Source organism: Haliotis rufescens, unplaced genomic scaffold (genome assembly GCF_023055435.1).
Source record: "Haliotis rufescens isolate VD_foot unplaced genomic scaffold, xgHalRufe1.0.p SCAF_6, whole genome shotgun sequence".
Lineage (NCBI taxonomy): Eukaryota > Metazoa > Mollusca > Gastropoda > Lepetellida > Haliotidae > Haliotis > Haliotis rufescens.
Window position 1 is genome coordinate 54,825,044 of NW_025964334.1, and position 567,770 is coordinate 55,392,813.

The 567,770-nt window shown below is 39.3% G+C and overlaps 9 protein-coding genes and 1 long non-coding RNA gene across 15 annotated transcripts; 5 read left to right on the top strand and 5 right to left on the bottom strand.

The window, feature by feature from the left end:
• Nucleotides 1-3,179: 3,179 nt before the first annotated feature.
• LOC124138192 lies at nucleotides 3,180-7,976 on the bottom strand. Its single transcript, XM_046504731.2, has 2 exons — nucleotides 5,841-7,976; nucleotides 3,180-4,275 (listed from the first exon to the last, which is right to left on the bottom strand). Exons 1-2 carry the CDS (start codon nucleotides 7,563-7,565, stop codon nucleotides 4,054-4,056), a joined length of 1,947 nt encoding a protein of 648 aa, XP_046360687.1. The 5' UTR covers nucleotides 7,566-7,976; the 3' UTR covers nucleotides 3,180-4,053.
• A 7,808-nt stretch (nucleotides 7,977-15,784) lies between these two features.
• LOC124138193 (60S ribosomal protein L12-like) lies at nucleotides 15,785-20,758 on the top strand. The gene is made up of 6 exons (XM_046504733.2): nucleotides 15,785-15,956; nucleotides 17,839-17,912; nucleotides 18,690-18,870; nucleotides 19,394-19,501; nucleotides 19,875-19,966; nucleotides 20,710-20,758. Exons 1-6 carry the CDS (start codon nucleotides 15,920-15,922, stop codon nucleotides 20,713-20,715), a joined length of 498 nt encoding a protein of 165 aa, XP_046360689.1. The 5' UTR covers nucleotides 15,785-15,919; the 3' UTR covers nucleotides 20,716-20,758.
• Nucleotides 20,759-22,062: 1,304 nt separating this feature from the next.
• On the bottom strand, nucleotides 22,063-47,076 carry LOC124138194 (DNA topoisomerase 3-beta-1-like). 2 transcript variants are annotated; one of them, XM_046504735.2, is made up of 17 exons: nucleotides 46,983-47,076; nucleotides 39,993-40,070; nucleotides 39,351-39,464; nucleotides 38,246-38,413; nucleotides 37,596-37,730; nucleotides 36,836-36,948; nucleotides 36,244-36,335; nucleotides 35,487-35,595; nucleotides 34,195-34,278; nucleotides 33,512-33,632; nucleotides 31,981-32,163; nucleotides 29,001-29,210; nucleotides 26,795-27,012; nucleotides 25,502-25,682; nucleotides 23,966-24,165; nucleotides 23,009-23,111; nucleotides 22,063-22,318 (listed from the first exon to the last, which is right to left on the bottom strand). In XM_046504735.2, exons 2-17 carry the CDS (start codon nucleotides 40,014-40,016, stop codon nucleotides 22,088-22,090), a joined length of 2,286 nt encoding a protein of 761 aa, XP_046360691.1. In that variant the 5' UTR covers nucleotides 40,017-40,070; nucleotides 46,983-47,076; the 3' UTR covers nucleotides 22,063-22,087. The 2 variants fall into 2 exon arrangements, with proteins under 2 accessions (XP_046360691.1, XP_046360690.1); XM_046504734.2 differs by lacking the exon at nucleotides 46,983-47,076 and adding an exon at nucleotides 40,980-41,316.
• LOC124138195 (DNA helicase MCM9-like) lies at nucleotides 41,524-66,701 on the top strand. The gene is made up of 19 exons (XM_048385840.1): nucleotides 41,524-41,741; nucleotides 43,552-43,648; nucleotides 44,727-44,868; nucleotides 46,990-47,101; nucleotides 48,500-48,588; nucleotides 49,094-49,187; nucleotides 50,628-50,781; nucleotides 52,551-52,680; nucleotides 53,561-53,707; nucleotides 54,798-54,861; nucleotides 55,903-56,012; nucleotides 56,758-56,904; nucleotides 57,994-58,074; nucleotides 58,662-58,797; nucleotides 59,542-59,641; nucleotides 59,876-59,976; nucleotides 62,963-63,045; nucleotides 63,258-63,336; nucleotides 64,298-66,701. The coding sequence occupies exons 1-19, from the start codon at nucleotides 41,696-41,698 to the stop codon at nucleotides 66,466-66,468; spliced, it is 4,083 nt and encodes a 1,360-aa protein (XP_048241797.1). The 5' UTR covers nucleotides 41,524-41,695; the 3' UTR covers nucleotides 66,469-66,701.
• Nucleotides 66,702-77,058: 10,357 nt separating this feature from the next.
• LOC124138196 (zeta-crystallin-like) lies at nucleotides 77,059-78,461 on the top strand. The gene has a single exon (XM_046504737.2). It carries the CDS (start codon nucleotides 77,328-77,330, stop codon nucleotides 78,291-78,293), a length of 966 nt encoding a protein of 321 aa, XP_046360693.2. The 5' UTR covers nucleotides 77,059-77,327; the 3' UTR covers nucleotides 78,294-78,461.
• Nucleotides 78,462-92,457: 13,996 nt separating this feature from the next.
• Nucleotides 92,458-112,054, top strand: LOC124138198 (L-gulonolactone oxidase-like). The gene is made up of 12 exons (XM_048386266.1): nucleotides 92,458-92,712; nucleotides 95,181-95,282; nucleotides 98,409-98,534; nucleotides 100,219-100,316; nucleotides 102,232-102,322; nucleotides 104,074-104,259; nucleotides 105,047-105,154; nucleotides 105,761-105,837; nucleotides 106,971-107,120; nucleotides 108,167-108,328; nucleotides 108,835-108,925; nucleotides 110,016-112,054. The coding sequence occupies exons 1-12, from the start codon at nucleotides 92,695-92,697 to the stop codon at nucleotides 110,169-110,171; spliced, it is 1,365 nt and encodes a 454-aa protein (XP_048242223.1). The 5' UTR covers nucleotides 92,458-92,694; the 3' UTR covers nucleotides 110,172-112,054.
• Nucleotides 112,055-119,014: 6,960 nt separating this feature from the next.
• Nucleotides 119,015-127,807, bottom strand: LOC125374872 (dentin sialophosphoprotein-like). The gene is made up of 5 exons (XM_048386556.1): nucleotides 127,516-127,807; nucleotides 124,917-125,111; nucleotides 124,297-124,427; nucleotides 121,037-121,417; nucleotides 119,015-120,733 (listed from the first exon to the last, which is right to left on the bottom strand). The coding sequence occupies exons 1-5, from the start codon at nucleotides 127,805-127,807 to the stop codon at nucleotides 119,015-119,017; spliced, it is 2,718 nt and encodes a 905-aa protein (XP_048242513.1).
• A 22,271-nt stretch (nucleotides 127,808-150,078) lies between these two features.
• Nucleotides 150,079-426,026, bottom strand: LOC124146858 (cubilin-like). Its single transcript, XM_048385784.1, has 40 exons — nucleotides 426,019-426,026; nucleotides 419,866-419,868; nucleotides 417,696-417,753; nucleotides 417,085-417,183; nucleotides 416,455-416,688; nucleotides 414,954-415,046; nucleotides 412,555-412,791; nucleotides 410,558-410,656; nucleotides 409,209-409,442; nucleotides 407,546-407,638; nucleotides 325,704-325,940; nucleotides 325,118-325,216; nucleotides 324,388-324,621; nucleotides 322,859-322,948; nucleotides 320,807-321,043; nucleotides 320,066-320,164; nucleotides 318,940-319,173; nucleotides 261,225-261,317; nucleotides 258,794-259,030; nucleotides 258,208-258,306; nucleotides 257,478-257,711; nucleotides 255,948-256,037; nucleotides 254,057-254,293; nucleotides 253,315-253,413; nucleotides 176,048-176,281; nucleotides 174,318-174,410; nucleotides 171,271-171,507; nucleotides 170,951-171,049; nucleotides 168,522-168,755; nucleotides 164,946-165,038; nucleotides 161,064-161,300; nucleotides 160,357-160,455; nucleotides 158,985-159,221; nucleotides 158,233-158,331; nucleotides 157,366-157,599; nucleotides 156,377-156,469; nucleotides 155,782-156,021; nucleotides 152,214-153,374; nucleotides 151,942-152,005; nucleotides 150,079-150,897 (listed from the first exon to the last, which is right to left on the bottom strand). The coding sequence occupies exons 7-38, from the start codon at nucleotides 412,775-412,777 to the stop codon at nucleotides 153,274-153,276; spliced, it is 5,298 nt and encodes a 1,765-aa protein (XP_048241741.1). The 5' UTR covers nucleotides 412,778-412,791; nucleotides 414,954-415,046; nucleotides 416,455-416,688; nucleotides 417,085-417,183; nucleotides 417,696-417,753; nucleotides 419,866-419,868; nucleotides 426,019-426,026; the 3' UTR covers nucleotides 150,079-150,897; nucleotides 151,942-152,005; nucleotides 152,214-153,273.
• A 32,425-nt stretch (nucleotides 426,027-458,451) lies between these two features.
• On the bottom strand, nucleotides 458,452-548,218 carry LOC124125288 (cubilin-like). Of its 5 annotated transcripts, none has more exons than XM_048385805.1 (21): nucleotides 548,135-548,208; nucleotides 507,327-507,414; nucleotides 504,612-504,651; nucleotides 503,997-504,066; nucleotides 498,973-499,209; nucleotides 497,880-497,972; nucleotides 496,955-497,173; nucleotides 490,954-491,046; nucleotides 487,212-487,448; nucleotides 478,874-478,972; nucleotides 472,439-472,672; nucleotides 470,387-470,479; nucleotides 468,677-468,868; nucleotides 467,533-467,730; nucleotides 467,003-467,200; nucleotides 466,396-466,593; nucleotides 464,171-466,147; nucleotides 462,357-462,459; nucleotides 460,503-460,678; nucleotides 459,514-459,756; nucleotides 458,452-458,859 (listed from the first exon to the last, which is right to left on the bottom strand). In XM_048385805.1, exons 3-17 carry the CDS (start codon nucleotides 504,642-504,644, stop codon nucleotides 465,939-465,941), a joined length of 2,403 nt encoding a protein of 800 aa, XP_048241762.1. In that variant the 5' UTR covers nucleotides 504,645-504,651; nucleotides 507,327-507,414; nucleotides 548,135-548,208; the 3' UTR covers nucleotides 458,452-458,859; nucleotides 459,514-459,756; nucleotides 460,503-460,678; nucleotides 462,357-462,459; nucleotides 464,171-465,938. The 5 variants fall into 5 exon arrangements, with proteins under 5 accessions (XP_048241762.1, XP_048241760.1, XP_048241759.1 ...); XM_048385803.1 differs by having other exon boundaries at nucleotides 459,607-459,821; XM_048385802.1 differs by having other exon boundaries at nucleotides 459,514-459,821.
• On the top strand, nucleotides 487,413-488,837 carry LOC124146860. The gene is made up of 2 exons (XR_007218714.1): nucleotides 487,413-487,504; nucleotides 487,772-488,837. It is a non-coding gene; the product is annotated as an uncharacterized LOC124146860 (long non-coding RNA).
• Nucleotides 548,219-567,770: the final 19,552 nt, after the last annotated feature.

Sequence of the window (567,770 nt, forward strand, 5' to 3'; positions counted from 1 at the left end):
GTAAAAACTAGTAGGTAACAGAAATTTGAATATGCCGATAGAATTACCGATACCAAATGATTTTAAAATGCATGGGTAAAATACCCACAACAGCAAAAGCTTATCTGGAGCTCTGGAGGTGGTTCCACAAGGGAACAAGAATCCAAGGAACATGCATCGAAGAAACTGGACACAAACACACATTAACAGTCTGATTTAATTCAATTTATTAAAAGTTGTCATAACAATCACATGATACATTATGCATCAATTATTCCACTCATGAACAATAGAAAAATAAATCTGTCTGGACAGTGGAATGACCGCAATATTAGCATGTATTTATTAATTACATCAACAACTAAAAGCATGTGTTCACAGCCAGAGTTTATCAGCTACCCTACAAGGATAAATAATCCGATCAACACCAGTTTGCCTGAAATCAAACACCCGACCAGTTCAGTACCCAAAATGCCAGAATTCAAATCAGAGCAGAAACAAATGTCACCACAGACGTGACAATCCAACTACTGAAATCCACAACCAGGAGGCCGAATAACTATAACAATCAGCAAGGATCCCAGGAATAATGTTTATCATAGAATTTGTTGATCTGGCAAAGCATATTGCTTGAATTTCAGCACACAAATGCTTTGAGACAAAACCATTACGAGGTCATAGGAATTCACTGGCCATTCTGAACATGCAACTGTGACGTCATTCTATTGTTTGAGCTCTCCATTATTTTTAATCGACAGTTAATTGTGTTCTCTGTCGCAAGTGCTCAGTTGCGAGCGGATCTTTACAGTTTATGTTTAATGGCTCCTTAGAATGTTTTGGCAAAGTTCAAGAGTAAGATGTGTTTTAAGTAGTGGAATATCCTTGTAACTCTCAATTCCTTAAAAAAATGGGCATCGGCTCCGTTATTTTTAAGGAATGGAGAGTTACTCGGACATTCCCTTCTACGTAAAACGAATGCAACTATAAGTCATCATGCAAAATTATAGAGAAATTTTTATCAACCATAATATGGTTTAAGTTTAAGGAATCTGAATCTGAATCTGTTGCCAGATTGATGGTTCTACTTCTGGTATCACCAGATTCTCACGTCTCCATCACACATCTCTATTCATAAGTATTCTAAAAAAATTTCATGAAAGATATAACTACCCTTGAAGCATGGATCTCTGTCAAGACATAGGATAAAGTGAAAACAGTACATAAACCCAAACCATCAAGCCAATGTTGGATGAAGATGAAAGAATATTCTCAAGGCCAAATCCTTCCCGAAGCTCAAAGTAGAGGCTTTGACTAACAACATTTTAGTTCTGTCATTTACTGCCACAAATATTGTTTCTTAAGCCATCAGTAATCCAAACTTGTCAATGTTGTTGTCCAGTCATATCATCCATACAAATTGCAATTGTACATAGCAATTATAAAAACTGTCTTTCGTGTCATTAACTAGAAATAATTGATGCTAAATTAGAACATACAGGAAGGATGGACCAGTGTCGCAACTGCAGAGTTTCCTCCCTTTATAAACCAGGATCAGCAAACTGGGATAACAAATCCAAGATAGCCTATGTACCTAGATGTGCTGGCTCCTCACTCTATGCTTGGGGGGTTCCACTAAACTGATTAATGTCGGACCTGAATTATCCAAGACCCTGATTTATCTGAAATACTGTTTAAAGCGGCATAGCTCTCCACTGTATATTCCGACAAACACTAATATCATTGCAGCAATTTCTTTTCCTGAGTACAAGCAACACTTTTTTAATAACATGGTGTTTAATGATCCTCGGTTATTCAGTGTATCAAATTCCATTCCATACTGTAGATCCATTTGCAACCTACTTTATTTGGAGGACAGTGAGGCAGCCTGGTGGCTACAGCGATGTCCGTTGCGCCGAAGGCATGGGTTTGATTCTCCATATTGGTACAATGTGCGATGCCCATTTCTGGTGTCCCCCGCCATGATATTGTTGGAATATTGCTAAAAGCGACATAAAATCCAACTCACTTTATTTCAAAGGTATGACTAGCACCTATCAAAGTCCAAACAGAAATGATCCCATACAAGACAGTGATTTTATTGGATCACGCATGGCTATTTTTAGCACTGTGTCATTCAAACCGGGACTCAAAACAAAGCCATAGTAGAATCAAGGGCACTTTAAAAACAGAATGGTGAAATAAAACACTGGAAAACTGAGGATATTTTCATCTTATGTGAGGTAGGGACAATAATTGTCATAACTTATAAATTAAAGATTCAAGATTAAAATACTAAATACTAAAAACATAAAGGATTTCCTTATGTCTAACAACAAGTGAACAAGAGTAGACATGAACATGAATTAAGTCAAAATATTGATAACATATTCAGATATACACTGCATAATAACAAACAGTCTGAAATTCAATGAAGTTAATATTAGGCAAACTGGCTCAGGCGAACACATTAATATTAAACTGGCTTCAGCTGATCATGGTTGTATCCGTCTAAAATGTTCTAGAGTAATATATAACCGACAAATGTTGACACAATATAGCATAATGCTAAAGTTTATGTCAATTATTGTGAACTATTAGCATAGATAAATTAACATATGCCTTTTCTAACTACTTATCTGTACTTTCATTTCACATACCTCAAACCCTTTTATCCAAGAAAACAAAATTTGTCCATTTGTGAAGAGGCATGTTAAAAGTATGTCTTGAAGTCATGCTTAGCCAATCAAGGTGTAACTGTTAACCGACAGGTATTTTAACCTTTGAATCTTGGCACTTTGGTCTTGAAAAACAGAATAACAAATAAAATACGGGGCCTGACTTTACCACCGTAGTGAGACAAAACTGTCTGGTAAAAGTATCCATAACAATCACGAACTTATCATCAGCTCGTGATTTAAAACTCATCAACTGTCAAAGGTTCTCGTCCGACCACATCAGCTAGCACGTGAAACAGACATTTTGCACTAATCACACTATTTCACATACGGTATTCGACTGATAAGCGCCCCGCTCTAATAAGCGGCAACATTTGTTAAGATATTGGCTAGTGAACAATACCAATTAGCACCCCTTCCGATTGATCAATGTACACAAGACTTTTTTATTCGCGTATAATACGCACTTGTATAGGCATTTAATTCTGGAAAATATATCTGTCGTACATAAACATTTCAGGCTGTCAGCATAAACCACGAAATTTATCTTTCAACGCTGTTTTTTTCCACCAAAATAACATTCTAATAGAGCCCCCTATTTCTAATTTTGAGAGCGCCCTGGGCGCTTATTACGTCGAATACGGTAATAAACAAGACTGGAAGAATGTCCTGATTGTAATCACATATTTGACTTTTAATCTAATTAATAAATGGTCTGAACAGTGTTTTTAATGTACTTGTCAGGTTAAAATAACCAATTCTTTGTGATGCCACAGATATGATTGTAGGTTGAGGTGATAACGCACAAAGTATTCAACTCTTAAGAGTATACTGTTGTAGAGCTGTCAGAAGTCACTGTTAATATCTCAGGATCAATGCACATTTCATGTATAAATTGGAATATATCACAACATATTGACCGATTTCAATTAAAAAATCATAGCAAAATTGAATACATTATTAAATGTAATTTCCAAGAGCTCTGCACGACTTGGGTAAGAACAATTATCATCACTGATAATTATCAATATTATACTTAACATTAACCATGTTAAAAAATGTTCTGGCATGGTTATTCAATAGTTTCAGTAAATAGAATCTTGATACATTTTTTTACGACAGCCCTCTGGTCTTAAATATCCTATTAATGCGATGACAATTATCAACACTGGTGACTTATCAGAACGACCAATGGCCACAACCCATCAACGCTGTTGACTGTAGCATGAAATGAGACATATAAATCATTAACACACACCTGGAGGAAAATTGCATGGCCCCATTTCAAATAGTTAACACAACAGCACCACAAGGAGTGAATTGCATATCATTGAGCTGCCATGAATATCACAGAGGAAGGTTGACAAGAGTTCAAAATCACAACGTGACCGACACCAGTTTAGTGTTTTTCAGTCTTGAATCGCTCTTCATAAACACACTGCCTATGTTTTGAGTCCAACACTGGGACTACCACAGTCTCAACATCCTGTGTTCTACGCTTGAAGCGGTCTCTGTCCCGTACATAATTTTCCCAATGTCCTTTGCGAGCTGCCTGGTATGCATACGACCAGTGTATCATTGGGTGAACCACTTTCAAGTCCTTGTCGTCAGGGAAATGAACCTGCAAGATACAGATAATGATATATCAGCATCACCTATTGTGATCATGACAACTTAACAAAATTAAGATTCCCCATTGTTCCCAAGTACAGTAGCGAGTTGGGTTTAGCGTCGCTTTCAACATTATTACAGTTATATCACGGCGTGTCAGCTTAATGAGGGAGGAAAGCCCGAAGTGATGCAGGTTTACCACTTCGGTGAAACCCACGAGCATGGGTATGGTGCTGACAAACATAGAATCATAATTGGGGCGACCATGTACAGTAGAAAGCAGAACTAACACAGCCCTGAACAGTAGCTCAGTTATATCTCAGCATGTCAATTTGATATGTTTGTTTGTATGTTGTTTAACGTTGCCCTCAGCAATATTCTGGCTATATGATGGCAGTTTGTAAATAATCAAGTCTGGACCAGAGAATCCAGTGATTGACATCATGAGCATCGATCCCCTTAGTCACCTCTTACGACAAGCATAGTCGCCTTTTAGGGCAAGCATGGGTTGCTGAAGACCTATTCTACCCCACATCTTCACAGGTCATGTCAAACCCAAAATCACAGGCATGGTGGAGATATACTGCAGAAATTAAAAACATAATCAGGTTGACCCCTGATCATAGGTTACCTGCATGTCTAACTCTACACTCAACATGACCCCTTAAACATCTGGGCGACCAGAATAAAACATACATTAATTTGAAAGAATTGATACACAACATAAAACCTGAAAATCTTAACCATGTTAATAATGAATTGTGAGGATGCAAAATATAACATATTATGGTCTTTTTTCTTTGCTCATCATAGTGTTTTTGATAGATTCCCGGCCCTATCATGTTTCAGTATCACATACAAATACTTTTCTCACTTCACAAAGCCTGAGGTATCAGCATTCAGGGATTTATCTAGTATCTAAGACACGTATTTCAAAACATGCAGTAGCAATTGGCACTAGTCCTATAGTCCTTGCTGGGTAAGAACTAAACTCAAAAGCTTCACTAAGTGAGCCCCGGTAAAGATAAAAGACTTAGTAATGTTAAAACAATGGGGAAATTTGTACCAGCCTGAAGGAATTTGTACTAGCCTCAGGCTAGCGGGCTAGTGTTAATTTCTAACTCTGCCTTGCCGAAACTGTAAGGTATCATAAAAGGACTAGAAGAATTTTGCCATTTTTAAGGGTTTAGCTATATGTTATCGTCATATAAACTAAAAATGAGTTTCTAGCACTGTGCAATATATTGGCAGACAATTGAAGAACACATTATTTTGTCAAAAGTTAGGATCCTTTTAGAAGTTTTTTTACCAGCAGTTGAATAAATTCAGCAATCATGAATGTGATGTGATTTTTCTTCATCACGATCATTGGTGCTGGTATCAGCATCATCAGTGATATACTTGTCAAATTTCAAATATTTGATTAGTAATAATTACACCTAAATATTCATAAACCCAATATGAGATCTTAGATATAACTTAGGTGTAATTATGTTAAAAACCTTTATACCTCATTTAATAATGCTACAATGTACCAAATAAAACGGATATCTAATGACCCAAACACTTGCATACCTTTTTCTTAGATTTTTTTAGATTTTCTGGAGATCCCTCTTTGAGGGAAATATGAATGTTCCATGAAGCATTGATATCCTCGAGAGTCTTGTCTCCATCACCGCAACTTTGAAGAGGTGAAATGTGGACCTGAAAATTGATGGGTGAAGGTTCTGTTTTCTTGCTCTTGGGGAGAAAATTTAAAAGATCACATTGTGAAAATGTGCCCTGAAAAGGACCAAAATCAATTTCATCCTCATCCTCTTCATCCCAGTCTCCATTATCACTGTCATTATCATTAAAACAAAATGTATACTCAGAGCTGGAGCCATTTGGCACTTTGGGTGATGCTGGACTAGGCATAAGGCCAAGGACGAAGGACACGGATGCACATCGTTTGGATTGCATATCCTTGCTAGCATCTCTCAGTTTATGGGGGAGATCATCTTCACAATCATCCACACAGGTTTCACTGCAAGATTGGGTATCAGGTCCATTGCAAGAACTAGCAGATCTAGCTTTTAAAATCTTCCTCCTACGCTGTTTTCTGGATGAAGGGCGACCTTTTTTTCGATTCTTTCGAATGAAAAGAACATGAATATTTGAGTCTTTTGCAGCACTATCACGGCCTTTCTCATTGTTGGAATTCATATCATCTACCTTGGAAGGCAAGGATTCCTCATTCTTGTTAATTTCTGGTCTAACCAGAGGCTGTCTTAATTCTTGTGCACCTACTTCTAAACCACTCACTTTTCCTCTTTTGACACTGTTATCAGACACAGAATTCTCCCTCGAGTCTGTCTTTTCACCAGTGTTTTTGTTGTCTTCATCATGGTCATCTAATATAGATGATACACAATCTTCAGGTTTTACCTGAATCTTGCATTGGTCAATAATATCCATGTTTCTGCTATCTACTTGTTTTGATTTTGGAACACTTTGTTGTGTGTGTTTCTTCATGGCATCATTGGAATGTTTTGATATATCCTCAGACTGAGTTTTTCCATGCTTCATTTCAATCGATGAGCTTGGCGATACCACATCTTCTGAAAGACTAGTCGTACTGTCAATCTTTGAATGTTCCCGTTTTTGATGTTTGGGGGAATGGCCTCTGTGACATCTTTCCTGCTTTCGCTGCCTCTGGTTCCAAAAACGATCTTCAATTTGGTCAACTTGGGATGAAAACCCATTGACAAACTGACACACGTTGAACACGCCCATATTGCCTTGACCATGGAATGGATAGTATCCAGCATTGAAGGAGTTGCTAAACTGATGACATGGAAACACAGCAAAGGCCGCAGTATTTACACCCCTGAGTCCTTGTCCATTGTAGTTCCATCCAGAAATACCACATTGTGGTTTCTGGAATTTCTGATGAGGTGTTTTTGGATTCATTTTGTCGGCAGCCCTCTCAGATAAAAGATCCCCGGTGAAACATTCAAACATGTTCTGCGTACACTCAAAATTAGTATTTGTCTTCGAATTTGCGAAGTTGTTGGCGCCTGTCAGACTATTGTTGACATTGAAAAACCTTTTGTTGGTGACCCAGTTCTTCATCTTGAAACTGCTATCGCTTCTCGGTGTAGACGCTAACTGCGCTTTATCTCTCTGGGAAGTATGGTCGACTGATGAAACCTCGCCGGTACTGTCCAACCTTAACAAAGGTTTCGCGTTTGACCATGAGACGTGCCCTGGCGCACAAGCGGAACTGTTTCCCCGCCATTGTCGACCATATGTCTGCATAGCAGTAGGATTTCTACGACTTATTCAGTTCTTAGCCTGCCATTCTGGTGCGAGAGTAATCAAATAAAAAGCGACGGGATACACAAACATATTGTCATTAACAGACACACTAGAATATCCATGAGAACCCATCATATCCTGGTTACACATATTGTCCGTCCAAACACGAAATCGATGATTGAGATTTGGTGGCTTCGACTGGTAACCGTGTGTTTTCTCTTCTTCTGTCGTGGATTCAACTTTGTTAAATGATTTGACTTCTTCCTCTGTATATTTTCTTCTCAGATCCATTATTTTCTCAGAGCTGTATACATTAAATTCTTGACTTTTCGTTAGAGTTATTGAATGAACACATGATTTCAGCTGCTTACTCATATACCGATAGGTTGATCACCGCAATCGTGATGCGCGGAAGTAACATAGTTCGTTATATATGTCGTGGCTATGTATTCAGATGATATTTTGTGAAGGTATGATACATGAAAATATCTCAATAACGCCTTTTGAAGAAAATTTGTCAGTTACGTTGCATATAAGACATCGTCATCTGAAAGTTACCTAAACAGCGTAGGGATATTTGCTACTTCCGCAACCACCTGCAAGGTCAAGGTTGTCGGCAAAATTGCATCAGATTTTCGTCGCAATGTCGGTAATCATTGAGGACGATACTTACAAGTTCGTTAAATGGAAATAGTTAAGAAAACATTCAAACAACATCCTACAATTAAAATAAAAGGTTTATTACAACTCACAAAATTATTTCAGTGTGGTAAAACAGATTTAGAAAATACGTCTATATTTAGATCTGTCAAAGGTCATTAGGGAAATTTCTCGTTAAGACCAGTTGATTCACGATAAATGATAACATATATGGGCAGTTATATAATTCTAAATTTAACTTTTAAAATTTAATTTTTATTTTGAGTGTTTTTTTTTACAGTGATGTTTATGAATTCCTAAGTTTGTATTCGTTAAACCAAAACGTGGGAAATAAGTGAGGCTAGTCGATCGAGAGAAAAAAATCTATTTTTAACTTTTAACAAGCAAGCGACGTGGTTCGTGACATCTCGGCCGTTGCCTTCTACGCAGTAGTGTGACGAAATCTACGTAATTTATTAGTCAGGTATTGACAGACACAAAATACATATACAAACATGAAAATCTAGAATGAGTGTTTTTACATTCTTATTAAAACACAAACACATATGTGGCCAACCATGAGCTAAGGGACCTAATGGGTGACAATTACATTTTGATTTCTTAATATATTTTAAAACTACGGTATCTTAGGACCATAAAAAAAACAATCCATGAGTTTTATTTCATACGTATTACTGAGACACATGTCATCAAACATTTGGACTCATTTTCAGACTCATGATATATTGTTTATGTAATGATTGCAGTTTTTAAATATAGTATCTGCTTAATTGAAAGTAGACATGTAAGCTGTAATATTTTTAAATTGTTTTATTACATTACGAACTAACGAAAAAGAAACAGGATATTTGTACAGTTCTGACAGGGCAATTTTTACGTAAGTAAGTTGATCAGTCTCACGTTCGGCTATTTCCGTCAATCCCGGAAACAAATCTGGTTATGCCATCGCCCCCTGTTGGCAGATTGACGAAAACCACAATAGTCGAATGACGTCAACAATCTTCTTTTATGACGTCATTTCTAGTGTGACGTCATTCCGATAAGAATCAAATGACATCAACGATGAATGCAGGATGACGTACGTAATCATGTGAAGTGATATTTGCCATAGTGCACATACGATTTTAATTAACTCGGTTATTTCCAACGCTGTAGGTTATAATTAAGAATTCTACCATGAATTTGGAATTTACTCGATTCTGATTGGTCAATCAGAGGCTATTAAATCACAATAAACCCCCTCTGATTGAAACAGCTGGTTTGACGACCGCATCACCATGGAAGCTAATATTCTTAGACGAGAGGGTTTTTCAGCGTACAATAAAACGCTTCAGGGAGAATAAACTAAAAGGGGCACGCCGATAAACATGTACAATAAACAGTTTCGTATGTGAGATGTCATCATTATTTACAGCCTCTTGATAATGAAATTTACAAGCTTTAAATATATTTACACGTATTAAAAAAATGCTGACTCCTTGAATACAATCCGATCTCGGCAATGTCGGACAAGTCCATTTTATGAAGGGGTGGGGTGCAAGTTTTGTTTCCAATATTTTCATGTCGTTAGTCTGGTCTAGACTCCATTGTTAGAGAGAGAGGGGAATCCGAAGTTCTGAATAATGAGTGAGTGAGTTGGGTTTAACGTCGCTTTTAACAGTATTCCAGTCATATCACGGCGTGTCAGGTTAATGTTGGAGGAAAGCCCGAAGAGTTGCAGGTATCACACATTTACCGCTTCGATGAAACCCACGAGCTAGGTATGGTGCTGACAAACCTAGAAACATAATCGTGGCGAACCAGGATTCGAACCCACTATCATAGGTTTCTGGCCTGCCCAAGGGACGCAACTCTGCACAGCGAATCGCGGCGCCTTAGACGACTGGGCCACCCGTGCCCCCCCTGTAGTCAGTTAACTCCCTTGCCTTGGGAAGATGCAATAAACCGGAAATAAAAACGTGTGGCCGCATTCCCCTACAGTATGCACGTGTTACCCCGTCTTAATCGACATCCGGGTATTTCGTGCACTATTCGGTCATAAAGACAAAAGAGGCATCAAATAATATACCAATTTCGATGTATTTAGTGATGTAATGTTATATTTATCTGAAAAAAACACAAAAAATCAAGAGAAAAATAACACTTAATGCCGGAACTACTTTCAAGTTTCCTTTGGAACACTCTGGTTTCAATATATATAGGGCAGTTTTTTTCACACTCCCGCGCAGTGATGACTTAGCATTTCACTTAGGCTGGTCGCATGGAACTCTGGGTAGGAGAGTGAGTTTGCTTTTCTTGTTAACTTAATCAAGTGACCTGACAAATTTCATAGTTATTATTATTCGCACAGCCACGTGTGTGAAAATGTTAACCGTTTCTGGTTAAGAGAAGAGTTAACATGTTTTATTCACAGGAAAATAAAAAATATCACACGCACACACACGAATTCCCTAACACCAGTCATTTAACCTGCAATTTCCGCTTATTTAGACTTGCATAGCATATTGATAGAATTACAATAATTCCATGGATTTATCATTAAGTACAGCCGTGGACAAGGCCAGGTAGACAGGAGGCTAGTCTTGAACAGACACGTATATGACCCCCATGGTTAGGCGCAGAGCGTTGTGGGTGGCGGACGTGCTCCGAGGTGCGTAGCCAGGCCAAGATAACAAGCATACATGCAGGATCGCATTAGGCAGGAGGGTGACCTGTAATGCTCTCTTTATCAAGTAAACAACAAAAGCACTGCGTGCGTAGAGTAAAAGCAGCACCGCTATTGATTTCATAATGCATACGTGTAACGGTACATGTATATACAGCGAACGATTTTACCGCTAGGGTACCCCACCGCCCATCATCTTATTACGAAAGCCCGTTAGGATCATATTGGTATTTTGTTTTTTCTCTTTTAAAAGTCGTAATTACGAATTTTCAAAACTCGTAATTACGAGAATTAAGTCGTAATTATGACTTTATAACGCATAATTACGAGAGAAAAAGTCGTAATTACCACTTTTGCAATGATGATGAAAATCACCGTGATATAATGACAAAGCAATTAGTAGAATCTTATTATAAACTATTTTTTCTCGTAATTACGACTTTTTCTCTCATAATTACGACTTTATTCTGGTTTTATTACGAGTTGTGAAAAGTCGTAATTACGACTATATTCTCGTAATTTCGAGTTTTGGAAAGTCGTAACTACGAATGTTTTCTCGTAATTACGACTTTTAAAAGAGAAAAAAAATTATACCAATACAGTCCTTATGGGCTTTCGTACATTAGGACCATATTGGTATTTTTTCTCCTTTAAAAGTTGTAATTACGAGAAAAATGTCGAAAAAAATTGCTTATAAAAGGCAGTATAAAAGGATGATTCTTCCACTTCCAGTTGTAACGTGTTGAGTCACTGCACCCGAAACAGTTCTATTTTCGTTTGCCCATCGTATGGGTTTAAAATTGCCATACCTATCTCTGTTTACTACAAACTATGGATGTATATATATGATACTTTATTAATTCATGGTGTTGAAATTCTTCTGTTATCACTCATTATTGTATTGATGTATTAAATAATTTAACGAAAAATACATTTCCCTGGTTATGTATTCGGAGCTCCCATTCACACAAATAGATACTAATTGTAGTAGGTACGTTACAAAGTAATGTGGAAATTATAAAATGTATGTTAATAGTGATATCTTTCCAGAGGAACAAGTTCGTGGTTTGATTTGTCATGAATAGTTAAATTATACACAAAGAAATATAAAAATTAATCTTTCTATACATCTAGTGATAGTGTAAATTGTAGTGTAATTGGAATCAAGTTTTGGTTTAAAGTTTAAAGGTTTAAGTTTTCTATAATATAAATACTATAGTATATAAAAACATCTTTGAAAATGTGACCCAAAATGACGAAACTATAACTACAGCATGAAACATACAATCTGAACTCTCTGTGATATTCAGCAAACCCCCTTTGTATTGATATAAACTTGTAAGTATGTCAGTGATTAAAAATGTGCTTGGCGCTTCAGCCGTTTCACCATTACTTTAAGGGAGAGAGAGGGGTTGCGTCAAAGTTGACCTATGAATATGGTTACGTATTCTAAAGGGGCAATTATCTTTTAAGCCCCGTTCATGCGCTCCCTCCATAAAATCCCAAAAGTCACCAACTGTATCTTCCGCAATTGTAGGCACAATGATGATGAAAATCACTGATATAATGACAAAGCAATAAATAGAATCTTATTATAAACTATTTTTCTCGTAATTACGACTTTATTCTCGTTATTACGAGTTTTGAAAAGTCGTAATTACGAATATTCTCGTAATTTCGAGTTTTAAAAGAGAAAAAAAAAAATACCAACATGGTCCTAGTGGGTTTTCGTATGTTACGGCACCGCAATCGCATGTGCAGAGCTTTTTTCGACAGCAGACTTACTAGCTCATATCAGCGGGAAATAAGCTCCGATTTCGAAACGCTGGTTAGTTCTGACGTTGGTTCGGTTGGTTCAATTTGCCAATTTGTAAACTGAATAAAATTAAGAGAGTTGCTGAAATTTGATGAGGGAATTGTCTTGCAGAAGAGACCATAAAATATTTTATGGTCTCTGCCTGCAGTGATGACGATCTTTGTGAAAGTTCTATCTCAGAAACTAAAAGATGGGTTCACTTAGACATACATTTTCCCGTATCTACACATAGGTCAAGTCATTAAGCGTTTTCTAAATTAGTGGTAAGACTGTTACAAACCGTTTGGCCCGTGAAGATCCGGGGTAGAAGAGGTCTTCAGCAACCCATGCTTGCCGTAAAAGGCGACTAACGGGATCGGGTGGTCAGGCTCGCTGACTTGGTTGATGCACGTCATCGATCCTAATTGTGTGGATCGATGCTCATGATATGAACCACTTGATCTGTTATTTACAGACTGTCGTCATATAGCTGGAATATTGCTGAGTGCGGCGTTTAACAACAAACCAACCAACCAACCAACAAACAAACCGTTTTAGTATACCTGTGTCTGACAGGTATGTTGAAGCACTGTGAAATTCGGCATTTTCCCGGGGCGGTGAGTTAGCCTAGTTGTTAAAGTGTTCACTTTGTAATACCGAAGGCCGTGGTTCGATTTCCCACATGTGTACAATGTGTGAAGCCCATTTCTGGTGTAACATCTAACTCACCTACTAGGTATTTTCTCAAAGCACTGAGAGTAAGTCAGATGTATAGTAAAAGCAGCATCTGCCCGAGGCTATAAAAGTCCAGTTTCCACCCTTGCCGAACTATAGCTTGCAATTATGGAGTTATATTTTTGCTGGACTAACAGACAGACAGTTTATTTAGTAATTTAGGCATCAAGGCCCCTAGTACAATGCAGATTGGATATTAACATTTGTTACGTGATGTACATGATTAGATTTGAAATCTAGTTACACATTCCTCATTTTAAAGACATGTTTTAGAAATACAGAAACAGCATGGATCATATCAGGATTTTCAGAGTTTAGCAGATTTATCATTAACTGGCGGTCTTTAAAATACCTTGCAACATGGGGAGAAATATATACCTTAAATGGGAATACGTTTCACATATAAGTAAGACACGGTATTCATCCTCTACTTCTCTTGATGAACAGTTTGTACAAACAGAGCTCGCAATATCACCGTTTTTGGACCTGCGACATACATTTACATTAAAATTGTGTAATGAAATTCTAAGTTTACAATAAGCTCTTTTTAAATTTTTATCATTTAAACAAGTTAAATATCTTTCAGTTTGTAACAATGATTTTACTTTGCTGTAATTGCTGAGATAAAGTGATTCTGAAATACTTTGGTGCCACTGTTGACAAAATATATCCTTTAGTCTTTGCTTAAATGAATATTAAAATAACTGTGGATCTCCCACATCTTGGGAAGTCCATACATATGAAAAGCCACGAACAAATAATAGATTACTCACATCTGAAACCCAATTATTTTTACTGTTATCATCAAGTACCTTTAACATCATGTAACACTGATATGGGTATCTATCAGGCATCATTCTAAGTAACTTAATCCAATTCGCTATGCTGAGTTGCCTTCTTTTGGGTACACCAGAAAAAGACTATGATCGTGGGTTCGAATCCCGGTGCGCCCCGATAATGTTTCTAGGTTTGTCAGCACTATACCCGTGCTCGTGGGTTTCAATGGAGTGGTGAACGTCTGAGACCTGAATCCATTCAGGCTTTACTCCCACATTAAGTTGAGTGAGTGAGTGAGTGAGTGAGTGGGTGGGTGGGTGAGTGAGTGAGTGAGTGAGTGAGTGAGTGAGTGAGTGAGTGAGTGAGTGAGTGAGTGAGTCAGTGAGTCAGTCAGTGAGTGAGTCAGTGAGTGAGTGAGTCAGTCAGTCAGTCTTGAATATTGGTTAACGCCGCATCAGCAATCTTGCAACTTTTCAGGGCGAGACCACCCCCACCCTCGGTCTGATGCATGGAAGAAGGGTTTTAAGGAATGTCTGTTCTGTCACTCCAACAATATTTTAAATAAAATCACGTGGATGTTAGTTATCTTCGGCACAGTCCTCTCCCAAGGGCCAACAGTAGTCCCACAGACCCTCGAAATTTTATGAATCCAACTCAAGTCTAGAAAAAAATTGTCAAGTCTAGAATGCCCAAGCTGAAATTAAGCATTTTATATTTTAGTTTGTAGATACATATTTTTTTTTAAATAACACAACTTTATTTCTGGGCCTAAATGTTAGCCTAGGCCAGTAGTATAGTAATCCAATCATTTTGAAGTGAAGGAGTGCATTTCAGTTCACTAGCCATGTACAAGTATGACTGACATTCGCACCTGTTAAAGGACCATCAAAGTATTGGCGAGTGGTCAATTAGTTAAAAGCCATTGGAGTTTCTGTACAGTATAAATACAGACTACTGGAGGATTTAACGATGAATGCAATGACTCACCCGTGAAGATTCCGGGTTAGAATAGATCTTCAGCAACCCATGCTTGCCGTAAAAGGCGACTATGATTGTCGTAAGAGGTGACTGACGGGATCGGATGTTCAGGCTCGCTGACTTGGTTGATGCATTTCATCGTATCCCAATTGCGTGGATCAATGCTTATGATGTCAAACACTGGATTGTCTGGTCCAGATTCGATTATTTACAGACTGCAGTCATATAGCTGGAATATTGCTGAGTGCGGCGTTAAACAACAAACATACAAAGCACGTGACTCCATTTGTAACGAACATTTATCTGGCTTTAACTACTTGTCCGTCTCTTGTCGTCTAGGTTAGAACATCGATTTATATTGGCCGCCAACTGTTCACAGACTTTCGTAACGACCCTCTGGTGGTCGTCACATTGAATGTAATTACTTTTAAGGGCAGGGCCTATGTAATATACTTTTGGTTCCTTAAGCGGATTCTTTTTACTTCGTTACATGTATTTTTTTGTTCAATAATATAATCGGTATAATTTGAAAACGGTGTATTTATATGATGGTCACGCTACCGACAAACTATTTCACCATTCGTATGCAATCTGACTTATCTCCCCGGAAACACGTGTGCGCCCTCTTTCCCCTCCGCTTTTACAGTCGGTGGTGGTGCAACTTGCTTGGTCGTGTCCTATCGGGCTCATCCAACACCATTGCTGACATCTAGATCGAAAACAAGTTCACTTTAATCAACTACAATGCCTCCCAAATTCGATCCAACCGCTATTCACGAAGGTAGATCCATATATTCCGTTATTTTCAGCTTTCCCCCGACTTAGCCCTGGCTGTCAACACCATGGCAGAAGAGACGTTGTAAGTAAGGTTGGCGTGATATGAATCATGTCATGTGCCATGAAATTAATTTCTGATATAAAACATTTTTCAGGACAAGTTTAAGATAATTTAAAAGATTTAAAAAAAGGGAAGGAAGATAAAAAAAATTTCAAATTGTCAGTAATAATTAGTATTAACAATGTCGGTGTTAACCCTTTGTTTCTGTATTTTGTGAAATTGTGCTTGGCCACTTCTGTGGGAATTATCAGGTGACCACAATGGTAGGTGATTAGACATTGGATGATTCTAGTATTATACTTGCTGTTTAATGTTTGAAATAGTGTGTTCAAGTGATTAGCCAATGTAATAAAACGGGCTGAAAAGGCAATAGTCGCGCAAAACACACGTGTTGCCTGTTTCCATAAGAGGGTCAGTATATTTTCAAAAGTTCTTGTTTCTCTTAATGATTTATCTAAATGATATGCAACAAAATCACACTACTGGGATTGACTGTCATCAATGCATGCATGATGTATTTTTGCTGTTAATGTGTTTTTAAAAAATGTTTTTGGGCTGTAGTCTGATAGTGATAGGCATTTAGAAGTTGAAAGGACATAATGCTTGACAGACATTTTCTACAGTTAATATGTGAATGAAATGTTTTTTGGATAAATCCTTTTATGCTCTGTTAGACTCATCTTAAACTCTTTGATTGTGTATAATGCTGTTAGTGCAATGTATAGGCTAGGGGAAGATTTGCATCTGAGGCAAGCTGTATTTAGAAAATGAATATGGTTTTTTTCACCAGGTGCTACATTAACTATCAAGTCTTAGGCAGTGGGTCATTGTTGACATCACTGTCACCTAACTTGATGACATTATCTACTCAATTCTTTGCTGGATATATATTCGAGGGAATAAAATGCTTGAGGCGACTCCATGGATAAGGTGGTTGAGTGACTTGGTTTAAGGCTGCTAAGTGTTGCTTGGTTAATAGTCTTTTAAGTGTATTGGTGTGTTAATATTGATTGGTTAATTGATTTGTATTTTATGATGGAAGGCTTCAATCCATACCAAATAAGTGGTAGACCTGGGCCTAATTATCCTAATTAGCATGACTGATTAGTAATCTGGGCCCCGTTCCACAAAGCGATCTTAGGGCTAAGTTGATTGTAACTCACTAAGTACGCGATCTTAAATTTTGGTTACGATCGGCCGCCCGTTCCACAAAGCAATCTTAACTAAGAGAGTTGTAAGTTAAGATCAAAATGCTAAGTTGCTCCGGACCAACTTAGGATCGCTAAAATCGATCTTAAATATTGTACCATAACAACAAAGATGGCGTATGTTGACTTATTATTATATCAGATAACATTCTGACAGTCCACAGCTCACTTACTTGTTAGCGATGTCCTCCCATATGCTGCCTTTCAGCTTATTGGTGACGGTAGAGCTGAATGAGGAATTCAGTGTCGTGTGGTGAACAGCCACCTCATCAACAAGGACAGCGATCTCGCTTGCTGAAAAATTGCTGCGACGAACGTGTTTGACGCCGACAGAGGTCTGCGATTCGGCCATATTTCGACAATGCGTCGTCTGCTAAACATGACCAAGGGAGGCCACTCTTAGGGAAACTTTCGTATCTTCATGGCTGAAGATTCCGATCTTTGTTAAGATCGGCTACTTAAGAACTTGTAAAGTTACAATCGCCCTAAGATAGCTTTGTGGAACGGGCGTAAACTTTAGCTAAGACGATTTTATAATCGACGTAAGTCTCTAAGATTGATTGTAGTTACGATCGCTTTGTGGAACGGGACCCTGGTTAATATATTTTCTATTTCAGTATGTGTGAGGGCTGTCGGTGGAGAAGTTCCAGCCACTTCTTCCCTTGCCCCCAAGATTGGTCCCCTCGGTTTGGTAGGTCTGGCCATTCACCAATTGTAAATTAAAAACCAGTCGATTTAAGATCTCCAGGTGAAGGCCACAGATTCAGGGCAGTAAATCCAGTTTGATTTCAAATATCACTGATTTTTGAGACACGATATTATCTTTGCATGATTGTGTAAGCAAAAATTCATGGTACCTCAGTTCTAACTCCCAATTTGTGAAAGATCCTGGCTTGAATCTTATGTTGAAATAGTGTACATTGATGTATTCACTGATCTGTGGACCTGGTATCCCTGACATCTAACGTAGAACGATAACATGGTGTGGGTGATTGGTTGAAGAAACTCCTCAATATCAGAAGTTGCTCTTTTTGTAAGGAAGACCATATAATTACCAAACCTCCTAAATGTAACTGAAAGTGAACACTTATATTCTTTAGTTTTTACCAGCACAGGGGTAGACACCATTGGTTATAGGCAACAAGTCCACACCTGGTTTCTGACAGGAGAAACGGATGGCCTAGGTGCTGCAATTTGTTGTGCAGGGTTGTCCCTTTGGCATGCAAGAATCCTATGATCGTGGGTTCGAATCCTGGTTCACCCTGATTATGTTTCTAAGTTTGTCAGCATCATACCCATGCTTATGTTTCACCAAAGTGGTACACATTTGAGACCTGCATCACTCCAGGCTTTCCTCCCACATTAAGCTGACACACTGATGTAACTTGAATACCGTTAAAAGCAGCTTTAAAATCAACTCAATCACTCAATTGAAGAGGTATTGTATATTTGCCTTCTCCAAATTCAGTCTCCCAAGAAGATTGGTGATGACATTGCCAAGAACACCACCGAGTGGAAGGGACTGAAGATCACTGTGAAGCTGATCATCCAGAACCGACAGGCCAAGGTCGAGGTTGTAGCTAGTGCTGCATCCCTCATCATCAAGGCCCTCAAGGAGCCCCCAAGGGACAGGAAGAAGGTCAAACACGGTCAGTAGCCATTACATCAGGGTTCATGTTGACTTGACCCCCGTAAAGATCTGGGTTAGAATTCTTTTCAGCAATCTGCTGCTTACAAGAGTTGACTCGGGGGGGATTGGGTTGTCAGGCCACTGATTTGGTTGATGCATGTCATCGTATCCGAGTGATGACAACTACTCGATTGTCTAGTCCAGACTCGATTATTTACAGATTTTTGTCATTTAGCTGGAATAGTGCTGGAGTGTGGCATTAAACAGAACAATCACATGGACTTAAAATGCGCGTCTGTTTAAAAAGTCGCAGTGTGATGGTACTGTAAGGGCTAATAAGAAATTGTGTGAAATGATATTTGCTGTAGTCTTAATTTCTGGATGTGCTCATTTAAAAAATGTGAGAAGAGACATTAGACAATGAATGTCCTGATGGACTAAATTGTTGGTCGTTTAAGTTTGCATAAAATCTGCATTAGACACTTTTTCCTTCTAAATATATTTAGAATTTAAACAAACCGTTGACATATGAACTCTTTCAGTGAAGCATTCTGGCAACATCACAATGGATGATGTCTTCAAGATAGCCAGACAAATGAGGGCAAGGAGTATGGCAAAGTCTTTCTCCGGAACTGTCAAAGAAATTCTGGGTATGTAGAAACTTTTTTTGAACTGATCCTGTGATGTAATGAGGTGGTTGTTGCACTGGCTAACCTGGCATTGTTACTAATACTGTCAACCACTAGTTTCACAGGCCCAGACACATTTGCATGGAAATTACTGACTGGTGTTAGACAACATTAATTCAGTCAGAATTGATATGGTCTTTGTTTCATATGACACTAATTATAATGAAGGTTTGACACATGTCAGTTTTAATGATATCGGCCAAGTTTTTGCATGGCAAAATATGACTTAAACGTTAAGTATTTGGAGAGACAACCCGCTTCAGAGTAAAAGTTGACCTAAGAATTACAGGAAATTGAATAGCCTGTTACCAATGTTTTTTCTTTTTGTGTTCAGGAACCTGTCAGTCAGTTGGGTGCACAGTTGAGAGAAGTCATCCACACACAGTCATTGAGAAGATTGACAGTGGAGAAATGGAAACCCCAGAGGTAACTGATAGTCACAAATTACAGTGCTACAAAATCCCCTTAAACAAACTGGGCAAAGTTAAAAGACCAGCACAGATAATTTATTCGGGTGTGTGTGTGTGTAAAAATAATGTAACAGTTTGTCCATCTGTCTGTCCGCTTCTCAAAGGGGACAAATTTTCTCAAACTATTCAAATTAGAGAAATGACATTTTACGTACTGATATTACTGGTCGTGATCTTGAGTGGGTTCGAAAATTGGTGTCTTAATTAGTCATGGACCTTCATCCATATTAATTTACTTAGTGGATAGTGTGTGCAATGGGGACAAGTTTTCTCAGAACTACTGAAGTAACATCAAGGAACTTATGCAAGTTTACCTTTGAGATAATTAAGACTGGGAAAAATAATTTATGCCGTCACTTCAAACAAATTGCTTCCTTTGCTATTTTCAGATTTTGAGCACACAGTTAAGACCCTTGATACATGTTATTTTACAAGTAATAACAGGCTAACTTTAGTAGTTTCTGACACTAAGAGATACCTATTAAGACCAGAGTTATTTTCTCCAGATAAGGGCCTTGTGTGCATTAATTTCACATAATTTTTACTGATGACTTCAAGCAACCCTATCTCTTCTGAAGGCTTTTGAGGACTCCATTATCCAAATTTCTGATGTGCCCCATAGTCGGGGATAGTGATAACGCTGTTTTCTTGTCACATCAGGAATACTTCTTGTGATGCATTGTTTTCTTTCTGTTGCAGGAATAAACTGGCAGCATGGATGTTTTGAAATAAACTTTTATGCATCCACGACATGTCTTGTTTTCAATTTGAAGTCCACACGCCTGTGAGAGTTTGCAGGATATTCCCAGGTTTACAAATGAGCCTTTGTCAGCCTGCATCAGTTGATCATGAGACAGATGAACACATTGTCAGCAGTGCAGCCATGATGAAGATGGAATATTACTGGCTGCTGAAACTTGAAACATTGTGGAAGGTCAAGCTTGTGGCCGACATACCAATGATATGGCATTGATCCCATGACCAACAGACACTGGTATGATGGGGCCCACCTGACCAAATCGCAAACATACCATGTCACTTCTCAAACATCTATGACAGACAATACTTCATGACAATATTTTTATTTTATTCAATTATGTCAAAAAGACTAGCATGCTTGCACTATTCCCATGTAAACAAACGAGCACTTTCTGTGATGTCTTCTGATCAGTAGTAGCTGTGGGCAAAGTTGACTGACTGCATCACATGTGGTCATTGGTAATATACTTCTAACAGTAAATGCACAACCTGCAGAGAACGGTCCAGCAGACTGCTTGAATAGAGAGCTACATAGTACCATCAAACTATTTTTGGTCTCTTTAAATGAACATCTTTTCAAGAATGTATACCAGAGTAAGTACTGGCTCGTTTATTCAGTGTATCTGCTCTGACAAGATTACTTCTGTATTAGTTTTCCTCGACACATCACGCTTCCTTCAATCCTATTTGTAACCGGTTGTGTGATCTGCACTCCTCTCATGACTTTCCGTTTGATGTGATGTGGATATGGTGTAATGAGATGCCCCTTTACTCCCTTGTAGCAGGGATCGATTTGGCTTTACAAAACGTGCCAATGCAACTTGTCAAACAAAGATTATTGGGTACTTGAAGATTGTGTATGTTTTCAGGTCAACATGCACCTGCTGCAAGTTAAATCAAGTTCCTTAAATGAAACCGTGTGTAGGTAGTCGGTGGTTGTATAAAAAATGTTTCATGATCTTAATATATACTACTCAAAAGAAGTTAAGGATCACCCGATTCTTTCATATTGGTAATGTTAATCTGTCATGGCATGAGAGATTAACTATTGTAATATGGAAGAATCAGGTGATCCTTAACTTCTTTTGAGTAGTATATATAGTAGTATATATAGTAGTATAGATACCAAATCTACACATCTGAAATTGCCACGAGTCTTGCATACATTAGTGTAATGTACATACACTGTGCACCTAAAAGTGACCAAACAAAGCACTGTACAAGATGTATATCTAGATGTGTGTATACATGTAGAATGTACAATCATTCATAACAAAAGTCTTAACCCCTGTAAGATGTAAAAGGTCTCCATTTAATCCTATACAAAATAAGCAGCAAGTTGAGCCATCTTGTCCTTTGGTTTTCCTCGTCCCCGACCCCTGCCACGGCCACGCCCACCTCTTCCTCTCCCTCCACGTCCTCTGCCACCATGTCCGCGGCGGTTTGACATGTTGATGGCGTAGTGTTTCTCCATGAGTGACTTGAAGACGGCATCACAGAAGGCACACCCCGTATGCTCTTCATCGCCGTTAGGGAACGGAGACTTGCTCTGAAAACCAGAGATACCAAATCACTAAATTCACTAGATCAGTCTTTCCCGGACCTGTGAAGATCCGGGGTAGAATAGGCCTTCAGCAACCCATGCTTGCCGTAAAAGGCACCTATGCTTGTTGTAAGAGGCAACTAACGGGAACGGGTGGTTTGGCTTGCTGACTTAGGTGATATACGTCATCGTATCCCAACTGCAAGGATCGATGCTTATGATGTCAGTCACTGCATTGACAACAAATAAACAAACAAAAAATCGCTGGATTGTCTGGTCCCAACTCGATTATTTACAGACTGCCGTCACAAAGCTGGAATATTGCTGAGTGCGGCGTTAAACAACAAATTTACAGACTGCCGTCACAAAGCTGGAATATTGCTGAGTGCGGCGTTAAACAACAAATAAACAATCACTGGATTGTCTGGTCCTGACTCGATTATTAACAGACCGTCACCATATAGCAGGAATATTGCTGAGTGTGGCAAACAAACCAACAAACCTAATGAAATGTTGGCGGGGAATATGTGCAGGAGCATCTAGTGACTTAATGATCGTATGTCTGCTAGGAATAAGTGCAGGGGCCATAACTGATGTACCGATGAGGTCAAGTCACATATAATGGCATCTTCTACAATGAAACATTTCAACCTGAGACTGACACTGACACCAAGACAACATTGTATGATATCCTACCTTGTACTGCACAACAACAGTATTAGCACCACAGTCGTCACAGGTGTCTTCACCGATGGTAATCTTGGAAGCATTGTCAAAGAAGTTGATTACCACGCTACACCTGAAACAAAAGGGGGCAGTTGGTCAGGTAGGCGACATGCTAGCCTGGCCAAGATATACTACTCAAAAGAAGTTAGAGAACAACTGATTCTTTCATATCACTATGTCTAATCTGTCATGGCATGCAAGCCTTGCCAAGTTGCTCACCTGACAACTAAGCAATCCATAGCAATCTACACATAAACACGTGTTGAAAATGCTAGCAACAATTCAGCAAGAAATAGACATAGAAGCTACAACCTCATGGAAATTGGGTAATAAAACATTAACCCAAACATAGACAATAGGATGTGGTTTCAAACCACTTTGTAATATATTTTCAGTGTGACAAGCAAATGCTTCAGGTACAATGCTACCCAAATGTTCCATGTTTTTGTTTGATGTGTTTGTCATGTCTTGAACCGATATCTTGGCAGCGCAAATCGGTGATTGATAGCCTAGGATGGGATGACACACAATCATCACTGGCCCTGGCCAACTGATCCCCATGTTTGTCTGCTCTCAATAGAAACATGAGTTACTGCAGACCATTTGGGTCTCCCCACAATTTAAGTGAAGTGAAGATTAACACTGATTCAAGCATATGTAACACATATAGCCATGAGCCTGCACACGTGCATGTTTTGGTGAGCAGGTGCGGCTGCTTGTACTAGTCTGGACAAATACCTGTTTCATAGTGCTAGCCTACTGAGATACCATTCTTCAGTTTAACATGAATACCAAACTCCGACAGTATACTGAATCCGAGTTGACCTGTCCTTGAATCCTTTCAATGCCGAGCACCAGACCGGGAAAAACGATCCCACGGGCAACCAAGGTGAACATTTTTCTAAACTTTCTCTGATTGCTACTCACTTGTTACAGGCCATCCTCCACTTGGGTCCTGACGTCTGGTCCAGGACGAGGATGCCGTACTCGCACTCCACGCACTCCGAGATGCCGGTCTGCGAGAGGGAGTGTTGGCAGGACGGGTGTGTACACTCGTTACAACCCATCCCCTTCCTCATGTTCTTGAAGGGAGGGTGGTTGTAGCAGTATGGACACAATGGATAACTCTACAAAACAAACATGCGTGTCATAGTCACAGTTTCTGTCAGCATCATCAAAATCAGATCTTAGTGCTCCTGCCGCTACACCAGGATCTCTCTCAACGTCAGCAACCCATGCTTGACATAAGAGGTGACTATGCTTGTCATAAGAAGTGATTAACGGGATCAGGGCCCACTTGCACAAAGCGATCTTAGCGCTAAGATGATCGTACCACACTTTAACATAGGCTTACAATAGTCTTAGCGCTAAGATCGCTTTGTGCAAGTGGGCCCTGGTGGTTAAGCTCGCTGACTTGGTTGATGCATGTCATCGTATCTCAATTGTGTGGATGATGCTCATGATGTCAATCACACATGAATATTTATAGACTGATGGAATATTGCTGTGTTATGTGTTAAACAAACAAACAAACAAACACAAAGATCTGAGGACATCCCAATACAGGTCATGTCACATTTTGAACTTTGATCAATGAAATGTCAAAGAGGACGTCTACATTAGCCAATCAGAAATAAGCTTTCTCGATGTTTACAGCACAAGTTCCAAAATGGCAACTTCCATTCCAGACTATGCTGAAATATTGCTAAAAGCGGTGTAAAACCATACTCATTTGATTCAAAATCTGAAAACTGAACAAAAGAAGTCTTGAGTGCCTAATAGATGGCCAAGATTGTATGGCAGTATTTTCCACAAGTTACGGAAAGTCGTAAGCACATAACTGTCTTCTGGAATGCCTTGTGTTAACATTTTCAAGGTTGCATGGTTCGATAACACATTGGGACTTTCACTTTTGTGATATCATAAGCGACGCTCTGATTGGTCGGATGAAAGGGCAGTCTAATGTAACCTATAATGGGATGTTCTCAGATCTTGTTTGTTGTTTAACGCGGCACTGAGCAATATTCAAGTAAGTAAGTAATCGAGTCTACGTATTCTACATATTCGGGATATGATGACATGCATCAACCAAGTCAGCAGGCCTGACCACCTGATCCCGTTAGTCACCTCTTATGACAAGCATAGTTGCCTCTTACAGCAAGCATGGGTTGCTGAAGACCTTCTATTCTCTACCTGCATCTTCAGGGGTTTCCTCAGATCTATTTAAAGCGGTAGCGAGCACTAAGATTAGATTTTAATGAGATTGAGTTTCTGTTTGTATCATTCCACGATAGCCTGCAAATTATCAGTCAAACAAGTGATTGATATTATGAGCATCTTCCAACAGTTGAGTATGATGAAACACATTCAACCATTTCACCCAGCATGACCACCAGATCCATTCAGTCACCTCCTTCAACAAGTAGGTACAAAGATTAAAGGATTCACAACACAAGGACCAACCTTGCCCTTGGAGCCAGTTGTCCACAACACCAGCTCGTAGTCGTCTAGCGGACACCGGAGTTCCTTGTAGAGCTTAATGTTGCCGTTCTGCGGCAGGGAGTACGTCTCGTCACACATGGAGCAGTGCAGCCGGGAAGGTTTTGCTTGAACATACTTCATGTAGCGTCGACACTTGCCACACCTGAAAATTATTTCCGTGCTTAAACAAAAAATCTTTGGATATTTCAAAAAATGGCAAAACCCAAGAAAACAGATCTTGTGGGAGTTAGTTGGTAAGTGAGTTGTGTTTGAACAGTGCCTTGCACAGGTGAGGTGAGGTGAAATTGGGTTTAACGTCGCGTCTAAGATTATTGCGCTTATATAGCGACGTGCATGCACTTGTATGTGTGTGTGTGGCTGCTTGAACTAGTCCGGACTGATGCCGATTTATAGTGCTAGCCCACTGAGATACCATACCGCAGTTTAACATGGATACCCCACTCAGACACAGTATACTGACTCCGAGCCGACTACTCCTTTTTTTAAGCCCTTTAATGCCGAGCGCCAGACAGGGTAACAACAAGTACCATCTTTTAACGTCTTTCGGTATGACGAGGCCTGGGATCGAACCCCGGACCTTCCGCTCTCCGGGAGGACGCTCTACCACTGGACCATGGAGGCAGTCCGCCTTGCGCAGTATTTTTAATATATCACGGAATGTGAGCTTGATGTTGGAGGAAAGCCCAAAGTGAGAAAGGTCTTGAATGCTCACCACTTTGGGTTGAACCCTTAGGCATCTATATGATGCTAATAAACCTAGAAACAATCTGGATGAACAGGGACCTGAAACCATGATCATAGGTTTCTGGCACGCATAAGGGAGGCAACTCTGCACAGCAACATGGGGCTTCTTAGACAACTTGGCTACCTGTAGCTGAGGTGAAATGGGGTTTAACGTCGCGTTCAAGATTATTGTACTTATATAGCGACGTGTATGCACGTGTGTGTGGCTACATGTACTAGTCTGGACTGATGCCAATCTTATTGTGCTAGCCCACTGCCGTAGTTAAACATGAATACCCCACTCAGACACAGTATACTGACTGAGCCGACAAGTCCATCTTTTAGCCCCTTAATGCTGTGCACCTGGCAACAACAAGTACCATCTTTTAACGTCTTGGCCGGGGATTGAACCCCGGACCTTCCTCTCTCCGGGGGGATGCTCTACCACTACAATATGGAGACAGTGGGCTACCGGTAACCTCTGTGTTAGTATGTGTCTCCACAACAAAGATATTTCCATTCTGAACATACCTTGACAGAGGTCGACCACTGTCGGCCAGGGATGAGAAAGTGACTTCGAACAGTTCATCCATACCGTTGATATTCTCAACAAAGTATCGGAACTTCCTGTGGAATATGTCCAAACCATGCTGCTTGACTGCGTAGAAGTCTGCCTTGCCGTGGGAGATGAGGTTCAGCTGTTGCTCCACGGCTGACCTCATTGTGGGCAACACAAGGTCAGCATCAATCTGGAATCACAGGAATCTCTTACCCCTCTTTCTTAACTGTCATCCTGACTACATGATGTAATATTCCTGTATAATGCCATTAAGGCTACATAATGTCATCCTTTGGTACATGATGCCATCCTGGCTACCTAATGTCACCCTGTTATAATGTCGTCATCACTGTCACCCTGCCATACTGTCATCTCTTTAATGTCACCCTGTCATAAAGTCATCATCTCTGTCACCCTTTCATAATGTCATCTCTATAATGTCACCCTGTCATAATGTCATCTCTATAATGTCACCTGTCATCTCTATAATGTCACCCTGTCATAAAGTCATCATCTCTGTCACCCTGTCATAATGTCATCTCTATAATGTCACCCTGTCATAATGTTGTCATCACTGTCACCATCATCCCAATAATGTCACCCTGTCATAATGTTGTCATCACTGTCACCATCATCCCAATAATGTCACCCTGTCATAATGTTGTCATCACTGTCACCCTGTCATGTAATCTCTATAATGTCACCCTGTCATAATGTTGTCATCACTGTCACCATCATCCCAATAATGTCACCCCATCATAATGTTGTCATCACTGTCACCATCATCCCAATAATGTCACCCTGTCATAATGTTGTCATCACTGTCACCATCATCCCAATAATGTCACCCCGTCATAATGTTGTCATCACTGTCACCATCATCCCAATAATGTCACCCTGTCATAATGTTGTCATCACTATCACCATCATCCCAATAATGTCACCCTGTCATAATGTTGTCGTCACTGTCACCATCATCCCAATAATGTCACCCTGTAATAATGTTGTCATCACTGTCACCATCATCCCAATAATGTCACCCTGTCATAATGTTGTCATCACTGTCACCATCATCCCAATAATGTCACCCTGTCATAATGTTGTCGTCACTGTCACCATCATCCCAATAATGTCACCCTGTCATAATGTTGTCATCACTGTCACCATCATCCAAATAATGTCACCCTGTCATAATGTTGTCATCACTGTCACCATCATCCCAATAATGTCACCCTGTCATAATATCATCATCACCATGTCACCCTGTCATCATCACTAATTCACCCCGTCATCTTCACCATAATGTCACTCTGTCATAATATCATTCTCACCATAATGGCATCCTTGCAGTAATATCTAGCTATTTATATTGTCATCCTTACAAGTAACTTTAATCAAACTGGTCCATATTTAAGGACACAGACAGGTAGTTCAACCATTTACCTCTTGCAAGATCCTTCTAGTTTACCCAAATCCCATGTCTTAGAGTGTCTTCAACTGAGCAAAGCAAATCTCCATACGACCAGCAGGAGGTGTGTGCGTCCCAAGTGATACTGTACTTCCCCCATTCCTGCAGGCAGCTGGCAATAACGGTCAAGGAGGCGCCATCTCTGCCCCACAGTATACCACCTATAACTACTTATGTGAACTAGAACTACTCAGTCGAAAATAATAGTGTCCACTAAATGTTAACAGATTAACAGAAGATTTAGATATAGCCTTGCTCCAAGGCTGTACTGAAAGAAAAGTCCATGGATGTGTAGTAATTCTATAGGCAAGTCTAGATATGTTGACAGTCTAAGCACTTCATTCTCTTATAGAGACAACTAGTTCTTATTATTTACAAAAGTTGCCTTAGAGACTTGTGCAAGTCTAGATTAACTACGGTATGACAAACTACCAAAATGTGCTAGAAAAAACTCTTGAAAAAATAATTTAGATGTGGTCGCTCGCACACACAAGAAAGAAGTGAGGTTTTCCGCCTTGCTCATGTGCAAGGGCCTTTTGGGATTAGGATACTATATATGATATTTAACAGTGAAGAGGACTACGGTTGAAACTCTGACAATCTTATGGTGTGATGGCAGCCAGAATACAGGATTTATGTCAGGGATGTAGTGGAGGTAGGGTATTTGCATGAATTGTCCTGTGTCTTAGATTACTCCGACAGTGACCTACCTTTTGGTACCCATGCACCAGTACAATACCAAGTGGGGTGGGCTTTAGCTTTCGGCCGGCGATGATGTTGACATAGTTCCTCTCACAGATGTTGTTGATGTGGACGGGGATGCTGGCGTCGGTGCCGATACCATGTTTCTCCATCAGAGTGATCAGCTCACTCTCTGTGAGGTAGTCAGGGGGCGAAGTCTGTCGCTCGTTAAGCTTCACCTGAAGTCACAGGGACATGCTAATACAAATATTCCTTTGACAGAAACACTGTGTGTGGTCTGTTGTAAGATTGCTCTGCTCTGATTGATGAGGTGAAATGGTGCTTAACGTCGTTTAAGATTATTGCACTTGCATAGCGACGTCAATCCATGTGTGTATGCTTGCACTAGACTGGACTAATGTCGATTTAATAGTTCTAGCCCAGAGATACCATGCCGCAGTTTAACATGAATACCCCATTCACACACAGTATACTAACTCCGAGCCGACCAGTCCTTGTTTTAGCACCCTTATGCCGAGCGCCAGGCAGGGTACAACAAGTACCATCTTTTAACGTCTTTCGGTATGACGCAGCCGGGATCGAACCCGGACCTTCAGCTCCCCGGGCAGACGCTCTACCACTAGACCACGGAGGCGGTCGTTTTAGGAAGGGAGAGCAAGGAGGAGCCTGGAAGTGAATACCAGCCACTCACCCAAAGATTAACTGGTAAGATAACACACAGGACGTTAGACCCGTGATGACCCGGGGTAGAATAGGTCTTCAGCAACCCATGCTTGCCGTAACAGGCGACTAACGGGATCGGGTGGTCAGGCTCGCTGACTTGGTTGATGCAAGTCATCGATCCCAATTGCGTGGATTGAAGTTCATGATGTCAATCACTGGATTGTCTGGTCCAGACTCGATTATTTACAGACTGCCGTCATATAGCTGGAATATTGCTGAGTGCAGCTTAAACAACAAACCAACCAACTACAGGACGTTACTTGCCCTTGTTTGTGGATACTGAAGAAATGCTCAAATTAATACCAAAGAAAGCCAACCAGATTGGTGATGATACAGTTATGGTGGCCTACATGCTTCTCCTAATGATTTCACACAAAGTATTGTTGCTCACGTCCAAATCCAAATGTAAACCAACTTATTGTTGTCTTAGCAACTATTTTCATTTCTTCAATACACAGAAGATGCATACAGCCACATCAAAAGAGATCCAATACAACGGAAAGATGAAAGATATACTAAAACACCCGAAAAACACATAATCAACTTTAAACCATAATCTGAAAAGTTTTTGTGCTCAAGTCCATCTCCAAACACATCGAATAAGATTTGAACCCATGACGACATTGTTGTGTTTGATTATCCCATGCTGAAATATCCAGAATTCTACCATGAATTTGGAATTTACTCGATTCTGATTGGTCAATCAGAGGCTATTAAATCACAATAAACCCCCTCTGATTGAAACAGCTGGTTTGACAGCCGCTTCACCGCGGAAGCTAATATTCGTAGAATGGTACTATTTTCAGTCATTGTCGGTAGGCGTATTTAAATAATAATATCTGCAATTACAGGTTACAAAATGCACAGATGCGGTTAATACAATATACAAAGGATGTGTGGCAATACATTTTGTGCAGAAAAACACGACAGAAATCAACAAAGGGAATGTATTTACGTTTTGGAGACAACAGAGAGCATGGAATTTTGGCGCTTTTCTATATACGACTGTGACGTCATATCTTTTGCGTCACAATGAGCGGCATGACGTCATAATGGTGACGTGCGATGTAGAGCGAAAGCCTTGCAAAGCTTGCTTTGTTTTCCTTACGGATGCCCACCTCATGTTTGCTTACCAAGTTGCCGTGCTTATATGCTTCCAATGCCTGTCATATGTTCGATTGAAGTATTACGGTATAAACAAACTGCTTGAGGATATACAGCACCATATTATTTTTTCGGTGATTCCGTAATTCAGATCGATAACGCACTCAAAACACTCAACCAATGACGCTTCACTCAGTATATTTGCTAACACCAAAGAGTTCGCATTTTATTTAGTCATGGTAGAATGGAGATAAACATACTGTGTTTTCAATGTAGAGCTAGGTTACCTGTAGATTTAACCCCGCTAAATTTAACATTTGAAACCTCACGCTGCGCCTTCGGTTTCAAATTCAATTTAGCGGGGTTAAATCTACAGGTAACCTAGCTCTACATTGAAAACACAGTATGTTTATCTCCTAATTAATTACATCTGTTTCTGTGGCCATTTTGTCAAATATTACAAATAACGTAATGTAAAACGTGAAATTAATGCGTCTCCAAAAGAATGCGACCGCTGGCCCCTAGCCAAAAATCCGACTCAATATGAATGCGACACCCCCTCCTCTCAAGCATCAGTGGATTTATATCTAAACAAAATGTCCTCTTTCAGGTTTACAGGAGAATCCTCACCTTAATCCAACCTTACATTAATCCAAACACACACCAAATAGCACTGCTTATTAGCGCTGAGTAGAGTACTTCAGCTAAAACAATACATGCGCGCTGGCTCGTGTCGGCCTTTGATGCAGTCGCAAAGAACAAAGACACCGTGTTGGGTGGCGTCTGTCTGGATAAGCAGGTGTGATCAGTGATGACATGAGTGAGTAGAATGCTTGTCTTGACCCCAGCAGTGACAATTCACAGGATGTTATTATTGTTTGAATGACATTATTTATATACTTGTTACAAGTGCTGCTCAATAAACATTGATGTGGAATACATAGTTGTTTGTTTTCAGCGTATGTCTAAGTTGGTATTTCTGCTATCCAAAATGTCTTATTTTTGATATAAATGCGATTTTTAATAATGCGAGCAAAGACCACTCACATTTTTTCTATTTAATTCACGCTTGCGTTAATTTCACGTTTTACAGTATTACAAATAACCGATTGTGTGTTTTCAAAGTGTTTCTGTATAAGTTGTGAAATCTGAACAACTTACATCCTTGAAGCTGAGCATCTGATCCCGGTGAAAGCGTGGCATTTCCTCATCACTGGTAATGGCCTGCCACGACATGACGTCCGTGTACCCGGGGTCGAGCAATGTTTTACCAGAGCAGGAAAATAACTCGGCACCAATCTCAAATGATACGGTTGTTTGTAAGTACGTGCAGTCTGGAGCCAACTGGAACAGAAGGTGGAACCGGATGGAGACATGTCATCATTTCCGGACACTTTTACTTGTCTAGACACATACCTATCACTAACTGAAATAGAGAAATTGCAACACTCTACTGTTTCAAAAGTATATTATCAGTAACAAATGGACAGTTTACGGACCTACTCTCTGCAATGCATATTTTAAGCTCATGCATTAATTTTAAGCACATACATTATGAATATACTGGCTCCAACGATCAAATCTAAAAAAATAAATGTGCAGTACAAATATACGGGCTAGTTAAAATGTAGCACAGATATAGAAGTTACAAAATTTCTGTGAATCATATTTGAGTTACATATTTCAATTTCTTTATTGATTTATTAAACTTTAAAATCCTATTATGCAGTACTTTGTTATTTTGATGCTATTTTTAAGTCAGATAATGCACAAGCAAATAGACATTCATTACAATGAAGAACATTATTTGTAACTAATGTCCAAGTACTTGTATGTTATCCTTAATCCTTGTGTTTAACGCGGCACTCAGCAATATTCCAGCCATATGAAGGTGGTCTGTAAATATTCGAGTCTCGACCAGACAATCCAGTTACTGACATCATGAGCATTGATCCATGCAATTAGGATACGATGATATGCATCTGACCACCCGATCCCGTCAGTTGCCTCTTACGACAAGCATAGTCGCCTTTTACGGCAAGCATGGGTGCTGAAGACCTATTCTACCCCGGATTATTAGTAGACTTTCATTGATATTCTGCAGGCACCGGTCAATGGTTCAGTGTGCACTCTAATTTCATTCTCAGCTCCCTGGGGAGGATACAACTTGGTTAACAACCACATTGCCATCTCAACCTACCAGGTACCCATTCACTGCTGGGCGGACAGAGTTCTATGTTATGAACATGATCTTAAGCTGCATCAGCTATGATCAGAAAGTTTGTTTGTTTGCCGAACTCAGCAATATTCCAGCTATATTGCGGCAGACTATAAAATCAAGTAAGCACGAGACAATCCACTGACTGACATCATGAGCATCAATATTGGGATACAATGATATGCATTATCCACTCTGTAGGCGGTCTCCATCTCACAGATAAACATGTATTACAATGGCAGCAGATGAGTGAGTGAGTGAGTGTTGTTTTACGCCGCTTTTAGCAATATTCCAGCAATATCACCGTGGGGGACACCAGAAATGGGCTTCACACATTGTATCCATGTCGGGAATTGTACCCCGGTCTTCGGCGTGACAAGCGAACACTTTAACCACTGGGCTACCCGACCCTCCGGCTGCAGATGAGGAAGGGAGCAGTACTACAGGTGAGCTACACGTCATGTGTCAACTCACAGTTCCAATAAAATGTCTGGTGATGTAGTCGTACAATCTCCAGGCGTCATGCTCCAGCTCTGCGCTCGTGGCTGACCTCATCGGAGTAATGGGGGGATGGTCACCTGCATCAGATCCTTTCCTGTCAACCCCCAGGGTAAATGAATAGAGTCTGTTATATCAACACAACAGCTAAACAATGACGATCTGTAAGGCAAGAGATTTAGACTTGGTGCTGTAATTTGTCTCGGGTACCTGCTAACTATAACAAGTGAAAAGAAGATACCCATACATCTTCCCAAGGCAAGGGAGTTAACTGACAATAAAGGTCCAGTTTTCATCCTTGCTGAACGAGGCAGGAATATCTGGGTTCGATCTTAGCGCCACCAGTAACTATTACGAATGACTAATTAGGTCCTTTCTTTGTCTCTCCTATTGATCAATCAGATTCAAGCTCTATTATCACTTGCATTTACTTCAAACAAAATGGTCGCGCCCGGTCAAGACAGTCTGATCGATAATCAAAATTGATATTGTAATTAAACGAATCTTACTTTGCATAGTGCATGAAATCACATGAGTACCTTTATTAAAAACATTGGCAGCACACATGCAATGCAAATCGTGCACAGCAGTTTACAAACCTGATATTGATTTCACAGTTTTATCGATAGTGTAACAATGCAGGATGCAGCCAAACTTACTTGGGTCTCTGAATGCCCTTGTTGAGGAGGTCGCGGACGAAGTTGCCCCAGTCAGGGTGAGATTGCTGCTGCCTCAGGGTGCCCCTGGAACACAAGGAGCAGTGAAGTAACTGTACCAGCCCATCACTTGCATGTCAAGGATTGTGAAGAAGGTTGCTCTGGGATGAATAACTCGGGTACTCGGGCCGGGTGGGTACTGAGTAGGATCCGGGTACCCAGATGACTACCCGGACTGGTACTGGTCACGTGATATATTGTTAAATTATCTAGATCTCTATGGTTACACTACAAGTCGCTTATATTGGCATTTCTTTCTGACTTTGGTATGTTTGAATAAAGATAAAGCTTCAGTCTGCTTCAGTGTATACGTGACCAGATTGTTTAATAGCGTATCAGTGGGTGGAGACCTACGAGTACCTGGGTAGAGTTAGGTAATAGAGGGAGGGTACCCTGCTGTAAATTTGGACTCGTCCCAGCCCAAGAAGAAGGCCCTGCCTGCTAGGACAGGACTTCTGGGCTTGTTCATGTATTCCATGCAATTATTCTGATTGAGAGCAAACTGAAGAACTGTCACAAGCACAATGTTGTAGAACCACTGAGGTCTTTGTAAGTAAGGATAAGATTTATGGATGAACAACTTCTTTATTACATTTAGCCTGTCAACTCACCAGCAGCTGGCACCATCCTCCAGAAAGCTCCTAATTGTAATAAAGAAGTTGTTCATCCATAAATCTTATCCTTACTTAGTACTCCAACTTCTAAATGCCTCTCAAAGAAGTGAAAAGGTCTTTGTCATCGCTGAATAGACAGTAGCAAAGTGGACCTAATGATCTGGTTCAAGGTGCCCTTCATTAAGAAAAAGATTACTAGGATATGTTTTAATTGGTCTTAACCAAGTCTTTTTGCAAAACTTACAAAATCTAGATATTTCGTATATTTGTATACATTTCCTGCATTACTCCATAATACATATACTGCTGTTCTTGACAGATGAGAGCTGTGTGAGGCCTTGCTGAAGAAGAAGTTGTTCCAACTAGTTGTATGGCTAACCCCATCACACAGCTCCCACAATACCAAGTCTCTTTGCAAAAATATGCTGTCAGAAGGTGGAAAAAACAACAGTCCTTATTTCTGTTCTTGAAAAAAGTTTTCTAATATGATGCCATGGGTGCCATATTTGTTTGCCTTGTAGTCATTGTATTGCATACACATTCATAAAGGTCAGCACATTTGCATTTTGTATCTGTCCTCACTTCAAACAACTATCGCATGTACATTTGATAAACTCCTACTTGAGGTCAAAGTTTTCTGGATAGTGCGTTGTCTCGGTCCTGGGGTAGCTGATGTAGCCCTGGGTGTAGAGACGCTCCGCTATCTGCATCACATGGTGGGGGCCCATACCTGCAGGCAGCAACAAGTAGAGAGTGAGTGAGTTACCATAGTTGGGTTTTACGCCGCTTTCAATATTAAGGCAGGTGACATCAAATATGGGGCAGCAACAAGTATCATAGTGCCAGAAATAAATACATCCTGAGGTTACCATGGTAATGCATTCCATTAACATGCTGATGGAATGACCGAAGGGAACAATTATTGTTTGGCAGTGTAGTGGTCACCATAGATATTAGCACCATACTCGGTGGCACATTTTTACGATAGTCATAACAATCCATTATTATATTGCTATTGGTGTATATTTTTGGCCATGAGTTTAAATTGTATCCATCATTATCAATGCACAAACGACCGTTTTGTCAAAAATATGCTGGTTCTGAATCTGTTATCTCCAGGTCAAATTCATGCTATATCAAAACCTGATAAAATCATTAAACCTGACTGAATTAGATGCACCAAAATTCATAGAGACACTATCTGTCAATTTTCAGGAATATTCCTGGATGTTTCATGTATGTCGATGTTCACTAATACACCCTATTGTTGCCAAAAGACAGCCCTGGACCTCGTCCAAGACAATATCTGTTTCAGATGGAAAGAAACTGTCAGCATACATGTCAAAGGTAAAACCCACGGTGAGTCATGAAATCTTACCGAGTCCGGAACTTCCCACTCGTAGCATCTCGACTGTATTGAGGGCCATGGGGCGAGCCTTGCTCTTCTCCTTGGTGACAACACCCAGCACCCTGTGGACACAAAGGGGAGATAACTCAGACATACACAGGGGAGATAACTCACACGCAAAGGGGAGATAACTCACCCACAGGAAAGACAACTCACACACGTAGGGGAGATAACTCAGACATACACAGGGGAGATAGCTCACACACAGGGGAGACAACTCCGGACCAATACAGAGGAGATAACTCACACATGTAGGGGAGATAACTCAGACACAAGATAGATAACTGACACACACAGGAGATAACACACGTAGGGAAGATATCTCAGAAAAGGAGAGAACTCAGACCTGCAGGGGAGATAACTCACACATGTCGGGGATAACTCAGACATAAGAAAGATAACTCAGACACAGGAGAGATAACTCAATATAAATAAAGAAAAAGAAACAATGTCTTTCATTGCAGATCAGTGGAAATTATTGTCACCATAATTTTAGACAACAATGTAGTCACCATGATTAATTTATATGACTTTTGGTTTTATTTTGGTTTGAAAATTGTACCTTGCTCCATCACTGGACTTGATCATGTTGACAAACATCTGTGCGACTTCCTTGTCAAATATCCTCACCCTGTCCCACTCCAGCTTCAACTCCTTCCCATCAGGATGTGTGATCTACAGAAACAGTCAACGTATACACGCTATCAACCAAGTCACCAAGCCCGACCACCCCACCCATTTAGTCACCTCTTACGACAAGCACAGGTTGCTGGGGCCCACATGCTTACCCTGAATCCAAAGAAAATCTAAAAAAATCCTCAACATTGAGCAAGATTAACACCATCAGATATGTCATTGTGTGGCAGTTACATGTGGGGGTCAGGTCATGTAGAGGTCTGCTAATTACCATAATGGCAGGTATGGTGCTGACAAACCAAGGAAAATAATCATGGCAAATCTGGGAATTGAACCAGAAAATCATGAGACATGCAACTCTGCAGAGCAACTTATGGCATCTTAGATGACTGGACCACCTTCCACAACAATTGGGCTGAATAACTGGAGTGTCAGTTCCTTCTACAGGTGGCATCAAACAAAGGGAGACTATTCATCAGGGTTTCCAAATGCTATATCATCATCTTCTGATTGTTACCATGGTTACAGGATTGAAAAATGATCATACCTATTGTATTGAATCATCAACATTTTCAATGACCTCCCTTGATAAATGGTATTTGTTGAGCATAGTTTAGGTCAATACTTTTTTAGAGTATGTTCCAAACATTACGCTAGTAAACATGAGTAGGCTGTGTATGTTCTACCTGTACATCAATCACCCAGTAGGCCTCAGGCTTGAAGGACAGGATTTTGTCATGTCTCTCCACACAGAAGCCCAGTGTCGGGGTCTGACATGGACCGTAAGATATCAGAGTGCTGTCCAGGTCTCCGTACTTGCCCTGGCAATATAACAATAACATATATTCATATGGTTTTCCTTGGTTGACAATATTCCAGCATGGTACTTGTTCACTATCATCTTGTGTTGGAAATCATTAACAATTTAATCAGTCATTGGTTATATCTTGTATGTACCGACCAATTAACCATCAAGCATATTCTAGTCACAAATATTTTGGGTACTTTTTATATATTCATCTGTTTCTTGTAAATCATGATTTCAAATTAGAAAATCCTTTTGATATGGTCCCTGATAATAATTGAGTCTAAATCAGTCAATCCAGTGATTGACATCATGAGCATCAATCCATGCAATTGGGATATGATGACATGCATCAACCAAGTCAGCGAGCCTGACCACCCGATCCTGTTAGTTGCCTCTTACGACAAGCATAGTCAACTTTTACGGGAAGCATGGGTTGCTGAAGACCTATTCTACCCCGGATCTTCACGGGTCAGGGAGTGAAGTAGGGTGACAGATCAGACTAAAGCTACACCAGTGATCTTGTCTTACCTGGAAGAACTTGGTCTGGAACCTGGTGAAAGCACACCCTATCCTCAGATCCAACTCTTGGCGGGCATCCACAGACAGAGCCTCGTTCTTGTTTGGTTCTCCCAGGTTCTGCATGGCTCTCTTGATATCAGTATCTGTGATTGCACTGAATTTGGCTCGGTAGATTTGCTGAAAAGGACACCAGAACTTTGATTAGTTTTGAGATCCTTGCATACAAATATGTATAAATTTCAAAAACCACAATCGTACGTAATTACCCAATGTGTCCTTATACACATATTTCTTTACAGATTAGTTACTGATCTGAAAGGGGGCAGTCGGGTAGCCTAGTGGTTAAAGCGTCACGCCGAAAACCCGGGTTCGATTCCTGACATGGGTACAATGTGTGAAGCCCATTTCTGGTGTCCCCCGCCATGATATTGCTGGAACATTGCTAAAAGTGGCGTAAAACAATACTCACTCACTGATCTGCCTGGTCAACAACTGAAGTTCCCCGAGTGGTCAACTCACCTGCCCAGGTGAAATCCAGGTCCTATCTCCTGTGTGCATGGTCAACAACTGAAGTTCCCCTGTGATCAACTCACCTGCTCATAGGGAATCTAAGCCTCACTGTCAGTGTGCCTGGTCAACAACTGAAGTTCCCCTGTGATCAACTCACCTGTCCATGTGGAATCCAGGCCCTATCTCCTGTGTGCCTGGTCAACAACTGAAGTTCCCCTGTGATCAACTCACCTGCCCAGGTGGTATCCAGGCCCTATCTCCTGTGTGCATGGTCAACAACTGAAGTTCCCCTGTGATCAACTCACCTGCCCATGTGGAATCCAGGCCCTATCTCCTGTGTGTCTGGTCAACAACTGAAGTTACCTGAGTGGTCAACTCACCTGCCCAGGTGGTATCCAGGCCGTATCTCCTGTGTGCATGGTCAACAACTGAAGCTCCCCCTGTGATCAACTCACCTGCCCAGGTGGAATCCAGGCCCTATCTCCTGTGTGCCTGGTCAACAACTGAAGTTACCTGAGTGGTCAACTCACCTGCCCAGGTGGTATCCAGGCCGTATCTCCTGTGTGCATGGTCAACAACTGAAGTTCCCCTGTGATCAACTCACCTGCCCATGTGCTCTGTTCATCATGGGCTCCACACAGTCAATAACCTCAAAGCAGATGTTCTCGCCTTCCTTGTCACAATCCAGCCAAAGAACAAGATAGTCAGCACCCTGACCCTGAAACAACAATCACACGGAATTATCTATAAAACTCACTAAAATCAGATCTAAGTGCTCACTACCACTACATACAGATCTGACCCATGAATATCCAGGGTAGAATAGGTCTTCAGCAAACCATGCTTGCCGTAAAAGGCGACTATGCTTGTCGTAAGAGGCGACTAACAGGATCGGGTGGTCAGGCTTGCTGACTTGGTTGATGCATGTCATCGTATCCCAATTGCATGTATCGATGCTCATGATGTCAATCACTGGATTGTCTGGTCCAGATTTGATTACTTACTGACTGCTGTCATATAGCTTGAATATTGCTGAGTGTGGCCAGTGGCCACCAGTGTCTCGGAACTACCAAACAATTACTATTGTAGACTACATGGATATTATGGTACGTGTCAGTAGAAACTTCAAAAGTCTTTGGACATTTGCAATAAGTGTGAACCTAAATGTAATAATCATGATCATTAGTTAGTGAATAAGTTGGGTTTTATGCCGTTTTTTAAGCAATCTTGATATTAGAGAACATACCTCCTTTCTCAGGAAGGCAGGCATGTGTAGGTTTGGTGTGGCCTCCTTCTTCTGAATGGGTGCTTGAAAAAGCTCAACCTGAAAACAATGAAACAGGTGCAAACAGGTGTTAAACCAGCAATAGAAATTAACAGTTTTAGTCCGCTAGTCCTTATAATGATAACATGTAGCAAAACCTTAAAAAAGGGGCAAATTTCTACTTGTCCTTAGGATACCTTAACTATTTGGCAGTTTGGCAAGGACTATCGGACTAATGCCAATTTCTAATGCTCAATGTACAGTTCTTATACTATTCTGGGTTATATTATTTTGTCTACAGTCCTCCTGATGAGGGGATCCAAAGGCTTAGGATAGAGTTAGGGGGAAACTTACCCTAACACTGGCGACATTTGGATGTGTTCACCGCATCCCTTATAAACTGCATTCTTGTGCATAATAATGAAAATTAATGAACCGAAAAAATAATACATGTATGTTAGTTCCCCTTCATAACCATTTTAGCCACTTGAATTACGAGAAAAACGAAATATAACACATATAAAAAATAAAAGTGCTTTCGTAAACTAGCGCTTGCTATAAAATGTGCCGCCATAGACTATATTTAGCAAACAAATATTTAAAACTCTCAACACCTCAACTGAGTATTGAAGATTCTTTGGGCAAGTTGTGTTCACGTTAGGGTAGGCTACCTACTATTCTATCCAAAGCCATTGGATCCTGAAGGAAAAAAGTTGTGAACACAGCGTTATAGTTTGACAACAAAAGCACCATAAAGCAAGCCGCAAGAATGCCTCCAGTAAACTGTAGTTTTGCCCTTGGAAGCATAAGGCCATAATGTCACAATCAGTCTATGCAACGTTGTGTAAGTTTTCATAGGGAGCTTTTTCCCTTCAAAGAAACTGATGTATGGGTAGCATACCGGCATTGACCAACAGGTCCATGTGCATTAATCTGTTAAGATTATTAATGTCTGTGTATATGCCTTACCGGATCAACCTTGTCCCAGTTATTGTACTTTCCCATAAAGTCACAGCTCATTACATGACCACAAACGGATGTCATCTTAAAGTAAACAGTTTCTCCGTTGAACTTGCCCCTGTATTCATGGACCGAGCAAGCCCCATTCATGCCTTTTCTACTGTTCAAGGTTCCATTTGAGAGTATCTTAGCTAGAGATTGGGCCAAAGATGGCTTCTCTGCTACCATAAGAACAGTTCGCATTTTTGCAACTTAAACCACGCAACGACACAATAAAATAGCTGTGCAAACACAAACTAAACTGGGTTACACCCAAACTTTTCAGATTTTGACGCCATGTTCTAAATCTCGTATATGTAATAGTACTTCCCAACTGACTACTGTTATATAGACTGAAAATTCGACATTATTGCAAATATATTATCTGAAAATTATCTGCTTCATTATTTGGAAGACCATAAATAACCAAATTTAATATATTTGTATTGTGTAGCCTCGATTACAAATGTATAGCAAGCGCTGCTGAATATGACCTTTGCATAATTTCTTGAGTTAAAAGACGTTGTATTCAAATAGTATGCAACATTTGTAATCTCGCGAGTTGTATAAATATCAAGATGGCGCCAAGTTCGGATTATGAACGTGTTGACATTTTGTTGTGGATGGAAATAGTGCCCAAATGTAAATAATTCGGTCATGACAGTGGTGCTCATCTAACCTTCACCATGTCTCAGTTAGAACTTAACGCCGATGAGACGTTGAAATTGAAGGGTTTGTATGTTTTCTCTACTGTTGAAGAGGAGGTTACGATTTTCTCCTCTGCTTTCACCAGCCTGTGCAAAGAAAGAATTGAGTATGTGGTTTACGAGGCGCAGATAGATCTACCCGCAATCTCGCTAATTAGTGCTGATTGACCCAGACTGCATAGCCTTTACTTACGTACCCACTGGGCCTTGCAAGGATGTGTATGTTGGAACATACACACACTGCCCTTGGCCCTTGCCATGGATCTCGTTTATTAAGGGCAAGTATCGGTAAAAATAATGTTCTCAATTTTCTTGGTAATATATTTTTTTCTAGATACATTAATGGTATATGGTCTCTGATTTAGTCAATTTCCCATCAAGAAATAGTCATAATATTTGTAAAACGTATTTAAATGTCTAAGTGAAAGTGCTTCCAAAACAAACCTATTTGGAAGTGGGGCCTAAGCTACTGCCACAGCGGTGACAACTGTTTTCATTGGTGAAGATGTTTGCCATTTTTATCTATCTAGTAATTCAGAACCGTTATGCATATACTGTTTCTGCTATTTCTGTTAATCCCTTCAAAAATAGCAACATTGCATACATTGTTGAATGTGTGAAACAACCTTTGATCATGTCATTGGGAATGATTAAAATAGCAGTAAACAATCGTTAAGTAGCGTTTTATTACTAACATACTGTTTAGGCAGAGACCATATAATATTATATGGTCTCTGGTTTAGGTAATAAAACATGAGCTGCCCTCAGCCCTATTCTACACTGTAGGGATTAATCCCCTGAGTAAACAACTGAAGACATATTCAGTGTTGTTACTAAGGTTACACAAGTTGTGGACACAGGTAATCAAATTGATGAGCAGACAGAAAAAAGATATCATGTATTCCAAAATCTGAGGCCTAAGCAGGAAGCCTGGGTGTCATCAGAATAGTTGAAATTGTGCATCACGTCAAACACTGGGGACCCGTTTTAACCCATTAAGGGGAATCCCCTCAGTGGAGAATTTTTGTTGTTTGAGGTACAATTTTCATGTAATTTTTTATCATCTTTTTACTCTATTTCCGTTTTTCAAATCAAATTTTGGTCAAACATGTGCTATTAAGTATGCCCTAAAGTATTAAAATCTGCGAAGTTGCTATGTTGGCTTTGCTTGCCTTTTGAGGTTAACTTTTGAGGCAATATTTAAGAGATGACAATTTGAGCCATAAATATGTGAACATCAGTGGCATGAATATATTTGTAAGGACTTTTCCATTTGCAGAGCTCCAGATAAGCTGCGTATCTGCGTGAAATACGCATCAGAAATGCAGAAATATGCAGTAAAATATAATCCAAGCGTATCAAATACACAACGAACATTACAGATACGCTACAAAAATAAAATTTGTGCGTATCATCAAAATATTGTGAAGTAACCCTGCGTATTTGATTAGCAAATCAGCAACTTATTTTGAAATTATAAACGGGCATTCCGTCAACCTTGCCAAACTCCACGATGACAGTCACATCATGATTATTTGCCATCACACTTTCGTGTGGAAGTATCGTGGTATTTTTGAGTACAATAAAGCTCTCGAACCCACATGACACCAGTTTGCAGGGACTGGTTGAATAGTGTTTTTAAATATTTAACTTAAATACCCACATGGGTAAAAACTAGTGGGTAACAGAAATTTGAATACGCAGATAGAATTACTGATACCCAATGATTTTAAAATGCATGGGTAAAATACCCACAACACCAAAAGCTTATCTGGAGCTCTGATTTGTTTTGCATCAAAAGTTTGAATGCTTTCAGTTTCTGTTGATGTTTGCAGATATCCTACGGTCATATTCATTGGCGTTCCATCAAAGTGAACTACAAGAAATTCTGTTTGAAGATGAAGATGAAGACCATTTCTCAATATCAGTGGAGTGAGTGAAAATACAAATACATGGGAGTTGTGCACTTTACTGGGTGCACTTTTTAAAATTTCAATTAGCACTGTGTAGAGGATCTAACTCATGTGGCCAGCTTGAAGCCAAGACAGGCTAATGAGTTACCATATTCGATGTAATAAGCGCCCCGCTCTAATAAGCACCACAGCAACATTTGCTAATATATTGGCTAGTGAACAGTCCCAATTAGCACCCTTTCTGATTGATCAATGTACACAAGACTTATTTATTCACGTATAATACGCACTCATGTGTTATATGCACCCTTAATTATGGGCAATTAAATTCTGGAAAAATATATCTGTCGTACATAAACACTTCAGGCTGTCAGCATAAACCACAAAATTTATCTTTCAACTCTGTTTTTTTCGCCAAAATAATATTCTAATAAGAGCCCCCTATTTCTAATTTTGAGAGCGCCCTGGGCGCTTATTACGTCAAATACGGTAATCTAATTAGCCAACACCCCACAACAGGACCACGGGTGTCATCACAAACAATTAGTGTTTGTTTAACAAGTGCTCATTTACCAAGTCATCAGCACCCGATTGTTTACCTTAAAGTGCAAATGCAGTTGCCATTTTTTTTTTAAAAAGTCGAAACTTGATAAAAATTGTACAGTTTCCTCGAATTACATTGGATTCATTCGTTAAAAGAGATAGCTAACCCATACCCTACCTGACAACTAACCCTAAGGATCGTAAAGGGGTGTTTGATTGACAAGTGGTGCCCAACCTTGAGGATTGTGAAGGGATGCTTGATCGGAAAGGGGATCTATGGGCTAGGGATAAATTTGGGGATAAACACACAAGGATCGAAGAGGCACGCAAGAATACAAATACATTTTCTCGCCAGTAGAACTTTTAGATGGCATTCGCACATCATTGGAAAATTATGACCTGTGTAATACTTTTAGAAAACTACAAACTAACAATGAATATATTCTGAGGATACTCCTAGCAAGTTTTCAGATAGAAGTGCATATTCTGGTTAAATGAGATTTAAGATTTGTGCCAGGTTTATGTTTATTTTGACAATGAATCTTTTGCTTCAGTGCTCTCTCACTCTTTGAGAGTAACACCACGGTCTGTGAGGTGCTTCTGGCATCCCCATTGAAACTGTTGTCCCTGTTTGATGAGACTCTGGTGATCGTACAGGAGGCTATAAAGTCTGAGCATGAAGCTCAACACAGAATGGTAATTAATCTGCCTGTGTATTTTCTTATAACAGAATAGATACAGTGTTTGCGTTTACGGCGTCCCATATACAAAAATACGCACTGAAAAAAAATAGGACGCAAAAAACACAACATACACGCGTCCCCTTAAGCATTTTTTCATTCAGTCATGGTGCAGGACTAATGTTTTACAAGCAGATATTTTCCTTGATAAATGTTGGCTTCATCTATCACATAAGAGTCTCTGGGACCTCAGTGTAACAGCAGTTAAAGCTTCTGGTTGACTGGTGTTGAAAGAGGCAAGTGGCTAATCTATGAAGATTCAAAGATGTTTTGTGTACACACATAAAAACTGACACTTGAAGATTTTAACCACACACTTATTTATGCTCAGAATGGCCTAAAGTTCACCATTTCAGGTCCACATTTAACAAAATTTCTTGGGGGGGCATGCCCCCGACACCCCCTAGATGGCTTCCGCTCACAGCGACCGCGTCCCAGGGGACCCCATTATTTGGGAGAACAACGCAAACACTGATATATATACCATTTTGTGTGTATAATGCATATGATGTATATTTTGCCCCCATAAAACACATGTGAATAGCAGGATGCACATTAGGCCAGACTTTTCTATTTTTCGTTTCATGGTCCCGCCGCCCCTACTGAAAAGCAGCTGAAAAAGAAATAAATGAAACATAACTATACTTATTTTTATAATGTCTCCTGTTTGTAATATAGACTCTCATATCAAAATTTAAATTTTATATATCAATTCCATGTCTACATCACTATCGGTGATTCAAGAAGCCAATCTCATTAAAATCAGACCTTAGTTCTCGCTACTGCTAAACAAAGATCTGAGGACATCCCATTACGGGTCACGTCAGACCGACCTTGCGCGAACTTTGACCAACCAACAGAATGACCAATCAGAAGGCAGCTTTCTCGTGCTTTACGGCACTAATTTCAAATTGGCGACTACGCTTCGAAACATATTTTGACAAATTTAGATTACAAATCTGAAACCTAAACAAAAGATCATTCTGGAATGGTCTAGATTGTATGGATTCAGTTGTTAATCCTATAACTATCGTTCGGAATACCCCATGTAAAAGTTTTCGAGGTTGTATGATTAGAAATCACATTCCGACTGTCACTTTCATGATCTGGTAAGCGACGCTCTGATTGGTCGGATGAAAGGTCGTTCTGACGTGACCCCTAATGGGATGTCTTCAGATCTTTGTCTAGCGATAGCGAGAACTTAGATCTGATTTAAATGAGATTGTTCAAGAAGCCAGCAGCAGAATGACTTTCATGTTGATAAATAAATGATTGACATAGCTATTTATTTTTATTTCGACGACCTTGATAAATAAATGATTGACATAGCTATTTATTTTTATTTCGACGACCTTGATAAATAAATGATTGACATAGCTATTTATTTTTATTTCGACGACCTTGATAAATAAATGATTGACATAGCTATTTATTTTTATTTCGACGACCTTGATAAATAAATGATTGACATAGCTATTTATTTTTGACGACCTTGTGTGGAAAAGCTGGAATAAATCTGCGAAATCTAAAATCTAAAAAGTGTGGCCTGATACATCCAGACAAGGAGTTTTGATTATTAGTGCTGATTTCTAAGCATGATTTTTTCTTGTAGCTAATTGGAACCACACGTTTTGACTTATGACTACTGATCCTATTTATTTCCTTAATAAAGTCGGGGTGGTCGGGTAGCCTAGTGGTTAAAGTGTTCGCTCATCACGCCCAAGACCCGGGTTCGAAATCCAGACATGGGTACATGTGTGAAACCCATTTCTGGTGTCCCCCGCCGTGATATTGCTGGAATATTGCTAAAAGCGGCGTAAAACCTTACACACTCACTTAATAAAGCCAGAACTGTTGAACGTGAAACTATTCATAAATGTTATGTGAACCTGAGATGAAAACAGGACATTCATGCGAGAGTGGTCGTTAGACTCTTTTTCTGTCACCTCTGTGTATAATAGTGTTCGTTTTACACTATTTCTAGACAGTAAAACAGGACATTAATGCGAGATTGGTGGTTAGACTCTTTTACTGTCAGCTCTGTGTATAATAGTGTTTTATACACTCTACCTTCTAGACAGTAAAACAGAACATTCATGCGAGAGTGATGGGCCTCCCCGTGTGTCCCGAGTTGACCCGCACCACACTCCCCAGGACGTCGGACGTCGGCAGCTTTCTCTCTGTAACAGGTAAAGCAAGGTGTTCTGATGACAATGATGTCCTACCCTCATTTGGAAAATAATGTAACCACAAAATAAAAAAATAAAAATTTGCCCACACTCAACTGATCTAGCAAGCAGGCTTGACTCTATAATATCATGATCATGTAATTTCTTGTTAATGCAAACTTAAATAGGTTAATACCACATGGATTTTATATCCATTTTATATCCTTAAAAAATAACAAATCCCACAAACTTCCCATTTGTCTCCTCTTCTTAAAAAATTGCAGTCTTGTGATCAGTTGTCAAAATATATTTGTCTGTTATTACATCGTTAACAGTAATTTTTAATTGAAAAGAGATTTCACAAAACTTAGGCATTTGACTCGTGGCTAAGATCACAGATAGCAAGATGGTTGGTGGGGTAGCCCAGTGGTTAATGTGTTCACTCGTCATGCCAAAGACCTGGTTTCAATTCCCCACATGGGTGTTATGTGTGAAGCCCATGTCTGGTGTCCCCTGCCATGATATTGTTGGAATATTGCAAAACAATACTCACTCACTCACAGACAGCAAGAAAGCAGATGTTTGGAAAAAATGAAATATCTGGTTTAACATTTGAAATAATTGTTCTTTTCTGTTCTATATGCCCAAAATAAATAAAAAAGCACATATCATATTTAAACTTTCACTACATTTGTTTAACTCTTTCTTTTTTAAGTCTAATTGTTATAATTTAGTTTTGAGGATGTTCCTGCTCCAGTGTGATTATCCCTAACACTCCAGACAAAATTACCCTTTTTTTTTTTACCACTCTGTTGATATGCATCTCCCCGAGGCAAGAGAGTTAACTGACTTTAAAAGTCCAGTTTCCACCCTTGCCGAACTAGGGTGGAATGCCTGGGCTTGATCGTAGCGCCACCAGTGGCTATTACGAGTTATGTCCCTTCTATGCCTCTCCTGTGGACCAATCAGATTCCACCTCTCGTATCACTTGCATTTGCTTCAAACAACATGGCGGCGCCCAGTCGAGATGATCTGATCGATAACCAAGATCTATATTGTGATAAAACTGGTCTTACATCGTGAAGTGCATCAAATCACGTGAGCACCTTGATTAAAAACATGAAAAGTTTTGGAAAATAACTGTTGACAACGAGTTGGCGGTGCACATGCTTTGCAAATATTGCAATCGACCGAAAACTGCATGACAGTTTACGAACCGGATTTCGATTTTGGTGCGTCATTGTGATTGGACTATGCAAAGACTCATTAGTCCAGCCAAAACTCCATAATACCAGCCTAGTTCGGCAAGGGTGGAAACTGGACTTTTATGGTCAGTTAACTCCCTTGCCTCGGGAAGATGGTGGATATGAGATTGTTTCAGTTCAGCCTGATATATCTCTATGTGTAAATTGTTTGCAGGGACTGTGATCAGGGCAACAGTTGTTCGAATCCTAGAATATGAGAAAGAATTTATTTGTACCAAATGCAGGACAGTCTTCAACGTCAAGGTTAGTTTTCGGACGATTACTGTTTGGAACGTCTGTATGTATTTAAGGCGACATTTGTATGTACCGTATTCGACGTTATAAGCGCCCACGGCTATATTTGCTAATATATTAGCTAGTGAACAATCCCAATTAGCCCCCCTTCCGATTGATCAAAGTACACAAGACTTATTTATTCATGTGTAATACACACTTTTGCCATCTGGGTTTCCCCTTGTCTATTTTCTGTGCAAGAAAATAACATTTTGCATTGCTTCTAGGTTAGTTATATATTTGTAGCGATTTAGTCATGAAATATTCACACACAAAAAGAGAGAAAATTGTGACTGAACTTTGTGTGAATGAAGTGTAGATGTAACTATATGATGATGTCTTTTATTTGTTGGGACTGACAAAAATTAAGGGACTGGTTTCAAAAGCCAGCGGGAACGCTGCAAACATTACAGAAACTGGGTTTTTATCAGAAGCAGGTCACAATGGTTATAAACGATGTTCTCTGTGTTCCTAGGCTGACTTTGAGCAGTTCTATTCTATGGTCAAGCCATCAAAATGCACCAACGAGGCCTGTAACTCCATCAACTTCTCCACGCTGAGCGAGCAAGGTATTTAATGTCTCTTTGTAACAGTCCTTGGGATTTTTTTATGTCCTGCTTCTAGCTTACAAGTAGTGAAGTCTACAATAATATCCAAACTTTTTAACACCTACACATATAAGTGTCAAGTTTAGTTTTTCGTTGACCAAAGAGTGAGTAAATGAATATTGTTTTTTGCTGCAGTGAATGTTATTCCATTTTGAGTATGATTAAACTGTAACGAAACTGACATGCATCAACCAAGTCAGCGAGTCTGACCGACCGATCAAGCATAATCGCCTTTTATGGCAAGCATGGATTGCCGAAGACCTAATCTATCCCGGACCATCACAGGTCTAAACTGTAACTAGCTGTAACTAAACAAATCTGGGCCAGGCAAACCAGTGGTCAAAAGCATGAACATCAAGCCTGACAGTGAGTTGCATCCATTGCTGGAATATTGCTAAAAGCGGCGTAAAAACATACTCACTCACTCACTTAAATCGGTAGTGTGTGAGATCATGATATGCTATAAATAGAACAGGAACTAATAGAGTTACCTCCCATAATGGTAGAAGTAGCACAGCGCCACCTGTAAACATGGAAGAACACAAGGACAAAGTCGCTGAGGACACGCCGACTGACTGTTACATTTAATAACAATCCCTTCAAAAACCTGTTTTTTCTTGTGATAAATATGAAGAAAGAAGTTTTAGAACTATGTTTCAATTATTTATCATTTCTTACTATTTGATGTGGGGTATCGTGATACCAGTAGTATTGTTAGTCTGTATCGTGATACGAATCGTATCGCAAGATACCAGGTGATACTCAGCTCTTATGAACATTGTCTTGTCAAGAATTTGGTACAGTGAATATTTTGTCTGTATCCATCTTATACATGTGTGCGTACCTATTTCATTAAAATCAGATCTTAGTTCTCGCTACCGCTGAACAAAGATCTGACATCCCATTGCGGGTCACGTCAGAACGACCTTTCATCTGACCTATCAGAGCATCGCTTATCAGATCATGAAAGTGACAGTTGGAATGTGGTTTTTGATCGTGTAACCTCGAAAAAAAACCACACAGGGTATTGAACGACAGTTGTAGGCTTTATGTCTGTATTCATACAATCTATTATCCATTTCAGAATCTTCTTTTGTTCACTTTTAATTTTTTAATCGAGTATTTGTCGAAATATGTTCGAAGCATAGTTGCCAGTTTGAAACTTGTGCCGTAAAGCTTGATTAAGCTGCCTTCTGATTGGCTGTTGTTGATTTCTTGGCTTCTTGTTGGTCATTCCATTGGTTGGTCAAAGTTCGTGCAAGGTCGGTCTGACGTGACCCGTAATGGGATGTCCTCAGATCTTTGTTTAGCGGTAACAGATACTAAGATCTGATTTTAATGAGATTGGTGTCCGTACTGGATGCACATTTCTGCATTCTGTAAACTCCTGATGGTGTTCAGGTGCCCCTCCTGTCAAGTGCCGGAACTACCAGGAGATCAAGATTCAGGAGCAGGCCCAGCGCCTGGCGGTGGGGACCATCCCTCGGTCCATGTGGGTGGTGCTGGAGGACGACCTGGTGGACGGCTGCAAGGCTGGAGACGACATCACAGTCTGGTAGGCCACGACACAGTTTAAGTGTTGGATGACGAAACATGGTCAGTCACTTCCGAACTATTAGCTGCGAATTAATTCTTTGACTCGGTGAGGTTGAACTTGTATATACATGCATGGATTTATCTAGACCACCACTGAGGTCGATATTTGTCCCCAAGTCTGAGTGAGTGAGTGAGTGAGTATGGTTTTACGCCGCTTTTAGCAATATTCCAGCAATATCATGGCGGGGGACACCAGAAATTGTCTTCACACATTGTACCCATGTGGGGAATCACACCCGGGGTTTCGGCATGACGAGAGAAAGCTTTAGCCATAAGGCTACCCCAATGCACCCCCAAATCTGAAGAATTTGTCAGTAAAAATTCCCAAGTTGGAATAAAGTATTGCCAAGTTTTGTTATTTTGGTAATAACTAATGTTACTGCTTCTGCAGAGGTGACTTGCATTGCATTGATAACAGAATCAATAAACACAAAAAGGATTAAATGTTCAGTTTTGCCATTTTTGCATTGAAGGAACTTTTAAGATACCCCTCAAGTTAAGAAAATAAGGACTTTTAAGAAAGTCCCAATTTTGAACAAATTTATGTTTTGTTTCTATTTTTCACTTAGTTTGGAATCCTGGATAAATCCCTGCCTTAATACTATGGACCTTGACCTTGGCTTTTGTAACTGCCTTACTTTGACACAGATTTAAGACAGTAGTAACGCTATGGCTTTGTGGAGCAGGACCCAGCAAGCCTGGCACTATGACTGCCGTAAGTCTGTGTTAAAGTATGGGAGTTACTCCAATCTTAGCGCCATGATCATTTTGTGGAAAGGAACCCATCGAGCTTGGCACTATGACTTCCGCAAGTCTATGTTAAAGTATGGGAGTTACTCCAATCTTAGCGCCATGATCATTTTGTGGAACGGAACCCATCGAGCTTGGCACTATGACTGCCGTAAGTCTATGTTAAAGTATGGGAGTTACTCCAATCTTAGCGCCATGATCATTTTGTGGAACGGAACCCATCGAGCTTGGCACTATGACTGCCGTAAGTCTATGTTAAAGTATGGGAGTTACTCCAATCTTAGCGCCATGATCATTTTGTGGAACGGAACCCATCGAGCTTGGCACTATGACTGCCGTAAGTCTATGTTAAAGTAAGGGAGTTACTCCAATCTTAGCGCCATGATCATTTTGTGGAACGGAACCCATCGAGCTTGGCACTATGACTGCCGTAAGTCTATGTTAAAGTATGGGAGTTACTCCAATCTTAGCACCATGATCATTTTGTGGAACAGAACCCATCGAGCTTGGCACTATGACTGCCGTAAGTCTATGTTGAAGTATGGGAGTTACTCCAATCTTAGCGCCATGATCATTTTGTGGAACGGAACCCATCGAGCTTGGCACTATGACTGCCGTAAGTCTGTGTTAAAGTATGGGAGTTACTCCAATCTTAGCACCATGATCATTTTGTGGAACAGAACCCATCGAGCTTGGCACTATGACTGCCGTAAGTCTATGTTGAAGTATGGGAGTTACTCCAATCTTAGCGCCATGATCATTTTGTGGAACGGAACCCATCGAGCTTGGCACTATGACTGCCGTAAGCCTATGTTAAAGTAAGGGAGTAACTCCAATCTTAGTGCTAGAATCACTTTGTGTCCCAGAGAAATACACTGGTCAGTTTGATGTGTGTCAACTCATCATAATTCGGCTCCAGCAATCTGAAGCAATAGTGTGTGTTGATGAGGTGTCCCTACTGGTTTTATCTCTTCCTAGTGGGACGGTGATGCGGCGATGGAGGAACCTGACGGCGGACAGCAAGTGTGATATCGAGATCGTCCTGCAGGCCAATCACGTCCTTGTCACTAATGAACAGAGGAACTCTGTTCTCATAACACAGGAGATGGTTTGTTGGAAATAGTTACACTTGTGAGAAAACCTAGTTGGTCTCATGATTCTACAGAAGTGATAGCAGTTTATGTCCGTAATTTTGATTTTTGTTCATTTACAATAATTACAAATTCAAACACCTTGATTACAATTTTTTTTCTGGATTTGGATTTGGAACAAAATTTCAGTGGTAGTTTTTCTCTAGTAATATTTTTTTTTTTTCTCATAGTGACAGACCTTTGAAGACTCGGGTTAGAATATTATGTCTTCAGCAACCCATGCTTGTCGTAAGAGGCGACTAACAGGATCGGGTGGTCAGGCTCACTGACTTTGTAGATGCATGTCATCGTATCGTATTGGTCTCGTGATTCTACAGAAATTACAGCAGTTTATGTCCGTAATTTTGATTTAGAATAATTACAAATTCAGACTCCTAGATAACAGTTTTTATGTTTGTTTTTTTCGCTGGATTTGGATTTTGAACAAGATTTCAGTAGTAGTTATTTTTTAGAAATGATTTAGAATGAAGACCTGGGAAGTCTCGCTGACTTGGTTGATGCATGTCATCAATACCAATTGTGTGGATCGATGCTCATAATGTTAATCACTGGATTGTCTGGTCCAGACTGAATTATTTACAGACTGCCCTCATATAGCTGGAATATTGCTGAGTGCAGCGTTAAACAACAAACAAACAAATAAACATGATAGTGAGGAGCCTTGAAATATTTGCTGTTGAACATTTTGACTTTCCAACAGTCCGTAATTTCGATTTTTGTACATTTACAATAATTACAAATTCAAACAGTCAACATTTGTAACTACTGAGCCATTACAGCACTGAAGTCCTGTGGTTTCATGGAAGAGAGTGTTAGTTTGTTATTGTAAACTTTCAGAAGTCGGAGATTGTGGCATTTTGGGACGAGCACAAGATGGAGCCATTCACTGCCAGAAACAAAATTCTGGCCAGTTTCTGTCCTCAGGTGTATGGGCTCTATGTTGTCAAGCTGGCTGTTGCCATGGTGATGGCAGGTGGAGTACAGGTAAGGATATGTTTTTAATAGATCTGTAAGTTTTCCATTTGACAATATTATTTTTTCAGAGGATGTACAGTTCAATGCAATAAATAACAGCACTATTAAATCATCATATTTAATCCTGAGAATGAATTACATCGCTGTTTAAGTGTCAGAACGCGTTGAGTTAAGAAACAGTCAAGTTGACATACTTGAAATGCCAGTTTTAGGAATCTGTGCAAAGTAGGATTTTCATTTGCACAGGGACCGCCTCCGTGGTCTAGTGGTAGAGCGTCCGCCCGGAAGGTCTGGGGTTTGATCCCCGACCGCGTCATACCAAAAGACGTTAAAAGATGGTACTTGTTGTTACCCTGTCTGGCGCTCGGCATCAAGGGGCTAAAACAAGGACTGGTCGGCTCGGAGTCAGTATACTTAGTCTGTGTGGGGTATTCATGTTAAACTGCGGCATGGTATCTCAGTGAGCTAGCACTATAAATCAGCATCAGTCTCGACTAGTACAAGCAGCCACACAAACACACACACGTACATGCACGTGGCTATATAAGTGCAATAATCTTGGATGCGACGTTAAACCTCATTTCACCTCACACCTCATTTGCACAAATACATTTTTGGGGGTTTTATGGATGTGTGTGATGGGTGTGACTAAAAACTGATGTTTCGTATCCAACATTGAACTTCTCCCTAGAGATTGAGATTGCTTGTGAGTATGCTGCAGTGAACTCATGACCAGCAGATCCTGGTACTAAGGGGAAACAACTCAACACAATGAGTCTGTGGAAATGTCTCATGAAGACAACCTGAAAGCAATGTGATTCCCCTTTTAATAACTGCTGCAATATCTTAGTATGGCTAATTCAATATGATGTTATCCAATGGCACAAAGGTCAATATGATGCTATCCTATGCCACACAGGTCAATATGATGTTATCCCTTGGTATACAGGTCAATATGATGTTATCTCATGGCACACAGGTCAATATGATGTTATCCCTTGGCACACAGGTCAATATGATGTTATCCCGTGAATTAGAACACTCTAGTTAGTGGTCATTTTAGTTATCAATCAATATGTTTTGTGTGTTCTTCCACCAGAGAGTTGATGACAGTGGATCGAAGGTGAGAGGAGAAATACACCTGTTGCTTGTTGGGGATCCCGGTGAGTGTATGGCTGAAAACATGGAGATAACAAAATAACGGCAACCATGGTTCTGAACAGTTTCAATCATATGATATCAAATGATTATTTTAAAAGAGGTATCAAATAATGAAATAGCATCATTCGTTCCTAAACATGCATACAAAGCTTTCTGGGTCTCTGTGGATGAACTCTGTATTTCTTTTGCAATTTTTAAAAATATAGGACGCATGATTTAGGTGATATTATGTTTCTGATTGCACTTAGTTTCAAACGTCTCCAGGTAGGTAGGCTTTGTTTAACAAACAACCCAGCAACTAGGCTGTAAGGTACATATTGGTGCACATGTCATATTAACTGTTTGTATTGTCATGGGCAGTAAGAACTAATGAAAAAATGTTAGGGTCAGTTGGGTCAATGAGAACCACAGCAATTATTGTTTGCTAGGCCTTAGGAATGCATTTTGTTGGCACTGATAATGTTGCTTGAGATGTTCTATTCTCAGATCTGGGGGCGGTGGGGTAGCCTAGTGGTTAAAGTAGACAAGTTCTATGGATGAACAACTTCTTTATTACAATTAGTGCGACGTTTCGGTGTAGATCCTAACACCTTTATCAAGCAAGTGATATGGATGATCAACTTGCTTGATAAAGGTGTTAGGATCTACACCGAAACGTCGCACTAATTGTAATACAGAAGTTGTTCATCCATAGAACTCGTCTTACTTCATCACACCAACTTCTAAATGCCACTGAAAGAAGTTGTAGTGGTTAAAGTGTTCGCTTGTCACGGGTTTGATTCCCCACATGGGTACAATGTGTGAAGCCCATTTCTGGTGTACCTCACTGATATTGCTGGAATCTTGCTAAGAGAGGCGTAAAACCATACTCACTCACCATTCTCAGTTCTTGATGTCAGAGTTAGGTGTAGTTTAAATTGGATCATGACAAACGCATCCCACTGACTTGTACACGTCACTTGTGACAGATCAGTTGAATCAATATCCAATACCGTGTCACAATTAAAACATGTTCCCTAGTTACCTTGTGTTTCTGTATCCAGGGACAGGGAAGTCTCAGTTTCTCAAGTACGCCACCAAGATCACCCCGAGATCGGTTCTCACCACTGGTATTGGCAGCACCAGTGCCGGACTCACAGTCACTGCCGTCAAGGTGAGGACCAACCGTGTCTGCATTGACACCACCCATGTCTGTGTACCTCCAAAGAATAGGATTGTATTGTGTGGCTGTAATTTGTAAGCAAATATCACAATGCATTCCATCAACAGTCTCATCAAATTTATTGAACCATTCAGCGTGACATCTCTGAGGCTTTTTCCCGACAGATGCCGAGCCAGTGTCTTCACGCGTAGACGTAGTTGTGGCGGTTTCGCCAGCCGATATGCTTGATTCATCATGATTACTTGTGCAATGGCTGCTTCATTTCCCCCGAAACAACTTCCTCAGATCCCCCAGATTACTAGGCCTATTCATTGCAGAGAGCGTCGATTAGCTTGGCCACTGAAAACATCCCATGTATGGATTGCAACACTGTAAAGACATGTAAACATTGTTGGTCCCAAGGCTGAATAACAACCCAGTCACTAGCGGGATACGATCTCAGCACCTGGGGATTGCTAGTCTGGTGCTTTTGACCGCTTGCCCACTCTGCCCCCCAAGTGGTATCTGTGAGCTGAGCCAGCTAGTCACATGACATTTATGGGCAGGACTCGTGGGAATGGCAGTTGGGGCGGGGACCTTGGCCCCCCAAGTAGTATCTGTGAGCTGAGCCAGCTAGTCATATGACGTTGTTTGTTGGCAGGACTCAGGGGAGTGGAGGCAGGGGCGGGGACCTTGGTCCCCCCAAGTAGTATCTGTGAGCTGAGCCAGCTAGTCACATGACGTTGTTTTTTGGCAGGACTCGGGGGAGTGGCAGCTGGAGGCGGGGGCCCTGGTTCTGGCTGACGGGGGCTTGTGTTGTATTGACGAGTTCAACAGTATCCGGGAACACGACAAGGCCAGTATCCACGAGGCGATGGAACAACAGACCATCAGTGTGGCCAAGGTGGGTGGATGTGTGCGATGTGTGCAGGACACCATCACAGTAAACATGATGGCTGTAGTTTGTTTCTCGGTCTCCCTTGAGTTCATAACCTAAATGTTTTTCTTTTTTGGTCATATCTCATGTGGATGGAAATTTACAGCAACTATTGCTATGTTTATCCCCCACCACGAAGGGGGATATAGGAATGGGTGTTGTCCGTCCGTTCGTTTCCAGAGCAGAACTAAAAAACCGTGAGAGATATCTTTACCAAATGTAACACATAGATAGGCCTAGTGGTGGACTGGTGCATTTGATAGTTTGGGATTTTTTAACAAAATATACCATGGCAACGACTTTGACTTAGACTTAAGATGGCGTTAGTGCTCGTTTTGGGAGCAGATTTTGAAAACCGTAAATATTTCTTGCCTTGCACACAACCGGACATGTGATATTGGGAACTGAGTATTTCATGCTTGTTTAGTTAGAACATGTGTCACAGGATTGCAGTTGTGATAAAGGTGATAATGTTATTTAAAAAGCAGTATCTCAGTTCTTTAGAACATTCAGGTTACCCAGAAAGCCAGGTATATGCATCTTACCGAGGCAAAAGAGTTAACTGACATTCGAAGTCCAGTTTCTACATTTACCAAACTCGGCTGGAATTCCTGGGCTCGATCGTAGCGCCACCAGTGGCTATTAAGAGTTATGTCCCTTTTATGCCTCTCTTATGAACCAATCAGATTCCACCTCTCGTATCACTTGCATTTGCTTCAAACAAAATGGCCCAGTCAAGACGATCTGATCGATTATCGATTTCTAAAATTGTGATAAAACGGGTCTTACATCGCAAAGTGCATCAAATCACGTGAGCACCTAGATTTCATTGCACGATTTTGATTGGACTATGCATAGACTCCTTAGTCCAGCCAAAATGTAACTCCATAATACCAGCCTAGTTCGGCAAGGGTGGAATCTCAACTTTTATAGTCAGTTAACTCTCTTGTCTCGGGAAGATGGGTATATGCGATGTTACAGTCAAGACGAGTAAACCGAGTATTACAATAATTGTTGCCTAACCATGTTTGATAAAAGTGTGTGTTTGTGTTTCAGGCCGGGATGGTGTGTAAGCTGGCCACAAGAACTACGATCCTGGCAGCTACCAACCCTAAAGGCCACTATGACCCAGACCAGGTTTGTCACTGTCTCCCACTTCCATGCCCTTCTGCCAACTGAATGCCTCTGTTATTGGTTGTTGATACTTTAGACTTTCAAAATCCCAAATCGTGTTGTACAATGGACCAAAGCCATTTGTTGGTTTCACCCAAATGGCAAACATCTCTAGCCCTGATCAGAGTTTGATATTTGGCCTAAAGCAAATTTCAGTAAACATTCCCAAATTGGAATAAAAACGATCATAGCTCATGATATTAATAAGTAATGTTATGGCTTTGTAGATAGCTTTGTGACGTTCACTGGTAACAGGACCAGCATAGTTTTATGTAAACACGTTGAATACCTGTGAGTGTCAGAAAACAAGAGTTTAAAAAATCCCAATTTTGAACAAAATATTTATTCCAAATTTGCTTGCCAAGGGCACTAGTTTTGAGTCCTAGATTTTTTTATTACTCAATCTGTGTGTCATTTATCATTTATATTGTGTGGATATACCAGTGATGTAAGTGTAAGTGTGTGTGTGTGTGTGTGTGTGTGTGTGTGTGTGTGTGTGTGTGTGTGTGTGTGTGTGAGACATTAATTTGATGAATGTGATGTGGTTCCAGTCTATCTGTGTGAACGTGGCGCTGGCAAGTCCGCTGTTGAGCCGTTTTGACCTGGTACTGGTGCTCCTTGACTCGCAGAATGAGGACTGGGACAGAGTTGTCTCCTCTTACATCCTGGAGGACAAGGACCCTATGGGTATGACCTACGTGCCTGGATGTCAGTGAAAACATCTCAGCTGGACATACTGTTTGTTCATTTGTTTTTGTTTTTTTCTTTTTGAAATAATTCTTTTTTAAGTAATCAAATGTAGCAAAAAATGCCAATTTTGAAAGACTCCCTCCCCATTTTGACCTACATTATCAAATTTAGTTAAAAAAAGAAAAAAAGACTCAATATTTATTCTCTATTTGTAAAATGTTGGGTAGAATGTAATTATAAAAAGAGAAAGTCCTTGCTGGTTGACATTGTTTCAATGCTTGTTTTATTATGAATGACATCAGATGTGTATTTATCAGTGATCACTGCCTGTTGTTTGTTTGTTGTTTAACGCCACACTTAGCAATATTCCAACTATATGACGGCGGTCTGTAAATAATAGAGTCTGGGCCAGACAGTCCAGTGATTGACATCATGAGCATCGATCCATGCAATTGGGATATGATGACATGCATGAACCAAGTCAACGAGCCTGACCACCCGATCCCGTTAGTCGCCTCTTACGACAAGCATAGTCGCCTCTTACGACAAGCATAGTCGCCTCTTAGGACAAGCATGGGTTGCTGAAGATCTACTCTACCCCGGATCTTCACGGGTGACCACTGCCTGTTGTCCAGGCAGTGTACATGTTTCCCCAAACACAAGCTTCTTCCATTATTCTAACCCCATGACAAGAGATGAGGGCTGCAGTCTTGGACTCGGATTCCATCATTATTGTTTCAGGTGACCTTGACATTAAGTCGCTGTGGAGTATGGAGAAAATGCAGGCGTACTTTGCTCTCATCAAGACCATCACGCCACAGCTGACTGACGGAGCAGTAAGGTGAGAACTAAATACTGTGTCTAGAGTTAGGTACAAGTTTTATGTGTCTGATCATAAACAAAGTTTCCAAAGGGAAAATATATGTTGTTTCAAAAATATATCTATAAGATGCAGGCAAAAGTACAATGATGTTATTGCATTTTGGTTTACTTAATTACTCTGTAGTAGTATTTGTCGTATGGCTAGGTGCCACCTGTATAATGTAAAAGACTTTGTTGTCTCCCCCGAAACCAGGGTGCTGGGGTCTTATTACCGAGCCCAGCGAAGTGCTGATGACCGGAACGCTGCCAGAACAACCATGAGGTTGTTACAGAGCATGATCCGTCTAGCTCAAGGTGAGACAGGGTCCGTCTAACTCAAGGTGAGACAGGGTCCGTGCAGCTCAAGGTGAGACATGGTCCGTCTAGCTCAAGGTGAGACAGGGTCCGTCTAGCTCAAGGTGAGACAGGGTTTGTGTAGCTCAAGGTGAGACAGGGTCCGTCTAGCTCAAGGTGAGACAGGGTCCGTCTAGCTCAAGGTGAGACAGGGTCCGTGTAGTTCAATGTGAGACAGGGTCCGTCTAGCTCAAGGTGAGACAGGGTCCGTCTAGCTCAAGGTGAGACAGGGTCCGTCTAGCTCAAGGTGAGACAGGGTCCGTCTAGCTCAAGGTTAGACAGGGTCCGTCTAGCTCAAGGTGAGACAGGGTCAGTGTAGCTCAAGGTGAGACAGGGTCTGTGTAGCTCAATGTGAGACAGGGTCCGTCTTGCTCAAGGTGAGACAGGGTCCATCTTGGTCAAGGTAAGACAGGGTCCGTCTTGCTCAAGGTGAGACAGGGTCCATCTAGTTCATTGTGAGACAGGGTCTGTCTTGCTCAAGGTGAGACAGGGTCCGTCTAGTTCATTGTGAGACAGGGTCCATCTAGTTCAATGTGAGACAGGGTCCGTCTTGCTCAAGGTGAGACAGGGTCTGTGTAGCTCAATGTGAGACAGGGTCCGTCTTGGTCAAGGTGAGACAGGGTCCGTCTTGGTCAAGGTGAGATAGGGTCCGTCTTGCTCAAGGTGAGACAGGGTCCGTGTAGTTCAATGTGAGACAGGGTCCGTGTAGCTCAAGGTGAGACAGGGTCCGTCTAGTTCAATGTGAGACAGGGGCCATGTAGCTCAAGGTGAGAGAGGGTCCATCTAGTTCAATGTGAGACAGGGTCCGTCCAGCTCAAGGTGAGACAGGGTCCATGTAGCTCAAGGTTAGACAGGGTCCATCTAGTTCAATGTGAGACAGGGTCCATCTAGTTCAATGTGAGACAGGGTCAGTCTGGCTCAACATGAGACAGGGTCCATCTAGTTCAATGTGAGACAGGGTCCATCTAGTTCAATGTGAGACAGGGTCCATCTAGATCAATGTGAGGCAGTGTCTGTGCAGCTCAATGTGAGACAGGGTCCGTGTAGCTCAATGTGAGACAGGGTCCGTGCAGCTCAAGGTGAGACAGGGTCCGTGCAGCTCAAGGTGAGACAGGGTTTGTGTAGCTCAAGGTGAGACAGGGTCCGTCTAGCTCAAGGTGAGACAGGGTTTGTGTAGCTCAAGGTGAGACAGGGTCCGTGTAGCTCAATGTGAGACAGGGTCCGTGTAGTTCAATGTGAGACAGGGTCCATCTAGATCAATGTGAGACAGGGTCCGTGCAGCTCAAGGTGAGATAGGGTCCGTCTAGTTCAATGTGAGACAGGGTCCATCTAGATCAATGTGAGACAGGGTCCGTGCAGCTCAAGGTGAGATAGGGTCCGTGTAGCTCAAGGTGAGACAGGGTCCATCTAGTTCAAGGTGAGACAGGGTCCGTGTAGCTCAAGGTGAGACAGGGTCCATCTAGTTCAAGGTGAGACAGGGTCCGTCTAGTTCAAGGTTAGACAGGATCCATGTAGCTCAAGGTGAGTCATGATTTGCCTGGTTCAAGGTCAGTCTTGTATCATCCCAGTGACACAAGGGACACATAACGTATAAAGGAGGAAACAGTTGTGTTTTTACCTAACTATGGGTCATAGACAAAATATTGGCATAAGAGATCGCACAAAACGAGCAGTGTTTGATTCTGTCCTTGTGTGCAGTCTGAGTCGCATTGTCACGTGATGACATGCAAGCAAGGACGTCATGTCAATGTCATGAGTCGTGGGTGTGGTTCTAAATATCAGTTATTTGTATGGATGACTTCTTTATTTGCTATGTTTTGGTGCAGATGTTAGCACCTGTTAAGTTGTCATCAATAAAAACTACCTTATGAAACCTTTGTTAGGCCAATGAAAGACTTGGTGATTGTTCTTATTTACCTTTACGACCTTAGTCCTGGGACATCCTGTACCCATTAGGTCAGTTTATTTTTAGAGTAAGGCTGGTAATATTTATACAAAGTCTAACATCTACATTATTCATTGAACATGCCTGAGTAAGGTCTGTCATACATGGTCATAAGTGGGAAATATTTATCAGACTTTAGGATTTGCCAATGATCTGAATCCTACTGTTGATCTTTAACTATCCCCAGCCCTGATAATTGTGTAAAGTTGTATTTTTGGCCATATTTGCTTGTGGTCTACATGTTGTATGATTACGGATTTATCTCCCTTAGCTTTCCTATTCCAATATTACTTCTGCTTTCTTTTGACGCTCAAGGTTCGTGGGTGTCTTTGGATTCCTTACAATCTGGGATGTATTTGTATTTATGTTCTATGAGATTGTCATGTAATAAGGTGATGTGCGTCAGTTACTTGCTGGTAGCGGTGCGCGGGGGGATGGTGTGTTCCAGATGGCTGAGTCCATTGTGTCTGGGGGCGGTCGGGTAGCCAAGTGGTTAAAGCGTTCGCTCATCATGCAGAAGACCCGGGTTCTATTCCCATACATTGTGTGAAGCCCATTTCTGGTGTAGGGGGCACGGGTGGCCGAGTCATCTAAGGCGCCGCGACTTGCTGTGCAGAGTTGCGTCCCTTGGGCACGCTAGAAACCTATGATTGTGGGTTCGAGCCCCGGCTCGCCCCGATTATGTTTCTAGGTTTGTCAGCACCATACCCATGCTCGTGGGTTTCACCGAAGTGGTAAACGTCTGAGACCTGCATCACTTCGGGCTTTCCTCCCACATGAAGCTGACACGCCGTGATATAACTGGAATACTGTTAAAAGCAGCGTTAAACCAAACTCACTCACTCACCATTTCTGGTGTCCCCCGCCGTGATATTGCTAAAAGCGGCGTAAAACCATACTCACTCATTCCATTGTGTCTGTCTGTAGCATATTGTCCGATGGTCCGTTGATGTAAAATTAAAAGTACAGACCATTGTATCCTGTGTTCCCGGGATGTTGCAGCTCATGCCCGCCTGATGTTCCGGGATGAGGTGTTGGTCCAGGATGCTGTGGTTGCCGTCACCGTGATGGAGTCGTCCATGCAGGTGTGTTGGTGGAGGCTGGCAGGCCAGGGTATCAGTTTGATGGATATTGACTTGTAGATTTGGAGATTCTAGATTTATTTCTAATTATTATTTTAGATGCCTTTTTGTACATCTTTGGATAAAGTTCCAAAGAAGAATTATTATCTTTTTAATCAGCTTGCCTCACTTGTAAGATGCTCCTAAATATTGTGTTTTTCTCCCTTTTTTCCCAGGGGGCAGCATTGCTGGGTGGGGTCAACGCCCTACACACGGCCTTCCCGGAGGATGCAGAAGAGGAATACAGGCTTCAAGGTAAAGTTGATCCAACACATTCGTATTGATGTTGGAGTGGTCGGGTATTCTTGTGGTTGAAGCATTTGCTCATCACGCCGAAGACCCGGGTTTGATTCCCGACATGGGTAGAAAGTGTGATATTGCTGGAATGGGTTTCTTGCAAGCCTAAGGGACCTCTAGTCTAAGAAGTTGAGATGTTCTAAAGGTTCAGGTGTTCATTTGCTTTCACTGAAAACCTTCAGCGAAAAGTGATGAGATCTTTTCAAATGTTTTAACCCCCAAATCATTGACTGGCAATAGTAGTGGCATTGTCATCATTGCTGTAAGTGGGCCTTGATGGGATATGTGTCCACTCACTCACCCATCCACCTACCCACTCACTCACTCTGCCATCCGTCCCTCCACTCACTCACTCCACTCACTCACTCACTCAGCCACCCCTCCACTCACTCACTCCACTCACTCAGCCACCCCTCCACCCACTCACTCACTCTGCCATCCGTCCCTCCACTCACTCAGCCACCCCTCCACTCACTCACTCACTCGGCCATCCGTCCCTCCACTCACTCACTCCACTCAGCCACCCCTCCACTCACTCACTCCACTCACTCACTCACTCAGCCACCCCTCCACCCACTCACTCACTCCACTCACTCACTCTGCCATCCGTCCCTCCACTCACTCAGCCACCCCTCCACTCACTCACTCGGCCACCCCTCCACTCACCCACTCACTCACTCACTCAGCCACCCCTCCACTCACCCACTCACTCAGCCACCCCTCCACTCACTCACTCAGCCACCCCTCCACTTACTCCTCCACTCACTCACTCACTTAGCCACCCCTCCACTCACTCACTCACTCCACTCACTCACTCATTCAGCCACCCCTCCACTCACTCACTCACTCACCCATCCACCTACCCACTCACTCTCTCTGCCATCCATCCCTCAACTCACTTACTCACTCACTGTTCCAGCTGAAATGATCCTGGAGCACCTCGGCCTGCAGGATCTCCTGGAGGAAGAGCGGACTCAGCTGGCTGTGTATCATCAGGCCAAGCAACAGAAACACGGGGGTCAGCCCCCAGCTGGGGCACCTGGCACTGACCCTGGCAGCATGGGGGAGGAGCCCATCATGCGAAATAGTAGTGGGGGTCAAGTCGGAGGGCAGCAAGGGGAGATACTTCAGGTATCAGATGTAGGGGATGCATCTGGCATCCAAGAGGTGGCAACACACAGCAATACAAAGGCTCATGACAAACGTGAACAGAGGGTTCCAAATCATTCCACTAAACCTGGCATGAACAAGGAGGAGCTCCCAAGAACAGAATCTAATACAATTGATCAGCCTCCTAGTGTCGAGTCTGTTCAGCCAGGACGAGGACAAGACATGGGTTTACAGGAGAGTATTAGTTCAACGGACCAGATTAACTTGCCGGCATCAGAGGACAGAAGTAGGAGTATTATCAGGGATCATACAGTTAGGACAACTGGCAGCTCATACCCTGAAGAGTCATCAGCTGCCCGATCTGTTCTACCTGAAACACTGGTTCTGGATAAACACATCTCTCACAGTGATGATGTAGATTCATCAGCTGTTGTGCTACCTGAAACATCAGCTGTTGTGCTACCTGAAACATCAGCTGTTGTGCTACCTGAAACAACTGTGGATAAGCCCAGCTGTTTAGCAACTGGGCCTGATGATCCCAGTGAGGGGAATTTGGGGAGGATCTGTGAGAACAGTTTGAACCAGTCAAATTTGTTCAATTCGTCCTCCTTATCGGATCTGTTGAATTCTAGCTGTGAAGATTCTGAGGATTTCTTTTTAAAGCCGTCCAAGAAAGTTGTCAGAATGACTGATCTTGGCAGGAAAGAGAATAACAAATCGGCAGAAACGGATCCTCAACAGCATTCTATGGTGAGCCAAATGATCAAAAATAGATTGGACAAATTTAATAGGAAGCCAAACATCCCCAGGATGGCCTCCACTCCAGACAAGGCGGATATGTTAGAGAACATTGAAAAGGATCATGGCAAACTTGTGTATATCAAAGATCAAAGGAAACCAACTGGCAAGAAATCAATGGCTGCCAAGGTTAGACAGAGAATGAATCAAGGTCATTCCAGTGCAGCAGATGTCCATGTGGACGATGATGACTTTGAACAGACATCCTATACCAACCAGAATTTAGATACAGAGAAAACGTCTTCTAACAGTGTCTCAACCACTGCACATGAAAATCTTATTAAAGAGTCTTTGGACTTGGAGCCTTCAAAGAAATTAACCAAGTCAAGGTCAGCTAAAAAAATGAAACGTCTGGATGGTACCAAGTCATCAGATTCAAGTGGTAGGATTAGAATTGGTGAAAAGTCTTCAGAGAGTTCTTCGGGTAGAGAATCAAAATCCTCCAGTTCTTCAATGGATACAGATTTAAGCTTCATTGAAGACATTTTGGATGACACTCTTCCAAACTTTGCAAAGAAGAAAAAACGGGCATGTTTTGATTTAGCTGACTCAAGTGAAGTGATTTCTACAAGAACTATGACCAATATGTCCGAGAAGCCAAGATGTAAGAATTCTTCAGGAAAAGTTGCACAATCAACGCTAAGTAAGCTCACCAAATTCTCATTCCATAAAACCGATTCTGTGAGTGATGCTTTGAATTCAAGTTCCGGGTCTGATGTTGTCTCTGAAAGTATTCTTTCAGGACATTTATGGACATCAGGCGAACAGGACAAAGAAAACAAACAAAAATGCACTGAAAGTGAAACAGGTAAAATTAACAAAGATCAGACGAAGTCAAACGATCATTCCAAATCAAATAAAGAGGCTTCTTTCAGAACGCCGGCTTCTCTGTCCTTGTCTCAGCTCAGTAGCTCTCAGACTTCAATACCAGATAAATCAGGGGAAGGAACTACAGACAGCTCCAATGTGCGGCTTCCATCCATTGGATGTTCTCCATCAGAGTCTGTGGGCAAGGGAGGTAACTCTGCAGCATCACAGCCGCACAAGAGTAGCCCGGCATGGTTGCTGAAGCTTAAGGCCAAACCGTCGCCTGTGTTTTCCGTGGCAGGAAAAGATGATGAACTGGATGATCTGGATTTAGAGCTGGACTTTACTCATCCTTCTAAACGGTTTAAGAAATGAGTTTTTCTTGCTGAGCATGCAGAAGTTATTGTATATATGGGTGCAGTGTCTTAGGACAAGGTATATTGTTTAATAATATATTGTTATCAGACTGCATGAAATATAAGGTATATTGAAAGATAGGTATTTGTATGGAGTGATAACTTTTTAAAAATTTATGAGTGCAAGATCCTGTGAAAAAGAAAATAAGTTTAATTTTAAAATTCATTTTTTAAATCCAAAAATGAAAATTAATTTTAAAATTCATTTTTTAAATCCAAAAATAAAAATTAATTTAATTTGGATTTCTTTCTATTAATTTGGATTAATAAACTTGCATTAACTTTATTTAATATTTTCAAATTAGTGGAACGTTTTAAAAATGAAAATTTATTTACTATGGTATTCATTTTATTCATTTGGATTAATAAAGGGGCATTACCTTTAGGTAATATTTTCAAATAAGTAGATCTGCGAACAGGGATATATAATTAGCATGGCCACCAGATACATTATGCAGGCTATTGATATCATAATCTCTGTGATACATCCATCTTAATAAAGTAATAGTAAGCATCACTAATATGCTTGTTGTTTATCTTTGAATAATTGATGTACTCCTTTTCGTGGGATGGATGGAGTATTGATGGCTGTAGAATGAATCAGCATTCTCCGTTCCTCGGCCTTGTGGGTGTTATTGCCTGAATGTTCCAAGGTCCAGTGCTTGACATTAATATTTCAATTGGTTTTACACAACTTTGTGTTCGGCTGTACATTCTTTTGTAGCCGGTAGGAAAAAATGATAGTGAAACAAGTTATCGCCAGTTCAAACTTATATTTTACCAGACAGACTGGACTGGAGATTGAGATTGAGATTGCGATTAAAGTTTTGGCCACGGGAGGGCGGGCAGCGATCCTAGAAAGTCTGCCCTGAGAGAAGAAGGTCGGTGCTTGATCTCGACCTCGTCATACGTAAATATATTGTGAAAAGTGGTACTTGTTACCCTGCCTGGCTCGCCATTGAGCAGATAGAAAAAGAACAAGTCAGCTCGGAGTGTGAATACTGGTATCCATGTTAAACTGCGGCATGCTATCTCACTATAATACTAGCATTAGTCCGGACTAGTAAAGCGCGCGCATGCACGTACACACATGCATGCAGGTCGCAATAAGCACAATAATCTTTAACGCGACGTTAATCATATATCATCGTCAATTATCATCCCAAACTGGCTCCTACAGGATATACTGCTTGGATTAGATCAATTAAATTGCATCACAATGCTTTGCAGACCATCGTGACGAGGGTGAGATTCTCTATTTCTCCTACATCCAACTGTTACGCTACTTTACAACAACACAAATGACTGTGGGACAAGCTGTGGGTTGCACGGCCAAGATTTAATAACACAACTGCGTAAACATGCATATATTAGATGTTCGTAACTCCCATACTGATGATAGTAAAAAGGGCGTTCTGGACCGGAAGTCCGGGGAGTTGGGGGATTTTCATTATTTATAGTAACAGGGGAATGCCCTTGTGCTAAAAAAAGATGTGTGACGTGTCGATCGTGTATCAGCATAATCTTGAACTGTTTTGGGTTGAGTCAATATATCAAATGTATTTGTGTAAGGGAAAACAATAATAAGCATGGAAATGATCATGAATTTAACGAAAGGTATAGTTAAACGAGGCTAACCATATAACTCTAAACAAGGGAACCTCGCTATGTGTATAAAACAAGTTAGTCTCAACATGTCACGCCTGCAGCCAATGAAAGCGCGCTTGAATGGACTGGTTTATCGCGTAGGGCTTTGAGTCCCAATTATGTTTTCAGTGAAGCAATGTATTTGTGAAACAGCCTCTATCATATACAGCGAGTGTGAAACGAGGTCACGTCGCCAGATGGTATACAATGAAGGCAGTCAGCTTCAGCAGTCAATGAACCCAGGCCCGTCTCTGTAGTTATGATAGGCTGTGTAGTTGATAAATATTTAAGCTCTTTTTACCTCCCTTAGACAAACTAGTCAAAAACATGAACAATGATTGCAGGGATGAGTCTGGAATTCTCGACATGGTGAAGACCAAATCTAAATTCAAACATCTAAAACAGGAAACATCTGAAAATGGACAATTTGAACTTCTACTGAGAAAAGGGGTATACCCGTATGACTTCATGTCTGATGAAAGTAAATTCAACTTGGCTTAACTTCCGAAGAAGGAAGATTTTTTAGTGCATTGCTAGATAGTCATATGTCCGATGCTGACTATGATCATGTCAACAAGGTATGGTCAACTTTTCACGTGGAAAAACATGGGAGAGTATCATGACTTGTATATGAAAACTGATGTTTTGCTTTTGGCTGATGTATTTTAGAATTTTAGGGCCACTTCCATGGAATTCTATTACCTAGACCCTGCTCATTATTACACTTTACCCGAAATGGGATGGGATGCTTAAAATGGGAAATATCGAGTTGGAATTGTTAACAGACTACGACATGCATCTCATGATAGAAAAGGGTCTCAGAGGAGGGATTTCAATGATTTCCAAGAAATATGCTGAAGCCAATAATCCTGAGTTTAAAACATTAGAACATAAATCAGAAGAACCCACAAAGTAACAAGGTATTGGGATGCCAATAACCTCTATGGGTGGGCAATGTCACAACCACTGCCCGAGCGGGATATTATGAATGTAGATGAAAATGCAGATGGGGGATACATATTTGAGGTAGATCTGGAGTATCCCCGAAACCTCCATGACACTCATAGTGATTATCCCCTTGTCCCTGAACCCATGGCAGTCAGTCATGAAATGCTCTCCCCTCACTCTCAAAACTTGAAAAAGGAATTGAAAATCAAAGAGAAACCTTGCAAAAAGCTAGTCCCCAATTTATTTGATAAAGAAAAGTATGTCATTCTCTATAGAAATTTACAAGTTTTATATATCTCAAGGATTAAAGCTCGTCAAAATTCACAGAGCCGTTCAATTCACTCAATGTCCCTGGTTGAAACCGTTCATTGAGTTTAATACACAGAAAAGTAAAGAAGCTAAGAATGAAACGGATAAAGCATTTTTAAACTGCTCAACAATTCTTGTTTTGGCCGTAGCATGATGAATGTGCGCAACATGTCAATGTTGAACTCGGCCAAGCGTCTCAAGAAACTGTGCTTAACCTACTTTTGAGGCTTTCAAAATTTTCAACTCTGATTTGACTGCTGTGCATTTGAAAAAGGCTACATTAAAATTGAATCAACCACTGTATGCAGGCTTTTCTATTTTGGATCTCTCAAAAATACACATGTATGATTTTCATTATAACTTTATCATACCAAAGTAAAGGAACAAGGCCCAACTCTGTTTCACTGACACATTGAGACAGAGAATGTTTTTTCTGACATGGGAGAACATATGGAGTTGTTTGATACTTCAAACTATCATAAAACCCACCCTCTCTACTCAGAGTCTAACAAAAAAGTCCTAGGCAAGTTTATAGATGAAGCTGAAGGTTCCCCCATGGTTTCATTTGCGGCCTTCGACCTAAATCATATTCTTATGATGTTGAAGCCCAAGAGAAAGATGAAAAACTGATGAAATAATAGATTATGTCATCAATGAGGAACAAAGAGGCAAGGGAATTTCTAAAACTGTGATTAAGAGACAATTAAGACATGAACTGTACAAACATTGTCTCATGAAGCATACTCAATTTAGACACCAGATGACCTAAATTCAAAGTGAAATAATAGTTTATGTCATCAATGAGGAACAAAGAGGCAAGGGAATTTCGAAAACTGTGATTAAGAGACAATTAAGACATGAACTGTACAAACATTGTCTCATGAAGCATACTCAATTTAGACACCAGATGACCTAAATTCAAAGTGAAATAATAGTTTATGTCATCAATGAGGAACAAAGAGGCAAGGGAATTTCGAAAACTGTGATTAAGAGACAATTAAGACATGAACTGTACAAACATTGTCTCATGAAGCATACTCAATTTAGACACCAGATGACCTAAATTCAAAGTGAAATAATAGTTTATGTCATCAATGAGGAACAAAGAGGCAAGGGAATTTCGAAAACTGTGATTAAGAGACAATTAAGACATGAACTGTACAAACATTGTCTCATGAAGCATACTCAATTTAGACACCAGATGACCTAAATTCAAAGTGAAATAATAGTTTATGTCATCAATGAGGAACAAAGAGGCAAGGGAATTTCGAAAACTGTGATTAAGAGACAATTAAGACATGAACTGTACAAACATTGTCTCATGAAGCATACTCAATTTAGACACCAGATGACCTAAATTCAAAGTCGTAACCATCAGCTTTATACTGTTCAAATCAATAAAATTAGCCTTTCCCCCTTTGATGACAAAAGGTATGTCTTGGAAGATGGGTTAAACACATTAGCTCATGGACACTATAGAATCAAGTCTTAGAAACCATTTCATTCCTTGTGTGTATGATGTATTAAGATAAATTGACACAGCCATGTTATGATGTAAAAGCTTCTGTTTGAATATGATGCTACATGACTCATGAAAATACCCAAATATATCATCTCAATGATTTATGTTTGTTCATAAAGTATTATACTTCTATATATGTCTTATTGCATTGAAAATGGTATATAAAATGCATTGTGTTGGAATATATTGTGCTGTAATCAATGGATATAAAATGTACTGCTATTAAAATTTGATTGTTGAATAAATGTTTGAACTGTATCTGGTGCGTTTGTGTGTTTTATCAATATTTAGAGTACACAGTTGATAACAGTGTGATGTGATGATTCGACTCATATGCTAATAGAATATGATATGATTCGGTGACTTAACATTTCAACTAATAGGTAAATTCAAATAAAATACTAAAATATTGTATCATTCAAATCATAACTCAACTAGTATTTTTTTTTCATATACATGACTTTATTACATATGTACAATACATATAACAATATGATATGCAGAGTCACATAATTACAGAACAGTGTTTTAATGTACAAGAATTTAATTATTATTAAATATCCTCATCATCATTATCATTATCTTGGTCATCATCAGATTGGTTGACCAGTTCTAAATCTTCGGCCAGTGACATGTCCACATGAGAGAGGATATCTTTGACCACTGGTTTCATCCACAGAGTGATTTTATGATCCATTTCATTGCGATCCATGTCAGGGTCTAACTGTTTCATTTTCTCTAGAACAGGTTTGAAGAGAGGTCCGTTTCCAAAGTAGCCTATATATCTGATGGCTTTCACGAGTCTTTCAAGGAAAGTAGTTTTCCAACACTTGGTCAATTTCTTTTCAATCCATCTCTCTCTCTTCCCTTCATCTTCATACTCTTCTTTCTTCTTCCAGATTTCTTCCCTGCACGTTTTTAGTGTTTGTTCCCACATGTATTCTAGGTCTTTCACATCCCTCTCTTTATCAGCTTCATTCGGTTTATGGTTAAAGCGATCGCTCGTCACGCCGAAGACCCGGGTTCGATTCCCGACATGGGTACAATGTGTGAAGCCCATTTCTGGTGTCCCCCGCCGTGATATTGCTGGAATATTGCTAAAAGCGGCGTAAAACCATACTCACTCACTCACTCTGGGCACCAGGTTCTCACATGACGTTGAAGGTCATGATTGTTTTCAAACATAATACCACACTCGTCACAGGAAGGCATGGTCTCGTCTTCTGACTCCACAGTGTTCTCAGCTAGTTCGGAGATGTTCTCCGTTTGAGTTTCTGGTGTGAAATGGTGCGGAGGTTCAGACTGCTTCCCTTTTATAGCTGTGCTATGTGGTGTTCTCTGACTTATAGGTTCAGTCTCTGGTATGAACTGTTGGCTTGTGTTAGACGTCCTCTCGACTACAGGCTTGTTCTCATTCCAGCTCAATGTTGGTATAGGCTTCTCTTGATCTAACCTGGCTAATATATTTGACTGTAACCTGTTTGCTTCCAGCGTGATAGGACGTAAGTCAATGGTTAGATTTCCATATGGCTTTTGGACAGCTGATTCATATGCTGACATGAACCTATCAGAATTATTAGGATAGATGCGTCTGGCAAACAAGTGAACTAGATATCGATCCACAGGAGAGTTAAATAAAGTCACGTAATGAGAATTTAGAGCAATGTCACGTGATTCCTTCCCTCTAGGAAACAAATTTTGTAATAACAAGAAGATAATAACATTCTTGTGATGAGAGGTTCGTGTGAACAGCTGTGAGATACGTTTGTCATCTTTAGCCTCGGCCATTAGGTCATCCAAAACAATCATATTGTGGTTTCAAGCATCCAAGAAGTCATCGTCGGTAATATTGTATGGAATTCCCTTCACAAACTTGACATGAGGTAACTGTTTACTGATTAGTTGATAGAGGGGTTGCCATTGAGTATAACACCAGATGATACTGGTAGGCTTAGGTTGATTTAACCCTTGCAATAATGTATTATATACAAATACACTCTTGCCACTCCCACTTGGACCAACGATCACTGCATTAGACGGGATTGTAAACGTGAAGGCTTCATTTGAACTTTGCTGCTGCTGCGGCGGCGGTGTCACAGGTGACAAACCATGAATGTCTTTTATGACAAAGTAAGACATCTCTTCTTGAAAATGTCTTGTCACATTCTGAACATGATGTTGACTCCATGACAGTCCATATCCAACTGACACTGTTATTATACAAAGTTTTGTTTTATATAACACGTTAATCTGCTGCAGAGAATATGTACCCGGTCATTGTAGTTCTTCTGTTTGTTTTGTACAAGATGGGACAGTTATCCATATTGGGGGTAGCTTAATCTCCAGCTCATAGACGGAACGATGGTTTTGCTCCAAATGAGTGACGTATGGCATTGTCTGTTCCTTACATAGCTTTCAGGTCAGCCTCTGGGATCCAGCTGTTAAACTTTTTGGGTAGCCCATCCATTTGACTAATACCTCCTTTCTGCCCGTTGTCTTCCTCTTTTTCAATACTTTCTCTACCCGCCAAATAGCATCTTCAGGTTTATTACCCACGTGGTGAAGATACAGGTGGTAAGATACTAAATCCGTACGTCACACATGTGTCGTACAAGGTTGACCTTGTTTTTTTCGTTTGATTGGATAACCGTGACCTCTGTCACACCGGGACTACTTTTTTCATTCATAAAGAATCGCGAGACATCATTCATTTTGCAACCACAAGGCAGAATGGACGAAATTAATGAGAACGAGTGATATTTACAAACACTTTATTAAACCAAACAAAATAGTCACACGCATCAAATTCGGTTTGCATTATATATTAGTTATGGATAGAGCTTCTACAGACATTATATAATCGAGCTATATCCATTTACAATGTACGACTACCGATCAATAGAGCGAGGGCCCCCATGAGCGTGACGCACCCGACCACTTTCGCAACTTTCAATTTGATTTAACGTAAAGGGATAAGCGTGGTGAAATGAAGTATGTTCAAACTATCTGGACAGATTTTTAGACTTACTTGGGATGATCCGGTTGTGCCATCAGTGTCACCTTCGAAGCATATTTTGTGGCGCTGTTTCGGGGGGTGTTGTTCATGAATGAACGTACACGACTGCACTACCAAATCACCAAAAGTGAACAGTTCTGATACAAATCATTCGAAAACTCCGTGTAAGTGTGCCTGACTTCTGATTTTGTGGCCCCAAACATCCTAAATGTGAACAATAGCATTCCCTATCTCTAGCGTAAAACGCTGTGAGTAGGCCTAGATCACGGTTGTCTTTTCTTATTCCGGTGGTGACCTTGCCCTTCGATCGTTCGAAACTGTCACTGACATGCAAGCAGACTTGAGTTTGTTGATTTTCACGTCTTCAGTATAGGGTGGTACAGTTAACATGAATGTCTTTGGCGAACACTCTGATTTCCCTCTTCCAAAATGGTACGAATATGATAAAAATTCAGCTGATAGATCAAGGAAACCGAACCATTTTGATTGCACAGACGGGACACCGGTGCGAGTGACCGACTGTTAGTCCCATATTCAAAGCGCGGCGCTAATGTGACTTTTCAAATTTTCATATAGATCTAGGTGTCCTTCGTACTAACAACATCGCGCTTGAATTACCTTAGTTGAAGAATTTCTTCCATAAGGATCTTGAGCGTCGGTGCTGTTTTGTTTGCAAACACAACTGCAGGGGCATGGTGTTTATGCGTATGCATAGACAAGTCAACAATGCCCATATTTGGGCATATTTCAATATTCATGCGCAACCAGATTTTGCAATCGGTTTCAGTTTGGTCTGTCAACGAACGAAAGTTGTTATGTATTTACACTTAAATATATTTTTAATGTGGGTAATAAATAAAATACCACACTCATTCTCGTTAGATACCATTTTTACGAAACTCGTGAACTTATGTCTCGCATTCAGAGGATAAGCGAAGTTGATACAACTGGTACATACTCCCGGCTATCTAAATTGTAAACGAATGATATCTTTCTGGCACAAATTAACATATCAAACTGGTGTGTATAAACTTTCACAGCTGTTATATCAATATCTGTCAATTAACGGGAACAAGACTATTGCATCAACAAATCCCTGGGTTAGATGTGTTATGGATATATTAGACAGTATTGGATTATCTTATGTATTTAACAATCCGTCAATCTGCACAACAAAGTGGCTAGTGTCAGAAGTAGAGCAAATACTCAAAGATCACTTTTTTCAGAAATGGAGAAGTGACGTTAATTCTAGTTCCAAAGGCTTATACTATAAACATTTAAAGGACACTACGGTTCTCGATAAATATCTTCTATTGCGAAAACGAATAGCAATTCCAATACTACGATTTCGAACCTGTAATCATAATTTACCTAATGAGACTGGCCGATGGAAAAATATTCCAAAGGAAAATAGAACTTGTAAATTATGTAATTCCCCATCTATTGCTGATGAATTTCACTACTTATTCAGATGTAATTATTTTAAAAGAGAGAGGCGAACATTTCTCTCACCATATTATACTGAATGGCCAAATATTATAAAATTTGTAAAACTCTTATCAACAACTTACACACAGGATCTAAAAGAATTATCGAGATTTATTGTAAAAATGTCCATTAGTATTAAAAATGCTAGGTAATCACATGTTGTTATTAATTGCCATCTTGTCTGCTTTTTGTACATATGCATAATTATTTATTGTAATATGCTCTTGTACCACCTTTTGTGGTTTCTGAGAATAAACTGATTCTGAGTCAGATTCTATAAATAATGAAAATCCCCCACCTCCCCCGGCTCCCCCGACTCCCGGTCCAGAACGCCCTTTTTACTATCATCACCATACCTTAACATAGATTATAGCTAAAATGGATAGAATTATCATAAAAACGCCCGCATGTTATCAGAAATGAGCGGGCCACTGTAACTTGATAATGCCCTCATATTACTTGACGACGGGCCATTATCACGCCCGTTGTTAGGTGACGTCATAGGATAGGGATAGGTGACGTAACGTTCAATAGTTACGTCATCTGGTTTGTTCTATGACGTTTCCATATTTGTAAAAGTGGGTCAGTGACATTCGTGTTGAATGCAGTAAATGTTTCAAAATCGACATTGTTGTTTCATTTTATTTGATAACAAATTCCATCCATTTTAGCTATAATAACGGTAACGCTATTTTTCAGGGCATTATCATTTGCAGAAGCCCCCGGTCTTTTCAACTGCCCTCCTTCGTCGGGCAGTTAATGGAAGACCTCGGGCTTCTGCAAATGATAATGCCCTGAAAAATAGCGTTACCCCTATACTAACGAGTTGTTTTGCACTACGGTACTCTGGCTCGGTAGCCTACACGAACACAGTAAACACATTTCACAAGTGTGATGATATACGGCTGCATCACTTCATAGTGTATTATAATGTCCGCTAGCCAATAAACCCACATTAAGCACGTTAGTATACTTATCATAATATACACAAAAACTGCACAAGCACCCCTTGTATAAAAAACCCGGCTCTTCAGCCCAGAGCAACATCACATTATCGTATGGCGGCACAAACAGCAGCTTAGAAAAAGGTTAGAACATTGAAAATGCAATACTTTGCGCATAAAGAATATTAGGGCTGGGACGGGTAACTCGGGTACTCGGGTCGGGTGGGTCCTGAGTAGGATCCGGGTACCCACAGGACTACCCGTTCCCGTGGTTAGTCACGTGATACATTGTTTGACGACAAAAGATTATCTTGACCTCTACGGTTACACTATAAGTGACTAATGTTTGCATTTCTTTTTGACAATGCACACATTCCTTCTGACTTTATATGTATGAATAAAGATAGAGAACTTCAGTCAATTACAGTTTATGCATGACGTGTATCTAAATACATTTTGCCAGGGCTACGGTCAAACTATTCCCAGTCCGACATTTGGACCTATCTCTTGAGACCTACAGCGGGTACCGGGTAGGGTCGGGTAAAAGGGGGGTTAGGTACCCGGGTAGTACATTTGGACTCGTCCCAGCCCCTGCGAAAATGAAAAATTCAAATCTTCACACACACGCTAAATACCCCTGTTAAACGCCACCTACCGGGGCGGACAACTCACATCAACGCTGCACACCGCTAGGAGAAAGAATTTCCCTTCTAATTCATCCTTCAAACGAAGAAATAATATTTCTCCTCACCACCTCAACGGCACAGCAGCGGTAAAACAACGCAGAATCATTTACAAAGATGCGGCCAATGCAGCGCATTAGAATCCTGAACAGTCAAACCTTATAGACAACGAAGCATAAATAGGAAATACGGTAAAACCAGTCGCGCGTGCACCAGCGTCACTCGGCACATCTCGTGCATGTCTCGAAAGAAGCAGGAGCTATGAAAGCGGTACAGTTCCACAAATATGGAGACCCAGAAGTGTTGCAGTTGTCGACGAAAGTTGCCAAGCCCACTCCTGGCGAAAACCAGGTTCTAATACGTGTCATGGCGGCGGGGGTTAACCCACTAGACACTTACGTCAGGGCTGGGGACTTTGAGGAAGTCGCCTTCCCGCACACCACCGGATTTGATACTGCAGGGGTGGTGGAGTCAGTTGGCCCGGGGGTCGAGACATTTGCCCCAGGGGACAGAGTGTACACGCTGAAGACGGTGACGGGAGGATGCGCAGAATTTACAGTGGCTGATCAAAATTATGTGGGTCATCTTGACAAAGCCTTATCATTTGAAGAAGGCGCGTGTATCGGAATACCGTATTACACTGCATATAAGGCGCTTATACTACTTGCGCGAGCAAGACCGGGCGATAACGTTCTTATCCACGGAGCAAGTGGGGGAGTTGGAGTAGCGGCGACTCAGCTCGCCAAGGCACGGGGGATGAACGTTAACGGCACAGCAGGTACCGACGAGGGGATAAGCTTTGCTAAAGACAATGGCTGTATGAACGTTTTTAATCACAGGCTCAGAGGACACGTCAATCAACTTGTAGATGAAACTGACGGCGGTGGATATGACGTCATTATAGAAATGGCGGCACACGTGAACATGAGCAATGACATGGAACTTATGCGACGCAATGGAAGAACCATAATTGTTGGCTCAGCCGGGGAAGTGAATGTCAGTCCTTCAAACACCATGGAGAAGGAAAGTTGGTTCAGGGGGGTCAGCGTCCTCTCGTCATCCCCTGAGGAACTGGTTGAGATCAGGAACGCCATTGAAGCAGGTCAAAGGTCAGGTTGGGTGAGACCCAGGATCGACTCGAGCTTCCCAATGCAGAAAGCCAGTGAGGCCCATAAGCTGCTTACTTCGCGGAAAGGCGCGAAGGGAAAGATAATCATTACTGTATAAAATAATGTACAATATTGAGGTCAGGTTCGCATGTAACGGATCATTTTCATGATTTATCATATCGTGAGTGTTTTTAGAATCACGACTCAGATTTCCTCTCATTTAAGTGTACTTGTATGTAACTGGATCCATCTTTATTCTTAAAGATTAAAATTGAAAAGAAATATACGACAACTCTTTCCACCTTTTTTTTGCCAACGTAACTGCAGTGTGACATGTTTTAAGTAAATAGCAAAGGCTGTAATTTTACCTTGCTGCTTAGACTAAACTATTTACGTCTTAGGAAGATCAATATTTGGTAAAAAAAAGTTCTCAACAATATATATGATTTACATTTGAATAGACTGCTACTCCTCACTTTCACCACTATCACAATTTGTACACGCAATCAGACTCCTGTGAAACTCTTAGGAGGTTTATTTTTTAATTTGGGGCACGGGTGGCACAGTCGTCTGAGGCGCCGCGATTCGCTGTGCAGAGTTGCGTCCCTTGGGCACGCCAGAAACCTATGATTGTGGGTTCGAACCCCGGTTCGCTCCGATTTTGTTTCTGGGTTTGTCAGCACCATACCCGTGCTCGTGGGTTTCACCAAAGTGGTAAACGTCTGAGACCTGCATCACTTCGGGCTTTCCTCCCACATTTAGCTGACACGCCGTGATATGACTGGAATAATGTTAAAAGCGTCGTTAAACCCAACTCACTCACTCACTATTTTTTAATTTAATTTTGTAACGGCGTTCTAAACTTACAGAGTACCCTTTTAAAATATGTATCTGTATTCACGGTATGGAATAGCTGAACGGCAGATTTATGCCCTCCATTCTGAACAGATAACATAAAAAATGGCAATTTGTATGACATACATGCAGGTTAAATGAACACAATTAGGCCCACAGGTATGTAATGTTGACTATGTCTTACACACGACTTAGAATATATACTTTACTGTATACTGTAACGATATCTATCAATTTTGTGTAATTTAAAGGTCAAGTTGCCAGTAACATTGAGCCAAATACACACTGAAATTTGACATCATCTTTACAACAGAAAATGAGGATGATATTGCTCATGGTACTTTAGGGCGGTCGGGTAGCCTAGTGGTTAAAGCGTTCGCTCGTCACGCCGAAAACCCGGGTTCGATTCCCGACATGGGTACAATGTGTGAAGCCCATTTCTGGTGTTCCCCGCCGTGATATTGCTGGAATATTGCTAAAAGCGGCGTAAAGCCATACTCACTCACTCACTCATGGTACTTTACTGTATACTGTCACGATATCTATCAATTTTGTGTAGTTTAAAGTAACATTGAGCCAAATACACGCATTGCGCATGGAATATGCAAATCCTCTGTGTACGTCGGAAGGGATCATCTTGATATTGACACTTCGGTGATTTTCATTATCCACAGCACCGCAGTAATTGTGATCAGATTGAGACTGCGTCGTCTGCAACGTGATGAACGTCTACGGGATATTGACCAGCTACAACTGGCTGTACTCCGCGAGACGTAGCCAATATGTTCAGTTTGTCCCAGGCTGTGATTTGCAATGTTAAATGTTAAGGGCGCCCGAGGTCAACTACGAAAATCCAGGAGCGGTTAATTAGAGTGAGTGAATATGGTTTTACGCCGCTTTTAGCAATATTCCAGCAATATCACGGCGGGGGACACCAGAAATGGGCTTCACACATTGTACCCATGTCAGGAATCGAACCCGGATCTTCGGCCTGACGAGCGAACGCTTTAACCACTAGGCTACCCGACCGCCCCCGGTTAATAAGAAACCAGGCTACAAGAAATCGAGCCGAAACAGCCAATCAAATCGCTGTTCACTTGCGCTAGGCCACCGGAGTTCAAGTTACTTTGTTTGTTGTTTAACGCCGCACACAGCAGTGTTCAAGCTATCTGACGGCGGTCTGTAAATAATCGAGTCTGGACCAGACAATCCAGTGATTGACATCATGAGCATCGATCCACCCAATTGGGATCGATGGCATGCATCAACCAAGTCAGCGAGCCTGACCACCCGATCCCGTTAGTCGCCTCTTACGACAAGCATAGTCGCCTTTTAGGGCAAGCATGGGTTGCCGAAGACCTATTCCACCCCGGATCTTCACGGGCCTCAAGTTACTGATCAGACAATTAGAAAACGTCTGATCTCATGATCTCAGCTAATCTCATGATCGGCGACCAGATGTTGTACCACCGTCAACACATCAACACATTCTAGCCAGACGCCGATGGTGTTCAGAGCGTAGACACTGGGGGAATCGTCGATGGTAAAGTACAATGTTTTCAGATGAGTCCAGACCGCCTCCGTGGTCTAGTGGTAGAGCGTCCACCCGGAGAGCGGAAGGTCCGGGGTTCGATCCCCGGCCACGTCATACTAAAAGACGTTTAAAGATGGTACTTGTTGTTACCCTGTCTGGCGCTCGGCATTAAGGGGTTAAAGCAAGGACTGGTCGGCTCGGAGTCAGTATACTGTGTCTGAGTGGGGTATTCATGTTAGACTGCGGCATGGTATCTCAGTGTGCTAGCACTATAAGTCGGCATCAGTCCGGTCTAGTACAAGCAGCCACACACACGCACACGTGCATGCACGTCGCTATATAAGTGCAATAATCTTGGACGCGACGTTAAACCCAATTTCACCTCACCTCACCTCAATCCAGATACACTCTGTAGTTTCTGTATAGGCGTGGACATATCTATAAGGCCAAGACGAACGTCATGCGGACGGCATGAAGGCAGCGTGACAGGTTTAGGGTGGGGCATAAAGATATGGAGCGGGACCACGTGACTGCCAGAACGCCACTGCATATTGTCCATGGAGGGGTCACTGAACAGTCCTACCGAGATAACATACATGCGCCAATCATGGCAATCTCATTAAAATCAGACCTTAGTTCTCGCTACCGCTAAACAAAGATCTGAGGGCATCCCATAAGGGGTCACGTCAGAACGACCTTTCACCCGACCAATCAGAGCGTCGCTTACCAGATCATGAAAGTAACATAACACGGGCTATTCCGAACGATAGTTACGGGCTTAACGACTGAATCCATACAATCTAGACCATCTATTAGCCATTCCAGAATGTTTTTTTGTTCAGGTTTCAAAATTGTTTATCGAGAATTTGTCAAAATATGTTTCGAAGCGTAGTCGCAATCACGAGAAAGCTGCCTTCTGATTGGCTAATGTGGACTTCTTGTCAGTCATTTCATTGGTCAACGCAATTGGGATACGATGACATGCATCAACCAAGTCAGCGAGCCTGACCACCCGATCCCGTTAGTCTATTGTCATCCTACTGCAATTGGTCTTTGAACCATTTATTCATATTTTCAAAGTTACTGATACTTCGTTGGAGCTCAGAAATAGAAGACAAGGAGAAACACATATCTATCACAAACTCCTATCTTTCAATCAGTTTGGTTTTGTATACTTTGACCTTGACATTGGGATTGATCCTCACGGTTACATCGCCAATGCTGCCTACTTGTTAATTTTGAAAAATCATTTGTTTTTCAACTGTACATATAATTTGTTTAGAGCTGCGTTTTGCATATGGAGAAGATGTAATTCCGAACTTGGTACAGTTGCTTTCCAGTATCAGGATCAAGAGAAAGGCTACCAATCTTGAGTGGTTCACTACTGTGGGTCTCTTTACAGTGGTTTACTACCTATTGAAAGGTATTCATGCTAAAATTACAGTGTTAGCATTTGATATCTGGCTTTAATGGTTCCATATTACTATAAAATGACAAGAAATCGTATTTTGTAAATTATTCGTGAACATGTAATGCAACCCCCGTTCCATGTATTTTTCGTTCATGTAAATGAGGTAATTCGTTTAATGCGTTTTTAAGGGTATACCTTTTTCAGTCCGAATAGCTACTTCCTGAGACCGAATTTTGTTTCTTACTTAAACGTTTCTTTCTGTTTTGAATGAAGATTGTTTATATTTAGAAAATAGGTTACTATTAGCAATATCATCCTCATTTTCTGTTGTAAAGATGATGATGTCAAATTTCAGTGTGTATTTGGCTCAATGTTATTGGCAACTTGACCTTTAAATTACACAAAATTGATAGATATCGTTACAGTTTACAGTAAAGTACCATGAGCAATATCATCCTCATTTTCTGTTGTGAAGACGATGAAGCCAAATTTTCGTGTGTGTTAGAACGTTAGGTTTTTGTTCCGAAATCGTTCTACCTACGGCCGTCCTTTTTCAAATAAATAAAAGCGACAAAACCCTTTCCATATTCATAAGACATCTCTGTCAAAAACAGATACGATTGTACGATTTCGACTATATCATGAGCATGTGTCTATGAATCACTATCAAATAGTTATGATACCCGTGGTCTTTCTTCTGACGAGATGTAACATTTATATTTCGTTATCCCCTACTTTTGGGGAGTATGTACACAGGGGATCCCCACAGCTCATCCAGACCCTAAAGATATCCGTACTCGAGAGGATACATGATAACCACACATTTAATGCCCATGGCGTAATCCGTTCAACGAATCACAGTGTTGCTGACTTTCGGTGTCCCTCCTTTCAACGTTTAGGATATCGTTTAAATGAGTGAGTGAGTTGGGTTTAACGCCGCTTTTAACATTATTACAGTTATATCACGGCGTGTCAGCTAAATGTGGGAGGAAAGCCCGAAGTGATGCAGGTCTCAGTCGTTTACCACTTCGGTGAAAACCACGAGCACGGGTATGGTGCTGACAAACCTAGAAACATAATCGGGGCGAACAGGGATTCGAACCCACAATCATAGGTTTCTGGCGTGCCCAAGGGACGCAACTCTGCACAGCGAATCGCGGCGCCTTAGACGACTGAGCCACCCGTGCCATCTCAGGATAATCAAGATAAAAGAATTAGTTAGATCAATGCAGTGAACATCTTCTACATGAAAAATACTTGTCAAAAATGTAATTTGACTTTCATATTTTTTCAAAACAACAGCATTGCTGAATTTCACGCATTAAACAACATAGTGAATTATTGATATTACCAGACGTTTGTGTACAGAATTTGGTGTGGTGGTACATTATTCACATATACATCTAGTGTGCACATTTTAGTTGGTATATTCTGTCATTTTTTGCTAAAACTTTGAAACATTCTCTTAACGTGCGCACGTTAACAAATTCCTTCTTTTTGGGTGCAATCCGTTTAAAATGGAGGGTAGAGCTGCCGTTCTGCGGTTTCATACCATGGTATTGGAAGTTTGGTGTGGCTATTGAATTTGCCAAGACTAAGAATACATATAAATTAATCTTTACTTAAAATTGTATTAAAAAATAATCTCAAAACATCCTGTCTTGGAAGCAAAAAGGCATATATAGATATTAGTAGTAGTAGTCGCCCCGTGAAGATCCGAGGTAGAATAGGTTTTCAGCAACCCATGCTTGCCGTAAAAGGCGACTATGCTTGTCGTTGGTCAGGCTAGCTGACTTTGTTGATGCAAGTCATCTTATCCCAATTGCGTGGGTAGATGCTCATGATATCAATCACTGGATTGTCTGGTCCAGACTCGATTACTTAAAGACCACCGTCATATAGCTGGAATATTGCTGAGAGAGGCGTTAAACAACAAACAAACAAGTAGTAGTCTAATCAGAAGTTTACGGGAACGCTGTGACAAGGGTGGATGGGCAATGCATTAACAACGGCAACATGTACGCAACACGGTTGTCTTATCCTTCTTCAGTTGAGGGGGGCACGGGTGGCCCAGTCGTCTAAGGCGCCGCGATTCGCTGTGCAGAGTTGCGTCCCTTGGACACGCCAGAAACCTATGATTGTGGGTTCGAATCCCGGTTCACCCCGATTATGTTTCTAGGTTTGTCAGCACCATACCCGTGCTCGTGGGTTTCACCGAAGTGGTAAACGTCTGAGACCTGCATCACTTCGGGCTTTCCTCCCACATTAAGCTGACACGCCGTGATATAACTGTAATAATGTTAAAAGCGGCGTTAAACCCAACTGACTCACTCACTCTTCCGGCTTACATAGAGTTCCCATAGGGGGCACGGGTGGCCCGGTCGTCCAAGGCACCGCGATTCGCCGTGCAGAATTGCGTCCCTTGGACACGCCAGAAACCTATGATTGTGGGTTCGAATCCCGGTTCGCCCTGATTATGTTTCTAGGTTTGTTGATATATATCAACATATATAAACATATTTATTTCCATATGAGAAATAGTATACATTGTTTAATTGGCATTAAATATAAGTATTGTTCTGTAAGTGTTTAAGTACTGGACTATCTTCCATAACTACAGTTACATTATTATTTACATTCAGCACAACAACATCGCAGTATCATATAGCAAAGCCAACATCTCAGACAAAATCACTGAATCGGCAAGAAGATAGAATAAAACTGTGCACCGATTTAAATCTTTCAAGATTTGTTACTGTCGTTAAATTTGAATTACCATTTAGAATTGAATTTAAATCCTAGCCTTTTACGAAATAATACATGTTTTGCCTTACTGTACTGTTTAAGGGACACGTAAGAAGGAAATGAAGTGCATCTTCCGTATGATAGCCACAGCAACATCTCGGGCTGCGGGATATAAATCTGGCAAATTTGTCGGCGTTAAGATCACTGCAGCCAAGCCTGAGACGGGAGTGTATAACCTGACAGAATCTTGATCCATAATTTGTATTCTAGGTTTGTTAGCAATATACCCGTGCTTGTGGGTTTCATCGAAGTGGTAAACGTCTGAGACCTGCATCACTTCGGGCTTTCCTCACAGATTAAGCTGACACGCCGTGATATAACTGTAATACTGTTAAAAGCGGCGTTAAACCCAACTCACTCACTCACACTTTTTGTTGTTGACTCAGCATTATTGACAAATGCTACAGGTCATGTGTCAGTAATTGTCTACGAAATGCTCGTAAATACAAAGACTTGATAAACCGATCAAGCCCATATTGTTGATTCAATCTATATGTAAACAAGGGATACAAAGGCAACTATGGTTTCATATCTGAAGTAAACAATGCAAATAGAATTCCTATCTTATCTACTCTTTCATCACTTTCTTTCCAGCACGTTGACCAATGACTTCGCTATATATATATCTATATAGAGATAGCCAGCAGGTACACTGACCCAGACCAGGAGTGTTCTAGTAATGTGACAACGTAACCTATTTTGTATTGAATGTTTGACATATATACTCACCGTCAAAAGAAACGCGAACCATAGAAACATATAGAGAAGTATGTACGTTAAGAAGAGGTGTTTCCAGTGTGTGCCACTTATGAACAAAACTAACAAGCAGTCATGTGATGCGTTCATGAGCGTCGGTTCACACAACATACCAATGTGTTCGTTTGTGAAATGAAAGGTTGCTTTTATAATGGAATCGAATGCTGCTTATATAATGAAATGAAAGGTTGCTTATATAATGAAATTAAATGCTGCTTATATAATGGAATTGAATGCTGCTCATATAATGAGTGAGTGAGTATGGTTTTACGCCGCTTTTATAGCAATATTCCAGCAATACAACGGCGGGGGACACCAGAAATGGGCTTCACACATTGTTCCCTTGTCGGGAATCGAACCTGGGTCTTCGGCGTGACGAGCGAACGCTTTAACCACTAGGCTACCCGACCGCCCTACTTATATAATGAAATTAAAGGTTGCTTATAATAATGAAATTAAAGGTTGCTTATATAATGAAATTAAAGGTTGCTTATATAATGGAATCAAATGCTGCTTATATAATGAAATTAAATTCTGCTTATATAATGAAATTAAAGGTTGCTTATATAATGAAATTAAAGGTTGCTTATATAATGAAAATAAATGCTGCTTATATAATGGAACTGAATGCTGCTTATATAATGAAATTAAAGATTGCTTTTATGATGAACATAAATGCTGCTTATATAATGAAATTAAATGCTGTTTTATAATGAAACTGAATGCTGCTAATATAATGGAATGCCATGCTGCTTATATGATGAAATTAAATGCTGCTTATATAAAGAAATTAAATGCTGCTTATATAATGAAATTAAATGCTGCTTATATAATGAAATTAAAGGTTGCTTATATAATGAAATTAAATGCTGCTTATATAATGGAATTGAATGCTGCTTATATAATGAGTGAGTGAGTGAGTATGGTTTTACGCCGCTTTTAGCAATATTCCAGCAATATCACGGCGGGGGACACCAGAATTGGGCTTCACACATTGTACCCATGTCGGGAATCGAACCCGGGTCTTCGGCGTGACGAGCTAACGCTTTAACCACTAGGCTACCCGACCGCCCTACTTACATAATAAAATTAAAGGCTGCTTATAATAATGGAATCAAATGCTGCTTATATAATGAAATTAAAGGTTCCTTATATAATGAAGTAAAGGTTGCTTTTATGATGAAATTAAATGCTGCTTATATAATGAAATTAAATGCTGTTTTATAATGTAACTGAATGCTGCTTATATAATGGAATGACATGCTGCTTATATGATGAAAATAAATGCTGCTTATATAAAGAAATGAAATGCTGCTTATATAATGAAATTAATGCTGATAATATAATGAAATGAAATGCTGCTTATATAATGAAATTAGATGCTTCTCATATAATGAAATGAAATGCTGCTTATATGATGAAATGAAATGCTGCTTATATGATGAAATTAAATGCTGATTATATGATGGAAGTGAACAGTGTTTTTCTTTTAATAAAATAAATTATTTCCCAAGACTGCTATGTTGCAATTAATATACAATGGATGATACATGTACGGATGTTTACAAATAAAAAAAATCATCTTGAAATGGACAGTAGACATTAGATAGGGCTATGTGGCAATAAACACTCATTATAATATTTGGATTTCTCATAAAATGCTATCTGCAAGTGGTTTCCACTTCTGTAAGTACTTAAGATATCTGTCTCTAGCAATTGCAAAAGATATTTCGACTTTGCATACAGACGATAGATCCCACATTAAGCGTTCACCAGATGGTTTTACACTTTTAATACTTGTTATATGAATATGTTTTTTTTTGCTGACAGTAATATGTAAATATGTAATTTCATCTTTTCTTGAAAGCAAAACATAATGGAAACTGCAGTTCAATTGTTGTTCCAGTTCTCTCCAGAATTCAAAACTGAACGGTTGAATGTTACTTAAAACCTAAATCAACAATTGTCTTGTTGTGCTTGGAATGGTTGAGTTTGGTTAATTCAAAATAAACATGGAATATACTTTCACTTGAACTTTTACAAAACGAGCAAATATCATCATCAAAAAGTTTCATTTTATCCATTTGTTTTTTTGTATAAATAATCTTATGAATTAATTATTACTGAAATTCTAATAATTTACTGGCTCTTGTAAATTTTCTATATTGATTAAATATTGCTTTCCAAACCAAAGGGTCTGTTAGTTTTTGCCATTTATAGCATATATGGGTACATTACCAACTTTGAATAAGATATCATATATTGTCCACCTCCTTTACTTTGATTTGATGTTCATAATAGTGCCAGACATACTTAGAACACCTAAATTATGGAGGCCCAAACTGTGGGCGTTTTTCAACCTTGTCCTCCGTAATCAACAATTTGTTATAATCTAAAAACGTATCCTTAAATCATAGTAGGTGTAAGTGAACGTTGCTTCAGTAATGAAAGTGAAGGAGTTAATGTTGCTTCAATGATGAAAGTGAACGAGTTAATGTTGGTTCAATAATGAAAGTGAAGGAGTAAATGTTGTTTTTAGAATGATAGTGAAGGAGTTAATGTTGCTTCAATTATGAACGTGAAGGAGTTAATGTTGCTTCAGTTATGAACGTGAAGGAGTTAATGTTGCTTCAATTATGAACGTGAACGAGTTAATGTTGCTTCAATTATGAACGTGAACGAGTTAATGTTGCTTCAATTATGAAAGTGAACGAGTTAATGTTGCTTCAATTATGAACGTGAACGAGTTAATGTTGCTTCAATTATAAAAGTGAACGAGTTAATGTTGCTTCAAAAATGAAAGTGAACGAGTTAATGTTGGTTCAATAATGAAAGTGAAGGAGTTAATGTTGCTTCAATTATGAACGTGAACGAGTTAATTTTGCTTCAATTATAAAAGTGAACGAGTTAATGTTGCTTCAAGAATGAAAGTGAACGAGTTAATGTTGCTTCAAGAATGAAAGTGAACGAGTTAATGTTGCTACAATTATGAACGTGAGCGAGTTAATGTTGCTTCAATTATGAAAGTGAACGAGTTAATGTTGCTTCAATTATGAACGTGAACGAGTTAATGTTGCTTCAATTATAAAAGTGACGAGTTAATATCGCTTCAAGAATGAAAGTGAATGAGTTAATGTTGGTTCAATAATGAAAGTGAAGGTTCGATCCCCGACCGCGTCATACCAAAAGACGTTAAAAGATGGTACTTGTTGTTACCCTGTCTGGCGCTCGGCATAAAGGGGCTAAAACAAGGACTGGTCGGCTCGGAGTCAGTATACTGTGTATGAGTGGGGTATTCATGTTAAACTGCGGCATGGTATCTCAGTGAGCTAGCACTATAAATCGGCAGTCACATGCAGCCACATGCACTCACGTCGCTATAATCTTGGACGCGACGTTAAACCCCATTTCACATCACCTCACCTGAAAGTGCCTGCTTACACTTTGGAAAGAATGTAGGCGTGGATATAAGTTACACTAGTGCTCCCACGACCAACTGACCAGTCTCAGACGGGGAGTGGCGTGGTGCCTATTTCTGACAGGTGCGGTTTGTGGTAGATATTTTTGGTTTATGTCCAAATACTGCGCCCAACTTTACGCCGGAGAACAGTCCCAGATACGTGCTTACCTTACAGGCGATAAAGAAGTAGTTATCTATGTAATTATTAAGGAGAAGAATATATGGATGTAAACGTCTTGATTATAAGAACGCAACGTTTCGGAGTATATGCTTACTCCTTCACCAGGTGAATGAATGTCATGAGACAGAGAGCATGTATATGCACATGTGAGGGCAACAAAATTAATAAGATACTAAAAGATGGAAAATAACAAAGGGTGGAAACTAACAGGGGAAGCTAACAGATGATTGGCGCTGATAGGTGATTAGCAATATACAATGGAAGCCAACACTTTACTGTAATTAGTGCTGATATAATGGAAGCCAGTATCATAGATAAGTAATAGGTAATGGACACTGGGTAAACGGGAGGCCGGGGGTAATTAGCACTGATAGATGAAGAATGGAGATAGCAAAGGGGAAATTGATTAGCACCGACAAAGTTTAGTACCTCTCCCGACTTCTAGCCCCCTAAGGCAAAGATGCAAAATCCTTCATCAGCGACTCCTCCTCTTTCGTCAACCAGCTGAATGACGCTAACCTCACAGGCACCATGAACAGCTATGACGTCATCGAACTCTTCACCTACAAGAAGCGATCGACATCCTCCGCAACAAACTACATAATAGAATCAACAACCTGGACACCAAACTCACAATAGACAACATCATCAACCTTGTCTCCAGCTGCATTGACACATCATACTTCACCTTCAACGACATGATCTATAAACAAATCCATGGACTACCTATGGGCTCCACTCTATCGTCACTGAAATCTTCATGACATCCTTCGAAGAATCAGCCCTCTCCACAGCACCATTCCTACCCATCTGCTGGTACCGAAAAGTAGACGACACATTCACCACCAGAACGACCCCACAGAGATCCTTAATCATCTCAACGCCCAGCACCAGAGAATCTAGATCACCATGGAGACCGAAACCAATAAACACCTTCCTTTCCTAGACGTGTCCCTCCGAACTACAGATGATGGACTAAGAACATCAGCCCATGGACCGCACCCCACCCACCCCTACCCACCCACACCCACTCCCCACCAACACACACACAGACCAGTGCATCCACTACAACTCCTGCCACCAATCCCCAGATAAAACAAGCCATCATCGCCACCCTCACCCGACGTGCCAAATCCATTTGCCACGTTGAAAAACCTTCACCTACCACAACAGCTATCCTGCTCTCTGCCTCATGGCATTCATTCACCTGATGAAGGAGTAAGCATATACTCCGAAACGTTGTGTTCCTCATAATAAAGAAGTTGTTATATTCTCTTCCTTATGTGTATCACTTCTAAATGTCTTTCAAAGACCTATTTAATTATTTGTGTGTAGGTGTGAAATGTAAGAAATTAAATACATACAACTGTCAATCTAGTTGGCATTTCTTCATTTTGGTATTTCTGAAAGACTGGATGTTTAAGAAAAGACATAAGCATGAATGAAAGTATTGTCAATTCGGGTTTCCGGGAGCGCCAAGTTTGATAGTTAGGAGGAGATCTCCTCGTGGCGCTCCGGGAACCAGTAAGGGCTCTGACACGGATTTGGCGCTCCTGGTACCAGGCAAATAAAACTAGGACACATGTTTGTTTGTTGTTTAACGCCGCACTATTCCAGCTATATGACAGTGGTCTGTACATAATAAAGTCTGGACCTGACAATCCAGTGACTGACAGAATGAGCATCGATCCACGCAATTGGGATCGATGACATGCATCAACCAAGTCAGCGAGCCTGACCACTCGATCCCGTTAGTCGCCTCTGACGACAAGCAGTCGCCTTTTACGGCAAGAATGGGTTGCTGAAGACCTAGAACAAATTAGTACCGTTTATCAATTTCATTACCGTTGTTAATGTTTAATTAGTGCATGTAAAGTTAATATGTTAAAATATTCATATTGATATCAACGTTCAGTCCTGGTGAAGTTGTTCCGACTGAAATGAAAACAATATCACCATATCATAAACATATTTTCCGACCATGCAGTCGGATCAGATACAGAACATCAAGGACAATGTGTACCAACATTTATGAGTGACTGAGATTTTATGCCGTTTTTAGCAATATTCAAGCAATATCACGGCGGGGGACACCAGAAATGGGCTTCACACATTGTACCCATGTCGGGAATCGAACCCAGGTCTCCGGCGTGACGGCTTTAACCACTAGGCTACCCGACCGCCCCTCAAACATTTATGAAATATTCTTTCCAGGTTTTATCATGATTACTTAGAAACAACTTGGATAGTTTTCTTTATGTTTCTAATCTTGAGCTATTATAAAGTAAATTCATTTGAAATATGTATGTACATCTTATGATGGTACCGCTTCTTTGGAAGCTATTTACAGACCGCCGTCATATAGCTGGAATATTGCTGAGTGCGGCGTTAAACAACAAACCAACCAAACCAATCCTGTCACCAATACCCAGCAAATTTTACATGCGTATCCTCCATCTGGGGAATGACAGTATCACTGTGACGTCATGAGCTGTGCGAGTCACTGTGTAAGTCGCTTGACAGTGTCCATAAGACTGCGTCGGTACAATATGTGTGTGTATGTATGTGTGTGTGTGTGTGTGTGTTGTGTGTGTTTGTTTATAACGCACACACATTTACACATACACAAACACACAATCGTTTAGTCTACCTTGTGTAATGCATGCAGAGACCACCAAGCATTATCATATCATGTTTCGGTAAATCGCCATGTATGACGACATCCGATGAGCTCCGCCGTTCTTTTTGTCTGTTTGTAAGGCTGAAGAAATTAATTAACATGCGCCCTTTGTCGAAATCTTTATAGATCACAGTTAACCAATCAGTGTTCAAAAATGCGTAAAACCAGTCTCTGGTCACGTTCAGTTGCGTTGCGTATCATCCGGGTACTCACGGGGAAAAAACAATAACAAATGCGACAACCAGTCCGGGGAATTGCGTTAGATCAGTGCCCCTTTAAGTCAACTTTGTGATTTATTACAAATTAATTTACCTGCTGAGACAAGATCTACCTTTTCCGTTTCTTTATGTGAAAGCTTTCAGGATTTTACGTAGAATAGACATTATTATTTATTCATGATTATTACCTATGTATTTAATTCTAAGTGCACTTATTTACATGTTTATGGGATGTACGCATGATCTGATTAATTGTTTGATACATGAATCTAAATAGCTTTTGTCAGGGCTGCGGTCAAACAATTACCAATCAGCCATTTTGTTCCCTACTCTTCAGACTTGCAGTGGGTACCCGGGTAACAAATTTGGACTCGTCCTAGCCCTATTACGAACACCGAACTGTTGGTGCCACTACCTCATCACGTGTCTAGACGGAGTCATGCGACGACAAGTTGTGAAAATTTGCTGTGTCACCGCTATTCTACCAATCACAAGCCGTGTCGGTAAATCGTGCGAGTCCGGTATCTGGCTCCCCGTTATACCGCGATCAGCCGGTCGATGAGACACAGACAACACCAGCCAACAGCCACATTATATTTGACCAGCAAACTATCCGAACATGGCGGGCGATGTCAGGGTACGTGTTTTGCGTTGGGTTAATTGAATGACTGTCAGTCGGTTTTAATGAAGTATTTTGTAGTAGTATGTTGATATTACGGCCAAGCAGAGATATTAGCTTCATCGCATGGTTTTTTGTGGCTGTGCTGTTGAAACATCGCCGCGCTTGTTCACAACATTGGTGTTGATTTCGTAACGGGGAGCATCTCAAAATCATTTACACATTTATATTCATTAGCTTCTTTTCAATGAAATTTTTATATTCGTTGTGATTGTGTTTCTATGAATTTTAATAATTTTCAACCATAACAATTACATGGAGATTTTTATCATCGCCTTTTGTCCAGTGCATTATGTCTCAAAATATATTTGATCATAAATTTATATATATCTTCCTTTCTTACGGCTTACTCGATTGTGATCGGCCAGCCAGAGGTTTCAGATCACGAAAAGGAAGCTAATGTCTACATGAAAATCTTTCTCAATTATTGTCAGTAATCATTTAGATATTATTAATAATATTTAGGTTATGAGATGGTAACCTTAATAATCTTCATAATGAAAGTTTAGCCGATTTGTAAGTTGCAGCAAATAAATCACAGCAGCTGCTGGATAAACAAGTCAAACAATATCATTAAGTAATTCAAATATCACCTGTTGCAAATATTGTTTTATATATCTATAAACCAGAAAACATTTTTTGATCGTCCGAAATTCTTCGAGGAATTTGGGACCTTCTGATTGGTCAATAGCTATTTCTCATTTGCGAAATCTAATTTTTATGGCTATGCACTTTCTCAATCATTGTCAGTAATGAAGATCTGGATTAGAATAGGTCTTCAGCAACCGATGCTTACCCTAAAAGGTGACTATATGCTTGTCGTAAGAGGCGACTAACGGGATCGGGTAGTCAGGCTTGCTGACTTTGTTGATGTATGTCATCATATCCCAATTGTTTAGATCGATGCTCGTGATGTCAATCACTGGATTGTCTGGTCCAGACTTGATTATTTACAGACTGCCGTCATATAGCTGACATATTTCTGAGTGCGGCAATGAACAACAAACAGTACAAACAAACTTCATTCAAGTGGCACTCCATGGGTACAATACGTGAAGCCCATTTCTGGTGTCCCCGGCGTAATACTGCTGGAATATTTCTAAAAGTGGCATAAAAAATACTCACTCATGTGGGACTCTGGTTATTTCTTGGTTTACCACTTTTCCTGATGACTGTTGTGATCTGAATGACCATTGCTTTACACATACAAGTCGGCCTTTTCTTTCCAATCTATAACCTGGTATAAAAAAAATGTATCAAAACTTGTACGTTATGTATTTACTGGCAAAATCAACTTTTTAAAAATCACAACCTAACAATTATCCCTATTTAAGATCTGCGTAGTTTGTGCTTTCGTAAAATTATTGCCCCCCTAAGAAGGTATGTAGGACCCCCTCATTCAAAGTATATTTATATCTACCTAAATTTTAACTGCAGAAGATTTGTTCACTTAATCCCTGGCTAAAATTTCAACCATCGCCAGTAACTGTGGGGAACAATACTGGTAGCAGAGGTACCGTAAGTCCCCTTGGTCCCTAGTATGGAGTCCTTATGTTTGTTGCTGGTGATCTATAGCCCCATTTTTATGTCGTGTCATTGCCCAATAATAAGATATTTTTAATGTCATACAACTAGTTTTAGCCAGTCTGTGATGTATTGCTAGTTTTTATACTGTCCTTCGATGACACTTTTTAAAAAAATATTGTGTAATATGTTCAAGTCACATTATGGCAGAAATATTGCTGACATGACTTCAAATAACACTCACTCACTCACTCACTCACTCACTCACTCACTCGTGCTGTTGTTGACAATACCAGGTACCGAAGCTTTGCATGTGGGACAGTTGATTATGTGGCTGCTTGCTGCCAGAATAGGTCTTCAGCAACCCATGCTTGCCGTAAAAGGTGACTATGCTTGTTGTTAGAGGCGACAAACAGGATCGGGTGGTCAGGCTCGCTGACCTGGTTGATGCATGTCATCGTATCCCAATTGCGTGGAACGATGCTTATGATATCAATCACTGGATTATCTGGTCCAGACTTGATTATTTACAGACCGCCATCATATAGCTGGAATAATTCTGAGTGCGGCGTTAAACAACAATCAATCAATCAAATGCTTACTGCCAGCATCTTTTACCAACATGAGCTCTACTGCACATTGTCACACTTTACTGCAGTCCTCCATTCAATTAAAATGGATCCTTGTGTTACACACAGAATGCCTACTGTCCCCATAATGGTGTTCCACGGAATTGTCTTGTATTTCTTAAACAGTACCTGACCCTTGCTTGTATTGAGGGCATGTGACCTGAACTACCGGTATTCTGGTCTTCACGTACAGGCACTATCAGCCACCTGGAGCTGTCTGGCCGAGATAAATGTAAAGTAACCATGGTAACCGGTATTTGTTATTTTTCACAGTCACTGGGTAAGCCGGGTTACAAGTTTACGAACTGGGCAACAACCTACTCATGCCGCCCGGAACTGTACTTTGAGCCAGAAACAACGGAGGAAGTCAGACAGGTGTGTATTGTTGTTGTTTGTTTGTTTGTTGTTTAACGCCACCCTCAGCAATATTCCAGCCACACATATGAGTGAGTGAGTATGGTTTTACGCCGATTTTAGGAATATTCCAGCAATAGAAGGCAGGTGACGCCAGAAATGGGCTTCACACATTGTACCCATGTAAGAAATTGAACCCGGGTCTTCATCGTGACGAGCGAACGCTTTAACCACAAGGCTACCCGAATGCCCCACACATATGATGGTGGTATATAAATAAGCGTTTTTGGATCAGACTATCCAGTGATGAGCATCGATCATGGGATTGCAATATGATGACATGCATCAACCAATTCAGCGAGCATGACCATCAAATCCTGTTGGTCACCTCTTACGACAAGAATTTGTTGCTGAAATCCTATTCTAACCCAGATATCTAAGACCAGCATAGGTTGCTGGGGACCTATTCTAACCCGGATACCTAAGACCAGCACAGGTTGCTGGGGACCTATTCTAACCCGGATACCCACGACCAGCATAGGTTGCTGGGGACCTATTCTAACCCGGATACCTAAGACCAGCACAGGTTGCTGGGGACCTATTCTAACCCGGATACCTAAGACCAGCACAGGTTGCTGGGGACCTATTCTAACCCGGATACCTACAACCAGCACAGGTTGCTGGGGACCTATTCTAACCTGGATACCCACGACCAGCTTAGGTTGCTGGGGACCTATTCTAACCCGGATACCCACGACCAGCATAGGTTGCTGGGGACCTATTCTAACCCAGATACCCACGACCAGCATAGGTTGCTGGGGACCTATTCTAACCCAGATACCCACGACCAGCATAAGTTGCTGGGGACCTATTCTAATCCAGATACCCACGGCCAGCATAGGTTGCTGGGGACCTATTCTAACCCAGATACCCACGACCAGCATAGGTTGCTGGGGACCTATTCTAACCCAGATACCCACAACCAGCATAGGCTGCTGGGGACCTATTCTAACCCAGATACCCACAACCAGCATAAGTTGCTGGGGACCTATTCTAACCCAGATACCCACAACCAGCATAAGTTGCTGGGGACCTATTCTAACCCAGATACCCACAACCAGCATAGGTTGCTGGGGACCTATTCTAACCTGGATACCTAAGACCAGGATAGGTTGCTGAGGACCTATTGTAACCTGGATTCCCCATGGGAATGTAACTGGTTTCTATCCTCAATTGTTTAAATCCCAGTAGTGTGGTGTTAACGTCAGTATGATAGTTTCAACTTATGATAAGGACAACAACAATTATGTTTGTGTGTATGGATGTACCTGTCTAAAATTATGCAAACTTTGCTTTGTCTGGTTGATTATGTTTGGATTATCTCATGAAATTAACCCTGACATCTTTTGATTGTATGGGAAATAGAGAATCTCACCTGTGTGTCTTTTGATATCAAATATATCAACACGAGTTGATAAAAGTTGAAAAATTCTGAGGCTTGACGAGATGTTTTTCCGCTTTTATCAACAAGCTCGAGTGTTGATATATTTGATATCAAAAGACACGAGGGTGAGATTTTATTTATCATCCAACATCATTCTTCCAACCTTTTCAATTTGTAGACAGTAATAAGCAGTGTCTTCAATGTAAAAAGTACTGCTAACAGCTTCAGTAGCAGAGCCATTAGTGATGGCATTTGATTGTGACGTCATGGTAACCAGTAATGTCACTGTGGTCTGCAAAGCATTGTGATGTAATTTCATTGCAGCGATATCTACAGTGTAGATATCGCTTGATCTCATCCAAGGTTATCTCCTGTGGGAGCCAGTTTTGGATGATAAATGAGTGTGTTGCACTGGTCAATAGCTGATATATTTGCACAATACATTTTATTTCAAGATAGTTTTTGACCCCTTGAAATCAATTCAATGCAGACTGAGGTGAAGAAGTATACTGGTTGTCACAGTTTATTTCTCTTTCAAATTGCTGTGTTTCATTCTTGGAAAGTGGACATAAACAGTTTAATCATTATGTGCAGTGCAGAAGACGAGAATTGTGAGGCAGCATTGGAACTGTGAAATTTCAAACTATCACCATGGTCAAATGTAACAAATGTTATATTTGGGATTAAACTTTCTTAGCAAAGTACAGATTCTAGTACTTTATTGGTTTGTGTCCTGTCCAGGGTTTGAAATCACACTCTTTGAGTGACTCTTAGAGTGAGCACATGAACTAACCCACCCAGCTTCTGTGGCATCTACAAACATGAAAGTCCTCGGTGGCTGAGTGGGTTAGATTGCCAACCCAGACAGGACTCAACTCCCAAAAGTACTAGAATCTGTACTTTACTATGAAAGTGTGATCCCATATGTTACATTTGTTATATTTGACCACTTTGCACATTGTGTATTCATATTATCATGATAAATACCATAATTACAAATTTTTTGTAAGAATCTTTCAAGAAGAAAATTCTAGGTCAACTTCATTTCAGCTAACCAGCAGGCCCGCTTGTACAAAGTGATCTTAGCGCTAAGACAGTTGTAACTCCCATACTTTAACATTAACTCACAACAGTCTTAGTTGGGTGTCGTTCCACAAAGTGACCTTAGCGCTAAGACAGTTGTAACTCCCATACTTTAACATAAACTCACAACAGTCTTAGTTGGGTGTTGTTCCACAAAGTGACCTTAGCGCTAAGACAGTTGTAACTCCCATACTTTAACATTAACTCACAACAGTCTTAGTTGGGTGTAGTTCCACAAAGTGACCTTGGGGCTAAGACAGTTGTAACTCCCATACTTTAACATTACCTCACAACAGTCTTAGTTGGGTGTAGTTCCACAAAGTGACCTTAGCGCTAAGACAGTTGTAACTCCCATACTTTAACATTACCTCACAACAGTCTTAGTTGGGTGTAGTTCCACAAAGTGACCTTAGCGCTAAGACAGTTGTAACTCCCATACTTTAACATTACCTCACAATAGTCTTAGTTTGGTGTTGTTCCACTAAACTGACCTTAGCGCTAAGACAGTTGTAATTCCAACTAGCGTTAAGATCGCTTTGGGCATCAGGGCTCAGTACAATTTAAATCTTTGTTACAAGTATGATTAGTTTTGAGTGATTTTCTTCTAAACTTATTTACAGATACTGGCATTTGCACAGGAGAAAGGTAAAAAGGTGAAGGTCATTGGATATGGTCATTCGCCATCAGACCTTGCGTGTACCACTGATTACATGATCAGCCTCAGTCGCTACAACAAGGTAGTCAAGGTGAGTGTTCAGGGCCATCTTCCCCAGGCAAGGGAGTTAACTGACTTTAAAAGTCCAGTTTCCACCCTTGCCGAACTAGGCTGAAATTCCTGGGCTCGATCGTAGCGCCACCAGTGGCTGTTACAAATTAAGTCCCTTCTATGTCTCTCCTATGATTCCATAGATTCCAATCAGATTCCACCTCTCGTAGCACTTGCATTTGCTTCAAACAAAATGGTGGCGCCCAGTCAAGACGATCTGATCGATAATCAAGATCTATATATTGTGAGAAAACGGGTCTTACATCGCGAAGTGCATCAAATCACGTGAGCACCTTGATTAAACACTTGAAAAGATTTTGAAAATATCTGTTGTCAAAGAGTTGGCAGTGCACATGCTGTGCAAATCCTGCAATCGACCGAAATCTGCACGACAGTTTACAAACTGGATTTCGATTTCGGTGCGCGATTTTGATTGGACTATGCATAGACTTGTTAGTCCAGCCAAAATCTAACTCCATAATACCAGCCTAGTTCGGCAAGGTTGGAAACTGAACTGTTATAGTCAGTTAACTCTCTTGCCTTGTGAGGATGGTTCAGGGCAGGCCTTGGTAGCCCAGTGGTGAGAGTGTTTTCTTGCCTCATGGACGGGTCTGGTTTGAATCCCTTCATAAATACGGTAGTTCACTCTGGGTGTTTCTAACCACGATGTGATTTGAGTACTCTTCACTCTTTGCAAAAAAAGGAAATGTTTTTGTCTATAGTCACCTAGAGAAAATATCTATACTATATTAACAACGACGTCCCCTTCTGTATGATTTATTGCGCTTAGTTATGTTGCAAAATGATAAGATATCAATTTTTGAAAGTTGTACATCACGATAAGACATATTAATGTCATTAATGTCAGAAACGAGGTGGAGGTTTTGATTGAAAAAAATTGCAACAAGTCTTAGTAAGGCATGTGCGTGGTTGCATGTGTGCGTTTATAGTGCTAGCACACTCAGACACAGTATACTGACTCCAAGCCAACCTGTCCTCGTTTTATCCCCGTAATGCTGAGCACCAGAAAGTAACAACAAGTGCCACATTTAAACAAATTTTGGTACCAGGCGGCCGATCGAACCCTGACCTACAACTCTCCAGGCAGACACTCTGTCCACTAGGCCATAGAAGCAGTTTTCAAATTTGAACAAGCAGACCAAGAAACAGTTATTTCATAGCCTTGAATTAAATGTGCAAGGACCGCCAATTTGGCGATTCTTGTTTTCCTTCACTTTGACAGGTAGAGGTACCGGTATTGGAAAATAGTACATTTCCTCGTATAAGCATCATTTGTGAAGATCCGGGTTGGAATAGGTCTTCAGCAACCCATGCTTGCCGTAAAAGGTGACTATGCTTGTCGTACGAGGCTACTAACGTGAACAGATGGTCAGGGATGATGCATGTCATCATATCCCAGTTGCGTGGATCGATGTTCATGATATCAGTCACTGGATTGTCTGGTCCATACTCGATTATTTACAGACCGCTGCATATAGCTGGAATATTGCTGAGTGATGCGTTAGACAACAAACAAATCATTCGTGATACATGGAATAGAGGACTTGCTTTAACCTCATTGTTTCGAACAACTTTTACGTGAGTAATTATTGATGATGGAATTGTTTCATCATGTGTACCTGTATTGTTTGGTTGATCTCCAGGTTGACACAGCCTCTCTCCAGGTGATGGTGCAGGGGGGATGCCTGGTGCGGGATCTCAACAACAATATACTGCCTTCACATGGCATGGCCTTCAGTGTGTAAGTCAGATGTGGCCTTCAGTGTGTGAGTCAGACGTGGCCTTCAGTGTGTGAGTCAGACGTGGCCTTCAGTGTGTGAGTCAGACATGGCCTTCAGTGTGTGAGTCAGACATGGCCTTCAGTGTGTGAGTCAGATGTGGCCTTCAGTGTGTGAGTCAGATGTGGCCTTCAGTGTGTGAGTCAGACGTGGCCTTCAGTGTGTAAGTCAGACGTGGCCTTCAGTGTGTGAGTCCGACGTGGCCTTCAGTGTGTAAGTCAGACATGGCCTTCAGTGTGTGAGTCAGACGTGGCCTTCAGTGTGTGAGTCAGACATGGCCTTCAGTGTGTGAGTCAGACGTGGCCTTCAGTGTGAGTCAGACATGGCCTTCAGTGTGTGAGTCAGACGTGGCCTTCAGTGTGTGAGTCAGATGTGGCCTTCAGTGTGTGAGTCAGACATGGCCTTCAGTGTGTGAGTCAGACATGGCCTTCAGTGTATAAGTCAGATGTGGCCTTCAGTGTGTGAGTCAGACGTGGCCTTCAGTGTGTGAGTCAGACATGGCCTTCAGTGTGTGAGTCAGACGTGGCCTTCAGTGTGTGAGTCAGACGTGGCCTTCAGTGTGTGAGTCAGATTGGCCTTCAGTGTGTGAGTCAGATGTGGCCTTCAGTGTGTGAGTCAGACGTGGCCTTCAGTGTGTGAGTCAGTTGTGGCCTTCAGTGTGTGAGTCAGACATGGCCTTCAGTGTGTGAGTCAGATGTGGCCTTCAGTGTGTGAGTCAGACGTGGCCTTCAGTGTGTGAGTCAGATGTGGCCTTCAGTGTGTGAGTCAGACATGGCCTTCAGTGTGTGAGTCAGACATGGCCTTCAGTGTGTGAGTCAGACATGGCCTTCAGTGTGTGAGTCAGACGTGGCCTTCAGTGTGTGAGTCAGACGTGGCCTTCAGTGTGTGAGTCAGATGTGGCCTTCAGTGTGTGAGTCAGACGTGGCCTTCAGTGTGTGAGTCAGACGTGGCCTTCAGTGTGTGAGTCAGACATGGCCTTCAGTGTGTGAGTCAGACGTGGCCTTCAGTGTGTAAGTCAGACTGGCCTTCAGTGTGTAAGTCAGACGTGGCCTTCAGTGTGTGAGTCAGACATGGCCTTCAGTGTGTGAGTCAGACATGGCCTTCAGTGTGTGAGTCAGACGTGGCCTTCAGTGTGTGAGTCAGACGTGGCCTTCAGTGTGTGAGTCAGATGTGGCCTTCAGTGTGTGAGTCAGATGTGGCCTTCAGTGTGTGAGTCAGACGTGGCCTTCAGTGTGTAAGTCAGACGTGGCCTTCAGTGTGTGTCAGATGTGGCCTTCAGTGTGTGAGTCAGACGTGGCCTTCAGTGTGTGAGTCAGACATGGCCTTCAGTGTGTGAGTCAGACATGGCCTTAGTGTGTCAGTCAGACATGGCCTTCAGTAAGTTGGACGTGGCCTTCAGTAAGTCAGACATGGCCTTCAGTAAGTCAGATGCAGCCTTCTGAAAGTCAGACATAGCCTTCAGTAAGTCAGACATGGCCTTCAGTAAGTCAGATGCAGCCTTCTGAAAGTCAGACATAGCCTTCAGTAAGTCAGACGTGGCCTTCTGTATGTGAGTCAGACGTGGCCTTCAGCGTGTGAGTTGTGTCAGAAATTGGCCGGGACATGTCTTTTTGAGGAGCTGTGTGTACTAAATGTTCCTCTATGTTGATTAAGATCACTGTAACATGAACTTCGCAGTCTTGATTATACAATGATATTATTGATCCTAATGAAAACCAGTACAGATGATATTATTCAGTTTTACAACACAAAAATCCATGGCATGTCGGAAAAAATCTCAAAACAAAACTCCCAGCCTCCTTTTGAGTGTCTGTCATATGTTGAAGATAAAGTGAAAGCACTTCTTCTGTTCATAACCCAATAACGTTTGATTGTCAGATTGGGGACAGTGTCGGAGTTGACGGTTGCTGGTGTGATATCAACTGGAACCCATGGCACTGGCGCCAACTACGGCACCATTTCTTCATATGTGAGTAAAATTACCAATAAGTTGTCTGTCTTGTGTGAATGAGTGAGTGAGTTAGGTTTAACGCCCCCTTTAACAGTATTCCAGTTATATCACGGCGTGTCAGCTTAATGTGGGAGGAAAGCCCGTAGTGATGCAGGTCTCGGACGTTTACCACTTCCGTGAAACCCACAAGCATTGGTATGGAGCTGACAGACCTAGAAACATAATTAGGGCGAACCGGGATTCCAACCCACAATCATAGGTTTCTGGCGTGCTCAATGGACGCAACTCTGCACAGTGAATTGCGGCGCCTTAGACGACTGGGCCCCCCTCTTGTGTCAGAGTTGGACCTGTTTGGATCAAACCGTCACTCTCTGGCTAGGCTGCCTCTGTGGTTGAGTGGATAGAGTGTCTGCCCAGTGAGTGGAAGGTTGATGGTTTGATCCCCATACCAAAAGACGTTACAAAATGGTACTTGTTGCTACCCTGCCTAGTGCTTGGCATTAAGGGTACCTTGGCCACACTTTTTTAATTTTATGTTTCACAGATTTAGGCCAGTTTTTCCACACAAGGTCGGTTGCAATAAAAATAAAAATTATTGTCAATCAGTTATTTCTTTATATGAAAGTCTGCCATGGAGTTAAAATTGCAGGTGGCCCCTTGAATCACTGACAGTGATGTAGACACAATATTTATATTTAACATTTTGTATTGTATAAGAGGGTCTACATTACTGGTGGGACAAATAATAAAAGTAAATGTTTTTATTTCTTAAACTGGCTGCTAGACAGTAGGGGCTTCGGGCTAGGGCTGCGACGAGTCCATATTTACTGCCCGGGTACCCACCCCCCTATTACCCGACCCTACCCGGGTACCCACTGTAGGTCTCAGGAGATGTCTCAAAATGTCCGATTTGGAACATTTTTAGCATAGCCCTGGCAAAATGTATTTAGATACATGTATTAAACTTTCTGGTCATTCATACACTGAAGCTGAATTAAGTTATATCTTTATTCAACCATATTAAAAATCAGAAGGAATGGGTCCATAGTCAGAGATAAATGCAAACATTAGTGACTTGTAGTGTAACCATAGAGTTCTAGATAATTTTTGTCACGAAACAATATATCACGTGACTAACCCGGGTCCTACTCAGTACCCACCCGACCCGGGTACCTGAGCTACCCGTCCCAGCCCTACTTCGGGCCTATGGAATTAAAAATAGAAACTGTGTGGTCTTGTCAATGAGTTCCTTGCGAACTGTATGTCAATACAAATAAAGCCAAAGTGAAATAAATAAAGTCCTCAAGCTTTGCTACCTATGTCAATGTCAATGAGTGTTGATGTTTCATTGCTGCTAATTGTTTTTAAAGATAGTGACGTTTCTGGTAAATTTGAGGATAAGATAGAATAACCTCTAATGGTCTTATTGACTTCTGGAACTTCTGTTTAGGAGGTTCAACTTTCTAGTGAGTCAAAAGCACATGTCTGGTTTATAGCCATGTTTAATCAACTAAAGGGGAATAACTCCCAATGATCTACAGTACAGTGCTGGTACAACAACTAGCTATAATAACTGTGTACATAGCACTCTGGTGGAACACGCTATAATGTAAACAAATTAGATATATTGACTTACGGCTACATAACCTACTTTAAGATTAAACATTTTATAACCAACCCATGTATGACCAGGAAAGTGGAAGCCAGTATTGGGTCATGAAACATAACTGATGCAACAGTGCAGTCATGGTTTTTAATTTGGTGTTCAGGTTGTTGCCATGGAGATCATGACTGCATCAGGGGAGATTATTGAAGTTTCTGCAGAGAAGAATGAAGAGTTATTCCTGGCAACGACGCTGTCTTTGGGGAGTCTTGGCATCATCCTCACCGTGACGTTCCAGTGTGAACCAGCTTACAACCTCCAACAGAAACACTATCCCGCAAAACTAGACCAGGTAACAGGGAGTGGAGCAGTTTGCAACATAGTCGCCTGCCTACTAGCCTATGGCTAGCAAAATTATAGTTGGGCTAAAGATTTTGAAATGTCCTTAACTTGACTGTCTAATGACATATTTACTGTATTTTTTTATGCATGCCTCTTGATAAAAAATGTTCTCTCATTTCTGAAGATGAATATGACCATTTAAAATCAAAACTTAAATTTATATCCATGATCAAGGTTGCGAAATCAGAGTTACCCCCCTTCATAGTATTTGACTCATGATTTGCAGTTTGGGTTTTCTTAAGGGATAGCTTCACAGAATCAAATTTCAAGAAAATTAAACTGTTGAATATTTAAGTTAGTGAAATTTGAAACTTGACAGTGACTTTTAAGGCTAGCTAGCCCACCAAGCCAACAATATTTTTAGACTATTTCACACACTGGAGTGGAGGGGGAGAGAGTGGTCAGTTCTCACAAGTTTATACATTTAAAATTGTAAGGGTCAAGAGGTTTTAAGAATTGAATTTGAGCTAATATATTTCATAATTTAACAAAGCAACGCAAATAACTGAAATCTATTATTAATCATTTTCTACCAAAATAATTTTTTTGGTATTTATTTGCAAAACTAAATTATCTAAATTATTAAAAGATGAATATTTTATACCAACGAATAAATATTGTCTATTGAACAATTGCTTTACAAACACGTAACTGCTGAGATTAACAGCATCGTTTTGTGCCATTGATTAGAGCATTTTATTCAAATGTTGACCTCACTGAGCTGTGATTTATTCCAGGTGCTGGAGAATCTCAATACATACGTCACATCCTCCGACCACTTCCGATTCTTCTGGTTTCCTCACACTGACGACGTCGTCTGTTACCATGCAAGCCGAACTAAAGAGGTCAGACTTGTTCTTTGATGCCATGGTGGCATGTCCAGTAAAGTTATGTTCAATGACACATGTGTGTAAAAAGTGAGTTAAAATTAACGTTGAATCGGCCATACAGTGACCATCTGTAAAACAGGCGATGAGTGTGCTTCTTTATTGTTTTGTTTTCATGAAAACTGGCTAAAAAATGTAAGTTAATCCTGTTTATGTCACCTTGTGTTCAAAGTGTTAATAATAAATATTAAAGTGAGGATAGGTTCTGTCATAATATAAGATGATACTGACCGTGTCTAACCGCGGGCTCAGGACACATCTCTAGTTGGTCTGTGAAGATCCGGGGTAGAATAGGTCTTCAGCAACCCATGCCTGCCGTAAAAAGCGACTGCTTGTCATCATAGGCGACTAACGGGATCGGGTTCGTCAGGCTCGCTGACTTGGTTGAAGCATGTCATCAATCCCAATTGCGTGGATCAATGCTCATGATGTCAATCACCGGATTGCCTGGTCCTGACTCGACTATTAACAGATTGTTGTCATAGAGCTGGAATATTGCTGAGTGCGGCGTTAAACAACAAACAAACAAACATACAACTAGTCTGATTTATTTGAATATTTCAGGAGCCATGTGTGAAGGGGAGCTGGTTCAGGGACATGCTGGTCGGCTACTACATTCTACAGATCCTGTACTGGCTCAGGTAGTTTCACAGATCCTGTACTGGCTGAGGTAGTGTCACAGATCCTGTACTAGCTCAGGTAGTGTCACAGATCCTGTACTGGCTCAGGTAGTGTCACAGATCCTGTACTGGCTCAGGTAGTGTCCCAGATCCTGTACTGGCTCAGGTAGTGTCACCGATCCTGTACTGGCTTAGGTAGTGTCACCGATCCTGTACTGGCTCAGGTAGTGTCCCAGATCCTGTACTGGCTCAGGTAGTGTCACCGATCCTGTACTGGCTCAGGTAGTGTCAGACATCCTGTACTGGCTCAGGTAGTGTCACAGATCCTGTACTGGCTTAGGTAGTGTCCCAGATCCTGTACTGGCTGAGGTAGTGTCACAGATCCTGTACAGGCTCACGTAGTGTCACAGATCCTGTACTGGCTCAGGTAGTGTCACAGATCCTGTACTGGCTCACGTAGTGTCACAGATCCTGTACTGGCTCAGGTAGTGTCACAGATCCTGTACTGGCTTAGGTAGTGTCCCAGATCCTGTACTGGCTCAGGTAGTGTCCCAGATCCTGTACTGGCTCAGGTAGTGTCACCGATCCTGTACTGGCTCAGGTAGTGTCACAGATCCTGTACTGGCTCAGGTAGTGTCACAGATCCTGTACTGGCTGAGATAGTGTCACAGATCCTGTACTGGCTCAGGTAGTGTCACAGATCCTGTACTGGCCCACGTAGTGTCACAGATAATGTACTGGCCCACGTAGTGTCAGACATCCTGTACTGGGACTATGTACAAGGTAGTCAGCACAGTACCCAGTCACGTGGATTTCACCATTCTGAAAAACCACCTGCATCACTATATAACTGAAAACCTGTTCAAAGTGGCATCCACCCCAACCCCCTGTCAGGGGATCCGATGGTCACGGTTTGAGTAGGACAAGCACTGACTGACCATGCTGACTGTGTGTTAATATTTCCTGGTGGCATGAATCGATGCTCACATTATCGACCACTGATCTGCCTGGTCCAAGACCACTTTCAGCAAGGGCAACTCACGTCACTTTACCATGCCAAGCTTGCTTTGGTCAACAAACCCCTGCAAGATCGTAGCGGTCGTATCACTGTCAATGGATTCAAACCTGAGACACTCACTCACTCTCCTTCACAGCACGTTCCTGCCCCTCCTGGTGCCCTCCATCAACCGCTTCTTCTTCCACACTCTGTACTCATCCTGCGCTGAGAAGGTCGACAGGTCCGACAAGATCTTCAACTTCAACTGCCTCTTCAAGCAGTATGTCATGGAATGGGCCATACCGAGGTAAAGCTGCACTCATTTCTTCTTTAGGTTTTATACCAATAGGGATTCAAAGCAGGACAGGACCCTGCATGTTGTGAGTGCCGATATAGACTGGTGATATAATATGTGGTTGTGTCATCATTCTATGAAATAGCTGTGCTATGCTGTGCTGTGCTGTGCTATGCTGTTCTGTGCTATGCCATGATATGCTGTGCTGTGCCATGCCGTGCTGTGCTTTGCCGTTCTACGCTGTTCTGTGCTATGCTGTGATAGTTCTGTCCCTTAGGTGCTAGGATCTGTAAGAGTTCTGTCCCTTAGATGCTAGGATCTGTAAGAGTTCTGTCCCTTAGGTGCTAGGATCTGTAAGAGTTCTGTCCCTTAGGTGCTAGGATCTGTAATAGTTCTGTCCCTTAGGTGCTAGGATCTGTAAGAGTTCTGTCCCTTAGGTGCTAGGATCTGTAAGAGTTCTGTCCCTTAGGTGCTAGGGTCTGTAAGAGTTCTGTCCCTTAGGTACTAGGGTCTGTAAGAGTTCTGTCCCTTAGGTGCTAGGGTCTGTAAGAGTTCTGTCCCTTAGGTGCTAGGATCTCAAGCACCTTCGTTACACCCCTGGTGATATTGCTGCAGTGTGAATGTGGCCCGTACAAGAATCATTACAGATTGGTTCTAGATTGCAAACTTACAAAAAAACTCCCAACTTCTCTCTTACATTCCCTTAAATTCAAATTGACAAAGGAAATAATTTTAATAGCTGGGGGAAGAGTATTCGGTGTCACAACAGTCATCATTTGTTTGAAAATATAATGGTCAGGCACAGTGGAGATCTGTGACTAGTGGCAGCGATAGTATGGAGAGCTCCGGGAACTGACTCTACTAATTGTGGAATTAAATCTAAGGTTCTCCCTGAATATGATCCAGGGTTTGTGAGGTCACAAGCGTCTTGTAGAGTGATAATGACTTGCATCCTGCTCCACTTGTGTCATTCTCGAAATATGTTGTGATGTTGTGAGTGAAATAGCATCATTCACTCTGATCTAAGACTGCAGGAACTATGATTCTGATGTTGCCAGAGACAAGACGGCGGTCGTGTTGTTTGAGCTTCGGAACTGGATACAGCAGAGCAGGTTCCCGGCGCACTTCCCCGTGGAGGTCCGCTTCGTGAAGGGTGATAACATCTACCTCAGTCCTGTTCACGGCTGGGACGCCTGCTACATCAACATCATCATGTACAGGTAATTAAACACCTTGATATATAGGTAATAAACACCTTGATATATAGGTAGAGAACACCTTGATATACAGGTAGAGGAACACCTTGATATACAGGTAGAGTAAACCTTGGTATACAGGTAGAGGAACACCTTCATTTACAGGTAGAGGAACACCTTGATATACAGGTAGAGAAACACCTTCATATACAGGTAGAGGAACACCTTGATATACAGGTAGTGATCTCTCTGATATACAGTAGAGAAACATTTTGATGTACATGAAGAGAAACTCCTTGATATTCAGGTAGAGAAACACCTTGATATTCGGTTAGAAAAACACCTGTGTATACAGCTTAACACAAACACCATGATGTACTGGAAGAGAAAAATCTTCAACAAATTTCTATTGGTTCAGTTTTCCAAGCTCAGGTTAACCACCCTGGTGGTATAATGAATGAGAAGACCTCAATGTCATTTATTGATTTATCAATCTGATCTGTAATAAGCCAGTGTCCTCTTGGTTGTAGACCTTTCAACAAGTTTGTCCAGAATGACAAATATTGGACAGCTTTCCAGAAGATAGTCTCGGATGTTGGAGGCCGACCACACTGGGCTAAGGTATGAATTTGTTGTCCTCAAACACATAAAACTAAATATAAACTGAAATAGAATTAACATGCAATGTCACTTACAAGTTTCAGGAAATAATAATTATTTTTCTGTTCCCAGACTTTCTATGTTTGTGATTGATTTTGTCACAAGTACAATGTATGAATGATATTAGTTGTATGGACACAGCTCTCCACACAAAGGGATGGTGGAGTAGCCTATTTAAAGCGTTCACTGATCATACCAAAGAGCTGGGTTTGATGCCCACATCGGTACTGTGTGTGAAGCCCATTTCTGGTGGTCCCCGCTGAGATAATGCTAGAAAAAGCGGAGTAAAACAACACTCACTCACTTACACACTGTAGAAAAATGCCCATGTTTATGCTATTACCATAAAAACTGAACATATTTTCATCAGATTTGTTTTCTGCATTGCTGAATTGTTATTGCACAGGTTAAATATTCTATTTATATCCTTGCCGTTTATGGCTTTGTACGAGGAAACCTTTTTTCACTGTCATGTGTAAATAGGCAGACATATGTGATCGGCAACATAATCCAATTAAGCTTAACAGAATAATACTTCAAGGACATTAAAAGTTGACACATATTTATCTAATACCATACAACGCGAATGTTGTTGTGTTACAATCGATTTCTATAATGAGGCATCACAATACCCTATGATGTAATTTGTGAAATTTTGTTTCAAGATACACCGGCCAAACAATGCAATGTGATGTCAGCCTAGCAACAGGGTTGCTGGGGTCATTGGTTGTACATGTCATTGAATAAGCCCAGGGATGTTGGGAGTCAATCTTTCTCAGTTAACTAGTTTCTTGCAAAACATAAGCATGCATTTTGGTGTTAAGTTCTGTGTAATACAAGCTTATTTGGTCAAACAGTGGTATCTCTAAGGGGCGAGCAATAGTTCTTTCTAAGACACCAGTATTGCTGACTTCACATTGATATGGAACATCCAGTTACCTAAGTTTCAAAGTTGAAAGTTTTTCTTTCTCACTTTATGAAAAGGTTAATGTGAGCTACAGTGCCGTGGCACTCTTTGTGACATTTCTGAACCTGTTTTGTGATGTTGCAGGACCACAAGCTGGGACGAGAAGATTTCCAGAAGCTCTACCCAAAGTTTGAAGCTTTCTGTAAAATCAGGGAAAGCTTGGATCCTAATGGAATGTTCTTGAACTCTAATCTGGAACGTGTGTTTGGACAAAGCCCCTCTTTCACAAAAATTGTTTGATATAATGTATAACTGTATACTGATGACATATGCCTGTACATCTATTTATTCACTACAATATAGCCTGGTCAACTGTCTACATCCATTTTATCACTACAATATAGCCTGGTCAACTGTTTTCATCCATTTTATCACTACAATAAAGCCTGGTCAGCTGTCTACATCCATTTCATTCCTGCAATAATGCCTGGTCAACTGTCTACATCCATTTCATTCCTACAATAATGCCTGGTCAACTGTCTACATCCATTTCATTCCTACAATAAAGCCTGGTCAACTGTCTACATCCATTTCATTCCTACAATAATGCCTGGTCAACTGTCTACATCCATTTTATCACTACAATAAAGCCTGGTCAACTGTTTACATCCATTGTATCACTACAATATAGCCTGGTCAACTGTCTACATCCATTTTATCACTACAATAAAGCCTGGTCAACTGTCTACATCCATTTTATCACTACAATAAAGCCTGGTCAACTGTCTACATCCATTTTATCACTACAATAAAGCCTGGTCAACTGTTTACATCCATTTTATCACTACAATAAAGCCTGGTCAACTGTCTACATCCACTTTATCACTACAATAAAGCCTGGTCAACTGTTTACATCCATTGTATCACTACAATAAAGCCTGGTCAACTGTCTACATCAATTTTATCACTACAATAAAGCCTGGTCAACTGTTTACATCCATTGTATCACTACAATATAGCCTGGTCAACTGTCTACATCAATTTTATCAATACAATAAAGCCTGGTCAGCTGTCTTCATCCAATTCATTCCTACAATAAAGCCTGGTCAACTGTTTACATCCATTTTATCACTACAATAAAGCCTGGTCAACTGTTTACATCCATTGTATCACTACAATATAGCCTGGTCAACTGTCTACATCCATTTTATCACTACAATAAAGCCTGGTCAACTGTCTACATCCATTTTATCACTACAATATAGCCTGGTCAACTGTCTACATCAATTTTATCAATACAATAAAGCCTGGTCAGCTGTCTTCATCCAATTCATTCCTACAATAAAGCCTGGTCAACTGTTTACATCCATTTTATCACTACAATAAAGCCTGGTCAACTGTTGACATCCATTGTATCACTACAATATAGCCTGGTCAACTGTCTACATCCATTTTATCACTACAATAAAGCCTGGTCAACTGTCTACATCCATTTTATTCCTACAATAAAGCCTGGTCAACTGTTTACATCCATTTTATCACTACAATAAAGCCTGGTCAACTGTCTACATCCACTTTATCACTACAATAAAGCCTGGTCAACTGTTTACATCCATTTTATCACTACAATAAAGCCTGGTCAACTGTCTACATCAATTTTATCACTACAATAAAGCCTGGTCAACTGTTTACATCCATTTTATCACTACAATAAAGCCTGGTCAACTGTCTACATCAATTTTATCAATACAATAAAGCCTGGTCAGCTGTCTTCATCTAATTCATTCCTACAATAAAGCCTGGTCAACTGTTTACATCCATTTCATTCCTACAATAAAGCCTGGTCAACTGTCTACATCAATTTTATCAATACAATAAAGCCTGGTCAGCTGTCTTCATCTAATTCATTCCTACAATAAAGCCTGGTCAACTGTTTACATCCATTTTATCACTACAATATAGCCTGGTCAACTGTCTACATCAATTTTATCAATACAATAAAGCCTGGTCAGCTGTCTTCATCCAATTCATTCCTACAATAAAGCCTGGTCAACTGTTTACATCCATTTTATCACTACAATAAAGCCTGGTCAACTGTTTACATCCATTGTATCACTACAATATAGCCTGGTCAACTGTCTACATCCATTTTATCACTACAATAAAGCCTGGTCAACTGTCTACATCCATTTTATTCCTACAATAAAGCCTGGTCAACTGTTTACATCCATTTTATCACTACAATAAAGCCTGGTCAACTGTTTACATTCATTTTATCACTACAATAAAGCCTGGTCAACTGTTTACATCCATTTTATCACTACAATAAAGCCTGGTCAACTGTTTACATCCATTGTATCACTACAATATAGCCTGGTCAACTGTCTACATCAATTTTATCACTACAATAAAGCCTGGTCAACTGTCTACATCCATTTTATCATGCTGCGCTTGGTTACAAATTCAATTTAGCGCGGTTAAATCTACAGGTAACGTAGCTCTACATTGAAAAGACAGAACGTTTAGCTCCTAATTATGCAGGGAACAGGTTCCTTTATTCGTTCCTACAATACTTTATAGAAATGACGAACAAAGTCATTGTGATCAAGCAATTGATCACACCCAGTACATAGTTAAGATGTGTGGCAAGGCATGACGACCTGATGATGGTTGCTGAAGTGTGCATCTCTGGGGATATCCTCACTTTGCCACCACCTATTGTTCCCAGTATGAAAATCAGTCAGGCATGCTAATTGGTTAAACAATAGAAGGCACCAGGGGTCATCTCAAAATTTTGATATATGATATGCACAAAAATTTCATTATTTTATTCTATATAGCACTTCATATCATAGCATTAAATAACCTTACATTTAGCATTTTGATACATTCATACACATATTTACTGTGTATTTCATTATTTCATTATTTTATTCTATATAGCACTCCATATCATAGCATTAAATAACATTACATTAGCATTTTGATACATTCATACACATATTTACAGTCCAGTGAGATGTGACACTGAATCGGCATACTCAATGGGTGTTTTGATTTAAACAGTATTTTATTTCCATTAATGTTCAGATTGTACATTAAATAGCATTACAAAATGGAAAAAGGATTAGCAAACAGGCCAAAAAGGCCTATATTAATGCTTCTCCTAATATTGTACATTATACATGTAGATTGTAATGAAGTCAATAGAGCAGACATTAATGAGTAACACAACATGAAATAAAATGGAAAGCAAGATACCAAATGCATTTTATATTCTTAAGTTGACACAAAACTTACGTAAAGCGGTTTGTTTCAATGATGTAATTGTAAACTGATTTTATAATGTATTCATTGTCTGAGGAAGATGAATCTTCATTGCCGTGGAGTATAGTATGTATGCTGAGCTGGTTAACAAAAAAGTATTTATCAATTCTAAACTTGACATAGCGTGGACAAGATAGAAAAAAGTGGAAAGCATCTTCTCTATTTAGGCCACATGGACAGATGGGATTATCAATCAGAAATCTGTCAAATAAATGTGATTTTAAATCACTACAACCTAGCCTAAGTCTAGATAAAATCACCTGACATTGCCGCTGGCCATAACTAGCAAACGATGTAAAATTTATGGATGTTTTGATGCCAGCTAGAAGAAAGTCTTTTTCTCTTTTTTCTCCCTATACAAGGCTTCTGCCACCACGACTGTTGGGAATGAACTGAATATCCACCTGTGAATTTGCCATTTTGCAGTGAATGAACTTACTTACTTACTTTGGAGATTTAACGTGCGCTTTCCGAGAGTTGTTTAGGGTGTTGTATATGACGCAGCCGTAGTCTAGTTTTGATCTAATTAGTGATATGTAGAGCGAGAGGAGGGTATCTTTGGAACTTACTTACTTACTTACTTACTTTGGAGATTTAACGTGCGCTTTCCGACTGATGCGTATTTCGCACACGGGCCCGGCCAACCCATTTAATGTGTTTCCGAAAGGGGCGAAAGTGGTGTGGGCAACCCAAGAGGGGGCTTTATGGGTTGCTTATATAGAATTTGGGAATTTTGAGATTTGGAATAGATGCCGATGGGGTTGGGGAAGAGAACTAAGGGAGCTGGGTATGGTGGATGATTGTTTGTTTATGTGATTTTGATTTGGTAGGTTATTGTGTTTTTAGATGCGTTTTATTAGTTCCTTTTTGATTAAGATTACGCCTAAGGCCTTGAAGTTTTCTAGTTTATTTTGTGGGTTTAGTATTGATTCTATAGTGAGAGCCTTGTTTAGATTGAGGGTGGTTTGTAATGCGGTTCGATGTGTTAGGTAGTGTGTGCAGTGGATGAGTGCGTGTTCTGGGGTTTCTAGTTGTTTGCAGTGTGGGCAGTTACCTGTAGTGTGTTTTTTATTTTTTTTAGGTGGTTATTTAGGTTGGTGTGTCCTGTTTGGAGTGTAGTGATTACTCTGTCGATTGTTTTTTGATGGATGGAGAATTTTTGGTTTGGTTAGTGGTTTGCTGAGTACTTTTTTGATTTGGCTATTTGAGTTTAGATATAGGTTATGCCATTTTTTGGTGATTTTTTGCTTGTTTACGCTTTTAATTTCTGATTTTGAGATGGGTAAGTTTAAGCTTATTTCTGGGATTTTGAGGGATAGTTTGGCTGCCTTTTCGGCGTTTTCATTACCGTATATTCCTACGTGGGCGGGTATCCACAAGAAGGTTATTTGTTTGCCTGCCTTAGTTAGGTCGTTGGAGCTTTTAAGTATTTGATTTATTAATTTAGGTCGTTTTTTGGTGTTTTTGTTTTGGAGGGCTTGCAGTCCACTTAGGGTGTCGGTAAGTATTAGGATTTTTTTGGTGGTTTTTGGATTCTTGATTATAGAGGGCTGAGGCCATGCCCATTAGTTCTGCCGTGAATATTGATTAGTTGTTTGGGAGTCGGAAGGATCGTGTGGTTTTAGTTGGTTGTGTGGTATGGACTCCGAAACCTGTGTGTTTGGAGGTCGGATCTGAAGATCCGTCTGTGTAAATGTGACACCAATTTGGCCAATTTTCGTGTATGTATGCTAGTGTGGTGGTTTTAGCTATGTTTGGGTCGGTTTGATTATTTATTTGGCTAGCTAGTGTTGTGTCTATTTTTGGTATTTTAAGTTTAGGGGTGTTGGAATGAACTGAAAATTAACCTTCTTATATAGCATGATCTACAACCTGAACGTTGATCGTTAATCAGTAATTAATCAACAAATAAGAAAAGTCGCTCACCAATATTGCCAGTGAACACTTTTGACATTAATTGAGCGGGTGAACTCAGTTCAGTATTTGGTGACTTAATATGGCCCCAATGCTTGTATAAACATTGCTACTGTTAATCCCTGATGGCCTGGTGGCAAAGTGAGGATAAACCCATCTCTGCGCCGTAAATTAGGGAGCCCTATACGTTTAGTCCTATCCTCGTGGAGCGGGTAACTACAAAACACACAAAATCAACATCTGAATCAATCAATCTTTACTTCAATACTTAAATGCCACAGACCTATGGTACATTACAAATTGTCCAGTAGTGAGTGTCTTACATTATTAACAAACCTTTATCCAACAGATTTTCTAAAATTCATAGTGTGACATATATACATCGATAGGTGTGGCAAATGTTTAACATTTTCTGTTGACATGAGTACACAAATAGTTAATAAAATATTGCTAAACCCTTTAATATACTTACGTTGTAACTCCGAATATGAGGGCAAACTAAAACGAATTGGTATTCGTCTTCTACTTTGTTTAAGTTGCAACACTGACAAACTCTGTGTCAGTGAAAAATTCATGGGAGCTACAACAGAATCTTGCAAGTTGTCCTCTGAATTTAATAAGGCTTACATTTAATACATACTTTTCGGTTACAAAACAGTTCTTAAACCAAAAAAAACCACACACGTTAATTTGCAACACAATGAATGAGACGCATGCCAATTCTGAATGTACATGTCCTTCAAGGTTTGCGAGAAACAATGAAATAAATTTGGTGATATGCCATTTTGCTGATTTAACCATATTTCCATAACCACAAGAGTTTAGAACTTTTCTAACGTTAGTTACCCAATTACAACAACCCTGCGTAAAGTAGCATCATATTAGGACATTTCTTCGGGTACCTTCCATCATATCCAGATGATTTTCCATTCTTAAATGGTTAATACTCTCCGGGATTCAGATGTTATTGTCCTATCGATTACATCTCTTCATATTACATAAGCATCATTGTCTGCTTCTCCTGGATGCAATTAATCAAATTCAAAACATTCTTCTTCTTCTCCTGGTGTAGAAAAAAAGTTCTTTAAAAAGCTAATACCAATCCTTAATATTAAATTTATTTTGTTTGTGCCGTTTTTTCCCCAAGTCCTTTGTTGCCCAAAAGGTTTCGAATCTTTTAAAAAATGTCAGCATAATTCGTAATATTCTGACTCTTACGTCTACATATTTCATTATATTGATAACGAACACTGTGATAGTTTCCTAGTGAGGCCAAATGTTTCTTTCTCCTAAATGTATTTAAACATCTGCCTCTTTCTCTCTTTAAAACCTCACAGTCGATATTATACCATGGCTCTTTGTAGGTAGTATTGTCAGACCTTTTCTTCATATTCTCAGCAGCTGTACATCACGATTCACTAATGTATTGCACACTATCATTTATACCAGAAAATGCTGCATCTACTGCTTTTAAAAAACATTCTACTTCATCAACTGATGATGATTGTCCTATGAAGTTAGAACGCCTCCGTGGTCTAGTGGTAGAGCGTCCGCCCGGAGAGCGGAAGGTCCGGGGTTCGATCCCCGGCCGCGTCATACCAAAAGACGTTAAAAGATGGTACTTGTTGTTACCCTGTCTGGCGCTCGGCATTAAAGGGCTAAAACAAGGACTGGTCGGCTCGGAGTCAGTATACTGTGTCTGAGTGGGGTATTCATGTTAAACTGCGGCATGGTATCTCAGTGAGCTAGCACTATAAATCGGCATCAGTCCGGACTAGTACAAGCAGCCACACACACACATACACGTGCATGCACGTCGCTATATAAGTGCAATAATCTTGGACGCGACGTTAAACTCAATTTCACCTCACCTCTCTTTAAAACCTCACAGTCGATATTATACCGTGGCTCTTTGTAGTTAGTATTGTCAGACCTTTTCTTCATATTCTCAGCAGCTATACATCACGATTCACTAATGTATTGCACACTATCATTTATACCAGAAAATGCTGCATCTACTGCTTTTAAAAAACATTCAACTTCATCAACTGATGATGATTGTCCTATGAAGTTAGACCGCCTCCGTGGTCTAGTGGTAGAGCGTCCGCCCGGAGAGCGGAAGGTCCGGGGTTCGATCCCCGGCCGCGTCATACCAAAAGACGTTAACAGATGGTACTTGTTGTTACCCTGTCTGTCGCTCGGCAAGGGCTGGTCAGCTCGGAGTCAGTATACTGTGTCTGAGTGGGGTATCCATGTTAAACTGCGGCATGATATCTCAGTGTGCTAGCACTATAAATCGGCATCAGTCCGGACTAGTACAAGCAGCCACACACACACATACACGTGCATGCACGTCGCTATATAAGCGCAATAATCTTGGACGCGACGTTAAACCCAATTTCACCTCACCTCACCTATGAAGTTATCATATCTCATCTTGTTTTCATACAAATTGAATGAAGCATTCGTATATGTGTTGCACGTCTCATATGTTGCACATGCTGTGCTGAGATACATCGAGACAGGGAGATGCGGAGATTCGGAGCTTGACTTAATGTCAAAATATTCCAAATGTCAAACAGGTCAGATGAACAGATTGCATAGTCTACCACGCTCGCTTTCTGGGTGCCAATATAAGTGTAATCTCCAAACTTAGAATCTGTACCGGGGCGGTCGGGTAGCCTAGTGGTTAAAGCGTTCGCACGTCACGCCGAAGCCCCGGGTTCGAGTCCCGACATGGGTACAATGTGTGAAGCCCATTTCTGGTGTCCCCCGCCGTGATATTGCTGGAATATTGCTAAAAGCGGCGTAAAACCATACTCACTAACTCACTCGAATCTGTACCCCACTTCCATTCTTGATATAAATGCTAAAATACTGCTCATTTCCAACAAGCGTTTACCAAACCTGTTTACCAATCTGTCCACAGAGAAGCGGTTTCATGTAAAGTTATCTAGCAAAAAAACAAACCCAAAACATTATTAGAATTATCATGACGCTCTAGAACCTCTACCTGTTCTTAACCTAAAATCCCCTCCCAACAAAATATATACATCCTCACATTTACTCAGATAGTCTTGCAATAATAACATCCCATTTTTACACTGACGTGGTGGATCATTATAACAAGTCGAACATTCAGGGTGATTTTAAACAAAAGAGTATCAAATATCTTTTTGTGATCCAGACACCTCTTTATCGAACGGTAAGAAAATCCAGCTTTCACACATTTCTGTCCATTTTATATAAATAGAAAGTTTTTTTTGTCTAATCAAAACTATCACACCACCTGACAGTCTTCCGAACTGTGAGGTGAGGTGAGGTGAAATTGGGTTTAACGTCGCGTCCAAGATTATTGCACTTATATAGCGACGTGCATGCACGTGTGTGTGTGTATGGCTGTTCGTACTAGTCCGGACTGATGCCGATTTATAGTGCTAGCTCACTGAGATACCATGCCGCAGTTTAACAAGAATACCCCACTCAGACACAATATACTGACTCCGAGCCGACCAGTCCTTGTTTTAGCCCCTTAATGCCGAGCGCCAGACAGGGTAACAACAAGTACAATCTTTTAACGTCTTTTTGTATGACGCGGCCCGGGGTCGAACCCTGGACCTTCCGCTCTCCGGGCGGACGCTCTACCACTAGACCACGGAGGCGGTCTCTTCCGAACTGTGATATTCATTCACCATATTTCAAGAATACATCAAATTCAGTGAAAACAGTATTTCAATCTGTTTTGGGTAACCATGTTTCAGTTAAACCAGTGATATCAAATGCGGTAACAAAATTCGAAAACTAAAATCATCTAGTTAGGAGACACATTCCTGAAACTAAACCTAATGTTGTCAGTATGGTTTCCAACACTTGTGTGAGGTAAAGTTTCTTTAGGAACAGTGTCAGTAGTATTTCTTACACTTTGGAGGGGGCGAAATGTTATCTGTATTTTCAACTGAGTGAAGTTTCCTATAATCATAGACATTTCCCTTTTTATTGGCTGTTATTTCTTTAGCCTGGAAGCTTGGGGCACATTTGACTACACGAAGGGGTGCCTGCTGATGCCGCTCGAGTCGATGACTGTCTACAGTGTCTCTACCCTGCTGGTCCCACTCAAATCGATGACTGTCTACAGTGTCTCTACCCGACTGGTCCCGCTCAAATCGATGACTGTCTACAGTGTCTCTACCCTGCTGGTCCCACTGTCGATAACTGTCTACAGTGTCTGTACCCTGCTGGCCCCGCTTACGTCGATGACTGTCTACAGTGTCCGTACCCTGCTGGTCCCACTCACGTCGATGACTGTCTACAGTGTCCGTACCCTGCTGGTCCCACTCACGTCGATGACTGTCTACAGTGTCTGTACCCTGCTGGTCCCGCTTACGTCGATGACTGTCTACAGTGTCTCTACCCTGCTGATCCCGCTGACGTCGATGACTGTCTACAGTGTCTCTACCCTGCTGATCCCGCTGACGTCGATGACTGTCTACAGTGTCTCTACCCTGCTGGTCCCACTGTCGATAACTGTCTATAGTGTCTCTACCTGACTGGTCCCGCTCAAATCGATGACTGTCTACAGTGTCTCTACCCTGCTGGTCCCGCTTACGTCGATGACTGTCTACAGTGTCTCTACCCTGCTGGTCCCGCTGAAGTCGATGACTGTCTATAGTGTCTCTACCTGACTGGTCCCACTGACGTCGATGACTGTCTACAGTGTCTCTACCCTGCTGATCCCGCTGACGTCGATGACTGTCTATAGTGTCTCTACCTGACTGGTCCCACTGACGCCGATGACTGTCTACAGTGTCTGTACCCTGCTGGACCCTCTCATGTTGATGACTGTCTACAGTGTCTGTACCCTGCTGGTCCCGCTCACGTCGATGACTGTCTATAGTGTCTCTACCTGACTGGTCCCACTGACGTCGATGACTGTCTACAGTGTCTCTACCCTGCTGGACCCGCTGACGCCGATGACTGTCTACAGTGTCTCTACCCTGCTGGACCCTCTCATGTTGATGACTGTCTACAGTGTCTCTACCTTGCTGGTCCCGCGCACGTTGATGACTGTCTACAGTGTCTCTACCCTGCTGGTCCCGCTGACGTCGATGACTGTCTACAGTGTCTCTACCTGACTGGTCCCACTCACGTCGATGACTGTCTACAGTGTCTCTACCCTGCTGGTCCCGCTTACGTCGATGACTGTCTACAGTGTCTCTACCCTGCTGATCCCGCTGACGTCGATGACTGTCTACAGTGTCTCTACCCTGCTGATCCCGCTGACGTCGATGACTGTCTACAGTGTCTCTGCCCTGCTGGTCCCACTGTCGATAACTGTCTATAGTGTCTCTACCTGACTGGTCCCGCTCAAATCGATGACTGTCTACAGTGTCTCTACCTGACTGGTCCCGCTCACGTCGATGACTGTCTACAGTGTCTGTCCCCTGCTGGACCCTCTCATGTTGATGACTGTCTACAGTGTCTCTACCCTGCTGGACCCGCTGACGCCGATGACTGTCTACAGTGTCTGTACCCTGCTGGTCCCGCTCATGTTGATGACTGTCTACAGTGTCTGTACCCTGCTGGTCCCGCTCATGTTGATGACTGTCTACAGTGTCTGTACCCTGCTGGTCCCGCTCATGTTGATGACTGTCTACAGTGTCTCTACCCTGCTGATCCCGCTCACGTCGATGACTGTCTACAGTGTCTCTACCTTGCTGATCTCGCTGACGTCGATGACTGTCTACAGTGTCTGTACCATGCTGATCCCGCTGACGTCGATGACTGTCTACAGTGTCTGTACCCTGCTGATCCCGCTGACGTCGATGACTGTCTACAGTGTCTCTACCCTGCTGATCCCGCTGACGTCGATGACTGTCTACAGTGTCCGTACCCTGCTGATCCCGCTAACGTCGATGACTGTCTACAGTGTCTCTACCTTGCTGGTCCCGCTGACGTCGATGACTGTCTACAGTGTCTCTACCTTGCTGATCCCGCTGACGTCGATGACTGTCTACAGTGTCTGTACCCTGCTGATCCCGCTGACGTCGATGACTGTCTACAGTGTCTCTACCCTGCTGATCCCGCTGACGTCGATGACTGTCTACAGTGTCTGTACCCTGCTGGTCCCGCTCACGTCGATGACCGTCTACAGTGTCCGTACCCTGCTGGACCCGCTGACGTTGATGACCGTCTACAGTGTGTCTACCCTGCTGGTCCCGCTCACGCCGATGACTGTCTACAGTGTCTCTACCCTGCTGGCCCCGCTCACGTCGATGACTGTCTGTTTTCTTACTTAGAATTTCGTACTGAAAAATTTGTTCATTGTATAACTAGAAAACTACTTCATGGATTCTTTTCAAATTTAGGGAACAGTTTCCAAACTGATAGAAAGATTGAATTTGATATGTGTATTTCCTGAAACAATATGATGTTTTTGATGTCGTGAACTTAGATGTATTTTTTAAATTTAATATTTCTGCGACCTATAACTGGAACACTACTGCATGGATTTCTTTCTATTTGGATCAAACGTCAACTTCCCATCTTACCCCTATCTTGTCCTTCAAGATAGTTGGCGGTCATAACATCTACTGTTAGAATTAGAATTATACTTCCCTATCGGTGTACTCTGTTTCCAATAGGGGGCACGGGTGGCCCAGTCGTCTAAGGCGCCGCGATTCGCTGTGCAGAGTTGCGTCCCTTGGGCACCGCAGAAACCTATGATTGTGGGTTCGAATCCCGGTTTGCCCCGATTAGGTTTCTAGGTTTGTCAGCTCCATACCCGTGCTCGTGGGTTTCACCGAAGTGGTAAACGTCTGAGACCTGCATCACTTCGGGCTTTCCTCCCACATTAAGCTGACAGGCCGTGATATAACTGTAATACTGTTAAAAGCGGCGTTAAACCCAGATATTATTTAAGATATTTCTGAGTATCCCGTTCTTTCTTGAAGAGTATAATGACGCACATTAATGATTGACAAAATGCATGTTGTGGATATGCGTAAACAACTTCATATCAATGTAATGGACATGTGTAAAAAAGAATATATCACTGTAATTGACTTGTGTAAACAAATATGTATTACTGTTATGTACATGTTTCAAGAAATATATATTACTAAAGTGAAAACGTGTCAACAAATTTATATCACTGTAATGGACATGTGTAAACAAATTAATATCCCTGTAATGGACATGTGTAAACAAATATATATTTCTGTAATGGACATGTGTAAACAAATATAAAGCACTGTAGTCTGAAGTGTCTTAAGTGTAAAAAGTCCTGCTTCAGTAGCAGAGCCATAAGCGATGTCATTTGAAGTCTTGGTAACCAATGACGTCACAATAGTCTGCAAAGCATTTTGATGCACTTTTATTGTAGTGATACGTACAATGTAGATATGACTTGATTTCACCCAAGCGTATCTCCTGTGGGAGCCAGTTTTGGACGATAAACAAATTTATATCACTGTAAAGGACACCGTCACATAACCGTCATCTTGGAAACAAAATTACCACACCAATTACCACAACTGTTAACTGCCAGGCAAAAAGAAAGAATACTCTTGAAAATTGGATTGCTAAAACAATTATTGAACGTCCCTTTACTGAAAACATTCGCCGAAACGTTGCGAACTTAAGCACCAAAACACAACACGTTGGTTTGAAAGATGCATGGGCAGCAGGGAAACATCTCTAAACACCTTTATGTCGGGTACACTCCTGAAAGGTTCATGTACAGTAATGTCATAAAATGCAATGGATCGTTACAAAACATCCCAGGTAATGAAAAAGCATAACAGATGCGCCACGTTTAACTGCGCAACAGAGAGAGGGTCATATGAATGAGGCAAATTGGTGCCAACCACACCAAGATTGCAAGACACTTCAATGTGTCACTGGCAACAGTGGCCAGACTGGCAGTACACAGGACAGGACAAGATCAGGCAGATCACGTGTGACGACGCCACTTTGCATGTTCGCAACAAGTTCATAACAGCGACGAAAATGACAGCAACAGCATCAGTGGACACACTGTGCTACAACGTCTCTGTCGCAGATACTCAAACCTACCGCCCCTTCCATGGAATGGCACTGACCCATGAACATGAATATCCCCATCATTGCTATCAGGATAAAAGCTCGATGCATAATGTTTGGAAAATAATTAATTGTTAGGAAAATAGTACTATTTAATGTAAGCACTGTTGAGGAAGTTACTATATTTAGATGCTAGTGTGGCATGGAAGCTTCTGATACGGCGGTGTGTTGAGCCTTCCAGAAGCTAGTTATACTATATATATTTCATCTCACTTTTCGTCTGACATTACATCAAGACCATCTTTTGTGAGAAGATAACATTTCACCCTGGATTCCTAGCCTAGGCCTATCTGTGAAGCTTGACTACTGCAAGGTGAATATTATCCTTGTCATCATTGCTTCATCTAGGTAATTATCATTGCTTCATCTAGGTAATTATCATTGCTTCATCTAGGTAATTATCATTGCTTCATCTAGGTAATAATATTTAGTACTGACCACTGCTATGATACTGTACTTGAATATTGTACTACCACGCTATTGTGTTCTGCCATTGTAATTGATTTGTTTTTTGTTTGTTGTTTCACACTAAATTATTTTACGTACAGATTTTGGGGTTCATGTATTGTTTCAATTTTGACGTCGACACGGAACAATACTTTCTTTTGCCCAGCAGTTTACATGTACATAACTTTAAGTAATCCAATATCACACATAATATTCCAAGAATATTCAACTAAAACGAAAGTAGTTCTCATAAGATGACATCATTGTACCTCTTAGCATAAGGTTGGTATCTCACAGTCTCACATTAGATTTTCAAAATCTCAAAATGGTCTCCCACTGATCGTATTGGTATGTCAATTTTTACAGAGTGAGTGAGTGAGTGAGTGAGTGAGTGAGTGAGTGTGGTTTTACGCCGCTTTTAGCAATATTCCAGCAATATCACGGCGGGGGACACCTGAAATGGGCTTCACACATTGTACCCATGTCGGGAATCGAACCCGGGTCTTCGGCGTGACGAGCGAACGCTTTAACCATTAGGCTACCCTACCGCCCCCAATTTTTACAGAGGTATCTCACAGACGCTTGCACGCATACTGTCACAATCCCTGTCGGAAAATCCAAATTTTGACAGTGCTACGCAGTTCTCATCGCCAGTGGCGTTGTCAGGTTGACTAGGCGCCCACTTCCAGGTATAGGTGGAACCGTCCTTCCAGGTAAATACGTTGTTGACACGCTGCATTCCAACAAACACAACGTTTGAGACATCAGCTGCCAAGGTAAAACTCAAATAACACATGGGTCACTCATGTCACCTACCAAACACGTAAACAAGACTGCTTCTCACATAAGAAAGTCTTTGATAAAGAGGAACTTGATTCTGTAATGAGGATTATCTCTAACGGTTTAGAGGCACTGTGGGAAAGCGCTTGTCTAGAATGCTACACAATGTTAATGCTAATCGTAAGAGGCGACTAATGGGTTTGGATGGCCAGACATCTGAATTATTGTGGCAAGCACAACAAGCACACACACACACACACAACAAGCACACACACACACGCACGCACGCACGCACGCATGCAGGCACGCACACCTATACGCAAAAACAACCATAAAAACCCAAACAAATACAAAGATCCTTCACATATACAAGATATTTACCGTCCTTAACAACACTCGTACTCCTTCCAAGCCATTAATGTGGTTTTTATTTTACTACAGCCTGACACTATGTACCAGAGGACCCAATTTACTGACCTTGACCGCGGAATGAGGTCATGAACTTCTGTTTGTCCCGACTGTTGAGGACGACAAGGCGACCACCATCAGCCTGACATAGATCATCTTGATGAGTCCAGTTGTTGGCGCTTGATATGTACTTGTAACACAGCCGTGGAGACAACACGGACGTGTAGCCCTCAGATACAGGACAGAGGTCTGGATCAGGAATCGCTGTAAGTGAATAGCATCACTTTTGTACCATGTGAATGTTTTGTAATAAAACATGTTGGATCTTTGTTGGTGATACACTGGCCATTGACACACAATTCTGTACACTGTCTTGAATGGTTTATTTTAAACTTCAGCATAGATTGATTCATACATTCTTGATTCCTACATTCGTGATTCAGTCTTGAAATATTGTGACCGATGTTTTGTATTATGTATTATGTATTTCCTTCAAATTCTTTTACTGGCCCTTTAATTGTAAGGCTTATTGTTGACAGGTACAAGAAAATTTATGGGCCCTTTTCACCCTATACAAGTTCATTTCATATTCTGTTACCATCCACGTGCTTGGCCTTGCATTGACTAAACCCGGATGATTAACCAGGACAGCACTCATAAAAGAACTAAAGTGACTTACCCTCACAAGTGGTAGCCTACAATTTTGGCTAACAGTTTCTAGAGGGTGTTTAAGTATTTCAGTTACATGACTGTGATGAAATGATGAAATGACGTTCAGTCGAGCGTTTGAAGGTTTGACGCTTCATATAAAGTTCATATGAAGTCCAATAAAAAATATTTATTCTGAGATAATTAATGCATATTTTCTTGAAGAAATCTCGTCGAATTTAAGGTCGTGATTTACAATTTGCACGTCCAAGGTAATGAACGACGCACACTTTGGATGTTTGTTGAGAACATAATACGGACACATGGGTTTTGACTGTGAAGAGTGAGTGAGTGAGTATGGTTTTACGCCGCTTTTAGCAATATTCCAGCAATATCACGGCGGGGGACACCAGAAATGGGCTTCACACATTGTACCCATGTCGGGATTCGAACCCGGGTGACTGTGAAGAGCACACAATGACTGTCTACCTAGTGCTCATATAAAACAGCTTCGTTTAACCGGAAATAAAAGGTTAACAGGTTTTACAATCGTTTACGCGCCATGGGTATGCTACAGACAAGATTGGCACAAAAACCGAGTTGCCAGACATTTTTTATCTTCATCGAAATACAGTATCATCTCTCGGGAGCGCACTACTCATGACTTGCCGCCGCCGGTCGTCCACGTTTGACTTCATGTGAACATGGTGACCACGGAATCTGCGGAATCTACATGTCCGTTTATGAATTTGTAAATGACTTAATAGCTAGCACTTTTATTATGGTACCGTGTTAATATGGGTAGAAGTTTCGTGGAAAATATATTGAACACATTATTGACATATGATCCGTCAATGTAAGTACAATCCATCTAGTGTCTAAGGCACACTCTGGTAATAAAAGCAACGTATATTTGGGTTGCGTCCAGTTTGTTGACATGGAAACACACACACATAATTTAATTTTTTTTTACCAAAACATATACTTGTAGCATTTGAGTTTCATCCATATGCAAAAATACTTAATAAAAAATTAAACATTTTCCAAGCTATGATCCGGAATCGCAACGTGACGGGCGGACGGACAACCCCCATTCCTGTGTACCCCTTCCATATCAAGATCAACAATTTGAAGGAAAAGTGGATGTCAACATGACCGATTTTTGATAGCCCAAAGTCCCGAAAGAGAATGAAAATATTAAGTACTTTTTGTGCTTAGATTATTTAACACTATAGATCTTTTTAATCCGCATCCCTGCTGTTCATATGGCTTCACTACTCGCGTGCTTCATTACCTATGTGTTATCTGTTATCATTACTGCTTCATCCAATTATATGCATGCTACTAACACATTTATAACGTCGAGATTAGGGATCAAGGAAGCGAAAGTTTGACGATTTTCGGCAAATATAAGAATTCATAACATCCACTTACCTATTTCTTTGTTATTTCTATTGTTTACGTAATCGGTAAAAAATATTAAAAATAAAATTATAAATAATATCTGTTATCATTCATTTCCCTATAACAGCGGCTGACCGCTCAGTAAAATGAAGAAATACGTCCGTTTTCGAAGCTTCGTATGAGTATTACGTACGTCGAAGACTGCCATGTGAGACCCCCTTAGAAAGCCTATATGGTCATCTTTACGATAGTAACCTCGCCTAAAGTCTTTTCGTAGTTGTGACATGCGATTTTATTGGATACAAATTGGTTTCTTATGACGCTTTCTTTCTGAATTTGCTTCAAGGTTTGTTATTTGTCAAATTTGAGCTAGGCCACCAAAGCTAGGCCACCTCGCTGGGTATCATGGGGACTTGAAAGAGTTAAAGTATTTCCCTAAATTTCATCAATACAAATTTACCTTCATGTATGTTCATTTTCAAAAAAAGTCTTGTGATTACTTGGTAATCCTCAAAAATAATATGCACAAGCTGGCAGCAATGGTTGAATCAAAACCACAACTGCATCCCAAGTATAAAAGTTCAATGAGTAAAATTTCGAATTCGTATGATCTCACCTCCTGCCTTGATGAAGTGTCTAGCTCCAGGGAGAGATTTCCCGTAGGATGTGAGAGTAGATCTGTACATGCTGCAATTGCCATCAAAGTAGGTGAAAGCAGTACAGAGACCCTCCTTTGCACAAAGAGCAGCACATACCCTTTTATCTGGAGACGCCTGTGTGCTTGAGGGAAGTTCCCTTGCTTTTTGACTGTCCAACGTCACCTGTCTGTCAAAACGATTCTTGGAACAGCCGCTAGTTGCATACAGAAATGGGATGAAGACAGTGAACAGGCACAACACAGCGTTCATCTTGCTTCAGTCTGTGGCAGCTCTGTACTATGTATTCGTGAAATGTTAATGCAAAGATCCCTGACATCATGGGCTTGTTGTGGCTTGTTGCCAGGATATTGTCAGTCTGTTAAACATCGCTTGTTTGTTTGTTGGTTTGCTGTTTAACACTGCTCTCAGCAATATTCCATCCAATGACGGCGGTCTGTAATTAATCGATTCTTGACCAAACAATCCAGTGATTGACATCATGAGCATCGATCTACGCATTTGTGATACGATTACATTCATCAAGCCAGAGAGCCCTAAAACCTAGTGCTTGTTTTTCCTTCTGTGAAGTTTGTCAGGATCCATGATGGAAGCAGGGCAAACAGTCCGTTTGGCTCCAAATGAGAACGATGAATTGCAAAATAACTCAAACTAGGGAATAGTCTACTAGGGAATGAAAACCCTGTATCGAACAAAATCTACTGTTATTTTGTTTTTGTCCAATTACTGGAAAAGGTTGTTTAAGAAACTATCATGTTGAAATCTTGCACGAAGGGGGGCACAACGGTTTGAGCAACAGAAACAGGCACTGCACGTGCTACATAGTGCACATCGTGGTTGGACCCGTGAAGATCCGGGTTAGAATAGGTTTTCAGTAACCCATGCTTGTCGTAAAAGGCGACTATCGTTGTCATGGTCAGACTCGCTGACTTGGTTGATGCATGTCATCGATCCCAATTGCGTGGATCGATGCTCATGATATTAATCACGGGATTGTCTGGTCCAGATTAGATTATTTACAGACCGCCGTCATATAGCTGGAATATTGCTGATTGCGGCGTTAAACAACCAACCAACCTTCGTCCTGGTTGACTGACAAGATACTGACAAGATTTTTAAGGTGTATGATTTCGTTCAATAAATACTTTAAACGGGCTTCTGAAGCTCCTTGCATGTCTCCTGACAAGCTGAAAAATGCTGTCCGTTGACGGGCAATCAGCAGGTGGGGAACACATCAAAGCCATGTTGATAAATAAGACCGTTTTCGGACATGCAAATATCTAAACTGCATTCAGAAAATAAGTTTATGTCACTAAGACTCTTGAAGAAATACCTTGAAACTGAACATGACACTCGCCCTCCTTCGTGCAAGATGTCAACTTGTATACATAATAACATGATAGTGGGTTAAATAACGTTTTCCAGTGGTGGGAGTAAAAGAACCAAATAGCAGATATTGTTGGGTACAGGGTATTTATTGTCGGTACCGCACTGACATTTAATAGACTATTTCCGATTTTGAGTTATTTGGCAATTCATCGTTTTCAGTTGGAGCCAAATGGACTGTGCCAAGGTGGTTCGACAGACGTTAACAATTCATGTTGATTATACTGACGGTTCTGTAGTGCTAGACGGTACAGAAGTGGATGTTAACCAAACAAGGTCTTATTTAAAGACCGTTCAGAGTAGTTTCTTTACGGTTGTGCTTTCTGAGAAACCACTGCATCCTATGTACATGCACTATGTTGAACAGTATTAGCAACATAACTGACTCCCTTGCTTAGATGCATGTGCCAGAGTCACCAGACCTCTCTTTGCTGCATTGTATATATGCTGCATATTTGTAAATAATAACAATACGAATAAGAATATGTTGATTTTGTTGATGGTTCTGTACTGCTGGACGGTACAGTAATGGGTGTCAACCAAGCAAAGTGCCATATCAAATCGGCCTAGACCCAGTTTTTCAAGGAGAGGCTATCTGAACGACCACTGCATCGAGTTTATTGCAGTGTGTTGAGAACATCAGCAACCCTGCAGAGTCCATCGCTTGGATGACGTCGACTGGCCTGAAAAGTGAAACAGGGGGCTTTCTGTTTGCTGCTCAGGACCAGTCACTTCCCGTTCGAAACCGTCAATGTGTGATTTTGCATCAAAGTGTAAATATGAAATGTAAATTATGCAATGAATCTAATTAGACTGTCCAACACACTGGATGCCCACCTTTGGCACAAACCAAAACAAAATATACAATACCAAAATTCTACCAGAAATACAGCTCCCCCCCTCCCCCGACAATCTTTGTAATGCAGAAGGCTGCAGTGTTGGGGAGTCGTCACATTCACCGAAAATGTCTGGCTGTGTTCGACTAGACAGCGCTTCCTGGGAGAAGTCCCATTCGCTGTCTGGGCTGCGTGCAGAGGGGGCAAGGGCCCTGAGCTGATAATGGACCTAACCAGCCTGACTGCCAGGATCACCCAAACCGTCTTTATTGCATCTATTTTTTTTAATACGTCTAAATAATACATCCGACGATTACAACAGTAGGCAGTCAGCCACTTTGCCCCCAAAAGATTGGTAAGACAGTAACCACAATACATGGCAAATGGGATGGCTTCATCTTTTCACTTGTCACATTTAATTTTGTGTCCAGTAATATTGCCGTAGCCTATTGTGCTTACATTTCACAACTTTTGCCCTTTGCAAAATTTGCCCCATTTGTGACAAACATGATGCTAATTATCTATTTTGACGTGTAACATATGTTTTTGTACTTTTTTACCTTTGTGATTGCTTGCGAAAGCTTGGCATCAACACCCTTTGATAGTGATTCATAAACACATGCACAAACAGTCGGAATCGTATATTTAACAGAGATGTCCTATGAATGTAGATACAAAAACGTTCTGTTGCTTATATTTAAGTATTTTGCTTTGGCAGCCGGGTCCTTCGGTACATCAAATCTACCATGTTTCTATAACTCGACTCTTTCAAAGAATCAGTCTTCTTTAGGGGGATGGTTGGTTGAAAATGTTAAGAATCGTGAGGGGGATATATTTTATTTAAATTGGCTTGACTCAAGTATTTATTCCCGTTCACAATGCGACACGTATCCCTAAACAACATGAATAGTACCAAATGCCACACATCAACAAACCCTTCATATATAATGCATCAAAGAATGACCAAAGTCCCCTCAGGCATTCTCCACTAATCGATAGAAATGAGAAACAAAATATTATTGATCCACACGCAGTACAAAGCTAAAATACAACACAGAGCATGACGAGCCGATCATGGTCGAGAAAAAGGTGCAGAAAATTATCAGAGCTGGAAATTGCGGTGCCCTAAATCGTTAATTCGTGTAGCCTTCGAGTGGGAACAACTAAATACTGTAAAACAGGAAATTAATGCGACATGAAAATAATGCGAGGTCTTGATTTTAGACATAAATGCGCATTTTAAAAAATGCGAGTGCCCATACCCTTTCCTAATAATGTATGCGCTGGATTTATGTCCTGTGTTATTTTAATATTTTTATTAATGTAACCTACGTAAAGAAAAGCCTTACCTGAAAACGCTTCGTTTGTTTCAAATGACGTTTTGAGCAGGAACTGTGAGTAGTCAGAGATAAATAAAATAACTGTGCACATTAAATCCCCTGTCCATGTTTTTTCAGTGTGAGATTCCTTCCTTATTTTAATATTATTAAAGCTGATTGCCCGTATGTTTGATGGCCAAGCGTGAGAATGGTTTCCTTGCAGCTATCATTGTGTTAGTGTTGTTTTAGATGACAGTCTGCTTGTACTAGTATATACGTTCGGCCCTTTGATGAAAAGAAGTAGAAAACAGATCAGTGTATCAAATCTTCGATCAGGTGACAATCCTCACACTCCTGTTGACCTGCGGATTAGTGTCATGAAACCCATTCATGCGCGTTGGCTCGTGTCTGCTCTTGACAAGCTTGTAAAGGACACTGATGGGATAAAAATCAACACCCGATTGATATGGATTAAATGTAATTAATTACTGTTTTACGTTTACATTACCCTAATAAATTATTCGCGGTTAAAATTGACGATACCACACTATGAACACGTTTGTTGTCAACGCTTGTTTCCAGCTCAAGTCATATCCGTCGGCGAATATAAACTTTTCACATTTTCATCTACTCCAAAATGGCGTGACGGATTCAGATGAAAATGGATCTGGATATTATGACCAGAAGGGGGTTCATGTTTGTTGAAGGCATCACTATTGGAAATGAATTATGGCGGCCAGGTCATCATACTTGGAGTTTTAAGACACTTAGAAATCTTCTTCTTTAAATATTTGGCTCCAGAGACTTGAAAACTTGGTGGATGATGTGGTCACTTTATGTCGCTTAAAGTAATAGGTTTGGTCAAGGAGTCTTAAAGAAAAAGGTCTGTCAGTGACCATACAGGAGACCCGTGAAGATTCCTGGGTAGAATAGGTCTTCAGCGACCCATGCTTGCCATAAAGGGCGACTATGCTTGTCGTAAAAGGCGACTAACGGGATCGGGTGGTCAGGCTCGCTGACTTGGTTGATGCATGTCATCGTATCCCAATTGCGTGGATCGATGCTCATGATATTAATCACGGGATTGTCTGGTCCAGACTAGATTATTTACAGACCGCCGTCATATAGCTGGAATATTGCTGAGTGCGGCGTTAAACAACAAACCAACCAACCATACAGGAACATTCAAAACAATCGTGAGTCTTTAGACATGTACTCACAGAAACAACAGAGCACCCACGTTCCGTTTATCACGATATTTTGACTTTGGATGTTTTTGTACATTTTTGCATTCACTGAATTCTCTCAAAATGCATTTCCTCGACCAAACACCATCCCCCAAGAAACCACTGAACCAAAGAACCTGAAACTTCTAATGCTTGTTCCCGCCAATGATGATAACTAAATGTATTCAAGAGGTTCGAATCTAAGTTTCAAAATGCCACAGAGAGTCACTGTGAAAACGCCTTTTATGGCAGTTACTGAGTCATGTTTGTTCAAAATGCAATGACACTGGGTACACGTGTACTTTGTAATTGAGCTCAACACTTATGTTCCGTTTTTTGTTGTTTCGATATGTAAACTTTGTACTATTGTTTACATTTGCACTTTGGAATCATACTCCTAAATTCTCCCACAGACAGATAGACAAATTATTTATCATAGGCTCACCCCGATGTACACCGAGATTACAGCATTAACATCGCACCTTTGGACCATTCCTTGAGGAATTATGAGAGAATTGTGTACAATATATTATGCAACCCATATACAAACACTGATATAACATCAGTGATAAAACATGTTTCTACGTCGTTTAGAATATAAAAGCAGATTTTCGCTGCATATTCTTGGAGATAGCTGCTCTCACATTGTATAACAGACATTTTGCAAAATTTGAAAACATAAGTAGTCATAACAGAACAATTCAATAAAACATGGACTTACTTTTCTATCACATTGTTATAAGTGGCATATACGTTGATGGACAGACAGGATCTCATATCAACCCGTTTCGATTTGAATGGGAGTAACACTACACCCGTTTAGCAAGGGCGCTTCCAAACCTTCCCAGCATTAAAGATTGTACGTAGTTTAGCCAGCCATAGTTTATCTTAATAAACGAAATATTCTAAGTTTACCGTTGCTGCTCAATAACTTTCCTAACCAAGAAACCCGTCGATCAGCCCATAACTTTGATTCATCAATCGCAACTGATTTCGACAGACACACAAGAATATTAAACTTTTCACATAGATGATGATTTAAACAAAACTGCCGCTTCACGATTGGTGCTTTTCTACCAACGAAACTATAAACTTATCTAATCTATTGTCGTCCAGACTGATAACTCGCCTCCACATTTTCCCAGCCCATATGGCCATTTATAGCATCATGAGGTGTATATTTACCAACACAAAGGACAAATGTGCAGGCTTGATTCTGAATTTTCAAAATGACAGTGTGTTCCTTGGTATCCACAATATCGGCTCATCCACCACAGGAGCGGGGATCGCTAATGTCTGCTGTGAATTTCTTTATATATGAATAATTATGTCCTCAGACAACATTTCATGGATATATCCTGTACTTTAACATATATTAAACAAATTTACATGAAACAAAAATAGTTTTATTATTCCTTAACACTTCAACAGGAAAATCATTGTTGGATCGTGAAGCTTCCCCATTGGTATGGACTTGACCCGCTCACTACCCACTCCAACTCGCCATATAGTTTTCTATATATCAGCAATATCCCTCTGTTCCTTATCTACAAAACCACCCATCTTGAGACACGTTGTCCTCGTGTTAACGACACTGTTTGGTCTTGCTGTGGTGTTCATTGTACGTAGACCGTTGTTGACGTCCATCTTGGCTGCGTGAGCCTGGTCGATCCTCATCTCTGGTGTTGTAAGGGGCTTTGTGGCAGCACACTATGGCCTGCAATGGTCAGGTTGTGTTTGTTATTGTTCTCTGGTTCTGCATATGTCGACGTTGTTCTGGTCTTTAGACTTGCTTTCTTTTAGGTATTGTCTTCTTATCGCAACGGGAATCCCCTACAACACCAGGTTTATAATCATTCTATGAATATTTCCTCTCAGTGTGTGAGAAAGTTAAATTAAAAAGCAACTTTCGGTTTTGTCCTGTGTTGATCGCCATTAGATATTTATGCCGTCTTGTGTTGTTTATGCCCGCGGAAATGTCCGACTTGACACACTCAATTTCAGGACAAACAATTCTCGCTTCAAGGTAATCATCGTGAGGGCTATGATTTTTAGCGGTGTCGTGGGATCGTCTGTTAGACAATTCAGTATCTTGGAATTCTACACATTGACGATTTCTGTTTATATTTTCTCCGTTTATTGTTTACAGTTTGAACTAATTTGAAAATTGAGGTTGCACAATGTGAACGCAATAATGATAACCTTTATTACCTGTTTTATATATAACCAGTTTACACATTTTTTAATGGACGCACCTTCTATGATCAATAACCACTTCAACGAGTATGACTTGTGATTTGACTTCGTTTTCCCTTGGAGACTATAACTGTTGTGCATTTAGATCCAAAACAACCAAGCCAAAGTATCAGAACAATGGTTGTCATCCGCCACCTATAACTCAACAAATGGACACTTTTAGCGAGTCCCAAGAGAACACTCTTTTAGTGAACATAAGTGACAGTCGGAAAGTTCCTTGCAATTAAAGACTATAAATAATGAACAGAACAGAACAGATATTTTATTCATGAAAAAGACTTGAGCTTCAGCTCCTCGTCTAACAGATACAACAAAAATATATATTGACAATGGAGGTAGGACACGATTTCATATTTACTGTTAGCAGGATTTAATATATTTAGAAATGTAAAACAGTTGTGTTTTACAACTTGTTTGTAGCAGGCTAACTAGTTTTATTTCAGATGGCCTTTCCCAATAGTATTTATGTATATATTTAACTCTGATATCTTAATATTTGGGACATCCTAATAGAAAATGATACTCATCTTCAAGCACGTTAACACTTCAATAATGGATCGTAGCTGATGTAGCTTGTTGTAGAAAGGCAGCTTTAAGCGATCTCAAACGTCCTATCGGTTGTTATTGGAACCGTATACACCGAAAGTTTGATTTCAATATTTTTTGTCATTTTTTATTTAAACATATGTGCGACCTATAACTTGAAAATTACTACTTCTTGGATCCTTTTCAAATTTAGGGAAATGTTTCCTTACTAAAAGAAGAGGTTTAGTAGAAAGTTTGATTTTGAAAATTTAAGTTATTTCCTTCTTTCTTGAAGAGTATATATGACGCACGTTAATGATTGTTACAGAAGTGGCTATATGTAAACAAGTGGCACGTTAATGATTGTTACAGAAGTGGCTATATGTAAACAAGTGGCACGTTAATGATTGTTACAGAATTGGCTATATTTAAACAAGTGGCACGTTAATGATTGTTACAGAAGTGGCTATATGTAAACAAGTGGCACGTTAATGATTGTTACAGAAGTGGCTATATGTAAACAAGTGGCACGTTAATGATTGTTACAGAAGTGGCTATATGTAAACAAATTTATATAAATGTAATTGACATGTGTAAAAAATATATGTCACTGTAATGGACATGTGTGAACAAATTTATATAACTGCAGTGGATGTCTGTAAACAAATTTATATAAATGTAATGGACATGTGTAAACAAATTCATACAACTGCAGAATTTAAGAATTGAACGTCAGTTTGGATGGGTTCATTGAAGTGTGAACGATTTAAACTGTGTGAACCTCCGAGTAAGTTCATACTTTGTTGTTAAATATCGTAACAATGTTTGCTCAAATTTGAAGTCCTCTGGTTTCGCCGAAGAACATTGCAACAATGTTATTTCGTCGGTATTTGCCGGCTCTCGGTCACATGCGTTTCCCCACTCATACTCAGTTACGCAAAGAAAAATAGTTCTTTGAATATATACAACATAATCTAGAAATATGTCAACATAATTTCATTCTCTGAACAAATTTACAAACAACATTTGGGATGAATCAAATATTAAAAACAGGTTAAAGGAAATTGAACAAAAATATAAACATGACCTCGATGCACCGAGGCGAGGTCAACCTTCAAGCGCGGATTTATATATGACGTCACATAAGTTTGCAAAGACGTGCATTTCGAGTCGAACGGGAGCATGAGGATGAAATTTATACTTACTGCTGTTGAAAATGACATTTATGGAGCAGTTATGGAAAACACCCCGACGCTTGAACCCCCCTCGTGGCACTAGCAAATTGGGAATATCGCCGATTTATGAATGTGTGGCTTGTGTTTGGATAATCGCAAACCAATTCGGACGATGCGGAATGGACTGCTGGGGATTGAACCCAGTGCTCTGAAACCTATGTGTTTTGTGTTAATTTTCAACATCAGGGTGTGTTATATTTGGAGTTTGGGATTTGTCGTGTGTGCTGTAATACTTTGCTTAGCTGGTGTTTCTTATCACCTGAGATGGACCTACTGTATGACCTGATGCCAGCTTCATTACTGTGTCCGGTCACTCATCATGTGCCGCCGCTTCTCGGCCTAGAATGCACGGAAAAGGTCGGCAAACTCAGAAACCGGAATAGTCTACGGATTTTTTCTCGTCGCTGATGACCAATCGATAAAACAGATAGGCAAGTTTTTTGTTGTTGTTTTTTTTAATTCAAATTTCATTCCTTACCTTTTAATGTTTATTGGTTTCTCAACATCTTAGATTTGTTTCCCGATACGATAGTAAATCGGGTTTTAGTTTGGGATTGATCAGGAGCAGTCGCGTTTGCTCTGTGTTAGCGGCCACATCTGAGCAGGGTACGAAAATGTTTTCATTGGTACTAGATTCCTCTCATGTCCGAAAACAAGGCATCAAAGTCAATATCGCTCAATAAATCATTTTCATTCACCTCAGTAATTTTACAGAATAATTCTCTTCACTCGCGTTAATAGCTCTTAAAGATCGTCATTCCATATCCAAATCTACGCTAGGATATTCCATTTGGTTTCATGTAGCAGCTAGACGACACCAATCACCAGAAGCATTTATTTATTTATAAGTCAGATGAAATGTTACAAGACCAGGCAAAAATACTAAATTTATTATATTGCTGATAAATGCAGGTATTAAAAAGAAAATAGAAAAACGAGTTGATCGTAAACACCGATCGAGAATTTGGGGAAACACCGGAAGGTAGTTCTGGCAAAAGTTCACATGATCAATTTCACAAAAAATTGTTCACATCGTGTGAACATTTTTTTTCCGTTCACAGGTGTGTGAACTCCAAATATCAAATCACGTGACTATCCCCTCAGCCAATCAGCATGAAAGAAACAGTGTAAACTTTAAAGTATGAAATTATGTGAATGTAATGGACATGTGTAAAAATATATATCACTGTAATTGACACGTGTAAAAAGAATTATATAACTGTAATTGACATGTGTAAACAAATATATATCACTGTAATGGACATGTGTAAGTGTAGACAAATATATATGATTGTAATGGTCATGTGTACAAATTTATATCTCTGTAATTGACATGTTTTAACAAATATATATCACTGTAATGGACATTTGTAAAAAAAATATATATCACTCTAATTGACATGTGTTAACAAATATATATTTATATATATCAATCACTGTAATGGACATTTATTTATTACACACCTGTGAGAAACCAATTTGAGATATCCGGTATCAAACACATGTGTGAGATCGAATTCCAGGCCAGTGATTGGCTACTCCATGGTGATGACATGAGGTCAGATTATGACGGACTTCTTTCCTGATCGTAAGTCATTGATAAGTTGCTCGTGCGTCAGTCGAATGTCAACCTACGTCTGTGTTAAACGATATGGTTTTAGAGTGTGAACCCCGCTGGATGCCACACCGACATATAGATATATCCCCGTGTTGTGGGTTAATTCGCTTATCACAAGAACCGTAAAACATCTCATTCACTTATCATAGACAGGTGTAACTAAAAATCAAGCCGTCATCTGAGTATTTATAATGTCTGTTGACTCCTCTTCAACTCCCTCTTCGACTAAAATTCAAAATACATCACGCACACTAAAAGTTTTGAATTCTGTGTAAAATTTTCTCTTCCGTGATATCATCCACTGTCATTTTAGGCAAAGCAAAATCTAAATATAGGATATTTAGTCGAAGGACTGAATTTCGAAAATAGCATGTTAGTGATCACGGGAATCTTTTTTCACCATAACACAAACGACAATTCTGAAACGTCGCCGACGAACCTTGAATCGTTTGGAATGTTTTTGAAAATACGCAAACACGAAAGCCGAAGCACACTTTCCGCCAAATTGGACAGTGTTTACAAAATCACGTTTCAGCAATGACGGTTATGAGACGCCTATTAGATCACGTATATTTCAAATTCAGCTGTGACTGTAATAGGGATCAACACATATCTTCCGTTTATCGCGATACTTGAACTTTGGACTTTTTTTATATTTGCACTTTCGGATTATGTAACATGAAAATCAGAAAGTAGTGTATTGTCTATGGAAACAGATTTAAGACAATGTAAGGACTTGAAGATACCAACCTTTGCAAAAATAGTCAGTACTTTTCTGGTTAGAGTTATATAGAGATTGACCTGTACTTTTTCTACCCCCTTGATATTTACATTTGTTCAGACGATTTTGTTGGCTTTTAAAATTGTCCTGCGTCTGTCATGCTTATTCATGTACATCAATACCTGGATATGAATATTATTCTGAAATGCTAACGGAATACTAATATTGCCAGTTCTTTTATTTTTTTATCACCTTTTTGGAAGTTTAAAATGAATTCGGTATATGTGACCTGACAGTCGTTTACTACAATATCGCAGAAGAAAAGAGATTTCAGAAGAACTACAAGTGAGTGAGTTGGGTTTAACGCCGCTTTTAACAACAGAAGAACTACCAATGTCCAGGGATAATATTGTATTATTTATTTCCTTTATATTAGCATTACTGTTAACTACTACTACAACAACAATAACTACTACTACTACTACTACTACTACTACTAAACAATAAAAATAATAAGTGTATTGTTACATTGAGATAAAAAAACTCAAGATACATAGTATCTGCTCAAAGCGTTTTATGATACTTTTTACAGTCGAACACATTGTGTCGAACTTTAATGTGTCGAACATACGGTTATCTCGAAGTAAAAGCTTGGTCCCGGGTATTCCGTCTTTAATCATCATGGTTGTGTCTTACATCGACTAACTCGAAGTAATTACGTCGGTCCCTTCAACTTCGACACAACGATAGTGACTGTCCATTATATAGACATGCAATGGTAGAAGCACATAAGGATGGGAAGCTGTCTGTGATGATGTTTTGGGAACACGAAAGTCTTTAAGTGGGGTTTGAAGGAAGTTAGTGTTCGTAAAAGCTGGATGCCATTTGGCAGGGAGTTCCACAGAACGGGTGCAGTGTAACTGAATAAGGACAGCCGAATGATTTTAGGTGACGTTTTGGAGTTCTCGGGAGAACGAGGCAAGCTGATTTCAACTATCTTGAGGGTTTATGTATGGATAGTGTATCATAGACCTACTTTAGACTTGTTCGATAAAAAATAAAAAAAGACTATGGTAGGTGAGTGAATTGGACCTTCTCGCGCCTGATTCTGACCGCGTACTGAGAACAGTGCATACACATAAGTGGTCAATATCAATACAGCGGGAGGCTGTCACAGAAAATGGGGTAAATGTTCGTTATTATCATATAGGAGAGCCCCATAGATGATGATGTAAATGCATAGCTCACATAGAAGAGTGATTTCCATTCTAGTCACCGAGTCAGCTGTCTGTAGTGTGAATTCCTTTGCATAATATTATGTTTGTGACGGGTACTACAAATAGGGCTGGATACCTTTTCGCGAACACCTGGTGTCATGACTCACTGATAGTCGTTTATATACAAATGCTTAAAATATGTCGGAATCGTACAATGGACTGTTTGTAGCAGTGATTTCTATTTGTCAATGAAATGGTTTATTCTTTCCCCCCTCCTGCAACGTCCAACCCCAGTTGGTTTGGAAGCATCGCCCGAAAGACGCTCTTTGAAATATTAAAAAAGAGCATGCCTCAAACGTTGTGATATGTAAATCCCAAAGACTGGTGCTGCCGGCATATTGCTCGATGTGAAGGGAAAGTTGACTGTGGCAAAGTCATCAGTCACGTCATACACTTTGGGGGAGAGTTGTTTGTCACTCTTTAACAATGTTTCTAGATATTTATATCCAAGGAGAAAAGACAAAATCTAGGATATAGTTTTGTGTTATTTATATAATAATTTGCAATCTAAAAAAATTGCAAATCGCAACAATGTTCAACATTAACTGAAGAGAGCGCTCAACAACTGCTATAAAAGCAATGTCATTACCATATATTACTGTACTCAGAATGTTACCGTCATAGCAGGTTATTTATTTCTTGTGCTAAATAAAGATGCAGCCTTGTCTAACTCTTCCAGATACTAAAACGATATCAGTCAACCTTTGACAGATACACATCACTTATTGTTTGATTCTACTGCTTGACAGAAGAGACCATAAGCTACAAGAGTTTACACCAAAGACAGTTACAATTTACTCGGTCAAATGCCTTCATAGCATAACACATGTTGGCTGTTCCATTAACTTCCTGCTATTAATAATTAAATACATTGCCAAAAAATGCTTTGCTGAGTTGTGCTTCTTTAGAGCGAACGCCATTCTTTCTGTCAGCGAGAATATTATTATAGTCAAGCAAACATGTAAAACAGAGTTTCAATTACACCAATATGTTGGTTGGTTGGTTTGTTGTTTTACGCCGCACTCGGCAATATTCCAGCTATATGTAGTCGGTCTGTAAATAATCGAGTCTGGACAAGACAATCCAATGATTGATATCTTGAGCATTGATCCACACAATTGAGATCGATGCCATGCATCAACTAAGTTAGCGAGCCTGACCACTCGATCCCGTTAGTCACCTCTTACGACAAGCATAGTCGCCTTTTACAGCAGGAATAGGTTGCTAAAGACCTCTTCTATCCCGGATCATCAATATGTAAAAATGAAAGCTCTGAAAAACGATTGTGTAAATTCATTGTTTAACTTTTTTTTATATTTTAAAATTAATATGTAAAAAAAATTGAACAATAAAGTTTTACACGAGAATCGTTTTTCAGAGCTTTCATCTGGAATACATTCTATACCAGATGCGGTACTGAGTTTAGCCCAGATGATAACATTCAGTACTTACCACGGGTCATCGAAGTGTTGAAATACTGGCGTCATAAGTGAGTAAGTACATGTATGCCTGTCGTAAGAGGCGACTGAATGGATCGGGTGGCTAGGTTCCGACAATTTGATATTCTAGGGAGGGAGAAGGGGTGCTGGGATTTAAAAAAAAAAAAAATTCCACGAAATTCGTGAACAACATGATTGTGCTTCAAACCGTGGAAAAAAGAAGAAATGGCCTGCCACACACAAAAAGCAACATTGTTGCAATGTGTTTTCTTAAAAGAATTCAAGCTCATGGTTTTTAATGAAACAAAATATTTTGTTTTGTAGTTGTAGCTGAAAAGGTATCTGATCTCGTTACAAAATCAGTACTCAGCAATATTCCAGCTATATGAGGGCAGTCTGTACATAATCGAGTCTGGACCAGACAATCCAATGATTGACATAATGAGCATCCATCTACGAAATTGGGATACGTTGAGCCTGACCACCTCTTACGACAAGCATGTGTTGCCCAAATCTAATCCTAAATTTCACGAGTCGAAATATCATGTTAGCGCGTGATAACGAAAGAGCTGGCTTCTATTATATTTTGCATAGTACACTCAATTAATCCCCCCCTTTATGATTTGGTTGGTTTGTTGTTTAACGCCGCACTCAGCAATATTCCATCTATATGACGGCGGTCTGTAAATAATCGAGCCTGACCACCCGATCCCGTTAGTCGCCTCTTACGACAAGCATTGTCACCTTTTAAGGCAAGCATGGGTTGCTGAAGACCTATTCTACCCCGGAATCTTCACGGGCCCCTCCTTTATGAGAATGTTAGGGATACTTTTGAATATTTCCGGATGGGAAATGGGGGTGCTGGTGAAATTGGTCCTTGGACTGTATTATATTACCTACCATTTAGTGTGACAGTTATTCATACTCCCTATCCCTATCCCAAGTGGATGTGACATTTTTTCAAGCCCCCTCCCTCAAAATAAATTACCATTCTCTAAATAATTAATAATTTGTTAAGTTAAACAAAATAGGACTGCCACTTTTTCCAAGCCTCATGGTTGTCACTCTGCAGTTTGATGATGTCAGCTCTACAACTGAGTGAGTGAGTGAGTTGGGTTTATCGCCGCTTTTGACAGTATTCCAGTTATATAGTGGCGTGTCAGCTAAATGTGGGAGGAAAGCCTGAAGTGATGCAGGGCTCAGACGTTTACCACTTCGGTGAAACCCACGAGCACGGGTATGATGCTGACAAACCTTGAAATATAATCGGGGCGAGCCGGGATACGAACCAACAGTCATAGGTTTCTGGCGTGCCCAAGGGACGCAACTCTGAACAGCGAATCGCGGAAACTGAGGGCTATGTTTAGGTGCTGTCAGCTCTACAGTTTAGGGCGGTATTTAGATGCTGTCAGCTCTACAGCTGAGTGCTGTATTTAGTTGCTGTCATCTCTACAGCTGAGTGCTGTATTTTGTTGCTGTCAGCTCTACAGCTGAGGGCTGTATTTAGTTGCTGTCATCTCTACAGCTGAGTGCTGTATTTAGTTGCTGTCAGCTCTACAGCTGAGGGCTGTATTTAGTTGCTGTCAGCTCTACAGCTGAGTGCTGTATTTAGTTGCTGTCATCTCTACAGCTGAGTGCTGTATTTAGTTGCTGTCATCTCTACAGCTGAGTGCTGTATTTAGTTGCTGTCATCTCTACAGCTGAGTGCTGTATTTAGTTGCTGTCAGCTCTACAGCTGAGGGCTGTATTTAGTTGCTGTCATCTCTACAGCTGAGTGCTGTATTTTGTTGCTATCAGCTCTACAGCTGAGTGCTGTATTTAGTTGCTGTCAGCTCTACAGCTGAGGGCTGTATTTAGTTGCTGTCATCTCTACAGCTGAGTGCTGTATTTAGTTGCTGTCAGCTCTACAGCTGAGTGCTGTATTTTGTTGCTATCAGCTCTACAGCTGAGTGCTGTATTTAGTTGCTGTCAGTTCTACAGCTGAGTGCTGTATTTAGTTGCTGTCAGCTCTACAGCTGAGTGCTGTATTTAGTTGCTGTCATCTCTACAGCTGAGTTCTGTATTTTGTTGCTGTCAGCTCTACAGCTGAGTGCTGTATTTAGTTGCTGTCAGCTCTACAGCTGAGTGCTGTATTTAGTTGCTGTCATCTCTACAGCTGAGTGCTGTATTTTGTTGCTGTCAGCTCTACAGCTGAGTGCTGTATTTAGTTGCTGTCATCTCTACAGCTGAGGGCTGTATTTAGTTGCTGTCATCTCTACAGCTGAGGGCTGTATTTAGTTGCTGTCATCTCTACAGCTGAGTGCTGTATTTAGTTGCTGTCATCTCTACAGCTGAGTGCTGTATTTAGTTGCTGTCAGCTCTACAGCTGAGTGCTGTATTTTGTTGCTGTCAGCTCTACAGCTGAGTGCTGTATTTAGTTGCTGTCAGCTCTACAGCTGAGTGCTGTATTTAGTTGCTGTCAGCTCTACAGCTGAGTGCTGTATTTTGTTGCTGTCAGCTCTACAGCTGAGTGCTGTATTTAGTTGCTGTCAGCTCTACAGCTGAGGGCTGTATTTAGTTGCTGTCATCTCTACAGCTGAGTGCTGTATTTAGTTGCTGTCAGCTCTACAGCTGAGGGCTGGATTTAGTTGCTGTCACATCTACAACTAAAGGGCTGTATTTAGTTGCTGTCACATCTACAACTAAAGGGCTGTATTTAGTTGCTGTCAGCTCTACAGCTGAGTGCTGTATTTAGTTGCTGTCACATCTACAACTAAAGGGCTGTATTTAGTTGCTGTCAGCTCTACAACTGAGGGCTGTATTTAGGTGCTGTCACCTCTACAAATGAGTGCTGTATTTAGTTGCTGTCAGCTCTACAGCTGAGTGCTGTATTTAGTTGCTGTCACATCTACAACTAAAGGGCTGTATTTAGTTGCTGTCAGCTCTACAGCTGAGTGCTGTATTTAGTTGCTGTCAGCTCTACAGCTGAGTGCTGTATTTTGTTGCTGTCAGCTCTACAGCTGAGTGCTGTATTTAGTTGCTGTCACATCTACAACTAAAGGGCTGTATTTAGTTGCTGTCAGCTCTACAGCTGAGGGCTGTATTTAGTTGCTATCAGCTCTACAGCTGAGGGCTGTATTTAGTTGCTGTCAGCTCTACAGCTGAGTGCTGTATTTAGTTGCTGTCAGCTCTACAGCTGAGGGCTGTATTTAGTTGCTGTCAGCTCTACAGCTGAGTGCTGTATTTAGTTGCTGTCATCTCTACAGCTGAGTGCTGTATTTAGTTGCTGTCAGCTCTACAGCTGAGGGCTGTATTTAGTTGCTGTCAGCTCTACAGCTGAGTGCTGTATTTTGTTGCTGTCAGCTCTACAGCTGAGTGCTGTATTTAGTTGCTGTCAGCTCTACAGCTGAGTGCTGTATTTAGTTGCTGTCATCTCTACAACTGAGGGCTGTATTTAGTTGCTGTCATCTCTACAGCTGAGTGCTGTATTTTGTTGCTGTCAGCTCTACAGCTGAGTGCTGTATTTAGTTGCTGTCAGCTCTACAGCTGAGTGCTGTATTTAGTTGCTGTCATCTCTACAGCTGAGTGCTGTATTTAGTTGCTGTCATCTCTACAGCTGAGTGCTGTATTTTGTTGCTGTCAGCTCTACAGCTGAGTGCTGTATTTAGTTGCTGTCATCTCTACAAATGAGTGCTGTATTTAGTTGCTGTCATCTCTACAGCTGAGTGCTGTATTTTGTTGCTGTCAGCTCTACAGCTGAGTGCTGTATTTAGTTGCTGTCAGCTCTACAGCTGAGTGCTGTATTTAGTTGCTGTCATCTCTACAGCTGAGTGCTGTATTTTGTTGCTGTCAGCTCTACAGCTGAGTGCTGTATTTAGTTGCTGTCATCTCTACAACTGAGGGCTGTATTTAGTTGCTGTCAGCTCTACAGCTGAGTGCTGTATTTAGTTGCTGTCAGCTCTACAGCTGAGTGCTGTATTTTGTTGCTGTCAGCTCTACAGCTGAGTGCTGTATTTAGTTGCTGTCATCTCTACAACTGAGGGCTGTATTTAGTTGCTGTCATCTCTACAGCTGAGTGCTGTATTTAGTTGCTGTCATCTCTACAGCTGAGTGCTGTATTTTGTTGCTGTCAGCTCTACAGCTGAGTGCTGTATTTTGTTGCTGTCAGCTCTACAGCTGAGTGCTGTATTTAGTTGCTGTCAGCTCTACAGCTGAGTGCTGTATTTTGTTGTTGTCGCTTTACAAGAGCCACAATCCATGCCGTCAGGTACGTTGACACGCCATCAACCTGACACAAAATCATTCTAAATATATTGATGTCTCATGACGAAAGATTCCCGGAAGCTCTACCCAAAGTTTGAAGGTTTATGCAAAATCAGGGAAAGTTTGGATCCTAATGGAATGGTCTTAAACTCTAATCTGGAACGTGTGTTTGGGCAAAGCCCCTCTTTCACAAAAATTGTTTGATTTTATGGATAACTGTATACTGATGACATATGTCCATGCTCACTTTTGCCCCTACAATAAAGCCAGATCAACTTAACTAAAATAAAAACCAGCTTAACTGACCGCGTCCATTTCACCCCTACAATAAAGTCAGATCAACTTAACTAAAATAAAAACCAGCTTAACTGACCGCGTCCATTTTAACCGTACAATAAAGTCAGATCAACTTAACTAAAATAAAAACCAGCTTAACTGACCGCATCCATATTACCCCTACAATAAAGTCAGATCAACTTAACTAAAATAAAAACCAGCTTAACTGACCGCGTCCATTTCACCCCTACAATAAATCCTTGTTATCTGATTCCATTTAAACCGTACACTAAAGTCTGGTCAACAGACTACATCCATTTTATCTCAACAATAAAGTCTGGTTAACTTATTATGTTAATTATATCCCTATAATAAAGCCTGACCACTTCCGGTTATTCTTACCATAAAACCTGTTAACGGCCTATGTCAATTTTATCCCCACAATAAAGGCAGATGGACTTACTGTCCATGTTATCAATTCAAAGAATGTTCCTGATCTTATATAACTATTTTCAGATCAATTAAATGCTATTGGAGACAAAAGCACTCCGACATCCTCTGCAAACCCTCATATACGTAAACCATGGTTTGATAGTGACTGTAAACAGGCTAGGAAAAAAGGAAGAAGGTTGAGAAAGGACACCGCAGCAGAAACTGACAACATTCATTATCAGCTCCCGAAACATTTGCACGATTCATGTTTGGAAACTCTAATTATATATTTGTTGACAAATGGACAACCGGAAATCTCCCCCCCTTCGTGGCACAATGCTATAATCATTCCTATACCAAAGCCTGTCCAGTAGTATGAACTAGCTGTGTTGGTAAAACCATGGAGCGTGTGGTCAACAATCGATTAGTCTGGTAGTCTGGAACAGATGACATGCATCTATCACCCGACTCTACAGACACGAACATGACTCGATCTATTGTCTGTAGTTCCAGGACAGATGACATACTTCCATCACCTGGCTCTACAGGTAAAGACATGACTGCAGCTATTATCTGTAGCTCCAGGACAGATGTGAGGCAGTAATCACCTGGCTCAACAGACACAAGCACGACTTGAACTATAGTTCAAGGACAAGTGTCATAATGTCCTCACCTGACACAGCATGTGCGATCATAACGAATTATATTTGTGATGATGTGTCATAAGGTTCTCACCTGAACTATACTATTGCATTAGCTATTATCTTTTCTTAAGACCTCATACAGAACACCCAAACATACCAGGTAGTATACGAAGCTCCAGATAAGAACCATGAATGGTTACATGTAGGGTCACACTGGAAACGATCTTATTTCAATTCTGCTCTTCTACATTTTGGATGTTCCCGTATTTGTTTAGGTGAACACTTGACTTGCCATTACATATGTTTGTGATTGGTCCCACCGATGGTGCAGGATACGCTCATCAAATCTGGTATTATCACAATCTGATAGTCATTCATAAACATATGCTTATGATATATTCGCAATCGTATATTGGACTCTGCTTTTGGTGGGGGCACAGGTGGTCCAGTTGTCTAAGGCGTTGTAAGTCGCTGTGCAGAGTTGCGTCCCTTGGGCTTGCCAGAAATCTATGATTGTGGGTTCGAATCCCGGCTCGCTCCGTTTATGTTTCTACTTTTGTCGGCACCATATCCGTTGTCGTGGGCTTTACTATAATAGAAAACGTCTAAGAGATACATCACTTTGGGCTTTACCCCACATCAAGCTGACACGTCGTGATAAACTAGTAACTGTTCAGTGGGGCGTTAAACACATCTAACTCACTCTGACTTTAGTAGAGATTTCAAATGATTATGGAAACGTTTTTTGTGTCTTTTCATATTTTGTATACTAAACATGACAACACTTTCTTTGCAATTGACAAACTGTTTTGTTGACGTTTATAATAATCGTAATGATCGATATGGACTTTATGGGAGACTTCAATCAGATACACAGCAATCCTCTTGTTAAGACAAACCAGGGTAGCTTAGTGTCATATTGTGCATGAGCCAGACGAGATACTGGTACCACCTCGGGTGGCAAAATCTCAGTATGATTTTTTAAATACATATATCAAGAGATTTGAAAGCAATCCGGGACACACAGCTCAAAAGGGGACCTCTGAGTCGAATCCACGGGACCAGATTAAGTCGTCAGGATAGTTCAAAGGTTTGCCTTTGTCATCAGGTATCATATCATATGGATACTCTTCAATTTGAGTATATATTTGGTCAGGGTTGCACGAAGCAAGAGTCTGTGGCAGTTGCAGCAGAAGTGGAGGGAGCTTGTGGCGTCTTTCCAGGCTTTATACCAAGAGCGACTGACATCACCTTCAGCAGCTATTCAAAAACATTACCTGCTACCTTTTGAAAAACGATCGATGAGAGTTATCTCCCTTGAAAAACAGACGACACTGCTTGTATTCCTTTTTATGAATGTTTAGTAATGTGACTTGGCAAATGTTTTTTTGATCATTTAATCTTTCTTGCATGTTAAGGAGAGTTAAATATTAACAATTGTTTTCCTTCATAAAAAAATATTCACATAATGGTCACTGGCTCACATCCCAGTTCTTGTTCTCATGAGGAGGCCATTGAAAGGGAGCAGTCATTGTCTCAAAATAAAAAAAACTAACCCATTAAGTGTGTCTTATCTTTTGCAGAATAAAGGTCCAGATGCTTCCCTTCTTATTCAAACTCAACATATACTGAACCACAAAAGAAACGTCACCACTAGTAACATTCCATGAAAAGTTGTCATTTAAATATCTGTGGAATTGTGTGGGGTGGAATTGGTCTTGCACAGAGGGTCAGCCCTGTGGTCTTCCAGAACATCGGTCCAGGGAGAGGTAATGGTGTCACAGTAGCTCGGTACATCGATCAAGTCTTGAGACCACACGTCATACCTCATTTGGCACGTCGCCGAAAACACGAGTTTCATCATGATAACACCCGTGCTCACATTGCGAGATCCACAAGAGACTTCTTCCGGCAGAATGGCATCAGAACCATGCAGTGACCTACCCTCGGTCCCGATTCAAATCCCATAGAGCACCTCAGGGACGAGATTCAAAGGCGGCTGAAAGACGTCCGACCAAGGCCGACAACTGCAGCTGAACTGCGTCAGGTGTTCCTCAGAGTGTGGGCTCAAGTGCCTATGGACTTCATCAACTGCCTCATCCATTCCATGTATCGACGTTGCACGTGGCGGACACACGAGATACTGACTGGTGATGCCATTTTCTCAGAGACAAGTGTTGTGTTTCACATTTGACACATCAGTTTTGCCAAGTTTCTTTTTTTCAATACGTCTCAAAGTATGTTTACAGTGTTTCTAAAATATCTCTGCATGGTGACGTTTCTTTTGCGTTTCACTTTATCTGTGAAAGAGTTATATTTTGTAAAAAAATCAGGTTAAAACCAAGTTCATATATGGTACTAGATGGCATTCATCTTGGATTAGTGGTAACCAAATTGCATTCAAATTTAACTTAAGCAACATTTGAATACATAAAGGACATGATTATTAGCAACAGGAGTATTTTTTTAATGAAAAATCATAATGACACATTTCAAGAAGTCCAACTTCACACAATTTTGCATGCTTTTAGCGCAAAACGACATTTGTCTAAAAATGCATCAAAAACCATTCTGTACCACACCACAAAAGACAATAAATTTCACTTTTTTAGTCTTTTAACAAACTTGTGTACTTCTTGGTTTCAATTATAGTCCATTTTGGTTATGAAAGTTCCATTGGTTTTTGTATTTTCTGACAGGTGGTAAGATTTTAGGCATGGGTCAAATTTCGTGACCTTTTGACCTCTGGTGACCTACATTATTACTGTATTTTCCTTGTATTAGTACCAAGATGTAGCTCATCCGGCTACCAACATTTTGAGTGGTCATACGTCACCATATGAATATGGCTTGTAAAGTTATTCCACTTTTAGTTTCCCTCACCCCGAAATCTGGTCCCGTGGAGTCTACTCAGAGGTCCCCCTTTATTGCTTTCAAAGTTTTTTTCATCTATGGATAAATGACTTTAAAAAAAATCATACTGAGATTTTGCCACCCCAGGTGGTAACGCTTTATAATTTTTTTGGGATCTGGCTCATGGACTAATATAAATGCACATTCGAAAGAAAAAGGAAGTCAAACTACTAACAGAAAATACCACATTGTTTTATCAGTATTCTATCTATTTAAACAAAAAATGAAAATATGTTACTTTGTTCATTCTGCTTATTTACAAAAAAGTAGGATAATACACAAATAACACGATATGAATCAAAGATCACTACACAGAAACAGGTCATATACGAAAACTATAGCTTGCTTTCGTTTGTTTGTTGTTTAACACCGCAATGTTCCAGCCATATGATGCGGTATGTAAATAATCGAGTCTAAACCAGACAATCCAGTGATTGACATCATGGGCATAAATCCGCGCTATTGGAATACGATAACATGTATCAGCCAAGTCGCGAGCCTGACCACCCGTTCCCGTTTGTTGCCTCTTTCGATAAGCATAGTCGCCTTTTACTGCAAGAATGGATTGCTGAAGACCTATACTACCCTGGATCTTCACGGGCCCTATAGCTTGCAGATGAATCCCACCAGATACATATACTAACCAAGCTGAATAATTATCAGGGTCCACGGGTGGCCCATTCGTCTGAGGCACCTGGATTCGCGAATCGTGAGTTCTAATCCAAGTTTCCTTGCGATTATGTTTCTTGGTTTGTCAGCACCTGTACTGGTTGGTTTCACCAAAATAGCTAATACCTAGGACCTGCTGCACTTTGGGATATCCTCCCACATCAAGCTGACACGCCGTGATGTAACTGGAATACTGTTCAAAGCGGATTTGAGCCCATCTCACACTCAATAATTCAACAAAAGGAGTGTATTCCACGTTATACTATTCCAAGGACTGTGTTTTCTTGGTTTCATCCCTGTCAATGGCACGCCATGTTGCCCCAGGTTCCTGTAAAATAGAAATGGAAGAACATCCTTACTACAATGATGTCTCACCAGTTACATGACGTAATGCCTTACCTATGAGGTCCTGTGTGTTTCCACCTTATACTGCCAAAAGCAGTGTTGTACACTTGGTTTCGGGAACAGGTGATACAGGTGACACAGGTGAGACAGGTGAGACAGGTGCACGGGTGATGCAGGCGACACAGGTGACAAAGGCGACACAGGTGGCACAGGTGACACTGTACAAGTATTGTCAACTACTTAGGAGATAGAGAATTCGTCATATGTTTTGGAAAAAACAACCCATACCGTTATTACCATAAAATATTTTGTCACGAAATGAGTATATTCCAGCTAAATGACGGCGCTATGTAAACAATCGAGTATGAACCAGACAATCCAGTGATTGAAATCATGAGAAACGGTCTACTCATTTGGGATACGATGACATGCATCAACCAATTCAGCGTGCTTGACCACCCGACTTCCGTTAGTCACCTCTTACGACAAGCATAGTCGCCTCTTACGGAAAGCATAGATTGCTGAAGACCTATTCTAACCCGGATCTTCACGGTAACTATCTTCAGGGTTTAGGGCTATTGTTAAAAATAAAAGCATATATCATCTGAAGTCCCATGAGTAGAAAATATGTGAAATGATGAACTACCTCATTGTTAACAGTAATGTAAAATTTGGGAGTATGACTTTTAGGCAAGTGGTAGGCATCCCCAAAGAACACCATTCGTGCTCCCCTTCTTGCTGATCTGTTTCTTTATGCATATGAATTGGAATATCTTCACGGATAGGCTTTTCCAAAACTTTTGATACACAATCGAGCATAGACTTTCTTTGACGATTTTCAAGAGCGTCATACAGGTCTAGCTCAAACGTTGTTTTATCAAGGTTACAATTTACAAGGCCTCAGTAAAGTTTCAAACTGTTTAATGGTGGACATAAGGAGGACATTTTCAAATTTGATGCATTCGCTCAACTTTTTAAAATATATATCTATGACTGACGACACTGTCCACACATTATACATACTTACACATTTATCTCCAACTGTATTTTCCCTACTTGACTTTTCAGTTGAACACCTCTCAGAAGCTTCTCTAAAATAAAACCTAATATTTCAACAGAATGGATAAAACTTTCAATAGTCAAGTAATCAATTCGACAGCTTTCCGCAAATGCATGTTATTGAAATATGATGGAATGTGTTTTTTTTATAGCAATAGTTAACATCTTTGAAAGTGATCAGTTTGTGTTTTTAGGAATGAAACTGAATGATACGAATACTTTTTTATAAATAGTCAATACCAAATTTTCCAGTATCTGGCCTTGTCTGACATCTTGCATCCACATCAAGAGGAACCTAAGCTAGACAACAAACAATGTGCACAGATGTAGAGTAGTATCAGCATTGTGTATTTTATGTTTAGTAACCCTTTGCAAATCATAATAATACAGGTAAATATCATTTTGGAGAAACAACAGTCTCTCTAGGTCTCGCTTTATCTATTGTTATTGGAATACAGTCGCGGTAATATGAATTTAAGAAGTGAGACTCTCTACTACATCATATATCTGAAAGCTGCAGTACGTACTAGGGTGTACAATTGTCATTAAAATGATATAAAATTGTTTTACGTCTTCATTATTACATGGTTATGTGATTAGAAACAAAAATAATTTCTTGATCTATAGAATAATAACAACATACTTACGTGTTTGATTTGTAAGAACATGGAAAAGAAGGCAATAAGTCACAAAACTAAATTAATTATTCGGCTGTTGACATACATCAGTCAAGAAAACATCTGTTTCCGAGCAAAATATAAACAAAACGTCAATAAGCATCAAAGCACAACTCTGATGTGAATAGGAACGAAGATGCGTAAAGTTACAAAGAGATCGTTAATCACAAAGATCTGACATCTGCATAGGAAATGGTGTTAAGGGTGGAAAAGCATTAGCACAGAAATATGGACATATTGAAATATAGATGTACATATACCTTCTGTGGTGACTGCCGTCTCAACATCTTTGCTATGGACACCCGGTTTATATCAACACCTACCTTGGGCTGGTTGTGCTCTGTATCCTGTCTTACTAATCCACAACATTCATTCATTCATTCATTCATTCATTCATTCATTCATTCCTCAACAATTAATTACTTAATTCATTTATTCATCATAATGAATTGCATATTATGACTTAGAATATCTAGAAAATAATGTTTAAAAACATACAAAAACATTCTCAAATGTCAATGAAGAAGTAATCACATCTTTTCAATCTTTTTCTTGAATAAAAAATAAAACTTTATTGAGCTGAACCTAATATTTACTGATCATTTTGACTACTGGAATAGGATTTAAGTGTTACCTTTTATTACGTCTTCTTTCTCATAGTGAACGAGAAAACTTGCGTCATAATTGGGAGTGAACTCTAAAGTGAAATTATTCTCTGACAAATCTGAAAGAGGAAAGGAGTCATGTCGATATGTCGCCGTCATGATCGGTAGCAAGACAAGTTTTAAGATTAGAAAAATATTATTTTGTGAATGCCGAAAAGAGAAAACAGAATTTGATGAAACCCATTCTGCATGAGGTAGCTGTCATCCAAATTCATCTGCCCCACTGAAAAGGTTTTTAGTTCAAGGTCTCATTGAAACTTTCAAATGATGGTAGACGCGTGGAGTAGGACTTTTCAAACTTTGACAAATCAGTGACAAACATTATATCCGATGCAGTTCCTTAATTTGACCATATGTTCCTGTGTATTTTTCAGGTGAACAATTGACTTGTCTCTGCATGTGTCTCCGATGGGTGTCAAAGGTGGTGCAGGATACGCTAACCTCTCCGCGAACAGCTGGTATGATCACTATTTGATAGTGATTCATAAACACATACCTATGATACAGTCGGGATCGCACGAAGTACTCTGTTACACAAGCTGGTATGGTGGAGTGATATTGCTGCCACTGCCGAGTGTGGTTTATTTCAGAACTGAACGTCAGTTTGGATGGGTTCATTGAATTGTGAACGATTTAAAAGTACTGGTTAAACTGTGTGAACCTCCGAGCTTCCAAACTGACGTTCAATTTTTATAATTTCATACTTTGTACTTTACAGTCCTCTGGTTTCGCCGAAGAACATTGCAGCAATGTTATTTTGTCGGTATTTGCCGGCTCTCGGTCACAAACGTTTCCCCACTCATACTCAGTTACGCAAAACAAATAGTTCTCTGAATATATACAACATAATCTAGAAATATGTCAACCTATATTTGGGATAAATCAAATCTTAAAAATAGGTTACAGGAAAGTGAACAAAAATATAAACATAACCTCGATGCACCAAGGCGAGGTCAACCTTCAAGCGCGGATTTATATATGACGTCACATAAGTTTGTAAAGAGGTACATTTTCGAAAGGGAGCATGAGGATGAAATTTATACTTACTGCTATTGACATTTATGGAGCAGTTATGGAAAACATCCCGACGCGTGAACCCTATCATGGCACTAGCAAATTGGGAATATCGCCGATTTATGAATGTGTTGCTTGTGTTTGGATAATCGCAAACAAGTTCGATTAATATGGAATGGACTGGTGGAGATTGAACGGAATGCTCTCGAACTTGTGTGTTTTGTGTTAATTTTCAACGTGAGGGTGTGTTATATTTGGAGTTTTGGATTTGTCGTGTGTGCTGTAATACTTTGCTTAGCTGGTGTTTCTTGCTACCTGACATGGACCTACGGTATGACCTGATGCCAGCTTCAATTCTGTGTCTCGTCATTCCTCATGTGCTGCCGCTTCTCGGCCTAGAATGCACGGAGAAGGTCGGCCAACTCAGAAACCGGAATAGTAATTCCGTCTACGGATATTTTCTCGTCTCCGATGACCAATCGGTAAAACAGGTAGGCAAGTCTTTGTTTTTAAAATTTAAGTTTCTTTCCTCACCTTTTTATGTTTTATGGTTTCTCAAAATCTTAGATTTTTTCCCCGATAAGATAGTGAATCGGGTTTAAGTTTGGGATTGATCAGGAGCAGTCGCTTTCATCTGTGTCAGCAGCCACATCTGAGCAGGGTACGACATTGTTTTCATTGGTGCTAGATTCCTGTTATTACCGAAAAAAACGCATCAAAGTCAATATCGCTCAATAAATCAATTTCGTTCACCCCAGTCAGTTTTCAGAATTTATATTCTTCACTTGCGTTATTAGTATTGAAAGATAGCCATTCCATATCCAAATCATCGTGAGGACAATCCATTTTGTTTCATCAAACAGCTGGACGACATTAAACACCAGAACCAAGCATGTATTTGTTTTTAAGTCGGATAAAATGTTACAAGACAAGGCAAAAATACTAAGTTATTATATTCCTGATAAATGCAGAGATGAAAAATAAAAATAAAAAAAACGAGTTGATTGTAAATACCTATCGAGAATTGGGGAAACCCCGGAAAGTAGTTCGGCAAAAGTTCACATGATCAATTTCACAAAACAAATTTCACATCGTGTGAACTTTTCTGTCCGTTCACAAATGTATGAACTCCAAATATCAGATCACGTGACTACCCATTCAGCCAATCAGCAAGAAAGAAACAGTGTAAACTTTAAAGTATGAAATTATATCTCAATACACAAACGACACGTGCACAACATGCACACACAGGCTGATGTGGACGAGTGATATTGCTGCTACTGCTGTGTGGGGCTTACATTTACATCACAATACACAAACGCCACGTGTACTACATGCAAACACAGGCTGATGTGGTCGAGTGATATTGCTGCCACTGCCGTGTGTGGTTTATATCCCAGTACACAAACGACACGTGTACTACATGCACAAACAGGGGATTATAGAACTTACATGCCCTGCTATATCGTCCAGCATCATACAGATCCTCTGTGCCATTTAGAGTCAGTTTTGCAAAGTAACATCCCCCATAGGAAGACCTGAGCGTGATGTCTAAGATGAGTCTCTGTCGGGGAAAATGACCAATGATGATATAGGTATAGGTAACGGGATTTGATGAACCTGCTCCAGGAAATAATGGACCGGTCAACCGGCCGCTATTTGTGGTGTACGTCAGTAGATTGTTGTCCACATCTGAAACAACAGAGTGAACGCTAGATTAAAGTACTTTACATGTTGAAAGGATAGCATTGAGGTAATGAACCATGGTTATTAAACATAGGAAGTATTTCGTATAAAGGCAAGACTTACTTTGGATTTTTTTTCACTTTACTTCCAGCCTTATGTCCCTCAGCTAAGCTTGATATTGTCAGTCAAAGGTCAGTTCAAAAAACGTCAAAAAGTTGTTCGTGGTTGATATTTTGTATCATCTCGACTTTGGTCACTTCAATCCAAGCTTTGTCATGTCCCCTAAGCGAGCTTAATTTTGAAGTTCAATTTTCAGTTCTTACAAGAAGTATGTTTATAAAACAAAGCACATAAACTCTACCTTCAACAATGTAGTTGACAACAAAGCCACCACAAGAGCCTACGGATCGATCTCCACCATGGGTCACGATATCTACACTGCCAAAAAATGCATCTGAAACAAGACAAGTTTGGTTTAAATTTGTTTTGCGCCTCAAATTTGATAAAGTTCGGTTAGGCATATCAATGGTATCATTACCAAAGTGAGTCCCATGAAATATCAACTACAGAAGATTAGCCTCCAAACAATCTTTTTCTAAAAAAAATAATTACGATGAAAACGTAACCAATAATCAGTGTACATAATTTATTGAGAACATATGGAACATGAGCTTCTCTGATAATTCATTGTAAACTTAAACTGAATTGCAGTTAACTTGTTGTGGCTACATTATTGATTATCTTTAACTAAAATGATTAACATGTTTTTTAAACACTAAGGGTTTTGATATAAATAGTGTATTATTTTGTAATTTCCATTTATCAGACACATTGAATTTGAGAATAATTGAATCTATCCATGATTAGTTTGACCTTATTGAAGTATTAGCCTCGGAATATACATATACAAGAACGTACGATACAATATGCATATATTCGATTGTGCCACATAGTGTGTTTTACTTTCAGCTGTCCTACATAATAGAGACACCATGTTAAGGAAGGTGAGCGTATACCAACGGATAAATCTCAAATACGTTAGGCGAATCAATCGCTGAACATGTTCCCTTAACAAATTATGTTCCAACATTTGCCAAGAGTTCACCATTGTTTGATAAAGCTTCTACTGGAGATGTCTTAATTATATAATACTCAGTTTGCCTGTTGATCAATCTAGTTTTCGTTTTTGAAAGTCAAAGATTGTTTAAACCACTGACATCTCAAAGAACAACTAGACACACTTTCAGTTGAGTTGATTCGTTTCAACTGTCACCCTGAAGTTGTAGAAAGAAAGCAACACAGTTTAATTTGTCAGAAAATTATACAGACAGCATCAGTGTTTCAACTTACAGATTGTTTGAAAGGGCTTTGAAGTGCATATTTTTGGACCTCCATCTATGGTAAACCATCCGAGATCACAGTTAGGGCTGGTCGCGTAGTTGAGAGAGACGAAGTCCAGGATAAGTGTTTGCAACTTCCCACTGCCTATGATGGTGTTGGTGCAGTTGTTGTAGGTGCAGTTGCAGGAGAAACATGGCGTCGATATATGTCCAGATGTCTTTAAGTGGATGGAAGAGCAGTTGTCTGCAAACATAATGGGGTTAAATCTATGCCAATCGTCTTTCTTTCTCTATGTCAACAATCCCCAACTCAATTGTTTGATAGGCATTACTTAGAAGTTGACGGATGACAAAGTAGACACAATTTATGGATAACAACTTCTTTAATACTGTAAAGGCGACGTTTCGGTATAGATCCGTATACCTTTGTCAAGCAAGACTGAATGAGGAACAATTATCCACTCAATCTCGACAACAAAGTCACGTCCTCTATACTCCATCCCACACAAGATCTGCGACCCCTAAAGCCGAATCAGCACCCTTTCGCATCACCCTCCTATTCATAGGAAGAGCCTCCCACATCATCAGGCGGCGCCTCCTCAAACAGCAAGCCAATATTAACACCTACTACACCAGGTCCACCTCCCTTAGTACCCTACTCAGACCCAACGGCAGAAAATCAACCAAACCTCAAGAGCCTAAAGGTGTAGTTTAGTGCAACTGTGGACAATCCTACGTAGGTAAAATATCCCGCCCCATCAATACCAGAATCAAAGAGCACAAAACCTCAAACATTGAATCAGACAGTAAATTAGCCATCTCGGACCACATCAGCAACTGCCCCAATACTGCCTATTAATGTAATGAAATTGTGTACCGTGTGCGTCCACGCCAACAGAGTAATGCATCTTAAACACTCTACTAGGCCTTCTGAACTGAGTTCTAAACTTGATGATGAATCTATCCCGGAAGACATCTGAAACAAAAGCGTTGCTATGATGATCGTTTTGGAGTTGTGTGATAAATAGAATATTATATTGGTAAAGAGTCGAGGCTCTTACATGAAGTTGGATAGACGTTTGCTTGAAGCAAAAAAGAACTAGAAATGAAATCATCCACTCGCCTTTGTACAATTAACGAATTGTCTTCGATGTCTTTTCGCACGTGTCATTCGAGGACTAAACGTAATCACACAGACGTAACTCACATACAGAAAGCAAAGACTCCGCTCACCCACACTGAATGATCAGACAGACGGATCACACACACCTTTCACATAAACAGATGATACAGATGTATCATATAGACTGATCACATTGACGTATCACACATATGGATCACATTGACGTACTACGAAGACGGATCACATGGACGTACCACACAGATGCATCATATAGACGAATCGTACTGCCGGACCACATGGTCGTTCTCCACACAGGTATCATATGCATCTGTCACATGAACGATTCACACAGTGTATCACACAAACGGTCAGACAAATCACACGGACGTACAACGCTGACGGACCACACATACGGATTACGCATTTAAAACACACAGACATGTCATACATGTCGTTACATGTACACTCCCTTTCTTTTTGTCGTTTCAGACAGATTCAATACTTACATGTCTTACGGAACGTTGTGTGGTAGCACAGTTTAAGACCATCATCTATAACGAGCCAGTCGTTGGAACAGTCGGAAGTAGCTTCCAGGTCCAGCTTGATTAGGTCTATGGCAATGCTCTGGTTCTGCTCATTACCCATGATGACATATGTGCAGTAAAGGTAGCTGATAGTGGTGCCAGGGTAGCCAGGACTGGTAATCTCACCCTCACTGGCGGTAAACGTCATCGAACAGTTTTCTGACAATGAGAGAAAACAGGACTTTAACAACTAGTGGTCTGAGAAAAAACGAATTATTACATAACGTATTACCAAAATGCATTATCATCTTAACCTCACAGCAACATATGATTTGTTTTCATTGAGTTATAGTTGTGACATACATGTATAAAAGTCAGAGCAGTTATATTTGTGTAAAAGATGCATTTCATTTTCACTCTGATTATGTAGACAATGGAATGGGAATAAGTAAGTACCAGACTGAAGGGGATAACCAGGGCCATGTAGTCGATGTATTTTAAAAACAGAAATATCATTGCAGTGTCCTCTCTCATTTGATAAAATAAATATTCATAAATAAGGACTGTGATTTTGAACCTTTGAAATATTTGTCTTTAATCGCTCCTCCAGTTCAAATGAATAACTTGTGACCAAATATGTATCTTATATTTCTGTTATATGACAAAGCTTAACTCTCGTTTCAGGTTTCCATAACTGTATTCCTTCCGACCAAACACTACTGCTAGTCGGACTCATTACCATCAATGCTGAACCCTACAATGCTCTAAGTTCCTACGCAGATATCTGACACATGAATTTAGTTAAAAATAAAAATAATCTATCCGTACACTCACAAATCGATAATGTACCAGTGAGATTGCTCTTCTTTATCGGAACCAGGGCCATGCAGTCGATGTATTTTAAAAACAGAAATATCATTGCAGTGTCCTCTCTAAGTTCAATGCCACTCTTTCAGATGTAGATGATTCAAATTTTGCTTTGCTCGAAAGATTGATCCCTACATAGGAAGCCGAGGCGTTTTCTTTCTTTGCATACCACCAGAATCCACAAGCGGTAGATTCATCATTCGGAACAGACGAACCATTCTCTAATATTTTTTGGCCATTGTTATTTAATTGCAGCTCATGTTTGCGTCAGTAACAGAATTAGTTAAATACAAGTCAAAGATTGTTCATATACATATATGACAGGTTTACATAATCTAGGTACATATAAGCTGCAAGTCATGATATATGGTTGCATGTATTATACAAGTATGTACATGAAATACTCATAATTGTTATGAAGAACAGAAAAGACGATACATGATTATTACGAATCAGTAATGCCTACTAAGGGAATGAGATAGTGTACCGTGTGCTTCCCCTCCAACAGAGTAATGCAGCTTAAACCCTCTACCAAAGTCCGAGTAATCACTTCTAAATTTGATGATGAATCTATTCTGGAAGACATCTGAAACAAAAACGGTGCTGCGATGATCGTTGTTGGAGTTGTAAGATCAACGCCATTGTTAGAATACATAACATTGGTGAAGATTTGAGGCTCGTATCTCAAGTTGGATGAAGACAAAAAAGAACAAGACTTAAAGCTGTTTTAGTACAGTACAGTTTTAGTACAGTTAACAAATCGCCGTCTTTTCACACGTCATTCGACGAGTAAAAGAAATCGCAGACGTAACTCACATACAGATAACAAAGACGTATCACAAGGACAAATAAAAAAGAAGGATAACAGAGACCTATCACACAGTAATATCATACAGATGGATAAAACATACGTATCACAGAGACGGATCACACAGACATATCGAACAGACGCACTACACAGACGTATTAGGCAGACGGATCACACACACATGCCACACAAACGGATAACATAGCGATATCGCACTCACACGTGTCACGTTGACGGGGCGAACATACGGATTACACAGTTTAGTTAAATAGACGGGTCACACATGTGGATCACACAGACGTTCAGACAGACGGATCATACAAACGGATCATGTGTTACATGTAACTCTCTTTTTGTTTGCCATTTCAGATAGATTCAATGCTCACATGTCTTGTGGAACTGTGTATTCTGGCACACTTTAGGACCATCGTTTATAATGAGCCATGAAATGAAACAGTCTGGAAAAGGGAAAAGATCCAGATCAACCACGTCTATGGTGATGCTCTGGTTCTGCCCATCACCCACGATGACATATGTGCAGATGAGGTCGTTGAAGGGGATGCCAGGGTAGCCAGGACTGGTTATCTCCCCCTCACTGGCGGTCAACGTTATCGAGCAGGTATCTGACAATGAGAGAAAACAGGACCATAACCACTTTTGGTCTAAGCCTTTTCGGACGGTGATCAGATTAGGAATTACCAAAATGCACTATCATCTTAACTTCACAACAACACATGAGTTGTGTTAAAAGTGAATGAGTTTGGTTTTACGCCGCTTTTAGCAATATTCCAGCAACATCACGGCGGGGAAGACCAGAAATGGGCTTCACACATTGTACCCATGTCGGGATTCAAACAAGGGTTTTCGGCGTGACGTCGTGCTAAGAACACAACGATTGTTTGCGTTGATTTCTAATTATGACATATACAACATGGGCTATTGGTATTTATGCGAGACATTCATTTTCCATGATGTGATAACATTATTCTCATACTCAATCTGTTAACCACATATACAATGGAATGGGGATTAGTCAGTACCAGATAACTAGGGCCATTAAGCACAGAGTAGATCTATTTTTAAAACATTGGCATCATTGCATGGTCCTCTTTCATTTGATAGAATACATAATGAATATTATGTCATAAATATGTTGAATAAAATCCTTCTGATTGTTATGAAAAGCAGAAAAGACGACAAATGAACTGGGGTGGACCATTTGATATTTAGGGGTGGGGGTGAGTGCAGTAAAAGAACACATAATAAAAGACCATTTGTTGAAACACCATCTGAGCAAAAGCCCAGTGTGAAGTTCAATTTATATTTTTATAACAGTGATAACATTGCATGGTCCTTTCTCATTTGATAGAATTCATAAGCATAAACATGGACTATGATTCTACAAAGGCAAGAGGGGTGAGATCTTCTTTCACATTTTCAACCAAACCAATGGAAATACTGTTAACATTGCCTCACTGTAAACGGGACAACTTGACATGTTTGTCCCCTCAACTTCTGGAGGAATGCATTTTTCAAGATTGTTGATGATAGACATAAAATGTATGACTGACGAACAAACGAAACGTTACCAAATTAAAATTTGGACATCTTGGGTCAAAACTCCGAACAGTGTTATTTAGAATCAATCGCCCAAACATAACAACCACAGCTTGCATTGATCTGGGTACATGAGTACCCAGATCAGTGGAACTTGAGTTTAAAGTGATAGCTTTGCTGCACTTGCAGCATGCCAACCTACAAAGAAATGAGTATATAGATAAAAACCCTTTCCATATTCATGTCTGCCAGGAGCAGAGGCGATTGTACGATTCTGATTATCTCATGTATTTATGAATCACTATCAAATAGTGATGATTGCAGGTGTTCGCGAAAAGTTGTGCGTCTCCTTCCCCACCAGGAGCACCCTTCACAAACACATGCAAAGGTAAATCAATTCTTCAACCGAAAAACAACAACACGGGAACATATGGAACAAGTCATAATAGGGCGCTGCCATTGATGCTTCAAATTTGGAAATGTCCTCCACATATCTGCCATAACGTTTTGAAAACTTTACTGAGGTTTAGAATGTTGTAAACTGGATTAAACAGTTTCTGACAAAGAGTCGTATGATGTTGATTTGAAATCTTGGTAGAAAGAGTATGTACGATTATACCTTATATGTTTTGAAATGTAGACACCAGGCTGCAGCAGTATTGCTCGACATAAAGGGAATTTGACTTATGGAAAGTTGAAGTCATCCTTCTTGTCATACAACAATAGAGAGTGTTTTGTCAATCTGAATCTTCATGAACAAATCTAAATATGAAACAGATGAGGCGGTCTCACTGGTCTCCCTTATTTCAGGTTCGGTTAGTATATCGGTGGATTGGAATTGGCTATTTGATTGTCATTAAACGATATCAAATCATCGATATACCTGAAACTTAAGTTTAACTTATTGGCCAATTTGTGCCAGTGGGGATGCCTGCCTCTTGCCTAAATGTCTTACCCCAAAATATTACACAAATGTTATCAATGAGCATGTCCAGCGTTTAACATATTATTTTCTCAGTAACATTCAAACCTTTGGACAGTGACAAATAACATGCTAAGATGATACAACAGCGAGAACAAGCTGTTAGTATGACACATCAAGCAGCAACGCATGATCACGTTGCAAGGAGTTTGGGCTGTAGCAGAATGACACCACCAAGAGCATGGCTTGTTACAGGCAGACACCTGTCACCATCAGCCAGGAAAGAGGAATGCGTCATTACAATAGCAGAGCTTACAGACCACTTCGAGATGAAAGGCTGGCACCCGAACACAGACATCGATGGGTTCTAACAGTGTAAGGCTGGTAGTACAGAAACTGGCAAAAAGTGATGTTCACAGGAGATTTCTTCTTTCAGAGCAAATGAAAGAATTTTTTTTTTTACGTGGACGATGAGAATGAACGTCCCGTTGTCGTTTTTAAGACGTCTAACAGCTTAGAGTGGTTATGGTTTGGGGCAGCATCATTTGCCAAGTCAATGTAGCATCTGTTGCCAAGATGAGACAGATCTGTTGATTTTGGAAGGACACATCACTGGCCAGCGTTACATTAACCAGTCTCTCTACCCTGTTGTACCTACTGTACTAGAAAAGAATCCCCGAACCCTGTTTCAACAAGATAAGGCAAGGCCCCCGAAAACATCTTCCTTTGGCCAGCACAAACACGAGACTGGCCACCTTTTGAAACTTGTGGGATCACCTTTACGTTCAAATCAGAGCACAAACAGGACGCCCGTTTCACAAGTATCAGTGAGCACAGGCCCTTTGAGAAGAATTCCATTTCTGCTGATTAGACGTCTTAATCTTCTGTGAGTTTCGGTGTGCATTGGTTATCTTAGTGGGCACACACGGCACTGACTGACACGTGGGGCATTCTGAAGGATTAAAGGGAGTTTCATGTGCTGATTTCAGTCATGATGGTTCATCGATTACCGAACAACTGCCTCCATCCTCCACACTGTTGATACAATACTATCACTTTTGGTCTCATTCACGGCATAACTTGTAATGACACTGTTATCAGATGTATTTTGACAATACAGGTATCTTCCTTGATATTGGTCCTGTTTTACGTTTAGAAACAAACAATGATGACTGGTGAAATTTCTTTTGCACGTCAGTATAATTATGTATATGTTTATGTTTCCAAGTATGAATGAATTATACTTAATGGGAATTCTACATCACAGTCAACAACTGATTCAGCCATCTCACAGCAGGACATGTGGAGTCAATAACCCTGCCCAAGGATACAAAACAGTGACTTGCATGATATGGCCTCTTGAAGTAGAAGATTTGAAATGATTATTAAAAGATTAATTTTACAGGCATACTGTTTCAATACTCATGTCTCTATGTCAAATAGTAGGACTTTGCTCACGAAATACGCTGTATTATCTCTGTATACGTTGCCCACTTATCAGCAGTGTTGTTTTAACCAATCCCATACATGAAACGGTCCATCCCGTATTACAAATCAGTAGTGATACGTTAAAGGGCAAGAGTTACTTTTGTATTTACTGGTCATGTTGTTTCCCAATCAACTAACACTACTTTATCATTTAGTGGCAGTCCATATGCACACAAACATGTTCAGGAGTTGTTCACTTCACTCCAAGCCTTATCATCTCCCTTAACTAAGCTTGATATTGCTATTCAATGTTCAGTTCTTTCTGGAAGTATGTATTTGAAAACAAGAACACAAAATGTACCTTGAACAACGTAGTTGACAACAAAGCCAGCACAAGAGTTTCCAGGTCCATCTCCTCCATGGGTCACAATATCGACACTGCCAAAAAATGCATCTAAAAACAAGACAAAGTTTTGTTAATTTTAATTGCACCTGGAATTTGATAGAGTTGGGCACAAAGGTAATATACTTATATTACGTTTTCGTGGGACGGCGGACCTCCTTTGAAGTGTTTTGAAAGCTACTTAAAAAAATTAAACATGTAAACTGTAAAATACAGTTATACATTTCTTATAAAATCTGTGCTCGTCGGAGTCCCTGAAGGCTACGGTTATGGGCCATTGGTGGTATTTTTTAGCATTCATTAATGATAGTTATCATATAATGGGTAAGTTTGACGAAGTGATAAAGGCAACGGAGGAAAACAATCATTTATATGACATTGAAGATGAACATATAAATGGCCAGGAAGGTACTACTTTCAGCCTTTGCAAACAACATGGTGCTGCTCTGGTGTATCAGCGAGAGAGTCAGAATTATTAATAACTTCTCGAATACCTTATCATTTTCAAGTAATAGTCTAAGATATCGAAAATCAGTGTTTAATAGGGGCTTTGCTGAGACATTTTACAAGTTATGGCTACTTTAAAGATATTAATTTATCAAGGACACACGCACAGAAGCAGGATCAGTTTTCATACATGTGCATGTTGACCATCGCAGCTTGAGGGTCTTTCCCCTACATAAAAAAGGTTGGAGTTGAAAAATAAAATAAAATTCTTGTTCTTGAAAGAATACAGTAACTCCAATGTTAGACCTGTTTATGAATAAAATTATGATGGAATCAGTTGATGTGTTTAAAACTCTTAGATTAACTTTGCCGAGTGATGGTCAGTGGCAAACGAATATAATATACTGAACAACAAAAGTTCCTGTGACATCAAATAAAAATTTAAGGCAAAGTTATGTTTTTTTTACCAAATCTGAAACAATTTCGGTTTGCTACAGATAAAAGACTCCTGTAAGTGTTCAAATGGTTTATTTTGCCATACTGACTACAGAAAAGGCGCGATTTCATAAAAAAACATGAACATGCCAAAATGTCAATTTACAAATCAATAGCGTGTGTGTCCACCTCTGGTTGCGATGCAAGCAACACATCTTCGTCTCTTGGAATGGACAAGGCGTCGCACAAAGTCCTGTGGGATATCTGTCCATATCTGCTGGAGCATGTTTCGAAGATCCTGGAGTGTCTGGAACACGTGGTTGACGTCGAAGGCGCCGATCCATCTCATCCCACATTTGCTCGATTGGTGAGAAATCAGGGGAGCGAACCGGCCAGGGGATGACACTCACGTTGTTTTGTTGAAGAGATTCCTGAACAAGTCGAGAAATATGAGGCCGGGCGTTGTCATGTTGAAAGGTAATGCCTGGGCCATGACGACGCAAAAACGGTAGAACAACAGGGCCGATGAACTCGTCGCGGTAGCGCTGTCCATTGAGATTTCCCTCTACCACTATCAAACAGGTCCTGTCTTGCTGTAGTACCACCCAATACCCTAACGCTGCCGCCCCCGAACCGTTCTTCTTCCATGACACAATGATTGACGTAACGTTCACCTCGACTTCGGTACACTCGAATCCGTCCATCGCTGTGGCTGAGGTGAAATCGAGACTCCTCAGTGAATAGAACTTGACCCCACTGCATGGCCGTCCAGCGTATACGCTGTCTGCCCCACTTTGGACGTGCTTGACGGTGGTTTCTTGTCAAAATGGGATCCCTGCACATCTGAGGCGGCGACGTACGGTTTGTGAAGATAGTCGTCGAAGGGCAGGGATGCTTCTTGCAGTCCCTGTTGCTGGCTGGAATCCTGGAGTCTTGCAACATCACGTTGACTCGATCCTGCTTCAAGCATACCAATGGCTCGCAGACGCTCATTTTCGGACAGGCTTAGCATTTCGTAATGTTGAATAATTGTGTAATTGTGTTGTTTTTCTGAGTGGTTGTTCCCGTGAACGCACATGTTTTTATACCCATTCCTGGGTAGTGACATGCACGGGGCTTGCATAAAAGTCAACTTTTCGAATGCATGCTTTTCTGTAGCAGTTGCGTTTTTGTGACTTGATTCCATACAAGGACTACAATATTGAAAACCAAACTTTACTTGTTTGAAAAATACACTAACATATTGGTGTCACAGGAACTTTTGTTGTTGAGTATATTTAATGACACAGGCTATTCATTTCTACGTGCTCGTCACCAAAAAGACAATGTGTGTTTATTTCACAAAAATGCTCTTAAAAACAACGCCTACATATCTAACAGGTGTAACTAAAACAAATGTATATGCCATTTCACCCGTGACACAAGATCTTCCAAAACACTTATAAGATCGACTGTCTCCAAACATTGTATGGCTCTTTCATTTCAGCATTGTTACATGTACATATTTAATGACATTGGCGATACGTCTCTAACTGCATATACTTTTTGTCTGTTTTTAACTTTTGATAATAAGAACGGAATAAGTACGCAGTGGAACAAGAACATATGGAACAAAATTTGACCAGATTATTCATTGTAAACTAAGTTGCATTGACCTTAATGGTCACAAATGTGATCGTTTTATTCAACTTGGCTTCATTATGTATTCCAGTGTTCAACTTTTACTTACATTAAATGAAGCCCATGATTTGATATCAATACAGTAATGATCTGTCATTAATATTTTTGAACTTGAAAGATAATTGAATCTGTCCATGATTATTTTAACATCACAAAATAAACATAAAACGTCAATGCAATTGCAAGATAGTAACCAGTCGATTGTGAGACTGAACTCATTCGGCATTAAAGGTAAAATGGCAGAAATTTTGGGAATGGATCACTGGAAATCAATGATGACACCAGGTGTTAGCGGAAAGGGTTAGCATGTCCTGCCCTTATAGTAGCAGCTGCAACTCACACAATTTGCATGAAAAGCATGTGTCATGTGACGGCAGCATGTAAACAAAGCAGTGCCTCGTTGTACAAAATCGATTTTTGTATTGTACTTACAACATCCTCTATTGAGAATACAATATATTATATTTTTCGATATGGAAGAATATGGGAGTAATAATCCCTTTATCATGTAATGTTATACGGAATGTAACGAACATACTGCTTTTCACTAGAGTAACTTTAGAAACCGCGCGGTAACGTAAAGCCTGAGTCAACAGACCCATTTAAGATATAGTCTATTAATATTGGCTATTAATATAAGTAACCATCATGGAACCATCACTGAAGTAATATTATACAAAAGTTTATGAGCCTACACCACATCAATTTAAAGAGCTTACTGAATTTGTTCACCATCATTTGATAAATACTTGCGTCGGAGAATTCTTAAAATAGACATTTGTCTATTGCCCAATCCAGTTTTCATTATTGAAAATAAAATATTGTTTAAACCACTAGCATCGCAAAAACATTTTAGTCACAGTTTCAGTTGAGTTGATTCGTTTCAACAGTCAACCCTGAAGTTATGGAAAGAGGTCAACATAGATTAATTTTTCAGAAAATTATACAGACAGCATTAGTGTTTCAGCTTACAGATATTTTGAAAGGGGGTTGAAGTGCATATTTTAGGACCTCCATCTATGGTAAACCATCCGAGATCACAGTTAGGGCTGGTCGTGTAGTTGAGAGAGACGAAGTCAAGGGTAAGTGATTGCAACTTCCCACTGCCTATGATGGTGTTGGTGTAGTTGTTGTAGGTGCAGTTGCAGGAGTAACATGGCGTCGATATCTGTCCAGATGTCTGTAAGAGGATGGCAGTACAGCTGTCTGCAACATGGGAGTTTGATATATGTCAGTCGTCTTTCATTCTCAAATTCCACAATCCACAATCCCACGTAATTACAGACAATGTGAAAGACGAACGTACGATTGCAATGGAGAAGATGACAATGTTTGAAGTAATAATAATAAGTTTTCATAATCGTCATACATGTTAGACAACCGCCAGGGCCGACTACAGCTGATTATGATAGTGATTTAATCTAATAGCAGTCGTAGTGTCAACCTCTAACATATTTGCATGTATTTAATTGTTCTTCCAGTTCGAAAGAGGAACTTGTCACCAAATATGTATCTTATGTTTCCATGATATCCACTTTCGGCAGAGATTTCTGATGAATATGGAAAGGATTTGTCGCTTTTATTTGTTCTTCAACATTCAGCATTAACTCTTTCAAAACCAGTCACCCAAAAGCATTTACTGCTGTGACACAGAGTTCCTAGAGACTCTTGTGTGAAAGATGAAGCTAACACTTATCAAAGAAAATATCTGCTTGTAAAGCATCTTTGCTACAACATGATACACACCATTTGAAACGTCTAATCCTATTGTTTATAAATATGAAAGTTAGGGTTGTCACATTATTTGAATAATGTATTTGCAACTTAATTAACTTCGTTGTAAATAAACAAATGTAAGCTAACACATTCTTAAGTCTAAGATTAAGGACCAACGAAGCGACGATTTGACGATTTTCGCAAATATAAGATTTAAAAAAAACCACTTACCTATTTCTTTTCATTATTTACGTCATTGGAAAAATATTTTAAATATAATTATAAATATCATCTGTCATCACCCATTTCCCGATAACAGCAGCTGTCCGCTCAGTAACATGAAGTAATACCTCCGTATTAGAAGATTCGTATAAATAACACGTTCGTCGAGGACTGACATATGACACATCGCTAGAAATCTTGTTTTTTTCATCTGAACGGGCGTAACATCGCCTGGAGGCTTTTCGTAACTGTCACATGCGATTGTTTTGGATAACAATTGGTTTCTAATGACACTTTCTTGCCGAAATCTGCTACAAGGTTCGTGATTGGTCAAATTTGGGCCCGTGACCTAAGGCAGCCAATAAAATTACAGCTATGGTACCGTCCTCGTGTAGGATGAATTTCAGACTTTGATGGATCGTTATATTCCGAACGTTTTAAGCAGGAAATCGCGATCTAAATTAAAAAATTAAAAACTTCGTAGATGTATCGTGCTAGGTAACAAGCTGTGAGAAATATTTTTAATGCATAAATCATTTGACTTACAGTACACGCGATCGCACGAAATAATAACTTAGATGTAAGTTTGACATCTTTTAGATGTATTAGATGATTTATTACTTTGAATAATATATTTAAAGATTTGTTTAAAACGTCTTTACTTTGCTCTTTGACATGTTCGATGTGGACCTGTTGTCGAAGTGTGTGTCTGAAAATTTTATTTTTAAACAACATTGTGGGAAATAGTGAATAGTTTTAAAATTTATCGATACAAAATTAAAAATTGAAATTGAATACGTATTTCAGACATTGTGAAATGTGGTAGACTTGAAAATGAATGATATGACAGGTAGGTTTATTAAATTATATACTATTTTGACGTGATACAGCTTGGCCGGTCTACCGGCCACGGTGTCTGGGGACTCGAGGCTTCTTGACCGGTGCTCCGGCCTACGGTGTTGAAAGAGTTAAGGTCAATGTCATTTGTTCGGATATAATAGAATCAAATTTGACTTTTGTATTTAGGTTGGTACCATCACAGGAAGCCTAGGCGTTTGCTTTCTCCGGAAACTACGTTTCCACAAATTGTAGACCCATCATTCTGGACAGACAACCTTCTTTAATATTTTTTTGGCCGTAATGAATAAATCTTGTTTGCTTTAGTAATCATTCTGGACAGACAAACCTTCTTTAATATTTTTTTGGCCGTAATGAATAAATCTTGTTTGCTTTAGTAACCATCCAATAGATCTAGTGAGTTACAAAAAGCAAAATCGTAGATTGTACATATACACATTTAGCAGGTTGACATAATCTGGTTACATATAAACTGCCAGTTATTTTTTATGGTTTGATGTATTAAAAGTATGTAAATGAAATACCTGTAATTGTTAGAGAACGGGAAAGGCGATAAATGATTATTACTAATCAATAATGCATATTAACGTTATGACATAATGTACCGTGTGCGTCCACGCCAACAGAGTAATGCATCTTAAACCCATAACTAGGCCTTCTGTAATCAGTTCTAAACGTGATGATGAATCTATCCCGGAAGACATCTGAAACAAAAAAACCCGTTGTTATGGAGTTTCATGATCAATAGAATATTACATTGGTAAAGAGGCTCTTACTTCAAGTTGGATAGACATTTCTTTAAAGCAAACAGTAAAGAAAGCTGACTCTCGCCTTTGTAAAATAAACAAGTCATCTTCGATATATTTACCAACACACACAAGGATCGCACAGACATATCACACAAACGGATCGATTGAATGCTTACATGTCTTATGGAACGTTGTGTGCTGGCACAGTTTACGACCATCGTCTATTACAAGCCAGTCAAAGAAACAGTCGGAAGTGTCTAGCAGGTCCAGCTTGATGAGGTCTATGGCGATGGTCTGGTTCTGCCCATTACCCATGATGACATACGTGCAGTAAAAGTAGTTGGTGCGGGTGCCAGGGTAGCCAGGACTGGTAATCTCCCCCTCATTGGCGGTAAACGTCATCGAACAGTTTTCTGACAATGAGAGAAAACAGGACAATAACCGCTTATGGTCTGAGCAATAAAAATTAAGAGAAAAAACTCGATATTACGAATTTTTTTTTTTAAATAAAGAGAATTGTTTATTTGAAAACTATATACTACGAAAGTGGCACCATTAGACTTTCGTAGTTTTTACCACAGTGAACCAATCTTAAAGCAATCGTACTGCCAACATATTTGTATGTGTTTGACTTTTCTTCCAATTTTAAAGACTTGTTTTGTTTGTTGTTTAACGCCGCACTCGGCAATATTCCAGCTATATGACGGCGGTCTGTAAATAATCGATTCTGGATCAGACAATCCAATTATTGATATCATGCGCATTGATTCACGCAATTAGGATACGATGGCATGCATCAAACAAGTCAGCAAGCTTGACCACCCGATCCCGTTAGTCGCCTCATACGACAAGCATATTCGCCTTTTACTCAAAGCCTATTCTCCACGGATGATTACGAGTCTCCAATTCAAAAGAAGAACTTGTATCCTCATATGCATCTTTTATTTCTATTATATCTCATTTTCTTTTCAACATCGTAACTGTTTTCACTTCTAAACAGTACCAATAATGAACCCCAAAACGCTATAATTGATATTTATACACGAATTTCTCAACAAACTACACCTGCACTGACTGTTTGATTGGCATTCTAGAAGTTTGTGAGTAAGTAAGAAAACATACAACTTTATGGATAATGACTTCAGGTTTATAGCATACATTCATTAATATATTCGACGTTTCAATGTAGATTTTTACACCGTTATCCAGCTGAAGTGACAACAACCAATGAGAGGTGTATATGTATGATATGGTGTGATAAGAAGCAGATTAATATTGACAACAGGTAATCGATAACAAATAGTATATAGATAATTGGATGAAGCCAAATGTGCAGTAAAAATGACAAATAGCACACAGGTCATAAAGCAAGGCTTCAGAAGGTGTTACCCATAAAGCTTTACGTTTTCTCATCTACGCTCGCGAATCGTCGATAATGTACATATACAGGTGAATTTGTTCTTCTTCACCGGAAGAGTTCAGGTCACTCTTTCAGATAAAGTATGGTTCGAATCTTAGTGTTTATGTTTGTATCTTCACTGAAAGCTGAGGCATTTGCTTTCTTCGCATCCATTCAGATATCTGATATTGTTTTGGCCACAATGTTTTCATGGAGTCATTTTTTCTTCATTTTTGTTCTGAGATTGTTTTTTTGTCCAAAATAAAATAAAGATGAGATGTTCTTGCGTCACATTTCAAACTAAACCTATGGAAAGACGGTTATATTTTTCTCACGGTTCCTAAAATATAACAACTTAACAGATGTAGGTGATTTTAAACCAAAATAATGAAAATATCAGTATGATGAAGAAGTGTTAAACAATAAAAGACCATTTGTAGCAACATCCCAGTGTGCAGTTTTCTACAAATTGACAAGAAACTGGTCAACTTGACATTTTTGTACTCACAACTCCTGGAGGAATGTGCATGTACTTTTCAATTACTAAGATCATGGATGATGGACATAAATAGCATAAACTAAACTTTGGACATGTTGGGTCAAACTCCTAATAGTGTAACGAAATGGTTGAAACCAAACCCAAACAAAACAATTTACCGAGTAATGTACGTGCTACAGTATCCAGACATACGTAAGATGCCTAGATTGCAAGCCGTTGTTGTGATACATCAAGGAGCAACACGTGTCAACGTTGCAAGGGGTTGAGCTGTAGCCGAATGACAATCGCCATGTGCATGCCATGTTACAGGCAGACAGGGCGGAAGTCAGACAGGCCTAGCGATGGCAGACCTCTTGTCACCAAGACAGTGTCCAGCAGACTGCGTCAGTATACTATCAGAGCTTACAGACCACCATAGTTATAACACTGACACTGGAACACCGAAATCGATAGGTTCAAATACTGCAGTGCTGGAAGAGCCGGTAAACTGACAAAGAGACATGTTCACGGGAGATAGACGATTCCATCAAGTATGACGTTCTGAATGATTATAGGGAGTTTCATGTGCTTATTTCAATCGTGATGGTTGACTGATTGCTGAGCATTTGTCGCCAACCTCCAAAATAAACACCATACTTTCATTTTTGTTCTGATTCACGTTTTCGCATATATGTTTATGTTATACTTGTTTCCATGTAAGGATGAATAATATTTAATGGGCATTCCACATCACAGTCAACAACTGATTCAGCCATGTCACAGCAGGACATGTGGAGTCAATAACCCTGCCCAAGGATACAAAACAGTGACCTGCATGATATGACCTCTTGAAATAGAAGATTTGTATTGATTATTAAAAAATATAAACGTCTCAAGGCATACAGTCTCACATGCTCATGTCTCTATGTATGCTATGCTCACGAAGTACTATGTATTGATGAGAATTCCGTTATTACAAATAAGATTTTATTGAGTCTGAACATTATTTGACAAGCAAATGGAGGCGGAAGGAGGTTTTGTATTTCACACTCAAGAGCTGTGTTGGTTTAATCAACGTCACATATGAAATAGTCCACCCCTTATTGCGTATCAATATTGACTATTATGACATTAAGAGCTAGAGTTACTCTGGTATTTAGTGTTCAGGTTGTTTACTTTTCAACTGACACTACTTTATCATTAGTGGTAGTCCATATGCACATAAAAATGTCCAGAAGTTGTTCACTTCATTCCTTGCCTTATCATCTCCCTTGTCTAACCTTGATATTGTTATTCAATGTTCAGTTCTATCAGAAGAATGAATGTGAAACACAAACAAACATTACCTTCAACAATGTAGTTGACAACAAAGCCTGCACAGGAGTCCAATGATCGATCTCCACCATGGGTCACGATATCTACACTGCCAAAAAGTGCATCTGAAACAAGACAAATTTTGGTTAATTTTAATTGCACCTGGAATTAGATAAAGTTGGCCTCTCTTTTGAAATGGTGTATCTAAAAAATTATAACAGTATACTGTAAAATACAGTTATACGTCTCTTATAAAATCTGTGCTCGCGGGAGTGCGTGAAGCCTAAGGCTTTTGACCATTTGTGGTATTTTTAGTATTCATTAATGATAGTTATCATTTAATGGGTTAGATTGGAGACTGAGGAAAACAGAATCCTTTTAGTTGATGATGAACATATACATGAAAAAGGTCAGGGGTACTACTTTCAGTGTTTGCAAACATGATGCCGCACTTTTGTATTAGCGATCGAGTCAGAATTTACCATAATTATTTGAATAACTGTTATACAGGACGTAGTTAAGGCATATTCCAAGTTATGGCTACTTTGAAGAAATCAATTTAGCAAGGACATACCGTAGCAGGATTAGTTTCCATACATGTGCATGTGTATCTTTGCGGCTTTAGGGTCTTTCCCCTACTTTAAAACAGTTGGATTTGGCCGAAGAATGTACATTTATTATATTTTTGGGATAGAGAAAAGTAATTTCAATGTTAGACTTTTTATAAATAACATCTATACAGTTATCAATTAAAACTCTGTTAATGTCTATAAAACTCTTAGATTAAATTTGCCGAGTGATGGTCAGTGGCAAACAAATATAATATTTCATGATATGGGCTATTCATTTCTTTGTGCTCATCACCAAAGAGATTAAGTGTGTACATTTCACAAAATGTTCTTAAACAAAACGCCTTCCATGATTATTTTATCATTACAAATAAATTAAAAACCAGAGAGTAACCATTGTCAGACAGATTCAAAGGAGCGTAAAAGGTAAAATGGCAATAAAAGTTATGTGAATGAATCAGGTATTTGCAAAAAGACTAAGCATGTCCTGCCCTACTAGTAGCACCTGCCACTCACACAATTTGCATAAAAAAACATGTGTTCGACTGCACAGCAGTACTCAAGTCATGCGACGGCAGGATGTTAACTTTTTGTATTGTATTTACAACTGTATATCGTAAATATCCTTTACTGACAATAATCTTATTATTTTATTCCACATATTTTATATTTTTCGATATGGAACCCCATATGGAGTTATACTCTCTTTATTATGTAATGTTGTTCGGAAAATAAACGAAATTAAGCCATATTGCTTTTCATTAATAGTAAGTTTAGAAATCGGGTAGGAATGTAAAACCTGAGTGAACTACCCCATTTTCTAAAGAATACTAAATGATCTGCAGCCATGTCTGTTCACATATGCACTCATACATTGTGAAATTGTCTGTGAAATTGAAAGTTTGTGATCCAGTAAACATCACATCAATTTACAGAGCTTACTAAAGATGTTCACCGTCATCTGATAAATGCTTGCGTCGGAGATTTCTTAAATGGTCATTTTGCCAATTGATCAATCCAGTTTTCGTTTTTTAAAATAAAATATTATTTAAACCACCAACATTTCTAATAACAATAAGTCACAGTTTCAGTTGAGGTGATTCGTTGCAACAGACACCCTGAAGTTATGGAAAGAAAGCAACTTAGATTAATTTGTCAGAAAATCTACAGACAGCATCCGTGTTTCAGCTTACAGATTGTTTGAAAGGGCTTTGAAGCGCATATTTTAGGTCCGCCATCTATGGTAAACCATCCGAGATCACAGTTAGCGCTGGTCGTGTAGTTGAGAGCGACGAAGTCCAGGGTTAGTGTTTGCAACTTCCCACTGCCTATGATGGTGTTGGTGCAGTGGTTGTAGGTGCAGTTGCAGGAGTAACATGGCGTCGATATCTGTCCGGATGTCTTAAAGTGGATGGAAGTGCAGTTGTCTGCAAACATAATGGGGTTAAATCTATGCTAATCGTCTCAATATGGGGATCGGGGATCAACAATCCCCAACTCAATTAGAAGTTGACGGATGACAAAGTAGACACAGTTTATGGATAACAACTTCTATAATACTGTAAAGGCGACGTTTCGGTATAGATCCTTATACCGTTGTCAAGCAGGACTGAATGAGGAACAATTATCCACTCAATCTCGACGACAAAGTCAAATCCCACACCCAGATCAGCGACCCCTAAAGCCGAATCAGCACCCTTACACATCGCCCTCCCATTCACAGGAAGAGCCTCCCACATCATCAGGCGGCGCCTCCTCAAACAGCAAGCCAATATTAACACCTTCTAAACCAGGTCCACCTCCCTCAGTACCCTACTGAGAGCCAACGGCAGAAAATTTACTAAACCTCAAGAGCCTAAAGGTGTAGTTTAGTGCAACTGTGGACAATCCTACGTAGGTAAAACATCCCTCCCCATCAAACCAGAATCAAAGAGCACAAAACCTTAACCATCTAATCAGACAGCAGATCAGCCATCTAGCAACTACCCCAATACTGCCCCAATATTAAGGTAATGACATTGTGTACCGTGTGCGTCCACGCCAATGGAGTAATGCATCTTAAACCCATAACTAGGCCTTCTGTAATCAGTTCTAAACTTGATGATGAATCTATCCCGGAAGACATCTGAAACAAAAAAGTTGCTATGATGATCGTTGATGGTGATAAATAGAATAATATATTGGTAAAGAGTCGAGGCTCTTACTTGAAGTTGGATAGACGTTTGCTTGAAGCCAAAGAACTAGAAGTGAAATCTTCCCCTCGTCTTTGTACAATAAACAAGTTGTCTTCGATGTCTTTTCGCACGTGTCATTCGAGGACTAAATGTAATCACACAGACGTAACTCACATACAGAATACACTGTACACTGAATGATCAGACAGACGGATCACACATACGTATGACATAAACAGATGATACAGATGTATCATATAGACGGATCACATTGACGTATCACACATATGGATCACATTGACGCACGACGAAGACGGATCACATGGACGTACCACACAGATGGATCATATAGACGTATCGTACTGCCGGACCACATGGTCGTACTCCACACAGGTATCATATGCACCTGTCACATGAACGATTCACACAGTGTATCACACAAACGGTCAGACAAATCACACGGACGTACAACGCTGACGGACCACACATACGGATTACGCATTTAAAACACACAGACATGTCACACATGTCGTTACATGTACACTCTCTTTCTTGTTTGTCGTTTCAGGCGGATTCAGTTCTTACATGTTTTACGGAACGTTGTGTGGTAGCACAGTTTAAGACCATCATCTATAACGAGCCAGTCGTTGGAACAGTCGGAAGTAGCTTCCAGGTCCAGCTTGATTAGGTCTATGGCGATGCTCTGGTTCTGCCCATTACCCATGATGGCATATGTGCAGTAAAGGTAGCTGATAGTGGTGCCAGGGTAGCCAGGACTGGTAATCTCACCCTCACTGGCAGTAAACGTCATCGAACAGTTTTCTGACAACGAGAGAAAACAGGACTATAACAACTAGTGGTCCTATAAATAACAAATTATTACATAACGTATTACCAAAATGCATTATCATCTTAACCTCACAGCAACATGAGTTGTTTGCATTGAGTTATAGTTGTGACATACATGTATGAAAGACAGAGCAGTTATATTTGTGTAAGAGATGCATTTCATTCTCACTCTGATAATATAGACAATGGGGATGGGGATTAGTAAGTACCAGATTGAAGGGGATAACCAGGGCCATGTAGTTGATGTATTTTAAAAACGAATATCATTATAGTGTCCTCTCTCATTTGATATAATAAATATTCATAAATAAGGACTGTGATTTTAAAATGGAAGATAATTATGTCGCAAACTTTCCATCGACTTTTACCTGTATAACTGAGAAATGACCAGATTGATTGACTTTTACATATGTTTAGCTTTCATGTTTATTAATCGTCATATGTGTCAGAAATATTTAGGGCTTACACAATTGTTTATTACAAAATCCTAACGGTGCCACTTTGGTAGCATAATTGTACTTTTCCTACATTGAAATTTGTCGTTATTTTAATGATTTTCTCAAAATTTCCTGTTGTTTTAATTATTTTCTCGTAATTTCGATTATTTTGTCGTTATTTCAAATAATGATGCAACCAACACATCTTCGTCTCATGGAGTGGACCAGGCGTCGCACAAAGAGTCCTGTGGGATATCTGTCCATATCTGCTGGAGCATGTTTCGAAGTTCTATGGAACACGTGGTTGACGTCGAAGGCGCCGATCCATCTCATCCCACATGTGCTCGATTGGTGAAGGATCAGGGGAGCGAGCCGGCCAGGGGATGACATTCACGTTGTTTTGTTGCAATATGAGCCCGGGCGTTGTCATGTTGAAAGGTAATGCCTGGGCCATGACGACGCAAAAACGGTAGAACAACAGGGCCGATGATCTCGTCGCGGTAGCGCTGTCCATCTACCAGTATCAAACGGGTCCTCTGTCTTGCTGTAATCCCACCCCTTACCATAACGCTGCCGCCCCCGAACCAATCTTCTTCCATGACACAATGATTGACGTAATGTTCACCTCGACGTCGAAACACTCGAATCCGTCCATCGCTGTGGCTGAGGTGAAAACTCGTCAGTGAATAGAACTTGTCCCCACTTCATGACCGTCGAGCGTAGACGCTGTCTGCACCGCTGTAGACGTGCTTGACGGTGGTTTCCTGGCAAAATGTGACGTCTGGCGGGTCTTTTGGCGACAATCCCTGCACATCTGAGGCGGCGACGTACGTTTTGTGAAGATATTCGTCGAAGACCAGGGATGCTTCACTGGCTGGAATCGATTTCGTAGGTGTGTTGTTCGAATCCAGTTGTCTTGGCAATTATTGGTTACGCGTGGCCTGCCACTCCGAGGATAGTCTCTGACTGCATTCGTCTGTTACCAACGTTGCCGTAAACAACAAATGGTGTTTCTGTGGACGTTAAATTGTCTTGCAACATCACGTTGACTCGATCCTGCTTCAAGCATACCAATGGCTCGCAGGCGCTCATTTTCGGACCGGCATGGCATTTCGTAATGTTGAATAATTGTGTAATTTTGTTGTTTGTCTGAGTGGTTGTTGTCAGCACGATCCTAAACAATGCATATGGAATCCCGTTAACGCACATGTTTTAATACCCATTCTTGGGTAGTGAAATGCATGGGGCTTGCATAAAAGTAAACTTTTGCATGGAATGCATGCTTTTCTGTAGCAGTTGCGTTTCTCTAACTTGATTCTATACACTTACTACAATACTGAAACCTAACTTTACTTGTTTGAAAAATACACTAAAATATTGGTGTCACAGGAACTTTTGTTGTTAAGTATATTATATCAGAAAGAGATATTCTCGTTTCCTGTTCAACATCTTAACTGTTTTCACCTCCAAACAGTACCAATTCTGAACCCTGCACCGCTATAATTGATATTTATACTCGATTTTTTAAAACAAACTTCACCTACACTAACTGTTTCATCGGCATTCTAGAAGTTGGTGAGTAAGTAAGACAAGATATAACTTTATGGATAACGATACATACAGCGAAGTTTCGATTTAGATTCTCACACCGTTATCCAGCTAAAGTGTCAGCAACCAAGTGATGAGAGGGATATATGCATGATATGTTGTGGTAACAACAGGTAATAGAAAACAAGTAACATAGCCAACTGTACATTAAGGAATAACAAATAGTACACAGGTAGTGAAGCACACGGGTAATGAAGCCAGGCTTCAGAAGATGTTATCCATGAAGTTGTACATTTTTGTGAGTTTGTTCTTCTTCATGTTTCTTTTTCTTAATTTTTATGATCTGAGATGATTTGTTTTTCATAATAAAATATAGCTGAGCTGATATTGTTTTGGCCACAATGTTTTAAAGGAGTAATAATTTCTTCATTTTTATGATCTGAGATTGTTTTTCATAATTTGTTAAAGCTGAGATGTTGTTACGTCACATTTCAAACTAAACCTATGGAACTACTTCATAACTTAATAGAAGTAGGTGATTTTCAATCAAAATAATGAAAATGTCACAATAATAAAGCAGCTTTATACAATAAAAGACCATTTGTAGCAAAAGCCCTATGTGCAGTTTTCTTTAAATTGACAGAAAAAAGTTAACTTGACAAGTTTGTAGTCAAAACTGCTGAAGGAATTTGAATGTACTTTTCAATTACAAAGATAATGGATGATGGACACAAAAAGCATGACTGACTTAAACAATACAACATAAACATTTCTTTTGCTCGTCAGTTTACGTTTTTGCAGATATATATTGTTGTGTATATGCATTTTTCCAAGTAAAAGACTATGCTTAATGGGCACTTCACATCAACTGTTTAGTCATATCACAGCAGGACAAGTGGAGTTAATAACTTGATCCAAGGATACAACACAGTGACTTACATGATATGGCCTCTTAAAATGGAAGATTTTAACTGATTATTAAAACATAAATGTTACAGGCATATGCTCATGTCTCTATGTCAAAGATTATGGCTTTGCTCGCGAAATACTCGATATTTCTTGTTAAGGCTTTCATTCGTTTTTCAAGCAGATGGAGGCTGAAGTTTTTATTTACACACAATAACGAGGTGTGATAGTGAAAAAATCACCGCCCCACCCCAATCCTCTAGAAATCACATTAATAAGGACTAGTAAGGCCAATAGAACACCCTATCATTAACCCTCTTCTAATGACATAGTAATCAGTTCGAAAAATATTGTGCATAACAGCAAGGGTTACTTTGGCATTTAGTATTCAATTTGTGTGTCAGTCAACTGACACTATTTTATCAATTAGTTAGAGTCCATACGCATTACAACTTCCAGACATTATTCATTTCATTCCAGGCCTTATCATTTCCCTTCAGTGAGCTTGATATTGTCTTTCAATGTTCAGTTCTCAATTGAAGTATGTATATAAAACCAATTACACAAACTCTACCTTGAACAACGTAGTTAACAACAAAGCCACCACAAGAGTCCGCTGATTGACCTCCACCATGGGTCACAATGTCTACACTGCCATATAATGCATCTGAAACAAGACAAGTTTGAGTTAATTTTAACTGCACCTCAAAGTTGGGTAGAGAGGTCTTATATAGAGATTATTATACGAACATGTGTCATACTGGTTTGAATTTAAGACAACATAATGTGATATTCAGCAATACATCTGTACTTGCCGAGTCCCTCAAGATTAAGTTTTTAGGCCTTGTTCAGTATTTGTAATTGATAGTTATCATATTATGGATAAGTTTGACGACGTGATATATGCAACGGAGGGAAACAGAATCCTTTTGGTTTACATGACAATAAAGATGAACATATAAAAGCTTCTTAAACACAACGCCTAAATATATAACAACTTTAGTGACAACAAATGTATCTACCATTTCACCTGTGATACATACACCACTGTCCACTCTCTCTCCAAACATTATATAGTTCTTTCTTCTCGGTATTATTTGAAACATATACGTGTTTAATGACATTAACTACACATTTCTAACTGAAAATAATCTTTGCTTTTTTATTTCAATATTTATGATAAGAACGTAACCAGTGTACATAACTATTGTATTCATAATATAGGATTTATTTTATATATAGAAGCAAAAGGAAGAAATAGTCTCCTAAACATGTATTCTGAAATTCAAATTTTAAGACATTAGAGTAACTTTAGTAACCGTACATGAATGTAAAACCAGAGTGAACCGCCCAATTTATGATACAGTACTAAATGATTTGCAGTCATGTCTATGCACGTAAACAATCATATTGTTTGAACCAGTAGCATTTCAAATAACAATTGGTTACCTCTGAAGAAAGAAAGCACATTATATTTATTTGTGAGAAAATCATAGAGACAGCATCAATGTTTAAGCTTACACGTTGCTTTAAATGGGGCTGAAGGGCATATCCTTGGTCCGCCATCAATGGTTAACCACCCGAGATCACAGTTTGCGCTGGTCGGGAAGTTGAGAGAGACGAAGTCCAGGATTAGTATTTGCAACCTCTCACTGCCTATGATGATGTTGGTGCAGTTGCAGGAGTAACATGGAGTCGATATCTGTCCAGATGTCGTTAAGTGGGTTGAAGAGCAGTTGTCTGTAACATTGGGGTTAAATGTATGCCAATAGTCTTTCATCACTAACTCAAAAATCCCCAATCCCTCTAACCTACAGATAATGTCAGTTATTCACTGTATTGACGTCTAAGAATAACGACCTATAACAATGGAGATGATAGTAATAAACCTGTAGAGTCCTTCGCTTGGATGAAGTCAGCTGGCCTGAAAAGTGGAACAGAAGGCTTTCTGTTGCTCAGGACCTGTCACTTCCTACTCGAAACCGTCAATGTGTGATCATCACATTCATCAAAATGTAAGCATGAAATGTAGATTATGTAATGAATTTAATGAGACTGTCCAACACATTGTCAGTGGATGTCCAGCTTTGGCACAAACACAGTATCTAAAGCGACATAATGGAGTGGCTCGATCATTTTACCGCTTTCACCTAGCTTGTGGTTTTGACACAGAGGTCCATGGTACGACCCGGAATATGTAGAGGGCGTCATGGCCAAATAATCATTACAGACTTCTTTGGAATAGGCCCATTTACAGGCTCAGACGTATCCAGGACAACAAAGCTGATCTTGTTCTTTTTGATAAATCCAATGAAATCTTTTTTTTAATCATTTTCTGTCCCTTTTGACACTAATGTGATTGACAAGATTCAGGAAAAACATGGCAAATATGCGCTTTCGAAATGCATCCCAAGTACCAAGTTGTCTGACTCTCCATTGTTGTGGTGTCCCCGGTGTCTTGGGTTTGGTACCTCCCAATCTGTTGACTGACATTAGGAGAGTACCCGGGTTTGCTATCAGGAATACAGCCCTTCTGACAATCTGGGTAATGCCAAAGGCTTCAGTGTTTTGGGAGTCTTCACATTCTCCGAAAAGTTCTGGTTGGGTTTGACAAGGCAGCGCTTCCTGGGAGAATTTCCATTCGCTGTCTGGGCTGTGTGTAGAGGGGGAAAGGGCCCTGAGCTGATGATGAGCCTAACCAGTCTCACTGTGCCAGGATCACCCTAACCCTCTTTGCTGCATGTGTTATAATAATAATAATAATAATAATAATAATAATAATAATAATAGTAGTAATAATAATGATAATCATATAAAATATACGAGTGAGTTTCTTCTTCCCGGGTGTGTTAAGGTCAATATCACTCTTTCAAATATAGTAGAATCAAATTTGACTTTAGTGTTTAGGCAGGTACCTTCACAGAAAACCGTTTCTTTTTTCTCACACCCTGTAAGATTCAACAAATTGTAGACCCATTGTTAGGACAGACAAAACCTCTTTAATAACAGGGGATTTGTTTGGCCATAATTCTCGAATTGCAGATTTAATTTTCTTCATTAAACCTTTCTTTCTTATCTTACATGCAGGTCAAAAGAGTTGAGTAAAATACAATAGAGAAAACACCATATATAGTAAATATATTAAATATGCGCATTTGACAGGTTGACATAATCTACGTATGATATAAGCTGCATTTATTGTCATATTGTCCCAAAGCAAATATGTATATGAAATAATTTTGTTTGTGATGGAGAACAGAAAAGACGATAAATGATTACTATAAATCAATAATGTATTTTACGGCAAAGACAAAGTATACCGTGTGCGTGGCTGTCAAGAGAATACAGCATCTTAAACCCTCTTGCTGTGTTATGCTCATTACTTCTAAAGTTGATGACGAATCTATCCCGAAACACATCTGAAACAAAAGCGTTGTTGCGATGATCGCTTTTTAGCATAAATTGCATTGGTAAAGAGTATAAGTTGGATGAACACAAGAAACACTGAGAAGGGAAAGCTGCCCGACCCTTTTGATGGAGAAACAAATCGCCTTATTTTCTTTTCACACGTGGCATTCGAGAACTAAAATTAAACACACAGACGTAACTCACGTACAGATAACAGAGACGTATAAAACAGACATATCAGATCAGATCGAACAGGATCACTTACAAGGATACCTACGGACGAAACACATATCCTTATTACACTCACACGGGTCACACAGATGTGTGAAGCAATTTGGTCAAATAGACGGGTCACACGTAGCGATATCCCTTACACGGGTCACGCCGACATATCACACAGACGGACCATAAACGCGGACACATCACAAAGACGGATAACACAGACGGGTCACAGAAACGAATCATGCGGTTCAAGCACACTCTGTCTTTGTGTGTTGTTTCAGATAGATTCAATGCTTACATGTCTTATGGAAAGTTGAGTCGCTGCACAGTTTCGGACCATTGTTAAAAATGAGCCAGTCGGATTTGCAATGGTAAATTGATTTTAGGTCCAGGTCAACTAGGCTTATCGTGATGATCTGGGTCCGCCCATCACCAACGACAACAAACGTGCAGTAAAGGTTGTTGATGTAGTGGCGAGGGTAGCCAGGACTGGTAATCTCACCCACACTGGCGGTAAACGTTGTGGAACAGTCACCTGTCAATGAGAGAAAACAGAACTATAACCACTTGTGGTCTAAACCATTTCTGATCACATGACGATCGACAAAAAGGCATCGGCATCTCAAACTCACAACAATACTGTGGAGAATACACATCTGTTGTTTGCGTTAATATATAGGTATTTTGATAACCTGTTGAACTGTAATTCTGACTGCAGCTATGATTACAGTGACCAAATATGGGAAGACACAGATGCAGATGACAGTGACTATTTATGTGAACTAAATGACCCTTTTACACAAGAGGAAATTAATGCGAGTTTGAAATTGCTCAAAACAAGCAAATCTCCTGGCCCAGATGGCATAGTTAACGAATTCTTTAAAGCAACTAAGAACTATATCTCACCATTATTAGCAAAAGTATTCAATAAACTTTATGACAGTGGTATATTTCCTAGTAGCTGGGGCAAGAGTATTATTTGTCCCCTACACAAATCAGGCAGCTTCTCAGACCCAAATAATTACAGAGGCATTTCCTTGATAAATTCACTGTGTAAAGTTCTTACAACAGTAGTTAACAACAGACTTTAACATTGGTGTGATAACAACAATATTATTTCTGAATTTCAAGCTGGCTTCAGAAAAAAATGATTGACTATTGACCAGATATTTACCCTACAAGCTGTGGTCAACAAATATTTATCAAAGAGAAATGGAAGGTTTTATTGTCTTTTTATAGACTTTTCAAAAGCTTTTGACAGTGTGAACCACAAAATGTTATTTAACAGATTCCTTCAACTGGGAGTTAAAGGTAAATTTCTCAAGTTTATCATTCAGATGTATTCAACACTATGTGCATGTGTGAGAACTGATTGTGGACTATCGCCAAACTTCAAGAGTACCATGGGTACTCGTCAGGGGTGTATCTTAAGCCCTCAGATCTTCAACATATTTATTAATCTGTTAGTTTCAATGTTGGTGGAAGAAGGTGGTAGAGGTGTGTTTATATCTACTCATCTCCCTGATGTATTTGCTCTGTTATTTGCTGATGATGTGTTAACCGTCTCTGATACTGCTTTACAGCTTCAAAAGAAAATAAAGACCCTGGAGAAATTCTGTAATGTTACTGGCATGAAAGTCAATCTGAATAAGACTAAAATAATAGTATTTCGAAATTAAGGTCCTCTTCGCAGTTATGAAAAGTGTTTTTTGAATGGTCAACAGATAGAAGTTGTCAACATGTACAGATATTTAGGAATTATTTTCTCACCAAAGTTATCTTGGACCAAGGCCCAAGCATGTCTAGCAGCCCCAGGCAAGGAAAGCACTTCTATCAATATATAATTATTTAAATCAATTTGGATACATTAATCACCATGATCTTTTTAATATTATTTATGGTATGATTTCACCAATCCTATGTTATGGATCAGAGATCCGGGGAACCAGCTACTGTAACATTATTGAGAGTGTCCATAACAGATTCTGCAAATTCCTTTTGAAAGTAAATAAGTTCACCAACAACAACATGGTTCTAGGAGACTGTGGTAGGATCCCCCTACAGTATAACTAAATAACTCAAGAGCAGTCAAGTACTGGTGCAGACTAATTCAGATGGAACAACACAGGCTACCCATCCAAGCTTATTATATATTAAAATCTCTTGATGATAATGGAAAAAAATTACATGGGAATCACATATTAGAATAATTTTATTTCAGTTTGGATTTGGTTTTGTTTGGCTAAGCCAAGACATTGGTAATATTCAACATTTCATGACAGATTTTAAACGAAGATTTTACGACTGCCTTACTCAATATTGGCACTTTTCCCTGACCTCATCAACGAAATGCAATTACTACTCACAGTTCAAGTCATTACTAAATGTGGAATCATATATTACTTGTGATATGTCTTCTTACCAACGTAGACTTATAGCCAATTTCAGGCTTGCTGTTGAACTTGGGCGTCACAACAACATCCCACATAATGAACGTGTCTGCACTTTCTGTTTTTCAAAGGGACATAACCATGTAGAATTCCATGTTCTTATGATTTGTGACCAGTATTCTAGAGCAAGAAGAAACTATTTTCCCAAGCGTCTCGTTACCCCTCCCTCTATTGAAAATGTTATAAGACTTATGTCAGCTGAAAACGAACAAATTATAAAAGGCTTAGGTAAATTTCTCTCCCAAGTCATAAACATCGAAAGGAAACACAGTGTGGAACGGTATATCATAATTAAATCTACTCAGCATGCAAATGTATATACAGTATATTTCCATTGTATTATGGGCCGGTGGTGAAGTACCGAATAAATTAGTCTGTCTGTCTGTTAATATATAATTGCGAGATTTAAAACATCGAGTAATAATTCTTTTTGTACTTCTTTCAGATATTCATGTTCTGCTATATAATACCTCTATTCTCATTTTCTCTCTTTAAACATATCGATGATGGTAAAATAAGTGCCAGATTAATGGGGATAACCTGGACCATTCAGCAGGGAGTACATGTGGATATGTTATTAAAACAGTGACATCGTTGCAGGATATTCTCTCAATCATAAATATGCATAAATACGTTCTACAAAGGAAGATGTTGCAAACTTTAAAGTTTATTAATAACAACTCTGTTTTATTGCATTTAGAAATCTTTCGATGTAGATTCGTTCACATTAACTATAACCAAGTAATGAGAAGTATACATACATGATATGTTGTGATAACCAGCAGATTAACAGTAACAACAACAGATAGTGGATAACAAATAGATTAATAATTGAATTAAGCCAGATGTACAGTAACAATAATAAAAGTTACACAGGTAATGAAACCAGATACACAGCAATGAATTAATGTTAAACAGGGTGATTGGAAACAGTTGAACAAGCTATGAGGATGTAATACCCTTGATCTGTGTTGATCAAAGGTTTGTGATCAACAATTTTTTATAGCTATTTCTATAGCTTCCGAGAGATTTCTGTTTGTGAAGTCGAGATGTTTGGTCGAGATACTTTTGACTTGATGGCTGGGGAACTTTATTTTGCTGGTGGCCTAAGAGGCCTGATTTCCTGTCTGCTTTGGCTGCTGAAGTTTGGTGTTCTTAGATATCTTGCGGGTATCTACTGGGTGGGGGCTTTCATTAAAGTATGAGTCACCACAGCCAATGCAGAAATCTACAGACTACACCTACACTCACGAATAATTAGGAATGTAAAGTAATTTGGTCTTGTCTCTCGGAAGCGTTAAAGATAGTATCACTTTTTCAGATAAACTGGAATCAAATTTGACTTCAGTGTTTAGATTAGTACCTTCGCAGCAAGCCGAGGCGTTTGCTTTTTTCCCAGGCTACCAGATTCCACAAATTGTAGACCAATCTTTTGGAAAAGACAAAACTTCTCTAATACTTTTTTGGCAGTAATCCTTTAAAAGGAGCTCTTGTTTGCTTCAGCAGCCTTGTTATTATTATCTTAGATTAAGTAAAATACAGTAGGAAAACATCTTAGATTGTATATATACACATTTAACAAGTTGCTACAGGCAGACAACGCGGAAGAGAGACTGGCCTCGAGATGACAGACCTCCTGTCACCATCATTCAAGAAAACATTACATACGCATCCTCTATCTGAAATGCCATATTATCGCGGTGATTCCACCAAGTGTGACATTCTGGAGGAGTAAAGGGGGTTTCAGGTGTGTATTTCAGTCGTGATGGTTGATGATTACTGATCAACTGTCCCCATCCACTAAAATGTGGACACAATGCCTTCTATTTTTGTTCTCATTCACGGTGATACTTGTAGTTCACGTCTTTTGACAATACAAATATCTTCCTGGACATAAGTCCTGTTCTGTTTTAAAGAAAAAAAATAATGTTGGTTGGTAGAATTGCTTTTGCTCGTCAATTTATGTTTTTGCAATAAACTTTTTTTATTATGTTTATGCTGTATGTTTTCCAAGTGAGGATAAACAATGTTTTATGGGTATTTCACATCATGGTCAACAACTGTTTTAGCCATATCACAGCAGGACAAGTTGAGTTAATACCTGGATTCAAGGGATACAACACAGTGTCTTGCATGGTATGACATCTTGAAATGGCCTATTTGCAATGATTATTGACAGATACGCGATACAGGCATACTGTTTCTTATGCTCATGTTTTTTTTTTACAAAGATTATGTCTTTGCTAATGGAATACACTGTTTTGATGACACAATATATTTTTCAGGCAGTTGGAAGCTGAGATTTTAATTTACACAAAATAAAAAGGTGTGATTCTTTTCACCCCCATCCTAGAAATAAAATGATCAGCCCTTTTATACCATCGATAATGAAAAAGTGTACCGTGTGCGTCCATACCAATAGCATACCATATTTAAACCCTCTTCTTCTACCTATAATTAGTTCTAAAAATGTCAATCATATTTGCTATTGACTGTTTGTGTTATTTCTCAGCTGACTTTACTTTATCACGTTCAGTTCTTACCAGAAGTACGTATTTGAATCGAAGTATACTAACTCTACCTTGAACAACGTAGTTGACAACAAAGCCAGCACAAGAGCCCACAGATCGATCTCCACCATAGGTCACAATATCTACACTGCCAAAAAAGTCATCTGAAACAAGACAAGTTTGAGTTAATTTTAATTGCACCTCAAATTTAATAGAGTTGGGCGCGGAGCTCTTATACATAAACTATGTCTTAGTGGGAAAGGCTCTCTTTTGAAATGGATTGAAAGCCATTTAAAAAAATGAAACATAGTACAGTTACATGCAGCTATACATCCTTTGATCTATACATCACTTAGTATAAGTGACATGTCAAATTATGTCACATAAAATGCAATTATGATGAGGAAGAAATCTGGCAATACAATGCCTCAGTACTGTCAACTTTTGCCTTGACTCTAAAACCTGAATTCCTCCTTTGTACTTGATTCCAAATAAAGATCCATTAAATCCATTAAATCCATTAAATCCGAGAAATACCGCTGTATTTAACGTTTGAAACCTTATGCTGCGCTGTACAAAATTCAATTTAGTGCGGTTAAATCTAGGTAACCTAGCTCTAAATTGAAAACACAGTATGTTTATCTCCTAATTATTTGAAAAAATTGATACTTGTATTTGATATGTCTTAAAAAATATGTCTCAAAAGTCATTTCATGTCATCAGATGTAGAAAGAAAGCACATTAGATTTATTTGTGAAAAACACACACAGACAGCATGAGTGTTTGAGCTTACAGGTTGTTTTAAAGGGGGTTGAAGTACACTTTCTTGGTCCGCCATCTATGGTAAACCATCCGAGATCACAATTAGCGCTGGTCGTGAAGTTAAGAGAGACGAAGTCCAGGATTAGTATTTGCAACTTCCCATTGCCTATGATGGTGTTCGTGCAAGTGTTGTTGGGGCAGCTGCAGGAAAAACATGGCGTCGATATCTGTCCAGATGTCCTTAAGTGGGTGGAAGTGCAGTTGTCTGTAACATGGCAGTAAACTGTATGCCAATCGTCTTTCATTCTCTATCTCAACAATCTCCAATCCAACGAAATTACAAACAACCTCACTTATTCACTGTATTGACGTCAAATACGAGTGAGTGAGTGAGTATGGTTTTACGCCGCCTATAGCAATATTCCAGCAATATTGCGGCGGGGGACACCAGAAATTCAAATACGAACAATCGACAATGGAGAAGATGTAGTTAAAGTAATATTAATAATAAACATTTTTCCATTATGTTTCCATCCTCGTCAAATATGATAGACAATCGTTGGAGCCGTACACAATTGCTTATCACAGTAAACCAATTAAATAGTAGAAGCATTGACAACCTTAAACATATTTGCAAATATTTGACTGCTCCTTCTAGTTCGAAATATGAGCTCGTGACTTAATATGTATCTGATATTTCCATTATATCATAATTCTTAATCCTTGTTTAACGTTTCAACAGCTTAGCTGTTTTCACTTCCGACCAAACAGTACCGGTAGTTGGACTCATAACTATCAACACTGAACCCTGTACTCAGATATAAGTGGAGTCGAATTTGTTTTTACAACCTGCACCAACATACACGAATCATCGAGAATGTCGAAGTGAGTTTGTTCTTCTTTACAGGAAGCGTTAAGTTCAATATCACTCTTTTAGGTACCGAAGAGTCAAATTTCACTTTAGAGTTTGAATCGGTACCTTCACAGCAATGGGAGGCGTTTGCTTTCTTCGCACCTTCCAAGATTCTAGAAATTGCAGACCCGTCATTCGGAACAGACAAAACTGCTTGCTCTAATGCAGAGAATTGTTTTGACCATAATTCTTAGATTGCAGCTCATATTTGCTTCGATAACCTTCGATTATCCTACTCTCAAGTCCAACATATTCAGTAGTTACACATAGCAAATATACACATTTGACAGGTTGACACAATCTAGATACACACAAGCTGCTATTTGTTCTTTTTGGTTGAATGTATCATGAACGTATGGAAATGAAATACTTGTTATTGTTATGGAGAACAGGAAAGAAGATAAATAATTATTACGAATCCATAATTAACGCAATGAAATAGTGTACCGTTTGCGTCAATAGAATATCGTATCTTAAACCCTCTTTCAGCACTTCTGCGATCACTACTAAAGTTGATGACGAATCTATCCCGAAAGGCATCTGAAACACAAACGTTGTTATGATCATCTTTGGTAGATGTGTGATCAATAGAATATGTAAACGCCTTTTCAAACATAAATTACGTTGGTAAAGAGTCGAATCTCTCACTTAAAGTTGGATAAACATGTGTATTTGGCGCAAAAAAACCGAGAAGTAAACGCTGTCCCTTACTTATGTAATTGAAATGAATCGCCTTTAATTTTCTTCCTTTGTGTCATTCCAGGAGTAAAATAAGTCACACAGACGTAACTCACACCCTGCTAATAAAGACATATCACACAGACATATGACAAAGACGGACCAAATAAACGAACCATACTGACGATCCAAACTAATGTATCCCACAGGCGGATCACAATCACGGATCACATGGATGTATCATATAGACATATCGCACAGATGAACCACACAGACAGGTCACATGCAACTTTCACACAGACTGATCACACAGAGGTCACATACAAGGTCACATGCACGAATCACACGGACGGATCATATGCACGTATCATTTACGCATCATACAGAATGATCACATGGACGTATCATAGAAATGATTCACACATGTATCATACAGACATGTCACACAGACGGACTACATGCACGGATCACGCAGACATTCTTCAGGTGGGGTGGTGAGATGAAATGGAGTTTATTTGACTTATATTGTGACGTGCATGTGCGTGTGTGTGTGGCTGCTTGTTCTAGCCCGGACTTATGCCGATTTTATAGTGCTAGCCCACTGAGATACCATGCCCCAGTTAATATGAATACCCCACTGACACAATATACTGACACCGAGCCGACCAGTCCTTGTTTTAGTCAATAGTTCCGAGCGCCAGGCAGAGAAACAACAAGTACCATATTTTAACGTCTTTTGGTTTGACGCCCCCGGGGATTGAATCCCCGACCTTCCACTCTTCGAGCAGACGCTCTACTATTAGACCATCAGGCATTAGAGGGTGATTAATTATTATCAGACTGATCACATAATATACAAACGATTCACACAGAATTGACACTGATTGACCACCTTCACGTATCTTTCAGACGGTTCACACATATGTATCATGCAGACATATCACACAGACAGATCACACTGACCGATCACACACATGATTCACACAGATGCATCATACATACATGGATTGGGCAGAGGTATAACTCAAACGGATCATGTGTTTCATGTACACTCTGTCTTTGTATGTCGTTTCAGATACAGTCAATGCTTACATATCTTGTGGAACGGTTTAGGGAAGCACAGTCTGGGACCACCGTCTATAATGAGCCAATCAATGCGGCAGCTGGTATGGGTTTCCAGGGCCAGCTCAACCAGGTCTATGGTGATTAAGCGGTTCTGCAAATCGCCCACGATGACATACGTGCAGTTGAGGTTGCCGATGTAGTTGCCAGGGTAGCCAGGACTTGTAATCTCACCCTCACCGGCGGTAAACGTCATCGAACAGTTATCTGACAATGAGAGAAACCAGGACATATAACCATTTGTGGTCTAAGCCTTTTTCTGACGGTGATCACATAACGAATCACCAATATGATTGTCATCTTAACCTCACAGCTACACTTGAGTTGTACTAAATACACAAAGACTGTTGCGTTGATTTTATACATGTGAAATATATAACATGGATCATTTGTATTTTTGTTACGCATTCATTTTCTACGACATAACATTTTTAACATTCTCATTTTACTGAAGTTGTCTGGTATGTGTTATGCAATAATTTACACCTGAACAGTTATGCTCATATCATGAGGTCAGGACGCTTTCGGTCGTGTTACGTGTTGGCTGCACACATAGCTACACAATACACTGAGGTAAGAACGCCTTGCGGTCAGCCATAAGATACATTTTAGTTACTAGTACTTGTCTGACTGGAAAGACCAGCTTAATCACAAGTTATTTTATCCTCAGGCGCGTCATTACAGCCGTGGAAAAACTATCAGCAAAACAATGTGATCTAGTATGTACGGAAGCGTAGTAGGGCCACTGTGAAATTTCTTTTTGTCTAGGTATATCCTACGTAGGACTTACTATCTCCTACGTAGGACTTAGTATGGCCTAGAATCACTATCTCCAACGTAGGACTTACTATCTCCTACGTAGGACTGACTATCTCCTACGTAGGACTTACTATCTCGTACGGAAGAGATACTAAGTCCTACGTAGGAGTTAGTATGGCCTAGAATTACTATCTCCTACGTAGGACTTAGTATAGACTAGAATAACTATCTTCTACGTAGGTCTGAGTATCTCCTACGTAGGACATAGGAAGTCCTACGTAGGAGATAGGAAGTCCTACGTAGGGGATAATAAGTCGTACGAAGGAGATAATAAGTCCTACGTGGGAGATATTAAGTCCTACGTAGGAGATACTAAGTCGTACGTAGGAGATAGTGATTCTAGGCCATACTAAGTCCTACGGAAGAGATAGTAAGTCCTACGTAGGACTTAGTATCTCCTACGTAGGATTTAGTTTCTCCTACGTAGGACTTAGTGTATCCTACGTATTATATCCTTCGTAGGATATACTAAGTCCTACGTAGGAGATAATAAGTCCTACGTAGGAGATACTTAGACCAAACAAAAATTCACTGTGGCCCTACTACGCTTCCGTAAGTATGTAACCAGGCCTTATTGAATGAGATAAACCTACAGTGATCATAGCATCGAACTTTCGAAGATAGACTTAGTTATTCTCTTCTCTTTTGGTCCATTTGTTTAGCACATTCTTCAAAAGCATCCATTATGATTTTAAAGTTGTGATCCCAAGCGGTATGAGGCTACCAGTTCAGCGAATACAATCCCATACACTTTTATTTTACCATCATTAGTGGGTACTTCAGTTATTCTGGCTGCTTTAGCTGGATTGTAGAGTGACAACAACACTTACTATGATATGTGGCTTCAAGGCAACCATATCACCCATATTCAACTTTTCTGATAAATTAGTGTCTTCAAGTAGTGTTACACATTCTCAAACTCATTTGTCTGCTTCAAATGTTGCTGCGTCACGAAGAACATCAGACCCAGCAGCAGCAGTCAGTTCGCAGCAGAAACAGTGAAAAGTTTGTGTGACGTGACCCGAAACGGGATGTCCTCAGACATATGTTTAGCATTAGCTAGAACAAAGATCTGTTTTTTATGAGATTGTTAGCACGGCCGACCAGGCCTGCTAGCTGATTATGTATTACTACCAGCCAGGCACAGAATACACGTTTCAGTAGTTGTGGGGAGACCTGTGTTGTATGAATAATACCGAGATTCCATGTGTGTCAAGAGTATGGCTTTTAGGAGCGTGTCAGCAACCTCGACGTGAATTATATAATTTTAACATTGTAAGATATTTTCATTTTCAATTTTTGGGGCGCGGGTTATTGTGCTGGGTCCCTTAGACATGGCTAAATCCGGGGATCCAAAGTTACAACCCCGGATTCGCCCTCGTTATTGAATTTTGATTTTCAGCACAAAACCCATCATCGTGGGTTTGGTTAAACTGGTAAACGTCTACGACCTGCATCACGCCTGGCTTTCCTCTGAGTGATATATATAATATTAAGAAATGCGTTAAACCTGGCTGCCACCTTGCGATCTGGACAGAAAACATGTTCAGTTGTCTTAGTCCAGGTGTTCATCTAGCCCCGGTTCAGTGAGAGCACGTGTCATCTGTATCAGTTTAGTTTCCATTCATATTAGTCATGAGACATGTTTTATGCCAATTGGAATCAGTTATATGAAATAATCGAGACTAGTGATTATGTGGCATTGAAGACGTACATTTACAGAACGTAAAACAGGTAAATAGAGCCAAAAAGTCCTTTCCATATTCATTAGAAATCTCGACTGAAAGCATGATTCGACCATATCATAAGCATGTGCTATGAGTCACTATTAAATAGAAATTATATCAGGTGATAGCAAAAAGTGTATCCTGCACCACTGGTGGCACACATCACATACACTTGTTGTTCACCTGATCATGGGACCTCATTGTGTCACTGTTTTGCCTAATGTGTCATCCACATATCTACATGGTTGTGTATGACGTCTTTGATAGGCATTTAGAAGTTGGGGTACTAAGTAAGGATAAGAATTTATGGTACCTGTATATATACTTATCAACCACACTCTGTATATTACTTGCTTGATAGCGATGATAGAATCTACATCGAAACGTCGCTCTTAATTTAAAAAAATGTTGTTCATCCATAAATTCTTATCCTTACTTGGTTGTGTATGGTTGCGGAAAGTGTTTTGTTGCGTTTGTGTATCACTGCGTCAAAGTACAAGACAAACGACGTGTTGGGTATGGTACAAAAACTGCAAGAATAACAACTACATGTAAAATAATAAAACAACCAACAAAATCAACGACATAGACCATTCAAACGTTCTTTGATTACTACATATGTTCAGTCATCATTCTTCACAGATGCAACAGTCAACATTTAGATGCACCTACCTGCTGAAGCTGCTTGACCTGTGCCATACAGGTAAGTCAGCAAGAAACAAATCCACAGTCCTGTAGTTTTCTGAAACAAAAAAGAATATGTTCATTGATTACACGTGAAAATTTGAGTTCTTGGATAAAAATAAACATTAACTCCGTTTTGACAGGCGGTGACGGTACAACTGTACTACAATGCTCCCCTGTTTCCAGAATCACAAACCTTCATCAGTGGCCAGTTGGTTTTCTATTTCTGTGGGTTTTCAAAGCTTTCTTAGCATTTGTAGTGTTTTTAGATGTTTATGTATTTATGTGTCGTCCCTTTAAACGTTATTTTAAATAGCATATATTTTACTAAACAATGCACAATATATAACAAATGATATATCACCTTATACATTCACAGTAAACAAGACCTTATCTATTTTACTTTCAATGATTTAAAAAATTCTCTAAATGATTTAACGATTTTTCATAATCTTTAGCATCTTCTTTGTGTCAAATAAGTATTCAAATAATATAAATATGATTCTCAACCAGCGTTCAGAAGGTGCAGTTAGGCAATACCGACAAAAAATAGGATCTTAGATCACTTTACATTTTAGCTTTAGTAGTTTTGTGATTGCTGGATAATAATTGGTTTACGTTTTCCAAAGTCACCGTCACATTTGTAAGTATTTACTCACCAATGAACACCGATCACCTGGTATGAAACCCATCACTGACCTGTAACATACAAATTCCTATATAACCAAAGGAAATCAATTTAACTTTTATGTATAGAAACGTATTTATTTATACATTGAAATATTTCAGAAAATAACCTATATACTGAGCCTTGTAGTTGGTAACAAAGAGGATGATATGCTAAATGTGGTGACGGTTCAACAAAATACATATGCATGAAGCAATATGCTTCTCACCCGATGTACCCAAGAGCAATATTAGATTCATTTTCAAAGATAAGAAAAATAGAATCAAGTGGAAAGCAGCGGCGTAGTGCTCCAAAGGCAATTCATATTTAATGCAATTTCTAGGATGACATAAATAAGGTCCACTCGCATCGTCTCATTTTGGTTATATAAAACACAAAAGCACAGAATAAAATATATCCTTTGAAATCAACATTGATACATGTGAAAGTCTTCTCTTAGAGGCTGACATCAACTTCAGAAACGACATTTCAACAATTTACAGATTGTTGGGTGTCGAGTTTACTGTTTCTATTGTAAAAAAAACAACCCAAGGAAATGATAATCGACTTCCGAAAAAAACGTTCAAATTAGAACCCTAGCCTGTCTCAAAGAAGAAATTGAAACTATTCATGAATACAAATATCTAGGCAACATTATTCACTCTAAACTTTCGTGGAAAAGCCAATACAGATATTATTTAAAAAAGGGCCAGCAAAGACTAAATTTTTGGGGGTTGCTTAAAACATTTTGATATTGATCGGACTATTATGCCCTTGTACTTTAAAAAAATCTTTATACAATGTATTTTAACTTTTGTGTCCATTGCTTGTTTGCTTGTTTGGAGGGGTCTGTCAAATTCAAACAAAAATACGATAAACAAAATTGTAAATATAGATAGCAAAATAACTGGCTTTTCTCCACATAACATCTGCATGTATTATGAGCAGCAAATTGTGAAAAAGGCACACAAGGAGTAAATGACAGATAGCGTATTATATTTTCAAAATATCAGCTTTTTCCTTCTGGTTGTCGACTGCGCATGACGAAAAAGAGAAAAAACAGAACCTGTCAGTCATTCATACCAGTTAGTATTCATTTACTTAACAATCAAACCATGTGATATTTTGTCAAGATATACCACATTTACCAAACTCGTGTGGTTTCAAATTATGCCTCACGAGCTTAATTATTTTGTCATTTTTTTATCAGCATTATATATTGTTTTGACGCGGCGTTTCTTACTTATATCGTGAACCTGTTACTTGTTTCTCTTGGCTTAAATGATGCAACGAAAATTTCTTTATGCACAATATTTATGTTTCTAGGTTTGTCAGCACCATACCCGTGCTCGTGGGTTTCACCGAAGTGGTAAACGTCTGAGACCTGCATCACTTCGGGCTTTCCTCCCACCTAAGCTGACACGCCGTGATATAACTGGAATACTGTTAAAAGTGGCGTTAATCCCAACTCACTCACTCACTCATGCACTCACTCATGCACAATATAGTATTATCTCATCTTATCTTATCTTTTTCTCTTATCTTAACCAGAATCGATAGTTTACAGGCCTCCGTTCAGCCACTTCTTTACATGTTCATGGCTGTTGTCACCGGGTCGGTCACGGGCTTGGCCTGTGATTGGGGTCTAATTGTTCCCTGGTTTTGCATGATCTCATCAATCATGTTTATTCCCTGGTCAGAACTTCAACTGGCCAGTCAGCATATTTCCTCTGCACATGTTCTCAGCACATTCTCTTAACTGCATCACAGAGGGTTCATTAATGTTCCTTGATTATTATTTTATTAACCTGGAAATTTAGGTTAGGTGACCATGTATTTGAAGCATTGTTGTTGTATACAGTATTTTAGCCAGCATTGTATTATGATACGTACATTAATTCAACTAACTTGTGTATTTGATTGACATATAAGTCAAGTGTTGTCATTTTGTTATATGCATATAAACTGATTAGAATTGATATATGTATATGTATCATGTATATATGTATAGTATTTTGTAGAAATTATAATGCTTGTACTCCATACATGTAAGTGTAATTTAATTTCTGTAAGCCTCTCTGCAACAAATCTGTTTTAGTGAGAGGTTAGGCGCTCTACCACCAAACAAATCATGAGTTACTTCCCTTTGACTGTAAACCCAGTGAATCTGGGTGCATAACCGAGCGTATTAAATAACCAATCGCCATGCTGTCCCACGGTCACGTGATAACGTTAACTTGTGCGGGTCCATACCTCGCTCTTTTCACAGCAACCACACAGCAGTAAACACTCTCATTACAGCAAGTTTGTGGGCGCGGGGAAATTGTATGTGCAAGAAGATGTCGGGACGGGGAAAGGGTCCAAAAAGGAAGTTACGGCCTACTACACTGTCAGGTGGTTCGAGACAAGGTAAAGCGGCGAGGCAGTCAACAACCCAGCGAGCATCCGCCACAGTCAGCGAGGTTACAAGCCAGCCAGACAACATGGCGCCAAACATCGCAGAGCAAGGCGGCAATGTCGCAACAGGTGAACTCACTTTACATCATAATTTCGTAAACCCCGTTCCATCGTCTGATGTTATTATTGACTTGCCCGTAAATACAGTTCACAATACAACATTTTCCAGCCCCACTCGCATAGGCTAGCAAACACATGATTTGAATGATAGGCCTAATTATGATCACATCATATTACACCAGACGACATGGCACCAATCTCATCTGAACATGTGGGTTAGCTCGTTCCCCAGGGGGTAAGTGACAAAATAAGAAATGGCGAGTTTATTGAACTGACCACAACTCAAATGGTCAACTTGAAATGGCTCGGCAAACTAAGGAAATTCAGTCTATCGAGGAACATGGACATCAGGTTTCATTAGGGCTGCAACGATACACCTAGGTCACGATACGATACGTATCTCGATACTTACATCACGATTCCATACGTATCTCTATACGCTACGATACACATAGTGAGAAGAGAAGACTAGAGATAAATGAATAAAACTTAATTTTTTAAAATGAAAAATTAAATGAAAGTCATAAAATATATACTGTAATGAGTATTTTATCTTTATGAATCATGTGCCATTTGCATGTAATGGCTAGCAAACACAAAAGTAACAGTCCTACATATTTGTGAGTTCTGCTTAGATGGTGGGAATAAATACTAAATGTACCAGTGTCCAGTAACTAATGATTTGCCATTTTCATGTATAAAGGCAAAAAACAACAATTAAAATTAGTTATCTATAGCAACTGCCATGTTATACACCATTTGGAAGGTCTAATCCTTGTGTTTATAAATATGAAAGTTATGTTTATCACATTATTTAAATAATGCATTGACAACTTAATTAAGTTCGTTGTAAATTAAAAAACATGTGGGCTAACACATTCATTACGTCCAAATTAAGGACCAAGGAAGCGAAAATTTGACGGTTTGGGGCAAATATAAGATTTCAAAAGATCTGCTTGTCATTTATTTTTTTATTTTGATTGTTTACGTTATTGGAAACTTTTTTTAAAAAGAATTATGAATGTCTTCACTCATTTCCAGATAACAGCGGCTGTTTGCTCAGTTACATGAAGAAATACCTCTGTTTTCGAAGCTTCGTATGAATAACGGGTTCGTCGAAGACTGACATATGACACATCGCTAGAAAGCTTGTTTTTTCATCTACACGCTCGTAACATTGCCTGGAGTCCTTTCTTAGCTATAACATAAGATTTCATTGGATAACAAATGGTTTTTAATGACGCTTTCTTGCCGAAATCTGCTACAAGGTTCATGATTGGTCAAATTTGAGCACGTGAGGCAGGCAATGAGATTACAAATCCTCGTGTACGATGAATTTCAAATTTTTACGAAATATTTTGGTTAAATCATGGTATTCTGAACGTTTTAAGCAGGAAATCGCGATCTATATTAAAAGTATTGAGCTTCGTGGATGTATCATGTTAGGTTACAAGCTATGACAAAGAATTTTCATGCATATATTTTGGCATTGAACATCGTGTCCGAGCCGAGAATTCGAGGCGCCGAAAGCCGAGATGTCATTTGACTATCATTACACGCGATCGCATGAAAAGATTGAAATAATAACTTAGCTGTAAGTTTGACCACTTTTAGATATATTTTTGTTGATTTTATTTATCACTTTGTATAATATATTTAAAGATTTGCTTGAAACGTCTTTGTTTTGCTTGAAGTGTGTTTCAGAGAATGATATTTTCAATGACATTGCGGGAAATAGTGAATAACTTTTGAATCTATAGATAAAAAAAGATTAATTGAAATAGAATACGTATTTCAGATATCGTGAGATGTGATACATTTAATAAATGAATGGTATGACAGGTAGGTTCTTAAAACTATATACTATTTTGACGTGACTAAGGCTTGGCCGGTGTTGAAAGAGTTAAAACATATTTAAAACGTATCTGTGATAAAAGTTTATTTACACAAAAAAAGACGTACGTATACACGTCTTTGAAAAAACGTATCGTGAAAAATCGAGATACAGCAAACCCACAAATCGCACACTGTATCGTATGGATTGAATCGCGATGCATCGGTGTCCCGGGATATCGTTTCAGCCCTAGCTTTCATTGTATATTCATCTGTTTATCTTGAGCAGTTCCCAGAAAAACACCAAGACATACTCAAGTACAAGCACACGATCAGACTAGCTGCTAGTAGGGGTCAAGGATGGGCACAACATAACAGGCAGTTCCGACTTCGCATGGCTAGATCCACTATGTCTTGGGCAGGTATCCATACAGAACTCTGGTTATTGTACATGAATCAACCTGCAAATCGTTCATTTTCGTTCCAGTCAAAGAAAGGGTTGTTCTCACAAGCTGCTAATGCCCCTAAAGTGGGCTATTGCTGGGATTTTAACGAGATAGGCAAATTTTGTCGCAGGCAAAACTGCAGATTCCCACATGTCTGCTACGATTTTGGCAGTGGCCACCACTACACTAAATGCAAAGGAAAGTATGCCCCTTCAGATCCAAAAAAGCCCTTTCTCAAATCTCAAGGCCCTAGGTCATAGTCCAGTCAAGCTCGATAACCTAAGATGTCTACTCGAGACCTATCCACACAAGGAAGATGCATTTATTTTAAGTGATGGTTTTTCTAATGGTTTTAGTTTACTTTACCAAGGGCCCAGGGAGGCTAGCACACATTGTCAAATTTTGAAATCAGCCAGAGATCCGGGTATTGAGCACATAGTCCTTCAAAAGCTCAACAAAGAAATATCACTCGTCAGGATGTGGGGCCCCTTTGAAGTACCGCCAATTTCAAATCTCAAAGTTTCTCGAATAGGGATTGTTCCAAAAAAGGAAATCCGGCAATATGGAGTAATTCATCACTTGTCACTCCCTGAGGGTTCATCAGTTAATGATTTTATCAGTCCTCAGTTATGTTCAGTAAACTATTCAACAGTTGATGATGCCATTAGGATTATACAGCATTTAGGCCCTAAAGCATATTTGGCAAAAGCAGACATAAAGAATGCATTCCGGTTATGCATGGTATCACCACAAGATTGTTGGGAATTACATTCAAAAATCAGTTCTACATTGACAAGGCTCTGCTTATGGGATGCAGTATAAGTTGCTCCATATTTGAAAAGTTTGCCACATTTCTCCAGTGGGTCGTTGAGACAAGGATTCAGTGTCAGGGGGAAGTGATGCATTATCTCGACGACTTCCTATTTGGTGGCAGCAGTCTGGACAAGTTAGACTGTCAGGAAGCACTTTCGAAATTTTTGTCAGTTTGTGAAGAGCTAGGAGTTCCGATTGCTGGAGACAAAACAGTTCCCCCAACACAAGTTCTAAACTTCCTTGGATTAAGGCTGTATACTGTCAAAATTCAGATTAGCATCCCCGAGGAAAAGCTATTGGAAGAAATGGGGAACAGTTAGAGTTCATTAAAGCTAAAAGCAAAGTAACAAAAAAGCAAGCAGAAAGTCTGCTAGGTTCTCTTAATTTCATCTGCAGAGCTATCCCAATTGGTAGAGCATTCTTGCGTAGGACCATAGATGCCACATGTGGACTGAAGCGACCCCACCACAAGATCCGGGTCACGCAATCGATGAAGGAAGATCTCCATATTTGGCTAGAATTTCTCAAACATCACAATGGTACATCACTGTTTTTGGATCACTTCTGGACCAGAAGTCTTTTTGCTACAGCTGTACACGGACAGCACAGGTGGTGAGTCGGGAGGTTTCGGAGCATTCTTTCATGGAAGCTGGACGTGAGGATCCTGGCCTAATCACTGGCACGAAAGGGGTTTGACAAAGAACATTACACTGCTCGAGTTTTCCCCAATTTTTGTAGCAGTTAATATTTGGAAAGAAGAACTCAGTGGTAAGAAATTAATTATCAATTGTGATAACCAGGCTGTTGTTTCTATACTGAATAGGCAAACTACTAAATGCAAGGACACCATGCAGTATTTTCGAAAGTTTGTTCTCCACTGTCTCCAAATCAACCTGTTAATTACCGGAGAGTACATCCCAGGTTCTGAGAATAGCGTGGCTGATGCACTTTGTCGTTCTCAGCTTCAGCGTTTCCGCTGCCTTGCACCAAATGCTGCTGTCAACCCAACTCAAGTTCCAGACAATCTTTGGATCATCTAAAATCTGAAGCTTTTACAATGATTGAAGCATCACTTTCATCGAACAAGCGGCAGACCTATGGAGCAGCAGTAAGATCATTTATGCAATTTTGGAGTGAACTTAACATTCCTTCAAATATGGCCAGCAACTGTGGATCACATATTATGCTACATAGCAGACATGTCTAGAAAAACTTATTCTAGTTCAACAGTTGCACTTCATTGGTCAGCACTTGCAAGACATCATAAAGTAAATTGTTGGCATGACCCTACTGACCAATTCCTGGTGAGAAAGTGCATGCAGGGATATAGAAAGGAAAACTGTACACAAGATACCCGTCAACCAATAACCCTTGATATACTGAGAAAACTTCCAGGTGCCCTCAACTATGTGTGTAAATCAGATTATGAGTCATGCTTTTTTACAGCTTTGTTCAATCTTGCCTTTTGTGGTTTTCTTCGGATAGGAGAAATTGCACTTGGTTCTTAAAGGGACTGCGATAGACCACTTGAGTTCCAGGATGTAGTAGCCATTGTTCAGGGAGCCTTACATGTAAGAGTTCGTTTTTCAAAAACCGATCAACTTGTTAGTGGTACGAAACTGATTATCCCCCCCCCCCCAAACAGACCCAATCATCTGCCCAGTTCGAGCAATCAACAGATACCTAACATATCGTCCATCACAACACAACCGTCACGGTTTTTCATCCATCTGAATGGTACCCCAGTGACAAAGTACCAGTTTTCAGCTGTCCTTCAGAAAGCGTTGAAATGTCTCAACATTATGCTCAACACTTTAAATCATATTCCTTTAGAATAGGAGCAGCTACCCATGCATCAAGAGTTGGCATATCAGACAATGTGATATGCATGTAAGGCAGGTGGAAGTCTGGGGCATACTCGACATACATGAGGCTTAACATGTAAATGATATTAATTTACCCTTAATGTTATTCAGAAATTTGGATGGTTGGATCGAGTCTCATATACTGGGTAACAGGAGAGCAGTTACCAGGCCAGTGGGTTTAAATCTTGGACTGAAAAAGCAACATGGCATGACAGTTAGGTGGTACGGGAGACGGGGAATGAAGTGGGGATCTTTAGTTCCTTTCATTACGCAGCAGTTAGACAGGTATCCTCCACCCGCGTGGCTTCTTATTCACTTGGGATCAAACAATCTTGTCGACACTGCAACTCAACATTTACTTGACACGGTCAACCAGGATCTGCAAAAGCTGCAAGCCATGATGCCGGATACTGTGTTGATATGGTCTGACATTCTACAGCGGGTTCCATGGAGAAGAAGCGAAAGCGATACAACAGATTTGGCAGAAATGGGGTTCTCAGCAAAGGAGGCCGTGCAATTGGACACTCAGAAATTACTGTATCTGTTCAAGGTTGTTCAGGGAGGACGGTGTTCACCTCTCAGACATTGGAAATGACATTTTTCTAAATTCATTGCAGGGAGGCCTGGAAAATTTCATTGCTAGGTCTGATGTGCTTGTATTCCAAAACTAGATATATGCCATGACACTGTTGCATTATCTTAGGTTCAGTGGGTGGGATGAACTTGCTATAAAGCAAGTCCAGTGGCGGAGGTCATGTCAGGCGTACCAAATATGTGACATAATGGTTTGTCACCACAGGACTATTTGAACCTCACGTTGTGTGTAACCACGGATGGTAAAGTATTTACCAAAAAGTTTGTAGCTAACCTGAATCTCATGTTGTGTGTATCCACAGAGGGTACACAGGGTGTGTAATTGTTCATCGCTGCCGCATCACGATGAGCATATCAACCTCGGATGCAAAAGCAAGTTAACTTTGTGTGTGTGATAAGTGTACAACCTGTACCCTTGTATAGTACCCTGTATTTTTCTAAAAAGGCCCATCCTTGTAACGTCGGTGTTCAGTATCAAAACCTGTCGTGACTTCCGCCATGTAATAAAGCTGTGCCCATATTTTCCCATTCAATTGTCGCTTTGTTATCCTTGGCATTCACACCTGACTGTGATTATAGTATATGTATATATAGTTTATTTATTTGTGAAGGTCTATTCACTGTACGTCTGTAAGAGAGGGTGAAGTCTCCATCCCTGAGACGAAGTATTGTATTTATGTTTCATTAATTGTGCATGATTAACTTTATAACAAGTGTAATCAAGAGGGATTTGTTGACAGAAAGAATGAACTATCAATCTAAATGTATTATTAGTATCATTGTTATTCTGTACCTTTTGACTGTCCTTACCAATGATGTTTATTATTAGATTAGGTATGTTTTAGGGCAGATCCGGACCACCTTGTAGTACACTCTCCACGCTCATTCGAATAAATGCCTTTTAACCCTACACATACTCCCTTATCATTGAGAAGACCACGAGTATCTCTGTAACCAAGAGGTTAGTTTGTAGCATTGTTATAACAACTTGTTAACAACCTCAAACATAGAGTAGTAGTAGGCTCCTGGCTCAGTTTTTAGAACTGTACAGGATGTTCAATGGTTCTTTGCCCGTTTTTTGTAATGATTTAATACTATACAATGTTCTTGAATTGAAATGATTCGTAAATGAGCTCAGAGAAACCAGAGAACAAAACATGTTTTTTTCCAAAATCTTTTTCTGAGACAATCCAGACGCGTATTTTGATATGGCTGCATTAGCTTGTCAAGTTAAACTTTATTGACCTTGTAGTTTCTGGCAGGACGGTATATGTATCCTCGAGACTTGTTATTCTCTGGCGTTTGCGTTTATATTACAGGTGGTCAGGTGAGCGACGAATGCACAATTACAAGGGAATGAAATGTGTTCAGGTCACGTGTGACCGAAAACATCTTCTCGTGCACTATAAAGTATTTGTGACTCACCGGGTGAAGAGGTGTTCCACCAATCCAGGGGAGTTGATCCCAGCTGATGACAAGTCAGTATTCGACGATTGTCTGCAAGGGCAAAAGTACGAGTACTTGAGCAACACATTGATGTTTATTGACATACCTGATAACTACTTTAATGATTACACTTAATATGATCACTGCGTTTGGTTTATCGTGTTCTTTTTAAATATATTTCAGCATATCACGGCATGGAGGGAGGGAAGACAGAAGTGATGCAAACGTTTACCATTTTCGTGAAACCCACGAGCACTGTATGTGCTGACAAATCTAGAAATGACACCCACACCAAAGCTGTTTCAGATGTCAGTATTCGATGTAATCATTAAGAGACATGGTCCCCACAATGATATCTGCCAAACTTTACTGATCATAGTCATTGTCAATAACGTTGTAGATAACTTTCTTTAATACTCCCTTTCTACATTTACAGCTGCGTCACTTTAGGCTTTCCTCCCGCAATAACCTGACGCGTCGTGATATGACGGGAATGCTGTTCAAGCAGCGTTAAAATCAACTACCTCACTCTACGTGTACACAAACAGATCCATGACACACATGGGGCCTTGATATAACGGATGACGTTAAAAGCTTCAATGACAACGGGTCGGCAGAATATGGAGAAAAATCAACCTTAACGAATATGTCCTGATAAATATTAATCAAAGTCAATATAAAGTAAACCTTATGTTTATGTCGCCATGCCTTATGTCACGTATTGTTTCAAAAGGGAAAACTACAAAAGATACATACCTATTTGTTTTGCAGCTATATCCTGACCATTAGTATTGTCATAAAGTAGTGTTGAACAATGATTGTAACTGTGTTACATTGTTTCTGTGGAAAATTCGGTAGAAATGCATTGTATTGTATTTATATTGTCAGGAATATATACTAGCCACATAAAGAAACTGTGCACGGAGAAAATATAGATATAAGGGCACACCGTCCACATATGAAATATAGGTTTGAACACAGCAATTATTGGAGACATTCAAACGCTCATGCACTTGCCATGCGATATGACGTCATTGATGGGGGCCTATGGACGTGCAATGTGTTACTGCACGTGCATCTTGTGCAGCTGTACACAGCATGTGCAACTCAAAATTCGCTGTCACTTTGGAAAGCATGATCTGTGGTCATTCAAAAATTCAAAACTTCTCAGGCGCAGACAAGCATATCACAAGCAAATCATGCCAAGATTGACAACTGCACAGCGTCATGAAGCAATTGGAATGATCCGAGCGGGAATTGAGGCAACAACAGGTGGCAACACATTTCCAATGCCATTGTAACACGATATCGGCATTGGTGAGGCGTTATCAGAACACAAATGACGTTGCCGACCACCAACGTTCAGGACGTGCCCGAGTAACGACGCCAAGACAGGACAGATTGATTCGAGTTACACATCTCCGACACAGGTTCCAAACGGCAGTACCGACGTCCCAGACAAATCCTAGACTGCGCCGTATCCATCCCAACACTGTCAGGAATCGTTTACGTCAGTACGGGATTCGACCACGACGCCCTGCCATACGTCCCATCCTGACACGTCATCGCGTCAACCGTCTAAGATGGGGTCGAAATCATGTTCACCAACCTCGAATATGGTGGAGAAATGTTGTCTTTACAGATGAATCGAGGTTCAACATTTCCCACAGTGACGGGCGCCAACGTGTCTACCGGCGTTTGGGAGAACGTTATGCACGCAACTGTATTGTGGAGAAGAATCGTTTTGGAGGTGGCTCTGTGATGATTTGGGGTGGGATAACATCACGGCACCGAACCCCTTTGGTGGTTGTTCAGGGCAACCTAACCGGTGTTGGCTACAGAGATAAGATTCTGAGGCCTGCGGTCATTCCTTTCCTGCAACGTCATGGCCTGGGATTGACATTTCAACAGGACAACGCTCGTCCTCACATGGCTAGGGTCGCAATGGATTTCCTTCACCATAACAATGTCATGTTACTGCCATGCGCTGCAAATTCTCCAGATCTCTCCCCAATAGAGCATGTGTGGGATGAAATGGAGCGCCGTCTGCGTCGTCTTCCACATCCTCCAGATAACGTCCGTGACTTGGCACAGGATTTGAGGAGGATATGGCAGGCCATTCCCCAGGCCTTCCATGCCCATTTGGTGGACTCCATGCGTCGCCGATGCACTGCTGTGATTCACGCATAGGGTGGTCATACCCGTTATTGACTTTGTGACTTTGTCGTTTGACCCCCTACTCCATTTTGATCTTCTGACGTCATCGTAACAGATGTTGTTCAGGTCCCGTTGACATTTTCTTATGGTCCGATCATTCAGCCTCTACAGCGTCTGCATCATTTTGTTCTTGCTGTGTTGTATTTCAATCCAGAATATATTTTCTCCGTGCACAGTTTCTTTTTGTGGCTAGTATAGTACTATATCATGTAAACAGAGGTGAGGAAGTTATTATATTTAATGCTCGAATTATTTGTTAACACCGTGAACTGAGGTGGAGGGTTAAAGAATGCTCTGGGAGGTGTTTGGTCTATATAGTGGAGCAGGCGCGTCCCTGTCTCATCTCTCACATTGTATCGGGCATTACATCAAGACCAGATTTTGTGTGAATATCATTCTTTACCTTGGATTCCTAGGATAGGCCTATTAGTACGGTCAATAAAGTGTCAAATCCTACCTAATCAACCACAAATTGACACAGAAATAATGTCTCCTGTTTCATGTACAGAAGGCGTCCCTCACAAAATAGTAAAAATCGCGGAAAATCTAAGTTGAGGAATCTTTTTTAGTTTGGGTATGATCTTTAGGGGGTAAATCAATGTAAACTAAAAAAAAGTCCGAAAATTTAACGTTTAATCTGTTGTATAACCATATAGTGCTAGATATCAAATGAAAGCTGGTATCACAAGGAGTCATTTTGTATCTATTTTGTATAAAAGTAAAATAATTGGCCTTTGAAACAAACAAAAAATAAGAAGTGGGGGGAAAACACATATATCCATATTTGTTTCCTGGGAGAACTAAAGGATTCGGAGAAAAGATTAGAAGTACAGGCTTGACAAGAAAGGACAGTTGGAGTGAGAAAGTATTCTCGAAATTAGAGTTTGCACAAGACCTCCATGTTGTTGATGCTACATATCATCAAACATGCAGTGTTAACTTTAGGACAAAAAAAACCAACCCAATGAATGTGATACACACAGCAGACTACCTGGAACAAGTTGATGATGAACAGGTCTCAGTTCAAGATCTAATAATGAAGATGCAAGAGTTTCAAGGTGATACTGAAGCCTATGGATTTACCTACATAAAACAACAACTACTAGTACAATTTGGTGAGAGAGTTTGCGTAACGGAAATAAATAGGAAACCAAATGTTATCACACTCAGAACAACAGCATCAATGATCTTACAAGAACATTTTCAAAAGCCATGACGTGCAGATTCTGAAAAGGGAAATTGAGACCTTTACTAACAGCATCTAAACTTATAAAAAAATGACATGAAATAAATGAATGTCCAAACCAACACATATCCCACATTAGACGACATTTCCGACATTTTGGGCAAGAAGAATAATCTTCCCTCATCATTGAAACTTCTACTACAAACCTCTTTCTACTTGAAACTGGCCTCTATTGGATAGACTACTGCCCAAGCTGTAAGACCACGCCTTCTCAGAGGCCCCTGCAATCGGCTTAGCAGTTGCAATGCAGTTTCATCATCATGTTGCCTTTAAATATCTGATTGACCCCCTTTCAAGTCTTTGATTTTGCAATTCTTACTCCGATGTAAAAAAAGTTTGAATACTCTTCTGCAGTGAACCAGGGTATAGACCTGCCAAACATAACTTCCTGCAGATTTGTACAATTTGTTGCTGACAATCATAATGTCAGGACACTAGACCACAATAACACATACCATGGGAAGGGCATCATAGCAACTATAAAACCAGGAACCAAACACCGACAACCTATTTACAAAGCTGAATTTGGAAAGATTCCGATTTATAACAACCTTTTAAAATGAGATCAGAGCAGAAATACGCCCAGCTTCCAGAATTTGCTGAGTACGATCCAACATCATCGATTGATTTGTTATGGAAGACTGTCCGGCTTCTTCAGCCTTCACTACCAGCCGGATCGGGGAAGATGCAGACAACTCACAAGGGATTATATCCTGGACAGGCATTCCTTCGTGTAGTATTAGCTAATATCAAATGATGTTATTCGGTCGAACGTCTTACTCCAACTGTTCATCTTATTTCCAAAAACGATGTTAAATAGTTAATATGTTCATGGGCTTCTTCACTGAATGTAAAGTGTGGAGAACTACTTAAATTAAGGATTAGTAACACATTTTAAAATAATTATGATAGTATTGTCATTATTATTCTTTCAGATTATTACAATCAAAAGTTATCATGTTTTCATATTAAATATGGAAAAAGGTATGAAGATTATTGTGATTATGATTGGCATTGTTTACATAATTACGGATATTGTAATTTGTTTGTTTGTTGTTTAATGCCACACTCCGCAACCTTAGTTTATTACAACATACCCAAATTTAAGTTCAATTGTATCATTAAATTTGAATTATTTTGCAACTGTTACAAGGACTTGACAAGGTAAAAATAGAATGTATAGTCCCTATGCTTACAATGAGCATTACAAAATTTATCTACCAGAAATAGTGCAGACCAAAGGATAATCATATATCATAACTCTATTGTACTTCGAAGACAACGATAATTGTGTATGCTGTTGGTTGAACATGGATACATTATGACAAAGCAATGATAAATTGACATATATTTGATGAAATAAGATAGCTACGAGATAAATCGCAAAGAAAAAAGAAGAACGAAGCGATGTTTTTTCACGACATTGTTCTATCATGACGTCATTTCTGAGGCTTCGAACATGCGCTTGCAACTTGATGACGTCATTAATTTGACAACTTTTTTTGAGAGGGAAGTGAGTTGTTCCCATTAGATGAATCTGGGCAACGGACTGCCAAAACAATCACATCGGAAAGTGAGAGCATTATGACAATCGGTATTGGGAGAAAAGGGACAGATAACCGACGTGAAAATTGTGGGAATATGTGGGAAAGACCAAATTCAAACCCCCTTTTCATCAAATGGAATTGTCTAACATTGCCACGGTCGGATAGTATTCACAAAGCCCCACCCAGGCCCCAAATCCTTGAGATCCGAACAAACGACCCCCTGCGCACGATGCTTGCCGAAATCCAAAATTCTGATAAATCAATACATTATTCATTGACCAAAAGTAATCTACCCTAGTTCTGGAGTAAATAGAGAACCTCACCCTCATGAGATTATATTTTTATCACCCAACATCATTCTTTCAACTTTTACAGTTTGTAGACAGTTATAAGAGGTATTTTAGGTGTAAAAAGTACTGCTTACAGCTTCAGTAGCAGAGCCATTTGTGATGTCATTTGACTGTGATGGTAACTAATGACGTCACACACCTCTGTATACTTGGTTCTTATTCGGCAAACGTTTCTGATTGGTTAAAATGTGTATCCCAATATCAGCACACAGTGAGGGGAGGGAAATTCAAGACCGTCAATGATAATCTTCTTTAAAATGTTTAATAATGCTGCAGATTTCTTTTTCAACACCAACATCTGGCAAGGAGGCTTACCTTTGACGGTTTTGAATTTCCCTACCTTCACTGTGTGCTAATATTTAGATCCACTGTTATTTATTTTAGCCAATCAGAAACGTTTGGCGAGTTCAAGCCCGTGTGGCGCCGTATTTTCCGGCCACATTTTTCTTGTTTACCTCGGCGGCGAAGCTTAGGGTTGAGATTTCATGGTTGTCTTTAAATAAATACGAGGTAAGATGAGCACAGATGGACAACATTGTGTTGCCTATGGTTTGTAAAGCAAGTTCCCATAGGTTGAAATATAAGTCATATTTCATGCGATATCGAGCTGTGATTTGACCCGAGTGCGAAATCTTGAATAAGAACCAAGATGGCGGGTGTCACTCCTTGTCTATACTATGCAGAGGGGTGTGATTTTTTTATATACGAATATATTATGCTATACACGCTATCATCGAGTTCCTGTGATTCAGACATATTGGTATATTGGTTTCCCACATACATGACGAACCAAGAAATCATGACTTGAATTTGGACATGGCTTTCTGGTGTTATGTATCCACTAGTCTATAACCCATAATCTCCTGTAGAAAAAAAAGCCAAAAGTACGAATAAAGATCACAAAATTAATCTGGTGTTTACATATTGACATTAATTTGAACAGTATTATTACGTCTATTCATCACTATGAATGTGTTTTGCGCAAATGGAATACTCATAGACACTCTGAATTTATAAACAAAATTAATTGTCTTTTAATATATATCTGTAACAAGTCTGTCTGAAGAAATCTGGACTTGCATTGGATCTCTTTGGATAGTGAGACTAATTGTGTTGAAAATTCAGCCTGAACCTGTTGATCATCTAGGCTTGTTTCATTTAGGGGAATAGCATTACAGTAAGGACTGCGCGGGAAAACAGGGAAAAAAATATGGTTCAGGTACTGAGACTGTATCGTCGTCGTGATCTTGACAGTTATGTAATTTGAGCCATCTGAGACAGCGACTTGACACCTGTTTGCACCAATCAGATACCAGTCACTACTGTCACTACTTCTCTCTACCAACGAATTTCATTGTTCATTATTCAAAATGGACCCGTGAAGATCTAGGTTAGAATAGGCCTTCAGCAACCCATGCTTGTAAGAGACTAACAGGAACGGGTTGCCAGGCTCACTGACTTGGTTGAGGCATGTCATCGTATCCCAATTGCTCTTGGTGTGAATAACTGGATTGTCTTGTTCAAGCTCGATTATTTATGTCATATTGCTAACATAATGCTGCATGCAGCGTTTAACAACAAACTATCAAACAAAAACTATTTTTGAACACATTTCAACTATGAGAAATTACACTTCTAGTTTTCTATATGTTTAGTTTTATTTATATTTAATTTAATCACTTGTGTTGATTTCTTGTCTCTTACACAATGCACATGTTCAAACCGTTAAACTTTGAACATAGTCCAAGGCCAAATGCAGGAAAAATGCTTATATTTTAACAAAAACAGTAAAAGTGTTATACAGTAATTTGTTTGATCTCTCCAACCCTTCAGAAATTCCATATCAGTGTGGAATTAGCCACAGAATGTATTAGGTTACTACTATAAACAAACAAGGTTTTCCCCATTTCCCCAACGACCACAGCCACTTTAACCGCATCCCAAATACCCGGACTGTGCACAATCTCCGACCAGACCGAGCGAAACCGTTTAAGGACAGCAGGACTACGAGCAAGACGTCCTGTTCGGCGCGTCATATTGAGTCGACAACATCATCAACAACGACTGCAATGATGTCGTCAACACAAAACAGCCTCAACTGCGATTGAGAGATGAATGGTTCAGCGACGAATCAAGATTTCTCAGGGACAGGTTTGGTAGGGGTAGCGTTATGATGTGGGCGGATATCTCTCATCATGGCAGGACAGGTTTAGTCCATATCCAGGGCAATCTTACAGCTCAACGATACATCAACGAAATTCTCCTACCACACGTCCTCCCAATTGCAGCCAACAGCATCGTGTATTCCAGCAGGATAACGCTCAACCACATACAACACGGATCATAAGAGCCTGTCTACACAACAACAACATTTGTGTTCCCCCCTGGCCCTCCATGTTTGAACCCATTTGAACCCAATAGAGCACCTGTGTGATGAATTGGATAGACGGCTACGCCGACGTCAACCACAACCCCAGACGTTGCAGCGGTTGGCTTTTGCGTTGCAGGCCGAGTGGGCTAACATTCCCCAAGATGTGATTCGCATACTCGTTTCTTCCATGGGCAAGAGATGTCAAGCCGCTATCTATTCCAACGGGGGTCATATGCGTTATTGATGGTAGCTGACCTTCACCTTGGACTTTACCTATGTACCGATAATTGAGATGACTACAATCACCAAGTGTTCTCTCCACAACATTTTGGCTCAAAAACCTTGTACGGTTCCTCGTATAAATGTAGTTTCCTACCTCAAACTAATATGGCTTTGCGTTTCTTTTTTTGAAGAGTATATATAGTTTGTTGAAACTATGTGCATCACATTCGAGATTTCTTACAACGCCCCGATGGTGTTTTCATGTAATACAATCGGCAATATAAAGGCAAGAGAGGTTAATGGTATTGTCAGCGACATACCGACGCAACAGGGAGCAAACCATGCATGTATGCATGTCAGTTTATGAGCAGTGTCACCTATTCACTACGACTGTTGTTATTGTTGTTATTGTGTTCGGACCTTATCTCAAGAAGTGCATCAAATCACTTTAGCACTTAAAACCACGAAAAGATTTGCAAAATATCTGTCGACGCCAAGTTGACGGTAAACATGCTTTACAAATCCTTCAGTCATGAATTTACAGAATCTGAGCTGCAGTTTCTAGAGAATGAATGAATCAGTGTTGTTCAGGAGGTTGATTCTATACCCCAGATTTCACTATTATATAGGATCGTTGGCTCGAATAATGTTTTGAATATTTTGCAAGTAAAAGCTGTATGTATATATTGGTTAAGAATGGAGACTGAAGGTTTTGGTAGGCCTTAGGGCCTTCTTCGGGAGAGGTTTAGCACTATATTAAGCTTAACATTTGCTTCAAATGTAATTCCTAAGTAATTATATCTATCCGTAACTAGTGTTTTTCTATCACCAAAATTTGTTTTGTCACCATTGATCTTAAGGTTATGTTTTGCCCAAAATAGATTTAGACCATCAGATAACACTTGTAGTTATTATGGAATCGGCAAAGTACAGAGACATCGGGAAACAACAAATGACAAATGTTTAAACCATTAAGTGTCATGTTATAAATTTCAGATTTGATATAATGTGAAAGATCATTGAGGAATATATTGAATAATGTGGGAGACAAAATGCATCCTTGTCTTACCACGATGTTGGAGTTAAAGGATTGAGAAATGCCCTTGTCAGTTTTTACCTTTTAAGAGATAAAGTGATGATATTATTTTTAATACATTTCATCAGATTTTATTTGATAATAGCTTTGTTAGGATCAGTGAATTGAATTGAAGGCCTATTGAAAGTCTACAAAGCAACTGTAAATTCTTTTCTTTTTACTATTTGTAGAATATATTAATGTTTAAAGAACAAATACATTTTCTGATGTTCGTTATCCACTTCCAAATCTGACTGACAGTGGTCTTGTTATAGAGTTTATTCCATGTGTTCCATTATTCTTTCATTTATGAAGTTGCAAAGTAGTTTACCCAAGCAGCTGCTTAGCACAAAACGCCTGTAGTATTATCTTATCACCCTTCTCATGTAAGATTTCATTGGAATAGAGCTAGCTGGAGCTGGCTAGACTTGCTTTTGTATACATGTCTAGAATTTTTTCGATTTTTTTTTTCCAAAAACAAATATATTTGACAGTCATTGTGCATGACTCAACTCTGTGGGAAGTGACTGCTATTTAAGACATTAACTAGTTTAACCAACTGGGCTATCAATGTACAATATATTGATTTCAAAAGTTATTTATTTATGTTATCTTCGCAAGGATTTGAATTGTTTTTGAGAAGTGCTAATTACATAATTTCATTAGTTGTAATTTGTTTTTTAGTCTGTCACAAAAAGACCTCTATTATTAATTGATATATTGTTTTTTTATTTGAATTCATGATATTTTCCTCCATATTACGTTTTGCCACTTAACATTCAACATCATCCCATTAGTCTTTTTGGTACATTTGATTTATTTTTTCAAGGATTTGTTGATAATTTGTAGACGGTTTGTAAAATACCACCAGAGAAGGCACCAACGAGTGCTTCACAGTTAGAACTGTCTTGTGGGCTGGAGGTTAGCAAAAAATTGTTTATGACAGCTCGACTATTTAAACTGGAAGTAGCATGTTCAACACAACTGTGACTGTTGCAACGCCAACGTCTTCTACCCGTGTATTTTGTAAAGGTTACATTTTGTGTCCTTATGAAACAATATGTCAATTATATGAAAACATATATTCAAAACACTTGATGCAGAATGGGACATATGAATATTATGACTGTACTCTTAATAGACATTTTAACTGTTCATATGTGTCATTCACATTGTGAATATATCCTATAACTACCATTCTTTCTTCTCCTCACTTCGTTTAAGAAGGGCAAACCCAACTCATTGAGCATTTTATTCTGTGCTGACCATCAGCATAAATGTAAACTATGTCAGTCACTGGTGCTCTGCATGGTCGAGCTATTCAGTGTGGGTGATATAGAAGTAATAAGCACAATAAGCAATAAGTAATAATTCGCTCATCACAGTGTGCATCATATCCGTTTAAATCACTATCTGATGTCATTCTTTTATTGCAGAAATTTTAATGAATTCAAAATGTTTTCACTGCATTAGACATTAATTTGCCATTATTTGAAATGCAATATTTCTTAACTTCAAAATTATAAATACAGTAATCTACGGTTATAACGAACTCAAAGGGACAACTAACTTTAGTTTGTTATAACCGTAGTTCGTTATAAGCATATATACAGTATAACAATAGCAAATAGTCGGGACAAAAAAATCAGTTCGTTATATCCGTCAGTTCGTTATAAGCGTGTTCGTTATAAACGTACTTTTCTGTAGTAAAAAATATAGATTAGAAGGCATGTAACTGGTAGTGTTTAAGAAGGGAATATTAGTTGATTACTCCCAATTATCAGATGTGCGTTTCAGTAGCATTATTGTATACCTCAAGGTAGATGTTTACATTGTATCTCTCATTAATTGTGGATAATTCAACAAGCAACATTAAAAGAAATATTCTAACATGACTAAATAATACAGAGTATACAATAACTCACAATTGTTCAAATAGAGGTTTCAAATCCAATAACAAATATCTTATTTTAACAGACTTGTGTGAGGGGGTAATGCTTTAATATCCCCATTGTGCCCTTTTAGTGTGTCCTCGTTCTATTCAACAAACAACCCAAACCGGAGACTCAACGCTATATCCGACAACACTGACGCAGGCTGTCAATAGCGGGATTCTCACTTCATGCGATACTGACGCCTTTGTATGTCTCCCAGACAATAAAGAAATTTATAAGGAATCCAACTCAAGTTAAAAACGGTTTGGCAAGACTAGATTGTCTCATTTCTAGCCCTGAAAGTAAGCATTATTCTGGGCTCCTTTACATTTTATTTTGTAGATACATATTTTTAAGTACGAAAATTTTATTAGTTTACTGACTTCGGTACTGCCACTGATGAAGCTGTTTATAGCTCGAATAAGAATTTTGAAGTGTCGTCCATTGATGTCGATGCGTCGATGACAAGTTTGGATATCATGCACAAAAATATAAATTATAATCAAGTTGACTAGTATGTACATTACTACAATGAACATGTACATGATCATGCACTTCGTAATATCGAAAACTAATATTTTTGCGTGTGATGGATTTAACTAGATCAGTGGTAACATGTGTTATGAATGATCCAATCATCGGTCTATAACTACCTACAAAATACAAATAATAAAATTAAAAAGAAGCAACATGCTTCATGCTAGTGCTTGGGCAATCTAGACCTTCCTAAACATTCTAGACTTGAGTTGGACTCCTTGTTTTAATTTATTCTCTTGGGTCTGGGAGACAGTCCACGTCACATCTCATACTACACAATAACAAGTCCAGTTTGTCCCTCCGCCGGAGCTCCCGTCCGTTTTATCATCTGGGATTTGGCTATATCAAACATCAAACATGGCCAACTATGCTCAAAAGTAAACAAGAACCTAATCAGTGAGTGGTCCTTTATCATCCTTAATTGACTGCTTGTAAAACTCTGATATCTCACCTCCAAGCTGGTTTATATATATACTCTGAAAAAAAGAAACGCAAAGCCAGATTTGTTTGAGGAAGGAAACTACATTCATACGAGCAACCGTGCAAGGTATTGAGCCAAAATGCTGTGGAGAGAACACTTTGTGGTTGAAGTCATCTCAGTTATCGGTACATACGTCCAAGGTGAAGGTCAGCTACCATCAATAACGCATATGTCCCCCGTTGGAATAGATAGCGGCCTGACATCTCCTGCCCATGGAAGAGACGAGTATGCGAATCACATCTTGGGGAATGTTATCCCACTCGGCCTGCAACGCAAAAGCCAACCGCTTCTGCAGCTTCTGATTTCATAACTCTTCAAGAAGGATTTTCAATAATGGGATTGATGATGACTGCATACCGATGTCGGAGTCTAAACGTTCTGATTAACAATAATGCTCTGAGTCAATACATTTTGCCAAGTGAACGGCAAATATTACCTGTAGAAACATATTATTGATATACCTCCATGTTTTTGACGGACAAAGTGCTTTCATCCTCGGTAATAGTAAGGACTGGAATCATTGGGTTTCCGTTTTGTTCAGGTGCACGATTGACTTTTCCTTGCAGTTGTTTATGACAGGTGCCAACGGTGTGGGAGGATACGCTCACCTTTTCGCGAACACCCGTTATTAAGGCCTGAACCACATCGGGTTTTTATCCATCAATCTGATACAACGTGATATAACTGAAATACTGTTCAAAGTAGTGTTTAACTCTCCCACGGTATTGTGCGTTACTGCAACTGTCAAAATCAGCGTATTTTATTAATGCAAACCGCATTTGTTAAACACGTATAATAACAAATTAGATACACGCATCTAAAACAACAAAAATATATGAAGGATTTATGAAAGCAACTACACGGCTTCCTGAGTAGATTCCAATTGTTGTTCATTTACACTAGACCACTGATCATACCAAACACTAGGATTGCTAAAAGCAACAATCAAGTTAATTTTTTAACAGACTTTCTTAATTCCCAATAGCATAAGAGGAAAATAGGCGTTAACTCAATATGTAAACACAGGTTGTACTGGTAAATGTATCACCATGTATCGACAGGATTTTGATGGTTTCATGAGCAATTGCATCGCGGAATAAAATATTTCCCCCAAAAGAGAGGTCACATGAGCATATGTATGTTCAACTTGCTTTTCAGGAACATCTGTTTCAGTTTGTTTACAAGAAATGTATTCCAATAATATCCCCATTAGATGAGAAAGGTCTGTTAAGAAATTCCCCAGTGAGTCAGTCACAACGACAGAGGGTCGTAATACATTTACATCAAGTACAAGACGTAAAAATGGCCGAAACGATAAATTACGAAGTAGTTAAAGAACCTGTGGCCATTTCAAGTGTTACTCATGACTGATCAATTAGCCGATCATTGAAAGGGGATTGTGACGATGTGTCAATTAGATACTAAGGTACTTTCATAGATTGTTGTTGACTGTCACAGCGATAGTTTGGATGTGCTTATCTTCGTTTTGTTATCTAGGAAGGGTTGTACCGAGGATATCCTTGAACGGGCATGCAATCAAAATCTCCCAATGTATGCCAAAATGCTAAGTTCAAAATTAAAGGGTATGGAAGATGGGAAACGACGCTTCTGTATGTAACTCGTGCAAGGGAATTCCCAAGGATTTCTCAAAGGAATATCCAAGAAGTCCGTCAGTGTTTACGTCAGTTCAAGAATAGTCTCGTCAAGATGTGTCGTTCATACACACGCTTATGAACTTCAGTTTCGCGGTCATGGGACCCACATCTCGTCCAAAGGAAAATCCGTATATCGTGGGTACTTCACATTCAATATTTACGGTTAAAACACAACCCATTGTCCGATAGAGATGACGGTGCATATCGGAGGGATATGGTATCTCAATACATTTGGTAATATGGTTTGGTCTGACGTCTTGGCGTCTGAATTCCATTAACAGGTTTGATATATTAAAATTGACTTATCAGCAAATTTGCTGCACTGCGCGCGACAGATACCAGAGCAAGGCATGCAAGAAGTATGAAACCTGACGTGGTGTCAGGGGACCAGCGCCCTCTGAGTGGCTGTTAACAGTTGCCAAAGGCGGAGCAAAAAGCTTAGTTTCTCCGTCCATTTTATGCTTGAAAAACTCGATGCTTTTCGGGACACTTTCTCGACGCTCACCAATGAATCAATTGTAATGAATATTTAGCTGTTTTTCCGTCCAATGTTCATATACGAAAAAACCCGACGTTTTTGTGTTTTCAGTGAGATCTAAACTTGAAAGGAAGGTCAAACATAGTTTTATGACACCTGAATGAATGTAAAGCTGAATAAAACAGTATTAATTAAACATGATACCTGAAAAATGTTCCTTCAGATTTCATATCACACATGTTGGTCACAAGAGCATACTAAAGGATAAATATGATCAGTAAAACCCATTAAATACCAGTTGCGTCAATGACATACAGTAAACAATCAGCTCAGTATTATTATTACTGAGTTATTATGAAGTGAATGTAAGAGCACTGCTCAATATGATATGCCAGGAAACTGTGTACTTAACCTGAGGCAGGATATATATAGCATAGAATAAACACTGGTTGTCGTAGCTGACTTACTTCTCGGTCGGTATAATGGAATTCAACACACATGATAATATCAAACAATCTTTCTACGCTGTCTATTGAATTTTCATATGCACAGACAAGTCTATCAGTTGTTTGCGTCAACATTTTCCTCGGTCTGATACTATTCATTTGGTAATGACAGTATCACGAAACCTACAGAACTAACATAAACTAGCATTTTCCTCAAGTTAGATATAAATATATAAAACCTGATTCAGTGCCACAATGGTTTGGGTTGTTTGTTATTTATGGTTGTGTCTGTGACCTGATAAAAGCATGCTCAAGTTTTGCATGCACATTTCCATAATTAAAAACACAGTAATGCAGTTGATTATCACTGGCAATAGAACTGGGTTGACTCCGATGCCCAAAGATGCACTACTGAAACGTAAATGCCGTTATTGTTACTGGAATACTACCGAAGATGAATGCCATTTTTTTTACAGCCAACCTGTTCTACTCAGATATCCGGCATCATCTGTGGTATCAAGCAAATATAGTTCACCCTACATTCTACATTCTACAACTTGACCTCATGTGATCAGCTAATATACTTGATGCAGTGTGACAAGCTATGAAAAACTTAGGCCGTAACATTTGCATCCATGTTTCAACGTAGACAAAGTATCGTATTATAATCAACTGGTCATAACTTTAGAATTAATGCGAACTACGTTGTGATGTTCCTGCAATTAACAAGCTTTTATTTAAGGTTAGTCCGAATTATTCGTTCTGCGCTATGACATATGTTCTGCTCTGTGATCGGGTAAGTGGCCTTGTGCAAAATGTTCAAACGCTGTACCTGCAACTATGTATTTATTGTTCCAGGTATTAATTCCGCCAACCAGTGTAAAAAAACATTGAAAATTAACTACTATCACTTATGATTTGAAGATTCTATTCTATTATTGGTAATGATTTGTTATTTTAAACACAACAACGAGTATATATCGACAAGGAAACACCCATTACCTGATCGCACATATGCAGACATGGGATATACACAAGTACTGAGCTGTTACGGCCACTCCCTCCCGCAGGTCAGCGTGACAAGCAATGCACTACCATGTCATGTTGACATGGCAGGCAGTCATATGATTCACGTTACACAATACAGTGTCGACCTGCAGCCGAGAGGGATGTGAGAGGCAAATGAAATGGTTTTCCTTATCTTCCTGCTGATATACGCTTATTCTCGTGAATTGTTAGATACATCTATATCGGACAGGCTGAAATTTGTATCACGACAGTTAGAAGTCTTTGATAAGTTTCAAACTCTTTTTCGTTTCTCAATTCCTTTTTTACATACAACCAAGCTCAGCCACACTCACACATCAATAGCCTGAACACCCGATCAATGACACCACCCAGTAAAACAAGCATATGTTGCTGGGGATCATTTTTAAACGGGATCATCTGCCTCCGTAGTCTTGTGGATAGACCGTCTGCAGAGGGAGTGAGTAAGTGGGTGAAAACGTTTGTGTGCTGGTTTAAGCAACCTTAAAGCTTACAGCAATATCACGTCTAGGGACACCAAGAATGGGCTTTTGCATATTGTACATGTGTGGGGAATCAAACCCGGGCATTCGGCGTGACGAGCGAATGCTTCGTCCACCAGGCTGACCCACAACCTCATCGAGAGCACGATTTGACTACTATTATACGGTTGTAAATCAATACCAATCTTGGACCATGCCCTCTCTATATTTGCTCAGAAGTTTGTTTGGTCAACAACTAAAATGCCTCCATAAGTTGTAGATTTATTCTGCCACATGCCTATTTGTACAGTCTAACTTTGAAAACTGCCACGAGCTTGTGACGTCACCAGCATGTCAAAGTCCTTACTACGTCAAGTCTCTTCACTTCTCACTCTATCTAGTCTTCCGCCGACATGTTGGCTACTCTATGTACACACACACAAGCACGCACGCACGCACGCACGCACGCACGCACGCACACACACACTTCCTCCTATTTCTCCAACCATCCGTGCCAAGCCTGATCCCACAATGGCACGTGTGTTTGTGTGTGTGTGTGTGTGTGTGTGTGTGTGTGTGTGTGTGTGTTTGTGAGGGCATTGCAGTTGATGGTAACGACAGATTAGAGAGATCATTTTACAATTGGAAACCCTTATTCCACAAAGTAGACAGATCAAAGGCAGTTATTTCTAGTCTCTGATTTACTCTCGAGGAACTATATAATAAAACATTCACACCTATTGCACAAACTGTCGATCCTAATTGCGAAGCACAGACACTTACCACAAATATTAGTATACAAGAAATGGTTAAGGTATGATAGAAACAAGTGGTTTCTTTCACGTAACTGAAGACATCTAGACTTGCTAAACTATTATACACTTGCATATATATTTTCTTTGCACCGTTTGTTTGTTTTGTCTGTACGACAGACAATGTGACTACGAACATCATGCTATATTAGCATCTCTTCAGCGGAATTCTCAAATTTCCACCGTTATCATTGTGTTAGTGGGAAATGCGCATGAGAGTTCACAGCAGCGTCATATCAGGTAGGCTGTAAATAAAAGCGACTAAACCCTTTCCAAAAGCTTAATCCACTATGCGATTCTGACCACATCATAAGCATGTATAAAACAGTGACGATACTAAATCTAGTAACAGATCCGCAAAATTGCGCATGCACAGAACAGAAAATGTCGACAAGGCATTAAACAATCCGCATGCGTTGAACGATTGAAGTCAGCAACAGGGATGAACTTGATAGCATTGCTCTCGAGCATTAAATTCGATGTCAATTAACGACGTTATAAGTACGGAAAACTGATGGTTAGAAAGCGTCCAAAAAGAGAAGTTGTTTCGTCCAACGATCATATACGGAAAATAAGACTCACGGACTCTCGTGTAAGCAGTATATCGTTCGGGAGAATTAAATACGGATACATTTTTAACTATAAAACGTCATCGCCAGGATTCGATTGTCTGCCGACAAAGATTCCATTAAGCGTAAAAGGCAAAATAGTGATAACAATTACACCAGTGGATAACTGAAAAACAGGCCATAACACCAGTGATAAAGTAGACACAATTTGTGGACAACAACTTCTTTAATACTGTAAATGCGACGTTTCGGTATAGATCATTATACTGTTGTCAAGCAAGGCTGACTGAGGAACACTGTAGAGAATATATACAGTAGGTATCATATTAAAAACCTATTTGCAGATATCGAGTTAACATTAACGACTAAGAGAATAACTTACGAGCTACGAGAAGCTATGTGTCATGGGTAAAACCACGTTTACAGTCTCTGGCCTTGGGACTCATAACTTGACAGTTGATAGTTTGTCTTGCAAAACTAGCTCGGATTTGATTAATATTCAAACATGGACTTTGTGTCCCCAAATGGCACCACCCTGCTGTAGACAAAATGTTATGCGTGACAGAAGAGATATCATAAAAGAATACGCCTTGTTCTTTGCTATTAACTATAGCCAAGGACTAAAACAATGCTGAATATGTAATACTATATTTACCTTACAGAAACTTGTAAGTCGAATGAAAATGCTTCGGTGCCAGCAAGTAAGGCAACAGCAATACCTCGTTGCACGCTCGTCACAACCTGTTTAGCTTCAAGTCTGACAAGGAAGTAAAAACTCTCGCTCTCAGGTTGCAGCCCGACAATATGTCTGGTGCTCAATTTAACGCTCTGTTTGTCGCATGCATGAAAATAGCCTATATTGTGTGGCTGTGTTTCATCTATTTGAGGTTGACGTTGTGAAAACTGAACATGCTTATCTACATACAATGTATGTTTGAAATTTCAAACTATTCAAGTAAAAATCGTCTCTAATTGGATAAGTAAATATTTTAAACCATTAAACTGACGATAGGTCACTAAAATCTTGGAAAACATATTCGGAGATGCACATTTGTCAATTTATCAATGGCAGCTATTTAGGTCACCGTGCATATTTGGATCTTAGTTATGGAGCTTTGAACAATATTCGTGAATTAACGCCCTTCCAGTTGTATCACCCTTCCAGTTGTATCATCCTTCCAGTTGTATCAACCTTCCAGTTGTATCACCCATCAATTGTATCACCCTTCCAGTTGTATAACCCATCAGTTGTATCACCCATCAGTTGTATCACCCTTTCTGTTGTATCACACTTCCAGCTGTATCACCCTTCCAGTTGTATCACCCATCAAGTTATATCACCCATCAGTTGTATCACCCTTTCAGTTGTATCACCCTTCCAGTTATATCACTCTTCTAGTTGTATCACCCTTCCAGTTGTATCACCCTTCCAGTTGAATCATCCTTCCAGTTGTATCACCCTTCCAGTTTTATCGCCATTTCTGTTGTTTCACACTTCCAGCTGTATCACCCTTCCAGTTGTATCACCCTTCCAGTTGTATCACACTTCCAGTTGTATCACACTTCCAGTTGTATCACCCATCCAGTTGTATCGCCCTTCCATTTGTATCACCCTTCCAGTTGTATCACACTTCCAGTTGTATCACCCTACCAGTTGTATCACCCTTGCAGTTGTATCACACTTCCAGTTGTATCACCCATCCAGTTGTATCGCCCTTCCAGTTGTATCACCCTTCCAGTTGTATCACCCTTCCAGTTGTATCACCAATCCAGTTGTAATACCCTTCCAGTTGTATCGCCCTTCCAGTTGTATCACCCATCCAGTTGTATCACCCTTCCAGTTGTATCACCCATCCAGTTGTATCACTCTTCCAGTTGTATCACCCATCCAGTTGTATCACCCTTCTAGTTGTATCACTCTTCCAGTTGTATCACCCTTCCAGTTGTATCACCCTTCCAGTTGTGTCAGGTGTTTTATTCGGAATCCCCGAATCGATTATTAGTCGATTCGTCATGCTCTAAATGACCGATAATGCTTATTATTTTTCCTTTCTCTTCTTAATCTTCTTGAGAATGCAAAACTAAAACAATCGTATGAAAGTGTGTTTGTTTCCTGATTCCCATGGTGAAAATGACCTTTGTTCATGTAATTTCGCCCACGAAACTGTCGATTTAAGAATTTATTTAAATGTGCGGGAAACCTTTTGACCATTAATTAGTTAAAAGTATAACATTATCGTTTATGATCAGTGAAACAATTGATCTAAATGTATTAAATCATATCCTTGAATGCTGTGTTTTATTTCCTACCTGATTACATACTTTTTCATGTTTACAGTTACATTAAAAATATAGAATTTCAGAAAACGGAAATAAACTTTATATGCCTTGTTAATTTTTTTTCATTGTGATTAATCATGAATCGCCGAGTATTTATTTTTTTGGGGAAATCTCAGGTAATCTGTAATGAACCTGCCATTCCTACATCACATGCTTTTACTTCTCAGGCTCTTCACGACTCATGTCAAGTGGGTCGCTGAAAAAAAGTTTAAGGTGGCGTTCACATGATTTACGGCTTTTCTTGCAGGACAAGAGCGTATGAATTTTGACGTTAATAAGTTTATATGAGACAGTATGTGGACACTATCTGTACTTACTGACAGTGACAGTCCGCAACATTCCATATGAATCAATGCATTTCCTTCAGTATTTATCATTTTCCTCAAGTTAGATATAAATATAAACCTGATTCAGTGCCACAATAGTTTGGGTTGTTTGTTATTTATGGTTGTGTCTGTGACCTGATAAAGCATGCTCAAGTTTTGCATGCACTATTTCCATCATTAAAAACACAGTTATGCGGTTGATTACCACTGGAGATAGAACTGTGTTTATTCCGATGCCCACCGATCCTCTACTGAAAAGTAAATGCCGTTATTGTTACTTGAATACTACCGAAGATGAATGTCATTCCTTGATAGCTAACCTGTTCTACTCAGATATTCGGCATCATCTGTACCCTAATTTTACAACTTGACCTCATGTGATCAGCTAATATACTTGATGCAGTGTGACAAGCTATGAAAAACTTAGGCCGTAACATTGGCATCCATGTTTCAACGTAGACAAAATATTGTATTATAATCAACTGGTGATAACTTCAGAATTAATGTGAACTGCGGTCTGATGTTCCTGCAATTAACAAGGTTTTATTTATAGTTAGTCCGAATTATTCGTTCTGCGCTATGACATATTTCTGCTCTGTGATCGGGTAAGTGGCCTTGTGCAAAATGTCCAAACGCTGTACCTGCAACTATGTATTTAATGTTCCAGGTATTAATTCCCCCAACCCGTGTAAAAAAACATTGAAAATTAACTACTATCAGTTATAATTTGAAGATTTCTATTATTGGTAATGATTTGTTATTTTAAACACAACAACGAGTATATATCGACAAGGGAACACCCATTACCTGATCGCACATATGCAGACATGGGATATACACAAGTACTGAGCTGTTAGGGCCACTCCCTCCCGCAGGTCAGCGTGACAAGCAATGCACTACCATGTCATGTTGACATGGCAGGCAGTCATATGATTCACGTTGCACAATACAGTGTCGACCTGCAGCCGAGAGGGATGTGAGAGGCAAATGAAATGGTTTTCCTTATCTTCCTGCTGATATACGCTTATTCTCGTGAATTGTTAGACACATCTATATCGGACAGGATGAAATTTGTATCACGACAGTTAGAAGTCTTTGATGCGTTTCAAACTCTTTTTCGTTTATCGATTCCTCTTTTACATACAACCAAGCTCAGCCACACTCACGCATCAATAACCTGAACACTCGATCAATGACATCACCCAGTAAAACAAGCATATGTTGCTGGGGATCATTTTTAAACGGGATCATCTGCTTCCGTGGTTTTGTGGATAGACCGTCTGCAGAGGGAGTGAGTAAGTGGGTGAAAACGTTTTTATGCTGGTATAAGCAACCTTACATCAATATTACGTCTCGGGACACCAAGAATGGGGTTTTGCATATTGTACATGTGTGGGGAATCAAACCCGGGCATTCGGCGTGACGAGCGAATGCTTAGTCCACCAGGCTGACCCACAACCTCATCAAGAGCACGATTTGACTACTATTATACGGTTGTAAATCAATACCAATCTTGGACCATGCCCTCTCTATATTTGCTCAGAAGTTTGTTTTGTCAACAACTAAAATGCCTCCATAAGTTGTAGATTTATTCTGCCACATGCCTATTTGTACAGTCTAACTTTGCAAACTGCCACGAGCTTGTGACGTCACCAGCATGTCACAGTCCTTACTACGTCAAGTCTCTTCACTTCTCACTCTATCTATTCTTCCGCCGACATGTTGGCTACGCTATGTACACACACACACAAGCACGCACGCACGCACGCACGCACGCACGCACGCACGCACGCACGCACGCACGCACACACACACTTCCTCCTATTTCTCCAACCATCCGTGCCAAGCCTGATCCCACAATGGCACGTGTGTTTGTGTGTGTGTGTGTGTGTGTGTGTGTGTGTGTGTGTGTGTGTGTGTGTGTGTGTGTGTGTGTGTGTGTGTGTGTGTTTGTGAGGGCATTGCAGTTGATGGTAACGACAGATTAGAGAGATCATTTTACAATTGGAAACCCTTATTCCACAAAGTAGACAGATCAAAGGCAGTTATTTCTAGTCTCTGATTTACTCTCGAGGAACTATATAATAAAACATTCACACCTATTGCACAAACTGTCGATCCTAATTGCGAAGCACAGACACTTACCACAAATATTAGTATACAAGAAATCGTTTAAGTATGATAGAAACAAGTGGTTTCTTTCACGTAACTGAAGACATCTAGACTTGCTAAACTATTATAGACTTGCATATAGATTTTCTTTTCACCGTTTGTTTGTTTTGTCTGTACGACAGACAATGTGACTACGAACGTAATGATATATTAGCATTTCTTTAGTGGAATACTCAAATTTCCACCGTTATCATTGTGTTAGGGGGAAATGCGCATGACAGTTCACAGGAGCATCATATCGGGTAGGCTGTAAATAAAAGCAACAAAACCCTTTCCAAAAGCTTAATCCACTATGCGATTCTGACCACATCATAAGCATGTGTTTATGAATTACTATTAAACAGTGACGATACTAAATCTAGTAACCGATCCGCAAAATTGCGCATGCACAGAACAGAAAATTTCGACAAGGCATTAAACAATCCGCATGCGTTGAACGATTGAAGTCAGCAACAGGGATGATCTACATAGCATTGCTCTCGAGCATTAAATTCCGATGTCAATTAACGACGTTATAAGTACGGAAACAGATGGTTAGAAAGCGTCCAAAAAGAGAAGTTGTTTCGTCCAACGATCATATACGGAAAAAAAGACTCTCGGACTCACGTGTTAGCAGTTTATCGTTCAGAAGATTTAAATAAGGATACATTTTTAACTATAAAACGTCATCGCCAGGACTCGATTGTCTGCCGAAAAAGATTCCAATTAAGCGTAAAAGGCAAAATAGTGATAACAATTACACAAGTTGATAACTGAAAAACAGGCCATAACACCAGTGATAAAGTAGACACAATTTATGGAAAACAACTTCTTTAATACTGTATAGATCCTTATACTGTTGTCAAGAAAGGCTGACTGAGGAACATTGTACAGAATAAATACAGTAGGTATTATATTCAAAACCTGTTTGCAGATATCGAGTTAACATTAACGACTAAGAGAATAACTTACGAGCTACGAGAAGCTATGTGTCACGGGTAAAACCACGTTTACAGTCTCTGGCCTTGGGACTCATAACTTGACAGTTGGTAGTTTGTCTTGCAAAACTAGCTCGGATTTGATGAATATTCAAACATGGACTTTTTGTCCCCAAATGTCACCACCCTGCTGTAGACAAAATGTTATGCCTGACAGAAGAGACATCATAAAAGAATACGCCTTGTTCTTTGCTATTAATTATAGCCAAGGACTAAGACTGAATATGTAATACTATATTTACCTTACAGAAACTTGTAAGTCGAATGAAAATGCTCCTGGTGCCACCAAGTAAGGCAACAGCAACACCTCGTTGTACGCTCGTCACAACCTGTTTAGCTTCAAGTCTGACAAGGAAGTAAAAACTCTCGCTCTCAGGTTGCAGCCAGACAATATGTCAGGTGCTCAATTTAACGCTCTGTTTGTCGCATGCATGAACAAAGCCTATATTGTGTGGTTGTGAGTCATAATAATAATAATAATAATAATAATAATAAATAATAATAATTGATTCGTAAAGCGCCTAATATCCATCGACAGTTGCTCACTGGCGCTGTGACAAAGTTAAAAAGTAATAGCTATGTACATATGTCAACAATCAGGAGATCTATTGAAAAGCTGAAGTGAAGAAGTGGGTTTTGTGGAGAGACTTAAACGTTTCCTTAGAACCAGAGTCATCTATTTGAGGGTGACGTTGTGAAAACTGAACATGCTTATCTACATACAATGTATGTTTGAAATTTCAAACTATTCAAGTAAAAATCTTCTCTAACTGGTTAAGTAAATATTTTAAACCAATAACCTGATGATGGGTTAAAATCATAACATTATCGTTTATGATTAGTGAAACAATTTATCTAAATGTATTAAATCATATCCTTGAATGCTGTGTTTTATTTCCTACCTGCTTACATTCATTTTCATGTAAACAGTTACATTAAAAAATATAATTTCAGAAACCGGAAATAAAATTTATATGCCTTGTTAATTTTTTTTCATTGTGATTAATCATGAATCGCCGAGTATTTACTTTTGGGAGAAACATCTCAGGTAATCTGTAATGAACCTGCCGTTCCTACATCACGTGCATTTACATCTCAGGTTCTTCACGACTCATGTCAAGTGGGTCGCTGAAAAAAGTTTAAGGTGGCGTTTACATGATTTACGGCTTTTCTTGCTGGACGAGGGCGTATGAATTTTGACGTTAATAGTTTCATATGAGACAGTATGTGGACACTATCTGTACTTACTGACAGTCACAGTCAGCAACATTCCACGAAACAATGAATTTCCTTCAGTATTTAGTCGACACATTGTTGTTATCACTCTTGGATTTCTTACACACTGAGTGCCTATGGTTCTAGCATCTCTTGATCTGTCGACTGCACCGGTCATGAGTGTGACCTTGTCTTACCCGAACAGTAGAATCCGTCATAAGTGTGAAAATATCCTACCCTAATTTAGAATCTGGCACTGGGGTGAGCATGCCCTGCCCTACCAGTAGCACCCGTCATGAGTGTGAGCATGTCCTGCCCTACCAGTAGCACCCGTCATGAGTGTGAAAATATCCTACCCTAATTTAGAATCTGGCACTGGGGTGAGCATGCCCTGCCCTACCAGTAGCACCCGTCATGAGTGTGAGCATGTCCTGCCCTACCAGTAGCACCCGTCATGAGTGTGAGCATGTCATGACCTACCAGTAGCACCAGCCATGACTGTGAGCATGTCCGGACCTAACAGTACCACCCGTCATGAGTGTGAGCATGTCCTGCACTTCCGTAACACCCGTCATGACTGTGAGCATGTCATGACCTACCAGTAGCACCCGTCATGAGTGTGAGCATGTCATGACCTACCAGTACCGCCCGTCATGAGTGTGAGCATGTCCTGCCCTACCAGTACCACCCGTCATGAGTGTGAGCATGTCCTGCCCTACCAGTAGCATCCGTCATGAGTGTGAGCATGTCCTGCCCTACCAGTAGAATCCGTCATAAGTGTGAAAATATCCTACCCTAATTTAGAATCTGGCACTGGGGTGAGCATGCCCTGCCCTACCAGTAGCACCCGTCATGAGTGTGAGCATGTCCTGCCCTACCAGTAGCACCCGTCATGAGTGTGAGCATGTCATGACCTACCAGTAGCACCAGCCATGACTGTGAGCATGTCCGGACCTAACAGTACCACCCGTCATGAGTGTGAGCATGTCCTGCACTTCCGTAACACCCGTCATGACTGTGAGCATGTCATGACCTACCAGTAGCACCCGTCATGAGTGTGAGCATGTCATGACCTACCAGTACCGCCCGTCATGAGTGTGAGCATGTCCTGCCCTACCAGTACCACCCGTCATGAGTGTGAGCATGTCCTGCCCTACCAGTAGCACCCGTCATGAGTGTGAGCATGTCCTGCCCTACCAGTAGCATCCGTCACGAGTGTCAGCATGTCCTGCTCTACCAGTTGCACCCGTCATGAGTGTGAGCATGTCCTGCCCTACCAGTACCGCCCGTCATGAGTGTCAGCATGTCCTGCCCTACCAGTAGCATCCGTCATGAGTGTGAGCATGTCCTGCCCTACCAGTACCGCCCGTCATGAGTGTGAGCATGTCCTGCCCTACCAGTAGCATCCGTCATGAGTGTGAGCATGTCCTGCCCTACCAGTAGCATCCGTCACGAGTGTCAGCATGTCCTGCTCTACCAGTTGCACCCGTCATGAGTGTGAGCATGTCCTGCCCTACCAGTACCGCCCGTCATGAGTGTGAGCATGTCCTCCCCTTTCGGTAACACCCGTCATGTGTGTGTATTCCCTGCCCTGTTGGTACCTACCGTCATGTTCACACTTGCAAATGATCAAACTGTCGTCCAGGAAATATTTCTCTAAATATGAGGACAAGTGTACCAGACTCAAGCTATACTGACTATTCGTAATAAGGAGAGGACGAAAATACCAATGAAGCTACTCTGAAATGAACACACATGTATTTTCTTTTTATTAAAGTCACCTTTATTATATGAGTATGACATATAGTGTCACGCTGTGCAGGTATCTGATATTTCGACATGATCAGAGCAGCTATCAATGGCGGGATACGGAGAAAACTGCCCCCGTCCAAAACGGCCACAGAAAAATTCGACAAAACGGCTACCGGTCCAAGTAAAACGGTCACAAGGGTCAGAGAAAACGGCCATTTCAGTTAATTGATTTTCTGGATTATAATGTTTTTAAAGAAAGTCATACACGCCAAATGTTTGCTGTATACGTCGAACTATCAAAGAAGATACACTTTGGAATCGTATTGAAGTTTAAAGAAACGCATATAAATTGTTTGCTCAGAGATATGGTCTCTGGTTTGTTCTATAACAATTCAATTATCTCGATTCGCCATTCTAAAGTGTATCTATAAATGTCATACAGTTAACTACGGTTATAACGAACACGCTTATAACGAACTGTCGGATATAACGAACTTACTTTTTTGTCCCTAAAATTTGCTGTAGTTATGCTGTATATATGCCTATAACGAACTACGGTTATAACGAACTAAAATTAGTGGTCCCTTTGGGTTCGTTATAACCTTAGTTTACTGTACTAAGTTCTTGTCAACAAATTCCAGACCGAAGTGCATAAACTTCGAACCATTTCTTGTGGTGGTTGCGACAGTTTCACACACAGAGTTATCATATTCTAGTATCCATTTACACATTGCATCACTTAAATACATATCTGTATATAACTTATTGACGCGAATAATAACATGTATGTAACAGACTGCCTACATCAACAACCGCGGTGTAAACAAATTTGTGACCAACTTCATGTCACTGGCCTTCTTTCCACACTGAACCACATCCGACCCGTCTTCTCTAAGATCACCACCAGAGTCAAAGATCAGGGTGAAGTTCGAGCCCTGGCCAACTACGTAGAGAAGCAGTGGATCTACAACAATACATTTGGCGACCGGTCAATCTCTTGCTTCATCCAGTCAGTCCGCACCAACAAGCATGTCGAAGGTACACTTCATAAATGATACATTTGTGCATACATCAGTTAGAATTGAAATATGAAAAATTGAAATATGAAGTTATTTTAATACACACTTTGTCACATTTTAATCGAATTTAATTTACTTTTTAGGCAGGCATAGGCGAATCAATTCCAAGTGTGAAGAACAGTCCAAGACCTTGTACAAGCTGATAGCCGTCCTACACCGCGAAGCGAAGCTGTTACTTATCAACGCTGTCCTGCTACTAGCAAAGACCGCTATATTGCTGATTAATGCCGATGTGACGTTAATTTAAACTCACTCAATAGCAAAGAAACTCAGAGCTCAAATACGAAGAAAGCAAGCCAAAAGCAAACCGAGCTATTTGCTGCCTGCATGGTCACTCTCTTAAGATGACCGCATCACTACTGGTGAACTTCTCACAAAATGCGGCAGTGTTCTCGGACCCGTGATAGACGCATAAACAAATAAACTGATCTGAGCAGCAATAATAACATGACGACAGCCTTCTTCTATCTGAGAACATATCTGACATTTGTATGCGGAAATATTATGATGTTATGATTCATATGATATGACAATGTTACAGATGTGAAGGTGAAGTGCACAAACTGATATTGTTCCCACATACATGTTTACATTATTTTTATTTGACCGCTTTCTTAAGACGTGATGGCTGTTTTCTCTTAGGCAGTTGGCTGTTTTCTCTTGACCTGTGGCCATTTTCTCTGTAACCCCACGTTACACATTAGCTAGTGGCAGTAATCAAATGGGGCCAAGTGGACTACCACTTGCCATACAAATGATCAACAAACAAAAAAGTCTGCGTGAGAAAGTATTTTTGTCAGACATCTGTACTAGTACAATCAGCCACGCAAGCACTCACGCACGCACAAATACACTGGCAAGCACGCACACACGCGCGCGCACACACGTGCTTGCCCGTTGCAATGTTTGAGTATAATATTCTTGGACTTGAGGTTAAACCCCGTTTCACCTCTTCAGCTCTTCTATTATAATGCTATGTTTCCTCATTCAAGAGGGAGATTTTGTAGCCTGGGCCTACTTTATTTAGACCCGGTGTAGGATATACAGCAGAAAAAAACACCTTGATATGCAGGTAGGGACACACCTTGACAAACAGATAGAGGAAGACCCTGATACACATGAGGGAAACACTTTAATATACAGTAGAGAAACAGCTTAAGCTTGATATACATTTAGGGAAACAACTTGACAAAGAGTAGAGAAACACCTTGAGATACAGCAGCGAGCCACCTTGATACACTGGTGAAGAAACATATTGATACAAAAGTAGATAATCGGAGTAGATAAACGCCTTGATGTACAGTAGAAAGTAACTAGATATACAGTAGAGAATCACCTTGGTATAAAGGTAGAGAACACCTTGACATACAAGTAGATAAACACTTTGATATACAGGTTGAGAAACACCTTGATATACAGGTAGAAAAACACTTTGATATACAGGTTGAGGAACACCTTGATGTACAGAAGAGAAACATCTGGATATTCGAGTGTCAACACATGTGTTTACAGGTTGACACAAAACATTGATATACTGGAAGTGAAATGTCTTCAATGAATTTCTATTACATTGGGTTTCCAAGTTCAGGAAATCCATTTTGGTGGTATAACAAATGAGAAGACCTCTATTTCATCGATCAATCTATCAATCTGATCTGTAATGAGCCAGTGTAGTCTCGGTTGTTGACCCTTCAACAAGTTGGTCCAGAATGACATATATTACACAGCTTCCCAATGATAGTATCGGATTGTTGTATGCCGACCGCGCTGTCCTCAAACACATAAAATCAAATTTAAACTGAAATAGAATTAACATGCAATATCATTCACAAGTTTCCAGAAATAATTATGATTTCTTTGTTCCCTGATTTTCTATGTTCCTGACTGATGTTGGCACAAGTACAGTGTGTGATTGATATAAGGTGCATGGAAACAACTGTCCACACAAAAGGGACGATGGGGTAGCCTATTGGTTAAAGCATTCACGCACCACACCAAAGAACCCGGGTTCGATTCCCCACATGGGTACAATGTGTGAAGCCCATTTCTAATGGTCCCTGTTGTGATAACGCCGGGATATTGGTAAAAGCGGCGTAAAAACATACCCACTCACTCAGTAACGCTGAAAAATGCTTTATGCTATTACCATAACGAGTGACCATCTCCCAACTGCACCTGAAACAGTATTCGATTAATACTGCATACATGTATCGTGAACATGAAACTTGCATTTTCCAGCACTGATGTTAAATTCCTGCTGTCAAACGATCATTTGGAGAAAGTTGTTGCATTTCATATTTACCTAAAATTCCTAGAAATGTGGAAAACTAAAGGAGCTCCAATGTATTACCAATTCATTAAACGAGTTAACAGTTTTGGTATATAACTGGTATTGGACGGGAGCGAGTTTAGAATTATATTTATATCCTTGCCGTTTTTGTTAAAAAAACCTTTTTCATTGTCAGGTGTAAATCGACAGACAAATATACTATCTACAGCATAATCCAATTGAGTTTAACAGAATAATACTTCAAAGACATTAAAAGTACTACCTTTAGAATTCAGGGGTCCATTCGACAAAGCTGTTGTGGCACTAAGGTGACCGTAACTCCCATACTTTAACATAGACTCACAACTGTTGTTGCACTACGATCGCAATGTAGAACGGGGCCCTGTACCACACAGTTTACAAACACATCACACTACCGAATGTTGTAATTTGTGAAATTATGTTATGAAATTAAATCCTCACAATAAAGCCCGGTTAACTGACTATGCCAATTTTATCACGACAATACAGCCTGGTTAACTAACTATGCCCATTTTATCGCTACATTAAAGCCTGGTTAACTTACTACACCTATTTTATCACTACAATAAAAGCTGGTTAACTGACTGCGCGTATTTTATCACGAGTGTGAGTTTGTGAGTGAGTTATTATTTAACGTCACATGGGCAGCATATCAGCCATATCGTGTCGAGAAATGGGCGATCTTTTTCAATTTATCTTCCCTTCACTAACCCGCTAGGTGCGCTGACCCGGACGGTCCAACCTTAAACTGACGGCGCATGTGGTATGCGCGATACGAGCACTACATGTTACTATGACGCCTATAGACAGTTAACTAGTATAACCTTCACTTCTGTCGGCAATTGCAACAGTCACGCTTGTGTGTGGACAGCATATCTTTTCGCCTAAACAATGATTTATCTATTGCCATGTCCGGAAATAAATGTTCCTTGATTTAATAATACATCGGGGGTGACCACGACTGATTGTATTGTGTAGTTATCCAAGATAGGTGTTCGAAGCGATGCAGTGAGATTAGCTGATCGTTCATCCCAGGTCGCTTTGTTAACGTTTTGCAATGGGTACTGAAAGGGTTGGCCTTGATGTATGAATATGAAAATTAAGTAGATTTTGTATACGTTCCTATATCTATGTTGTAGCATCGCCGAGCAGGCTACATCATATGCATACATTTCAGTATGTATAACGGTGAGGCGATACGGTACGCAAAATGTGAAGGTCTCATGCGACGTTGCCCGTAGTGAATATTGACAGCAACACATGTACGAGCGTAAGTATTTGTCAGATATATAACAGAGAGCAATGAGAAATGTTCTCAAGATATTGTAAGAGTAACAAGCACTGTAAAATTACGTCATCAACTAGATTTCATGATACAATGTTCAAAATAAAAGAAATGGAAATCACTGAAATCTGTTTTGATATTTAAGGGTTAATTGGTGTATGTTGTATACAAGGATTTTATGTATATGAATGGTAGCTGTTTGTTGCCAAATACTACCATAATTATATTTCAATATGATCAATGAAATATATATATATTATTTTGGCCTTTTTTTAATTTTACAAAGTAGAAAAAAAAATTCAGACTCAGAGGACCCTATATATTAGTTAAAATACATATTCAAGAGTATTTGTACCAACTACAATTTTTATAAAATAAAACAATATATTCATACTAATTGCCAATCTCTATAATGTTGATTGTATTAACAATGCAGTGCATCAAGTTTGCATTGACAATAATCATATGATTGTGACACAGATAAAGCTGATTCTTAACTTCATTAAGCCTTGCCTGTTCCTTGTTCTAAAGCTTTTTATGTTTCCTTGTTCTAAACTGGTGTTTCAAATTCCAACATAAACAAATCATTAATGTTTTTTCTTTTTTCTCTTCACACCAAAAGATATCTGCATTGCACAATGACACTTATTATTTTATTTAATATCATGGCACACTTGTGCATGTGTACTAGTATTTGATTACACATGCATGACTTTTTAGCTGTCATCTGTTTCTGAACTGAATATCATGCTAATAAAGATAAGTAACATTAAAAAGGGACTCTGGTATTCTTTCAGGTTTGGAGAATCAATCAATTCATTGTGAAAACATTTTTAATTTCTTACATAAGTTACTTTGATCTTGACAAGATCAAAATAGATCCAAATTAAATTGAGGAGGATTAAATTATGCAGTCTTATTCATTTCAGCCAGTCTGTCTAAAATCCGGTCCTATTTTTCAGGCAATAATAAATGAATGAAAATTTAAGAAAAAATATGCCTTACCTGAGTGAATCAGTCAATATGCATATTGACTGAAATTTTCAGTCAAAATACATATTTGGCCTGATTATAGACACTGACTGTAACACATGTAAGTATAATCTGTTATATGCAAAAAACAAATAACATAAATAAATCCATTTATCTACATGGAATGACTGTGGGGTTCAATTTGCATTTATTTAACCATCAGAAGATTTGATGATAAACTTTCATATTCATATTTTCATATAAGTATACTTTATACTACAGGTGTCTTGAAGTACTGTTGAATGAAAATCAGGATACTTAGATACAGCAGGATAGTGTGTGGGTTTGTATGGGAAATAATTTGTCAACATTAAGATAAATATAATGTTACTAAAACAAGAAGATAAAACTATGATTAAGATCTATTTATGCATCATACACATTTTTTGGGGTAGTCAGTATGATTTGTTGTTTGTTGGGACACATCCCTGTAATTAACTACTATTTTAAGAGCATGAGTATCAGAATTCTGTAAGAAATAATAGATCAATGAATTAACACCTGTGATGACTCAGAGCACTTAATGGTGGGACACATGTTATAAGGGGCAGAATAATATGGGTAAATCTCTTATTTCAAAGAATGATGACTGGTATGTATATTGCAAATGAGTAACTGGATGCTTAATAGATGCATGGTAGATGTTCATTTGGCCTATTTCTAAAACAATAATGTAAATTTAAATATTCAGATGCAACTTTAATTTTGATATAAAAAGATACATTTAAAATCAGTTGTTTTATTATGTGAACGTTATCTCTTCTTAAAATATTTGTAAAGGCACGGATGTATACTTACTATATAGATCATTGGTAAAGGCCTGCCAAAGATGTCTGTGTGCTGCAAATGTTGGCGTATCACTAATTTTATTACATTGAAGTCCATGGTAGTATTTGTTGAGATTTGAATGCTTGAATTGTTGTGGGAAATAACACAAAGGCTGATAAATAAAATGAGTTTGCATTATTTCATCGATGCAATATGTTAGCCAAGACTGACTTATGCCTCGCTGTTTTCTGACGTAGAAAATACCGTGGCAATATACCCTTTTTCATGACGTTTTTCCCGCTATATTCCAAAGTGACAATTCGTCTTGTAGTTGAAGACTCAACAAATGTTGATATTATAAACTAATAATCACTACAAAATATGTGCTAGTTAAAAATATTCAGTTGTAAACGACCGTTTTTGAACGCAGGTGCAACAGGATAACTCTTTAGCTTGGCTCCGTCTCTACATGTCAGTAGTTGTCGCAGCGCGCATTGATCCGGGAACCAGACCGGAAGCGACAGTTTGGACCCTCGCTTATATCATTTCAAAAGGAGAGTTATTGCCCTTTGGAACAAAAAGATCGTCCATTATACATTTATGATACATTTATGATACATATATTTAGACTAAATACAAAGCTGTCGACGATGGACAGTAGAATAACTAGACTATCACAGACTTGATTTAAAACTAGTTGAGACTATTAAAAAAACAGTAAGCATTAATGAACAACACAATATAAAAATGGGCTAGAAATCGTCAGCCACTGAAGGGAGATCACCATACTGGGGACCATGGGGACTTACAGTACCTTTGCTTCCTGCATCACGACAATACAGCCTGGTTAACTGAGTATGTCAATTTTATTCCTGCAATAAGGCCTGGCAAACTGTGTCCATTGTAGCTCGACAATAAATGGGCGGTTGGGTAGCCTAGTCGTTAAGGTGTTCGTTCGTCACGCAGAAGACCCGGGTTCGATTCCCGACAGCAGGTACAATGTGTGAAATGGGTGTTCCCCGCCATGATATTGTTTGACTATTGCTAAAACGGCGTAAAACCAAAGTCTCTCAATCACTCGAAATGAACCTTGATAAACTGACTACGTCCATTGTAGCTGTACAATGCATATAAGATACAAAACCCTTTTCCATAGTGATATGTAATCTCTGCTGAAGGCAGATTTCATTGTACGATGTTATTACCATTTTATAAGCATGTGTGTATGAATCACTATGAAGTAAAGATTATGCCAAGTGTTTGCAAAATGGAAAGCGTATACCACCCTACCGGTTTAAGTGGTCACAAACCCATGCAAAGGCAAGTCAAATTTGGAAATGTCCTTAACAGGCCTACCATAAGACTATTGAAAGTGTACTTGATAAAAAAACAAACTTCTGAGCATGAGGTGTATGACAATCTTTGAAATCTTCGAAGAAAGTGCATGCTTGATTGTACCTCCAAAGTGAAATGTTGGCATCAATGCTGGAGCTGCTGGAATAATGCTCGGCTCGATTCACTCTTTATGAACAGATGAGGCGGTCTCCTTGTTTCTTTCAATTCTTTGCTTAGATGGGTAAATCATTGAAAGGCAATTGACTGTTTGGCAATTATTGAATAATATCAGTTCATCAATGTTCCTGAAGCTAACGATATTTCTTTTGGCGAATTTTCCTTGTTTTGATTTTGCCAATCTGAGCAGAAATGTCGATTCATATGCACGAAGAAACGGATCAGCAACAAGTAGAGCACAATTGGTGCCAATGGAGATGCCTACTGTTTGCCTATATGTCTTATCCCCAAATTTTGCAAGTTGCTTACTCAGTATACGATGGATGACATTTGCTTTCTACTTTGATTAATTGTCCTTAACCTCTTTTGTAACAAAAGTCCCATGGATCTAGGAATGAAGTTTCCCCTCAAGTTTGTCATGTTGTAGTAGTGGTGTACAAATTTGAAAAATCAAATGTTTTGACATGATCGAACTTGATTCTTTTCTGAAATTGCAAAACTTCAAGCAAATAATTTGACGTGTATGAGGATCAACACAATATACATTTCTTAGTTGAATTAGGAATTGCATAAAGGATTATGGTTAAGCATTAAGACAAGGATTACGTGTTGTATTTACTGTACCCAGCAATGGATCTCTCTTTGTACAGACATTTTATGGAGCTTTGGAATTCAGTACAAAAGGGGAATGAACATGTTTTCAGGTTATAAAGACAGGTCAGCAGGTGATAGGTCTGATGCAGTTAACGTACTGGCCTAAATACACGTATGTGATCATGTTCTTTGATGAAACAATTAACGTAGTAATACTGACATAAAATAGAGTCAGTGAGGTAGCCTATAGCTAGTGATTACAGCATTGCTTGTCACACCGAAGATCCGGGTTATAGATAGTTGTGTTTCTTCAGACCTTGTAGGTGGGAACTACAAACGTTTCATGCAGGGCAGCCAGACTTTGGATGACATCTGGCTTTGTCAGTGTTTGCATTCTACCAATGACAACACCAGGCTCTGACTTAACCGACAACAGAAACGTCAGCTGGTTCCTGAAGGAGAGGCAGCAAATATTCAAAATAAATGGTATCATTTGGCTTATGTCCTTTTTGTGGGCATGGTTGCGTCAACGTCTTTGGTATGCCGGAAACAGACTGACTACATTGACGTTAAGAGTTCGTTAATTAGAAAGATTTCCAACGTCTTTTATTTTTTCATTTCATGCATATGACATTGCTGGACATGACACTCAAATCCAACAGTTGTCTCTGGACGTCATATGAGGTCGACTAAATTAAGGTAGTTAGATGGATGGTATGTTTTCTCTAACGTCCCAACTTTCATGCAAATGATGGTGTGATTTTCAGAATTGAAATGTTGGTAGAAACAATTGGATACATTTCTGTTGATGCTCTATTCTTGCTAACCTACTCGCCTCGTTCATTTCTGTTGTGCTTCTTCAGCATGTATCAATCCACAAAGGGTTACATTCAATGACATTGATGATGCTTTAGTGTGACATGACAGGTCTTCAAAAGATTTCATACAGTAGGTTTCGTCTGTGTAGAAACATTTTATATCAGAATAAGTTATCCCAATAGGATCAGTTTTTTTGTGCCACATGAAGAAATACATGAAGAAAGCTTCGACTGCTTTCATTGGCTATGGCATTTCATATTATACAGTAAAACGATCAGTGGACTGGTTGGCAGTGTATAGTATGTCAGTTTTCCTTTTGTTAGGATGCTATTTTAGCTACTCATGATTGAAATCTGCCTGAAAATATATTATTAAACATTATATTTGCTACTTTGCGAGTAACTTCCAGCCGTTCATTACATCTTGTGTTGATAAAGTGCGCTCATACCATCACAAAAAGTCTCATGCTTAAAGTTGAACATGGGACACACAGACGTTTAATGCCATATTGTATGAAATTCAATTGGAACAATGTTTAATCCTGAGACGCTTCCTCATTTCTATTTCATTAAGTTTAGTGAAACGATAGCTCTCTCAGGGGGCATAATCCCGTCTGGCCTTGTTTTGGAATCACGGCAGTTGAAGCGCCATACAATCCTCGCATATTTCACGCAAAAAGATGTAGGGGGATCATGAAATATTAATCTTTTGAGAGGTCAGGAGAAAGATCAGATTAAAAAAATGACTGACATAGGAACCAAAACCTAACGCCTCAACACGCACGAAATCATGCTATTCCCCCTTTGCATATGGGTGGGGGTCATTCTGGATGATCGGCGACCATGTGTTGCATCAGCGTTAACAAATAGACATATTCTAGCGAGAGGCAAATGGTGAGCTCGAGTGAATGGTCCTGTGATTCACTCATGACTTTGACTTTCTGGAAAGGCGTGGACGTGTCTGGAGGGGTCCTAACGAACGTCGTACGAATGTCCTGGCCTCACGACAGCACCCATCACTCCGGCACTCACATAAATTACTTTAGAAAGAATGTATGAGTTGCCTGACAGTGCACATCAGTACTCCTGCCATGCGACCAGGGTGTGTAAACAAACCAGACAATCAAGCGATGGACCAGAAATCCAGTCACATTACAGCGCATTTACTGATTTTGATCTCTCGCTAGCTGTGTACTATTCCCTCTTATGATACAGAACTGGGAAACTATTGGCCAGGTTATCTAGAAACCTATCAATAACATTAGTTGTAATGTAATGTGAATGTTTGTCCTATTTCTATCTCACCTAGATATTGGCCCACAGGGCTTATGTACCTACAATTCACTATGCCCTCATCCCTAAACACTCAACAATTTTAACACTTTTATTGAACATATAAGTAGAGTGTTAATTGCAAAAAGGCATAATGGTCCTCACGTGAACCTGTTTTAACAAATACTTATAGTATTGGGACTCTTTGGAAATGTCTTGCTTGCATCTTTCAGAGGATGACGATCAAATAGAATTTAATCCCCCAGACCAAAATTGAATTTTGTAGTTAGAACACTTTTCTATGATTCTTTTGTACTGAGAAATAAGAACGCATGAATACACTATACTGGAAGGTTCCTTAATCTGATAATCATACTTTGCACGTGTACAAATTATTAAATTAAAGTTTACTTCATTAATGTGAGTTGGAATTTTCATAATTGGATACACTTAAGATGACTTCATGTGTAGTTCCAGGACAGGTGTCATACACCCATCACCTGGCTCAACAGACACAAACATGACTTGAACTATTGTCTGCAGTTCCAGGACAGATGTCATACAGCCATCACCTCACTCTACACCTACATACATGGCTGCAGCTATTACCTGTAGTTCCAGGACAGATGTGAGGCAATAATCCCCTGGCTCAACAGACACAAGCATGACTTGAACTATAGTTCAAGGACAGGTGTCATGATGTCCTCACCTCAAACAACATGTACAATCATTACGAATTATATATGTAGTTCCAGGACATGTGTCATAAGGTGTTAACCTGAACTACAAAATGGCATTAGCTATTATCTTTCCCTAAAACCTCAAACAGAACACCTAAACATGCCATGTAGTCTACGTAGTTCCAGATAAGAACCATGAATGGTTACATATAGGGTCATACTGGAAACGATCTAATATAAACTCTTCTCTTGTACATTTGGGATGTTCCCGTATTTGTTCGAGTGGACAATTGACTTGCCATTACATGTGTTTAGGACGGGATCCACCGAGTGTGCAGGAAACGCTCAATATTTTATGCGAACACCTGGTATTATCACAATTTGATAGTTATTAATAAACATATGCTTATGATAAATTCTGAATCTGAATTCTGATAAATTATATACTGGGGCACGGGTGGTCCAGTCGTATAAGACGTTGTAATTCGTTGTGCAGAGCTGCGTCCCTTGGGCATGCCAGAAATCTATTATTGTGGGTTCGAATCCCGGTTCGCCGCGTTTATGTTTTTTGGTTTGTCAGCATCATATCCGTTGTCGTGGGTTTTATCAAAATGGTAAATGTCTAAGACGTACACCACTTTAGGCTTTCCTCACACATCAAGCTGACACGCCGTGACACAACTAGAATACTGTTCAATGCGGCGTTAAACTCTACTAACTGACTCACTCTGTCTTTAGTAGAGATTTCTTATGATTATGGAAATTTTCATATTCATTCTTTTCGTATTTTGCATACTTAAAGACAACATTATCTTTGACAAACTGTTTTGTTGACGTTTATAATAACCATGATGTTCGATATGGACTATACGGGAGAATCAATCAGATACACAGCAATCCTCTTGTTAAGACAAACCAGGGTAGCTTTGTGTCATATGAATGCATGATCGGATATAAAAGAAAGTCAAACTACTAACAGAAAATTCCACAGTATTTTATCAGTAGTCTATGTATTGACAAAAAGCATCAACATATGTTACTTTGTACATTCTGCTTATTTACAAAAAGTAGATTAATTCAACACGATATGAATCAGGAATCACTTCATAGACACACATCGTATACGGAAACTACATCCTGCTTTTGTTTGTTGTTTAACACCGCACTCAGCAATATTCCAGCTGTATAACGTAGGTATGTAAATAATTGAATAATGCACATTATGGACATCGATCCACGCAATTGGAATATGATGACATGAATCAACCACGCCTGTCCGTCCGAGCTCGTTAGTCGCCTCTTACAACAAGCATAGTCGCCTTTTAGGGCAAGAATGGATTGCTGAAGACCTGTTCTATTTCGGATCTTTACGGGTCCTATTGCCTGCAGATGAATACCACCATATACATACATTAACCAAGCTCAATAAGTCCCAGTCGGGAGTCCCATTCGTCTGAGACACCTGGATTCAAATTGCATGGATTTGCGGATCGTGAGTTCGAATCCCAGTTTCCTTCCGATTATGATTCTTTGTTTGTCAGCACCTCTACTGGTGGGTTTCACCAAGAAAGCAAATACCTAGGACCTGCACATCAAGCTGACACGCCGTGATGTAACTGGAATACTTTTCAAAGCGGCTTTGAGCCCATCTCACACTCAATAATTCAACAAAAGGAGTGTATTCCACGCGATCTATTCCAAGGTCCGTGTATTCTTGATTTCCTCTCTGCCAAGGTCACGCCAAGTTGCCCAAGGTTCCTTCAAAATTGAAATGGAAGAACATCCTTAACACAAAAATGTCTCACCAGTAACATGACGTAATACCCTACCTATGAGGTCATGTGTGTTTCCATCTTGTTCTGCCAAAAGCAGTGTTGTACACTTGATTTGGGGGACAGGTGACGCAGATGTCACTAATAACACTTTACAAGTATTTTCAACGACTTAGGAGATAAAGAATTCGTCATACCTACTTGAAAAACAACCCATACCTTTTACCGTACGTTTCTTGTCATGTATGTGTTTTTCACGACATGAGTGAGTTTACCCTTAAGCCCCCTTTAACCGTATTCCAGTCATATCATGGTAATGTGGGATAGAAGCCCGAAATGATGCAAGTCTTAAATCTATTAATAACAACCACTTTGGTAACACCCTTTTGTACGGGTATGCTGTCGACAAACCACAAATTATGATCATGGTGAATGTGAGTATGGTTTTACGCCGCTTTGAGCAATATTCCAGCAATATCACGGCGTGGGACACCAGAAATTGGCTTCACACATTGTACCCATGACGAGCGAACGCTTTAACAACTTGACTACCCGACTAACCCTATTTTCCGCATAATATATGAACACTGCCTTATGTCATGTTAGGAAAACAAACCATGGACACATTGACTGTAGTATGTACTCTGTATTGTTTTAGCTATACATTTCAAATAAGATATTTTCGGGTAAATGATGTTCCACCATCGCACACGGAAACATTAACCTTGGACCATGGGGAATTTGTCACTAAACGTAGCGTGTTTGTTTGTTTGTTGTTTAATCCCGCACTAAGCAATATTCCAGATATATGACGGCGGTTTATAAATATTCGAGTCCGAACCCGACTATCCAGTCGACGCAATTTGGATACGATGACATGCATCAGCCAAGTCAGAGAGTCTGACCACTCTACTCCGTTAGTCGCCTTTTACCACAAGACGTTGGCATCCCCATAAACACTAATTGTGCTTCCCTTCTTGCTGATCTATTTCTTTATGCATAAGAATCGGAAGCTCTGTAAGATTGGCTAAATCAAAACTTTTGATGCACAATCGACTATAGTCTATCTTTGAAGATTTTAAAGAGTGTCATATGAATCTTGCTCAAACGCTTTTTCATCAATGTTACAATATTCAAGGCCTCAGTAAATTTATAAAATAGTCTTATGGTAGATATATGGAGAACATTTCCAAATTTGACGCATTAGTGACAACAATGATGCAATTCTTTTTGTTCAGGCGAACAGGAATTGCCTTTGCATGTGTCTGTTATGAGTGCCACGGAAGATGCAGGATACACATGTGTGCTCGGCTTTTCGGAATATGTTTCCTAGTGTTGATACTGTCCACATATTGTATATACTGTTGTTTCCCTATTGTGCTTTTCAGTTGAACACCTCTAAGAAGTTTCACTGAAATAAAACATGTTTTCTTAACAGAATGGGTAAAACTTTCAATTCTCTAGTAATTCGACAGGTTTCCGCAAAGGCAGGTCATCAATGGACATTAGGAATATGTTGATAGCAAAAGTTCACATCTTTCAAAGTGATCAGTTTGTGTTTTAAAGGATTGAAACTGTATGATGCCAATAGGTTTGGCTGATAAGTCAGTACCAGGAGTGAATCCACATCTTCCAGTATCTGGCCTTGTCTGACATCTTGCATCCGCATCAGGAGGAACCTGAGATAGATAACAAACAATGTGCACAGTGTAGCCCTTCGCAAATCATAATCATACAGGTAAATATCATTTTGCAGGAACAACAGTCTCTCTCCATGTGTATCTATATGTATTGGAATACAGTCGCGGTAATATGATTTCAACAAGTGGGACTCTGTACTACATCAGATAACTGAAAACTAAAGTTCTAGGTTTACAATTGTCATTAAAATGATATAAACTTGTTTTATGTTTTTTTTTTACATGGTTTGTGTGATTTGCAACAAAATAATTTCTTAAAATTTGATTTAGTTGGTTGATCCATAGAATAGAAACAACGTACTTACGTGTTTGTTTTGTAATAACATGGAGAAGAAGGCTTTGGTCACAAACCCCACCTGGATTATTCTGCCGTTGACATACCGATACAAAACATCATTCAATAAAACATCTGTTCCGAGCAGAATATAGAGAAATGTCAATAAGCCACAGAGCACTGCTTTGATGTGGAGAGGAATCACAATGCGTAATGACACAAAGATGATATAAATCACAGAGATCTGACATCTGCATTGGAATCAGTGTTAAGGATGGATAAGCATTTGGTATAAAGATTGAAATATACAGGCGTTTATGTACCTTGTCTGGCCGTCTCATCGTTGGTGCTAAAAGGTCTTTGTTTAAATTAACACTTACCTTGGGCCGTTTGTCCTCGGTAACTTGTGTTAGCAATCCCCGCCATACATATTCATTCAATACCTCATTCCATAATCAATCCAACCATCCATCCTTCCAATCCACCCATCCCTCCCTCCCTCCATCCATCCATCATCCATCCATCCATCCATCCATCCATCCATCCAATCTTCCCTCGCTACCTCCCTCCATCTACATATACATTCACTCATAATAATATAAAAAATACTATCAAACATCTGTATTGTAATGATTAAAACATTATGAAAAACATTGTCACATTTTAATGAAGAAGTTACAGCATTTTCTCAACTATTATATATAAATTAAAACTTTAGGAGACTGAACGTAATATGCTATTGATCATATGTTAATTACAAGAATATGATTTAGGTATTACAAGAGTGGTTTACCTTTTGTTATATCTTCTTTCTCATAGTGAATGAGAAAACTTGAGTCATAATAATAAAGGAATTCTATGGTGAAATTATTCTGTGAGAAATCTGAAAGAGGAAAGGAGTCATGTCGAAATGTCGCCGTCATGATCCATATCATGACTAGTTTTAAACTGCTACAAATATAATGTTGTGAATGCACAAAACGAAAATGAGAAAACACTTGGAATAAACCCATTCTGTCCTAGTCAGCTGTCATCCAAAATCTATCTGCCCTACATGAAAAGTTTGTTGTTCAAGGCCTCAGTACACATGTCAAGAGTTATATGGTAGACATGTTGCGAACATTTCTTTTCAGGTGGACGGTTGATGCGTGTGCTTGTGGTGGATCCTACCGGCGGGGCAGGACACGCCCACCTTTTCACTACCACCTTGTATTATCACTATTTGATAAAACGGGGGGCGGAGCAGATATGTTTTGCATTGAGACAAGATATTTTCAGCTGCAGCTGCATAGCTAGATAAAATAAAGCTGAGCCTCAATATAAAAAACAAAAACATCTTGCAACAATGGATGTTTAAAGGAAGGCAATTTCTTTGTTTTTCAAAGAACTGAAGCATAATTATGTTCGTCAAGTATTTTCTGGGACGATATTATTTTCCCCGTAAAAATCGCAGCCCCCGTTCCGTAACCGAATGTCAAGTGGTCGGTCTCTCACGATAAACATGGGTCTTCATGGGGTACCGATGGAAGCGCGACAAGATTCGAGACAGGAACTTACTTGTTTCTTACTTATTTGTTTTGATACCATTTTGGAAACCGAATTCCTGACGGATAACACTAACAAGTTACTACTTTGCCGACAAAATGAAACCAAGGTATGAAGCCGTTAACAACACAAGGTAGCGTACGATTACAATTACAATATGTCATTCTTTAAGATCAGATAATACTAGTTGGGCTTATGCCTGGTACGCAAACGACACGTGCACACACAGGCTGATGATGTGGAGTGATATTGCTGCCACTGTCGTGTGTTGTTTATATCACAATACACAAACGACACGTGTACCATATGCACAAACAGGGCCTGATATAACTTACATGTCCTGCTATATCGTCCAGTATCACACAGATCCTCTGTGCCATTTAGGGTCAGTTTTGCATAGCTACATCCACTAGAGTAAGAGCTGAGCGTGATGTCTAAGATGAGGCTCTGTTTGGGGACATGGCCAACGATGATATAGGTAGAAGTAACCTGATTTGATGAACCTGCTCCAGGAAATAATGGACCGATCAACTGGCCACTATTCGTGGTGTACGTCAGTTTATTGTTGTCCACATCTGAAACAACAGAGTAAATGCTAGATTAATGTACTTTACATGTTGAAAGGATAGCTTGGACGTAATGAACAAGGGTTATCCATTATAGGAAATATTGCATATAAAGGCAAAACTTACTTTGGTATTTAGTTCACGTCTATTTTCACTTCAGTCCTAACCTTATATCCCTCAGCTATTCAATGGTCAGTTCTTTATCATTCAGTTGGAATCCATATGCACAGACAAACGACACAAAGCTGTTCATGGTTGATGTTTTTTATCATCTAGTCTGTGTTAACTTCAAGCCCTAACCTTATCGTTTCCTAAGCTTGATATTCAATGTTTAGTCCCCACAAGAAGTATGTATTGAAACCATGTACAAAAATTCTACCTTCAACAACGTAGTCGACAACAAAGTCACCACAAGAGTCCACAGATCGACCTCCACCATGAGTCACAATATCTGCACTGCCAAAAAATGCATCTGAAAAAAGACACGTTTTATTTTAGTCTTATTTGCACCTCAATTTTGATAAAGTTCGGCACAAAAGTAATTAACTACGTCATAGTGGGATATGGGGCCGGGCGTTCCTTTGAAAAAATGAAGAATACAATGTAGAAATATAAATCTAACTTGAAATCAGTGCTTGCGGGAGTCCCTCAAACCTCTGTTTTTGGACTATATTTAGTATTCATCTGATGAAACAGATCCATGTGACATCATAGATGACCCAGAATAGTTAAGTATCTTTATGTCTTTATATAAAGAATTCATAATAGTTTTTAAACTGGGCAAAAACTGGGAAACAGAATCTATTATCTATGTGCAAGAAAGAGAACAGCAACATCAATGTCAGACATGGTTGTAATGATATCAAGATGAAATCAGCTAATGTCCTTAAAAAACATGAATTTACTTTGCAGAGTATTGTTATAGAGGAAACTGCATATCAATGGTATTATTACTAAAACGAGCCCTATGGTCAACTTTTTACGAACTTCGGAATATCGCGGAATAGTCTCCAAACAATATTTGTCTTTTTCTAAAATAAAGAAATTGTGATAATAACGTAACCAGTAACCAGTGAACATAACTTATTGAGAACATAAGAAACATGAATTTAAAAGATTATTCATTGTAAAATAAATTGCAGTGACCTCAATGGTCACAGAGAATGAATGCTTTATTTAACTTCTAGTTGTGGCTTGATTATTTATTTCATATTTTAGTTACATAAGTTCAACATGTTATTTCCACAAGGAGCGTTTTGATATCAGTACTGTATTATTCGGTACTTTCAATTGATCAGACACATTGATTTTGAGATAAAATTGAGTCTGTCAATGGTTTGCCCTTACAGAACATTTTAGCGTCAGAATATACATATAAGAAAGTACTTTACAATAATCCATACATGCGATCTTGCCACATGGTGTGCTTTAGTTTCAACTAGTCTACATAATAGAAAAATAGTGATCGAAAACCACCGAATAAATCCGATGTCTCAAATAAGTTGGTCGAAACATTCGGTGAATATGCAGGTAGCTGAGGCCATGTAAATCACCATCGTCCCTTGTAAGGTGGCCTAGCTTTGGTTGCTGGTGCTTGTATTTTAAAAGCTCAAAATGTAATATTGATGTGTATGTTGATTAGAATATTTAAGTATTTGTAATGGTTCGTTCTTAGGCCCGAAATTTGTAAAATAAATGTTTTTCTGTCCTTTGTGGCATTTATCAACATAACTGTTCTTGTCACTAAAATGGCCAAGACACTGCTTATGTGGCGTTGCATTTTAACTTACGCACTCACTTGTCGAGAAAATTAGCCGAGGGTGTTTTTGTATCGTAAATTTGATAAATTAGGAATACAAAGTTTATTCTTGTGTTCCTAACATATGATATTTTTCGATACGGAAGCATGTCGCGGTAATGGTCTGTCTATGATATGATGTCACTTTAAAAATAATGGAAGTTCAAGACATATTGCTATTCATTAAAGTAACTGTTAAAAACGCGTGGGAATGTAAAGCCTGGGTGAACCGCCCCATGTATGATGTAGCACCAAATAACTTGCAGCCATGTTTGTTTTATTTGAGCACCCGTACATCGGGAAACTACTATCCCTTTGGGAACATAATGAAATGATTTGTCAGTAACAACACACCACAACAATACACAGAGCTTACTAAACGTGTTCACCATTATTTGATAAATACTTGCATACGGGATTACTCACAATAGACCGTTTGCCTATTGAACAATTCACTTTCCGTTTTGAAAGTAAAATATTGTTTAAAACACTAGCATCTCAAAAAACAATTCATCACGCTTTCAGATATATTGATTCCTTTCAACTGTCATCCCTGAAGTTGTAGAAAGAAAGCAAAATAGATTAATTAGTCAAGAAAATCATACAAACAGCATCACTGTTTCTGCTTACAAGTTGTTTTGAAGGGGGTTGAAGTGCATAGTTTTCGTCCGCCATCAATGGTAAACCATCCGAGATCACAGTTAGTGCTGGTTGTGAAGATTATAGAGACGAAGTTCAGGGTTAGTGTTTGCAACTTCCCGCTGCCTATGACGGTATTGGTGCAGTTGTTGTAGGTGCAGTTGCAGGAGTAACATGGCGTCGATATCTGTCCCGGTGTCGTTAAGTGGGTGGAGGTGCAGGTGTCTGCAACATGGGAGTTAAATGTATGCCAATCGTCTTTCATTTTCCATTTCAATAATCCCCCATCCCTAGAAGTCATCCGCTATATTGACGCCAAAGACGAATTCTCGATTACAATGGAGAAAATTACCACAGTTGAAGTGAGACTAATACATATGATATTGTTTCATTTTCGTATGTTTTCAAAATCATCACACATGTTAGACAATCGTTAGATCCCAGTAGAATGATCACCATAGTGAACCAATCTAAATGTAGTAGTATTAACAACCTTTGACATGTTTAAAAAGTCTTCCAGATCAAAAGGCCTTATTCGTCTCAAGTTTTTTCATAGCAGTCGTATGACAACCTTTTAAATATGTGTCTCAAAAACTTAACTTTTATCACCTCCGACCGCTAGTTGGAATCAAGACCAGCAATACTGGTGCCAACAATGTTATAAAGTTCATGCACAGATATATCTGACATATATTCAAATATTTGTATAAACCTACGCGTACACTCACGAATTATCGAGAATGTATCAGTGAGTTTGTTGTTCTTTATCGGAAGCATTAAGTTCAATATCACTCTTTCAGATATACAAGTATTGACATAAGTGTTCAGGTTAGCACCTTTACAGCAAGCGGAGGCGTTTGCTTTCTTTGCATAATACCAAATTCAACGAACGGTAGAACAATCTTTCGGAGCAGACAAAACTTCTCTGATATTGTTTTGGCAATTGATATTTAATTGCATCTCTTGTTTGCTTCAGTAACTGTCCAACAGATTGACAACAATACATAGATTGTACATATACACATGTGACAGCTTGACGTAATCTAGTTACATATAAACTCCCAGTCATGATATATGGTTGAATATATCATAAACATATGTAAATGAAATACTCATAATTGTTATGGAGAACAGAAGAGACGATACGTGATTATTACGAATCAATAATGCGTATTAAGGTAATAAGAAAGTGTACCGTGTGCGTCCACGCCAACAGAGTAATGCATCTTAAACCCATAACTAGCGCTTCTGTAATCACTTCTAAACTTGATGATGAATTTATCCTGGAATGCATCTGAAATAAAAACGGTGCTACAATGATCGTTGCTGGAATTGAATAATCAACGCTATTGCCATCATACGTTAAATTGGTAATTATTTGAGGCTCTTATTCCAAGTTGGATAGACGGACGCTTGAGGCAAAAAGAACAAGAGTGAAAGCGGTCCACCGTTTTTGTACTTCTTTTCACTCGTGTCATTCGAGGATAAAAAGTAATCATAGACGTAACTCACATACAGATAACAAAGACGTATCGCAAATACCTATAGTATAACAGAGAAGAATCACACAGCCATATCGCACAGACGGACACAAAGCCGGATCACACAGGAATATCATACACATGTATAAGACAGACGGTTCACATACAGGGATCATTCAGATATGTAATTCACACGGATCACAGAGACGTTTCACACAGGCATATCCTGCCTGATGTATCATACACATGGACGACGCTGACGTACAACACAGACGGATCACATAGCGATATCGCACTCACACAGGTCACACATACGGATCTTACAGTTTGGTCAACTAGATAGGTCACACAGGTGGATTACACATACATACCATAAAACGGATCAGACAAACGGATCATACACTTCTTTTATGCACTGTCTCTTTGTATGTCGTTTCAGATGGATTCAATGCTTACATGTCTTATGGAACGTTGTTTCGTAGCACAGATTAGGGCCATCGTCTATGATGAGCCAGTCGTAGGAACAGTCGGAAACAACTTTCAGGTCAAGCTGAAGCAGGTCTATGGTGATACTCTGGTTCTGCCCATCACCCACGACGACATACGTGCAGGTGAGGTAGTGGTAGGCGGTACCAGGGTAGCCAGGGCTGGTTATCTCCCCCTCACTGGCGGTCAACGTTGTCGAGCAGTTATCTGAGAATGAGAGAAACAGCACGATAACCACTTGTGGTCTTAGCATTTCATGAGGGTAATCACATTTCGAATGACCAAAATCATCAACTTACCTGGCAGCAAAACAATAGTTGTGCTAAATACGCAAGGATTGGTTGCGCTGGTTTATAAAACTTAAATACAAAACAAGGAGTATGTGAAATTTGCATTCATTTCCTACGATATGATACCATTATATATATCTCTATCTGATAATATATTGAATCAAATGATTAGTCAGCACATGACTGAAGGGGATAAACGAAGCCATTTTGCAAAAAGAACTTACATAAACTGTACAGATGTAGGTGATTTTGAAACACAACAATAGAAATAGCAGCAACGAAAACTATTTGTATATAATAAAAGACCATTTGTTACAACACCACGTGAAGCAAAAGCCCAGTGTGCTGTTTTCTTCAAACTGTCAGAAAACTGGTCAACTTGACATGTTTGTACTCACAACTGCTTCAGGAATGCGCTATTTCATTACTAAGAATGTGGATGATTGACACAGCATAAGTGACGAACCATAGAAACGTTACAAAACTAAAATTTGGACAATCCGAATAGTGTTAAAAACAGTTGAGCATTAATCGCTCAATAAACCCCGAAACAACTGGCTGACTAATGCATTTGCTACAGTACCAAGATCTGGAGATTTTGGAAGGACACATCACGGGCCACTGACCAATCTCTCTACCCTGTTGTACTACCGTTTTTGCAAAAGAATCCCCAGGCCTTGTTTCAGCAAGATAACACAAGATCCCATACAAGGTCTAGGCCAGACTTATCACCTGTAGAGCACTTGTGGGGTCACAATAACCGTCAATTAATTCACGACCAGGACACTCTATACAAAGGATGAGTTGACACAACTAACGTCTAACATCTTCTAACATCTTCTGCCCATCGTCAAGTTGGGGCGTGCATTGATGCCCGTATCGGGTATACGCGATATTGACTGACAAGTGTGACATTCTGAAGAGTTAAAGGGAGTTTCATGTGCTGTTTTCAGTCATGACGTTAGTCAGTCAACCGTGCACACAATGCCTTCCTTTTCCCTCTCTTCCATGAGTAAAACTTGTAATGATTTTAACTTCTGTTCTATTTTTAGAAACAAACAAATGTTGATTGGTGTAGTTTCTTTTGTTGGTCAGTTTTCGCCATCACAATAAACTAATTTTATTTATGTATCTGTTTATGCTGTATGAAGTACGCTTAATGGGCATTTCACATCACACTAAATAACTGTTTCGTTCACATCACAGGACAAGCGGGGTCAATAACCTTGCCTAAGGCTACAAAACTGTGACTTGCATGATATGACCTCATTAAAAGTGAGATTTTAAATGATTATTAATAGAAAAGAGTTACAGGCATACTTTCTCTCATGCACATATCTCTATGCCAAATAGTATGGCTTTGCTCACGAATTACTCTGTGTTGATGAAAATAGCCACACTGCGGTCGATAGTTTGTATTGAGGCTGAACATAGCATGATGGTGGGTGTGGTTATTATTTACATAAACTTTTGAGCTGTGTTGTCTTTTAAAGAAAACAGACTTCTAGTCTTATCTAGTCCCTTAGTTCTTACCAGAAGCATGTATTTCAAACCAAGTACACAAACTCTACCTTCAACAACGTAGTTAGCAACAAATCCAACAGAGTTGACAGATCGACCTCCACCTTTGGTCACTATATCTACACTGCCAAAAAATGCATCTGAAACAAGACAAGTTTTGGTTATTTTTCTTGAACATCAAATTTGATAGCGCTGGGCACAATAGTCTTAGTCAAAAATTACGTCTTAGTGGGATAGAAGATCTTGTTTTTATATGGTTTGAACGTTATTAAAAAAAATATACCAATGCACCGTAATAATATACTGCCACATATATAACATAAAATCTGTGCTCGCTCGCGGGACCGTATTTATGTTATGCACAGAAGATAGTTATCATATAATGGGTAAGTTTGATGACGAGGTAAAGTCAACTGATGAAAACAGTATCCTTTTGGTTTATATGACAATAAAGTTGCACATAAAAGGTGAGGAAGATACGACTTTCAGTTTTTCAAAACAAAATGATGCTGCCACTGTCTATCAGCGATCGAGTCAGAATTAACCATCGGGGATCTGGAAAAATTACTCGAATAACTGTTGTCATTATCAAATAATTGTCTAAGATACTGACATTGAGTGTTTGATAGGGACGCAGCTGGGGCATTTTTACAAGTTTTTTACCTTTGAAGATCTAAATTTAAAGATATAAATCTAGCGCCGTAGCAGGATCAGTTTCCATATATATGCGTTTAGACCTCTGGTGATTGGGGTCATTCACCCACTTTAAAAAAGGCGGATTTGGCCGAAATCTGTCCTAAAAGTTAGTTTGTTTCATTTTAGCTGTTGGCGTCTTAATGGGTTCCATGGCATTACGACAGCCCAGACAAACATACTTGACGTCGCACAGACTACAACAGCTTCCCTTTGGTAGAAGGCAATAACACAAGTGGGTGGAATGATGGATTGCCGCAAAAGAAAATAACACGTGTAGGCAATTGCCGCTTTGCATATATATATATAATTGTCAACACGTGTTATCATTATCCGAGGGTGTTGTAAATATTGTATTATTTTATTCCCAATATATTATATTTTCTAGATGAACAAAAAATCTCTCTATCGTATAATGTTATTCTGAGAATTAAACTTCAAGACATATTGCTTTTTATAATAGTAAGTTTAGGAGCCGCGAAGGAATGTAAAACCTGGGTAAACCGCTTCATGTATGACATACATCAAGTGCTAACTGATTTGCAGCCATGTCGGTTTTCATTAGTACTCACACAACGGGAAATCATCACTTTGGTAACATTGTAGAATAGTTTGTGAGCCACATTGCTGCACAGAGCTTACTAAGTGTTCACCATATTTGTTAAATACTTGTATTGGATATGTCTTAAAATAGGCAGTTTGCCTTTTGACCAATGCACTTTTCGTTTTTGAAAATATAATATTGTTTAAACCACTGTCATCTAAAAAAACAATAAGTCACACTTTCAGATATATTGATTCCTTACAACAGTCACCTCTCAAGCTGAAGAAAGAAATGTATGTATTTTTAAGAAAATCATACAGACGGCATCATTGTTTCCGCTTACATGTCCTTTTAAAGGGTGTTGAGGTGCATATTTTTGGTCCGCCATTAATTGTAAACCACCCGAGATCACAGTTTGCTCTGGTCGTGAAGTTGAGAGAGACGAAGTCCAGGGTCAGTATTTGCAACTTCCCGCTGCCTATGACGGTGTTGGTGAAAGCGTTGTTGGTGCAGTTGCAGGAGTAACATGGCGTCGATATCTGTCCAGATGTTGTAAAGTGGGTGGAAGTGCAGTTGTCTGCAACATGGGGTTTAAATGTATGCCAATCGTCTTTCATTCTCGGTCTCAACAATCCCCAATCCCACGAAATTGAATACAACGTTAGTTATTCGCACGACTGACGTCAAAGAAGAACGACTGATTACAATGAAGAAGGTGACCATAGTTCAAGTAATTAAGACACATGATATAGTTAAGCTTCCATAATGATTACATACATGATAGACAATCGTTAAGGTCGATGACAAATGTTTAGCATAATAAACCAATTTGAAAGCATTTTGACTACCTTTAAGATATTTGCATATGTTTGATTGCTCTTCATGTTCAAAAGAGGAAAGTATGACCTAAAATTCATATGCATATTTAGTAGGTTCTAGTTATATATGATATGACAGTTATCATTTATGGTTCAATGTATCATAAAAGTATTTTTGATGAAACACTTGTAATTGTTATGGAGAACAGGACACACGAATCAATAAATGCCTATTAACGTAATGACATTGTGTACCGTGTGCGTCCATGCCAATGGAGTAATGGATTTTAAACCCTCTACTAGTGCTTCTGTAATCAGTTCTAAACTTGATGATGAATCTATCCTGGAAGACATCTGAAACGAAAACGTTGCTATAATGGTCGTGATGGAGATGGAGATATGATCAACATGTTAGCATAAAGTACAATGGTAAAGAGTCGAGTCTCCTACTTCAAGTTGTATAGACGTTTGCTTGAGGCAAAACGAACTAAAGGTGAAAGTTGTCCCTCGCTTTTGAACAATAAACACATCGCCTTCGATTTCTATTCACACGTGTCATTTGAGGACTAAACGTTATCACACAGAGATATCGCAGTGACAGATCACACAGACGAATCTCATGGACGTACTACACAGACGGATCATATGCACGTATCACACTTACGATTCACACACACGGATCACCTAGCGATATCCCGATATCATATGGGTCTTGCAGTCGGTTCACACAGACGGATCACACAGACTGATCACACAGCCATGTCACAGTCACACGGGTCGCACACATGGATTTCATGTAGCTCTCACTTTGTATTTCGTTTCAGATGGAGTCAGTGCTTACATATCTTATGGAATGCTGCAGTTGAACATAGTCGTGGACCATCGTCTATAACAAGCCAGTCCAAGTTACAGTCGGAAGCAACTTCCAGGTCCAGCTGAACCAGATCAATGGTGATGTTCTGGTGCTGCCCATCGCCCCTGACGACATACGTGCAGTTGAGGTAACTGTAGGGGATGCCAGGGTAGCCAGGACTGGTTATCTCACCCTCACTGGCGGTCAAAGTCGTCGAGCAGGTATCTGACAATGCGAGAAAACAGCCAATAACCACGTGCGGTCAAAGCATTCCCTGATCATATAACGATCTACCAGATTGCATTATTATCTTAACCTCACAGTAACATATAAGTTATACTGAGACCACGATGATTGTTTGTGTTGATTTATAATTGTGACATGTATAACATGGACTATTCATATGTTTGTAAGATATTCATTCTCTACGATATGATACCATCATTCTCATTCTCACTCTGTTGAACACATAGACAACGAAAAGGGGAGTAGTCAGTACCAACTTGAAGGGGATTACCAGGGCCATTTAGCTCAAAACAATGACATCATTTCATGGTCCTCTCTCATTTGATAGAATACATATACATAAATAAGGACTAAAAGAAAAAATCCATGTCACAAACTTTCAGTCGACTTTTGGTCTTTTAGCTTTACTTCATAACTGACAAATGGCCAGATTGAATTACTTTTATTTATGTTTGGCTTTCATTATGTTTTCTTAATCGTCATACACATAAAGCATATTTAGGGTCGTGCGGAATCGCTCATCATTATGAACCAATCCAATAGCGATCGTATTGCCAACCTTTAACAAATTTATACGTATTTGATTGTTCTTCCAGTTCAGAAGGGGAGCTTGTAAACTTTTTTTTTTTTTCACGAAACCACAAAGCTTGATTCTCATTTCAGGTTTCAACAACTTATCTGTTTTAATTTTACCGGTAGTTTGACTTATAATACTCCATACTGAACCCTGCAATGCTATAAGGATATTCATACTCAGATATATTTGTCACGAGTCTTTACCGGAAGTGATAAGGTCAACGTCACTCTTCGAGATATAGTTGAATCAACTTTGACTTTCTCTAATATTGTTCCAGTCATAATTGCACTCCGATTTTCTTCAATAACCTTTCCATTCTTATCCTACACTCAAGTCGAACAGAAATAGTAAAATAGAATAGGCAAACATCATGGACAGTAAATATAAACGTTTAGCTGGTTGACATAATCTAAGTACATGTACATATATAGTGTACATTGATTGAATGTATCATACAAATGTGGAACGAATTACTTGTACTTGTAATCCTTATTGAAAACATTATATGCTATGATAAATGATTAGGGATTTAGGGGTTGGGAGTGTCTATGTATGTGTGTGTGTGTTGAGGGGTGGCTTTTTTTAATGCGATGTTTTTTCTTCTTCACATAAAGACATCTGAGGTTGTTTACGTCACATTTCAAACTAAACCTGTGAAAAGACTGTTATAATTTTCTCACTGTTTACTAAAATATCATGTACAGGTGTAGTGATTTTAAAACAGAACAATGAAAATAGCAGCAAAATATAACATTTATGATAATAACACAATATAAAAGACAATTTTAGCCTAGTGTGCAGTCTTCTTCCAATTCTCAGAAAACTGGTCAACGTGACATATTTGTACTCACAATTGCTGGAGTAATGCAATTTTCGATTACTAAAATTGTGGATGATGGACATGAAAAGCATAACTGACGAACAAAAAAACCCGTTACCAAACTGCAATGTGAACACACTCAGAATAGTGCCCAAACATTACCAGAGTATGCACGTGCAACAGTACCCAAGCTGCTGCACTTGCAGCATGCCAACCACCAAAGATATGGATATGTTAGGAACGACATAAATTTCCTTAACACCCACATGGTTGGACAGTAACAATAAACAGGCTATGATTAACGCTACAGCAGAGAGAGCAAGCCGTTGGTACGATACAAGAAGGAGCAACGCATGACCAGGCTGCAAGGAGTTTTGGCTGTAGCTGAATGACAGTCACCAGGTGGACGGCCTGTGAGAGGCAGGAGTAGAGGTAGCGGACCTCCTGTCACCATCACCAAAGAAAACGTTACACACGTATCCTCAATATCAGGAATCGTATTATCGTCGTTTTATAAACAAACCAAAAAACGCCCCCTATACCCTAGAAATCAAATAGTGCACCCTTTATTACGTTTGCGCCCATGCGCCCTCTTCTAATGACGCTGTGATCAGTTTTAAAAATATTGTTCTATTCAAAATGATGCTATTTTATCATTTAGGGGGAATCCATATGTACAAAGAGCATGAACAATACCTTAACTAAGCTTGATATTGTTGTTTAATGTTCCGTTCTTACCAAAAGTATGTATTCGAAAGCAAGTACACCAACTCTACCTTCAACAACGTAGTTGACAACAAATCCAGCACAAGAGTCCACGGATCGATTTCCACCACGAGTCACAATATCTACACTGCCAAAAAATGCATCTGAAACAAGACAAGTCTGGGTTAGTATTTCACCTCAACTTTGATAAAGTTGGGCACAAAGGCCTTACCTATGACTTCCGTCTTAGTGGGACAGGGGACTCTCTTTTTAAAAGGGCTTTAAAGCTATTTACAAATGTAAAACAATGTACTGTAATATACAGGTATACATCTTATAGAAAAAGCTGTGCTTCGTTTGTGTACCACAGATGGTAATTGTAGTATTCATAAATGATAGGTATCATATACTTGATGAGTTTCACGATGAGATTAAGACAATGGATAAAAAAGGTGTCCGTTTGGTTTTTATACCAATAACGATGAACATATAAAAGGTCAGGAAGGTAATACTTTCAGTGTTTGCCAAAAAACATTGGGCCGCCCTTGTTTATCAGCGATCGAGTTAGAATTAACCATCGAAGATCTGGATGGACAAATTACTCGAATGATTGTTATCATTATCAAACAATAGTCTGAGATACAAAAAATCAGAGTTTAATGGAGACGTAGCTGTAGTATTTTACACGTTTTGGCGACTTTAAAGATATAAAGTAAGCGAGGACACCAGCGCCGTAAAATGATCACTTCCCATAGTCCCAGTTCTTTTTCCCTACTTTAAAACAGTTGTATGTGGTCGAAATATGTCTGAAATGTTACTTTGTTTCATTTTGTCACTGTGTGGACATCTTACTGCATTTCGTAACGTTATGACAAGACCGACAAACAAACTTGCCAACTCACAGACTACAGTAGCTTCCCTTCGTTCGAAATATATAATTTTTAATGACACTGGCTACACATTTCTAACTGCACATAATCTTTGTCTTTTTAATACAATAATAACGATAAAAATGTAAGCAGTAACAATTGTAGAAACTTTTTTTAGAACATATGGAACACGATTTTACCAGATTATTACTTTTATACTTTTACTAAATTGCATTAACCTGAATTGTCGTTTTAATCGTTTTTTTCGACTGATAGTTGTGGCTATATTATTTATTCCAGTGTTCAACTTACATACGATCAAATACGACTTCTACACTAAGGTATTATTCGATAAATGCTATTTATCAGATACACTGAATTTGAGAATAATTGAATTTTTACCATTACAATTTATATAACGTCAATGCCAGAGATTAACCAGTACTCGTCTCGATTGTCAGACACATTCTATTGAGTGTAAAAGGCAAAACAGCGTTGGAAATTCTGTGAATGGATCACTGTCGATCAATGATCAATGATCAATGATCATTGCATGAGCAATTACACATCGGAAAACCACCACTAAGGTAATATTATACAATAGTTTATGAGCCAGTAAACGGCACATCAATGAACAGAGCTTTCTAAAAGCATTGATCATTATTAATAAATATTTGTTTTGCAGATTTAACTATTGACGAATACAGTTTTCGTTTTCGAAAATATACTATTGTTTAAACCAGTAGCATCTCAAATAACAATTAGTCACACTTTCAGAAGTATTGATTCGCTTCAGAAGTCACCTCTGAAGTTGTAGAAAGAAAGCAACGTAGAAAATCATACAGATTCTACTAACAGGATTTTTTGAAAGGGATTGAAGGGCATATCCTTGGCCCACCATCTATTGCTAACCACCCGAGATCGCAGTTAGCACTGGTCGTGAAGTTGAGAGAGACGAAGTCCAGGGTCAGTATTTGCAACTTTCCGTTGCCTATGATGGTGTTGGTGCAGTTGTTGTAGGTACAGTTGCAGGAGTAACATGGCGTCGATATCTGTCCAAATGTCTTTAAGTTGATGGAAGTGCAGTTGTCTGCAACATGGGGTTAAATGTATGTCAATCATCTCTTACGACGTAAATCGTTATAACGCAGTAAATTGTAATAGACTGTGGTAAAATATAACACTGCGGTAAATTGTAATAAACATTGTGGCAAATTGTAATAAACACTGCGGTAAATTGTAATGAAATATTATTCATTTGCAAATATACAAAGAAACATCATGGTACATGAAGTTTAAAAATAAAAACACGATTTTGTTTCAATTTTTGTCTTTCCTGTTGAAAGGCATGAGTGGCAAATTGTAACAAACTGCGGCAAATTGTAATACAAAGTGCGGTAAATTGTTATAACATATCTTAATCCTTCCGATTTTAAACAGAATTCGAGTTACAGTGTTTGTTCGACCTCAACATAATCGATTCCAACCCCCAGCATGTTTCAGGAAATAAAAAAAGGATTCAACAACTTTACTGTTTTCAATTCCGACTAAACAGTACATCAAAACAGAAGTCAACAACGCTTTAAGACTGTTCATACTCAGATATATCTGATGCATGAGTTGAGTCGAATTTAGTTTTTACAACCCACACTCACGAATCATCAAGAATGTACTAGTGAGTTTGTTCTTCGTTACTGGAAGCGTTAAGTTCAGTGCCACTCTTTCAGTTATAGTAGACTCAAATTGAACTTTAGTCTTTAGATTAGTACCTACAAAGCAAGCCGATTTGTTTTCTTCGCACAAATTTTACAATTTGTAGACCCGTCATCGGGAACAGAAAAAAACGCCTCAAATACCAGGGCATGGGTTTGGCCAATATATTTTCAATGAAACTTCAGTAACCCTTTAAGTCAAACAGGTTTAGTAAAAAATACAATAGGCAAACATTATAGATGGTAAATACACACATTTGACTGATTGTGATAGATAACAGGAAAGACGATAAAGGATTATTACGAATCAATAATGTCCTTTAAGGCAAAAAGACAGTATACCGTGTGCGTCACTGTCAAAAGAATATCGAATCTTAAACCCCCTTCTGGTGTTGCTGACATCAGTTCCAAATTTGATGACGAATCTATCCTGAAAGGCATCTGAAACAAAAACGTTGTTACAATAATCGTTAAAAATTGATGGAGTTGATCAGTATGTGTGAACGCCTTTGTAAACATAAGTTATATTGGTAAAGAGTCGAAAGTCTTACACTAAGGATCATATAGATGTATCGCACAGAAGGATCACTTGGACATATCAAAGAGACGCATGTATCACACAGACAGAACACATGCACAGATAGCTTCCACGAATCCCACAAGGATCACATGTACGCAACACACAGATTCATCACATATACAGGTATCACTCAGACGTATCACGCATACATATGAAATGCACGTATCAAAGAGACGTATCACACACACAGTTGATATACACACAGGCGCATCACACATACAAATCACATGCACGCATCAAACAGACGTACCACGCATACAGATGATATGCACGTATCACTCAGATGCACGTATCAGTCAGACGTACATGTACCACACATACAGATGACATACACGTATCACAGAGCCGTATCACACACACAGATGATATACACGCATCCATCACACAGACGTATCACACATACAGATGACATACACATATGACTCACACGGATCACCTGCACGTATCACACAGACGTATCACACGTATAGATAACATGCACGTATCCCACAAACGTATCATACATATAGATTACATGCACGTATCACACAGACGTATCACACATACAGGTAAAACGCACGTACTACTCAGATAAATCACATGCACGCATCAAACATACGTATCACGAATACAGATGATATACACGTATCACACGTATAGATAACTACACGTATCCCACAAACGTATCATACATACAGATATCATGCACATATCACACAGGCGTATCACGCATACAGATGACGTGCACGCATCACACAGGCGTATCACGCATACAGATGCCGTGCACGCATCACCCAGGCGTATCAAGCATACAGATGACATGTACGCATCACACAGGCGTATCACGCATACAGATGACATGGACGCATCACACAGGCGTATCACGCATACAGATGATATACACGCATCACACAGACGTATCACACACACACTTGATATACACGCATCACACAGGCGTATGACACATACAGATGATATGCACGCATCAAACATACGTATCACACATACAGATGACATGCACGCATCAAGATAGGTATCACACATAATATGGTATGCACGTATCACTCAAACGGATAACATGAACGCATCATACAGACACGTCACACACAGAGAGCACACAGACATAACGACATAGCCCTCATACCGGTTACGGGAACGGGTGATATAATTTGACCAAATACACGTGTAACAAAGACGGATCACACACACATATCACGCGATTCATATTTCTCTCTCTTTGTATGTTGTATCAGATAGATTCGATGCTCACATGTCTTATGGAACGGTGTGGGGTTGCACAGTATAGGACCATCGTCTATAACGAGCCAGTCGTAGCTGCAGTCGGTAGTGGATTCCAGGTCCAGCTCAACCAGGTCTATGATGATGTTCTCGGTCTGCCCATCCCCCACGATGACATACGTGCAGTTGAGGTTGTTCATGTAGTTGCCAGGGTAGCCAGGACTGGTAATCTCACCCTCACTGGCGGTCAACATCGTTAAGCAGTTATCTGACAGTGAGAGAAAACAGGACTTTGAACCACTTGTGGTCTGAGCCTTTTCTGACGGTGATCACATAACGAATTACCATAATGCATTATCGTCTTCAGCTGACAGGAACACATGATTTGTGCTAACTACAACACGATTGTTCGCGTAATTGTGAAACATGAATATTGGATTATTTGTATTTATGTAAGACATTCCTTTTCTACGATATGATGTTGTAAGCACCTGTGGTCTGAGCCTTTTTTGATGGTAATCGGATAACGATCTACCCAAATGCTTGATCATCTTAAACTCACAGTAATACAGGAGCTATGACAATTAAAAAGCCCGATTGTTTGCGTTGAATTCAAATTTCAAATTTATAACCCTGAGTTACAAATATATTTGTATTTATTTAAGATGTACAATGCCTACGATAGGATACGCTTATTCTCATTCTCACTCTTCAAAACTATAGACAATGGAATGGGAAAAATAGTTAGTACCAGACTGAAGGGGATAACCAGGGCCATTTAGCACAGAGTAGATATATTTGTAAAACAGTTTGCAGGGAAGATAATTATGTCGCAGACTTTTACCTATATAATATTAGTAACTAAAGGCCTGATTGACTTTTATGTATGTTTAGTTTTAAGTGTTGGATGGGCATTCTAGACGTCTGTGGGTAAATAAGAAAACTGTAAGGTCCAGAAGTTGTACATTGTATATTGTTTAGTTTTCTATATGATTTCATAATCGCCATACGTATTAGAAACATCTTTGGGGCCGTACACTATTGTTTATCACAGTGAAAGAATATAATAGCAATCGTATTGCCAACCCTTAACAAATGTTGTGCATTTGATTGTTCTAACAGTTTAAAAGAGAAAGTTGTAACAACATATGCATCTTTTATATTAAAAAGCTTATTTCTCGTTTCAGGTTTCGCCAAATCACTCAAAAGCATCAATACTGAAACATACAACGCAATAATGCTTATCCATCCTGAGATATATCTGTCACACGAATTGAGTAGAATTATGTTTTTTACAAAATACACGTATACTCACGAATCGTCGATAATGTTCAAATGAGTTTGTTCATCCTTACCTGAAGCACTAAGATAAACGTCACACCTTCAGCGTTACAACATTCAAGGCCTCATTAAAGCTTTGAAAAGGTTGTATGGTAGACATGTTGAGGACATTTCCAAATTTAACAATCGACACATGTTCAAGGACTCTGTCGCTTTTATTCGCACCCTATCAAATTCCACAAATTGTAGACCAATCATTCGGGACTGGCAAAACTTCTCTAATATTGTGTTGGTCCTAATTCATTAATTGCAGCTCTTATTCTTTTTAGTAACCGTCCAATTCTTACATGTATCTTACTCTCACTTAGGAAAATACAATGGGAAAACATCATAGATGGTAAACACAAGTATACACAGTTGATAGAATCTAGGTACGTGTAAGCTGCCGTTTGTCCTTTTTTGGCCGAATGTATAATAGAAGTGTACAACGAAAAACTTGTAATCGTTATGGAAAACAGAAAACACGATAAATGAGTATGATTTCTATTAAGGCATTGAAATAACTGAACGAGTTTTACGTGTTTTTGGGTCTTTAATGTTGACATCATATGTACTTGTAGTACAAAATAACCGGGACACAACATAACATTGATTGATCGAGGATCTAGTTTTGCGTGGTGAGATCATTACCAATCCGTGACCCCTTCATTCAAATAGAATCAACCGTGACCTAGATCAGGCGCTGCCCAAAGTTCAATTCAATTGCGAAGGTACATGTTGTTGCTGATGTCCACACTACTGTTACCAATTTAAAATAAGCCAGACATTCCAGCCTGGATACCTTGGGAAACATTAAACATGGATGTTGAAATACCTGACGGGACAGTGACAGCAACAGTGCTACTGGTACATTTGGCTGTATTTGAATTAACATTCTGCAGGATAGCGCAACATCGTGAGTTCAGTTTTCGATCACCAAACAGTGGACGTTGATAGTTTTTGAGAGGGATTGATTACATTGTCGCATTCTTTGTTACATTCTTTGTATATGTTCTGCAATTATTAACGGCTCTTATTCTAAATTTCCGTCCTTGTCGTCATGTCGGTAATTGAAAATCAATCCATAGTCCTCGTAGATCAGACAACATGCTAAATTTTCAAGCCTTTTGTGACGGTGATCACATTACGAATTACCAAAACTCATTGTCATCTTAACCTAACGGCAACACATAAGTTGTGCTGAATAAACAACGAGTGTTTGCGTTGATATCAAATTACACGATTGATACAATAGAGTTTTTATTTATGTAAGACAATTCTCATTCTCACACTCATAATATAGACAATGGAACTGGGATAAGTCAGTACCAGATTGAAGGTGATAACCAGGGCCATTTAGCACAGAGTAGACAGTGACATCATTGCATGATCCTTATCAATTTGATGTAATACAAATGCATAAATAAGGACTATGGTTCTACAAAGGAAGATATTTATATCGCAAACTTTCAGTCGACTTTTGGACTTTTACCTGTACTTGATAACTGACAAATGACCAGATGGATTGTCGTATGTAATCGAAAATATTTAGGGCTATGCACAACTGTTTTTCACAGTGAAGCAAACTAATAGCAGTCGTATAGACACCCTTTAACATATATGTACTTCATTGTTCTTCAAGTTCAAAGGAGGAGCTTGTTACCCAATAAGCATCTTTTATTTATATCATAACACAAAGTTGACATTTCGTTTTAGGTTTTGACAACCTTACTGTTTTCACTTCCTACCAAACAGTATAAAAGTTACCATCAATACAGTATCCTACAACGGTATAAGTTCATACGCAGATATATCTGTCACATGAATTGAGTCGATGTTTTAATTGCAAACTACACCTACACTCATGAATCATCGAAAATGTACGAGTGAGCTTTTTTTACAGGAAGCGCTTAGGTGAGTGACACCAATGCTGGGTCATCTGACCTTTGATAGAATAAATATTCATAAATAAGATTCTACAAAAGAAGATAATAATGTCGCAAACTTTCAGGCGACTTTTGTATTTTTACCTGTTCTGGTAGTTGGACACATAATCATCAATAATGGAGCAAAGAAAGGCATAAGTTCATACGCAGATATATCTGACATATAAATTGGGTTGATATTTGTATAACAAAACACACCTACAGTCACGAATCATCGAGAACGTAAAGTTGAGTTTGTTCTTCTTCAACAGAACCGTTAAGGTCAATATCACTCTTTCAGATATATTAGAAATCAAATTTGACTTTAGAGTTCAGCTTGGTACCTTCACAGCAAGCCGAGCCGTTCATTGTACCCTACCAGATTCCACAAATTGTATACCCCTCGTTCGGAAACGACAAACCTTCTTTAATATTGTGTTGGCAAAGATTCTTTTAATGCAGCTTTTGTTTGCTTTAGACATTTCATTCTTATCTTAAATTCAAGCCCAACAATAGGTAAACTTCATAGCAAATACACTCATTTATCAGGTTGACATAATGTAGGTACAATTAAGCTGCTATTTGTCCTTGTTTGATTGGATGGATCATAAAAGCCTCTGTAATTGTTAAGTAAAACAGAAAAGGCGACAAATGAATAGGGGCTGATCATTTTATGTTTAACCTTTAGCCTGCTGAATTATTTTCACACTTCTTATCCTGCCTGCTGGATTAATTTTAGCATAAGGCGCTCTAAAGAGGTGATTTCAAACATTCGGTGCCTCATTAAACAAGGGCCAATTGAAGAAATATTTTGCACATTTATTCCTGATATAAAACTAAACTACACAGTACTATGTTAAAATATCCCGATGTTTTCAATCATACCAAGGTTAAGACCAAAGCGAACACACAATCTTAAAATTTTCTTGAACTTACCCCGTTAATGAAGGTGGTTTGCGTTTCATGCTAGGAACCTTTTAACATCGTAACATTTGTGCAAGTTAATTTCAATAATCATATCTCCGATATCTTAATTTTAATTGAGTAAAAAATCGGGGTTTTTTTTGGCAAACAACAGCGCGATGGTAAATTATGAACCATTTCAGTAAATTTATTATCTAAACGTTAAACAGAAAAATAACTTAATTTTCGAGGTCATCATGTGGGTTGCAGAAATACGAACACTCGGGTTAATTTTGCAGGAATCAATTAATGTCATAGATATTCACTAATCCTAAGTTCAAGCATTTTGGTTGAATATTTCCGATATACAAAAATAGACAACCCGCGTCATGATGCTGGCAGACGTCCAAAAATAAAACATGGCGCGCTTCGCCCGACCTCTGAATAACTTTTTGCTATTTCAATATCAACAAAGTTTACATTGCCTTTATAAATATGCCTTTGCGATCTTCTCAATCGAAGGATGTTTTATTTGTCATTTTCGAATTAATATGACGTGAGATATACGAAAATAAAGATCGTGAATTCTGAGAGCAATATTACAGTAAGTGCAAAGGTCACCGGATGTGATGTCACAGACAGGGGTTATCCACTGATTAATTTTAGTACCAAAACAATTACAGTAAATTTTGAAATATTTCGCCTTTCACATACAGTAAAAACATAAGTCAATACATAGTATCAGTAATCACCACTAATATGAAATAAAAATGTGACTTTGACGATATAATTGGAGTATTATTTCATCGGTTTGACCTTGCATGCTCCCGTGACCCGGAAACGATAGACGATAAATCAACATGCCACATGCAAGTTTCTCGGTATCTTTTCTTTGAACTTTTGTTGATATTTAAGAATCACCATTCAATGTTATGGTGAATATAAATGGGCATGATTCATATTTCTGCGATCTACACGTAATGCGTCTATGGCACAGGCCCCTGAGACAGGAAAGTGATACAATTAAAACACTGGACCCATATATATAAATAGACAAGGTACGTTACGCGCAATCTTGGCCGAAGTTGAAATCGGCTTAAATGGAAATATATGCATGCCATGTTCACAATACCTCCCCACCTCACTCCAAATACGACCTGCTCGCACAAACCTTCATTTTTGGCAATTTATTACCTATATCGAGTGATTTTATGGAAATACTGGCTCAGTCGCGGCTGTTAGTCACGTAAGTAGACAAATAATCTCCGCGCTCAATGGCGTCGAGTGCTGTGATTGGTCCTTGCTCCCACCATAACAAACGCACATGGGGATATTTACCAAACAGAGCGCTCGAGGCCATTGAGTGCGGAGATTTTTTTATAATATAATAAATATTTGATAACTGTCGCATATAACATGTGTTCATTGATGCATATTTATACAAGTGGCTGGTGTAGTAAATGTGAAAAAAGATCAATTTACAGAATAAGGGCAGAGTACTGTTTGCTAAAGTGCCAAGGGAACTTACTATAAATTACTTTAATCTGTCCCATCCTTTGAAAAATACCTCCTCCTTCCAAGAACAATATATTTCCCGCTTCTAATTTTCAGAACATGTAACCATAATTTACCTGTAGAGACGAGCTGCTGGTTTGGTATACTCAGAAGAGAATGAACCTGTAACCTTTGTGACTCAACAGTTATTGCTGACGAGTCCAACTATCTATTTGGATGTCAAGCCTTCGATACAATCCGTAGTAAATACATACCCAAACATTTTTATTTATGGCCTAATCTTTATAAACTCAAACAATTACCGTGTACAACGAAAGTAGCAGAAATGAGGAATTTGTCAAAGTTTATTTCCAGTGTCTACAAATGCTTTAGAAAGAATACTTAAATGTACTCTTCCCGACTGAATGACCACTTTTATTGAACATATATTTGTTTGTAAAACACACTCTTGTACCACCGTTGGTGGTTTCATGAGGATAAAGAATTGAATTAAGAACTAAGAACTTATCCAATTAGTGCCACTCAACCCAAACAGTATTTGTCTGACCTGCTGTCACTCATCTCACAACATGCAACTTCAGTAGATTGTTGCATAATAATGGAGGGAGTTAGTCCTGGTATCATAAACATTCAGCCACGTGTATAGTGTAAAGTAACACGTTAGCAAGTGACACGGATTCGAATAGTCTGTGACATGTCGCTTCATCCTTCTAGCGCCACTTTGAGACTGCAACAGGATATTGTGATGTGGAGAAACTAAGCTAAACAAAGCGTTCTTTAGCAATCACTTGTAATCCACGCGTCAAAGGTGGGGATGATGCTGATTGTTTTCGTCAGTATTGTAGAACACAGATAGGGAACAGAGCGAAAAAAATCCTTTCCATATTTATAAGAAAACTCTGCTTAAAGCAGTGTCCATTATATGATTCCGACCACTAGTGTATCATAAGCACGTGTTTTTGAATCACTATTAAATAGTGATGATATCAGGTTGTAGCGAAAGAGTTTATCCTGCACCACTGTTGGCACACGTCACATCCACTTGTCAAGGCAAGTCAACTGTTCACCTGATCATTTGGCATCATTGTGTCACTGACTTGACAAATGTGTCCTCCACATATCTACATGGTTTTGTATAGCAGTGGAAAGTGTTTGTCGCGTTTGTGTATCTCAAATCACTGAGTCAAAGTACAAGACAAACGACGCGTTGAGTATAGTACAACAACTGCAAGAATAACAACTACATGTAAAATGATAAAAAAAACGACCAACAAAATCAAAGACAAAGACAATTCAAACGTTCTTTGATTAATAATCTGTTCAGTCATCATTCTTCACAGATGCAACAGTCAACATTTAGATGCACCTACCTGCTGAAGCTGATTGACCTGTGCCATACAGGTAAGTCATCAAGAAACAAATCCACAGTCCTTTAGTTTTCTTGAACAATAATGAATATGTTCATTGATTACATTGAAAATTTGAGTTCTTGGATAAAAACAAACATCAACTCCGTTTTGACAGGCGGTGACGGTACAAATGGACTACCATGCTCCTCTGTTTCCAGATTCACAAACCTTCAATTAGTATTTGTAGTGTTTAAGATGTTTATGTATTTATGTGTCGTCCCTTTTAACGTTATTTTAAATTGCATATATTTTACTAAATAATGCATAATATATAACAAATGATATCACCTTATACCTTATGCAGTAAACAATACCTTTTACTTTCAATGATTTAAAAAAAGATCTCAATGATTTAACGGCTTTTCATAATCTTTAGCATCTTCCTTGTGTCAAATAAGTATTCAAATAATATGAATATGAATCTCAACCAGGGTACAGAAGGTGCAGTTAGACAATACCGACAAAAAAGAAGATCTTAGATCACTTTACATTTTAGCTTTAGTAGTTTTGTAATTGCTGGATTATTATTGGTTTACGTTTTACACAGCTACTGTCACATTTGTAAGTATTTACTCACCAATGAACACCGATCACCTGGTATGAAACCCATCACTGACCTGTAACATACAAAGTCCTATATGAACAAAGGAAATATATTTAACTTTTATGTATGGAAACGTATTTATTAAATGCAAACTAGGTATGTATACACGATACACTTCTATTAACTATTAGCAATCTTAAGACATTAAAATATTTCAGAAAATAACGTATATACTGAGCCTTGTAGTTGGTAACAAAGAGGATGTTATGTTAAATGTGTTGACGGTTCAACAAAATACATATGCATGAAGCAACGTGCTTCTCACCTGATGTATCCAAGAGCAATATTAGATTCATTTTCAAAGATAAGAAAATAAGAATCTAGTGGAATGGAGCGGCGTAGTGCTCAAAAGGCAATTTATATTTAATGCAATTTCTAGGATGACATAAATAAAGGTCCACTCGCATCATCTCATTTTGGTTATATAAAACACAAAAGCACAGAATAAAATATATCCTTTGAAATCAACATTAATACCTGTGAAAGTCTCCACTTAGAGTCTGCAACAACTTCAGAAACGACATCAACTTCAGTCAAGTCAAGCCTAGGGGTTAAAGCGTTCGCTCGTCACGCCGAAGACCCGGGTTCGATTCCCGACATGAGTACAATGTGTGAAGCCCATTTCTGGTGTTCCCCGCCGTGATATTGCTGTAATATTGCTAAAAGCGGCGTTAAACCATACTCACTCACTCACTCACTATATGTTCATGGCTGTTGTCACCGGGTCGGTCACGGGCTTGGCCTGTGATTGGGGTCTAATTGTTCCCTGGTCTTGCATGATCTCTTCAAATATGTGAATACCGTGGTCAGAACTTCAACTGGCCAGTCGGCATATTTCCCCTGCACATGTTCTCAGCACATTCTCTTAACTGCATCACAGAGGGTAGGTTCATTTAATTATTACTTTATTTATCTGGAAATTTAGGTTAGGTAACCATGTATTCTTAGCATGGTTGTTGTATACAGTATTTTAGCCAGCATTGTATAATGATACTTTAATTCAACTTACTTGTATATTTGATTGACATATAAGTCAAGTGTTGTCATTTTGTTATATTCATATAAACTGATTAGAATTGATATATGTATATTTATCATATAATGGGTAGGTTTCTCGGCAGGATAAAGCCAACGGATAAAAATGATATCCGTTGGGGTCATATGCGGATAGAGATGCAAATATCAAAGGTCAAGTAGGACTACTTTCACTGTTTATAAACAAGCATGGCGTCGCCCTCGTCTTTCGGCGATCGAGTCAGAATTAACCATCGTGAATCTGGATAAACTACAGGGATTATTGCTATCATTATCAAACGAACAGTCTAATATACTGAAAATCAGTGTCTAACTGTGACGTAGCTAAGGCATTTTATAAGTTTTGGTAAATTTCGAGATATAAATTTCGAAACAATTTTGCGAGGGCACGAGGCCTAGCCAAGCGGGATCAGTAGCCATATCTGTGCTTGTAGACCTCTGTGGCTTGAAACCTTCTCCACAAATCAAAATGGTTGGATTTGGCCGAAATATGTTTGAACTGTTACCTTGTTTCGTTTTGTCGCTGTGTGTACATCTGACTACACTTCTTAACGTTATGAAAGGACAGACCGACTGTCAACAACGTCTGACCGTGGCCGTGACGTCTCATAGACTAGAGTTAGAGTAGCTTCCCTTTGACAAAGGGCAGTTACTCTAGCGGACAGACCGATTGATTGCCGCGAAAGGCAATTAAAAACAACTGTTGTTTTGCCTATAAGTTGCTTCGCCACTGTATAAGAAACAGATTTCAGTTGGAACTATATTGGCTACTGTCCGACTGACTAATCACTTACCCTGTGACGTAATAAATATTAATGCGCGCATTCCAGGAAAACTCGCAATGTTTCGGTAATGTTTGTGAGAGAGGGAAAGCGATTTTAAAGCACAGAATTAAAGAATGACATTATATGATAAAGAGGTTATCACGCTTGTGTGTTTGGGGATGGTAAATATCCTGTATTAGGAATAAACACTATGTATTTAGCTCGCCAAGGCTCGCTAAATACAATGTTTATTCCTAATGCAGGATATTTACCATTCCCAAACACACTCGCGTGATAACCTCTATGTATCATGTATATACATGTATGTATAGTATTTTGGATAAATTATAATGCTTATATTCCATACTTGTTAGTGTAACTGTGGTTATGGTATATGTCTATATAGTATATCTATTTGTGCAGGTCTATTCACTGTACGTCTGTAAGAGACTGTCTGAGGGTCGAGTTTCCGTCCCTGAGACGAGGTATGGTATTTATGTTTCATTAATTGTGCATGATTAACTCTATAACAAGTGTAATCAAGAGGGATTTGCTGACAGAAAGAATGAACTAGAAATCAAAATGTATTATTAGTTTTATTCTGTACCTTTTTACTGTCCTTACCAATGATATTTTTATTAGATTAGGTATGTTTTAGGGCAGACCCGGACGACTTTGTAGTACACTCTCCACGCTCATTCGAATAAATACCTTTTAACCCTACACATACTCCCTGATCATTTAGAAGACCACGAGTACCTCTGTAACCAAGAGGTTAGTATGTAGCATTGTTATAACAACTTGTTAATAGCCTTAAACACATACTAATAGTAGGCTCCTGGCTAAGATTTAGCAAAGTAATTAGTACATCCGACTTGGCACACATATGATAACTGTATTGAGAACTATACAGGATGATCAATGGTTCTTTCTCCTTTTGTTTGTAATGATCTAAAATTATACAATGTTATATTTATTGAATTGAAATAATTATAAATGAGCGCAGAGAAACCAGATAACATGTTTTTCCCAATATCTTTTTCTGAGACAATCCAGACGCGTATTTCAATATGGCTGCATTGGCTTGTCAAGTTCAACTTTATTGACCTTGTAGTTTCTGGCAGGATGGTTTATGAGCAATCTAATCTGTTTCCGCGCATACTCGAGACTTGTTATTTTCTGGCGTTTGCGTTTATATTACAGGTGGTCAGGTGAGTGATGAATGCACAATTACAAGGGAATGAAATGTGATCAGGTCACGTGTGACCGAAAACATCTTCTCGCGCACTGTCAAGTATTTGTGACTCACCGGGTGAACAGGTGTTCCACCAATCCAGGGGAGTTGATCCCAGCTGATGACAAGTCAGTATTCGATGATTGTCTGCAAGGGCAAAAGTACGAGTACTTGAGCAACACATTGATGTTTATTGACATACCTGATAACAACTTTGATGATTACACTTGATATGATCACTGCGTTTGGTTTATCGTCTACTTTTTAAATATATTTCAGCATATCACGGCATGGAGGGAAGGGAGCCAGAAGTGACGCAAACGTTTACCATTTTCGTGACACACACGAGCACTGTATGTGCTGACAAATCTAGAAATGAAACCCACACCAAAGCTGTTTCAGATGTCAGTATTCGATGTAATCATTAAGAGACATGGTCCCCACAATGATATCTGCCAAAATATACTGATCAAAGTCATTGTCAATAACGATGTAGATAACTTTCTTTAATACTCCCTTTCTACATTTACAGCTGCGTCACTTTAGGCTTTCCTCCCGCAATAACCTGACGCGTCGTGATATGACGGGAATGCTGTTCAAGCAGCGTTAAAATCAACCACCTCACTCTACGTGTACACAAACAGCCCCATGACACACATGGGGCCTTGATATAACGGATGACGTTAAAAGCATCAATGACAACAGGTCGGCAGAATATGGAGAAAAATCAACCTTCACGAATATGTCCTGATAAATATTAATCAAAGTCAATATAAAGTAAAGCTAATGTTTATGTCGCCATGCCTTATGTCACGTATTGTTTCAAAAGGAAAACTACAAAAGATACATCCCTATTTGTTTTGCAGCTATCCCTGACCATTAGTATTGTCATAAAGTAGTGTTGAACAATGATTGCAACTGTGTTACATTGTTTCTGTTGAGATTCGGTAGAAATGCATTGTATTGTATTTATATTGTCGGGAATATACATGTGTTGTTCTATATAATGTAAACAGAGGTGAGGAAGTTATAATATTTAATGCTCGAATTATTTGTTAACACCGTGGACTGAGGTGGAGGGTTAGAGAATGCTCTGGAAGGTGTTTGGTCTATATAGGTGGAGCGGGCGCGTCCCTGTCTCATCTCTCACATTGTATCGGGCATTACATCAAGACAAGATTTTGTGTGAAGATCATTCTTTACCTTGGAGTCCTAGGATAGGCCTTTTAGTACGGTCAATATAGTGTCAAATCCTACCTAATCAACCACATATTGACACAGAAATGATGTCTCCTGTTTCATGTACAGAAGGCGTCCCTCACAAAATAGTAAAAATCGCGGAAAATCTAAGTTGAGGAATCTTTTTTAGTTTGGGTATGATCTTTAGGGGGTAAATCAATGTAAACTAAAAAAAAGTCCGAAAATTTAACGTTTAATCTTTTGTATAACCATATAATGCTAGATATCAAATGAAAGCTGGTATCACAAGGAGTCATTTTGTATCTATTTTGTATAAAAGTAAAATAATTGGCCTTTGAAACAAACAAAAAATAAGAACTGAGGGGAAAACACATTTTTGTTTCCTTGGAGAACTTTAGGACAAACACAGATATCCCCAATGAATTTTCCCATGAAGATGATACACACAGCAGACTACCTGGAACAAGTTGATGATGAACAGGTCTCAGTTCAAGATCTAATAATGAAGATGCAAGAGTTTCAAGGTGATACTGAAACCTATGGATTTACCTACATAAAACAACAACTACTAGTACAATTTGGTGACAGAGTTTTCGTAACGGAAATAAATGGGAAACCAAATGTTATCACACTCAGAACAACAGCATCAATGATATTACAAGAACATTTTCAAAAACCATGACGTGCAGATTCTGAAAAGGGAAATTGAGACCGTTACTAACAGCATCTAAACTTATAAAAAAATGACATGAAATAAATGAATGTCCAAACCAACACATATCCCACACTAGACGACATTTCTGACATTTTGGGCAATGAAGAATATCTTCCCTCATCATTGAAACTTCTACTACAAACCTCTTTCTACTTGAAACTGGCCTCTATTGGATAGACTACTGCCCCAGCTGTAAGACCACGCCTTCCCAGAGGCCCCTGCAATTGGCTTAGCAATTGCAATGCAGTTTCATCATCACGTTGCCTTTAAATATCTGATTGACTCCCTTTCAAGTCTTTGATTTTGCAATTCTTACTCCGATGTAAAAAAAAGTTTGAATACTCTTCTGCTGTGAACCAGGGTATAGACCTGCAAAACATAACTTCCTGCAGATTTGTACAATTTGTTGCTGACAATCATAATGTCAGGACACTGGACCACCATAACACATACCATGGGAAGGGCATCATATCAACTATAAAACCAGGAACCAAACACCGACAACCTATTTACAAAACAGAAGTTGATTCAGCTGAAATTGGAAAGATTCCGATTTATAACAACCTTTTAAAATGAGATCAGAGCAGAAATACGCCCAGCTTCCAGAATTTGCGGAGTACGATCCAACATCATTGATTGATTTGTTATGGAAGACTGTCTGGCTTCTTCAGCCTTCACTACCAGTCTGATCGGGGAAGATGCAGACAACCTCACAAGGGATCATATCCTGGACAGGCATTCCTTCTTGTAGTATTAGCTAATAGCAAATGATGTTATTCGGTCGAACGTCTTACTCCAACTGTTCTTCTAATTTCCATCAACGATGTTAAATAATTTATATGTTCATGGGCTTCTTCACTGAATGTAAAGTGTGGAGGACTACTTAAATTAAGGATTAGTAACACATTTTAAAATAATTATGATAGTATTGTCATTATTATTCCTTCAGATTATTACAATCAAAAGTTATCATGTTTTCATATTAAATATGGAAAGAGGTATGAAGATTATTGTGTTTATTTTTTACATTGGCATTGTTTACATAATTACGGATATTGTAATTTGTTTGTTTGTTGTTTAATGCCACACTCCGCAACCTTAGGTTATTACAACATACCCAAATTTAAGTTCAGTTGTATTATTAAATTTGAATTATTTTCCAACTGAAAATGCAAGGTGAAAATAAAATGTACAGTCCCTATGCTTACAATGAGCATAAACAAGATTTATCTAATAGAAATAGTGCAGACCAAAGGATAATCATATATTATGACTCTATTGTACGTCGAAGACAACGATATTTGTGTATGCTGTTGGTTGGACATGGATACGTTATGACAAAGCAATGATAAATTGACATATATTTGATGAAATAAGATAGCTACGAGATAAATCGCAAAGAAAAAAGAAGAACGAAGCGATGTTTTTTCACGACATTGTTCTATCATGACGTCACTTGATGACGTCGTTAATTTGACAACTTTATTTTTGAGAGGGAAGTGAGTTGTTCCCAATAGATGAATCTGGGCAACGGACTGCCAAAACAATCACATTGGAAAGTGAGAGCAATATGACAATAGGTATTGGGAGAAAAGGGACAGATAATCGACATGAAAATTGTGGGAATATGTGGGAAAGATCAAATTCAAACCCCCTTTTCATCAAATGGAATTGTCTAACATTGCCGCGGTCGGATAGTATTCGCAAAGCCCCACCCAGGCCCCGAATCCTTTAAATCCGACCAAACGACCCCCTACGGACGATGCTTGCCGAAATCCAAAATTCTAATAAATCAATACATTATCCACTGACCAAAAGTAATCTACACTAGTTCTGGAGTAACCTCACCCTCAAGAGATTTTATTTATCAACCAACATCATTCTTCCAACTTTTTCAGTTTGTAGACAGTAATAAGTAGTATTTTAGGTTGAAAAAGTACGGCTTACAGCTTCAGTAGCAGAGCCATTAGTGATGTCATTTGACTGTGATGGTAACTAATGACGTCACAAATGTCTGCAAAGCATTTTGATGCACTTTCATTGCAGCGATATCTACAATGTTGATTAATACCACGTTTAGTCATATTAGCCAACAGGCACTGGATGATAGCGTGTATGACACAATAATTTTTTAATTTACGTTTACACGATATACGGCTTTTCCATTGGAAGAGAGGTCGGTCACGTGACCGCGAAATTGGCGTTCATTTAAGGATAGACTGTGTATTTTTTCGGTTCATTGAGGCATGAAAAGAAAAACCGATCTACACATCGGTCTTTCTATTCATACCTCAATGAACCGAAAAAAATACATAGTCAATGCTTATAATTAAATTTGACAACGAAAACATATAATAGTTTAATTAAAAACAGTTGTTTATATAAAAGTAGACAAAAATGACGAGATTGATAAACATTCCCTGTGTAGGAATATATACTGTGGCGTGACATGAATCTGGTGATTGTTTAATTTATGCACATAACTTGAAAATCCCACACAGTCAGTAGCCAATACTAGCCATTCAACGGAGAGTAGGATTAAAACAAAGTTCATTGGTGGGGTGAGGTGAAATTGGGTTTAACGTCGCGTCCAAGATTATTGCACTTATATAGCGACGGGCATTGACGTGTGTGTGTGTTTGGCTGCCTGTACACTATCGTCATATAGTTTCGGATGAAGTGATAGTACTGAACGTAACAGATTCATGTACATGCATCGGTAGTTAGCTGTTCGAGGGTAAGGTGAAGTGACGTGAAATTGTGTTGGTGTGGCTGCTTGTACCAGTCCGGACTGATGCCGATTTATAGTGCTAGCACACTGAGATACCATGCCGCAGTTTAACATGAATACCCCACTCAGACACAGTACACTGACTCCGAGCCGACTAGTCCTTGTTTAGCCCCTTAATGCTGAGCGCCAGACAGGGTAACAACAAGTACCATCTTTTAACGTCATTGGTATGACGCGGCCGGGGATCGAACCCGGGCGGACGCTCTACCACTTGACCACGGAGGTGGTCCAAAGTTCATAGGCCCTGTCAATCAAGAAAAGAGGCGAGAAGAACTGCAACAGACTGTAACGAGCCGGAACAAACATGTCCGGGAGAAGACGGCTGTTTCAAATGACACAGTCAGTAACGGCCGGATTCGAACATTAGTTCCCTGAGAACGGGAAGACCCAGTTGGGAAAATGCTGGTTAGAAATGAAACCCGAAGAAATGAAAGTTGTGCCACCGAGGCGAACGGGACAAAAACAGGCGAGCGAGTCTGCACATTTGCTGTTTCATTCCTTCTCGGCCTTTGGTCTCAAAGTGTTGTTTGGACAAGGAATATGCATGAATTTCGCATGTGCATGGCGATACACGTGAGCAGAAAGGGGATTTCCTCGCATGTAATATTAAGATTCCCCGACATTCTGTAGCAATAAAAGTAGTCCGCTTCGGTGGGCGTGGCTTAATTTTTTACATTCATTGGGAAATAAATGCAATAACACATGACCAATTCAGCTAATCAGAATGCAGGAATTTCAATGAACACAAGGAAAATTTAATTATAAGTGTATGAACGACACAATTTGACGTTCATACGTTTTTCTCGAGACCGTGTCCTTGAAATGACGTAAACACTGACCGTCTACTTCCATATTCCCAGGGAAACCCCTTGGAATTCCCAAGCATGAGACATACATGAATGTTCTGTCTGAACCTTTAAACTTGGTCTCAGCGATTCAGTATACATTGAGAAACGCCAGAGAGCTTCACTGCATGATTGTTCACGAATTTCCTCGCTACGGCCCATCCTAATGATCAAATGAAGAAATGCACATCCAAACTATCGTCGTATCGACTCGATCCGTGTCTAGGCTGACAGTGACAGTCTCCAGCAATTAATGAATTTACCTTTGTGTCTGTTTGACGCATCTTTAATCACCTTTCAATGATCGGCCAGTTGATCAATGATGACTAACACATGGATAACTGCCAGAGGTTCATTAACAACTTCGAAAATCTCTTGCGTCACGTTTATATCGTGTCGGCCATTTTGACGTCTTGTACTTGATATGAATGTATTACGACGCGCTGTCATTGTGAATGACTTACTTAGGTAGTTCTTTACAGACCTTTCTCACATAATGGTAATATTAATTGAACACATGCGCAAGATGTTTCTGAAGAGTGTGTTGTACATTCATACACTCATGTCACCTCTCTTTTTGAGGAACTATTTTATTCCGGGGTATAGCTGGTTGTTGTATGGCTGTCAGTGGAAACATGAAGTCACGCGTACTAAATAAAATTGTGTTTAGATCTCTTGGCCTACATTCTTTGAGGTAAGAAATTGTTATAAAAGAAACTCACACAGAGTGAAGGTCAATTCTTTAATATATTCGTATAGAAAAAAATCACACCCGTCTGTATACTTGGTTCTTATTCAGCAAACGTTTTTGATTTGTTAAAATGTGTATCATAATATCAGCACCCAGTGAGGGGAGGGAAATTCAAGACCGTCAATGGTAACCTGCTTCAAAATGTTTAATAATGCTGTAAACATTTGGCAAGGAGGCTTACCTTTGACGGTTTTGAATTTCCCTTCCTTCACTGTGTGCTAATATTTCGATCCACTATTATTCATTTTAGCCAATCAGAAACGTTTGGCGAGTTCAAGCACGTGTGGCGCCGTAATTTCCGGCCATCTTTTTCTTGTTTACCTCGGCGGCAAAGCTTAGGGTTGAGATTACATGGTTGTCTTAAAATAAATACGAGGTAAGATGAGCACAGATGAACACGATTGTGCCTATGGTTTGTTCAGCAAGTCCCAATAGGTTGAAATAAGTGACAGTCATATTTCATGCGATATCGAGCTGTGATTTGAACCGAGTGCGAAATCTTGAATAAGAACCAAGATGGCGGATGTCACTCCTTGTCTATATGTATGCAGAGGGGTGTGATTTTTTTAATACGAATATATTATGCTATACACGCTATCATCGAGTTCCTGTGATTCAGCCATATTGGGATATTGGTTTCCCACATACAAGACGAAGCAAGAAATCATGACTTGAATTTGGACCTGGCTTTCTGGTGTTATGTAACCACTAGTATAACCCATAATCTCCTGTAGAAAAAAGAGCCAAAAGTACGAATAAAGATCACAACATTAATCTGGTGTTTAGATATGGACATTTATTTGAATAGTATTATTACGTTTATTCATCACTATGAATGTGTTTTGCGCAAAAAAGAATACTCATAGACACTCTGAATTTATAAAAAAAATAAAAATTGTCTTTTGACATATATCTGTAACAAGTCTGTCTGAAGAAATCTGAAGAAATCTGGACTTGCATGCGATCTCTTTGGACAGTGAGACTAAAGCTTAGTCTCTGAGTTTATATTATTTTTATAAAAGGAGCCCCAGTGGGGTGGAAATTTCAGCCTGAACCTGTTGAACATCTAGGCTTGTTTCATTTGGGGCAATAGCATTACAGTAAGGACTGCGCGGAAGTGAAAATAATATGGTTCAGGAACTGAGACTGTATCGTCGTCGTGATCTTTAGAGTTATGTAATTTGAGCCATCTGGGACTGCGACTTGACACCTGTTTGCACCCATCAGATACCAGTCACTACTGTCACTACTTCTCTCTACCAACGAATTTCATTGTTCATTATTCAAAATGGACCCGTGAAGATCTAGGTTAGAATAGGCCTTCAGCAACCCATGCTTGTAAGAGACTAACAGGAACGGGTTGCCAGGCTCACTGACTTGGTTGAGGCATGTCATCGTATCCCAATTGCTCTTGGTGTCAATAACTGGATTGTCTTGTGCAAGCTTGATTATTTCTGTCATATTGCTAACATAATGCTGCATGCGGCGTTTAACAACAAACAATCAAACAAAAACTAGTATTGAACACATTTCAACTATGAGAAATTACACTTCTAATTTTCTATATGTTTAGTTTATTTATATTTAATTTAATCACTTGTGTTGATTTCTTGTCTCTTACACAATGCACATGTTCAAACCATTAAACTTTGAACATAGTCCTAGGCCTAATGCAGGAAAAATGCTTTTATTTTCACAAAAACAGTAAAAGTGTTATCCTGTAATTTGTCTGATCTCTCCAACCCTTCAGAAATTCCTCTCAGTGTGGAATTAGCCACAGAATGTATCAGGTTACTACTATAAACAAAGTAGGTTTTCCCCATTTTCCCAAAGACCACAGCCACTTCAACCGCATCCCAAATACCCGGACTGTGCACAATCTCCGACCAGACCGAGCGAAACCGTTTAAGGACAGCAGGACTACGAGCAAGACGTCCTGTTCGAGGCGACAACATCATCAACAACGACTGCAATGATGTCGTCAACACACAACAGCCTCAACTGCGATTGAGAGATGAATGGTTCAGCGACGAATCAAGATTTCTCAGGGACAGGTTTGGTAGGGGTAGCGTTAAGATGTGGGCGGATATCTCTCACCATGGCAGGACAGGTTTAGTCCATATCCAGGGCAATCTTACAGCTCAACGATACATCAACGAAATTCTCCTATCAAACGTCCTCCCAATTGTAGCCAACAGCATCGTGTATTCCAGCAGGACAACGCTCAACCACATACAACACGGATCATAAGAGCCTGTCTACACAACAAAAACATTTGTGTTCTAACCTGGCCCTCCATGTTTGAACCCATTTGAACCCAATAGAGCACCCGTGGGATGAATTGGATAGACGGCTACGCCGACGTCAACCACAACCCCAGACGTTGCAGCGGTTGGCTTTTGCGTTGCAGGCCGAGTGGGCTAACATTCCCCAAGATGTGATTCGCATACTCGTATCTTCCATGGACAGGAGATGTCAAGCCGCTATCTATTCCAACGGGGGACATATGCGTTATTGATGGTAGCTGACCTTCACCTTGGACTTTTTCTATGTACCGATAATTGAAATGACTACAATCACCAAGTGTTCTCTCCACAACATTTTGGCTCAATACCTTGTACGGTTCCTCGTATAAATGTTGTTTCCTACCTTACACAAATCTGGCTTTGCGTTTCTCTTTTGAAGAGTATATATAGTTTGTTGAAACTATGTGCATCACATTCGAGATTTCTTCCCACGCCCCGATGGTGTTTTCATGTAATACAATCGGCAATATATAGGCAAGAGAGGTTAATTGTATTGTCAGCGACAGACCGACGCAACAAGGAGCAAACCATGCATGTCACTTTATGAGCAGTGTCACCTATTCACTACGACTGTTGTTATTGTTGTTATTGTGTTCGGGCCTTATCTCACGAAATGCATCAAATAACTTTAGCATTTAAACCACGAAAAGATTTGCAAAATATCTGTCGACGCTAAGTTTGCTTTACAAATCCTTCACTCACGAATTTACAGAATCTGAGCTGCAGTTTCTCGAGAATGAATGAATCAGTGTTGTTCAGGAGGATTGATTCTATACCCCAGATTTCACTACTATATAGGATTACTGGCTCGAATAATGTTTTGAATATTTTGCAAGCAAAAGCTGTATGAATATATTGGTTAAGAATTGAGACTTAAGCTTTTGGTAGGCCTTATGGCCTTTTTCAGGAGAGGTTTAGCACTATATTAAGCTTAACATTTGCTTCAAATGTAATACCTAAGTAATTATATCTATCCATAACTAGTGTTTTTCTATCACCAACATTTGTTTTGTCACCCTTGATCTTAGGGTTATGTTTTGCCCAAAATACATTTAGACCATCAAATAACACTTGTAGTTTTTTATGGAATCGGCAAAGTAGAGAGACATCGGGAAACAACAAATGACAAATGTTTTAACCATTAAGTGTCATGTTATAACTTTCAGATTTGATATAAAGTGAAAGATCATTGAGGAATATATTGAATAATGTGGGAGACAAAATGCATCCTTGTCTTACCACGATGTTGGAGTAAAAGGATTGAGAAATGACCTTGTCAGTTTTTACCTTTTAAGAGATAAAGTGATGATATTATTTTTAATACATTTCATCTGATTTTATTTGATAATAGCTTTGTTAGGAGCAGTGAATTGAATTGAAGGCCTATTGAAACTCTACAAAGCAACTGTATATTCTTTTCTTTTTACTATTTGTAGACTATAATAATGTTTAAAGAACAATTACATTTTCAGATGTCCGGTATCCACTTCTAAATCTGACTAACAGTGTTCTTGTTATTGAGTTTATTCCATGTGTTCCATTATTCTTTCATTTATGAAGTTGCAAAGTAGTTTACCCAAGCAGCTGCTTAGTGCAAAACACCTGTAGTTGTTTGGGTCAGACTTATCACCCTTCTCATATAAGATTTCATTGGAATAGAGCTAACTGGAGCTGGCTACACTTGCTTTTGTATACATGTCTAGATTGTTTGTTGTTGTATATTTCACAGTCATGGTGCATGACTAAACTCTGTGGGAAGTGACTACTATTTAAGACATTAAACAGTTTAACCAGCTGGGCTATCAATGTACAATATATTGATTTCAAAAGTTAATTATTTATGTTATCTTCGCCTGGACTTGAATTGTTTTACAAAAGTGCTAATTTCATTAGTTGTTCTTTGTTTTTTAGGTCTATCACATATATGCATATCTATTTGTTTTAGTGTTGTAAATATTCCTGAAGTGGTTGTTAGCTTCTCGGGATCAGGATAAATAATCTTTAATATTATTTAATAGTATTACAGAATTGGTTCCTGTTGTGATAAGGTTTCCAGTTGCTCCAGCTGATATTTTTAATATACATATTGTTTTTTTCTGAGTAACTTTTGTATTTTTGTTGTTGCAAAAAGACCTCTATTATTAATTGATATATTGTTTTCGAATTTGAATTCATGATATCTTTCCTCCATATTACGTTTTGCCTCTTAACATTCAACATCATGTCATTGTTCTTTTTGTACATTTGATTTATTTTCCATTATATGTCAATTATATGGAAACATATATTCAAAAAATACTTAATGCAGAAAGGGACATATGAATATTATGATTCTTATTAGACATTTTAACTTTTCATATGTGTCATTCACATTGTGAATATATCCTATAACTACCACTCTTTCTTCTCCTCACTTCGTTTAAGAAGGGCAAACCCAACTCATTGAGCATTTTATTCTGTGCTGACCATCAGCATAAATGTAAACCATGTGGTCTAATGAAGGCTGAAAGTCACTGGTGCTCTGGATGGTCGAGCTATGCAGTGTGGGTGATATAGAAGTAATAAGCACAATAAGCAATAAGTAATAATTCGCTTATCACAGTGTGGATCATATCCGTTTAAATCACTATCTGATGTCATGCTTTTATTGCAGAAATTGTAATGAATTCAAAATGTTTTCACTGCATTAGACATTAATTTCCAATTATTTGAAATGCAATATTTCTTAACTTCAAAATTATAAATACAGTAAACTACGGTTATAACGAACTCAAAGGGACCACTAACTTTAGTTCGTTATAACCGTAGTTCGTTATAAGCATATATACAGTATAACAATAGCAAATAGTCGGGACAAAAAAATCAGTTCGTTATATCCGTCAGTTCGTTATAAGCGTGTTCGTTATAAACGTACTTTACTGTAGTAAAAAATATAGACTAGAAGGCATGTAACTGGTAGTGTTTAAGAAGGGAATATTAGTTGATTACTCCCAATTATCAGATGTGCGTTTCAGTAGCATTATTGTATACCTCAAGGTAGATGTTTACATTGTATCTCTCATTATTTATGGATAATTCAACAAGCAACATTACAAGAAATATTCAACATGACTTAATAATACAGAGTATACAATAACTCGCAATTGTTCAAATCAAATCCAATAACAAATATCTTATTTTAACAAATTTGTGTGAGGGGGTAATGCTTTAATATCCCCATTGTGCCCTTTTAGTGTGCCCTCGTTCTATTCAACAAACAACCCAAACCGGAGACTCCACGCTATATCCGATAAAACTGACTCAGGCTGTCCCTAGCGGGATTCTCACTTCATGCGATACTGACGCCCTTGTATGTCTCCCAGAAAGTTATAAGGAATTCAACTTAAGTTAAAAACGGATTGGCAAGTCTAGATTGTCTCACTTCTAGCCCTGAAAGTAAGCATTATTCTGGGCTCCTTTACATTTTATTTTGTACATACATATTTTTAACTACGAAAATTTTATTAGTTTACTGACTTCGGTACTGCCACTAATGAAGCTGTTTATAGCTCGAATAAGAATTTTGAAGTGTCGTCCATTGATGTCGATGCGTCGATGACAAGTTTGGATATCATGCACAATAATATAAATTATAATCAAGTTGACTAGTATGTACATTACTACAATGACATGTACATGATCATGCACTTCGTAATATCAAAAACTAATATTTTTGCGTGTGATGGATTTAACCAGATCAGTGGTAACATGGAATATGAATGACGCAATCATTGGTTTATCCCTATCTACAAAATACAAATAATAAAATTAAAAAGAAGCAACAATTCTGTATTTCATGCTAGTGTTGGGGCAATCTAGACCTTCCCAATCATTCTAGACTTGAGTTGGACTCCTTTTTAAATCTATTCTCTTGGGTCTGGGAGATAGTCCACGTCACATCTCATACCACACAATAAAGTCCAGTTTGTCCCCCCGCCGGAGCTCTCGTCCGTTATATCATCTGGGGTTTGGCTATATCATCAAACATGGCCAACTATGCTCCACAGTAAACAAGAACCTAATCAGTGAGTGGTCCTTTATCATGCCTATTTGACTGCTTGTAAAACTCTGATATCTCACCTAAAAGCTGGTTAATATATGTATATACTCTGAAAACAAGAAACGCAAAGCCAGATTTGTGTGAGGTAGGAAAATATGAAGTGCTTTACATCCTCGGTAATAGTGAGGACTAGAATCATTGTGTTTCCGTGTTTTGTTCAGATGAGTGATTGACTTGTCCTTGCAGGTGTTTGTGACAGGTACCAGCGGTTTGGGAGGATACGCTCACCTTTTCGCGAACAAGCGTTATTAAGGCCTGAACCACATCGGGTTTTTATCCATCAATCTGATACGACGTGATATAACTGAAATACTGTTGAATGTAGTGTTTAACTCTCCCACGGTATTGTGAGTTAATGCAACTGTCACAATTATGTGTAGTGATGTTATGTAATATGTACAAGAAAGCATATTCAATTATCCAGTTGATTTGATTAGCATATACTTGCGTCAGCGTATTTTATCAATGCAAACCGCATTTGTTAAACACATTTAATAACAGCTTAGATACACGCATCTAAAACAACAAAAATATATGAAGGATTTATTAAAGAAACTCCTGAGTAGATTCCAATTGTTGTTCAGTAACACTAGACCACTGATCATACCAAACACTAGGATTGCCAAACACAACAATCAAGTTAGTTATTTAATAGACTTTCTTAATTCCAGACAACATAAGAGGAAAATAGGAGTTAAGTCAATATGTAAACACAGGTTGTACTGGTAAAAGTATCACCATGTACTGACATAAGCTCAAATAAATGGACTCATCTTGTAATTATAAGAGTTTCAAGATACCAATCTGCAATCGTGCTTATTAAGTTTCTGAACTTTGATTGCATTTAAACATTTATCTTGCTTGCTTCGTTCATATCTACTTTGTATTTATTACAAAAACAAAAGCATGCCTTTGCAGCTCAGTAAGATTCGGTCTAATTTCACTTTTCAAGTCAAGAATAAAATATTTTATAATTACATTGTGTAGAGGATAAGTTAGACACAGTTGTTGATATCAAGATATTAAAATTGCAACTTATCTAAAACAACAAATAGATAAAAGGGATTATAAAAGAAACTACACGGCCTCCTGAGTGGATTCCAATTGTTGCTCATTTACACTAGACCACTGATCATACCAAACACTAGGATTGCCAAACGCGACAAGCAAGTTAATTATTCAATAGACTTTCTTAATTCCAGATAACATAAGAGGAAAATAGGCGTTAAGTCAATACGTAAACACAGGTTGTACTGGTAAATCTACCACAATGTATCGACAGGATTTTGATGTTTTATTTTAGCAATTGCATCGCGGAATAAAATATTTCCCCCAAAAGAGAGGTCACATGAGCATATGTATGTTCAACTTGCTTTTCAGGAACATCTGTTTTAGTTTGTTTACAAGAAATGTATGCCAATAATGTCTCCAGTAGATAAAAAGAAAGGTCTGTTAAGAACTACCCCAGTAAGTCAGTCACAATGACAGAGCGCCGAAATACATTTACATCAAGTACAATACGTCCAAATGGCCGACATGATAAATTTCCGAAGTAGTTAATGAACTTGTGGCCATTTCAAGTGTTACTCATGACTGATCAATTGGCCGATCATTGAAAGGTGATTGTAACGATGTGTCAATTAGATACTAAGGTACATTCATAGATTGCTGTAGACTGTCACAGCGATAGTTTGGATGTGCTTATCTTCGATTTGTTCTCTCGGATGGGTTGTACCGAGGATATCCTTGAACGGGCATGCAATCAAACTCTACTAATGTATGCCAAAACGTTCAAAATTAAAGGGTGTAAATGGTGGGAAACGACGCTTCTATGTGTAATTCGTGCAAGGGAACTCCCAGGGATTTCTCCAAGGTATATCCAAGTAAACCGTCAGTGTTTACATCATTTCAAGAATAGTCTCGTCAAGATGTACACACTTATGAACATCAGTTTCGCGGTCATGTGACCGACCTCTCGTTCAAAGAAAAAGCCGTATATCGTGTATACTTCACATTAAAAACATATTTACAGTTTTAACCAAATAAAACATCACCCATTGTCCGATAGAGATGAGGGATATGGTATCTCAATAAACTTGGTAACATGGTTTAGTTTGACGTCTAATTGGTGCGTGTCTGAATTCCATCAACAGGTTTCATATCCTGAAACTGACTTATCAGCAAATTTGCTTCACTACGCACGACAGATACTAGAGCAAGGCATGCCCGATATAAGAAACCTAATGCTCCCTAAAGGACATCACGTGCGTCAGGGGACCAGCGCCATCCATTTTACGCTTGAAAAACTCGACGCTTTTCCGGACACTTTCTCGACGCCCACCAATGAATCAATTTTAATGATTTTCCGTCCAATGTTCATATACAAAATAACAAGGACGTTTTTGTGTTTTCAGTATGATCTAAACTTGAAACGAAGGTCAAACATAGATTTATGACACCTGAATGAATGTAAAGCTGAATAAAACAGTATTAATTAAACATGATACCTGAAACATGTTCCTTCAAATTTCATATCACATATGTTGGTCGCAAAAGCATTCTAAAGGATAGATATGATCAGTAAAACCCATTAAATACCTGTTGCGTCAATGACATACAGTAAACAGTCAGCTCAGTATTATTATTACTGAGTTATTATGAAGAGATTGTAAGTGCACTGCTCAATTTGATATACCAGGAAACTGTGTACTTAACCTGAGGCAGGCTATATATAGCATAGAATAAACACAGGTTGTCACGGCTGACTTACTTCTCGGTTGGTATAATGGAATTCAACACACATGATAATATCAAACTTTCTACCCTGTCTATTGAATTTTCATATGCACAGACAAGTGTATCAGTTGTTTGCATCAACATTTTCCTCGGTCTGATACCATTAAAATGGTAATGACAGTATCACGAAACGTACAAAACTAACATAAACTAGCATTTTCCTCAAGTTAGTTATGAATATAAACCTGATTCATTGCCACAATAGTTTGGGTTGTTTGTTATTTATGGTTGTGTCTGTGACCTGATAAAAGTGGATGCTCAAGTTTTGCATGCACATTTCCATAATTGAAAACACAGCAAATGGCAAATAGTATTATCAAACGTACAAAACTAACATAATGGTGTGTATTTTTCTCAGATTAGATATGAGATATGCCGCAATAGTTTATTTGGTTTGATATTTATGAAGGTTTTTACACAAAAGTTTGTGACTTTGTGAAGCATGCCCAAGTGCGTATGTGCACTATGTCCATCATTAAAAACCTGTAATGTAGTTCATTACAACTGGAGATAGAATTTGATCGATTCCGATACCCAGCGACACCACTACTGAAACGTAAATGCCGTCATTGTTACTTGAAGACTACCGAAGATGAATGCCATTTTTTGACAGCGTACCTGTTCAACTCCGATATTCGGCTTCATCTGTGCAATCAAGCAAATATAGTCAACCCTAGATTCTACAACCTGACCTCATGTGATCAGCTAATATACTTGATGCAGTGTGACAAGCTATGAAAAACTTAGGCCGTAACATTGGCATCCATGTTTCAACGTAGACAAAGTATTGCATTGTAATCAACTGGTGATAACTTCAGAATTAATGCGAACTGCGCTGTGATGTTCCTGCAATTAACAAGGTTTTATTCATAGTTAGTCCGAATTATTCGTTCTGCGCTATGACATGTGTTCTGCTCTGTGATCGGGTAAGTGGCCTTGTGCAAAATGTCCAAACGCTGTACCTGCAACTATGTATTTAATGTTCCAGGTATTAATTCCCCCAACCCGTGTAAAAAAACCCATTGAAAATTAAATACTATCAGTTATGATTTGAAGATTTCTATTATTGGTAATGATTTGTTCTTTTAAACACAACAATGAGTATATATCGACAAGAAAACACCCATTACCTGATCGCACATATGCAGACATGGGATATACACAAGTACTGAGCTGTTAGGGCATCTTCCTCCCGCAGGTCAGCGTGACAAGCAATGCACTTCCATGTCATGTTGACACGGCAGGCAAGTCATATGATTCACGTTACACAATACAGTGTCAACCTGCAGCCGAGAGGGATGTGAGAGGCAAATGAAATGGTTTTCCTTACCTTCCTGCTGCTTATTCTCGTGAATTGTTAGATACATCTATATCGGACAGGATGAAATTTGTATCACGACAGTTAGAAGTCTTTGATACGTTTCAAACCCTTTTTCGTTTATCGATTCCTTTTTTACATACAACCAAGCTCAGCCACACTCACACATCAATCACCTGAACACCCGATCAAAGAAATCACCCAGTAAAACAAGCATATGTTGCTGGGGATCATTTTTAAACGGGATCAACTGCCTCCGTGGTCTTGTTGATAGACCGTCTGCAGAGGGAGTGAGTAAGTGGGTGAAAACGTTTGTGTGGTGGTTTAAGCAACCTTAAAGCTTACAGCAATATCACGTCTAGGGACACCAAGAATGGGGTTTTGCATATTGTACATGTGTGGGGAATCAAACTCGGGCATTCGGCGTGACGAGCGAATGCTTCGTCCACCAGGCTGACCCACAGCCACATCGAGAGCACGATTTGACTACTATTATACAGTGGTAAATCAATACCAATCTAGGACCATGCCCTCTCTATATTTGCTCAGAAGTTTGTTTTGTTTTGTTTTGTCAACAACCATAAGTTGTAGATTTTAAAGGAGCTACACATTTCATTCAGACTCAGTTTGAAATGTTATTTGATATCATCTGCCAAAAGGTTATCTAAAAATTCCATTAACTACATTTAGCCAAGAACAGCTGAATGCGGTTATTGACATGCCAACACCAATTCTCCAATTTTTATTATTTATTCTGCCACATGCCTTTTTGTACAGTCTAACTTCGCAAACTGCCACGAGCTTGTGACGTCACCAGCATGTCACAGTCCTTACTACGTAAAGTCTCTTCACTTCTCACTCTATCTATTCTTCCGCCGACATGTTGGCTACGCTATGTACACACACACACAAGCTCGCACGCACGCACGCACGCACGCACGCACGCACGCACGCACGCACACACACACTTCCTTCTATTTCTCCAACCATCCGTGCCAAGCCTGATCCCACTATGGCACGTGTGTTTGTGTGTGTGTGTGTGTGTGTGTGTGTGTGTGTGTTTGTGTGTGTGTGTGTGTGTGTGTGTGTGTGTGTGTGTGTGTGTGTGTGTGTGTGTGTGTGTGTGTGAGGGCATTGCAGTTGATGGTAACGACAGATTAGAGAGATCTTTTTACAATTGGAAACCCTTATTCCACAAAGTAGACAGATCAAAGGCATTTATTTCTAGTCTCTGATTTACTCTCGAGGAACTATATAATAAAACATTCACACCTATTGCACAAACTGTCGATCCTAATTGCGAAGCACAGACACTTACCACAAATTAGTATACAAGAAATCGTTTAAGTATGATAGAAACAAGTGGTTTCTTTCACGTAACTGAAGACATCTAGACTTGCTAAACTATTATAGACTTGCATATAGATTTTCTTTGCACCGTTTGTTTGTTTTGTCTGTACGACAGACAATGTGACTACGAACATCATACTATATTAGCATCTCTTTAGCGGAATTCTCAAATTTCCACCGTTATCATTGTGTTAGTGGGAAATGCGCATGACAGTTCACAGCAGCGTCATATTAGGTAGGCTGTAAATAAAAGCGACAAAACCTTTTCCAAAAGCTTAATCCACTATGCGTTCTGACCACATCATAAGCATGTGTTTATGAAATACTATAAAACAGTGACGATACTAAATCTAGTAACAGATCCGCAAAATTGTGCATGCACAGAACAGAAAATGTCGACAAGGCATTAAACAATCCGCATGCGTTGAACGATTGAAGTCAGCAACAGGGATGAACTTGATAGCATTGCTCTCTCGCATTAAATTCGATGTCAATTAACGACGTTATAAGTACGGAAAATAGATGGTTAGAAAGCGTCCAAAAAGAGATGTTGTTTCGTCCAACGATCATATAAGGAAAATAAGACTCACGGACTCTCGTGTAAGCAGTATATCGTTCGGGAGAATTAAATACGGATACATTTTTAACTATAAAACGTCAACGCCAGGATTCGATTGTCTGCCGACAAAGATTCCATTAAGCGTAAAAGGCAAAATAGTGATAACAATTACACCAGTGGATAACTGAAAAACAGGCCATAACACCAGTGATAAAGTAGACACAATTTATGGAAAACAACTTCTTTAATACTGTAAATGCGACGTTTCGGTATAGATCATTATACTGTTGTCAAGCAAGGCTGACTGAGGAACACTGTAGAGAATAAATACAGTAGGTATTATATTCAAAACCTGTTTGCAGATATCGAGTTAACATTAACGACTAAGAGAATAACTTACGAGCTACGAGAAGCTGTGTCATGGGTAAAACCACGTTTACAGTCTCTGGCCTTGGGACTCATAACTTGACAGTTGATAGTTTGTCTTGCAAAACTAGCTCGGATTTGATTAATATTCAAACATGGACTTTGTGTCCCCAAATGGCACCACCCTGCTGTAGACAAAATGTTATGCGTGACAGAAGAGACATCATATAAGAATACGCCTTGTTTTTTGCTATTAATTATAGCCAAGGACTAAAACAATGCTGAATATGTGATACTATATTTACCTTACAGAAACTTGTAAGTCGAAAGAAAATGCTTCGGTGCCACCAAGTAAGGCAACAGCAACACCTCGTTGTACGCTCGTTACAACCTGTTTAGCTTCAAGTCTGACAAGGAAGTAAAAACTCTCGCTCTCAGGTTGCAGCCCGACAATATGTCTGGTGCTCAATTTAACGCTCTGTTTATCGCATGCATGAAAATAGCCTATATTGTGTGGCTGTGTTTCATCTATTTGAGGGTGACGTTGTGAAAACTGAACATGCTTATCTACATACAATGTATGTTTGAAATTTCAAACTATTCAAGTAAAAATCGTCTCTAATTGGATAAGTAAATATTTTAAACCAATAAACTGACGATAGGTCACTAAAATCTTGGAAAACATATTCGGAGATGCACATTTGTCAATTTATCAATGGCAGCTATTTAGGTCAACGTGCATATTTGGATCTTAGTTATGGAGCTTTGAGCAATATTCGTGAATTAACGCCCTTCCAGTTGTATCACCCTTCCAGTTGTATCATCCTTCCAGTTGTATCAACCTTCCAGTTGTATCACCCATCAATTGTATCACCCTTCCAGTTGTATCACCCATCAGTTGTATCACCCTTTCTGTTGTATCACACTTCCAGCTGTATCACCCTTCCAGTTGTATCACCCATCAAGTTATATCACCCATCAGTTGTATCACCCTTTCAGTTGTATCACCCTTCCAGTTATATCACTCTTCTAGTTGTATCACCCTTCCAGTTGTATCATCCTTCAAGTTGAATCATCCTTCCAGTTGTATCGCCCTTTCTGTTGTTTCACACTTCCAGTTGTATCACCCTTCCAGTTATATCACTCTTCTAGTTGTATCACCCTTCCAGTTGTATCATCCTTCCAGTTGAATCATCCTTCCAGTTGTATCGCCCTTTCTGTTGTTTCACACTTCCAGCTGTATCACCCTTCCAATTGTATCACCCTTCCAGTTGTATCACACTTCCAGTTGTATCACACTTCCAGTTGTATCACCCATCCAGTTGTATCGCCCTTCCAGTTGTATCACCCTTCCAGTTGTATCACACTTCCAGTTGTATCACCCTACCAGTTGTATCACCCTTCCAGTTGTATCACACTTCCAGTTGTATCACCCATCCAGTTGTATCGCCCTTCCAGTTGTATCATCCTTCCAGTTGTATCACCCTTCCAGTTGTATCACCTATCCAGTTGTAATACCCTTCCAGTTGTATCGCCCTTCCAGTTGTATCACCCATCCAGTTGTATCACCCTTCCAGTTGTATCACCCATCCAGTTGTATCACTCTTCCAGTTGTATCACCCATCCAGTTGTATCACCCTTCTAGTTGTATCACTCTTCCAGTTGTATCACCCTTCCAGTTGTATCACCCTTCCAGTTGTGTCAGGTGTTTTATTCGGAATCCCCGAATTGATTATTAGTCGATTCGTCATGCTCTAAATGACCAATAATGCTTATTATTTTTCCTTTCTCTTCTAAATCTTCTTGAAAATGCAAAACTAAAACAATCGTATGAAAGTGTGTTTGTTTCCTGATTCCCATGGTGAAAATGACCTTTGTTCATGTAATTTCGCCCACGAAACTGTCAATTTAAGAATTTATTTAAATGTGCGGGAAACCTTTTGACCATTAATTAGTTAAAAGTATAACATTATCGTTTATGATCAGTGAAACAATTGATCTAAATGTATAAAATCATATCCTTGAATGCTGTGTTTTATTTCCTACCTGCTTACATTCATTTTCATGTTTACAGTTACATTAAAAATATAGAATTTCAGAAACCGGAAATAAAATTTATATGCCTTGTTAATTTTTTTTCATTGTGATTAATCATGAATCGCCGAGTATTTACTTTTGGGAGAAATATCTCAGGTAATCTGTAATGAACCTGCCGTTCCTACATCACGTGCTTTTACATCTCAGGTTCTTCACGACTCATGTCAAGTGGGTCGCTGAAAAAAGTTTAAGGTGGCGTTTACAAGATTTACGGCTTTTCTTGCTGGACGAGGGCGTATGAATTTTGACGTTAATAGTTTCATATGAGACAGTATGTGGACACTATCTGTACTTACTGACAGTCACAGTCAGCAACATTCCACGAAACAATGAATTTCCTTCAGTATTTAGTCGACACATTGTTGTTATCACTCTTGGATTTCTTACACACTAAGTGCCTATGGTTCTAGCATCTCTTGATCTGTCGACTGCACCGGTCATGAGTGTGACCTTGTCTTACCCGAACAGTAGAATCCGTCATAAGTGTGAAAATATCCTACCCTAATTTAGAATCTGGCACTGGGGTGAGCATGCCCTGCCCTACCAGTAGCACCCGTCATGAGTGTGAGCATGTCCTGCCCTACCAGTAGCACCCGTCATGAGTGTGAAAATATCCTACCCTAATTTAGAATCTGGCACTGGGGTGAGCATGCCCTGCCCTACCAGTAGCACCCGTCATGAGTGTGAGCATGTCCTGCCCTACCAGTAGCACCCGTCATGAGTGTGAGCATGTCATGACCTACCAGTAGCACCAGCCATGACTGTGAGCATGTCCGGACCTAACAGTACCACCCGTCATGAGTGTGAGCATGTCCTGCACTTCCGTAACACCCGTCATGACTGTGAGCATGTCATGACCTACCAGTAGCACCCGTCATGAGTGTGAGCATGTCATGACCTACCAGTACCGCCCGTCATGAGTGTGAGCATGTCCTGCCCTACCAGTACCACCCGTCATGAGTGTGAGCATGTCCTGCCCTACCAGTAGCATCCGTCATGAGTGTGAGCATGTCCTGCCCTACCAGTAGAATCCGTCATAAGTGTGAAAATATCCTACCCTAATTTAGAATCTGGCACTGGGGTGAGCATGCCCTGCCCTACCAGTAGCACCCGTCATGAGTGTGAGCATGTCCTGCCCTACCAGTAGCACCCGTCATGAGTGTGAGCATGTCATGACCTACCAGTAGCACCAGCCATGACTGTGAGCATGTCCGGACCTAACAGTACCACCCGTCATGAGTGTGAGCATGTCCTGCACTTCCGTAACACCCGTCATGACTGTGAGCATGTCATGACCTACCAGTAGCACCCGTCATGAGTGTGAGCATGTCATGACCTACCAGTACCGCCCGTCATGAGTGTGAGCATGTCCTGCCCTACCAGTACCACCCGTCATGAGTGTGAGCATGTCCTGCCCTACCAGTAGCATCCGTCATGAGTGTGAGCATGTCCTGCCCTACCAGTAGCATCCGTCACGAGTGTCAGCATGTCCTGCTCTACCAGTTGCACCCGTCATGAGTGTGAGCATGTCCTGCCCTACCAGTACCGCCCGTCATGAGTGTGAGCATGTCCTGCCCTACCAGTTGCATCCGTCATGAGTGTGAGCATGTCCTGCCCTACCAGTACCGCCCGTCATGAGTGTGAGCATGTCCTGCCCTACCAGTAGCATCCGTCATGAGTGTGAGCATGTCCTGCCCTACCAGTAGCATCCGTCACGAGTGTCAGCATGTCCTGCTCTACCAGTTGCACCCGTCATGAGTGTGAGCATGTCCTGCCCTACCAGTACCGCCCGTCATGAGTGTGAGCATGTCCTCCCCTTTCGGTAACACCCGTCATGTGTGTGTATTCCCTGCCCTGTTGGTACCTACCGTCATGTTCACACTTGCAAATGATCAAACTGTCGTCCAGGAAATATTTCTCTAAATATGAGGACAAGTGTACCAGACTCAAGCTATACTGACTATTCGTAATAAGGAGAGGACGAAAATACCAATGAAGCTACTCTGAAATGAACACACATGTATTTTCTTTTTATTAAAGTCACCTTTATTATATGAGTATGACATATAGTGTCACGCTGTGCAGGTATCTGATATTTCGACATGATCAGAGCAGCTATCTATGGCGGGATACGGAGAAAACTGCCCCCGTCCAAAACGGCCACAGAAAAATTCGACAAAACGGCTACCGGTCCAAGTAAAACGGTCACAAGGGTCAGAGAAAACGGCCATTTCAGTTAATTGATTTTCTGGATTATAATGTTTTTAAAGAAAGTCATACACGCCAAATGTTTGCTGTATACGTCGAACTATCAAAGAAGATACACTTTGGAATCGTATTGAAGTTTAAAGAAACGCATATAAATTGTTTGCTCAGAGATATGGTCTCTGGTTTGTTCTATAACAATTCAATTATCTCGATTCGCCATTCTAAAGTGTATCTATAAATGTCATACAGTTAACTACGGTTATAACGAACACGCTTATAACGAACTGTCGGATATAACGAACTTACTTTTTTGTCCCTAAAATTTGCTGTAGTTATGCTGTATATATGCCTATAACGAACTACGGTTATAACGAACTAAAATTAGTGGTCCCTTTGGGTTCGTTATAACCTTAGTTTACTGTACTAAGTTCTTGTCAACAAATTCCAGACCGAAGTGCATAAACTTCGAACCATTTCTTGTGGTGGTTGCGACAGTTTCACACACAGAGTTATCATATTCTAGTATCCATTTACACATTGCATCACTTAAATACATATCTGTATATAACTTATTGACGCGAATAATAACATGTATGTAACAGACTGCCTACATCAACAACCGCGGTGTAAACAAATTTGTGACCAACTTCATGTCACTGGCCTTCTTTCCACACTGAACCACATCCGACCCGTCTTCTCTAAGATCACCACCAGAGTCAAAGATCAGGGTGAAGTTCGAGCCCTGGCCAACTACGTAGAGAAGCAGTGGATCTACAACAATACATTTGGCGACCGGTCAATCTCTTGCTTCATCCAGTCAGTCCGCACCAACAAGCATGTCGAAGGTACACTTCATAAATGATACATTTGTGCATACATCAGTTAGAATTGAAATATGAAAAATTGAAATATGAAGTTATTTTAATACACACTTTGTCACATTTTAATCGAATTTAATTTACTTTTTAGGCAGGCATAGGCGAATCAATTCCAAGTGTGAAGAACAGTCCAAGACCTTGTACAAGCTGATAGCCGTCCTACACCGCGAAGCGAAGCTGTTACTTATCAACGCTGTCCTGCTACTAGCAAAGACCGCTATATTGCTGATTAATGCCGATGTGACGTTAATTTAAACTCACTCAATAGCAAAGAAACTCAGAGCTCAAATACGAAGAAAGCAAGCCAAAAGCAAACCGAGCTATTTGCTGCCTGCATGGTCACTCTCTTAAGATGACCGCATCACTACTGGTGAACTTCTCACAAAATGCGGCAGTGTTCTCGGACCCGTGATAGACGCATAAACAAATAAACTGATCTGAGCAGCAATAATAACATGACGACAGTCTTCTTCTATCTGAGAACATATCTGACATTTGTATTCGGAAATATTATGATGTTATGATTCATATGATATGACAATGTTACAGATGTGAAGGTGAAGTGCACAAACTGATATTGTTCCCACATACATGTTTACATTATTTTTATTTGACCGCTTTCTTAAGACGTGATGGCTGTTTTCTCTTAGGCAGTTGGCTGTTTTCTCTTGACCTGTGGCCATTTTCTCTGTAACCCCACGTTACACATTAGCTAGTGGCAGTAATCAAATGGGGCCAAGTGGACTACCACTTGCCATACAAATGATCAACAAACAAAAAAGTCTGCGTGAGAAAGTATTTTTGTCAGACATCTGTACTAGTACAATCAGCCACGCAAGCACTCACGCACGCACAAATACACTGGCAAGCACGCACACACGCGCGCGCACACACGTGCTTGCCCGTTGCAATGTTTGAGTATAATATTCTTGGACTTGAGGTTAAACCCCGTTTCACCTCTTCAGCTCTTCTATTATAATGCTATGTTTCCTCATTCAAGAGGGAGATTTTGTAGCCTGGGCCTACTTTATTTAGACCCGGTGTAGGATATACAGCAGAAAAAAACACCTTGATATGCAGGTAGGGACACACCTTGACAAACAGATAGAGGAAGACCCTGATACACATGAGGGAAACACTTTAATATACAGTAGAGAAACAGCTTAAGCTTGATATACATTTAGGGAAACAACTTGACAAAGAGTAGAGAAACACCTTGAGATACAGCAGCGAGCCACCTTGATACACTGGTGAAGAAACATATTGATACAAAAGTAGATAATCGGAGTAGATAAACGCCTTGATGTACAGTAGAAAGTAACTAGATATACAGTAGAGAATCACCTTGGTATAAAGGTAGAGAACACCTTGACATACAAGTAGATAAACACTTTGATATACAGGTTGAGAAACACCTTGATATACAGGTAGAAAAACACTTTGATATACAGGTTGAGGAACACCTTGATGTACAGAAGAGAAACATCTGGATATTCGAGTGTCAACACATGTGTTTACAGGTTGACACAAAACATTGATATACTGGAAGTGAAATGTCTTCAATGAATTTCTATTACATTGGGTTTCCAAGTTCAGGAAATCCATTTTGGTGGTATAACAAATGAGAAGACCTCTATTTCATCGATCAATCTATCAATCTGATCTGTAATGAGCCAGTGTAGTCTCGGTTGTTGACCCTTCAACAAGTTGGTCCAGAATGACATATATTACACAGCTTCCCAATGATAGTATCGGATTGTTGTATGCCGACCGCGCTGTCCTCAAACACATAAAATCAAATTTAAACTGAAATAGAATTAACATGCAATATCATTCACAAGTTTCCAGAAATAATTATGATTTTTTTGTTCCCTGATTTTCTATGTTCCTGACTGATGTTGGCACAAGTACAGTGTGTGATTGATATAAGGTGCATGGAAACAACTGTCCACACAAAAGGGACGATGGGGTAGCCTATTGGTTAAAGCATTCACGCACCACACCAAAGAACCCGGGTTCGATTCCCCACATGGGTACAATGTGTGAAGCCCATTTCTAATGGTCCCTGTTGTGATAACGCCGGGATATTGGTAAAAGCGGCGTAAAAACATACCCACTCACTCAGTAACGCTGAAAAATGCTTTATGCTATTACCATAACGAGTGACCATCTCCCAACTGCACCTGAAACAGTATTCGATTAATACTGCATACATGTATCGTGAACATGAAACTTGCATTTTCCAGCACTGATGTTAAATTCCTGCTGTCAAACGATCATTTGGAGAAAGTTGTTGCATTTCATATTTACCTAAAATTCCTAGAAATGTGGAAAACTAAAGGAGCTCCAATGTATTACCAATTCATTAAACGAGTTAACAGTTTTGGTATATAACTGGTATTGGACGGGAGCGAGTTTAGAATTATATTTATATCCTTGCCGTTTTTGTTAAAAAAACCTTTTTCATTGTCAGGTGTAAATCGACAGACAAATATACTATCTACAGCATAATCCAATTGAGTTTAACAGAATAATACTTCAAAGACATTAAAAGTACTACCTTTAGAATTCAGGGGTCCATTCGACAAAGCTGTTGTGGCACTAAGGTGACCGTAACTCCCATACTTTAACATATGACTCACAACTGTTGTTGCACTACGATCGCAATGTAGAACGGGGCCCTGTACCACACAGTTTACAAACACATCACACTACCGAATGTTGTAATTTGTGAAATTATGTTATGAAATTAAATCCTCACAATAAAGCCCGGTTAACTGACTATGCCAATTTTATCACGACAATACAGCCTGGTTAACTAACTATGCCCATTTTATCGCTACATTAAAGCCTGGTTAACTTACTACACCTATTTTATCACTACAATAAAAGCTGGTTAACTGACTGCGCGTATTTTATCACGAGTGTGAGTTTGTGAGTGAGTTATTATTTAACGTCACATGGGCAGCATTTCAGCCATATCGTGTCGAGAAATGGGCGATCTTTTTCAATTTATCTTCCCTTCACTAACCCGCTAGGTGCGCTGACCCGGACGGTCCAACCTTAAACTGACGGCGCATGTGGTATGCGCGATACGAGCACTACATGTTACTATGACGCCTATAGACAGTTAACTAGTATAACCTTCACTTCTGTCGGCAATTGCAACAGTCACGCTTGTGTGTGGACAGCATATCTTTTCGCCTAAACAATGATTTATCTATTGCCATGTCCGGAAATAAATGTTCCTTGATTTAATAATACATCGGGGGTGACCACGACTGATTGTATTGTGTAGTTATCCAAGATAGGTGTTCGAAGCGATGCAGTGAGATTAGCTGATCGTTCATCCCAGGTCGCTTTGTTAACGTTTTGCAATGGGTACTGAAAGGGTTGGCCTTGATGTATGAATATGAAAATTAAGTAGATTTTGTATACGTTCCTATATCTATGTTGTAGCATCGCCGAGCAGGCTACATCATATGCATACATTTCAGTATGTATAACGGTGAGGCGATACGGTACGCAAAATGTGAAGGTCTCATGCGACGTTGCCCGTAGTGAATATTGACAGCAACACATGTACGAGCGTAAGTATTTGTCAGATATATAACAGAGAGCAATGAGAAATGTTCTCAAGATATTGTAAGAGTAACAAGCACTGTAAAATTACGTCATCAACTAGATTTCATGATACAATGTTCAAAATAAAAGAAATGGAAATCACTGAAATCTGTTTTGATATTTAAGGGTTAATTGGTGTATGTTGTATACAAGGATTTTATGTATATGAATGGTAGCTGTTTGTTGCCAAATACTACCATAATTATATTTCAATATGATCAATGAAATATATATATATTATTTTGGCCTTTTTTTAATTTTACAAAGTAGAAAAAAAAATTCAGACTCAGAGGACCCTATATATTAGTTAAAATACATATTCAAGAGTATTTGTACCAACTACAATTTTTATAAAATAAAACAATATATTCATACTAATTGCCAATCTCTATAATGTTGATTGTATTAACAATGCAGTGCATCAAGTTTGCATTGACAATAATCATATGATTGTGACACAGATAAAGCTGATTCTTAACTTCATTAAGCCTTGCCTGTTCCTTGTTCTAAAGCTTTTTATGTTTCCTTGTTCTAAACTGGTGTTTCAAATTCCAACATAAACAAATCATTAATGTTTTTTCTTTTTTCTCTTCACACCAAAAGATATCTGCATTGCACAATGACACTTATTATTTTATTTAATATCATGGCACACTTGTGCATGTGTACTGGTATTTGATTACACATGCATGACTTTTTAGCTGTCATCTGTTTCTGAACTGAATATCATGCTAATAAAGATAAGTAACATTAAAAAGGGACTCTGGTATTCTTTCAGGTTTGGAGAATCAATCAATTCATTGTGAAAACATTTTTAATTTCTTACATAAGTTACTTTGATCTTGACAAGATCAAAATAGATCCAAATTAAATTGAGGAGGATTAAATTATGCAGTCTTATTCATTTCAGCCAATCTGTCTAAAATCCGGTCCTATTTTTCAGGCAATAATAAATGAATGAAAATTTAAGAAAAAATATGCCTTACCTGAGTGAATCAGTCAATATGCATATTGACTGAAATTTTCAGTCAAAATACATATTTGGCCTGATTATAGACACTGACTGTAACACATGTAAGTATAATCTGTTATATGCAAAAACAAATAACATAAATAAATCCATTTATCTACATGGAATGACTGTGGGGTTCAATTTGCATTTATTTAACCATCAGAAGATTTGATGATAAACTTTCATATTCATATTTTCATATAAGTATACTTTATACTACAGGTGTCTTGAAGTACTGTTGAATGAAAATCAGGAAACTTAGATACAGCAGGATAGTGTGTGGGTTTGTATGGGAAATAATTTGTCAACATTAAAATAAATATAATGTTACTAAAACAAGAAGATAAAACTATGATTTAGATCTATTTATGCATCATACACATTTTTTGGGGTAGTCAGTATGATTTGTTGTTTGTTGGGACACATCCCTGTAATTAACTACTATTTTAAGAGCATGAGTATCAGAATTCTGTAAGAAATAATAGATCAATGAATTAACACCTGTGATGACTCAGAGCACTTAATGGTGGGACACATGTTATAAGGGGCAGAATAATATGGGTAAATCTCTTATTTCAAAGAATGATGACTGGTATGTATATTGCAAATGAGTAACTGGATGCTTAATAGATGCATGGTAGATGTTCATTTGGCCTATTTCTAAAACAATAATGTAAATTTAAATATTCAGATGCAACTTTAATTTTGATATAAAAAGATACATTTAAAATCAGTTGTTTTATTATGTGAACGTTATCTCTTCTTAAAATATTTGTAAAGGCACGGATGTATACTTACTATATAGATCATTGGTAAAGGCCTGCCAAAGACGTCTGTGTGCTGCAAATGTTGGCGTATCACTAAATTTATTACATTGAAGTCCATGGTAGTATTTGTTGAGATTTGAATGCTTGAATTGTTGTGGGAAATAACACAAAGGCTGATAAATAAAATGAGTTTGCATTATTTCATCGATGCAATATGTTAGCCAAGACTGACTTCTGCCTCGCTGTTTTCTGACGTAGAAAATACCGTGGCAATATACCCTTTTTCATGACGTTTTTCCCGCTATATTCCAAAGTGACAATTCGTCTTGTAGTTGAAGACTCAACAAATGTTGATATTATAAACTAATAATCACTACAAAATATGTGCTAGTTACAAATATTCAGTTGTAAACGACCATTTTTGAACGCAGGTGCAACAGGATAACTCTTTAGCTTGGCTCCGTCTCTACATGTCAGTAGTTGTCGCAGCGCGCATTGATCCGGGAACCAGACCGGAAGCGACAGTTTGGACCCTCGCTTATATCATTTCAAAAGGAGAGTTATTTCCCTTTGGAACAAAAAGATCGCCCATTATACATTTATGATACATTTATGATACATATATTTAGACTAAATACAAAGCTGTCGACGATGGACAGTAGAATAACTAGACTATCACAGACTTGATTTAAAACTAGTTGAGACTATTAAAAAAACAGTAAGCATTAATGAACAACACAATATAAAAATGGGCTAGAAATCGTCAGCCACTGAAGGGAGATCACCATACTGGGGACCATGGGGACTTACAGTACCTTTGCTTCCTGCATCACGACAATACAGTCTGGTTAACTGACTATGCCCATTTTATGACTACAAAATAACCTGGTTAACTGATTATGTCAATTTTATTCCTGCAATAAGGCCTGGCAAACTGTGTCCATTGTAGCTCGACAATAAATGGGCGGTTGGGTAGCCTAGTCGTTAAGGTGTTCGGTCGTCACGCAGAAGACCCGGGTTCGATTCCCGACAGCAGGTACAATGTGTGAAATGGGTGTTCCCCGCCATGATATTGTTTGACTATTGCTAAAACGGTGTAAAACCAAAGTCTCTCAATCACTCGAAATGAACCTTGATAAACTGACTACGTCCATTGTAGCTGTACAATGCATATAAGATACAAAATCCTTTTCCATAGTGATATGTAATCTCTGCTAAAGGCAGATTTCATTGTACGATGTTATTACCATTTTATAAGCATGTGTGTATGAATCACTATGAAGTAAAGATTATGCCAAGTGTTTGCAAAATGGAAAGCGTATACCACCCTACCGGTTTAAGTGGTCACAAACACATGCAAAGGCAAGTCAAATTTGGAAATGTCCTTAACTGGCCTACCATAAGACTATTGAAAGCGTACTTGATAAAAAAACAACAACTTCTGAGCATGAGGTGTATGACAATCTTTGAAATCTTCGAAGAAAGTGCATGCTTGATTGTACCTCAAAAGTGAAATGTTGGCATCAATGCTTGAGCTGCTGGAATAATGCACGACTCAACTCACTCTTTATGAACAGAGCTAAATATAAAACCGATGAGGCGGTGTCCTGGTTTCTTCTAATTCTTTGCTCAGATGCATAAATCATTGAAAGGCAATAGACCGTTTGGCAATTATTGAATAATATCGGATCATCAATGTTCCTGAAGCTAACGCATTCTACCAATGACAACACCAGGCTCTGACCAATAACCAATAACAGAAACGTCAGCTGGTTCCTGAAGGAGAGGCAGCAAATATTCAAAATAAATGGTATCATTTGGTTTTGTCCTTTGTTGTGGGCATGGTTGCGTCAACGTCTTTGGTATGCCGGAAACAGACTACTACATTGACGTTAAGAGGTCGTTGATTAGAAAGACTTTCAACGTCTATTTGTTTTCATTTCATGCATATGGCATTGCTGGACATGACACTCAAATCCAACAGTTTTCTCTGGACGTCATATGAGGTCGACTAAATTAAGGTAGTTAGATGGATGGTATGCTATCTCTAACGTCCCAACTTTCATGCAAAGGATTCTGAAATGTTGGTAGAAACAACTGGATACATTTCTGTTGATGCTCTATTCTTGCTAACCTACTCGCCTCGTTAATTTCTGTTGTGCTTCTCCAGCATGTATCAATCCACAAAGGGTTACATTCAATGACATAGATGGTATTTTTAGTGTGACATGACAGGTTTTCAAAATATTTCATACAGTAGGTTTCGTCTGTGTAGTAACATTTTAAATCAGGATAAGTTATCCCAATAGGATCAGTTTTTTGTGCAACATGAAGAAATACATGAAGATAGCTTCGACTGCTTTCATTGGCTATGGTATTTCCTATTATGCAGTAAAACGATCAGTGGACTGGTTGGCAGTGAAGTTATTATACAGTATAGTATGTCAGTTTTCCTTTTGTTGGGATGCTATCTTAGCTACTCATGATTGAAATCTGCCCGAAAATAAATGATTAAACATTATATTTGCTACTCTGCAAGTAACTTCCAGCCGTCATTAACATCTTGTGTTGATAAAGTGCGCTCATACCACCACTCATACCAGTCTCATGCTTAAAGTTGAACATGCGACACACAGACGTTTAATGCCTCAAACAAGATGGAAGTACAGTTACCTTCACTGAGGAATCATAGAATAAAGATTCTGTACGTTTGACCTTTTCTTTCAGCTTTAGCATTACTATATACCATCAGAAGTATTTTTGTAGATATCGCTGCCATATTGTATGAAATTCAATTGGAACAATGTTTAATCCTTAGACGCTTCCTCATTTCTTTTTCAGGTGAACATTAAGTTCAGTGAAACGATAGCTCTCTCAGGGGACATAATCCCGTCTGGCCTTGTTCTGGAATAACGGCATTTGAAGCGCCATACAATCCTCGCATATTTCTCTCAAAAAGATGTAGGGGTATCTTGAAATATTAATCTTATGATAGGTCAGAAAAAATATCAGATAAAAAAATGACTGACATAGGAACCAAAACCTAATGCCCCAACACGCACGAAATCATGCTATTCCCCCTTTGCACCTGGGTGGGGGTCATTCTTGATGATCGGCGAACATGTGCAGACACATTCTAGCGAGAGGCCAATGGTGAGTTCGAGGGAATGGTCCTGTGATTCACTCATGACTTTCTGGAAAGGCGTGGACGTGTCTGGAGGGGTCCTAATGAACGTCGTGCGAATGTCCTGGCCTCACCCATCACTCCGCCAATCACACAAATTACTTAAGAAAGAATGCGTTGCCTGACGCTGCAACATCAATACTCCTGCCAGGCGATCAGGGTATGTAAACAAACCAGACAATCAAGCGATGGATCAGAAATCCAGTCACATTACTGCGCATTTACTGATTTTGATCTCTCGCTAGCTGTATACTATTCCCTCTTATGACATAGAACTGGGAAACATTTGGCCAGGTTATCTAGAAACCTATCACTAACATCAGTTGTAATGTAATGTGAATGTTTGTCCTATTTCTATCTCACCTAGATATTGGCCCATTGGGCTTATGCACCTACAATTCATTATGCCCTCATCTCTAATCACTCAACAACTTTAACACTTTTATTGAACATATAAGAAGAGTGTTAATTGAAAAAAGGCATAATGGTCCTCACGTGAACACGTTTTAATAAATACTTATAGTATTGGGACTTTTTGGAAATGTCTTGCTTGCATCTTTCAGAGGATGACGATCAAATAGAATTTAATCCCCAAGACCAAAATTGAATTTTATAGTTAGAAAACTTATTTATGATTTTTTTGTACTGAGAATTAATAACACATGCATACACTATATTGGAAGGTTCCTTAATCTGTTAATCAGACTTTGCACATATACAAATTATTATATTCAAGTATGCTTCATGTATGTGAGTTAGAATTTTCATAAGTGGATACACTATAGATGACTTCATGTGTAGTTCCAGGACAGGTGTCATACTTCCACCACCTGGTTCCACAGACAAAAACATGACTTGATCTATTGTCTGCAGTTCCAGGGCAGATGACATACATACATCAACTGGTTCTACACGTACAGACATGACTGCAGCTATTGTCTGTAGTTCCAGGACAGATGTGAGGCAGTCATCAACTGGTTCTACACGTACAGACATGACTGCAGCTATTGTCTGTAGTTCCAGGACAGATGTGGGGCAGTCATCAACTGGCTCTACACGTACAGACATGACTGCAGCTATTGTCTGTAGTTCCAGGACAGATGTGAGGCAGTCATCAACTGGTTCTACACGTACAGACAGGACTGCAGCTATTGTCTGTAGTTCCAGGACAGATGTGAGGCAGTAATCACCTGGCTCAACAGACACAAGCATGACTTGAACTATAGTTCAAGGACAGGTGTAATAATGTCCTCACCTCAAACAACATGTACAATCATTACGAATATTATATATGTAGTTCCAGGACATGTGTCATAAGATTTTCACGTGAACTACAAAATGGCATTAGCTATCATCTTTCCCTAAAACCTCATACAGAACACCTGAACATACCATGTAGTCTACGTAGCTCCAGATAAGAACCATGAATGGTTACATATAGGGTCATACTGGAAACGATCGTAAATAAACTATTCTCTTGTACATTTGGGATGGTCCCTCCGATTGTGCAGGAAACGCTCAATATTTTATGCGAACACCTGGTATTATCACAATTTGATAGTTATTCATAAACATATGCTTATGATAAATTCTGAATGGTATAATGGACTCTACGTTTAATAGGGGCACAGGTGGTCCAGTCGTATAGGGCGTTGTAATTCGTTGTGCAGAGCTGCGTCCCTTGGGCATGCCAGAAATTTATCAATGTGGGTTCGAATCCCGGTTCGCCGCGCTTATGTTTCGAGGTTTGTCAGCATCATATCCGTTGTCGTGGGTTTTACCATATGGTAAATGTCTAAGACATACACCACTTTAGGCTTTCCTCACACATCAAGCTGACACGCCGTGACACAACTAGAATACTGTTCAGTGCGGCGTTAAACTCTACTAACTCATTCACTCTGCCTTTAGTAGAGATTTCTTATGATTATAGAAATGTTTTTTATGTCTTTCCATATTTTGACAAACTGCTTTGTTGACGTTTATAGTAACCGTGATGCTCGATATGGACTATACGGGAGAAATCAATAAGGTACACAGCAACCGTCTTGTTAAGACAAAGGAGGGTAGCTTTGTGTCATATGAATGCACGATCGGATAAAAAAGAAAGTCAAACTACTAAAAGAAAATACCACAGTGTTTTATCAGTAGTCTATGTATTGACAAAAAGCATCAAAATTTGTTACTTTGTACATTCTGCTTATTTACAAAAAGTAGATTAATTCAACACGATAAGAATCGGGAATCTCTTCATAGAGACAGGTCGTATACGGAAACCATATCTTGCTTTTGTTTGTTTGTTATTTAACACAGCACTCAGCAATATTCCAGCTGTATGACAGAGTTATGTAAATAATCGAGTGATGGACATTATGGACATCAATCTACGCAATTGGAATACGATGGCAACATCGACCAAGCCAGCGAGTCTGACCGTCCGAGCTCGTTCGTCGCCTCCTACGACAAGCATAGTCGCCTTTTAGGGCAAGAATGGATTGCTGAAGACCTGTTTCCTACCGATTATGATTCTTTGTTTGTCAGCACCTGTACTGGTTGGTTTCACCAAAATAGCTGACACCTAGCACCTGCGGCACTTGGGATATCCTCCCACATCAAGCTGACACGCCGTGATGTAATTGGAATACTGTTCAAAGCGGCTTTGAGCCCATCTCACACTCAATAATTCAACAAAAGGCGTGTATTCCACGTGATCTATTCCAAGGTCTGTGTATTCTTGGTTTCCTCTCTGCCAAGGTCACGCCAAGTTGCCCAAGGTTCCTTCGAAATAGAAATGGAAGAACATCCTTAACACAAAAATGTCTCACCAGTAACATGATGTAACACCCTACCTATGAGGTCATGTGTGTTTCCATCTTGTACTGCCAAAAGCAGTGTTGTACACTTGGTTTGGGGGACAGGTGACGCAGATGTCACTAATAACACTTTACAAGTATTTTCAACGACTTAGGAGATAAAGAATTCGTCATTCCTACTTGAAAAACAACCCATACCTTTTACCGTACGTTTCTTGTCATAAATGTGTTTTTCACGACATGAGTGAGTGAGTTTACCTTTAAGCTCCCTTTAACCGTATTCCAGTCTTAAAACTATTAATAACAACCACTTTGGTGAAACCCTATTGTACGGGTATGCTGTCGACAAACCAAAAATTGTGATCATTGTGAATGTGAGTATGGTTTTACGCCGCTTTGAGCAATATTCCAGCAATATCACGGCGTGGGACACCAGAAATTGGCTTCACACATTGTACCCATGACGAGCGAACGCTTTAACCACTTGACTACCCGACTAACCCTATTATCCGCATAATATATGAACACTGCCTTATGTCATGTTAGGAAAACAAACCATGGACACATTGACTGTAGTATGTACTCTCATTGTTTTAGCTATGCATTTCAAGTAAGATATTTTCGGGTAAATGATGTTCCACTATCGCACACGAGAACATTAACCTTGGACCATGGGGAATTTGTCACTAAACGTAGCTTGTTTGTTTGTTTGTTGTTTAAGCAATAAGCAATATTCCAGGTATATGACGGCGGTTTATAAATATTCGAGTCCGAACCAGACTATCCAGTCGACGCAATTTGGATACGATGACATGCATCAGCCAAGTCAGAGAGTCTGACCACTCTATTCCGTTAGTCGCCTTTTACCACAAGACGTTGGCATCCCCATAAACACTAATTGTGCTTCCCTTCTTGCTGATCTATTTCTTTATGAATAAGAATCGGAAGCTCTGTAAGATTGGCTAAATCAAAACTTTTAATGCACAATCGACTATACCCTATCTTTGAAGATTTTAAAGAGTGTCATACGAATCTTGCTCAAACGCTTTTTGATCAATGTTACAATATTCAAGGCCTCAGTATATTTATAAAATAGTCTTATGGTAGATATATGGGTAACATTTCCAAATTTGACGCATTAGTGACAAACTGATGCAATTCTTTTTATTCAGGAGAACAGGACTTGCCTTTGCATGTGTCTGTTATGAGTGCCACCGAAGATGCAGGATACACATGTGTGCTCACCTTTTCGGAATATGTTTCCTACTGTTGATACTTTCCACATATTGTCTATAATGTTGTTTCCCTATTGTGCTTTTCAGTTGAACACCTCTAAGAAGTTTCACTGAAATAAAACATGTTTTCTTAACAGAATGGGTAAAACTTTCAATTCTCTAGTAATTCGACAGATTTCCGCAAAGGCAGGTCATCAATGGACATTTGGAATATGTTGATAGCAAAAGTTCACATCTTTCAAAGTGATCAGTTTGTGTTCTAAAGGATTGAAACTGTATGACGCCAAAAGGTTTGGCTAATTAGTCAGTACCAGGCGTGAATCCACATCTTCCAGTATCTGGCCTTGTCTGGCATCTTGCATCCGTATTAGGAGGAACCTAAGCTAGATAACAAACAATGTGCACTGATGTAGAGTAGTATCAGCATGGTGGAGTTTATGTTTAGAAGCCCTTCGCAAATCATAACCATACAGGTAAATATCATTTTGGAGGTACAGCAGTCTCTCTCCATGTGTATCTATATGTATTGGAATACAGTCGCGGTAATATGATTTTAACAAGTGGAACTCTGTACTACATCAGATAACTGAAAACTAAAGTACTAGGTTTACAATTGTCATTAAAAAGATATAAACTTGTTTTATGTTGTTTTTTTACATGGTTTGTGTGATTTGCAACAAAATAATTTCTTAAAATTTGATTTAGTTGGTTGATCCATAGAATAGAAACAACGTACTTACGTGTTTGTTTTGTAATAACATGGAAAAGAAGGCTTTGGTCACAAACCCCACCTGGATTATTCTGCCGTTGACATACCGATACAAAACATCATTCAATAAAACATCTGTTCCGAGCAGAATATAGAGAAATGTCAATAAGCCACAGAGCACTGCTTTGATGTGGAGAGGAATCACAATGCGTAATGACACAAAGATGATATAAATCACAAAGATCTGACATCTACATTGGAATCAGTGTTAAAGATGGATAAGCATTTGGTATAAAGATTGAAATATACAGGCGTATATGTACCTTGTCTGGCCGTCTCATCGTTAGGTGCTAAAATGTCTTTGTTTAAATTAACACTTACCTTGGGCCGTTTGTCCTCGGTAACTTGTGTTAGCAATCCCCGCCAATCATACATATTCATTCAAAACATCATTCCATAATCAATCCAACCATTCATCCTTCGAATGCACCCATCCCTCCCTCCCTCCATCCATCCATCATCCATCCATCCATCCATCCATCCAATCTTCCCTCGCTACCTCCCTCCATCCACTCATAATAATATATAAAATACTATCAAACATCTGTATTGTAATGATTAAAACATTATGAAAAACATTGTCACATTTTAATCAAGAAGTTACAGCATTTTCTCAACTATTTTATAGAAATTAAAACTTCAGGTCGCTGAACGTAATATGCTATTAATCATATTCATTACAAGAATATGATTTAAGTATTACAAGTGTGGTTTACCTTTTGTTATATCTTCTTTCTCATAGTGAATGAGAAAACTTGAGTTATATAAATAAAGGAATTTCATGGTGAAATCATTCTGTGAGAAATCTGAAAGAGGAAAGGAGTCGAAATGTCGCCGTCACGATCGATATCATGACAAGTTTTAAACTGCTACAAATATAATGTTGTGAATGCACAAAACGTAAATGAGAAAACAATTGGAATAAACCCATTCTGTCCTAGTCAGCTGTCATCCAAAGTCTATCTGCCCTTCTGAAAAGTTTGTTGTTCAAGGCCTCAGTACACATGTCAAGAGTTATATGGAAGATATGTTAAGAACATTTTTTTTCAGGTGGACGGTTGACTTGTCTATGCGTGTGTTTGTGGTGGATCCTACCGGTGGGACAGGACACGCCCACCTTTTTGCTAACACCTTGTATTATCACTATTTGAGAAAACGGGGGGCGGAGCAGATATGTTTTGCATTGAGACAAGATATTTTCAGCTGCAGCTGCATAGCTAGATAAAATAAAACTGAGCCTCAATATACTAAAACAAAAACGTCTTGCAACAATGGATGTTTAAAGGAAGGCAATTTCTTTGTTTTTCAACAAACTGAAGCATAAGCATTTTCTGGTATGATATTATTTTCCCCGTAAAAATCGCAGCCCCCGTTTCTTAACCATGTCAAGTGGTCGGTCTCTCACGATAAGCATGGGTCTTCATGGGGTACGGATGGAAGAGCGACACAATTCGAGACAAGACCTAACTTGTTTCTTACTTATTTGTAAAGTAAAGTTTAGATACCATTTTGGAAACCGATTTCCGGCCGGATAACACTAGCAGGGTACTACTTTGCCGACAAAATGAAACCTAGGTATGAAGCCGTTAACACCACAAGGTTGCGTACGATAACAATTACTATATGTCATTCTATAAGATCAGATAATGCAAGTTGGGCTTATTACCGGTACACAAACAACACGTGCACACACAGGCTCATGAGGTGGACTGATATTGTTGCCACTGCCGTGTATTTTTCATATCACAATACACAAACGACACGTGTATCACATGCACAAACACGGGCTGATAGAACTTACATGTCCTGCTGTATCGTCCAGCATCACACAGATACTCTGTGCCATTTAGGGTCAGTTTAGCAGTGTAACATCCACTAGAGTGAGGGCTGAGTGTGATGTCTAAGATGAGGCTCTGTTTGGGAACATGGCCAACGATGATATAGGTGGTGGTAACAAAACTGGATGAACCTGCTCCAGGAAATAATGGACCGACCAACTTGCCGCTATTTGTGGTGTAGGTTAGTAGATTGCTGTCCACATCTGAAACAACAGAGTAAATGCTAGATTAATGTACTTTACATGTTGATGGGGCATCTTGGACATTTTGAACAAGGTTTATTCATTATAGGAAATATTGCGTATAAAGGTAAAACTTACTTTGGTATTAAGTTCACGTCTATTGCCGCTTCAGTCCTAACATTATATCCCTCATCTATTCAATGGTCAGTTCTTTATCATTCAGATGGATTCCATATGCACAGACAAACATCACAAAGTTGTTCGTGGTTGAAGTTTTGTATCATCTAGTCTTTGTTCACTTCACTCCTAACCTTATCGTGTCCCTTAACTAAGCTTGATATTTAATGTTCAGTATGTATTTGAAACCATGTACACAAACTCTACCTTCAACTACGTAGTCGACAACAAAGCCACCACAATTGCCTACAAATCGACCTCCACCATGGGTCACAATATCTGCACTGCCAAAAAACGCATCTGAAACGAGACAAGTTTGGTTTTAGTCTTATTTGCACCTCAAATTTGATAACGTTCGGCACAAAAGTAATTAATTAAGTGGGATATGGGGTTGTTTTCTTTTAAAAAGAAGAAAAAATGTAGAAATATACGGCTATAAATCTAACTTGAAATTAGTGCTTGCAGAAATCCCACAAAACTGTGTTTGGACAATCTGATGAAACAGCTCCATCTGACATTACAGATGACCCAGAATAGTTAAGTATGTCTTTATATATAGAATTGATAATACTTTTCAAACTGGTCAAAAACTGGGAAACCGAATCTTTTTGCAAGAAAGAGAACAGTAACTTCAATGCCAGACATTTTTGTAATGATATCAGGATGTCCTTACAAAACATTAATTTACTTTGTAAAGTATTATAGCGGAAAATGCATGTCAATGGTATTATTACCAAAACGAGCCCTATGGTCAACTGTTTACGAACTTCGAAATATCGCCTACAGCAGAATAGCCTTCAAACAATCTTTGTCTTTTTCTAAAATAGAGTAATTATGATAAAAACGTAACCAGTAACCCGTGAACATAAGTTATTGACAACAAAATGGAACATGAATTTAAAAGCTTATTCGTTGTAAAATAAATTGCAGTGACTTCAATGGTCACACAGGATGAATGTTTCATTTAACTTCTAGTTGTGGCTTCATTATTGATTTCAGTTTTTAGTTACATAAATTCAACATGTTATTTCCACAAGGAGCGTTTTGATATCAGTACTGTATTATTCGGTACTTTGAATTGATCAGACACATTGACTTTGAGAATAATTGAGTCTGTTCATGATTAGTTTACATTTACAGAATATTTTAGCGTCAGAATATGCATATAAGAAAGTACTTATATGCGTAACTTCTTTGATAGGCATTTAGAAGTTGGAGTACTAAGTAAGGATATGAAATTTATGGATGAACAACTTCTTTATTACAATTAAGAGCGACGTTTCGGTGTAGATTCAATTGCTTGATAACGGTGTTAGAACCTACACCGAAACGTCGCTCTTAATTGTAATAAAGAAGTTGTCCATCCATAAATTTCTTATCCTTACTTACTTATATGCGTATTTGCGATCGTGCCACGTGGTGTGCTTTACTTTCAACTGTTCCACATAATAGAGACACCATCTGAAGAATAGTGATTGAAAGCCAACGAATAAATCTGATGTCTCAAATAGGTTGGGACCGCCTCCGTGATCTAGTGATAGAGCGTCCGCTCGGAGAGCGGAAGGTCCGGGGATCGATCCCCGGCCGCGTCATACCAAAATACGTTAAAAGAGGGTACTTGTTGTTACCCTGTATGACGCTTGGCATTAAGGGGCTAAAACAAGGACTGGTCGGCTCGGGAGTCAGTATACTGTGTCTGAGTGGGGTATTCATGTTAAAATGCGGCATGGTATCTCAGTGAACAAGCACAATAAATCGGCATCAGTAAAAGCAGCCACACAAACACATACACGTACATGCACGTCGCTATATAAGTGCAATAATCTTGGACGCGACGTTAAACCCAATTTTACCTCACCTCACCTCACCTCACCTCACCTCACCTCACCTCACCTCACAGGTTGGTCGAAACATTCGCTGAATATGCAGGTAGCTGAGGATATGTAAATCACGGTCTTCCCTTGTAAGGTGGCCTAGCTTTGGTTGCTGGTGCTTGTATTTTAAAAGCTCAAAATGTAATATTGATGTGTATGTTGATTAGAATATTTAAGTATTTGTAATGGTTCGTTCTTAGGTCCGAAATTTGTTAAATAAATGTTTTGCTGTCCTTTGTGGCATTTATCAACATAACTGTTCTTGTCACTAAAATGGCCAAGACACTGCGGATGTGGCGTTGCATTTTAACTCACGCACTCACTTGTCGAGAAAATTAGCCGAGGGTGTTTTTGTATCGTAAATTTGATAAATTAGGAATGCAAAGTTTATTCTTACATATGATATTTTTCGATACGGAAGCATGTCGCGGTAATGGTCTCTTTATGATATGATGTCACTCTAAAAATAATGGAAGTTCAAGACATATTGCTATTCATTAAAGTAACTGTTAAAAACGCGTGGGAATGTAAAGCCTGGGTGAACCGCCCAATGTATGATGTAGCACCAAATAACTTGCAGCCATGTTTGTTTTATTTGAGCACCCGTACATCGGGAAACTACTACCCCTTTGGGAACATAATGAAATGATTTGTCAGTAACAACACACCACAACAATAAACAGAGCTTACTAAACGTGTTCACCATTATTTGATAAATACTTGCATACGGGATTACTCACAATAGACCGTTTGCCTATTGAACAATTCACTTTCCGTTTTGAAAGTAAAATATTGTTTAAAACACTAGCATCTCAAAAAACAATTTATCACGCTTTCAGATATATTGATTTCTTTCAACCGTCATCCCTGAAGTTGTAGAAAGAAAGCAAAATAGATTAATTAGTCAAGAAAATCATACAAACAGCATCACTGTTTCTGCTTACAAGTTGTTTTGAAGGGGGTTGAAGTGCATAGTTTTGGTCCGCTATCAATGGTAAACCATCCGAGATCACAGTTAGTGCTGGTTGTGAAGATTAGAGAGACGAAGTCCAGGGTTAGTGTTTGCAACTTCCCGCTGCCTATGACGGTGTTGGTGCAGTTGTTGTAGGTGCAGTTGCAGGAGTAACATGGCGTCGATATCTGTCCCGATGTCGTTAAGTGGGTGGAAGTGCAGGTGTCTGCAACATGGGAGTTAAATGTATGCCAATCGTCTTTCATTTTCCATTTCAATAATCCCCCATCCCTAGAAGTCATCCGCTATATTGACGCCAAAGACGAATTCTCGATTACAATGGAGAAAATTACCACAGTTGAAGTGAGACTAATACATATGATTTTGTTTCATTTTCGTATGTTCTCAAAATCATCACACATGTTAGACAATCGTTAGATCCGAGTAGAATGATCACCATTCTCAAGTTTTTTCATAGCAGTCGTATTGACAACCTTTTAAATATGTGTCTCAAAAACTTAACTTTTATCACCTCCGACCGCTAGTTGGAATCAAGACCAGCAATACTGGTGCCAACAATGTTATAAAGTTCATGCACAGATATATCTGACATATATTCAAATATTTGTATAAACCTACGCGTACACTCACGAATTATCGAGAATGTATCAGTGAGTTTGTTGTTCTTTATCGGAAGCATTAAGTTCAATATCACTCTTTCAGATATACAAGTATTGACATAAGTGTTCAGGTTAGCACCTTTACAGCAAGCGGAGGAGTTTGCTTTCTTTGCATAATACCAAATTCAACAAACGGTAGAACAATCTTTTGGAGCAGACAAAACTTCTCTGATATTGTTTTGGCAATTAATATTTAATTGCATCTCTTGTTTGCTTCAGTAACCGTCCAACAGATTGACAACAATACATAGATTGTACATATACTCATATGACAGCTTGACGTAATCTAGTTACATATAAACTCCCAGTCATGATATATGGTTGAATATATCATACACATATGTAAATGAAATACTCATAATTGTTATGGAGAACAGAAGAGACGATACGTGATTATTACGAATCAATAATGCGTATTAAGGTAAAAAGATAGTGTACCGTGTGCGTCCACGCCAACAGAGTAATGCATTTTAAACCCATAAGTAGCGCTTCTGTAATCACTTCTAAACTTGATGATGAATTTATCCTGGAATGCATCTGAAATAAAAACGGTGCTACAATGATCGTTGCTGGAATTGAATAATCAACGCCATTGCTATCATACGTTAAATTGGTAATTATTTGAGGTTCTTATTCCAAGTTGGATAGACGGAAGCTTGAGGCAAAAAGAACAAGAGTGAAAGCTGTCCACCGTTTTTGTACTTCTTTTCACTCGTGTCATTCGAGGATAAAAAGTAATCATAGACGTAACTCACATACAGATAACAAAGACGTATCGCAAATACCTATAATATAACAGAGAAGAATCACACAGCCATATCGCACAGACGGACACAAAGCCGGATCACACAGGAATATCATACACATGTATCAGACAGACGGTTCACTTACAGGGATCATTCAGATATGTAATTAACACGGATCACAGAGACGTTTCACAGATGCATATCCAACAGATGTATCATACACATGGACGACGCTGACGTACCACACAGACGGATCACATAGCGATATCGCACTCACACAGGTCACACAAACGGATCATACAGTTTGGTCAACTAGATAGGTCACACAGGTGGATTACACATACATACCATAAAACGGATCAGACAAACGGATCATACACTTCTTTTATGCACTGTCTCTTTGTATGTCGTTTCAGATGGATTCAATGCTTACATGTCTTATGGAACGTTGTTTCGTAGCACAGATTAGGGCCATCGTCTATGATGAGCCAGTCGTAGGAACAGTCGGAAACAACTTGCAGGTCAAGCTGAAGCAGGTCTATGGTGATACTCTGGTTCTGCCCATCACCCACGACGACATACGTGCAGGTGAGGTAGTGGTAGGCGGTACCAGGGTAGCCAGGGCTGGTTATCTCCCCCTCACTGGCGGTCAACGTTGTCGAGCAGTTATCTGAGAATGAGAGAAACAGCACGATAACCACTTGTGGTCTTAGCATTTCATGAGGGTAATCACATTTCGAATGACCAAAATCATCAACTTACCTGGCAGCAAAACAATAGTTGTGCTAAATACGCAAGGATTGGTTGCGCTGGTTTATAAAACTTAAATACAAAACAAGGAGTATATGAAATTTGCATTCATTTCCTACGATATGATACCATTATATATATCTCTATCTGATAATATATTGAATCAAATGATTAGTAAGCACATGACTGAAGGGGATAAACGAAGCCATTTTGCAAAAAGAACTTATATATTGAAACCAGTGACATCATTGCAGGGCCGTCTCTCGTTTGATAGAATAATCATGCATATGATTCTACAAAAGAAAGAGAGCTGAGATTGTTTTACGTCAAATTTTCAATTGAACCTGTGGAAAGACTGTTAACATTTTCTCACTGTTCACTAAAACATAATAACTGTACAGATGTAGGTGATTTTGAAACACAACAATAGAAATAGCAGCAACGAAAACTATTTGTATATAAGAAAAGACCATTTGTTACAACACCACGTGAAGCAAAAGCCCAGTGTGCTGTTTTCTTCAAACTGTCAGAAAACTGGTCAACTTGACATGTTTGTACTCACAACTGCTTCAGGAATGCGCTATTTCATTACTAAGAATGTGGATGATTGACACAGCATAAGTGACGAACCATAGAAACGTTACAAAACTAAAATTTGGACAATCCGAATAGTGTTAAAAACAGTTGAGCATTAATCGCTCAATAAACCCCGAAACAACTGGCTGACCAATGCATTTGCTACAGTACCAAGATCTGGAGATTTTGGAAGGACACATCACGGGCCACTGACCAATCTCTCTACCCTGTTGTACTACCGTTTTTGCAAAAGAATCCCCAGGCCTTGTTTCAGCAAGATAACACAAGACCCCATACAAGGTCTAGGCCAGACTTATCATCTGTAGAGCACTTGTGGGGTCACAATAACCGTCAATTAATTCACGACCAGGACACTCTATACAAAGGATGAGTTGACACAACTAACGTCTAACATCTTCTAACATCTTCTGCCCATCGTCAAGTTGGGGCGTGCATTGATGCCCGTATCGGGTATACGCGATATTGACTGACAAGTGTGACATTCTGAAGAGTTAAAGGGAGTTTCATGTGCTGTTTTCAGTCATGACGTTAGTCAGTCAACCGTGCACACAATGCCTTCCTTTTCCCTCTCTTCCATGAGTAAAACTTGTAATGATTTTAACTTCTGTTCTATTTTTAGAAACAAACAAATGTTGATTGGTGTAGTTTCTTTTGTTGGTCAGTTTTCGCCATCACAATAAACTAATTTTATTTATGTATCTGTTTATGCTGTATGAAGTACGCTTAATGGGCATTTCACATCACACTAAATAACTGTTTCGTTCACATCACAGGACAAGCGGGGTCAATAACCTTGCCTAAGGCTACAAAACCGTGACTTGCATGATATGACCTCATTAAAAGTGAGATTTTAAATGATTATTAATAGAAAAGAGTTACAGGCATTCTTTCTCTCATGCACATATCTCTATGCCAAATAGTATGGCTTTGCTCACGAATTACTCTGTGTTGATGAAAATGGCCACACTGCGGTCGATAGTTTGTATTGAGGCTGAACATAGCATGATGGTGGGTGTGGTTATTATTTACATAAACTTTTGAGCTGTGTTGTCTTTTAAAGAAAACAGACTTCTAGTCTTATCTAGTCCCTTAGTTCTTACCAGAAGCATGTATTTCAAACCAAGTACACAAACTCTACCTTCAACAACGTAGTTAGCAACAAATCCAACAGAGTTGACAGATCGACCTCCACCTTTGGTCACTATATCTACACTGCCAAAAAATGCATCTGAAACAAGACAAGTTTTGGTTATTTTTCTTGAACATCAAATTTGATAGCGCTGGGCACAATAGTCTTAGGCAAAAATTACGTCTTAGTGGGATAGAAGATCTTGTTTTTATATGGTTTGAACGTTATTAAAAAAAATATACCAATGCACCGTAATAATATACTGCCACATATATAACATAAAATCTGTGCTCGCTCGCGGGACCGTATTTATGTTATGCACAGAAGATAGTTATCATATAATGGGTAAGTTTGATGACGAGGTAAAGTCAACTGATGAAAACAGTATCCTTTTGGTTGATATGACAATAAAGTTGCACATAAAAGGTGAGGAAGATACGACTTTCAGTTTTTCAAAACAAAATGATGCTGCCACTGTCTATCAGCGATCGAGTCAGAATTAACCATCGGGGATCTGGAAAAATTACTCGAATAACTGTTGTCATTATCAAATAATTGTCTATGATACTGACATTGAGTGTTTGATAGGGACGCAGCTGGGGCATTTTTACAAGTTTTTTACCTTTGAAGATCTAAATTTAAAGATATAAATCTAGCGCCGTAGCAGGATCAGTTTCCATATATATGCGTTTAGACCTCTGGTGATTGGGGTCATTCACCCACTTTAAAAAAGGCGGATTTGGCCGAAATCTGTCCTAAAAGTTAGTTTGTTTCATTTTAGCTGTTGGCGTCTTAATGGGTTCCATGGCATTACGACAGCCCAGACAAACATACTTGACGTCGCACAAACTACAGCAGCTTCCCTTTGGTAGAAGGCAATAACACAAGTGGGTGGAATGATGGATTGCCGCAAAAGAAAATAACACGTGTAGGCAATTGCCGCTTTGCATATATATATATAATTGTCAACACGTGTTATCATTATCCGAGGGTGTTGTAAATATTGTATTATTTTATTCCCAATATATTATATTTTCTAGATGAACAAAAAATCTCTCTATCGTATAATGTTATTCTGAGAATTAAACTTCAAGACATATTGCTTTTTATAATAGTAAGTTTAGGAGCCGCGAAGGAATGTAAAACCTGGGTAAACTGCTTCATGTATGACATACATCAAGTGCTAACTGATTTGCAGCCATGTCGGTTTTCATTAGTACTCACACAACGGGAAATCATCACTTTGGTAACATTGTAGAATAGTTTGTGAGCCACATTGCTGCACAGAGCTTACTAAGTGTTCACCATATTTGTTAAATACTTGTATTGGATATGTCTTAAAATAGGCAGTTTGCCTTTTGACCAATGCACTTTTCGTTTTTGAAAATATAATATTGTTTAAACCACTGTCATCTAAAAAACAATAAGTCACACTTTCAGATATATTGATTCCTTACAACAGTCACCTCTCAAGCTGAAGAAAGAAATATATGTATTTTTAAGAAAATCATACAGACGGCATCATTGTTTCCGCTTACATGTCCTTTTAAAGGGTGTTGAGGTGCATATTTTTGGTCCGCCATTAATGGTAAACCACCCGAGATCACAGTTTGCTCTGGTCGTGAAGTTGAGAGAGACGAAGTCCAGGGTCAGTATTTGCAACTTCCCGCTGCCTATGACGGTGTTGGTGAAAGCGTTGTTGGTGCAGTTGCAGGAGTAACATGGCGTCGATATCTGTCCAGATGTCGTAAAGTGGGTGGAAGTGCAGTTGTCTGCAACATGGGGTTTAAATGTATGCCAATCGTCTTTCATTCTCGGTCTCATCAATCCCCAATCCCACGAAATTGAATACAACGTTAGTTATTCGCACGACTGACGTCAAAGAAGAACGACTGATTACAATGAAGAAGGTGACCATAGTTCAAGTAATTAAGACACATGATATAGTTAAGCTTCCATAATGATTACATACATGATAGACAATCGTTAAGGTCGATGACAAATGTTTAGCATAATAAACCAATTTGAAAGCATTTTGACTACCTTTAAGATATTTGCATATGTTTGATTGCTCTTCATGTTCAAAAGAGGAAAGTATGACCTAAAATTCATATGCATATTTAGTAGGTTCTAGTTATATATGATATGACAGTTATCATTTATGGTTCAATGTATCATAAAAGTATTTTTGATGAAACACTTGTAATTGTTATGGAGAACAGGACACACGAATCAATAAATGCCTATTAACGTAATGACATTGTGTACCGTGTGCGTCCATGCCAATGGAGTAATGGATTTTAAACCCTCTACTAGTGCTTCTGTAATCAGTTCTAAACTTGATGATGAATCTATCCTGGAAGACATCTGAAACGAAAACGTTACTATAATGGTCGTGATGGAGATGGAGATATGATCAACATGTTAGCATAAAGTACAATGGTAAAGAGTCGAGTCTCCTACTTCAAGTTGTATAGACGTTTGCTTGAGGCAAAACGAACTAAAGGTGAAAGTTGTCCCTCGCTTTTGAACAATAAACACATCGCCTTCGATTTCTATTCACACGTGTCATTTGAGGACTAAACGTTATCACACAGACATATCGCAGTGACAGATCACACAGACGAATCTCATGGACGTACTACACAGACGGATCATATGCACGTATCACACTTACGATTCACACACACGGATCACCTAGCGATATCCCGATATCATATGGGTCTTGCAGTCGGTTCACACAGACGGATCACACAGACTGATCACACAGCCATGTCACAGTCACACGGGTCGCACACATGGATTTCATGTAGCTCTCACTTTGTATTTCGTTTCAGATGGAGTCAGTGCTTACATATCTTATGGAATGCTGCAGTTGAACATAGTCGTGGACCATCGTCTATAACAAGCCAGTCCAAGTTACAGTCGGAAGCAACTTCCAGGTCCAGCTGAACCAGATCAATGGTGATGTTCTGGTGCTGCCCATCGCCCCTGACGACATACGTGCAGTTGAGGTAACTGTAGGGGATGCCAGGGTAGCCAGGACTGGTTATCTCACCCTCACTGGCGGTCAAAGTCGTCGAGCAGGTATCTGACAATGCGAGAAAACAGCCAATAACCACGTGCGGTCAAAGCATTCCCTGATCATATAACGATCTACCAGAATGCATTATTATCTTAACCTCACAGTAACATATAAGTTATACTGAGACCACGATGATTGTTTGTGTTGATTTATAATTGTGACATGTATAACATGGACTATTCATATGTTTGTAAGATATTCATTCTCTACGATATGATACCATCATTCTCATTCTCACTCTGTTGAACACATAGACAACGAAAAGGGGAGTAGTCAGTACCAACTTGAAGGGGATTACCAGGGCCATTTAGCTCAAAACAATGACATCATTTCATGGTCCTCTCTCATTTGATAGAATACATATACATAAATAAGGACTAAAAGAAAAAATCCATGTCACAAACTTTCAGTCGACTTTTGGACTTTTAGCTTTACTTCATAACTGACAAATGGCCAGATTGAATTACTTTTATTTATGTTTGGCTTTCATTATGTTTTCTTAATCGTCATACACATAAAGCATATTTAGGGTCGTGCGGAATCGCTCATCATTATGAACCAATCCAATAGCGATCGTATTGCCAACCTTTAACAAATTTATACGTATTTGATTGTTCTTCCAGTTCAGAAGGGGAGCTTGTAAACTTTTTTTTTTTTTCACGAAACCACAAAGCTTGATTCTCATTTCAGGTTTCAACAACTTATCTGTTTTAATTTTACCGGTAGTTTGACTTATAATACTCCATACTGAACCCTGCAATGCTATAAGGATATTCATACTCAGATATATTTGTCACGAGTCTTTACCGGAAGTGATAAGGTCAACGTCACTCTTCGAGATATAGTTGAATCAACTTTGACTTTCTCTAATATTGTTCCAGTCATAATTGCACTCCGATTTTCTTCAATAACCTTTCCATTCTTATCCTACACTCAAGTTGAACAGAAATAGTAAAATAGAATAGGCAAACATCATGGACAGTAAATATAAACGTTTAGCTGGTTGACATAATCTAGGTACATGTACATATATAGTGTACATTGATTGAATGTATCATACAAATGTGGAACGAATTACTTGTACTTGTAATCCTTATTGAAAACATTATATGCTATGATAAATGATTAGGGATTTAGGGTTTGGGAGTGTCTATGTATGTGTGTGTGTGTTGAGGGGTGGCTTTTTTTAATGCGATGTTTTTTCTTCTTCACATAAAGACATCTGAGGTTGTTTACGTCACATTTCAAACTAAACCTGTGAAAAGACTGTTATAATTTTCTCACTGTTTACTAAAATATCATGTACAGATGTAGTGATTTTAAAACAGAACAATGAAAATAGCAGCAAAATATAACATTTATGATAATAACACAATATAAAAGACAATTTTAGCCTAGTGTGCAGTTTTCTTCCAATTCTCAGAAAACTGGTCAATGTGACATATTTGTACTCGCAATGCTGGAGTAATGCAATTTTCAATTACTAAAATTGTGGATGATGGACATGAAAAGCATAACTGACGAACAAAAAAACCCGTTACCAAACTGCAATGTGAACACACTCAGAATAGTGCCCAAACATTACCAGAGTATGCACGTGCAACAGTACCCAAGTTGCTGCACTTGCAGCATGCCAACCACCAAAGATATGGATATGTTAGGAACGATATAAATTTCCTTAACACCCACATGGTTGGACAGTAACAATAAACAGGCTATGATTAACACTACAGCAGAGAGAGCAAGCCGTTGGTACGATACAAGAAGGAGCAACGCATGACCAGGCTGCAAGGAGTTTTGGCTGTAGCTGAATGACAGTCACCAGGTGGACGGCCTGTGAGAGGCAGGAGTAGAGGTAGCGGACCTCCTGTCACCATCACCAAAGAAAACGTTACACACGTATCCTCAATATCAGGAATCGTATTATCGTCGTTTTATAAACAAACCAAAAAACGCCCCCTATACCCTAGAAATCAAATAGTGCACCCTTTATTACGTTTGCGTCCATGAGCCCTCTTCTAATGACGCTGTGATCAGTTTTAAAAATATTGTTCTATTCAACATGATGCTATTTTATCATTTAGGGGGAATCCATATGTACAAAGAGCATGAACAATACCTTAACTAAGCTTGATATTGTTGTTTAATGTTCCGTTCTTACCAAAAGTATGTATTCGAAAGCAAGTACACAAACTCTACCTTCAACAACGTAGTTGACAACAAATCCAGCACAAGAGTCTACGGATCGATTTCCACCACGAGTCACAATATCTACACTGCCAAAAAATGCATCTGAAACAAGACAAGTCTGGGTTAGTATAAATATCACCTCAACTTTGATAAAGTTGGGCATAAAGGCCTTACCTATGACTTCCGTCTTAGTGGGACAGGGGACTCTCTTTTTAAAAGGGCTTTAAAGCTATTTACAAATGTAAAACAATGTACTGTAATATACAGGTATACATCTTATAGAAAAAGCTGTGCTTCGTTTGTGTACCACAGATGGTAATTGTAGTATTCATAAATGATAGGTATCATATACTTGATGAGTTTCACAATGAGATAAAGACAATGGATAAAAAAGGTGTCCGTTTGGTTTTTATACCAATAACGATGAACATATAAAAGGTCAGGAAGGTAATACTTTCAGTGTTTGCCAAAAAACATTGGGCCGCCCTTGTTTATCAGCGATCGAGTTAGAATTAACCATCGAAGATCTGGATGGACAAATTACTCGAATGATTGTAATCATTATCAAACAATAGTCTGAGATACAAAAAATCAGAGTTTAATGGAGACGTAGCTGTAGTATTTTACACGTTTTGGCGACTTTAAAGATATAAAGTAAGCGAGGACACCAGCGCCGTAAAATGATCACTTCCCATAGTCCCAGTTCTTTTTCCCTACTTTAAAACAGTTGTATGTGGTCGAAATATGTCTGAAATGTTACTTTGTTTCATTTTGTCACTGTGTGGACATCTTACTGCATTTCGTAACGTTATGACAAGACCGACAAACAAACTTGCCAACTCACAGACTACAGTAGCTTCCCTTAATTTCGAAATATATAATTTTTAATGACACTGGCTACACATTTCTAACTGCACATAATCTTTGTCTTTTTAATACAATAATTACGATAAAAATGTAAGCAGTAACAATTGTAGAAACTTTTTTTAGAACATATGGAACACGATTTTACCAGATTATTCAGTGTATACTTTTACTAAATTGCATTAACCTGAATTGTCGTTTTAATCGTTTTTTTCGACTGATAGTTGTGGCTTTATTATTTATTCCAGTGTTCAACGTACATACGATCACATACGATTTCTACACTAAGGTATTATTCGATAGTTGCTATTTATCAGATACACTGAATTTGAGAATAAGTGAATTTTTACCATTACAATTTATATAACGTCAATGCCAGAGATTAACCAGTACTCGTCTCGATTGTCAGACACATTCTATTGAGTGTAAAAGGCAAAACAGCGTTGGAAATTATGTGAATGGATCACTGTCGATCAATGATCAATGATCAATGATCATTGCATGAGCAATTACACATCGGAAAACCACCACTAAGGTAATATTATACAATAGTTTATGAGCCAGTAAACGGCACATCAATGAACAGAGCTTTCTAAAAGCATTGATCATTATTTAATAAATATTTGTTTTGCAGACTTAACTATTGACGAATCCAGTTTTCGTTTTCGAAAATATACTATTGTTTAAACCAGTAGCATCTCAAATAACAATTAGTCACACTTTCAGAAGTATTGATTCGCTTCAGAAGTCACCTCTGAAGTTGTAGAAAGAAAGCAACGTAGAAAATCATACAGATTCTACTAACAGGATTTTGTGAAAGGGATTGAAGGGCATATCCTTGGCCCACCATCTATTGCTAACCATCCGAGATCGCAGTTAGCACTGGTCGTGAAGTTGAGAGAGACAAAGTCCAGGGTCAGTATTTGCAACTTTCCGTTGCCTATGATGGTGTTGGTGCAGTTGTTGTAGGTACAGTTGCAGGAGTAACATGGCGTCGATATCTGTCCAAATGTCTTTAAGTTGATGGAAGTGCAGTTGTCTGCAACATGGGGTTAAATGTATGTCAATCATCTCTTACGACGTAAATCGTTATAACGCAGTAAATTGTAATAAACTGTGGTAAAATATAACACTGCGGTAAATTGTAATAAACACTGTGGCAAATTGTAATAAACGTTGCGGTAAATTGTAATGAAATATTATTCATTTGCAAATATACAAAGAAACATCATGGTACATGAAGTTTAAAAATAAAAACACGATTTTGTTTCAATTTTTGTCTTTCCTGTTGAGAGGCATGAGCGGCAAATTGTAACAAACTGCGGCAAATTGTAATACAAAGTGCGGTAAATTGTTATAACATATCTTAATCCTTCCGATTTTAAACAGAATTCGAGTTACAGTGTTTGTTCGACCTCAACATAATCGATTCCAACCCCCAGCATGTTTCAGGAAATAAAAAAAGGATTCAACAACTTTACTGTTTTCAATTCCGACTAAACAGTATATCAAAACTGAACTCAACAACGCTTTAAGACTGTTCATACTCAGATATATCTGATGCATGAGTTGAGTCGAATTTAGTTTTTACAACCCACACTCACGAATCATCAAGAATGTACTAGTGAGTTTGTTCTTCGTTACTGGAAGCGTTAAGTTCAGTGCCACTCTTTCAGTTATAGTAGACTCAAATTGAACTTTAGTCTTTAGATAAGTACCTACAAAGCAAGCCGATTTGTTTTCTTCGCACAAATTTTACAATTTGTAGACCCGTCATCGGGAACAGAAAAAACGCCTCAAATACCAGGGCATGGGTTTGGCCAATATATTTTCAATGAAACTTCAGTAACCCTTTAAGTCAAACAGGTTTAGTAAAAAATACAATAGGCAAACATTATAGATGGTAAATACACACATTTGACTGATTGTGATAGATAACAGGAAAGACGATAAAGGATTATTACGAATCAATAATGTCCTTTAAGGCAAAAAGACAGTATACCGTGTGCGTCACTGTCAAAAGAATATCGAATCTTAAACCCCCTTCTGGTGTTGCTGACATCAGTTCCAAATTTGATGACGAATCTATCCTGAAAGGCATCTGAAACAAAAACGTTGTTACAATAATCGTTAAAAATTGATGGAGTTGATCAGTATGTGTGAACGCCTTTGTAAACATAAGTTGCATTGGTAAAGAGTCGAAAGTCTTACACTAAGGATCATATAGATGTATCACACAGAAGGATCACTTGGACATATCAAAGAGACGCATGTATCACACAGACAGATCACATGCACATATAGCTTCCACGAATCCCACAAGGATCACATGTACGCAACACACAGATTCATCACATATACAGGTATCACTCAGACGTATCACGCATACATATGAAATGCACGTATCAAAGAGACGTATCACACACACAGTTGATATACACGCAGGCGCATCACACATACAAATCACGTGCACGCATCAAACAGACGTACCACGCATACAGATGACATGCACGTATCACTCAGATGCACGTATCAGTCAGACGTACATGTACCACACATACAGATGACATGCACGTATCACAGAGCCGTATCACACACGCAGATGATATACACGCATCCATCACACAGACGTATCACATATACAGATGACATACACATATGACTCACACGGATCACCTGCACGTATCACACAGACGTATCACACGTATAGATAACATGCACGTATCCCACAAACGTATCATACATATAGATTACATGCACGTATCACACAGACGTATCACACATACAGGTAAAACGTACGTACTACTCAGATAAATCACATGCACGCATCAAACATACGTATCACGAATACAGATGATATACACGTATCACACGTATAGATAACTACACGTATCCCACAAACGTATCATACATACAGATATCATGCACATATCACACAGGCGTATCACGCATACAGATGACGTGCACGCATCACAGGCGTATCACGCATACAGATGCCGTGCACGCATCACCCAGGCGTATCAAGCATACAGATGACATGTACGCATCACACAGGCGTATCATGCATACAGATGACATGGACGCATCACACAGGCGTATCACGCATACAGATGATATACACGCATCACACAGACGTATCACACACACACTTGATATACACGCATCACACAGGCGTATGACACATACAGATGATATGCACGCATCAAACATACGTATCACACATAATATGGTATGCACGTATCACTCAAACGGATAACATGAACGCATCACACAGACACGTCACACACAGAGAGCACACAGACATAACGACATAGCCCTCATACCGGTTACGGGAACGGGTGATATAATTTGACCAAATACACGTGTAACAAAGACGGATCACACACACATATCACGCGATTCATATTTCTCTCACTTTGTATGTTGTATCAGATAGATTCAATGCTCACATGTCTTATGGAACGGTGTGGGGTTGCACAGTATAGGACCATCGTCTATAACGAGCCAGTCATAGCTGCAGTCGGTAGTGGATTCCAGGTCCAGCTCAACCAGGTCTATGATGATGTTCTCGGTCTGCCCATCTCCCACGATGACATACGTGCAGTTGAGGTTGTTCATGTAGTTGCCAGGGTAGCCAGGACTGGTAATCTCACCCTCACTGGCGGTCAACATCGTTAAGCAGTTATCTGACAATGAGAGAAAACAGGACTGTGAACCACTTGTGGTCTGAGCCTTTTCTGACGGTGATCACATAACGAATTACCATAATGCATTGTCGTCTTAAGCTCACAGGAACACATGATTTGTGATAACTACAACACGGTTGTTCGCGTAATTGTGAAACATGAATATTGGATTATTTGTATTTATGCAAGACATTCCTTTTCTACGATATGATGTTGTAAGCACCTGTGGTCTGAGCCTTTTTTGATGGTAATCGGATAACGATCTACCCAAATGCTTGATCATCTTAAACTCACAGTAATACAGGAGCTATGACAATTAAAAAGCCCGATTGTTTGCGTTGAATTCAAATTTCAAATTTATAACCCTGAGTTACAAATATATTTGTATTTATTTAAGATGTACAATGCCTACGATAGGATACGCTTATTCTCATTCTCACTCTTCAAAACTATAGACAATGGAATGGGAAAAATAGTTAGTACCAGACTGAAGGGGATAACCAGGGCCATTTAGCACAGAGTAGATATATTTGTAAAACAGTTTGCAGGGAAGATAATTATGTCGCAGACTTTTACCTATATAATATTAGTAACTAAAGGCCTGATTGACTTTTATGTATGTTTAGTTTTAAGTGTTGGATGGGCATTCTAGACGTCTGTGGGTAAATAAGAAAACTGTAAGGTCCAGAAGTTGTACATTGTATAATGTTTAGTTTTCTATATGATTTCATAATCGCCATACGTATTAGAAACATCTTTGGGGCCGTACACTATTGTTTATCACAGTGAAAGAATATAATAGCAATCGTATTGCCAACCCTTAACAAATGTTGTGCATTTGATTGTTCTAACAGTTTAAAAGAGAAAGTTGTAACAACATATGCATCTTTTATATTAAAAAGCTTATTTCTCGTTTCAGGTTTCGCCAAACCACTCAAAAGCAGCAATACTGAAACATACAACGCAATAATGCTTATCCATCCTGAGATATATCTGTCACACGAATTGAGTAGAATTATGTTTTTTACAAAATACACGTATACTCACGAATCGTCGATAATGTTCAAATGAGTTTGTTCATCCTTACCTGAAGCACTAAGATAAACGTCACACCTTCAGCGTTACAACATTCAAGGCCTCATTAAAGCTTTGAAAAGGTTGTATGGTAGACATGTGGAGGACATTTCCAAATTTAACAATCGACACATGTTCAAGGACTCTGTCGCTTTTATTCGCACCCTATCAAATTCCACAAATTGTAGACCAATCATTCGGGACTGGCAAAACTTCTCTAATATTGTGTTGGTCCTAATTCATTAATTGCAGCTCTTATTCTTTTTAGTAACCGTCCAATTCTTACATGTATCTTACTCTCACTTAGGAAAATACAATGGGAAAACATCATAGATGGTAAACACAAGTATACACAGTTGATAGAATCTAGGTACGTATAAGCTGCCGTTTGTCCTTTTTTGGCCGAATGTATAATAGAAGTGTACAACGAAAAACTTGTAATCGTTATGGAAAACAGAAAACACGATAAATGAGTATGATTTCTATTAAGGCATTGAAATAACTGAACGAGTTTTACATGTTTTTGGGTCTTTAATGTTGACATCATATGTACTTGTAGTACAAAATAACCGGGACACAACATAACATTGATTGATCGAGGATCTAGTTTTGCGTGGTGAGATCATTACCAATCCGTGACCCCTTCATTCAAATAGAATCAACCGTGACCTAGATCAGGCGCTGCCCAAAGTTCAATTCAATTGCGAAGGTACATGTTGTTGCTGATGTCCACACTACTGTTACCAATTTAAAATAAGCCAGACATTCCAGCCTGGATACCTTGGGAAACATTAAACGTGGATGTTGAAATACCTGACGGGACAGTGACAGCAACAGTGCTACTGGTATATTTGGCTGTATTTGAATTAACATTCTGCAGGATAGCGCAACATCGTGAGTTCAGTTTTCGATCACCAAACAGTGGACGTTGATAGTTTTTGAGAGGGATTGATTACATTGTCGCATTCTTTGTTACATTCTTTGTATATGTTCTGCAATTATTAACGGCTCTTATTCTAAATTTCCGTCCATGTCGTCATGTCGGTAATTGAAAATCAATCCATAGTCCTCGTAGATCAGACAACATGCTAAATTTTCAAGCCTTTTGTGACGGTGATCACATTACGAATTACCAAAACTCATTGTCATCTTAACCTAACGGCAACACATAAGTTGTGCTGAATAAACAACGAGTGTTTGCGTTGATATCAAATTACACGATTGATACAATAGAGTTTTTATTTATGTAAGACAATTCTCATTCTCACACTCATAATATAGACAATGGAACTGGGATAAGTCAGTACCAGATTGAAGGTGATAACCAGGGCCATTTAGCACAGAGTAGACAGTGACATCATTGCATGATCCTTATCCATTTGATGTAATACAAATGCATAAATAAGGACTATGGTTCTACAAAGGAAGATATTTATATCGCAAACTTTCAGTCGACTTTTGGACTTTTACCTGTACTTGATAACTGACAAATGACCAGATGGATTGTCGTATGTAATCGAAAATATTTAGGGCTATGCACAACTGTTTTTCACAGTGAAGCAAACTAATAGCAGTCGTATAGACACCCTTTAACATATATGTACTTCATTGTTCTTCAAGTTCAGAGGAGGAGCTTGTTACCCAATAAGCATCTTTTATTTATATCATAACACAAAGTTGACATTTCGTTTTAGGTTTTGACAACCTTACTGTTTTCACTTCCTACCAAACAGTATAAAAGTTACCATCAATACAGTATCCTACAACGGTATAAGTTCATACGCAGATATATCTGTCACATGAATTGAGTCGATGTTTTAATTGCAAACTACACCTACACTCATGAATCATCGAAAATGTACGAGTGAGCTTTTTTTACAGGAAGCGCTTAGGTGAGTGACACCAATGCTGGGTCATCTGACCTTTGATAGAATAAATATTCATAAATAAGATTCTACAAAAGAAGATAATAATGTCGCAAACTTTCAGTCGACTTTTGTATTTTTACCTGTTCTGGTAGTTGGACACATAATCATCAATAATGGAGCAAAGAAAGGCATAAGTTCATACGCAGATATATCTGACATATAAATTGGGTTGATATTTGTATAACAAAACACACCTACAGTCACGAATCATCGAGAACGTAAAGTTGAGTTTGTTCTTCTTCAACAGAACCGTTAAGGTCAATATCACTCTTTCAGATATATTAGAAATCAAATTTGACTTTAGAGTTCAGCTTGGTACCTTCACAGCAAGCCGAGCCGTTCATTGTACCCTACCAGATTCCACAAATTGTATACCCCTCGTTCGGAAACGACAAACCTTCTTTAATATTGTGTTGGCAAAGATTCTTTTAATGCAGCTTTTGTTTGCTTTAGACAACATTTCATTCTTATCTTAAATTCAAGCCCAACAATAGGTAAACTTCATAGCAAATACACTCATTTATCAGGTTGACATAATGTAGGTACAATTAAGCTGCTATTTGTCCTTGTTTGATTGGATGGATCATAAAAGCCTCTGTAATTGTTAAGTAAAACAGAAAAGGCGACAAATGAATAGGGGCTGATCATTTTATGTTTAACCTTTAGCCTGCTGAATTATTTTCACACTTCTTATCCTGCCTGCTGGATTAATTTTAGCATAAGGCGCTCTAAAGAGGTGATTTCAAACATTCGGTGCCTCATTAAACAAGGGCCAATTGAAGAAATATTTTGCACATTTATTCCTGATATAAAACTAAACTACACAGTACTATGTTAAAATATCCCGATGTTTTCAATCATACCAAGGTTAAGACCAAAGCGAACACACAATCTTAAAATTTTCTTGAACTTACCCCGTTAATGAAGGTGGTTTGCGTTTCATGCTAGGAACCTTTTAATATCGTAACATTTGTGCAAGTTGATTTCAATAATCATATCTCCGATATCTTAATTTTAATTGAGTAAAAAATCGGGTTTTTTTTTTGGCAAACAACAGCGCGATGGTAAATTATGAACCATTTCAGTAAATTTATTATCTAAACGTTAAACAGAAAAATAACTTAATTTTCGAGGTCATCATGTGGGTTGCAGAAATACGAACACTCGGGTTAATTTTGCAGGAATCAATTAATGTCATAGATATTCACTAATCCTAAGTTCAAGCATTTTGGTTGAATATTTCCGATATACAAAAATAGACAACCCGCGTCATGATGCTGGCAGACGTCCAAAAATAAAACATGGCGCGCTTCGCCCGACCTCTGAATAACTTTTTGCTATTTCAATATCAACAAAGTTTACATTGCCTTTATAAATATGCCTTTGCGATCTTCTCAATCGAAGGATGTTTTATTTGTCATTTTCGAATTAATATGACGTGAGATATACGAAAATAAAGATCGTGAATTCTGAGAGCAATATTACAGTAAGTGCAAAGGTCACCGGATGTGATGTCACAGACAGGGGTTATCCACTGATAAATTTTAGTACCAAAACAATTACAGTAAATTTTGAAATATTTCGCCTTTCACATACAGTAAAAACATAAGTCAATACATAGTATCAGTAATCACCACTAATATGAAATAAAAATGTGACTTTGACGATATAATTGGAGTATTATTTCATCGGTTTGACCTTGCATGCTCCCGTGACCCGGAAACGATAGACGATAAATCAACATGCCACATGCAAGTTTCTCGGTATCTTTTCTTTGAACTTTTGTTGATATTTAAGAATCACCATTCAATGTTATGGTGAATATAAATGGGCATGATTCATATTTCTGCGATCTACACGTAATGCGTCTATGGCACAGGCCCCTGAGACAGGAAAGTGATACAATTAAAACACTGGACCCATATATATAAATAGACAAGGTACGTTACGCGCAATCTTGGCCGAAGTTGAAATCGGCTTAAATGGAAATATATGCATGCCATGTTCACAATACCTCCCCACCTCACTCCAAATACGACCTGCTCGCACAAACCTTCATTTTTGGCAATTTATTACCTATATCGAGTGATTTTATGGAAATACTGGCTCAGTCGCGGCTGTTAGTCACGTAAGTAGACAAATAATCTCCGCGCTCAATGGCGTCGAGTGCTGTGATTGGTCCTTGCTCCCACCATAACAAACGCACATGGGGATATTTACCAAACAGAGCGCTCGAGGCCATTGAGTGCGGAGATTTTTTTATAATATAATAAATATTTGATAACTGTCGCATATAACATGTGTTCATTGATGCATATTTATACAAGTGGCTGGTGTAGTAAATGTGAAAAAAGATCAATTTACAAAATAAGGGCAGAGTACTGTTTGCTAAAGTGCCAAGGGAACTTACTATAAATTACTTTAATCTGTCCCATCCTTTGAAAAATACCTCCTCCTTCCAAGAACAATATATTTCCCGCTTCTAATTTTCAGAACATGTAACCATAATTTACCTGTAGAGACGAGCTGCTGGTTTGGTATAATCAGAAGAGAATGAACCTGTAACCTTTGTGACTCAACAGTTATTGCTGACGAGTCCAACTATCTATTTGGATGTCAAGCCTTCGATACAATCCGTAGTAAATACATACCCAAACATTTTTATTTATGGCCTAATCTTTATAAACTCAAACAATTACCGTGTACAACGAAAGTAGCAGAAATGAGGAATTTGTCAAAGTTTATTTCCAGTGTCTACAAATGCTTTAGAAAGAATACTTAAATGTACTCTTCCCGACTGAATGACCACTTTTATTGAACATATATTTGTTTGTAAAACACACTCTTGTACCACCGTTGGTGGTTTCATGAGGATAAAGAATTGAATTAAGAACTAAGAACTTATCCAATTAGTGCCACTCAACCCAAACAGTATTTGTCTGACCTGCTGTCACTCATCTCACAACATGCAACTTCAGTAGATTGTTGCATAATAATGGAGGGAGTTAGTCCTGGTATCATAAACATTCAGCCACGTGTATAGTGTATAGTAACACGTTAGCAAGTGACACGGATTCGAATAGTCTGTGACATGTCGCTTCATCCTTCTAGCGCCACTTTGAGACTGCAACAGGATATTGTGATGTGGAGAAACTAAGCTAAACAAAGCGTTCTTTTGCAATCACTTGTAATCCACGCGTCAAAGGTGGGGATGATGCTGATTGTTTTCGTCAGTATTGTAGAACACAGATAGGGAACAGAGCGAAAAAAATCCTTTCCATATTTATAAGAAAACTCTGCTTAAAGCAGTGTCCATTATATGATTCCGACCACTAGTGTATCATAAGCACGTGTTTTTGAATCACTATTAAATAGTGATGATATCAGGTTGTAGCGAAAGAGTTTATCCTGCACCACTGTTGGCACACGTCACATCCACTTGTCAAGGCAAGTCAACTGTTCACCTGATCATTTGGCATCATTGTGTCACTGACTTGATAAATGTGTCCTCCACATATCTACATGGTTTTGTATAGCTGTGGAAAGTGTTTGTCGCGTTTGTGTATCTCAAATCACTGAGTCAAAGTACAAGACAAACGACGCATTGTGTATATAGTACAACAACTGCAAGAATAACAACTACATGCAAAATGATAAAAAAACGACCAACAAAATCAAAGACAAAGACAATTCAAACGTTCTTTGATTAATAATCTGTTCAGTCATCATTCTTCACAGATGCAACAGTCAACATTTAGATGCACCTACCTGCTGAAGCTGATTGACCTGTGCCATACAGGTAAGTCATCAAGAAACAAATCCACAGTCCTTTAGTTTTCTTGAACAATAATGAATATGTTCATTGATTACATTGAAAATTTGAGTTCTTGGATAAAAACAAACATCAACTCCGTTTTGACAGGCGGTGACGGTACAAATGGACTACCATGCTCCTCTGTTTCCAGATTCACAAACCTTCAATTAGTATTTGTAGTGTTTAAGATGTTTATGTATTTATGTGTCGTCCCTTTTAACGTTATTTTAAATTGCATATATTTTACTAAATAATGCATAATATATAACAAATGATATCACCTTATACCTTATGCAGTAAACAATACCTTTTACTTTCAATGATTTAAAAAAAGATCTCAATGATTTAACGGCTTTTCATAATCTTTAGCATCTTCCTTGTGTCAAATAAGTATTCAAATAATATGAATATGAATCTCAACCAGGGTACAGAAGGTGCAGTTAGACAATACCGACAAAAAAGAAGATCTTAGATCACTTTACATTTTAGCTTTAGTAGTTTTGTAATTGCTGGATTATTATTGGTTTACGTTTTACACAGCTACTGTCACATTTGTAAGTATTTACTCACCAATGAACACCGATCACCTGGTATGAAACCCATCACTGACCTGTAACATACAAAGTCCTATATGAACAAAGGAAATATATTTAACTTTTATGTATGGAAACGTATTTATTAAATGCAAACTAGGTATGTATACACGATACACTTCTATTAACTATTAGCAATCTTAAAACATTAAAATATTTCAGAAAATAACGTATATACTGAGCCTTGTAGTTGGTAACAAAGAGGATGTTATGTTAAATGTGTTGACGGTTCAACAAAATACATATGCATGAAGCAACGTGCTTCTCACCTGATGTATCCAAGAGCAATATAAGATTCATTTTCAAAGATAAGAAAATAAGAATCTAGTGGAATGGAGCGGCGTAGTGCTCAAAAGGCAATTTATATTTAATGCAATTTCTAGGATGACATAAATAAAGGTCCACTCGCATCATCTCATTTTGGTTATATAAAACACAAAAGCACAGAATAAAATATATCCTTTGAAATCAACATTAATACCTGTGAAAGTCTCCACTTAGAGTCTGCAACAACTTCAGAAACGACATCAACTTCAGTCAAGTCAAGCCTAGGGGTTAAAGCGTTCGCTCGTCACGCCGAAGACCCGGGTTCGATTCCCGACATGAGTACAATGTGTGAAGCCCATTTCTGGTGTTCCCCGCCGTGATATTGCTGTAATATTGCTAAAAGCGGCGTTAAACCATACTCACTCACTCACTCACTATATGTTCATGGCTGTTGTCACCGGGTCGGTCACGGGCTTGGCCTGTGATTGGGGTCTAATTGTTCCCTGGTCTTGCATGATCTCTTCAAATATGTGAATACCGTGGTCAGAACTTCAACTGGCCAGTCGGCATATTTCCCCTGCACATGTTCTCAGCACATTCTCTTAACTGCATCACAGAGGGTAGGTTCATTTAATTATTACTTTATTTATCTGGAAATTTAGGTTAGGTAACCATGTATTCTTAGCATGGTTGTTGTATACAGTATTTTAGCCAGCATTGTATAATGATACTTTAATTCAACTTACTTGTATATTTGATTGACATATAAGTCAAGTGTTGTCATTTTGTTATATTCATATAAACTGATTAGAATTGATATATGTATATTTATCATATAATGGGTAGGTTTCTCGGCAGGATAAAGCCAACGGATAAAAATGATATCCGTTGGGGTCATATGCGGATAGAGATGCAAATATCAAAGGTCAAGTAGGACTACTTTCACTGTTTATAAACAAGCATGGCGTCGCCCTCGTCTTTCGGCGATCGAGTCAGAATTAACCATCGTGAATCTGGATAAACTACAGGGATTATTGCTATCATTATCAAACGAACAGTCTAATATACTGAAAATCAGTGTCTAACTGTGACGTAGCTAAGGCATTTTATAAGTTTTGGTAAATTTCGAGATATAAATTTCGAAACAATTTTGCGAGGGCACGAGGCCTAGCCAAGCGGGATCAGTAGCCATATCTGTGCTTGTAGACCTCTGTGGCTTGAAACCTTCTCCACAAATCAAAATGGTTGGATTTGGCCGAAATATGTTTGAACTGTTACCTTGTTTCGTTTTGTCGCTGTGTGTACATCTGACTACACTTCTTAACGTTATGAAAGGACAGACCGACTGTCAACAACGTCTGACCGTGGCCGTGACGTCTCATAGACTAGAGTTAGAGTAGCTTCCCTTTGACAAAGGGCAGTTACTCTAGCGGACAGACCGATTGATTGCCGCGAAAGGCAATTAAAAACAACTGTTGTTTTGCCTATAAGTTGCTTCGCCACTGTATAAGAAACAGATTTCAGTTGGAACTATATTGGCTACTGTCCGACTGACTAATCACTTACCCTGTGACGTAATATATTAATGCGCGCATTCCAGGAAAACTCGCAATGTTTCGGTAATGTTTGTGAGAGAGGGAAAGCGATTTTAAAGCACAGAATTAAAGAATGACATTATATGATAAAGAGGTTATCACGCTTGTGTGTTTGGGGATGGTAAATATCCTGTATTGGGAATAAACACTATGTATTTAGCTCGCCAAGGCTCGCTAAATACAATGTTTATTCCTAATGCAGGATATTTACCATCCCCAAACACACTCGCGTGATAACCTCTATGTATCATGTATATACATGTATGTATAGTATTTTGGATAAATTATAATGCTTATATTCCATACTTGTTAGTGTAACTGTGGTTATGGTATATGTCTATATAGTATATCTATTTGTGCAGGTCTATTCACTGTACGTCTGTAAGAGACTGTCTGAGGGTCGAGTTTCCGTCCCTGGGACGAGGTATGGTATTTATGTTTCATTAATTGTGCATGATTAACTCTATAACAAGTGTAATCAAGAGGGATTTGCTGGCAGAAAGAATGAACTATAAATCAAAATGTATTATTAGTTTTATTCTGTACCTTTTTACTGTCCTAACCAATGATATTTTTATTAGATTAGGTATGTTTTAGGGCAGACCCGGACGACTTTGTAGTACACTCTCCACGCTCATTCTAATAAATACCTTTTAACCCTACACATACTCCCTGATCATTTAGAAGACCACGAGTACCTCTGTAACCAAGAGGTTAGTATGTAGCATTTTTATAACAACTTGTTAATAGCCTTAAACATATACTAATAGTAGGCTCCTGGCTAAGATTTAGCAAAGTAATTAGTACATCCGACTTGGCACGCATATGATAACTGTATTGAGAACTATACAGGATGATCAATGGTTCTTTCTCCTCTTGTTTGTAATGATCTAAAATTATACAATGTTATTGAATTGAAATAATTATAAATGAGCGCAGAGAAACCAGATAACATGTTTTTCCAAATATCTTTTTCTGAGACAATCCAGACGCGTATTTCAATATGGCTGCATTAGCTTGTCAAGTTCAACTTTATTGACCTTGTAGTTTCTGGCAGGATGGTTTATGAGCAATCTAATCTGTTTCCGCGCATACTCGAGACTTGTTATTCTCTGGCGTTTGCGTTTATATTAGAGGTGGTCAGGTGAGCGATGAATGCACAATTACAAGGGAATGAAATGTGATCAGGTCACGTGTGACCGAAAACATCTTCTCGCGCACTGTCAAGAATTTGTGACTCACCGGGTGAACAGGTGTTCCACCAATCCAGGGGAGTTGATCCCAGCTGATGACAAGTCAGTATTCGATGATTGTCTGCAAGGGCAAAAGTACGAGTACTTGAGCAACACATTGATGTTTATTGACATACCTGATAACAACTTTGATGATTACACTTGATATGATCACTGCGTTTGGTTTATCGTCTACTTTTTAAATATATTTCAGCATATCACGGCATGGAGGGAAGGGAGCCAGAAGTGACGCAAACGTTTACCATTTTCGTGACAACCACGAGCCCTGTATGCGCTGACAAATCTAGAAATGAAACCCACACCAAAGCTGTTTCAGATGTCAGTATTCGATGTAATCATTAAGAGACATGGTCCCAACAATGATATCTGCCAAAATATACTGATCATAGTCATTGTCAATAACGTTGTAGATAACTTTCTTTAATACTCCCTTTCTACATTTACAGCTGCGTCACTTTAGGCTTTCCTCCCGCAATAACCTGACGCCTCGTGATATGACGGGAATGCTGTTCAAGCAGCGTTAAAATCAACTACCTCACTCTACGTGTACACAAACAGCTCCATGACACACATGGGGCCTTGATATAACGAAGACGTTAAAAGCTTCAATGACAACGGGTCGGCAGAATATGGAGAAAAATCAACCTTAACGAATATGTCCTGATAAATATTAAACAAAGTCAATATAAAGTAAACCTAATGTTTATGTCGCAATGCCTTATGTCACGTATTGTTTCAAAAGGAAAACTACAAAAGATACATACCTATTTGTTTTGCAGCTATATCCTGACCATTAGTATTGTCATAAAGCAGTGTTGAACAATGATTGCAACTGTGTTACATTGTTTCTGTGGAGATTCGGTAGAAATGCATTGTATTGTATTTATATTGTCAGGAATATATACTAACCACATAAAGAAACTGTGCACGGAGAAAATATAGATATAAGGGCACACCCTCCACATATGAAATATAGGTTTGAACACAGCAATTATTGGAGACATTCAAACGCTCATGCACGTGCCATGCGATATGACGTCATTGATGGGGGCCTATGGACGTGCAATGTGTTACTGCACGTGCATCCTGTGCAGCTGTACACAGCATGTGCAACTCAAAATTCGCTGTCACTTTGGAAAGCATGATCTGTGGTCATTCAAAAATTCAAAACTTCGCAGACAAGCATATCACAAGCAAATCATGCCAAGATTGACAGCTGCACAGCGTCATGAAGCCATTGGAATGATCCGAGCGGGAATTGAGGCAACAACAGGTGGCAACACATTTCCAATGCCATCGTAACACGATATCGGCATTGGTGAGGCGTTATCAGAACACAAATGACGTTGCCGACCACCCACGTTCAGGACGTCCCCGAGGAACGACGCCAAGACAGGACAGATGGATTCGAGTTACACATCTCCGACACAGGTTCCAAACGGCAGTAACAACGTCCCAGACAATTCCTAGACTGCGCCGTATCCATCCCAACACTGTCAGGAATCGTTTACGTCAGTACGGGATTCGACCACGACGCCCTGCCATATATACGTCCCATCCTGACACACCGTCATCGCGTCAACCGTCTAAGATGGTGTCGAAATCATGTTCACCAACCTCGAATATGGTGGAGAAATGTTGTCTTTACAGATGAATCGATGTTCAACATTTCCCACAGTGACGGGCGCCAACGTGTCTACCGGCGTTTGGGAGAACGTTATGCACGCAACTGTATTGTGGAGAAGAATCGTTTTGGTGGCTCTGTGATGATTTGGGGTGGGATAACAGCACGGCACCGAACCCCTTTGGTGGTTGTTCAGGGCAATCTCACAGGTGTTGGCTACAGAGATCAGATGCTGAGGCCTGTTGTCATTCCTTTCCTGCAACGTCATGGCACGGGATTGACATTTCAACAGGACAACGCTCGTCCTCACATGGCTAGGGTCGCAATGGATTTCCTTCACCATAACAATGTCATGTTACTGCCATGCGATGCAAATTCTCCAGATCTCTCCCCAATAGAGCATGTGTGGGATGAAATGGAGCGCCGTCTGCGTCGTCTTCCACATCCTCCAGATAACGTCCGTGACTTGGCACAGGATTTGAGGAGGATATGGCAGGCCATTCCCCAGGCCTTCCATGCCCATTTGGTGGACTCAATGCGTCGCCGATGCACTGCTGTGATTCACGCACAGGGTGGTCATACCCGTTATTGACTTTGTGACTTTGTCGTTTGACCCCCTACTCCATTTTGATCTGCTGACGTCATCGTAACAGATGTTGTTCAGGTCCCGTTGACATTTTCTTATGGTCCGATCATTCAGCTGCTACAGCGTCTGCATCATTTTGTTCTTGCTGTGTTGTATTTCAATCCAGAATATATTTTCTCCGTGCCCAGTTTCTTTATGTGGCTAGTACAGTACTATATCATGTAAACAGAGGTGAGGAAGTTATTATATTTAATGCTCGAATTATTTGTTAACACCGTGGACTGAGGTTGAGGGTTAGAGAATGCTCTGGAAGGTGTTGAGGCTATAAGTGGAGCGGGCGCATCCCTGTCTCATGTCTCACATTTTATCTGGCAATGCATCAAGACCAGCTTTTGTGTGAAGATCATTCTTTACCTTGGAGTCCTAGGATAGGCCTATTAGTACGGTCAATATAGTGTCAAATCAACCACAAATTGCAACAGACATGATGTCTCCTGTTTCATGTACAGAAGGCATCTCTCACAAAATAGTAAAAATCTCGGAAAATCTAAGTTGAGGAATTGTTATAGTTTGGTAATGATCTTTAGGGAGTAAATCAATATAAACTAAAAAAAGTCCGAAAATTTAACGTTTAATCTTTTGCATAACCATATCATGCTAGATATTAAATAAAAGCTGGTATCACAAGGAGTCAATTTGTATCTATTCTGTATAAAAGTAAAATAATCGGCCTTTGAAACAAAACAAAAAAAGAAGTGAGGGGAAAACACATTTTTGTTTCCTGGGAGAACTAGAGAATTTGGAGAAAATATTAGAAGTACAGGCTTGACAAGAAAGGACAGTTGGAGTGAGAAAGTATTCTCGAAATTAGAGTTTGCACAAGACCTCCATGTTGTTGATGCTACATATCATCAAACATGCAGTGTTAACTTTAGGACAAACAAAGATGTACCCAATGAATTTTCCCATGAAGATGATACACACAGCAGACTACCTGGAACAAGTTGATGATGAACAGGTCTCAGTACAAGATCTAATAATAATGATGCAAGAGTTTCAAGGTGATACTGAAGCCTATGGATTTACCTACATAAAACAACAACTACTAGTACAATTTGGTGAGTTTGCGTAACGGAAATAAATAGGAAACCAAATGTTATCACACTCAGAACAACAGCATCAATGATCTTACAAGAACATTTTCAAAAGCCATGACGTGCAGATTCTGAAAAGGGAAATTGAGACCGTTACTAACAGCATCTAAACTTCTGCATCTGCCCAAGGTGTAAGACCACGCCTTCCCAGAGGCCCCTGCAGTCGGCTTAGCAATTGCAATGCAGTTTCATCATCACATTGCCTTTAAATATCTGATTGACTCCCTTTCAAGTCTTTGATTTTGCAATTCTTACTAAGATGTACAAAAAGTTTGAATACTCTTCTGCTGTGAACCAGGGTATAGACCTGCCAAACATAACTTCCTGCAGATTTGTACAATAATGTCAGGACACTGGACCACCATAACAGATACCATGGGAAGGGCATCATAGCAACTATAAAACCAGGAACCAAACACCGACAACCTATTTACAAAACAGAAGTTGATTCAGATGAAATTGGAAAGATTCCAATTCATAACAACCTTTTAAAATGAGATCAGAGCAGAAATACGCTGTGAGGTTGTTCCCGGTACTGGACAGCTTCGCCCGAACACAACGGTTCCCAACAGTAGTGTGTGGCTGCACGTGGAATCATGGACTATGACGCGTGATCCGATTTCGATTATAACCAGTCTCGTGATTGTCGTTGTCAAGTAAACGTCTTGTGTTCGTACCTCTGTGTTGTACGTCATGTGGGCCAGAAGACCTTACAATGGTGGCAGCGGTGTTGAAGCGTGAACTCGTGAAAGAACTTTGAAGAAAGTGCTACTTTAAGAAGAAATTCAAGGAATGTGCTCTTCATCGAACTGTAACGTGAGTTTATTCCATTTTGCCATTTTGACCTTGTGGTTGAACTTTTCCGTCCACTTTGTGATTGACTTTGAACATTTGAGCAAGAATACTATTCCATTCATCATGGCTGAAGGTGGTACAAGTCAAGAACATTCTGGTGATATCAAGCACTTCCGAATTCCTTTGTTTGATCCAAAACAGTCAACTTTTGCGAACTTTATTGAAAATGTGTATGAAGTGAAAGCTTGGGGCCTTAATTGGAACTCTGAGAAGAAGTTACTTGGTTCAGCTTTAGTACTTCCTGCAGGGTTTTGCTCACGGGTATTTAACGATATCCCTGACGATAACAAAGCTGATTATGCAACTCTGAAAAATGCTTTCATTAAAGAACTTGATAAGGCCCAAGAGCGACAGTGTTATAAAAAGGAACGAGATTTAGGTTCATCAAATAGTCACAGCAGATATATTTTTTCAAAATCAGCGGCAGCTGATGGTCGTGATTCAGAGTCAAGTGATAAGTCAAGGAACAGAAACGTTCGGTGTTATAACTGTCGAAAATATGGACATATTGCGACTAATTGTCCAGATAAATCACCGGTACACTGTGTTTCTTCAGATACCAACAGCAACTTTTCCCCAAATCCTCAAAATTCACCAACCACCAAAATCCGTCTTGGTAGCGAGTATTTGACTGCAATCATAGATAGTGGAGCGAGCGTCTCATGCATAAGTGTGTCTTTGCTTAAGAGAGCTTTTCCAAATGGTGTTTGTCTAGAAGAGACAAAATCTAAATTGACTGATCTGTCTGGTTCTTTGTGCGTTATCGGTGTGTTCGATACAACTATACAGGTTAGTGGTGATATCTATGATTGTAGATTCCATGTGTTGGATGTTCCTGATGACCATTTGTTGCTAGGGTGGGACTTTATGAGTAGATTTGAGGAGATAGTGTTGAAGCCAAAGGAAAAGTCAGCTGACTTTAGAAATCTGGTTACTGATTGCAGTGTACACAAAGTTGATATTGCTGAAAGTACAACTATTCCACCTAGAAGTCAAGCAGTCTTGAGAGTAGCTATTAGTCAGTCAAATGTGGCCGAACATGTTATGATAGAAAAACATTCTGAGTTTGAATCTAGAACAGGATTGTTAGTTGGTAGGTGTGTTTCTAAAACGGATGATGCTCATGTTGTAGTTATGAATCCCGATGTTGTCAGCAAGCGAGTCTATAGGTGTCAGACAGTAGGTCAGGCATCTAACATTGTCGGTAATCAGCCTGTGAATGATTCTGTGTCCCCGGATTCTTGTTCCACAAATTGGAAAATAGGTCCTATTGACAATGAACATAAGTTAAAATTATGCAGTTTGTTGAAGCAATATGGGAAAAACATATTTTGTGGGTTAAGTTTTGTGAAAGACTTTACTTATAAGCTGAATCTTGAGGATGATGCGGATCTCAGTCAAGTTTGACATGGTCGATGACAACTCGGTCCTCATATTGAAGACATCATCGACAAACAGACACAATCTATGATTGAGCAGGACATAGTTGAACCAAGCAACTCTACTGTGTTATCACCAATAGTTTTGGTACGCAATCTGATTTATCTCTCAGATTTTGTCTAGATCTACGTGCTATTAATAAGCAGATAAAAGATGAAATTTTCCCATTGATGTCTCCAACGGAAGCACTTATGAGACTTAAGAATTCCAAATATTTCAGCACTCTTGATATGAATGCAGCTTACAATCAGATAAATCTTGTTGAACAATCTCGTCCTCTCACTGCATTTCGGATAAGCTCAGGTGTCTACCAATTCAAACTAATGTGTTTCGGGTTAAAGACTGCGCCATTAGCCTTTCAGCGTATGATGCATGTAGTACTTGGTGGCTTAACTCGTGATCATGTATTGGTGTATTTGGACGATGTGTTGGTCCATTCCCCTAAGCTGATGAGCATTTGAATACTTTGCGACAGGTATTTGAAAAATTTGCATCCACTGGTGTTACTTTGAAGGCAGACAAATGTTTCTTCTTCATGGAAAGTGTCCAATATCTTGGTTATGAGATTTCTGCTTCAGGTGTTAGTCCGGGTAAGAAAGGTTTAGAAGCAATCATGCAGTTTCCGGTTCCGACTTCGTGGGAAGAGGTTCGTTCGTTGGTAGGTCTTGCAACGTACTTTCAAATGTTTATTCCAAATTTTTCAGATCTTATTATGCCTCTCAGTCGTATTGTTGAAAAGCGTGTCTACTGTTGGCAGTCGCCACATCTGGAATCTTTTGGAAAGGCTCAAGTTGATCTTGACGTCTAACCCTGTTTTGAAACATCCTGATTTCAGTGCAGAGGCGTCACAATTCGTTATACAAACTGATGGAAGTAAGACAGGTTTAGCGGGAGTACTTTTGCAAGATGGCCATCCCATCAGTTATGCTTCAAAGAAACTTTCCAAAACTGAACGAAATTATTCCACTTTCCACCGAGAAGCACTGGCGATAATTTGGGCTGTTAGAAAATTTTGACCCTATGTGTTCGGGAAGATTTGTCGGTTGAGAACGGATCATTAGCCACTGACATACATTTTGACATCAAAATCTGAGAAATTCGCCAGATGGAGTTTAGAACTTTCTGAATACTCATTTGACATTGATCATATTCCAGGGAATGAAAACATTCTAAGTGATGTTTTGAGTCGTATGCCTGTTGAAGATGGAAGTGAATTGCCTGTATTTGCTGTGACTAGAGGTCAAGATAAACGACGTGCTATTATTCGGAAAGCTCATGAATTGGGTCACTTTGTTGTAAAAAGAACATGGCAATTAGCACAGAAAGTTAATTCTTCAATTACTCAACGCGAGGTAGCTGAAATAGTGGAGAAATGTACTGTGTGTATAGAGGGTCCACATGCTATACCTAGATCTCCTTTAGGTGTTACGGTTACTGCTTCGCGTCCTTGGGAGGTTCTTCATTGCGATTTTGTTGGCACACTTCCACGTTCTTCTTGTGGTTATATGTATGTGTTTACATGTTTAGATGATCTGAGTAGGATGTTTTTCGCCTTTCCAGTTCGTACGGCGACATCATCTAGTGCTGCAACAGTGTTGGAACGTCTGTTTTCCATATTTGGTCCGCCCAGTGTTTTACATATGGATAATGGTACTGTCTTTACATCAAAAGAGTTCAGTATGTTTACCTCCAATTGGGGAATTAGATGTAGTTATACTCCAGTTGGTAGACCACAAGCTAATCCAGTCAAAAGAGCTCACAGAACATTAAAAACTTCGTTAGTGAAAACAGCAGAGTGTGAGAAAACATGGGACAGAGTTTTGCCAGAAATTGTGTTAGCACATAATTCGTTGATAAATCGCACCACTGGTTTTGCTCCGTATTTTGTTATGTTTGGTCGTAACAGTTTGATTCACCAGTTAGTGTCAGAGGATTTTTCTTCTGTGGGGGAGGAAATGGATGGCTGTGTAGAGTTATGGGATAAGTGTGTCGAATCTCATACATCAGCTAAATTACATCGTCAAGAACAGACATCTGAAAGAGTTTCAAGGATGTTTAATGTTGGTGATCGTGTTGCTGTGAAAATATTAGGAGGACATAAGTTTAAGAAACAGCATTTCAAGTCTGGATTTGTGATATCCAAGTGTTATGGTGAATTCCTGCAAGTCAAGTCATCAGATCGTTCATCGAGAGAAACAGTCGTCGTAAGTGTTGATCAAGTCGTGCCAGTCCTTTCTTGAGAGGGGAGGGATGTGAGGTTGTTCGCGGTACTGGACTGCTTCGCCCGAACACAACGGTCCCCAACAGTAGTGTGTGGCTGCACGTGGAATCATGGACTATGACGCGTGTTCCGATTTCGATTGTAACCAGTCTCGTGATTGTCGTTGTCAAGTAAACGTCTTGTGTTCGTACCTCAGTGTTGTACGTCATGTGGGCCAGAAGACCTTACAACGCCCAGCTTCCAGAATTTGCTGAGTACGATCCAACTCATCGATTGGTTTGTTATGGAAGACTGTCTGGCTTTTTCAGCCTCCACTACCAGCCTGATCGGGGAAGATGCAGACAACTCGCAAGGGATTATAACCTGGACAGGCATTCCTTCGTGTAGTATTAGCTAATAGCAAATGATGTGATTCGGTCGAACGTCTGACTCCAACTGTTCATCTTATTTCCATCAACGATGTTAAATAGTTTATATGTTCATGGGCTTCTACACTGAATGTAAAGTGTGGAGGACTACTTAAATTAAGGATTAGTAACACATTTAAAAATAATTATGATAGTATTGTCATTATTATTCCTTCATATTGTTACAATCAAAAGTTATCATGTTTTCATATTAAATATGAAGATTATTGTGATTATGATTGGCATTGTTACGGATATTGTAATTTGTTTGTCTGTTGTTTAATGCCACACTCCGCAACCTTAGGTTATTACAACATACCCAAATGTAAGTTCAGTTGTATTATTAAATTTGAATTATTTTGCAGCTGTTACAAGGACTTGACAAGGTGAAAATAAAATGTATAGTCCCTATGCTTACAATGAGCATATACAAGATTTATCTACCAGAAATAGTGCAGACCAAAGGATAATCATATATCATGACTCATTCGTCGAAGACAACGATATTTGTGCATGCTGTTGGTTGGACATGGATACGTTATGACAAAGCAATTGACATATATTTGATGAAATAAGATAGCTACGAGATAAATCGCAAAGAAAAAAGAAGAACGAAGCAATGTTTTTTCACGACATTGTTCTATCATGACGTCATTTCTGAGACTTCGAACATGCGCTTGCAACTTGATGACGTCATTAATTTGACAACTTTATTTTTGAGAGGGAAGTGAGTTGTTCCCAATAGATGAATTTGGGCAACGGACTGCCAAAACAATCACATCGGAAATTTAGAGCAATATGACAATCGGTATTGGGAGAAAAGGGACAGATAATCGGCGTGAAAATTGTGGGAATATGTGGGAAAGACCAAATTCAAACCCCCTTTTCATCAAGTGGAATTGTCTAAAATTGCCGCGGTCGGATAGTATTCACAAAGCCCCACCAAGGCCCCGAATCCTTTAAATCCGACCAAACGACCCCCGGCGCACGATGCTTGCCGAAATCCAAAATTCTGATAAATCAATACATTATCCACTGACCAAAAGTAATCTACACTAGTTCTGGAGTAAATAGAGAACCTCACCCTCATGATATTTTATTTATCACCCAACATCATTCTTCCAACTTTTTCAGTCTGTAGACAGTAATAAGAAGTATTTTATGCGTAAAAAGTACTGCTTACAGCTTCAGTAGTGATGTCATTTGACTGTGATGGTAACTAATGACGTCAAACCCCTCTGTATACTTGGTTCTTATTCAGCAAACGTTTCTGATTGGTTAAAATGTGTATCACAATATCAGCACACAGTGAGGGGAGGGAAATTCAAGACCGTCAATGATAATCTTCTTCAAAATGTTTAATAATGCTGTAGATTTCCTTTTCAACACCAACATTTGGCAAGGAGGCTTACCTTTGACGGTTTTGAATTTCCCTTCCTTCACTCTGTGCTAATATTTAGATCCACTATCATTTATTTTAGCCAATCAGAAACGTTTGGCGAGTTCAAGCCCGTGTGGCGCCGTAATTTCCGGCCACCTTTTTCTTGTTTACCTCGGCGGCGATGCTTTGGGTTGAGATTTCATGGTTGTCTTAAAATAAATACGAGGTAAGATGAGCACAGATGAACTCGATTGTGTTGCGTATGGTTTGTTCAGCAAGTCCCCATAGGTTGAAATAAGTGACAGTCATATTTCATGCGATATCGAGCTGTGATTTGAACCGAGTGCGAAATCTTGAATAAGAACCAAGATGGCCGGTGTCACTCCTTGTCTATATGTATGCAGAGGGGTGTGATTTTTTTTCTATACGAATATATTATGCTATACACGCTATCATCCAGTCCCTGTGATTCAGCCATATTGGGATATTGGTTTCCCACATACAAGACGAAGCAAGAAATCATGACTTGAATTTGGACCTGGCTTACCTGTAACCACTAGTTTATAACCCATAATCTCCTGTAGAAAAAAGAACCAAAAGTACGAATAAAGATCACAAAATTAATCTGGTGTTTACATATGGACATTTATGTGAATAGTATTATTACGTTTATTCATCACTATGAATGTGTTTTGCGCAAAAAAGAATACTCATAGACACTCTGAATTTATAAAAAATAATAATTACCTTTTGATATATATCTGTAACAAGTCTGTCTGAAGAAATCTGGACTTGCATGCGATCTCTTTTGATAGTGAGGCTAAAATATTCTCTGAGTTATTTTTTAGATATAATTTCAGCCTGAACCTGTTGAACATCTAGGCTTGTTTCATTTGGGGCAATAGCATTACAGTAAGGACTGCACGGAAGGGAAAATAATATGGTTCAGGAACTGAGACTGTATCGTCGTCGTGATCTTAGTTATGTAATTTGAACCATCTGAGACAGCGACTTGACACCTGTTTGCACCCATCAGATACCAGTCACTACTGTCACTACTTCTCTCCAACAACGAATTACATTGTTCATTATTCAAAATGGACCCGTGAAGATCTAGGTTAGAATAGGCCTTCATCAACCCATGTTTGTAAGAGTCTAACAGGAACGGGTTGTCAGGCTCACTGACTTGGTTGAGGCATGTCATCGTATCCCAATTGCTCTTGGTGTCAATAACTTGATTGTCTTTTCCAGGCTCGATTATTTTTGTCATATTGCTAACATAATGCTGCAACAATCAAACAAAAACTATTATTGAACACATTTCAACTATGAGAAATTACACTTCTAATTTTCTAAATGTTTAGTTTTATTTATATTTGATTTAATCACTTGTGTTGATTTCTTGTCTCTTACACAATGCACATGTTCAAACCGTTAAACTTTGAACATAGTCCAAGGCCAAATGCAGGAAAAATGTTTATATTTTCACAAAAGCCATAATTTGATTGATCTCTCCAACCCTTCAGAAATTCCTCTCCATGTGGAATTAGCCACAGAATGTATCAGGTTACTATAAACAAACAAGGTTTTCCCCATTTCCCCAACGACCACAGCCACATCAACCGCATCCCAAATACCCGGACTGTGCACAATCTCCGACCAGACCGAGCGAAACCGTTTAAGGGCAGCAGGACTACGAGCAAGACGTCCTGTTCGACGCGTCATATTGAGTCGACAACATCATCAACAACGACTGCAATGATGTCGTCAACACACAACAGCCTCAACTGCGATTGAGAGATGAATGGTTCAGCGACGAATCAAGATTTCTCAGGGACAGGTTTGGTAGGGGTAGCGTTATGATGTGGGCGGGTATCTCTCATCATGGCAGGACAGGTTTAGTCCATAACCAGGGCAATCTCACAGCTCAAAGATACATCAACGAAATTCCCCTACCACACGTCCTCCCAATTGCAGCCAACAGCATTATGTATTCCAGCAGGACGACGCTCAACCACATAGGACACTGACCATAAGAGCCTGTCTACACAACAACAACATTTGTGTTCTCCCCTGGCCCTCCATGTTTGAACCCATTTGGACCCAATAGAGCACCTGTGGGATGAATTGGATAGACGGCTACGCCGACGTCAACCACAACCCCAGACGTTGCAGCGGTTGGCTTTTGCGTTGCAGGCCGAGTGGGCTAACATTCCCCAAGATGTGATTCGCATACTCGTCTCTTCCATGGGCAGGAGATTTCAAGCCGCTATCTATTCCACAGGGGGTCATATGCGTTATTGATGGTAGCTGACCTTCACCTTGGACTTTTCCTATGTACCGATAATTGAGATGACTACAATCACCAAGTGTTCTCTCCACAGCATTTTGGCTCAATACTCTGTACGGTTGCTCGTATAAATGTAGTTTCCTAACTCAAACAAATCTGGCTTTGCGTTTCTTTTTTTGAAGAGTATATATAGTTTGTTGAAACTTTGTGCATCACATTCGAGATTTCTTCCCACGCCCCGATGGTGTTTTCATGTAATACAATCGGCAATATAAAGGCAAGAGAGGTTAATTGTATTGTCAGCGATATACCGACGCAACAGGGAGCAAACCATGCATGTCAGTTCATGAGCATTGTCACCTATTCACTACGACTGCTGTTATTGTTGTTATTGTGTTCGGGCCTTATCTCACGAAGTGCATCAAATCACTTTAGCACTTCAAACCACGAAAAGATTTGCAAAATATCTGTCTACGCCAAGTTGACGGTAAACATGCTTTACAAATCCTTCAGTCATGAATTTACAGAATCTGAGCTGCAGTTTCTAGAGAATGAATGAATCAGTGTTGTTCAGGAGGATTAATTCTATACCCCAGATTTAAATATTATATAGGATTGTTGGTTCGAATAATGTTTTGAATATTTTGCAAGTAAAAGCTGTATGTATATATTGGTTAAGAATGGAGACTGAAGTTTTTGGTAGGCCTTAGGGCCTTTTTCAGGAGAGGTTTAGCACTATATTAAGCTTAACATTTGCTTCAAATGTAATTCCTAAGTAATTATATCTATCCGTAACTAGTGTTTTTCTATCACCAACATTTGTTTTGTCACCATTGATCTTAAGGTTATGTTTTGCCAAAAATACATTTAGACCATCAAATAACACTTGTAGTTATTATGGAATCAGGCCCTTGACTTGTTGAAAGTTGTTTCAAATTCCAAGTGGGGAGGGGATCAGAAAACCCTACTCCAACTCTACAGAGCCCTTATCCGCTCCAAACTGGATTATGGCTCCATCATCTATGGTGGAGCCTGTAAAAGTAATTTAAAATTATTAGATGCAATACATCATCAAGCCCTGCGGCTTTGCCTTGGTGCATTCAGAACTTCACCCATTAATAGTCTTTACGTAGAGGCTGATGAGCCATCTCTAAAACAAAGTCGTATAAAACTATCATTACAATACGTCACAAAACTATTTTCCAATCAATCTAATCCAGCATATGACTGCGTTTTTCATCCTCTGTATGAGGATCTGTATCAAAAGAAACAATCCCTCACTCCACTCCTTGGAATAAGAATAAAACCTGAAATATCTCAACAGCACTCAACAAATCTGTGACACCACTTCTGATCCCTTACACTGATTTTAAACCCGTGATTAGATCTTACATCCGAGATCTAATGCAAAAGAAGTCGGACACCCAAGTAGGTATTAATAAATTACATGAAATAAAACCAAATATCGGTTACTCCTACTTGGGTTGTCAGTCCAGATTTGAAGAGGTCATTATGCGACGATGTCGTATTGGCCATTCCAGATATACACATGAGTATTTGTTACAAGGTGGAGATCCTCCGTTTTGTATCCCCTGTGATGAAAGAATCACAGTCAAGCATGTCCTGCTTGACTGTATTGATTTTGCAATCACAAGGGATAATTCGTTGATAAATCGCACCACTGGTTTTGCTCCGTATTTTGTTATGTTTGGTCGTAACAGTTTGATTCACCAGTTAGTGTCAGAGGATTTTTCTTCTGTGGGGGAGGAAATGGATGGCTGTGTAGAGTTATGGGATAAGTGTGTCGAATCTCATACATCAGCTAAATTACATCGTCAAGAACAGACATCTGAAAGAGTTTCAAGGATGTTTAATGTTGGTGATCGTGTTGCTGTGAAAATATTAGGAGGACATAAGTTTAAGAAACAGCATTTCAAGTCTGGATTTGTGATATCCAAGTGTTATGGTGAATTCCTGCAAGTCAAGTCATCAGATCGTTCATCGAGAGAAACAGTCGTCGTAAGTGTTGATCAAGTCGTGCCAGTCCTTTCTTGAGAGGGGAGGGATGTGAGGTTGTTCGCGGTACTGGACTGCTTCGCCCGAACACAACGGTCCCCAACAGTAGTGTGTGGCTGCACGTGGAATCATGGACTATGACGCGTGTTCCGATTTCGATTGTAACCAGTCTCGTGATTGTCGTTGTCAAGTAAACGTCTTGTGTTCGTACCTCAGTGTTGTACGTCATGTGGGCCAGAAGACCTTACAACGCCCAGCTTCCAGAATTTGCTGAGTACGATCCAACTCATCGATTGGTTTGTTATGGAAGACTGTCTGGCTTTTTCAGCCTCCACTACCAGCCTGATCGGGGAAGATGCAGACAACTCGCAAGGGATTATAACCTGGACAGGCATTCCTTCGTGTAGTATTAGCTAATAGCAAATGATGTGATTCGGTCGAACGTCTGACTCCAACTGTTCATCTTATTTCCATCAACGATGTTAAATAGTTTATATGTTCATGGGCTTCTACACTGAATGTAAAGTGTGGAGGACTACTTAAATTAAGGATTAGTAACACATTTAAAAATAATTATGATAGTATTGTCATTATTATTCCTTCATATTGTTACAATCAAAAGTTATCATGTTTTCATATTAAATATGAAGATTATTGTGATTATGATTGGCATTGTTACGGATATTGTAATTTGTTTGTCTGTTGTTTAATGCCACACTCCGCAACCTTAGGTTATTACAACATACCCAAATGTAAGTTCAGTTGTATTATTAAATTTGAATTATTTTGCAGCTGTTACAAGGACTTGACAAGGTGAAAATAAAATGTATAGTCCCTATGCTTACAATGAGCATATACAAGATTTATCTACCAGAAATAGTGCAGACCAAAGGATAATCATATATCATGACTCATTCGTCGAAGACAACGATATTTGTGCATGCTGTTGGTTGGACATGGATACGTTATGACAAAGCAATTGACATATATTTGATGAAATAAGATAGCTACGAGATAAATCGCAAAGAAAAAAGAAGAACGAAGCAATGTTTTTTCACGACATTGTTCTATCATGACGTCATTTCTGAGACTTCGAACATGCGCTTGCAACTTGATGACGTCATTAATTTGACAACTTTATTTTTGAGAGGGAAGTGAGTTGTTCCCAATAGATGAATTTGGGCAACGGACTGCCAAAACAATCACATCGGAAATTTAGAGCAATATGACAATCGGTATTGGGAGAAAAGGGACAGATAATCGGCGTGAAAATTGTGGGAATATGTGGGAAAGACCAAATTCAAACCCCCTTTTCATCAAGTGGAATTGTCTAAAATTGCCGCGGTCGGATAGTATTCACAAAGCCCCACCAAGGCCCCGAATCCTTTAAATCCGACCAAACGACCCCCGGCGCACGATGCTTGCCGAAATCCAAAATTCTGATAAATCAATACATTATCCACTGACCAAAAGTAATCTACACTAGTTCTGGAGTAAATAGAGAACCTCACCCTCATGATATTTTATTTATCACCCAACATCATTCTTCCAACTTTTTCAGTCTGTAGACAGTAATAAGAAGTATTTTATGCGTAAAAAGTACTGCTTACAGCTTCAGTAGTGATGTCATTTGACTGTGATGGTAACTAATGACGTCAAACCCCTCTGTATACTTGGTTCTTATTCAGCAAACGTTTCTGATTGGTTAAAATGTGTATCACAATATCAGCACACAGTGAGGGGAGGGAAATTCAAGACCGTCAATGATAATCTTCTTCAAAATGTTTAATAATGCTGTAGATTTCCTTTTCAACACCAACATTTGGCAAGGAGGCTTACCTTTGACGGTTTTGAATTTCCCTTCCTTCACTCTGTGCTAATATTTAGATCCACTATCATTTATTTTAGCCAATCAGAAACGTTTGGCGAGTTCAAGCCCGTGTGGCGCCGTAATTTCCGGCCACCTTTTTCTTGTTTACCTCGGCGGCGATGCTTTGGGTTGAGATTTCATGGTTGTCTTAAAATAAATACGAGGTAAGATGAGCACAGATGAACTCGATTGTGTTGCGTATGGTTTGTTCAGCAAGTCCCCATAGGTTGAAATAAGTGACAGTCATATTTCATGCGATATCGAGCTGTGATTTGAACCGAGTGCGAAATCTTGAATAAGAACCAAGATGGCCGGTGTCACTCCTTGTCTATATGTATGCAGAGGGGTGTGATTTTTTTTCTATACGAATATATTATGCTATACACGCTATCATCCAGTCCCTGTGATTCAGCCATATTGGGATATTGGTTTCCCACATACAAGACGAAGCAAGAAATCATGACTTGAATTTGGACCTGGCTTACCTGTAACCACTAGTTTATAACCCATAATCTCCTGTAGAAAAAAGAACCAAAAGTACGAATAAAGATCACAAAATTAATCTGGTGTTTACATATGGACATTTATGTGAATAGTATTATTACGTTTATTCATCACTATGAATGTGTTTTGCGCAAAAAAGAATACTCATAGACACTCTGAATTTATAAAAAATAATAATTACCTTTTGATATATATCTGTAACAAGTCTGTCTGAAGAAATCTGGACTTGCATGCGATCTCTTTTGATAGTGAGGCTAAAATATTCTCTGAGTTATTTTTTAGATATAATTTCAGCCTGAACCTGTTGAACATCTAGGCTTGTTTCATTTGGGGCAATAGCATTACAGTAAGGACTGCACGGAAGGGAAAATAATATGGTTCAGGAACTGAGACTGTATCGTCGTCGTGATCTTAGTTATGTAATTTGAACCATCTGAGACAGCGACTTGACACCTGTTTGCACCCATCAGATACCAGTCACTACTGTCACTACTTCTCTCCAACAACGAATTACATTGTTCATTATTCAAAATGGACCCGTGAAGATCTAGGTTAGAATAGGCCTTCATCAACCCATGTTTGTAAGAGTCTAACAGGAACGGGTTGTCAGGCTCACTGACTTGGTTGAGGCATGTCATCGTATCCCAATTGCTCTTGGTGTCAATAACTTGATTGTCTTTTCCAGGCTCGATTATTTTTGTCATATTGCTAACATAATGCTGCAACAATCAAACAAAAACTATTATTGAACACATTTCAACTATGAGAAATTACACTTCTAATTTTCTAAATGTTTAGTTTTATTTATATTTGATTTAATCACTTGTGTTGATTTCTTGTCTCTTACACAATGCACATGTTCAAACCGTTAAACTTTGAACATAGTCCAAGGCCAAATGCAGGAAAAATGTTTATATTTTCACAAAAGCCATAATTTGATTGATCTCTCCAACCCTTCAGAAATTCCTCTCCATGTGGAATTAGCCACAGAATGTATCAGGTTACTATAAACAAACAAGGTTTTCCCCATTTCCCCAACGACCACAGCCACATCAACCGCATCCCAAATACCCGGACTGTGCACAATCTCCGACCAGACCGAGCGAAACCGTTTAAGGGCAGCAGGACTACGAGCAAGACGTCCTGTTCGACGCGTCATATTGAGTCGACAACATCATCAACAACGACTGCAATGATGTCGTCAACACACAACAGCCTCAACTGCGATTGAGAGATGAATGGTTCAGCGACGAATCAAGATTTCTCAGGGACAGGTTTGGTAGGGGTAGCGTTATGATGTGGGCGGGTATCTCTCATCATGGCAGGACAGGTTTAGTCCATAACCAGGGCAATCTCACAGCTCAAAGATACATCAACGAAATTCCCCTACCACACGTCCTCCCAATTGCAGCCAACAGCATTATGTATTCCAGCAGGACGACGCTCAACCACATAGGACACTGACCATAAGAGCCTGTCTACACAACAACAACATTTGTGTTCTCCCCTGGCCCTCCATGTTTGAACCCATTTGGACCCAATAGAGCACCTGTGGGATGAATTGGATAGACGGCTACGCCGACGTCAACCACAACCCCAGACGTTGCAGCGGTTGGCTTTTGCGTTGCAGGCCGAGTGGGCTAACATTCCCCAAGATGTGATTCGCATACTCGTCTCTTCCATGGGCAGGAGATTTCAAGCCGCTATCTATTCCACAGGGGGTCATATGCGTTATTGATGGTAGCTGACCTTCACCTTGGACTTTTCCTATGTACCGATAATTGAGATGACTACAATCACCAAGTGTTCTCTCCACAGCATTTTGGCTCAATACTCTGTACGGTTGCTCGTATAAATGTAGTTTCCTAACTCAAACAAATCTGGCTTTGCGTTTCTTTTTTTGAAGAGTATATATAGTTTGTTGAAACTTTGTGCATCACATTCGAGATTTCTTCCCACGCCCCGATGGTGTTTTCATGTAATACAATCGGCAATATAAAGGCAAGAGAGGTTAATTGTATTGTCAGCGATATACCGACGCAACAGGGAGCAAACCATGCATGTCAGTTCATGAGCATTGTCACCTATTCACTACGACTGCTGTTATTGTTGTTATTGTGTTCGGGCCTTATCTCACGAAGTGCATCAAATCACTTTAGCACTTCAAACCACGAAAAGATTTGCAAAATATCTGTCTACGCCAAGTTGACGGTAAACATGCTTTACAAATCCTTCAGTCATGAATTTACAGAATCTGAGCTGCAGTTTCTAGAGAATGAATGAATCAGTGTTGTTCAGGAGGATTAATTCTATACCCCAGATTTAAATATTATATAGGATTGTTGGTTCGAATAATGTTTTGAATATTTTGCAAGTAAAAGCTGTATGTATATATTGGTTAAGAATGGAGACTGAAGTTTTTGGTAGGCCTTAGGGCCTTTTTCAGGAGAGGTTTAGCACTATATTAAGCTTAACATTTGCTTCAAATGTAATTCCTAAGTAATTATATCTATCCGTAACTAGTGTTTTTCTATCACCAACATTTGTTTTGTCACCATTGATCTTAAGGTTATGTTTTGCCAAAAATACATTTAGACCATCAAATAACACTTGTAGTTATTATGGAATCAGGCCCTTGACTTGTTGAAAGTTGTTTCAAATTCCAAGTGGGGAGGGGATCAGAAAACCCTACTCCAACTCTACAGAGCCCTTATCCGCTCCAAACTGGATTATGGCTCCATCATCTATGGTGGAGCCTGTAAAAGTAATTTAAAATTATTAGATGCAATACATCATCAAGCCCTGCGGCTTTGCCTTGGTGCATTCAGAACTTCACCCATTAATAGTCTTTACGTAGAGGCTGATGAGCCATCTCTAAAACAAAGTCGTATAAAACTATCATTACAATACGTCACAAAACTATTTTCCAATCAATCTAATCCAGCATATGACTGCGTTTTTCATCCTCTGTATGAGGATCTGTATCAAAAGAAACAATCCCTCACTCCACTCCTTGGAATAAGAATAAAACCTGAAATATCTCAACAGCACTCAACAAATCTGTGACACCACTTCTGATCCCTTACACTGATTTTAAACCCGTGATTAGATCTTACATCCGAGATCTAATGCAAAAGAAGTCGGACACCCAAGTAGGTATTAATAAATTACATGAAATAAAACCAAATATCGGTTACTCCTACTTGGGTTGTCAGTCCAGATTTGAAGAGGTCATTATGCGACGATGTCGTATTGGCCATTCCAGATATACACATGAGTATTTGTTACAAGGTGGAGATCCTCCGTTTTGTATCCCCTGTGATGAAAGAATCACAGTCAAGCATGTCCTGCTTGACTGTATTGATTTTGCAATCACAAGGGATACTTATTTCAATGTTTCATCTATAAATGATGATTATGGAATCGGCAAAGTACAGAGACATCGGGAAACAACAAATGACAAATGTTTAAACCATTAAGTGTCATGTTATTACTTTCAGATTTGATATAAAGTGAAAGATCATTGAGTAATATATTGAATAATGTGGGAGACAAAATGCATCCTTGTCTTACCACGATGTTGGAGTTAAAGGATTGAGAAATGCCCTTGTCAGTTTTTACCTTTTAAGAGATAAAGTGATGATATTATTTTTAATACATTTCATCAGATTTTATTTGATAATAGCTTTGTTAGGAGCAGTGAATTGAATTGAAGGCCTATTGAAAGTCTACAAAGCAACTGTAAATTATTTTCTTTTTACTATTTGTAGAATATATTAATGTTTAAAGAACAAATACATTTTCTGATGTTCGTTATCCACTTCCAAATCTGCCTGACAGTGGTCTTGTTATAGAGTTTATTCCATTTGTTCCATTATTCTTTCATTTATGAAGTTGCAAAGTAGTTTACCCAAGCAGCTGCTTAGCACAAAACGCCTGTAGTTGTTTGGGTCAGTCTTATCACCCTTCTCATGTAAGATTTCATTGGAATAGAGCTAGCTGGAGCTGGCTAGACTTGCTTTTGTATACATGTGTAGAATGTTTTCGATTTTTTTTCTCCAAAAAACAAATATATTTGACAGTCATGGTGCATGACTAAACTCTGTGGGAAGTGACTGCTATTTAAGACATTAACTAGTTTAACCAACTGGGCTATCAATGTACAATATATTGATTTCAAAAGTTATTTATTTATGTTATCTTCGCAAGGATTTGAATTGTTTTTGAGAAGTGCTAATTACATAATTTCATTAGTTGTAATTTGTTTTTTAGTCTGTCACAAAAAGACCTCTATTATTAATTGATATATTGTTTTTTTATTTGAAATCATGATATTTTCCTCCATATTACGTTTTGCCACTTAACATTCAACATCATCCCATTAGTCTTTTTGGTACATTTGATTTATTTTTTCAAGGATTTGTTGATAATTTGTAGACGGTTTGTAAAATACCAGAGAAGGCACCAACGAGTGCTTCACAGTTAGAACTGTCCTGTGGGCTGGAGGTTAGCAAAAAATTGTTTATGACAGCTCGACTATTTAAACTGGAAGTAGCATGTTCAACACAACTGTGACTGTTGCAATGCCAACGTCTTCTACCCGTGTATTTTGTAAAGGTTACATTTTGTGGCCTTATGAAAAAATATGTCAGTTATATGAAAAACATATATTCAAAACACTTGATGCAGAATGGGACATATGAATATTATGACTGTACTCTTAATAGACATTTTAACTTTTCATATGTGTCATTCACATTGTGAATATATCCTATAACTACCATTCTTTCTTCTCCTCACTTGGTTTAAGAAGGGCTAACCAAACTCATTGAGCATTTTATTCTGTGCTGACCATCAGCATGAATGTAAACCATGTCAGTCACTGGTGCTCTGCATGGTCGAGCTATTCAGTGTGGGTGATATAGAAGTAATAAGCACAATAAGCAATAAGTAATATTTCGCTTATCACAGTGTGGATCATATCTGTTTAAATCACTATCTGATGTCATGCTTTTATTGCAGAAATTTTAATGAATTCAAAATGTTTTCACTGCATTAGACATTAATTTGCCATTATTTGAAATGCAATATTTCTTAACTTCAAAATTATAAATAGTAAAAAGTATAGATTAGAATGCATGTAACTGGTAGTGTTTAAGAAGGGAATATTAGTTGATTACTCCCAAATATCAGATGTGCGTTTCAGTAGCATTATTGTATACCTCCAGGTAGATGTTTACATTGTATCTCTCATTATTTGTGGATAATTCAACAAGCAACATTAAAAGAAATATTCTGACATGACTAAATAATACAGAGTATACAATAACTCGCAATTGTTCAAATAGAGGTTTCAAATCCAATAACAAATATCTTATTTTAACAGACTTGTGTGAGGTGGTAATGCTTTAATATCCCCATTGTGCCCTTTTAGTGTGTCCTTGTTCTGTTCAACAAACAACCCAAACCGGAGACTCCACGCTGTATCCGATAACATTGACTCAGGCTGTCAATAGCGGGATTCTCACTTCATGCGATACTGACGCCTTTGTATGTCTCCCAGACAATAAAGAAATTTATAAGGAATCCAACTCAAGTTAAAAACGGTTTGGCAAGTCTAGATTGTCTCATTTCTAGCCATGAAAGTAAGCATTATTCTGGGCTCCTTTACTTTTTATTTTGTAGATACATATTTTTAAGTACGAAAATTTTATTAGTTTACTGACTGGTACTGCCACTGATGAAGCTGTTTATAGCTCGAATAAGAATTTTGAAGTGTCGTCCATTGATGTCGATGCGTCGATGACAAGTTTGGATATCATGCACAATAATATAAATTATAATCAAGTTGACTAGTATGTACATTACTACAATGAACATGTACATGATCATGCACTTCGTAATATCAAAAATTAATATTTTTCCGTGTGATGGATTTAACTAGATCAGTGGTAACATGTGATATGAATGATCCAATCATCGGTCTATAACTATCTACAAAATACAAATAATAAAATTAAAAAGAAGCAACATGCTTCATGCTAGTGCTTTGGCAATCTAGACCTTCCTAAACATTCTAGACTTGAGTTGAACTCCTTTTTTTAATTTATTCTCTTGGGTCTGGGAGACAGTCCACGTCACATCTCATACCACACAATAACAAGTCCAGTCTGTCCCCCCGCCGGAGCTCCCGTCCGTTTTATCATCTGGGATTTGGCTATATCAAACATCAAACATGGCCAACTATGCTCAAAAGTAAACAAGAACCTAATCAGTGAGTGGTCCTTTATCATCCTTATTTGACTGCTTGTAAACCTCTGATACCTCACCTCCAAGCTGGTTTATATATATACTCTGAAAAAAAGAAACGCAAAGCCAGATTTGTTTGAGGAAGGAAAACTACATTCATACGAGCAACCGTACAAGGTATTGAGCCAAAATGCTGTGGAGAGAACACTTTGTGGTTGAAGTCATCTCAGTTATCGGTACATAAGTCCAAGGTGAAGGTCAGCTACCATCAATAACGCATATGTCCCCCGTTGGAATAGATAGCGGCCTGACAACTCCTGCCCATGGAAGAGACGAGTATGCGAATCACATCTTGGGGAATGTTAGCCCACTCGGCCTGCAACGCAAAAGCCAACCGCTTCTGCAGCTTCTGATTTCATAACTCTTCAAGAAGGATTATCAATAATGGGATTGATGATGACTGCATACCGATGTCAGAGTCTAAACGTTTTGATTAACAATAATGCTCTGAGTCAATCCAGTTTCCCAAGTGAACGGCAAATATTACCTGTAGAAACATATTATTGATATACCTCCATGTTTTTGACGGACAAAGTGCTTTCATCCTCGGTAATAGTAAGGACTGGAATCATTGTGTTTCCGTTTTGTTCAGGTGCACGATTGACTTTTCCTTGCAGCTGTTTATGACAGGTGCCAGCGGTGTGGGAGGATACGCTCACCTTTTCGCGAACAAGCGTTATTAAGGCCTGAACCACATCGGATTTTTATCCATCAATCTGATACAACGTGATATAACTGAAATACTGTTCAAAGTAGTGTTTAACTCTCCCACGGTATTGTGCGTTACTGCAACTGTCAAAATCAGCGTATTTTATCAATGCAAACCGCATTTGTTAAACACGTATAATAACAAATTAGATACACGCATCTAAAACAACAAAAATATATGAAGGATTTATGAAAGCAACTACACGGCTTCCTGAGTAGATTCCACTTGTTGTTCATTTACACTAGACCACTGATCATACCAAACACTAGGATTGCTAAAAGTAACGAACAAGTTAATTTTTTAACAGACTTTCTTAATTCCCAATAGCATAAGAGGAAAATAGGCGTCAACTCAATATGTAAACACAGGTTGTACTGGTAAATGTATCACCATGTAACGACAGGATTTTGATGGTTTCATGAGCAATTGCATCGTGGAATAAAATATTTCCCCCAAAAGAGAGGTCACATGAGCATATGTATGTTCAACTTGCTTTTCAGGAACATCTGTTTTAGTTTGTTTACAAGAAATGTATTCCAATAATATCCCCATTAGATGAGAAAGGTCTGTTAAGAAATTCCCCAGTGAGTCAGTCACAACGACAGAGGGTCGTAATACATTTACATCAAGTACAAGACGTAAAAATGGCCGAAACGATAAATTACGAAGTAGTTAAAGAACCTGTGGCCATTTCAAGTGTTATTCATGACTGATCATGTGGTCGATCATTGAAAGGTGATTGTAACGATGTGTCAATTAGATACTAAGGTACTTTCATAGATTGTTGTTGACTGTCACAGCGATAGTTTGGATGTGCTTATCTTCGATTTGTTATCTAGGAAGGGTTGTACCGAGGATATCCTTGAACGGGCATGCAATCAAAATCTACTAATGTATGCCAAAACGCTAAGTTCAAAATTAAAGGGTATGGAAGATGGGAAACGACGCTTCTGTATGTAACTCGTGCAAGGGAATTCCCAGGGATTTCTCAAAGGAATATCCAAGAAGTCCGTCAGTGTTTACGTCATTTCAAGAATAGTCTCGTCAAGATGTGTCGTTCATACACACGCTTATGAACTTCAGTTTCGCGGTCATGGTACCCACATCTCGTCCAAAGGAAAATCCGTATATCGTGGGTACTTCACATTCAATATTTACTGTTAAAACACAACCCATTGTCCGATAGAGAGGACGGCGCATATCGGAGGGATATGGTATCTCAATACATTTGGTAATATGGTTTGGTCTGACGTCTTGTCTGAATTCCATTAACAGGTTTCATATATTAAAATTTACTTATCAGCAAATCTGCTGCACTGCGCGTGACAGATACCAGAGCAAGGCATGCAAGAAGTACGAAACCTAATTCTCCCTAAAGGAAACCTTGGACACCACGTTGTGTCAGGGGACCAGCGCCCTCTGAATGGCTGTTAACAGTTGCCAAAGGCGGAGCAAAAAGCTTAGTTTCCCCGTCCATTTTATGCTTGAAAAACTCGATGCTTTTCCTGACACTTTCTCGACGCTCACCAATGAATCAATTTTAATGAATATTTAGCTGTTTTTCCGTCCAATGTTCATATACGAAAAAACCCGACGTTTTTGTGTTTTCAGTGAGATCTAAACTTGAAAGGAAGGTCAAACATAGTTTTATGACACCTGAATGAATGTAAAGCTGAATAAAACAGTATTAATTAAACATGATGCCTGAAAAATGTTCCTTCAAATTTCATATCACACATGTTGGTCACAAGAGCATACTAAAGGATAAATATGATCAGTAAACCCCATTAAATACCAGTTGCATCAATGATTTACAGTAAACAATCAGCTCAGTATTATTATTACTGAGTTATTATGAAGTGAATGTAAGTGCACTGCTCAATTTGATATGCCAGGAAACTGTGTACTTAACCTGAGGCAGGATATATATAGCATAGAATAAACACTGGTTGTCGTAGCTGACTTACTTCTCGGTCGGTATAATGGAATTCAACACACATGATAATATCAAACAATCTTTCTACCCTGTCTATTGAATTTTCATATGCACAGACAAGTCTATCAGTTGTTTGCGTCAACATTTTCCTCGGTCTGATACCATTCATTTGGTAATGACAGTATCACGAAACCTACAGAACTAACATAAACTAGCATTTTCCTCAAGTTAGATATAAATATATAAAACCTGATTCAGTGCCACAATGGTTTGGGTTGTTTGTTATTTATGGTTGTGTCTGTGACCTGATAAAAGCATGCTCAAGTTTTGCATGCACATTTCCATAATTAAAAACACAGTAATGCAGTTGATTATCACTGGCAATAGAACTGGGTTGACTCCGATGCCCAAAGATGCACTACTGAAATGTAAATGCCGTTATTGTTACTGGAATACTACCAAAGATGAATGCCATTTTTTTTACAGCCAACCTGTTCTACTCAGATATCCGGCATCATCTGTGGAATCAAGCAAATATAGTTCACCCTACATTCTACATTCTACAACTTGACCTCATGTGATCAGCTAATATACTTGATGCATTGTGACAAGCTATGAAAAACTTAGGCCGTAACATTTGCATCCATGTTTCAACGTAGACAAAGTATCGTGTTATAATCAACTGGTCATAACTTTAGAATTAATGCGAACTACGTTGTGATGTTCCTGCAATTAACAAGTTTTTATTTATAGTTAGTCCGAATTATTCGTTCTGCGCTATGACATATGTTCTGCTCTGTGATCGGGTAAGTGGCCTTGTGCAAAATGTTCAAACGCTGTACCTGCAACTATGTATTTATTGTTCCAGGTATTAATTCCCCCAACCAGTGTAAAAAACATTGAAAATGAACTACTATCACTTATAATTTGAAGATTCTATTCTATTATTGGTAATGATTTGTTATTTTAAACACAACAACGAGTATATATCGACAAGGAAACACCCATTACCTGATCGCACATATGCAGACATGGGATATACACAAGTACTGAGCTGTTAGGGTCACGCCCTCCCGCAGGTGAGCGTGACAAGCAATGCACTACCATGTCATGTTGACATGGCAGGCAGTCATATGATTCACGTTGCACAATACAGTGTCGACCTGCACCCGAGAGGGATGTGAGAGGCAAATGAAATGGTTTTCCTTATCTTCCTGCTGATATACGCTTATTCTCGTGAATTGTTAGACACATCTATATCGGACAGGATGAAATTTGTATCACGACAGTTAGAAGTCTTTGATGCGTTTCAAACTCTTTTTCGTTTATCGATTCCTCTTTTACATACAACCAAGTTCAGCCACACTCACGCATCAATAACCTGAACACCCGATCAATGACATCACCCAGTAAAACAAGCATATGTTGCTGGGGATCATTTTTAAACGGGATCATCTGCCTCTGTAGTCTTGTGGATAGACCGTCTGCAGAGGGAGTGAGTAAGTGGGTGAAAACGTTTGTGTGCTGGTTTAAGCAACCTTAAAGCTTACAGCAATATCACGTCTAGGGACACCAAGAATGGGCTTTTGCATATTGTACATGTGGGGGGAATCAAACCCGGGCATTCGGCGTGAAGAGCGAATGCTTCGTCCACCAGGCTGACCCACAACCTCATCGAGAGCACGATTTGACTACTATTATACAGTGGTAAATCAATACCAATCTTGGACCATGCCCTCTCTATATTTGCTCAGAAGTTTGTTTGGTCAACAACTAAAATGCCTCCATAAGTTGTAGATTTATTCTGCCACATGCCTATTTGTACAGTCTAACTTTGCAAACTGCCACGAGCTTGTGACGTCACCAGCATATCACAGTCCTTACTACGTCAAGTCTCTTCACTTCTCACTCTATCTAGTCTTCCGCCGACATGTTGGCTACTCTATGTACACACACACACAAGCACGCACGCACGCACGCACGCACGCACACACACACTTCCTCCTATTTCTCCAACCATCCGTGCCAAGCCTGATCCCACAATGGCACGTGTGTTTGTGTGTGTGTGTGTGTGTGTGTGTGTGTGTGTGTGTGTGTGTGTGTGTGTGTGTGTGTGTGTTTGTGAGGGCATTGCAGTTGATGGTAACGACAGATTAGAGAGATCATTTTACAATTGGAAACCCTTATTCCCCAAAGTAGACAGATCAAAGGCAGTTATTTCTAGTCTCTGATTTACTCTCGAGGAACTATATAATAAAACATTCACACCTATTGCACAAACTGTCGATCCTAATTGCGAAGCACAGACACTTACCACAAATATTAGTATACAAGAAATCGTTTAAGTATGATAGAAACAAGTGGTTTCTTTCACGTAACTGAAGACATCTAGACTTGCTAAACTATTATAGACTTGCATATAGATTTTCTTTGCACCATTTGTTTGTTTTGTCTGTACGACAGACAATGTGACTACGAACATCATGCTATATTAGCATCTCTTCAGTTATCATTGTGTTAGTGGGAAATGCGCATGAGAGTTCACAGCAGCGTCATATCAGGTAGGCTGTAAATAAAAGCGACTAAACCCTTTCCAAAAGCTTAATCCACTATGCGATTCTGACCACATCATAAGCATGTATAAAACAGTGACGATACTAAATCTAGTAACAGATCCGCAAAATTGCGCATGCACAGAACAGAAAATGTCGACAAGGCATTAAACAATCCGCATGCGTTGAACGATTGAAGTCAGCAACAGGGATGAACTTGATAGCATTGCTCTCTCGCATTAAATTCGATGTCAATTAACGACGTTATAAGTACGGAAAATAGATGGTTAGAAAGCGTCCAAAAAGAGATGTTGTTTCGTCCAACGATCATATACGGAAAATAAGACTCAGGGACTCTCGTGTTAGCAGTATATCGTTCTGGAGAATTAAATACGGATACATTTTTAACTATAAAACGTCAACGCCAGGACTCGATTGTCTGCCGAAAAAGATTCCATTTAAGCGTAAAAGGCAAAATAGTGATAACAGTTACACAAGTGGATAACTGAAAAACAGGCCATAACACCAGTGACATAGTAGACACAATTTATGGACATCAACTTCTTTAATACTGTATAGATCCTTATACTGTTGTCAAGCGAGGCTGACCTAGGAACATTGTACAGAATAAATACAGTAGGTATTATATTCAAGACCTGTTTGCAGATATCGAGTTAACATTAACGGCTAAGAGAATAACTTACGAGCTACGAGAAGCTATGTGTCACGGGTAAAACCACGTTTACAGTCTCTGGCCTTGAGACTCATAACTTGACAGTTGATAGTTTGTCTTGCAAAACTAGCTCGAATTTTTATAACTATTCAAACATGGACTTTGTGTCCCCAAATGTCACCACCCTGCTGTAGACAAAATATTATGCGTGACAGAAGAGACATGATATAAGAATACGCCTTGTTCTTTGCTATTAATTATAGCCAAGGACTAAAACAATGCTGAATATGTAATACTATATTTACCTTCCAGAAACTTGTAAGTCGATTGAAAATGCTCCTGGTGCCACCAAGTAAGACAAGAGCAACACCCCGCTGTATCCTCGTCACAACCTGTTAAGCTTCAATTCTGACAAGGAAGTAAACCACTCGCTCTCAGGTTGCAGCACGACAATATATCAGGTGCTCAATTTAATGCTCTGTTTGTCGCATGCATGTAAATAGCCTATATTGTGTGGCTGTGTTTCATCTATTCGAGGTTGACGTTGTGAAAACTGAGCATGCTTATCTACATACAATGTATGTTTGAAATTTCAAACTATTCATGTAAAAATCTTCTCTGACTGGATAAGTAAATATTTGAAACCAGTAACCTGATAATGGGGTCACTAAAATCTTGGAAAACATATTGGAGATACACATTTGTCAATTTATCAATGGCAGCTATTTAGGTCACCGTGCAAATTTGGTTCTTAGTGATTGAGCTTTGAACAGTATTCGTGACAAGTTAACGCCCTTCCAGTTGTATAACTCTTCCAGTTGTATAACCCTTCCAGTTTTATCACCCATCCAGTTGTATCACCTTTCCAGTTGTATCACCCTTCCAGTTGTATCACCATTCCAGTTGTACCACCCTACCAGTGGTATCACTCTTCTAGTTGTATCACCCTTCCAGTTGTATCACCCTTCCAGTTGTATCACCCTTCCAGTTGTATCACCCATCCAGTTGTATCACCCTTCCAGTTGTATCACTCTTCTAGTTGTATCACCCTTCCAGTTGTATCACTCTTCAAGTTGTATCACCCATCCAGCTGTATCACTCTTCCAGTTGTATCACCCATCCAGTTGTATCACCCATCCAGTTGTATCACTCTTCCAGTTGTATCACCCATCCAGTTGTATCACTCTTCCAGTTGTATCACCCTTCCAGTAGTATCATCCTACCAGTTGTATCACACTTCCAGTTGTATTACCCTACCAGTTGTATCACCCTTCCAGTTGTATCCCTCTTCCAGTTGTATCACCCATCCAGTTGTATCATCCATCCAGTTGTATCACTTTTCCAGTTGTATCACCCATCCAGTTGTATCATCCATCCAGTTGTATCACTTTTCCAGTTGTATCACTTTTCCAGTTGTATCACCCTACCAGTTGTATCACCCTTCTAGTTGTATCACCCTACCAGTTGTATCACCCTTCCTGTTGCATCACCCATCCAGTTGTATCACTCTTCCAGTTGTATCACCCATCCAGTTGTATCACTTTTCCATTTGTATCACCCTACCAGTTGTATCACCCTTCCAGTTGTATCACCCATCCAGTTGTATCACTTTTCCAGTTGTATCACCCTACCAGTTGTATCACCCTTCCAGTTGTATCACTCTTCCAGTTGTAACATCCTTCCAGTTGTATCACCCTTCCAGTTGTATCACTATTCGAGTTGTATCCCTCTTCCAGTTGTATCACCCTTCCTGTTGCATCACCCGTCCAGTTGTATCACCCTTCCAGTTGTATCACCCATCCAGTTGTAACACCCTACCAGTTGTATCACCCATCCAGTTGTATCACTCTTCCAGTTGTATCACCCATCCAGTTGTATCACCAATCCAGTTGTATCACTCTTCCAGTTGTATCACCCTTCCAGTTGTATCACCCATCCAGTTGTATCACTCTTCCAGTTGTATCACTCTTCCAGTTGTATCACCCTTCCCAGTTGTATCACTCTTCCAGTTGTATCACCCTTCCAGTTGTATCACCCATCCAGTTGTATCACTTTTCCAGTTGTATCACCCTTCCCAGTTGTATCATTCTTCCAGTTGTATCACCTTCCAGTTGTATCACCCATCCAGTTGTATCACTCTTCCAGTTGTATCACCCATCCAGTTGTATCACTCTTCCAGTTGTATCACCCTTCCAGTTGTATCACTCTTCCAGTTGTATCACCCTTCCAGTTGTATCACCCATCCAGTTGTATCACTCTTCCAGTTGTATCACCCTTCCCAGTTGTATCACTCTTCCAGTGTATCACCTTCCAGTTGTATCACCCATCCAGTTGTATCACTCTTCCAGTTGTATCACCCTTCCCAGTTGTATCACTCTTCCAGTTGTATCACCTTCCAGTTGTATCACCCATCCAGTTGTATCACTCTTCCAGTTGTATCACCCATCCAGTTGTATCACTCTTCCAGTTGTATCACCCTTCCCAGTTGTATCACTCTTCCAGTTGTATCACCCTTCCAGTTGTATCACCCTTCCAGTTGTATCACTCTTCCAGTTGTATCACCCATCCAGTTGTATCACTCTTCCAGTTGTATCACCCTTCCAGTTGTATCACCCTTCCAGTTGTATCACCCTTCCAGTTGTATCGCCCTTCCAGTTGTATCACCCTTCCAGTTGTATCGCCCTTCCAGTTGTATCACCCTTCCAGTTGTATCACCCTTCCAGTTGTATCACCCTTCCAGTTGTATCCTCCTTTTAGTTGTATCACCCTTCCAGTTGTATCACTCTTCCGGTTGTATCCTCCTTTCAGTTGTATCACCCTTCCGGTTGTATCACCCATCCAGTTGTATCACCCATCCAGTTGTACCCCCTACCAGTTGTATCACTCTTCCAGTTGTATCACCCATCCAGTTGTATCACCCATCCAGTTGTATCAGCCTTCCAGTTGTATCACACTAAATGACCAATAATGCTGTCGATTTAAGAATTTGTTTAAATGTGTGGGAAACCTTTTGACTATTAATTAGTTTAAAGTATAACATTATCGTTTATGATTAGTGAAACAATTTATCTAAATGTAATAAATCATACCCTTGAATGCTGTGTTTTATTTCCTACCTGTTTACATACATTTTCATGTACATGTAAACAGTTACATTAAAAAATAGAATTTCAGAACCGGAAATAAACTTATATATATATGCCTTGTTAATTTGTTTTCATTGTGATAAATCATGAATCACCGAGTTTTTACTTTTGGGAGAAATATCACAGGTAATCTGTAATGAACCTGCCATTCCTACATCACATGCTTTCACTTCTCAGGCTCTTAACGACTCATGTCAAGTGGGTCGCTGAAAAGGTGGCGTTTACATGATTTACGGTTTTGTTTGCTTGACGAAGCGTATGAATTGTAACGTTAATAGTTTTATATGAGACAGTATGTGGACACTATCTGCACTTACTGACAGTGATAGTCAGCAACATTCTATGAATCAATGAATTTCCTTCAGTATTTATTCGACACATTGTTGTGATCACTCTTGGATTTCTTACACACTGAGTGCCTATGGTTCTAGCATCTCTTGATCTGTCGACTGCACCAGTCATGAGTGTGACCTTGTCTTACCCGAACAGAAGAATCCGTCATAAGAGTGCAAATATCCTACCCTAATTTAGAATCTGGCACTGGGGTGAGCATGCCTTGCCCTACCAGTAGCACCCGTCATGAGTGTGAGCATGTCCTGACCTACCAGTACCGCCCGTCATGAGTGTGAGCATGTCCTGACCTACCAGTACCGCCCGTCATGAGTGTGAGCATGTCAAGCCCTACCAGTAGCACCCGTCATGAGTGTGAGCATGTCCTGACCTACCAGTAGAACCCGTCATGAGTGTGAGCATGTCCTGACCTACCGGCGCACACGTCATGAGTGTGAGCATGTCCTGACTCTCCAGTACCACCCGTCATGAGTGTGAGCATGTCCTGACCTACCAGTACCACCCGTCATGAGTGTGAGCATGTCCTGACCTACCAGTAGCACCCGTCATGAGTGTGAGCATGTCCTGACTCTCCAGTAGCACCCGTCACGAGTGTGAGCATATCTTGCCCTACCAGTAGCACCCGTCACGAGTGTGAGCATGTCCTGCCCTACCAGTAGCACCCGTCATGAGTGTGAGCATGTCCTAACCTACCAGCAGCATCCGTCATGAGTTAGAGCATGTCCTGACCTACCAGTACCTCCCGTCATGAGTGTGAGCATGTCCTGACCTACCAGTACCTCCCGTCATGAGTGTGAGCATGTCCTGCCCTACCAGTAGCACCCGTCATGAGTGTGAGCATGTCCTGCCCTACCAGTAGCACCCGTCATGAGTGTGAGCATGTCCTGACCTACCAGTTCCTCCCGTCATGAGTGTGAGCATGTCCTGACCTACCAGTAGCACCCGTCATGAGTGTGAGCATGTCCTGACTCTCTGGTAGCACCCGTCATGAGTGTGAGCATGTCCTGCCCAACCAGTACCACCCGTCATGAGTGTGAGCATGTTCTGACCTACCAGTACCTCCCGTCATGAGTGTGAGCATGTCCTGCCCTACCAGTAGCACCCGTCATGAGTGTGAGCATGTCCTGACCTACCAGTAGCACCCGTCATGAATGTGAGCATGTCCTGACCTACCAGTAGCACCCAACATGAGTGTGAACATGTCCTGACCTACCAGTAGCACCCGTCATGAGTGTGAGCATGTCCTGACCTACCAGTAGCATACGTCATGAGTGTGAGCATGTCCTGACCTACCAGAAGCACCCGTCATGAGTGTGAGCATGTCCTGACCTACCAGTAGCACCAGTCATGAGTGTGAGCATGTCCTGCCCTACCAGTAGCACCAGTCATGAGTGTGAGCATGTCCTGCCCTACCAGTAGCACCAGTCATGAGTGTGAGCATGTCCTGACCTACCAGTAGCACCAGTCATGACTGTGAGCATGTCCTGCCCTACCAGTAGCACCAGTCATGAGTGTGAGCATGTCCTGACCTACCAGTAGCACCCGTCATGACTGTGAGCATGTCCTGACCTACCAGTAGCACCCGTCATGAGTGTGAGCATGTCCTGACCTACGAGTAGCACCCGTCATGAGTGTGAGCATGTCCTGACCTACCAGTAGCACCCGTCATGAGTGTGAGCATATTCTGCCCTACCAGTACCTCCCGTCATGAGTGTGAGCATATTCTGCCCTACCAGTACCTCCCGTCATGAGTGTGAGGATGTCCTGCCCTACCAGTAGCACCCGTCATGAGTGTGAGCTTGTCAAGCCCTACCAGTAGCACCCGTCATGAGTGTGAGCATGTCCTGACCTACCAGTAGCACTCGTCATGAGTGTAAGCATATTCTGCCCTACCAGTAACACCCGTCATGAGTGTGAGCATGTCCTGCCCTACCAGTAGCATACGTCATGAGTGTGAGCATGTCATGCCCTACCAGCACCACCCGTCATGAGTGTGAGCATGTCCAGCCCTACCAGTAGCACCAGTCATGAGTGTGAGCATGTCCTGACCTACCAGTAGCACCCGTCATGAGTGTGAGCATGTCCAGGCCTACCAGTAGGACCCGTCATGAGTTAAAGCATATCCTGCCCTACCAGTAGCATACGTCATGAGTGTGAGCATGTCATGCCCTACCAGCACCACCCGTCATGAGTGTGAGCATGTCCAGCCCTACCAGTAGCACCAGTCATGAGTGTGAGCATGTCCTGACCTACCAGTAGCACCCGTCATGAGTGTGAGCATGTCCTGACCTACCAGTAGCACCCGTCATGAGTGTGAGCATGTCCAGCCCTACCAGTAGGACCCGTCATGAGTTAAAGCATATCCTGCCCTACCAGTAGCATACGTCATGAGTGTGAGCATGTCATGCCCTACCAGCACCACCCGTCATGAGTGTGAGCATGTCCAGCCCTACCAGTAGCACCAGTCATGAGTGTGAGCATGTCCTGCCCTACCAGTAGCACCAGTCATGAGTGTGAGCATGTCCTGACCTACCAGTACCGCCCGTCATGAGTGTGAGCATGTCCTGACCTACCAGTAGCACCAGTCATGACTGTGAGCATGTCCTGCCCTACCAGTAGCACCAGTCATGAGTGTGAGCATGTCCTGACCTACCAGTAGCACCCGTCATGACTGTGAGCATGTCCTGACCTACCAGTAGCACCCGTCATGAGTGTGAGCATGTCCTGACCTACGAGTAGCACCCGTCATGAGTGTGAGCATGTCCTGACCTACCAGTAGCACCCGTCATGACTGTGAGCATGTCCTGACCTACCAGTAGCACCCGTCATGAGTGTGAGCATGTCCTGACCTACGAGTAGCACCCGTCATGAGTGTGAGCATGTCCTGACCTACCAGTAGCACCCGTCATGAGTGTGAGCATATTCTGCCCTACCAGTACCTCCCGTCATGAGTGTGAGCATATTCTGCCCTACCAGTACCTCCCGTCATGAGTGTGAGGATGTCCTGCCCTACCAGTAGCACCCGTCATGAGTGTGAGGATGTCCTGCCCTACCAGTAGCACCCGTCATGAGTGTGAGCTTGTCAAGCCCTACCAGTAGCACCCGTCATGAGTGTGAGCATGTCCTGACCTACCAGTAGCACTCGTCATGAGTGTAAGCATATTCTGCCCTACCAGTAACACCCGTCATGAGTGTGAGCATGTCCTGCCCTACCAGTAGCATACGTCATGAGTGTGAGCATGTCATGCCCTACCAGCACCACCCGTCATGAGTGTGAGCATGTCCAGCCCTACCAGTAGCACCAGTCATGAGTGTGAGCATGTCCTGACCTACCAGTAGCACCCGTCATGAGTGTGAGCATGTCCAGCCCTACCAGTAGGACCCGTCATGAGTTAAAGCATATCCTGCCCTACCAGTAGCATACGTCATGAGTGTGAGCATGTCATGCCCTACCAGCACCACCCGTCATGAGTGTGAGCATGTCCAGCCCTACCAGTAGCACCAGTCATGAGTGTGAGCATGTCCTGACCTACCAGTAGCACCCGTCATGAGTGTGAGCATGTCCTGACCTACCAGTAGCACCCGTCATGAGTGTGAGCATGTCCAGCCCTACCAGTAGGACCCGTCATGAGTTAAAGCATATCCTGCCCTACCAGTAGCATACGTCATGAGTGTGAGCATGTCATGCCCTACCAGCACCACCCGTCATGAGTGTGAGCATGTCCAGCCCTACCAGTAGCACCAGTCATGAGTGTGAGCATGTCCTGCCCTACCAGTAGCACCAGTCATGAGTGTGAGCATGTCCTGACCTACCAGTACCGCCCGTCATGAGTGTGAGCATGTCCTGACCTACCAGTAGCACCAGTCATGACTGTGAGCATGTCCTGCCCTACCAGTAGCACCAGTCATGAGTGTGAGCATGTCCTGACCTACCAGTAGCACCCGTCATGACTGTGAGCATGTCCTGACCTACCAGTAGCACCCGTCATGAGTGTGAGCATGTCCTGACCTACGAGTAGCACCCGTCATGAGTGTGAGCATGTCCTGACCTACCAGTAGCACCCGTCATGACTGTGAGCATGTCCTGACCTACCAGTAGCACCCGTCATGAGTGTGAGCATGTCCTGACCTACGAGTAGCACCCGTCATGAGTGTGAGCATGTCCTGACCTACCAGTAGCACCCGTCATGAGTGTGAGCATATTCTGCCCTACCAGTACCTCCCGTCATGAGTGTGAGCATATTCTGCCCTACCAGTACCTCCCGTCATGAGTGTGAGGATGTCCTGCCCTACCAGTAGCACCCGTCATGAGTGTGAGCTTGTCAAGCCCTACCAGTAGCACCCGTCATGAGTGTGAGCATGTCCTGACCTACCAGTAGCACTCGTCATGAGTGTAAGCATATTCTGCCCTACCAGTAACACCCGTCATGAGTGTGAGCATGTCCTGCCCTACCAGTAGCATACGTCATGAGTGTGAGCATGTCATGCCCTACCAGCACCACCCGTCATGAGTGTGAGCATGTCCAGCCCTACCAGTAGCACCAGTCATGAGTGTGAGCATGTCCTGACCTACCAGTAGCACCCGTCATGAGTGTGAGCATGTCCTGACCTACCAGTAACACCCGTCATGAGTGTGAGCATGTCCAGCCCTACCAGTAGGACCCGTCATGAGTTAAAGCATATCCTGCCCTACCAGTAGCATACGTCATGAGTGTGAGCATGTCATGCCCTACCAGCACCACCCGTCATGAGTGTGAGCATGTCCAGCCCTACCAGTAGCACCAGTCATGAGTGTGAGCATGTCCTGCCCTACCAGTAGCACCAGTCATGAGTGTGAGCATGTCCTGACCTACCAGTAGCACCCGTCATGAGTGTGAGCATGTCCTGACCTACCAGTAGCACCAGTCATGACTGTGAGCATGTCCTGCCCTACCAGTAGCACCAGTCATGAGTGTGAGCATGTCCTGACCTACCAGTAGCACCCGTCATGACTGTGAGCATGTCCTGACCTACCAGTAGCACCCGTCATGAGTGTGAGCATGTCCTGACCTACGAGTAGCACCCGTCATGAGTGTGAGCATGTCCTTACCTACCAGTAGCACCCGTCATGAGTGTGAGCATATTCTGCCCTACCAGTACCTCCCGTCATGAGTGTGAGCATATTCTGCCCTACCAGTACCTCCCGTCATGAGTGTGAGGATGTCCTGCCCTACCAGTAGCACCCGTCATGAGTGTGAGCTTGTCAAGCCCTACCAGTAGCACCCGTCATGAGTGTGAGCATGTCCTGACCTACCAGTAGCACTCGTCATGAGTGTAAGCATATTCTGCCCTACCAGTAACACCCGTCATGAGTGTGAGCATGTCCTGCCCTACCAGTAGCATACGTCATGAGTGTGAGCATGTCATGCCCTACCAGCACCACCCGTCATGAGTGTGAGCATGTCCAGCCCTACCAGTAGCACCAGTCATGAGTGTGAGCATGTCCTGACCTACCAGTAGCACCCGTCATGAGTGTGAGCATGTCCTGACCTACCAGTAACACCCGTCATGAGTGTGAGCATGTCCAGCCCTACCAGTAGGACCCGTCATGAGTTAAAGCATATCCTGCCCTACCAGTAGCATACGTCATGAGTGTGAGCATGTCATGCCCTACCAGCACCACCCGTCATGAGTGTGAGCATGTCCAGCCCTACCAGTAGCACCAGTCATGAGTGTGAGCATGTCCTGCCCTACCAGTAGCACCCGTCATGAGTGTGAGCATGTCCTGACCTACCAGTAGCACCCGTCATGAGTGTGAGCATGTCCTGACCTACCAGTAGCACCAGTCATGACTGTGAGCATGTCCTGCCCTACCAGTAGCACCAGTCATGAGTGTGAGCATGTCCTGACCTACCAGTAGCACCCGTCATGACTGTGAGCATGTCCTGACCTACCAGTAGCACCCGTCATGAGTGTGAGCATGTCCTGACCTACGAGTAGCACCCGTCATGAGTGTGAGCACGTCCTGACCTACCAGTAGCACCCGTCATGACTGTGAGCATGTCCTGACCTACCAGTAGCACCCGTCATGAGTGTGAGCATGTCCTGACCTACGAGTAGCACCCGTCATTAGTGTGAGCATGTCCTGACCTACCAGTAGCACCCGTCATGAGTGTGAGCATATTCTGCCCTACCAGTACCTCCCGTCATGAGTGTGAGCATATTCTGCCCTACCAGTACCTCCCGTCATGAGTGTGAGGATGTCCTGCCCTACCAGTAGCACCCGTCATGAGTGTGAGCTTGTCAAGCCCTACCAGTAGCACCCGTCATGAGTGTGAGCATGTCCTGACCTACCAGTAGCACTCGTCATGAGTGTAAGCATATTCTGCCCTACCAGTAACACCCGTCATGAGTGTGAGCATGTCCTGCCCTACCAGTAGCATACGTCATGAGTGTGAGCATGTCATGCCCTACCAGCACCACCCGTCATGAGTGTGAGCATGTCCAGCCCTACCAGTAGCACCAGTCATGAGTGTGAGCATGTCCTGACCTACCAGTAGCACCCGTCATGAGTGTGAGCATGTCCTGACCTACCAGTAACACCCGTCATGAGTGTGAGCATGTCCAGCCCTACCAGTAGGACCCGTCATGAGTTAAAGCATATCCTGCCCTACCAGTAGCATACGTCATGAATGTGAGCATGTCATGCCCTACCAGCACCACCCGTCATGAGTGTGAGCATGTCCAGCCCTACCAGTAGCACCAGTCATGAGTGTGAGCATGTCCTGCCCTACCAGTAGCACCAGTCATGAGTGTGAGCATGTCCTGACCTACCAGTAGCACCCGTCATGAGTGTGAGCATGTCCTGACCTACCAGTAGCACCAGTCATGACTGTGAGCATGTCCTGCCCTACCAGTAGCACCAGTCATGAGTGTGAGCATGTCCTGACCTACCAGTAGCACCCGTCATGACTGTGAGCATGTCCTGACCTACCAGTAGCACCCGTCATGAGTGTGAGCATGTCCTGACCTACGAGTAGCACCCGTCATGAGTGTGAGCATGTCCTGACCTACCAGTAGCACCCGTCATGAGTGTGAGCATATTCTGCCCTACCAGTACCTCCCGTCATGAGTGTGAGCATATTCTGCCCTACCAGTACCTCCCGTCATGAGTGTGAGGATGTCCTGCCCTACCAGTAGCACCCGTCATGAGTGTGAGCTTGTCAAGCCCTACCAGTAGCATACGTCATGAGTGTGAGCATGTCCAGCCCTACCAGTAGCACTCGTCATGAGTGTAAGCATATTCTGCCCTACCAGTAACACCCGTCATGAGTGTGAGCATGTCCTGCCCTACCAGTAGGACCCGTCATGAGTTAAAGCATATCCTGCCCTACCAGTAGCATACGTCATGAGTGTGAGCATGTCATGCCCTACCAGCACCACCCGTCATGAGTGTGAGCATGTCCAGCCCTACCAGTAGCACCCGTCATGAGTGTGAGCATGTCCTGCCCTACCAGCACCACCCGTCACGAGTGTGATCATGTCCTGGCCTACCGGCGCATACGTCATGAGTTAGAGCATGTCCTGACCTACCAGCAGCACCAGACATGAGTGTGAGCATGTCCTGCCCTACCAGTAGCACCCGTCATGAGTGTGAGCATGTCCTGCCCTACCAGCACCACCCGTCACGAGTGTGAGCATGTCCTGGCCTACCGGCGCATACGTCATGAGTTAGAGCATGTCCTGACCTACCAGTAGCACCCGTCATGAGGGTGAGCATGTCCTGACCTACCAGTACATCCCGTCATGAGTGTGAGCATGTCAAGCCCTACCAGTAGCATACGTCATGAGTGTGAGCATGTCCAGCCCTACCAGTAGCACTCGTCATGAGTGTAAGCTTATTCTGCCCTACCAGTAACACCCGTCATGAGTGTGAGCATGTCCTGCCCTACCAGTAGCACCCGTCATGAGTGTGAGCATGTCCTGGCCTACCGGCGCATACGTCATGAGTGTGAGCATGTCCTGACCTACCAGTAGCACCCGTCACGAGTGTGAGCATGTCCTGGCCTACCGGCGCATACGTCATGAGTGTGAGCATGTCCTGACCTACCAGTAGCACCAGTCATGACTGTGAGCATGTCCTGGCCTACCGGCGCATACGTCATGAGTTAGAGCATGTCCTGACCTACCAGCAGCACCAGACATGAGTGTGAGCATGTACTGACCTACCAACAGTACTAGTCATGACTGTGAGCATGTCCTGCCCTTTGGGTAACACCCGTCATGAGTGTGATCATGTCCTGCCCTACCAGTAGAACCCATCATGACTGTGATCATGTCCTGCCCTATCAGTAGCACCAGTCATGTGTGTATTCCCTGCCCTGTTGGTACCACCCGTCATGTTCACTCTTGCAAATGATCAAACTGTCGTCCAGGAAATAGTTCTATCAATATGAGGAAAAGTGTACCAGACTCCAGATATACTGACCATTCGTAATAAGGAGAGGACGAAAATATCACTGAAGCTACTCTGAAATCAACATACATGTATTTTCTTTTTATTAAAGTTACCTTTATTATATGAGTATGACATATAGTGTCACACTGTGCAGGTATCTGCTATCTCGACATGATCAGAGCCGCTATCTATGACGGGATACGGTGAAAACTGCCACCGTCAAAAACGGTCACAGAAAAAACCCGACCAAACAGCTACCGGTCGGGTTTGGAAAACGGCTCCAAGGGTCAGAGAAAACGGCCATTTCAGTTATTCGATTTTCTGAATTATAATGTTTTTAAAGAAAGTCATACACGCCAAATATTTGCTGTATACGTCGAACTATCAAATAAGATACACTTTGGAATCGTATTGAAGTTTAAAGAAATGCATATAAATTGTTTGCTCAGAGATCTGGTCTCTGGTTTGTTCTATAACAATTCAATTATCTGGCTTCGTATTCTAAACTGTATCTTTAAATGTCATACCAAGTTCTTGTCAACAAATTCCACAAGACCGAAGTGTTAAACTTCGAACCATTTCTTGTGGTGGTTGCGTCAGTTTCACACACAGAGTTATCATATTCTAGTATCCATATACATATTGCATCACTTAAATAAATATCTGTATATAACTTATTGACGCGATTAATAACATGTATGTAACAGACTGCCTAAATCAACAACCGCGGTGTAAACATATTTGTGACCAACTTCATGTCACTGGCCTTCTTTCCACACTGAACCACAACCGACCCGTCTTCTCTAAGATCACCACCATAGTCAAAGATCAGGGTAAAGTTCGAGCCCTGGCCAACTACGTTGAGAAGTAGTGGATCTACAACAATACATTTGGCGTCCTGTCAATCTCTTGCTTCATTCAGTCACTTCACTTCGAAGGTACACTTCATATCTGATACATTTGTGCATACATCAGTTCGAATTTAAATATGAAAAATTCAAATATGGAATAATTTTAATACACACTTTGTCACATTTTAATCGAATTTAATTTACTTTTTAGGCAGGCATAGGAAAATCAATTCCAAGTGTGAAGAACAGTCCACGACCTTGTACAAGCTGATAGCCGTCCTACACCGCGAAGCGAAGCTGTTACTTATCAACGGTGTCCTACTACTAGCAAAGATCGCTATATTGCTGAAATAATGCCGATGCGACGTTTATTTAAACTAACTCACTAGCAAAGAACCTCAGAGCTCAAATACGAAAGAAGGCAAGTCAAAAGCAAACCGAGCTATTTGCTGCTTGCATGGTCGCTCTCTTAAGATGACCGGGTCACTACTGGCGAACGTCTCACAAAATGCGGCAGTCTTCTCGAACCCGTGATAGACGCATAAACAAATAAACTGATCTGAGCAGCAGTAATAACATGACGACATTCTACTTCTATCTGAGAACATATCTGACATTTGTATGTGGAAATATTATGATGTTATGATAATGTTACAGATGTGAAGGAGAAGTGCATAAAATGATATCGTTCTCATGTACATGTTTACAGTATTTTTATATTGACCGCTTTCTTAAGACGTGATGGCTGTTTTCTCTTAGGCAGTTGGCTGTTTTCTCTAGACCTGTGGCCGTTTTCTCTGTAACCCCATGTTACACATTAGCTTGTGGCAGTATTCCAATGGGGCCAAGTGGACTACCACTTGCCATACAAATGATCAACAAACAAAAACGTCTGCGTGAGAAAGTATTTTTGTCAGACATCTGTAGTGGTGCAATAAGCCACGCAAGCATTCACGCACGCACACACACCCGCCAGCACTCACACACGCGCGCACACATACAAGCTTGCCCGTTGCAATGTTTGAGTACAAAAATCTTGGACTTGAGGTTAAACCCCGTTTCACCTCTTCAGCTCTCCTGTTATAATGCTATGTTTCCTCACTCAAGAAGGAGATTTTGTAGCTGGCCTATGACCTATATTACATGTTGAAAAAGCGTGAATACTAAAAGTAGGAGTAAATGATTGTAAGAGATATTTGGCAATTCAACTTTATTTAGACCCGATGTAGGATATACAGTAGAAAAACACCTTGATATGCAGGTAGGGACGCACCTTGATAAAGAGAAAGATCCTGATACACATGAGGGAAACAGTTTGATATACAGGTAGGGAAACAACTTGACAAGAGTAGAGAAACACCTTGAGATACAGTAGCGAGCCACCTTGATACATATTGATACAAAGGTAGATAATCGGAGTAGACAAACGCCTTGATGTACAGTAGAAAGTAACTAGATATACAGTAGAGCATCACCTTGGTATACAGGTAGAGAACAACTTGACATACAGGTAGATAAACACATTGATATACAGGTAGAGAAACACCTTGATATACAGGTAGAAAAACACTTTTATATACAGGTTGAGAAACGCCTTGATGTACAGAAGAGAAACATCTGGATATTCGAGTGTCAACACATGTGTTTACAGGTTGACACAAAACATTGATATACTGGAAGTGAAATGTCTTCAATGAATTTCTATTGCTTTGGTTTTTCTAAGTTCATGTAATTCATTTTAGTGGTAAAACAAATGAGAAGACCTCTATTTCATCGATTAATCTGTCAATCTGATCTGTAATGAGCCAGTTAAGTGTTGGTTGTTGACCCTTCAACAAGTTGGTCCAGAATGACAAATATTACACAACTTCCCAATGATAGTATCGGATTGTTGTATGCCGACCGCGCTGTCCTCAAACACATAAAATCAAATTTAAACTGAAATAATTATGATTTTTTTGTTCTCTGATTTTCTATGTTCCTGACTGATGTTGGCACAAGTACAGTGTGTGATTGATATAAGGTGTATGGAAACAACTCTCCACACAAAGGGACGATCGGGTAGCCTATTGGTTAAAGCGTTCACTCATCACGCCAAAGACCCGGGTTCGATTCCCCACATGGGTACAATGTGTGAAGCCCATATCTAATGGTCCCTGTTGTGATAACGCCGAGAAAGTGGTAAAAGCGGCGTAAAACATACTCACTCACTCAGTAACGCTGAAAAATGCCTATGTTTATGCTATTACCATAACGACTGACCATCTCTCAACTGCACCTGAAACAGTAATCGATTAATTCTGCATACATGTATCGTGAACATGAAACTTGCATTTTCCAGCATTGATATTACATTCCTGCTGTCAAACGATGATTTGGAGAAAGTTATTTACCTAAAGGGGCTCCCGTGTATTACCAATTCATGAAACGAGTGAATAGGTCTGGTATAGAATTGGTATTGGACGGGAGCGAGTTTACTATTCTATTTATATCCTTGCCGTTTTTGTTAAAAAAACTTTCATTGTCATGTGTAAATCGACAGACGAAAATGCAATCTACCGCATAATCCAATTGAGTTTAACAGAATAATACTTCAAAGACATTAAAAGTTGACTACCTTTAGAATTCAGGGGTCCATTCGACAAAGCTGTTGTAGCACTAAGGTGACCGTAACTCCTATACTTTAACATAGACTCACAACTGTTGTTGCACTACGATCGCAATGTAGAACGGGGCCCTGTACCACACAGTTTACAAACACATCACAATATCGAATGTTGTCATTTGTGAAATTATGTTATGAAATTAAATCCTCACAATAAAGCCTGGTTAACTGACTACGCGAATTTTATCACGAGTGTGAGTGAGTGAGTTATTATTTAACGTCACATGGGCAGCATTTCAGCCATATCGTGACGAGAAATTATACATTTATGATAAATATATTTAGACTAAATAAAAAGCTGTCAACGATGGACAGTAGAATAACTAGAATATCACAGACTTGATTTAAAACTAGTTGAGAATATTAAAAAAGCAGTAAGCATTAATGAACAACACAATATAAAAATGGGCTAGAAATCGTCAGCCACTGAAAGGACCATGGGGACTTACAGTACCTTTGCTTCCTGCATGGACAATTTTATCGCGACAATACAGTCTGGTTAACTGACTTTTCCCCTTTTATCACTACAAAATAGCCTGGTTAACTGAGTATGTCAATTTTATTCCTACAATAAGGCCTGGTAAACTGTGTCCATTGTAGCTCGACAATAAATGGGCGGTTCGGTAGCGTAGTCGTTAAGGTGTTCGTTCGTCACGCAGAAGACCCGAGTTCGATTCCCGACAGCAGGTACAATGTGTGAAATGGGTGTTCCCCGCCATGATATTTTTGGACTATTGCTAAAACGGCGTAAAACAAAAGTCACTCAATCACTCGAATTTAACCTTGATAATCTGACTACGTCCATTGTAGCTGTACAATGAATATAAGATACAAAACCCTTTCCCATAGTGATATGTAATCTCTGCTAAAGCAGATTTCATTGTACGATGTTATTACCATTTTATAAGCATGTGTTTATGAATCACTATGAAGTAAAGATTATGCAGATTATAAAGTGTTTGCAAAATGGAAAGCACATACCGCCCTACCGGTTTAAGTGGTCACAAACACATGCAAAGGCAAGTTAAATTTGGAAATGTCCTCCACAGGCCTACCATAAAACTATTGAAAGCGTACTTGATAAAACCAAAATTTTTGAGCGTGAGGTGTATGACAATATTTGAAATCTTCGAAGAAAGTGCATACTTGATTGTACCTCAAAAGTGAAATGTTGGCATCAATGCTGGAGCTGCTGGAATAATGCTTGGCTCGACTCATTCTTTATGAACAGAGCTAAATATGAAACAGATGAGGCGGTCTTCTGGTTTCTTTTATTTCTTTCCTCAGATGGGTAAATCATTGAAAGGCAACTGACTGTTTGGCAATAATTGAATACTATCAGATCATCAATGTTCCTGAAGCTAACGCTAAGCCTTTTGGCGAATTTTCCTTGTTTTGATTTTTCCAATCTGAGCAGAAATGTCGATTCATATGCACGAAGAAACGGATCAGCAAGAAGTAGAGCAAAATTGGTGCCGATGGAGATGCCTACTGTTTGCCTATATTTCTTATCCCCAAATTTTGCAAGTTGCTTACTCAGTATATATTTGGATATGGATGACATTTGCTTTCTACTTAGATAAATTGTCCTTAACCTCATTTGTAACAAAAGTCCCATGGATCTAGGAATGAAGTTTCCCCTCAAGTTTGTCGTGTGGGTTAGTGGTGTACAAATTTGAAAATTCAAATGTTTTGACATGATCGAACTTTATTCTTTTCTGAAATTGCACAACTTCAAGCAAATGATTTGACGTTTATGGGGATCAACACAATATAAATTTCTTAGTTGAATTAGGAATTGCATTAAGGATTATGGTTAAGCATTGAGACAAGGATTACGTGCTATATTTACTGCACCCAGCAATGTATCTCTCATTGTACAGACGTTTATGGATCTTTGGAATTCAGTCCAAAAGGGGAATGAACATGTCTTCAGGTTATATAGACAGGTCTGCAGTTGATAGGTCTGATGCAGTTAACATACTAGCCAAAATACATGTATGTGATCAAGTTACTTGATCAAACAATTAACGTAGTAATACTGACATAAATAGAGTCAGTGAGGTAGCCTAGTGATTAAAGCATTGCTTGTCACACCGATGATCCGGTTTTTAAATAGCTGTGGTTTTTCAGACCTTGATGGTGGGAACTATAAAATGTTCATGCAGGGCAGCCAGACTTTGGATGACATCTGGCTTTGTCAGTGTTTGCATTCAACCAATGACAACACCAGGCTCTGACTTAACCCATAAGAGAAACGTCAGCTGGTTCCTGAAGGAGAAGCAGCAAATATTCAAAATAAATGGTATCATTTGGCTTTTGTCCTTTGTTGTGGGCATGGTTGCGTCAACGTCTTTGGTATGCCGGAAACAGACTGACTACATTGACATTAAGAGTTCGTTGATTAGAAAGACTTCCAACGTCTATTTTTTTTCATTTCATGCATATGGCATTGCTGGACATGACACTCAAATCCAACAGTTTTCTCTGGACGTCATATGAGGTCGACAAAATTAAGGTAGTTAGATGGATGGTATGCTTTCTCTAACGTCCCAACTTTCATGCAAAGGATGGTGTGATTTTCAGAATTGAAATGTTGGTAGAAACAATTGGATACATTTCTGCTGATGCTCTATTCTTGCTAACCTACTCGCCTCGTTAATTTCTGGTGTGCTTCTCCTGCATGTATCAATCCACAAAGGGTTACATACAATGACATGGATGATACTTTAGTGTGACATGACAGGTCTTCAAAACATTTCATACAGTAGGTTTCGTCTGTGTAGTAACATTTTAAATCAGGATAAGTTATCCCAATAGGATCAGTTTTTTGTGCCACATGAAGAAATACATGAAGATAGCTTCGACTGCTTTCATTGGCTATGGTATTTCCTATTATGCAGTAAAACGATCAGTGGACTGGTTGGCAGTGAAGTTATTATACTGTATAGTGTGTCAGTTTCCCTTTTGTTAGGATGCTACTTTAGCTACTCATGATTGAAATCTGCCGAAAAATAATTTATTAAACATCATATTTGCTATTCTGCGAGTAACTTCCAGCCGTTATATACATCTTGTGTTGATAAAGTGCGCTCATACCACCACTCATACCAGTCTCATGCTTAAAGTTGAACATGCGACACACAGACGTTTAATGCCTCAAACAAGATGGAAGTACAGTTACCTTCACTGAGGAATCATTGAATAAAGATGCTTCTGTACGTTTGACCTAATCTTTCAGCTATGGCATTACTATATACCATCAGAAGTATTTTTGTAGATATCGCTGCCATATTGAATGAAATTCATTTGGAACAATGTTTAATTCTGAGACGCTTCCTCATTTCTATTTCATGTGAACATTAGGTTTAGTGAAACGATAGCTCTCTCAGGGGACATAATCCCGTCTGGCCTTGTTCTGGAATAACGGCATTTGAAGCGCCATACAATCCTCGCATATTTCTCTCAAAGAGATGTAGGCGACCATGGTATGTAAACAAACCAGACAATCAAGCGATGGACCAGAAATCCAGTCACATTTACTGATTTTGACCTCTAGCTAGCTGTATTCTATTCCGTCTTATGATACAGTACTGGCAAAAACCTTTGGCCAGGTTATCTAGAAATTTATCAATAACATTAGTTGTAATGTAATGTGAATGTTTGTCCTATTTCTATCTCATCAGATATTGGCATACTGGGCATAATTCATTATGTCCTCATCCCTTATCACAAAAACTTTGACACTTTTCTTGAACATATAAGTAGAGTGTTAATTGAAGAAAGGTCATAATGGTCCTCACGTGAACCCGTTTTAATAAATACTTATAGTACTGGGAAATGTCTTGCTTGCATCTTTCAGAGGATGACGATCAAATAGAATTTAATCCCCCAGACCAAAATTGAATTTTGTCGTTAGAACACTTTTCTATGATGTTTTATGTACTGAGAAATAAGAATACATGCATACGCTATATTGGATACACTTAAGATGACTTCATGTGTAGTTCCAGGACAGATGACATACATCTATCACCTGGGTCTCCAGACACAAACATGACTTGAACGTTTTTCTGTAGTTCCAGGACAGATGACATACGTCCATCACCTGGCTCTACACGTACAGACATGACTGCAACTACTGTCTGTAGGTCCAGGACAGGTTACATACATGCATCATATGGCTCTACAGACACAAACATCATTTGAACTATTGTCTGTCGTTCTAAGACAGGTGTCATACAGCCGTCACCTCACTCTACACGTACAGACATGACTGCAACTATTATCTGTAGTTCCAGGGCAGATGTGAGGCAGTAATCACCTGGCTCAACAGACACAAGCATGACTTGAACTATAGTTCCAGGACATGTGTCATAATGTCCTCACCTCACACAGCATGTACAATCATTACGAATTATTATATGTAGTTCCAGGACTTATGTTTCGAGGTTTGTGAGCATCATATCGGTTGTCGTGGGTTTTACCATAATGGTAAATGTCTAAGACGTACACCACTTTAGGCTTTCCTCCCACATCAAGCTGACACGCCGTGACACAACTAGAATACTGTTCAGTGCGGCGTTAAACTCTACTAACTCATTCACTCTGCCTTTAGTAGAGATTTCTTATGATTATGGAAGTGTTTTTTGTGTCTTTTCATATTTTGCATACTTAAAGACAACATTATCTTGGACAAACTGCTTTGTTGACGTTTATAACAACCATGATGCTCGATATGGACTATACGGGAGAAATCAATCAGATACACAGCAACCGTCTCGTTAAGACAAAGGAGGGTAGCTTTGTGTCATATGAATGCACGATCGGATATGAAAGAAAGTCAAACTACTAACAGAAAATACCACAGTGTTTTATCAGTAGTCTATGTATTGACAAAAAATATCAACATATGTTACTTTGTACATTCTGCTTATTTACAAAAAGTAGATTAATTCAACACGATATGAATCGGGAATCACTTCATAGAGACAGGTCGTATACGGAAACTATATCTTATATATCTTGTTGTTTAACACAGCACTCAGCAATATTCCAGCTGTAAGACGGAGTTATGTAAATAATCGAGTGATGGACATTATGGACATCGAGCCATGTAATTTGAATACGATGACATGCATCAACCAAGCCAGCGAGTCTGACCGTCCGCGCTCGTTAGTCGCCTCTTATGACAAGCATAGTCGCCTTTTAGGGCAAGAATTGATTGCTGGAGACCTGTTTCCTACCGATTATGATTCTTTGTTTGTCAGCACCTGTACTGGTTGGTTTCACCAAAATAGCTGACACCTAGGACCTGCGGCACTTTGGGATATCCTCCCACATCAAGCTGACACGCCGTGATATAACTGGAATACTGTTCAAAGCGGCTTTGAGCCCATCTCACACTCAATAATTCAACAAAAGGAGTGTATTCCACGCGATCTATTCCAAGGTCTGTGTATTCTTGGTTTGCACTCTGCCAAGGTCACGCCAAGTTGCCCAAGGTTCCTTCGAAATAGAAATGGAAGAACATCCTTAACACAAAAATGTCTCACCAGTAACATGACGTCATACCCTACCTATGAGGTCATGTGTGTTTCCATCTTGTACTGCCATGAGCAGTGTTGTAGACTTGGTTTGGGGGGCAGGTGACGCAGATGTCACTAATAACACTTTACAAGTATTTTCAACGACTTAGGAGATAAGAAATTCGTCTTATCTACTTGAAAAACAACCCATACCTTTTACCGTACGTGTCATATATGTGTTTTTCACGACATGAGTGAGTGAGTTTACCTTTAAGCTCCCTTCAACCGTATTCCAGTCATATCATGGTAATGTGGGATGGAAGCCGAAATGATGCAAGTCTTAAATCAATTAATAACCACTTTGGTGAAACCCTATTGTAGGGGTATGCTGTCGACAAACCACAAATTATGATCATGGTGAATGTGAGTATGGTTTTACGCCGCTTTGAGCAATATTCCAGCAATATCACGGCGTGGGACACCAGAAATTGGCTTCACACATTGTACCCATGACGAGCGAACGCTTTAACCACTTGACTACCCGACTAACCCTATTTTCCGCATAATATATGAACACTGCCTTATGTCATGTTAGGAAAACAAACCATGGACACATTGACTGTAGTATGTACTCTCATTGTTTTAGCTATACATTTCAAATAAGATATTTTCGGGTAAATGATGTTCCACTATCGCACACGTGAACATTAACCTTGGACCATGGGGAATTTGTCACTAAACGTAGCGTGTTTGTTTGTTTGTTTGTTGTTTAATCCCGCACTAAGCAATTTTCCAGGTATATGAAGGCGGTTTATAAATATTCGAGTCCGAACCCGACTATTCAGTCGACGCAATTTGGATACGATGACATGCATCAGCCAAGTCAGAGAGTCTGACAACTTTATTCCGTTAGTCGCCTTTTACCACAAGACGTTGGCATCCCCATAAACACTAATTGTGCTTCCCTTCTTGCTGATCTATTTCTTTATGCATAAGAATCGGAAGCTCTGTAAGATTGGCTAAATCAAAACTTTTGATGCACAATCGACTATAGTCTATCTTTGAAGATTTTAAAGGGTGTCATATGAATCTTGCTCAAACGCTTTTTGATCAATGTTACAATATTCAAGGCCTCAGTAAATTTTATAAAATAGTCTTATTGTAGATATATGGAGAACATTTCCAAATATGACGCATTAGTGACAAAAATGATGCAATTCTTTTCTTCAGGCGAACAGGACTTGCCTTTGCATGTGTCTGTTATGAGTGCCACTGAAGATCCAGGATACACATGTGTGCTCACCTTTTCGGAATATGTTTCCTACTGTTGATACTGTCCACATATTGTATATACTGTTGTTTCCCTATTGTGCTTTTCAGTTGAACACCTCAAAGAAGCTTCACTGAAATAAAACATGTTTTCTTAACAGAATGGGTAAAACTTCAAATTCTCTAGTAATTCGACAGGTTTCCGCAAAGGCAGGTCATCAATGGACATTAGGAATATGTTGATAGCAAAAGTTCACATCTTTCAAAGTGATCAGTTTGTGTTTTAAAGGATTGAAACTGTATGATGCCAATAGGTTTGGCTGATTAGTCAGTACCAGGAGTGAATCCACATCTTCCAGTATTTGGCCCTGTCTGGCATCTTGCATCCATATCGGGAGAAACCTGAGATAGATAACAAACAATGTGCACAGAGTAGCCCTTCGCAAATCAAAATCGAACAGGTAAATATCATTTTGCAGGAACAACAGTATCTCTCCATGTGTATCTATATGTATTGGAATACAGTCGCGGTAATATGATTTCAAGAAGTGGGACTCTGTACTACATCAGATAACTGAAAACTAAAGTAATAGGTTTACAATTGTCATTAAAATGATATAAGTTTGTTTTATGTTTTTCGTTACATGGTTTGTTTGATTTGCAACAAAATAATTTCTTAAAATTTGATTCAGTTGGTTGATCCATAGAATAGAAACAACGTACTTACGTGTTTGTTTCGTAATAACATGGAAAAGAAGGCTTTGGTCACAAACGTCATCTGAATTATTCAGCCGTTGACACACCAATACAAAACATAACTCAATAAAACATCTGTTCCGAGCAGAATATAGAGAAATGTCAATAAGCCACAGAGCACTACTTTGATGCCGAGAGGAATCACAATGCGTAATGACACAAAGATGATATTAATCACAAAGATCTGACATCTGCTTTGGAAACAGTGTTAAGGATGGATAAGCATTTGGGGTAAACATTGAAATATACAGGCGTATATGTACCTTGTCTGGCCGTCTCATCGTTAGGTGCTAAAAGGTCTTTGTTTAAATTAACACTTACCTTGGGCCGTTTGTCCTCGGTAGCTTGTGTTAGCAATCCCCGCAAATCATACATATTCATTCAATACATCATTCCATAATCAATCCAACCATCCATCCTTCCAATCCACCCATCCCTCCCTCCCTCCATCCATCCATCCATCCATCCATCATCCATCATCCATCCATCCATCCATCTTCCCTCCCTACCTCCCTCCATTCACATACAACATTCATTCATAATAATATATAATATACTATCAAACATCTGTATTGTAATGTTGAAAACATTATGAAAAACATTTTCACATTTTAATGAAGAAGTTACAGCATTTTCTCAACTATTTTTCGAAAAAAATTAACATAATATGCTCTTGATCATATTCATAACAAGAATAGGATTTAAGTATTACAAGAGTGGTTTACCTTTTGTTATATCTTCTTTCTCATAGTGAATGAGAAAACTTGAGTTGTAATAATAATAAAGGAATTCTATGGTGAAATTATTCTGTGAGAAATCTGAAAGAGAAAAGGAGTCATGTCGAAATGTCGCCGTCATGATCGATGTCATGACAGGTTTTAAACTGCTACAAATATAATGTTGTGAATGCACAAAACGAAAAAGAGAAAACACTTGGAATAAACCCATTCTGTCCTAGTCAGCTGTCATCCAAAGTCTATCTGCCCTACATGAAAAGTTTGTTGTTCAAGGCCTCAGTACACATGTCAAGAGTTATATGGAAGACATGTTGCGAACATTTTTTTTCAGGTGGACGGTTGAGGAGATATGTTTTGCATTGAGACAAGATATTTTCAGCTGCAGCTGCATAGCTAGATAAAATAAAACTGAGCCTCAATAAAAAAACACCAAAAACATCTTGCAACAATGGATGTTTAAAGGAAGTCAATTTCTTTGTTTTTCAATAAACTGAAGTATAATTATGTTCTTCAAGCATTTTCTGGGACGATATTATTTTCCCCGTAAAAATCGCAGCCACCGTTCCTTAACCATGTAAAGTGGTCGGTCTCTCACGATAAGCATGGGTCTTCATGGGGTACCGATGGAAGAGCGACAAAATTCTAGACAAGACCTAACTTGTTTCTTAATTATTTGTAAAGTAAAGTTTAGATACCATTTTGGAAACCGATTTCCGCCCGGATAACACTAACAAGGTACTACTTTGCCAACAAAATGAAACCTAGGTATGAAGCCGTTAACAACACAAGGTTGCGTACGATTACAATTACTATATGTGATTCTATAAGATCAGATAATTCAAGTTGGGCTTATACCCGGTACGCAAACGACACGTGCGCACACAGGCTGATGAGATGGAGTGATATTGCTGCCACTGCCGTGTATTGATCATGTCACAATACACAAACGACACATGTATCACATGCACAAACAGGGGCTTATAGAACTTACATGTCCTGCTGTATCGTCCAGTATCACACAGATCCTCTGTGCCATTTAGGGTCAGTTTAGCATAGGAACATCCACTAGAGTAAGAGCTAAGCGTGATGTCTAAGATGAGGCTCTGTTTGGGAACATGGCCAACGATGATATAGGTAGTGGTAACACGACTGGATGAACTTGCTCCAGGAAATAATTGACCGATCAACTGGCCGCTATTCGTGGTGTACGTCAGTTTATTATTGTCCACATCTGAAACAATAGAATAAATGCTAGATTAATGGACATAACATGTTAAAGTGAGTAAGGATGGTTTTACGCTGCTTTGAGCAATATTCCAGCAATATCACGGTGGGGCACACCAGAAAAGGGCTTCACACATTGTACCCATGTCGGGAATCGAACCCGGGTCTTCGGCGGGACGAGCGAACGCTTTAACCACTAGGCTACGTGTTGAAAAGATAGCTTGGGCGTAATGTACCATGGTTATTAATAATGAAAACTATTGCGTATAAAGGCAAGACTTACTTTGGTATTTAGTTCACGTCTATTTTCACTTCACTCCTAGCCTTATGTCCCTCAGCTGATATTGTTATTTAATGGTCAGTTCTTTATCATTCAGTTGGAATCCATATGGACAGAAAAACGTCACAAAGTTGTTCGTGTTTGATGTTTTGTTTCATCTCGTCTTTGCTCACTTCACTCCTCGCCTGATCATGCCCCTTAACTGAGCTTGATATTCAATGTTCAGTTACCACAAAAAAAGTATGTATTTGAAACCAAGTACACAAACTCTACCTTCAACAACATAGTCGACAAAAAAGCCACCACAAGAGTCAACAGATCGACCTCCACCATGAGTCACAATATCTGCACTGCCCAAAAATGCATCTGAAACAAGACACGTTTTGTTTTAGTCTTATTTGCACCTCAAATTTGATGAAGTTTGGCACAAAAGTAATTAACCACGTCATAGTGGGATATAGGGCGTTCCTATGAAAAAATGAAGAAAACGATGTAGAAATATACGGCTATAAATCTAACTTGAAATTAGTGCTTGCAGGAATCCCCCAAACCTCTGTTTTTGGACAATATTTGATATTCATCTGATGAAACAGCTCCATCTAACATTATAGATGAACCAGAATAGTTAAGTATGTCTTTATATATAGAATTGATAATAGTTTTCAAACTGGGCAAAAATTTGGAAACAGAATCTATTATCTATTTGCAAGAAAGAGAACAGTAACTTCAATGAACATAACTTATTGAGAACATATGAAACATGAATTTAAAAGATTATTCATTGTAAAATAAATTGCAGTGACCTTAATGGTCACACCGGATGAATGTTTTATTTAACTTCTAGTTGTTGCTTCATTATCTATTTCAATTTTTAGTTACATAAGTTCAACATGTTATTTCCACAAGGAGCGTTTTGATATCAGTACTGTATTATTCGGTACTTTCAATTGATCAGACACATTGAATTTGAGAATAATTGAGTCTGTCCATGATTAGTTTACACTTACAGAACATTTTAGCGTCAGAATATGCATATAAGAAAGTACTTATATACGTATATGCGATCGTGCCACATGGCGTGCTTTACTTTCAACTGTTCTACATAATAAAGACACCATCTGAAGAATAGTGATCGAAAACCAACAAATCAATCTGATGTCTCAAATAGGTTGGTCGAAACATTCGCTGAATATGCAGGTAGTTGAGGTTATGTAAATCACCATCGTCCCTTGTAAGGTGGCCTAGCTTTGGTTGCTGGTGCTTGTATTTTAAAAGCTCAAAATGTAATATTGATGTGCATGTTGATTAGAATATTTAAGTTTTTGAAATGGTTCGTTCTAAGGCCCGGAATTTGTAAAATGACGTTTTGCTGGCATTTATCAACATAACTGTTCTTGCCACTAAAATGGCCAAGACACTGTCGATGTGACGTTGCATTTTAACTCACGCACTCACTCACTTATAGAGGATATTAGCTGAGGGTGTTTTCGTATCGTAAATTTTATATATTAGGAATACAAATTTTATTATTTTATTCCTAACATATGGTATTTTTCGATACGGAAGCATGTCGCGGTAGTGGTCTCTTTATGTTATGAAGTCATTCTAAAAATAATGGAAGTTCAAGACATATTGCTATTCATTAAGGTAACTGTTAAAACCGCGTGGGAATGTAAAGCCTGGGTGAACCGCCCAATGTATGATGCAGCACTAAATAATTTGCAGCCAGGTTTGTTTTATTTGAACACTCGAACATCGGTAAACTACTACCCCTTTGGGAACATAATGAAATGATTTGTCGGCAAGTACACACCGCAACAATACACAGAGCTCACTAAACGTTTTCACCATTATTTGATAAGTAATTGCACAAGGGATTACTCACAATAGACAGTTTGCCTATTGAACGATCCACGTTCTGTTTTTAAAGTAAAATATTGTTTAAACCACTGGCACCTCAAAAAACAATTCGTCACGCTTTCAGATATATTAAATCCTTTCAACTGTCATCCCTGAAATTGTAGAAAGAAAGCAAAATAGATGAATTAAAATCATACAAACAGCATCACTGTTTCTGCTTACAGGTTGTTTTGAAGGGGGTTAAAGTGCATAGTTTTGGTCCGCCATCTATGGTAAGCCATCCGAGATCACAGTTAGTGCTGGTTGTGAAGATGAGAGAGACGAAGTCCAGGGTTAGTATTTGCAACTTCCCGCTGCCTACGACGGTGTTGGTGCAGTTGTTGTAGGTGCAGTTGCAGGAGTAACATGGCGTCGATATCTGTCCCGATGTCGTTAAGTGGGTGGAAGTGCAGTTGTCTGCAACATGGGAGTTAAATGTATGCCAATAGTCTTTCATTCTCCATTTCAACAATCCGCTATTTTGACGTCAAAGACGAATTCTCGATTACAATTGGAGAAAATTATCACAGTTGAAGTGAGACTAATACATATGATATAGTTTCATTTTCGTATGTTTTGAAAACCTTTACGCATGTTAGACAATCGTTGGATCCGAGCAAAATGATCACCATAGTGAACCAATCTAAAAGTAGTAGTATTAACAACTTTTGACATGTTTAAATATTCTTCCAGATCAAAAGGCCTTATTCGTATCAAGTTTTGTCATAGCAGTCGTATTGACAACCTTTTAAATATGTGCATGTATCGTTTCAGGTTTCAACAACTTAACTTTTTTCATCTCCGACCAAATTACCGCTAGTTGGAATCAAGACCAGCAATACTGGTGCCAACAATGTTATAAAGTTCATGCACAGATATATCTGACATATATTCAAATATTTGTATAAACCTACGCGTACACTCACGAATTATCGAGAATGTATCAGTGAGTTTGTTGTTCTTTATCGGAAGCTTTAAGGTCAATATTACTCTTTCAGATATACAAGTATTGACATTAGTGTTCAGGTTAGCACCTTTACAGCAAGCGGAGGCGTTTGCTTTCTTTGCATAATTCCAAATTCAACGAACGGTAGAACAATCATTCAGAACAGACAAAACTTCTCTAATATTGTTTTGGCAATTAATATTTAATTGCATCTCTTGTTTGCTTCAGTAACCGTCCAACAGATTGACAACAATACATAGATTGTATATATACACATATGACAGCTTGACGTAATCTAGTTACATATAAACTACCAGTCATGATATATGGTTGAATATATCATAAACATATGTAAATGAAATACTCATAATTGTTATGGAGAACAGAAGAGACGATACGTGATTATTACGAATCAATAATGCGTATTAAGGTAATAAGATAGTGTACCGTGTGCGTCCGCGCCAACAGAGTAATGCATCTTAAACCCATAACTAGCGCTTCTGTAATCACTTCTAAACTTGATGATGAATTTATCCTGGAAGGCATCTGAAATAAAAAAACGGTGCTACAATGATCGTTGCTAGAATTGAATAATCAACGCCATTGCTATCGTACGTTAAATTGGTAAATATTTGAGGCTGTTATTTCAAGTTGGATAGACGTAAGCTTGAGGCAAACAGAACAAGAGTGAAAGCTGTCCACCGTTTTTGTACAATAAATAAATTGTCTTTGACTTCTTGTCACTCGTGTCATTCGAGGATAAAAAGTAATCATAGACGTAATTCACATACAGATAACAAAGACGTATCACAATACCTATACAATAGTACAACGGAGAAGTATCACACAGCCATATCGCACAGACGGACCCAAAATCGGATCAAACAGCAGGAATATCATACACATGTATAAGACAGACGGTTCACATACAGGGATCATTCAGATATGTAATTCACACGGATCACAGAGACGTATCACACAGGCATATCCAACAGATGTATCATACACATGGACGACGCTGACGTACCACACAGACGGATCACATAGCGATATCGCACTCACACAGGTCACACATACGGATCATACAGTTTGGTCAACTAGATAGGTCACACAGGTGGATTACACATACATACCATAAAACGGATCAGACAAACGGATCGTACACTTCTTGTGCACTGTCTCTTTGTATGTCGTTTCAGATGGATTCAATTCTTACATGTCTTACGGAACGTTGTTTCGTAGCACAGATTAAGGCCATCGTCTATGATGAGCCAGTCGTAGGGACAGTTGGAACCACTGTTCAGGTCAAGATGAAGCAGGTCTATGGTGATGCTCTGATTCTGCCCATCACCCAAGACGACATACGTGCAGGTGAGGTAGTTGTAAGCGGTGCCAGGGTAGCCTGGGCTGGTTATCTCCCCCTCACTGGCGGTCAACGTTGTTGAGCAGTTGTCTGAGAATGAGAGAAACAGCACGATAACCACTTGTGGTCTAAGCATTTCATGTGGGTAATCACATTTCGAATGACCCAAATCATAAGATTACCTGACAGCAACACAATAGTTGTGCTAAATACTGATTTATAAAACTGAAATATAAAACAAGGAATATTTGTAATTTTGTAAGACATTCAAGTACTACGACATGATACCATTATACTCTATCTGATAAAATACTGAATCGAATGATTAGTCAGCAGATGACTGAAGGGGATAAACGAAGCCATTTTGCAAAAAGAAGTTATGTATTGAAACCAGTGAAATCATTGTCTGGCCGTCTCTCGTTTGATATAATAATCATGCATATGATGCTACAAAGGAAAGAGAGCTGAGGTTGTTTTACATCAAATTTTCAATTGAACCTATGGAAAGACTGTTAACATTTTCACACTGTTCACTTACACATAATATCTGTACAGATGTAGGTGATTTAGGGTGGACAGGGTTCCACTGACCACAATAGCTCTACCCTGTTGTACTTGCAAAAGAATCCTCTGACACTGTTTCAGCAAGATAACACAAGACCACACACAAGGCTTTGTCTTGGCCAGCACATACACCAGACTTATCACCTTTAGAACACTTGTGGGATCACAATATCCGTCAATTAGTTCACGACCAGGACACTTGTATAAAAATGATCAGTTGACACAACTAACGTCTAACATCTTCTAACATCTTCTGCCCTTCGTCGAGTTGGGATGTGCATTGAGGCCCCTAATATAATGGGCATACGTGATATTGCCTGACAAGTGTGACATTCTGAATAATTAAAGGGACTTTCATGTACTGTTTTCAGTCATGATGTTAGTCAGACAACCGTGCACACAATACGTTCCTTTTCCCCTCTCATCCATGGTAAAACTTGTAATGATTTTAACTCATGTCTTCTGACCAAATAAGTTACTTTCCTTGACATTGGTGGTGTTCTATTTTCAAAAAGAAACAAATATTGATTGGTGTATTTTCTTTTGTTCGTCAGTTTTTCGCCATCACAATTTTTATTTATGTATCTGTTTATGCTGTATTTTTTAAGTAAGTATGAATTATCCTTAACGGGCATTTCTCATCACAGTAACCAAATGTTTCGGTGACATCAAAGGACAAGCGGGATCGATAACATTGCCTAAGGATACCGAACTGTGACGTGCATGATGTGACCTCTTGAAAAGGAAGATTTGTTATGATTATTAATAGAGTGTTACAGGCATACTGTCTCTCATGCGCATATCTCCAAAATAGTATGGCTTTGCTCTCGAATTACTCTGTATTGATGAAAATGGCCATATTGCAGTCGATAGATTTTATTGAGGCTGAACATAGTAAGATGGTGGGTGTGGTTCTTATTTACACAGACTTTTAACTGTGTTGTCTTTTAAAGAAAACAGACTTCTAGTCTTATCATGTTCCTTTATAGTTCTTACAAGAAGCATGTATATCAAACATAGTACACAAACTCTACCTTCAACAACGTAGTTAACAACGAATCCAACCGAGTTGACCGATCGACCTCCACCATTGGTCACAATATCTACACTGCCAAAAAATGCATCTGAAACAAGACAAGTTTTGGTTAATTTTTCTTGAACATCAAATTTGATAGAGCTGGGCACAAAAGTCTTACACCTAATTTACGTCTTAGTTGGATGGAGGATCCTCTTTTCATATGGGTTGAAGGTTATTAAAGAAAAAAATATGTACCGTCATAATATTCTGCAATATATATTACATAAAATCTGTGCTCGCGGGACTGTATTTCTGGTATGCACAAAAGATAGTTATCATATAATGGGTAAGTTTGATGACAAGGTAAAGTCAACTGATGAAAACAGTATCCTTTTGGTTTATATGACAATACAGTTGCACATAAAAGGTGAGGAAGATACGACTTTCAGTGTTTTCCAAAGAAAATGGTGCCGTCACTGTCTATCAGTGATCCAGTCAGAATTACCCATCGGGGATCTGGAAAAATTACTCGAATGACTATCATTATAAAATAATTGTCTGAGTGTTTGATAAGGACGTATCTGGGGCATTTTGTCAAATTTTGGAACCTTTGAAGACCTAAATTTAAAGATAAATATTTAGCGGCCTGGCAGGATCACTTTCCACAAATAAATGCGTTCAGACCTCTGCCGATTGTTTTTTTTCATCCACTTTAAAACAGTCGGATTCGGCCGAAATCTGTCCTAAATGTTGGTTTGTTTCATTTTGTAGCTGTTGGCGTCTTAATGGATTTCATAACATTACGACATTCCAGACAAACAAACTTGACGTCTCACAGACTACAGTAGCTTCCCTTTGATAGAGGGCAAGTACACAAGTGGGCGGAATGATGGATTAAAGCGAAAGGAAATAACACGTGTAGGCAATTGCCCCTTTGTCTATATGAAATTGTCTGACGTGTTATCATTATCCGAGAGTGTCGTAAATATCTTATGTTCAGAATAAAAATTGTATTATTTTATTCCCAATATATTATATTTTCGTTATTGACTAAAAATCTCTCTATCATATAATGTTATTCTGAGAATTGAACTTTAAGACATATTGCTTTTCATAATGGTAAGTTTAGGAGCCGTGAAGGAATGCAAAACCTGGGTAAACCGTCTCATGTATGACATACATCAAGTGCTAACTGATTTGCAGCCATGTCTGTTTTCATTAGTACTCACACAACGGGAAACCATCACTTTGATAACATTGTAGAATAGTTTGTGAGCCAGTAAACACCACATTGCTGCACAGAGCTTACCAAGTGTTCACCATGTTTGTTAAAAACTTGTATTGGATATGACCTAAAATAGGCAGTTTGCCTTTTGACCAATGCACTTTTCGTTTTTCAAAATAAAGTATTGTTCAAACCACGGACATCTAAAAAAACAATCAGTCACGCTTTTCAGATATATTAATTCCTTACAACAGTCACCTCTCAAGCTGTAGAAAGAAATCAGCATAGATATATTTCTAAGAAAAAACATACAGACATTATATTTGTTTCCGCTTACAGGTTCTTTTAAAGGGTGTTGCAGTGCATAATTTTGGTCCGCCATCTATGGTAAACCACCCAAGATCACAGTTTGCTCTGGTCGTGAAGTTGAGAGAAACGAAGACCAGGGTTAGTATTTGCATCTTCCCACTGCCTATAACGGTGTTGGTGAAAGCGTTCTTGGTGCAGTTGCAGGGGTAACACGGCGTCGATATCTGTCCAGATGTCGTTAAGTGGGTGGAAGTGCAGTTGTCTGCAAAATGTGGGTTAAATGTATGCCAATCATCTTGCATTCCCTGTCTCAACAATCCCATGTGAAGAAGGTTACCATAGTTCAAGAAATTAAGACACATGATATAGTTTAGCTTCCATTGTGTTCTCATACATCATAGACAATCGTTAGGGTCGACGACAAATGTTTAGCATAATAAACCAATCAGTCATTTTGACAACCTTTTACATAATTGCTGTTTGATTGCTCTTCCAGTTCAAAAGAGGAAAGTATGACCTAAAAATCATATGCATATTTAGCAGGTTCTAGTTATATATAAAATGACAGTTAACATTTATGGTTCAATGTATCATAAAAGTATTTTAATGGAACACTTGTAATTGTTATGGAGAACAGGACACACGAATCAATAATGCCTATTAACGTAATGACATTGTGTACCGTGTGCGACCATGCCAATGGAGTAATGCATCTTAAACCCTCTACTAGTGCTTCTGTAATCAGTTCTAAACTTGATGGTGAATCTATCCTGGAAGACATCTGAAACGAAAACGTTGCTATGATGATCATTGATGGAGATATGATCAACATCTTAGCATAAAGCATAAGGCGTTTGCTTGAGGCAAAACGAACTAAAAGTGAAAGTTGTCCCTCGCTTTGGGCAATGAACACATAGCCTTCGATTTCTATTCCCACGTATCATTTGAGGACTAAACGTTTTCACACAGACATATCGTAGTGAGAGATCACACAGACGGGTCATATGTACGTATCACACTTAAGATTCACAAACACACACACGGATCACATAGCGTTATCACGATATCATATGGGTCTTGCAGACGGTTCACACAGACGCATTGTGCAGTCGGATCACACAGGCAGTTCACACAGACTGATCACACAGACATGTCACACTCACACGGGTCGCACACACGGATCAGGCCTTTCATGTAGCTTTTACTGTGTATGTCGTTTCGGATAGAGTCAGTGCTTACATATCTTCTGGAATGCTGCGGTTGAACATAGTCGTGGACCATCGTCTATAATAAGCCAGTCGGAGTTACAGTCGGTAGCGACTGCCAGGTCCAGCTGAACTAGGTCAATGGTGATGCTCTGGTGCCGCCCATCACCCATGATGACATACGTGCAGTTGAGGTAGTTGTAGCCGGTACCAGGGTAGCCAGGACTGGTAATCTCCCCATCACTGGCGGTCAATGTCGTCGAACAAGTATCTGACAATGCAAGAAAACAGCACGATAACCACCTGCGGTGAAAACATTCCCTGACTTTGATCAATAACGATCTACCCGAGGGCATTATCATCTTACCTCACAGTAACACATAAGTTATACTGAGACGATATGATTGTTTGTGTTGATTCAATATTGTGACATGTATTACATGGACTATTCATATTTTTGTAAGATATTCATTCTCTACGATACGATATCTCTCTCATTCTCACTCTGTTAAACACATAGACAATGAAAAGGGGATTAGTCAGTACCAACTTGATGGGGATAACGATGGTCATTTAGCTCAAAATAGTGACATCATTTCATGGTCCTCTCTCATTTGATAGAACACATATGCATAAATAAGGACTAAAAGAAGAAATCCATGTTGCAAACTTTCAGTCGACTTTTGGACTTTCAGCTATACTTCATAACTGACAAATGGCCAGATTGAATGACTTTTATTTATGTTTAGCTTTCATTATGTTTTCTTAATCGTCATACACATAAAGCGTATTTAGGGTCGTGCGGAATTGCTTATCATTATGAACCAATCTAATAGCATTCGTATTGCCAACCTTTAACAATTTTATATGTATTTGATTGTTCCTCCAGTTCATTTGTATCATACAAATGTGGAACCAGTTACATGTAATTCTTATTGAAAACATTAAAGATGATATATGATTAGGGGTGGACCATTAGATATTTAGGGGTTGGGTGTGTCTATGTGTGTGGGTGGGTTTTGAAAGGTGGCTTTTTTAATGCGATGGGTCTTTTTCTTCACATAAAAACAGGTGAGATTGTTTACGTCACATTTCAAACGAAACCTATGAAACGACTGTTATAATTTTTTCACTGTTTACTAAAACATCATGTACAGAAGTAGTAATTTTAAAACACAACAATAAAAATAGCAGCAAAATAAAACATTTATGATAATAACACAATATAAAAGACCATTTTTACAACACCATGTGAAGCAAAAGCCTAGTGTGCAGTTTTCTTCCAATTCTCAGAAAACTGGTCAACGTGACATATTTGTACTCACAAATGCTGGAGAAATACAATTTTCAATTACTTATGATTGTGGATGATTGACACGAAAGCATAACTGACGAACAAAAAAGAACGTTACCAAACTATAATTTGAACAAACTCAGAATAGTGCCCAAACATAACCAAAACAATTTGCTGAGTGTGCACGTGCAACAGTACCCAGGTTGCTGCACTTGCAGCATGCCAACCACCAAAGATATGGAGTCATAAGGACGATGTAATTTTCATTAACACCCACATGGTTGGACAGTGACAATAAACAGGCCAAGCCGTTGGCACGATACATGAAGGAGCAGCGCATGACCAGGCTGCAAGGAGTTTTGGCTGAAGCTGAATGACACCAGGTGCACGGCCTGTGAGAGGCAGGAGTAGAAGTCCCGGACCTCCTGTCACCATCACCAAAGAAAACGTTACACACGTATCCTAAATATCAGGAATCGTATTATCGTCGTTTTATAAAAAATAACACGCCCCATATACCCTAGAAATCAAATGGTGAACCCTTTATAACGTGTGCGTCCATGCGCTGTCTTCTAATGACGCTGTAATCAGTTTTAAAAATATTGTTCTATTCAAACTGACACTATTTTATCATCAAGGGGGAATCCATATGTACAAAAAGCATGAACAATACCTTAACTAAGCTTGATATTGTTGTTTAATGTTCCGTTCTTATCAGAAGTATGTTTTCGAAAGCAAGTACACAAACTGTACCTTCAACAACGTAGTTGACAACAAATCCAGCACAAGAGTCCACGGATCGATTTCCACCACGAGTCACAATATCTACGCTGCCAAAAAATGCATCTGAAACAAGACAAGTCTGGGTTAGTATTTCACCTCAACTTTGATAGAGTAGGGCACAAAGGCCTAACACATGACTTCCGTCTTAGTGGGACAGGGGACTCTCTTTTTAAAAGGACTTGAAAGCTATTTAAAAGGGTAAAAAAATGTACTGTAATATACAGCTAAACATATTATAGAAAAGGCTGTGCTCACGGGAGTCCCGTTTATGTACCACAGGTGGTAATTGTATTATTCATAAATGATAGGTATAATATACTTGGTAAGTTTCACGACGAAATAAGGACAACGGATAGAAAAGGTGTCCGTTTGGTTTATATACCAATAACGAAGAAAATATATAATGTCAGGAAGGTACTACTTTCAGTGTTTGCCAAAAAACATGGCGCCGCCCTTGTTTATTAGCGATCGAGTTAGAATTAACCATCGAAGGTCTGGATGGACAGATTACTCGAATAATTGTAATCATTATCAAACAATAGTCTGAGATACCGAAAATCAGAGTTTAATGGGGACGTAACTGAGATGTTTTACACGTTTTCGCGACTTTAAAGATATAAAGAAAGCGAGGACACCAGCGCCGTAAAATGATCACTTCCCATGTTCCAAGGTCCTTTTCCCTACTTTAAAACAGTTGTATGTGGTCGAAATATGTCTGAAATGTTACTTTGTTTCATTTTGTCACTGTGTGGACATCTTACTTTCGTAACGTTATGACAGGCCAGAAAAACAAACTTGCCGTCTCACAGACTAGAGTAGCTTCCCTTCGTTCGAAATATATAATTTTTAATGACACTGGCTACACATTTCTAACTGCATATAATCTTTGTCTTTTTCAATAAAATAATAACGATAAACATGTAAGCAGTAACAATTGTAGAAACTGTATTTAGAACATATGGAACACGACTTTACCAGATTATTCAGTGTATACTTTTACTAAGTTGCATTAACCTGAATTGTCGTTTTAATCGTTTTTTTCGACTGATAGTTGTGGCTTTATTATTTATTCCAGTGTTCAACTTACATACGATCAAATACGATTTCTACACCAAGGTACAAATGTATTATTCGATAATTGCTATTTATCAGATACACTGAATTTGAGAATAATTGAAGTTTTACCATTACAATTTATATAACGTTAATGCCAGAGAGTAACCAGTCTCGATTGTCAGACACATTCCATTGAGTGTAAAAGGCAAAACAGCGTTGGAAATTATGTGAATGGATCACTGTCGATCAATGATCAATGATCAATGATCATTGCATGAGCAATTACACATTGGAAAACCACCACTAAGGTAATATTATACAATAGTTTATGAGCCAGTAAACGGCACATCAATGAACAGAGCTTTCTAAAAGCATTGATCATTATTTGATAAATATTTGTTTTGCAGATTTAACTATTGACGAATCCAGTTTTCGTTTCGAAAATATAATATTGTTTAAACCAGTAGCATCTCAAATAACAATTAGTCACACTTTCAGATGTATTGATTCGCTTCAGAAGTCACCTCTGAAGTTGTAGAAAGAAAGCAACGTAGAAAATCATACAGATTCTACTTACAGGATTTTTTGAAAGGGATTGAAGGGCATATCCTTGGTCCACCATCTATGGCTAACCACCCGAGATCACAGTTAGCGCTGGTCGTGAAGTTGAGAGAGACGAAGTCCAGGGTCAGTATTTGCAACTTTCCGTTGCCTATGATGGTGTTGGTGCAGTTGTTGTAGGTACAGTTGCAGGAGTAACATGGCGTCGATATCTGTCCAAATGTCTTTAAGTTGATGGAAGTGCAGTTGTCTGCAACATGGGGTTAAATGTATGTCAATCATCTGTTCCGACGTAAATCGTTATAATGCAGTAAATTGTAATAATCTGTGGTAAAATATAACATTGCGGTAAATTGTAATAAACACTGTGGCAAATTGTAATAAACACTGCAGTAAATTGTAATAAACACTGCGGTAAATTGTAATAAACACTGCGGTAAATTGTAATAAACACTGCGGTAAATTGTAATAAACACTGTGGCAAATTGTAATAAACACTGCGGTAAATTGTAATAAACACTGTGGCAAATTGTAATAAACACTGCGGTAAATTGTAATGAAATATTATTCATTGGCAAATATACAAAGAAACATCATGGTACATGAAGTTTGAAAATAAAAACACGATTTTGTTTCAATTTTTGTCTTTCCTGTTGAGAGGCATGAGCGGCAAACTGTAACATACTGCGGCAAATTGTAATACAAAGTGCGGTAAATTGTTATAACAGATCTTAATCCTTCCGATTTTAAACATAATTCGAGTTACAGTGTTTGTTCGACCTTAACATAATCAATTCCAACCCCCAGCATGTTTAAGGAAATAAAAAAAGCTTTCAACAACTTTACTGTTTTCACTTCCGACTAAACAGTACATCAAAACTGAACTCTACAACGCTTTAAGACTATTCAAACTCAGATATATCTGATGCATGAGTTGAGTCGAATTTAGTTTTTACAACCCACACTCACGAATCATCAAGAATGTACTAGTGATTTTGTTCTTCTTTACCGGAAGCGTTAAGTTCAGTGTCACTCTTTCAGTTATAGTAGACTCAAATTGGACTTTAGTCTTTAGATTAGTACCTACAAAGCAAGCCGATTTGTTTTCTTCGCACACATTTTACAATTTGTAGACCCGTCATCAGGAACAGAAAAAACGCCTCAAATACCAGGGCATGGGTTTGGCCAGTATATTTTAAATGAAACTTCAGTAACCCTTTAAGTCAAACAGGTTTAGTAAAATACAATAGGCAAACATTATAGATGGTAAATACACACATTTGACTGATTGTGATAGATAGCAGAAAAGACGATAAACGATCATGACGAGTCAATAATGTCCATTAAGGCAAAAAGACAGTATACCGTGTGCGTCACTTTCAAAAGAATATCGAATCTTAAACCCTCTTCTAGTGTTGCTGCCATCAGTTCCAAATTTGATGACGAATCTATCCAGAAAGGCATCTGAAACAAAAACGTTGTTACAATAATCGTTAAAAATTGATGGAGTTGATCAGTATGTGTGAACGCCTTTGTAAACATAAGTTGCATTGGTAAAAAGTCGAAACTCTTACAATAAGGACCATATAGTTGTATCACACAGAAGGACTACTTGGACGTATCAAAGTGATGCATGTATCACACAGACAGATCACATGCACGGATGGCTTCCACGAATCCCACACGGATCACATGTACGCAACACACAGATTCATCACATATACAGGTATCACTCAGACGTATCACGCATACAGATAACTGGCACGTATCACTCAGACGTATCACAAATACAGGTGACATGAACGTATCACTCATACGGATCACATGAACGCATCACTCAGACGTACAACGCATATAGATGACATGCACGTATCACTCAGACGTATCACGCATACATATGACATGAACGTATCACACAGGCGTATCACACATACATATGACATGAGCGTATCAGTCATACGTACATGTTCCACACATACAGATAACGTGCACATATCACATGGACGTATCACATATACAGATAATATGCACGTATCACACAGACGTATTACACATAGAGATAAAATAACTTTACACAGACGGGTCACACATATAGGGTGACATGCACGTTTCACACAGACTTACCACACAAACAGATGACATGCACGTATCATTCAGACGTATCACATGCACGTATCACACAGACAGTATCACAGCAAAAAATGACATGCACGTATCACACATACAGATGACATGCACATGTGACTCACACGGTGCACATGCACGTATCACACAAACGTATCATACATACAGAAAACATGAACATATCACACAGACGTATCGCACATACACTGTATAGATACCATGCACGTATCATACTGACGTATCACACATGTAGATAACATGCACGTATCACACAGACGTATCATACATACAGATAGAATGCACGTATCACACAGGCGTATCACACAAACAGGTGACACGCACGTACTACTCAGACAAATCACATGCACGCATCAAACAGACGTATCATGCATACAGAAGACACGCACTATCACTCATACGGATCACATGAACGCATCACTCAGACGTACCACGCATACAGATGACATGCACGTATCAGTCAGACGTACATGTACTACACATACCGATGACATGCACATATCACAGAGCCGTATCACACACACATGATATACACGCATCCATCATACAGGCGCATCGCACATACAGATGACATGCACGTATGACTCACACGGATCACATGCACGTCTCACACAGACGTATCACACGTATAGATAACATGCACGTATCACACAGACGTATCCCACATAGAGATGACATGCACGTATCACACAGACATATTACACATACAGATGACATACACATATGACTCACACGGATCACATGCACGTATCACACAGACGTATCACACCTACAGGTGACATGCACCTACTTCTCAGACAAATCACATGCACGCATCAAACAGACGTATCACGAATACAGATGATATATACGCATCACACAGACGTATCACACACACACTTGATATACACGCATCACACAGGCGTATCACGCATACAGATGATATACACAGATGACACAGACGTTTCACACAAACAGATGACATGCACGTATCACAAAGACGTATCACACATAATATGGTATGCACGTATCACTCAAACGGATAACATGAACGCATCATACAGACACGTCACACACAGAGAGCACACAGACATAACGACATAGCCCTCATACCGGTTACGGGAACGGGTGATATAATTTGACCAAATACACGTGTAACAAAGACGGATCACACACACACATATCACGCGATTCATATTTCTCTCTCTTTGTATGTTGTATCAGATAGATTCAATGCTCACATGTCTTATAGAACGGTGTGGGGTTGCACAGTATAGGACCATCGTCTATAACGAGCCAGTCATAGCGGCAGTCGGTAGTGGATTCCAGGTCCAGCTCAACCAGGTCTATGATGATGTTCTCGGTCTGCCCATCCCCCACGATGACATACGTGCAGTTGAGGTTGTTCATGTAGTTGCCAGGGTAGCCAGGACTGGTAATCTCACCCTCACTGGCGGTCAACATCGTTAAGCAGTTATCTGACAGTGAGAGAAAACAGGACTTTGAACCACTTGTGGTCTGAGCCTTTTCTGACGGTGATCACATAACGAATTACCATAATGCATTATCGTCTTCAGCTGACAGGAACACATGATTTGTGCTAACTACAACACGATTGTTTGCGTAATTGTGAAACATGAATCTTGGATTATTTGTATTTATGCAAGACATTCCTTTTCTACGATATGATGTTGTAAGCACCTGTGGTCTGAGCCTTTTTTTATGGTAATCGGATAACGATCTACCCAAATGCTTGATCATCTTAAACTCTCAGTAACACAGGAGCTATGCCAATTTAAAAGCCCGATTGTTTGCGTTGAATTCAAATTTCAAATTTATAACACTGAGTTACAAATATATTTGTATTTATTTCAGATGTACAATGCCTACGATAGGATACGTTTATTCTCATTCCCACTCTTCAAAACTATAGACAATGGGGATGGGAAAAAATAGTTAGTACCAGACTGAAGGGGATAACCAGGGCCATTTAGCACAGAGTTGATATATTTGTAAAACAGTGACATGATTGCAGGGAAGATAATTATGTCGCAGACTTTTACCGATACAATATTAGTAACTAAAGGCTTGATTGACTTTCATGTATGTTTAGTTTTAAGTGTTGGATGGGCATACTAGACGTTGGTGGGTAAATAAGAAAACTGTAAGGTCCAGAAGTTGTACATTGTATAATGTTTAGTTTTCTATATGTTTTCATAATCGCCATACGTATAGGAAACACCTTAAGGGCCGTACACAATTGTTTATCAAAGTGAAATAATATAATAGCAATCGTATTTCAAACCCTTTACACGTGTTGTGCATTTGATTGTTTTAACAGTTTAAAGGAGAAACTTGTAACAACATATGCATCTTTTATATTAAAAAGCTTATTTCTCGTTTCAGGTTTCACCAAATCACTCATAAGCATCAATACTGAAACAGACAACGCAATAAGGCTGTCCACACTGAGATATATCTGTCACACGAATTGAGTAGAATTATGTTTTTTACAAATTACACCTACACTCACGAATCAGCGATAATGTTCAACTGAGTTTGGTCATCCTCACCTGAAGCACTAAGATAAACGTCACACTTTCAGCGTTACAACATTCAAGGCCTCATTTAAGCTTTGAAAAAGTTGTATGGTAGACATGTGGAGGACGTGTCCAAATTTGACAATAGACACATGTTCAAGGATTCTGTCGCTTTTATTCCCACCCTATCAAATTCCACAAATTGTAGACCAATCATTCGAAACAGGCGAAACTTCTCTAATATTGTGTTGGTCCTAATTCTTTAATTTCAGCTCTTATTCGTTTTAGTAACCGTCCCATTCTTAAATGTTACATTACTCTCACCCAACAGGAAAATATAATGGGAAAACATCATAGATAGTAAATACAAGTATACACAGTTGATAGAATCTAGGTACATATAAGCTGTCGTTTGTCCTTTTCTGGCTGAATGTATAATGGGTATACAACGAAAAACTTGTAATCGTTATGGAAAACAGAAAACACGGTAAATGAATATAATTTCTATTAAGGCATTGAAATTACTGAACGAGTTTTATGTGTTCTTTTGGTCTTTAATGTTGACATCATATGTACATGTAGTACAAAATAACCGGGACACAACATAACATTGATTTGATCGAGGATCTAGTTTTGCGTGTTGAGATCATTACCAATCCGTGACCCCTTCATTCATATAGAATCAACTGTGACCTAGATCAGGCGCTGCCCAAAGTTCAATTCAATTGCGAAGGTACATGTTGTTGCTGATGTCCACACTACTGTTACCAATTTGAAATAAGCCAGACATTCCAGCCTGGATACTCTGGGAAACATTAAACATGGATGTTGAAATACCTGACATGTCGGTAATTGAAAATCCATCTATTGTCCTGGTAAATCAGACAAAATGCTAAAATTTCAAAATGTTGGGGTCATACCATGCAAACTATTCCTATGCTATGTGAAGTGGCCCTAAGTCAGAAGTATTTTTCGCGTATTAAACACTTCAGATTTAGTAAAATTAACCAATCAAATCAGATCATCCTTCAATGTCATGGTAGAATCTTTGTTTAGTCCTTCCAAGAAATAGGTATTTGAATCAAGTACACGAACTCTACCTTCAACAACGTAGTTCACAACGAAGCCAGCACAAGAGTTGACAGATCGATCCCCGCCATTGGTCACAATGTCTACACTGTCCAAAAATGCATCTGAAACAAGAAAAATTTGGGTTAATCTTTGCTTGCACTTAACATTTTATTTGAGTTGAGCGCAAAGGTCATAAATCCGTAAATTACATCTGATTGGGGCAGAGGGCCCTTTTTAAAAACGGTTTGAAAGTTATGTACAAAAAGAAATGAAAACAATGTACTGTAATATATGACTAAACATCTTTTATAAACTGTCCTCACAGGATTCCTCTAAGACTCGGTTTTTGGATCATTGATTGTATTTGTTGTTTTGTTAAATGATAAATATCATATTATGGGTAAGTTTCACGAGATAAAGCCAACGTATCCGATGAAGTTACAACAATGTCAGATAATTTGAATACAAATCAAGATGGAATCAGTTAATGTCCTTAAAATCTTGGGTTGACGTTGCCGAGTAATGGTCAGTCCGACAAAAATATATATTTAATGATATGGGCAATTCATGTGAAGATGCTCGTCACCGAAAAACATAAAGTGTGCATTTTTAACAGAATGTTCTTAAACAGAACGCCTGAAAATCTGTCAAATTTACTACAACAAATGAATTTGTCATTCTACCTGTGATACAAGACCTTCCAACATACTCCAAATTCCACTCTGTTTCTAAACATTATATTGCTCGTTCATGTACGTATTGTTCGATAAATATTGATCTTTATCGACACTGGTTATACATTTCTAACTGTACATAATAATTGTCTTTATTAAAATAAAATCCTTACGATAAGTGCTAAGATTACTTTGTACAACGGACCCTGGCAATCGAGTGATGGACCTGTAATCTAGTCACACAATAGCGCATTTACTGAGGATATGTCAATTTTGAATTACAAGTGCAAATATTTCGTTTCATAATAGAAACTTTAGAAACCGCGTGACAATGTAAATACGGTACGGTATTAATGATTTGCAGCTGTGTCTGTTGACATAAGCACTCACACAAAGGGAAACCATTAATGTAACAGTGTACAGTAGTTTGTGAGCCAACAAACACCATATCGATGTACAGAGTTTACTGTACGTGTTGACCATAACTTGAGGGTTTTTCAGCTGGACAATTGAATAGCTTGTGCATGTGTTTGTGACTGGCGACACCGGTTGGGCAGGACACGCTCACTATTTGATAGATATTCATAAACATATGCCTATGATATAGTCAGAATCGTACAATGGACTCTACCTTTAGCAGAGATTTCTTATGATCATGAAAAGGTTTTTTTCGTATTTTAGATATCTTAAAATAGGCAGTTTGCCTATTGACCATTCCAGTTATCTTTGTGTTAAAAATAGAATATTGTTTGATGTATTGATTCGTTTCAACTCTCAACTCTGAAGATGTAGAAAGAAAGCATCATTGATTAATTAGTCACAAAATCATACAGACAGCATCAGCGTTTCAGCTTACGGGTTGTTTTAAAGGGGTTTGAAGTGCATATTTTAGGTCCGCCATCTATGGTAAACCATCCGAGATCACAGTTAGAGCTGATCGTGAAGTTAAGAGAAACGAAGTCCAGGGTTAGTGTTTGCAACTTCCCGCTGCCTATGATGGTGTTGGTGGAGTTGCAGATGGTGCAGTTGCAGGAGTAACATGGCGTCGATATCTGTCCAGATGTCTTCAAGTGGATTGAGGTGCAGTTGTCTACAACATTGGAGTTAAATGTATGCCAATATTTCATTCTCTATCTCAACAATACTCAATCCAACGAAATGAAGACGACTTCAGTTATTCAGTGTGTTGAAGTCAAATGCCAACAATCGATTACAATGAAGAAGATGATAATAGGTGAAGTAATATGAATAAACATGATATAGGTCAGCTTTCTTTATGGTTCAGTAACCGTCATAACATGTCAGACAATCGTTGGGGGCCAATTGAACCAATGTAATACATATAAGTTGCCAGTTATCATTTGAGGTTGAATGTATCATAAACACATGTTCATGAAATACTTGTAATTGTTATGGAGAAAACAGATAAGACGATAAATGCTTATTACGAATCAATAATGTCTTTTTAGGTAATGTCAAAGTGTACCGTGTGCGCCCTTGCCAGTAGCATATCGTATCTTAAACCCGCTTCTGGTGCTGCTGCCATCAATTCTGAACTTGATGATAAATCTATCCCGAAACACATCTGCAACATCAATATAGTTGATGATCGTTGATGGAGTTGTATGATCAACGCCATTGTCAGCATTCATTGCATTGTTACCGATTCGAGGCAGTCACTTCAAATTGGATAGTTGTTTGCCTGAGACAAAAGGAACTAGAAGGAACCGGTTTTTTTACAATAAACAAATCTTATCACATACTGACCACTAACAAGCATCACACACACACATTGCACCGATGGATCAGACACACGGTTAATACAGATATATCATACAGACGTATCACATTGGTGTATCATACAGATAGACAATACAGACGGGACATATGCATGTATCACACAGATGTATGAAACAAGTGGAACACACAGGCGGATCACAGAGACCGACCATAGACGGATCACAAAGACCAACTTCGCAGACAAATCACACAGCGATATCACACTCACACAGACCACATAGACGAATCAGATAAAAGGATCATGCGTTTCATATAACTCTCTTTTTGAGTGTCGTTTCAGATAGATTCAATGCTTACATGTCTTATGGAACGTTGTGTTGTAGCACAGTTTAGGACCATCGTTTATAATGAGCCAGTCGTTGGAACAGTCGGAAACTACTTTTAGATCGAGCTCAACCAGGTCTATGGTTATGCTCTGGTTCTGTCTATCACCCATGATGACATACGCGCAGGTGAGGTAGTTGGTGGGGATGTCAGGGTAGCCAGGACTGGTTATCTCCCCCTCACTGGCGGTCAACGTCGTCGAGCAGTTATCTGACAATGAGAGTATCAGAACAATAACCACTTGTGGTCGAAGCCTTTTGTGTAGGTGATCACAAAAAGAATTACCAGAATTCATTGTCATCTTAATCTAACGGCAACACATAAGTTGTGCTGAATAAACAACGAGTGTTTGGGTTGATATTAAATTACACGATTGATACAATAGATTTGTATTAATGTAAGACAATTGTCGTCTACGTTATTCTCATTCTCTCACTCATAATATAGACAATGGAACTGGGATAAGTCAGTACCAGATTAAAGGTGATAACTATGGAACAATGGAATGGGAAAAAATAGTTAGTACCAGACTGAAGGGGATAACCAGGGTCATTTAGCACAGAGTAGATATATTTGTAAACAGTGACATCATTGCATGATCCTTACCCATTTGATGGAATACAAATGCATGAATAAGGACTATGGTTTTACAAAGGAAGATATTTTAATCGCAAACTTTCTGTCGACTTTTGGACTTTTACCTGTACTTGATAACTGATAAATGGCCAGATGGATAGTCGTATGTAATCGAAAATATTTAGGGCTATGCACAACTGTTTTTCATAGTAAAGCAAACTAATAGCAGTCGCATTGACACCATTCAACATATATGTACTTCATTGGTCTTCCAGTTTAAAGGAGAAGCTTGTTACCCCATAAACATCTTTTGTTTATTTAAGTTGACGTTTCGTTTGAGGTTTCGACAACCTAACCTTTTTCACTTCCTACCAAACAGTAAAATAGTAATCATCAATACAGTATCATACAAGGATATAAGCTCATACGCAGATATATCTGTCATATGAATTGAGTCGATGCTTGAATTGCAAACTACACCTACGCTCATTTTTTTTTTACAGGAAGCGCTTAGGCGAGTCAGTTATTCTTTTCATTCTTATCTTACATGATTCAAGTCCAAATTATGTGGTAAAATACAATCAGCAAACATCACGGTAAAAATACACGTTTAGTAGGTTTGTTTTGTTGAATATATTGTAAAACAAAAACAACTGTAATTGCTATGGAAGATAGAAAAGGCGACAAATTATCGAGGGCAGATCATTTGATATATGAGGGTCGGGCAGTTGGGGTTGGGGTTGGGGTTGGGGTTGGGGTTGGGGTTGGGACGAGTTATGTTTTTAATGTGCTGAGTTTTTTTTATTAATCGAAAACAGCTTAGATTTTTATACGTCACATTTCAAACATAACTTTTGGAAACATTGGAAACGTTTACTCTCTGTTTACTAAAACAAATAACTATAGAGATGATGGTGATTTCAAAACAAATCATGAATACAACAGTAAAATAAATCATTTTCTATATAATAAAAGACCATTTTTAAAACACTGTGTGTAGTAAAAGCCCAGTGTGCAGTTTTCTTGTCAAATCGACATGTCTGTACTCACAACTGCTGGAGGAATGTACTTTTGAATTACTAAGATTGTGAACATCAAGAGCATAGCTGACGATCCAAACGACAAACAGTGTTATAACATGGTTGAGAATCGCTTGAAAATAAGCGAAACAATTTGCTTAGTAATGCACGTGCAACAATGCCCAGATGTGTGGAACTTGAGTTTGAATTGAAAAGTTTGCTTCACTTGAAGGATGCCAACCTGCAAGGAACGCTTATAAGGAACGCTGTACTTACTGTTCATTCACCCCCAAAACGTTGGGCAGTTACAAATAACATGTTAAGATTAACCGTATAACACAGAGAACAAGCCGTTGGTATGATACATGAAGAGACAACGTCAGAAGACACATGGCCTGTTACAGGCAGACTGGACGGACAAGAGACCTGTCACCTACACCCGCGACAATGTGACACATGTATACGTATCCCCCGTCTGTGGAATCGTATCATCACGGTGACGTGATCAGCTGCAACAGTCACAATGTCAGTCGCTGACGGTGCCCAGATGACTGCGTCAGTACAATATCAAAGCTTACAGACCAATACGAGCTGTAACGCTGACACCGGAACAACAAACATTGATGGGCTCAAACACTGCATTTGCTGGTAAAACAGAAACTGGCATATTCACAGAAGAAAGCAGATTCTATCAAGTTCGACATTCTGAAGGTTGTTGATTTCAGTCATGATGATTGATTGATTACTGAACAACTGTCATAACTTGTAATGATGTTGTTGATTGGTGACGTTTCTACTTTTGCTCGTCAGTTTGCGTTATTGCAATATATATGTTTATGTTGTATTGTGTTTCCAAGTAAGGATACTTTATGCCTAAATGGGAATATCACATCACAGTCAACAACTGTTTCAGTCATATGAGAGCAGGAGGAATTGGATCAATAACCTTGCCCCAGATCTAAGATGATAATTAATAGACAGATATATAATAGTAAGTGTTACAGGATACCGCCTCCTATGCTCATGTCTCAATGTCATCAATGTTCAGTTCTTACCAGGAGAATGTACATGTATTTGAAACCAAGTACACAAACCAAACTCTACCTTCAACAACGTAGTTGACAACAAAGGCAGCACAAGAGTCCACAGATCGATTTCCACCATTGGTCACAATATCTACACTGCCATAAAATGCATCTGAAACACGACAATTTGGGGTTAATATCACTTGGTCCTCAATTTTTGTATCAGTTACTTAGGGCCCTCTTTTGAAACAGTTTGAAAGATATTTTAGAAAAATTAAAACAATGTACTGTAATGAACGACTATGCATCTTTTATGAGAATTGAGTTTGCCGTAGTCCTTCAAGAATCAGGTTTCGGACTATTGGTGATATTACTAGTATTCACAAGTGGTAGTTATCATATAATGGGTACGAGTCACAGCAAGAAAATGGCAACAGATATAAATGGTCAGGAAGGTACTTGTCTGTCAGCGGTAGAGTCAACATATTGACAATCTCAAAACACAATCGCGTGATAAACTCTATGCAGCAGATAGTGTAACATGAAGTTATTTGCTGTTGATACAGCTCTACATAGATCATCAGGTACAAGTATGTCTTCACATAAAGATATAGAATTGATAATGTTGATCAAAATGGGCAAAAACTTGGAACGTTATTTTGATTCAAAACAAATTATTTTTATATTGTCTAGAAAGAGAACAGTAAATCCAATGTACGACCTTATTTATAAGATTATGATGTAATGATTTAATGTCCATTAAACTCAAGGACCAACTTTTCCGAGTGATGGTCAGTGGCAACCGCATACCAATGGTATTATTACCAAAGTGAGCCCCATGATCAACTGTTTACAATGTTTTAAATAGCACATTCAAAACCAACACCAACAAACCTCCATGTTATAATTCTGGGAAAAATAAACATGAGATATTGATGACAAGGGCTATTCGTCACAAAAAAACATATGGTGTGCAGTAACCAATGAACATAACCTGTTGAAAAAGGTTGTCTGGAATATACAGTGTAAATTAAAACTAAGTTGGTTACAAATATAGTGAGTGAATGTGTGAGTATGGTTTTACACCGCTTTTTAGCAATATTCTAGCAATATCACGGCGGGGGACACCATGGAATGGTATTCGCACATTGTACCCATGTCGGGAATCGAACCCGGGTCTTCGGCGTGACGAGCGAACGCTTTAACAACTAGGCTCCCCGACAGCCCTGGTTACAAATACAATCGTTCTATTGAACTTATTGTTCGGGCATCATTATTTATTCCAGTGTTTAAATTTTAGTTACATAGGCACAAAATGCTATTTCTACACCAAGGTTTTTGTGTTATCACTGTATAATGCATTTACTCAAGTTTATTAGTTACCCTGAATTTGAGAACAATCGAATCTGTCCATGATGATTATACCATCAGAAAATATATACAGAACGTCAGTGCCACAGAGTCTCGATTGTAAGACAAATTCTACTGAGCATAAAAGGTAAAATAACAGTGACAAGTTATGTCCTGCTCACCGGTAGCACCACACAAATTGCGTAAAGAAGTATCTGAATGTTGCATAAAAGTGCTCAGTGCTACGACTATTGTAACCCAGGGTTAAAATATGGGAGTTAGGCGCCATGAGAATCAAGTTGATCAAGTCACACGATAGCATATTTACTGATGTGTTAATTTTGTATTATATCTCCTGTGTACAAGGGCAAAGATTATGCTTATTAGGAGTAAAAAATAAGAATATTTTAGAAATTTGTTTGATTTCAACATCCGCGCAGTCTGTTCTACTTACAACTGTTATACATATACACATTAAGTGTTTATATGGGAGTAATAATCTCTTTGTCATATAATGTTATTCTGAAAATAGAAGTTTAAATGATATTACTTTTCATTATAATAACTTTAGAAATCGCGTGAGAATGTAACACCTGAGTGAACCGCCCATTGTATGATATATGGAATGCTAAACGAGCTCCCGTATAATATCAATTTTATGAAACGAGTGAATTGCTCTGGTATCTGAGAAGCAAAAGCTGGTCATATACCAGATCTATTCACGAGTTTCATAAACTTGGTATTACACGGCAGCGAGTTTAGTAATCTATTTATTACTTACCCTTTACAACTTTTCTGTAAAATTTCACTGTCGTTTGTGAATAGGCAGACATTTATGCGATCCACAGCATAATCCTATTCAGTTTAACAGAATCATACTTCAAACACATCCAAAGTTGACACGTATTAATTTAATACCATACAGCATCCTACCTTTAAATTTCACAAGGTTACCATAGCGCTAAGGTTATCGTAACTCACAGACTGAGGACTGTCGTGCGATACGATCGCCTTGCAGAACGGGGCCCTGCACCCTAAAGTTTACAATTACGTTACAATACCCTTTGACGTATTTTGCAGAATTGTGTTGCAAGATCAGCCAGCGAAACAATGCCATGTGGCGTCAGATAAAAAAGCAACATTGTTGCTGGGGTCATAGTGTGTGCATAAGCTCCTCTCAGTGAACTATCATCTCTACACGCAATGTCGTTGAATTAGCCAAGGGATGTTGGGAGTTTGGGGATATTTGTTAATGAAACTTGTTCCTGCAGTACATACGCACGCTGTATGTTTATTAAACAGGTGATCTCTTCCTGGGCGAGTAATAAATAGTGCCAAATGATATGCAGCCTTGAATCACAACTGAGGCAACATTTGTGAGCCAGTAACCATCACATTGATGTCATTATTATTTGGAACATACTTGTAGAGGTCTTGAAATAGGCAGTTTGCCTATTGACCAAATCACAATTAGTCACACTTTCAGATGTACCTATAACTTCCCACAGTCCCCTCTGAAGTTGTAGAAAGAAAGCAACGTAGATTAAATTGTCAGAAAATAATACAGACAGAATTAGTGTTTCAGCTTACAGGTTCTTTGAAAGGGAGTTGAAGTGCATATTCTTGGTCCGCCATCTATGGTAAACCATCCAAGATCACAATTAGCACTGGTCGTGAAGTTGAGAGAGACAAAGTCCAGGTTTAGTGTTTGCAACTTCCCACTGCCTATGATGGTGTTGGTGGAGTTGCAGATGGTGCAGTTGCAGGAGTAACATGGCGTCGATATCTGTCCAGATGTCTTTAAGTGGATGGAAGTGCAGTTGTCTGGAACATGGGTTTTACATGTATGCCAATCGTCTTTCATTATCTATCTCAACCAAACCAAATCCCACGAAATTACAGACAGTCAGTTATTCACTGTATTGACGCCAAATACGAACAGTCGATTACAATTGAGAAGATGACCAGGGTTGAAGTGAAGTAATAATACACACGATATAGTTAAGATTTGTTTTCCTAATCGTCATACATGATCAACAATCGCTGGAGCCTTACACAATTGATTATAAAATATATAATGTCATTGCAAGACAATAACCAGCCTTGATTAACTAACGAAACAGATTCGACTTGGAAAAAATAGCTGTGAAAATGATTTGAGTGGACCAGTGTCAATCAGTTATGACGTGTTCGAGAATCAATCCAATAGCGGTCGTACTGAGAACCTTTTACTTATTTTTATGTATATGATTGTTCATCCGGTTCAAAAGAGGAGCTTGTACCTAATATGTATCTGATATTTCCATTATATCACAAAGCTTAAGAGTTTCCACTTCTTTCCAAACAATACCGGTAGTTGGACGCATAACTATCAATATCAAAGCCTACAAGGCTATAAGGATATTCATACTCAGATATATCTGTCACTTGAATCGAAAAGGCCAATACCTACACTCACGAACCATCAAGAATGTACGAGTGAGTCAGTTCGTCTTTCCCGGAAGCCTTAAGGACTCTTTGGATATGGAAGTATCAAATTTGACGTAAGTGTTTCGGTTAAGCAGATACATTTCCTATCTTTGCATCCTACCAGATTCAACAACTGTAGACCCATCGTTCGAAACACAAAAACCCTTATCTAATATTGTTTTGGACATAATTATTCATTTTGCGTCTCTAACTGTACAATAGATTGAGTAAAATAATTTGACAAGTCAACATAACATCGTTACATATAATTAACCTGCCAGTTATCATCTGTTGTTGAATGTATAATAATGAAATACTTAAATTGTTCTGGAGAACAGAAATGACGAAAAGTAATGTCTATTAAGATAATGACATAGTGTACCGTGTGCGTCCATGCCAACAGAGTAATGTATCTTAAAACCTCGACCAGTGCTTCTGTAATCACTTCTAAACTTGATGATGAATCTCTCCCGGAAGACATCTGAAACAAAAACGTTGGAACGATGATCGTTAATTGAACTATATGATTAACGTTTTTGTTAGCTTACATTACATTGGTAATAAATCGAGGCTCTTACTTTAGGTTGGAAAGAAGTTCACCGCGCTTTTGATATCGTTTCACACGTGTCATTCGAGGACTAAAAGTAATTAATCACATAAACGAAACTCAAATACAGATCACAATGACGTAGCACACCGATATACTGTACAGGCGGATCTCAGAAACTATCAAACAGACATATCACACAGACGGAGCACATGGACGGACCATACAGATGAATCATACAGTTAGATCACACAGACATATCACACAGACATATCACACAGACAGAGCACACAGACGGGTCACGCAGGCATATCACACAGATAGATCAGACAGACGAATCACAGACACGTGTACAGACACATCACACAGTCGGACCACACAGCCGGATCACACAGACTGAAAGCACTGACAGATGACATAGTGATATCACACTCACACGGCTCACGCAGATGGGTGATACAGTTTGGTCATATATTTGGGCCACACAGACATATCACAAAAACGGATCATGCGTTTCAGCTATACTATCTCTTTGTTTGTCCTTTCAGATATATTCAATGCTTACATGTCTTATGAAACGTTGTCAGGGAGCGGCAGAGTTTCGGACCATCGTCTATAATGAGCCAGTCATAGCCGCAGTCGGAACCTTCTTGAACGTCGAGCTCAACCAGGTCTATTGCGATGCTCTGGTTCTGCCCATCACCCACGACGACATATGTGCAGGTGAGGTAGTTGTTGGGGGTGCCCGGGTAGCCGGGACTGGTTATATAACCTTCCCTTGCGGTCAACGTCGTCGAGCAGTTATCTGACAATGAGAGAAAACAGGACTGTAACCACTTTCTATGCCTTTTCTGACGGTGATAACATAACGATGTAGCAAAATATATTATAATCTAAAGCTAAGAGCAACAGATAAGTTGTGCTAAATACACAACGATTTTTGGCGTTGATATTTGATTACAAGATATAAACCATTGATACAAAAAGTTTGTATTTATGTAAGATTCCTTTTAAACGAAATGAAAACTTTATTCTACCTCTGTTAAATATATAGATAATGGGATGCAGTACCAGACTGAAGAGGATAACTCGGGTCATTTAGCACAGAGTATATATATTTTAAAACAGTCCCGTTACCGTCCCGAATCTACAATTCCCACTTAAAACCTTAATATTTCCCACGTAATATTCACTATGAAATGAGAGCTGCCAGAAGACTCTCATTCATTCTTTGGCAAAGTTTCAGTCGACTTTTTTTCGGTTATTTTGGGAGAATTATGTTATTTTCTTCAGGTGTTTTAAAACAGAACAATGAAACAAGCAGTATTGTTTCGCATGTTTATATAATGAAAGACCAATTTTAAAACAACATGTGCAGCAAAACCTTGAGGTGCAGTTTTCTTCCAACTGACAAGAAAATGGTCAACGTGTACTCACTACTGGAGGAATGTATATTTTAATTACCAAATTTGTGGATGGTGGACATAACTAGCACAACTGACTAACACAAGAAACATTAACAAACTTAAAATTTGACATCTTGGGTCTAAACTCCGGACAGTGTTACATTTGTTGAAAATCAATCGCCAAAATATAACGAAAATAATTTACTTCGTAAAGCACGTGCTACAGTGCCAAGATCAGTGGAACTTGAGTTTGAAATGGAAGCATTGCTTCACTTGAAGCATGCCAACCAACCAAGATATGGATACATAAGGAACGATGTACTGTTCATTACACACATGCCATTGGACAGTGACAGTGATTCTGGCTCTAGGTCATGTACTGTCACCAGGTGTATGTCCTCTTCCAGTCAGTCTGGGCGGACGCGAGACGTGCCTCGAAGTTGCAGACCTCCTGTCATATCCACCCAGGAAAACGTGGATATAAGGTATTATCACGTTTCGGTCGCTGGGCACCGCCGAGAGGACTTCATCAGTAAAATATCGAGCGTACAGACCAATTCGAGGTGCTATATGCTGCCACCGGAACACCGATATCGATGGGCTCAGACACTGCAATGTTGTTAGAACAGAAACTTGCAAAGATGATGTTCACATCAGAAAGCAGATTTAGTTTCATTGGAGACGTTGAAAGAGTTTTTTTTTTTCCGTGGACGATGAGAACGAACGCCACGTTAGATGTTTAACCGTTTTGTGGTGGCTGCATTATGGACAAAACATCATTTGTAGCCACGTCAAAGTGGCATCTGTATTCAAGTAAAGACGGATCTGGCGAATTTGGAAGGGAACATCACTGAACAGCGTTCCCTAACCAATCCCTCTACACCGTGGTACTACTGTTCCTGCAACAGAATCCCCGGACCCTGTTCACCAAAATAACACAAGGCACCATACAACGTCGAGCCTTAGGCAGCACAATCACCAATCTTATCACTTACAGAACACTTGTGGGATTACCTTCACCGTAAGAGCACAACCAGGATGCCCTGATCACACGAATCAGTTAGCACAGGTCCTCCGAGAAGAACGGTGTCGAATCCCATTTCTTCTGATCAGATGTCTCACATTTGCTGCCTATCGTCGAGTTGGGGCGTGTCATGATGCCCATGGTGGCAGACAAGATATTAACTGATGGTTGATAGATTACTGAACAGCTGTTCCAATCCTCCAAACTATGCACACATTACCTTCATTTTTGTACTCATAACTTGTTCATGTCTTATGACAATGCAAGTATCTTCCTTAATATTGGTCCTGTTTTCAGGAAACAAACAATATTGGTTGATAACGTTTCCTATGCCCGTAAAAATGTGACTTGCATGATATGGCCCCTTGGAATGGAAGATTATTGATGATGATTGATAGATAATTGTCACAGGCATACTGTCTCTCATGCACCTGTCTCTATGTCAAAGCATTGGTTACAAATGCCATTTGGGGGGTCAAGATATTACATTTAGGCTAAACATTTTTAATTACACAATTATTGTGAGCTGTGACATCCCTCTCTCAGAAATATAATAGCATGCCTGTGTTTACGAATCACTGATGACTATTAATGCAACCGTGTGCGTCCATGCCAAAAGAATATCGTATCTTAAACCTCCTTCTCATGACGCTGTAATCAGTTCTAATAATATTGTGCATAAAAGCAAGAGTTACTTTTGTATTTAGTGTTCATGTCGTCTGCCATTCAGCTGACACTTTTGTATCATTTAGTTGGAATCAAGATGCACACAAAACTTTCTGAAGTTATTCACTTCACTCCTGGACTTATCATGTCCATATTGTTATTCAATGTTCAGTTCTTATTTGAAACCAAGTACACAAACTCTACCTTGAACAACGTAGTTGACAACAAAGCCGGCACAAGAGTCTCCAGGTCGATCTCCACCACTGGTCACAATATCTACACTGCCAAAAAATGCATCTGAAACAAAACAAGAGTCTGTTAATCTTACTTGCAACACAAATTTAACAAACAGATGTTCATGATATAATCGGAATCGTACAACAGAATCTGCTTTTGGATGAGATTTCTGAATAGAGAAAGGGTTTTGCAGCCTTATTTATACAGACATTACGTCTTTGTGAGACAAAGGGTCCTCTTTTGAAATGGTTTGAGAGCAATTTTAACATGTAGCACAATGTACTGTAATATACGGCTATGCATATATTATCAAAATCTATGCTCACGGAAGTCCCTCAAACTTCAGGTTTTAATGATAGGTATCATATAATTGGTACGTGTCACAATGAGATAAAGACAATTGATAAAAAACGGTATCCGTTTGGTTTTTATACCAGTAAAGATAAAGGTAAAAGGTCAGGAATTTCGAAGGTTCTTCTTTCAGTCTTTGTAAACAACATGGCACCGCCCTTCTCTATCAGCGATCGAGTCAGAATTTACTATCGGGGACCTGGACAAATAACTCATATAACTGTTATCACTACAAAATATTAGTCTAGGATACCGAAAATCAGTGTGTGATAGGGACGTAGCTGAGGCATTTTACGCCTTTTGGGAACTTTGATGATATAAATTTAACGAGGACACTAGCGCCGTGCCATGATCAGTGTCCTTATATGCGGGTATACATGTGGCAACTGGCACTTTGCCCGTATCTAGTTAGGACACTGCCTACAACAGGTTTCAGCTGTAAGTATATTGACTGTTTTTACACTGTCTGGTAGACTTATCAATGAGTTTTGAGGCGTAACAATTTAATGACATTATATTATAAAGAGGTTATCGCTTGTGTGTGTTTTGGTATGATATATTAAGGGATAAACACTTTGCATTTAGTACAATGTTTATACAAATACAGGATATTGGCAATCCCAAAACACGTGTGATAACCTCTATATAGCAGATAGTCATTGTAATATTGAATAACTTGATGATGATGCAGCTCTATATAGATATCATTATCAGATACCCAGAATCTTCAAGTGCGTCTTCATATACAGCTATAGAAAATAAACTGATAGTATTGATCCAAATGGGCAACAATCTTGAACGTTATTTTTCTTCCTAACTTGTCATAGAAAGAAAACTCCAATGCCAGAACCTTTTTATGAACGCAATCAAGATGGAATCAGAATTAACTTTTGCCGAATGATGGTCAGTGGCAAACGCATTTCAATGGTATTATTACCAAAGCGAGCCTCATGATCAACTGTTTACAATGTTTGAAATGCCTCCCCAAAAAGAAAGATCTGCAAATCTTCATCTCACAACTTTTCGAAAAATTTACAGATTCAATGACAAAGGGTTATTCATCTCCATGTGCTCGTCACCAAATATGTGTGCATATTTCACAAAATGGTCTTAGAACACAACGCCTGCACTTCGAACAGATAATAACATAATGTTATTCAGAAAATGCATTTTAAAGACAAACTGATTTCATTATTGTTATTTGGGAAATCACGTTGAAATATTGAAACCTGAGTTTACAACTGTGTTTAAAATCTTGTACTAAATTGAATTTTTGAAAATAAAATAGTCTAGTATTTGAAATATCAATTAGTCAGACTTTTAGATGACTTTTCAGATATATATTTATTGATCCCTTTCAACAGTTACCTCTGAAGTTGTGAAAAGAAAGCAACATAGATTAATTTGTTAGAAAATCATACAGACAGCATAATTATTTCTGCTTACAGGTTGTTTTAAAGGGGGTTGAAGTGCACATTTTTGGACCTCCATCTATGGTAAACCATCCGAGATCACAGTTAGCGCTGTTTGGGAAGTTGAGAGAGACGAAGTCCAGGAATAGTGTTTGCAACTTCCAATTGCCTATGATAGTGTTGGTGCAGTTGTTGTAGGTGCAGTTGCAGGAGTAACATGGCGTCGATATCTGTCCAGATGTCTTTAGGTGGATTGAAGTGCAACTGTCTGCAACAATTCGGGTTAAATGTATGCCAATCTTTCATTCTCTATCTCAACAATACTCAATCCAATGAAATTACAGACAATCTCCGTTATTTACTATATTGACAACACAATCGATTACAATGAAGTAGAAGGCAATTGTTCAAGTAAAAATAACATGCACATGGTACAGTTTCGCTTTTCATAAGATTCCGTAATCGTTATACATGCTAGACAACCGTTAGGGCCAAACACATATGTTTATCACAGTGAACCATGAACCAATCTAACAGCAACCGTATTGACAACCTTTAACATATTTGAGAGGAACTTGTGGACTTATATGTATCTAACATTTGTAATATATCATAAAGCTTATATCTCGTTTCAGGTTTCCACAACTTAACTGTTTTCCCTTCCGACCAAACAGTACCGCCAGTTAGACACATAACTAACAATACTACGCTATAAGTTACTTAGATGTATCTGACACATGAATTGATTTGAAAATAAGAACGAAATCCTGCACTACTATCACGAGTTTGTTATACTGTAAACGCTAAGTATCAGTGTCATTCTTTCAGATATAGTAGAATCATATTTGAGTTCAGCGTTTAGGTTGATACCTAAACAGCAATCCCAGGCATTTGCTTTCTGAGCACCCTATCAGATTCCACAAACCGTAGAACCATCATACGGAACATACGAACCCTCTCTAATATTGTCTAGGTCATTATTCTTTGTTTACATCTGCTGTTTGCTCTAGTGACCGTACAACAGATTTAGGGAAACACAATACGCAAAAATCATAAAATGCCTATATACACATTTGACGAGTCGACATAATCTAGGTAGATATAAGCTGCCAGTCATGATATATAGTTTAATGTATCATCAAAATATGTAAATGAAAGACTTTTAATTGATTTGGGGAACAGAAAAGATTATATGATTACATATGATTTCAAATTTATGATGCTTTATTTTATTAAACATTGTGTACCGTGTGCGTCCACGCCAACAGAGTAATGCATCTTAAACCCTCTACCAGGGCTTCTGTAATCACTTCTAAACTTGATGATGAATCTATCCCGAAAGACATCTGAAACAAAACGTTGCTTCGATGATCATTGATTGAACTGTATAATCAACACCATTGTTAGCATACATTACATTGTTAAAGATTCGACGCTCTCACTTGAAGTTGGATAGGCGTTGGCTTAAGGCAAACAGAACTACAAGTGAAAGCTGTCCAAAGCTTTTTTACAAGTAACAAATCGTCACGGAACACACAGCCATATTTCACAGACGTATCACACAGCCATATTTCACAGATGGATAATTCAGCAATTTGCCACAGACGGATCACATGGACGGGTCATACAGATGTATCATTTAGACTGATCACATAGACATATCTCAGGAGAAGGATCACACGGACGGTTCACACAGACGTACAACACAGACGGGCCATATGCACGTATCACACGGACAGTTCCCAAAGATGTATTTTACAAACGGACAACGTAGACGGATAGCACAGACGGACCACATTGTGATATCGCACTCACAGGGGTCACGGAGATGCGTGATACAATGGTCATATAGTTGGGTCACCCAGACATATACTGAGTCAAATTAAAAACTTCACATTTTTAAAAGAAGTCACATATATTATATACAACGGACAAATGTATCAGAGAAGGTAATTTTTAATCATTTATGTCCAAAGAAGGATTTTAATTAACGGTGGTAACCATAATTTGTCCCAAGCACCTACGGTATTTCGGTAATAATAACATCAACAGTTTAAATAATAAGTCCCAAGCACGAGAATCTGATGGCACACAAGTTCAGTAGCGTGTATGGCCGCCATGTGCGTTGACTATTGTCACACAACGCCTCCGCATGGACCTTGTGGTGCTTGCGAACACATGATTGGGAAGACGACGCCATTGTTGCTGCAAAATGGTGCCAAGATCTTGCAAATTCTGTGGTTGGTTCTGGAGAGTGCGCAGACTTCTGCCAAGAGCATCCCAGACGTGTTCGATGGGCTTGAGGTTGGGAGACTTTGACGGCCAGTCCATGACGTTAACTCCCGCATTCTGAAGGAATGCCATAAAAGGCAGAAGTTCTGGTGCCAGTACCTGGTGGCGGTAAGCAGCAGCGTTGAGGTTGCCACGGATGACAAGAAGCCTGGAACGTGCATTGCCACAGAAAGCACCCCACACCATGACACTTCCGCCTCGAAATTTGTCAACTTCCTGTACACAACACTGAGCGTAACGTTCATGACGGCGCCTCCACACCCTCGCCCTACTCTCAGCAAATCGAAGATCAAATCGGGATTCATCACTGAAGACGACCTGATTCCAATTCCTCTGAGTCCATCGTAAGTGTCGCTGTGCCCACAAATGACACTGACGTCTATGTATTTGAGTCAGAATCGGCCCGCAGTATGGCCGTCGTGCTTAAAGTTGAGCAGTTCTCAGACGGTTTCGAACAGTTTGCGCACTCAGTCAACCCCTAAACAGTTCATTTCTGGTTGATGTAGCCGTCAAAAATCAGTTACGGAGGTGACGTAATCTCACGATCCTCTGCATGTGACGTCACACGTAGTCGACCTGGCCGAGGGCGATCAGCGGTGGTACCCGTTTGCTGTAGACACGTCTGTAAATCATAAACAGTCTGTCGACTACAACCCATCGTCCTTGCGACTTCAGCTGCGGACGTTCCCGTCTGCAACATGCCGATGGCACGTTCACGTTGCACATTTGAAAGGCGTGGCATGACAAATGGCCGTAAAGACTTTTTTCTTTTTTTTTTCTTTTTTTTTAATGACTGCTAACAAGTATGGCTGAAAACACGTGCGGTATTATGGCCACGTGACCAGTTTCACGTGAAAAACCACTTTTGCCACTAAAGTGCTGTGCACATGATTTTGATCGATGCACCTGCACAAAAACGTGTGTTATCTGAAGACAATACATGTACATGGCCATTACTGTTTAAATACACAATAAGGGCCCACAATGATAACTGGTCAAAATGTTAAAATTCTTGGATTGTGAAGTTTTTAATTTGGTTAAGTATATATAGCAAGGACGGATCACTTAAACGGATCATGGATTTTCTGTACACTCTCTTTTTGTGTGTCGTTTCAGATAGTGTTAATGCTTACATGTCTTATGAAACGTTGTGTGGGAGCGGCACAGTTTCGGCCTATCGTCTATAATGAGCCAGTCGTAGCCACAGTCGGAACTTTCTTCAACGTCCAGATCAACCAGGTTTATTACGATGCTCTGGTTCTGCCCATCCCCCACGATGACATACGTGCAGGTGAGGTAGTTGTAGGCGGTACCAAAATAGCCAGGACTGGTTATGTCCCCCTCACTGGCGGTCAACGTTGTCGAGCAGGTATCTGACAATACAGGAACATAACACCTTAGTCTGAGTCTGGTCTGAGTCTTCCTGACAGTGATTACATAACAATGTACCATAATGCGTTTACATCTCAACCTCACAGCTACAGATAAGTTCTGCTAATGGATAAAGATGGTTTTCTTTGACATTTAATTTAAAGAAAGTTTTTTTTTTAAATCATTGATACAATGGACATTCTTTTTTCTAAGTTGTGATATCAGTATTCTCATTCTCACTCTGATAATATGGACAATGGAACTGGGATTAGTCTACCAGATTGAAGGTGATAAACTGGGCCATTAAGCACAGAGAAGATATATTTCTGAAACAGTGACACCAATACTGGGTCATCTGTCCTTTGATAGAATAAATTATTTATAAATAAGATTTTTACAAAGGAAGATAATAATGCCGCAAACTTTCAGTCGTCTTTTGTATTTTACCTGTACCTGTAGTTGGACACATACTCATTAATAATGGAGCAAGCAAAGGCATAAGTTCATAAGCAGATATATCTGACATATAAAATGGGTTGATATATTTATTACAAAATACACCTACAGTCACGAATCATCGAGAACGTTCAGTTGAGTTTGTTCTTCTTCAACAGAACCGTTAAGGTCAATATCACTATTTCAGATATATTGGAATCCAATTTGACTCAATTTTTCAGGTTGGTACCTTCACAGCAAGCCGAGGTGTTAATTGCACCCTACCATATTCCTCAAATTGTAGACAAAGATTCTTTAAATGCAGCTTCTGTTTGCTTTAGAAAACATTTCATTCTTATCTTAAACTCAAGCCAAACAATAGGTAAACGTCATAGCAAATACTATCATTTATTAGGCTGACATAATGTGGGTACAAATAAGCTGCTCTTCGTCCTTGTTTGATTGAATGTATCATAAAAGCCTCTGTAATTGTTATGTAAAACAGAAAAGGCGACAAATGGATAGGGGCTGATCATTTTATGTTTAAGGGCTAGGGTCTGGGTTTGGGTTTGGGTTTGGTATTTGGGTTTGGGTTTGGGTTTGGGTTGGAGTTTGGTAGAGTTATGTTTTTTGGGCTGAGATGAGAGGTTAAATTTTTACACATCACATTTCAAATTAAACCTTTGGAAAGACTGTTAATGTTTTTGCACTGTTCACTAAAACAAAATAACTGCACAGATGTAGACGATTTAAAAACAGAACAATAAAAACAGCAGTACAGTTAAACACCATGTGCAGGAAAAACCTTGTGTGCCACTTTCTTCAAAGTAACAGAAAAATGGTCAACTTGACATGTGTGTAATCACTACTGCTGTAGGAATGTACTTTTCAATTTCTACGATTGTGAATGATAAATAGCATAACTGACGAACTAAACTAAGATTTGGGTCACAACTCTGAGTGGGAGAAGATCAATCGCCAAAACATTAGTGGAACAATTTGCTGAGTTATGCACGTGCTACAGTACCCAGATAGGTGGAACTTGAGATTGAAGTGAAATTGTTGCCGCTGCACTTGCAGCATGCCAACCTACAAATATATGGGTGCGTAAGGAACGATGTATTATTTCATTTCATACATAAGGTTGGACAGTGACAAATGACATGTTCGCATAAACGGTACAGGAGAGAGAACAAGCTGTTTGTATGATACATCATGACTACGTTGCAAGGAGTGTTGCCTATATGGACGATATCAGGCGCGAGACGAGAGACGAGAGACGAGAGATGGGCATAAAAGTGGCTGACCTGTCACCGTCACTAAGCAAGACGTTACAAACGTTTCCTCCATATGAGGAATCGTATTATCATGGTGACGTCATCAGCTGCAATGGTAATCCTTTCAGTTGCTGGACAGTGTCCAGAATTCTACGTCAGTACAATATCAGAGCTTACAGACCAATAAGAGGCCTAAAGCTGACACCGGAACAACAAACATTGATGGGTTCAAACACTGTAACGCTGGTAGAACAGACACTGACATGTTCACAGGAGAAAGCAGATACCATCAAGTGTGACATTCTGAAGGTTTAAAGGGAGTTCCATGTCCTGGTTTCAGACATGATGGGTGATCGATTACTGAATTGACTTCATTTTCGTTAACACAAATATCGCCATTGACATTGGTCCTGTTATGTTTTTCAAAACAAATAATGTTGGTTGGTTACTTTTGCTCGTCAGTTTACGTTACTGCAATAAACTTTTCATATTAAGATATGTGTTTATGCTGTATTTATTTCCAAGTAAGGATAAATTGTGCCTAATGGGCATTTCATGGAAAAGTCAACAACTGTTTCAGTCATATCACAGCAGGACAAGTGGGGTCTAAAAGCTTGCACAAGATTTGAAATGATTGTTAATAGATACGTGTTACAGGCATACTGTCTCATATGCTCATGCCTCTATGTCAAAGACGAAATACTCTGTACTGACGAGAGTGGCCATATTGCCACACAGAGTTTTTCATTTACACACAATTATGATTATGAGCTGCGTTATTTTTTACCCTGCCCAAGAAGAATTGGTCCGCCCGTTATTGCAAATAAATAAATACTATTAAGGCAATGGGATAGCGTTCTGTGTGCGTCAATACCAATAGAATATCGTATTCTAAACCCTCTTCTAATGACACTGTAATCAGTTCTAAAAAATGTGCATTTAAACATGTTACTTTGTTCATGTTGTTTGTCGTTCAACTGAAACTACTTTATATTTTACTGGGAATCCTGATGCACACACATATGTCAAGAAGTTATTAACTTGACGCCTAGCCTTATCATGTCCCGTAACTAAGATATTGTTATTCAATGTTTCAGTTCTTACTAGAAGCATGCGTTTGAGTCCAAGCACACACACTCTACCTTCAACAACATAGTTGGCAACAAATCCAGCACAAGAGTCCACAGATCGATCTCCACCATGCGTCACAATGTCTATAATGCCAACAAATGCATCTGAAACAAAAAAAAGTTTGGGTTAATTATACTCGCACAGTGAACTTATACATAAATTACGTCTTAGTGTGACAGAAGGACCTCTTTTGAAATGGTTGGAAAGCTATTTAAAAAAATTGAAACAATAAACTGTTATATACATCTTTTATTAAAATCTGTGCACGCGGAGTCCCTCAAACTTCAGATTTTTGACGATTGATAGTATTGTTAGTTGTCGTAAATGGTAGTTAACATGTTATGGATAGGTTTCACAACGAGATACATAAAGGTCATGAAAGTACGACTATCAGTGTTTGCAAAAAACATGTCTATCCGCAATCGAATTAGACTTGTGAGGTTTGTGGTCTTCCCTCTTCTTTATAACATTAGGATGGGGTCGAAATACACATGAAATGTTACTTTGTTTCATTCTGTCACTGTGTCATCTTTCTGCATTTCGTAACCTATACCAGTCCAGACAAGCAAACTTGAAGTCTCAAAGACAACAGTACCTTCCCTTTGATAAGAGGGCAATTACTCCGGTGGGCAGACCGATGGATTGCCGTGAAAGGCAAGTAGAAATGATATGTGTAATCAATTGTACCTTGCCTGAATGTATTTATGACACTGCCTAAAATAGGTTTCACTTGTAAGTATATTAACTGTGTTTCATTGTCTGACTGACTTATCACTGATTTTTTGGACGAAACAATTAAATGACATTATATGATTAAGGGGTTATCATGCTTGAGTGTTTCGGTGTGATAAATATCCTGTATTAAGGATAACACTATGTATTTAGTACAATATTTCTACTTATACAGGGTATTTACAATCCCAAAACACACTTCTGTGATAACTTCTATATAGCAGATAGTCAGTGTAATATTAAATTATTTGCTGATGATAAAGCTCTATATAGATAGAATCAACAAGTATGTTTTCATATAAATATACATGGAACGAGATTGACCACATAGTTAATTGAGTTATGGTCACGTTAATGGTCACAAATGTGATTGTTTTATTCAACTTATAGTTGGGGCTTCATTATTTATTCAAGTGTTTAACGTTTAGCTACATATAAGATCAAAATGTTATTTCTCCACCAAGGTCTTTCATATCACTATTGTATTATTCGGTAACTCCAATGTACCAGATAACCCGAGAATAATTTAATCTGACCATTGTTATTTTACCATTAAAAATAAATGTGAAAAGTCATCGCCAGACAGTAACCAGACTCGAATGTCAGACAGAATCCTTTGGAGGTAAAAGGCAAAATGCCGATGAAAAATATTTGAATGGATCACTGAAAATAGAAAAAGACACGAGGAGTTCGTGAAAATGATAAGCATGCTCTGTCTCACCGGAAGTATGTGTTTGCTGCCTGATGCCGCACAGCAGTGCTGCTGTCATACGACGGTGACATATAAACAAAGTGTGGATAACCTTATGCAACGGAGCTCCGCACAATCAAGTGATGGACCAGAAATTTACCGATGATATGTATAACATTGAGTTATATCTGCTGTGTACAAGAGATTATGCTTATTATGAGTAAAAAAACTCTTTAAGAATTATGTTTGATTTGCAACATTCGCATAGTGTGTTGCACTTACAACAGTTGTACATATATACATTATTAGTCGAGTGTGTTTTCGTAATTATCTTAGATTGAGAATATAAAAAGAATTAGTTTATTCCTCGATATGTTTCGATATGGAAGCACGTGGGAGAAATGGTGTTTTTGGCATAGAATCAGTGAGTCTATACAGAGGGAATGGACACTCTACGATGTCCGCAGGATATCATGCACAATGTCGGCGCATGCGCAGTAGCAGGAGGCTTCTACCCGTGTTGACAAATTAATGCTCTCACAAGATTGTGAACAGTTACTCGGAACGAACAATACAAAGAGTCTATTCCCCGACAGAAAAGGTAAGTGTTTCTTTTCTTCAGTAGTTAGTAGCTGTGATTAAATTGCTTTCTCCATATTTGCAGTAATTTGTCATACACTTCGGCCATCACACAATTGTGTGACTTAGAAGGTGACTGTTCATACTTATGTTAAATCAACTTTATCGTACTTCCTAAAATTCCAAATGTAGGATATTTCTGATGTTTAATCACAGATGACGGTCGTTCAGAATTTGTTTTGTTTATACACAATATTTTTCACATCCTTGTGGCTTCCTAAAGATTGCATCATGTCTTATATGGTCCTGTGGCTTCGACGGTGATGACCTAGCATTCAAAATTTTGTTCTTGCTAATACAATTGATCAGATTTCAGTAAATTTAAAATTTGGAATATATTTTTAGTTTAAACTCAAATAATGGGTATCTTTTACCCTTTACCACATCGTGTGTGGAGAGCGCGCCTAAAGTATACCTTCTAAACAGGATTGTCATAGCACGCTCCAAAACGGCACCAAAACATCATCATATTTAAGGTTTGAAATGTAAATATTTCCTGTTTGGCTTTGGTTTCCGATATATATGGGAACTGCAGTGTATTTACCATCCAAAATGTTTTTTCAATTTATGAAACGCCTAAAATATACCTATGAACAGGTTTGCCATGGCATGCTTCATAACATGATCATATGTGTATGTGATGTTAATTTTGGGACAGAGCTCTACCTCAACTGTATGTCTGCCAAGAAGTTCAATGTTGCCCTACCATAATTTCGATGTTTTTCACATCAACTGCATATTATGTGTTAATATAACGCAAAGTTGTCGATTATGCAAATGTTGTATTTACGGATATATTGAGGATGAATATCACTTCCTAATATTTTGTTCTGCGTACAAACAGTAACTCACAAAATTTTACATGACACTTATAGCCTTCATCCGAAAAAGAATAAATTTTATATTCTGACGGCCAATTCTGATAGCTAAGAGAAGATCTTTGAGATGACGAAGGGACGAAAAACAGTGTTAAGCATTCACGACAAATTTCCTCTAAAAGAAACTGTTAGCTCTGGTATCCCCAAGCACTAATTCTCAGCATACTCGCTGGGGACATGTCAAAGTCACAATCCCCAATGAGATCCTGTCTGCATGGTTACGCCCGGTAATTGTTAATATCACAAATTCTATCTACAGTCAGACAACATGGTACCCTATATTCATTTCTAATATCTTGTTATAATTAGAGGCAAATGTTAGAAAAAACACCTTCTGGAAAAATATCTGGAGTCCTTCACGAAACATCCTCTTCTTTCAAAACCAAAATGTAGGGTGTGGGGAATTGTCTGGACTCTGATGTTTTACATGGCATTGAGGATTCTTCAGCCTATAGCATTATAAACCGAAATAAGTTACATGTAAATGTATATTTGTTAAGTGTTTTTGCTTATGTTGACATCAGTCTTGAAACATCGTCTGTTTTAGATGATGTTAAAACATGTGTAAGCGAGACATCATGTGCTAGTAAGGGACGTAACTCTATCAGAAGAAATTCCGGCTGTTTTCGCTGGTTCCCGACACTATCCCGATTCTGTTTTCGTGTATTTTCGAATGATCGCGGGAATCAGTGAATGGAGAGATTCCAATTTTTCACTGCCCTGCACTGAATTCGCCATGAGCGCACTAGAGCCCGACTACCGGCCAGCAGAGCACACACCAATTAGCGGCTCCACTACATATTTTAGACAAATAAGTGTCTACTCCCTCATTGTATAATCCTCCTGATATAATGTGATTCTAACAATAGAATTTTAAGACATATTGTTTTTCATCATAGTAAGTTTAGAAACCGCATAGGAATGATCCGCCGCATTTATAATATTGTCTGTTTACATTACACATCGGCTAAATACCACTTATGTAACATTATACAATTGTTTGTGCGACAGAAACACCACATCAATGTACAGAGCTTACAAAAATGTCACCATTATTTGATGAATACTTCAAATGAAGAGGTTATAAAATTCCAGATTCGTTTCTGAGAATTAAATATTGTTTAGACCATCAGCATCCCAAATATGAATTAGTCATAATGACAGATGTATCAATTCCTTTCCACAGCCACCTCTGAAAGAAAGCAGCATAGATTAATCTCCTTAGAAAATCATACAGCATTAGTGTTACAAGCTTACAGGTTGTTTTAAAGGGGGTTGAAGTGCATATTCTTGGTCCGCCATCTATGTTAAACCACCCAAGATCACAGTTGTAGCTTGTCTTGAAGTTGAGAGAGACGAAGTCAAGGATTAGTGTTTGCAACTTCCCACTGCCAATGATGGTGTTAGTGCAGTTGTTGTAGGTGCAGTTGCAGGCGTAACATGGCGTCGATATCTGTCCAGATGTCTTTAAGTTGAAGGCAGTGCAGTTGTCTGCAACATTGGGGTTAAATGTATGTCAATCGTCTTTCATTCTCTTTGTCCACAATACCCAATCCCACGAAACAATAGACAACGTCAAGTATTCACTGTATAGACGTCAAAGAACAACAACCTATTACAATGGAGAATATGACAACAGTTCAAGTAATAATATAACATATGATATAGCTTTCATGGTCGCCACACATGATAGACAATCGTTGGAGCCGTAGACAATTGTTTATCAAAGGGAACCAATCGAACAGAAGTAGCATTGACAACCTTCAACATATTTGCATGTATTTGATTGCTCTTCCATTTCGAAAGAGAAACTTGTGACCAAATGTGTATCTGATATGTCCATTGCAGCATAAACCTTAATTCTCGTTTCAGGTTTCAACAACTTAACTTCCGACCAAACAGTACCGGTAGTTTGATTCAAAATCATCAATACTGAAGTCTACAACGCTAGAAGGATACTCATACTCAGATATATCTGTCACATGAGTTGAGTCGAATTTGTTTTTTGCAACCTACGCCTACACTCACGAATCATCGAGAATGTTAGTTTGTTCTTCTTTACCGGAAACGTTAAGTTCGATGTCACTCTTACAGATACTAAAGAAACAAATTTCAGGTTATTTTTCTTCGCACCCTACCAGATTCCACAAACTGGAACAGACAAAAGTTTTCTTATACAAGAATGTTTTTGGTCATAATTCTTTAATTGCAGCTTATGATTGACCTTTTCTTATTTTACACTCAAGGCCAAGCTATTCAGTAAAATACAATAGGCAAAGATTGATCGTGAAAATACACATTGGACAGGCTGACTGAATCTAGGTACATATAAGCATCTATTTGTTCTTTGAGGGTGAATGCATCATGAAAGTATGTAAATCAAATGCTTAAAATTGTTATGGAGAACACGAAAGGCTATAAATGATTATTACGAAGAAAGAACTGAAGCAATGAAATAGCGTACCGTTTGCGTCAATAGAATATTGTATCTTAAACCCTCTTCTAGTGTTGCTGCCATCACTTCTGAACTTGATGACGAATCTATGTCGAAATACATCTGAAAATCAAACGTTTTTACGATCATCTTTAACAGTTATGTGATCAATTGATGGACCACATTCACGTATCTTGCAGACGATTCACACAGATGTATCATACAGATGGACCACTCAGTCGGACCATGTATACGGGTCACAAAAACATGTCATACAGACGGATCACTCAGACATGCCACACAGGCAGATCACACAGACATGTCACACAGACGGATCACACAACATTCTCATACAGACGGATCACACCGGCAGATCACACAGACATGTCATACAGACGGATCACACCGGCAGATCACACAGACTGATCACACAGACATCTGATACAGACGGATCACACCGGCAGATCACATAGCTATATGACACTCACACAGGAGTTCACATAGACGGGGCATAGACACGGGTGACAGTTTGGTCAAGTAGACGGGTCATACTGATGGATCACACAGACACATCGCAAAGACGGATCACAGGGGTATGTCACACAGACGGATCGCACAAACATATCATACAGACGGATCACACAGACATGTCATACAGACGGATCACACAGACATGTCACACAGACGGATCACATAGCGATATGACACTCATACGGGACACGTAGACGGGGCATAGACATTGGTTTACACAGTTTGGTCAAGTAGACGGGTCACACTGATGGATCACACAGACACATCGCAAAGACGAATCACACGGACGGATCACCCACATGATTCACCCAGAGGGATAACACAACGCATCATCCAAACGGATCATACGCTTCATGTACACGCTCTCTTTGTATGTTGTTTCAGATAGATTACATGCTTACAATTCTTATGAAACGTTGTGTTGCTGCACATTTTAGGACCACCGTCTATAATGAGCCAGTCGTAGCTGCAGCCGGAATTCGTTTCCAGGTCCAGCTGAACCAGGTCTATGGTGATTGTGTGGGTCTGCCCACCACCCACGATGGCATAGGTGCAGTCGAGGTTGTTGTTGTAGTTGCCAGGGTAGCCAGGACTGGTAATCTCACCCTCTCTGGCGGTCAACGTCATCGAGCAGCTTTCTGACAATGAGAGAAAACAGGACTGTAATCATGTGTGGTCTAAGCCTTTTCTGACGGTGATCACATAAGGAATTACCAAAATGCATTATCATTTTAACCTCTCACCAACATATGCATGTTTTTTTTGGTTTAACGCTGCACTCAGGAATATCACAGCAACATAGGAGTTGTACTAAATACACAACGATGGTTTGCGTTGATTCCTAATTGTGACACATCTAACATGGAGTATTCGTATTTATGTTACACGTTCATTTTCTACAATATAATAAAAATTTTAATATTTTCTCATATCCGAAGTTGTCGGATATGTGTTATGCCAAAACTTACACCCGAACTATTATTCTCACAGCACGAGGTCACGGCGTTTTCGGTCGTGTAACATGTTGGCTACACACATAGCTACACAATACACTGAGGACAGGACGCTTCATGGTCAGGCATAGAATACATTGCAGTTCCTGCTATTTGACTGACAAACTCGCCCAATCACAAAAATCGTCATCCTCAGGCGTAGCATTACAACCGTGGAAAGTACCAACAAATTAATGTGATCTAGCATGGAACATGGCCTTTATCCAATTAGAGATTAACCTAGTGTCATCATAACAAGGAGTTTTGGATTTGGTAATTCTCTTCTCTTCTGGGCCATTTTTGGCACACGATTCTACAGCATCCGTAATGATTTTAAAGTTGTGATACAAAGCGGAAGGAGGGTACCTGTTCAGAGAATACAACCCCAGGCACTTTTATTTTACCATCAGTAGTGGGTTTTTCAGTTATCCTGGCTGCTCTAGCTGGATTTAGAGTGCCACTCACTGTGATATTTGGCTTCTAGGCATATTTAACTTTGCTGATACACTAGTGTCTTCAAGTAGTGGTCCACATTCCCGAACTCGTGTGTCTACTTCAAATGTTGCTGCGTCATGAAGAACATCAGACCCAGCAGCAGTCAGATTACATAACAGAGAGTTTTGTGAGTGTCCGATGTTACTATAGTCTGTTATTTCAAAAGACGTTTTGTACCATTTTATTGTTGAAGAGGAATTTTATTCCACATTTTATTAACTTTTCTGTTTTTGGCAAATGACACACATTTCATGGTCTCTACATGTTGAGGCATTTGCTGACTTTGATGTGTCTGTAATTTTGAAATTAGACATATTTGGTTATGGTGATAAGCATGAAGTCCAAGTTCAATATTGTAACTTGTGTCATAACTGGCAATTTCTTTCATTTGGAATTTAAAAGATACAATTTGACAATATTTGTCATTACATTTGAATGAAATAGCAATGCTCCAATGAATTAATTGCTTTTGGACAATAAAACTATTGTGGAGTGATGGTCAGTTGAAATCCTTGACTGCTGCTTTGTGAAAATCATATAAAAAATATCTCCCTCGCTTGCCATGGAGAAATGAAGTTAGGGAATAATCACCTAGATTTTGAGTTTTGAAACTTTTAAAGATTATATCTTTTGTTTTATAGTGCTAGAGTTCTTTTGCTACCTATTCTGTTCATGTTCAGTCAATATTGATCAGATAAAACCAAAGTATATCTACCTTTAGTCAGAGAGTTCCATATCCAATAAAAGTTGGCTGCCAGCCACCATTTATAACAGAGGGTGTGCCCATTGTTTATAAATGTTATTTATCAAATAATTGGCGGGTTGATCGGCAGGATAAGGCCAAGGGATAAAAACGATATCCGTTGGGGTCATATGCGGATAGAGATGCAAATATCAAAGGTCAAGTAGGGACTACTTTCAATGTTTATAAACAAACATGGCGTCGCCCGTGTCATTCGGGGATCGAGTCAGAATAAACCATCGGGAATCTGGAGAAATTATTGGGATTGCTATCATTATCAAAAGAATAGACTAATATACTTAAAAATCAGTTTCTAACTGTGGCCTATTTAAGTCATTTTATAAGTTTGGGCAACATTGGAGATATTAATTGTGAAACAAGCGGGATCACTTTCCATATCTGTGCTTTTAGACCTCTGCGCCTTGGAACCTTTTCCACAATTTGAAACAGTTGGACTTGGTCGAAATGTGTTCGAAATGTTACCTTGTTTCGTTTTGTCGCTGTGTGTACCTCTGACTGCACTTAGTAACATTATGACAGGACAGGGCGACTGTTAACAACGCCGGCCATATGGCCGTGACGTTTCATAGACTAGGGTTAGAGTAGCTTCCCTTTGATATAGGGCTGTTACTCTATCGGACAGACCGATGGCTTGCCGCTAAAGGCACTTAAAAACAATATGTGTTTTGCATATATGTAGTTACCCCACTGTATAAGAAACAGGTTTCTGTTGGATTTTTATTGGCTGCTGTCACTGTCCGACTGACACATCACGTACCCTCTGACGTAGTACTAGTATATATTAATGCGCACGTTCCAGGTAAACTTGCAATGTATAGGTATGTTTGTGAGAGATGGAAAGAAATATTCGAGCGCAGAATAGAAGAATGACATTATATGATAAAGAGGCTATCACGCTTGGTGTTTGGGGATGGTAAAGATCCTGTATTAGGAATAAACAGTGTTAAATGATTGACTTTACTGATTCTTTGAAGTGAGATTGTCCCTTTGTGGTCAGTATGAAATACATTGAGATGGCCCAGAGAAAAAGTGTGAAAACGAAAACTTGGCGCTGTGACACGTATTTCAGAATAAGTATTTTGTTGTCTGTACACGATTCTTAAAAGCTATTAGCATGGTCAATCTCAATAAAACTAGATCTTAGTTCTCACTACCACTTAACAAAGATCTCAGAACATTCCTTAACGGGTCATGTAAGAACGACCTTTCATCCGACAAATCAGAGCGTCGCTTACTATATCAGAAGAGTGACATCAGAATGTGTTTTCTAATCATGCTGATTCCGTCAAAATCATCGTCTCTCTCTCTCTTCAATGGGATGAACATTTGAACGGAAGAGACGTTGCATAGCCTTTGACAAGCACTGCCATACAATCGCGATTACGTATTAGACTTTCCAGAATGTCCTTTTGTTCATTTTGTTATCGAGAACTTTGTCAACATATTTTTCAAGCATAGTCTGGAATGGAAGTCGCCAGTTAGAAACTAGCGCTGTAAAGCTCGGGAAAGCTGCTTTCTGACTGGCTAATGGCGCTTCTTCTTAGTTATTTCATTGGTCGGTCAGAGTTTGCGAAAGGTCGTTCTAACGTGACCTGTAAACGAATGTCCTCAGACCTGCTGGTTTGGTATACTCAGAGGAGAATGAACCTGTACCCTGTGTGACTCAACAGTTATTGCTGACAAGTTCCTCTATCTATTTAGATGTCAAGCCTTCGATATAATCCGGAGTAAATACATACCCAAACTTTCTTATCTATGGCCTAATCTTTATAAACTCAAACAATTACCGTGTACAACGAAAGTAGCAGAAATGAGGAATTTGTCAAAGTTTATTTCCAATGCCTACAAATACATTAAAAATAATACTTAAATGTACTCTTCCCGACAAAATGATCACTTTTGTTGAACATATATTTCTTTGTAAAAAACACTCTTGTACCACCTTTGGTGGTTCCATGAGGATAAAGAATTGATTCGTATCACTTAACCCAAACAGTATTTGTCTGACCTGCTGTCACTCATCTCACAACATGCAACTTCAGTAGATTGTTGCATAATGAATGCAAGCAGTTAGTCTTGGTATCATAAACAATCAGACTCGTGTATAGTTGCGTTTTGTCGCGTTTATTTATTTACTGCAAGAATAATAACAACTACATGCAAAATAATATAATGACCAACAACATTAACGACAAGGACAATTCAAACATTCTTTGACTAATGCATTTATTCGCTCACAATTCTTCACAGAGGCAAACATGTATACAAAAAGAAAAAAGTTAAGCACGCCCTTATATATTTCATTATTGTTTGGTCCCCATATTTGTAACAGTCATGATAAAATTACGGGAAGAATTATATTTTCTCGAGATGATGTAAGCAGTCATGCGTGACCAATGCTCGCGTGCAATGCATGGTATGCCCGTGCAGCATGCTACCCTCGAGTATATCTAAAAGCAGAAAATCCAAACGTTAAAATTGCTTTCTTAAGCTCGGTTTTAAACAGTTAATCCATGACATTGTGTGACCATGGCATGACGGCGATTATCAAGCGCCACAAGATGGCAAATAATAGGCATGCATAACGCAGGAATGTCTAGTAATGCCATAGGTCAGAATTTGGGATATCATCACACTGAGGGGGCATGGGTGGTCCCGATTATGTTTTTAGATTTGTCAGCACCATACCCAACTCACTCACTCATCACACTGACGTAAGCCGTTTAGTCGAGAAACATGCTCAGACCAGTGATGTACAGGACCGTCCCAGATACGAAAGACCTCCTGTGACGACACGTCACGAAGACAGGGACCTTCTTCGTCTAATACGCCGAGAACCCTTTTTAACAAGTACTCGTCTGAAATAGCTGTGGTTTCCCAATCGTGGTTTGAGCACCAAAACCGCCAGGAACCGACTGAAAGCAGCAGGACTGAGGGCTATAAAGCGCCCCTTGTTGAGAAATCACCATAAAGCTGCTCGTTTAGCATGGTGCATTGCGACAGAACTGGAATCTGAGAACTTTGAGACGGATCCATTGGTCCGACGAAAGTCTCTTTCTGCTTCCCGTCACCGATGGAAGAACGAGAGTTTGGAGGCACCGGAACACGGCCTACACCCACAGGAACATTAAACCGACTGTTGCATACGGCGGGGGCTCGGAAATGGTTTGGGGGTGTATCTCTCATGATTGCATGTTGGATTTGGTCACCATAAGGAGCAACTTAACAGGGGCTCAGTACACCCGGGACGTTTTGAGGCCAGTCGTCGTTCCTCATTTTGACAACCACTCTCTTGTCACTCGACAGTACATGGATGACAAAGCCAGGCCTCATTGTTCGCATGCAGTCGTGGATCACATGAGGGCCAATGCAATAACGACTCTACCCTGGCCAGCTATGAGCCCAGATTTGAACCCCCTTGAACATGTTTCGGCGCATAGAGGCACGAGATCCTCCTGTTCAAGATTTACGCCACTTGGAAGAAGCATTGCATCAGAAGTGGTTGCTGTTGTCCCATCAACAGATCCAACGACTGACTGGAATGGCATGAGACATAGGGTGGAATGCTGCATCTTGGCACATGGCGGTTATACCTACTACTGATCTGTTGCACGTGCCATGTCAAGTGGACACTTTAAGGAACATTTTTACATGACACATCAAACGTACCTCATTTACTTAATCCTGCATCTCCATACTTGTTTGGGTATATTCTTAGGTCAAAAAGAGTACCTGTGTTACCATGATGTTTTCACAACTCACCAATATCTTCTTTATTTGTTGTTAAATGTTTGTTCTATCCGATGACTTTGGTATCATCCAGCTCCTGTGGTCAGTCATCATATGCCATGATTTTTGCCATTTGTCATGGTTCAGAAATAGGGGTGTGCTTAACTTTTTTTCTTTTTGTATATAACACTCAACATAGGTGCACCTACCTGCTGAAGCTGATTGGCATGTGCCATACAGGTAAATCAGCAAGATATAAATCCACAGTCCCGTAGTTTTCTGGAACAAAAATGAATATGTTCAGCGATTACTTCTTGTTTTCACGTAAGTTTTTTAGTCATTGGTTAAAAATTAACATCAGTTCCGCCTGTGACACGTACATCCACACATGATGGTGATGAAGGGACAGTTATACTACCACCAGATTCACAAATCTACTTTCTGCCATGAATACGGAATATGCTCGATTTTGATTGGCCAATCAGAGTTTATGAAATCACAATAACACCCCCTGGTTGAAATAGGCCGCATCACTGCGGAAGCTAATATTAGAATACTACTTCTTACAGTCATTGTCGGTTGGCATACATAAATAATTAGATATACAATTATAGTCTTCAAAATGCAATGTTGCGATACTACAGTATTCAAAGGATGTGTGGCAATACATATCGTGCAGAAAGCACGATAGAAATCTACAAAGAGAATGATGTATTTTATGATTTAAGGGCTCGGAGAGCTGCTTGCCATTTGCCGCTTATCTATATACGACAGAGACATCAAATCTTTTGCGTCACAATATGAGATATGCGGTGGAGAACGAAACCTTTGCAAGGCTTGTTTAATTTTTTTAGCCCACCCCATGTTAGCATATGAAGTTGCCGTGCAACAAGCTTTCAGTGTCTGTCATATGTTCGAGTGACGTTTTACTGTGTAAACAAACAGCTTGAAAATAAAAGCGACATCTTTTGTTTATAGGCTGTTTATAGGCTCGGTAATTCAAAACCCTTGACTCAACCCATGTAGCTTCACTCAGGTATTTGCTTGCATCAAAATGTTTGTTTAGTCATCGTGGAAATGGAGATAAACATACTGTATTTTCAATGTAGAGCTTGGTTACCTGTAGATTTAACCACGCTAAATTTAACATTTGGAACCTCTCGCTGCGCGATCGGTTATAAAGTCAATTTAGCACGGTTGGCCAAGTCGTCTAAGACGCCGCGATTCGCTGTGCAGAGTTGCACCCGTTGGGCACGCCAGAAACCTATTATTGTGGGTTCGAATCCCGGTTCGCCCCGATTGTGTTTCTAGGTTCCGTGCTCGTGGGTTTCACCGAAGTGGTAAAAATCTGACACGCCGCGATATAACAAAAATACTGTTAAAAGCGGCATTGAACCCAACTCACACACACATTATATGCCAGTGTCAATTACGTCTTCAAATAATATACGTATGAATCAGAAGCAGCGTTTAGAAGGTGCGGTTAAGGTGCGACAACAGTTTTCAAAAATCACTTTTTCTCTTTGCTGCCTGCCTGATAAGAATACTTTAACAAAGTCATTAACTCGTTTGTAGATGTTTAGTATTTAACTCACCAATGAACACCGATCACCCTCCATGGAACCCATCACTGACCTGTAACTAACAGAAACTCTATATGAACAAAGCAAATCTTATATAACCATCATGTGTAGACTACTTTTTACTAAATGAAAAGTAGGAATGAAGGAACGACAACTCCACGGGGAACCAATCTACAAACATTGATACGTTTGTTTTGTAAAATATTTGCAGAATTAACCTATATACTGAACTTCTTTAGTACGCTGGCTATTCTTTTGTGTTGATGTTTCGTATCTGCAAACACCGACTCCGCATCCGCCGCCGCCACCGCCGCCGCTGCCGATGGATTCTTGATAATACGGCCATGTCAGGAGCTCATTTATCAGGTGAGCGAAGATTGCAAAATTATTAGGGAATGAGGTTAGGTGTTATCGAAAATATCTCGTGCATTATGTGGTATTATGTGACTTACCAGGTGAAGAGTTGCTCCACGTATCCCGGAGAGAGTTTATTCTGTTTGCTGTCAAGTACGAAATCGAGGATTGTCTTTGTGGACACTCTTCTGCAAGGGAAAAATGAAGAATACTTTGTTGTTCACTGTCATACCTGATTACATTATTTTAAAAATATATGTATTCCATATAGGAATTTTTTTTTACGCCGCCTTTAGCAATATTCCAGCAGGGTCACGGCGGGGGACACCAGAAATGGGCCTCACACATTGTACCCAGGTCGGGAATCGAACCTGGGTCTTCGGCGTGACGAGCGAACACTTTAACCACTAGGCTACCCGACCGCCCAGAGTGATATCGTCATTTTGACTGCGTGTCAGCTTGCAATGGGAGGAAAAGCAGAAGTAATGCAGACATTTACCACTTTGGTGAAACCCAAGAGCAGTGTATGGCGCCGACAAACCTAGAAATATACTTAGGGGAATCGAACCCACGATCATAGTTGTTTCAGATATGTCAGGGAACCGAGCCGGGAGATAAACTTTTAAGAGTGATAATGTAGACCGACAACGGTATCTGACAAACTGTGCTTTCCACACTAACTGTTTATACGGTTAGCGAACATTTACTTTAATCCTTCTTTCCTTTGTGTACACGTGCACCTGCACCACTTTGAGCTTTCCTCCTACATTAAGCTGACACGCTGTGATATAACTGGAATGCTGTTCAAAGCGGCGTTAAAGCAATTCACTCTACCTATACACAAACAGCTTTAAGGCAGACATGGGGCCATTCTACAACGCAATGGTATATACTGGATGACGTTATAAGCTTCGTGATGACGGGTCGGCAGAATAAAGAGAAAAACCAACCAATCAGTGTCCTGATAGATATAAAAATCGATAGAAAATAAAACTAACGTAATGTCACGTAATGTTTCAAAAGGAAAACTACAGATGGTTACATCCCTAGTTGTTTTTCAGCTATATCCTGACCATTAGTATTCACAATTACATCCAAACTGACACCATCAGCTACTGTCGGAGAAAGAAAAAGACATCTTACCTGCACGGCTGCTGACAGTATACACAAATATGCACACAGCACCTCGTGAAGTGAGGTGCGCGGGTGACGTCACACCAGATATGCAAATACAGAGTTGTTCGTTGTGTTGTCACATGTCCAGATAACAATAACCCCTCCGTGTTTCTTCCTCCCATGTGAATCACGCCTTTATCTGTACAACAGAGGTATGTTCCTTACACATGGAGCCCGGACCGGGGTAGACTACATTGTAGATCTTCAGCAACCCATGTTTACCGTAAAAGGCGACTATGCTTGTCGTAAGAGGCGACTAACAGGATCGGGTGGTCAGGCTCGCTGACTTGGTTGATGCATGTCATCGATCCCAATTGGTCATGTTCAATGCTCGATGCTCATGATATTAATCACTGGATTGTCTGGTCCAGACTCGATTATTTACAGACCGCCGTCATATAGCTGGAATATTGCTGGGTGCGGAGTTAAACAACAAACCAATTGCAACCAACCAACCTTACACCTGGGACATGCACTCAGTGCTCTTATCCACTGGCGGTGTTGTGGTTATAAGTTCGCATACATCCATGATTCACAATGGACATATACCGAACCCTAACAATACGGGTGAAAATATACCTGAATATATGAATAATGCAGATTATTACAAAACTGTCCTTCATTAGTATACTCTGTTGCTTGGTTAGTTGGTTGTGTTGTCGGTTAATTGATTAAAATACTGCTAATTAAGGGCACCATGTTGTTTTACAGAAATCCTAGACATTAATTCTCCGAAAAGTGTATTCAAAATGAGTAAAGCGGCCTTTAGATTTAATCCAGCCATATGACGTCTTGGTACGCCTACAGAGGCTCCCACAGTGTGTGTGTGTGTGTGTGTGTGTGTGTGTGTGTGTGTGTGTGTGTGTGTGTGTGTGTGTGTGTGTGTGTGTGTGTGTGTGTGTGTAAAGGATACATGTAAAGTTTATAGATGTACACGGACTGCAACCTATCCAAAGTATACGTTTTAATTTTGATTTTTGCAAGTTTTAGTTTCAGGGCTACAATAACAGTAGTGGTGCTGCATATCACCCTAAGCTGCTTGGCTCGTAACAATCACCCCTAAAAATAGGGCTTGTGGGTAGGATAAACATCTTTTCAAAGATAACATTTCAAACCCTCTCAGGGTCAGGCTACCAGGATACCTGTGTTACTGAGTCACGGTAACAATCGATAACAGGCTTTGCGGCCCAACACTTGTGATATGATGAGCTTTTGTTGTCTGGACAACAACGGGCGATATGCTGTATGGTGCACGTACAGGCGTGCGCCGTGCAGACTGTCACGGACTATCACAGATGGGAAAACCATTTAATAAACACACATCATCGGATCATTTGACACATGAACAGATAAAACCCGCAGGTGTGAACAGGAGTCCAACATTATCATTAGAGAAATAGTGGGGACGGTCGGGTAGCCTCGTGGTTAAAGCGTGCGCCCGTCACGCCGAAGACCCGGGTTCGATTCACGACATGGGTACAATGTGTGAAGCCCATTTCTGGTTTCACCCGCCGTGTTATTGCTGGAATATTGCTAAAAGCGGCGTAATACCATACTCACTCACTCACTCATTCACTAGAAAAAAAATGCGTTGTGTAAGTTTGTAATTATTTTCAGAAATCGAATCGTTTTATGTACACACATCACAGAGGAATTCAAATTTTAAATTAACTGTTTTTCGTTATTATTTATTCTTAGTGGAAACAAGCCAATATTTGATAATTATAGGCATTGTGTTGGGGACATTTGACAGTCTTTGAAAGTCATACTAAATCCACTTTTTTATATTTTTTTTGCACATTTATATTTCAGGATTTATATCAACTAGAAAGTAATGATTATGCTTATTACATAGTGACAATATCTTAGGTTCACACAACGTCAAGTCCCAGACCAATAATAACCCTGATACTACAATGATTTCAGAATATGTTTCAGATGCAGCGTTAAAGCAATTGTACAGACAGATCCCTCCAAAAACAATTATTAGAAAGCAAAATTGAACGAGTGAGCGGTGAGAAAAAGCCTGTTCCCCATAGAAACACCTTTGTCATCATGTAATGTGAATTTAAGAGCAAGCAAAATCTGGACGAGAACTAACTGATAACCTTTTGACATTTGTATTATGGATTACACTGTTGTGACGCGATGTGTTATCGGTAACACATTGGACAAACAGCATCAAACATGGCTTATTAAGCAAACTTTGATCAGAACTTTGGGTATGTATGTAGCAGTTGGTTTTTCATAGATCTTTTTGGATTTCAACCTCCACCTTCCTTGTTCGGTTTGAAGCTGATTCTTGCCCTCCACAGCAGAGTGATACTGCTCTCTGAGAAACGACACGGTATAAAAACTTTTTTTGAACATTTCTTTTGCATTAGCAATATTCTTACACCAAATTGAGACAAATAGTCGAACTCACGTATTTATCAATATCAAGTACTTTGTACAAATCAATTAACTATAATGCAGTTAACTCATTATAACACCTTGGGTTGACGAAACAAGGAAGTATAAAATCGAGTGCAGATAACCTAGATAAAGTCTGTGTAAATACTTCACATTTAATATGGCTTGGGGCGAGATTATCACTTTAAATCTCAGACTCTGCACATTTAGACAGCTTGAATGCATGGTGAGGTAATTTTTGATCCGTGTCTGTGCTGTCTGGCGCTCGGCATTAAGGGGTTAAAACAAGGACTGGTCGGCCCGGACTCAGTATATTGTGTCTGAGTGGGGTAGTCATGTTAAACTGCGACATTGTATCTCAGTGGGCTAACACTCAAAATCGGCATCAGTCTGGAATAGTCCAAGCACACACCCACACACACACACACACACACACACACTATCTCTTTATAAGTGCAATAAACTTGGAGGCGATGTTACACCCCATTTCACCTCACCTCACCAAAAAGTAATATAAGGTGCGTTGTGTACTGTTCGTACCTAATCTCAATTTTGAGAGTATAATAACATTTAAGGATGAAGTTTGACGATAGTCATCCGATCTTTATAAGAAATCATTTATCAAATCATGTATTGTCTGTAGCTCCGTAGTTGTCACCAGTAGTAAGATCCGGAACACAATGACCCACATATTAAGATTTTAATCACAACCGTGAACCTCATCACAATTAAAATCAACAATCATATGTTGATAATATGATATACAGAGAATTCATTACATGTTTTGTTTGTTTGTTGTTTAACGCCGCACTCAGCAATATTCCACCTATATGACGGCGGTCTGTAAAATAATCGAGTCTGGACCAGACAATCTAGTGAGTGACATTATGAGCATCGATCTAAGCAATTCGGACCGATGACATGTATCAACCAAGTCAGCGAGCCTGACCACCCGATCCCGTTAGTCGCCTTTTACGAGAAGCATAGTCGCCTTTTACGGCAAGTATGGGTTGCTGAAGACCTATTCTACCCCGGAATCTTCACGGGTCTTATTACATGTGGGCTGTTTTAAAGGGAAATATCAAGTCTTACGTACAAGTATAGCCGAGCTATACTGAGTGATGACATGGGGTTGATGTTTACAATATCAAGGCAGGGTACACCAGAACTGAACTCTCACACATTGTACCTAGGTAGGGAACCGAAAACGGATGTTCGGCGTGATGAGCGACCGCTTTAACTACTAGGATACCCGACCGCCCAACGTCTGAACAATAAATCATTGCCTTATATGACAGTAAGTGTTGTGACACGCCATTGTGTACACCTGGAAATATGATGTATCTTAGAATGTCGCCATAATTTTCAGCAGTAATGGCATGAGGATTATGGCAAAAATTGTGTTCTATAGGAGAGATGTGACCAGCATGCCACTCGTGTTTTCTCGAAAATGTAGTATCTTCAGGCATCAACATTTGGTAATTATATCCACTGTCTGGCAATGTTTTATAATTCTCTGTGCACATTACGAGGACACGAAGGAGGATATCAGAGGCACAAATCGTAAAGAAGCAGTATACGCTCCACAGGGCTGTCCTTCAGAATCGGGGGGCAAGGGTGGCCCGGTCGTCTAAAGGGCCGCAATTCGTTGTGCAGAGTTGCGTCCATTGGACACGCCAGAAACCAATGTTTGTGGGTTCGAATCCCCGTTTGCCCCGATTATGTTTCGAGATCTGTCACCATACCCGTGCTCGTGAGTGGTAAACGTCTAAGACCTGCATCACTTCGGGCTTTCCTCCCACATTAAGCTGGCATGCCGTGATATAACTGGAATACTGTTAAAAGCGGCGTTAAACACAACTCACTCATACCTTCAGGGCCGTCGGGTGTCAAAAGGCCTACCATTACAAGTAATCAGCCGTTTGGTGAGAAAACATAGTCATACTAATGATGTGAAGAACCTTAACAGCGTGAGGATAGAGCACTCCTTCGATTAGTACAATGCCAGCCATTTGCCCTGAAGCTGCCCTGAAGGGACATTTGTTTTGGGTTGGTTCCTAAACTCAAATGCTATGCTTAACCCAGAAATCGGTATGTACAGATTGGGAAATCAGTAAATAATCACAAAAGATCAATGGACAGTCAACAATGTATGTTGAAATACAAGGTGTAAATATAAATTGCCAATGCAAGATAATAACCAGGCTACATGTCCTACCGAAAAAGATTCCACTTGGCGTAAAGGGCAAATAGCTGAATTGACCACTGGAGAATCAGTGAAGACACCAGGTGTTCGCGATAAGGGTAAGCACATCCTGCTTTACCACTGGCAACTGCCATTCATAACAAAAATTGTGGAAGAAGCAAGAAACAATAATAGTCACTATATTAAAAGACAGTGGACTCACGACTAACTTAAATGTCTTGAATGAAACACATTCTCCGTTCTTAAATCCAGGAATCGGTGTTGGAAACAAGCAGGAAAGACAGCGTTTTCACAGAGGCTTCGAGAGCTCCTTGAACCATTATGACCATGTTGTCTGCCAACAACTGGAAAAAAGGTTGTAACAAAATTCTGACAGCGCAGCTCTCTATACCAGGAGAGTAACGAAGGTGTCAGACGCTGAGACGGAGTTTTGGACGAGCTAATTATAAAGAGAGGTCACTCTTAATCAAGGTCACTACAACTACAACTACAGCACAAATAAGATTAATGCCCCCAAATGATCGGAAACAGAGTTACAATACACACTGCCACACAACACAATGGTAAACAATCGTCTGTTCACCAGAACATTGAGGAACCACTTGAGAGAAGCAGGGATGGCGTCCAGGTGAGAGTCATAAAAAGCCCCCTATTGGCAGATTACCATCTGAGGTTCAGATGGGCATGGTGTTTAGCACGACATGCTTGGAATATCAGAAGCTGGCGGAAAATCCAGAGGTAGGATGAAGGCATGTCCTTGCTCCATGTCACGAATGGACAACTGATGGCTTGGCACAGGCATACAGTCTTTTCCCAAAGGAACAAAGGACAACTGTATCTTATGTGGAGGGCGCGGTAATGTTTTTGGGTGTATCACACACCAATGAATCGGTCACTATACAAGGCATACGTGGGTAATCATCACATCCCGGATGTCCTGGAAACCAGTTGTTGTCCCCCATTTCGACAACCACCTATTCGCAACAACACCTCAGTTCATGGGAGAAGCAGGATGGATGCCATCATCCGGACATAGAGACCTGTTGAACTATTAAACTACAGGCGTCCTCTCGGGACTCCAATTGTCATTTGTTTCAAGAAATGGCCACACCTGAAATCGTCGTACAATGTTTGCATCTCTTTACTTAAAGATATATTGTTAGGTTAAAACATCACTTGTCGCACTGCTACATTATCGTGATTAAATACTAACCTAAACTAACAATGGTGGTGGTATTTTTAAGTGTCAGTTCCCAAATTAAAACAATGTGTTAGAAATCTGTACATAATGGGATTTAGTGTGAAACCAACAAACAACCAACAAATGGTATACAATCACCACATGTATTACAAAATTCACTAGGTTTACAAATCAATACAAATTACTGCACAGCAATTGCAATGGTAGTACACAATAGAGTGGAAGTGCAATATTCAATGGCAGTATATAACATGATGACAGTGGTCAGTATCAAATACAAAAATACGGTGGTGTCTGCAAAAGTCAGTGATAATACTATTTTCACCCAGCGGCGACAGTGTTCAAGTTTCCAAGGTGGACCTAGGCAGGGAATCTGGGTAATCTTCACATGGATGCTGGTCGTGATGTAATGAAATGTGTGAGAGACGGGAGAGACTCTCTCTTTAACAAGCTTCCAGGATATTCTCCACAGTGCTGTAAGGCTCCAGTGTTATTTGAACATTACAGAATATTCCACAGTCTTCCGGAAGTTTACACATCACACTAGCATCTAAATATCGTATCTTCTTTACCACTGCTTACATTAAAAACTTCATGGTTGACAACTAATCATTGTCCAAATACAATACAATGAGCTTCTACCTGATGTCAATATAAGTTACAATCATTGTTTAGATGTCTGGGGTGCTTAACATTTTTCCAGGTGTATACCTTTGATACTTCGAACCATATGCATACCGTGCTCTCACTTGTTGGGTGGGAATTTTACACTGCTTACAGTGCCGCGTCTTTTAATCCCAGAGTGATTTGCCCCCTTTAATACTTCCCGTGATCTTGAAACTTTTATGAGTTCAGACAATAACCACACTTCGCGATATCTCAAGGCTGTTCTGAAGCCCCAACAGGCTGTTTGTTTCATAATGTAATGGACACAAGTATACACTGGTTTTTATTCTGTTATTCATATGATATCATGTGTGGCTAATCCGTTGCATCAAACTTCATCGGGGCGGTCGGGTAGCCTAGTGGTTAAAGCGTTCGCTCGTCACGCCGAAGACCCGGGTTCGATTCCCGACATGGGTACAATGTGTGAAGCCTATTTCTGGTGTCCCCCGCTGTGATGTTGCTGGAATATTGAGGCGTAAAACCATACTCACTCACTCACTCACTCACTCACACTTCATCCTCATGTGGAATTGTCTTAACATCCCTTACCCTAATACCAAATTTGTTGGTGGTATATTGGTAAATAAGCGTCAGTTTACATCAGTACTGTAACAGGTATATCACGTGCGCCTGTAAATAACCAACAGGATATCACCCCGTCATGGTACGATGACACACAGTCATCAAGACATGTGATCAATATGTTTATTCAACCGCCAGATCACAAATTACAAAACAAAACGTCGGATGACATCAACTGTTCGCCACTTTACAATTTGAATTTAACCTTAATTGTTGGCATCTCAATGGAAACCCGTGATAACGCCTAGTCTGATCTGGACGTTGGTATCAACATCACTTGTCCTCTAACAAACGGGGTCCACACCAGGAGAGCAGCAAATGAAGATAAATGGTCAAAAATGACATCTTTCATCGCCTGTTCATCTCTATGGGGCAGTTCATCTCTATGGGCTTCTGAGAGGTGACCGAGTCAGTAACCGAGTGTGAATGGAAGCACACGCCACAAACGTATGATGAATGACGCCACCAGCTGGGACTCACGGGGTCTGAAAGAAAACAGAATTGTTTAGTAATTATACTCAAGTGATTACAGTATCCACGTTCTGACTGAGTGAGTAAAATTGATTTTACGCCATTTTTAGCAATATTCCAGCAATATCACGTCGGGGGACACCAGAAATGGGCTTCACATATTGTACCCATGTCGGGAATCAAGCCCGGATCTTCGGCGTGACGAATTAGCGCTTTAACCACTAGGCTACTCGACCGCCCCTACGTTCCTACTGACTCTCATAGGACAACCATTGTGAAAATATAATAATGAAGAATCCTTAAAGCAGGTGAATCATTGTTTGACATTACAGGTTCACACATTAAATTGCTAGAAAACACTGTCCTGTGCAAGGGCCAGAAAAAAACTTTTTCTGAATCTTTAATTGCAAATTGAGTTTCATTGACCATGATTGGCTACATCGCTTCTGTTGTTCCCCCAGAAATATGCGTGGATACCTACTATAAACTACTTGTGTACATGTAACACTGTCTTGTCAAATTAATTATGCCCACTTTGTATAAATATACTGTAATAATGCGGTTCTTGAGCAAGTGTATAAATGATAATTTCATGTTAAGACTTCCTATTTGGACTGCTGTATTATTAATAACCTTTTACATATAACTTTACTTCTATATAACCTGACCTGATGGTGATGACTACATTGAACCGGGTAATCCTGACTCTGTACCAGTTGATTTGGCTCACATCACAGCCACTGACGTCCCTGACGACCTACACTTAGTAGGGGAATTCAGCGTTGACAAGAAGCGTTTCTGGAACCGTCACTATGTCAGGAAAACAGAGGTCCTGATGGAGCTCCATTGTGGTAGACCTGGAGTAGTCGAGGTGTTCCATGCCAGAAGAATGGTCCCTGGTTTTGCCGTGACTTGAGTAGAAGAAATTACTTGTCAAGTGGAACACTGCTGCCTGTGGATGTTTCGCTGATAGTTCCTATGTCACAGAGATGTAAGGTGAGGTAAATTGAGGTGAAATGGGGTTTCACGTCGCTTCCAAGATTATTGCACGTATGTAGCGACGTGTGTGTGTGTGTGTATGTGTGTGTGTGTGTGTGGATGCTTGTACTACTCTCGACTGATGCCGATGTATAGTGCTAGCCCACTGAGATACCATGCCGCAGTTTAACATGAATACCCTACCAAGACACAGTATACTGACTCCGAGCCGACCAGCCCTTGTTTTATCCGCTTAATGCCGAGCGCCAGACAGGGTAACAACAAGTATCATCTTTTAACGTCTTTATGCATGACGCGGCCGGGAATCGAACCCCAGACCTTCCGCTCTCCGGGCGGACGCTCTACCACTAGACCACGGAGGCGGCCAGGGAGATTGAAGGACTACAGACGTAATAACGTGCAATGTCCAGTCAACAGTGTGAGCTGGTGGAATGTTGGCATAAGGCACATGTGTTGTCACACACGAACTACTGGGTGATGCTGTTATCATGTATTTACGCGTCAATTCGAATGCGTTGGCATTTAAAGCACATTTACATTTTCGGGCACATCTGTTGTCTACGTTTGATACTCGAAACTTTCCCACAGTGTCAGAAAAAGACTGTGACATTTTCGATGAAATATGGTAGTATAAAAAATAGAAACCGTTATCACCTACCTTGACCAAAGGATTTAAAGTGATATTCTTCCTGTGAAGAATGATCTCATCAGCATCAAGACCCATCACTCTGCTGTATCCCAATAGTATCTCTCTGCAGTCTAACAGGGAACCATTCTCGTCTTGTGTAAACTGGCCACTATGGTCGTGTTATTAAGGATCCCGATGGACAATACCTACAAAAATACGAAGAAGAATCTTTTTATACTCATACTGATTGTGTTGAGGAAAGTTATTAGGGGCAACTGCATAGTAACCTGGGCCTCTATTTACTATCGAATAGGCCGTTCACGCGTCCATCCAGTAACTGGTAACAACATTACAAGTTTACAATGTGAGTATCCATGAACATGTTTCTATACATGTGTTGCTTCAGTTTTGTTTCGACTGTCCGTTCCTGTGACACAGTATCCTTGCCAGTAAAGTATGTTGGTTGCAATTGGAATCATAAATCCTCCATGTTTTGAGTTTCGGGTTTTGTTGGCATCATACCCATGCTCATAGGTTTCGCCTGCATCACTTTGGGCTCTTCTGCTGGCAGCCGTGATTAACCAAACAAACTGCTCAATGCAGCGTTATACGTCAATCAGTGATGTCACAAAGCTACGAGCATCAATAGACCAATAGTTTGGCCGATGTATTATGTATATATATTTGTTTTCCGATAGGTACCACATCAGTTGAGAAGTCGTCTTTGTTGCCTTCACGCCCAGTACAGCTTGCTTTAGATGTTTAAACAATCTGCCACCAGACAATACTCCTTTGCTGTGGCACTATTCAACGCTACCAAAGTTTAGTGTTTGTGGAGATTTTTATCGAATATTCAACTTACACGTGGTTAAATGCTTGCAACCCCTCCAACAAAAGATGCAATTGAGTATAACATGGAGATTGCCTGAACTTACGGTTACGAACCAAGTATACTGCAAGGACATTACTTTACCGTCTTTTTGTCTTCTCAACCCCCGTAGGAATGGAACCCTTGACTCTAAACAATGCAACTAAATTGTCATCGTACCTGAATGGCGCGGGACGTTGCTCATACTGTTAACCACTGGTTTGTAAAACTTCTTTTGTAAACGTTATTGCTGGGACATTGCTGATTGAGTTGATTAAGTCAACACATAAACAAACCACCTATTCTCCTGATCATTCAGAGGGCTGTACTGCTGATATTCCTGGTCTGGAATCGAGTTGGAAGGAACTATTCCAGTACAAACGGCACGTAATTTAAAAAGTCCCGTTTGAGTGGAAGGGTAAGTTTGAATAAACGTTTGCTGCTTGGATGCTGTGGGGAAAATACATGACCCATATTCTAGAATGTATGGAGAGGGGACTGAATATACGTTAACAGTACTCGTAGTGTATAGAGATTAGAGGTCAGTAATGTATGTATGTAAGGACGGCAGACTCGCGTGTATGACTTATTATCATTCCTCATGGGGATACAGATTATGTAGCAGTACCGCATTGTGTACGATAGCAGACTCCAGTGTATGAGCTGATATCAGCACACATGGGGATACAGAGTATATACCAGTATGGCATGTGTGTAGGGTAGCAGACTCTAGTGAATGAATTGTTATCAGCACACATGGTGATACAGATTATATACCAGTATGGCATGTGTGTAGTGTAGCAGACTCCAGTGTATGAGTTGTTATCAGCACACGTGGGGATACAGAGTATATACCAGTACTGCATTGTATAGGGTACCGGTGTATGATTTGTTGTTATAATTTTGAATAATTATTTACGAAAACAAGGCTGTTAATTCAAGATATAATAATTGTATGATATTGTGTTTGCTTGTTGGTTACACCTACATCTTCAGCCCCTGTCCACCATACATACCCTGTGAAGGTAAGGAGGCAGAGAGCGGAACATAATGAAGTGCATATCTGTTCAGGAGCTAGCACTTGGCCTGGTTCGTTCATTTCCCTTCGGCAGATATGTACTGAAGAAAGAAAAAATATACCTTCTTGAAACCGTTAAACTAAGTGTTTTCATCACAAACGTAATCGGTATTGAGGGCGCGTCTATTTATGTGTAGGTGTGTGTAGGGTATGTATATGTATGTAGGGTATGTGTGTAGGTGTGTGCAGGGTATGTGTGTGTATGTAGGGTATGTATGTGTATGTAGGGTATGTGTGTATGTGTAGGTGTGTGTAGGGTATGTGTGTCTTTGCAGGTGGGTGTAGGGTAAGGGCGTATGTGTAGGTGTGTGTAGGGCATTTGTGTATGTGTGTATGGTGTATGTCTATATGTTAGGTGTGTATAAGGTATGTGTGTATGTGTATGTGTGTATGGGATATGTCTATATGCGTAGGTGTGTGTAGGGTATGTGTGTATGTGTTTGCATGTGTAGGGTATGTGTCTGTGTGCAGGTGTGTGTAGGGTATGTGTATATGTGTAGGTGTGTGTAGGGTATTTGTGTATGTGTAGGTGTGTATGGGGTATGTCTATATGCTTAGGTGTGTGTAGGGTGTGTGTGTATGTGTTTGCATGTGTAGGGTTTGTGTCTGTGTGCAGGTGTGTGTAGGGTATGTGTATATGTGTAGGTGTGTGTAGGGTATTTGTGTATGTGTAGGTGTGTAGGGTGTGTGTGTATGTATTGTCAAATCAATAAAAAAAAACTTGGCATGTAAATCCATAAATATATGAGCGTGATCCACGTGCGAAGTATCTTACCCTTAAAATCGTACAAACTGCAACTTCGAAAGTAATAAACGAACAAATCAAAATCCCAACGCCAACAATATCAATTGTTTTCATTGTGTGTAATGATGGATGTGGAAGCCCTAGAACAGCAAGAATGTGACAATAGAAATAAAGAAACCAACTGAAATTAAAAAAATAAACCTGGATAAGTTGTATTGTGACCTCGTATAACTATGCATGAGGTCCGCCCACTGGCGCGTACCACTGTGAAGAAAGGGGTAGCGGGTGGTCCGCGACAAGTAGTACGATTAGTAAACCTTTCAAAATGTTTTATAGTATAGGAGGACATTTCCAAGGTTGGCATATTAGTGACAAAAATATTTTGCCCTGTACATGTTCCCGTGTTTGTTAGGGCGAACACTTGCCTTGCCTTTGCCTGTGCTTGTTACGGGAACCACGGATAAGGTAGTATACACCACACATGATAATGATACAGGCCGAATCGTACAATGGACTGTGCTTTTATTAAACATTGCGTATGCTTATGGAAAGGGTTTCGTCGCTTTTTAACCCAAAATTCACATGTTACATGAATTCCAAGATGCTTGGGGCGGTGAGGTAGCCAAGCTCATTAAGCCTATGGCTGGTCTCGATTTCCCATGTGCGTGAAGCCCAGTTGTGGTGTCCCCTGTCGTGATACTGCTGGAATATTGATGGAAATAGCATAAAAACACACTTTCACCTTCACGTTAAGGTGAATGACTACAGAGAGATGCTACATGTGAATAGCTAGTGACTGCTTCTTGTCCAATGTTGATGCAGTACATCAGCCTACCCTTGATTATCAAGTTGGATAGGTTTCCTTAATTATTTAAACTTCTTAAATAACATTACTTACCCAAGCGGAATGAAGAGCACTTGATTGATTCATGCCATGCATGCCGTAAAAGGCGACTATGCTTGTCGTAAAAGGCGACTAACGGGATCGGGTGGTCAGGTTCGCTTACTTGGTTGATACATGTCCTCGATCCCCGTTGCGTGGATCGATGCTCATGATATCCATCACTTGATTGTCTGGTCCACACTCGATTATTTACAGACCGCCGTCATCAAGTGCTGCGTTAAACAACAAACAATATATATACAAGTATATATGCATATATGTAAATGTAATTAATTTTGAATCTTTTATCTGTTTTCTGTTTAGCTCAAGGGGAAACGTTACAATTAAGGCGAAGACTATATCTTGGACCGGAAGTTATAATGCCACTCTCATTGTCAAAGCAACAACACACTACTTACGTTCTAGAACCACGAGCATCTAAGATAACATTCACCGTATTCAGATGGCTACCCTCCATCATTGCTGTTTGGACTGACATCTCTGCAGCTGAATTTTCATCTTGTGGCAAGGCGTGTCTCTTGTGCCTTCTGCTAGAGATGCACCTTACTATTGTGTCATACATTCAAACACAGCATAATTTAAAATAAATGCACAGCAAAGATTGTGTACATTCATGTATAAAATGACTTAAACAATAGCATAGCAAAGATTGAGAGCACTCATGTACAGAATAGTTCAAAAGATAGCATATCAAAGATTGTGAACAGACCACATTATACACATGCCTGACACAGCTAGCTATGAATCTATCGAATGTTAGTTTATGTGCAGACATATAAATACAGAAGACTTTGTGATACAATCCAAAAGGTTATGTTGTATTGCATCATACTAAATGTTTGATATAGTAAATGCGTAGATACCAATCGCATGCCACCCAAATTGATGCAGTATTAATGATATCACATAGCAATAAAAGAAAGCAAGCTGAATAAGTTAGTAAGAAAACCTAAAGTATCGGATGCAACTATGATTGCCTACGTTGGTATCTTAGAAAAAAATTGCGCAGCATGCAGTGAGCATCACTTTTCTTATTGCAAACTCCCATCTCTTGCTCAGCCATTCACACCGTCAAACTTTAGGGCGTACATCTTACTACGCTATATAGGTAAGGGGTACACATTAATAGTTTTACATAAACGTTATACATCTAACAAATGCAAACTTGAACAGTTATCAAATCCAGTGTTTGATATCATGAGCATCGATCCACGTAATTGGGATACGATGACATGCATGAACCAAGTCAGCAAGTCTGACCACCCGATCCCGATAGTCGCCTCTTACGACAAGCATAGTCGCCTTTTACAGCAAGCAGGGTTACTGAAGACCTATTCTATCCCGGATCTTCACGGGTCAATATAGTGAGAGAGTAGTAAAATGATAGAATATTGTAAGTAAGTCATACCCTTGTCCAAAATGGCTTCAGTAACAGTTATAGTTTTTTCATTGTTAAACAAAGAAAGTGTGTGCAAATACTAGTATATTGTTTTAAGATCTCACGGAAGTGCTTCACCTGCACCAAATTAAAATTGAGTGTTAGTGTCAGAAAATCATACAATGACCAAAACCACCATGCCCTTTGGCAAGGATGTCATGTGTCTACATAAAACGCCTCCACGCCAAAGAATGAACATCTGCATTACAACACACATACACATACATATTAATGGCAACAACAGACATAGTACACATAAAGCTTTGTGAACGTGAATTGCAGGGTACTTTAAGTAACAGTATTTACAGCTAAGTTCATATCTTTATCTGTGTGCCACACATTTTAATGTCAGTGATTTTCTACTCGTCATCTGTCACATGTAAGCTACATCCATCATTTAGAACTTTGTAAGGAATAAGAAAGACAATGGAAGTTAATAATTACTTGGACATGGGCTTAAACCACAGTTTCTCGTTTCGCTGTCAAATATGGCTCCGAGACCAGTACAGTCTCTACCCCCATCACTAGGGGGAGGGTTGGTGCAGCTCCTGGTTCGAGTAACAACACGGGTAGCAGTCACTCCACAGGTGACAGAACAAGATGGGATGTTCCAGTGTGTCCACAGTGATAATCCACCATCCGCTATACAATGACATCACATTTCTTATTTACTAGATTTACACCATTAATACTGCATTTCTTCACTAGTGGTCACTGATGCATACGTTATTTTTGTATATTTACAATATTCAGATATCTTATTTTTCAATTAAATGTCATAATCATGGAAAGAAATTCATTTTATTTAAGTTCAGGTATGTTTACTGAAACTGATTGTTTTTGTATTTGTTATTTTCTAATGGAATGGTGTTTCAACAGAAGCTAATTACTTGGGCAGGACGACAATCCACAGTTCCTGACTTGGTTCTCGAACGAGGTCCCTAGACCTGTGCAGTCTGTACCACCGAACTGAGGGACAGGATTTGTACATGATCGTGTTCTCGTTACAGTGCGGGTCGCAGTCGAACCACAGGTTTGTGGACAATTTGGAACGTTCCATTGAGCCCACTGTGTCAAGCCTCCGTTAACTGTACGTGAGTGAGAAGGTTGTTTGTGTTTAGATAAATATTAGAAACAAAGTAAAACATTGGTGATACATTTCCTTGACAAAGCAATTTTCTGAAAAAAAATCTCAACAAATAGGTTTTCGATTGTGACACTGGGAAATCTGTGAACCTAATAGTTTTCAAAACTTCGTAGCTTTTACCTCAGCTATAAAGCGATCTGACAGTATAACAATATATTTATTTTGTGTTGAACAGAAGATTTACTCACTTATCTGGAAAATATTGTCTACATTACACACCCACAGAACAGAATGAGTGCATGAGTGGTGACAATGAACACACATGGCAATGGAAACACTTCCTTACGTATTACGTAGCATGCACCGCTTGTCAATGCAGGAATAAGACCACAATGGAAATTTATAATTACTTGGACATGGGCTTAGACCACAGTTTCTCGTTTCGCTGTCAAATGTGGCTCCGAGACCAATACAGTCTCTACCCCCATCACTAGGGGGAGGGTTGGTGCAGCTCCTGGTTCGAGTAACAACTCGGGAAGCTGTCGTTCCACAGGTGACAGAGCAAGATGGGATGCTCCATTGTGTCCACAGTGATAATCCGCCATCCGCTGTTTACGAAGATCCAAGGCTCATGTTACTTAATGTTCCTCCTAGAGGCGTCATTGTTTTCACATTGTATGAATATTAACCAAATTATATTTCTAAAATCATATTTGTTTCGCTATTAAAGTTATTGAAATAAAAGCAGCAAAACCATTTTCATAATAATACGAAATATTTGCAAAATGAAATATGGCTTGATATGTTTAATTGAATGAAATGGGGATAACTTTTAATTTTTTACTAAACAATTATGTCAATAGCAAATCATTTCTGTCTGAAAATATGACAATGGTTATAGTTTGTTATTTTCATCTGAAATAAAGCAGAATTTAATTACTTGGACAGGCCGTCAATCCACAGTTCCTGACTTGGTTTTCGAACACGTTCCCTAGACCTGTGCAGTCTCTACCACCGAACTGAGGGACAGGATTTGTACATGATCTTGTTCTTGTTGCAGTGAGGGTTGCAGCTGAACCACAGGTTCGTGTACAATTTGGAACGGTCCATTGAGTCCACTGTGTCAAGCCTCCGTTAACTGGGAAAAAGAGTAAAAATGTTTTGGGGCCTTTGTCAGAGAGTAGATTAGAGAGTAGATGTATGTTTTGGGAATTTCCTTTATAATTATCTTATTTCAAACATCAAACGTATTTCAACAGTGAAACTGAGGAACGAAACATATATTTTCAAATGATACAAAACTATTTGACATGGATCTTAGTAAATTAGTGAGAACTGCTCTACGCCACATTTATTGTTACAGCTGAAATTAACAGCCAACAATGAACAGCATGACCCGTAATACACATCAACTACAAAGTACACATTTACATTCAGATTATGATCTATGCCATAATGAAATTACATGAAATGTTGGTGCAGACATGAACCACCCATACATTCGCCGAATAGTGACATAACATATAACACGACTGTTTTCTTCATTTCTCAAGACTGACTTGAGTTTCATTTTTAAAATGTATCAACACAATATTTAAAATATTTATGGATTATTTATGCCTGCACGGTTGATCGAAATACTTAAATAGATAAAGGTAGCACGTAGATATACTACCACACTTGTACTGACAGTCTTATACATAGAGATTATCATCTTTTGAAATTGTCATGTAAGTCTATTTGTTTAAATAGGTAAAAGACGATTCGTGTGATATTTTAATCAATCGATATTTTATTATGTTCAGGTTTGGTAATGTAAGTTGGTAATCATGATACAGTTTAGTAAATCAGCAGACATCGTTGTAAAATAATTTCTTGGGCAAAGCACTGGTCCACAATTCCAAAGCGCAGTCTGAAATACTTCAGGTTGTTATTGTTTGAATATCTCAGAGCTGATCACAAGATGTATTAACTAAAAACAAAGCAGAACATCACAAACGATGGAGACACAGGTACAGTGCATAGAAAATCATGAAACAGATTAACATGCTGTGTTGGAAACTTTGTAAACATGTCAGGCTTACTTGGACACGCCGAAAATCCACAATTCCTGTTTTGGACTTCAAACGTTGATCCGGTACAGTTGTTTCCGCCATTCTGAGGGGCTGGGTTGGTGCAGGACCTGGTTCTGACTACAGTTCTACTTTCGGAAACTCCACACGTTCTTGTACACGTTAGACCTGACCACTGATTCCACTGGGTCAACCCACCATCAACTGAAACAAAACCATATGTATGAAAATAGTTTGATCCAACGCTGACCTGTTAGTACCACTGTCGACTGTGTTATTATAAATATTACTTTTCTAAGCATTTAAATTATACGTGTAACATTACGTTCTTGTAATACATTAAGAATATTCAGGGATATGAACCCATTCGACAACGTATGATAAGCAATTGTGCGATGCACGTGGGTAACCAATAAAATATTCACTTTCCTCATTGTTGACGAAGACACGTATTTTCAGCAGTGAGAGAGTCTTAGTGTTTGAGAGTCAAATGTTTAAACACTACCACATCTACATTTGGTTAGACAGACAACACACTTGAAATGCAACACACATTCAATCGCTTAAAATGAGATGGTTTAGCACAATTATAACAGAAATGATATCATACCAGGACAAGCTCCAAGGCCACAACTTATGAACGCTGTATTAGTTAGGGATTCAATACAGAAGGCTTCACCATTCCTCGGTGGTGGGTTGGTACAGTCCTTATGTGCAATAACTAGTTAAATATAAATGCAATCCAAATGGTGTTTTCACACCCTTACGATAAACCCGTTTTACGCAGCTTAACGTTGCCTTTCTGACCTACAATCTTTATGCATGCGGTTTTGCCATTGTATTATATGCTTGAGTAAACCCATCCCGAGAGTATTAAAGAGTCAAAATGAAAAAAACAGTGAAATTATCTTAAACAATAATTTACTTTCGTTCGCATTTGTCATACTACTATAACTGTTCGTAGATATAGATATTCACCTGCAGATATGATGTTTGGCAAGTTTCGCAGCGAAATAATAAGACAATGCTTGGAGCTAAGGCAGCCTTTTAGAGCTCCTGACAGAAAGTATGATCAAGCAAACTAGCAGTGCCAGTAACGGAGGCTTCTATTTCAATAACAATGTTCCTTGCATTGGCGGTAGCAGGGATGGAGGCTTCCTGATTATCAGAGAGACTGTCAGTGTATTTTGTTGTTGAACGGTGGTTGAAACTGTATCACATTGTTCCTGTTGAGATTCGATAGACGTTCATTACATTGTGTTTGGACAGGGATCAGTCGTCAGGACGTTTCTTTTGAGTTTTTTGTGTGGTGTGTAAACTTCTGGTCCGGTGTACCGCGGACGGTGATAGAATGTTATGGAAATGTCTGTTATATATTATTATTATCACTGAATTTTGATATCACCACTGCCATCATATTATCTATTGTCACTAAATATTGTACTCCCACCGTATTGTTTACTGCCATTGCAATTACTGTGCATTAATTTGTATTGATATGTAAACTTAGTGAATTTTGTAATACATTTGTTGATTGCATACCATTTATTGATTGTTGGTTGGTTTCACACTTTGTTCTTTTATGTACAGATTTCTGGAATAACATATTGTTGCTACTGAGCATATTCTTCCTCGCCTTATCATGCCCCTTTACTTAGCTTGATATCTAATGTTTAGTTCCCACAAAAAGTATGTATTTGAAACGAAGTACACAAACTCTACCTTCAACAACGTAGTCGACAACAAAGCCACCACAAGAGTCAACAGACCGACCTCCGCCATGAGTCACAATATCTGTACTGCCAAAAAATGCATCTGAAACAAGATACGCTTTGTTTTAGTCTTATTTGCACCTCAAATTTGATAAAGGTCGGCACAAAAGTAATAAATTACATCATCGTCGGATATGGCCCGTTTCTTTGAAAAAAAGAAGAAAACGGTGTAGAAATAAACGGCTATAAATCTAAATTGAAATCAGTGCTTGCATATTTAGTATTCATCTGATGAAACAGCTCCATCTGACATTATAGATGACCCAGAATAGTAAAGTATGTCTTTATATATAGAATTGATTATAGTTTTCAAACTGGGCAAAAACTTCGAAAACAGAATCTATTATCTATTTGCAAGAAAGAGAACAGCAACTTCAATGAACATAACTTATTGAGAACATATGGAACATGAATTTAAAATATTATTCATTGTAAAGCAATTGCAGTGGCCTCAATGGTCACTCAGGATGAATGTTTTATTTAACTTCTAGTTGTGGTTCATTATCTATTTCAAGTTTTAGTTACATATGTTCAACATGTTATTTCCACAAGGAGCGTTTTGATATCAGTACTCTATTATTCAACTGATCAGACACATTGAATTTGAGAATAATTGAGTCTGACCATGATTAGTTTACGCTTACAAAACATTTTAGCGTCAGAATACGCATATAAGAAAATGCTTTACAATATGCATATATTCGATCGTGCCACATGGTGTGATTAACTTTCAACTGTTCTACATAATAAAGACACCATCTGAAGAATAGTGATCGAAAACCAACGAATAAATCTAAAGTCTCAAATAGGTTGGGACCGGCTCCGTGGTCTAGTGGTCGATCCCCGGGCGCGTCATACCAAAAGACGTTAAAAGATGGTACCTGTTGTTACCCTGTCTGGCGCTCGGCATTAAGGGGCTAAAACAAGGACTTGTCGTCTCGGAGTCGGTATACGGTGTCTGAGTGGAGGATTCATGTTAAACTACGGCATAGTATCTCAGTGAGCTAGCACTATAAATCGGCATCAGTCCGGACTAGTGCAAGCAGCCACACAAACACATACACGTACATGCACGCCGCTATATAAGTGCAATAATCTTGGACGCGACGTTAAACCCAAATTCGCCTCGCCTCGCCTCAAATAAGTTGGTCGAAACATTCGCTGAATATGCAGGTAGCTGAGGTTATGTAAATCACCATCGTCCTTTGTAAGGTGGCCTAGCTTTTGTTGCTGGTGCTTGTATTTTAAAAGCTCAAAATGTAATATTGATGTGTATGTTGAGTAGAATGTTTAAATATTTGAAATGGTTCGTTCTTAGGCCCGGAATTTGTAAAATGAATGTTTTGCTGTCCTTTGTGGCATTTATCAACATAACTGTTCTTGTCACTAAAATGGCCAAGACACTGCTTATGTGGCGTTGCATTTTAACTCACGCACTCACTCACTTATTGAGAATATTAGCCGAGGGTTTTTTCGTATCGTAAATTTCATATATTAGAAATACAAAGTTTATTATTGTATTCCTAACATATCATATTTTTCGGTACGGAAGCATGTGGCGGTAATGGTCTCTTTATGATATGAATTCATTCTAAAAATAATGGAACTTCAAGACATATTGCTATCCATTAAAGTAATGGAATGTGAAGTCTGGGTGAACCGCCCAATGTATGATGTAGCACTAAATAATTTGCAGCCATATTTGTTTTATTTGAGCACCCGTAATTGGGAAACTACTATCCCTTTGGGAACATAATAAAATGATTTGTCAGTAACAACACACTGCAACAATACACAGAGCGTACTGAACGTGTTGCATAAGGGATTACTCAGAATAAGCAGTTTGCCTTTTGAACAATCCACTTTTCGTTTTGAAAGTAAAATATTGTTTAAACCACTAGCATCTAAATAACCATTTCGTCAGATTTTCAGGTGCAGTGATTTATTACAACTGTCACCTCTAAAGAGAGAATCATACAGTCCGCTTCCTTATTCTGCTTACAGGTTGTTTTGAAGGGGACTGAAGTGCATATTTTAGGTCCGCCATCTATGGTAAACCACCCGCGATCACAGTTGGAGCTGGTCGTGAAGTTGACAGAAACGAAGTCCAGGGTTAGTGATTGCAACTTCCCACTGCCTCTGATGGTGTTGGTGCAGTTGTCGTAGGTGCAGTCGCAGGAATAACATGGCGCCAATATCTGTCCAGATGTCTTTAAGTGGATGGAAGTGCAGTTGTCTGCAACATGGGGGTTAAATGTATGTAAATCATCTGTTACGACGTAAATTTTAATAAACAGTGGTAAAATGTAATACTGCCGTAAATTGTTAAACACAATGTGGCAAATTGTAATAACTTTAACCTCGTTAAATTGTAATAAATACTGCAGCAAATTGTAATAACCACTGTGGGAAATTGTAATAAACACAGCGGCAAATTGTAATAAAATATTATTCATTTGCAAATATACAAAGAAACATGCATGACGTTTAAAATGTGCCACTAAGCTGTTTCGAAATCAAAATCCGGACTTTCAAACAAATGAATTTATAAAGACTACTATGCTTTAAATTCTAAATATTTGTATCTACTGAAAACAGAATTCGAGTTCCAGTGTTTGTTCGAACTTAACATGATCAATTCAAACCTCCAGCATTTTTCAGGAAATAAAAAAAGCGATTTTGTTTCAATTTTTGTCATTCCTGTTGTGGCAAATTGTAACAAACAGTTTGTAATTGTAATACCAAGTGCGGTAAATTGTAATAACATATCTTAATCCTTCCGATTTCAAACAGAATTCGAGTTACAGTGTGTGTCCGACCTTAACATGATCAATTTCAACCTACAGCATGTTTAAGGGAATAAAAAGGCATGTTCTGTTGTTTTATATCATTTTTCTTATTCAGTGTGGGGAAATTGTTCGAGAGGGGAAATATCCTGTACTCGTGATGAACACATCATAGTCAAGCCAAGATGTCTATTTTCTGGTGGAGAATTTTGTTTTCTGTTCATCTACATAGATAATGTCTAATATACTCTCAAATCTTGAAGCTAACATTGCCCACTTTTTTACCATTCGTAATGACAATTGTGAAAACCGAAGTAATAACATAAACACGCTTTTGCAATAAACATTTAAGTACGATGCTATTATTATTTGTTTAATAACCCGAGCTTTTAGTGATACCATATATAATTATGTATGTTAATAAGCAGCCCATATCACATAGTGTTACAACAGAGAGACAGTGTTATTTTGTTCGATCACAGCTCTTCTTAGTTGCAGACCTATATACATTGCAAGATTCTTCAAAACATCTTCATTATTACTGGACATGAGGGTATAACATTATATTTTATTTATAGAAGGATTGACACAGAATTTTGCTGGTATATATATACATATAACAGTTCCTGATGGATATATATATATATTCACAAACAGGGATAAAATGGCACTCATCTTCTTTATACAATGTGTTACACAGTAATCATACTCTCTCACATCTTGGTTGTTTGCATTGTCGTCCGGTTTCTTTTCTTAACTGATGGGAACTACATCTTAGTTTTGCATGACAGTTTCTAAACTTAGAGATACTGATAACATTAAGATACCTCACTAGACCAAATGACGTCTTATACAAAGAAGAACTATACGTTTTTTAACTGTCTTGGAGGGCGTCATGCCAGTTTTGGTCGTAGGAAGACTTTAGCCGAAATGTTAATTCTGAAAGAAATGTTAGAACGTTACCGACAGATTGATGAATATAGCCCAAACCAGAGCAAGTGCTTAATCTGAGATACCCAGTTGATTGGTCCGTTATTTGCAGATAACAACAATAACATATTTCAACATGTTTTTACATATCGTTTTTCAGGAACATTTACAATTCGATACCAGTATTTTACAGCCCCTTTGTAAGCATATTATATATGAGGGATATCTGACAAATTCTCCCCTTACCATATGACTTGGAGTTGATAATTTTACACATAAGAAACGCTTGCATGCCGATAAATGAATCACCTCAATTTCTTTACAACGTTTTGAAATATGTCTCATATGGTAGGGCTTGAATAGCTTACAATATCCTGAATACACCACACATAAACTTTTTGTTTGCAACGTGGCATTTGCAACATGCCTTTTCCATTACAAAGATTTAGAAGATATTATTCTGATGTACGAATATAATGTAACACATTCTTTTTGAGTGTTATGACATAACAAAATGACGAAATGCCACCATTCTTAAATACAAGTATTTTGGTTTGATCTAAATTAACAGCCAAATTGTAGTCAGAACAATAACTATCCAAAGTATCAATCTGCTTCTGAAGACCAATAATTGTGAATGAAAATGAAAATGAAAATAATAATAATAATAATAATAATAATAATAATAATAATAATAATAATAATAATAATAATAATAATTGCATTTATAATGCGCCGGATTCCATTCACCAAGAGGATACTCATGGCGCTACACTATTATTACCCCGGTCAATGGATCAGTGAGCACTCGATTTTCATTCTCAGCTCCCTGGGGAGTATACAACCCAGGCTGCCTGTGAGGCGCTAGAAGGTTCACAGCAACATTACCTTCTCATCCTACCGGGTACCCACATTTCGAACAAAGTCACTTGCCTAAGGAGACACTATGTGTTTCAGTGTGGGGCAGGACCAAAGCCCGAGAAATGTGGTCACCCATCCAACTACTCCCCGCTTAACTTCACCTGATTTGTGACTTGTGCGCTGTGCACAGGACCACGTGCCACGTCGTCAGCAAACAAAAGCAAAAATAATTGAATGATATATAGATGAAGTTGAACACAAGATCAACATATAATTCTATTTCAGCGGCAAGTTCATATATAAACATTGAGAACAAAAGTGGGCCTAGAAAGCACCCTTCTCTAAGGCCCAGTGGGCTTTCAAAAGGTTCTTACAATATGTTGTTAGCTCTGATACATGCTTTAACACAAAATGAACTATAAATTGATTTTAGGGCATTCATCATTTTGGAAGAAACTTCTACATACCATAGTTTATTTCTATTAACTAAATCTATCGCCTTAGTAAAAACCACAAAGTCCAAGTAGAGCCTGTTGCTATTTTTTTACATGTACCTCTGTATTATAGAGTGCATAATGAATGTTTTTGTCTTTGGTGTTGTAACCCTTTCGAAATCCTCCTTGCGATTAAGATATTCTATCATATGCCTCTGACAAAAATGTCAATCGCTTGTATACTATAGATGTATATCATTTGCGAAAAATTATGTAGAAATGAGTCCATATTGTTTTTGTCGCAAAATGAACCGGTTCTTTAATTCCCTGCGGCGCAAGTCGCAAACGCATAGGTTATGGATATTCCTTGAAGTATCAATCACAAATGATGCCTTCTGCTATAGAAATAGTGCTTTCCTAACATTAGCTAAATGGTACTGCTATTTGAGCACAGCGGCAGCCTTCCGCCATAGACATAGTGCTTTTCTAATATCTATGTTTAATGATACTGCTATTTTCTAACCTTTAGCACAGCGGCGGCCTCCTGCTATAGAAATAGTGCTTTTTTTAATATCTATGTTTAATCATGTTGCTAGTTTCTAACCTTTAGATCAGCGGCAGCCTTCCGCTGTAGAAATAGTGTTTTTTCTACTATCTATGTTTAATGATACTATAGAAATAATGTTCAGGTTAACAGGATAATATCAGGATAATATTTAGGTTTAAATCAAACTGCTGATTTCTAACCTTTAAGCACTAGCACAGCGGCAGCCTTTCGCTATATAAATGAGTGAGTTTTTTTCATATTGATGTTTTAATGAAACTGAACGTTGCAATCATTCTGCTTAACCAAACATCATATCCATAGGTCTTCTGATATTATCTGATAGAATTTTATGTTACTGAAAACACAAGAAACACGGTCAACATTATATTTGCTACTTGTCCTACGCATGTATTGGTGAGCACCGAAAACTACACTCTTGCAATATTCCTTATCCTTGTAAAATCGTATAAAATAATGACATTCTTTATCATTTAACTATGTGGCTGTGGATTACATTAAGGACACTTTTCAAAATCAGAAAATGTACCACTTCCATACAACGTGTATGTTTTTTCCCAGAAACTTCCAAATATATGCATGTGCTATTTTTATTATTATTTATATACGCACCTGACATGTCAATATCTTGACATTTACACTCCCATCCGTTAGAGCAGAACATGGTCATACTGATGGTCACCACTATTGCCTTTTACACCCATTTGATCGGTAGATAATCGGTAGATAATCCTGATTATTCTCTGGCGTTTAGATCTGCAGATCTTTAGCCTTATCCGACAGTAAAACTGTCATCAGGGTATATAAAAGCTAGAATTTGTACGTCTACATGGGACTAGACATCCTTAAAGAACAATGACAAGACAAGGGCGGCATATTTTTACCCCGAATGACTGAACCTGTATCACTACCATTGTATCCAGTGCTTGTTATCCTAGTGGTAAAACGTAATAGTCCCGATCATACTCCATCTGTCAGACACCTCATGAGAACATAAGACTTGTTGATCCAATTTCTCCTTTGGATGTTAATAGTTCAAAGTTCATTTTGCTTTAAACACATGTTTTAAATTATTTTACCCATTAACTTCAAACGAACGACTTTATCTATTTGATATTAATTATATCGTTTATTAATGAATCCATGAGTTTAACGCCGCTTTTAACAATATTTCAGTTATATCACGGCGTTAAAGTCTATTAAGTCTACCAGAACTGCCCATTACCACATCAGGTAAAAGCCATCTCTACCCCACTGTCTAAGAACTGGGGTATCTGATAAATGGGTTTGACCAATTGGAATATGTCAATGTACAACTGTATAAGTTTTTGAATATGCAGTACTCTGCACAGACGCCTGCGTGTATTCCGGAAAGTGTATGCTTTTTTCTGACATTCTTTTGATTTCCTTAAACATGCTGGAGGTTGGAATTGATCATGTTAAGTTCAAATAAACATTGGAACTCGAATTCTGTTTAAAATCGGAAGGATTGAGAGATGTTATTGCAATTTATCGCACTTGGTATTACAATTTGCCGCAGTTTGTTACAATTTGGCGCACCTGCCTCTTAATGGGAATGACAGGAATTGAAACAAAATCGCTTTCTTTATTTCCTGAAACATGCTGGAGGTTTGAATCGATCATGTTAAGGTCGAGCAAACACTGGAACTCGAATTCTGTTTTGAGTGAATACAAATATTAAGAATTTTAATGTACAGTAGTCTTTATCAATTCAGTCGTTTGAAAGTCCAGAATTTGATTTCAAAACAGCTTAGTCGCACATTTCAAACTTCCTGCATGTTTCTTTGTATATTTGCAAATGAATAATATTTTATTACAATTTACCACAGTGGTTATAACAATTTACTCCAGTTGTTATTACAATTTGCTGCAGTGAAGTTATGAAATTTACCGCAGTATTACATTTTACTGCAGTGTTATTACAATTTACCGTGGTTTTTTTATATATTTTATGTCGTAACATCGTCTTTCATTATCCATGTCAACAATCCCCAATCCCACAAAATTACCGACAGTTGTTCATTGTAGGAGATCAAAGAAGAACGATCATTTCCAATGGAGAAGATGACAATAGTTGAAGTTATAATGGTACACATGAAATAGTTTATCTTTCATCGTTTTCGTAATCGTCATATATGTTAGAGCCGTACACAAGTGTTTATCAAGAGAATAACCAGATTTGATTATCTACCGAAACACATTTGATTTGACGTAAAGGGCAAAGTAGCTTTGAAAACTGTATGAATGGACCCCTAAACATTAGGGATGACACCCTGTGGTCGGGAACCAATCGAATGGCAGTCGTATTGACAACCTTCAACAGATTCAAGTTCATCTTTTATTTCTATGATATCATTAAGTTTACTTATCAGTGTAGGACTTTACAACTTTACTGTTTTCACTTCCGACTACACAGTACATCAATGCTGAACCCTGCAATGCTGGTAGACTATTCATACTCAGATATATCTAATGCATGAGTTGAGTCGGATTTAGTTTTTTACAACCCACACTCACGAATCATTAAGAATGTACTGGTGAGTTTGTTCTTCTTTACCGGAAGCATTAGGTTCAGTGTCACTCCTTCAGTTATAGTAGACTCAAATTGGACTTTAGTCTTTAGATTGGTACCTTCAAAGCAAGCCTATTTGTTTTCTTGGCACCCTACCACAAATTTTACAAATTGTAGACCCGTCATTAGGAACAGACAAAACGCCTCAAATAGGCAAACTTTTTAGATGGTAAATACACACATTTGACTGATTGTGATAGATAACTGAAAAGACGATAAACGATTATTACGAATCAATAATGTCAATTACGACAAGAACATAGTATACCGTGTGCGTCGCTGTCAAAAGAATATCGAATCTTAAACCCTCTTCTGGTGACGCTGTAATCAGTTCTAAACTTGATGACGAATCTATCCAGAAAGGCATCTGAAACAAAAACGTTGTTACAATCATCGTTAAAAATTGATGGAGTTGATCAGTATGTGTGAACGCCTTTGTAAACATAAGTTGCATTGGTAAAGAGTCGAAACTCTTACACTAAGGATCATATAGATGTATCACACAGAAGGATCACTTGGACGTATCAAAGAGACGCATGTATCATACAGACGGATCACATGCACGGATTGCTTCCACGAATCCCACACGGATCACATGTACGCAACACACAGACTCATCACATATACAGATGACATGCACGCGTCAGAGACGTATCACGCATACAGATGATATGCACGCATCAGAGACGTATCACCAATACAGATGACATGCACGTATCACTCAGACGTATCACGCATACAGATGAAATGCACATATCACTCAGACGTATCACCCATACAGATGAAATGCACATATCACTCAGAAGTATCACGCATACAGATGAAATGCACGTATCACTCAGACGTATCACACACACAGATGATATACACGCATCACGCAGGCGCATCACACAAACAGATAACATGCACGTACCACGCAGATGTATCACATATACAGATAACATGTACGTACCACACAGACGTATCACACATTTAGATAAAATGCACGTATCACACAGACGTATCACACATACAGGTGACATGCACGTACTACTCAGACAAATCACATGCACGCATCAAACAGACCTGTCACGCATGCAGATGATATACACGCATCACACAGTACATGTATCACGCATGCAGATGACACGCACGTATAACTCACACGGATCACATGACCGTATATCAGGCGTATCACATATACAGATAACATGCACATATCACACAGACGTATCACACAGAAAGATAACATGCACATATCACACAGACGTATCACACATAAAGATAACATGCAAGTATCACGCATCACACAGACGAATCAGGGATACAGATGAAATGCACGTATCAATCAGACGTATCACACAGAAAGATAACATGCACATATCACACAGACGTATCACACATAAAGATAACATGCACATATCACACAGACGTATTGCGCATACAGATGACATGCACGTATCACTCAGACGTATCACACATACAGATAACATGCACGTATCACACAGACGTAACCCACATACAGATGATATGCACGCATCACACAGACGAATCAGGCATACAGATGACACGCACATATGACTCACACTCATCACATGCACGTATCATTCAGACGTACACTATCACATGCACGTATCGCTCAGACGTATCACGCATACAGATGACATGCACGTATCACTCAGACGTATCACATATACAGATGACATGCACGTATCACACAGACGTATCACATGCACGTATCAGACAAACGTATCACATATACAGATGACACGCACGTATCACTCAGACGTATCACGCAAACAGATGACATGCAAGTATGACTCAGACGTATCACACACAGTTGTCATACACGCATCACACAGGCGTATCACAGATACAGATGACGCTAGTGGCCATGGCAACGGTAGCATTTTAGTATACACAACTAGCAGCTTAGTAGCCCACTAGTACCTGCACACCCTCGGCCATTTAACCCAATCTCATCTTCTGTTTTTATTTTAGGCACGGGCATCCACGGCTCGGTGGCCCGTGCGTCTCTTCGCATATCGCGGGATAACACGCATATAGATGACATGCACGTATCACTCAGACGTATCACGCATACAGATGACATGCACGTATCACTCAGGCATATCCAGCATACATATGACATGCACGTATCAATCAGGCATATCACGCATACAGATGACATGCACGTATCAATCAGACGTATAACACACACGGACAGTTGATATACCCGCATCACACAGACGTATCACACATACAGATAACATGCACATATCACAAAGACGTATCACACATACAGATAATATGCCCGTATCACACAGACGTATCACATATACAGATAACATGCACATATCACAAAGACGTATCACGCAGACAGATTACATGCACATGTCACACAGACGTATCACACATACAGATGACATGCACGTATCACCCAGACATATTACACCAAAGACAACATGCACGTATCACTCAGACGTATCACACGTAGAGATGACACGCACGTATAACTCACACGGATCACATGAACGTATATCAGGCGTATCATACATACAGATGACATGCACGATTCACTCAGACGTATCACGCATGCAGATGACACGCACATATCATTCAGACGTATCACACATACAGATAACATGCACATATCCCACAGATGTATTACACATACAGATAAGATGCACATATCACACAGACGTATCACACATAAAGATAACATGCAAGTATCACACAGACGTATTACACATACAGATGACATGCACGTATCACTCAGATGTATCACACATACAGATAACATGCATGTATCACACAGACGTATCACACATACAGATGACATGCACGCATCACACAGACGAATCAGTGATACAGATGACATACACGTATCAATCAGACGTATCACACATACAAATGACATGCACGTATCACTCAGACGTATCACGCATGCAGATGACACGCACATATCATTCAGACGTATCACACATACAGATTATATGCACGTATCACACATACGTATCACATATACAGATAACATGCATATATCACACAGACGTATCACACATACAGATAACATGGACGTATCACACAGACGTATCACACATACAGATAACATGCACGCATCACACATACGTATCACACATACAGATGACATGCACGCATTACACAGACATATCACACATACAGATGATACGCACATATCACACACACTCATTAGATGCTTGTATCACTCAGACATATCCCACATACAGATGACACGCACATATGACTCACACTCATCACATGCATGTATCATTCAGACGTATCACATGCACGTATCGCTCAGACGTATCACGCATACAGATGACATGCACGTATCACTAAGACGTATCATACACAGATGATATACACTCATCAAACAGGCGTATCACAGATACAGATAATATGCACGTATCACACAGACGTATCACACATACAGATGACATGCACGTATCACACAGACGTATTACACCTAAGAAACAATGCACGTATAACTCAGTCGTATCACGCATATACATGACATGCACGTATCACTCAGACGTATCAAACACACGCACAGTTGATATACACGCATCACACAGACGTATCACATATACAGAAAACATGCACATATCACACAGACGTATGACACATACAGATAATATGCACGTATCACACAGACGTATCACACATACAGATAACATGCACGTATCAAAAAGACGTATCACACATAAAGATGACATGCACGTATCAATCAGACGTATCGAACACACGCACAGTTGATATACACGCATCACACAGACGTATCACATATACAGAAAACATGCACATATCACACAGACGTATGACACATACAGATAATATGCACGTATCACACAGACGTATCACACATACAGATAACATGCACGTATCACACAGACGTATCACACATAAAGATGACATGCACGCATTAATCTGACGTATCAAACACACGCACAGTTGATATACACGCATCACACAGACGTATCACATATACAGAAAACATGCACATATCACACAGACGTATGACACATACAGATAATATGCACGTATCACACAGACGTATCACACATACAGATAACATGCACTTATCACACAGACGTATTACACATACAGATGACATGCACGTATCACACAGACGTATTACACATACAGATGACATGCATGTATCACTCAGACGTATCACACATACAGATGACATGCACGCATCACACAGACGTATCATACATACAGATGACACGCACATATGACTTACACTCATCACATGCTTGTATGACTCAGACGTATCACACATACAGATGACACGCACATATGACTCACACTCATCACATGCACGTATCATTTAGACGTATCACATGCACGTATCGCTCAGACGTATCACGCATACAGATGACATGCACGTATCACTGAGACGTATCACACACAGTTGATATACACGCATCAAACAGGCGTATCACAGATACAGATGACATGCACGTATCACTCAGACGTATCACATATACAGATGACATGCACGTATCACACAGACATATCACATGCACGTATCACACACACGTATCACACATATAGATGACATGCACGTATCACACAGACGTATCATACATACAGATGACACGCACGTATCACTCAGACGTATCACGCAAACAGATGACATGCACGTATCACTCAGACGTATCACACACAGTTGACATACACGCATCACATAGGCGTATCACAGATACAGATGACATGCACGAATCACTCAGACGTATCACACGTAGAGATTACATGCTCGTATCACACAGACGTATGTACGCATACAAATGACATGCACGTATCAATCAATCAATCTTTATGGTATGACAGGCCATTGGCCCATATACACATACAGAAAAACAATATCGTTTACAGCTGTACAGCGCATTATATAATTATTGGATAACTAATATGATGCTTGACATGTATTAGAGGTATTGTAATAACAGTGGAAATAACCACAGTGGCAGTAGTAGTATAAAATACAAAAGGAATGGAATAGCATAGCACGACGTTCAATACAAAATAATCTATCAGTAATATACTCATCATGTCATGACAATTTGACAATTTAAATGTATATGCATTTCTAGTAGAAACAAACAGACAAAAATGAAATGTAGATACTCCTGATCTAGATGCGAAAGTTTCAAAACAACTATTTTTTTCTGCACATATCGGATTCACTAAGTAATTTACTACGCACTCGTAGACTTTGATAGATGTATTGTAATATCTTAGTTAATTTTTGACTAGGGGTACCATTAAAAGATAGTATTTTGTTCATGGAATAGTGGTTTTTAGTGATATCAGGCATATATTTCAATCTTAGGTTGTCGTAAATTGGACATATAAACAAAAAGTGTAATTCGTTTTCAATATGGTTTTCGCAGAATGGACAAAAACGCATATCCTTAGGAATAGAGGAGAAGCGACCCCTGTTGCACATCAAATCATTTAACCCTAGCCTAAGTTTGATAAATGTGTCTCTAATTTTTCTCTCTGTTATAGTATGCAGGTAAACCTCTGGTGTTTGACAATATTTAAAGGTATTATAGACGTCGTAGCGTGTACTGTTATCTAGTGACGACCTCCAGTTTTGAGTAAACATATCAATTGCTACCTGCTTAAAAGAGCTAAGAAAATACATTTTGTCTCCAACGCTTTGATTTAGCCAAACATATCCAAATCCGTGAGAGAAGAGTAAATGCTTAATGTTTGATGCCCAGGTTACGTAACCAACACTATCACGATAGACAAGCATTTCGTAGCATTTTCTTGGGATTCGTTCCCGCGACATCTCTGTTATTTTGAGCCAGTATCTGAGTAAACGTAAATATGAACAAATATATAACGGGTATCTACAACATTCGCCATAGACCATATGATTTGGAGCTGATTTAGAAACATTTAGAAATCTTTTACATGCAGTTAAGTGTACCTTTTCAATATTGTAATAGGTTTCAAAACCCCAGACCTCTGATCCATATAATAAGATTGGTTGAACTTGAGCATCAAACATTTTGAAGAAAATAGTAGGTGAGATAACACGCAATTTATCTAGGACGACAAATAGATTTATTAGGGCCTTTTTTGCTCGTAGGGCGAGATCGTTAACTGGATGTTTAAGATTAAGGTTAAACGGTAAAACAACACCGAGGTATTTATACATGTTTGTAACATTTATAGGGTGGTTATTGAAGAACCATTTATCTCTCGATGCAAGAGGACCGCCTCTCCTAAATACGATAATATTAGTTTTTTCCAAGTTAACAGATAGCTTCCATGTAACAGTGTAACTGTATAGTATATCAATTTGTTTCTGGAGTCCGATAATAGAGTCAGAGACTAGAATCACGTCATCGGCAAAAAGTAATATAAGTAATTCATAAAGGTCAGGGTATAATTGCACTCCGTGTTTACCGTTTTGTTGAACATCGAAGGAAAGCTCATTAATGAAGAATGAAAATAGGAGAGGACTCAAGATACAACCTTGTTTAACTCCCATGGGGCAGTCAAAATAATCGGTGACTCCACTATTATGTCGTACACAAGATTTTACATTTTCATACATTGATTTTAAAATAGTAAACATTTTCCCACCAACACCAGCTGCCCTAAGACAATCCCAAAGTTTACATCGGTCAACAGTGTCGAAAGCTTTTTTAAAATCTACAAACGCAATATAGAGTTTTCGTTTTCGGCATCCGAGATATCTCTGAACAATAGCATAAAGTGAGAAAATATTATCAGCAGGTGAATATGATTTTCTAAAGCCAGCTTGAGTTGGTGGGATTTTGTCAAAAACATTAGCCCAGGTAGTAAGACGATTGTTTAGAATTATAGCAAACAGTTTACCTAAGATGCTCATTCAGACGTATCACATGCGCGTATCACACACACGCATCACACATATAGATGACATGCACGTATCACACAGACGTATGACACATACAGATGACACGCACATACGACTCACACTGAGCACATGCACGTATCACACAGAGGTATCACGCATACAGATGATATATACGCATCACACAGATGTATCGCGCATGCAGATGACACGCACGTATAACTTACACGGATCACATGAACGTATCACTCAGACGTTTCACACATAGAGGTTACATGCTCGTATCACACAAAGGTATAACGCATACAGATGACATGCACGTATCAATCAGACGTATGACATGCACGTATCACACACACGTATCACACATATAGATGACATGAACGTATCACACAGACGTATCACACATACAGGTAACACGCACGTACTACTCAGACAAATCACATGTACGCATCAAACAGACCTGTCACGCATACAGATGGTATACATGCATCACACAGATGTATCACGCATGCAGATGACACGCACGTATCACTCAGACGTATCACGCATACAGATGACATGCATGTATCACTCAGACGTATCAGGCATACAGATGACACTCACGTATCACTCAGACGTATCACGCATACAGATAACATGCACGTATCACAGAGCCGTATGACACACAGAGATGATATACACGTATCACACAGACGTATCACATATACAGATAACATGCACGGATCACACAGACGTATCACACACACACACACACATATATATATATATATATGTATATATTTATGTATATATATATATATATAAATATAAATATAACATGCACGTATCACACAGACGTATCACATATACAGATAACATGCACGTATCACACAGACGTATCACACATATAGATTACATGCACGTATCACACAAACGTATCCCACATATAGATAACATGCACGTATCACACAAACGTAACCCACATATAGATAACATACACGTATCACACAGACGTATCACACATACATATGACATGCACGTATCACACAGACGTATCACGCATACAAATGACATGCACGTATCACACAGACGTATCACGCATACAGATGAGATGCACGTAGCATTGAGACGTATCACATGCACGTATCACACAGACGTATCACGCATACAGATGAGATGCACGTATCATTCAGACGTATCACATGCACGTATCACACAGACGTATCACACCTACAGATAACATGCACGTAGCACACAGACGTATCACACATACAGATAACATGGACGTATCACACAGATGTATCACACACACGGCTGATATACTCGCATCACACAGACGTATCACAAATACAGGTGACATGCACGTACTACTCAGAAAAATCACACGCACGCATCAAACAGACGTCATACGCATACAGATGATATATACGCATGACACAGACGTATCACACAAATAGATGACATGCACGTATCAAACATAAGATGATATGCACGTATCACTCAAACCGATAACATGAACGCATCACACAGACACGTCACAAACACAGAGCACACAGACATAACGACATAGCCCTCACACCGGTTACGGGGACGGGTGATATAATTTGATCCAATACACGGGTAACACAGGCGGATAACACAGATTAACCACGCATTTGTATTATGCAGACATATCACAAAGACGGATCACACACACACAGATCACGAGATTCATATAACTCTCTCTTTGTATGTTGTTTCAGATAGATTCAATGCTCACATGTCTTATTGAACGGTGTAGGGTAGCACAGTTTAGGACCATCGTCTATAACGAGCCAGTCCAAGTAACAGTTGGTAGTTGTTTCCAGGTCCAGCTCAACCAGGTCTATGATGATGCTCTCGGTCTGCCCATCCCCCACGATGACATACGTGCAGTTGAGGTAATTGATGTAGTTGCCAGGGTAGCCAGGACTGGTAATCTCACCCTCACTGGCGGTCAACGTCATTGAGCAGCTCTCTGACCATGAGAGAAATCAGGACTATAACCATTTGTGGCCTAAGCATTTCCTGAAGGTGATCACATAACGAACTAACAGAATGCATTAGTATCTTAACCTTACAGCAACACGTGAGTTTTGCTAAATACCCAACGATTGTTGACGTTGATTTATAACTGTGCAATAAGAAACATGCAGTAGTTGTATGTTTGGAAGACAATAACTGTCTACGAAATGATACCATTTGTTTTGAGAATATGTATATAAGATAGCTTCACGAAAATTCGCAAAGTACAATGAAGAAAGATGTGTGGTTTATTTCACGATAAAACATTGTTTTCAGAGATACGATACAACTTGATGAAGTCATACATTGTACGACATTATTTTTGAGAGAGGAGAGTCTAGTGAGTTGCTACCCAATAGATGTTACTGGCAACCACCGGGAAAAAAGATGGCCGCAGGATTGCATATAAAAGCGGGAGAGATATGACAATCGATGTTGGGAGAAAAGGTACTGGTAATCGATGTGAGGATTGTGAGAATATGCCAGAAATACCCACCTGGGCATAAAATTGAGTTGTCCGATATTGCCGAGGTCGGATTCTATTCAGGGTGTCATCATTATTTTAATACGGGTAAATATTTTGATGTTATCATCATCTTTAAAGAGGCTGTGTATGCTGTTGATATCTCATAGGAGAAATAAACTACTCGTGATCGATGATTATCGTACAAGTATATTTCCAAAATAGATAGGCGACAAATTGCAAAGAACAATGAAGAAGGAAGCGTGGTTTGTTTCACGACAAAACATTATTTTTTTACTTGATTACGGCATATATTGGCCGACGTTATTTTTGAGAGGGAAGTGTCTTATAAGTTGTCCCCCATAAATGTATCTGGGCTACGCTGGTAAACGCATTGGCCGAACGATCACATTAAAAACAGTGAAAACATTATCGGCGGCAGACTTTTGCCTTGCATTACTCCCACAAATGACGAAAGGGACTCAGAGTAACGATTATCAGGAAATCTTGCACAGGACATAACGTCTCTAAAAAAATAGTGTTAAGAAGATCAAGAAATTTGGAACTTACTCCCAGAGAATACAACTTGTGCCATAATGCTTGCTTAAAAAACCGTGCGAAGTTCTACAAATGCGCATTATATTTCCTCATGGTTCATTATCCCTGCAGTGTTTTATTGTATGATAAACAACTGTATATGCCAGGTCGGCAATATGTGAACATTCTGAACCAAATGGATTATGTGCAATGACTCAAATTCAATGGATCTTGTGTTAGACTTTTGAATTGTAATCACTGATACTTACTCTCGAGTTTTGTGAGTAGACTGCCATAATTAAATTGATTTTAAATTGTTGCGTGATTTCTATTTGATTTGTATGGAGACTGCAAAATGGATCCACTTGTAACACATTATTCTAATTCTCACTCTGTTAAGCATATAGACAATGGAAAGGTGATGAGTCAGTACCAGATTGAAGGGGACAACCAGGGCCATTTAGCACAGAGTAGTTTTAGTTTTAAAACAGTGACATCACTGCAGGACACTGTCTGATTTGTTTTATTACATATGCATAAAGATTGACTATGATTCTGCAAAGGAGGAAAATTAGTTTACAACTTTCAGTCGACCTTTAGAAAGAAGAGCAAACGGAAAGACTTGAGCATGAATCCCCCCTAAAATATATAGTTAAAGAAATGAGCGGAACAATCAACACGTGTGTGGCGAATAATGCTTTTCTGAAACATAATAAATATACATTTGTAGGTGTTATAAAGCATATTTATATAAACAAACTCTATATAGTTACAAAAATGGTTGACAATAAATTGCCCACACATAAAAGAAATAATACGCTACACTGCCCAGATTAGTGGCACTTGAATTTGAAGTAAAACGTTTGCTGCACCTGCAGCATGCCAACCTACAAATATATGGGATTACAAGGAAAGATATACTGTTCACTAACACCCAAACCGTTGGACAGTGACAAATACCATGCTAAGATTAAGATTGGTATGATACATCACGGGACAACACGTGACCACGTTGCAAGGGGTTTGGCTGTGGCCGAATGACAGTAACCAGGTGCATGTCATGTTACAGGCAGAGTGGGTGGAAGAGAACCGGGTATGGAGATGGCAAACCTCCTATTACCATCACCCAGGGAAACGTTACACACGCATCCTCTATCTGAGAAATTGTATTATCACAGTAACGTCATCATCTGCAACAATAATCAAGTCAGTTGTTGGACAGTGTCCAGCTTCAGTACAATATACAGACCACTGCCACAGGTAACGCTGACACGAGAACAGTGACATCGATGGGCATTCATACTGCAACCCTGGTAGAACTGAAACTGTCATGTTCACAGGAGAGAATGTTACATTCCAAAGGGGTTTCAAGTGTATATTCCGTCGTGATGGTCGATCGATTACTGGACAACTGTCCCCCATACCCTAAATATGGACCTCTATTTTTGTTCTAATTCACGGCATAATGTAACTTGTAATGACTTTGATAATTCATGTCTTTTGACAATACAGTTATCGTCCTGAACATTGGTCCTGTTCTGTTTTAAAGAAAATAATAATGTTGGTTAGTGAGGTTTCTTGGCTTGTCATTTTTGTTGCTATTTTTATTTACATATGTTTATGTTGTATTGTTTTCAAGTAAAGATAAACTAGGCTTAATCGGCATTTCACACCACAGTCAACAACTGTTTCAGTCATTTCACAGCGGGACAAGTGGAGTCAATAACTATGTCCAAGGATACAACACAGTGACTTGCATGATATGACATCTTATGCTCATGTCTCATGTTAAGAGTTAAGGCTTTGCTAATGAACTACGCTGTCTTGGTGGCTGAAAATATTTGTTCAAGCATATGAAGGCTGAGTTGATAATTTACATCAAGCCCCTAGAAAATAAAATGGGCCACCCCTTAATTAATACGAATCAACAGTGACTATTAAGGCAATTAAACCCTTGCCTTATGTCAGTATAATCATCTCTTCAAAGATGTCATCCACATTTACCATTTAGAGCTCATGTCATTTGTCAAGTTATTCACTACACACCTAGCCTTATCAAGTCCCTATGTTTAAGATTATGGCTTTGAACACAACGTATTTTGCATTGATGAGGATGGCGATATTGCGGTTGACATTATTTATTGACGCTAAACAATTTTTTCAAGCAGCTGGTGGATCCATACCAAAACATATTTTTATGATAAGCCTTCTTCTAATATGACATTGTAATCAGTTCTAAAAGTATTGTTCATAACAGCAAGACTTTCTTTGGTATTTAGTATAGGCCTTCTTTGCCATTGAACTGACACTATTTTATCTTTTAATGGGAATCCATATGCACACACAATGTCCAGAAGTTGTTCAATGAACTCATTTCTTTATCATAACCCTGAACTAAGCTGGCTATTGTTCAGTTCTTACTAAAAGTATGATTTGAATCGAAGTATACAAACCTTACCTTCAACAACGTAGTTGACAACAAAGCCACCACAAGAGTCTACAGATCGGTCTCCATCATGGGTCACAATGTCTACACTGCCAAAAAATGCATCTGAAACAAACAAGACGTTAGTATTGGTTAACTGTATATGTAATTCCACCTCAGTTGCGCACAAATAGTTGGGCACAAAGGTTCTATACATAAGTAATGTCTTATTGGCACAGGTTCTCTTTTGACATGGTTTGTAAACCATGTAAAAGAATTAAAACATTGAACAGTAATATACATCTATACATCTTTGGATCTAGACATCAACTGGTACACGTGACATGACAAATAATGCCACAGATAAGGCCAGTATGTTAACTGAGGAAGAAAACTTCCCCAACCATGCGTCAGTTCTATCATTATTGGGTTGACTATAAAACCTGAATTCCTCTTTTATCCTGGATTCCAAAGCTCCATAAAATTCGTACAAAGGTATATATATATTTCTATGCCCAGCAAGTGTACCACCGAATCCCTGTCTAAATGACTAACCATAGATAATCCGTAATACATTCCAGGAAGGTCTTTCTTGATATTCTTGGATTCATAAAAACTCAAAGGAATTGCTTGACTTTTCACAATCTCAGAAAAAAAGCAGGTTGAATTCTGTTAAAAGGTTTGGTTTTTCAAATTTGTACACCCTGTATCCCACATGACAAACTTGATGAAAAAATTCAACCCGTGATCCAGGGGGCTTTTGTCACAAAACGAGGTGACCATAGACATTGTTGCAGATCTATCTTCAGACGTTCACGTCAATATGTCAAAAATGAAAGTAAATGCTATTAGAAGTTTACTGAGAAATGCTTGACTTCCTCATTCGCAACATCAATGTAGAATTTAGGGGTAAGACATCCAGGCAAGAAATACTCACCCCCCCTTCTTGTTTCTTTATGCATATGAATGGCATAGTTAATACAAGGTAAGCTTGTAGCTTAAGCTTCAGTTGTATCGATGATTCGATGTCGTTCAATAACCATGAAAAAGCCAATTCCCTTCCACTGATTTATCTGCCTGAACTAGAAATAAAGGAGACCAGTGAGACAGCCTCATAGTTACATCTTTGTATACAGATTCAGAGTGACTAAACACTCTCCACAAGATTGTGTGACAATGGGGATGACTTCAACTTCCAGTAGTCAACGTTCCTTTTATGTCTAGCAACATTCCTGCAGCCCCAGCCCTTGTAACTTTGTATGCTCTTTTCGCAAAGATTTCAAAGACCGCCTCACGACCCTTGCTCAGAGGCCGTTTGATCAAGGTTACAACATTCATGGCCTCTGGAAATCTTTCAAAAAGTTTTCTGTAAGACATGTGGAGGACATTTCCAAATCTGACGCATCACTGACAAGAATGATGTCCCATCCAATTCCCTATTTTGACTTGTACCATATGTTCCCGTGTTTTCTTTAAGGTAAACATATGACTTGCATGTGTTTGTAACGAATGCCAAAGCTGGGTCAGGATACAGTCACCTTTTCGTGAACATCTTGTATCATCACTATTTGATAGTGATTCATAAACACATTCTCGTGATATTGTGGGATTCGTACGATCGACTCTGGTTTGGGTAGAGTTTTCTTATGAAAATGGAACGTGTTTTGTCGCTTTTATGTATAAAATCTGTGCTCGCTAAATCCCTTAGGAATCGGTTTTTGGACCATTGATGGTAATGGTAGTTTTTATAAATGATAGTTATCAGAAAATGGGTAAGTTTCACGATGAGATAAAGCCAACGGATAAACACGGTATCCGTTTCGTTTATATACAAAAAATGATACCCATACCAGGAAGGTACTACTTTAAGTGTTTGCAAACAACATATCGCCGCCATTGTCTATCAACGATCGAGTCAGAAGTAACCATCGGGGATCTGGACAAATTACTTGAATGATTATATTCATGATCAAATAAAAGTTTACTTACCGAAAATCAGTGTTTAAGGTGGACGTTACTAGCGACATTTAAGATATAAATTTAGCGAGGACACTAGCGCAGGTGCAAGATCAGTTTCCATACGTTTTGTGTGTCGACCTCTGTGCCTTGGGGTCTTTCTCAAACTTTAAAACTTTGTTATATTTTGTCGCAGTGTGGACATCTCACTGCATTTTCGTAAGGTTATGACAGGCCAGACAAACAAACATGACGTCTCACAGACTTGAGTAACTTCCCTTTGATTTAAGGCAATTTCCCTAGCGGGTGGACCGATACATGGTCGTGTAAGGCAAGTAGAAATAATATGTGCAGGCAATTGTTCCTTTGCCAAAATGTAGTTACGACACTGACTTTAAACTGTTTCAGTATGTAAAATATAGTGACTGTTACTGTATGACTGACTAATCAATGAGTTTAGCGATGATTCTTGTGACGATCTGGGTTAGAACAGGTCCTACAAAAAGGCAAAGGAACACATGCTTGTCGTAAGAGGCGACTAACGGGATCGGGAGGTTAAGCTCGTTGATGAAAGTTTATGCATGTCATCATGTCCCAATTACGTAGATCAATGCTTATATGAATCACTGAATTGTCTGGTCCAGACTCGATTATTTACAGACCGCCATCATATGCTGCGTACGGCCTTAAACAACAAGCAAACGAACAATCAAACAAAAGTTCTGTTTCAAGAATGGCGTTATATGCTAAAAAGGCTATCACTCTTTCGTGTTTTTGCATGGTAAAGGACCGGTACTATGGATAAACACTACGCATTCTATACATTACTTATCACTACTTTAGATAATTGATAATATACTCTTAAAAAAAGGAAACGCAAAGCCCGAGGTAGGAAAAAACATTTATACAAGGAACCGTACATGGTATTGAGCCAAAGTGTTGTGTAGAAAACCTTTTATGATTGTGGTCATCTCACTCATGAGGTAAAGGTCAGCTACCATCAATAACGCATATGTCCCCCGTTGGAAACGATAGCGGCCTGCAATTTGGAGTAGTGGTGTGGTAGGAGAATTTCGTTGATGTATCGCTGAGCCGTAAGATAGCCCTGGATATGGAGCAAACATGTCCTGCCATGATGAAAGATATGCGCCCACATCATTACGTTACCCCCACCACACCTTTCAACTTCCTGAACGCAGTTTCCGGCGTAACGTTCTCCCCGACGTCTGTAGACCCGTGCTACTCCATACCTTCGACGGAGGAGAAATATTGATTCGTCGCTGAGCCAGACATCTCTCCATCGCAGTTGAGGCCATACCCTGTGTTGATGACACCAATGCAGTCGTTGTTGACGATGTTGTCGACTCAATATGACGCGTCGAACAGGACGTCTTGCTCGTAGACCTGCTCCTCTTAAACGGTTATGTACGGTCTGGTCGGAGATTCTGCGCAGACCGGGTAATTGGGATGCGGTTGAGGTGACTGTGGTCGTCCTGTTATGTAGGTAGCGCAGTCGGATGTAGCGATCTTGGGCGTTGGTGGTTACTCTTGGTCGTCGGGACCTTGGCCGATCACGTGTTGACCCATGCTGTTGAAACAGATCCCATAGCCTTGTGATTTTGCTGGGCGCTACATTGTAAACCCTGGCTGCCTGCAAGCGGCCTATAACGTTGTTTCTTTGCACTTCTGTTGATCTTGGCATGTTGTTGAACTGTCACTGTTCGATTGACGCAGATGCAAGGCAATCAAAAACCCTACACTTTAATACCGTTCATAGTGCTGCTGCACATGTAGTGCGTGTAGCTCCATGCCCCTTTTGTTAATGCACTGGGTTCGTTTTCAGAACCATACGTGTTCCCCGACTAATGGTTTGCATGTCCTTGTTGTGATCATTTTAATCCGGGATATTTGTCACTGACACTATAGCACATAAAACCTCTTCATTTTGCACCTTTGGTCTGCTAATTTTGCTTTTATGGTAAAAAATATCCGTTTTGCGTTTCTTTTTTTTGAAGAGTATATTTATCCAAATGAGCAAAAAATTTGAACGTCATTTATATTCCTAACAGAATGTAGAAAGAGAACCGTAACTCCAGTGTCAGACCTTTTAGTGAATAACATTAGTTAATGTCCTTAAAAGCTTTGAATTAACTTTGTCGAGTGATGATCAGTGGCAAACGCATGTCAATGGTATTATTACCAAAGCGAGCCCTATGATCAACTGTTTACGACTTTTTAAATGTCACCTTTAGAACCTTTAAACATTCATCTTACCATTGTTTGAAAAATAAACATATAACATAAATGACATGGGCTATTCATTGTAAATGTCAACTAAGTTGCAATGAGTTTAATGGTCACAAATTTCATCGTTATACAATGTAATCATCTTGCCCTTGAGGAGTCCTTTCTTATTCCAGTGCTCAGATTGTACTTAAATGAGATCAATATGTTATTTGTACACCAATATATCAATTCTGTGTTATTCGGCCATTCCAGTTTATCAGATACACTGAATTTGAGAATAATTACAACTGTCTCTGATTGTTTATCATTATAAAATAAACATGAAGCGTCATTGCCAGCGAGTAACCCATCACGATTGTCCCACATATTCCTTTGGGCGTAAAAGGCAAACTGGCGGTGAAAATTATGTGGAAGGATCACAGAAAATTAATTATAACACCAGATTCTCGAGGAAAGGGTAAGCATGTCCCGCCCTACCGGTAGAAACCGCTATGCAAAAAATTTGCATAAAATGTGACCCGTGCAGATTTCCGGGTTAATATTGGTCTTCAGCAACCCATGCTTGGAGTAAGAGGCGACTAACGGGTTAAACTCGTTGATGCTTGTCATCGTACCCTTATTGTGTAGATCGCTGTACATGATGTCAATCACTGAATTGTCTGGTCCAGACACGATTATTTACAGACCGTCGTCATTTCGATGGAATATTGCTGAGTGCGGCGTTAAACAATATCCAACAAACAAAAACGCATAAACTGTCAGTGTTTGTTTGTTGCATGACGCCGCACTCCACTGCAGTTGTCCTGCCACGCTATGGTGGCATACAATCAAACCAGGGTCCCGTTGCATAAAAGCGGTCGTAACGCCTGGACTATCGTAATCCTATGTTAAAGTATGAGTTACGATCGCCTTAATGATACGATATATGTTTGCAATGGGGCCCTGACAAGAAATCCAGACACACGATAGCGCATTTACTGATGAAAAGGTTATCTGCTGTGTACAAGTGCAGAGATTTTCCTTATCATTAGTCAAGAAAAAGAAAACGTTTAGAAGAATATGTTTGATTGGCAACATCCACAGAGTGTGTTATATTTACAACTTTTCTACACATATACATTATTTTCGTATCGCAAAAATCCAATATTGATGATAAAAATTGTATTATTTTATATCACATATATGATATTTTTCGATATGGAACCACCTGGGAGTCATTATAAAATAATTTTATCCTTAAAATCGAATTTTAAGACATGTTGTTTTTCATTATAGTAACCTAAGAAACAGCATAGGAATGTAAAGCCTGAATGAACCGTTAATTTAAACACTCGTACATCGGTAAAGAACTATCTAATCACTCAGGGAACATTATGAAATAGTTTGTCAGCAACTACACACAAAATCGATTTTGAGCGCTCACTAAAAGTGTTCAACGTTTTTTTATAAATACTTGTATTGAACAAGTCTGAAAACAAATAGGACTGTAAAGACTGCGTGAACGGCCCCATGTATGATATTGTAGAAAATAATTGGCAGCCATGTCTGTGTAACTAAGTACGCAAATATCGGGAACCACAACATTATAGGTAACATTATACAATGGTTTGTGAGCCAGTAACAACCACATCGAAGTACAGAGCTTATTAAACGTATTTACCATTACGTGATAATTAGTAACTTTGGGTTGTTACTAGATATGTCTTAAAATAGACAAATATTGTATAATATATAGAATCGTTTCAACAGTCACATCTGAAGTTATAGAAAGAAAACACATTAGATTAATTTGTCAGAACGTCACACAGACAGCATCAATGTTTCAGCTTACAGATTGTTGCAAAAGGGGTTGAGGTGCATATCCTTGGTCCGCCATCTATGGTAAACCATCCGAGATCACAGTTAGCGCTGGTCGTGTAGTTGAGAGTTAGTATTTGTAACTTCCCACTGGCTATGATGGTGTTGGTGCAGTTGTTGTAGGTGCAGTTGCAGGAGTAACATGGCGTCAATATCTGCCCAGATGTCTTTAAGTGGATGGAAGTGCAGTTGTCTGTAACATGGGGATTAAATGTATGCCAAGCGTCTTTCATTCTCTATTTCAATAATCCCCAATCCCACGAAACTGCAGACAACATCAGTTATTCACTGTGTTGACGTCATATACGAACACTCGATTGCAATATGTATCTGATATTTCCATCATACCATGAACATTAATTGCCATTTCAGGTTTCAATAACTTTAACTGTTTTAACTTCCGACTAAAGAGTACCGGTATTTTGATTCATAATCATCTAATCGCCATAAGGATATTCATACTCAGTTATATCTGTTACATGAGTTGAGTCGAAGTTGTTTTTTAGAACCTACCACTATACTCACGAATAATCGAGAATGAATAAGTGAGTTTGTATTTCTTTGATGGAAGCGTTACGTTTAATGTCACTCTGACATATACAGTAGAATCGAATTTCACTTGTGTGCTTCGATTGGTACCTTCGTAGCAGGTGTTATTTCTTATACATAGACTTGTTTTGGCCATAATTCGTTAATTGCAGTTCAGTAATCCTTTCTTAACTTACACCCAAGTCCAACATATTCAGTAGAATACAAAAGGCAACATAAGAGATTCACATTTGACAGGTTGACAGAATCTAGGTTGTGAATGGAATACTTTAATTGTTATGGGGAACTGAAAATGCGATAACTGATTATAACGAATAAATAATGTCTTTTCAAGCAATGAAATAGTGTACCGTTTACGTCAATAGCATATCGTATCTTAAACCCTCTTCCAGTGTTGCTGGTATCACTTCTAAAGTTGATGACGAATCTATCCCTAAAGGCATCTGAAACACAAACGTTGCTACTATCATCTTACAAGATTTGTGTGATCAATAGAATATGTGAACGCCTTTGTAAGCATTAATTATATTGGAGTTGAATCTCTTACTTAAACTTGGATAACATGTTTGTGAGATGAACCCTGAGATGTGAAAGCTGCCCCTCACTTTAGTAGTAGAAACAAATCGCCTTCAATTGTATTCCTACGTGTCATTCGAGGACAAATCACATAAACGTAACTTATAAACGGATAATAAAGACATATCAAATGGTCTATCACCCTGACGTATCACAGAGATGAGGTGGTGAGATAAAATGGGATTTAACGCCTCGTTCAAGATTATTGCACTTGTATTGCGACGTTCATGGACGTGTATGTGGCTGCTTGTACTAGTCAGGACTGATGATGATTTTACCCCACGTAGGTACCATGCCGCAGTTTAACATGAATACCACACTCAGACACAGTATACTGACTCCGACCTGACTAGTCTGTGTTTTAGTCGTTAATGCCGAGCAACAGGGAAAGTAAAACTAAGTACCATCTTGTAATGTCTTTTGCTATTCTGCTCTTCAGGCAGACGTTCTACTACCAGACCAATGTTATGATTTATCATTATAAGACTGATCACATATCATACAAATGATTCTCTTAAACGGAAAACATGCACGAATCTCACAGGCGGACCATATTCACGTATCTTACAGTCCATTCACACAGATGTATCATACATTTGGGCCACTCAGTTGGACCATGTATACGGATCATACTGGCATGTCACACAGACGTATCATTCTGGCAGATCACACAGCAATATGTCACTCACACGTGTCACACAGACGGGCACAGACACGGGTGACACAGTTTGGTCAAATAGACGGGTCACACAGAAGGACCACTCACATGATTCACAAAGATGGATTAGACAGAGGCAAAATATAGACGGATCATGCATTTTATGTACACTATCTTTTAATGTCACTTCAGACAGATTAAATGCTTACATGTCTTATGGAACGGTGTAGCATAGCACAGTTTTGGGCCACCGTCTATAATGAGCCAGTCGTTGCTACAACCGGAAACTGTTTCCAGAGCCAGGTCAACCAGGTCTATGGTGATTGTGTGGTTCTGCCCATCGCCCACGATGACATACGTGCAGTCGAGGTTGTTGATGTAGCTGCCAGGGTAACCAGGACTTGTAATATTACCCTCACTGGCGGTCAACGCCATCGAACAGTTATCTGACCATAAGAGAAAACAGGACATATAACAACTTGTGGCCTTTCCTGGCGGTGATCACCTAAATGCATTATCATTTTAACCTCACAGCAACACATGTATGCATGTTTTTTTTTTGTTTTTTTTAACGCCGCACTCAGAAATATCACAGCGACATAGGAGTTGTACTAAATACACAACGATGGTTTGCGCTGATTCATAATTGTGACAAATATAACATGGAGAATTCGTATTTATGTAACACCTTCATTTTCTACAATATAATATCATTTTTATATTAACATTCTCATTTTACCGAAGTTGTCGGGTATGTGTATGCAATAACGTACATCCGAACTATAATACCCATAGCACGAGGTCATGGCGTTTTCGGTTGTGTTGCGTGTTGGCTACACACATAGCTACACAATACACTGCGGTAAGGACGCTTCGCGGTCAGGCATACATAATATTGACTGACTTTCTTGCCAAATCACAAAAATTGTTATCCTCAGGCGTGGCATTACAACCGTGTAAAGTACCAACAAAACAATGCGATCTAGCATGGAACATGGCCTTTATCCAATTAGAGATTAACCTACTGTCATCATAACAAGGAGTTTGGGATTTGTTAATTCTCTTCTCTTCTGGTCTATTTTTGGCATTCGATTCTACAGCATCCATAATGATTTTAAAGTTGTGATCCCAAGAGGTAGGAGGCTACCTGTTCAGCGAATACAAGCCGGGCGTTTTTTTTCACCATCAGTAGTGGGTGTTTCAGTTATTCTGTCTGCTCTAGCTCGTTTCAGAGTGCCACTTACTGTGATATATATTGTAAGGAGTCTGCATGTTTTATTCGACTTTTAATTCAGATTTTCTGTTTTGGGCAAATGACACACATTTCCCCTGTTTATACATGTTAAGAAATTTGCTGACTTTGATGTGTCTATGATTTTGAAATTAGACATATTTGGTTATGGTGATAAGCATGAAGCCCAAGTTCAATTTCTAACATTTGGAATTTAAAAGATATAATTTGACATTATTTTTCATTAAATTTCATTGAAATAGCAATAAAACTATAGTGGAGTGATGGTCAGTTGAAATCCTTGACTGCTGCCTTGTGAAAGACATATCTAAATTATCTCCCTTGCTTACCATTGTGAAATGAAGTTGGGGAATAATCACGAAGGTTTTCAGTTTTGGAAAAATTTCAAGACTGTAACTTTTGTTTTATTGTGCTAGAGATCCTTTGCTACCAATTAAGTTCATTTTCAGTCAAGTTTGATCAAATAAAACCCAAAAATATCTACCTTTCGTCAGAGAGTTCCATATTTAATAAAAGTTACCGCTAAACAAAGATCAAAGCACATCCCTTTACGTGTCCGACAAATCAGAGCGTCGCTTTCCACGTCAGGAAAGTTACATCAGAAAATGTTATCTTATAATGCTGATTCCGTCAAAATCATCGCCTCTCTCTCGATCCCTTCAATGGGTTGAACATTTGAACGGAAGAGACGTTGCATAGCCTTTGACAAGTATTGCCATACAACCGCGACCATATATACCCAAACGCAAAAGAAACGTCACACCAAGTAACATTACATGAAAAGCTGTCTTTTAGACACCTGGGTAATTTTTGTCAAAGTTTCTAAAATTTAACATTACCTTGTCAGGAAAAATGAAATTTGATGATAAATAAACAAATCACATGACAATAAAACCGATCGCCCAAACGCATCACAGCAACGACCATGGTAACCCGTTGCACGTGAGTTCCGTGCAAATTGAAATGCACATGCGTTTCCCCATTTATTGCCCTATAAAAACCCACCAAGATCGGACAACATTCATTCGTTATCGAATTGCTACCACATGCCAAGATTGACAAGAAATCAGCGAGACCAAGTCCCTTGGACGATTGCAAGCTGGACAAACCGCCCGGCAAGTAGCCAATGCATTTCAAGTCCACGTAAGGACCGGGACCGTCTTCAGTGGGCAACACAGCACCAGCATTGGTGTCGCCAGCAGTGGAGAAGAGTCCTCTTCTCAAACGAGTACTGCATCTCAACAGCAGATGGCAGAGAGAAAGAGAGAGTCTGGCGACGCCGTGGGGATCGCTATTCGGATGCTTGTGTTGTTGAGAGAGGTCCGAGCATCATTGTGTATGGTGGAATTGGTCTTGCACAGAGGGTCGGCCCTGTGGTCTTCCAGAACATCGGTCCAGGAAGAGGCAATGGTGTCACAGCAGCTCGGTATATTGTTGAGACCACACGCCATACCTCATTTGGCACGTCGCCGCAACCACGAGTTTCAGCATGATAACGTCCGTGCCCACACTGCGAGAGCAACAAGAGACTTCCTCCAGCAGAATGGCATCAGAACCATGCGGTGGCTTGCCCTCAGTCCCAATTTAAATCCCATTGAGCACCTGTGGGACGAGTTTCAAAGACGGCTGAATGACGTCCGACCAAGGCCGACAACTGCAGCTGAACTGCGTCAGGCGTTCCTCCAAGTGTGGGCTCAAGTGCCTATACCCTTCATCAACCGCCTCATCAATTCCATGTATCGACGTTTCACGGCAGTCATCAGTGCACATGGTGGATACACGAGATACTGACTTGTGATGCCATTTTCTCAGAGACTAGTGTTGTGTTTCACTTTAAGAACATTTGACACTGTAATTTCAACCTTGATGATCAGTTTTGCCAGGTTTCATCTTTTAAATGTGTCTCAAAGTATGTTTACAGTGTTTGGACAAATAAGGTTTCTCATGTGTCTATCCATTGTGACGTTTCTTTTGCGGTTCAGATTTTTAGACTTTCCAGGATGTCCTTTTGTTCATTTTTTATTGAGGACAACATCTCAACATATTTTTTAGCGTCTTCTGGAATGGAAGTCGCCAGTTTGTAACTAGTCCTGTAAAGCTCGAGAAAGCTGCTTCCTGACGGGCTAATGTCGACTTCTTGTTAGTTGTTTCATTGGTCAGTCAGAGTTCGCGAAAGGTCGTTCTAAAGTGACCTTTAAGCAAATGTTCTCAGACCTGTGTTTAGCTATAGCAAGAATCAAAAGGTACATCTGATTGTGTTTAATGGCAACGGGTCTCCCGGCGTCAACCCCAAACTTCATGGTAAATGTCGAATTGGGCCGTGTCCCTCTTCACATAGCCATAGCTTAAACAGAAATTACTTTTGGCACAAACTGGAAATACATGATAACCCTCTTAAACTATCACAGTATGTTCTTAGCTTTTTCAAAATATATAATTCTGTAAATAATAGCTGGATGAAAAATGTCCAGAACAGTTTTGATAACTGTGGCATATCACATGTGTTCAATGACCCATATGTGTACAACAAGTGGCTAGACTCTAAAGTTGAGTTAATGTTAAAAGATCAATTTACACAATAAGGGCGGAGTACTGTGTGCAATAGTGCCAAGGGAACTTACTATAAATTACTTTAATCTGTCCAATCCTTTGAAAAATACCTCCTCCTTCCAAGAACAATATATTTCCCGCTTCTAACTTTTAGAACCTGTAACCATAATTTACCTGTACTGACTAGCTGCTGGTTTGGTATACTCAGAAGAGAATGAACCTGTACCCTTTGTGACTCAACAGTTATTGCTGACGAGTTCAACTATATATTTAGATGTCAAGCCTTCGATACAATCCGGAGTAAATACATACCCAAACATTTTTATTTATGGCCTAATCTTTATAAACTCAAACAATTACCGTGTACAACGAAAGTGGCAGAAATGAGGAATTTGTCAAAGTTTATTTCAAATGTCTACAAATACTTTAGAAAGAATACTTAAATGTACTCTTCCCGATTGAATGATCACTTTTATTGAACATATATTTGTTTGTAAAACACACTCTTGTACCACCGTTGGTGGTTTCATGAGGATAAAGAATTGAATTAAGAACTAAGAACTAATCCAATTAGTGCCACTCAACCCAAACAGTATTTGTCTGACCTGCTGTCACTCATCTCACAACATGCAACTTCAGTAGATTGTTGCATAATGAATGCAAGCAGTTAGTCCTGGTATCATAAACATTCAGGCACGTGTATAGTGTATAGTAACATGTTAGCAAGTGACACGGATTCGAATAGTCTGTGACATGTCGCTTCATCCTTCTCGCGCTAGTTTTAGACTGCAACAGGATATTGTGATGTGGAGAAACTAAGCTAAACAAAGCGTTCTTTTTCAATCACTTGTAATCCACGTGTCAAAGGTGGGGATGCTGCTGATTGTTTTCGTCAGTATTGTAGAATACAGATAGGGAACAGAGCGAAAAAATCCTTTCCATATTCATAAGAAAACTCTGCTTAAAGCAGTGTCCATTATATGATTCCGACTACTAGTGTATCATAAGCACGTGTTTTTGAATCACTATTAAATAGTGATGATATCAGGTTGTAGCGAAAGAGTTTATCCTGCACCACTGTTGGCACACGTCACATCCACTTGTAAAGGCAAGTCAACTGTTCACCTGATCATTGGGCATCACTGTGTCACTGACTTGAATAAAAGTGTCCTCCACATATCTACATGGTTTTGTATGGCTGTGGAAAGTGTTTGTCGCGTTTGTGTATCTCAGATCACTGAGTCAAAGTACAAGACAAACGACGTGTTGGGTATATGGTACAACAACTGCAAGAATAACAACTACATGTAAAATGATAAAAAAAACGACCAACAAAATCAAAGACAAAGACAATTCAAACGTTCTTTGATTAATAATCTGTTCAGTCATCATTCTTCACAGATGCAACAGTCAACATTTAGATGCACCTACCTGCTGAAGCTGATTGACATGCGCCATACAGGTAAGTCAGAAAGAAACAAATCCACAGTCCTTTAGTTTTCTGGAACAATAATGAATATGTTCATTGATTACAATGAAAATTTGAGTTCTTGGATAAAAACAAACATCAACTCCGTTTTGACAGGCGGTGACGGTACAAATGGACTACCATGCTCCTCTGTTTCCAGATTCACAAACCTTAAATTAGTATTTGTAGTTTTTAAGATGTTTATGTATTTATGTGTCGTCCCTTTTAACGTTATTTTAAATTGCATATATTTTACTAAATCATGCATAATATATAACAAATGATATTACCTTATACATTCGCAGTAAACAATACCTTTTACTTTCAATGATTTAAAAAAAGATCTCAATGATTTAACGGTTTTTCATAATCTTTAGCATCTTCCTTGTGTCAAATAAGTATTCAAATAATATGAATATGAATCTCAACCAGCGTACAGAAGGTACAGTTAGACAATACCGACAAAAAAGAAGATCTTAGATCACTTTACATTTTAGCTTTAGTAGTTTTGTAATTGCTGGATTATTATTGGTTTACGTTTTACACAGTCACTGTCACATTTGTAAGTATTTACTCACCAATGAACACCGATCATCTGGTATGAAACCCATCACTGACCTGTAACATACAAAGTCCTATATGAACAAAGGAAATATATTTAACTTTTATGTATGGAAACGTATTTATTAAATGCAAACCAGGTATGTATACAGGATGCACTATCTATTATCTATTACCAATCTTAAAACATTAAAATATTTCAGAAAATAACCTATAGATAGATAGATAGATAGATAGATAAAGCACAGCACAAAAGCACAGAATAAAATAAATCCTTTGAAATCAACATTGATACCTGTGAAAGTCTCCTCTTAGAGTCTGACATCAACTTTAGAAACGACATCAACTTCAGTCAAGTTTCCTGTTTCTATTTACCCCCCCCCCCCCCCCCCCCCCCCAAAGGAAATGGTAATCGACTTCCGAAAAAAACGTTCAAATAAGAACATTTACCTGTCTCAAAGATAATGAAGAAATTGAAACTATTCATGAATACAAATATCTGTGCACCATTATTCACTCTAAACTTTCGTGGAAAAGCCAATACAGATATTATTTAAAAAGGGCCAGCAAAGACTTGATTGTTTTCGTTGCTTAAAACATTTTGATATTGATCCGACTATTATGCCCTTGTACTTTAAAATCTTTATACAATGTATTTTAACTTTTGTGTCCATTGCTTGTTTGCTTGTTTGGAGGGGTCTGTCAAATTCAAACAAAAATATGACACTCAAAATTGTAAATAATGATAGCAAAATAACTTCCTTTTCTCCACAAAACATCTGCATGTATTATGAGCAGCAAATTGTGAAAAAGGCACACAAAGACTAAATATTTTCAGAATATGAGCTTTTTCTTCCTGGTTGTCGACAGCGCATGCCGAAAATGCGAAAAAACAGAACCTGTCAGTCATTCATACCAGTTAGTATTCGTTTACTTAACAACCAAACCATGTAATATTTTGTCTAGATATACCACATTTACCAAACTCGTTTGGATTCTAATTTATGCCTCACGAGCTTAATTTCTTTCTCATTTTGTTATCAGCATTTTATATTGTTTTGACGCGGTGTTTCTAACCTATATCGTGAACCTAGCTGTTACTTGATTCTCTTGGCTCTTATGATGCAACAATAATTTCCTTATGCACAATACAGTATTGTCTCATCTTATCTTATTTTTTAACCTAGTGGTTAAAGCGTTCGCTCGTCACGCCGAAGACCCGGGTTCGATTCCCGACATGAGTACAATGTGTGAAGCCCATTTCTGGTGTTCCCCGCCGTGATATTGCTGTAATATTGCTAAAAGCGGCGTTAAACCATACTCACTCACTCACTCACTATATGTTCATGGCTGTTGTCACCGGGTCGGTCACGGTGGGTCTTGGCCTGTGATTGGGGTCTAATTGTTCCCTGGTCTTGCATGATCTCTTCAATTATGTGAATACCGTGGTCAGAACTTCAACTGGCCAGTCGGCATATTTCCCCTGCACATGTTCTCAGCACATTCTCTTAACTGCATCACAGAGGGTAGGTTCATTTAATTATTACTTTATTTATCTGGAAATTTAGGTTAGGTAACCATGTATTCTTAGCATGGTTGTTGTATACAGTGTTTTAGCCAGCATGTATTATGATACTTTAATTCAACTTACTTGTATATTTGATTGACATATAAGTCAAATGTTGTCATTTTGTTATATTCATATAAACTGATTAGAATTGATATATGTATATGTATCATGTATATATGTATAGTCTTTTGTAGAAATTATAATGCTTATATTCCATATGTGTTAGTGTAACTGTGGTTATGGTATATGTATATATAGTATATCTATTTGTGCAGGTCTATTCACTGTACGTCTGTAAGAGACTGTCTGAGGGTCGAGTTTCCGTCCCTGAGACGAGGTATGGTATTTATGTTTCATTAATTGTGCATGATTAACTCTATAACAAGTGTAATCAAGAGGGATTTGCTGGCAGAAAGAATGAACTATAAATCAAAATGTATTATTAGTTTTATTCTGTACCTTTTTACTGTCCATACCAATGATATTTATTATTAGGTTAGGTATGTTTTAGGGCAGACCCGGACGACCTTGTAGTACACTCTCCACGCTCATTCGAATAAATACCTTTTAACCCTACACATACTCCCTGATCATTTAGAAGACCACGAGTACCTCTGTAACCAAGAGGTTAGTTTGTAGCATTGTTATAACAACTTGTAAATAGCTTTTAACAAATACTAGTAGTAGGCTTCTGGCTAAGATTTAGCAAAGTAATTAGTATATCCGACTTGGCACACATATGATAACTGTATTGAGAACTATACAGGATGCTCAATGGTTCTTTCTCCTTTTGTTTGTAATGATTTAAAATTATACAATGTTATTGAATTGAAATAATTCATAAATGAGCGCAGAGAAACCAGAGAACAAAACATGTTTTTCCCAATATCTTTTTCTGAGGCGATCCAGACGCGTATTTCAATATGGCTGCATTAGCATGTCAAGTTCAACTTTATTGACCTTGTAGTTTCTGGCAGGATGGTTTATGAGCAATCTAATCTGTTTCCGCGCATACTCGTGACTTCTTATTCTCTGGCGTTGGCGTTTATATTACAGGTGGTCAGGTGAGCGATGAATGCACAATTACAAGGGAATGAAATGTGATCAGGTCACGTGTGACCGAAAACATCTTCTCGCGCACTGTAAAGTATTTGTGACTCACCGGGTGAAGAGGTGTTCCACCAATCCAGGGGAGTTGATCCCAGCTGATGACAAGTCAGTAGTCGATGATTGTCTCTGTGGAGAAGTTTCTGCAAGGGCAAAGTACGAGTACTTGAGCAACACATTGATGTTTATTGTCATACCTGATAACAACTTTAATGATTACACTTGATATGATCACTGAGTTTGGTTTATCGTCTTGTTTTTAACTATATTTCAGCATATCACGGCATGGCGGGAGGGAAGCCAGAAGTGATGCAAACGTTTACCACTTTCGTGACACCCATGTGCTAACGAATCTAGAAATGAAACCCACACCAAAGCTGTTTCAGATTTGCGTTTTTTCAATATTCTATGTAAGTGAAAAGAACCGAGAGATTTCACCATTAAGAGACATGGTCCCCACAACGATATCTGCCAAAATATACTGATCATAGTCATTGTCAATAACTTTCTTTAATACTCCCTTTCTACATTTACAGCTGCATCACTTTAAGCTTTCCTCCCACAATAACCTGCCGCGTCGTGATATGACGGGAATGCTGTTCAAAGCAGCGTTAAAATCAACTAACTCACTCTACATGTACACAAACAGCCCAAAGACAAACATGGGGCTTTGATATAACGGATGACGTTAAAAGCTTCAATGACAACGGGTCGCCGGAATATAGAGAAAAATCAACCCAAACGAATATGTCCTGATAAATATTAATCAAAGTCAATATAAAGTAAAGCTAATGTTTATGTCACCATGCCTTATGTCACGTATTGTTTCAAAAGGAAAACTACAAAAGTTACATACCTATTTGTTTTGCAGCTATATCCTGACCATTAGTATTGACATAAGGCAGTGTTGAACAATGATTGTAACTGTGTTACATTGTTTCTGTTGAGATTCGGTAGAAATGCATTGCATTGTATTTATTTTGTCTGGAATATACATGTGTTGTTCTATATAATGTAAACAGAGGTGAGCAAGTTATTATATTTAATGCTCAAAATTATTTGTTAACACCGTGGACTGAGGTGGAGGGTTAGAGAATGCTCTGGAAGGTGTTTGGGCTATATAAGTGGAGCGGGCGCATCCCTGTCTCATGTCTCACATTTTATCTGGCAATGCATCAAGACCAGCTTTTGTGTGAAGATCATTCTTCACCTTGGAGTCCTAGCATAGGCCTATTAGTACGGTCAATATAGTGTCAAATCCTACCTTATCAACCACAAATTGCAACAGACATGATGTCTCCTGTTTCATGAATCTTTTTTAGTTTGGGTATGATCTTCAGGGGGTAAATCAATATAAAATACAAAATAGTCTGAAAATTTAATGTTCAATCTTTTGTATAACCATATCATGTTAGATATCAAATGAAAGCTGGTATCACAAGGAGCCATTTTGTATCTATTTTGTATCAAAGTAAATTAATCAGTCTTTGAAACAAAAACAAAATAAGAAGTGGGGGAAAAAACATATATCCATATTTGTTTCCTGGGAGAACTAAAGGATTTGGAGAAAAGATTAGAAGTACATGCTTGACAAGAAAGGACAGTTGGAGTGAGACAGTTTTCTTGAAATTAGAGTTTGCACAAGACCTCCATGTTGTTGATGCTACATATCATCAAACATGCAGTGTTAACTTAAGGACAAACAAAGATTTACCCAATGAATTTTCCCATTAAGATGATACACACAGCAGAATACCTGAAACAAGTTGATGATGAAGAGCTCTCAGTTCAAGATCTAATAATAAAGATGCAAGAGTTTCAAGGTGATACTGAAACCTATGGATTTACCTACATAAAACAACAACTACTAGTATAATTTGGTGACAGATTTTTCATAACGGAAATAAAAGGGAAACGAAATGTTATCACACCCAGAACAACAACATCAAAGATATTACAAGAACATTTTCAAAAGCCATGACGTGCAGATTCTGAAAAGGAAAAATGAGACCGTTACTAACAGCATCTAAACTCATAAAAATGACATGAAATAAATGAATGTCCAAACCAACACATATCCCACTCCAGACGAGCTTTCTGACATTTTGGGCAGTGAAGACTATCTTCCCTCATCATTGAAACTTCTACAACAAACCCTTTTTGTTGGAAGGGATATCAACTTGAAACTGGCCTCTATTGGATAGGCTACTGCCCAAGCTGTAAGACCACGTCTTCTCAGAGTCCCTGCAAATCGGCTTACCAATACAGTTTCATCATCACGTTGCCTCAAATATCTGATTGACACCCTTTCAAGTCTTGGATTTTGCAGTTCTTACTCCGAGGTAAAAAAGTTTGAATACTCTTCTGCTGTGAACCAGGGTTGTTGCTGACAATCATAATGTCAGGACACTGGACGGCATAACACATACCATGGGAAGGGCATCATAGTAACCAAACACCAACAACCTATTTTCAAAACAATAGTCGATTCAGCTGAAATTTGAAAGATTCCGATTTAGTTCTAAAAACAACCTTTTAAAATGAGATCAGAGCAGAAATACGCCAAGCTTCAAGAGTCCGATCCAACATCATCGATTGATTTGTTATGGAAAACTGTCTGGCTTCTTCAGCCTTCACTACCGGCCTGATCGGGGAAGATGCAGACAACTCACAAGGGATCATATCCTGGACAGGTATCCGTAGTCTTTCTGCCAATGATTGACATGGATACTACTGACTTGACATGTATATATCAACAATGCTTTTTGCGTGTGACCAGGCAAGGATGTATGACATAACACCTGTCCTTAACTTTGATCAACCGCTGTTGTGGAATGCTATGATGATTATTCACAGAGAGCCATATACAAGTGACTTATGGAGCATTGTCCTAAGACTTGGTCGCCTGCACACACAAATGAGTTTTTTAGGATGCATTAGCCATTTAATAAAAGGATCCAGACTCTTAGAGCTGTTGGACGTCATCTATGCAACCAATGCAGTAAAGCACATCCTTTCAGGAAAGGCAATGGCAGGAGCTGTTAATGCACATCTCCTTGTAAATACCAGTATGAATGCTTTGCTGGTAATGAAGGTTTTTTAAGTTTCACTTAACAAATCTAAACATAACTTAGAAGGACAAGTCCAAGACTATATCTTGGAAGCTTGACGTGGTGATTATTAGGGCTTTAAGACGAAAGGCTGTAGAGCTCTACTGTAATTGTTCGATTTATTATAAAATTATTATTTATTATTCCGCAGTTGTTTTGTACCAGAGGCAGCCGAAAAACCACTGACTCGATTTTTATTAAAAAAATGTATGTGTTTCTAGACCGTTATGTACCAGATTCCGCCAAAATCCACAGGCCCAGAGTTCTTTTGCCCAATTGATCCGCAACCGCTTCTCAGATTACTTTCAAACTTGCTGCTGGAATGCTTTCAAACTTTCTGAGAATAGTCTCCATACATGACAAATAAAACCTTATTAGCCATTTTGGGATATCCTTTTCAGTTGCGGCCATATTCGATTTTGATATTTTGACAATTTTTTTCTCATAAATTTTACTTTAAAGATCATCTCTTGTAAAGTTCCTCACAAAAAGTATTGAAGTGGAAAGGAGGCCGGAAATGGGTTAAGAGCACCCTTGGACAGCTATCTTGTATAATACCCACACCAAGTGGAAAGTTATTCCAATAGCTATAAGCTCGGATTATGCAATAAGTGTTAAATTGTCACAAACAGGCTACTGTGATGTTTATGTAATAGCCCGTCGACTACCATCTACAAATGTGTTAATGCGCTTGATGAACTGATGGATATATATGATAATCTGTGTGAGTTAGGAACAGTTTTTATCTTGGGTGATTTAAATGCTGATGTTTGTAAGGCCAATCTAACAGCACGGGATAACCTACTTAGAAATGTTATAGAAAATAGACATCTGTTACATGCAGTAAATATGGTACAATTCGGAGGACCAGGATATACATGCAGAGCAAAAGATAACACATCACGAAGCCTTATAGATAATATTCTTGTATAAGTCATGGCTACCGAACTTCATTTCAGACTGTTACATTATAGCAAGCTGTCCTTATGAAATATCTGATCACTTTCCTTGTCAAATTTCTATATCACAAGAAGGGCTAACAGTCTCTAAAACTGTATAGTTTTGAAAGAAACAAGTAACTCCATTTAAATTGAAGAGGAGCCCCAGTTATATGGGAGATTCCGAGATGAACCTATTCTATGGATATTTAAGCTGCCACCCAAACCGATCCAAACGGGACCCGAAAGCTTATTGTACATGTATGCTATATAGTCACATGGAAGTGCACCAGTTTTATACATTGTATTCTTAAAAGGAGAGTTGTTGAATTTAATTATCAAATGTTGCCTATACACTTATCTGGACGTACTACTCATTGTTCTATTTATGTCATCCTATATATATATATATATATATATATATATCTATATATCAGATATACATTAACGCATGTTACCGTTCTAAAGTCATACTCTCATATAACCTTATATTGTTCATAGTATCAAAGTTTAATCAACAATATCAAGAGCAGCAATTTAAACTACTGAAACACCCAAACACAAGGTTCTTATCAAGCGCTAGTGCAGACGTGATGCATCGTAAAAACTGTATCGTGATGTCTTCAGAAATTCAATTTCTTGCAACATTTATACTATGAGATAGTAAGCCTAACGCTTACTCACCAGTGGAACGTAGCTATATATAAACAATATCGCTAATAGAGATATCACGTATTTGAATGATAATACTATTGACAAACACTCATTATTTTTGCAGTGACGATATAACACTTATACACGTTTATTGACGACTTTCATCAGTTTTGCTATTCATTTTAATAACTTTGTTTTCACATATACAAGTAGCAAAACCCGACTAGCCTGCCATACATACTTATGGGGCAGTTTTCAATCTTGTACTGACTTACTCTGATGTAGCGAAGCTTATTGGCTTGGGTGTCATACCCCGTTTTTCTGGTAATCCTATTATTACTTCATTTTTATGTAATGACACCCTGTTCTCTGGATCACGGCTCCGTGACTTTCCGTAACAATAAAGATGAACATTCAGATCAAGTACATGAATGAGTTTGTTTTGACGCCACAGTCAATCAAAGACCGATTCTGTGCGGTTTGAATACACACTTCTACCAGGTCGAACATCGAGGATCTTTATTTTCTACCTAAAGAGAATCATAGTTCATATGCTAATCCATCTACGAAAACCGTCCCGCTCAAGATGACCTTACTTGTTGTTAAATCCATCATCTATCCCCCCCTCTCACCCCCACGCCCCCCCTCCCACACACACATACACGCGCGCAGGCACACACACACACACACACACACACACACACACACACACACACACACACACACACACACACACACACACACACACACACACACACACACATATAAACACACACACACAAAATGTGGTCTTTGTGTGTCAAGGACGTAAGAAAATCAGCTGATGTCCGATGCTGAAGAACCGTGTTCACAGCTGACCGACTTGGTATTTTTCTGCACTGACAGAAACTGGATATACTGACACACAGCTATTATAGATACTAGTATTTAATTAACCCCTGATCAAATAGATTCCCTTCGTTAATCTCTGTGTGGCGTACCGTATATACCTGTGAAAACGATACCGGTGGCGATGCTGATGCTGATGGTGGTGGTGATGATAATGATGGTGACGACGGTGATGATGGTGATGGTATTGGTGATGATATGCTGATATCTTTGCATTTTACAGTGGTGATAAACCTTATCTGTGATTGCAAACTTTAACATTTGAAAAATGAAAACACATATAGTTGATCATATGATCAAGGCCGCTCGCTTTGCCTAGTGGTAAAAGCGTTCCCTCCTCGTGCCGAAAGTCCAGGTTCGATTCTCTGCATATCATAGGCAATGTGGGAATTCTCCGCCGTGATATTGCCGGAATATTGCTAAGGCGGCGTAAAATCCGACTCACTCACAAACTCTCATAAATCACTGTGCCATTGCAAACCAAGGTTCTGCAGATGGCACCGGAGTATGTCAAGATTCAACTCTCGGTTGGTCTTCTTCCATTATATCTCTCTAGGTGGCACTACTGGCCTCGCTAGGTCGTTCATTCATCCACAGGGCTGTGTACATGAATGGCGGCACTTTCTTAAAACGGTTGTCAAGTAGGGGTTTATGTCATGGGAACTTGATCTCAACCGATTCCAGCAGTCCTACTTTTATCTGATCCATTGACCTAAGTTTGTGGCTCTGTGACAACACGTTCACAACGTTTTTGTACAGGAGATGTTCATGAGAGATCACAGGCTTTTACGGATTGTGAACGGGCCTCGCGATGTCTAATCCGTTGTCCTCGCATACATATTAACATACCTTCGAGATCTGTCTGAATGAATGGCGTGACAACATTCAAGAAGTACGTTAACGGTTATGTGAAATATAGAATAATTCCACCACAGAAGCCAAGTCTTTAAGTTGTTTGATTCTTCGGTTGCATTTTCAATAAATGTTGTTCACGAGAGGTTCCTGAATACATAAATCGAGATTAGGCTATCCGCATGGATGACCTATTCCTAGATGGATATATCTAGATCGGTGACGCTGAGCCGGTGACCCGTACCCAGATCCGGGTAGGAAGCACAAGTGTACGAAGGGATGTTATTTCAGATGACAAATGAAAGTACTTGTGTAAACAGGGTGTGTTTGGTAACTTGAGTAGGAAGCACAAGTGCACGAAGGGATGTTATTTCAGATGACAAATGAAAGAAGACAGAATGATTGTGACGCAAATTTTGTGACTGGTGGCCGTGTTGGTTTTCATCATTCGCCAACACACACACACATACATTTATTGTGATTTCTTGACAAAAGATGTCATAATTGGGATAACACTTTCTCAGTAAAGTACAGATACTCGTACGTTTTTGGGTTGAGTCCCGTCCGGGATTTGAACCTACACTGTGAGTGAGGCACCCAATCACCAACACACAAAGTCAGCATCTAATCCAGCCACCGATGCTTCCACCAAAAATAAAAGTCAGACAACTGTAAGTCCAGATCACGTACTTTGTGTACCCCTCTGACAAGGGAAAAATGGCACGGCTCCAATGGCCGAAAGCTTCGAACACACAATGCCATTAAGAACGTGGTCTAATGTAACAAATGTTATATTTGGATAACACTTTCTCAGTAAAGTACAGATTCTCGTACTTTTTAGGGTTGAGATAAAAGACGTTGATGGTTGATTATCAATGGACAAATTAAAGCCAAAACTTATCTTATGAATTATTGGTAATGGGCAATGGACAATGGGCTAACGGGAGGCCGGGGTAATTAGCGCCAATTACCCGTTGGCTTCCCTTGTCACGTTTCCTCCTTTGCTATCTTTTTACTTTTGTTGTTCTTACAGGTACATATATATGTTCTCTGCCTCATAGCTTTAATTCACCTGATAAATGCGTAAGTATATACTCCGACACGTTGTGTTCCTCATAATAAAGACGTTGACATCCATACCTTTTCTTCCTTGTGTGTATCACTTCTTAATGTCATCAAAGCCTCAATCTATCTTTGTTTTTAAATGTGGAGATATTTGCGTGGACTATAATATGGTCATGCCTATAAACATTTGGGTCTTTGTCTACATGAGCATTTAGACATAAATTTTATAGCTAAGGAAATTGCTAAATCCGCAGGGATGAAGTACACTTTATAGCAAGCTGTGTTCTTTATTCACACTTTAGATATTCGTAATGGAGATCTGTAACTGAAGTTTATCGTAATTTTCCGCTCCCACCTCCTGACCAGCTGAACGTCTTAGTGCATTCTGATGCCATTGTAAAATTCCAAGCTGCCCTTCTTTCTGTGATGTTTTGATGGATGAAATCTATTGCGTTATAATACTCTCTGTTTGCTGATATTTAATATGTACATATTGTAAAATATTTACGATATTTTAAACGTGTAATTCGATGCATGAAATGCAATGTGAACATGATGGCGGATGCACGAAGGCGGTTATAGTTATAGTTATAGTTCGATGGATGTAGGGGAATGGTAGGAGGGTGTATGTCTGTAAGCACGGATACCGATACATGAAGGCGGATATAGTTATAGTTCGATGGATGTTGGGGAATGGTGGGAGGATGGATTATGTATGTAAGCATGCGCATAGATCCATGATGGCTGACGTAGACATAATGAGATGGTTGTAGGGATAAAGGGGAAATGCGACGTGCGTGCGTGCGTGCGTGCGTGCGTTGTGAACAGAGGGTTGGCGAACATGTAGTGAGATGATTGTGTAAGTAAGTTAAGTGGCTGAGGATGTGGCAGGTATGAGTAGTGATACATGCAGACTTGGGGTTGGGGAAACTGGGTGTGCTTGTACCGGTGTCTTTTGTTTCACTCACTTATAGTGTGTTCTTTTACTCAATAAATGTTTTACGCTTTTTAACGACTGCAAATGTGGTGTCTCAAAGGTCATGCTGGCCGGGCAGTCTAGATATCTACCCGAACTACAATTCTTCTTCTTGACACTAGAAATAACTGCCTTTGTTCTGTAAATCTCACCAAGTCTCAGTTTTCGCCTCTTCCTTTGTGGAATGAGGTTTCACATTTGTAAAATGATTTCTGTTATCTGTCTGTACCATCAAGTTAACTGCCCTCACCCCCTGAAGTTTTTACGTCCCATATTGTCAAGCAGGTGACCCACAAGGAGGAATACGGCCCTCCCTCAGTCCAGAATCATTGTGAATACGTAGCCTTGCTGTGGCCTAACATTTTGTAACAATTTGGCAAACTTTGATAAGTAAACAGCACATATAATTCAGTTTTATTTCATCTTAATATATCAATTGAATCCCATTTGCCCTTTGAAGATCCGGGTTAGAATAGGTCTTCAGCAACCCATGCTTGCCGTTATAGGCGACTATGATTGTCGTAAGAGGCGACTAAAAGGATCGGGTGCATGTCATTGTATCTCAATTGTGTGGATCAATGCTCGTGATATCAATCCCTGGATTGTCTGGTCCAGACGCGATTATTTACAGACAAACGTCATATAGCTGGAATACTGCTGCGTGCGGCGTTAAAATAAGAACAACAAAAACGGAACAAAACCGGATCCTACTTATTTTGTGGATATCATAACAATAAATCAAACCAATAGATTGTTTGAGCTAACTTAATATAAAATATAGTCGATAGTCATAATTCCCTCTGTTGGTCCCACGTGAAATGTTCTTCATGAATACTGTAAATCATGACATTTCTGGTGTCCCCCCGCCGTGATATTGCTGGAATATTGCTAAAAGCGGCGTAAAACCATACTCACTCACTCACTGTAAATCATGAAATTAACGCAATAATAACTAAGCACATTAATGCGAGTATAGAACCCTGGCCTAAAATGCGTTAGGACATTTATGAGAGTAGCCTTGCAAAAATCATTGTAGACTCACAATTAAATAATGTAGTATTGGCTGATAGACGTTCGACTGAATAATATCATTTGATAACTTCAACTGTTCATCTCATTTCCATTGATGTATGTTACATAGATAATATGTTCATGGGTTTCTTCACTAAGCTTATAGTGTTGAGGACTACTTCAGTTGAGGATAAGTAACATAAATAAAGATGATATTATTGTCATTATTATTCCTTCAGATTATAAAAAAGACTTATTATGTTTTCATATCAAACATAGAGAAAGAGGTATGGATATTGTGGAGATTATGTTTTTAATTCTTAAAGATATTATGTTATGTTTATTGTCTAATGCCGCACTCAGCAACTTAAGGATATTACAACATACATACATTTAGGTTCAGTTGTATTAATAAATTTGTTTTATTTTCGAAATGTTATAGAGACCTGATAAAGTGATATACAAATGTATAGTCGCTATTCTTAAAAGTAAGCATATGTTACATTTATCAACCAGAAATATTGCACACCAAAGTATAATTATATATCATGACACTATTCTATGTCAAAGTCAACAATATTTGTGTACGCTATTGCTACATGATTGGTTATGACACAGATATGTCATGATAAAGCAATGAGAAATTGACATTTGATGATATAAGACAGCTACGCGATAAATCGCAAAGAAGAAAGAAGAAGGAAGCAAGATTTTTTTCATGATAAAACATTGTTCGATCATGATGTCATTTATGGAGATTCAAACATGCACTCGCAACTTGAGGACGTCGTTAATTTGACGTTGTTTGTGAGAGGGAAGTGTCTGGTGAGTTGTTCCCAATAGATGTAGCTGGATAATGTAGATAAATGCCTTGCCCGAACAATCGCATCAGTAAGTGAGAGCGAAATGACAATTAGTATTGGGAGAAAAGGTACAGATAATCGACGAGAAAATTGTGAGAATATGCAGGAAAGACAAAATCCAAACCCTCTTGTTCATAAAATGGATTTATCTGGCATTGCCACCATCGGATTCTATTCAGGGAGTCATCATTATTTGAGTATGGGTAAATATTTATAATAAAACAACACCCACCCGCAGTTTGTTTCTTAATTACATGACCATATACACTGACATTATATCTCATGTTTATCAGTTGACAAAAACGACATAAGCTGTTCCATTATCATAAGAAACCCTTGCCAAAAGTAGCGCCAACTGCACGATTCCGACAACGCCAGGAGCATGTGTCATTATTCACCATAAAAAATGACACTGGGTGCTCGCAAAAAGGCGAGCTCATCCCAATAAACTAGTGGCACCCGCCACAAACACATGCAATTGTTCACCCGAAAAGGCATGGAAACACACTGTACAAGTCAAAATAGAGAATTGCATCAGACATCATTTTGGTCATTGATATGTCAAACCTGGAAATGCCGTCTACACGTCAAACACAAAGTCCAAGCCAGAAGCCAAATCACAATAACATATCTGATATAAACAGAGGTGGTGATGCTTTAATCTCTACTTTGTGCACTTGTTCGTGAGCCCTTGTTCCATTCAGCAAACAGCCCAAACCCAATTCTCCACAATATATCCGATTACACTGACCCAGGCTGGCCCCAGCTGGATTCTCCCAAAGTCAGTTCTCCATGCGATACTGACACCCTTGTACGTCTCCCAGACCAAAGAGAATAAATTAAAAAGGAATCCAGCTCAAGTCTAGAACGATTTGGCAAGCCCAGATTGCCTCTATTCTATCCATGGAAGTAAACATTAATAAAACAATATTATTCTTGGCTCCTTTAGATTATATTTTGTAGATACATATTTTTAACTACAAAAGTTTTACTGACACTGGCACTGTCCCTGTTGAAGATTTTTATAGCTCAAACAAGAATTTCGAATTATCGTCCATTGTTCGATGTCAATACATTGATGACAAGTGAGGATATCATATAGTAATCGTTGATGCCACGCTACACTATAATAAACATTATAATCAAGTTGACTAGTATGTACATTACTACAGTGAACATGTATCTGATCATGCCCTTCGTAATATCAAAAACTACTATGTTATTGTGTGATGAATTTAACTGGATCATTGGTGACATGTGGTATCAATATTCCATTATTTTCTTTCCTGGTTGGTCTATCCATGTCTACAAAATAAAATAATAAAATTAAAAAGGAAGATGGAACAATTCTTAAGTTCAGGCTAGAGCTGTGGAAATCTAGACTTTCCCAATCATTGTAGCCTTGCGTTGGTCTTATTTTTCACTTTATTCTCTTGGGCCTACGTCACAGCTCATACCACACAATAACAAGACCAGTTTGCCCCCCGCCGGAGCTCCTGGATTTTGGCTATATCATCTAACATAGCCAACTCTGCTCTTAAGTAAACAAGAACCTAATCAGTGAGGGGTCCTTTATCATCCCTATTTGACTGCTTATAAACATATTATTTATCTCCTCACAGCTGGTTAATATATTTTTTTGCTGCTGAATATTCGAAACAGAGTGATTGGGTTGGTACTACACATGTATACAGTTCTATTTTAAATGACTGCAGCGCTCCATTATGAAAACAAATTGTTTTAACGCTGCTCTCATCAGTATTCCAGTGATATATGACGTCGGTCTGTTGTATATGAAATAAATGCAAATTGAATCTTGAATCTTGAAAGTTGTAACTTTTCCTCAAATCAGTATCACATGCAGTATACAGTATATCAACTGCAATATACTGAATACAACATGCAGTGTACAGTGTGTCGAGAGCTCCCTGCTGGGCTGCAGCACACATTTCCTACCCCTCTCCTTTCTTCAAACACCTCATGGGGGTTGTAACGAGGTCACAGGTCTGGCGTGCCCTCGTCAGTTGTCTTATACGTTTAAGAGTAAGATCTTCCGGACGATCACTGCACTAGAGGAATGTGGATTGTTGATGAGGTACAGCAAGTTTAGAACTGTGAGTTGAACACTAAGCACTTTCAGAGAAGAGCTCACAATAAAACGTTATGGACTCGCGAACGACTTTTGTTTTCAATTCAAGACGAACATGTATCAGGTTGAACTTCTAGGACATATATAATTTTGTTACCGCTCCCTAACTGTAACAAAACTCAACTTTACACCTTTTATACACATTTGTGATGGGGCTACAATGCGACAAAGAGACATATTTTGACATTGAAAATGTTGCGTTACGGCATTGTCGCCCTTTTGCAAAATATAGAAAAAGATTATTCAAAGATCGACAATGCGACAACGTGACATTGCAACAATGTCCAAAATTGACGCATTGACGCCCTTGTTTTTGTAAGGGCGTCAATGCGACAATACGACAACGTGACAATGTCTTTTCCAAGATTCCATAGTGATCCGTGCAAATAAAACTGAGTTATGTAATAGAAGTCTAACATGCCAATTAAAAGATAAAGTGTAAAAATGCGCTATAGCAGCTTCTGATTTCATAGCTCTTCAAGAAGGATTATCAATAATGGGATGGTGATCATCTGCATGCTGAGTCAATCCGCTTTGATTAACAATAATGTTCTCAGTCAATACATTTTGTGAAATGTATGACATGTATTGCCTGTAGGAACATATTGTTTACACTCATCCAGGTTTTTTGACAGACAATATAATTTACATGCTAATAGTGACACGGTAATAGTTAGGACGGGCATCATTGTGTGTTTCCGTGCTTTGTTCAGGTGAACATTTGACTTGTCCTTGCATGTGTTTGTGACGGGTGCCACCTGTGTGGCAGGATACGCTCACCCTTTCGCGAACACCCGTTGGATGGCCTGAACAACTTCGGATTTTTATCCCACATCAGTCTGATACACTGTGATATAACTGAAATGCTGTTCAAAGTGGTGTTTAATGCGATCACCGTTGTGTTACTGCAACTGTCCAAATTGTGTATGGTGTATAAAATGTAAAATAAAGCATATTCAATTATCCAACTGATTTGATTAGAATATACTTGCGTCAGTGTATTTTATTAACGCCAACACATATTAAACACATATACTAACAGACCAGATACACGCATGGTGCCTTGACTTACTGTTAGGTTTAATAGGCCATTCCGGAATAAAATAGTTCCCCCAAAAGCGAGGAACATCTGTTTTAGTTTGTGTACATGAAATGTGTTCCAAAAAATATCCTGATTAGATGAGAAGGTCTATTAAGAACTACCTCAGTAAGTCAATCACAATGACAGAGCATCGGCATACATTTACATCAAGTACAAGACGTCAAAATTGCCGACGGGAGACGGGAGATATTTCCGAAGTTGTTAATTAACCTGCGGCGATTTCAAGCCTTTGTCATCGCTGATCAATTAGCTGATCATTGAAAGGTGATTGTAAATATATGTCAAATAGATACTAAGGTAAATTCGCGGGGGGGTCTTTTTCTCTAGGCTGGTTTGTAGCGAGGGTATCCTTGAACGGACATGCAACCAAACTCTATGACTTATCCCAGAGTATGCTAAGACGCTTTGTTCAAAATTAAAGGCTCTAAATGATGAGAAACAACGCTTCTGTGTGAATTCGTAGTAGGGAATTGCCAGGGCTTTCCCCAGGATGTAGAAGTAGTCAGTGTTTACGTCATTTCAAGAATACAGTCACGTGAAAATCGTCATGTGACCCACCTCTCGTCCTATGGAAAAGCTGTATATCGTGTAAACTTCACATTACAAAATAGTTACTGTTATGACCAAATAAAACCCAACCCATTATCCTATTGAGGTAACTGTGCATAGCGGAGGGATATGGTATCAATTTTAATGAATTTTGAGAAGTATTCCCGTCAAATGATCATATACGGAAAAAACGACATTTTCGTGTTTGCAGCGAGATCTAAACTTGAAAAGAAGGTTAAACATAGTTTTATGACACCTGAATGAATGTAAAGCTGAATAAAACAGAATTGAATTAAACATTTTACCTGAAACATGTTTTTCCTTCAAATTTCATATCACATATGTTGGTCGCAAGAGCATACTAAAGAATATTATGATCAGTAAACCCCATTAAATACCAGTTGCGTCAATTATATACAGTAAACAATCAGCTCAGTATTATTACTGAGTTATTATCAAGTGAATGTAGGTGCACTGCTACATTTGATATGCTAGGAGACTGTGTACTTAACCTGAGGCAGGATATATATAGCATAGAAATAAACACTGGTTGTCCTGGTTGATTTACTTCTCGGTCGTGTAAAATGGAATTCAATACACATGATAATATCAAACTTTCTACCCTGTCTATTGAATTGTCATATGCACTGACAAGTCTATCAGTTGTTTGCGTCAACATTTTCCTCTGTCTGATACCTTCAAATGGTAATGACAGTATCATGAAACGTACAAAACTAACTATCATTTTCCTCAAGTTAGATATCATTTTATTACATTTATACTAAGTTTTCCTATAATAATTAGATCCACATCAAGTGCTTTTATGGCTTATCATGGTGTAATAGTTATACATCATTTCATATAATTATAGTTTAGCAAGTAATACTTATCATCAGGTAAAATGCATATATAAAATATCAGTAGTTTCAGTTATAGCTTTTTAGATAGATGCTAGCCTAAGGTAATGGGAGCGCAACTTACTTACTAACTTACTTTGGAGATTTAACGTGCGCTTTCCGACTGATGCGTATTTCGCACACGGGCCCGGTCAGGCTATTTAATGTGTTTCCGAAAGGGGCGAAAGTGGTCTGTGCAACCCAAGAGGGGGGTTTTAGGGGTTGCTTTTATAGAATTTGGGAATTTTGAGATTTGGAATAGATGCCGATGGGATTGGGGAGGAGAACTAAGGGAGCTGGGTATGGTGGATGTTTGTTTGTTTATGTGATTTTGATTTGGTAGGTTATTGTGTTTTTAGATGCGTTTTATTAGTTCCGTTTTTATTAAGAATACGCCTAAGGCCTTGAAGTTTTCTCGTTTATTTTGTGGGTTTAGTATTGCTTCTAGAGTTAGAGCCTTGTTTAGATTGAGGGTGGTTTGTAAAGCGGTTCGATGTGTTAGGTAGTGTGTGCAGTGGATGAGTGCGTGTTCTGGGGTTTCTGGTTGTTTGCAGTGTGGGCAGTTACCTGTAGTGTGTTTTTTAATTTTTTTAGGTGGTTATTTAGGTTGGTGTGTCCTGTTTGGAGTTTAGTGATTACTCTGTCGATTTTTTGGGATGGATGGAGAATTTTTGGTTTGGTTAGTGGTTTGCTGAGCACTTTTTTGATTTGGCTATTTGAGTTAAGATATAGGTTATGCCATTTTTTTGTGATTTTTTGCTTGTTTACACTTTTAATTTCTGATTTTGAGATGGGTAAGTTTAAGCTTATTTCTGGGATTTTGAGGGATAGTTTAGCTGCTTTATCGGCGTTTTCATTACCGTATTTTCCTACGTGGGCGGGTATCCACAAGAAGGTTATTTGTTTGCCTGCCTTAGTTAGGTCGTTGGAGCTTTTAAGTATTTGATTTATTAATTTAGGTCGGTTTTTGGTATTTTTGTTTTGGAGGGCTTGCAGTCCACTTAGGGAGTCGGTAAGTATTAGGATTTTTGTTTTGTTTTTTGGATTCTTGATTATGGAGGCCTGAGGCCATGCCCATTAGTTCTGCCGTGAATATTGATTGGTTGTTTGGGAGTAGGAAGGATTGTGTGGTTTTAGTTGGTTGTGTGGTATGGACTCTGAAACCTGTGTGTTTGGAGGTCGGATCTGAGGATCCGTCCGTGTAAATGTGACACCAATTTGGCCAATTTTCGTGTATGTAGGCTAGTGTGGTAGTTTTAGCTATGTTTGGGTCGGTTTGTTTATTTATTTGGCTAGCTAGTGTTGTGTCTATTTTGGGTATTTTAAGTTTAGGGGTGAAGATATTTGATTGTTTGCAGTTATGTTTAAGATTTTTAATTTGGTGTTCATTTAGGTAGTTTGTTATTCTTTGGGATATTGGGGTAAGTAAGGGGTGTTTACGAGCTAGAGCTTGGTTTTTGGGGCAGATGTTTTGGTTTATTAGGTTTTGGATGAGAGGGTTTGATTGGGACGCGGCCCAGAAATTTAAGCTTAGCTGTTCCCTGCGTAGACTTAGTGGCATTTCTCCTGTTAAGGCCTGAGGTGAGGTGTAGGAGGTGCCATGTTGGGTGCGTGTAATTAGTTTGAGAGCCTGATATTGTATTGAGTTAAGTTTTTTAGATAGAGAGTTGTTTAGGGTGTTGTATATGGGAGCGCAACTCCTAGACATACTATTAAATAAGACAAGAGTTATGTCTACATAGTTTAATAGATTTGAAGCTTTTAGATAAATGCTGGCCTAAGGTATCAAGATCCCATCTCCCAGACAAAAGATATGTCTACATAGTCTTATAGATTACCTTGAACTATTTTATTTAAGTAAATCTGTCATCACCTATATTAGAATGACATTCAGCAATTACTTCAATTTAGACTCATTAAGGATTAGCCCCCATACAAGCTCGTCTATAGGGCATTAAGGATTAGCCCCCATACAAGCTCGTCTATAGGGCATTAAGGATTAGCCCCCATACAACACTGCAAACACGAAAACGTCGTTTTTTTCCGTATATGGTCATTGGACGGAAAAACGACGTTATTTGGACGTTTTCAAACCATCGTTTTTCCGTCCAAATAACGTCGTTATTTGACATCGGAATTTACTGGGAGAGAACGATAGCGTTAAGCTCCTCCCTTTCTTGATTGACATTGTCAATCAAGCAACAGCGTCTACCGGTATTTCCACTTCTCAGATTTCATTGGTCAGTCCCCGCGCGTTAGATTACAGGCCCGCATTTGACGCTGCACTCGAAGCTCTTAGCGGAAGTACTGAAATCAATCGTTCTGCGCATGCGGATTACTTAATGCCTTGACCAAATTTCCGTTCTGTGCATGCGCGATTTCGCGTATTGTTTCCTAGATTTAATGTCACCACTATTTGACAATGGTTCATAAACACAGTCACGTGAAGGTTCGGAATCGTAACGATTTACTCCATTTAAATTGAAGAGGATCCCCAGTGATATGGGAGATTCCAAGATGAAACTGTTATCAAGCGCTAGTGCAGACGTGATGCATCGTAAAAACTGTATCGTGATGTCTTCCGAAATACAATAATTATACTACGAGATAGTACGGCTAACGCTGACTCACCGGTGGAACAAAGACAATATCGCTAATACAGATATAACATATTTGAATGTTAAAACTAAAGACAAACAATCATTATTTTTGCAGTGACGATATAACACGTATACATGTTTATTGTTAACTTTCATCAGTTTTGCTCTTCATTTTAATAACTTTGTTTTCACATATATATGTAGCAATACCCGACAAGCATGTCATACATAATTATGGGGCAGTTTTCAATCTTGTACTGACTTACTCTGGTGTTAATTAATGAGCGAAGTTTATTGGCTTGTGTGTAAAACCCCGTTTTTCTGGTAATCCTATTATTACTTAGTTTATTTCTATCTAATGACACCCTGTTCTCTGGATTATGGCTCCGTGACTAATATCCATAACAATTAAGATGAACATTCAGTTCAAGTAAATGAATGAGTTTGTTTTGACGCTACAGTCAGTCAAAAAACCAATGCTGTGAGGTTTGATAACACACTTCTACCAGGTCGAACATCGTGGATCCTCATTTTCTGCCTAAAGAGAATGGTAGTTCATATGCTAATCCATCTGCGAATACCCTCCCAATCAAGATGACCTTACTTGTTGCTAAATCTATCATCTATCCCCCCAATCTCACCCCCCCCCCCCCCCCCCCCCCCCCCCACACACACACACACAAACAACTGACCTAAACAACCTGGACAGGAAATACTGCTGATAGCCTCTGGTCAACTCAGCCGCGCCACCGCAGAATGTTCGTCCAACTCTGCAGGGGGCACTCTCAGTGGCTTCAAACGCGCTGAAATGTTTTCGCCTTGCATCCAAGATGGTGGACAAGTGAAATCGTATGAAATTTGGCTATTTTAGGTCCTATCTCTTTTTTGATTACCCAATAAAGTCAATTCATAGTTACACGGTTGTGAAGAAGCTTACAACTTTATAAGACTTGTTCATCTCATTCCAAAAAAGCTACTCGCGCTCACATAAAGTTGTAGTTATTATGTCACTGTTTTATTTCTTTAAAAATATATTACATGTTCAACAATAACAATTAAGATGAACATTCAATTTCCGAAATAAGTAAATGAATAAGTGTGTTTTACGCCACAATCAGTCAAAGACCAACGTTGTCCGGTCTGATGACACACAATCTACCAGGAAGCACATTGTGTACACCCTATCCCCATTGAAGTCTTCACTGTGGGTATTCCTGGGGACGAAAAGGTCCCATGTACCTAGGAATTTCATCAATACATTCATGCGCGGCATTCTCTGCCTAAAGAAGATCATATAGCTAACATGCTAATCCAACTCGAACTACCATCCCGCTCAAGATGAATGTTTTATGTAACATCCAACAGGCCCATATTTACGCACGCACGCACGCACGCGCACACACATATTTGGATTTACCAATCCCTGAATTGAGAAGACGTGCGTTACGAAGCTCCTCCAAGTCATCATCAATATCCGTATATGTCTGTGATATCATTACCCATCCAAAGCCGAATATACATTTATTGTGTTTTCTTGACAACAAATGTTATAATCGGGATAACACTTTCTGAGTAAAGTACAGATTCTCGTACTTTCTTGGGTTGAGTCCCGTCCGGGATTTGAACCCACACTGTGAGTGAGGCACCCAATCGCCAGAACACAAAGTTGGCGATCTAACCCAGCCACCGAACCAAAAATGTTAGTCCAGATGACGTATACTTTGTGTACTCCTCTGACAAGAGAAAAATGGCACGGCTTCTATGACCGAAAGCTTTGAACCAACAATGCCTTTAAGAAAGACTTAGTGGTAAACAGTAACACACATTATATTTGGATACCACTTTCTCAGTAAACTACATATTTTTAGGGTGAAGATAATAGACGTTGATTATCAATGGACAAATTAAAGCCAAAACTTAACTTATGAATGATTGGTAATGGGAAATGGACAATGGGCAAACGGGAGGCGGGGTAATCAGCGCCATGTCAGTTATCTGTTGGCTTCCCTTGTTGCGTTCCCTTCTTTGCTATCTTTTCACTTTTGTTGTTCTTACAGGTACAAATATATGTTCTCTGCCTCATAGCATTTAATAATATGCACCTGATGAAGGAGAAAGTATATATTCCGAAACGCTGTGTTCCTCCGTTGACATCCATAAATATTTTTCCTTGTGTGTATCAGTTCTTAATGCCCTTCAAAGACTCAATCTAGCTTTGTTTTTAAATGTGGTAATATTTGCGTAGAATATAATATGGTCATGCCTATAAACATTTGGGTCTTTGTCTACATAAGCATTTAGACATACAATTTAGAGCTAAGGACATTGCTAATTCTGCAGGCATGAAGTACACGTCATAGCAAGCTGTGATCTTTATTCATACTTTAGATATTTGTAATGGAGATCTGTAACTGAAGTTTACCGTAATCTTCCGCAACTCTCACCTCCTGACCAGTTGAACGTCTTAGTGCATTCAGATGCCATTGTAAAATTCCAGGCTGCCCCTCTTTCTGTGATGTTTTGACGGATGAAATCTATTGCGTTATAATAATCTCTGTTTGCTGATATATAATATGTACATGTTGTAAAATATTTACGATATTTTAAACGTGTAATTCGATGCATATGCAATGCAATGTGAACATAAGTGCGGATGCACGAAGGTGGTTATAATCATAGCTATACTGCGATGGATGTAGGGGAATGGTAGGGGGGTGTGTGTATGTATGAGAGCACGAATACCGATACATGAGGGCGGATATAGTTATAGTTCGATGGATGTTCGGGAATGGTGGGAGGATGGATTATGTATGAAAGCATGCGCATGGATCCATGATGGCTGACGTAGACATTATGGTGGGGAAAGAAGAATGTGATGTGTGTGTGTGTGTGTGCGTGCGTGCGTGCATGCGTGCATGCATTGTGATACGAGGGTTGGCGAACTTGTTGTCAGATGATTGTGTGAGTAAGTTAAGTGGTTGAGGATGTGGCAGGTATGAGTATTGATACATGCAGACTTGGGGTTGGGGGACTGGGTGTGCCTGTACTGAGGTCTTTTGTTTCACTCACTTATAGTGTTTTCTTTCACTCAAATACTGTTTTACGCATTTTAATGACTGAAACTGTAGTGACTCAAAGGTCATTTTTATGGTGTACAATTCTTCTTCTACCTCACACACACACACACACACACACACACACACACACACACACACACGAATTAATTGTTTTATTAAATGTATCTTCGAGAGTCAGTAAAACACTAGAAATAACTGCCTTTGTTCTGTAAACCTCACCAGTTTCAGCTTTCGCCTCTTCCTTTGTGGACTGAGGTTTCACATTTGTAAAATGATCTCTCTTATCTGTCTGTACCATCAACTTAACTGCCCTCACCCCCTGCAGGTTTCCCGTCCCATATTGCCAAGCAGGTGACCCACAAGGAGGAATACCGCCCTCCCTCAGTCCAGTGATACTGTGCCTAGCACAATATGTTGGGGATACGTAGCCTTGCTGTGGGCAAACATTTTGTAACAATTTGGCAAACTTTGATATGTAAACAGCAAATATTATTCAGTTTTATTTCAACAAAAACGGAAAAAATCGGATCCTACTTATTTTGTGGATACCATAACAATAAATCAAGCCAATAGATCGTTTGAGCTGGCATGAATATAAAAAATAATTAGCAAGTCGATAGTCATAATTCCCTCTGTTGGTCCCACGTGAAATGTTCTTCATGAATAGAATAGATGGCTGATAGACGTTCGACCGAATAATATCATTTGCTAACTTCAACTGTTCATCTAATTTCCATGAATGTATGTTACATAGTTCATATGTTCATGGGCTTCTTCACTGAATGTATAGTGTGGAGGACTACTTCACTTGAGGATAAGTAACATAAATAATGATGATAATTATGATAGTATTGTCATTATTATTCCTTCAGATTATTAAAAAAAATGTTATTATGTTTTCATAGAGAGAAAGAGGTATGGAGATTGTGAGATTATTTTTAGCATCGGAATTGTTAACATAATTCTTAAAGATATTATGTTTTGTTTGTTTGTTGTTAAATGCTGCACTCAGCAACGTAAGGATATTAAACATTAGATTTAGGTTCAGTTGTATTTTTATATTTGTATCATTTTGCAAATGTTACAGAGACCTGATAAGGGATATATAATAATGTATAGTCGCTATTCTTAAAGTAAGAATATGTTAGATTTATCAACCAGAAATATTGCACACAAGAGGATAATCATATTTCTTGACACTATTCAACGTCGAAGTCAACGATATTTGTGTATGTTATTGCTACATGACACGGATACGTCATGATAAAGCAATTAGAAATTGGCATTTGATGATATAAGATAGCTTCGCGATAAATCACAAAGAACAAAGAAGGAAGCGATATTTATTTCACGATAAAACATTGTTCTATCATGACGTCATTTATTGAGATTCGAACATGCACTCGCAACTTGAAAAGTAAAATTTGTAAATTTGACTTTATTTTTGAGAGGTATGTGTCTAGTGAGTTGTTCCCAATAAATGTTACTGGAGAATCCGAAAGTGAGAGTGATATGACAATCGGTATTGGGGAAAAGGTACAGATGATTGACGAGAAAATTGTGAGAATATGCGGGACCGAACTCAAATCCTTAAAAGGATTATCTAGCATGGCCGCTGTCGGATTCTATTCAAGGAATCATCATTATTTAAGTACGGGTAAATATTGTAAAGCGTGTATTTTTTCCTAATTTAACACCCTAAAAGAGGCTGTACGTAATGTTGATATCTCATATAGAAATAAACGAGTCTCGGTCGTTCTTTATCGTACAATAAACAACTCCCACTCGTCGTTTGTTTCTTAATTACATGACCATATACACTAACATCATATCTTTTCATGTTTATCGGTCAACAAAAGCGACATAAGCATTTCCATTATCATGAGAAACCCTTGCCAAAAGTAGCGCCAACTGCACCATTGCGACAACATCAGGAGCATGTTTCATCATTCATCATAATAAATGATGACATTGGATGCTCGCAAAAACGCGAGCTCATTCCGATCCACTAGTGGCACCCGCCACAAACACATCCAAAGGCAAGCCAATCGTTCACCCGAAAAGGCAGAGAATTGCATCTGACATCATTTTTGTCATTGATACGTCAAACTGTGTGATAAGTCACGCACCAAACCTATACTCTCGATATACATGCTGCTCTTACTTAAAAAAGAATATTGGGTTAACAAGATACGTATATTAAAGTACCATGCTTTCCTGATGTGCTCTCATTCTAATTTGAAATAATGGCATAAATAGTTACCACTCATCTTTCAATATTTTTCAAGGTTGGGTTAATCACGAACATATTTGAATATGTACAACATCTATACTTACTTATATTTATACTTAAAGGCATCAGGTTTGTCTGTCATAAGACCCCGAAACAAATATGTCCAACACAGCCCAATATTTGGCTCTTGGCTCCTTGTTCTTATATATTATAAGTATTGTTTAAACAACTGTTTTTTCTGTAAAATATGTTCATTTCAGAAATTAGATGTTATTCTAGCATTAGGTCTGTGGTATGTTCGTAGATGACTGTAGAAAATGGAATAATTATGTGAGTAATCGGGTAAATACCACGTTCAGCAATATTTAGCCATATTGCGATATTGGTTTCCAACATACATGACGGATCATGAAATTATGACTTGAATTTGGACCTGGCTTTCTGGTGTGATGTAACACCCCAGAATCTCCTGTAGAAAAAGGGCTCAAAGCACGAATTAAGATCACGAGATGATACTGATGTATACATCTGGACATATAATTGCGTAGTATTACTACCTTAATTCGTCAGTATATATGTATTTTGCATAAAATGATATTATAGGATCGACGCTGACATGCGCATATAACCTATTCACCGGTGCTGTAATATTTCATTTCTTCTGACACATATCGACACGAGAAATTATATTTAAATTTAAAAGGAGCCCAAGTGTGATAGAAATTTGAGTCTGAACCTGTTGAACAAGGCTTGTTTCATTTTGGGCTATAGCATTGCGGCAAGGCCTGGGCGGAAGGGAACACCTGTTTGCACCCATCAGATACCAATCACATCTTCTCTCTCCAAACGAAAACAAAATACGAAAAATGTCGGAAGTGTATCCTCCTAATTTTCTATTTAGATACATGTTTTAACTTTAAAGTAATTATATGTATCTCATGTATTATTGGTATCTGTGATACTGGTACCGTTTTGTTGCCATTGTGTAGCTTTTGTGGAGTTATTATGAATATCAAATACATGCCTTGAAATATGGACTTGTGAAAGAACTCATCATTGAATCATTTGCATTTAAATTAATGCACATACTATTTACTTGGCGTGTATGGACATATTATCCATCTACTTATACACACTTATTATGGACATATACAGATTTTCATTGTACCTTATTATTTAAAAAAATACCCGTGAAGATCCGGGTTAGAATAGGCATTCAGCAACCCATGCTTGTACGAAGGCGACTTGGCTCGCTGACTTGGTTGATGCATGTCATCGTATCCCAAATGCGTAGATCGGTGCTCTTGATGATAATGACTAAATTGTTTGGTCCAGACTGGAATATTTACGAACCACCGTCATATAGCTGGTATATTGCTGAGTGCGGCGTTAAACAACAAACAATCAAACAAAATCTATATAATTATTAACCACCTTCCAACAATGAGAAATTAAACTTATATTTTCAAAATATTCTGTTATATTTATAACATAATTTGATTCATAATTTAATTATTGCGTTGCTTTCTTCCCTGTCATTCAATGTGCATGTTCAAACCCCTAAACTTTTAATATTTCATTTTTCATAAATGGCTACGTTAGTGCGTTGCCTAGATCTCTCGTTACCTACTCACAAGAACAGATTAAAATAATTTGTTTTACTATCATATTTCTGTTTATCTAATTCATAATACGAAATTGATAATTCATTTATAATAGTATTGATCATATTCGTGTATATCACTATCTGATGCTAAGGTTTTATTTCAGAAAATATAATTAATTCAAAATGTAGAAAGATACACAATTTGCCATTATTTGACTTTTAAACTGTACAAAGTATGATATAATGATCAGAATGCCTGTAACGGGTAGTATTTAAGAAAGATATATTTGTCGAGAAGTCCCGTTTTTCAGATATGCCCGTCAGTAGTATTATTGCATATCTCCAGAGAGAAGTTTACATTGTAGTTCTCATTATTTGTGGATAATTCAAAAAGCAACATAGAAAATATATATGCTACCATGACGAAAGAATACAGAGTATACATAACTCGCAATTCTATATATTCAGCAAACAGCCCAAAACCGAAACTCCACAACATATCCGATTACACTGATTAAGGCTGTCCCAGTTCTCCATGCGATACTGACGCCCGTTCGTCTCCCAGACCATACAGAATAAATTTAAAAGGAATCCAGCTCAAGTCTAGAACGATTTTGCAAGCCTAGATTGCCTTAATTCTATCCATGAAAGTATGCATTAGTAAAAAAATATTGTTCTTGTCTGCTTCAGATTATATTTTGTAGATACTTATTTTAACTAGGAAAATTGTACTGACACCGGCGCTGTCCCTATTGAAGCTATCCATAAAAATTTCGAATTGCCGTCCATTGTTCGATGTCAATACATCGATGACAAGTGAGGATATCATAAAGTCATCGTTGATGCCGCGCTACACTTTGATAAAAATTATAATCAAGTTGACTGGTGTGTACATTACTACAGTGAACATGTACATGATCATGCCATGCCAAATGCCGAAATGTCAAATACTAATTTATTATTGTGTGATGAATTTAACTGGATCAGTGGTAACATGTGATAATAATATTCCATCAATTTCTTTCCTGGTTGGTCCATCCATGTCTACAAAATGAAAATAATACAATTAAAATGGAGCATAGAACAATTCTTAATTTCAGGCTAAAGGTTGTTGAAATCTAGACTTTCCCAATCATTATAGACTTGAGTTGGTCTCATGTTTTACATTATTCTCTTGGGTCAACGTCACAGCTCATACCATACACTAACAAGATCAGCTTCCCCCCCGCCGGAGCTCCCGGATTTTGGTTATATCATCTAACATGGCCAACTCTGCTCTTAAGTAAACAAGAACCTAATCAGCGAGGGGTCCTTTATCATCCCTATGTGGCTGCTTATAACAATCTGATATCTTTTCCCAAAGACCTGGTTAATAATATATTTTCTGCTGAATATTCGAAACAAATATAGTGAGTTGGTACTACATGTACATATGTATACGGTTCTATTTTAAATGACTGCAGCGCTCAATATATATCAACTGCAATATACTGTATACATCAGTATACAGTGTGTCGCGAGCTCTGCGCTGGGCTGGAGCACACATTTCCTACACCTCTCCCTTCGGCAAACACATCACGAGGGTTGCAACGAGGTCACAGGTCAGGCGTGCACTCGTCAGTTGTCTAATACGGTCAAGAGTAAGATCTTCCGGAAGACCACTGCACTGGAGGTATGTGGATTATTGAGGAGGTACTACGTGTTTGGAACTGGGAGTTGAACACTAAGCACTTTTAGAGAAGAGCTCACAATAAAACGTTATGGACTCGCGGACGGACTTGTGTTTTCATTTCAAGACGTACATTTATCAGGTTGAACTTCCTAACTGTAACAATAACTGAACTTTACGCCTTTTATACACATTTGTGATGGGGCGACAATGCGACAACGAGACATATTTTGACCTTGAAAATGTCGCGTTACGGCATCGTCGCCCTTTTGTAAAATAAAGAAAAGGATTATCAAAGAGCGACAACGCGAACACGCGACAATGCGACAAATGGCCAATTGTCGCGCTTTTGTTAATTTTGACACGTTTTGCTTGTTTTTGTAAAGGCGTCAATGCGACAATGCGACAACGAGACAATGTCCCTTCCATAGTAATCCGTGCAAATAAAACTGAGTAATGAAATAGAAGTCTGACATGCCAGTTAAAAGATAGAGTGTTGCAGCTTCTGATTTCATAGAACTTCAAGAAGGGTTATCAATAATGGGATGGGTGATGAGTTCAACTGCATACGCTGTGACTAACAATAATGCTCCGAGTCAATACATTTTGTCAAATGTATGACATGTATTACGTGAATGAACATATTGTTTATACTCGTCCATGTTTTTGACGGACAAAATAATTTACATGCTCGGTAAAACTGAGGACGGGCATCATTGTGTGTTTCCGTGCTTTGTTCAGGTGAACAATTGACTTGTCCTTGCATGTGTTTGTGACGGGTGCCACTTGTGTGGCAGGATACGCTCACCTTTTCCCGAACACCCATTGGATGACCTGAACCACTTCGGATTTTTATCCCACATCAGTCTGATACACCATGATATAACTGAAATACTGAAATACTGTACAGTTGAAAATGATGTTTAATGCGATTACCGTAGTGTGTTACTGCAACTGTTCATATTTTGTGCAGTGATGTAATATGTAAAAGAAAGCATATTCAATTATCCAATTGATTTGAATAGAATATACTTGCGTCAGTGTATTTTATTAAAGCCCCATATCGTAATTTAAACACATAAAATAACAGATCACGCATGGTGCCTTGACTTACTACTAGATTTAATAGTAGTACATACATTTACATCAAGTACAATACGTCAAAATGGCCGACACGATAAACGTGACGGGAGATATTTTCGAAGTTGTTAATTAACCTGTGGCTATTTCAAGCCTTTGGTATCACTGATCAATTGGCCGATCATTGAAAGGTGATTGTGAAGATGTGTCAAATAGATACTAAGGTAAATTCATAGATTTCTGTAAATTGTCACTGCGACAGTTTGGATTTTTTTTCGTGTTTTTTCTCTCTGGGATGGGTTGTAGTGAGGGTATCCTTAAATGGGCTTGCAACCACACTTCTGTATGAATTCGTACCAGGGAATTCCAAGGGTTTTCCCCAGGAATGTGGAAGTAGTCAGTGTTTACGCCTTTTCAAGAATACAGTCACATGAAGAACGTCATGTGACCGACCTCGCGTCCAAGTCGTATATCTTGTAAACTTCACATTAAAAAATTAGTTATTGTTATAGCCAAATGAAACACAACCCATTATCCGATAGGGGTAACTGTACATAGCCGTTACCACAATAAACTTAGTAACATTGTTTGGTTTGACTTCTTGGCGCGTGTCTGAATTCCATTAACATGTAACATATCCTAAAACTAGCTTATCAGCAAATCTCGCTGCACTGCCCGCGACAGATACTAGAGCAAGGCATGCCAGAAATACGAAACCTAAAGCTTCCGAAAGGAAGCCTTGGACATCACGTGCGTCGGGGGACCAGCGCCATCTGATTGACCGTTAACAGTTGTACAAGGCGGAGCAAAAAGCATCGTTTTTCCGTCCATTTTACGCTTGAAAAACTCGACCCTTTTCTGGACACTTTCTAGACGCTGACCAATTAATCAATTTTAATGAATTTTTAGTCGTTTTTCCGTCCAATGACCATATACGGAAAAAAACGACGTTTTCGTGTTTGCAGTGCAAGCTCGTCTATAGTGCATTAAGGAATAGCCCCAACACAAGCTCGTCTATAGTGACACCATAATCTCTTTCAAAGCATCCAGTAAATATGTCAACAAGATTAGTGCCAGTCCAACAGGATAAACAGGATTAAGTATTCCCCTCTGTCTAGCCATTCATTTAGCATAGGGCACAACCTATCGAGTATCAACAAATCATATTCCTTTTTATCGTTCTAATTATTGTTAAATACATACAGAAACCACATGTTAGGGCAGAAAGGGGTTTGACTCTCACATCAAGCACACCTCTCTCCCACAGCCCAGAGGGTTGTACCGACTCTCTGTGGCACCCTCAGCTATTTTCTAAGATATTGTAAATTGTTTATTGTTCTTGTAAATACAATTGTGATTAGTCTCCTGTGACTCCGGCTCTTTGCTGACTAATTCCCCCCAAGAAAACCAGCACGCCATTTGGACGGTTTTGTTCATCCCATAGCAGTCCATGATATAGATATATATATAAACCTGATTCAGTGCCACAATTGTTTGGGTTGTTTGTTATTTATGATTGAGTCTGTGACCTGATAAAAGCATGCTCAAGTTTTGCAAGCACATTTCCTTTATTCAAAACACAGTAATACGGTTGATTACCACTGGAGAAAGAACTGGGTTTATTCTGATGCCCACCGATCCACTACTGAAACGTAAATGCCGTTATTGTTACTTGAATACTACCGAAGATGAACACCCGGATGAACACCTGTTCAACTCCGACAATCAGCATTATCTGTGGAATCAAACAAATATAGTTCACCCTACATTCTACAACACACCTCTTGTGATCAGCTAATATATACTGAGTCAAATTAAAAACTTAGCATTTTTAAAAGTAATCCCATATATGATATACAACGGACAAATGTATCAGAGAAGGTAATTTTTAATCATTAATGTCCAAAGAAGGATTTTAATTAACGGTGGTAACCATAATTTGTTACAAGCACCTACGGTATTCGGTAATAACATCAACAGTTTAAATCAGAAGTCCCAAGCACGAGAATCGCACAAGTTCAGTAGCATGTATGGCCACCATGTGCGTTGACAACTGCCACACAATGCCTCCGCATGGACCTTGTGATGCTTGTGAACACATGATTGGGAAGACGACGCCATTGTTGCTGCAAAATGGTGAAAAGATCTTGCAAATTCTGTGGTTGGTTCTGGGGAGTGCGGAGACTTCTGCCAAGAGCATCCCAGACGTGTTCGATGGGATTGAGGTCGGCAGACCTTGACGGCCAGTCCATGACGTTGACTCCCGCATTCTGAAGGAAATTTCTTTGCTTGAAATTGAAATTGCTGTCTGGGGTCGGGCATTGTCGTGTTGGATGATCAAACCGGGTCCATGTGCTGCCATAAAAGGCAGAAGTTCTGGTGCCAGAACCTGGTCGCGGTTACCACGGATGACAAGAAGCCTGGAACGTGCATTGCCACAGAAAGCACCCCACACCATGACACTTCCGCCTCGAAATCTGTCAACTTCCTGTACACAACACTGGGCGTAACGTTCAGGGCGGCGCCTCCACACCCTCGCCCTACCATCAGCAAATCGAAGATTAAATCGGGATTCATCACTGAAGACAATTTGATTCCAATTCCTCGAAGTCCATCGTAAGTATGGCCGTCGTGCTTGAAGGTTAACAGTTCTGAGACGGTTCCGAACAGTTTGCGCACTCAGTCTACCCCTAAAGAGTTCATTTCTGGTTGATGTAGCCATCAAAAATCGGTTACGGAGGTGACGTGAGACACTCTGACGATCCTCTGCATGTGACGTCACACGTGGTCGACCTGGCCGAGGGCGATCAGCGGTGGTACCCGTTTGCTGTAGACGCGTCTGTAAATCATAAACAATCCGTCGACTACAACCCATCGCCCTTGCGACTTCAGCTACGCACGATCCCGTCTGCAACATGCCGATGGCACGTTCACGTTGCACATTTGAAAGGCGTGGCATGACAAATGGCCGTAAAGACTTTCGTTTTCTTGTGTTTTTCTTTTTTCTGTTAATGACTGATAACAAGTATGGCATAAAACACGTGCGGTATTATGGCCACGTGACCAGTTGCACGTGAAAAAACACTTTTGCCACTATAGTGCTGTGCAAATGATTTTGATCGATTCACCTGCACAAAAACGGGTGTTATCTGAAGACAGTACGTGGCCATTACTGTTTAAATACACAATAAGGGCCCAAAATGATAACTGGTCAAAATGTTAAAATTTTAGGATTGTGAAGTTTTTAATTTGGTTCAGTATTATACTTGATGCAGTGTAACAAGCTATGAAAACCTTAGGCCGTAACATTGGCATCCATGTTTCAACGTAGACAAAGTATTGTATTATAATCAACTGGTGATAACTTCAGAATTAATGCGAACTGCGCTCTGATGTTCCTGCAATTAACAAGCTTTTATTTATAGTTAGTCCGAATTATTCGTTCTGCGCTATGACATATTTCTGCTCTGTGATCGGGTAAGTGGCCTTGTGCAAAATGTCCAAACGCTGTACCTTCAACTATGTATTTAATGTTCCAGGTATTAATTCCTCCAACCAGTGTAAAAAACATTGAAAATGAACTACTATCACTTATGATTTGAAGATTTCTATTATTGGTAATGATTTGTTATTTTTAAACACAACAACGAGTATATATCGACAAGGAAACACCCATTACCTGATCGCACATATGCAGACATGGGATAAACACAAGAACTGAGCTGTTAGGGCATCTTCTTCCAGCAGGTCAGCGTGACAAGCAATGCACTACCATGTCATGTTGACACGACAGACACATGATTCACGTTGCACAATACAGCGTCGACCTGCAGCCGAGAGGGCGTGGTGTGTTCGATCAAATGAAGACACAAATACCAGTTATTAAAACTAACGTTGCAGGATATAACAGCTGTCTGTGAGCAACATATTACTTTTAAAACGATGAAGAGTGGCATTAAAAAGTGGTGTTTATGTAGATATAATACAATTCTATAGATGTATAACACACATTTGATGATACATCTATGAGGTTTTATTTGCTTTTGGCTGCCCATGCTAGGTCGGACGAAACACTTGAGATTCTCATGCACTCAAATGTGAGAGACAAATGAAATGGTTGTCCTTATCTTCCTGCTGATATACGCTTATTCTCGTGTTTACATCTATATGAGACAGGACGAAATTTGTATAACGACAGTTATAAGTCTTTGATACGTTTCAAACCCTTTTTCGTTTATCGATTCCTGTTTTACGTACAACCGATTTCAGCCTCGCGCACACATAAATAACCTGAACACCCGATTAAAGAAGTCACTGGTTAAAACAAGCATATGTTGCTGGGGATCATTTTTAAATGGGATCAACTGCCTCCGTCGTCTTGTGGATAGACCGTCGGCTGAGTGAGTGAGTAAGTGGGTGAAAATGTTTTGATGCTGTTTTTTAGCAACCTTCCAGCAATATGACGTCTCGGGACACCAGAAATGGGCTTTTGCACATTGTTCATATGTGGGGAATCAAACCCGGGCCTTCAGCGTGACGAGCGAATGCTTCGTCCACCAGGCTGACCCACAGCCACATTGAGAGCACGATTTGAATACCATTAAACAGTGGTAAATCAATACCAATCTTGGACTATGCCCCGGCTATATTTGCTCAGAAGTTTGTAGTGTCATCAACTAAAATGACTCCATTAGTTGTAGATTTTAAGGGAGCTATATCATATCTTGTCATGAGCAATAATATAGTAAAAATCTCTTTAAATTTGGAATATTGACACATTTCATTCAGACTCCGTTTTAAATGTTATTTGTTATCATCTGCCAAAAGGCAATCTAAAAATTGCATTAATTTCATTTAGCCAAGAAAAGCTGAATGCGGTTATTGACACGACAACACCAATTCTCCAACTTTTAACATTTGTTCTTCCACATGCCCATGTTTACATTCTAACTTCGCCAACTGCTTGTGACGTCATCAGCACGTCACAGTCTTTACTACGTCAAGTCTCTTCACTTCTAACTCTCGCCTTTCGCTGACACGCTGTGTTTAAATCCACGCTGCGTTAACGTCTCAGAGTAAAAGCCATTGGTTTAGTAAGAAAACCCAGCAACATCATGCGACATTGGTAAGTTTCCGCTAGATTTCAGGCTTAGTCATCACCTCTCTTATCCCCAAGGCTCGTCCATCTATGATCATATTGACGATGCATTTTCTCTTGTTCAGTACACTAAGTTGAATCAAGCAGCCACGATGGTCCAGAATCACAGCAGGAGCTCTTCTCGTTAAACTGGACATCAAACCTGCAAGGCTACATCCGGTCAGACCACAAGAATTCCATCTGCAAACTATGTACTTAAAAGAAAAGTTCTATGTAACAAATGCTGCTCTATTTCTTGTGCATTATTTGAGAAATCCAGTTCTTTTTCTTGAATGGTGTATCACAATCAAATCACAATCCAATTAGGTCATGCACTATTTTGTTTTTTTATCTGCTGGGAGGTGTGACACTGACCAGTGCAGACAAATCTTGATGCAGGTACAAAACCTGTTTGGCCTGAAAAGACGATGGGTCCAACGACAGCTAACCTTTCTCGGGCTATCAATTGATACAGTGGCTATGGAGATACAGATTACAAAGAACAAGATCGCGGTTGTGGTACTAGAAATCACAAATATACTGCAATCCCACAGAAACAAAGTTACATTTCGTATGGTACAATCACGAATTGGCAAGCTGCAGTTTGTCGGTAAGGCTCTCCGTGGAGCTAGGTCTTTCAACAGACGGTTGTACGACATCCTTGGGGGAGTCTCCATCCCAACTTACACTTAGGATTAAAGAAGATTTGAAGGTATGGTTTACATTCTTTGATCACTTGAATGGTGTTTCAGTGTTCTATGATGCAGAATAGGTGTCACATAAACATACACCAATGCTTCAGGTAGAAATGGCTATGGGGTCTACTTTCAGGGCAGATGGTCATATGGTAGGTAACCATCATTTTGAGTACAACAGAACTTTACCAAAGACAAGACATTACTTGAATTATGTCCGATTCTAATGGCACAAGTTTGTCAACAAGAAAGTTGACAACCAGGCAGTGGAATACGTCATCAATCAACGGCCTCCTGAGAACAAGAGGATGATGTCATTGGTCAGACCTCTGGTAACCCTTTGTTTACGCAATGGCATTCTCTTTCATCCATGGTACATTAGCACCCACCACAATGTGATAGCTGATGCTCTTTCGAGACTTCAGTGGCAAAGATTTAGGCAGATGGCACAAAATGCAGACATCCTGGCGACGCCCCTACCAATGGATATTTGGACGTTTTAACAGTCAGGTAAGTTAGTCAGTCTTTCCTTGTCGAGCAACACACAACAATGCTCTGCAGTCTTTCAACCAGTTTAGGGTGAGCAGTCATTTGTCCCCAATCCGACCCGCCCCTTTGAACTCATGTGGTACATGGCAGCTTTGTTACCTGGAGGTATGTCACCATGCACTGCACTCTCTTACATTTCAGCAATATCAACATGCCAAGTTAAATAATCTGTTCAATTGTTCCAACCATTTTCTCATATAGACAACGATCTCTCAGGCATGTCTATGTCGCAGTGGACAAAGGACGTCAGGAAACGTCACAACTTTAGGAGAAAGTCCCAGGGGTATTAGGTCACATCTCTCAACCACCTCTACGAAATTAAACAATGTTTGTTTTATCAAGATTAACACTAAGTTGTGTTGTGCAGGTGTAGGATTTGCTCTGTAGACTGCACGTGTAGGATGTCCCCTTTAGACTGCAGGGTTTGGATGTATGGAGTATGTCCTCTATAGTGTTCCCACTGTAGTCTGCATGTGTAGCATATGCTCTGTAGTCTGCAGTACTGAGTGTGCCGTCTGTTCCGAAATGGAGTTTAATTTAATTTTGCAGCAATTATAAGAAATGGAAGAAACGACTATATAGTGATTTAATTAAATGTTATCGTTTTGACAACAATGAAACATGACTCTTTCTTGTGGTTTATCTACATAACATACTATTCATATGTAAGGAAAGCATTTTTACACCCATTACTGTTACGAAAATTAAAATGTATCTCAATCAGTCAATCACAGTTACCTAAACTGCCACCAATTTAGGCTGTGAGATGTTAACACCCCTTGCTCCCACAGTCCCAGATACCTTTCAACCCCTCCCGTCTGTATCCTTCTGGGTATATAACCAAAGATTTGACAATATCTTCATCGGATAGTGTGATGTTTCCTTCCAGTAAATGTCACAGTACTGTAACTGATATAGAAACAACTCTCTGAACAATCTCAAAGTAGAAGCGATGTTCACCCTCAAATGAATGCCCACAACAACAGGTAAGTTAATCTTTCATTCTATCAAATATATTACCACAGAGTCAACTGTACTGTAACATTAGCCTGCAATATAAGAACTACTGTATTTAACAAACTCATTTCAAATTTCAAATAAAGTTTTGCTTTTGACTGTTCCACATTATTATTAAATACAGGTTATAATTAAAACAATGCATCAAAGAGGGTTTGCGTGATCCTGGCAGTCAGGCCCGCTAGGCTCACCATCATCTCAGGGCCCTTGCCCCCTAAACACGCAGCCCAGACAGCTAAAGGGAATAATCCCAATAAGCACTGCCTTGTTGAATCCATCCAGAACTTTTCGGAGAATGTAAAGACTCCCCAACACTGCAGCATTCTGCATTACCCAGATTGTCAGAAGGTCTGTAATCCTGGCAACAAACCCGGGTTCTATCCCAATGTTAGTCAACAGATTGGGAGGTACCAACCCTAAGGCACCAAGAACAACGGGGAGTCGGACAACTTGGTACTTGGGATGCAAGCGTGACATTAAGAAAGCGAGGCCCGCATATTTGCAATGTTTTTTCTGATGTAGGAAATTGCAAAACTGTATCAACAATCCAGAAGCTAAAAATGAAGAAATAGCAACAATGGAAAGTTATGACTTCACCCATGCTTGAAAAGAATTAAATACAGACATTAAACAATTCACCCGGGTGAAATACTAAAGAATAAAACTGTACGAATGTATCAAGGAACCTATCTCAAACCTCGGATAATTGAAATGGCAACTAACTTTTCAGAAATAATGTTGGATACTGATGATTTATTGATCAATTTCTTTTACCTTTTTTTAAAAAAGAAATCAACAAAAAACATTCACTGAGCTAGAAACAATAATTTCAGAAACTTAGAGAAAACTTCAGAAGTATCAATGTAAGTAAGTGTTATGTATTTTTCAAAAGATTAACTTGATCTTGAAAAACTACAAGAAGATGAGATGTATGGAATACATATATGAGATCCAACATTCAATGCTTCTGACATCTTGGAAATAAAATCACACAAGTAACTTAATCAGTTGTATTAGACATGATAATTGTTTTTATGAATTATTATATTTCACTCCTATTATGAATATTGTGGATAATATAGAACTGAATTAAATTATTGAAATCTTAAGATTTGGCTGTTTATAGTATATTACATTTTAAACTTGTGAGCAGAATATGAATGCATTGAATCATATATCAAATGTTAAGAGATTTTGGACCATATTATTACTCATATCATCTTGACCAGAAATGTCTATGAAACCTTTCAAATCTACAATTAATGGAATCTTAGATTTTCTTTTGGCTCATGACAAACTTGTGAGCAGTAATTTAACGCCACACTCAATATTTGTTATATGACGGCAGTCTGGACCAAACAATCCAGTGATTGACATCAGGAGCACCGACCTACACAATGTGGGTACGATGACATGCATCAACAAAGCCAGTTAGCTTGCACACCCAGTCCCGTTAGTCGCCTCTTACGACAAGTAAAGTCACCTCTTACGGCAAGCATGCGTTGCTGAAGAACTATTCTCTGGATATTGTCCGGATATTTCTATTTTTAAGAGATTTTTTACTTAAATATTACTCGTATCTCCTCGACCCGAAATGGGATAACGCCTTTGCAATCTACAAACGGAATCTTAATATTTCCTTTGTTTGATATCTCACACAATGCATTTCTCTTTCCACCAACGATCCTTAGTGGAAACGTGCCTAAATAAAGGATTCCAGCTTCTGAACAAGAGTCATCCGAAGGTGACATATTCCCCCGACGTAGCATGTCGGGGCTACAAATTAAAATGATTGAAATCTATAAATAACAAACTGCACTACTAGTGAACATGATTGATATGTGCATAAAGTTTGGTGAATCTCTGTCGCATGGTTTAGAAGATATGCTCCAGACGAGGACATTACCCGGAGTTCATCAATTTTCAATTTAAATTGAAAAAAACGAAAAAATCTGTTAATAGCAAAGGCACCACTACATAACCTGCTTGATAGGTGTCAAAACTTTTGAGAAGCTAAGTTGTATGGTTTGGGAGATATGGCCCGGCCATGAGCACTACCCTCAAATTCATCCGAACACACCTAGTATCACCATTGTAACCTCCCACAATATGGGTCCTGAATGTTTTTCTTGCCGGTTGACCCACACGCGCTGAACACGTGGTTTCCCCACCTAACTCATTCTCTTTCTGAAGCATAACAGGCAAGAGGAATTGTGATGCGGGGATGGAGGGGTGGGCATGTGGCGTGTGAGATAGGACAAGTATTAAAATATACAATTTATCGTAAAATTGACAGTTTTAAACTTATCCTATCTCACACTATGCATTTATCCCACGGTTAGAGGGTAGGGTGCAACCCCTTTCGACCATAAAGACAACAATTGAAGTATATACATGAGGATCCTGGAGCTAACCGGTGGTGCAAAAAACATATTCAGTAACGATGTCTAGTGTCATAAGACGAAGCTCGTGGATGGGGATGAAACACTCCAAAAGAATGTTTTGATCCTGATACGTAAACAGACACATGATGTCGGTTACAATGTGTGTAAAATGTTTTTTCGTTAGTGAGCCTCAACAAAACAATGTACGACAGTCGAGTCGGAATGTATCAAGCCAAACAATTCTGCAAGATATGTGTATCCCTATCTCCTATGGACAATAGAACCAAACAACCTGGCATCTCTTTTTACGTTTCGTCGAAATAATTCACTGTCTTGGCGATTGAAATACGAGAAGAGGAATTATATACAATATCCACAAGGATCGTCGATCCACTATCCAACAACACATGCCTAAAGCCAAGTTCACACAGTGCTGAATATGGCTCCCGTGTGAGATCAGACAGCGCTACGACACGAAACGTGAAAAAGTCGGATTACTTTCCTCAGTGATCTGGAATGTTCTATCATTGTCTGAAATTTAGGATGATGTTTGTATCGTTTTTTTTTCTTGTGATTATATGAAGCGGAACTGCCATGATTGTGATCCCCACAATATTCTCTGTTCACAGAACTTCAGTCATATATTTTCAATATGGCCTCGCCTCATCACCACCTATACCAGTAATGGTGCACACCAAAGATGAGCATATATCATGACTCGATGTTATTGTATATGCTGCTTTTATGTTTGCTAAGTTGTTATTAAATGTTAAAAGACACGGTGAGTCTGCTTATTCTCAACATGTTTTGCGAGGCATAATATGGTGTTCACCATATGGCTTATTGTTAGATCAGGCTTGGCACGAACGGTTAGCTACAGGGTGAGGAAGGGGGTGAGGAAAGGTGTGTGTGTGGTGTGGGAGGGCAGTAAAGTTGATGGTACAGACAGATTAGAGAGATCATTTTACAAATGTAAACTCTTATTCCACAAAGTAGACAGATCAAAGGCAGTTTGTTCTGGTCTCTTATTGACTCTCGCCAATATATATAATACAACATTCACACCAATTGCAAAAACCTTTGATCTTACCACAAATAGAATTTTTCCCTCAAATATGCAAATCCTCAATTAATGAGTTATAAATATTCACCAATCCTAATTTCAAGTGTTTTGGTTGAGTATTTTCGATATACAAAAATAAACAAAACCTGTGTCATGATGCTAGCAGACGTCCTAAAATCAAACATGGCGCGCTTCGGTCGACCACCAAATTGTGTTGCTATTTCAATATCAACAAAGTTTACATTGCCTTTATAAATATGCCTTGGCGAGAGTTGATGATCTGCTCAATCGCAGAATGTTTCATTCGTAATTTTCCGATTGATATGACGAGAGAAGAGTCGAAATAAAGATCTCGAATTCTGACAGCAATATTTCAGTAAGTGCAAAAGTCACCGGATGTTATGTCACAGACAGGGGTAGTCTGCTGATAATCTTTCGTAACAAAACAATTACAGTAAATTTTGAATTATTTCGCCTATCACATACAGCAAAGGCATAAGGCAATACATAGTATCAGTAATCACCGCTAATATGAAATAAAAATGTGACTTTGTCGATATAATTGGCGTATTATTTTATCCGTTTGACCTTGCATGATCCCGTGACCCGACAACAGTAGACTATAAATCAACATGCCACATGCTTGTTTCTCGATATCTTTTGTTTGAACTTTTGTTGATATTCAAGAATCACCATTCAATGTTATGGTGAATATATATGGACATGATTAATATTTCTGCGATGTACACGCTGATAAATTTCACGCAATATGTCTATTTATACTGAACCAAATTAAAAACTTCACAATCCTAAAATTTTAACATTTTGACCAGTTATCATTGTGGGCCCTTATTGTGTATTTAAACAGTAATGGCCATGTACTGTCTTCAGATAACACCCGTTTTTGTGCAGGTGAATCGATCAAAATTATGTGCACAGCACTATAGTGGCAAAAGTCTTTTTTTTTCGCGTTACTGGTCACGTGGCTAAAATACCGCACGTGTTTTCAGCCATACTTGTTAGCAGTCATAAACAAAAAAAAGAAAAACACAAGAAAACGAAAGTCTTAACAGCCATTTGTCATGCCAAGCCTTTCCTAGTGCAACATGAACGTGCCATCGGCATGTTACAGACGGGAACGTCTGCAGCTGAAGTCGCAAGGACGATGGGTTGTAGTCGACGGATTGTTTATGATTTACAGACGCGTCTACAGCAAACGGGAACCACCGCTGATCGCCCTCGACCACGTCGACCACGCGTGACGTCACATGCAGAGGATCGTCAGATTGTCTTACGTCACCTCGGTAACCGATTTTTGACGGCCACATCAACCAGAAATGAACTGTTTGACTGAGTGCACTAACTGTTCGAAACCGTCTGAGAACTGCTCACCTTCAAGCACGACAGCTATACTTACGATGAACTCAGAGGAATTGGAATCAGTGATGAATCCCGATTTACTCTTCAAATTGCTGATGGTAGGGCGAGGGTGTGGAGGCGCCGTCATGAACGTTACGCCCCGTGTTGTGTACAGGAAGTTGACAGATTTCGAGGTGGAAGTGTAATGGTGTGGGGTGCTTTCTGTGGCAATGCACGTTCAAGGCTTCTTGTCATCCGTGGCAACCTCAACGCTGCTGCTTACCGCGACCAGGTACTGGCACCAGAACTTCTGCCTTTTATGGCAGCACATGGACCCGATTTGATCTTCCAACACGACAATGCCAGACCCCACACAGCAATTTTGACAAGGAATTTCCTCCATAATGCTGGAGTCAACGTCATGGACTGGCCGTCAAGGTCTCCCGACCTCAATCCCATCGAACACGTCTGGGATGCTCTTGGCAGAAGTCTGCGCACTCTCCAGAACCAACCACAGAATTTGCAAGATCTTTTCACCATTTTGCAGCAACAATGGCGTCGTCTTCCCAATCATGTGTTCACCAGCATCACACGGTCCATGCGGAGACGTTGTGTGGCAGTTGTCAACGCACATGGTGGCCATACATGCTACTGAACTTGTGTGCCATCAGATTCTCGTGCTTGGGACTTATGATTTAAACTGTTGATGATATTACCGAATACCGTAGGTGCTTGTAACAAATTATGGTTACCACCGTTAATTAAAATCCTTCTTTGGACAATACTGATTAAAAATTACCTTCTCTAATACATTTGTCCGTTGTATATCATATATGGGGTTACTTTTAAAAATGTGAAGTTTTTAATTTGATTCAGTATATATCGTCGATCAGCAGTGATCACTTTTCAACAGGTGAGCGAAAATGGGCTTGACAATGCGTGTTTCAAAATAACATTCCTGTGTTGCTAAATATGATAGGATGTATATAGTCAATAAAATGCTACATACATATTTTCGGTGTTAGTTCCAAAACGCATTTAGGATAGTTTTCCTTTCATAATACATTTATAGATACTAGTCTGAGTTTAGAAAATATTCACGGAGCATTTCTAAATTCATTCTAAAAATATGATTGACTATTGATGACAGATTTGTAATTGTTTAATTATTTACAGCTTTTACAAGTTTTAAAGTTTTATGTTATATTTTTATAATGTTATGCATGACAGAAGAGACATCATACAGGACGCGACACATCACATAATCCCCATTGAAAATGCCTTGTTCTAAGCTATACATTATAGCCCAGGACTGAAACAATGCAGAAGATGTATATTTACCTCACCAAGTTCGGCAACAGCAATACTTCGCTGTACGCTCGTACCTGTTAAGCAACAAGTCTAACAAGGAAGTAGACACACTCGCTCTCAGTGTACAGCAAGGCAGCATATCGGGTGCCCAATGTAACGCTCTGATTGCCGCGTACACGTAAACAGTCGTATTATGTTTCAGCGATTCATCTGTTTGAGGGTGACGTTGTTAAAACTGCAAACTCTAACCTACACACAATGTATGTCTGAAATTTCAAACTATACAGGTAAACCTATTCGCCCTGTCAGACGCACCCGTCATGAGCGTGAGCATGTCATGCATCAATCATGAGTGTGTGTATTCCCTGTTCTAACGCTGAAGATCCGGGGTAATGCTTGCCGTAAAAGGCGAATATGCATGTCGTAAGAGGCGACTAAAGGGATCGGGTGGTCAGGCTCGCTGACTTGTTTGATGCATGTCATCGATCCTACTTGCGTGGATCGATGCTCATGATGTCAATCACTGGATTGTCTGGTCCAGACTCATTTATTTACAGACCGCCGTCATGTAGATGGAACATTGCTGAGTGCGGCGTTAAACAACAAACCAACCAAACCAACCTATCGGTAGCACTCGTCATGATCACGGTTGCACGGACTGTCGTCCAGGAAATAGTTCTCTCAGTATGAGGACAAATGTACAAGACTCAAGATAAACTTCCCATTCGTGATAAGGAGAGAATGACAATGTCACTGAAGCTAATCTTAAGTCAACATACATGTATTTTCATTTATCAAAATCACTTGAGTATGACATATTTTGTCATGCTGTGCAGGTATCTGATTTATCGACATGATCAGTGTACCTACCTATGAAGGAGAAAATTTCTACCGCCTAAAACGGCCACAGAAATATTCGACAACACGGCTACCGGTTCAGGGAAAACGGCCATTTCAGTTAATTGGTTTTTGGAATTAAAACGTTTTTAAAGAAAGTAATTCACGTCAAATGTTTGCTGTATACGTTAAACAAACAAAGGAGATAGAATTTCGGTACACTTTGGAATCATATTGAAACATTAAGGTATTTTAGATACATGATGTTTAATAGAAACGCATTGAAATTGATATTGTCTCTGATTTGTTCTATAACAATTCAATTATCAGGCCACTTATTCCAAACTGAATCTGTACTGCCACACTGAGTTCTTATCAACACATTCCACGAGACCGAAGTGAGGAAACTGCGAACTATTTCTTGAGATGGTTGCGACAATCTGACACACAGAGAATGCGAAAACATTCTAGTATCGTAATGCATATTGCATCACTTAAACACAGTTCTGTATATAACGTATTAGCGCGAATAATGACATATCGATATGTATGTAACAGACTGCCTACATCAATAACCGCGATGTAAACAAATTTGTGACCAACTTCATGGCACTGGCCTTCCTTCTACAATGAACCACTTCTCTAAGATCACCACCAGGGTCAAAGATCAGGGTAAAGTTCGAGCCCTGGCTGGATATTGTACCACGTCATTCACAGTATATTTATTATTACCACGTTTTTAATCGCAGAATATATGTTCTTTCAATTCGGCTAAATTGAGAAGAATCGCCAACACCTGAAGGGATGTTGTAAATCCGGCTGGGGCCCATGCAGGAAGCTGAAGTACTGTAAGTCCCCATGGACCCTACCATGGTGATCTACCTTCAGTTGCTGGCGATCTATAGCTCATTTTTATAATGCATTGTTCTGTCTAGTGATGTATTTTATGGTTCCATGCAAGTTTTAAATTATAATCTGTGATATGTCTAGTTTTTTTACTGTCCCCTGTTGACAGGTTTTTATAGTTTACATGTGTTTATTATGTATAACCTTTGAAAGTCACGATATGGCTGAAATATTGCCGATGTTGCGACAATCTGACACACAGACGGTTTTTTTAAGACATGATGGCTGTTTTCTATTAGGCAGTTGGCTGTTTTCTCTGTAACCAAATCTTACATATTAGCTTGTGGCAGTACTCAAATGGGGCCAAGTGGACTACCACTCGCCATACAAATGATGAATAAACAAAAAAAGCCTGCATTACAAAGCATTTTTGTCTGACATCTGGACTAGTACAATCAGCCAGACAAGCACACACGCACATACGCCCGCAAGAAAGCACACGTGCGTGCTTGCCCGTTGATATGTATGAACACAATAATTTTGAACTTGAGGTCAAACCCTGTTTCACCCCTCCAGATCACCTATTATGATGCTATATTTCCTCACTCAAGGAAACGATTTTGTAGCCTGGGCCTATGACCTTTATTACATGTTGACACAAACATGACTGCAACTATTGTCTGAAGTTCCAGGACAGATGACATACATCCATCACCTGGCTCTACATGTACAGACATGACTGCTACTATTGTCTGTAGTTCCAGGACAGATTACATACATGCATCACCTGGCTCTACAGACACATACAAGGCTTAAACTACTGTCTGTAGTTCCAGGACAGATGACAAACAGCCAATACCTGGTTCTACACGTACAAACATGTACGCAGCAACCCTCTTCTTAAGCCAATCAGGGTAGCTAAATGCACATTCGGATAAAAAAGTAACTCAAACTACTAACAGTTTCATCAGTATTCTATTTATTAACAAGAAGCATGAACATATGTTACTTTGTACATACTGCTTATTTACAAACAGTAGGATAATACACCAATAATACGATATGAACCAGGAATCACTACAGAGAGACATGTCAGAAACGGAAACTATTGCTTGCTTTTGTTTGTTTTTGTTTAACACCGCACTCAGCAATATTCAAGCTACTTGACGTAAATAATCGAGTCTGAAGCAGACAATCCAGTGATTGATATCGACATCATGTGTATTGATCCACGCAATTGCGATCGATGAAATGCATTAACCAAGTCAGCGAGCCTGACCACTCGATCCCTTAAGTCGCCTCTTACGACAAGCATAGTCGCCTTTTATGGCAAGCATTCTACCCCGGATCTGTACGGATCCTATAGCTTGCAAATGAATTCCACCATATTCATTTATATACCAAGCTCACAAAGCACTTTGGGCTATCTCACATTTAGCTGACACGCCGTGATGTAACTGAAATACTGTTTAAAGCGGCTTTGAGCCCATCTCACACACTCGATAATTAAACAAAAATAGTGTATTCCACGTCGAGGACTGTGTATTCTAGATTTCATCTCTGCCAAAGTCGCGCCAAGTTGCCCCAGGTTCCTTCAAAATAGAAAGGGAAGAACATCCTTAACACAATAATGCCTCACCAGTAACATGACATAATACCTTATCTGTGAGGTCATGTGTGTTTCTATCTTATACTGCCAAGAACAGTGTTGTCCACTTGGTTTCGGGAACAGGTGACACGGGTAACACAGATGACACAAATAACACTGTTCAAGAATTTTCTACTACTAAAGAGATAGATAATTTGTCATTTGTACTTGGAAAACAACCCATACCTTTTTGCCGTACGTTTCTTGTCATACATGTGTTTTTCACGACATGAATGTCCATGAGTTTACCTTTAAGTCATGCCTGAAATGATGCAAGTCTTAAACATTAACAACCATTTTGCGAAACCCGCTTGCACGAGTATGTTGTCTACAAGAAATGATAATCAGTGTGAATGTGGTTATTTTTCCGAATCGATACATGAACACTACCTTATGACATGTGAGGAAAAAAACATGGACACATTGAGTTTGTTTGAGTGAAGTCATCAAACGAAACGAAGCCTTTAGCCTTGTAATATGTACTCTCATAGTTAGCTATACATTTAAAGTAAGATTGTTTTCGTATAAATGATGTTCCACCAGAAAATTCAGGAAAAACTTCTTTCCCTGATCCATGGGGAATTTGTCACTAAACGAAGTTTGATTGTTTGTTGTTTAATGCCTCATTCAGCGATATTCCATCTGTATGACGGTGGTCTGTAAATAATCGAGTATGAACCAGACTATCCAGTGATTGAAAATTATGACCATCGATCCACGCAATTGGGATAAGATGACATCCATCAGCCAAGTCAGAGAGCATGACCACCCAATTCCGTTAGTCGCCTTTTACGGCAAGAAGCAGGGATCCCCCAAAACACCAATTGTGCTCCCCTTCTTGCTGATCTTTGTGCACGTGAATCGAAAGCTCTGTAAGATTGGCTAAATCAAAACATTCGATGCACAATCGAGTATAGTCTAGATTTTAAAGAGCGTCATACGAATCTTCCTCAAACGTTTTACTGATCAAGGTTGCAATATTCAAGGCCTCAGTAAATTTACAAAAAAGTCTTATGGAAGCAGACATATGGAGAACATTTCCAAATATGACGTATTAGTGACAGGTGAACAGGACTTGCCTTTTAGCTGAGGTTATGTAAATCACTATCGTCCCTTGTAAGGTGGCCTAGCTTTGGTTGCTGGTGCTTGTATTTTAAAAGCTCAAAATGTAATATTGATGTGTATGTTGATTAGAATATTTAAGTATTTGAAATGGTTCGTTCTTAGGCCCGAAATTTGTAAAATGAATGTTTTGCTGTCCTTTGTGGCATTTATCAACATAACTGTTCTTGTCACTAAAATGGTCAAGACACTGCGGATTTCACGTTGCATTTTAACTCACGCACTCTCTCACTCACTTATAGAGAATATTAGCCGAGGGTGTTTTCGTTTCGTAAATTTTATATATTAGGAACACAAAGTTTATTATTCTTTTCCTAACATATGATATTTTGTCGATACTGAAGCATGTCGCGGTATTGGACTCTTTATGATATGATGTCATTCTAAAAATAATGGAAGTTCAAGACATATTGCTATTCATTAAAGTAACTGTTAAAACCGCGTGGGAATGAAAAGCCTGGGTCAACCGCCCCATGTATGATGTAGCACTAAATAACTTGCAGCCATGTTTGTTTTATTTGAGCACCCGTACATCGGGAAACTACTATCCCTTTGGGAACATAATGAAATGATTTGTCGGCAAGTACACACCGCAACAATACACAAAGCTTACTAAACGTTTTCACCATTATTTGATAAATATTTGGATTGGAGATTACTCACAGTAGTCAGTTTGCTTATTGAACAATCCACTTTTCGTTTTTTAAAGTAAAATATTGTTTTATTTTTTATTTTTTTATTTTCCTCTTTATTCATCCCGGCAGGTACAGTATTTATATATACATGTCTTGTCAATACAATTGTGGTACATGGTTTAAAAAAAATGTACATCTTTCCGTACAATAAATTCTTGCCTGTAAAGTCTACGTACTGTATCAGTGTATCACTGTTCAGTTTTTTACAAAGTGTGGAAGGAAGACCAACAACTAAAAAAGTTTGCATAGTTACAATTTGTGAAGGACATTACCTTTGTAACATTGTAATAACTCTTTTTATTACTTGCCCGTGAAGAGATCACCCGTTTAATAAACATACAGCTTTATTACACATTGTGTAATACCGAAACGCGTGCTTATGTACTCTCGGAACACGTTTCACGAACAAATATTGAAAGCTCTCAACATCCCTTGGCGTATTCAACGACATTGTGTGTGGATATGATAGATCACTGTGAGGAGCTTATGCACCCTCGATGACCCCAGCAACCTTGTTGCTAGGCTGACGTCACATGGCATTGTTTCGCCGATGGATCTTGCAACAAAATTCAACAAATTACGTCATCGGGTATTGTGACGTCATTGTAAACTTTGAGCTGCAAGGCCCCGTTCCACAAGGCGATCGTACTCTAGCGCAACGAGAGTCTTTAGTCTAAGTTAAATTATGTGAGTTGTGATAGCCTTAGCACTACGATAATTTTGTTGGACGAACGCCTGAATTCTAAAGGTGGACCATTGTATGATAATAAATTCATACGTTTCAACTTTTGACGTGTTTGAAGTATTATTCTGTTAAACTCAATTGGATTATGCCACGGATCGTGTAGGTGTCAGCCTATTTACACTCAACAGTATAATTCTAAAAACATTATAAATGACAAGTAATAAATAAAATACTAAACTCGCTCTCGTGTAAAACTAATTTTATGAAACTCGTGAATAGTTGTGGTATCTGACTCGCTTTCGCTCGTCAGATACCAGAACTATTCACTCGTTTCATAAAATTGGTATTACACGGGAGCTCGTTTAGTATTCTATATGTCTCATGCTGTAAGTGTTCAAAATGCGACCTTAACCCTTTCCTACATTGTCTGTATATTACATGTTTTGTTAATAAAAGTACAATATTCAATCGGTTGTTGTGTTTGCCTTGAAGTCCAATTAAACATTTTCTCTGTTTAAATCAATGGTTCCTTCCACAACGGATTTTAACCAGATATACAGTCTCTCCCAAATCTTTCTTACATGTTCACAATCATACAACATATGGATTATAGTTTCAGGTTGATTTGTACAGAAAGTACACATAGGAGCATCAACATATCCAATTATATATATACTTTTGTTAGTTGTAAGAATGTAGTGAATAACCTTAAACTGAAACCATCTAATATCCTCACTTTGAGTGCCTCTTTTTGCCATCAATATATATTCTTGCCAAATTGTTTCACTAAATGTTTTATTTAGTATACTTTCCATTTTTCAATGCCATGGAATTCAACAAAGTCCTGTGTTGATAAAGTCTTGTAAAATTCTTTGCTACCCACATTTTGGTTTAGAAGATGTGATATGTTGAGTGGCATGGTTGGACGAAGAGATATAGAATTGAAAATATTGTATTCCTTTGCCTTACAAAATTGTTTGACCGCATTTACAACTCCATAATATTCTATATAATTTGATTCTATACATATGCACAAAGGCATCAAATACATAAAATTAACCTTTGTCATCCACTAAATCCCCAATGAAGGCTACACCTCTGCTTGACCAATGTTTATAAAAGATTGGACTATTTCCTATTTGTATTCAATTATTAAACCATATAGACTGTCTCATAATATATTGACCGGTTTTCAGTTTCTTTTTGGACAAGTAAGTTGCCCAAGCTTCCAAAACATCCATCCAAAATACATGCATGGTATTTGGAGCAATAAATTACATCAAAATAGGAGGCATCTGCCAACCATAATCTTTTTCTATTTTGAATACAGCAAGCAACTAACTCAGTCCATTTGAGTGGTAACAATATAATCTTCTGATCTATGAGAGTTTTTGTGCTGCAACCACATCCTTTATCATTGGCATGTTAATTCCGCCATGTTTTGGGGGGTTGAGACATTATTTGTCTTTTCACTTTATCCGCTTTTCCCATCCATACAAATTTAAAACATCTTTTCTGAACAGTATCAGTCACATCCTTTGGAGGGTTGGGTATGGTAGAAAAAAACTGATTCAATTTTGACAGTAGAAGGCTTTTAAGGACTATATTTCTACCTAATGGAGTCAAATTTCTTACCGTCCATAGGTTCATTTCTCTCTCAATTTTTCAAGCTTTATTTTATAACTATCCTCCACAATATTATCTAAATCAACATCAAAGTTTATTCCTAAGAGTTTAAACTTTGTATTAGTCCAGTCTAGATGCCAATCCTTACATTGTTTATATCTTGATCTCTTTTTTGAACCAATCCAAATTAGTTTAGTTTTCTCTGCATTAACCACAAGTCCAGAAAATCTAGCAAAAAATGCAATGTGTGCAATACAGCATAAATGTTTTTTTCTGTTCCATCCAAACTTAATGTTGTGTCATCTGCAAATTGAGACAAGTGTTCAATTTTTTCTATCTTAAATCCTTTTATTTTATATTATTGAAAGTAAAATATCGTTTAAACCACCAGCATTTAAAATAACAATTCGTAACACTTTGAGGTGTAGTGATTCCTTTCATCTGTCACCTCCGAAGTTGTAGAAAGAAAGGATCAAAGATTAATGTTTAACAAAATCATACAGACATCATTTGTGTTTCTGCTTAAAGGTTGTTTTAAAGTTTGGGTTAAAGTGCGTATTTTAGGTCCGCCATCTATGGTAAACGATCCGAGATCACAGTTAGAGCTGGTCGTGAAGTTGAGAGAGACCAAGTCCCAGGTTAGTATTTGCAACTTCCCACTGCCTATGATGGTGTTGGTGCAGTTGTTGTAGGTGCAGTTGCAGGCGTAGCATGGCGTCGATATCTGTCCAGATGTCGCGAGTCGGATGGAAGTGCAGCTGTCTGAAACATGGGAGTTAAATATATGCCAATCGTGTCTCAACATTTCCTAATCCCACGAAGTTACTGACAACGTCAATTATGCGCTGTATTGACGTCAAAGACGAATGCTCGATTACAATAGAGAAGATTACCACAGTTGAAGTAATAATAATACATATTATATAGTTCTGTTTTCTTTATGTTTTCATAACCAACATGCATGTTAGGCAATCGTTAGGGCCGACCACAGTGATTACCATAGTGAGTGAGTGAGTGAGTTGGGTTTAACGCCGCTTTTAACAATATTCCAGTTATATCGCGGCGTGTCAGCTTAATTTTGGAGGAAAGCCCGAAGTGATGCAGGTCTAAGACGTTTACCACTTCGGTGAAACCCTCGAGCACAGGTATGGTGCTGACAAACCTTGAAACATAATCGGGGCGAACCGGGATTCGAACCCACAATCATAGGTTTCTGGCGTGCCCAAGGGACGCAACTCTGCACAGCGAATCGCGGCGCCTTAGACGACTTGGCCCCCCGTGCCCCCGATTACCACAGTGAACCAATCTAATAGCAGTCATATTGACAGCCTTTAACATGTTTGATTGTTCTTCCAGATCAAAAGCCGTACAATGCAATAGCAGTTGTATTGACAATCTTTGAAATATTTGCATGCAATTGATTGCTCTTCCAGTTCAAATGAGGAACTTGTGTGACCTAATATGTATCTTTTAATAGTTCCATTAAATCAATTTTCACTTCCCACCAAACAGTACCGCTATAGTTGTACTAATAACCATCAATACTAAACCCTACAATTCTATAAGTTCATACGCAGATATATCTGACACATGAATTGAGTTGAAAATTTCAAAAAATATCGAGAATGTACCAGCGTTAAGTTCAATGTCACTCTTTCAGATATAACAGAATCAAATTTGACTTCAGTGTTTCGGTTGGCCCCTTAACAGCAAGCCGTGCAGTGCAAACAAGTGCAGAACCATCATTCGGGACAGACATTCTCTGGAACATTGATTTGGCTATTATAATTATATTGAAGCTCTTGTTTGCTTCAGTGAAATACAACAGGCAAAAATCATAGATTGTACATATACACATATGGCAGGTTGACATAATCTAGGTACATATTAGCTCCCAGTTATGATATGTGGTTGTATGTGTAATACAAAGATGTAGGTGAAATACTCTCAATTGTGATGGAGAACAGAAAAGATGAGTAATGATTATTACGAATCAAAGTTGCCCTTTAAGGTAATGACATAGTGTACCGTGTGCGTCAACGCCAACAGAGTAATGCATTTTAAACCCTCTACTAGAGCTTCTGTAATCAGTTCTAAACTTGATGATGAATCTATCCCGGAAGTCATCTGAAACCAAAAAAAACAAAAACGTTGTTACAATGACCGCTGTTGGAGTTGTATGATCAACTCCATTGGTAGCATACATTACATTGTTACTGACTCGAGGCTTTTACCTCAAGTTGGATAGACGTTAGCTTGAGGCAAAAAGAACAAGAAGAGAAAGTTCTCCATCGCTTTTGTACAATAAACACAGCGTCTTCGATTTCCTTTCACACGCGTCATTCAAGGACAAAAAGTAATCATAGACGTAAATCTCATACAGACAACAAAGACGTATCGCAAAGACCTATCAAACACCAGTATCACAGAGAAATATCTCACAGCCATACGGACGAACAAAAAGACAGACCACACAGGAATAGTATACACATGGATAAGACACACGGAATACATACACGTATCACACAGACGGATCACACTTAGACATCTCCCAGGCGGATCAAACATATGTATCAATTACACAGACGTACCCCACATCCCTAATACGGGTCACGCAGACGGACAATAGACATGTCACAAAGGTGGACTACTCAGACAAACGGATCATGCGTTTCATGTAGCTCTCTTTTTTCTGTAGGTTCAGATAGATTTAATGCTTACATGTCTTATGGAACGTTGTGTGGTAGCACAGTTTAGGACCACCGTCTCTAATGAGCCAGTCCGCGTCACAGTTTGAACCTTCTAGCAGGTCCAGCTCAACCAGGTCTATGGCGATGCTTTGGTTCTGCCAATCACCAACAATGACATACGTGCAGGTGAGGTAGTTGTAGGGGATGCCAGGATAGCCAGGACTGGTTATGTCCCCCTCACTGGTGGTCAACGTCGTCGAGCAGTTGTCTGAGATCGATAGAAACGGCACAATAACCACATGTAGTCTAAGCATTTCATGACGGTAATCATATTTTGAAATCATCACCTCACCTGACAGTAACACACGAGTTGTGCTAAATGCACAACGAATGTTTGCGATGATTTATAGATGTGAAATATAAAACAAGAAGTATTTGTTCTTTTGTGAGACATTTAGTTTCCACGACATGATACCATTATACTCATTCTCACTATGATAACAGAGACAATGGAATGGTAATTTGTCAGTACCAGATTATATATATACTCACACGCAAAAGAAACGCAAGTCGAGTATGCAGTATACATGTTATTTATTTTCAACAGTTAAGACAAGAAATACTAATAGGGCGAGATTGACAAAAAATTGACTGAAGACAGTTTAATGGATTAAAAGGCAGATGACATAAATGGTTTTTTTTCAAATGTTAAGGGCTTACACAGTTTCGGGTCAATACCCAAAATGTCAGTCAATACCTGGTGTGACCAGCATTAGCATTGATCACGGCCACACATCTCCTGTACATTGAGCGGATCAGACGATTTGTGAAGGCCCTAGGGATCCTCCTGCACACATCCAGAGCAGCTGTGCGTAGTTCATCGGCAGTTGTAGGGACTGTGCGCACATTGTGCAGACGCCTTTGAACCTCATCCCACAAGTGTTCGATGGGGTTCAGATCAGGACTGAGGGCTGGCCACGGTAGAACACGGATGCTGTGTTGTTGCAGAAAGGCCATGGTAGCTCTGGCAACATGGGAACGAGCGTTGTCCTGCTGGAACATGTGTTGTTGATGTTGTGCAAAAAATGGAACAACGTGGGGTCTGATCACTTGGTCGATATACCGTTGGGCAGTGTCCCCGACCTTGACCAACATTCAGAAAGCACATGGGTCCAAGTCTCGCATTAAATCCAATCCCTGCCCATATCATGACGCAAGGTCCACCCCATGGATCCCTTTCAACAACATTTCTGTCGGCGAAACGATCACCTCGACGCCGCCAAATTCTGACTCTTCCGTCTGCATGGGAGACACAAAAGCGACTTTCATCAGAGAAGATGAAACGCCTCAACTCACGATGACGCCAATTGTGATGACCCTGTGCCCACTGAAGTCGTGCTTGTCGATGCCGTGGTCTGAGAACAGGAAGACGTGCTGGTCGGCGACATCTGAGGTTGTTGGAACGGAGACGTCGGATCACAATGTGTCGATTTTGTGTTCCTACGGTCTGTCGAGATATATATATACTCTTCAAAGAAGGAAACTTGACATAGATGTAAAATCCCTTTTTGCTAAATATCTAAAATAATTACATCAAATGAGAACCAAACGAGTCAAACAGAAAGATGATGTGTCTATAATTCGCGAAAACACACGCAAAGCACATCAACGTAGCGTTTGGGGATAAATTTTACAGCTTCATCCAAACACATCCGCCTGTAAAAAACGTGCAGCACAGGATCCTGCATTTAGGCATGCAGGCCCCCCAGCTGAATGGGTATAAAAATCCACATCAACGGCTGTTCATACAGTCCTTATAACGGCAGTAGAGGCGGTGACAGAATGCCAAGGCTGAATGAAGCTCAATGGAACAACGCCATTTTGGAGATTACAAGCTGGAGCAACTCAGCAAGAAATGGCCAGGCACTTCGGCGTATCCAGACAGACAATCTCCGCACTGTGGACCCGATACAACAACACCAACAGAGTTAACGACAGACCAAGGTCAGGAAGACCAAGGGTGACAACTCAAGCACAAGATCGATACATCCTGCTGCGACACCTCCGAGACCGCACTACCACAGCCACGTCTACAACCACACAGATCCCTTGGGTACGCAGAATATCAGATCAAACGGTACGCAACAGATTGAGGGAGGCTGGACTTTTTGCATGAACACCTGTTCGACGTCATGTATTGACCCCACGTCATCTGGCGGACCGTCTGCTTTGGTGCCAAAAGAGGGCTAGATAGGCACGTACAAGGTGGAAAAATGTACTGTTTTACTGACGAGTCCCGTTTCCTACTCACATCTGTTCTGAAATAAAATCTCCCCCGGGCGGATATGTTTCGCGCCCCCCTCAGTATAAAGTCTCCCTCCTGATTATTCGGTTTGTTGCAATGTCTTTCAGTACTATATTCTTTAAATAGTTATCTTTAATGTAAGGAGGGTTACTTTAAAAAATAGATTATAAAATATGGTCATAATGAATTGATATTTCAGCATATTTTATTTAGTAACTGTACCTTCCATCCTAAAATAATTATAAGACATAATCATACCAAACAAATTTGAATGAAATGACTTAATGTAACAAATACATGTACGGTTACTGTTGTAACATAATTCAGAAATCTTATTAATCCTCGCAAACATTCGGTTTTAACACTAACTACGTAAAAACTGTCAACATATCCACGCGCGCCTCCAGCTCAGGCTGTCTGTTATACTCTGATTTAAGATCTAAAATATATTCCTTAATACAGGCTACGATTTGAAAATGGTATCAGTGTAATATCAGTGGCTAGAATATCATGGTGCAAGCAGGTTTCTGTTAAACATACAACATCATAACTATCTAATTCAGCACTGATAAAATCTACTTTGTCTTTAAGACTGCGTACGTTTAGATATATAATCTTTAAATCTGGACTATGCAAAGGTCCTGGATTCGGATGGATATCACTGCAGCCGAAGAGAAAAAGTAAAACTAAGAATGATAATCGGAAATTAGATAAGGAAAGTTACCCAAAATATAGAGAAATGTGTATCATCTTCCCGAAATGATTAGCATGTAGAATAGATTCAAAAACACCCAGCACCAGCCTGTATTGAATAACATCAACCGGCATCGTCAAAGCAAAGTGTACATGTAATTGTTACAATCGGGCTGGCCGTGAATCTTAATGAAGAACACCTTGTTAAAAAGACACACCGCAACTGATTTGCATAACTGATGACCACAACCATGAAAATAGTAAAATTGATACAGTATAACCTCATACTGAAGAGAAAACAAGAAAAACACAGAGAAGTAAAATAGCACGTCATATAGAAATGAGATAAAGTAATCTGAGTAGGGATTCATATGTTATATACAACTTAAAAAAATAATATTATGAAAAACGAAAGGAAAAGTGCCCCCCCCCAAAAAAAAAAAAAACAAAAAGAAAAAAAAAGAAAAGAAAAATACCCCGCTAAATCAATAAAAATCAAATCAACAAATAAAAGAAAACAACCACACACACACACAAGTAACTAAATGTATATTTAGATAAATATATAACCCAGAATATAAAGGAGAGAAAAAAAAAAATAAAAAATACATTTTTTTATTAAACATTAAAACCTAGAGGAATATGAAAAGCCAATGTGTAATGCTAAAGCACGAAGACACGATACACTTTACCAACATTACAATGTTCCCCGATGTGCATGCTTTACCTGGGCTACATACGGGTGATCTAAGTTAGAAATATATGACTGATATAAATTCTTTATACACGGTTATATCGAATATGCTTGGATTATCTTTTTTTTCAAATGTGCTCCATTCAAGAAAAGTTATATAGAATTATATATTTACTCTCCCCCATGTATTTTGCTCTTTTATGTAAAAGCTTTTTCACCTTACACATTTTAATTACAGATTCCTTTGTTTTGATTTTAATGCAAACAAACCAGGCTTTTGAAATGCTATACAAAAAGTATGCTTAAAATTTCGGCGACTTTGTTTCCATAGTGCGCGGTTTGGCGCGGTTTCACCAACTGCAAACCGCTAGGGGCTAGCGTTTGGTAAAACCGCGCAAATCGAAACAGTTCATTTATGATGACGATGTAGTATTTCCATTGGCGCGGTTAGGACCGTTCGGCTAAAAAAAAAATCGAACAGTGCTCGATTATCTTGAACCGCGTGGTTAGCCCAGCGGTTCTACCCGAGACAAGGGTAATTTTACAGAATAAGGCCTAATATCTTGGAAAAAAACCTTGCATAGCGGTTTGACTTGAGGTGCGCCGTTTGAATTTATACAGAGTTTTGTATTACATTTCAACCACCTCCCAAAACGGGCCCCAAACCGCGTGGCGAACTGACCGAATGAAAGCGTTTTTCATTCAAAAGAACCACGTCAGAAAGATATAATATATTCTTAATTGAATATTGAATTTTAGGATTTTTAATATATCTATTGTTGCATGAATTTTTGAAAAGTAAGCTTATAAACGTAATATTAATTTATGAATGTAGTACAAACCAACAAAATCATTTTCAAACGAACTATTCCAACGTGTCCGTAGATGACTAGCCGTCACTTCATGAGGGTGTCACTGCTGGTGTCACCCCGAGAAAATGGGGCTGGCGTGTCACGCCGAGGTGTTTTCATGTAGGGAGGGCGGTTGTGGGCAACGGGCATGTCAAGTTGCTTCCCATCACACATAATACGTGTACAAATACCTCAAGAGTTAGAACAATTGCTATCATTTGCTTGTATCGTTCGTCAACACATTGCCATACAGTTCTTCAGTGTTACCAAATCTTCTCGTGATGGATGCCAGCGAAGTATTTCGCCTTGTAGACTACATCGCCTCTACTAAGTACCCAGAAGACTTCACCAAAGATCAAAAGAGACGTCTACTTGAGAAGGCCGCCTCTTTCACAGGTACTGACAGAGTTCTCTACCATCTAGGCAATGGGGAGAAGAAGCAGAAGGTCGTCGTTGGTGAAGAAGAGAAGATGAAGATCATAGAGACTCTCCACAGCAGCATTGTCGGTGGTTGTCACCTCGGGCAGAATGCAACCATTGCCAAGGTCACCGAGCGGTACTGGTTGATGCTTTTATTCAGGTAATAAGACCACCGGCCCATTATACACGTGCAGAGCATGATGGCATACAAATGTGACAGAGCGCTGAATTATAAGATTTACAATGCAGTGTTCAAACTGTTAATATTGGAGTTAATTATATGACACAGGTATTCCCTTGAAAATGGAATTACGTTTCTTACCAGCAAGAAATACATATTTTGCTAAATTGTTGCAAATACTTTGATTAGTGTGGTGACATCATCATTTCCTATCCTAAATTTTTCCTGATTTCTAAGTTTTCCGCCATTTCTAAAAATGACAACTTTACTTTTATCAGTATTAATAGTAAGTTTCCATTTATCACAATATAAAGATAGTTTATCAAGTCGCTTTTGAAGACCAACAACTGACACGTCCAGTAAAATAATGTCATCGGCGAACAACAAGATGAACAGTTCTAGAGTATGTAAGGTAACACCATGAGCATCACACTCCAACTCCTCGACAATGTCATTAATAAAAAATGAGAATAAAAATGGAGACAGCTGACATCCCTGTCTAACACCTGACATACAATCAAAGAAATCTGTAAGACCACAATCTAATGAAACACAAGATTTGACAGATTTATACATATTTTTAAGAACTCTAAATACTCGTCCCTTGATACCACCCTTCCATAGTTTGAAAAATAAACCATTTCTATACACAGAATCAGAATGCCCCTTTTAGATCGATGAAAGCACAGTATAGTCTACCTTTTTTGTAGGAAACATATTTACTGATCAATGTCTCAACAACAAAGATGTTATCCGTGGTCTGAAAACCCTTTCTGAAGCCAGATTGTTCTCCAACGATACAACTTTCCTGAAACGCCCAGTTATTCAACCTGTTACAGAGAATTTTTGCAAAAATCTTACCAGCTACGTCAAGGAGTGTTATAGGCCTATAGTTTTTGGGGTCACGTGAACTACCTTTCTTAAAGATTGGAAGAATAATACCAAAGGACCACTGATCGGGGAATATACCAGTAGACAAAACTAGATTAAATAAATCCAACAGCATGTTCAGACAAACCGGTGGAGTGTTCTGAAAGAACTCGACTGATATACCTGAGAGACCTGGTGCTTTACCTGGCTTCATACTGCCTAGTGCTGATAACAACTCGTTTATACTGATAACTTCATCTAGCTCACTTTCTATATCAACAGTTCTATCAATCACTTCAGCTGAAAGTTGCACTGTTTACCTTGTTACAGGCTACTGCATCGTCGAATGTTGAATGTATCTCTGTCGATTGGTTATTCCAGTTGTCAACATACGTCGATTGATGTTCATCTTTCCATTTGTATATGGTCCTTGTTGATAAAAGACCACGGGAATTGGCACTTGATGAAGTTTTTACTTTGAGAGAAAATGCAATTGGTAGGTGAGTGGAATCAACTTGATCTCCGATTTGAAAAGATGATATCATCGGGAACGCGGTTTCAAATGTCAGTACATAGTCAATAACACTTTGACCATTGTTAGCAAAGCAAGTATGATTGCCCATCCCAGCATCCCCACCAACACGACCATTACAGATTCTGAGACCTGTATTTTTACAGAGATCAAGTAGGTGTTGTCCTCTTTTATTTAAGACGTTATCTTGAGAGTGTCGTGGTATGAAATTACTATCCTCCACATAGTGTACATCTTCATCTATGGGCAAATGGGTAGTGTCATCGTTTTCAATATAATCATGAGCACAACCTGTCCGGGCATTGAAGTCTCCCATAATATAGATATGACAATTTGGGGAATCAGTTTTTAAATTGCTGATATCATTATCAAGGGTGTCAAAGATATTTTCAAGAGAGTAAACACTAGAGTTAGGTGGAGAGTAATATATGAGTGCAAGGAATATAGTTTCACAACATGTGTTGATGTGTTTCACGAGTTGAAGTTTAGACGAGTCTGTATCGTCCAGCTTGAAGAGGTCGTCGTCAATTTGGAGTTTGGTGTATCTCAGCATAGAGAATTTATTGTTCTGTCGAGCCTCATTCATAAAAGGTTTCAGTTTATTTCTGACCTTGCGTTTTTCCTCCGTGAAGTCATGGGAGATATGTATCTTACTACCTTTCAAATTTCGGGAAGAACCCATCAACTGAGATTTGTGTTTTGGGTGTGTGATCTGTTATTATATGTGTTTAACAAATGCGGCTTGCGTTAAGGAAATACACTGACGCAAGTATATGCAAATGAAATCAACTGGATAATTGAATAATTTTTTGCTTTCTTGTATATAGTACATAACATCACTACACATAATGACAGTTGACAGTTGCAGTGACGCAGAATACCGCGAGAGAGTTAGACACTACTTTGAACAGTTTTTCAGTTATGTCACGTCGTATCAGATTGATGGATAAAAACCCGATGTAGTTCAGGCCTTAATAACGGGTGTTCGCGATAAAGACGAGCGTATCCTCCCACACCGCTTGCACCCGTCACAAACACCTGAAGGACAAGTCAATCGTTCACCTGAACAAAACACGGAAACACAATGATTCCAGTCCCCACTATTACCGAGGATGTAAAGCACTTTGTCCGTCAAAAACATGGAGGTATATCAATAATATGGTTCTACAGGTAATACTTGCAATTCATTTGGCAAAATGTATAGAATCAGTGCATTATTGATAATCAGAACGTTTAGACTCTGACATCGGTATGCAGTTGAAGTCAGTGTCAGTTGCGCCGATTACTATTCAATCCTAGAAGAGACATGTCGCATTCAAAAACAAGCAAAACGTGTTAGCATTAACCAAAGTGCAACAATGTGACATTTTGGCCATTTGTCGCATTATTGTCGCTCTTTGAATATTTTTTTTTTAAATTTATGTTTTTACAAGCGAATTATTACTTTTTGCTTATTATGAATTAAATAAACTATAATAAGAAAAGATAGTACGAACAAATCATTTTACTCTGTGTGTGTGAGTAGGTAACCATAGATCAAGGCAACTCACTGACGTAACCGTTTGTAAAAAATCAAATAATTCGTCCTGAGAAAATGTAGCGATACCATCAAAATCAGGTAATATGATACCTCCTGCCATATCACCCACACTGCATAGCTGGACCATGTAGAGCACCAGTGACTGTCAGCCTTCATTAGACCACATAGTTTACATTAATGCTGGTGGTCAGCACAGAGTAAGATGCTCAAAGAGTTTGGTTTGGTTTTTTAAACGAAGTGAGGGAAGAAAGAATGGTAGTTTTAGGATATATTCACAATGTGAATGACTCATATGAAAAGTTAAAATGTCTATTAAGAGTACAGTCATAATATTCATATGTTCTATTCTGCATCAAGTGTTTTGAATATATGTTTTCATATAATTGACATATTTTTTCATAAGGCCACAAAATGTAACCTTTACAAAAAGACGCTGGCATTCCAACAGTCACAGCAGTGTTGGACATGCAACTTCTAGCTTAAATATTCAAACTGTCATAAACAATTTTTTTGCTAACCTCCAGCCCACAAGACAGTTCTGAATGTGAAGCACTCGTTAGTGCCTTCTCTGGTATTTTACAAACCGTCAAAAAATTTACAACAAAGCCTTGCAAAAATACATCAAATGTACCAAAAAGGACTATGGTATGATGTTGAATGTTACGAGGCAAAACGTAGTATGGAGGAAAAATATCATGAGTTCAATAAGAAAACAATATATCAATTAATAATAGTACAAAGGTTACTCGGAAGGAGACAACATGTATATAAAGAAAGTCAGCTGGAGCAACTGAAAACCTTATCGAAACAGGAACCAATTCTGGAAACTATTAAATAATATTAAAATTATTTGTCCTGATCCTGAGAAGCTAACAAACCACTTCAGGAATATTTACAACACTAAAACAAGTAGATATGCATATATGTGATAGACCTAAAAAACAAAGAACATCTAATGAAATTAGCACTTTTGTAAAACAATTCAAGTCCAGGCGAAGATAGCATAAAGAATTAACTTTTAAAATCATTATATTGAACATTGATAGCCCAGTTGGTTAAACTGTTCAATGTCTTAAATAGTAGTCACTTCCCACAGAATTTAGTCATGCACCATGACTGTGGAAACTTCATAAATGAAATAATAATGGAACACATGGAAAAACTCTATAACAAGACCACTGTCAGTCAGATTTAGAAGGGGATAACGAACATCAAACAATGTATTTGTCCTTTAAACAGTAATATATTCTACAAAAAGTAAAAAGAAAAGAATATAAGTTGCTTTGTAGACTTTCAATAGGCCTTTGTTTCAGTTGATAGATCACTACTCCTAACAAAGATATTATCAAATAAAATCTGAGGAAATGTATTAAAATAATATCATCACTTTATCTTTTATGAAGTGAAAACTGACAAGGGCATTTCACAATC

Bases quoted from the DNA above. Each gene is read 5' to 3' on its own strand.
- LOC124138192 (XM_046504731.2), bottom strand. From the start codon at position 7,565: ATGCAGACATATGGTCGACAATGGCGGGGAAACAGTTCCGCTTGTGCG. The intron at 4,276-5,840 runs GTATGCAAGTGT...TGTATCTTGCAG, and splicing joins TAAAAAAATCTAAGAAAAAG to GTTCATTTCCCTGACGACAA.
- LOC124138193 (XM_046504733.2), top strand. From the start codon at position 15,920: ATGCCTCCCAAATTCGATCCAACCGCTATTCACGAAG. The intron at 18,871-19,393 runs GTCAGTAGCCAT...GAACTCTTTCAG, and splicing joins CAGGAAGAAGGTCAAACACG to TGAAGCATTCTGGCAACATC. The intron at 19,502-19,874 runs GTATGTAGAAAC...TTTTGTGTTCAG, and splicing joins AACTGTCAAAGAAATTCTGG to GAACCTGTCAGTCAGTTGGG.
- LOC124138194 (XM_046504734.2), bottom strand. From the start codon at position 41,213: ATGCGAACTGTTCTTATGGTAGCAGAGAAGCCATCTTTGGCCCAATCT. The intron at 34,279-35,486 runs GTAGGAGTTTAT...CTTGTGTTCCAG, and splicing joins CCAGAAAACTTTGACCTCAA to GGGCACCCTGAGGCAGCAGC. The intron at 33,633-34,194 runs GTAAGTTTGGCT...GGGGGTTGACAG, and splicing joins AAGGGCATTCAGAGACCCAA to GAAAGGATCTGATGCAGGTG.
- LOC124138195 (XM_048385840.1), top strand. From the start codon at position 41,696: ATGTCTCAGTTAGAACTTAACGCCGATGAGACGTTGAAATTGAAGG. The intron at 43,649-44,726 runs GTGAGTGAAAAT...CTTTTGCTTCAG, and splicing joins CATTTCTCAATATCAGTGGA to TGCTCTCTCACTCTTTGAGA. The intron at 54,862-55,902 runs GTGAGTGTATGG...TTCTGTATCCAG, and splicing joins GTTGCTTGTTGGGGATCCCG to GGACAGGGAAGTCTCAGTTT.
- LOC124138196 (XM_046504737.2), top strand. From the start codon at position 77,328: ATGAAAGCGGTACAGTTCCACAAATATGGAGACCCAGAAGTGTTGCAG.
- LOC124138198 (XM_048386266.1), top strand. The intron at 98,535-100,218 runs GTGAGTGTTCAG...GTTGATCTCCAG, and splicing joins GCTACAACAAGGTAGTCAAG to GTTGACACAGCCTCTCTCCA. The intron at 105,155-105,760 runs GTCAGACTTGTT...TGAATATTTCAG, and splicing joins ATGCAAGCCGAACTAAAGAG to GAGCCATGTGTGAAGGGGAG.
- LOC125374872 (XM_048386556.1), bottom strand. From the start codon at position 127,807: ATGAACGCTGTGTTGTGCCTGTTCACTGTCTTCATCCCATTTCTGTAT. The intron at 125,112-127,515 runs GTGAGATCATAC...ATTCACTTACAG, and splicing joins ACACTTCATCAAGGCAGGAG to CGATTCCTGATCCAGACCTC. The intron at 121,418-124,296 runs GTAGCACTGTCA...CAAATTTTTCAG, and splicing joins CCACTGGCGATGAGAACTGC to TACGAAATTCTAAGTAAGAA.
- LOC124146858 (XM_048385784.1), bottom strand. From the start codon at position 412,777: ATGTTGACCGCCAGTGAGGGTGAGATTACCAGTCCTGGCTACCCTGGC. The intron at 256,038-257,477 runs GTAAGCGGAAAC...GTCTTGTTTCAG, and splicing joins AACACCCTTTAAAAGGACAT to ATGCATTTTTTGGCAGTGTA. The intron at 158,332-158,984 runs GTAAGTATTGAA...CTTTTGTTTCAG, and splicing joins CACAACGTTCCGTAAGACAT to ATGTCTTCCGGGATAGATTC.
- LOC124125288 (XM_048385804.1), bottom strand. From the start codon at position 504,644: ATGGGTTTCATACCAGATGATCGGTGTTCATTG. The intron at 466,594-467,002 runs GTAATTATAAAT...ACTCACGTACAG, and splicing joins TGGTCTAAGCCCATGTCCAA to TTAACGGAGGCTTGACACAG. The intron at 466,148-466,395 runs GTAATTAGCTTC...GTCATTGTATAG, and splicing joins TGGATTGTCGTCCTGCCCAA to CGGATGGTGGATTATCACTG.